Here is a 457,527-nt window from a genome sequence, read left to right on the forward strand (position 1 = left end):
CGCGCCATCTACTCTTGCAAAAGGACCCTTTGATATTCTCGTAAAATCTTAGCAAAAAATTAAAATCAAATATAACGTTAATCACTAAAAGTTCATTTGGTTCTATTTTTATGCACAATTGATCTTGTATGGGGGTGAATTTAGGCTGAAAAACTAGGGGCAAATCACTCTATGAAAAACTCGTACACCATTGGTTGAAATTATATTTTTATGTCTGTAAATCTATGGAATTCTTGTATGCCATGTGCAAGATTGAATTCCCCCTCGCTAAAAAGTGTGGGGGTTGGTGTTACTCATAGAAGCCTCTCTGTTTGATCAGGAGAAAAATTCTCAATTTTCTTCAGCAATCAAGAGCGTATGTTGGGAAAAAGTTTTTAAAGAATTAAACTATTATGTTGGTGTTACATATCTCTTGCAATATTTAATAACAGGTGTTACATATGTTTCTAAGCAATATTTAATTTGCTGCTAAACAGTTGAGGCTTTTTAGATCAAATCGTAAAAGTGTAATTTTTTCCTCTCATTTTGAGACCCCCACAGGCACAACCTTATTTTTGGAAGGTTTTAATTTTCATCATAATCTTACTCCTTCATGATGATCATATCTTAATATCTTTGTCTTAAACCAATTTTGAAACGCCTTCACAAGCAGCAGTGAAAAAACAAGAAATGAAAAAGGGGCGAAATCAGAATCAGCAAAGAGACTCAGCCTCTTTTTAATGATGATACTCATGATACTGAGATTGATTGGCCACACAGTGAATTGGAAAGGACTTAAGGAAAAAATATTTCGTTCTTCAATGAGAAAAGTAATTTAAAGACTATAGTTATGCAACATGTGCTTATATCAGTAAATTACTTTTATTTAACAGCAGGAAATCTCATCTCAATAAGCATTTCTTAGTTTTTTCTCAATTTTCCTTGCAAAACTTTTGAACAAACCAAGATTCCGGACAGTTCCGGATCAGCGGCCTTAAGCAAGCAAATTATTGAGAACAGACTTGATCCTTTAAAGAAAACAAAATAGATTTTATTCAGGCTAGCCTTTACCGAAGAACATGCTATTATGCCCAAGTACCTTTAAGGGACTTTTTAATACCACTGAGACCCAGATTATCGGGTCACAGACTTGGAAATCATGCGACAGTTCGTTTTCATTTGTACTTTTAAAAGTGGCTTTGCTGCGTGCAGTAAGATAAACTTATTTTCATTGCAAAGTTTTTTAATTCATTAATATGAAATTTATTAATATAAAAACATTGCAAAGTTAAATAAATTCTGCGCATTGAATATGTTCTTCTTTGGAAACTTTAAATCAGTGTTTGTAGTACGTAGCTGCCAAAATGCACTTTGAGAACTTCTTGTAAAAATTTCTCTAATTTTATGGGGGAGGGAGGATGTGTAAAAGATTTTTATACAATCGTCCTGCTATCGTGTTTCACCATTTCATTGACTGTTTCCGGCCTAGATTCTGAATCATTAAAACTGCTATTCTTGATGATCCTAACAGCTCTATTTTGATGCTTCTGAAGTTTCGAGAACATTAAATAAAAAACCTGACAAACCAGTGTCGTGTTCATGTTCGGCGCACGTTTGCCGTGAATTGCTTGCTTCCTCGAAGTTTTGAAGGGTCTGAAAAGTAACTCTGATAGCAAACACTGCAACTTTAAAATGAATACAACGATACATTGCAGGCAATGTTGATCTGGCGAGCAAGTACATTGTAAACCGCATACTGTCTTTGGCCTAGCCCGGCGGCTGTTCCTTCAAGCAATTTGGCTCAAACTGATGGAAAGTTTTTCGCCATTTCCAGTATCGGAAAGCAACTATTCAAACTCTGAAATCTTAGATCTCCTTCATATGAAGGCAAATGAAATGAACTAAACTGGACTGAACTGAACTGGACTGATATATAGTGCAAATCGCCAAAGTATGAGCTCGCTGCTTCACATTTTCCTTTCCTCGTAATTCAATTGTATTGTTTAAATGCAAACATTGTAGTTAATATAATGTACATACTGTTCAAAAGATTAAAAACAAACTTATGATCACCAGGCTTATTCCATTGGATTGAGTCATAAACTGGAGTTGCAGGATTTGGCAGAAGAGGAGAGGTCAACTACTGGTAGGGTGCTTTTATTGCAAATAAAGGTAACTTTGATCCTATCTGGTGGTTTCAGGAAGAAATGTGCATGCCTGTGTGGCCTTGTGACGTCAGGAGCAGTGGTTTACACAAAGCTGTGTAAATAACACGACTATATGGTCCAAAATTGCATTGCATTTGTTCATTTAGATCAAAAGCACAGTACTTGTTATTCTGTCATTGATAAGAATATCGTGCAAATAATGTTGAGTTTGAAATGATAAATAACAACCTTATTTGAAGCACCTTTTTTGATGGAATGGTCCTAAACTTTGTTTCTCGCGAAAAAACCTATTGGAAGTTTCTTGCCTCTGCGAGGGTCTTTAAAGATTTATAGAATTTACTCGGTTTGACAGACGGGAAAAGATTTTCTCCTTTCTTGACTTTTTGCAGATTGGATGACCGATAAATGACCGGCTGGAGATCCATCTTGTGTTTCTCGTCGAGAAATGTTTCAATGTCCTTTGCTCAAGCTCATATTGCAATGACAAACCTTGACACTGCAGTAATACAGTTTAACGATTGTTCATCACTTCATTCCTTGTTCGTCACTTCCTTTTTTTGTCATGAGTAATTGTTGGCTTTTTGTAGCCAAACATCTCAAAGTCATGTTTATATGTTTTCACTAGCTTTTCTTGTAAATCGCTGCTCAAACTGCGAAAGTAGAAATTGCTTAAAGCCTTTGTCGGTACTCGGTAGTTCGATTTGAGTCTTGGTAAAGACACCTTCGACTTTGCATCGATTAGTCGGAGAAGATAATCGGCGTCGTCGTCCATCGTCTCGAATTTTCCGATGTAATCGTAGTAAATCAGACAAGGCAGACACAGCCTGTCGTACCGCTCCCAGTGCGCGTTCACGTAATCTGGGTGCTCTGGAGGCGAATCGACAACGTATTGTACAAAGTCTCGAAAGGTTACCCCATCGCCCTTAGTAGCCTGGTCAGTTGGCGTATCAGGCCTGTACCGTTCCAAAATGTATTTACCGAATACCTCCCGGAAAAAGGCGACCCGACTCTCGACAAATTTGCTACGAAATGCTGAAGTAAGTCTTTCTATTGGATTGCGAACAAACATGAATTTGTAGTAAGTAGACAAACGGAATATTATCTCATCCGAAGAATAGTCAGATAACGGTCTAAGCAGTCCAAATGTATTGTTATGAACGTCAGTAGAATCCAATGCCTGTGGATCTTGAATGTAGCCTTCGAGAACCAGCAGAACTCTCCGCCAGTTTGAACAAGCCACTTTTGGGACCATGCAGTAGAGAAGCTGATTTTTGTCGCTCACTAGTATATTCCGGAATGCTGCTCGGTTTAATCCGGTGATTTGATTCTGTCCTGCAGGGTATATTTCTGTCCGGTTTCGCTTGTGGCAATGCTTGACAAGGTTCTGTTTTCTTGCTCTCTGCATCATTGCATTTTCGATGTCCGCAGCTTGAGAGAATGCTGGAAGCTCGTTCTAGGCATAGGCAAAAACATGATGTAGAAAAAACTTAAAGATTCAAAACACTGCTGACACAGATCATTCATGGCTACAATATCTTGCTTTTGCATTTCACGGTTACCGATTATATTCGACAGGCAGGTCGCAGTTGGTGCAAATAGCAGCTGAAACTTTGTTCGGCTCCTTTGCTTGTTTGGAAACTTTGAAATGATTTAATCTGCCGTTTTTAGACTTTATTTTACTAGCTATCTTTACTAGCTGTTACTAAAATTTCAGACATCACCTCATCATGCTTTAAAAAAACGGATATTTTAACGCATTATAGACAAAAGTTTGAAAATGTACCTCCTCCAGTTCCAAAGAAATCTTCATGAATTGCTTTTCAATATCTCCACCAGCGAATTGATCTTCTCATGTAAAAAAATGAAACATTATCGTTAAATATTTCTAGCTTAATTTGTAGGAAGAGACAGTGTTTCTTTCATTAACTTATTTTAAGTTGCTTCTGGCTCTAGACAAAACTAACAAAATGAGTATTTTGGTATCAGTTTATATCGAAGGAAATTTTTGCTTCAGAAAAAAGACGAATAGCTCAGTTGCCAAGCGTCACTTTTCATTGACTAGCAAATTACTAGCAAATGTGACTTAATTATCAGCATTACTATACATCCCATGAAAATTGATCTTTATTTATATAAGAAAGTTTCCATAAATCTTTAAGTGTGTTCCACGTCTGAAATACTTGCGATGACAAAGAGCAAATTTAAAATAAACAATGCTAATTAGTTTGTTTAGAAATTTTATTTCTCTTTGCTCTGTAACGATAATTTACTTGGAAATTTGACTTTCTTTGGCATCAAAATTTAGAAAGCTTTTTCAATTTTATATGCAATTTCCAATGCAGTGAAAACTTGATCATTCTTACAATATTAATCCTTTCATAAAATCTTTGTAGCAAGATTAATAATTCTTTCAGAAAATCCTTGTATAAATGCATATTGAAGCGGTCCCTAATCTACTCGAAATCCTGCACACAAGAATAACCTCTTCACGATTTTTTCACTATTTTTGCACTTCCCCAAGTCACAATTTTGTAACCATCAAAAGAAAAGAAATTATTGACAGAAATTGCCAAGTTTTTGCGCTTCCAAGTAGAAAGCTAATCAAATCTCCCCAGAGACTAAAGAAATAATACAATAGTTTTACAGAATATTAATGGATGCAACCCAAGTTGAGAGCTTACTTCACTTGTCACCCCCCATTTGCTTTCAGCAAAAACTCTTGCAATAAACAGCGTAAACACACATGAAACAACATAAGAAACAACAAACCTTTCAGTGTACTGAACATGTCTCCAGCCTTCCATACTTCCCATGAAATGAGACAGATCAGGCCTAGCAAGGAAACAACCCTGATTGCCAGAGCACGCATAGTTACTGTCTTTATTTGCATTTCATGACATTCCATTGCATATCAAGCCTTTATAACAAGGCCTAAAATACGTTGTATCCTGTTCCACACCATACCCTACATTATTAAGAGGTTTCTTGCGTCTTCTGCAGCAAACTCATATTAGCCTCGGCTTAATTGCTAAAGTGCACCTAATTGGACTGGGTCAGAGGTTTATCCGCTTAGCTGACTGCTCACTGGCTTGAAACAATTGATAGTCCATAATGTCACCTTTGATTGTTCTTTCTGCTTTTTCAGCCAATCGCAGGTCATTCTCTGTTTTCTTTTAATTCCAGATATGATTCAAGTTTAAGTTGATAGACTTGTTTGGATTTATTAATTCCCGTGATTCTGAAATTTTTTGTATCGACGGGGGTTCATCACATGTAGAATTATCCCAAGTAAGCTTGTAATTAAAAGTAGAAAAGCTTGTTATACTTTCAAAATGAAGTGATCTTTCTAACAATCCGAAAAATTTCACAGATATTTATTATAGATCAGTTGCTGCTCCAGCTCACAAATTTATTTCGTTTTAATTTGTGTTCAACTCTTTCAATGAAAATAATAACAAAGTAAGTTTTCTTGAAGTATAAATTTCGGGAAAATTTTTTGCAAAGATGTTGCGATTGAAAAACTGAATACGTGGGAATTCTCTTTTTGTTAGTCAGCTTGTTTGACGCTTTTGCAATCCGGCGTGGACTCTCATCAGCAATTAAACCTCCGTTCAGAAGGAGGCCGTGGATCAGTGGGTTTCAGTGCACATGACCTGCTTTTACATTTGCTTGTGATTCATGAATGATGTGAAAGTGAGGCTAATTACCTTGGAATACAATGAAGGCCAAGCTGCTTTTGCAACTGGCCTGACCCTTTAATTATTGGTAGACATAATCAATTGGCCTACCTGGCAGTGCTATACGATCATTTGTCTTATTTAGAGTAGATTTAATTTGTTGCAAATTTCCACTAACTTAATGCTAAAGTAACAATGTGACAAAATAGTTCGCGGGTTTCGTATTGAAGTTGATGTATCCACACACGAAAATCGAGAAAAAACTCAATAAAGTTTTAAAATATTTCAACATTCTTACCATATAGACCCGACTGGTACCACCTGGCAGGGTTCCCTAGCTCAGGGCTACGAGCGGTGGCCAACGGCTGACTCGGCGGGAGACAGGCAAGGAGGGTGGATGAGCTACGACTCCAGGGGTCAACGGCTTCGGGTGGAAGAACTCCTGGAAAGAGGGATAGTGTCTCTTTAAAAACACTGTAGAGGTGATTCTGGGGGCCCATCTCTACTTTTAGCCCCTTAGTTTTATCTATGACCATGACAACAAATCAAAACTCAGATTTTGGGATAGTTGGAGGGTCATGGTACCTGATAATAGAAGATGGTACCTGATGATGATAAAGTTTTAAAAATTTTTAACATTCTTTCCATCTAGATGATTTTTGGACGGTCTAAGTCTCAAAGAAATTAAAACTTAGGTCATCTATGCCACCATTTACTCAAAACATTGTCGTATGCAGCATAAAATAAGCAAAATTTTTAATGCGATCTGAATGAAATGCCCCCATGTAGTTTACAAAAAAAGAAAACCCAAGACTAATAAGGCTGTATCACAAGGGTGAGATCGAAATTTAGCCTTTTAAGTGGTGGATATAGCGTACTAATATTTTCCAAGTCACTTTTGAAAAGTTTTTTCCGTTTTATTACCAAGCCAAATGTGTACAGTTTTAACGAAAAGGTCCTATGACGTTTTCGGGGACCCAATAATTTCCTCAATTTTATAGTCGGAAGAATCAAAATGCAGATTAAGAATCGCATGATTTTTTTGTTGCAAAAACAGAAACCTATGATAAACGTTTTCAATTCATCATGGAAACAGGGAGGAACATTGATAGCGCTCCTCAAGGTACTGTACTTAGTCTTCTACTGTTTATCCTTAGAATTTCTAATTCAATATTCCTTCATGTTTGGAAATGAGTTAGAACCATGTGCATTTGTATCTAGCCTCGATAAAGACGAGTTACTCACATTATTTTCTCATATTAATGATTGGTCTAGCATCAGCAACATGTTATTCTTGCAATGGGAAAATTGTGCTATTCAATCGAGAAAGATTTAATATCAATTTAGCTACGGAGCCAGGAGACATCAATATTAAGGAAATGTAAGATACTTCGGATAGAATGGAGACCTTATCTCGCTAGATTTTCAAAATCCACATAGTTTGCAATACTTGACACGAGAGGCAGACTTGGCTTCCTTTCTTGCGTTTAGATTTTACTTGTGGTTAAAAGGTAGGACTTTATCTTATGCTTCCTTATTTTTTTAAAGTATGGAACAGCTACAGTTGCCATCCACAATCAGTTTGAAGAGTGACATATCAAAACTGGCAAGAAAGAATTTGGAAATAAATCCCATATAATGTTTTTTATGTTGCTATAAAGCATCCAAAGGTAGCTTTTTGGAGACTGAGAAGCTATCGATCAGTGTTCTGGTCCTTCCCTGCTCCCTAGGATAATTGAATCAAGATCTTAATATGCTTTAGCCCTAAGGAATTCACGGAAAGTTTAGCATCCCTAGACTATCCCATACATGAACTATACCATACATGACATGTAATTAAGTGTACTGAAATATTTACAGGAAACATCTTAAAAGATTCTAAGAAGCATTCACCAAAAAGAACGATTAGAATTGAGGGACAATACACAATATGTTCTCTGATGAACTCATTACTTTAATGAAAGAAAGAGATAGGACAAGTATTAATGCAGTTAGATTTAAAGAGGAAGAAGACTGAAAAATGTTAACAGTTACTCAAAAGTCAAGAAAACAATATCATAGAAGAAAAAAGAAGGATCATTTCAAATCCGACATTGAAAATCAAAGGATGACAAAGAGATGTGGAAGAAACTCAAGGAAATAGTTCTTACAATTACATGATCAAAAAAGACTAAAAAATTTTACATTCAGATAGGAACAGAAAATATCTTTGTTCTATAAATTGGAAATAAATATCGTAATTATGTTGACTTTGCGTAGCAGTCATCGTGTAGCAAGCCTACATAGTAAAACCTTTTCTGGAAATTTCTATGAAAGCTGTCAAAACCAGGGACATAAGAAACAATACAATACCGGAGATGCCAGCATGTCAAGAATGTTTTTAGACCCACAACATAGTTTGGTAGACAGTGCATGAGGTTACGAGAGCCCTGTTGTCTGGAATACTCTCAAAACTCAATCCAAAGCTCCAAATTACGATGCATTCAAAAGAACATTACTAAAAGCTCATTCTGAATAAGAACACTCTTTCAAAATTTATCAAAAAAGAGATTAATGTTCATATATTTTTGAAAATTTTTCTTTAAATGGACAGATTTTATAAACTGTTGCTATTGTGATATCAAGATGACATATACAGGCCTGTTTTATAAAAGATGGTATGTGTGTTTTGTTTGTGTGTGGGTATATGGGTGTGTATATAATCGTACAAATTTTCCTTTGATGTCTTTTAAACGGTTTTGCTATTAATATTTTATACACAAATTATTCTAAAAACATCTTAGTATTTCCTGAGCATCTTAGTATCTCAGTATTTCAGTATTTCATGAGAAATTACGAATATGAACTCAACTTATTCTTAAAATCTTTACTACTGCCCTTTCTTCATCATGAAAGCACTGTTGGAAACGAAACAAGCTTACACCGTACCAACTTGAAGAGGGCTCCTCTAACGCTTCTCTTATTCGCTTCTGGATAAATGGTCGAATTGTCAAGGGCTTCGAGCCAGGCTATTATTTTAAGCCAATTTTAAGATTTAATGAATTTTAGGCCTCGTGATTTTCTTTAAAATTCATTTCTACAAAAACGTATACAACTAGTTATTGTTTCCCAAGAAAATTTGGCAAGACAGGAATGTCTTTTATGACGTATCCAGGGCAACCTCGTTTTCATTCAGAATCCATACGCAAAAAGGCAAGCTCGACGTTCCGCCATTTTATTTTGAAGTTCCAGATTTTAGTCTGCACTCGTCTCAAAGCAAAATACTGTGGAAATGGATGAAGTTGGTATCGCTTCTTCCGGAGATTATGCGGCATTGACCCGTTCTTGTTGTATGTTTCAAGAGAAGCCCCTGGAATTGGAAACAGCTATATCTATTTTGGAGAATGTCGAACAGTACAGGTCGATTGCATATCCCCCTATGAAGCCTAAAGGGGGCGAGGTATACTTGTTTATGCCCCAGCTTATTGAAGAACAAGGTAAGCAAATTAATTTCTAAGGTCTTCAATAGAAAGACAAATCGAGAAAAGAAAGAGCAGAAGTTTTCCTTTATCTAAACCATTTGTTTTGCTTTGACCTTGACCGATAACTTTAGTATATGCATCAATACTTCTCCAGTTATTCATTCTCTAAGAAAAGGGGAAACATTTTCAACAAACGTCTGAGTTTTTTGTTCGAATCTGCCGACTTCTTAGAAATGTGTGACAGAGAAATTTGAATTTTGGAGAAACAAATGGCAGCGCCACAGGGGGAGGGGAGATTGTGGGAAACGGCACGCTTTCTTACATTAAGAGAAACCTGGCCTGATGTTTTATTCTGAGAGCCCCCCCCCCCCCCCCAGCGTAGTGGTTTAGCGCAGCTTTCTCATGATAAAGTGAATCAAAACAGGGCCTTTGGAAGTGGGGGAGGAGGGTGCTGGGGGGCTGGAGCCCCTTAATAACTGTCAAACTGTTTTATATCCTTTATAACAGCTGCAAGAGGCAATGCAGTGGGAACTCCCCCCCCCCAATGCAGTGGGCACTCCCCCCCATTTGAATTTCATTTCCACAGCACTGCAAATATAATATTTTATTAGTTGATTGGCAAATGGGATCATGTGCTATTAACTGACTTATAATGTCTGTCTAACAAACAATATATTATTCAAGCAAGCACCTTCAAAATATTTGGGCCTGCTTTATTTTCCATGGATGCAGTTTGGAAATATTTGGGCCTGTTTTGTGTTTTAACCTTGGTGTTTATTTGAGAAGGATGCAGTTTGGAGAAGTCTATTATAAAAGATACTAGAAGCAGGAGTGAAGCCAGAGTGGAAAGACTGAGGGCAAAGGCGAATTGAGCCACTGGGATATTTGGGGGTTCAAACTTTTGAATGCTAAAAAAATGTCCTTTTGTGAAGAGATCTTTTGCCATTGGGAAGGCATCTACCCCCTTTTGCATCCCCCTCCCGGTGTCACTGACTAGGAGCTTATTTGTACCATAGCAGTATGTATATAGTTCTTGGAATAATTTGGACTAGAAATGATTTTCCATCTTAACTTAAATTGCAATTCATTTTCAGTCTATTAAATATTTATGCAGTTTTCTCAGTCAAGAACATATTATAAGGAAAAGTTCAATTTCGTAGAAAAAAAGAAGAGGAAATTATTGGGTAGGGGTAGGGATGTAATTACATTAGTTTGCTCATATCTAGGTCCATAACTTGTTGTCTGTTTGCAAGTCTTATTTATTATTGTCTTATCAAATGATGCATGACCAGCTGTGATATAAAGTGATGTGTGACTATAAGCGAGGGTTGTAATGCTAGAGGGCTGGAGGGGGGCTTAGTCCTCCATGTTAATGCAAAAAATTAGCTAATTTCTGCTTTTGCTTGTTTTTAGAAATATTTTGAGCAAGATCCCCCCTCCCTTAGTATTTTGGTAGCCCTACTCCACTGCTATAAATGGAGCTTGATTGAACAATTTTGCATATATTTAGGTTAAAATTATATGTGCAAGTAAACAGTAGTGTGGCTTTAAGCAAAGTGACTATAATTGGCATCAACTATTCTTCTTACCATGTTCTAAGTTGCTTGCAACCATTGTCAGCTTTAGTTTACTCTAATTATGCCTCTAGTGTAGTTGGTTTTAAAGTTAATTAAAAAATATGCCATATTTTGGATTCTTGATAAAACCCAATCTTGATAAAGACAGTTTTGGGATCTGTCTACGAAACATGAAAAAACCACTTTTATATTGAAAGAAGAAGTTTGTTTTCACCTTTAAGACTCTATATAGGTAACATTCTCAATAGGCAAGCAGAACTGATTGGGCGACCTCAACAGTCATTTGCTCACATTTTTGATTGGCCCATTTCAATCCACAACTGGTTATATAAATTTTCTAGCGTAAAGTTTGTGATCTATGTTCTGACATTAAACTCTGAAGAGTGTCAGACAAAAATCTTTAGTATACTAAACTTTTTGCTTTTTTGCACCAGTCTGTTCCAATTGACTTCCAAAAATGATTTTTACTGGATTGAAGCATAATTTGTCCAAGGACACAGATATATTGGGGGTATTGCAATCCCCACACCCCCAACACCCACCGGTAAATCCGTCCCTGTTTTCCCTTTACATCAAATTACACTTGCCATAGGAATAGCCACTTAAAAGGAAGGAAAATGTATTTACAGAATGCTAATTACGTCTTTTGGCCAAGAAACGTCTGCATCCAACAGCACAGTTAAAGCATCTTTGCCTGTTGGGTTCTCCAGTTTTTTCTAGATTTCAAAATTTCATTCCAAGTAGCATCTTTTCCGCACACATTGATACATACGATGACGTTTTACATGAGATGCAATGCTTCTTTTTTGTTACGACGATTGGAAGTTCACCATCGTGTGGAATTGATGTTTCATTCAACATTTATTGTTTTCTCTGTTACATGTTCTTTTTCTTTCTTTGCAATAATTTTAGCACCTATTTCAAGGCCACTTTCAACCTGTGTAGACTTAAAGAAAGCTTGCTTTGATCTGGCAACCCCTGTTAATTAACCAAAACACTGCAGAGTAAATGATGATAATACGGTATATTTTAGAAGATCTGATGAGACGAGTAAGCTCGAGACCAAATCGCATCCCTTATACCATAAAGTAGAAAAATATGCGTAAAGACACTTTCAGTGCAGCAATTTACTTCAGCGTTGAAATTTCTCTTTAGAGCCAATCAAGAATATTTTTGGACCCCTTGCCCCTTGTTCCCCATTCCCGATTTGTGATTAAAATGATAAAAACATACAAGCAGTGGCGGACACTTGGGGGGGCGAGGGGGGGCAATCGATTGCCCCCCAATACTTTAGAGAACAATGGTCTTTTGTTTTAAAACAATGGGAAATGTGACGTCATATTATTAAAACAATAGGCTTGCCCCCCCCCCAATATTTGAACAAGTGTCCGCCCCTGCATACAAGTTTATAAGTGCTTGGTAAAATAGCATTTCCTTAGAGTTAACAGAAGACAGTGAATCATTGTTATTTCTATTAAGTCAATATTTGCAGATAAATCAATTTTATCTTTCAAAACTATCGTTTTAGATAACTGGAAATGCGATCACTACCGATGGTTAAACAATGGCCCAAAAGAGATACCTCGAAGAGGCCCACTGGTGCGAAAGCTCTATTTCTTGGCCCGAGTTCCAGAAGGGAAAACCTTTCAGTTTCAGAGGCATGCTTATATGCTCATTGCAGACACACGATCACCTAAGCCTGTTCTTGTACATTATATTGGAGACGAGTCAATCATGATAGATTTCCCTCATGGCAACTCCAAGAAAACGATCAAGCCTTTCTTTGCTGTTGCACCGTCTGTACGCAAAGAAATCGCACGCAAGTCATTGGCAAGCCCTAGTGACATTATTGAATCGATGAAAGTGAAATCTGAAGAAGGCAATAACCCAGCCATGACTCCGAGGAACAAAAACCAGATTCGGAATTTAAAGCGAAGGCAACGGATGATAGAGGCAGGCAATAAAATGAAGAAATCGTCACTATGTAACATGCTTGACATGGTTGAGAATATTGCAGGATTCGTTCATTTTCTTCAGACCGTTCCTGATACTGTCTGTGTCGTTGGATTGCCCGAATTGTCGTCTGCTTTGGAGGATTTGCTGAAGTTACCTTCCGTCGATCCTGTTGTCTTCTCTTACTGTGAACCATTCAAAATTGGCAGACTAAATATCGCTGTATTTTTATTCGAACATGTTGCTTTTGTCGGTATGTATTCATACCAAGTTTTCTTTTTAATATCACAAAAAACTGGGCATTGTAAGAAATTATGAATGAAATAACGAAAAGAGCCATTAATATCCAAGAGCTGTTAATTAGCTATGGTCTCCTTTAACAATATATTTCATATAAGTTTTTGTTAGCAATATGTCATTGCATTTTCCTCTAAAAGTGTATCTTATAGCTATTACTCCGCCCGTCATTAATTGAATTCAGTCAGTATATTTCCTATGCGAAGAATGATATTTTTGACGTGTTTTTGTTTTTTCCTCGAAGGCAAACCTGGTTTCCCGTGCTTTGCTGTAATTTACGACTCTGAATGTGCATTTGCTCACGAAAAGTTGCTCAGAACAGTGGCAAGCAGCGTTCCATCTCTCAATAAATATAAAGGGCCTATTGTTACTGGTCGCGAGTCTACTATCACAGAATGCATTAAGTCAGTCTTTCAGAACTTGTTTGCCGTCACGGACTGGGAGCATGTTGTTGTTGAGTCCCGCCTTTGGCTGCGTTCGACTGGTGCAACTGTCTCTCAAATTAACATGTTCACAGACCATCTTCGTCTTCTTCTGGAGTCACCAACTAAAGATATCTACGAAAAAAAACTTAGTCGATGCTCAGAGTCCTGGACCACGGAGTTTCGACAGCATTATGACAATAAGTTGAAAGATGCTATCGAGACGCGCCTAGGCCAATGGATTCTGCAGAGATACAGTCTGTTCAGCAAAGACCTTGGTGTAACTGACATTGTCAATCAAGATCTTCAAATACTTATGCGAGATTTACAAGATATCAAGGACCCAACTGTAGACACGATTGCGATTGCACTGTATCACATCAGTGTTCATTTGGCAAATGAGATAACAAAGGGCTATTGTAATCTGGGAACGTACCGCCTACGGTCAGAGCTGCTTTATTTACTGCGCCCCTCTGATGAAGTTTTCATTTACGAAAACACTTACAACCCAGCAGCAATAGTCTCTGGACTGAAAGCCAACCGCCTGCCGTTCCAACCTAGTGGAATTGGAGACAAGATTGATGAAAATGTGCGGGCAGAGCGCATTCATGCCGCAGGAAACGTTGTTCATGTGAGTCAGCTGCAGGCCTTTTTGGTGAAAGGTGTTAGTGATGACATACATGCTGTTAAATTATATCCCCGCGAATATTGCACATGTCAGGCAAAAGAAGTGTGCTGTCATGTTTTGGCAGTTAAGCTCAGTTTAGGCTTGGCACAAAGCACTGTGAAATCAAAAGGGACTCCTGCCCCATGCATTGTTGTAAATGTCGCTCAACCTGTGCCAACAGTACCACAAGTTTGTGAAGAAGGAACTGATGCTTCAGCTGTGACTGTACCGCAAGCAGTTCACGGGAATCAAGTCAATGCTGCTGCACAAACTATAGCGAATCTTATGGCATCTGGCGCCACAGCAGCTCAACCAGGTGCAGGGCAACAGGTCTTCACTCTCGATTCTTTTATCGAAGCATTAACAGTTGCCAGAGAATGCATAGTTACACCAGCGAATGACAATGCGGAGGCGATTAGCCAAACCAACTAGCAACTATGCATGTCATAAAAGAATCAACACTCTCATCCACGATCGCTAAATCTTGACTGTGGAGAATATAGTTCTAAACTCTTTATTTTTGTATTGAATCACTGCTCCTTTGATTTTTCAGACTCTCTTGACCATGTCGCTGGATTTTGAAGGAATTGTAATAAGTTAGATCTCTTCCTCTTGTGAATTTTCAGATCAATCTTCACTCATAGCTGTCATTATAACCCTAACGTTAGCTACACAAACCAGGGGCGTCGTGGCTCCTGGCAAAGGGCCGGGAGAATATAATCATAAGGGGGCCCGCTTTTGTATGACATTTCCAATCACAAGCCACAGGTCGCCAAAAATGGTACATACGTACCTTGAAACCACGCACATACGAGAAATTTAAAAGATGCTAGTTTTTGTCATTTTCAAAGCTTCATTTGCTATATTTGTTGGGGTGTATCCCCTTATCTCTAACCATAGTTCTCTAACTCAACTGCAAAAAATGTGGAACAAATCCAATGCTGTAGTGCCCACTTGATACAAACACAAACGCGACATAGCACTTACGTGCACTACGAGCGAAGCTAGCAGAAAATTTCAGAATGTTTTAGCAGTCGCTTTTGTCCTGGGTTTTATAAAACTCACTTGGAAGGGACCCACCGGGAAATTTAGGCCATAACGCCCCTGACACAAACAAGGAAATTTAAATTAAAGATCGGTTTGATGTTTGGCTTTGAATCCTGTTTGACGAATCCCATAGCATTTTTTAAGGAATTCAAACTAGTGGGAAAATTTTTTTTGTATCACAAATAAAGACAACTCAAAACTAACTACAAACTGTGTCTGTCGTAACCGCAAAGACATGATGTCATCGAGCTCCAACTATGACAGCACTTACATTAATATTGAAGTACATATACAGATAATCTAAATGACAAAAAAGATAAACAACAACTTAACCGGGTGTCTTAGAAGGACCACATCCCCCCATCCACATTATTGTTGTTAATAATTGATGGAGTACCATCACGTTGATATGGAAACAGATCAAGCTATTAGTGGAGCAAGGAAGTAGTTCATTACAAGACTCCCGGTACAAATATTACAGAAGAAAAGGAAAATGAAAAAAAAAATAAGAAACTGCTGCTGCTGCTTTGTGATTGAATTCAATCTGAAAATATTTTCGTATTTTTGATAAACAAAATTGTTGCTTCAAGAATTATTCGATTAATAATGACATTATCCTGAGAGTCTCCGAACAGAAGCAAGTCACACAAACATTTATCATCTAGATTGACATTTGAAACAGGAGTTTCAGAGAGCTGATCAAAGAGATCTAGCCGCATTGAGTCAAACAAGGGGCAGTGCAGAAGAAAATGCTCGTTGTCTTCCTTGTCACTACCGCAATTTCAAAATAGAGTAAGACTATCAAAGTTGTGTTCATTCAGTACACTAAACTTTAAACGCAACTTGGTGAGCAATCTGACTTAACTGAGAAAAGGATGCTGAATTTTTAATCTCTTCATCAGCAAATTCCACTCAAGCAAGGTGTCACTAAAGTATGTGTTAGAAAAACGATTGGTTCTAGCAACCTTTACTTCATAGTCACTAGGATATCTAAGACTGTAATTGAGTTGACGTTCAGGAGGGATTCCATGAAAAGCGTAATCTGGTGTTTGTGATTTAACTAAGTTTAAAAATTGCTTAGCCTTCAATACCACCTCCTGTGATACAGACTTTCCCGTCCTAGTTCTTCCTATAATATCTGCCTATTTGTAGTAGTTAAATCATGTAGTAGTTAAGGGTCCTTTTTGGTTCTTCGTAGTTAATGGTCCTAGGGGTCCTAGGATCATAGGGTCTGGTTTTTCCAGTATGCTTACCTAAAGGTAGACCTTGATACCTACTGGGGATTGATATACCAAACTTCGTACTCCGAAATTATTCAGGTTTATAATTGAAAAATCGAGTTTTTCGGCAACAATGCTTGTTTTTCATAACTATGCAATTTATGTAGGCTTCGAGTGGAACTGATGACAGTACAATGAGCTGAGAATAAAAAGTTGGTCCTGCTGAGAGTTGACCCCCCCTGAGAGTTGATTCTCCTTTTTTTAGTAAGTACCACAAGCATCAATGTTTGGTTCGCCTCACGTCAACTGGAAAAGACGGAAGACCTAAGCCTGAACCTTTTTTCCATTTCATTTAAAAAATCTTTACACACGAATTCCCTATCAGACCTAGGGATCGTGTTTTGTTTAGGGAATTTATTAACTTTGTAGGAATTCCTTCAAGTTTCTTTTAAACATGGAAATTATGGGGCTCATTCTGATGTTTCTTGGAATCTCATACCATGTTTTGGCCCCAGATGAAAGAAACTTCCCTTTAAGAATTCCAAATTTTGCCTTGGGATGTCAATATCAAGCTGATTCCTTGTCGAATAACTGGATATCTCTGATCTCAGGGCCCGCGCCACGCATTATAAAGTGGGGGGGGGGCAAGGCTAAAAATGTAGGGACCAAGGCTTCTTACCCCTTTTATTGAAGTTTTACAACTACTTGCATTGTAAGAAAGTGGGGGCCATGGCCACCCCCCCCCCCAGTGGCGCGGGCCCTTGATCTAGTGATAAATTTACCTCTTAACCCTATCCAGACTAGGGGGGGGCACAAAGTGCCCCCCTAGTTGGTTTTTCTTTCATAACTTCAGGAGTTTGAAAGCAATACCCCTCAGACCTCCTGACTTTTAGTTTTAACCTATCTGACACATGTTCATATAAAAAGATAATTTTTTTATTATTAATCAGGGGGTTGTGTAGGGGCGTTTTCAAAACTAGTCAAGTAAAAAATAGTTCAATCTGCCACGGATTCGCAACAAAAGTAGATATATTGATGAAAATTAGTATCTAGGCATTAATTTGTGCTCTTTTCATGATTCTGACCAGAAAATTCAAATTCAACATCCTTTTCTATGATTTTTCTGCTGCGCATGCGCACACATCTGTTGACAGATTTATAGGTATTACATTAATAAAACTGCAAGTTTAGAATAATTTGTCTGCTAAGGCATTAAAAATGAACTCAAACATGACATTTGGTTGTATCGATCATTTAGTTATATAGAAAAAACTATCGCCAAATACAAAATATGTTGAGTTCTTTTGTTAGGAACGTTAATAATTTTGAGAAGTAACATTAAAATTGTGTAAATCTTCTTGTTTCTATTAGAAAATGCATCAAATTTGCTTATTTTAATAACTTAGCCCGATGCTTAGGAATTAATGAATATTTTAAGATTTTCAAAAATTTTCTAAATTTTTGCTTCACCCGGCCACCATTATGATGACGTCATCGTGAAACCACGTGACTTAAAAATTGAACATAAATACTAAAATGTGGAGAAAAGATAAGAGTACCATCCAAACAAAGTTCATTGTCCTAGCTAGAGGAACAAAGAAATTATGGAGGGGGGGCACTTTGTGCCCCCCCCTAGTCTCCCGAAAGTTTCAAAAAGCCTAGTCTGGATAGGGTTAAGGCTGTCAGGGCAAAGACCATTCATCATTTTGTACGTCATTATGGCCCTGTCATATTTAATTAGGTTCGAAACTGAAAGCCATTTACAAATCCACCCGTCCTCAAATTCAGCACTTTCAATTAATTTTTGAGCCATGTCTTGAAGCCGCTGAAGATGTTCAAGCTTTGTAGCGGACAAAACCTTGGGGAAACAACATAATTTATACCTCATAGCATTTGAGCATAATCATTTTTGGACCTGTCTCTTGTTCCCCTTTATTCGCATTTTACTAACCCTCTCCCATACTGTTGGTTGTACGTTTTAGCCCCCTAGTAGTAATTTAACTTTGGGTTCTACTCTGGGGAGGGGGCACTCGACTTTCTTGGTGTTAGAGGACGTGCAAAGTGCCACATGGGCAAATGTTATCATCATCAAGAATAAAAAAATCAAGGATAATATACACATTCCAAGTTTTTCTTAGTTTGCGTTGCTTTTTGTCTTGAATCCCAGGCTAGAATTCAACCAGACCTTTACCCATTGCCAATAGTTCTGAGTCAAAAATCCAAACGGCAAGGTCCTAACGAAAAAGCTAAAGAACCGAAACAAGAAACAAAAGGTACAGAGCCCATATTTATTGAAAAGCGAGACTTATATGACTTTGAAAAGCGAGAAAAAGGTGGATGAGAAGATGTTAAAATATCCCCACAAATCAACAAGTGCGGTGTCGTTCACTATGCTTTTTTGTCTGCATACCGTTATTATTTCTCGAATAAGCCCCCGGAGGAAATATTTGCAAAAATGAATTTTTGGGTGGGAGCTTATTCGAAGGGGGCTTATTTGAGGGGGGAGGGGCTTATTTCAAAATGCAAGAGCCGTGACAAAGAGCAAGGAAATGGCGGAAAATTCTAGTTGACCAATTGAATGGAAAAAAATATAAACATGAGCATTTTGAGCTTCTAATTACAACAACTGATATCATCAAAGGAGTTACAAAGTGCTGTGTGAAGATCTAACAAATTTTATATTTTATGTGAGTTTTATCATGCTTTTTAACTGGCCAAGTTTTGATTGGCTGATGTTTTAAGCCACTTTAGTATTTGTCAATTCCCCAAGCATCATTTCCTTCTTGCGTTTTGTCACACTAGCGTTATCAGGCTGACACTCACAAAGAGAAACATCCTTAATGTATTCGTCTAGACCATTTGATTCTAAATCAAAAAGAAGCTTTATAATTGAAACTGCAACCGCGATTAAAAAAAATAAAATTATTTGGTAGCCGCGCAAAAATAGTAACTTTTTAACAACATCCGGACACACTTTCATTAACGATTGAAAACATAAATATGGCTATTTTCATTCATATGTTCTACGAAAGATGCAAATCTGGATTCATATAGGATTTGTTCGATTGACTGTCATCCCTCAACCAGTCCACCTTCTGTTTGTGCTGGCTAATCATTTCTTTAACACGTGCGTCTAAAATTTCTTCAGTTAGAGTGCCATCAGCAGCAGCGTATGTGCTGGCCTGAAAACAGAATACAGTATCAAAACGTTGTCACCAATAGTCACGGGGTTTCAATTTTTACAAGTAGAGGACGTGAAGTAAACGTTTTAACAATAACAGCTGCAATGACAGCGGTTTGATCATGATCATCACCATTCTCCGGGACCTTACAACAACATTTAGATACGTGAACAACTTTGAGTTTTAAAAACCTCAATTTTCAAGACTCTACTCAAAAACAACAAGGTTTTAGATGATGAATTAGAAGCCTCACACGAGTTAAGCCTTAGCCTTACACAAAAGTATTACGGAATTTTTTGAATTCTCGGGACGTCGCTGTAGTCACGCACTTTGGCACTTGGAGCTTTGGTATTTGTCAATTACCAGATGCATGATCCAATTGTTGATGAGATATACATGTTCATTGATGCATAAAAATTAATTCAATCAAATGCAAAACATTGTCAGTTCAATTACCTGCCACGCAATTCCTAATTTTGCAATTTCTCTGCCAGAAAGACCTTCAGTGTCCAAGGCTATTTCTTTACACTTTTCATTGAAGTCAAAATCTGCCACTTTTATTCTCCTGGGAAATCAAGCACTTTCCTTTTAAAATGTCAGCATCAAATCAAATTATAACTATCGATATAAATATATGAATCAACAACAACGTTTAATATTCAATACTAAGTCACCATCTTGCATGAAAATATATTAATTAAGGGTTGAGGATAGTGACAGAGAAACATATCACAGGTTGATGACAGTAATTGGCGGAAACACGGGATATAAGACAGCTTCTCCTATCAACCATTTGATTAAGGGCTTAAAGGTGCTGAAAATGGCTCATCTGACTAAAACAATAAAATAGGGAATGCGCTTTTGATTTGAATTTGTTGCCTCCAAGCCTCGTAGGTAGTTTTAAGCTGTGTCCCTCGAGCAGTGTTCAGGCCTCCCTTCCCATGCCTGGAATTACAGAAAGCTTGCGACTCCTCTGACTCTCAGTGAATGTTAGGTCTTCTCATTCAAACTCCTGACACTTGGATCTTTAGTCCGTCCTTACACAAATTGCGGTTGAATATGCAGTTGAAGGTGCAGCTGAAGGTGCAGTTGTGTGCTACTTACGTAGATCGCCATCCTCTGGTTGCAGCATTTAAAATATATTGTTCGAAGTATCTTCTAACGAGTCTCTCCCTTTCCTCTGCATCAGGCAGTTTGAACTCTACCATCTCGTCTAAGCGATCATTGATGGCCCAATCAAACTGGTCAGGCTGGTTACTTGCTAACACCAACATAAACCTTTCAGAAGTAATAGCATAAAGAAATAGCATTAGAATTAACCAAATAAAAGCAGTCTCACTCCCATTATAGTGAAAGTTTTAACATTTTTCTTAAATAGAACCGTAGCTATACTTTAAAAGCAACCAATATACAATCACATCAGTAAAAAAAAGGCAAATAAAGATTAACAAGGCTTTGAGACGTTGACAAACGTGAAATAAAATTCTTTGCTTTACAAGCCAGGGAAATACATACATAAAACATTTGACCATGACTTGTAGCAAACGCAGTTTATACAGTTGTTTCCAGAGCTTTTCACCTTTCTTAAATTAAATTTGTTTACTTTGCTGTTATTTTAAGATGACAGAATATTCCTTTTGAATAAACAGAATAAAAGTTGCAGTTGATAAGAAATAAGAAGATCACATTAATAACAAGAAATAACAAGATTAGATTAATACCAAGAAAAGATTAGATTATAAGCACAATGGGCAAACTTAAAGGAAACTACTTCAACAAAACAAAACAGTTTAAGATCCGCTAGAGCAAACTTTATTAGTTTTTCTGTTACAAAAAAGGAACAAAGGACAGTTATCTTTTAACATAACATTGGACACTCTTCTGATATTAAACTAAGTTCTGAATTTTTGCATAATGAAATTGATTAATAAAAGTCTGAAATCTATGATAAACCGTACACATGACAATTTTTTCTATGAGGCGTGAGACTGAAAAGCAAGGGATGGAGAGACACTTAACCTAACTTTCTAAGAGGGAACCTATAGAAAAAAGGTATTTTGCCAAAAGATTGGGACTCGTCCGCCAGCCACGACGCTCTGTTTACTGTAAAACCAATAGGGTCTCTAAAACAAGATTTACGTTATCATCCTTACCCAATCAACATCAAAGCAACATATCTAAAGCCCTTAAAAACCTCATTCTGAGCAAGACTTACTTTCGAGAAGCTTCGCCTGTTCTATAAAGAAATGCGTTCAAAGTGCTTCTTAGATCCTCACTGATATGCTCCTAAACAATAAAAGTTGAATCTCAGTTACGACGCAAATTGTTTGGACCCTTACTGGGGGTATTTCTATGCAGATCCGGAAATGACACCAATTTAGTACCATAACACGAGGATTGAAAGACACTATAATATTATTGTTTTCGAAATAGTTCGGGAGAGTAATATTAACATACAAACATATGAAAAAAACCCATCGTTTATTCACAGCCAGAATGTGTTCCAAATTTTGTTCCGGAATGCTATAAAAAGCTTAGAATTTTCCAAGATGGGGACATCATTGGATATGCTGACTTCCTATTAAGCTGTGTTCGTATAAAGCATTCCCTCGATATTTTTGCAATACTCTAACACAAAAACCCTTTTAACTATAACTATTTTGACACTATTTTCAGGCATGTTGAATTCCATTAATGTTCTAAACTTCCACTATAACGTAAGAATCAGAAATAGACAATCTCATTAATTGAATATATACAGGGAAAATGCCAGCAGTAATGAAAATGGGTTTTTGTAGCTTGATGTGGTAGTCAAAAAGGCTTCCACTTGGTACAAATGTGTAAAAACGTCCCGTAGTCACACAGTATATACCTTGTAGGATGTGAACCATCGCAATCATATTGAATCGTGGCTTAAGTAACTATAAAAAACCACTAAAACGACTGTCATTGAATCATGTCATTATGGATAATACAAGGTGATGTGAAAAACATACCGTGCTACGTCTTCGAAGAAAAGCATCCGCTTCATCAACAAACAACAGCAGCCTGTCAATCAAATGAATTATCAAAATTCAAGATGACGTAATTCATGTTTGAAGTTCTGAAAAGAAGATTTTCAGGGGCATTGTTCAACTCAAGGTGGCTTGCATTTCAAAAGTATTTTCAGGCAACGCACAACAGCAGGATCATTTATAGCTACAGCTAAAAACGTATCTTGCCAAATAAAATCTTAGGCGACCTACCCTTTTCTGCTCGTGGAGGCCCAGTCAAATACCTTGTGCATAGCAGTGACACCATCACGTCCCATGGGTGCAACATCTCCGCCTGTCATAATTGCATAATCTAAGCCAGAATGATAAGCCAGGCTCTACAATGGAAAAAGTCTCTACAGAGGGGCTGACATATGAATATCATTCAGCCTTTAAGGCCTAAAATGGTCTTTACAAAAGGAAACATACTGGCAAAATAGGGGAAGAAGACCAACCGCATAAGCACCAATGCAGCCTTAAAATGACATAAGGACTTCCTAGGCTGTTTTCAAGGAATAATAAATCTTTGCTAATGGGAACCAAGATGGCTCGCAGGGTAAGCTCTATCCTTGATCATCACAAGTAAACAAAAGAAAATCTATCATGTTAAAGAATTTTGACATGGCTCTTGCAGGAAACTGAAGGCCCGTGTGTATATGTAAATAGATATTATTGTAACAGGGATCTAAGGCTCGTTTTCGACACTGACCTTTGCGAACATCGTTTTTCCGGTGCCAGGAGGCCCATAAAACAATAGGTTTCTATAATGTCCTTTATTTGTCCTAGTGTTGGCAGTTGCCAGGGCAATTTCATGAAGCCGCTCTTCCAAGGTGGGCTGGAGAAGAAAATGTCTGGTTAAATTTCAACAGTATCTAACTAAAAAATTAACCTCGTTGCATAAAATTTCTAGTTTAGCGATGTCTGCTACTTTCATGAATATATTATATGCACAATTTGTGAAAGTTGTGATTTAGTTATGGCTTGAATGCTTAGTCTGTAGACAAAGGCCTTAACTCAAAATAGAGCAAAAATGTTGTTATCTCAGGCATCCTCAAGCCTGGTCAAGCTTGAAATTAAAGAAATTAATCACACTTGCTTGTTGAAATTTTTTATAATTGTGAATTGATCACCTTCTCTTGTTTAAGGAAACATCTTCCTGATTTTACTAATCAAGCCAAGGAAAAGTTATTTAAGTCATAAAATTTTTGGTCAAAGAGTCTTTTTCTGGCCTAACCTTGAGGATGATTCCCTTGAGAGCATCTTCTGGTTTCACAAACATTTTCTTAACTGCCTGAAATAAACACAGTAATCAAACATCAACCTTAGTCAAATAACTGACAAGAGATCATTCTTAAAAAGTCATGCAAAAATTGCTAAAACCATTTAAATACTGTTGAAGCCAAAAAAACCAGTTAAATGCTAAATAAGTTTTCTTAGCTCTTCATTTTTTCCGGTTTCTCTTAATAAACTACAAAAAATTCAAATATATCCACAAAAACTTTAGTAATAAACTGCTGGATGCAAAAGGACAAGATTGGCAGCAAGGGGGCTAAATTTTAAAATATTGGTAACTCTGCAGCTTTAGATTGTTTGAGATTGTAGCAACATCCAACCCTCTGCCTGTTCAAACTCCCATTATGCTGCTGTGCCCCTAGGAGCAAGAATACAATGAAAAAGGTTAATCATGTTTCTATACCTTGACTGGATGACGCATTGCCGTAAAGAGAGTCATTCTTGAAGTATCTCTAACCAAAGACGGCTTTCCTAAACGTGCCTCGATAAATCTGTAAAAAATTAAAATGAAGTAATATATGTAAGAAGGAAGAAATGCAGGTTAGGTTGTTCGGCGGATTCAGTGAATCTTGCAATCTAATAATAAGAAGACAGTCAGGAACAAAGAAAAACAATTATGAGAATCCAAAGTTGTGTAACAGAGTTTTAAATTAAATTCAAAATTCAAATATGCTCATGAAATAGCCGAATCCATCATTCGTTTGCTACATTTACTCTGATGAAGCCCTGTGTGCCGGGGTTAAATATTCGTATATAATAAGTTTAATCTATTTTAAAATGCGGTTACACAATACTGGATTCTGGTCGTTGTTTTTCCTTTGCTCCTGGCTAATAGCTACCTCATAAAGTAATGATAGCATCTTTGCATAAATGCAAGTCACAAGTAACTTGTGGATATGATTTCATTTACTCGCTGATTTTCCTTTTTCTAGGGAAGACATATTTCTAGATCTTTAAAAAAAGTTATTAAAACAAACTTCACCTTGATGCCACTCCAGTTCCACTTTTGGCCGTGTAAACACCAATGGCCAAAAGAGTAAGTCCAGCAACCTGCAAAAATACATTCCCAATTTTTATATTTTACAAAATATATAATTGAATCATTCCTTATTTGCAAGTTGGATTGTACTAAAATAAAGGGAGACAAACTTTTATAAGTGATGAATATACTTTGAACCAACCTATTTTTAGCAAATGATACATTAAGAGAAGGTGTTTATCTTTGGACAAAATGGAAATGCCTCCATCTCAGCTTTGCATGTGTGCCCGTGCATACTATACTGTTTTGGTACCATTTACATTTTCTACCAGTGTTTTATAAAAATGATGCACATATACTTTATATAGAGGGCCAGTCATTAATTCTTGTATGGAAAAGAGCAAAAGAAATCTGGAAGAAGGTTAAAAATTTCCTAACACAGAGATAGGAAAATGAAACAATTCTTTCAGTGACATCTTGTCATTTCCTAAACAAATCTGTTCCTTAAAAATCAAAGGTATAAAATATAAAAATAGCTGTAAGGTTGGGGAAATACTCTTGGAAAGTACAGCTGCTTGCTTTTCCTTGTCTTATCTTTCTCTCGTTCTATGTCCTCTCATTCTATACTTGTTATGTTTAAAAGGCTATAGGCTGGTTTTCTATTATCCTGCATCATTTTTAAAAAAATGATGTAATGTCTCCAAATTAATCCTACGGTCAACGCTATTCATTTTACATCCTACATGTCGCTTCAAATCTTCATAAAGTTCAGAATGACAGTTTGTACCTTTCTTGCTCATGATAAATTGTAACTGAAAGGGTAGGGAGCAGAAAAACTCTTTGTTAACATGTAGTTATTACAGTAATAAATTCAGATCAAAGAAGGGGGTCAAAATTTAATCATGCAGTTGAAAATGTCTTCCACCTTTTCCACTGCAAGAATTAATGACCGGTCACAAAAAGCGATGGTGAAGGATTCTGACTGCCCTTTGTCAACAATGCATGCTGGTATAAATTCTTTTTTGTCACAATAAAACTTTGATATTTGCCACATGTTTAAGTTTTTTGAATCCTCTGCTTCTCATTGTTTTTCTATTTTGCTGGAAACACTTGACAATAACTTTTTAGAGACATTAAATGAAATCAAAATGAATGTTTCGATTGAATAATTCAAATTTGAGGGAGATTATTGTTAAAAATGCCTGAGATTCGCTGTATTCTCAACAGCAATATATGGTGGTAGGTATTTTATTATTTGATAAAAAGCAAAACACTTTGAAAGAGTGACACTTTTGCTATCAAAGTGTAGAAAGAAGCAGTTCATACAGTTGTGGATATCTTGTCCCAGTCAGAGAGAAATGCTGATGCTCCTGCACCCAATATACTGCCAGCAGTTCTGCAAATGGGATTGATAGAAAAAGGATTAGCTGCAACACTTTCATGTGTTTTTGGTTGACCTTTTGGAACAGCCTCTTTTTAAAAGCTACTAGTTATTTTCATAACATGTCAAAAAAAGTTGTAAAATATTGGTTTAAAAGCATATTAGGATAACAGCTCAAATTTTACAGCGATTCCTGAACAGTGAAGCTTATAATAAAATTTAGTTGTTAAAAATCAATTATATACAGTATTCAACTTGTTTTAATGAGTACCCAAACACAGGCTTATAATTTGGTTTTTGAGCAATGCATTGAACAGAGAAAAGCCATCATAATTTCCTTGTTAAAATAGAAAAATATACTACATTGACAGCCTGAATCAGTTGGTCTTTATTTCTGTTCTACATTGCTTACATGAGAAACTAACATACCATTCCAAGATGGTATCTTTATTGTGCAATAGAAATAAAAAAATTGAAAGTACAATCACATTCCAAGATCTTAACTTAAAACATAGGCAGTTGCAAATAATGAGATCTATTGCAAAAATCACTTCTCTTTTCCAAATGACTAAAGCTTAGGCTACATACTTGATTGATTGCAAAACAGTTTCTCTTTGTTCTGTGGCTTTCAAACGAATCTGCTCCAATCGCACATCTTTGTTCTCACGTTCAATGGCAGCTCTGCAATGGAAACACTTAAAGTCAACTTAACTCCAACATACAAGAAAATGCAGTTCTAACACAGCTTTTAAATGTACCTTCAAAAAGCTCTTCATATCATACATCTACTGTTTTGTAAAAAGCTTAAAATCGTTATTATTAAAATTTCTAATGTCCATAAATTATATGAAAATTATAAGCAATTTCAATAGGCAAAAGTGTTCCCTATAAAAATCTTCAACACAAAATTTCATGGAAAACTTCATAGAATGGTCACTCCTAACTTCCAAGATATATGACTTCAAAAGACAGATTATTTGTCTTCTGTGGTGTACTCAAAAGCATAACAAAATTTTTACTAAATTTTTTGAATCATAAAAAATTGATGAGTTACATACTGTGCCCGCATTTTAGCTTCTAATTTCTTCATTTCATTTTTGTGGCGAAGCTCTGCTTCATATTCCACGGTAGCTGCATAAAAAATAACAAATCATGTGTGAATTTATAAATAAATTGTACAAACATAGTTAAGAACACAATTGTCTTAAAAGCAAACATGCGAAAAGACTAAAATTTCAGCATTATCTTTTCATTCATTTGTTAAAATGATTGCCAACAGCAAATTACTCTATATACTTGCCAAGAACTGGCTTATTCCGTACAATGAAAAACAAATTGATCATGTTGCTAGATTTTAAAATAAAAAACACAATGCTCAAAGATGCTTGTTGTCTTATTTTGATTGATTATTAGTTTGAGAAAATAAATTGGGTATTTGGAATTAAAATAAAGAGAAATAAACATAAAGAAAGATAAACCTTAGGTGAAACAGCAAGACACATTTCACTACTGAAATATCAAAGATAAGCATATTTTCAAATGCCCTGAAAGTGAGTGGCCAAACCCATTGAACATTTCATTAAAAATCTTACACAAGAACAGCCTGTATAAAATAAATTAATTAACTCTGCTTTACCACTGGTACAAAAAATTAATAGTAAACACAATAAGAAACAAACATATATTGGCAAGAGTAACAAGGTCATTGTCTGGTATGGTGGTCAAATGCATCAAACATTTCACCTAACTTAGAGAATGATGGAAAAGATCAATTCTGTTTTTTCAAGTAATTCAAACAACTTAAAAAAATCGAAAATTATCCAATGCATTTTAAAGAGTAAATCAAGGTAGCTGAATAGTTAAACTTTCTACAAAACCTGTAAGTGGAGCATTGTTCTGTGAAAGATTTCATGCATTTGACTGTGGGTTAAGAGGCCTATAAAAACTCTTTCATGAAGACTCTGCAGATTAACTTACATCGTCTCATTGCTTCTTGTTTCTTGACAGATTCTTCTTGCTTTGCAAGATTCTCTTCATTTACTCTTCTCTGTTAATAAGGGGGAAAATAGAAATGAGCAAGTGAGATAATTTTAGGGATTTCTAATGCTGTTTATAAACAAACGCTTTATGATGAGCAAAACATTACAAATGATGAAGTCCAGAACTTTAAAAAACTTAATGACTATTGTCTGAAACCTTGAATACACTGCATACTTTCTCCAGTTCTTAAAACTTAACAACTTCTTCCACCATTCATCCATTTAGACAAATTGCTATTTCTAACATAGTCCAACCAGAAATGAACATTGAATGGATGAACTAAAGGCCCACCTGTTGTTGAAGTTGATCTTCATACCTTTTCCTTGCCAACTGATCTTGGTATTGTGCTCTCTTGAAAGACAGAAAATTTACTAATAATTTTAAAGTATATAACAAATCAAAATGTGCAAACTTTCACTCTGCCAACATAAAAGGAAAATAAATATAGATCTGGACCTTTGAGGGAACAAATAAATAGACATTTACCTGGTTATGTTGCTGGGTTTCAGACTGCAAAGTCTTTCTCTTTTCTTCTTGCTCAACTCTAACTCGATCACTTTTAATCTGCTCAAATGCAGCTTCATTTTCCTGCAGTGAGACCCAACAGTCAATGCAGTCAGATTATTACATCAAAACTTTATTTTAAAAAAACAATGTTCAAGAAATGATTGCAAAATATATATTTATATCTATATATTTGTTGATATCAGGAGATGTTGATATCAACATCTCCTGAAGAGTGAGTTACTCACGAAACAGGCTTGTAGAGATAAACCATGTAGTCTTACTTTCTTCAACTCTATGATACATCACGCTCTATGTGCTAACCTATTTAGCACTGTGCTACGGAAGTATCAAAAGACAAATTTTCTATATCTATATATATTTATAGATGTAAATTTAAATAAAATTAATATTTGAAACCAACCTTTGTCTTTGCTTGAAATTCTGCTTGTTTGCTTAACTCTTGTAGTTTTGAAAGCTCAAGAGCTGAGTGTGCATTTGCTAAATAGAAAAAAACAGATTTGCTTATTTCATAAAAAACTACAAGCCTGAAAATGTTTCTAAGCTTTCTTATTAACATTCAAGGATAAAAATAGTCCTGCAACAAAACCTTTGAAATGATATTGCAGCAAGCTGTGATTTAATGATGATACTGTTGTCCTATACAGTATATTTCCCTGGTATTGCCCCATGTAGGACCAGATGTGTAACGATCTCTTTGATCAGCTTTCAGAAATCCCAGGTCTTGAGCTTGATAATTTTAACTCTGAAGCCCTATGTGAGCTACTCCTTTTTGGTAATCCACGGTCCAACAATATTGCGAAAAAGTTGATTTTGGAGGCAACAATATCATTCATTTTGTCAACTGGAAGGCTAGAGAAAACTGAATAAAACTTCCAGCAGCGCCCTAACCCGTCTTATTTACTGTATTTTGTTTATCTAATCATTAACTTTGAGTAAGTTTGTCACACGTTAGACATTCCTGGAACTTTCCTCCAACATTTTTGGGCTATCTGGACTGTCTAATGACAGTTCAGAACTAAGCTTTATAACCGATTTCTTCAGACATCTAATGTGAGACAAACTTATTATTGACTATTATAATTCTGTTGAATTGTAAGCACCATCTGTAGTCGGGACTAGATGACTATATGTCCTTCCCCATTGCATAGTGCAAATAAAGTAGGTTGTTTTTCTCTTTAGGTTTTGATTGATAAAAAAAAATTTCCCTGGTGGCTTAGGGGGGGCACCTCCCACAGGTCAGTTCAGGAAAATAAGCACCAGGTGCCTACAGAAATCATGTAAAGATAGCACTCATAATCCAAATTCCTTTGTTCATCATTCACATTATTAACAGAGCATACAAAAAGCAAAATGAATTTATCATTAATCACCGAATAATCAAGATTCAGTGTTTCCTTAACAACTAAAAATTTTGAATCCTAAAGACTTGAACATTGGCCAGGTGACACTGTTAGCTTTTTCCATAAGGTGCTGAAATGAACTGAAGGTACATTAAAAATGCTGAACCAATGATTATTTTTCATTATCTTTGCTTACCAAAAATTAAAATCCAAGTATCACAGTGTTATAAAAAGTATGTGAGAAATTATGGCAGTTGTTACAAAGCTTTAAACAATTTAGAAAAGCTTTTAGTCATTAACATAGTAAGGGGGCAAAGGACTTCAGACAAAATTAAGAGGCTTTAAAAGACTGCAACCAAGCGACTGTAAGAAATATTCTTTAGACATTCCCAATAAAATAGAAGCTAAAATGCTATAGCGCTTCAATCCTTAGAAAAACTGGATTCTGAGATGCTTGTGGGGGACTTTGCTCTTAGGAAAATGGACTTAGTTTGAAACTTTCAATATCTTTTATTATTTTAAGATATTTGCTTACATGTAGAGCTTCCTTGCCTTACACAATTCAGAAAACAAACCTGATAGGAATTGCAAAGGAAATAGACAGTTGCAAAATGGGGTCAGCCACAAAAAGCTACATATGACGGTTATTGTGTTTGATCAGCCAATCATTGTCATGTAAAAAAGCCATAGTTTTTCCAAGGGCATTTACAAAATGGGGCATTTTCCAAAATTCTCAAGGGTGTGGTCAGTAAAAATTTCCCTGGATCCACTGCTGTCAGGATTCTTTCTGCCCCCCACCCCCTTTTCTCAAACAACATTTTTTGTGCAATTATTTCATACAACTGTCCATATTCACGATGGATTCAGAAGACAGTTTTAATCATACCAAGCCTCTTTAGATCTGCATTTATTGCTTAACTTGCTCTAGCTTATCTTGATGTAGAGAGAAGCAAACATTTAAAATTAAAAAATATCCTCGAACTGATTGGAATTTTCAGCAAAAATATCGGTTTAATCTACTTTGCATTTGAGTGGGGGAGTTCAAAGAACTTGATGAGACCATAACTAAGTCAAGGTAAGATTTTTGCATAAAAACAAATTAAATTATAGAAGTGAAATAGCACAATATTTTGAATTTCTGGATGTAAATTAGAATAAAAACTTTTGTATCTTCGAATGTCTTACGTGATTTGTCAAGGTCCCTTGCAGCTCTAGCAGCTCGCTCGAGGCCAGTTGGGTCAAAGTTGGACCAAGCTTTTGGGGGATCTTTGGATTCATCCTTAGAGCCATCGTCACCAGGACCCTGGCCACCTCCACTGCCAGTTGGTGGAAATGGAGGGATGATTGGAGCATCCAAACCTCCTTTGTTAACTCCAAATAACCAGGACATTCCCAAAGATCAAGTCCAATTGCCGAAGTCGGGAAAGTAGGCTAAAAAATTATCTCTAAGACCGAGCCAGCTAGTCGCAAAGTGAATCCAATACTACAAAACGTAATGAAACGAATCCATACACACTTTATAACGGCTCTTATATCATGAAACACATGTTCCAAGAGTTCTAGTAGGGTTGCTGATGCAAGGAGGGTCGCACGTGGATTGAGTTGGATTAGCCATGTTCAAACGAGGTTGCCCGTTTCTGATAGCCTGCGTGCAGACTCTCTTGGCAAAATTGAAAAGTTCAGAGTTTCAGAGTACAGAAACTTCACGCAGGCTAGTTTCTGTGAGGCTCTACAAGAGGGGTTGACATTATTTCATATTTCATAACGAAATCTATGCCATTATCCTGAGTAGTTTTTACTCGGCTAATCAGAGCCCTGTGGACTGGATTGGTGCTGCGTAGTGTAACTTCAATCGCTATCAGAAATGAAGGTCACTCACTCCACTCAAAGAGCAATCCGGAATAGGGTAACTGGCACCAAAGGTTAACCTCCTCCCCGATGGAAACGTAGTTTTAATGTGGTTTACGTAGTTTCAAAAAATTGATTTGTATTTTCGGGCATTGATTTGGATTTCAGAAATTCCAATTTATTTTGAGTCCTTGATTTGTTTTTTCAGAACCTGTAACTTTTTTTAAGGTTGATTTGTGTCTTCAGAACGTGTAAGGTGTTTTATAATTTGACTATGCATTTTAAAACTTAATTTATGTCCCTAAAAATGAATGTGCCTTCATTAATTGCAATGTAATTGTAATGGTCTAGACCTAGAAGTGAGAATTGAAAGGGTGCTAAGTCAGTACCAGTGGCGTTACGAACTAAAGTTAACTTGAGTTCAAAAACTATTCCGAAATTTTATGGGCCTCAAGAAAAAAAATTGTCTTTGTTATTCAACTTTGAAGCTGGCCTTTTTGGGTGTAATAAACGAGTTCAAGGGTCCCCAAACCTGTGTGATAACAGGGATGCCGGAGAGCCGGAGAGGTGGTTGGCACCCACTTATGGACATCCATCCTCCATCTCACCCTGTCCCAAGATCCTCTCAATGGCTCAGTCAGGCCCAGACCAGTCCTCCGGCAGATGGCTGGTGTGTTACGACCACAGATCCAGCAATCAAGAGCTCAAGTGTTGTTTTGAGATTCTATCGACTTGTTCACTGCGAAACATGCAACTATCTTAACTCTACGTGACGCGTGCTAAATAGTTCTACCTCAGCGATCATTAGAACTTTCTAGAAGCTTCTAATTAGCTGACAATAGAGCAGCAAGCAATCTACTCTAACACGTGTCCTACACTAGCTACTAATTACGAAGGTCATTAGTTTACTTACAAACGCAGCAATTACGTAACTGTTGAGTGCACGTTCCCAACACTCCCACTCAATCAACAGTTTCTTTTCAGGTTTTATTGCATTCCGAGCTTGCAGCGTAGGTACTCAAATTGACCTCTGTTCAGTGATTTAGTAAGTAAGTCAGCCCGCATTTCTTTCGTGTTGCAATATTTTAGTAGCAGAGTCCCTTTTTCTACTTGTTCTCGAACAAAATGATACCTTATGTCGATGTGTTTCGTCCGTTTATGTCCGACTGGATTTTTTGTCATCGAAATTGCTCCTTGGTTGTCTTCCATGATGGTTATAGGTTGCACATTGTCTCCTATTTCTCTAAACAGTTGCTTCAGCCATACGACCTCTTGGGCAGCTTTACTCAAGGCAATGTACTCTGCCTCAGCGGTTGAAAGAGCCACTGTTGATTGTTTTTGACTAAGCCAGCTAATCGCACCTCCTGCCATCATGAAGACATTTCCAGTGGTTGAGTGGCGATTCTGCATATCGTCAGCCCAACTAGCATCACTAAATCCCGTAACTTCTTTGCTTTCTGATTTCTTGTAAACCAGCGAAAGATTGATGGTTCCTTTCAGATAACGAAATACCCTTTTTACTGCAGTAAGATGCGCTTCTGTTGGTGCTGAATTGAATTGAGAAAGAGCTCCCACTGCTTGAGCGATATCAGGCCTTGTTGCGATGGCAGCATAGAGTAAACTCCCTATCATAGACTGATATTGAACGTTATCAACAGGTTTACTGTTTCCATCATCTGCTACAAGTTTGACATTTGGATCAAGAGGTGTACACACTGGATTAGCATCTTGAAGTCCATAGCGCTTCAGTAATTGTTCAATGTACTGCTTCTGTGATAGACTGACTCCTTCTTCGCTTTGCTCAACGCTGACTCCAAGGCAGAAATGAAGGCTGCCCAAATCTTTCATCTTGAAATTCTTTCTCAGGTTTACTTTCATTTGTTTCATTTCATCTTGAGTAGTGGATATGATGATTAAATCATCTACGTAAACAGCAATAATTGTCAAATTGTTTCTTTCAAGAGATCCTTTCACGAAGATACACGGATCTGCTTGGCCTTGTCTGAAATTTAGTGATTCGAGCGCGTTTCTAAATTTTCGATTCCAGCAACGTGGTGATTGCTCGAGTCCATAGAGGGATTTTTTGAGCCTGCAAACCAGATTCTCTTTTCCACGTATCACGTAACCCTCTGGTTGCTCCATATAGATTTCTTCCGTTAAATCTCCGTTCAGAAATGCCGTAGTTACATCCATTTGATGAATCAGCATTCGGTTTTGAACTGCAAAAGCCAGTAAGGCTCGAATAGAACTGAACCGCACGACAGGAGAAAAAGTTTCAGCAAAATCGACGCCGTACTTCTGAGAATATCCTTTTGCTACTAAACGACTTTTGAAACGTTCCACTTGTCCATTTTCGTCATACTTTACTTTGAAGACCCACTTGCACCCGATAGCCTTTCGGTCTTTTGGTGGCTTCACTAACTCCCACGTTTGGTTCTCTATGAGTGACTGATACTCTGAATCCGTTGCTTCTTTCCACTGTGCGGAATATTCACTATTGAAGGCTTCTTGGATGGTAGCTGGTTCTTCGATGATTGCTGAGAATACAACATGTCTTGCTTCTGTGACGTCAGCATACTCATCCAAGCCAAATCGAGGTGGTGGTACCCCTTTTGTGGATCTTTGAGATCGTCGAGGATGGCTTTCTTCTGCATCCGTGTTCCCTTCCGTAGGCTCTGTTTGTCGTTTATCTTCCTTTGCTGGTTCTGGACCCATCTTCAAATACTGTTTTTGAGATCCAAAATCATTTTCATTGAAGTTAACGTCTCTTCTGATCACTATTCTCTTGCTCTGCATATCAAAGAGTCGGTATCCTTTCTGGTTTGCACTGTAGCCCAAGAATCGAAGTCTGTTGGCTTTCTTGTCCAACTTTCTTCGCTCTGCCTCTGGAATATGAGCATAAGCTATGCAGCCGAACACACGAAAGTGGGAGACATCAGGGGGTTTTCCATACCATTTTTCATACGGTGTTTGACCTGATGCGCTGGTTATAACACGATTCCTTATGTAGGCTGCAGTGTTGACTGCTTCTGCCCAGAAGGTCTTGCTGAGTCCGGCATGGTTCATCATCGCTTTTGCGGATTCAACGAGAGTCCGGTTCATGCGCTCAGCCACTCCATTCTGTTGTGGAGAGTGAGGAACAGAAGTTTCGTGTTTGATACCTTTCCTTTTCAGAAGATTTTCAAATTCATTTGATACATACTCTACGCCATTATCTGTACGCAAGGTTCCAATTTTACATGCAGCTTCATTGGTTGCAGAGGCTTCAAATTCTTTAAACCTCTTTAGTACCTCAGACTTCTTTCTAATGAAGTAGACTTTGACACATCTCGAGTAGTCATCAATGAATGTGACAAAATAACGCTTTCCCGAAAAGCTCTGTATTGACATTGGTCCACATACGTCGCTGTGAACTATCTGTAATTTTCTAGAAGTCTTGATCCCCTCTGTTGACTTGAAGGGTTTTCTGCTCATCTTACTTTCCGCACACACTGTGCAAAAGTTCAGTTCGTCATTTCCTTGGATGGCAACTCCTTTGATGAGCTTCTTCTTGACTGATTCCAATAGCTGTTTTCTATTTATATGTCCTAGCCGTTGATGCCAAATATCCATCGTGCTAGGGTTGCTATTTTCCATCCTTTCAGATTGGTGATAAACTGCTGTTATATCTGTTTCGCAGCTCAGAACGTACATTCGCTTAACGAGTCTTCCTTTGCCTACAGCCTTACCGTCCGAGTCCTTTATCCAGCAACAAGTATGTCCAAACTGAACAATGAGTCCCTTCTGTGTCACAGCTCGCACACTGAACAGGTTGCAAGCTAGTTTCGGAACATAGAGTACATTATCCATTTCAATTGTCAGCTGCTTGTTGTGGCTTGTTTCCATGGTTATTTGAGCTCGTCCTGATCCACGGGCTTCCACTGTATGTCCGTCACCCAGTTTGACTAATTCAGGCTGGTTGAACTCTATGTAGTTAATCAAAAGCAGTTTGTTTGAGGTCATATGCTGCGAGGCACCCGAATCCAGAATCCATTGTCTGTTTGTCTCGTTTTCTGTTTGTTCATTTTCAGCTAGAAAGAGTTGAGAGTCTGAGTCATCATCTTCCTCCTTTTCTGCAGTCTTTGCATTATGTGTTTCATTTTTAAATGAATTGCTGGGCCTCACTTGCTTCCTTTTGTGACATTCAAGGCTTTTATGACCCTCCTTGCCACAGTTGTAGCATTTGCCTTTGAAAGGCCTGCTGATGCCCTTTTCCAAATGTAATGCTGAGTCTCGATTTATTTTAGTCGTTGCGGTTGCTTTGAAGGCCTGTTTTTTTTTGCTCTTCATTGATAAGGGCTTGCTGGACGAAGGCCAGTGATAGTTCATCTCCTTTAGCTTCCAGAGCTGTAACGAGTGTTGTATAGCTTGGTGGAAGGCTTATGAGCAATGCCACGACTTGCTCTTCTTCAGCTACTGTAGACCCGAGTGCATGGAGTTTATCAGCAATTTCCTTCATACGTTTCAAATGATCTTGGACCGATTGCCCTTCAAGCATTTTTGAAGTAAAATATTGTCTCTTGAGAAACAGCTTGTTGGCTATCGTATCCCTCTCGAAATAGGCTTTGAGAGTATCCCACAGGTCCTTCGGTGTTTCGCATGATGTCACCAAGTAGATAAGATTCGACTGAATTCCCATTACCAACGTCGCCATTGCCTTTTGCTTGGCCTTTTCGTATGTAGCTCTAGATGCTGTATTATCGTCAGGTAACGAAATCGTTCCATCTACGTGATCCCAGACATCTTTCGCCATCAACAAATGTTTCATTTGAAACTTCCATGTAGGCCAGTTCGACCTATCTAATTTTTCGATTTCGAATTTATCTCCAATTCCAGCCATGTGCAGTGGTTTGGTTCTGGGCCCATAACCTGTTGTTTTGAGATTCTATCGACTTGTTCACTGCGAAACATGCAACTATCTTAACTCTACGTGACGCGTGCTAAATAGTTCTACCTCAGCGATCATTAGAACTTTCTAGAAGCTTCTAATTAGCTGACAATAGAGCAGCAAGCAATCTACTCTAACACGTGTCCTACACTAGCTACTAATTACGAAGGTCATTAGTTTACTTACAAACGCAGCAATTACGTAACTGTTGAGTGCACGTTCCCAACATCAAGTATTTTGAATCAAGAAATTTCCATTAAAGAGGCAACTTGTAAAATCAAAGAATTGTGTTGAAGCAATATCATTCACAGGTTATGAAATCGTAAAATTTGTAATGTGCAACAATTTCTTTACAGCCATATGATGTAGCTAGAAATGTCACATTATGTTTAAGAAATATACTTTGTATCAATCAATTGGCTCTTAAAAATTTTCCTTTATACTGTTTTATGTATTGTTATTCTTAATCTTGCAGTTTACGGCTAAAAGCCTAACATGTCAGACTGGTTATAAATATAAAATAAATGAAATGAAAAATGAAAGGGTTTGGCTAACAGGGCTCAACTAGATGCAGTTGGTGCCTCTTTTTTTTGATCTGAAATTTTGCTCTACCTTTTGGTATATCGTTGCTTCTTATCAGCGTATGCCTAGAGCAGTACCTATGGCAGGAGCGCTTGTGTCTGCCCACATGACACTTTCACTGTACAATCCACAACCTCCGTAGTGTATTTCAGTAAACAGAAAAAAGTCTGGTGACATGTTTTCTTGTGCATCTTGAAGTGCTGTCTCTCTCCAACGGATACCTAAATTTCCTCGCCTGATTAGCTGTGATGATTGCTTGAGTTTGGAAAAGAATGCAAAGTAATTGTTGGGATGTTGGTTACAATTCTGAAAGTACAACGGAATGCCATTAGAGATGAATCCTTGATTATCGTTATTTGTGGCAAAAGATGCTGGTAAGGTACCAACAAAAATGTAGGCACTCATTGCATCGTTATTTGGTTTGGTGTAGTTAACAGAATTGCTATACTGGACGGAGAGTCCCCCTGTATCTTTGTATTGCTGTATCACTGTATAAGGTTGTGAGCCATTCAACTTCAAAATGCGCAGAAGAACATCTTGGTTGTCAGTCAGTAGGAAGTCGATATCTGATTGGTTGATTCTTGACACACTGTCATTTGAAAGAAATGTGTATCCACCACCATTTGTATCCATGTCGCAGTACACCTGGTGGATTCCGCTTGGCAACTGGATGTCGTAGAGTCCACTTGTGCGGCCATTTTGTTTCAGCTTTTTGCAGGATGACATCTCAGTTTTGATTGGCTGCTTGATTTGCAAAAAAAATGTACTCAGATATAATAAAGCAAAATTGCGTGAAAATATTAAACATAAATTAAATAATATTAACTGTCTGGCTCTAACCTACAATACAATGTATACTTGAATGATGAACGTTGTCAAAAACTCTCCTGGAAAAGTCGTATTTTCAAAAAATGGTTGAGGGGACTATGGCCTTTGAAACAAAACCTTAAACCTTATACTTTCTCAGGCTGTAATGATTTTTAAACAGAAAGTGCTTAGTGAATGAAAAAACAGAATAAACGTTCTTAAGTTCCATCGTTCTTTGTTGCAGGGATTCACTGCAACCAGTAAGTGTCCTTGTTCCGAAATCTGAAGCGGAATTGCAATTTCTTAATTTCATTTGACCTTTCTAGCATACAAAAGGGGGTTTAAAAAATCCCTGTCGTTTCAAGTATTACGCAAAACTTCCTCAACAAAACTTCTGTTCTTTCACGAAACACTTTAACTAAACTTCCAACTCTCTTCCTATCTATCAACGTCTGTCCTTCTTACAACTTCGAACTCAAATCACTCTCCTTCCTAACCATACGACTGTCAATCAAATGTCACGCATCTGTCAATGACTGTCCATCATACGACTGTCAATCAAATGTCATGCATCTGTCAACGACTGTCAATCAAATGTCACGCATCTGTCAATGACTGTCAATCATACGACTGTCAATCAAATGTCGCACATCTGTCAATGACTGTCAATCATACGACTGTCAATCAAATGTCACGCATCTGTCGATGACTGTCAATCATACGACTGTCAATCAAATGTCATGCATCTGTCAATGACTGTCAATCATACGACTGTCAATCAAATGTCAACGCGCAACTACGGCAGCGTTATTTTTGTCATTTGCCATGTCTTTGATCTTTTATAACGAATAATTTACATGAATGATGAAAGAATCGTTTTTTTAGTTCTTAAATGTAGCTTATGTGCCTTCCTTAATAAATTGAAAGAGCAATAACTTATCATTGGATGTCTACAATAGAAATAGTAGCACCTTCTAAAAAAATGGTGCAAACCTTTTATTAATTAATCAAACTAGCACAACCTGAAAATGAAAAAGGATGTAAATCGAAGCGATTAACAAAGAAATAAGTGCCAAAGGAACGGTCAACAAATATATTTGAAAGTTTTAGATCTACTGCTATTTACTGACTCTAAAATTAACTTCTATCGTGCAGGGTCTTGCAAGAAAAGTGAATACATTTGTCATTTCAATGAATTCATCTCACAAGAATTTACTATTCTTTCAAGCGACAATTTCAGGGCCGCCGGAGCCAGGGGGGCACGGGGGCACAGGCCCCCTTGTTTGCAAAAAGTATAAACAAGTGCCCCTTTTCGATGAATAAATTGCGTGCATTTTTCAAATACCAGGTATTCTGCCTTAAGAAACCAAGAAGGAGACTGCCATTTTCGCAAGAAAATTCCCTTAGTATGTCTTCAGCAACAAACGCATAAGTGAAAGTTCCACATGAAGTCCCAGGCGGGCACAGTCAGTTGGTGCAATGTATATCGTGTGTGTTCTTGAAAGTAGAAACTAGACCCCTATCTCTGATTCTGAGTTAAGTAAAATGTACCCTATTCTGCGAAATCGCCAAAATTTTGAAACTCTTTTCACTGAGAATATTCAAGCTTGAAGCAGGAATTTTTATACCAATTCATGTTAGAACCATTCTTTTTCTTAAACTTATGTCGTGTTCTTCTTTGTGCTCCAAATCTTTCGACGTTGGATGACACGGTAGCTCTCCATTTGTCTCGGTCCATTGCAGTTCTTGTTGCCCTCTCATACCGCATCCCAGTTCACTCCTCGATGTTGTCATACCAACTCATCCTTGGGCGACCTCTGCCTCTCTTTCCATCTATATATCATTCTAACAGTGTTCTGTATATGTTATTTACCCGCATTTCAGAATTCTCTTTCTCGTCTCAAGATTGATGTGGTTATTTGTTAATGTTGATTTCATTTTATTAAATGTTTCTCGAGCTATAGATATACGACGTAGGATTTTTTTCGCACTTAGCATCCTCTGTCAATAGTTATCCTAAATATACAAATGAATCTACTTCTTTAATTATGTCGTTGTCAACAGTGATATGAAATTTGGCGCTTGGCATTACTTTTGTTACCAACATAATTCTAGTTTTTTCAGCATTTATCGTCATTCCATACATGTTCTCTTCCTTATTAAGTTTATTTACTATTTCTTGCAATTGCTCAGGTCAAGAACCGTATCATCAGCATATCTAAGGTTGTTGATGTTAAGTCCACCTATCTTTACATCATCCATTTCATCTATAGCTCTGAATATCATATCTGTGTAAAAGTTGAAGAGAGCAGGGGACAGTACACATCCCTGTCTTACTCCTCGTTTTTATCATCACTTCATCAGAGAGTCCATTTTCTAGTCTCACGAAGGCTTTTTGAGTCCAGTACAGATTTCTTATGAATTTGATATCCCTTCCTGGTATTGCAATTTTCATGAGGTTTTCAATCATCCTCTGGTGGTTTACTCTATCGAATGCTTTCTCGTAGTCTATGAAGCATGCATGTACATTTTTGTTCATTGCCAGGTATCTCTCACATATAGTTCTCATATTGAATATCCCTTCACGAGTTCCTTTTCCTTTCATAAAACCTCTGCGTATCTTCCTTTTCTATTCGGTGTTTATTTCTTCCCAGTATAACTCGTAGTATAAGCTTCAGAATGTGGCTCATAAGGCTAATTAATCTAAACTCTTTGCATGCGATGGCCCTTAACTTTTTTGGAATTCTTAGAAATATGGAGTCATTCATGTCTCCAGGTATTTTTGCAACTTTATATACTTGATTGCAGAACTTGGCGAGCTATTTGGTGTTAGCTTCATCTAAGGCTTTGAGCATCTCTGTGTTGATTTTTTCCACACCAGGGGATTTGCTTGTTTTCATGCATTGTATGGCTCTTGTTATTTCTGACTCTAACATGTCAGCTTCTTCTCCTCCGTTTGTTATGATAACATAGGTATCGTCTATGTCATCGTCAAATAATTCAGATACATATTCCTGCCATCTTTTCTTGATGTCGTTTTCATTGAATAGCATGTTTCCTTCTTTATCTTTAATGCATTCATTGCCTGTAGATTTCTTTTTGGTGCCCTTTATTTCTTTGATTTTCTCGTGCATTTCTTGATGTCTGTTCATTGCTTCCAGTCTATATCATCGCATTTATTGTTCCACTATTTCTCTTTAGTTTGCATTTTTTAGAGATATCACGATCAATTTCTGCATGAAGCACATCATTATTCTTCGCCTGCTTTCTTTCATCCATCATGTCTAGAAATTCGTTCGTCATCCAACTTTGTAATGCTTTTCTCTGTTTAACTGGCACTAAATTCTTCCCAGCTTCAGTTAGAGCGTTAGAGCAGTCTTCACATCTTTCCATTCTTCCTCTAGGTTTTGTAGCTCTTCACATTAAGACTTTGAAATCTGTTGTTAACTTCGATATTATATTTTTCTCTAATCTGTGCGTCTTCCAGCATGTTCCAGTCGTATTGCTCTTTGTACTTGGATTTTGGTTTACTTTTGAGTTTCACTCTGATTTTCATCACTACTGGGTTGTGATCTGATCCAGCATCAGCTCCAGGATATGTTTTAACATTTAATACAAAGTTTTTAATCATGTTGTTAATCATGATGTAATCTTTCTGGTTGCGCACTATGTCCCCGGGGCTCTTCCATGTGTATAGGTTTCTGCGGGATGTTGGTACATGGTGTTCATTATGATAAGTTCTTTGCCTTTACAGAATTCCACTAATCTATTCCCTCTTTCATTTCTAACACCAATGCCGTATTTTCCATTTATGGGATATTCTTTCATATTTCCAACCTTTGCATTGAAATCGCCCATCAACATTGTTATTTCACTGGACTTCGTATATTTGAGAATGGCTTCAATTTCATCATAAAATGCTTCTATCTAATTGTCACTGTGGTCCGACGTTGGGGCATAGACTTGAATCAAGTGGATATCGAAGGGTTTTGCTTGTATTTTAACCATCAAAACTCTTTCTGACATTTGCCAGAAGCCTATCATAGAGTTTGCCTCTTTCTTCGAGAGGAAGCATCCGACGCCATATTGATGTTTTTTACCTCCACAATATACAATAGTGAAGTCTCCTTCTTTTATCTTTCCACTTCTTGTCCATCTCGTTTCGCTTATTCCAAGGACATCAAGGTTCATATTCTTCATTTCTTTACTAATGTTATCAAGCTTTCCTGCTTTAAACATTATCCTCACATTCCATGTTGCAAATTTGAACACCATTCCCCTGGCTTTCAGGTGACTCGCAACAGCTGCTGGCCTCCCAGGTGGGTTTTGGCCAGCAGTTTCATAATGAGTATTCCTATTTGCAGGTTCTTGGGTTCCTTCCCTGTAATTGTTTTAGCGTCCCATCGCAGGGATGCCAATGGGGTGGCTCATATCATTGTCTCTTCTATTTTCACACATTCTACTATATCTGACTATGGGATAATTCTTGGTAGGGCCCCAATCCTTTCCAAGTTGGCTGATCACCACCTTTTGATGCATCCTGGTGTGCCCTTCCGCGCGCCACACACGTTGCTTGGATGCCTTTGAAGTCGTTGTCCTGTAAGAGATCTTCCGCCTTCTCTACCACTCAAGACTTTTCCTTGGTTGGATGTACCTTTTGGATTGGTAATTTTTCAGTGTTACCTTCACCCCTGGATTAGTCTAAATGACTTTTTTACAGCTCTTGTTTTATTGCTGCTGGGTATCCAGGAACCCCTCCTCATCAGCTTAACCCGGCGACGACCCGGCCATGATACAGGTAGCATGGTTTACATGGTAACCATGGCATCAATAATTGATGACCTGACAAAACTAAATTTGATTTTAACAACAATCCCTTATGGTTTTTAATGTATATTAACAAAATCAGACGTCTGTAAAACTATAGCTGCGACATATTGCTTGCTTCACAACATTGTGTTAGATGTTTTTATGCAGAAATGAAAAAGTTGTGTCCAAGCAATGAGTACATGCTAACAAAGACTTAAACTTCTTATCTAGGATTAGAACAATATACAAGACTAGACGTACTGCAAAATTTGTTGTACTTCAATATGCCATTGATTTATCTAAAAAGTTATCTGCAACATCATATCAGTAAATTCCTGCCCTTTTTGTGTTTCCTCTGACTGATTAAGAATGCAACCCAATTTTCAAGATTAGATTAGAATTCTAGCTTTTTCGAGTTTTTCGGAACTCACATGTAATACTTCAGAACATTGTGTTAGATGTTTTATGAAGACATAAAAAAGTTGTGTCCCTGCAATGAGTACATGCTAGCAGTAAAGGGTCTTTAAACAAAGACCTTAATTTCTTATCTAGGATTAGAACAACATAGAAGAGTAGATGCTAAATTTGTTGTACTTTAACATAATTCCTGCCCTTTTGTGTTTCCTCTGACTGATTAAAAAAGCAATCCTATTTTCAAGATTCTATGTCCCCGAGTTCTAGTTTACAGACCACCCTTTCTCAGAGTTTTTCGGAACTCACATGTAGACCAACTGACTGAGCCCGCCGGGATCAAATCAAAGGAGAGTTAAAAACTTGTTTCATTCATAAGACTGATGAGATAAACCTAATCAATGTCGCAAAATGAATTTTCTATGGCAGTGAAAAATGTGTCAGCACCTTCCGCCGATTGCGTAAAGATGACTTAAACACAAAATTTTGTAGCTTTTAAAAAATACTCCATGGAGGCGAACAAATTTATGTGTTTAAGTGGCAATGGGAAGGCGCGACTACCAAGGGGGACTAAATTGTATATAAAAGTAAGAAGATTAAAATCATTATTGGAAAGGGCTTTTGATAATCATAGAGACTGAAACTTTGCATTGAAAGGAAGAGGGACTGGAATTGACTTTGATATATGAATAAGAATTCAAAAATTCCATTTAGTTCATATTTTGGGTTGGATTCGTTGGTATTTATTGGTATAATGCGCCTGCCACGATGTGTGCCTGCTTCTTACCCTGGGCGAAATCCACCTACAATATGCAAATTATGAGAAAAATAAGTACAGTGTGTTGTAATAGAGGTATATCATCATAGATAGAAGTAAGATTTACAATCTCAAAAAAACTTGAAGGCCATGAGATGGGAAGCTATACAAATAATTATGATCAAAAGTGCGTGGTCCCTAAATGGAGTAAATAGCCATGTCTGCTTTCAGCGAAGATAGTTCTCATTATGTCCAGCGTGTGTCATTATTTTTTATAAATTTCTAAATTACCATTAAATCTGTAACTTTTTTTGCACTTACTAATGTTTCGGAAAAAGATATTCGTGCCCCTTTTGTTCGTTTTGCCCTTCCCCCTCCTTCAAACCTGCGTCTGGCGGCCCTGAATTTTACTTACTTTTTTAATTGCAACCTTCTCCCAAACCACCGCTTCTTCTTTCAAGTTTTCGATCTCCGTTTTATCCTTTGCCATCTTATATTCCTTTGTAGTTCTGTATCTTATCACATGAGTGCAAGTTTCATCCATGCTGCATATATGGAAAATTGTAGAACATCCAGCCTCAAGAAGAATGTCGCTTTCCTCTCCGATGATCAATGTGTAACTTGATGCAAACATTTCGATTGCAAGGCAGAAGTTTGCCAACGCCTGCAGTAAGCATAGGAATTTGCAAGTGCGCATCGTGTTTTTTACACTGGCAAGAAAATTATGCGACAGTTTTATATTGATGAAGATTTAATTCCAATTGTCAATTTCCTGTGTGTATTGCTTTGACACAAAAATGACTAATATCTCAGGAAGGATTGATAAATATTAATGCTGTTAGAAGCATACCAGTTTTGAATTACTTTCATGACATCTAAAGACGAACCACACCGCAAATTGTATTTTGAAGCTATGTCAGAAAGGATTTGATTCAATGTTGCTATAAAATCAAAACGCAATGTGCACCTGTCCAAGCGTCTTTTGAGCAATGATTTTGATTAAAAATTTACAATATCCAGAGATTTATTCAGAGATGTATTGGTCAGAACATAACATATACTTTTATTTTAGCTTATATTGTACTCTTTGTGATAATTTTGTTCCTAAGAAAGGCTTTCTATTGTTCCTTGGATAAGTTCGCAACTTCTTTCACATTAAAAGCAACCGCCTTCCTTTTTACTATTGAAATTCTAGATCACATATACATCTTGGACAGCTGTGTCATTAAACTCAGCAAACACTCTTTCTCAAGGAGATCTTTCAAAGCCAGGAGATGGTATCTTGAGCTTGAGAAGGCTAAGCTTATCAAACTGGTGTGCCTCTAGAAAGTATAAAGTTTCTCGTTTGCAATAAATTCTGCATAACCTTTTTGAAAAAGTTGTCTTTGCTTGAAGTGTATTCATAGTCTTCTAGCATGCGATTTTATTTCTTTCCTGTTGGCACGGTTGCTTGTTGTAATAATATTATTTTGGCAGTTAGTCTGAAAAATCTTCTAAAGGCTGTTTCTGCCAGTGTTGTTGTAATATCAACCGCATTCTTTGGACATTCTTGTTACAAAGTCAGAAATAAAAAATGACATGCTGATTAGATTTCCCATTGATAACAGCAAATTTTTTTCATACAGAACCTTTCTTTTGCTATATTCAAAAACGTAGGCAATTTTCTCGCTATGAATTTCCCTTCCATCTGTTTGCATGTACAGTATCTATCATTGGAAAGCGATTGCCTCTATTTCACAAAATAAGCAAACAAATTATAAGTAAATAAATGATCTTTTAGGTCTAAAGACACCGTTAAAACAAGCGATTCTGCCATCGGACACTTTTAGATAACCCAGATTGTGCCAAAGTCTATAATGAGGATATGCTTCAGATAATTGACAGAGCCCGATCGTCTTCTCATCTAGCACTAGCCGTTTTTGGAAACGATCTGCATACAAAGAAAGAAGCAGTAGCGTTGCGCCCGCCATCGCCCCCCCCCCCCCTCCAATGCTAAGAAAAATGACTTGATTCTTTGTTCCTATTGTTATCAAAAAATGGTAGCCACTATAGTTAGTGTATAAACTGATATATCGATCGAAGTTATTTTTTCTATCTTCTGATACAACTATATTTCTTTTAAAAGTTTAACAATTTTTTCTCTATATGACGAAACTAAATTCAGTAACATGACATAATTAAAATTTCTATGCAGCCCTCGAAGTAATTTTTTTATCATCTCATGGTTAACCGGTCAAGGATGACACCAATACCTATCGGAGTCTTTTATACCCTCAGAGCATGAGCAAAGGTTTTCCCTGAATGATTGCCCTTACTTTACAACCCCTCCTCCGATGTGTGGTAAGGAAGGGCAACGATAATATAGTTAGCAAATAAATTTAGTGCCAGAATGAGAATATAATAGTTTGATTGTTAAAAACACGTCACTTGATAACGAGTACATGCTCGAAACGTCGTGTTTTTAACAATCAAACTATTATATTTTCATTCTGGTACTAAATTTATTTTCTAACTATATTATCGTTATTCTGGATGAAGTACCACACGCAACGTACACATTTAATTGGATTTTTTAAGGAAGGGCACTACACAAAATCAGTACCGTAGGAAGAATAGAATTATTGGAAGGGTAATAGGGACAAAAGGGATTGTTTGTTGAAAACAAATGATTTAAATGATAATTTTTGGATAAAAATTTTCATTATTTTTACATGAAGAACAATATTCGCTATTAAATAGTCTATAGATTGTACCCGATTTCGATATTTCAAAAAACGAAATAAAGGTCGCAGCAGAACTATTGTGTCATAAAAATTTTAATATAATGCTGGAAGTTTTAACTTTTACCACATAGATGAGTACCCTGGGTACCAGACTCAATATAGTGAGTCTGGTACCCAGGGTAATAGATGAGGGAACACTATCAAAAACAACTGATAAATTAAAACCAGTTAAAAATTTAGATTTCAGATGAGTCGTGGTTAGCTGATTAAACAAATTTGGAGAATCTTTTTGTGGTTTCCTTTCAGACTATTTGGTCCAAATTCAAAGATTCTAAAGATACATACTTTATGACGTCATCATGTAAAAATTTTTTAAAATTTTCACGTGAATAGATTGTGAAGATTCACGTTAGAAGAACTTCAAAAATTTTACAGCATATATTTTACAAAATTTAAGGGTGGAACATTTTTTTTTTAAATTTGGGCGTTACAATGGGAATGCAGGCTGGGGACCCCCTTTGATGCGGCTACAACAAGACTCTCTTTGATGCAAAAAACCGCTGACCATAAGGTGTGTCTTCTCTAATTTGCATTGCAAGGAAAAGAGTTGTTGTCCTTGCGTATTGAAATTTCTGCCTAAAAGAGGAAACGCTAATAGTATTTGACATTTACATTGAAATATCGCTCAGATAAAATATTCAAAATGTAAGTATTGTGACTTTAACTGAAGTATGTAAGCACCCGTTCAGATGAATGCCTCACTACTATGTATTAGCTGTCGTGTTCCTTGAATGAATGTTTGAGGCCCGTCCCTCCTACATTCGAAGCTGCCCCCTCGATAGGCCTAGGCTATCTTAAATGCGACATACGAACTTATTGGCTTTTTAGCATTTATTTATCATTCAGAGACATGTAGTTTTGGTACATGGTGCAAATAATAGAGGCTTTTGTTCCTTATCTGGAAAGGTTACTTGATATACACCAACCAGTGTGAGGTTTACCAGTCGACTATAATGAAATCGAAATCAGACAGTCTTTTACAAATACAATGTAAACATTTTTACTCTGTCTATCATTTAAGCTTAGAATATAGATGTGTTGATTATTTGTTGAGTGATCACATTATAAGTTATCACAGTGCAGCCTACAGGATATTCTTTGATAAGCTAAATACACCCATTCATATACAGACAGACATACTTTATTTGATAAGCATGTCTTACTAAAATGGTTGCATGAAGCGTATGTGGGCCTGCTTCTTTAGCCCATTTAAAGCCAAGGGCTATCTTGTCCTTGGCCTTCATTAAAATGCCCGATTTCTGGTGCAGACAAATTTAACATGTTGCATTGGAAGCTCGGTGCAAACGATGCACTGATAGTTGCCCTCACTGTGTTATAAATGAAAAGTCACTTGCTCCTTTCTAGCCAATAGCCAACATAACTTAAAGCAGTAAAGGCACACTCGGTTATGGAGTTTTGTGACAGTGCTTTAGTTGTTGAAGATTTGAATTGAACAATCACACTCTTTAAATGGCAATCAGTGGCGGTTTTAAGGGGGTCCAGGGGTGCAATGGCCCCAGGCCCCGTGCTTATGGTAGCCAAAAGGGGCCCCACACCTAACAAAAAAGATGGAAATTGTAAAGAACAAAGGCGCTGCAAATGTTTTTGGCCCTTGGCCCTGCAGTCCCTAAAACTGCCACTGATGGCAATGGATACAACCAGTAAGAAATTTGCCAAAATAATACAAACACCACTTTAGTTGGGCCCTGTCTGTACAAGATAAGATCTTTTTTATATGCTTGTTAGCATTCCTTTCACCAAGAGATGACCAACACCATTTCTATCCTAGAAAAATTGGTACTGGAAAGCTTCAATTGCCATTGTTGCAGATCATGCAATGACCTTTTCTTGATAGCTTATGTCCATTGGATATGTTTCAGTCAGTAAAACATTGATTTTTTGTTTGATCAATGTTCTACTTTGTGTTTTTTTGACTAGCTATATTCCTATTGTAAGGTTTAGGGATAATTGAAATATTCATAACATCGATATATTTGAAAATTATGGTTTTTTCAAGGTCCAACCAGAAATTAGTAACAACCCAGAAGCAGGTGGATGAGGTAGGTTGAAAACAGAGTACCTACCTTTTATGCATAATTATAATCAGAACTACCTTTGCACTGTAATAAATACTCTTTTTTATAAAAAACACTCATTGCTAAAACTTGTGATAAGGTTTCCTGCACTTGTCTATGATTATAGACATCTTAGATTTATTTGAGTTTGTTTAAAGCTACTTAAAAAATTGTTTTCTTGGCTTCCAAATTGAAAAATGTGCCCTTTTGTGATTGAAACCTCTGACTTCTCTTGTGCAACTTTACTTGTCCTTTTTTGAAAATTGCTCCACAGTTACAAGAGCAGCATTTCAAGACGTTTGAAGAGTCTTTCATATTTTTAAAAAAATTTATTTATTTTTGAGTCATTAAGGTTTCCATTTGAAGTCCTTGCTGGACAAAGAGTTTGGAACCCATTTATTGATTCAATTCAGACCAAATATATTCTTTTGAAGTGAAGCATTTACATTTTGCAAAACATGTTAGCATTTTCTAGGATTAAACCTTTACTATAATTGCTTTAATATAATCTGGTTATCAAGAGTTTGTACTTTTGAGATTGAGAAAGGAACTACTAGGTGATCTAAAAATTTCTTTTATTTTCAGATAAATGCTGCAAATATTTGTTACATTGTTTAGCATTTCAACATTTTATTTCATTTCATTCCATCAATCATTCAAGAATTCCTCTGTAGTATTCCTTTGTAGTGTAGTATTGCAGCTTAGGAATGCTACTTGGATCAAGTCTGTGAAACATGTGGTGAACAAAAATGATGTTTCTATGGTTAAAACACCTTTCTGCTGCTAGATAATTGATTCAATCTATAAAAATGCAAAGCTGGCGGTATTTCTTTTTGGGGTTATTCATCTATTTTTTGGTAATTTTAAGTGGGCTCCCCATTTATTGTTATGGATTTTCCATCATTTGTAATAAGAGTGCATCAATTCTAGGTGGTGGGTATTATGAGACAAAACATGGACAAAGTTTTGGAAAGGGACAACAAACTTTCAGATCTAGATAACAGGGCAGGTGAGCCTCAAGTCATATATAACATTATAAGTGTTTGAATACATAGCCAGCCAACAGATGTAGTATTTTGTTAATGTTACATCTGACTTTTTGTGAAGAGTGAAGTATATTTTTGTCTGTGCAAGGACTTTTTAGTCTTTAGATATATAGCCCAATTCCCACTCTAAGAAATGAAGTTTCAAAGTCTTTGGATATACATTAGGGTATCAAAAGTATTGCACCACCTCAAAGGAGGAGAAATGGCGCATTAATGATCAAAAGCTATTGTTATGCAAATTAATTCTGCTTTTAATTGGCGAATGGCAATTGGTCGAAAGCAAAACAACCACCAATCAAAGCTTCAATTTATTAACAGCATTCGTTTGAAAAATGACAGTACCAAATGTCTTTTAACAGTTTCAAATTGCAATATTTTGCCGGGCAGCTGCAAACTTTTAAAACCACAATAAGCCTCCTTGAAATTGATGCATACATTTGGTCAATGTATCAAAAGCCATGTGGATCATGGTTTGTAACATTTTTCACTTGAAGTCAAACTTTTTTAGTGATGATAAAATCATGATTTGATTCTGCCTACGTCAAGGCTTTTATTCCTTTTGTTTGGAAACAAATCTTTTTGTAAAAATGGTTTCTGTTTTTTCAGGTAACTTTTTATTTTGTGTTTCTGCATTCTGGACAGATTTTGAGCTACAAAACCTTGCTCATCGTTGAGTTTCATTTCTTTTACTGCTTCTAGGTATAAATGCAGTGAAATACAACCGACAATTTCTCTCCCCTCTAACATCAATCTTTTTGGTTGCCCAGTTCTTGGTTTCTTTGCTACTGTAGCACTCTCCGGAAATCTTTTTTTGTTTTCTCGCAGCTGTTGTGTGGCTGTATCTAGCTTGGTCAACATTTTTTTAAAAATAAAAGACCACTTCCCTGTAAATATTTTGTAGAGACTGGTCTCTCATTTCTCTCTTCGGCATGGTCTACATTTTTACAACAAAAATGTTTTCACGTAATTCATGCATTTCTAACTAAATTTTCTATGACATCAGCAAAAGTTTCAAAACTTTTCCTGCTGAAATTTGCTATAAAATACGCCTATTTCAACTGATTCATGCACTCAAATGTTTTGTATTGTCAACAAAGATGAAAAAAGTGTTGCCATTTTGAGCAAGGTGGTGCAATCCATGTAAAGTCTTTGTAAGTTGCTTGATGTTCATCTGAAAATAAAGACAGGAAAAATAAATCCTTGTAGATGGCATTCAAAATGTGTTTAATTTCTTGGGACTTTTAGGCCTCGTTTGGATACAAGTGCTTGTATTAATAATATAGTTATATAAAATATAAAGCGACAGCCACAAAATGCAGCAAGCTTGTTGTAACATTGCATTTTTGCTGTGTCTAGAATCGTTGCAAGCTGGTGCTTCACAATTTGAATCCAATGCTGGTCGGTTGAAGAGAAAAATGTGGTGGCAGAATTGTAAGGTAAGAAAAATTCACTAAAGATATACCAATACCTGAATTACAAACATGCTCAAGTTCGTGTTTCACAGCACATAAATTGGCTCATAGTTTTCTGGCTTTTGCTAATTATTCAGGCAACTGGCCTGGCCATGCTCCCCTCCAGGCGCCCTTCAAATGATGGAGGGGAGCTACATATTGCTCTCTTAAAATGCTCTAAAAAGCAAATTTCTCTTCTTGAAATCAATTTATCATTTCTTTCTTTTTATATTTATCTACAAACAGCTGATCTGGAAATTACTGTGAGAGCTGTTTACTGCTCCACTGCTAAAAGTCTTATGGCCAGGCCTGAGTCAATTTGTGTTCCTTGAAGCTCAGATAATCTGAACTGTTAATAATTTCAAATATTGTCTTGTATTTTCTCTTTTGTAACATGGAAATGTATTCATTTTAGATGTGGGTGATCTTGATTGTTGTTATCCTTGTCATTATAGCTGTCATTGTCAGTGAGTATTGCTCATTTTGAATCTTCTTCAGAGTTGAAAGTGTTCCCTTCATCAAAGAAACATAAATTTTTGAAAACTGAATATGGTCTCTAAAAGCATCAAGGATTAGTAATTAATCCTTGGTTGCTTTTTAATCTGCATAGTCTGAATTACCAAACTCTGGCAACAGGGGTGGATAATTCCAAAAAAAGTTGATCGGCTGGTTGTTACCCTGTGTAGTGATAAGTGGTCTCCTGCAGATAAAAACCTGTCGTCCCAGGTGCAGGGGAGCCTGAATTTTCCATCCCTGCTAGTATTTTATTGGAAAACTTAGAATGCTGATTTGTCACTGCTAGTTTTGTTTGTGAATCCAGTCACTAATTTTTCATACAAGATAACCAAACTGGCTGTGCTTTCTTAGATACAGACAAAATATCTTCCCCATTACAGATATCATTAATATTTTTACAAACATTTACACTTTTTATTAACTTTTCAGTTTGGGCAGTTGCTGATAACAGTTCGAAAAAATCATAGATCTACAAAGAAGATTCAAAATTCCATGACAGTTGAATCAGCTCATGACAATGCAATATTTCTTGTTATAATTTAATTTCATAGTAAACCACCAAAAAGTTTTTTCAATATGCTTAATTTAAGTACAAGTTTTGATGGGTCTTGGTAAGTTGTACAGGGGTCTTTGTTCTTCATCTTTACTGAAGGATTCTAAATGCAGTAAAGGCTAACTAAATTCTACATACAGTTGTGATTTGCCTTTTTCTTTTTATTATTTTTGTGTCACTAAGCCCTCAACAGATGCATAAGAAAGGCACATTAAAATGCTCATTTGATTGCAGTAGTGTTATATATTTTGGAACACAGCACCTGAAAATTGTATTTTTATGTATGTCTGTGAAACAGTCTCTGCCCTACATTGATACAAAATTTTATTCTTTGGGCCAGTTTCTCTTTTGATGGCACTGTTATAGTAGATGTTTACTTAAAAGCTTTACATCATTGTTGTTCTAGGATAACATAAACATGCTTTGCTCAATTTGGCTGCACTGCATATTGATTTTCCTCTATATTTAGCTACATTTCAGGACTTGCTTTTGCATGTAGTGATTAGCTATTTTTTGCAACATTTCTTTGTTGTAATTATGTTAAGTAATGTAATTCTTGATTTATACATTTGATCAAATTAAACCACTCTCTTAGTTACCAGACATTGTCTGTATGCAATTTTTGACAGTATGCACTGCTTTACATCAAATCAAAAGTTAGTGTGCCATCAGCTAAGAAAGAAATTTAAAATTCACTTGGTTAATAGTAACAATGAGATAGAAGTGAAGATTAAAAGTAGAGTAAAATGGAAAACCATGTTTCATTGTTGTCATAAGGATTGATGGACAAAATGGATGATTTTAATGAAGCAATTTTAGCTATAAAATTTGTAGAGAGGGCATGTAGCCTATCAATTTATCATGCAAATGTTTGCTTTCTCAAGGGATTCATGTAGAAGGGGGTCCAGGCTGTCATAATCTGCCAGTTGACTATTCGAAACCCCTCAGATTGATGACATCTTTATACGGTAAAAAACCGACAAAATAGTCACAATCCTTTGTTCGTTATTCTATGCCGCTTATCACATCTTCTGTGCCATGTTCGTTCTTCTGTGCCACTTATCACATCTTCTGTGTCATGCTCGTTTCCTTGTGCTTGAAAAGAAGCCTCCGCTGTATATCTAACAGATCTTTTTGACTTCATCAGAGTTGTGAGAAATTCTTTTCCTGTGAACCATTCAGGCGTCAAAGGGTCAAGTTTATCTTCGTAATTCCAACTACAGGCTGTTGGGTCAGGTCTTATAGTACTTACATGTGAACAGCGAAGCTAAATAAAGGATGTTGAGTTTACACGCTTCAACTCTTTGACTTCAAGACAGAGTCCAGAAAAGTCCTCAACCTACCTCCGGTCAAATTTTTCCCCGTCAAAACTTTCCTCCAATTTTTCAAGCAATCGACTTGGACAGGGCGTGGCTGGGGAGTGGCTACGGAATAAGGGGTGACAGACACAATGAATCGAGACAAAGTTATGCCTTTGGGTCGATGGTAATTATCGCATACGATAAAACTTTGCTAGAATGCCAATCACATTACAGCTCAAGAATAAGTTTTCCTTTTAAAATGTCGAATAATGAAAATCGATGAAAACATGATATGATATACATTGAAAAATTTCACAACTATGAAACACGAACAGCATTTTCTTTTCAGATGCGTTGTCTGGCAGTAAAAGGGCGTGGCCTAGAAATTTTGCGTCTGTTCGTGCCACCACTATTCAACTGTGCAAACAGGGCTGCCAGGTCTCAAAATTGGCCAAAGCCAAATCTTGTGTGTCAAAAATTCAAATTAAGCCAAATATGAAAACGAGGTTTTAGAACAATAGAATCGAAGAAATGAAAACGAGGCATTTAAAGGTTTTGCAAGTTAATGTTAATTTGACAGTATCCGACAATTGCTCTCGAAAATAAGGTATAGTTAATAGAATTCATATTCTTTGCATCTCTTTCTGATTTCTCGTGCTTCGACAGATTAGATGCTTTTGGAGCAATTGCTTGGTGATATAACTTGCAAAAAGTGTTTCGTGTTCAATCAGAAGCTTGTTTAACCCATGAATATTTGTCTTCCTATGACTTAGCGTAACGCCGCCCATTCTCGTACAAAGATTTCCATTTAGACATGATTGCAAGAGAACAAGAAACAGCGACGATTACCCTATGCTAAAGGCTGGTTTTCATATCGTAATTCCTCGGCGATGGAAACCCGAAAGTCTCAAAGAAATGGACTAAAATGTGTTATCCTATTAAATTGAAACAGCTGTTAACCGAAATATCTGTTTAAAATTCAAAGGTTCAGAAAATTTTGAGAATTTTTCATATAAATCCAAAATAAGCCAAATTTTTGGCCAAATCCAAATCATATTTTGAAAGCCAAACAAGTTTTCATAAATCCAAATTTCTGGAATCCAAATCCAAATAAGAAAAATCCAAACTGGCAACCCTGTGTGCAAAATTAAAAAACAAGACCGCAACAAAGAAACAAGTGCAAAATAAGTTGTTTTATTTGTCTTTTGAAACTCTATTTTACGAAAACCTTCCTCCAAATATCTATTGTTTCTCAAACCTTCCTCCGGTCAATGACCGTGCAACCGTAATGACCGTGGGACCGACATCGTGTAAACGGGGTCTTAGGTTCCATTCACCATACGCCCTATACCCTATACCACTCTTGTCAACGCATGATCGAAATAGTTCTTCTTAAATTTGCTAAAACTGTAGTCGGTTTTCAAGATTTTTCCCTGTCGAAAATATCACCATTGCACCAAAATAAGGCAAAAAGGAGTTGTTCATGGGTTACGCTCAGGGGCGGATCCAGACAAAAATTTGACATTCTCAAAATCCATTATGACCGACGGACCACGCCCATTTCTCAGATTTGTCGGATTTCTGTCTTTTATGGATGCAATGATTAAATAAAATTATCGTAATTTTAAAAGGAGAATAGAAACAACCAATAACCAATAAAAAGTGGCAGACACCCAGAGGGGATGAAGGGAGGCAGTTGTGCCCAAACATTTTTGGAAGACAGTGGTTTTATATTCTAAAAAGAATGGACAAATGTGATGTCATCTTATCAAAATAATAGGCTTGCCCCCTCAAAATATTGCCCGAAAATAATGATGCAACATTAAAGAATTTCTCAATAAGCATAGCAACACTAGTAATTGAACATTGGATAATGCAGCAAAAAATAACACAAAGATCAAGACAAAATGTGTGTGGCAAATTGAAATTGGTTTTCTAATGGTTTAAGATGTATAATTTTATAGAAAGAAGTTTGTGGACATCCAAATTTTTGATAAAAACTTAAGGGCACAAGACTAATCATAGAAAAGAGTTATTAACGAAAGTTGACCAATGAAATTACTAAAAATACAGGCACTTTTCAGAGTAAACAAGCCATAGAAACTTGGACAAAGAATTGGGTAAAAACCTTTTCTAGTAACAAAAATAGACTGCTAAGGCTAGTCAACTTCTTTCTGGATTTAGCTCCATTACTGTTTAGAATGTAGGAAATTACCATTAAATTAGTACAGATTTTCTGACCATTATTCTTCTTGTATGTCATGCGCGGAGACGTTTATACTCTTCCAAAATTCCCTATCTTGCATCTTAAAATGTATTTATTCCCATCTGTTTCGATTTTTCAGTAGAAAATTCTTATTTTCTATGGTATATGTTCTAACAAGATAAAAAGATTTTTGTTTCATGGCACAGAAAGGGTGTTTCTTCTTAAAAGGTCAATAAATTTTCTCTAAGTATGCTTTGATTTTTTCAAGTGCTCAGCAATTAGGGCCATATACCGTAAATCCTCGAACTAGCCCCCTGGGGCTTATTTATTTTTTATATTTTTGGATTGGGGCTTATTCGAAGGGGGGGGGGGGCTTATACGAGGGGGACTTATAAAATTATTGTAGACATTAAGAAGACATTATTAAAAGATCTCGTTTATTTTAGCAGGAATTTCTTTATGAGCATTAATTAGTTTTCATGCAAAGTATAAGTTTTGAGGTAATTCAATAAAACGCAAAAGACAACCTCAGATGCCCAAAAGTCATCAGATTTAGGGGGGTCAATTCAAGGATTTACAGAAGCAGTAGGGCTTATTCGAGGATGGGGCTTAATAAAAATTTTTAATTCTAGGGTGGGGGATTATTCGAGGGGGGGGGGCAAATTCGAGGATTTACGGTACGGGGCTGGCGAAACGTATTTGAAAGTGGCGGGGCCAAAATGTGAGGACTGTAGATGGGTTTAGTGATGGCCAATGGCTGGTTGCCAGTAGCGGAAGCTCATTTTTCAAGTAAGGGGGGGGGGCAATGCCCACAAAGCAAGCAAATTTGCTGACAGATGACATAATGTTACCAACAAAACCGACAATTTCTCCATTGCAATTTCCGCCACTGCTGGTGGCAGAAAAATCTTGTTCTAGAAATAATTTATTTAATGATGCTCTTTCAGGTTATGGGATTGAAATTCAAAAATTCCAAAAATACTATTTTTGTGACGTCATATCTTTGGTACTCTATATAGCCTGTGTATGGGTCTGGACACACCGGCTATACTCTATATAGAATCTCAATTTCATGGTTTCATCCTACATTTACCACAAACAATTTCGTCAAATAAATTTTCGGCGGATAAATTTCGTCGAAAATGTTTTCGGACAGCTTTTCAAAATTTCGTCGTGACAAAATTTCGTCGTGGATTTTTAACACAATGATAGCAACTTTTTACCAAAATCTTCAGAGGCAAAACAATACAGGTTGCTTTGGTTCAACACACCAGGCTGCTTTTTTACACAGAACAGCATGTCAGAAAAATCAAATTAAAGCGGTCAAAAGAGACGCTTTCAGCATTCAAAGATTCTCTACTCCATATTTATACGGCATGAAAGTTTATAAACAGAGTATAATTAAAAGCATTAGTGTGAATATAAGTATAAGATTCGGAAAGCATAAGACCATCTCCAACAGGAAAAGTTGGTCTCGTAATTTTGTTTTCTGTAGAGTTCAAAATTTGGGTTGAAATATGCAAATACCTTGAACGAATGAAAGAAATAGTACAGTTGAGCATAAAAAGACAGTGGGCGACAAAAGACAGTTCTAGAACAGGTAGCCAGGGTGGTAAGATTTGAGGGGGAGGGGGGGGGCAAAAGCGAGTTGATCAAAGGAAAATTGGAGTCCACACGCTTTTGAACGCCAAAAACGCCTTTTTCAAAGATATTTTTTGCTATGGGGGGCACCCGCCCCTCTTGCCTCCCTCTCGCTACCCCACTAAGTTAGAACTATTTTTATTGAACAATAGTTATAATGAAGATAATTCAAGAACCGACAATGATGATGATGATCATAATAAGAATAATCATGAAGACGATGTAAATGAGGAAAAGACATTGAAGAGATAAAAAGGATACAATAATTTGATTCGTCACCTCATGTAAGAGTTTTTCTATGCGAATTCTCAAATATCTTAAATGCAAAAAATTTCGTCGTGACCAAATTTCGTCTCATTTTGAATTTCGTCGACGAAAATTTCGTCAAAATATTTGTCCGAAATTTTGTCACGACGAAATTTTTTGTAGTTAATTTTGTCAATCTTTTTGTTGTTGCTGTTGTTTTGGTGGGAAACGCGAACGCGATTTCAAAGATGAGTCTATTCATAAACATATGGCAGGAAGCTTCGAAGCGAATTGAGAGCAAACAAATTCAAATGAAGGATTCTATGCTTGAAAATACGGAAAATGAGAAGAGCAAAGCTCAGGTATGGTGATGGAAGTCTGGAGAAAAATACATCACCATACAAAGCTAGAGTTATGTCCAATCTGGGGAAGCTGGTTAGGCCGAAATGCGGCTTGACGATGACATTTATTTTGTGCATTTTCTCAACAGCAACGTTGTTCTTAATTGGGACCTATTACAGAGGCTCATTTTGGAAAGAAGAGGCTTTCAAAAATGTTGAATTTGATGTTAAAGAGGTTAAACAAACTGAGGAATTTCGAGATGTTTTGAGCGATTCAAACAGAATGCCTTCAATCAAAAGTGGTAGGTTTCAAGATAGGATACCCCAGAAGTTATCTCAAGAAAATGATAAAGCTAAATCTTTTGAAAAAACGTCCGAAGTGGAGAAGGATAAACAAAAGATCGTAGTTGCGAAAAGGAAAACAGAAAATGGAGAACAGAAAGTTAACACTGCAACTGAAAATGCAGAATATTTTGTTTTGCTTCAACTTGTCAATGCTCATAGTGGAAGTAAATTTGCGGATAATTTCTACAATTGTATTAAATCAATAATGAAAAGAACAAAGCTAGATTTGAAATTTTTGCTGACTGTTGACGATGTTAGCAAAGCTACAGCAGAGAAAGTGTTTCAAGAAGTTGCCCATGACCTGAACCTGAAGAAAGAGAAAATGCCAAACAGGACATACTTCCCAATTGAACAAGTGAATGAAAAAGTTTTCCCATACACAAAGGCATTGCAGGTAACAGGTTTTGAATTCAGCAGTATATCTGACAGGAGTAAAGGGTGTATGAAATCCAAATTGTTCTGACATTTTGCTTGCACCATCTGTTGTTGGTTGACAACAATCATTGGTCTGGATTTCATGCCAGTTTTCGACGAGATCTCGGGAGTGCACAAGCTATTACCTGGGAGTGCAAGAGGGCATTTGTGATAAGTGTACACATTTCAGTGTGCATCAAATTTCTCAGTGATTCTTGAGTGTGTGCATATTTTGTGCGGCACTTTTCCTGTTTACATCCATTTCACATCTCTGGGAAATCCTGATTTAAAATTGAACTATGCTTACCTATCACCACCATCAATGGCTGTTATTAAAATTCCTAAAGATTTGGCAAGTAAAGAGATAACTTAAAAAAATAATCATTATTTTTTAGAATAATCATAAAAAGGCATTATGTTTAAAAGGGCCAAAAACATGATCTCACAAGCAAAGCCACGGAGAGGGGGGGCAAGGGGGCAAATTGCCCAAGGTCCTTGATGTCTAGGGAACCTCATAAAAAAGGAATTCAATTTTAAGAATGGAATTCATTTGTTTATAGTTGAAAAATAGTAATCTGTTTATAGAATGGAAATAATAGTAAAATATGACAATGAAACAATTGAAACAAAGTAATATTGAAACAATTGCAAGAAAATGACTGCAAATGATATTCTGCAGTGTATTCTGCAGCCAATCTAAAGAAAGTCGCAAAAATTTTCTGCTCGCTTTGCTTGCAAAGGGGCCTTTCTTTTTCAGTTTTGCCTCAGCCCCACTGAAAAGTTTTTGCAGTTTTTCCAGCTCACTCAATTTAGAATGACACATTCTTGTCCAAGCTCAGTTGTGGAAAAATTTACAAAGTCATTTTGCCAAATTTGAAAAAACTTTCTAATTTGAACCACATCCAAAAACACGCCCAAATCACGCCCTTCTTTTGGGTGTGCAGGAGTGCACCCATTATTTTACAAAAATCTCTCGGGAGTGCAGCTGCCATGGAATCCATACTGGATCCTTGAGCGTTGATAAACGCCAACAGTCACACCAGAAAGTCACATGAGGTTTCTACGTAATGGTTTCATCTGTCACCAAGGCTAGAATGTGCTACTTATTATAAATTACAGTATATGTAATTATAAAATGAGTGCAACTTTATAGTAAATGTGTATGCAAGAAAGCATCTCTCTTTGTTGTGATTGGTTTGCTTTTTCATTGAAAATAAAACAATGGTTTTATTCTTGAGAAGGCTGCCAGTGTTCAAAGATGCCCCCTTTTCATCATGTCTCTTTCCCATACACCAATATTTTGATATATTCTGCTAAATCTGCTTTAAGTCATGTTGCTAGTGTATTAGTAAAGACCTGATCTTCTATGGGGGTGGAGGACCATCAATAGGAAAATTTACCAACAAAGCCATAGATCAAGAAAATTTTGGGTTTCATTTCAACTATATATATTGTAGACCTACTGAAGGGCAATGACATGTTGAACAAGGGGAAAATGGAGGTCCCACTCTTTGGAATGCCAGAAAGTTTTTCAAAGAGGTTTTTTGCCATTTCAGGGTTGTTTGCCATTTTAAGGTACCATATTCATTCTATTATAAACTGGCCTTGATTATAAGCCCTAGAAAATTAGGTTCATAAAAAAAGAATGTAAGCTGTTATGTAGGGGTTATTTATAGTTCAATGTAAAAGTATGATAGAAATCCCCTTATGCATTTCTGTTATGAAAATGTCATACAATTGTTCTCAAAAACTTTGCTAGCTGCTTCAAAAATTTCTAAAAACCTATCAATGAATCACCAGGATCGATTGATTTCCCCTGGGACATCTTTTAAAAAAATTTCAACTGACTTCTAAGGTGCACAAATGAATATTTACATGGGCTGTATTTAATGCACACAATCCACACCTGTCAAGAGACCCACCCAATGCACATGTTTTCTTTGTTTGACATTAAGTACTTAAGAGGGAGTGGCTTATTTTGAATTTGTGCTTGATAAGGGGATCTTAATAGAGAGGGGGCTTAGAAGAGAGGGGGCTTAATTGAGCTTTTATGGTACTTGTTTTTTGATGACAGATGAAAAGCTTCCTACATGTTCAAAAACTACCTTTGTGTAAAAATAGACATTGAAAGACATATTCAAGTAGCAGCAATATCATCCAGCAAAATTATCCAACAAAATAAAACACACATAGCAAAACTTGTCAAAAAATAATTATAAGTGGGGGTTTCTCAACTGCTAAATACAGTCTATTTGTTGTATCAGCTGATAGCTTTGAGTTTTTTACTTAAGCTGTTTTATTAAGTTTTCAAGTGAAAAAATTTCACTTTTGCCAGATTTTTCATTTTAGTTTCCAAGAGACATCCTATGCATATTTAAGAAAGTTAGATAGTTCCCAAGGATATCCATGAACCTTTTGGCAATGATGTAATAATAGCTGTATTGATAAAGGTCATATTTTCATTTTCACAGCAACTATTCAGCAGCGGAGAAGGAGCATATTATAGTCATGCTATATTCTTCATTGCACCAGTAATACACAAGATTTTGCCAAAAAATATTAAACGTGTTGTTATGCTTGATACAGACCTGCAGTTCCGGGCAGACATTAAGGACCTTTTTCGATTGTTTGACAGCATGTCTGAAAGGGCCATAATGGCTCTTGCAACCGATCAGCAACCTGTTTATAGGTTTGTTGGTTTTATATTTAATCAGTATTTCAATATTGTACATGCCAATTTGATGTATAGAGTTCCTTAACATGAATTTTGCTGATTTTAAATGCAAAATATTCCAGGCAATCCCTATTAGTTTGAATCTGGCAGGTAGTTGCTAATCAAAATAGTTTAGTTGTTTATAAATTTTTATGTTGATGTGAAGCTCGGTTTCTAGAGCCCACTAGTCAGAAATTAATGGATAGAGTAAAACAGCATGTTCTCGCCAGCAGCAGGCAAAAAACGGTTCAAAAAAGAGAACAGCCATGGTGTATTTGCAGAAGCTAAAATCCCCAAATAAAATGTAATTCTGCAATTGGTCAACACTTATTTACAAATCTAGAATGTGCCAAAACAGATAGTGACAACAATTTAAAAATCATTGGGCAAACAAAGTCATTGTTTCATTTAGGAGTTTTGAAATCTGTTTAATATATAAATTGATTTGAGATTTTGATTTAAGAGGATCCTGGTTTGTGTAAAAAGAGTTCATTCCATACAGGTGTGACAGAAAGTGTTTTGACATTCTTTTAAAAATAAATCTATCAATGGGTATCACTACATTAAAAAAATCCTTTAGGTCTAGAAAAAAAAGCTAATTGTTTTTTTTGCGCTGTGTTGAATTAATGCAACTTTTCTCTAAGATATTTTGATTTTTTAGACATGTCCTTTGGAGCTATCGGAACAAGAATCCTGGAACCAAAGTTGGTGGTCCTCCACCAGATGGTCTAACTGGTTTCAACAGTGGTGTGAAGCTGGTAAATGTAGAAGAAATGAGAAACAGCAAGCTTTACAATCAGTTGATTCAAGGACAAAATGCCTCTAGGCTGGCCAAAAAATATGATTTCAAAGGACACCTTGGTGACCAAGATTTTTACTCATTAATCAGCTTTGATTATCCACATTTGTTTTACAACCTTCCTTGCCAATGGAACAGACAGTTATGCACCTGGTGGAAAAACCATGGCTACCAACATGTATTTGACATGTACTTTAAATGTGATGCCCCATACTATGTCTTGCATGGCAACTGCAACACACCAATCCCAAGTGAATAGCAAAGCTTAAAAAAAGTTGCCAGGCAGATTATCCAGCACGATTCATCTGTTCAATATGACCAAAGTTAGAACATATTTCAATTATTTATTTATTCTAAATAAATCTTATTGATCACAATTAACAAGGAGAATTTCAATATCAATATTACAATTTCAAATATTTTTGTCTGTATTTAAGTGAGAAGTGTCTCTTTTCCTGCAACTATGGTGAAAAAATAACAGGAAACATACAATCATATCAGATTGTATACTCTTGGTTATCAATTTGGAATTTCAAAGCAGAACAATTTTTAAAGAAAGCCAAGATAAGCAAAAAGCTGTTTAATATGTTCCAGCCAATTCAATTTTTAAAGCTAAAAATTTTATAAGTTTAATTTCTGTAATTTGGCTTTAGAAAAAATGCCATTTTTGAGTCCTGTTTGCCTTGCTGAGAGAATCAACAGCTTTTCTGATAGCACTTTTTGTTTTTGATATATTAATATTAAAGTCTGGAGGCTTGACATAATTCCATTGAAACAGAAGCAATAGTTTTAAATGAAAGTTGCATTTTCTCAGATTATACAACATGACTGACAATTATCAAGCTTGGGAATTGATGCAAATACACAAAAAGTGACATCCATTTTCTTGCCATGTAGGTAAACTTTTCACAAGAGCTCTTACTGTGAATTTTTTGCATCCTATTTCAATTTGTTTCAAAGAAACAGCAAAAAAGGAAATACAGTTTTTATCGCTAGTAGATTAATGATAAACTATATCACAAGTCATTTGATCATTCAAGTCATTTAAAATATGCAAGATACTACTGGTGATCATTTTCAAGAAATTCCCCTTCTTTTATACAGAATAAGGCTTTTGTTACTTTAAAGAAATGTCTAATTCAAGGTGAAGTTACAGAGACACTCGAGGCTCTACACTAGCTTAAATATCCACAATTGTTGTTTTACTTAATTTTGGCTTCTCTGAGAAAGAAAAGAAAATCAAGATCAAACTGGGAAATAAATCTATTTTATTATCTCTGTTTACCAAGTTTCTCATCCTATTATTTTAGCATGTGCTTCAATTGTCCTTCAGCCAAATATGCAAGCAGTGCATCAGAAGATTTTCGATAGAAATTTCCTATTGAATCACTTTTTATTGGTTTGCCAATTGCAGCTCTATTTCATCCATTTCAATCTGTGTGCAAGTTAACATTCATCAGATAAGCGCAAGTTCAGCCATGCATAAAGACTGAAACAAAGTTTACATTCTGCATCAGCAAAGATGCCATACTAGTAGCACCATTTTAATAAAATATATAAACAACAACAAGTATTTTAGGCCTTTTCATGCGTAACTACGCCATACAAAAAGCATTATCAAAATGCAATACTATATGTACACAAAATTAAAGGACTGTTGTTTAGCAAGCCTATGAACACATGCATATTAAACAAGTTTAGCCTCAGGGCCCTCACCACAGGAGGAAGATTTCTCTGCTAAATGAAAGACTATTTATATAGGAATATTTACATAGATAAACCTGTAAATTAAAACAGATGTATTGAATCAAAATACACAAGAGATAGCGTCAGCAAAAACATTCCTATGATGGGGGTTAGGGGCAACATGACATTTTATTTACATTGCTGCTATCCCCGTTTGGTATTGTTGGGGCGTGCCCTGAGAAATAGGATAGCCGAATGGTGTCTGTGGATGCTAAAAGGTTTGTAACGAGAAAAAATAACGCCTAACATCAAAATTGAAGCACGAAAAAACAAAGCAGGCTGTTTTTCCTAAAACACCAAAACATGTCGAAATATGAACTAATATTAACACAACCTTAATTTTTTTTTCTAGCATGCGAGTCCTTGCAGGTGAACCGATGGTTGTTAACTCTAGCGATTTAGGTATCAACTTTCCTCTAAGGCATATCTAGGGTGGTGAGAATTTGATATTTTTAAAGAATTGTGGCCAATGAATTAGTTCTGTCATAGGCTTTTGCAGATTTGCTAAAACTGATTCAGTTCTATAGCAGTCCGTCAAATCTAAGATAACGAATTAAATGGCTTGGCAAAGGCAATTCGTCGATGGATTTGCCATTTGAAGGTCCAATTGTCCTTCGGACCATAACACGACAATGTGTCTGTAGAGACCTTGGTTTTCCTGTAAAAAATGTTTTATTCGAAATTATGGATCATTGCCGAAATTGACTGAAAACTAAAGCTGCTTAAAAACAAATTGCTGCAAATAATTACGGAGTTAGAATCTCAAAAGAGCACCAATCAAGAGGAAAAGCTTTCATATTGTATTATTAGCCCACATCGGTTCTCATTGGTTCTCAAAAAGTATAAACAGACTGGTTCACATTCTCGTGAGTCGTTGAAAAACATTCTTCTGAATAAAGGAACTATTTCTCCCTACAAGTAAATGTTCTCATTCTAGGTCTTCCATGATCAGCTCCAGAGATAGCAAGAACAAGTCTGTAGTAAACCAATAATTTTATGGGCCAGCCAAACTCTTGCCTAAAAGGCCAGTACGTCGAAAAATATTTTCTACCAGACATTCCATACAATGTTCTACGATTCAGCTCAATCCAATGACAATGTCAATTGAAATTGTTTTCAGAATAACAGAGTTGACGTTCGCTTATTCTCTTTGAGATCACTGTGAGTTAAACAGGAAGCTGCTTGGCTAAATTTCATATTGAAAGCTCTGGTGAACTTTGTAAAGTCTAATAAATAGAAATTTGAGAACAAAGAACCTAAAGTTATACAACACGTAGCACGCCTTCAATGGTAAAATTTTGGGTTACCTTCAGAAAATTTGAGATTGTTCTCTAAAGCATCTTTGGTACTCGATGAAACATTTCTATTCTTTGGGTTAGACAGCATTTCCAGAGCAGTTTCTTTGTTTTTGTCCATCAAGCAAGGGTTAGCACCATATTCCAGTAAAATTGGCACCATGGAATCGGCCTTCTCATTTCTGCATGCTAGTGGAGATGAAAGAAGGTACAATGAATATGTAGACAAACAAAATATCTTTATAATAAACATATCTCCTTGCCGATTCATAAGTATTTTCCTTCCAGTAGGAACAAAGCACAGAATGAATTAGGCTTTCCTTACGAAAAGCAGGATTGTGTATAGAATATGAAGAAAATGGTTTTGAAAGCTGACACCCTTCAGCAGAGTATAAAACTTCAGAATAAGGGCAATAAAGATCATGAAAGAAAATATCTGCCCAGTTGTTGATCGAAAAAGGCAAATCAGAAGAACGTGTGCACATGACCGGTATAGTTACCCAATCAGTGCCGCGTGCCTGTAGGAAATTACCATTGGATTCCAGGGATGAAAACGAACTTAATCTATCTTCTTTTTCGGTTTAATGTGGGTCGCTACCAAAACCGCTAGAAGAAGAAAATACCGGGCTCTGCCAATTATCTGAAACATGTCGTCGTCATTATAGACCTTGGCACAATCTGGGTTATCTAAAAGATGTTGCCCGAAAGAAGTTTAACAGTGTTTTTTGAGTTGACCTACAAGCTTTAGGAGGCTGTTCTCTTTAAGGGACATTTTTGTTTCTTATGCCAGAAGGAACATGTTGTTTTATCCTATCCCACTTCCATTGAGTTGTGAGTCCTACCGTCTAAATTTTTTGAACCATCTATGGGACTATTCAAATAGGCAAATAAGCCTTTGGTACCGCAAACTTTGAAAATAGCACGATCCACATGTTTCCACTTTTCCACTTTCAATATTTCTTTAATTTTTGACAGCCTCTTCGATAGAGTTCCACAGTGTGATGCTACGTAAACTATTTTAAGAATTGTTTAACTTTTGAATGCATAACTTTAAAAAGCATTGTGGGGAAACCTTGAAATATGAAAAATTCAGTTAAGTATGATGATAACTTGGTGACATACGGCCAATGAAAGATCTGAAGCTTGCTAACGCGGATAACTGTTCTAACAGATTCTCCTTTAAGTTATGCGGTCAAAATTCAAATATTCTAAAATTTGATTTTTGACACCATCTTTTTAAAGCACTATGGAATGAAAAAAAATCTACATACTGCAGTTAAGGCTTTGGTTTTGCAAGTTTTTTGCTATAAAATAGCTTCTATGTAGCAAAACGGAAAGGACTGGAGAGATGTAAGTCTTTGCTAAGAGCAGAAATTGAAAGCGTTGAGACTCACCATAGTGCAATGTAGTTTGTCCGGTGCTGTCTTGGATATTAGGGTCAGCCCCTGCATCAAGAAGTGCCAATGCACAATCAATATAATTGTTCTCTATGCAAATATGAAGTGGAGTCTTTCCATCGAGTTTTCCTCGCAGGCCTGTTGATGCATTCTTGGAAAGAAGCATTTTCACCATTTCGCTTGAAAAATACATAAAAAAGACACTTAAAAATCTAAACATCACTTAAAAGACTTGCATCAATATTCACAAAAACACAATTTCACAAATCTTCAATTTGGACAGGAATATTGTAGCCATCATTTCCTAATTATCTGGATTGTCTTTACTACACGAATTCATTTGTTGATTAAATAAAACGAAATTACTTTTCGACGCTTTGAAACATGCAGGCACCGTGCAGCCATTGGGCTAGCAGGGGCTATAGCCCCCCCCCCCACTTTTTTCCAATAGAAGGTTAGACAATTTGCGGAAAGCTTACTTTAATGCATTTTGGAAAGTTTACTCTAACAAATCCTGAGTAGTAGTAGTTCTTCTTGACTGGGAACCCTTTTTTGTTCCTGTTCTTGGTGTCTTGTTTTGCGAAATCTATTTTTATAGTAACTGGTATCTTCTCTTGATCGCACTGTTTTTAAATAACAAGTGGAAGGAAGGAAGTACTTTCTAAAAGGGGCATTTTTGGCGTTCTCAAAAATACTCAAAAATTTTCGATCACGCCCTTTTCAGCCCGCCCACTTCTAGACTGGTGCGCGATGCCTGTATAAATGTGCATGATATAACAAAAACTACCACACTCTAATTAGCAAGGCTTTTTTAGCAAGACTTTTTCAGCAAGGCTTTTTTAGCAAGGCTTTTTAGCAAGACTTTTTCAGCAAGACTTTTTTAGCAAGGCTTTTTAGCAAGGCTTTTTAGCAAGGCTTTTTAGCAAGGCTTTTTAGCAAGGCTTTTTAGCAAGGCTTTTTAGCAAGGCTTTTTAGCAAGGCTTTTTAGCAAGGCTTTTTAGCAAGGCTTTTTTAGCAAAGCTGACACAAAATAACTGTTATCGTTAGGTACATCATAGCAGTGAGACTTTTTTTTTATGTTCATAACTTTTAAGTTATAGTAGAAGTTTGGCTAAAATTGAGACATGTTTGCTGTTACTCTGAGTTTCATACTTGCACACTCATCAGGCAGTTTTTTTAAAATTTATCATTGGCACATATTACAAGGTAAGTGTACTCACTTACACCATCAAATGTTAATATACAAAATTTTTGAGAGAAAATTGAACAGAATAAAATAATAAAGAAGATAGTAGGTTACTGAACCTTTATCTGAACCATTGATATTAGACTATTTTGAAATCAAATTAAAGTCAATAAACATATTTAACCAACAAGCTTAATTGAAAGAAGAGTCTTCCCCCCTTTTTCATTTTGAGGGGGAGGTTGAGGCTCTTTTTGCTCCTTCTACTTATGGATTTCCATATGAATTTTTAACATGCCATCAGCCTCTTATTTAGCTCTAGAAACACTAATTTCAATAATGTTCACTCACAAGCATTTCATCATTTTAAAATGCTATCTATAATACCTTTTGACCAATCCATGGCCATTATATATACATTGCCTATAAAAGTAATAATAGCTGATCAGTCTTGTTATGCAGACATTGCTAATATTCATATTCAGATTCATATTTGCAAGAAAATTTGAAGAATTCTAACATTTTCAAAAATTTCAAATTATTTGTGCAAGCTTTGTGAGGAGAGGGAGGCATACGAGCTAAATCAAGCTCGTTCAAACAAGCATCTACTAAGCGTTTGCTGTCTAAAACTAAATTCAAAAGATTGAATTTGTAATTGATGGTATTTGATAATATATTATCAAATATATTTGATAATATCTCTGTTTTGGATAGGCCTACTTTTGTGCTCCTTACAAGGTCTGTAAGGATATCTTAAACTTTCTCTTCGTATAGATTCAAAATAAATTGCAAAATGTTTGTTCAACTGTTCCTTCATATACCGCCTTTGGATAAAGTGTATGAATAAAATAAAGAAGTATACTGCTTTATACTACTACTAAAATCAACCACAATACTTTATAACTGAATATAAAAATGTTTTAACATTTCATACCTGTTCCCTTTCTGTGATGCGATTGCTAGAGGTGTGAGACCCCAATTTTCTTGTGTATTTATGCCACCTCCATTTTCTAAAATAATTTCGGCACATTTATGCCTATTGAAAAATACAGCCTGGTGCAAAGCAGTACAACCAAATCTAGAAAAAAATAAAGAAACTTCCAGACATCGCACTTGAACCTTTGCTAATTTTAAACAACCTTTTTGAAGAAAATCTATAAACCATAAGTTGCTTTTGTAGAACAATAGATATATTTTAGATATTTTGCTTCTGTTTCATTGAATTGAGAACTTACCGATTAAAAGCATTTCATATAGAAAAACTTTACATAATTTGTAACCATTGCAATCTAGCATATATTATGGGATTTATAAGTAAGATTATACAAGTCTTGGATGATGTTTGCTTTCTGATCAATAATAGATATATTCAAACTCATTTGCAAAATAAAAGTAGAATTATCTTCTATTTTCTCAAACCTTGTAGTAGCATGCACATCAGCTTTGGCTTTTAACAGAATACGAACACATTCAACATGGCCTCCATATGTTGCAAAATGCAAAGGAGTCATCCCCTCTGTTGTTCTACAATTTACATGGGCACCTAAGGAAATGTATTCACTCCTGATTAAAAGATATATTGAAGAATTTTTCATCTGAGAACAAAACAGCAAGCATACAGAGTATGGCAAAACCACACAAGAGATCAGTTTATTACAATTTTTCAAAAACTTGAAATTTCAATTAAAACTAAATATTCAATATTAGAAAATATTCTGTTTCTAGGCAATCTGGCTAATGACGAGAGTTTACGGACAGCAAATATTATTGAAATGAATGAGTCTGTCGCACGACCCTTTCTCATCTAAATCAGGCCTTTTGGTAAGGAATTGCTCATAGAGTGGACCAGAGCTTGTGTGATCTCTCTTGTGTGAATAAATTTTATATGAATAAAAACTTGTCTAAACACGCTATCCTTTATAAATTTACACCATGAATGTCATCAATGTACATCATTCTGGGATTATATTGGCAGCTTTTAGAATTTTATTGAAATAAATAACAATGTTTGTTAGCTTAGATTTCCAATATCCATTGAACAATATTTTCTCAGAGTTCACTCGCTATTGTTGAAAACTCTGAGTTTATGATCAGTTTCATTGTAACTAATTTTATTTTTCTCTTCTTGTATATTCACATCTAGGTGCAGCCTTTTGGCTGCTGGTTCATTCACTTTAGTCTTTTGCTGCCTTCCGGGTAAATATCCTATGCTCTTTCAAGGATATCTACCTGCTCTTTTGAGACCAGTTGTTGTCGCTGACCGCAAACATCAAAGCTTCTTTCTGACAAAATGTTCGTCAGCAGGCTAAACCCTCTCTTGATGGCAGAATTGGTTCTGCTCATAGATATAATTATTTCAACAAGGGCACAGAAAATTGTAAATGCCTTTCCTTTGAATGCAATAATTTTTTGTTTTTTTTCTAAAAGACTGAACACCCCCAAGAACACCCTAAGAACAAGCCATAAAATCCCCATTAGGAGGCTGAACACCCTTTAAAGCATATCAAAATCAGCATATCATTCGAAAAATAATTTGGTCAATCAATTGAAATTAATTTTGGGGCAGGAAAGGGCCTGCTAAGTCTAATGCTGTTGGTGTTGTTACAACCAACTGATGTTTTGTGCGCCAAAGGTGTGAGTAGGGTTTATACATGCAGAGCAAATTTGAGTTTGACTTTCTGACGCTCCCTTTGTGCATTCAAGCGAATTGCCTTTGTTTTGAAACTCTTTCACATCCAGTGACAATAAATGATGTAAAAATACAGCATGTGACTTGACTTCCTACTGTCCTCCAGACAATTTTTTTTCCCATCCGCTAATTTGCCCATGTGGTCACAACATAGAAATAACTATTCTGTGGTCATGGTATGCTAATATAGCTAGTGCTAATATATCAATTTTTCACTCGTTAATGAAGATCGCTCCAGGCTTCAGTTGATGATATAACCCCCGTTCACACTTCTGAGGTATAAAACATCTCAGTTAGTTGCAACAACACCAACAGCATTAGACTTATCAGGGCCTTTCCTGCTCCAAAATCAATTTTAATTGATTGGCCAAATTATTTTTCAAATGATATGCCAATTTTGATATGTCTTAAAGGGTGTTCAGCCACTGAATGGCTTGTTCATAGGGTGTTCTTGGAGTGTTCAACCTGTTATAGGGGTGTTCAGTCTTTTAGAAACAACAAAGAATTTTTTCCCAAAGGCCCAAGCCTGATAATATTAGGTGTGCAAACACCTGTACGCTTCCAAACACTCAAGAAACTCCTCAGAAATGCTTTTTATCATATTTGCAGTGCCACGTTTTGATTGATCTTTCTTGTTTGTTTTTATCTAAATTTTTTATTTCTTTTCTGTGCATTATCTTGATGGCATTTTCTGGGAGCATAATCACTTATTAAGGCTCTGTTTCCATTACTCTGTTTTTGTATGTCTCTGTTTTCGGATCATTTTGTTTTTGAAATTTCTGCGATTCCAATTTCTCGGGGCCACTCTATTTTGGTCAAAATAAAAACGATAGTGTTCCCAATACTCTGTTTTCATCTGTTTTCATAACCTTTTCCTCTTCAACTACATTACATTTAAAAGGCAATCAAATTGTAAGGTCTTCTTTTTGTAGAAAAAAATTTCCTTCAGAGTTTTCTTCCAGCTTAAAGCAAGATGACTGTCCATTGATTTGTCATTTTCTCCTGCACCTTCACTTGCATTCATCAAGCTCCATCTGGGTCAAATCAATTGTGGGTGGTTGAGATGTTACGTGTGATATTATCTGTTGAGATGTTGCTAATTCATTTTAGTTATGTTTCCTGTGGTTTGATCTACCAGCTTTGTACTGTTTATGTAGCTTGCTTGGGCCACAACAGGAAATATGTTTGTTGATGAAATATTCGCACTACTCGACAAGAAAGTGAATGAGTTTTTCAAAAACACAGTGCAAAATTCCACATAAATTACCTTTTTGCATGAGCAATGAAAAGCTCACAGAGATAGATTTGTGCAAGTGTCTATCAAACAAAAAGGCCTGATCAAAACCTATAAATGCATCTAAAAATCTTCTGAAAGGGATGGAAGGGTATAAAGGCTAACCTGCTTTAATGAGAATATCAGCACATCTTGCATGGCCCCTTGCAGATGTAAAATGCAGCGCAGTCGACTGATCTTCTCCATCTCGAATGTTTGGTGATGCATTCTTTTGGTTTAGCACCCAGACCAAGTCACTTAGACGCCCTTCCTTGGCAGCAAAGAAAAAGGTGTACTTCTGCCCCATCATAAAGTTACCTGGATCAAAAATTCATCAATATACAACCTTGTGTGTGCAAAAGCAAACAAAATGTGTGACATAATGCTGACATAGTATGCAATATGTGCATGCTATTTGGTTTTGGCAGCAAGCTTCCAAGGGGCAAAATAAAGACTAAGAATGGCTCTCACAGTGTGTTACAGCACTTATTAAAGGCTCTGTGAGTACTTCACAAAATTTACTTAGGGTCAGTTATATTTTTTGGAACTTAAATCATGATTATTTTGAAACAATTCCCTGGCCATACTGTGGTAGCCTATAGGATGGGGACCTCTAAATTTTTTTGGGGGGAGTGCTTCCTTAACCCCCTTCCTCCTTTCTCCCATCTCACATACCCTAGATATTTTCCTAGCTCCACCTCTGAAAATAAGTTGCTCGCGTGTTACCTTCATTCCACCTAAAAGGGCTTTCTTAAACATTTTTGGGTACTAAAGCACATAAAATTTGGAAGGGGGTAGCTGCTAGCATCTATGAAAGCTAAACCGATATTTGTTTTTCAAATTTTTTAACCCTTCTCCATAACCTTACAAGACATGATTGGAGCATTACCGAAATTATTTTGACAGCAATTTTTTCAACTTCTGACAGTACGATGGTTCTCATGCTGTTTATTTAGGTGATCAACTCGCAACAAGTCATAATGTTTATTAAACGCTGAAAATCCTAATCAATTGGCATTTTTTCAAAAGACAAACTTGGTTTTTAGCAAGATTTATATATTGTAGTTACGCACGAGCTTCAATGTGTTAAAAGAACATGTTGTATGTAAACAAATTGGAATAACTATATTGAAATAAAGGGTAAATGTTACATCAACACAAAGAAAGATCACGACCAGTTTAAATACCGAACAGAATAAGTCAAAACGAAATATGGAGCATTTTCATTTGAATGATTTGACATATTGGCCTTTTCAAGCCAGACACTGCTCTCTAGACTTGACAAGAACGTTTCAATGATAATGTAGCAAATAAGAAACACCGCAATACGTCGAGAATAAACAACAATAAATACACGTAAATCAGTGAAGGCTAATTTCGCCCAAGCATACGGGGCTTCATCATTGCAATGATAGTCTGTAAAGAGAACCAGATGATACTTTAAGACAAAATAAACAAATACCTGTATCCACAACCATTTGGAAATATTATTCACACCAACCTCTATTGAAACGTGCATGAATCTATCTAGACGTGTATCAATGCTCGCATATCGCCACCATTATTATTTTTGTTTGAGAAAAACAACTTCTCGAAGCTCCTTCCTAGTGAAAACGCAGTCATATGATCCGCTCCGCAGAGGCAGTTCTAAATTTCCTCTTTTCGTTTTTCGTACTCTGGGTCCAAGGCGGTAAGTGTGTGATTGGGCAGCCCGTAACTTTTTTAACATGGACATTTTATACTTTTGCATACTTTTGTATATATAAGACCTCTTGTGACTGTAAGCTTTCTGAAGAAAATTTCCTGTGGAAAAAATATAATTTTATATCTAGAAACGTTTCGGAGTTCCTGGGGCAAAAGCGAAAGACGTGGCCCACTGCGAGCAGAAAACTTTTGCAACCAGTCCCTTAAAATTAGCTTAAAATGCATTTTTGAATAATTATTGCAGTCCTTTCTTACAATCTTTTCAAGTATTTTACTTTCTTAGAAACACGTTTACTACCATTGATATATTATTTATTCCTGGCACAATTTACTTATGTAGCAACTATGAAACACCACAATACGCCGAGAATAAACAACAATAAAACACGTAAGTCAGTAAAGGCTAATATTTCGCCCCGGCATACGGGACAATTTACTTACATTCATATTTATTTTTTACACTTTTGCTACGTTTGATTAGGTCCATTCCTTAAATGGAATTTATTACTCTATGAGGCTCCCTAGAAGTGAAGGCCCTAGATAAATGTTCCCCCTTCTCCCCCCTCTGGGTGGCACTTCTTATAAAGGACATTATTAACAAAACTGTTTCAAAAGGCAAGCAAATGGGAAATATTGTCATTCGTGTATAATTGATAATATTGTAATGATTCATAAACACGGGCACCGGAGGTACGGAGGCAACGGGGGCAGTTGCCCCCTGCCCTGACTCTACGGGAGCAGCGGGGGCAACATTGTGCCTTTATGAAAATTGTACTGTGTTTATGCGAATGGAATAAATATATAAATTCCCGAGTTCTTGGGAGAGATAAAGCATTAGTGCGGCTAGGAACAAAATGAAGGCAATTAAAACATTGGATTAATTTGCTATGAACTTATATGCAATAATGCTATTTCTTTTGGCGACAATCTAAAATGTAGGAAGTTACTGTAGAATAAGGTGAGTGGCGTAACGGAGGCATCTGGGGTCTTAAGGGAAAACTGAGATGGGGGACCTATTAACGGACTATAGCACAGCACGTGAAACACTAATGCAATACGTAACACTAATCCAAGTTGACTAGTAGAATATTCAATTGTTGTAATCTAAAAGTTTTTTGAAATGAGGGGAACTTTAGCAAAGTCATTAGAATGAGATAAGATAGGCATGCATATTATTTCGTGCCTGCCTGTTTTCACAAAGGTTTTGTAACTTGATGTTTCTTGCACCAGGCTGAGTCAGAAAATCGTTCTATGCTATTTTTAGGCCAGAAAGTTAATCGTTCGTTGCTCTCTTGTTGGGTAGGTTTGAAGCGCCTGGAGTCAGGTAGAGAGACTGCACAGCGTATTTTAAAGAAAGGCCAAAATCTTATGTATAACATTTATCCAAGTTGACTAGTAGAAGATTCAATTGGAATAATCCAAAAGCTTTTTAAAATGAGGGCAACTTTAGCAAAGTCATCAGAGTTTATTAAAAAGAAGTTGCCATACCAATAAAAAAGGTAACAAAGATGGAAACCCTTTGATCAATAATGACTTCAATTGAATGGCATAAAGAATGCTTGCCAGAGCTCACAAGTCATTGCAATGCAATTGTGCAATTCATTTGCACTTTTATCTGCAACTGCAGAACGCACTTTTAGCATAATGCATCGTGATAGGACACGACAGCCAACAGTCTGAGCCTGAAAATGGCACGTCCCCCTAACTTCAAACATGTTAAGGTACTCCCCCCCCCCTCAGCGAAAGATTAAACAACAGAATAGGAAATTTTCGACTGGCCTTTTAAATTAAACGTTTTATCGGTACCAAAGGATTATGTTATATCATTTTTTTGTTACAATGCTAATATAAGTCATTGAAAATGTGCCCTTTTTGAATAGCTGCCCCCGCCGTCTCAAAATACTTTCGGCACCCCTGTTCATAAATAAGCGAACATTAAAATGGCAATTCCTGCATCTTGATGAATGTAGGGATTTTATAAAAGACCTGCATTATAAAAATACCCCAGACATTCATATCAATCAGAAGTAATTTGTTACATTTTGAAAGGGAAGCTTGGGCTCCCCTAACACAACATCATTATGCTAAAAATAGTTTTGCAGTGAAAGGGGGTACTTTCCTACAAACCTTTTTTTTCCTTCAAAACTGTTTACCATTTTGCAAAGTGTATAAAACTGTTAAAATATCAATCCATGATTGAAAATTTTCAATGGGAAAAATTTCTTGACTTTGATTTTTTTGTGACCACACGGCGTCTCCCGCAACATTTATGCTCAATTTATGGAAACAATCTCCCCCTCACAGCCACCGATTTGAAACGAAGTGAAGTCAGCCAGCTGGTCAGATATTTTCTTCAGCTTATTTTGCGATCCAACAATCATTGCCTGGGTTTTAATAATGTTAAAGAAATGCCTATTGCCCTCTACCCAGTCCCTGAGGCAATATAAATCTCTATCAAAAGCTTGATTAAGATTGCATATATCCTTTGAAGCGTACCAGAGATTGGTATCATCTGCATACCTAGTCAACTGGCTATTCGGAAGGCAAAAGGACAGATCGTTTATCATAGTATGTCTACTATGTATATGTATATTATATGTTATATGTATATTAGGAACAAAAACCAGTCAAGAAAAGAGCCTTTTGGGTCACTATAAGTTTCATTTTCTAGTTTAGATGGTACACTATTTTAACTGCAGAAATATTTTCTGTTTGCCAATATGACATGAAACCAATACTTTTTTGGTCCATCAGCTCCACATACTCCTTTAGTAAGATCACGGAACAGAGTTCATATGTAATTTCTATTCTGTGGTTAAGGTATTATGGTCAACTGTATCAAAAGCTTTCTTGAGATACATTAAAACAAGTCCCACGTAGTTCCTGCTGTCCATAATCACATACCAGTCATTGCCAGGAAGACTGATGTGTCAAAAACCTACTGAAATGTGCAGCCTAAATTTTTTTGATGCGAGGAGCTACCGGAGCAAAAATCTTTACAGTCATTCCTTCCCGCTATATAATGATTCTCAGTTAATTGCAATCAACGCTGAGAGCGGTAAAAACAAGCTTTTTTATTGGACATTAGAAACCTGGAGATTAGTGACAAGACCTTTTGGACTGTATCTAGGAAAAACCATGTTTTTAAGGGAATTAGCCAAAGAGAAAGCAAATAGATGAGAAATGCAGTAGTTAGAGAGAGCCCAGTCTGCTGACCCAAGATGCAGCCATGGTAGCATCTAAAGCTGTAATGTGGGTGCACCCAAAAAATAGATGTATTGAATTTAAACCTGCTTAAGTTGATAGTGCTGGCATACCTGTCAATGTTAGATAATTTCAACGCACCTGCACATGAGGAACGCGGCTGTTGGAGCATAGCATCATATTTTGAATATCAATTTAATGAATCCCGGGTGCCACAAACAATAACAATACCCGAGGGTACTGTAGGATAGAAACACTTTCAGCATGTATTTCCAGGTTCCCTTTGCGCTTTGGAAGGTATAGCTGTTGAATAAAACTTGTGGGACAAGAAGCATTTAAGGAACCTGAGCTTGTGTTTATCAAAGTTAAAGTATTTATTCCGTCGTAGCACTAGTTATCGGGTAGTGTATTCTGAAATTTATTGCTACGGTCACAACGATCTTGCAAGAAAGCGACTGTAACCAGGCAGGTGTTTATGCAGATGCTGGGACAACGCAAGAATGCATTGTAGGTTAAGGGACAGATGAGGCTTATGAAATGACGTCTAGTGGAGACGTTTAGCTTCGTGTAAATCATCGTGATCGTGCAAATGGATGTCACCGCTCAATCAATCGAGCTCAGATACTTCGAAATCAATACTAACTATGCATTCATTGATCATCCCATCAAGTGACAGAGCCAGAAGCAAGATTTGATCTTTCAATTATGAAAGGGATAATGTAACAGGACTCCTGGTTACCAAAACACATACTTCTATCACGTGCAAAATCATTTTCTATCGTAAATTCTATCATGGGATCCCTCCTGAAAGGAACATTTGCAAAACCTTGGGGAGGGTACAGAAAGTCTCTTGAGCTAGTTGAAACTTAATGTTAAAACATAACGCCAAAAAATAATAAGTGCGATGTCTGTCGTAAACTCCTGTTGATAAGAATAATTAAGAACGATGTAGGTCCCCTTTTGAGTCGATTTTACATACTGGAAGGAGAAATGAAGTGACAATAAGAGATCATTTGAGAACAAATATTATTTAACTAACAAAACGTTTTCTCTTAAGAATGGTGAAACAATATTAGAAACAGTTTTCTTCACTGGCCTTCATAAAACCTCGGTATCTCGTTGCCAGTGAGAACTCTTCTCTCGACGCCATCTTTGTTAACAGCAGCCATCCTGATAACACCTCCAGATGAGCCATCTCGGAACATCGCTAAAGCAACAGCTGCAACAAAAAATTAAAATATTTGAAGCTTAGTTTCGTTGAAATGTTAACAAAATGGGGAAAGTTAGGGTGTTTGTTATAAAGGAATATTTCTTACAATGCAATGACTTTTGAGACAGCCAATTAAATCAACTTTAAGTTCAAAATATTACATTTAGTCAAGTTTAAATTCAAAATATTATATTTAGACAAGCTTAATTGTTTTGAAATTCTATTACACAACATTGGATTCTGGTTGTCGTTATCGCAAAAAGTGACATGAATACTTGAAAAGGTCCCTCAGCAGAAGCTGATCAGCGCCATTGTATCAGTGCCTTTGTAACTGCTGCAAGACAGGAAACAAACTTTGTTCGCCTTCACCAAGAATCAAACCTATCAAAGCGGCCATATTTTACAAAACGGGCGCCGTTTTCCTAGATTTGGCCCTTTTTCGAAATACTAACATCAACAATTGGCTTTGTATTTTCAATTTCTCTTCCTAAACATTACTACTCCTGCCCCTCCCCTCCACCCCCAGAACAACGTTTGTAGTTTAGGCGAAGTTCAAACAAGTCGCACGATAAACCTTCCAATGTCAATATTTTGGGTCTAAGTTTTCACATTGGAGCAATATTTGGGGAAATTAATCTGAAAGAAATTAAAACCTGGGTTATTCCATAATCATAGAGCTATTAATTATCGGGTAACCAAAACGTAGAACCAACATCTAGTCTTATTTACCTTGGCAAAGAAATAAAAAAGCCACCAAATAAAACTTCATGAAAATGTCGATAAATTGAAAAAAGTTGAAAACACATTGCAAATAGGCATAGCATGAAGATAGGAAAAACATGATAATGACCATTGGCAACAAATCTGTAGCATTCTTCTTTTGTCATGTTGTGCTTGTATGTTGCATCACAATGCCCATAAATGTAAGTACTCCCAGATCCTGAAAGATCGATTTAGTCTTACAGTATACATACATGTATATTACTCAAGCCATAGGTTCTGCATAAGTTGTGCTGGGAAGGTTTAGAGGGTTGAAAAAATTTGTCATTATACTTTAAGCTATTAAGCTATTAATATATCATATCATACTTTTATTTTTTTTCCTATCCCAATGCAATAAAGTCAGTGCTTTAGTTGCTCAACAGTTTTTCTGAGGGACCCATAATATTGCCTAAACTTGCCTGACCATCTAGAGGCACTATTACCTTACCTTACCTATTTTATTGTATTAATATATACCTTTAAGTTAAAATGAATAAACTAATGTGAAAGATTATTTTGAACCTAAAACAACTGGCCACAAACTTGAACTCAAAAACTATTTTGACATTCCAAAAGCCAGATCCACCAACAATGGCATCAGATCATTAAGTTTTCAATGGCCAAAAATCTGAAATTCATGCCTAGAATCAATAAAACAGCCTTAAATACTACACAATTCAAGAATTCGATGGAAATTGGGTTCCTTGAAAACAAGTGTGCGTGCTTGTTTTGCAGTAAGTGCAACATATGATGCAACATAGTAAGTGATCTGTCTTTTGAATCCTTGAAACTGCTTTATGTTAATCTTGATCTGTGTATGTTCACTATTCTAAAAACTAACATTCAATAAACTAATACAATAACAAAAAATGTATAGAAATAATATTGATACGCCAAAATCTCTAAGCAGTTTATTCATATTAAACAGGAAACCTCACTAATTAATCAAAACTACAAACTTGCTATGCTCAAAATGTATCTGCAAGCACATAAGCAAATCTTTCAGTCAAATACATGAAACCTTCAAGCAATGAATAATTACCAGATAAGGTATTAGATTAGACTGTTACATATCAACAAACTGTTAAAATGTTAAAATGACTGTGGCAAAAATATAGGATGTAGTGTAGATGTTTGAAACTGACTTAAAAACTGGATAGGTAGGTTGATAATTTCATAAGGCATTTCTTATTTCATTACAAGACATTGAAAGCTTGCTGTAGATTGTGGAATATCAAGCATGAAGCAACACATACCTCCAATTGAAAATGGTTGCCGAACACACATGCCACCAAGAGGCACAGTAAATACCTGCAAAGTATTGTACAAATGCCAAATGAATAACAAGGCTAGACATTTATATCACTGCTAATTGGTTGGATTGAATTTTCAATGAGAGGTAACTTGCCGAATCAGAAAAATAAACCAAAATTTACAGGCTGTCTTTTTGCAGAGCTATATGAAGCAAACATGTCATCTTTTGAGCTTTGAGTACGTACGTTTACAAATAGTTCTAACAGTACTGTATTGTAAAGAGTTCTAATGCCATTTCTATGAGAATATGATAAACAAGACACAAAGGTAAACAGATTGAAATGACCAACAACAAAATAAAGATAACATTAGCAATAATTTTGCCATCAGGATAAACTTTTCAATCATTCAGAATAAACATCAGAATGAACAAATAAACTTTTCAATAATTACTTGGCCACCAGACTTCTCATCCCAGCCTGCAACAATTATTCCAGCAACAGCACTGTCTCTTTTAGCATAACATATTTCTTTGAATAAATTAGCCGCAGTCTTTACTGTAGTCTGCTCACCCAACTCCATTCTACAGAAAAATACATTAAACCTTTAAAGTGGGACTGAATGGCAATGAGAATAAAGAAAGGTATTTTTATAGAATTTTATCTAGTCAAACATGTACACACAAGGATCAAGGACCCTTTAAAATGAAGCAAAGTTTCTAAGGAATTATGTATGATCAGTGTGGGGAAAAAATGCGCATGGCAATTTTGGGAGTAAAAATTGCACACCTATTTCTTCGCCATTGTGGAGGAGTAACAAGCAGTTTGAGATATGGTATGATAAACCAAACCTTTGATGATAGTTTCAATGAATACCAAATCCAAAGATAGTGAGCTTTTGTTTTTCATTGTGTACTTGAAAAGTGGAAGCTGCAATTCATGAAAATATCGAGTTTTCGATGACAACAGTAAAATTTTCAATTTCTCAGCTCATTGACTGAATTCCAAAGGTTTTGTCACAGCATAACATTACTTCAGTGTTGAGGTCGTTGCCTATAAACAAATATTGTTGCTCCTCCCAAGAGACATGCTTAGAGGGGTCTGCGCATTTTTTAACCACAGAATTTCATAAGTGAGGGGAAAAAATGCGCACCATAAAATTATGTTTTTCCTTAGAAAATAGACTGTGTCTGTTCTTGTAATAAGTGGCACATGTAAGACTGAATTAAAACTCCACAACCATGTGGATTTGGGAAGTATTTGGATAAATTTCTCTTTATAAAACCCGGTTTTTTCATGAAGAGGCAAGCTATAAAAGACACTGACTCTTTAGAGCCCCCTTAGAGCAATTTGCCTTTCTAAAAATTCCTTTAAAAATACAGATCAAAAGATGACTTTCATGGAATATACTAATGAGTCAACTTAATTAATGATTCAATTCAATTTAGTTACAGCAATTTACAGGAGGGGGGAAACCGGAGAAAGTAGCTATCAGAAAAAAAAGAAAACTAAGTAATCTCTTATGACGAAGATATTTCCGAGAGTTCAATGAATTCTAACAGCAATAAAAAATAAACAAATAATGGGGAGGGGAAGTTGAAGAAATTCAGCAAGCCAGGAAGCCAAGGTGATGACAAGAGATATCTTTTCTATAGCGTGTACTACGGGGACCAGTTTTATTGAGAAAAGGGACAGAAAGACATTGGCACAGATCTCAATGAAAATGGCAACACATTGGGGATGAACTACCTTTGTGGATTTTAGGATTTTTCTAAGATACTTGATATGGAAATCATTGATTTTAAGTACCTGTTCCTGGGAGCTTGTATTTGTAATTCAACAAAGCTCTGCACAATCATGATTCAGTACAATACAGAAACATGACCTCTGTGGATGTTGAATCTATTAGCTGTATTTATATCGTATTGACCGATCTATTCTTCTTGTAATAATGATGTATCTTAATTTCAGAAATCATTTCAAAGAAGTATTAACCAATTTATTGAATCAAATTAACACTCTTTGGTAATTGAGAGGTGCACAGTTTTTTGACCACATATGTGCATTTCCCCCTTTTTGTGGTTAAAAAATGTGAACTAGATTGTCATTCTGAAAAAATAATCGCTTTATGAATGGATGGCCATCTTTGGTTGTTAATGGAAGATATCTGGGCTACTCTGTAACTATACAAGATTTTTTCCAAAAAATGTGAATTGTGAGGGAGGAAAGGAAATTTTTGAAAAAAATCTGCATTTTTCCCCTCACTATTCAAATAAGCAAAGAGTGTGTTCAATATTCATTTCAAAAGTAAAAAAACATTTGTTTTTTGAAAAAAAAATTAGTCAAGAAAGGTGTAAGCATACCTGAGTAGATAAAGATTATATTTTACTTGGTCTGCTATGGCTTGAGTGTCTGCAGCTGATCCAGATCGACAGCAAAATATGTTTTCAGTAACTGGAGTCAACTTGTCTGTTACCCTATTCACTATATATGCCCTAGTTAAAAAAAGAAATACAACTTTGAACACATAATGAAAACATTTTTCCAATTGAAATTATAATCAGAGCAAAAGACATAAAACAAAAATTGATTCAATACCAAATAGTGTTATAAGTTCAAAACCAGTATTATGACAAAAGGATAAAATTTATATCCCCTGTATGTAGGCCTATACATTCAAACATAAGAGTTAAGGGCACAACATTTCATCATTCAAATATGTGGTTGTTTTATTTCATCATGCAGAGAGGCAGCAAGGCATTACTAGGGGAAAGGAATATATTCAACATGGGTTTAAGTTTTGATTCAAGAGTCATTGAAAGTTGCACGCTGCAAAAACTTTTCCAAAGAGGTTATCAAAGTCAGGAGGGAGCTTTCTCAAAAAATCTATCTATCTATCAAAAAATCTAGACATCTTTTTTCAAAATTCATATAAAATGCGAAATTGGGTACATTGCTTCTAAGGTTAAAAATTCATCGAATAATTGTTCACTTGAAACCAATGCTAAATTGAAATTAAATCAAATCATTTCTGGTGTTCAAATTTTAAACTGCAGTAAAAATTCTTAGAAAATTTTGCTCAGAACAAAGCATGCCCAAGTTACCTCAATTAGTATTGCTAATATTTATCAGATAGTCATTAGAGTAATGGATGCACACAATTACAGTATATCTGGTGAGCAATGGAGCTAAAGTGAGTGTGGACAGCAAAAAGCAAAGTTTATGATGAGAAATATTTTGACCAGACACTAGCAAGGCAGATCTTGGATACGAAGAGAGACTAAAGAGATTAAGTCTTCCAAGCTTAGTTTACCAAAGGTTCCGTGGGGACATGATTGCGACATACAAAAATATATACACGCCTGTTATGACATAAAGTCTGTGTTGAAAATGGACAACTGTGGGAAAACGAGGGGACATGAAGCGCATCTACAGTGTCAGGGTTGGGCATGAATGGAACCGTATTCCAAGAGATGTAGTAGATGCCAAATCATTGAACTTATTCAAACAGAAACTGGACAATTATTGTGGAGACAGAAAATTCTTATGTGATCCAGTATTTGTTAAGTCAGTGTTTTTAGATAGTACTTGGGCATATTTTAGGGTTTTCTGTTTCTGTTTTTAACTACATAAAGGTTTTTTGAGACCATCGTCTACAAAAACAAACAACAACAGGTATTCAGATTAACAATTTGTAAGGCTCTTAGCCTACATTGCAGTATTTTGTTATGCTTGTTATGTTATGTAAAGGTGAAAGAAAAGAAGTTGTTGGAATTATGATGATTATATTTACATTACTAGATTTTAGTTACCCCGCCACAGGAACAATGAACACCTATCTGTTTAGTTGATTGACATGTTGTTGTGATCAGTAACACCTCTTTTGTTTTATCTTTTAGCACATTGTTTAGCAGTAAAGTCTTGCTTAATTGTTGTTATAATATTTTTCTGTAGTGAAAAGGTTTCGTTCGTTTATTCCATTTCTTATTAGAGCCATAGGTCTGCAGAATTCTAACAATAATTCAGTTCCAACATTGGAGTTGAATCCAGATTGGTAAAAGGTATCTTTTGAAGAAAAATTTTTAAAGAAAACCAAACCAAGTATCACCAAAGCTAATATTGCACACTGTAGCTTATTACAATGAAAATATTTTAAAAAAAGACTGGAAGACATACCCTGTTGTTGTTCTAGAATCTGCACCAAAAACCACTCCTCCATCATATTCAACTGCCATGATGGTAGTCTAAAAATGTTTGAACGAACATAAAATTTGAATATAAAGGATTAAAACCTGATTTACTGATCATTTGCCAAAACATTACAAAATTTTAATAATCATTTGAAATGGCTTAGGTATGGAACTGGAAGAAGCATTTTTAGCAGAGAGGTAAGGTAATTAGTCCACAATTAAGGATTTGTATGACATTTATGCATTCCTACTTTCTATCCAGATTCTTTGCAACTATTTTTTGACATAGGTACTCACCCCAGTCTTGTGTTCAGCATTATACCAATCTGGATAGATATCTGAATCCGCACCTATTGAGTTCATTCTAACAGTTGCTTGCATCGTCATGGCCATCTTGAAAGTTTTCTGACTACACGAGCTAGAGGCTGCAAGTACAGGGGTACGAGGGTTTTAGGCCTTGAATGAAGGCCACAGTCAGCCAAAGTCATGACGACACCATAATCCTATTTTTCTGTCGCAAGCTTTTGTCTTGCATTCATTAAAACTAGATTTTACATCTTTTTGTTTTTTCCCATGTATGCCTCCCAACATTGATATTTGTGCCAAAATGCTAAAAATGTGATTATTTCTTTTGAAACTGTTTTTGAAAAAGAGGTCGATGAACTGAACCGAGGTCACACAAAAAACAATGGCGCCAGTAAGGAAAAGTGGAAAACGTGCACCTTGGAAGCAATATTTTAAGGGATTGACAGTACAAGATTTGTTGAATATCACCAAGGATGTATTATTTGAACCAAAGCTCGCATGGATTCTTGCATGCTGCCTTTTATTTGCCGAGATCTTCGTGAATATTATTGTAATAAGAAATGTAAAATGTAAGTTTTCCCAGCCCCAGACTGGAGAGTATGGCAAGTGCACACCCGAGATATTTTTTTCTAAAATGTTCCTGCACGCCTGCTAAAGGGTGTAGTATTTAGAGATCTGGGCGTTACATGGGTGTGTCCTCTTATTTTTATGTACTTCACCGGACATAGGTATGTCGACAATCCAAGTATATGCATAAAAGATAACATGGACCATTTTTCATTAAATTGAATGTCGCCAAAATCTAGATTTAAAGCATAGCTAAGTCTAAAGAGAGGAGCTGTAGGAGAGTAGCGAAATCGTCAAATCTGCTATTTTTTATTGCATAGTTTGCAAATCCGCTACTTTTGCTAAATTAGGGATCAAAAATGAAAATCTTGTTCACAACACTAAATGTTCCTTAAAGAATTCAAATACAAAAATGTCTCCTATAGTCTTCTGTGTTTGGATTTGTTCACTGAAATGTCATAAAGCCTTGAAAAGGGGTAAACTTTTGCACAAATCTCTTCTCCAATTTTTGCATCATAGAAAGTGCATGTTTGCCAATGTATGTTTTGTCACTGACAATTATAATTCCCCTGAGAAATAGTGATAAATATTCACAGGGAAAAAATAGACCAAAAAACGGTGAATCTTTTTAGAGAAGTTTGTCATATCGAGGAAAATTATGATAAAGGGACCTACAATTAGGTTCGTAATAACGAGAGTTAGTTAAATGCGGATTCAATGTATACTGAGGGAATTTATATGGAGTTAGGCAGAATCCAAGGGACCAGACATTTGTTTGCTGATCTCCTTGTAAACTGCCAAACTCTGCAGACCAGTTCTAGCCATAAATAAGGAATAAATTTACTTCTTCTACCAGGGGAAAAGTTTGGCTACTGACTTGCCAACCATACTGCATTCTCTGTGTTTTGCGTGGGGCAGATGTGATTAATGATACTTCTGTATGACAAGATTTTTTAAAAACCACTATTAGTTTAGAATCCTGAATTAGCAATAAAAATAACATAACAAAAACAAGAATAATCACTAAAAGACTAAGATTAACAGCAACTAACTGACAAGAATTAGCTAAAACAAGCATGAAACTATTTAAAAATTATTTTTTGCTATTTTTAAAATATCATCACATATAGATGTTTTCAGAACCACCTTAGGTTGCGCAGAGAATATGTTCTTAGTGCATTACAAAGAATGCAGTCTGGCTTGCCAGTTTGTGGATAAGATATATTTTGTTCAAATAAAACTCTCATGGGTTAGGTTTGTGCCAAACCAAAGAGACAAGAGGGCCTCTTGACACTGACTCATTCAGGAAGAAGTAAAACCACAATTGATACAGATATGTAACTATAATATGATGCAGAATATTCTATATTTTATACTGCAGTCAAATGAATAAATTGTGCTGCTTTTTATCACATGAGCAATGCACACAAAATAAAAATTTAATTGCAATCATTTGTTGATGTTGTTATGGTAATTTCAAATTTCCCCAAGACTGATATTGTGTCTGCATTTGATCTCAGACGAATTGAAAATAATGACACACTTCACTGTTTATTGGGGGTGTAAGAGGTTGTAATGCTCAGGAAAAGAGGGAACAGGGTCAGAAAGTTAGTGGCCAAGACTGGTTTAAAGATGTTTTGATGGCTCCTACACACAAGCCTAACAGTACAGATCCAACCAACAGGCCAAAATCTTCTTATTACCAAAAGGATCAAAATATTATGCTGGCATGCTATTTTCATGCTATTTTCAACTCGCATTACTTGCAGCTACACATAGCCAAGTCATTATACATGCTCTCAAATTTGAGTATGAAAAGGTTCTGTATGGTTGAAGATTACTCAGTATAACACTTTCATATCCACACAAAAAACTATCCTTATTTTCATTTAGAAGAAGATTTTAATGGAGAAGTGAGGGCTATCGCAGGCCTTGCCCGGAAAGGCGCTCGATCGAGTGCGCGCGCCTAGAGCGCACCCAAAAGAAGCCTTGGAGAGCGATTTATAGAGCCCCTCAAAACGTAAAAACAATATTACCATGGAGCAAAATAATTTATTGGCCTTTGTCTAATAAACTTGATCAAGCATAAACAATCTTCCCAATAGACCGAAATATTATGATTTGTGTATCATCCCTTGAGAAAAAAATTCAGCAAATTCAACGTTTGGTTTTTGATACCATTTTTAATCTAATAACCCTCTAATAACCACCAAGGACACAGGTCATCAAGCGTATTCTCCGGCAGATTTATTTGATTTTCAAGCAAGCGTTAATCTTCTGTTGAAGTATTATTTTCTGTTTTTTCTTAATAATTTAGAATCACCTTTGCAAATCAAAGATCACGTTTCCGTCCAAATTACCGCATTGCTTTTCATTTTTCATTTGCTTTCGTGAGTAGTAGATGTTCTAGTGAGTCTTACAGAAAGAATAGCATAAAAAGGGAAACAAAGCTAATGTTCGACTTAAAGCCATGCGTTTTCCTATATTTATATATTTGTATTAACATAGTGTTTGCTGCATGTTTTGTTATTTCATATTATGGTGCTTTTTGGTATCACCATTAAATTTCTTATTTAACACTCTTCCAAAGCTTTCGATATGAAGCTCTTGATCTTCCAAAGTTCTTGAAGGATGCTCTCAAGGATATTTTATTTAAAGGTGCGAAATAGAGCACCTAGAGTTTCTAAGGGGCTCTTTTTATGGAGCACCTTCATTTTGTTTAGAGTAAGGCCTGCTATCGCTTTTATCATTATGCCCATATAATTTATAACTATTATGTCCTATCTTCTCTTTAGATACAGAGATTGATTGGGAAGCCTACATGGAAGAGGTTGAAGGTTTTTTGAATGGAACATATGACTATTACCAATTAAAAGGAGCAACTGGTCCCTTAGTGTAAGTAGTAAATGTTGAATCACATGACTTTCTACCTCAAGATGAAACTTGTTTGCAAAGAAATAAGACACACTTTGAACTGCCATCTATGAACTACATCAGACACACTTTTTTGTTCATTTTACTGGTATGCATTTTGCAAGTTATTTTTGACTAATTTATCACATTTATTCAGACAAAGGCCTTTTTGCAATGTCTAATTATTGCTTAACTTGGCTTCGTTTTTAAATTTTGGTTTTAAATTATATATATATATATATATCTTTATTAGATTTTTCTGTCAATTGTCTATCATTAATATTATATATTTCAAGAGTAAAAAATCTGGCAGACTGCCAAACCAGCCTATATTCCTTCTGGCATATCTAACAAGAAATGACTTCACTTGCAGTTTGTGAGGTATTTTTTTTCTATATTAAGTTAAGGTTTTTTGATGCTGCAATTTGTTTAGGTATCCTGCTGGTTTTGTCTACATCTTCAGTGGATTCTATTTCCTAACTTCACATGGCTTGAATATAAGACTTGCTCAATACGTGTTTGCAGTGCTATACATATCATTTCTGGTTGCTGTTTTCTATTTGTATCACAGAAGCAAAACAGTAAGACATTGTTATTGCTGCATATGTATTGAATTTATCTGTTATTTGCTGCTTATTTATGTCCAGACATTTTTTCCATCTCTTTTTAAGGTAGCATGTATTTATTTTCCTTAAGTGTTTTCTGCACTGAATAGATTGCACATTTTGCAATCCTTTTCATCTCAAATGACCAGGAGGTGACATAAAACTTATCTTCAAATGCAAAGTTACATAGTTTGAGTGTTATTAGGGTGTGTTTGATTGGTTCCATTTTTACATTTCTACAAAATGTTAACCTATCACCTAGAAAGTTTAAGAAAAAGAGAACAAATGTTTGCAAATCAGGATTTATTTAGAAATGTTCAAATGAGGATCAATGTAGATTATTCTCAATACCTCTAAATGAGACAGCCTTTCTTGCCCAGTGATATTTAGATCATTCTTTGTAAGCTGTGTTGGGCATTTTGGGCTTTTTGATTACTCTTGGGGCCATATGAAGGACTTTTTATTTGTTGTTTTTTTCCTGCTATCCAAAATTATTCAGTACTGCTTTAAATGATATCATTTGTATTATAAACTGAACAGAAATCAAGAAAATTGAAGGAGAAACTGTTCTTATCATAGCAGCTGTTCATAAAAAAAATATCTTACCATTTGATCTGGCAGCTACTGTCCATGATAATACAGAAATTGTAGAGTATGTCACTAAATTGTGACGTTGCTGTTAAATTACTTTATGTAATTTGCTGCTTATTTATGTCCAGACAGTTTTCCATCTCTTTTTGAGGTAGCATGTTTATTCAATTACGCATTTTACAATTATTAATTAAATATTATAAGAATACTTTACATCTTGCAGAGCTGCCCTTAAATTGAATATGGCCTCCCACTGCTTTACAAATGATTTTTAAAATCTTAGGCTGTTGAATTTTCAATAATTTTTTGTCACAATTTTTTTGTTTTTTATGTGCAATATTTGCACATCTTGGGCAATTTGGGCCTACTGTATTTACTGGTAAAAGATTGTCAAATGATCTTTTTTAATGAACGGGCCATTTTTCAGGACCAAAATAAATTCAAAATGAAAGAACCCGTTCTAAAGAAAAACTGGAAAGATGCCTTCTTAATTTTCCATTTTAATGAAGGATCTGCTTCATTTTGTACAGTTTGAGCCCAACTTGATAAAAGGAATTCTGAATTTGTGTTTCAAAAAGATACATTTCTGATTTTTATGGACAGAATAAGTTGCAGAGTAAGTAGACGTTCTTGTCATATACTCTGTTTAAATTTCAGGTTCCACCTTATGCCTTCTTTTTCTTATGCTGTGCATCCTATCGTATCCATTCAATTTTCATCCTGAGACTCTTCAATGATCCAGTTGCAATGTTTCTGTTCTATGTTTCACTTTGCTGCATGTTTAAGGAACACTGGAATGTTGGCTGCATTTTGTACAGGTGACTAAATGATCTCTCATTTATTTTAGTAGGTTGGTCAGATTTTAGATAAATGCTTATGGTTGAGATAAAGTTACGGTTGCCTTTTCACCAACTAAATGAATTAAATTATTGTGTTTTATAATTCATATTCTCAGTTCATTCATCTATATGCACCTGCTTTTTAAACATTATTACTCTTTCCTTCTGTTCATATTAATTACATCTTTATTTACACACATATTTTTATGTTTATGTTCATGAATTTCTTGTTGAATTTAAAATGCGTTGGTCATTTACAGGCACATGTTTACACTTGCATGCATGTATTGGTACAAAGATTTCCCATCTCAACCCAAAATTATGTTCTAGCCTCTTCCGAACATGTTCTACCTTTCCATGTGCTGTTGTAGCCCTTTGAAGAATTGAAACACTTTCATAAGGGGGGACTTATCTTTTCTTACAACTCAAGCTCGCTTGCTCAATCTGTATGCTGTGTTACGACCAACTGGTGAATTATGTGCATTGAAATATTAAATGATAGATAGAAACAAAAATTTTATGAAAATATGAAGGAGTGAAATTTTAAATGTAAATTCAAAGCAGGTACATATATCAAATGAATGTAAAAAGTAAGAATTTGGATGATTATACACATGAGTGTATGTTATTTAATTTTACTACAAATAAGCAACTGTTTTTTGCTTATTAAAAGAATTTGAAAATATTGTACTGTTTGTTAAGGATTTTTTCTCAAACACTCTATCTACACATCCACTTTAGAGTAAGAGCCCAATGCCATTCCAAACTTTGTTTTCAAAGTTCATTTGACATTTATGGCATTCTATTTTTTAGGTATTATATGCTAGGGGTGACTCATTGTCAGTTTGAAAGTCTCTATTCTGCAGCAGGGTCTTGTAAACAACCCGTAAACAACAAGTTATCATTTTCTCCTTCACATTATTTTTATACAGCTTTTTTTACTACATAATTTCAAAATAGCATAAAGAAGCATTTTCGTTTTTGCAGTTTGGCTGTAAGTGTTAAAATGAACATTCTCCTGTTTGCTCCTGGCTTGCTTTTGGTGCTTCTCAACACATTTGGTCTGCCTCAGGCAGTCCTCAAAATTTCACTATGTGCCCTTGTGCAGGTAAGAAAACAATTTATTGCATTCGTCCTTGGGTGATTAAATTACAGTTTCCAAGTCTGCTGTTTACTGCCTGATGCTGTTCAAGGCATCTCCACGTGATTTGTTTATAACTTACTTCTATAAGCTCTTTGAGCGTGGCACACGGTTTCTGATCATGCCTTTTTTAAGGAGTCACAAATGAGTAACTAACAAGGTCTTGAAAAGAAGATTATGTTTTACAATTGGTTAACTACGCACGACGACAGGCACCGCGGAGCAAGGGGGGCATTGTGGAGCTTTAGCCACTTTTTGCAAAAAACGTTAATTCACGTACATGAAACAATAGCAAAAGGTTTATAACATCCCTTTCTCGTGCTTCCCTCGCTTTGTCGAGCTCGATCTTAAATGCCCTGCTTTTCTGCAATATGCGTATCTTGTTATCATTCTGCGTTCCAGATTCTTCTTGGTCTACCGTTTTTGCTTACAAATCCTGTTGCTTACGTTGCCCGCTCATTCGACCTTGGAAGACAGTTCTTCTTCACGTGGACAGTCAACTGGAGATTTTTACCTGAATGGCTTTTTCTGAACAGATACTTTCATTTTGCACTTCTCCTGCTGCACATCATAACTCTGATAACATTTTGGATTAAGAAGTGGCCGAGGTAGGCGGTGCAATTTGTTAGCTTTTATTCTTTCAGGAAGAGGGATATCAGGTCAGGTTTGCCTTGAAGAAAACAACTATTATATTTCAAGCTGAATTTCCTTGCCAATCAACAGACCTGTTTTGCAAACGTTGTTTATTACCATTCGGCAGGAGGCCTAGCCCTATACACTTATCTTCGAAAAGTATTGCATCACCCGCCGCAAAATTCCAGTAGAGCTGCCAATTTTTTTTAATAACCGAAAATTCAAAAAACTGTAGCAAGTTTTTTTATGGTTTTATAAATATTCTAAGATGACTGTTCCGGTGCAAAATAAGAGAAAATTTATCAAGTTAATAAAGATATAAATTGCAGAAAAACTGAAGTTTTTTCTATTTCTAAACAATATCAACGATTGCCGTTAACTTAGAGTTGTTCATTTTTATTTTCCACATATCTGCCTTGCTCTCGTCTTGGTACACCTTGATAGCACTCTCTTGTTAGTCGTTAATTTGGAAAAGACACTGTAATAGGCACGGTAGAATTTATAGCAACGAATTTTGAAATCAGTAATTCAATTTTGCCGATAATTTTGCTCGATCTTTGCTGAAATCTTGTTGTCTTTTGGCAGACCGGCTAGTGGTTGGTCTTCATTGTTGACAAAAGACTTTGTAGGAACAAAGCTGGACGCGACAAGTATCCTTATACAATATAATTTCTTCTCTTTTCTCTTGGATCTATGTCCTTTGATTATGTGACTCGATGCTCTCATTTTACACTAGATAACTTTAGTTTCGTAAAGACATATAACTGATTATAAGCTGGTGTTTCATGCCCTTCTGACTGCAGTTTTTTATATCTAATCTTCAGCATGTCAAATCCTGTATCTTACTAACGTATAATACAATCTATTCAGATTTACTTATTTCCCACTTCATTTTATGCAAAAATCAGGTATTTTTAGAATCCCAAGCTCTACATTAAATTGTTTCGCTCTCAAAATTACTAGAGATGGTTTATTTTCAAGTGACAATTTTCCTTAGCTGCAAAAAGGTATGTTAGAGATTCTATTTGCTTCCAACTTTATTGGGATGTGCTTTTCAAGGTCCCTTCATTACCAATTCTATGTGTGGTATTTCCATACTTTGCCATTTTTACTATGGAGGACAGATTTGATCACACCAGTCAAGTAAGTTATTTTTATTGCTTCTTGGTGTCCTATCTTCAGTTTTTTTTTACTTTTAGTTGGTTAAATAATGTATCTCTTGTTATTCATATATTTTTTTAAGATAAAACCCATTGGCGTTATTTAAGACTGTGTTTTTCTTGAACACCGCGACGGACCATTTTTTGTATTATCAAGATAAAGTCATTTTCCTGGTGTCTTTTTAATGTCAGCTATACCCCAGAATATTCATTGAAAACAATGATTAATGCGATTCTGAACAATTATTCTGTTTTCTGATTAACATTATGAACTTTCCTTTTCCAGAATACTTATCTTGGGTCTTCTTGAATTATGCTGGAACACCTATCCATCGACAAGCGCCAGTTCCTTGACGATCCATGCCTGCCATCTCATTATTATCATCGGTCTCTATGTGTCGAAGCAAAAGCAGAAGAAAACGTAATTCTGACAGCATTGGCCGTATATTCCCAATACATTCCGAAGATCAAAATTGTGACTTGCCAAGTCCTCTTTGTTTTAGAGGACCTAGCAATAATTTTGGAAAGCTTTTTATGCCGTTAAGATTAAATATACTTCTCAATAAAATTTTTCTCAATAAAAATTGTATAATCCTGGAAATTATTCTATTTACCGACTTCTGTCAGTATATCTAGCCCGAGAGTATAAGAATTTGTTATGATTTAAAATTATATTTAAATCTGTGCGCAAGTCATGCTTTTACACTCTCAGGTACCATTCTGCTTCGGAAATGCCAGGGCCCTAGCCTACTCCCCCTGCCCAATAATCTATGGGTTTTGAGTTCATTTACCTCCAGCTGCAGCCCTGAATATTTTACGTTCAACCATGTAACAGGCGGAACAGCCGTCTTAAAGCAACATATTCCTCAAATATCCCTCCCACTCCCTGTATCACCTGCATCTTTGCGCAGTTTCATAAAAAAGCGATCCGGTTCTCAGAGTTCTTTTAGTGAGCAGGGTAATGGGACTTTACACCCTGGCAGGAAAATGTATTAAGGAGGGCGCCCCAATTTTGGCAAAACAAACTAAAGAGCTATGCAATCTTTCCGTCTCTCTTTCACGTTTCCCAGATGATTGCAGGCAAGCTAAATTGAAGACGCCTTTTAAAAAAAGATAGCAAAGATGGCCACAAAATTTTTAGGCCAATCTCATTTTTACCGCAAATTTCTAAGATACTTAAGATGGCTGTCCATGAACAGGTACAAGAATACCTGGGTACAAACGAAATTCTTTATTGATACCAATCCGGCTTTCGTCCATACCACTCAACAGATACTTGCTTGTCATAGTTAAGTGACAAAATCATACAAGGATTTCAAAGCAATATGTTTACCGGCATGATAATGATCGATTTGCAAAATGCTTTCGACACAATTGATCACAAAATTTTCCTTAAAAAATGACTCACCTTCGCTTTGCCGATTCAGTAATATTTTGGTTTAGATTTTACCTAGCAAACCGAATCTTCTTTGTAAACATAAGAAAAATTTCTTTATTGTCTGGAGAATTAACATGTGGAGTCCCGCAAGGCTCCATTCTTGGCCCGTTCATTTTCTTTGTCAGTGATGTGCTTCAGCATAGGCAGTTGGCAGTGACCTGATTTTTTATGCAGATTACTCCTGTCTTGTGTTCAGAAATGGGTAATAGGTTTTATTTCCCATTGTGATTGGTTTGTTGACAACAAGCTAAGCATCCACTTTGAAAAAGATACAACAAAATCTATACCTTTTGGCATAAAATAGACAATAGTCGGCTGAAGAAAACTGGACATAAGAAGAGGTAGCAAACAACCAATTTCAGTGACGTATCAAGGCTGTAGTCTTAAGAGCTGTCTGGTGAATCAATGGCAGGCTAAGGTTTCTTTACAGAAAGTAAAATTTTCGGGACTTTTCGTAAGTAACCAGCAAACAGTGGCATTACTACGGGGCGGGCAAGGGGGGTCATGGCCCGCTCAGAAAAATTTTTGGCCCCTTGCTTGCCCCCTCCCAAGTGTTTATAAAAGCTAATATTAGAAATTTGATGTTTTCTTCCATAGCTGTTGTGGTGAAACTAGCCTATTGTCACCTTCCTTAGAAATATTTGCATGCATTGTGTTGACATTCAATAAAGAACACATCGCTATTGTGTTCAAACTTATTAGCGCATTGAAGCGTAGTTGTTGTTTTTATTACTAGTGGATATGTGTTGATTAGAGCCTAGTTTAGGTTTAAACTACGTCTTATTACTTTTTCTCTACCTCATGACAATCTAATCAACACATAAATTCAATATGAGCAAGGCGCTGCAGCCATCAAGACTGGATGTCGACCCGAACGCTCCTAATGCTGCAAAACAATGGAAACATTGGAAACGAACATTCGATAACTTTATCACTGAATGTGGAGAGGCAGCTCCTGACAGATTTCGCTCTATTATCAACTTCATTTCTGCAGATGTCTTTGATTATGTCGAGGAGTGCACAACCTATGATGCGGTTGTTACTACTCTTGAAAGATTATATGTGAAAACCCCAAACAATATTTTTGCTCGCCACGAACTTGCTACTCGTAAACAGAAGCCTGGTGAATCTCTTGATGAATTTTTAGAAGAGCTAAAGAAATTAAGTAAATATTGTGATTTCACTGCAGTCTCAGCTGAAACCTACCGATCTGAGATGATAAGGGATTCTTTCATCAATGGGCTTACATCTAACTATATTCGTCAAAGACTTCTGGAAAATTTTGAGTTATCATTGGACAGGGCTTATGAAATAGCTCGCACACTGCATACTGCCCAGAAGAACTCTGAACTATACATGCAGCAAAGCCATCAACTAATACCCACTAATGTTGCTGCTGTTTCGTCTGATGATCATGCTAGTCTACCTATTGATCCAAATCGAGAATCGTTGGCTGCAATCAAAAAGCAAACTCCTTCAAGAAAATCCTGCTATTTTTGCGGAGGTTTCCTTCATGCTAACCGAGCTTCATGTCCCGCCCGTGACGCTGTTTGTCATAACTGCTCAAAAAAAAGGACATTTTGCTAAAGTCTGTCAATCCTCAAAGAAGAGTGCTACTGTTAATGCCATATATAAGCCTTCACTCTGCACGATTACAGCCGCCTGCCCTTCAGGTCTTAGACATGCTTCAGTTCCAGTTAAAGTCAATGATATTTTTAACCTAACAGCTTTAATTGATTCATGCAGCTCTGAAAACTTTATCAGCGAAAAGGCATTCAAAAGGTTGCAAATACCCGCAACACCATCAGACAAGAAAGTAACGATGGCAATGACATCAATGGAGTCTTCTATAATCGGCCAGTGTAATGTTAAAATAGTGCTGAATGGAAATACATATAAAAATGTCAGGCTAGATATTCTACAGAGCCTTTGCAGTGATGTTATTCTAGGATATGATTTTCAGAAACAGCACAAGAACCTCACTTTTCAATTTGGAGGGAACAAAGAGGACCTGATTGTCTCAAGCAGCTTCCCAAAAACAGTCTCTGCCCTTGACACAAAGCAGCCTATTTCGCCACTGATTGCTAATGTAGCTGATGTTGACCCGCCTACCTTGTTTAAGACCGTAACAAATGACGTGAAACCTATTGCTACGAAGTCAAGGTTCTTTAATAAAGATGATCGTGCATTTATTCGAGATCAAATCTCATCCTTAATAGCAGCAGGCTTGATAAAGCGAAGTGATTCATCATGGCGAGCACAGGTCATGATTGCGCGTGATGAGTTACAACGTCACAAGAAAAGAATGTGCATTGACTATTCCCAGACTGTGAATTTATTTACAGAGTTAGATGCATATCCACTTCCACGTATTGATGATCTGATCAATAAGCTTTCACAGTACAAAGTATTTTCGACCTTTGATCTCAAGAGTGCATATCACCAGATACCTCTTCGAGAGTCTGAGACAAAGTTTACCGCTTTCGAAGCACTTGGTGAACTGTACGAATTCGTTGTCTTACCGTTCGGAGTGACAAATGGAGTCCCATCTTTTCAAAGAATCATAGACAATTTAGTTACACAAGAAGGTTTAATGGATACATTTCCCTACCTGGATAATGTTACTGTAGCTGGAGTCGATCAAGCCGACCACGACAGAAACGTAGCTGCCTTCCTTCAAATGATCAAACGAAGAAACATTACACTCAATGAATCGAAAACCGTTTCCTCGGTTCCTGTTATTGATATACTTGGTCATCGAATTAGTCATGATAGCGTTAAACCAGATCCTGAACGGTTACGACCTCTGCAGGAATATCCACCACCTTCAAATGTCTCATCTTTACGAAGAGCTCTAGGGATGTTCGCATACTACTCTAAGTGGATTCCACAGTTTTCAGACAAAATTCGTCCATTAGCAGACACGGTATCTTTCCCACTTGACAGAAACGCTCTTGCATCGTTCAATGCCTTGAAGGACGAACTTTCTCGTGTTGCTTTGTCTCCAATTGATGAGGATATACCATTTGTTGTTGAATGTGATGCATCTGATGTTGCAATTTCTGCTTCTTTGAACCAGAATGGGAGACCTGTCGCATTTATGTCCAAAACATTATCCAGTGCTGAACGTCGTTACCCTGCAGTAGAGAAGGAAGCTCTATCCATCATTGAAGCGGTTAGGAAATGGAGCCATTTCCTATCTCGTCAGCCATTCATCTTAATAACAGACCAACGATCTGTATCCTTCATGTTTGACAATAGGAAACGATCAAAGATTAAGAACAGCAAAATACAATCCTGGCGCATGGAACTTGCGGAATTCAGTTATACTATTCAATACCGGGAAGGAAAGAACAATGTCGTTCCAGATTCCTTTACTCGCGCTCACTGTGCTGCTGCTTCGATAAGCTTAGATGAAATCCATTCTCGGCTATGTCATCCGGGTATCACTCGTCTTCTTCATTTTGTGAAAGCCAAGAACCTGCCATTTTCAACGCAAGATGTGCGAGATGTATGTCTCAACTGTCGAATTTGTGCTGAGCTGAAACCCAATTTCTATCAGCGTCAGAACAATAAGCTTATAAAGGCAACACGTCCCATGGAACGATTTAGCATAGACTTTAAAGGACCTCTGCCATCTTCATCAGGGAATTAATACTTTCTCACAGTAATCGATGAATACTCTCGTTTCCCGTTCGTGATTCCTTGCTCTAATATGTCAGCTGAAACTGTTATAGCCTGCTTGGAAACGATATTTTCCCTATGTGGGATGCCCGAATTCATACATTCTGATCGTGGTTCTTCTTTCATGTCTGCAGAACTCACCAACTATCTCAGAAGCAGAGGAATTGCCAGCAGCCACAGCACTCTTTATCATCCCACTGGCAACTCACAAGTAGAGCGATACAATGGTATTGTGTGGAAAACTGTGAGGCTCGCTTTGGCCTCTGCTAAGCTACCAGATCGGCAATGGGAGAGTGTTTTGCCAGACGCACTTCATTCAATCCGATCCCTTCTTTCAACCGCCACAAATGCCACCCCACATGACAGATTTTTCACCTTCCCAAGGAAATCTAGTCAAGGAATATCTTTACCTTCATGGCTATTTCCAGGGCCATTTTTTCTGAGAAAGTTTGTACGTTCAAACAAGAACGATGATTTGGTGGAGGAAGTTGAGCTGACTCATCTGAATCCAACGTATGCTTGTATTCGCTTTAAAGATGGCCGTGAATCGTCAGTTTCTCTTACTGATCTTGCACCTTGCCCAAGGAGCACAGATAATGCAGAAGATGGAGCCAATTCAGACCAGCTTAACGGGGCTACTGCTATCGAACCTCGCCAATCAGATACCGTTGAAGTTCCAATAACAGAGAATGTTAGGTGTGAAATGGTGGAACCTGTTGAGCAACTTCGTCGGTCAACTCGTTTTAGAAAGAAACCTGACAGATATAGATTTTCAAGTCCATGAGTAACTTTCCTTACTGGGAGAGAATGTGGTGAAACTAGCCTATTGTCACCTTCCTTAGAAATATTTGCATGCATTGTGTTGACATTCAATAAAGAACACATCGCTATTGTGTTCAAACTTATTAGCGCATTGAAGCGTAGTTGTTGTTTTTATTACTAGTGGATATGTGTTGATTAGAGCCTAGTTTAGGTTTAAACTACGTCTTATTACTTTTTCTCTACCTCATGACAGCTGTTCAATCATTTTTTGGCTTTGTTAGGGTTGCCCTCCTCTATTTTGCCCAATGCGACTCTTAATTGCATTTAATTAACAAGCTGGGGGCCCTGACAGTGGGGTGCGCAGGATGAGTCCAAAGCAAGCTTCTCTGCATCCCATTGAAAACCCTTTTCGCTCTGGAACCCAGCGTAGGGAAATACCAATACCATCCCAATATACCTTGGCAATCTACGATTGAATATCGAAATTCTGAATTCTATGATTGCTTGATTTCATGAAGGTTGGATATAAGACATAACTACTATGGAAAATTTACCAATCAACTTTACAAAGCCTTTTATGTTCAAAAGTATAGTTCTTCAATGGATAACCTGATGTTCATGTTTTTTTGTTAAGCAGACAAAACTTATTGGAGTAACGGACCGAAGTTAAAGAAGAAAGGGTTCCCAACCTTTAGGGGCTCTCAGCGACATTTTTTTTCCTAGGGGGCGCACCTATCCACGTTACGCCACTAATAAAACTATCGGGCTTTATGATGAAAAAATCGAATATTTTTTTTGTATCTTCTATGGGCCTAAACCTAAGAATGTTGTAGATATTTAAATGCAGTTTCAGGTCATCCTCAGAATGTAATACACGCATTTTGTTTATAAGGAACCTACCTCAAGGCCTAGTTCCAAAAGTTCCTTATTCGTAGACCTCGAATCATCAAATTGTAATACCAAAAGTTCCTTAATAGTTCCTTAATTTGTTTTGACTGCAATAAGCCTTAACATTTAATAGAGAGAGGGGCGAGACAGCAGATGCAGAAACTACTCAATGAAGCACTTGACACACGAATAGCAAACAATCTATGCGAGTATTGGCTGCAAATGAATGGAACCGGCTTTTTAGTTCTTGCTGCTTGCAGTTGTAAAAATTTTTCAAATGGATAAGTTCCTTAGGGATTTCGTTTTTTGTAGTATAAATTTAAAGAAGCGTGTAATTCAAAACCTTTTCTTAGTGGTTACCTTTACCAATCCCTTGATCGATCTTTACATTGAAGTTTCATCAGTCTTGATAGAATTGGCAATTTTGAGCCACTACACCACAGCTTTACACTCTACTAGTTCACAAAGTAATAAATAGGGTTGGCCCCCGGCTAGCCCCCTCAGATTTTTGAGGCGAGATTCGCCTCTGCTGGCAGCTAATAGATTCACCAAGTGCGCTAATCAAGCTCCTTTTCAACTATACATGCAGTGCTTGGTTTCTATTGCTTAATAAAGGTTAACCGAATGTATCATGTTGAATCTAAAAAATAGAGTACACGGGCACACGTAGGAATCATAGAATTTAAAGGTATAATTTGGCCTCCAATTAAAGAGAGATTTGAACAATGCACTGCTAAAAAAGTTTCAATTTTTTCATAAGTCAGCCCAGTCCTATGTATCAGAGATGTTCATACCAGTTGGCCAGAACCGGATAAATCGAGGGCCTAAAAACAAATCGAATCAACCTTTTCGAGACAGAAACACAGGACAAATAGTCTCTCTCTCTCTTACCTAAGACCCGAAATCAAGAACGGCCTACACTCTCTGACCTGAAATCTGCTAAGAACGTAAACAGTTTCAAGCAAAAGATCAAGAATATATTCTTTAAAGACCTCTAAAATCAAGAAAACAGCCCCTTTGTATATTACTGAACTTTCAAAAGCTACAAAAATAACAAGCACGTTACTTTTTTACCTTTGCCACAGAATATATAAAACACTTATTTTTTTCATAAAAACTCTGACCTTTTCATGCTAAGTTCATTTAGCTATTATCATATATTGCACATATGTAATAAGCCCTCTTTTTATTTTTTCCAAAGTTTAAAGTACATTTAATTTTTTACATATGGCAAGATTTTACCATGATTTTACATACACATACATGCTATAAGCCTTGGGAAAATGGCGATTTGATTCAACCGCTCGCTGCTTGATTGGTCATAAATGACTAAGGGTGTGTTTCTATTCGATTGCATCATGTTGTAAAATAGAAGCTTATGAGTCATCAATCTCAAGTAGCTGGTTGGTTCTGTAGCTCGTTTTCGGTTAAATGAATATATCACCTCAACACCTACCCAACATCTATATAATTCCAAGCAAATAGTTTTCTAAGCAAGGTCTACCATTTGCACCAAGTACCTGTGAAATTTCTGGAAGATTTTTTGGTTTGATAACTGGTCGGGCAATCCTGTAGGGCCTACTAGCGCCTTTCAAAGTAATGACACCTAAGCCATTTGATCTCTATCAGAAAAATCTGGAAACTTTGGTGACAAGGCGCTGCTGTCAGAACTGCAGTGATTTATAAGGAAGATGGCAGGCAAGTCCAGTCTTAAGAATCCGGGCACAGTTCTTTTCCTCATTTTACCGGTAAGTAGTTTCTCGTGATTTGGATCTGTTATGATTTCCATGGCCAAAACGGGAAATCTCGCAAAGTAATATTTCAATCCCGTTATTAATGTAATGTGCAGCCCACCTCTATTCAGATCACTAGACATGTATACAAATTTTAATTTTGATTTGATTTCTTGACAGTTTTCTTTGATAGCACATGTGAATGATTGGGATATGGAAAAATTACACTAACATCAAAATATAGTTCTAATGTTAAACAAAATTACGTGGAACTCCTAACAATTCGCGTTGTGCTTTTTCATTTTTAATTTCTTTTCTCGAATACTACTACTTCCAATAACCCCCTGTCCTACCAGCACAAGGCTTATGTTATAGAAAAATATCATAAGACTACAAGCCGCAAGAAATTTGCTTTTGAAAACTGACGTTCATGTTTCACATTAGACTTCGCCTAGGTAAGAATTGTATGATCTAGGCCTATCTAATAAATTCTTTTCTTTAAGTGAATTTCTCAGTTCTATGCACCATAGTAGTTTTCAGAATGTAAGTTTTCAAGTTTTCAATTTATTAATTTGTAACTTTTGGGTGATGCGATGGCGTCTGCTTTCCCATGATCTTTTGCATTAATTTTTACATTTATCATTCTATTGTTCAAGGTAGCATATGCATGTCCTGAGGGACAATTTCTACCAAAAAATGGTACCTGCAGACCGTAAGTCTCATTTTACTCAAGTACAAATCTTATAAATTTTGGCTCATTTGAGCTAACTCAAATTGGATCCCTGATTGTGTCACAAAAACCTTTCAGATTTTTGAAATAGGCAGTAACAGCCTGAAACAACAAGGACCATTAAAAAAAAATTTCTGGAAAAATTAAAATTTAAAAGTAAAATTATGTTTATTTATAAATGATCTTTTATATTTGTACTATATTATCAAATAACTAGTATTAAATATACATTTCATTTGATGCCAAATTTATTTTGTTGAATAACAACATCATTATCAATTTCCAAAGGTGTTTTGTGCATATAGAGTTCCTAGAATGTTGTTGTTTCAAATATATTTTACAATTTATAGATGTGATACAAAGTGTATTGGTGGACAGGTTATTGTTGCAAATTGCTCCAAACATGAGAACCTGCGGTGTGAATGCCCGGGTAAAGAATATTTCATTGAGTTGAAACATCAATGTTTTCCCTGCAAGATTACTGGGGATGGAGAGTATTATCGAAGAAACTGCTCCAAATATGAAAATGCAGATGTTTCCAAGTGTCCACTGGTAATGTTCTACTCTCATTGTAGTTTATTATCTATTAGAAAAAAACTTTCTGTAAAATTTGGAAATTTGCACATCCTCCTCTTCTCATGGAACCCATTCTCTAGATTACATCTCATTCTGACAGCCCTGAAGGATTTTTTCAAGCTTGTAATAAATAAAATGTAATTCATAAAAAGAGTTTGTGAACTGTTTTATTCAGTGGCATTAATTCTTTTTTTCAACTTACCTTTGTTGTGAAGCAAAATCTGGTTTTGCAGGGCATGTTTACACTTGATCATTATCAGTGCCACAATTGCTCAAAATGCTCAGCTGGACATAAGGTTGTCTTCAAGTGTGATGGGTCTAGAAATACAGAGTGCAAGGAGATTTCAGGTTGGTATTTATAATGCCTTATTGTTGAAATGTAATGATAAAATTAGTGAAATGCAATATTTCTAAAGTTGAGTACAAAATTGAAAGTATACATACAGGTATATTCTTTTGTGTGTATAACATGATGGTTCTTAGTTGCAACTTTCCTTTCAAATACAAGCTCATTTACTTGACAGTCATCTGTAATCCTTTGAATCTCATCAGATTTGCTTCCAATTTCTAATTTTTTAACAACATCTTATAACCTGTTTTTCTTCAAAACAAAACTCATCAAACTTGATTTTACTTCTATTACCTCTTAATCTCTCCTTCCTCCTTGTTAGGGCTTAGTGTAAGAATGCATTAATTTTCCTAACTTGAGACAGATGTTACAATGCAAGTTATAGATCAAAGGTGTTCCCTCAGAAAAAACCTTCCATAGAAATCAGAAAGTCATTTTTGAGGGTACTTTCCCACCACAACAAGAGAGAATTAGGCTGTCGTTGCATAGGTGCAAGTTGCTCAACCTGCCATTAGCGTCTCATTGGAAAAGATTTCTAAGGGAGGTTACAAAAACCCCAAATATAAATGATATTGTGGAGGGAATGGACAAGAAAGTTACAGTTTCTCTCTATAGGCCAATGCACCAGTCCTTCCAAAAAGCATCAAAATGTCAATAGCATAGAATATTCTCAAAAGGTATGAGAATTTTTTATGATGCTGACAAAAAGAGATTAAAACTGTTAGGGTTATACCAAAGAAAGTAAATTCTCTTTTTATGAATCAAAATGATAATTAATCTTAATAAGGCTTTGCCAAGCAAAAAAGGTCCATTGTATGTCAAGCCAATAAATACCCCTAGGTCAACCAGTAAAATTGCTACCAAGGTGCACACCTACCCTAGTATTCTAAACCAATGAGCCCCAGGAGGACCCCGGAGGACTCCACAGCATTTCACATATTCTTGTGGAATGGGTACAAGTAAAACATCAAGAAGCATGTCACAAAAGACCATAATGAACAGCAATCGGATACCAACTTAGAGTGAAGCAAATAAAGGATAAACACCCTTGTGAAATTAACCTCTTTCATGAAATGCAGCTTATTTTTTTTCTGTTCACCAGAAAAACAGTTTTCTTTGAATTTTTGTTTACGTTAGAGCCTGGAAGCCTGTCAAAAGGAGAAATTGCAGGTGCAGTTTTGGGACCATTGCTGCTATTGGTGTCTATTGTTATTGCAATATTGCTCTGTAGAAGAAAACATGCTCACCGAAGTTCTGTAGAAGGAAATGCCAAAGTGAATGGTCTAAGTTCAGTAGCAATTGATAATAAAGGTATGCATTTGTTGTTTTGCATTGTGTCTTTGAGTTTATAACATAAGGCATCAAAGCAAAGTTGCTTTGTTAACCATTCCAAGACAGGTCATCTTGATCTTCCATGAATGTGTATTTTTAAAAAGAAAAGGATTTGGAAGCAAAAGACCATAAAGAATTTGCAACCAGTTGAGAAAATTTGAAATAAGTTATTTCCTGCCCAGCAACTCCTTAAGGGTTTTCCATAGAGATAGCAGGGTGTTTGGTTCATACTCTACTTTCCTGACATGTTTGTTTTGAGGGTGTACTGAATATTCAGTAGGCTTGATTATCTGGTTAGTATTGCCAATTTATGAATCTTCTCAAAATGTAATTTATGAAGTAACACAAACAATTTAAAGGGCCGTCAATCAGAATGATATTAAATGTTATTTGAAAAGATACAAAAATAGTTGCTCATTTGTTCATGTAAATAGTTGCTCATTCAAATGTATGCCCTTATTCTATGTTAGGTCCTCTCATAATTCCAGAATCACATTAATGGCAAAGTAATTATAAAATCATACTAAGTCCCTGCAAAGTATCAGACTTAAATTTTAAAACCTAGAATTAACACAATTATCCTAGTTGGAAATTCCAAGCTTTTACCTTTATTATACTAGGAATTTTTAAAAGAGGATCTTGGCTTCAAATTGTATATTATTTGCTTTCCTTCTTTTAATTTTAAAATTTAACAAATGCCTTGAAAATTAAAGGAAATGTGCATCCTGCTAGTTCATTGTGTATTACATCTTGGAGTAACATTTTTCACAAAGGTATGACATGTGGACCATCTATTTTATAAAGAATGTCTAAGATTGGGAACAGAAGGTATTTGTCAGGTTTCACTTTCAACTATCCAGGGAAATCAGGTCCTGGCTCCATTTTAGAACCATTGATCAAATAAAGCCGCCCGAGTTTTTATGGTCATGCATAAGCAGCAAGATTGACAAAGGCTGAAAATCTATTCAAAATTCTTCTTTTCTGAATGCCTATTTTCCTTTTGCTTCTCATTTGCCATCACCTTAAAACGTTGTTTCTCTTTTTGTAGATGTAGAGAAAGTGAGTGATGATGTTGTCTGTGATCTAAAAAAGCCAGGTAAGAAATAAATTAGAGTATGATAATTATAGTGCAGCAAATCACATCTAAAAGTATTAAAACAAATTAAACAGAGCCATAAGTATCGACCAAAATACAATATCTTGTTGCTGAAAAAATAATAAACTATTAGTTATAGTAACTAAGACTGTTTCCTTTGATTATCAGTCTAAATAACATCTATTTCATGACCTCAGACGTTTGAAGAGGGAAACAGAATAGTATGCACATCCAACTGATGCAGCCCCTCTCCCTTCCTAATCAGACAAATTTTATCACATTTCAGGCTAGCCCCCTCCCCTCCTAATCATTTTGTCGCATTTCAGGCTCCATTGGGGCAATTCTATTTCACAATAATATTTGAATGAAGCAATAATATTTGGGAAAATTCCATACAAAGTCCTCCTAAACAGTTAGCATCCGCTAGGCCCATGATGTTCTTATGATTTTGCTCCAATACTTCAGACATAGATTCTCTACATTTTACTTTATTTCTCCTACTTGAACTAACACAATTATTGCCAAACACAATGCTTGGCGACTTTAGCTTAAAGAAGCACAATGAGTATATCACTCTTTCCAAACAGCGTACAAGATTTCTTAGAACAACTGAGTTTTTAAGGATTTTTAAGGATTTTTCTCTTGAAAAATATGAACAGATAAATTAATAGAGAGAAATAGAGAAGATTAGAAAAGTAAAGAGAATAGGGAGATAAGGAGACAAGAAAGAGAGAGAACGAGACAAGCACTCAATTCGATATCAGCTATTGAGAATGATTTAATTAAGACATTGAAGTAACGATTTGGGCATGATTGTAAAATCATAAAGATAAATGATCAATTTAGAAGTGTATGCAGAAATTGGGAGAATGGACTTTTGTGCCTGTGAGCGCCACTCTTAAAAGATTAATGAGGTATGCCCAAGAGTTTCAAAAAGGTATATATTGTTAAATCAGGTACCCAAAAGTACTGGTTCACAAGGAAAATTCTTACCAATAATTATCGGATTGACCCTACCTCATCTATGTAAGAAGTTAAAGGGACCCCCTTGGAGAGGATGTGAAAATACGTTTCATGGAATTATCATAAGCTTTAATTGTGGATCTTTTAAAATTTCACATGGTGAAAACTGTAGTATATTGAAATACTGATTTGTCTAAAAATCTTTTAATATAAGTCAGATCAGTTTTTGTCTGTTAAGGCGCTTTTAGATTTTCTCTTTCAAGGTTGAAATTTCGTTTTTCTTCTTATGCAGAGGAATCAAATCACAGGCAAACGAAAGCGGATTACCACAGAGCTTGTTGTAAGTTTATTTCTGGGAGTGTTGTCTTCTACAAATTTTACTCTCATCCTACCATCATCTTCATCTTATTAATTGATTTATACTGTACATTATATCTGAAAATTTAACTGTTAGCTATCACAAATTTCAGCTTTGGTTCTTACGATTTCGTTTATGTTTTCACTTAAAACTGTTTCCTCTTTGTTAATTTCAACTTTTTTTATCCCAGCGCAAATATCACAAAATGGAGTAGTGAACCCTCTTACTGACCAAAGTGAGTACTTGATGTTTGCTGTATGCTTGTCAATGACAGCGATTCATCAGCTCCATTAAGGATTGCATAAGCCAATCATTTACATAATCATTTAGATCAATCCATATACATCATCCATTTTAAAACATAATTTGGCAAACTTTCGACAGGTTTTTATAAGATTTTTCCATATAAGTGTGACCACAACTCTTTGAATTTTACTCCAACTTGGTCACAACTCAAAATTGATTCGTCATTGAATTGTACTTTAGTTATACAAGGATTTGATTTTTGTACAAGAAGTTAACAAACATTCCTGAAAACGTCGATTCAGAATAAGTTGTTTAAGCAACAAAGAGAAAAATATAAATGTTTTCTAACATAGGTGTGGTCCTTGTTCTTATCGATGTTTTATCATTCTTCAATTTTTTTTTCAGTTGATGGACCCGCAACATTGCAAGGTATCTTTTAATGCTATATTAAATTCCCCTTTTGATGCTATTTATCTAAAAGTTATGAAATATTTGATTTAAGGAGTCATCAACTATCAATGTGAGTCAGCTTCAAATTCACACTTTTCCTATTCAACTGCGTTTTATCATTTAAAACGGTGGGTTGAAAAACGTATATAGACTAAGAGCAATCACCTTCTCATCGTTACTTATCATTTTCCTGTTCATTTGATTACCTCTGTTTTGGGATGATTTAAGTTTGGGATGGAACAATCCAATAGATTTGTGTTTTAAAGTCTCTTTTATATTTGTTACATGAACAAACACTATCAGAGTTTTAATTGCTTGAAAGAATGAACCTCACGCGCCAACATCGGATTAAAATAAAAAAAAACAGATAAAAAGTTTCCTTACTCAAAACTTCTGAATAGATATCTAGCAATATTTCTTTGTTACTTAGTTATTCTATTAGTTGTAACTATGTCAGTTTCCTTTAATCTTTCTTGCTTTGTTTTTTCGTTATTTTTCTTTTCCTTATTTATGATTAACATCAGTTCAATATATACGTTTTGATAAGTCTTGAGAAGCGAATGCATTTAAGCCATATGTTGAATTCGCTTCCCAGGCTTAAAAGTTCCTTATTCTTATTCATTAGAAGCTATTTCTGATACAGAGGACAGAATTTAAAATCTGTTCTTCTGAATTTGAAATCTGCTCTACTGGATTTGAAATCTGTTCTACTGGATTTGAAATCTGTTCTACTGAATTTGAAATCTGTTCTATTCTAGTTGAAAGTTTCAGTTGGAGTGCAACTACAATCGAGGAACTGGAATATGCAGATTTAGACCAATTGGCCATGATTCTAAACATCAAAGTCAATAATGACTGGCATAATGTTGCTTGTGGGCTTGGGTTCAGTGTGAACGACATTTTTTTTCTGGAGAGCCAAAGTTATCCTGCTTTTGCAATGCTCAAACAGTATCGTGGCTTCAAAAATGCCTCTGTTCCTGCATTGTACGAGGTCTTAAAAGAGAAAAAAAGATATGATGGGGCCAAAATTCTTGAGAAGTACATAATCCGAGCCTCTACCTGATTATTCATGATTCATGCGTATCGTAACCCAACGGTACCCTGTTGGGGAAGTGAAAGAACATAACATGGCACGAACTGAATACATACAATTGCTGCCAAAAGTGTTGAAACGCTATCGTTAGTTTTCAAGGGCAAATTCAGCCATCCCTTCCCCCTTTGAGCAAGGTTCGTTTACTACAAAACGATATGGAGTTTAGAAAGTTCGTTTTCCCTATGACTTGTATGATATTTGTCTAAACTAGAAAGTAAAAGGGGGTGCGGAAGTATTCGGAAAAGATTTTAAAAATATATAAACACATCATACACTGTCAATTGTTCCAAGTACTTTTGGCAGGCATTGTATCATAACGGGAAGAAATCAAGTTTAGTAAAATTTCACACACTGGAAATATTATGCAGCGTTTAGTACTACTTATTTATGGCAGTGGTTTTTTTGAGTTAAACGTAATAACAGTTTGATTTAAATTAGTCATTGAGACCAGAAGTTAATGGATGACATTTCGAAAAGCAGGGCTTTATTCTCCCCGTGACCCTATGGCCACTGCTCACTGGAAATCACATGAAAATAATTTTTCTCGCGGGAAATCTCCAGTCATGAATTAAGAGTTCACCATTGTTTCTGTTTCATTTTGCTCCAAAATTCTATGATAGTTTAGATATGATAGTTAAGCAGTTGCCAGGGGATACAAATAGTGGAGTGTTAACGGAGAACGGTGATAAATGTACAAAACAAAAGTCCCTAAGAAAGAAATCGATAGAACCCAAGTTGTCACAGTACGTGCAAAAACACGATGTTTAGGTGATCGTTATAGTTAGGTGAGGGTTAGGCTTTTTGCTGTGCATATTAGGCCACTTGACACATCTTCAGCTTGTTGACTAGACTGATGGATTTGAGTGTCATCTCCTTCTTTGACCTCATTCTTGTGTACGATCATGTTTGAATACACTTTTATAACTGGATCTCACATCAAATGACCAACTTTGAAATTTATCCCCACGTTTTTGATAATAATTGGTTTCACAGGCTCGGTTTATATGCTCTCAAGAGTAAAAGGTTGTTGCTTTCAACGTCATTTTTTTCGATGATTTTCTACAACTAATTTGATAGCATAGAATTGTTCAGGGGTAAAAACTGTTGTTATCGCTGGTCGAATTCTAAAAATCTTTAAAGTTTTTGTCGGACCTTGTTGATAATTTTGTAGCATTTAATATTCTTTGACTCTTCATATTTTTTAATGTAAGTAACAGTTTTGAACAACAAAATGTATCGAGGAACTGTAGTAAAGACAGCATCCACTGGCACTGCCGGCACACAGATCTGCCAGTAGTGTACAGCTCTGTACAACACTGCTTAGCCACATATATATACGGGGTTAAAGTCGTGCATAGGAGAGATCAAAGATGTGGGTGGAAAAGGATACTTCACTAACTACTCATATGTTGAAATCATGAGAAATATTGTGTGAACGATACAACATGTGAATTGTCTTCATTAATCCCACCCAACCCGCAACCCATCGCAGCCCCCTATTTTGATCTGTTTCAATGTTCTACCTTCTTTAGGCAAGGCTTCGAGCTAGTTGTGAATGGCCGGAGGGTTGCAATAAAATTCAATGCTACCTGGGGTATCGTTATTGTAAAGTGGTTGTATTCTATACCCCTGTTGTAATTTTAGTATTGCCGTAAATTTTCATGAGGACATAGAAAAGTATTTATCAAAGTTCATTTTTTCCTTTATGTCAAACCTTATTCGTAGTTTAATGCAGAAATTTTAAAATGAAAAAAATCGTTGTTTTATAATATAATATCATTGATTAATTTGAACATAGTTAAATATGCTTTTGCAGCATCTCATTTCTAACTAAAATTTATAAAGCCAATTAACATATATTGATATAATACATGTTTTATTTCTTACACGGAATATTTTTCTCTTCGCAGAGTTTATTTAAGATTCCATAGAAATTAAGGCCCTTCTGAAATTGCAATTTTCTTTGTTTTACGAGTTTTCTCTATTAGTTTGATTCAGATTGAGAACTTTGCCACTATTTTTGTTAGTTGGTAGTGCAGGGGAAAAGCTCAAGTGACTATAGCTAAGCCCTAACACGGGAAAGGAAGGAGGGAGTATAGTAGTGTATAGCAGGGAGCCGTCTGTGGTAGTTTAAACCTAAAGCTCCTGCACAGCGCCGCGCGGAGGTTGAGATTGCTCCGCAGCGGCTAAGCGAAAAATTAAAGATATAAAATTAATTGACTTTTTAAATTATTATTTTTTGTGTTCGTTTATTAATATATATATATTTACAGTTTTTGACAATTCTCTTTAAACTTTTTCCATTTCTCGAAAAATCTTTTGACTCCTTAGTTTTTTCTCATTTTCAAGAAACTTTGCTATTATTTTCGAAATGGGTAATTTTCTATTTGGAACAAAAGTGGTTAAACATGCTCTAAGTGATGAAGAAATTGACTACCAAAAAGAAACAGACATGGCGAAAGAAAAACTTTTAACAAGATTTACGCTACAGCAAGATTTGCCAGATATACTACAATTAAAGTTAAATAAGTTGTTACATGTAACAAAGATAAACGAATTAATAAGAGACAATCATGAAGTTCTAAATCAAGTTGATCAATACGGTAATACTATACTACATAGGATAATTTCAAATATTGATGAGGATGATATTTTTGCATGGTTAAATCATAAATGGTTACTAAATTGTATTATAAAAAAGGGAGCAAATGTAAATGCTGAAAATATAAGTTGTGAGACACCGGTAAAGGTGCTTCAAGATATGGGAAGTATAAAGCTGTTCAATTATTGATTGAAAATAAATGCGATTTGAATAGAAAAAATTATCAAAGTAATTCAGCGCTACATATTGCTGTAATATATGGAGATTATCACACAGTTTCTTTATTGCATGGCTGTGGGGATTCGATTTTAGATGAAAGTTTAAAAAACAATGGAGTGACTGTTTTAGAGTTGTTGACCAAAAATATAGTTGTTGACTAAAAAAGCTAAACTAATTGATGTATTAAAAACACCAGTAAAACTTTACAATGAACGAAGATATTCAAAAAATCCATAACGGAAAAACTTACGAAAAACTATACTAATTTATCAATCTAATAACGTGTAAAAGTTAGATGTCAAAAAGCGGATCGACATATACAATTCTAGAACGGATTTCTATCAAGTGTGGGACTAGGTGTAAAATTTCCTTTTGGTTTGCCTGTTTTGTTTGGCTTTGAGGGATTTGTAGGTTGCACCTCTCTCAATACTCCATACTGCATACTCCAGTGACGCCCTTATTGGTTTCATAGTTTGAGAATCGTTTTCATAATTTGCGAGTAAGTCACTCAGAACAAAAGAGGCGAAGTTAACTATATCGAAGATGAAGCTGTTAATGGTGTAAATGATTAACATTTTCTTATTATTATGAAGAACATTATGTTTTTGAATAGTAAATTCATTAATTAGAGCTGGAATAACAGAAGTTAATTTGTCTATAAAATCGTTAAAAGTGGTGTTATTAAACGCTTCCGCAAATTGGAAGTACGGTAGGTGTGGGTTTTGTGGGGGGTGATGGAGTCAGGCACCGCGCAGCCATTGGGCTAGCAGGGGCTATAGCCCCTCCACTTTTTTGCAATAATAGGTTAGAAAATATTTTGGACAATTTACTCCAACTATGCTCTAGCGCAAAATTGGATAGAATATCCCAAAGAAACAGCAGTTCTTCTTCACTGGAGAACCCATTTTGTTCAATTTCTGGGTGTTTTTCTTGTTATTTTATTATCCCCAAGCTAATTTTATCTATTTTCATAGCTATTGATATCTTCTCTGAACCAGACTGTTTACACTCTATTTTTATAAGAACCAGTAAATTTAAGTTCAGGCTGACTGTTCTTAATATTTTCGAAAATCTGAGGCTGGATTGTTCTTATTTTGTTCTTAAATCAAGAGGGTGTAAGCAGTGGTATTGCTAGCTTTTTCGCTCTAAGGAGGTGTTCAGGCCTCATTTGCCAACAAAGTGAGTGAGACAGCCTTAATTTGCTGACAATTTGAATATTCACCGAAAAAGCACCCAGACATCGCTAAAAATCCTCGATTTTGAGAAAAAACGTTGTTCACAATTGCATTTTGCAGAAGCTCAGCCTCAGCTTGTTCTTAATTTGTTCTTAACTTTTGACCAGTTTTGAGGCTCGTGTTCTTATAAAATTGTTCTTATAAAAAAAAGAGTGTATAAAACTTCAGTAGAAATAGGCAAGTATTATCTAAAAGAGGGGTTTCCGGCGTTTTAGAGGGCGCGGCCTCAAAAAATTTTCGGTCACGCCTTTTCAGCCCTCCCGCATTTGGACTGGTGCGCGGTCCCTGGATGGAGTTACTGATGGTTCTCGTTGTTCGTTGCTTTCTCGAGTTTCGGGTGCAGGTGCAGTTTGTAATGGTTGAGATTCCGGTACAGGTGCAGGTTGTGCAGATTGTTGTGTTTTAGGTGCGGGAGAGGTTGATCTTGCTTTGGTGTTTACTGTGCGGAATGTTGGTGGTTAAGGAAAATCAGGTTCTAGAATTGCTTATATTCTCATGAATTCTCGTTGTCTTTCCCATCACTGAGGGGTGGTTCCGCTGCCGACTTTTTACTAGGGAAAGCTTCAGTCTTATCACCAGTTTTCAGTTTCCTCGCCATCGTAGTATTGGCTCAAGGCTCGTTTAGTTGGTCGTCCAAAAAATGAAAAAAATGTCAAATAATTTACGAAAAAATTAAAAGAATTAATGATTAAAAAAATGAAATAAACAGTAGAAAATAGATAAAGAATATATTTAGTACTTACGGTCGTAGAAGTCTCTTAGAAGTTAGCTTAATCAATGGTTGATTGTCGTCTTCGTCAGTGAAAGCGTTATCAATCATTTGTCCACAACACTGACGGTGGTAGTGGTTTTTGTCAATGTGATTTTGTTAATCATTGCTTCAGCCATTATTTTGTAAAAAATGTATCTTTATGAGCGATAACTTTTCGATAGCTAATAGTTTGATGATTGACGAACTTTTGGAAATTGAGCTTATTTTTTGGGAAAAGTCTAGATAATAATAAAATATATGTTTTCATTCATTTGATTGGTTACCCGCTAATCGTATTGGTTAAAGGTTAGTCTCTGTTGACCAAAGGTTAGCGTCTATTGTTAAAGAATGTTTGATTAAAGACTAAGTGATGAAAATAACCGAATTCGATATTTTTGTTATTTTGAATTATTGCCATTTGAATGGAAACTACCAAAAGCTTCCATTTTTTACTTTGAATTAGACTTTGTAATTTTTTTTATCAAAACTACAAGTTAATTGAAGCAACTATTTTTTATTAGTAGCTTGTACATTTTTCTATTGGTAGCTACCATTTTACACTTCTACACGTTCATTTGCAATTCTAGACTTAGTCATTTTTCTCTTAACAGCTACTGATTTTTCTAAAAATAAAATGGAATTTGATCTTGGACTTTGATATTATAAATTTGAATACAATAAAGACATTTTTTCTGCAATAGTATAAAAGGCGACGATTAAGACCGTTTGCTGAAAATTTTTGGAGTTGGATTGTCGCTGACAAAGACGAAAGACGTGCGAAAGATAAAGACGAAAGACGTGCGAAAGATAAAGACGAAAGACGTGCGAAAGATAAAGACGAAAGACGTGCGAAAGATAAAGACGAAAGACTTGCAAAAGATAAAGACGAAAGACGTGCGAAAGATAAAGACGAAAGACGTGTGAAAGATAAAGACGAAAGACTTGCGAAAGATAGAGGCGAAAGACTTGCGAAAGATAAAGACGAAAGACGTGCGAAAGATAGAGGCGAAGGGCTTGCGAAAGATAAAGACGAAAGACGTGCGAAAGATAAAGACGAAAGACGTGCGAAAGATAAAGACAAAAGACTTGCGAAAGATAAAGACGAAAGACGTGCGAAAGATAGAGGCGAAGGGCTTGCGAAAGATAAAGACGAAAGACGTGCGAAAGATAAAGACAAAAGACTTGCGAAAGATAAAGACGAAAGACGTGCGAAAGATAGAGGCGAAAGACGTGCGAAAGATAAAGACTCATCTCAAAGGTACACGGATATGGTTTTTTGCACATTGTGTTCTTTAGAATTTTCTAATAAAGATGCATTTTCGGATCATGTAAAGGAAAATCACTTTCCTTGCGATGAATGTTCTAGTGTTCTTAAAACTCAAAATACGTTTAGAAAACACAAAAGGGTGTATCATAAAGAGGAAAGAAACTTTTAATGTAAATACTGTGATAAACCATATGTTACAGTTCATTCTCTAGCCTTGCATAGATCGGTATATCACAATAACAGCGAAGAACACATTTGCGATTCTTGTGGAAAAGTTTTTTATAAAATTTCTCACTTAAGGAAACATAAGACAAAGGTTCACAGGAATCCGCTTAAATGTGGTATGTGTGATAAAGAATATAAATCAAAATACAAACTTCGAAGCCACGTGGCTAAGGATCATTCTGAAAACGCTTCTAATCTTTGTGGCTATCGACTTTTAAACAAAAAAGACCTTTTTCTCCATCAGGAGAATCATTGCAGACAATCTTTTCGATGTAAACATTGCGATTCTGAATTTAATTCATTAGTATTGGGTAATAAATATCTGCTAAAAGAGCATGAACGTTTGGGATTTCAAATCGAAGCTATACCTACTCAATGCTCTGTTCGCATTGAAATATTTGTACGAACCGTAGATTCAAGATATTAATCTAATTTGTGAAGAACATTTCTTTATAAACGCTGTGAATAAAGAACTTCGATTGATTGATTTGTGTGATTGAAGATGATGATGATTTAATTGGTAGAGGAAAAAGAAAAAAAATCAACCATCGTGAAATCGACGAAGATGAACAACAGGAAATATAAACAAATGCTGTAAAAAAGTTATAGTCGAGTGGCAAAATCTCGTTAAGCAAGCTTATTTGGATAATGCATCAGAAATTATGTTGCATTCTATGAAAGGAGAGAAGGGTGATATTTTATAGTACATAGAAAAAGTCTCTCAATTACATTTATAACGCTGCTGTACATTAAATGCCGTATAAAATCGGCATTGCTTTTGGATTTTTGTTATTGGATACGGAAAAGACTACTGTAAAACATTGGTATGTTGATGAACATTTAGCAAGAACTCCACAAAATAAAGTATATTACATCAAGTACCGAATTTGTATACAAACAAAAACAAAAACGATGCAAATGATGTTATAGAGCAGTTATACAAACAAAATTATTCCGATCTTGTGCGAAGAACTTTTTCATCTTATCGTGTACACATATTAAGAATTACTAATATGAAAGTTACCATTTTTAAAATAAACGATGACAAAATGGATGATATTGGTGGTAAAAGTGATGAGGAAAGTTCTGATGACAGTGATGAGAAAAGTGATGGTGAATTTGAAGATAGTTTTAGTCCAGAAAGTGGGTTTATTTTATCTGAAGCAAAAGACGAACAGATGGATGAATCTGGAAGTAGTACAGAGGATGAAGATTTGGATGATGTTATCAAAAATGTTGATTTAAAAAATAAATCAATTTTTAAAGAAAAAGAGACTGAAAAAGAATTGACTAAGATACGTAATTTTTTAAAGGCTGCTTTACGGATGAATATAATTTTTAAAGGATTGAAAAAAGAATTTATCTGGTGAAGAGATTATAAATGAAAATAAATGTTTTTTTCGAATGATTGCTCTGTCTTCATTGCTACTTGATAAAAAATCACACTTAAAGATTTGGTTAGGAGAAAGTTAGGCTAAAGAACAAACATAAACTTTAATTGCGAATAAAACTGCAGAACTATTTACAATGTTTGCTGATATTTACAAATTCTTACTTTTCAGGGCGTTTCGGTAAAGATTATGCCATCAATGGAATTTTTATTTGAATGTAAAATTATGGTTTTTATCCCGAAAGTGACAAAAGAAGGAAAAGTTAAGTTGACTTTGTTAGCAAAATCATCAAGTCGGCTTGTTTTTGAAAAGAAAATGAACGTAAATCTGATGTTATTTAACAATCACTACTATCTGGTTTTGAAAAAAAGAGTTTTAATGGATAAATTGAGTTGTCTGGTATGTGGGCAAAATTTTACTCTTATGAGAAATCTATTGAAACATGAAAGTAGAAACATTAAAAAAATTACACGCGGTAATACAGATGTGACGTTAATCAGTGTAACGGGTGCTGTGGATGTTCATGAACTGATTATAGAAACAGTGAAAGATATATTTCAAATACTCGACGACATACTTAACAAACTCGAAACAAACGATGATGGCATGATGGATCATACAAAAAATCAAAATGATTTATATTTCAAAAAAAATATAGCATGTTACGATTTTGAAAGTTTGTTGAAAAAGACAACTTTGAGTGAATTAAAAGAAAAAAGATTGTAAAATATCAGGAATCGCTTTTTTTCTGAATCGGAAGAAAACGATAGAATGTGAACAGAAATGGAAGAAAATAATTTTTTGATAGAAAGAGAAGTAATGGAGGAGTTATACGATGAGGAATACACATTTGATTATGATGGATTAACAATACTTACATCGAAAGATTTAAAAGAAAAAACACTTGAATTAACTGTTGAAGGAGAAGAATATGTATTCGAAAATATTCCTATATCATATGCTATTTGTAGTAATTTGGCAGATGAAAATATAGATTATCTTGCGGGTGATGAAAACAGTTATTCAACTATATTTCTCGTTTCGAAGGATCCTTCTGACTTAATAAACGACTTTGTAAATGATTTGTCAGAATTGACTAGATTGAATAAAGAAGTGGAATTTTCAAGGTATAAAGAAATAATTCTATATATAAAACTATTTCGCGGAGAGAATTATACTGATTCAATTTACTGCTGAAGAGTTAAACTATTTACATGATGATGATTTTTTGAGTGCCATTGACGATAACAATGATGAAGAAGGAAGGACTTATTTGAAGGTTTTGTAAAAATAAGTTCAGACTTGGAAGATGTTGTTAATAACGATCGATTAATTACAATGAGTCAAGAACAAGAAATAATGGAAAAAATTGGAAAAGACGAGGATACTTCAATTGAATGTTATAGCCCACAAATCAGACTTTTCAAACGATTTTTGGAATATATTTGCACTTTGACAATTTTTGGATTTAATAGCAGTGGCCATGATAAAGAATCTGAATAAAGCTTTGATAAAGAAAGAATTGTTACATACTTTGCATGAAAAAGGATTGGATTTTACAAATATTGAGCAAAAAACAGTCAAAAATCTGAGGAGAAAGATATATTTGTGATAAAGAAACAAAGTAAATATATTGAATTGATGATTAAAGTTGAAGCGGAAAGAGTTAAATTATTGGTTGTTATGCAATTTCTAGCACCTGGATTTAGTTTGAGAAATTTTATTCAATCGTTTGCTTCAGATTGTGAAATGGGAACGTTTTTTTCCATAGGAATACATTTCAAGTTTTGAAGTCTTGCAGGAAACAGATATTCCTCCTTACGAAACATTTTATAGTACATTGAAGCAAATAAATGTGCTGGAAGAGGAATATTTGAGCTATTTTGATAAGAACTACAAAGTCAAAAGAATGTTTTTAAAAGAAAAGCAAGAAAAGGTTCGAGAAATTGTTAAAGATTTACCATTATCAGGTATGGAACAGTACGAAGTAGTGAAAGGAACGTGGACGGAATATGGTTTACAAACAATAAGAGATCTACAATTTTTTTACAAAAAAATGGATGTAGTACCATTTGTGAAAGCGATTGAGAATTATTCGAAAGAATTGAGAGACAATCATGTTGATATGTATGCAAATGCTATTTCATTACCTGGATTAGCTAAAAAGATTTTATCAAGATATATGCATAAAGGATCTATGTATTATTTGAATGATATGGAAATTATCAACATAGTGAAACAGTCTGAAGCAGTTGGTCAATCGATAGTTTTTTACGAGATAAAATAGTAAAGATCATCCATATATTATCGGTTATGATTCTAATTCGTTGTATCTTTGGTGTTTGGGAGAAGATCAGTATATTGGGAAACCGTCATTGTACGTTATTTTGGGAATACCAAATTTCCTAATTCGAAATAGTACAGATTTATCTTATAATTTTACCAGTCATATTTTACAAAGTGATGTATTAATGGTTGAAAGAAAGAAAAAAATAGTATCATCAAAAATTCAAAGTCAAGCTGAAGAGGATTACTTAGATTATATTCAAAAAGACGTTTACACAGAAAATACTATATTGAGGAATCATAGAATTGTTTTTACTAAATATGAAGACAAATAATGAAAGAGTTGTATGTATTAAACGGAATCGATTTGAAGCCTCCCAAAAGTATTTTTGTTGACGGATTTGTGAAAGGGAAAGAACATGTTATTGAATTTCAAGGTTGTTATATCACGCTTGCGAAAAATGTAACAAATTCGAAAATGTAAAATTCAACAGATGGGATAAAGAATTAAAGAAAACTATTGTTTTCAATGCTAAACAAATAAGAAAAATAGACGCAACACGAAAAATATTTTAACAAAAATCTAGAAACTTCAAAGTTACTTTGGTGAAAGAATGCAGAATAAGAAAACACTTGAGAAATAATACAAGCGGTTATAGAGAATTTGTTGAAAAGGAAAGAAGTTATGAAGATAAAATGAAATATTATTTCTGATGCGGGTACTGACTTCGGTCATCAAAGATATGGTTTCTGGTCAAATTCATGGAATAGTTTTGTGTGATATACTTTTTCCTGAACATTTGAAAAAACATTATGCAGATTTTGATCCAATTATTAAACATGCGAATATCAAGTATGATGACCCTGGTGATTACATGAAGGAGTTGGCGGATGATTTGAAAATTGTATTTTCTAAAGATAGAAGGAAATCCGTTATCGATTCTTATTTCGGAAAAAATATATCATTAATTGATGAATATTTTGTGTGGCTTGTAAAAAAGGAATTTATCGTTACAGAAATTTATGCATTTGTTCGTTTTGAAAAGGCGATATTTGCAAAATTTACCGAAAAAATAACTTTAAGAATAAATTTACCATATGCTTAAACTATTGGATTATGTTGACTTTTTTTACAGCATTAGATTATGTCGATTGTTTGCATTAATTATAATAAAATTATTGATGATTATTTGTTACGAAATTAACATTTATAATCGAAAAATTTTTGTTATGTATTATGTATTATGTAATCCATTGGAATTTTTAGCTTTTCTTTTTTAATAGACGCGAGACGTCTTTGTTTTTTCTCATATCAAGAATATAATAAAAAAAAGATACTATTTTTTCTTCTTCAAATCTGCATAGTACTCATACAGAATTTCAAATAACATCATTTTAACTAAATATCAATATGAGTTTTTACTTCATATTTAATAAACTTGACATGATTTTTATTTGAATATTCTTTCATTTGAACTGTGAAAATGAATATTCAAAACTTTCTCGAACAAAGTATCACCAACAGCTTCTCGAACCCAAGATATTTGAGGACGCTCACAACAATTTTCTTTTTGAAAAACTTGACATCATCTGAATAAACTGAAATTACTTTATTGCCAAGAAAAAACTGGACATTTGAAACTCTATGTGCAAAAATCGATCGTAAGCCAGCATTTTTCTCATAGCAGTAGCCAACTTATTTGCTTCTTCCGAATTAGAAACTTCAACATCAAATCTTTTTATAGATATTGCTTCATCAAAACAAAAAATGTAAAATAAAAACAAAAAACAGCAAAACTGTGTAAATATTGAAGAAATACATCAATGTTTTCGTTAGGAATGATAAAAAAATATACAGTGATTATTCCAAAATGGAACTAAAATAAAAGATAGGTATAACTATTTATACATTTTAGAAAACTTTGTCGTAAAATCATTTTTTAAAAACATTTAAGTAAGCTTATATGTTGAAATTTTGATGTTACTAATTCGAAAATTGTACAAATTTGTTCAAGAATATAATTAAATTTACATCCAGTTCAGGGCATGGTGGGTATCATACTATTCATTGGTGTCATACGCTTCATGTTCATTTAACTTGATGTTTTTTCTTAATTCACAAAAAAAGGCGACAAAAGGTAATTAACGAGCATTAAGAAAAATAATTTTAAATAATCAATTAATTTTATATCTTAAAATTTTTCGCTTAGCCGCTGCGGAGCAATCTCAACCTCCACGCGGCGCTGTGCAGGAGCTTTAGGTTTAACCTACCACAGGCGGCTCCCTGCTATACACTACTTCTGATCTTGTGAAGAGCAATGGCCGTGGTAAAATCTTCAGAAAATAGTGAGATCAGCAGCACAGTGCCGATGGGAGAGAGGCGCAAAAGACTTGGTTAGGTTGCAGTTATTAACTAGGTGAATCAGTGGCGTCGCTTGACCTTTCAGACTAGGGGGTTGGAGGGTCATCAATATAAAACTTTACTGACAAAGACATAGATGGAGAAGAATTTAGGTACTATTTCACCTACTGATAGATGATTTTACCGACAAACTAAGGAATTTATAGACAAACTGAAGATTTACCGACAAATTCATGAAGTATTGGGGGGGAGTTACACCCCCCGCTAGTTACGCCCCTGAGACGAGTGGCTTTGGATTGGATCTTGTCAAAGAGGCGCAAGGAAGATTTAGGAGCACAACCCAAAATATAAGAGCAGTACTCTAGGGAAGGGCGGATTTGGAACTTATAAATTCTTAAAAGTTGGTATCACGAGAAGAATCAACGTTCTCTAGAGAGAACCCCAAGTTTTTTAGAAGAATGTTTAGCAATAGAGGAAATGTGAGATTTCCAGTTTGATTTAGGAAGGTACAGAAAGACCAGGTTGTAAGAAACATGGAGCAATGTCTAAATCAGAATCATTCATGGAGACGGGAGGAAAGTTGGGGTTGTGTTTGCGTGAAATGACAACCTGCATGGTTTTAGTTTGATTAAACTTTACAAGATTGTCTTTGTCCCACTTCTCTATTTTTGCAAGTTGATCAGTGTGATGTGAGGCTGAATAATTCTTTGCAGGGGGTGTTGATAGCAGAATTATGTGTAGAATTAAAGGCAAATGAAGGGCAAATACGATTGTAACCAACTGGGAGCATATCAAAAAGGCTCATTGCCAGGTTGTGGTAGGTATCGAAAGGAACTAGGCATTGTACGTACCAAAGCCATGAGGTCCACAAGATAGGTTAAAGTGGCTCTTTCAGAGAAATCAACATCTTCGGGATCAGTAGAATCGCTGCAAGAAGAAAAGATAACTACCATGTATTGACTCTTTGCTGTTGTCCTTCAGAAACCAACTGGAAATGCTAGGCACAACGGTAAAGAATGCGAGGGAAATTTCAATGTCTCCTGAAAATCGATTGCTTTGTTACTCTTTGCCGAGAGGGCTAGGAGCTTTCCTAAAACATTCCTATTGGCTTCAATCATTTGCTGCTTGTTTTCAACTTTGAGCACAATTTTCTTTCTGGTATTTTTGAAAAGTGCCAACTTTTGCCGCTTGATTGCATCATGGATCTTTGTTTCTGTTGATTATATGCGTTCATTTACAAATTCCTCATATAACTTTTCCCCTCTCTTCCGTTTCGTGAGGATGGATTCTGTTATTTCTCTTTCAAGAGGCATTCCAGCCAGAGCTTAGGTTATAAAGCTGATTGGCATCAATGCCTGGGTCGAATGGGTTTAGATATTCTTGGGTTATAACGTTGTGAATCTTTACGAAGGATTCTCCAGACTTGATGATTTCAGATGGACGATCAGTTCTCTTGATTTCTGCTAAATCATAAAGAGCCTCTGTATTTCTTGCTTGCGCAGCACGATTTAAGGTCCATTTGAGTATGGAGTTTGAATCAGATGCAAAGTACTTGATACCACCGGTTACTTTTGCGTCTCGATTTATTGTCTGCTTCCCTCGTTGGTCAATTGCAGTTCTGCAAGGGTACTTACTCTGTCCTTGAACTGAAATTCCTTCGTGCTTGATCAGTTCGAGACAGCATTAGATGCATTAGATCAAGTTTCAACATAACAATCTTTTATTCTATCACCGTCGGTCTGTCCTGCTGCCGTGTATGCTAAATAGCCTTATATATTGAACATGCAATATTGAGTAACTAGTGTTTCACAATAAAATGGTAGATATTAAAAATCATGTCTTCCCCCGTCTTCACAATCTCAACCTCCCCCCGATTCCTATAACTTGCTGCTACCTGGTAGTATACACAAAGTTGGATCACATCAATGTTTAAAATGGCATAAAATTAAGTTTAACACCGAGACCGACCTTTAAAAGATATGTTTTTGCGAAATAATTGATTACCATACCCCCGGTTCGAAAAATGTCCATATACGGTAAACGAAGCGGGTACTGTAAGTTTACCAAAGATTTTCTTATTCAGCACATAATTCTACATCGGAAAAACATTACCTAATAAAAATCGGCTCCAGTTTACCCCTACCTCATTTTCCGTCTGGTCTATCACTTTTGTTGGGGAATCTGCTAAATGTTTTGATCGGAAATTTTTCGAGCCACAATGGGCCTAATCGCAGCACCCGCTTCGTGATATGTTGCAGCAAAATTCATCCATTAAATGTATCACAAATCCTAAAGTCCATATTTTCCAACCGATTGCGATTTTGTAAAGGGCGTAAAACAGCATTTCATCCTCTCATTAAATGAAAATACCAAAATTCCCGCGAAAAACAGGTTCACTCAAGTGCCTCAACAACTGTAAAAGAGTGGACATAATAAAATGGCTTAAAATATGCCACTTTCCACCAAATACAAGGCCATTTATGATCAACTTGGTACTTCAACACCTGAATTAATCTTTTTGATAAAGTTTTAGCAAGTCTCATAAAGGTTTTAAAGCTGGTAGACTGTCCAACATAAAAATCAATATTACTGTATTGGAATAAAGTATTTTCCACAAGTGTTTTTCAGTATATTGTCATTAACTTATTACTGCTAAAAAGGGATTTGAGGGTGAGCTTCATTCCAGAGTTATTGGATAACCTTTCAAGCTTCATCAGGCTTTCAAATATTTTCTACAATATCTCAAAAATATTTTTTGATACGTTATTTGGTGAGTCAGCGTGAGATATCGGGGAAAGTCACTGATCTACCTGCCTCGGTCTGCTGTCCGATGAAAAAGACCGGCCGGCAAAAAAACAAAATTCCGTATAAATTTGGTCTCGAGCCTCTTCCCGATTCTGAGGCTGGTCTGCAATGGCGGTAAACCTTAGTTTTTCCGAAAGGCTTGTAAAGACGAAATGATGTCGCGCTCAGTGTTTTCAAAAAGTATACTTTTTACGTGATTTGCAAAATTCGAAAAAAAACGATAATCGAAGATGGCAGAGATACAAGCTGTTCCACTAGGTGAATCATCATCAGTCATTTTAATTATAGTCTTATTATCTGGTGATAGAAAACGATATCATTGTGTTCGCGTCATTCTCAATCAGACTTGTATTTATTTTTGTAGTTGAGAATCAATTATAAGTCTTTTTTGCATCAAAATTTAATGATTCTGTCATACAGTGAACATGACGAGAAAGTTGCTTGTTTTATTTCATTATGTATGTCGTACTCATAATCAGCTAGGTAATTTTGAGTGGAAATGGTTATAGGTGTCTCAAAATTATCAAGCGGCAGTTCGTAAAGCCAAACCAACTTCTTCATGTTGCTAATTGTTTTGCCGTGTAGTCTGCTCTGATTTTAATCATTGTTTTACTACGTTGTCATTACTGCACTTATGTTAATCCTCTGGCTGAGCCCACAGAGTGTCAAGCTAATGTGATTACTGGCACTGCCAATTGCAGCCAAGTGGCCAACACACACTGCCCGTGATGCATGCACAGTGGCAGAAATTATGGAGGGCATGGGAGGTGGGCTCAAGCCCACAATTTTTGATGATATCTTTTGGCAAGTTAAATTTTTATCAATTATCTGATGGAGGCCCAAATTTTCTGACAAGAACTCTGATTGCACCCCCCCCCCCCTCCCCTGATACCCTCCACAATTTTTGCCACTGAGCAAGCTTCATGGGCATCATGGCCACTTGGCTGCAATTGGCAGTGCCGGTAATCACATTAACTTAACACTCTGTGGGTTCAGCCAGAGGCATTCCCAATAAAAGTATGAAAATATATTTATTATTATTTCTAGACCTTTGTGCCTAAACTGTCAAAAATTTGCTCCTCATTTAACAGACATTTAATAGCCATTTCTGCAGGGGCACAAAGCGGCCTTTAATATGAATGAAAACTTTGTTAAGAAATTTAAAAATTTTCATAATTTGCAAAAGAACATGTAGACACGGTCTATTTTAACATTGTACTTGAATAGGATACCCCCCTTAGTTCCTTAGACAATGTTGCTGTTTAATATTTAAGGGGTTAGAATGATCAGCTGGCTCCAGCTTGCCACTTACTGGTCTACATCATACTAACATTATCTTAAGATTTGTTAAACTTTAAATGATTCATTTCATATTAGCCATATCAGAAAAATATCAACTTCTTTGGTTTGAGTTTGAGTTTATTTCTCTTTTAGGTGCTGGCCAAGGTATATTCTCTCAATTTTTGAACCTTAACCATCTATTTTTCTCTTTGCAAGATGTTTTGGCATAGTTAATTTAACATTTAACATTATCACATAGTTAAGACTTCTTTCTTTTTTCATGGTTTTTTCAAAACTGTACAGGTATTACCTGTGTATTAACACATATTGCACATGTTTCTCCTTGAAAAAGACCCTATTAAGCCCCTACTTTTCAGCCAACTCTTACTAAATGAGATCAAAGAACAAACATAATCACTTGAACATACACTTACGTTCAAAAAGTATTGGGACGAATTCGATAAACGAATTATGGCGTTGCGTTGGATTCGGTTTTGCAACGGAAACTTTTTCAGATTTGGGCAGTCTTTCTACAAATAATCTAGGCCTACGTTTCCCCAAAATGGAATAAAAAGTTAAGGAAATGCTTCAACTTATGAAGCATAACCACGAAAACACAGGATTCTTGCGATTTTCCTGATTTTAACAACAAAATATGCAGAAGGGTTGTATGGCCTAACAATGGCAAAGTCGCATGACCTTCCAAAAATTTTAGAGCTGTCCAAACAAATACAACTTTTTAATTTCACGTTTGTATAACCAAAAAAACTCATAAAAGAAATTATAAAATCAAACTTTTTAGCTTCAAAAAAAGTTTACTTCATCGACGAAAATGCTACGATTTTATTAAATTATTGCATTTATTCAAGCTACTTTTAAAATTTCGTAACATTCAAGGAGAAGCCATTGTATTCGTCGGCGATGTTTAATTTTTGTTATGAGAGAGCATTTTCTTCCTATAAAGCTGGAAAATTGGTATTTTTTCATGATTTTTATGGCCATATTTTTGCTTATGTTCCAGTATTTAGCTTCTTTTTACACGACAACATAATTTCTAGTAAGGATTCAAACCTATCACTTCGCAGTTCCCTCAGTAAAGACCTTTCGTCCCACGGCGTCGTAAACTTCTTCGGCCTGCCACCCGTTGGTAAATTTTTTTCTGATCTTGTACGGAAAAACTTTTCACACATCAGAAAAACTGCACTCATTGAGCAGCCGACAATTGATGCAATTTAACGAAATCCATTTGCTTTATTTTAGTAGAAAGCAATTTGTAAGCGCTTCTCTTAACTCAGTTCCTGAATTTTCAGAGCTTCCATGTTTTCGTCTTGAGACCTATAGAAATTTTATGGTCGACGTTTTTTTAATTTTTTGCCATACATAAAAGGCTTCAAGATATCAACAACGTCGTGTGAAAATTTCATGGAAATAGCTGCCGCACTTTTTTAATGAGAAAGGTTTTAAAAAAGTCTTTCCGAATTTGTTGCATAAACTGTCTTCGAAGTTTCGAAGTGTGTCCCAATACTTTTTGAACGTAAGTGTACAAGCACATCAATGATTTTTCATTCATGCAGGAGGAGTAATTATCAATTAATTCAACCATGACTGCAAATGAAAATCTTAATTTGCAGCAATTTCACAATAATTTCCTCCTAAAAATATTACAATACTTTTGGTTCTGGTTACTTGTCTTCGCAATTTAATTTTTTTAACAACAAGTTAAATCAATAACAATCAAAATACATAACACTACTTCCAGAGGAAAATATTAGGTCAGTCAGGAATTTCACTCTACACCAAAATCTGCTTCAATTGGCAGAAGGCATTCTTACATTCCAGTTATTGACATATTATCTTTTGCATCCTACTTTGATAAATTCTTAAGCTGTTTTGCTTGTTATGATTTTGCAAAAGATGTTGGAAGGAGTTGCATACTTGTCACAATTGGAGGTAAAAACATTATGCTTGACTGTGGGATGCACATGGGATTCAATGATAGCGTGAGTAGCCCCATAAGTTCGTTTACTAGAAATTTACTGCTTACATGATATTCAGTAAGGAATTTTGCAATTCATATTTCCGCTACAAATTTGGCAGTATATGTATAAATTAGTTCTCTTTCACTTACCCTTTATCTCTGGGTCATTCTTTTGTATGAATAATAGTTGCACTACAGAGCATTTGCTCACTAGACTATCATATGTATTTTTCATTTTCTCAAAGTACTATCAAGTATCTTTTTCTTTCTGAACTCTAGAGAAAGTTTCCGGATTTCACATACATTGCAAAAACTGGGCCTTACACACAGTTTATTGATGCTGTTATTATCAGGTAGGCCAAATAGTGGATTTGACCTACTTTTTCTCATCACTTTTGTTGCTATAATCTTTGTTGTTTATTTAAAGTATATAGGAAATTTTCCTTTCTTGCATTATATAATAGATTAAGAAAATAAGATGGTACAAAACGTTTTCATGAACTGTATGTATAAAAACTTATTATGAGTATCACGCTGTGAAGATCAGTTACTAAAACCTGAACATTTTATCTACAGTTTAGGCTTTAACATTATGTTGGCTATTTTCTAGATAGTGCTTTTGTAAATAGAGTTGGTTTTCTATTTAAAGTGTAAAACAGTAATGGAAAGCAAAAGTAAATGATTGATTTCCTTTTAGGCAGTTTAGCTTTTAAAAAGTGCCGAAAACATTGATAAAAAAGGAGGTGAATCCTTTTAAAACTAAAAACCTGATCTGTTTCAGTCACTTTCATCTGGACCATTGTGGTGCACTTCCTTACTTCAGTGAAATGTGTAAATATGATGGACCAATCTACATGACACACCCAACCAAGGCCATTTGTCCCATTCTGTTGGTAAGTTGTTTTGCTCTCTGTGACTAGTGGCTTTTTTGATGGGTAAAACAAGTTGTTGTTCTTCATGTTCTTCAGGTAAGGGGGAACAAAATGAAGAATTTTTTCCAGGAACATCTTCTTTCTAACTTTCTCTTAAGAGCGCATAAGACAGGGTGAGAAACTCCAATGAGACACTTCTAGTTGTAGTAGAAGATTTAAAAAAAATTGCTTTATGATGCTGTTTAGAACTTGTTATTTACCCAGATGTTATTTAGATGATAACTCCACCTGCTCTGCAAGGGCTTCAACCTTTTCTTCATCAACTTTCTTCTTTTTCACATTTTTGTACAGAGAAATATGATAGTTCTTCTTGCTTCCTAGCAAGTCTTTAATTTTTTTATTAAACATTTATTATTAACAATTTACTTTTATGTGCTTATGTTTATGTGAAAAATGAATATTTCCTTGTAGGAAGATTTTAGAAAGATAAGTGTTGAACGAAAAGGAGAAACAAACTTTTTCACCTCACAGGTAAGTTTAACTAAAGTTTGTTGTGAGATGTGGTTTAGGAGTTATTCTTCCACAGTAAAATCATTGCAAAGGCCAAGTTCAAGTTTGAAATTTTATAAAAACCCTAAAATGATAAAATCTTCTGATCCCCAACTGAGCTGATCACCAACCTTTGTGCCTAGCAGAGTGATGAATAGTTTTATTTAAAACCTCATTTTGATCTGTAATAGAGTGCTTACAGATTTATGAACTTTTTGTTGACTATAAAGACTGAATTGGGTAACAAAACACCTCAGAAGGGAAAAACTTCTTCCTTCAATGAACTTTTTCTTAAAGTTCATTTTGATAGAGGTCATCAGTAGATGATTAAAAGGCCAATCAAACTGCAGCAGTATGTGATTGAAAGACCAAAGTTACAATATATATGGAACTGATATATTGATTACTTTTTAAAGATGATCAAAGATTGTATGAAGAAGGTCATTGCTGTCAATCTCCATCAGACTGTCCAGGTATATCCTGCATTATCTTCAATCTCTGTTTCATGGAGAGTTTTTTAATCACAAATTACCTTCTACTTTCTATTTGTTCAATTTTGTATCATTTAAGATAAGCTTTTTAAATATTTAGACATTTTTTAAACTTTATTCATAAAGATTTTGTCAGTGTGGCAATAGTGATAATTTGTATACCCATTTGTTAAGTTTATCCATATTATTTATGTCAAATTTGCTTGTATACAATAGATAAACTCATACCAAAGAAACAAAAGAAATTTCTCTAAAATCCTATTTCGTCTTTCTCAATTATTATACCTTTCTTATAGAGTTCCATATAAGTTTATCCTATGTGCTGTCTTGATTTCATGCCATGGTGAAAAAAGCTGTTATTTTGAAAATATTTGTTTCACTTGTAAAGTTTTACTCTTGCACCTACTTGCAATTGTCAGCTAGTGTTTCTCCAGATATTGTTGTACTCATCTGAATGGGACATATTTTAAGGCCAAGATTTTTTAGTAAAAGTGAAGGTAGACTTCATAAGATGAGCTTTTGTATTATATCTGATTTTCAATTGATTTGATATTGAATAAAAACAAGCTTAAAGCGCCTATTTAAATGCGAAGCCCTTTGTAAAAAAAATCTTATCACTTTTCCTAAAAGTTGAGAAGACCTGGCGAAAATTGTTTGATTGCAAAATGTTTTCGTCGATCTTTGAAAGCTGCTTTCAGCACAGAAAGATTTCTTGACAATATTTATTCGAGTTTCATATATATATATATTGTTATTGGTTTAGGTAGATGACGATTTGGAAATAAAGGCATACTACGCTGGCCATGTCTTGGGTGCATCGATGTTCCAAGTTAAAGTGGGACAACAGTCATTCGTTTATACGGTTTGTTGCTTGTCTTTTGTACATCTCATTGTTTTTTAGTTTGCCAAGCATAGTTATTTTCATACACTTAATTGAACCGAATGCAAACTGTTTTCTAATTTGCTAATGGCACACAAGATGCTCAGTAAATACTTTGCTTGCAATAATCAACTATTTTCTAGCGAATCATCAAACAATTATTCACGATTGATTGTTAATAACGTCTTTCTTGCTCATCATTTGCCATTGCCCTTAGATTGCCATTTTCCATATTGGCGTTGGATCTTATATGATACTTCATAAGAGCAGTGGTGAATCTAGCTTTGAAAATCTTGGGGGGGGGGGGCTATTCGGGGGCTAAACTTTCAGTTATAGGGGCCAACGCTAGCCATTACTTTGCGAACTAGTAGAATGTAACAGTGGCATGGTGGCTCAAAATTAGCTACAAGGCACCGATTTTTAGCACCCCCTAGATAAGCATGTCCTTGGTACAGCTCTAAGAAGGCAGTTATCATTATGCCAAATAGTTTTATTAGTGGTGTAAGGAGCAGCTGTGTTCCCTAGGAAAAATAACAAAGAAAAATTGTTGCTATTTGCGGGACCCTTTGCTATTAAACTGAAGGTGACTTTGGGCCGTTACTCCACTGAGTTTTATCTATTCAACAATAATGCATCATGAACCTTAGAATTTCAACAAAAGAAATGTACTTCTAAAAATATGGCTAATAGCTTTGTGAGGTTGATTGTTAAAATTTTCCCATAGTTGTTATGTTATATATCCGACCTCCATGAGATCATTCTGATAAACAAAATTTCAAATAATAAAATTTCGATAAGCAATAGTAGATTATCAAGGTATACTTGGATGGTATTGGTATTTCTCTGCGCTTGGTTCCAGAGCGAAAAGGGTTTTCGATGGGATGCGGAGAATCTTGGTTTGGGCTTGCCCTGAGCACGCCACCCCAAGAAGGTGTATCTTCGTGACAATATATAACCCATATAGAATTTTAACGATTTTCAAGAAAGATTTTTTCTTGGTACCTAAAGGAAGGAGCCAAAATTTCATTAATTTTCACCTCGGTTACAAACTAAAACACTAATCAGGGCCCCTAGCTTGTTAAATAAATGTAATAAAAGATCGCGTGAGCAAAATAAAGAAAACAACTCAAACAAAGTCAAAAACGATTGAACAGCTTTCGAGAAAAACATTGAATTTTCAATAAAGAATTTTGAAAAAAACTAGGGAGGGGCCAAACAAGGGGCAAAGAAAATCCCCCTCCCCCTTCGTAGAAACGCCACTGCATAAGAGAAAAAACTCTGCTTCTGCCCTCGTACTCTTAGAGTTTATTAAAATGCCTTTTCACTCAAAGGCTTCTAACATTCACAACTCTATCTTTTTTGCAGGGAGACTACAACATGACGCCTGACAGGCATCTGGGGTTAGTTTTACATCGGCTCAAAAGATCTCAAACTTTTTTTTACATTTTACTTGATACATTTATGTTTCATTTTTTCAGTGTTTTGCTTTTTTGTAGCGGGTAAAGTAAATAGAGAATGTTTTTAAACGGAACTGAACATGTAAATACTTCCCAATGGCTACGACTTTAAACACAGAGCGATTTATTCATCCTTTTATCATGTTTTGTCTGTATCTCTCTGTTGGTAAGCTCTTCCAACATAAATTTGTTACTTCCGAGCTTTTTAAAAAGTATACCAAATTTTTCGAAATTTCAAAGATTTGAAAAAGGTTCACGATTGCAAGTTAGGTAGTACAAAAGTCACCTTAGGTTCCATGTTTGAAACCATCGTTGTTACTTTCAACTATGCGTTAAATCACCTTTCTAATTAAAATTCTATTATTGTCCCAAGCGTTAAATAGGGAATACACCGTCCGGAGTATGAAAAAGGTTTATAGGGATATTATGAGGTAATGGACCAGATTTCTGTTAAAGGAGAGTTCTTAAAGTAGATTCATATGCCATAGTCATATGAACGTTTGGCCAATTGGATGAAATATAGAAATAACACAATGCTTTCTATTTAGGGCTGCCTGGATTGATAAGTGTAGACCGGATTTGCTGATAACTGAATCAACATACGCAACTACCATCAGAGATTCGAAAAGGTAGAGCTTTTGTTGTAGCTTAAGTGAATAAACGAAAATTATGAATAGCAGTCTTCGTATTGTTTTAGCTGTTAGTGTCAGCACGTCAGATTTCATTCTAATAATACTCTTTATTGATTTACATGTCCTAAACGGTTTTATTGATGATTCTTGTCAAATAAAATTCGATTTTGTTTATTCTTTAGAAAAGCCAGTTATATTGTATTACTTATGATTTTTTTGCTTCTATTCAATTGATTTACTTGCTTCTATTGATGTAAATAGTTTCCTTTTTCTCTGTATGCTTCGCTTGAAGCTCGATCTTGGATACTTAGCCAAGCAGAAGAAAATACGCGCTAGGGACCAATTCCTCTCCCTGCTATTTGCGCACTATGATCATGCACATTTTTTCACAGGTGTCGTGAAATGGATTTTTTGAAAAAAGTTCATGAAACTGTAGAAAAGGGAGGAAAGGTAGTTAATCTTAGAATTTCTTAAGAAAAAAACATCTCATCAATGCTTCTATTTTTAAGAAGTCATCCAGATGACGTTTTCAAGTTACAGTATACTCTCGTTAAGTGGGACACATGGACCGAGCAAAAGTGTACTTGCTTAGCGGGCGTCCTACTTATCCGAATCTCCTCTTAAGTAGGATTTTCTTCAAAAGGCTAAATTTGTTCCCGTTATCGAAATTTTTTTTAAAAACTTACAGGGTCTCATTAAATCATAAACAAGAAACGGTGATAATTGTGTTTAAAACTTTTCTATATTTCCTTTAACAACATACGACTTTAAATCTTTCATCGAGCAGAGAAAAAGTCAAGTCACTTTTGTTCGCTTACTGTTTGCAATTGCTTCAGTTTCCACAATTCTAGAAACCTTGATCGTAAGCGCTTTCAGTTCAGTAGTATCGATCATCATGGAGTAGTTGGTTCATCAAGGTATCAATGGCATCGAGTAATTGAGATGTAGTTGGTTTCTCTTAAGCATGAGCTGCATCTTGATCATCGTCTTCCTCTTCTCGAATTTCCTCGACATCCTTTCTAAGAATATCCTACAAGATTTGTTCATCAGACAACAAAGCTTGAGTTACAGAAAGTGTGTCATCGAAAGAGGCGACATCTTCAGCAGACAAATCTTTGACATTTTCATCCATTCTACTCAGTTGACGGAGACTATCTTTCATTGCATGGAATGGATCGTCGGATGCTTACGTGTTGTCATCAATCTCGGTAAAGCCTGCTTTCTTGAAACAGTTTTGAACGGTTTTCGCTGTAACCAAGATGACATCAGCATCTTCATTGCATCCAACAGAGAAATTTGAGGGAGCTCCTTTTTGTTATCGACTGCAGTTATTATTTGGATCACTTTCACTCTGTACTTTCCTTTTAAGGAACGGATCACTCCTTGGTCCATCGGCTGAAGGGTGGAGGTGTTGTTAAGAGGAAGGAAAAAGATCAAATGCTTTTAACCCCCGATTTCTGGATGAGCTGTACAGTTGTCAATGATGACGGCGATGTTCCGATTATCCTTCTCCTTTTTTTCGTCAAGCTCCCGACCCATTCTTCAATTAAAATGTTGCGTCCATCCAGCTCTTCTTTTGGCCACGATAACGACATGGCTTTACTAGCTATTGGTAAAGGTGGATTTCCTCTTCACGGTATGGACGGAAAACGGAAAACGGTATACGGTAGAAGTATGCGCAGAAGATATTTTGACCTTCAAGAACGGTACGCTTACCGTACCGTTTTCTTTTTTTAAAAGTTGAAATCAAGGCAACTTTTTACGGAATTCGTACCGTTTGACCTCTCAACCAATCATGGTCAAGGCATTGCGTCATAACTTCAGCAACAAGCTGTGCTTCGAACTGAGTCACAGTCATGCTGAAATACTTGAAATAGTATAACCTATCATCGGTGGAAGCAGGCAGAGTTGTAGAGCCCACCTTGCAAATGCTAATAATGAACCCTTTTCTACTTTCTGCTATCATTTTTGAGAAGTTTTTCGAGAAACCCCCTCTTGTATTTTTCATAGCACCACTTGTAATTTCAAAGTTCCCTGGGTGGGACTTCCCTTTTTCCCTTTTTTCTTGAAACGTGTTTCACCCATATGCCTTTCTCGTATTTCCTTCTCTTTTAACTTTTCAATCTTCTTTCAAAAGAAAAAGCATCATAAAGTTGTCAAGCATAAACATGTCTTCTTCCCCCTTCCTCGGGTATGTTTCATTTTACGAAATGGAAATGGAATGGAAGCCAAGTGGAAATTGATGGGCGGAAACCTTCCGAACCGTTTACCGTTGTCCGCTTTCCGTCCATACCGTGAAGTGGAAATCTACCTCAATAAGCTTCATCGAGGTGTTCGTACGTGGATGCTCTAAATCGATGCTCTAGATCGATGCTCTAGATCGATGCTCTAAATCGATGCTTCTTTTTTGTTGACAAATTCGAATCAACAGCTTCATAGATTTGTTACTTATTTTTTATCCAATTTGAAACGGCCTGTTTTGGTATTCCATGTTTACGAGCAACAGATGAAAGACTTTTGCCTTTGTCAATGTGTTTAAGCATGTTATACTTTTCCGTTATCGGGGTCGATGCACACTTCCTTTTTTGGCCCAGCTGAGACGCCTTGACCACACACGTGAAAAGACCTCGACGAATATTTGCAATGTCTTCCGTCTCGATGAAAAATATGAAGTCATTGCATAGAATGTCCCACTTAAAAGAGTTTTTGCTTCAAGGAACCAGGAAAAAGGGTACTACTTAGTGGGCGTCCTACTTTTCAGGGGTACCAATTAAGCAAAGTTTTTATGCTTGAGAAGAGTAAGCAAGTTCAAAGGACCGGAAAAATCTGTACTACATAGCGGGCGTCCTACTTATCCGAGGTCCCACTTAACGAGAGTATACTGTAGCTTCATTCCAACTTGGTCAGTGAGCATACATACTAACTAAAGCTCCCTATGTGTAGTGCATGAAAATCAAAAACCTTGCCAGGGATGTCTATTATCATGTTTGCCATCCTTAAGTTAAAGTTAGATGTCCAAAAAACTGCATCTTATATGAAGGTACTTAATGTTGCCAGAAACAATTGTTTTGAGCATGATTTGAAATGCATGCATTGGTAGCCACCATTTGATATTTTTAGCGGCTAGATAAGCACATTGTTGCTTCATAACATCATATATAAAGTAATTGTTCGCCAAAACGTATTGTAACGACAATTTGAATATCGTCGGGCAGGCAAGGTCGTCTTTTCATTTAGGTGTTTTTGAATCTGTTTACATCAAAACAATGTGTAGACAGCCGGTCTTTAACTAGGTAAGAGAATAGCGGCTGCTATTGTTAAAAAAGAGCCAATTCCAATGTGCTATTCTTCCTCCCACGTTACTTTCGATCCACACTTGAAATGCATTTTCTGCTTACCTTTGGACATTTTCCGAAGTTTATACTCTGATGAGTGTCGGAAAAAAAGTACTTTAGTATGACATGTTTCCACTCTTCTGTTCTGTATTCAAATAAAGTAATTATGCTGCTCAGATTTCTGCTTGCTTTTTTAAAATATGATTTAAGTAAATTCCCTAACGTCGTTTTGCACCTCTCGTTTTCTGTTGCATTAATAAGCTGGTTGAATGTACCACTGGTGAAGTGCTCTGTTCTCTGTTCAGCTTATTTATTTGTTATGAGTAGCTCGAATGTGTTAATGGGCTCATTTTACAGTCAGTAACAGTATCTGGTAAAACCAATCTGTTTAAAATGTCTTTTCTTTCCCCGTTCACAAGTGATAGCTACTTTTCCTTTTAAAAGGTGCTAATTCCAGTGTTTGCTCTTGGGAGAGCACAAGAGCTTTGCATCCTTCTTGAAACCTTTTGGTACGTTAAAATTTCTTATAGCCAAATCTTTTTGTATATGCAGAATGCTTGGTCTGCTTCTAATGGATAGTACCTAAACCATGTTGGAGCTATGTTGTCTGTTTTAGCACATCGTGAACATTTTGATAATCCTTGCCTTTGTTGTTACAATCAAAACCAATCACAATTGTCACAATTATATTATCACAATTGCCACAACATCTTTGATCTTCTAATGACAATTTTAAACGCCATCGTGTATATATATGAAATTAAAGCTTGTTGATCTCCTGAAACAACCAGGGACCGCATGAATCTGAAGGCTCCTATTTACTTCTCAACTGGACTTACAGAAAAGGTAATTTGTTCATTTATGCCATACTTGTGGTTATTCAAATTGTCGTGAACGAAATTCTCTCAACACATATACACACCAGGATATTTTTAGGGAATCCCCTCACGAGTTATACTCGCAAAACTGCATTTTCCTCAAGTGATCCTGACAAACATGCCTCGTTTTGTTTTCCCTCCTCTCTCAAAATCTAAAATGTATTTTGTTTCGGAATCGACCAGGCTAACCACTACTACAAGCTTTTCATTACGTGGACCAATCAAAAGATCAGAAGTACTTTTGTTCAAAGAAACATGTTTGAATTCAAGCACATCAAGGTATGCAGAGCAGTAATATTTTTTCAATCCCGTTTCAAGCCCTTATTTGTACTCACTGCTTCTTAGAAATTTGTAACTCTTTGTTTTATCACGACAGGAAAAATATCAGGAGCTTCATTTCTATCAATTCATTGTTTCATTTCGAACGGTTTATTTCTAGCTTTTTTATTTAATACCTTGATTTTTCTTTTTACGTTGAAAGCTGATTGTTTGATATTTCATTTTTATTTTACTTTTAAGGGAGATGAGAGCACAATTTTCTTCTACTGCTTCTATTAGTTTCTCATTTATCCTCTCCTTTTGATCACATATCACCATCATAGCGTTGTAATATTGTCCTTCTGATTCTATTTCTTTGATTTCTGTCCTTTGTTTCTTCTGCTTTTCTCATTCTTGATTTGTTCATTTTGCAGCCATTTGATCGGTCGTACATAGAAAACCCTGGGCCGATGGTTGTTTTTGCGACCCCTGGAATGTTACATGCTGGACTTTCGTTGCAAGTTTTTAAGAAATGGGCTCCCGATGAGAACAACACTGTAAGTGTGCATTAATCACCTCATTGTTCATCGCATTCTATCTCTGCAATGTTTAGTCTCCTATAATCTTAAGTTTTAAGTAGATAGAATAGACATCAAATATCTATCGCAGCAATTTTGAAGTCGCCAGTAGAAAGATTGCTCACGCAGGAGTCTTGTATTTCAGCCATAAAAGACCATTTTATGCTTTTTTTCTTTACAAAAGCAATAACATGATTTTATAACTTAACTTGTACATTTAAATTTAGTTTTGTTTCATGCCCATTTAAGGCATCTGTACCAATGTTTGCATCTGTGTAAGTTTTGGCTATATCTTTGCCTATTTAAGTATCTTCTTGCATCCTGTCTGGTTATACACAAAAATAGTTTACAATTTTAACCGAAAAAGCATGCAATGCAAAGAAAAAATTGTTCACCAATTACTCGTCATAATCATTGTTATCACGAGTTTCTGATAGTTTATTTCCTCATCAGGTGATCATGCCAGGTTATTGCGTTGCTGGTACTGTTGGTCATAAAATTCTCTCGGGACAGAGAAAGATCGAACTGGATAAAAAAACCACTGTAGGTTTCTCTACTTCATCTTGTATCTCTACAAAAGAGAGGAAAATCTAAATTATATCTTAGATGCATGCTATGTCTTGCCTAATCGATGGCTACTTTTTTATATGAATACTATAGAGTTTTTCCAGCCTTGATGTTCTTAGGAAATTTTCGTTTTGAGCCTCGATATATCCTTAAAGTATTCTGACTTCTTTCAAATCTGATATTTTTTCGGGAGAATGTCGTTCATCCTCGTATAAAAACCTCACTTTTATGTTTAACTTTTTAAGTGAAAATCGTCAGGAAATGGGTTCGATGGCTTCCTTTTAAAACTTTCCACGACGTGGCGATGTTTGAAGCAAAGTTTTATTTCACATAATGTATAACGTTTTCATATAAGATATCCTGGTACAAATCTTTTCTGTAGACCAAGTTGTTTTTTTATGAATCCGATTTTCAGATCGTTTTTCTAGCCAAGGGGCTTCAAATTAAAAATCTAAATGATATCCAGCGTTTACTATTACACATAATTTCCTCATGACGAACTCCTGTCCATTTTTTAAGTTATCTGAACGGTTGTGTGAAAGAATTTATTATTAAGCGTCCTACTATTTTAGCTTTCTGTTTCTATTTTCTTTAAACCACTTTCTCGCTAGCTAATTGGACCTGCAGAGAAAAGCCAGTTTTCTTTTCTACTTAAGGTCACCAATGTCTTCATTTGTGATAAACAAAAAATTGACCTTACTTTGGCTTATTATGAAATTCATAACAACTTCACATTGATTATGGTTTTAAGTATTATTTAAAACGTCATCTAGTTTTCATCATTTTCGATATCGATTCACCAGTTCCTGTTTTTATTACATCTTTTACTGCTACATTCGTTTTCTATCATTTTGCAGACCTCTCTTGTTTGTACACATTCGTTAATCCTTGTCTGGATGCATCTTTTTTATTTTGCTTTCTTGTCTGCATTTTATATTTTATCCCTACACCATGCATCGAGATATTGTCATACCATTGGTCATCTTTTCTTCTTTTTTAGATTGACGTTAAATTGTCTGTGCAGCATCTTTCCTTTAGGTGAGATGTTTACGTCATGTGGTTCATGCATGCTGTTGTTCAAATACCTATGAAATTATGTCATCATGCCTTGTTGTATAGATTATAAAAGGAAGGCACAAATTTCTGATTTTTCTTCGTTGATGGGGTGACTTGGTCTACTTGATATTTCATCCATCACTCTTTTGGGTTTTGCCCTAATTAACTAGGTCTTGCGAAGAGCTTTACGCAACATTACTTTTCATTTTTTCACGAGCAGGACATCCCTTTTGGTTTGAAACCAAGAAAATATTATTCGGATTGATTTTTTCTTACACACTTCTAGATCAGCGGTTATCAAAATCTTCATTATTTTTCACCATCTATTCTAGTTTTACCCTTCTAGTAAGCCTGTTTTTCTCGCCCCTGATGTTTCTTTTTGGAATATTTCGAATTTTGAGATTTGAACAATATTTCCCTTGAGGGGTGATACAAATATGTTCACGCAGGCATAAAAGGGGTATTTCAAGCTAAGAAACTGCTTAAGGTATTCTATTGTGATGACTTTTCACACTGCTGTACGAATTTGGGTGTTAGTTTGACGTCTATATTAGAACCGTAGAGATGTTCTTCGTATAAAGGTTGCTTCTGCCTACATATTTGTATTCAGATCTATATTGTTGTCTTTCCCTGCATCTTTTTCTGATTTCTACACAGGCCAATCTCTTTCTACTCTCTTTCTGCCATATTGCGATTCCCAATAATACATTATGTTGGTTGGTAGCTCTTGATAACTAGATTTTCATAAAGCCCACCATTGATCAGCTTCTCATCTTAGGCACGTTGGCCCTTCTCCCCCATTCCTGCATTAAGTACATCATGGATTCACACATTGTCTTTTTATCAGGGTTGTAACTAGGCAGGTATGCTAGCGTATACAGATTTGTGTTTATAATGTAGCCAGAACTTGAGATGGAGAGCTGTTTTAAACATTCATGTGTACCAACCGAAATACAATCTTCCCAATTTTTTTATTTGCCTTAGAGCCACAAGCAAAACTGATCCTACAATTTTTCATTTAATTTTAGCGCCCACGCAGACGCATCTGGCATAATGCAACTCATAAGACAGGTATGTTGCTCAATTGTGGTCAGAAATGCCAGAAGAGAGCCGTTGTTAGCCCCAATCCTCTGTCTGGTTTTTTGAATTGGTTTTTGTTGCGACAAGGGTGATGTGACATGGCTTTTCTGTTGCCACTCCTGTGGCTTTACATCATCCCATTTTGTATTTACTTTGAAAGAAGTAGTTTGCAATCAAAGTAAAGTGTAGCTGAACCGTGTTGATAAAAACTATTCTGGGCTATCACCTCAGATATTCATGAAAGCATTAACTAAATTTTCATGCTTTAGATTTCAGCAGAGTGTTTAAAAGAGGATTTGATAATTGCTTGTTCTGTTTGCCTTTCTTTTGCATCCATGCTACCAACTTGCTCGTTCGTCTTCAGAGACCGATATGTTATTAAGCGTTAAAATTATGAGAAAACATTATATTTAATATTTCATGGATTTAATGTGAAAAACACATCTGCGATTTTTCCAAATTTCGCTGCTAACTTTAATGTATCTTTCGTTAATTCAAAAGCAATTTTAAGCAGAACCTCTTCCTTTCCTGCAAATTATTGCAACTGCTTATCCTGCCTCAATATTTACTATGGTTTATTGCAGTGCGAGCCTGCTAATGTAATGTTAGTTCACGGTGAAGCAAGCAAGATGGAGTTCCTAAAACAAAAAATCCAACAAGAGTTCAGTAGGTTTCGTTTCTATTCAGCCTTTTAAAAGTAAATTACATCTCCTTTAGATAATGCTACTTTGGCAAATGGTAAAAAAATTCATTTATATTCTGAAAGATGTATAAAACATATTGGAAGAGTACGCACGCAGCATTCCAAATCTATTTCAACTGTTCTCTCTTCTTATGTTAACAATGCGCTGTCACGAATGAGTATCCTTCTTCCATCAAAAGAGAGATTTATAGTGGAGCGGAATACGCTTACAATGCCTAAATCATGATAAATTTAGAATTTAGAATGATGGAAAGCCATTAAATGCAAATTTGTTTTCATTGTTAATTATTTCAATATAATTGTTTGAAAATTAATGTGGGATAATGGTGTTTTACGTTTTTTTTCAAGGGCAATATCGTTTCTTTAAGCCTGGTTTTCATATATCGTAATTCGTCGGCGATGATCCCCGACGCAGCTTCCCGATGGTCTATGACAGTCTGCAATGGTTTATGACATATAAAAACCGGGTCATCGGGAACCATCGGCGATCATCCCCGATCATCGCAAAAGTCAAAATAATTTGACTTTCCCGACACTTCTCGATGAACAATAGCAAAGAGAACAATAGATCAGGAATGTTCTGTCAAAATGTCAAAAGTGAATTCATTTGAACTGAAGGGAGGGTAACTGTTTCGCGGAAAAACTGGAATGCTTTTGATAGTACAGGGAACATTAAGGGGGCTATAATTCCTAGTTTGATTCCTAGTCTTAAGTTTGAGTTTCATCATTTTTTTAAGGTGAATCAAGGTGAATCTTAAGCTATGTCATGATCATTACATAATCCACTAAACAGAAATTTTGCCAAGAAAATTTATACTGGAATTTGCCTTTCCTTTTTTATCTTCATTGTAACAATGACTTCTTCTGGAGCAATATTTTTCTGACGGGTGCGCGGGGAAAGTTTCTTACTTTGTTGTAATGAATTTTCATTTGCAAATATATCCCGAAATTATCAATGTGTTGCTCATAAACGTCAATGTGTTGATCATAGATCGATGATAGTATCAAAATTTGACTATTGGCCTTTATCAGCAGCCATATTCCTAAACTTGCATCAAAATTATAGTTTTGGCGCTTCAATATTGTTTATAGCATCGGGAATCGTCCCCGACCATCAGGGATGCTGTGCATCGGGGATCATCGCCGACAGGTTACGATATATGAAAACCAGGCTTTAACATCCAAGCAGCCCTTCTTATATTGGCTTTTGTCAATGGTCTGACCCAAGAAAGGGCTCGCTCCTACTGATTAATCGGCATTTCTATGTTCAAACCCTGCACTCAATGAATTCTCTTTCGGGAATTTAAAAAGGCATTACTCTTTCATTTTAGACATTGAATGCTACATGCCCGCAAACGGCGAAACAGCTTCCATTCCTGTGGAAACGAAGATAAACATCGAAGTTTCAAAATCATTGCTTGCAAAGAGAAAGATGGCGGATTCAGAAGGTTACCTTAAAATGTCGGACTTCTTTTGATGCCATTTACATCGGTGCTATTATTGTTCATTTTAATGTTGGGTTTGATTGCATTTAAGGAATGTAGATCTCTTCTTGTGTAATGTTATTCTTTAAAACGCAGAGTTTTTTTATTTTCCTCTGTTTAACGATAAAGAATCAAACAAGTTCAAAGGCAATCGATAGATACTTAAATGGCTGAAGTCATCTGCCAATCAATATCAGCCAGTGACAAGCGTGTGAGTGTTATCATGCTCACTGATTTGCCCATTGGTGTTGACAGAAGGTTTTGGCGGGCCTCTTTATTATCTTTCGATCGCCTTTAAACGATAGCGATTATTTTACTTGCAAGACTCACGGTCCCTATGCTCCACGGTCGTTTATCTCTCGGGAAGCCCCACGGTTGACACTCCCCACAACCACTATCTTGCCTTAATGGGTTGGCATTGCGCATTTTTTGTGTGCAAACCAATTTGCCCTATTGGTGTTTGGCATTTCTTAGCTAAGTCTGTTAAGGGGTTGTCGATGAAAATTCTAATTCACGAAGCATGATTTGACGATTTTTTCAGAGCACCAGTCGAAGAGGAAAAACTTGGTAAAGAGGAATACGGAAGCAGACCTTAGTGGCATTCTCGTTATGAGAGAAGGGGTAACATTTGAACATTTTTGTTTATTGAAGTAAAATCTTTGACGCGCCAAAGGCAGTCACCCAGTTGGACTTTTTGTAACTTTGTATGATTTTTGAAGTTAGAGTTCTGAGAATTGGATCAACTATTTCACTCTTTCATTTGGTGAGTGCATTAAGCTTTCAGTTCACTAAAATCAGCACTTAGAATATGTTTGCCTTGGCAAGTTTTTAAGCTACTGGTTTCTTCCCGACATAATTGATTCCTTTTCTCTGTTACAGAGCTTGCAATTGGTTGAGACAGAGAAAGTAATGAAAGAATTTGCTTTAAAAGAGCATCAGCTGAGGTTTACGTCAACAGTTTCGTTAGATTCTTGCGAAAATCCTGAAGCTTTTTTCAGCAAAATGAGAAAAGACTTGGAAGAGTAAGTTCAGCCCACTCAATATGTTATTGATTCTTACGTCCATGTTGCTTTTACATCCTTGCGGGTTTAAGGATTCTTTTAGAGTTACCAGGCTGTTATGCCATTCATGAACCATAGAGTAATTGTAGATATTTTAGCTGCCCATAAAATTTACTTTTACGCTTGTCTCTAAAGATGGGTTCTCTCGGCTTTAGGTATCAACATTACCCTATTTCCTTTCTAACCTGCTTTCTCACGAATTGATTGGTTTTTTAATTAGGAATTTCAATGAATGCAGTATTGACAAGCTAGGATCACATTCCCTGGCTTTAGACTCAGTTCTTATCAAGGTAAGTCTATTTTATATCGAATCTAGACTCCGTTTTATCGTGGATTCAAAGAGTTTTCTGACACTTTTGTCTGCCGATGCTTGCCGCTGTTAGCAGCTTTTTCGCGGCTCTTGTAACTAATTTCTTACAGCTAATAAATTTCAGCATTCATAAATGTTTTAAAATAGACGTACAAAACAGTGTTGAAGGTGCATTTACGTGTTTTGCGGATGGGTTAACTGCAAAATTAAATCTAAAAACCTCAAGAAAACCCAGTAAATCTGACGAGTATTGTCGCACATAGAATGAAGCTGCTTAGAAAAATGAATTTTTGGAATTTTTACAAATACATAGGAAAATTGGCTGTTTTTTGTGCTTGCTCGTTTTCTAATTTCATCTGACCAATAAAATTTTACCTAGTTCCTGTTATCGAAGAGCTCCAAAGACAGAAGCAGTATACTTGTATCATGGCAGTTTCAGGTAGCTTTTTCAATTTCTGTTCATATACAAAATTAAATTTGCATGACCGCTTTAACATAATCATAAGAAAATAACACTAAATGCACTGTTTAAACGGTCGGTACTTTATTAATTAAATCCGACAATTTCACGGAGTTTCTCCAACTTCAATTTGCTAATCTATCGCCACGATTTTGTTACTTTTGCTTGTACGAAAGAGTTCTTTAAATTCTTGAAACATCTCAACAATGGTGTTTTCATTAAAGCAACTGCGTGATTTTATAGCTGACAGTTGAAGTTAAACTTTTTACATTATCCCTAAAACCTACTTAGTTTTATTTGCAATGAAACTTAATTGTGGTATTTTCTTCAGGATGAAGATCTTGGGAGCAAAGTACTGAATTTTCTCAGATCTCAGGCTCAAGAATTTGGATGAACTGCAAAAAGATCTTGGGCATATGAACTTGCGGAAGAGGTTTGCTCCATCGGCAACCCGTAAAATTCGAGTTGATGCAATGAAATGCTTGCGCCTAAAAATATCTGCAGAATACAATCCATATGAGAGCTTTATTGCTGACTCCGTTTGAGAGTGGTGCAATGCTGACTCAATTGAAGATGTTTTAGACAGTTTTTTGACGCATTTTCACACATCAATCGACTGCCATTCTCTTACATCTTTGAAGTATATATCTTTTCAGAGAGCATATATTCGAGATGACAGATAGTAAGCATATTGTTACCGTAACACTTTCAATGGAAATCGATTGCTGCATCAATACTTTGGAGTTCTTGGTGTTTAAGAATACATTAGGCAATTGTAAGAATACCTATAATATACCTCTATTAGATGAAATATTAGAATTTTGATGATTATATCCATAGAGGGTATTGAATACAATCTCGAACAATTCCAAAAGTTATTTTTTCCCAAAGAGCTTTTGAAGAAAAAATTCCAAATAAACAGCCACTGAATTACCTTCTCACTTTAATTTATGAAAAGTTTTGGCATGAAGTTGGCCTCAATTTCAGCCATTTTATTTTGCAACTAGGTCTTCAAGAATATATTATAATCAGGTTACTCTATTTTCCAGATAATGTATATTACGACCAACAAAAGCGCAAGAAAGGAATGTAATTCACTAGTAAAAGCTCTTTGATAAAGTTTGTATCAAACGTACGAATCTTGTATCTTTGAGAGGTTCTGTCACAGCAAAAAATGATGATGGAGCTTGAAGCCTTTTGCTTGGCTTGTCAATAATAGGAGACAGTCCTTTCGACTGTAAGTTTGTTTTAGTGGCCATGTAGGATCCAGATGTGTTATTTACTCTACGAATGCTGCGTATTTTTGCTTGAGCTTGAATTTGACTTATTTGTGTTCGTCTCTGTAATGCATCTTTTTCGTGTTTCTTCATCATTTCCAAGGTGTTTGCAAAATTCTCTCCAATTGATGGCAAAACTGTGTATTGTTGGAATTGTCGTCCACGATGTTTGTCCATTGCAGTAGCCATAGGTTTGCGTATGATCAGGGCTTGAGTAACTGTGTTTGCAGAATTGCAGGGAATAGTATCTCCCTTTAAAGCAGCTACCACTCGCCCCGATGAGCCTTTCATATGAGGGGCATCAAGGCTGTTGTCAATATGAAGTTCACTAGTTGGATTTCTGTATTCATTTCGCAATATGCTAGAGCATTTATTGTCTTTTGATAAAAGCACATTCAATTGCTGTTCTTTGCCTTGTTCGACCGGCCTTTCATTGCACAAATTACGCTTTGTCGAATTATATTCTGCTCGCTGTTCGTTGCTTGCTTCCACTGAGCTTTCAATCGGACTTGCAGATAACAAGCGCCTCTTTTTATTCCTGACATATTTCGGATGCTCTAACTCTCTTGGCATATAGTTGATTGTTTTCAAATTCTCCAAGGATTGGTTTTTTCTTGACAGTTGAGGTCTCGATGTAACGGCAGCTGCATGTGAGTCAGATATCTTGACAGCACAGCCCCTATTTAACACTTCCCTTGATAAAGTTCTTTCAACTCGTTTCTTTTGTTCCGCCATGTCTTTACTTACGTGATTAAGTAAGGAGGGGGGTGGAGGTTTTAGATCCACTTTTCACTCAACCTTTTTTGACTTTTGATAAGTTGCTGTTAGTTCTCAATGAAGACTTATTTTTCATTATTTGTGTTCTCCAGAGAGCTGATCCTGTTTTCTAACGATTGGTGACAATATTTAAAAAATATATACTGATACCTGTACAGCAGCCTCCCTGTACGCCTGTCTCTCAAGCTCCTTGATGTATGGAGTTACAATTCTTTACTGGCGATGGAAAAAATTTTCAATGCGAATTTTCTAGAGCTTCTTGCGTTCGCGTTGCATTTGATCGCACAATAGGCATAAATCAACATGTCCAGTTAAAGATAAGATGGTATTATTTCTTACACTTGCCTCTCTGGAAACGCCAGTTATCACACAACGAGAAAGCTGCTTTTCACTATCTCAGCAATTATTTTAGTTCTCTTGTGGTATATTTCTATACAACCGCATACTCTACTATGTTTACAACTGTGAAGTGCTTTCTCAAATAATTTCGGTTGTTTAACGTGATGTGAAGACTCATAGCAACTGCGTGATTCTTTCTTAATCAGCAGAATCCTTTCTCCCATTCGAATGGCACAATGCTTTTCACAATTGACTCAAAATCGTCATTATTCGGTCTCTGTTTCTTCATCGAGCACACCATTCAATCATAAATCGCTTTCAATTTTCTTATTCTGTCTATTTTCAGTCATTCCTTGCGAGGGCAAACAATATCATTGGGTTTGGAAAGCTCGATATGAAAGCGCTAAGGATCTCGTATTGAAACGGTAGGGCCAATAGTTTCGAGTAGCCAACTCGCCCCTTGTGGCGTACTAAACCCGAATCTTCAAAACTTTTAATCCGCTTTACATAACGATACAGCAGTTATAGGCTTTTCTGCAATATAATGTGTTTTGTTCAAGCGATTCTTTATTAATATTTTTGCCACAAGCTTCGAGAAACTTACCAGTCTGGTTTCAATCTAACGGGGTCATTTCCAGAAATAATCATCTACTATATGTTTTCTAAAAATTGCATTTCGTCAAAAACAGTGCAGATCAGAAATTCTGTGTCTACATTTTCAGTCGCGTTTGTATTTTCTGTCGCGTTCGCGTTTTCGGTCTCGAGTTTTTGTTTTTAGTCATGTGTTTGCGATTTTTTAGTCTTTCCCGAAGTCTATTTTTTGTTAAATCCGTAAGACATTCGTACGACTGCGAGGGCATATCTAAACTGCGGTCCTCCGTAGTAACATATGCCCTCGCGAATCTTCTATCAGGATCTTCTATCAGTGAAAAATAACACTGTTATCGCTAGAGCCCTGTTATTAAAGTTAAATGAAAAGTAAAAACTTACAAAACAATAAAACCATTAAAATCATTAAAAGTTTAGAGATTTTCACACCCCTTGCAATTTCCTCTAAAAATCTTGATAACCTATTGCAAAAATAGAAAAAAGTTCATACCCCATCTAGAGAATCAAATGGTAATGAAACTCAAGACAACAAAGGCAAAATTGGTCAAAGTTTGTGAGAACTCTTCATGCAGTAAGGATGGGCATTGGACCAATGTTTGCAAGTTTGTGTGAAGCATAAATCACATTAAAATCCTCAGACATTGGTGCTGCCAATACGCTGAAAGAATTTTAAAGACAGCCACAGCAAAAAGCTTCAGTTTTTCTGAAAGTGGTAAAAAAATGAGAACAAAGCTATTTCAGGACAATAAAGTGCTGCCAGTGAAGGCAAAATAAGTCGATGATTTAATCCTGTCATGAATAAACTTGCTAGCCTTGCAGGTGAACTAATTTTAAAGCTAAAGAGTACTTCTTTCCCTTGTGATGGAAAAGAAAAGTTGAAGGAAGAGAACAAAACCATATGCTGCCAATTCAGAGCAAGAGAAGAAACAGAGGCTTCTAAAAAGTGCATGTGATTCTTTGCACATTATATGCCTTGCAGAAAATACCGGAATTTCTGACGACCGCCAAATCGTTCGCTTGATTCTTGATTAGTATAAAAACCATTCTAGTGTCCTAGCTATTATTCAAAGCCCAGAGCAAGTCCTGGCTACTTTCACTTTTCAAGAGATAGGCAGTCAAGAAATTGCAAAACTATTAAAACCCTTGGATGGCATGAAATCTACTGGTGAAGATCAAATTCCCCCGAATCTTGTATCCTTAACTGCGAATGAACTTACGAACACTTTAACTACGGCAATAAACTGTAGCATTCGAAATTTCCGTTTCCCAAACGATGCAAAAAAGCGGCAGTTTGCCCACTAGATAAAGGGGAATCAAATCGTACATTAGAAAGAAATTTCCGCCCATTTAGTGTTCTCAATACCTTTTCAAAGATATATAAAAAAATTTAAAAAAATCAATTGGCTCAACATTTAGATTTCCCGCTTTCAGTCTTCATTGCTGCGTATCGACAAACGTATGCAACCCAACATGTTTTGATACGTTTGATAGAAGACTGGAAGACTAGCAGGGGCGTAACTTGGCCAGTAGGTTTGGGGGGTGAAAAGGGTTTCTGCCTTGCAAAACTGAGTGATGCCCTGCAGACCTCGTAGCAAAGGTTTGTCTATACTCTATAGGTTACTAGTGAAAGCTTCTTCAGTGTACACTGGTCTTTACCAAGGACAAACTTCTAAGCAATAAAAACAAACTTGAAACTTCATTGCCTATGAAATATCTATTTCTCTACGTGAGCGTAAATTATATGTCAAATTTGATTTTCTTTGATAATAAAGCTTCTATCTCGTGGCATATGATTTTTTGGTGCAGTATATGAGCGAAGCAACGAAATTGAGCCCGGGGGGACTAAGAATCATGTTGTGTGATATAGGAGGACCCACCATGGCTGGGTCGGACGTGAAGAAAAATTTTGAAATTATACCTTGTAATAGGGCTAAAAAGCATCTTTCCGACTAAATTTTAGTAAAATACTATTGTGCTGAAAAACTGATTATTGTTCATTGGGAAAAATAGGGAGGGGCATGTCATGCTAAAACTCTAGTGATAGACGTTGGGGAAGAAAAGAAACGTCAACCTTTCGTTTCAGACTGTACATAGTTGTGAATGACAGAGGAAGATGTTGTTTTGATTGGGGTAATTTTATTTCCTGAACAGAAATGTGCAGTTTCTTGTCTTGAGAAGGCCATGTTTACACATCCATAATTAAAACATTGCAATGATACAGAAAATGATTTACTGAATTAATGCAAATAAAAGAAAAATAATAAAAATATACGTGAAAAAGTTAGTAATTAGATCAAACAAAATCGGCATCTTAATAGTTTATTCTCTTTTTATTTCATGCACTGTTAAAAAGTAATAGAAAAAATGATAGAAAATTCTTATCTTGAACAAAGTGGGGGCCCTCATCCCCTATTCCCCCCAGTGACGCCGTGCCTGTTATGAAAATAATTTACAACTTAAATTAACTTGTATGGACTCAACCTTGCCCTCATAAACATATGCATTAATCATTGCATCCATTGGCTGTGACTTTCGGTAAGACATGCTTTCGCTTTGCAAATAACGGAGCTTTTCCTCACATACCTGTTCCGTTCTCTAACATGTAATGTCAGGAAGGTAGGTTCATAACAAATATGATATTTACATTTCAAAATTCCTAAACAGCCCTTTACGAACTTCAGAGATGACATTTCTGCGTTGCAACAAAGCTCTTCTTGGCGCCCTGCGAAATCGACTATTTTTTAGATTAGGAGGGGTGTCACCCCCCCCCCACACTCCCCGCGGTATTTTTGCCCCTGAAGACTAGCCTTGACAATGGCTATTTCGTTGGTGCAGTCTTAATGGATCTTTCGAAAGCTTTCGATTGTATCCCATATGATTTGCTTATCGCCAAACTACATTCGTATGGGTTTAATGAAGATGCTCTAGTTCTAATTAATTCCTATCTCAAAAGACGAAATCAGTGTGTTCGGATAAACGATTCATACAGCTCTGATTTGCGTTTTCATGTAGAAGACATATAGGAAATAGTTTTTTTGGGGGGGGGGGCTTAATCTATGAAAATGCATTTGCAAAAATAATAAAGTGCTACGTGGCCAAGATAATTTTCAAGTGGGAAGGTGTATTGCACCCTACCCTGGGTACCAGACTCACTATATATAAAATAAAATAGAGAGTCTGGAGTCTGAATGAGTCTGGTACCCAGGGTAATTGCACGGTAATATATAGTGAGTCTGGTACCCAGGGTAATTGCACCCCAAATCGTGGCCCATCGGTAAGAATCATGTGATTTCATAACACATATTCACAAAGTCGCACAATGATCACACCGATTTAACAAATTCACTATTCGATCAGATTCGTGCTGATGCAGGAGAGCAATAGGTTATTTTCCCTTTATCCATTTGTCGGCACTGTTAATATCCTTGCACACCTTTCTTTTTATATGTACAAACTCAGATGAAATGAATAGAGCAGTGGCATCTCCATGCGCAGTGGCATCTCCATGCGCAGTGACATCTCCATGCGCGATAATCGAGGGGTGCGCAGACATCCATTGAGCCTCGTTTCTATGAAAAAGGCACATTCCAGAAAAGTCATCAACATACTTACGGTCAAAATTCCTCCGATTTTTCAAACAATCCCCTGTGACAGGGCGTGGCTAGGGAGTGGCGGTGATTAATGCAGATGATAAAACTTTGCTAAAATAACAATCACATTACAGCTCAAGAATAATATTTCTTTTTAATTGTAGACTGATAAATTCGATGGAAAAATGATATAGTATAAATTGAAAAATAAAACACCATGGAACACGAACAATATGCTTTTTTCATATATATTCACTTGCCGTAAAAGGGCGTGGACCTAAAATTTTGTGTCTATTCCTGCCACCAATCAACTCTGCGACAGATTCAACGTGTGTTTTAAAAGTGTAACGAAGAAAAAAGTGCAAAATAAGTTGTCTGAATTGTTTTTTAAAATTATATTTTAGCAAAACCTTCCTCCAAATTTCTATTGTTTCTCAAACCTTCCTCCGGTCAATGACCGTGCAACCGTAATGTTTTCTGGACTCTGGAAAAAAACAGTAAGCCTTGTGGAACACTTGTATAGACCAAGAAAGCTATCATTTCGTACCCTCCATTTCGAAGGTCATCTGTTAACCAAACTTGCTCTCTGCGCGCTCTTCTACAAATTGGGAGTTTGTTCATGATATTCAAAATGACTTATTATGGTGTCAAAGGCTGTAAGAAAATCGATACCAAGGGTTCCTGTCAAAATTTAACCGGTTCGCTGCCTTCTAATATAGTCAGTTTAGCTGCCTTTTTCCGTCAAATCTCAAAGTTATAATTGACTTTTAAGCTCACAGTCTTCCGTAAATTGGAGCACGTGAAATGACTTAAGCAATTCTATAACTTTAAGAGCATTCTATTTTCTTGATACAAAAGCCAACGGTCAGGAGTGTGTGTATGGCGTACTCTTTTTCATAAGAACACGCTTTATAAAACAACGAGACTATAAGTTATTTATGTAAATCTTATATCTAATCTTGAAGAAAACATTTGAAACCATGCACTAATGGACACAAAAATACACTATTTCAAATATATGCTAATAGCCACAATGTATTTTGAGAAAGATTCAAGACAATTCTAGCAGCTTTGTTCTGTAATTTTTGTTCGGGTTTCTGAAGTGACGTTACCCGACAGCATTCCGGAGCTGAGTGACAGTGATCGTGATGGGGTTCTGAAGTAGTTTGAGATAATTCTTTTTAATCACCTTAGAAATAATGTCTCGCATATTAATAGAGTCAAATTGCTCTAAAGATCTTCTACTGTGTACATTCAACATAGTTTTCCCATTCTAGATTATCATTAATCGTAAGGCAAAGATAATTACTTCGGAAAGTTGATATCATTTCCATTTATTTGAAAATGAGGGATAGGTGCGACTGGTGTGTCAATTTTTCTCAGCTTTTGCGACGATCATCTATCTAGTCATGACATGTGTCTTGACAATGCTGAAAAGCTTGTCATCCATAAGGCAGGCAAGTTCTGCATTGACAACAGCACCTTTTTCTTTGTCAGATAGTGAGAATAGGATTGCTCCATTATCAGAATATATTGTCGTTTTTGCCCTTTTAAATCCATTGATGTAAATAATAGAAAAAAGCGGCCCGAGATGTAGTCCTTGGAGTACCCCTATTTCGATCTCAGCTATATCGGAGGTGTCAGAGCTGCATGTAACTAATTAAGCGCCAACAGAACGAGGCTAAGAAAATGATATTCATTCCCTTTGATCCCGTAATTATGCTGACCGTGCAATGATGGCTGACTGTGTCAAGAGAGCACAGTTTTTAGATCAATGAAAGTAATGGCAATAAATGTCCCAATTTTGAGTACTTACGAACCAATATTGTTTGTACATTTCCTTGAAAAAGTACCTATTTGATTCAACATATTCGTAGAGAAGGTTACGAATAAGCTTGATTATAATTTCGAATAACCTCGAAACAAAAATAATGTGAATGTGCCTGGCAGAAAAATTTTTATGATCCTGCCCTGTGATAAAACTCTGAAAAATGTGTCTTGGAAAAAAATTCTGAAAAAAATCTGTCCTTAAAAAGATACAAGAAACCAACGGTTCGCCTAAAATTACCGTTATTTAGAATACAATATGTTAATTCATATGGAAAGTTAGCCCCTTCTTGGCGTAAAACTCAATTGAATGGACAACAATGGAGCCAACAGTTCACTTGACATCCACAGCAAAATGTATGCAGAGCAAAAATTCCATAAAAATCAGCTGAAATTGGAGATAAACTGTGTGTGGTTTATTAAAGAACTTTTTCTCGGGAATCAGAAAAGTTACTTCACTAAAATTTTGCAAGAGCTTGGTTGTCTAAATTTCTCTAAAAATTAGTTTTGTTTAGTCATCCAGAAATGCAACTTATTCAACGTTTGAATGAAACATATTTTCTTCCAGTACAAATACACGAAAGCAGTGGCGTAGCTTCACCTTCGAGATTATGGGCATGGAGGGTCATCAGTAGTGAAATTTACCAACGAAGAAATAGGTGACGAAAAATTGATGGGCTATTTTACCTATCCATAGATGGTTTTACCGACAATCTAAGGATTTCCTGATCCACCTGAAGATTTAATGACTAGCTCATAAAATATTGGGGTATTTCAACCCCTACACCCTCTCTAGCTACGCCCCTGCACACAAGACAGTGACTTCAGTTCAGGACCAAGGCTTGTCACCAACTCAAATGTATTTATATCTTTATGAGAAGCAGCTCATAACCAAAAGTAGGCACAGTGTATCATTAGTTAGGAAGCACTGCTACCTGAATATCGAAGGAGAGATAATTTTGAAATTTGCGGTTAGATTTTTCCAATCTTGCTCAACAGTTCTCACGTTGATCGCAGTTGTTTCCTGCCACTATACATTTGACATGCATCTTTCTCAGTAAAGCGCACACCCAGATTTTTCAATTCACGTTTTTTTTACTTCTCGCTATTAAGAATTAATGTTAAGAGAATGGTCAAAATATTCAAGAAACTTTCTACCAGCCCAATGCTTTAGTTTCTTGAATGTCTCGCCGTACCAGATAAGTATCTGTGCGTATATGATGAAAAATGCAATGTCTCTTGATAATATCTATCCTCAAATATTTTTTGGAAAGTAGGTAGAGTAGTGCAACAATCCGTCTACTCAAACTAACAATGTCAACACACACGAAACAACCACAGAATAGCCAAAGTCACTATTTGTAAAACGCGAATATTCTTTGACTCAGCCAAACAGCAAATGCCATTTCTGCTGCATTCTTGCCTTTGTTGTCAAAAGAGGGATTCTGTTTTGTTGCCTTCATTTTTACCTTACCCGGGCACACCCCTGGGCGGCAAATTAATGAAGTAGATCACCTGAGCTTAAAACTACGGGCAGGACAGTGAATCGATACTTCTTCGTTTCCCATTAATGATGAAGGCAACACGTGCTACCTTTTTAACACCATACGAATCAAGAAAAATTAACAGGATTCCGTTAGCAAACTTCAAATTCACTGCCCTTACCTCACCAAGTTTTTAAGATACTGTGCTGATTGCGCATATACAGAAGTATTATTAGATGGTGTTCTCCATGTGTTCAAAAGTCAAGAATTCTAAAAATAGATTAATTATGACGTCTCGCTTGGAAACTTTTATAGCCAGGGGCGGACTGGCTGGTCGGGCTATTCGGGCGATCGCCCGAAGGGCCGGTCGGTTTGAGGGCCGGCTGATAAAAGTGCAAAAAAATAAATTAGCTTAAAAAGTATACCCACGCGTTGATCTGTTTGCCTTGAATTTTCAGAGACACTTGAATTTGAATTGTGGGAAATAATAAATATACATGCAAGTACTCGAGAACCATTAAAATTATGAATTCATTATGAATTCATTCAGCCCAGACACACTTCTTCAGGAAACATGTTATTGTTATATTTTCTCTTGATGGTATTTTCTTATTGGCGACATACTATACTGTAACACCCCTGTTTCAAGGCGATACATAAGATTTTAACCTGCCTTGATGTCTTCTTACTTAGCTTTTGCTTGAAGCTGGTCATGTTTTTGCCTGAGCACAAGCTATTGCTAAATGTAATAAATTTAAAAGTTATTAGAGTTCACTAAGCGATTTGCTCTTTGATTTGGAGCAATAAAGAGGACATACGTAGAACGAGGAAGAGCAAGAAGACTTCAATCAAAGGTGGTGCATAGAAATTTCGCGAGGAATAGCTGCGAGACTTAAAAAAAGGATTCAGCTACGATACAAAGATTTTTTATCAAGCAAAAGCCACAAACATCACAAAAAACAGCAGGGTCTTGCTCTTGCTCCTTTCAATAAACTAAAACAAGTTATGGAAAGTTTATTAGGCCCAACTATCATAAGTCAAATGCACCCCCTGCCCAACAGTATGGTAAGGTGCTACACGATAAAATTTCAACAGGGGTGCCCATGTTTTCTTTTTGGGGTCAGAAATTGACAAATTGATATTTTTGGGTTGCTGAAAATCATTGTGGTTTTCCGGAGGATTAGAAAATTATTTGTCACAAGTGGAGTGTGATAGAAGCCTTTCCACTTTAAATAAATAAAGAACAGGTTACGTAGTAATTTTTCGCAGCCAAACCTGGAGTCCTTCATGTTAATGTTCTTAGAAAAGCACCTGTTAAATGACATCCAGAACGATAGCATTATCAACATATAAGTTCCTGTATTTAGAATCAGAGTCAAACCAAGAAGTTACAATTTTTTTTATTTACTGTTTAGTCAGCATATGACATATTTAACATGTTCCGTTAACCATATTCTGTTAACCAGCATTCATCCATAAACAAAATTACTGAATTTAAAAACTTGTTTTCATTACAGACTAACATTTACTTGTATTTTCCGAGGAGTTTTTTTTTTGCTATTATTGTGGGCCGGTTTGATCAAAATTTGCCCGGGCCAAAATAATTAGCCAGTCCGCCCCTGTTTATAGCCATTTCCTTACGGCCTCCAAGAATTTGTCTCCCACAAGCAGAACAGGGAATAATACGGTGGTGGGCCAGAATCTCAGGAAAAACTGACTTTTTTATTCCATGTTACCGACTGAATAAGTTTTAGATTACGCAATTAAGATTTGCAGGTGGGTAAGTTTATGAAAATCTGCGCTGCGATGGAGCACATCTATTATTAAATTTTTTGTAAGGAGTTCTTCGCAGTTTTGCACATCGGATCTTGGTCACCATGGACTGGTTCAACTGCCTTGTGATTTTGACAGTAAATGTAAGTAAATTTTATTTAGTGTGTAATTTACCGTTCCAGCTATTAGGGGAATCATAGACACCAAAGCAGCTGAAATCAAAGCCGTTGCCTGTCTGTGATTAAAACAGGCCTAATGTTAACAGGCCTAATGTCTTCTCAGCCATAGTCTCACATTGAAATTTAGCTTTGATTGATAAATTTCATGATCTTGTTCTATGCTAAGATTGTGCACTGTGAATGGATTATATTTCATTGAGTGATCTCTCTGTGCAGACAGGACCCAACACGTCCCGCACTTCAAAGATTAAGCTGCCATGTTTAAGGCAGACGTTAGAACAAGAAACACTCAGCTGTCTCACTGATAGATTTGAACAAAGGAAGCAGTTGCAAACTCAGTTGCCGATTGCATCCATAGAAAAGGCTATCTGTATTGTTTGACTGCAAAAAAATTTAAGTGCTTTGTTCGTACAGCGTTCGACAGCAGTCGCAAAAATTTAGTTTCCGCAATTTTTTCATAACTTATGGAATCCAGCGCATTGCAACACTGCCAAGGATCGGCTGCACCTGTTTATATGGGATCGTCAATAAGCCTTTTTGTCCCAGCTAGCGTACACTTTATATGACACCAACTAAAGCCTATGTATGCTTTAATACAAGTGGGATAATTTGTGTGGCGAAAATTTGCAACAAACGGCCAACTAGGTCTATGTGTCCAGGTTTCATCAGGACTGCCAGTTATAAATGCTACAAATCAATTTATTAAAATATGAAAAATGAGAATTACTAGTTTCACTTTTTGTCTGAAAGTCACAAATTTTAATGGTAGGTGCAAGGATGGCTCAGTGGCTAGTTGACTGCAGACCCAAGGATCCTGGGTTTGTGTCTCTGACATGACCAAACTTTCCCTCAGACTGAGGAGAGTTGCCAGCTCTCTGTAATTCCAGGCATAGGAATCAGGAGGTGTGGTTTTAGTGTTCATCAGAACATCAATTGATGATTGACTGAAATTTCCATTAAACAACTAATCTGCTGTTTCCAACCAGTGAATTTTTTGAACGTGCAATAGACACAGCGCCAGAGAGATACAAATTGTTTGTGCAGTGTATAACATGATTTCAGCTGACTGATTATAATATTTATGAAAGTGCATATTGTTATTTTAAAAAACTGGCAAACTTAATTGAGTGATATACAAAGAGAAAGATGTGCTTGGTGGCTAACAGTGATGTGATGAACTAGGTTAAAAATAAAGTGTAATTAGCATAGAGAATAATGCATATAGAATTGGGTAGGTATGTAGAAAAATCAATGATAGATTGTACAAAAGTAACTCAGTGGCCTAAGTTGAATCACTACATGGTCACATCGAGTGGAGGGATGTTTATGATGCCTTTTTTCAAGAAATATGGTATAATCTTATAATTTAGACTCAGTAATCTGGTATCTAATTAAAAATATGCTATTATTTTCCTTTGTGAGTTCCCTTTAAATTCAGCAAATGCTCACGCACATAAAGATTAATAAAAAATATTATCTAGTGACATTGGCCTTGACCATATTTGAATTTATTTGTGTGAAATATTGTAATCAGATTTCATGAACTTATAATCAGCATCCTTATAAGGGATCTTCACTCAAGTAACCGCAGGAGGGGTTCTTGGTTTAATTTGTTATGGGGGTCTTGAAAGAATGATTCCCTTGGCTAGACTCCTTTCCAAGCAATTTGAAATAGGAGATATCACAAACGTGTTGGTTTGAACTTGGAAATGTCCTATATCTTTTCTTTCATTTACTATTTTAATATCAACAAAAATGGGTTCTCAGGATAAAATTCCTACTTTCAAAGGCTGTTCCCAAGAACAGTAATTGTCAGATATGATCCCCTTGGCTAGGCCTTGGCTGGACCAAAATTACAAATTAAAGGTATCTTTTATACTAGTATTATAAAAAGTATACCCTTGCTCAAAGCACATCCCTAGGTACCTTTACTATCAAAGAACCATCCCTAGGCCTGGCAACTTGAGGAGAGCTATAGCTCTTGCTCCCCTCCAGGCTCCCTTCAAATGTTAAAGGGTAGATTGCTTTCCTTAACTATTAAAAAACAAGTAGCCCTCCTTTATTTCTATTTTCATATGTCTATGAATAGCTAACCTGGAACCATTCCCCAGATGTTAATAACACTGCATTAGATTGCATCAACCAAAATGTCATAGATTTAGGAATATGTTGTTAAAGGTTTTTTGAACTTTTGAGTAAATAAATTCGATAAAGATATTATTTCTTTCATTACAAATGATAACTAGAGCAGGATTTCCAGCAGACTACATCCAAATTAAGTAGACTATTGTAGACTAGACACTTTTTCTGTGTGTGCTGCCTTCGCTCAAAGTTACTGAAGAGAATTTGTCAGTCTTGGACGTTTGAGGCGATAGCTCGCGCTCACCTCCAGGCTCCTCTCGCCACCTAAGGTTGTTGATTGGGGGATAGAATAAAACAGCAGGTCCCTTCCAGCATAAGAAACAAAACTGTCTCTCAAAGAGAACAGCCTACTGGGTCTTGCAGATCCAAAATGACATGCAATGCCACTATCAAGCAGCACTTACTGAAGAACCCAGATTGCATGAAAAACTATAATGGCAGCATTTTTCAGATTATTGGTAGACCCTGATTATCATTCTATCTAGCAGTTTTGGAATCTATCTATTCTACATAAGCATGAAAATGCCGGTATTGTCTAGACAGAAGGAGTTTGTTTTTAGCTTGGCTGAGCACACGAGGGGAGCAATTCACAAACAGCCATGCCTGTTTTGTATTATTTATAATGCTTTGGTTTAATTTATCAAAATGCTTCTAAGCCTAAAACCAGTGGTCAGTATTAGCACTGCAGTAAAGAGATGTCCTCTTGAGAAATAACAAAGATAATTCACCACAAATTTGAATTAAAGGCTTATTTAATCTTATTTGCCATTCCTGCTATGAAAGAACCACCCCTAGCAGTATTTTAGTCATGCAGGTTTTTAGAAATAGACAGGGTAGGCATCTTACTGTGGAAAACTTATTTGGTTGCTTAAAAATCGATTGAATGAGATCAGTACTTTTTATTACATATTGGTAAAATCTGACTCGAATGTGTGAAAAATATTTTTTCACAGTAGGAAATCTATTTTTGCAAGTCTGTGTGGTTGCTTTTTCTTTGTATTAATTAAGATTGGTGTAGTGTAGAGAGAAGATTGAAAACCTATGAAGAACCTTCAGTTACCATCTTGTTGAATCTTTAACTAAACAAAGATTTACCTTTCTGCAACATATCTTAGGTAAATACTTGTTTTTGTTCAATAATAATCAATTAATGAAGAAAATACACAAAAAGAAACAAAGTTTCAAGTAGTGACAAAGCAAAGTTAATAGAAATGAGTAAAACAAAAAAAACAAATAATACTTTAGCTTACACACACCATAAAATGATGATGAACTACAATGAATGATGATACAATGAATGGCAGATAAAAAATAGGGTACTGCAAAGTGTGAGCAAAAATCAAAGTAACATTGCACTCTGATAACACCAGACAGAGTAGTTCACCAGACAGACAGAACCTGTTTAAAACAAGAGTTATATTACCAGCGAAAGTATGATTAGACACATTAATGAACAACTTTCCAAATGCTTAGCTATTTTATTGTCAATAAATGCAGACACTTCAGTAGCAAGTATCATTTGAATACTCCTTTTCATGTTCAAATTTGTTTTGTTTTCAGATTTTGATCTCTGGAATACAAACAGAAAATTGCCCAGAGAGCACAAAAAATATCACAATGTGTCATAATGGCACATACTTTAATCATAACAAACAGTTATGCCAGACATGCAGATTGTGTAGAGTCGGTGAAGGAGTGAGGTGCCCATGCAACGGTGATACAAACACAGTCTGTGAAAGATGCTCAAAGGTGAGTTAAAGAGGTTGCCACATGATGTTATTTCCTGTACACACATTTTTACAGAAACATAGCCAAGATGGCTTATTTAGGGGAAGGGCAACCTGAGCAGGCCTAGCTTAAGAGTGTCTGGTAACTTCTCTGCCAATAAACATCTGTGAGAATGCCATTTTGGACGGATCACCCCTCCATCCCCACATGATAATGGACTTTTATTCTTAAACACTTGAAAAATATGACTTCATCTTGTCAAAGCAATAGGCTTGCCCCCAATATTTGACCAAGTGTCAAAAGGCTCAAACTCTCCCAATTTTGGAGGGAATCTCTCTTTTTAGGAGTTCAGCTCCTGTTCTCCCAATTTCAAATCTAACCACTCATTTTCAGGAATTTTTTTATATATCAGTTCTAAAATTCAATTACGAAAAACATATTGTGCAAGTAAAGAATGACCATCTGTGAGGTTTGTCAGCTTATCTGGGATGCAAAAAATTAGCAGCCCTTTTTCAATGAGGAATGATACATTTTGTTTGTCAATCAGATGATTGTTTAAAATTTTGGCCTTTCAACCAATCAGAATTTATTTTTCATAAGTTTTGTTTGTTGCTCTAGCTATGGGGATTTTGATATATAATCAGAAATATCCTGATAACAGATATATAAAAAAATTCCTGAAAATGAGTGGTTAGATTTGAAATTGGGAGAACAGGAGATGAACTCCTAAAAAGAAAGATTCCCTCCAAAATTGGGAGAGTTTGAGCCTTTTGACACTTGGGCTTTTTGAACTTTTTTATATATCTGTTCTAAAATTCAATTACGAAAAACATATTGTGCAAGTAAAGAATGACCATCTGTGAGGTTTGTCAGCTTATCTGGGATGCAAAAAATTAGCAGCCCTTTTTCAATGAGGAATGATACATTTTGTTTGTCAATCAGATGATTGTTTAAAATTTTGGCCTTTCAACCAATCAGAATTTATTTTTCATAAGTTTTGTTTGTTTGCTCTAGCTATGGGGATTTTGATATATGATCAGAAATATCCTGATTTTCAATCTTCTTAGGTTGGAACTTCCGAGTGTCTGCCACTGCATAGACTATTATAAATTATACATATTCTTTAGTTTAAGTCCAAAATTCATTGAATTTGTTAAATAACCTTCAATATTTGGTGGTGTATCAATGTGTAACAAAACATATGATGCATTATGCATTGCCAAGGAGAAACGTAAATGGCTACTCTGCAAAGATAGCATATTGGTGTTTTAATTGGTGTTTTAGCTCTGTTGAATAAATGGTTTTCTCAATAAAATGAATTCTTCTTAAATTAAAATATTTAAATTCAAGTAATTGTTTCAAATTTCTGAATCAGTATGTTCTTTATGTCCGAGGAAGTTATACTGTAGCAAAAAGATAACATCAAAGATAACGTTGTCAAAGCTACAGTGCCTTCAAAATAACTCAAAACACCCATTATTTTGTGCTGTGTTTTCCTATTTTTCCTGAATAATTCTACTTTCAGCTCAAAACATTTGACAGTCACATGACTTCCAAGACTTTTGGAAGTGATTGTTCTTTTGATTTATTGATTCATTGTCTGTTTTATTGATTCTTTTCCCAGGGGACATTTTCAAGACTTGATAGTAATCGCCACTGCACTCCATGCACCAAATGCAGAGTAAATGAAATTCGGAAATCAGTGTGTAACAAAACACATGATGCAGTATGCCTTGCAAAGGAGAGAGGTAAATGGCTTTTTTGGAAATATAGAATAAGCCAACATAGGTTTCACATCAGCATAGGCTTAGAGATCAAAATTGTCAATTCTCCATACTATATTGACCAATCAGAGTTTAAAATATGACAACAAAGTGCCTTGCAGCTAGATTTATGAACAAAGTGTCGGTTTACTCAGTAAAATGAAACAAATCAAATTAAGTACTACATATTATGAAAAAGGCATCTTATTTGCTAGGGGTTGCCCTCTCCTCGTTTAGTTAAAACTATTTTTTGATATAATGCAGAAAACGATGCATGGAAACTTTATTTTTTGCTTCCTTCGGTGTTTGTGACGTCACAATTATGCGGATAAAATTGGGCAAACTTACATGTGCTCGGAAAATGTTCGGTGGCAAACTTTGACGCTCAATAATTGAAAACTGTGTCGACTATTAAAAAAATGATAACGTCTCAGATATTTATGTTCGTTAAGCTTTCATTTGAGGTTAAGTTAATTTTGCGTGTCAGTTCACCTTTAACTAATACCCTGTGTAAAATACTGGCTTGTTTTTCTACTCTATATTTGTTCTGTAATATTTTTTATTTTTAAACTTCCTTTTACATTCTTTATACTTTTTAAACGTGGATGTATGTATACAGTTGAATTTAAAAAAGCTGAACTGAAATGAACCATGTAAAATTTTTTCCTTGGCTTGAAATTTGCGGTTCCTAGCCCTTCTGTTAATTAGGGGTGGAGGAAGTACAGAAATCTAACAGTTTATAAACACTGAAAACTGTTAAATCCACATAATTAGCCAATATGCACGCAACTCTACAAATTTATGATAAGATCTTTACATGCGGTCGGCATGGCGGTTGTTATAAAGTTCCACTTTTGTGTGGCTTACCTATAGTTAATAAGCTGTTGAGTGACCACACGAAAACGAGAAGCAATAATGACCTCTTGATGATCCATTATTATTTGTCGTGTAGACATAAATGGGTTGCAGTCTCGTAGCCTTCAGATAAGCTTTTTCTGTGTATTTTAAAAGAAATTTGTTACAATTTTTGCAGTAAAAAAGGTGCGAAAGGACCATTCAACATATATATGGATTATAGTGGCACTTGGTATTTGTTTTGTTCTTGTGATGGTGTTATTGATTTGGGCGTTCTATCGGACGAGAGGAAGTCTATGCCAGCAAGCACCACCTCAACCGTACCGTGATTACGTTTCTCAACAGTACCATGATACAGATGCTTCTCAGGCATCAGACGCTGCTCTCTGTGATGGTAAAATTATCGATATTTTACTCTTCTTTTTTGTTATTTTCTCATATTCTTAGTACCCTATACAATAATTTCACTAGATTAGAGTTATATGTCGATTAAAAGAACTGAAATATTGCAATATTTTGCCCAGGGTCCTCGTTTTCAAGTCTCGATGGAGATACTCGATGGAGAAGAGATCGTTTTAAAATCGAAAGTGAGTACAGAAAGCTAATATATGAAAGCTAATACTGGCTGAATCTTGTTAAAGTGACTTTCACATTTAACCAGTGACCTTTGTCTTAAAATGCATGTGAAAATTTGGATGTGTTTCTGTTTCGATGTGTTTCAGTCAGTTTTCTCTTGAGAACTGTACTATTTATTAGCTATAAAATGAGATATCGTTATTTCAGAAGTATCTACATCTATTAAATTTTTGCATGCTAGGGTCATCTTATTCCAGTCTGGAAGAAAAATGGAAGAAATCAAAAGAAGATAGAGACTCTATACAAAGTGAGTTTTGGCATTGGTATTTGGTCATTTTAGGTATTTATTTATTTGCATTCCTGTATTACCTCTGTTAAGCAGTGGTTTTCCTGAAGTTCATTTCAACTATTTTTATACAATGATCAATGCTAAACACTGGGATTGCCCTCGCCTTGACTACCTATACCTCGTCCAATAACCCATCTTTGAATCACTGAAAATAATACATGCAGCTCTCCTTTCAGGTAGTCTACTGAGTTCAGACAATTACAGTGGATCTTCGTACAGAGTTCTGAAAAGTATGTTCTTTGTTTCATTTGTTCACGAGAGCTATTCTCTGCTTGATAACTCTACAGTGATTTATGAATCAAATAACTGATTGGCTTATACCGCCCGCTTGTAATATTGGTCAAATAACGAACATGATTTACTGGGGATTTCAATATATCATTTTCTGCTTTACAGACCCTGATGTTCTGGTCAATTCACTGCCAGCGTCTGTATACCAAGACCTGGGGAAACTTTTAAACCCTTCTCAGCAGTACAAGGATTGGCAAACCCTTGCTGGGAAAATGGGATACACTCAAACTGACATAGAGAACTGGAAGCTTAGATCCACCAACGACTTTACGGAGACAGTGCTAATGGATTGGTGCACGCGTAAACCAAACGCAACAGTAAGAGACCTTTATAAAATTATTGTTGAGATACCAAGAGAAGATGCGGCTAGTGTTCTATATAACATCGATAAGTCGACATCGATACGCAGTGAAGTCACTGTATAGAAGTGCACCAACAAATTCGCGTCCGATGGCCAACTCATTTTTCTATGGACAGAGATAACACATTAAAGCAAGATAACTCTTAAGAATTTGCCATGCGACGCTTGACTGGTTTTTCAAAGGTTCAGCGTGTCAAGCGTTTTTACATATAGAGTTAGATACCAATTTGTCGAGAGTATAGTCTATGATACTTGTACATAGTAAAAACTTATGGATTTTGGGAAATTTCTTTGAGCAGTAGAAATGCACCGTGGCATAAAGCCCTTTAAATCTATTTACACGTGCGTCACTGTTTCTGAATTTGCCAATAATGATTTATTAGTTTTAAGTATCAATCTAAATTATTTTTGTATATTTTTGTTTTTTGTTAGGTATATATTTTGTAGCTTTAGATGCATCAACGATTTCTCTTGAGCTCTTATTTTGCATACCGGTTCAAAATGAAGTGGAAAGCATGTAGTTTTCTAATAATGCGAGACTAGTACTAGTGACATTCAAAACATATTAAAAGAGTAAAGGGTTTGTTTACCATTACAGCCTTGCTTATTTCCACAGCTGAAATGGCTGCCATTCTAATTGATAATACAGAGATATATCGGTAATGATGCGATTATTGCTATCTCTTGAAAAATGTTTCACACCATTTGGGCTTTAGCATGAGCTCCCAATTTTTTTACGTAATCGTTTTGTGATTTGATTTCTGAAAACTGACAAGTCCTTTTTTCCCTGTTAGAGCCTCGTTCGTGTCTTCCAACACAATTTAAAAGCGTTAACCAATCACTACAAATTTGATGCATTAATTCAGTATTTCACATCTTAATTATGGTTTTTGTCAAAGAAAATTTTGTTTATTATGTAGAACATATATTATGTTTCCAAAATGTCGACCACGCGTTATTAAATATCAGTTTCCGTGATTAATATATTAAAAACTTTTTCAGTTTGTTTTATTATTGTACTACAAATGTATTTTGTCATCGACGACAAATTCTATTTTTCTCTTTTATTTGCTACAAGAAAAAATTCAGTTTGATTTGAGTTTATTGACTTGAGTTGTATTAGTACGCATTGATAATTTCCTGTGTATTGTAAGGATATTTGTAACGCACCGTCCCAATGTCCGAAAAACGGCTAACTAGAATAACTAACTGCCCGCCCCCGCTTTTACTTTTAAGGTAGATTTCAAATTTGTACACATTTGGAACCCAAGAGAAAGCCAAGTGGCGGTTAAAACCATGCGAAGTTACTCTTATTTCGATATAATACGGAGATTATAAGGAGTTTTTTTCTAGGATTAGCTTCCAAATAGCGGTGGTTGAGACGCATATCGATTGGGAAATGTCAGTCACTTTGACAATTATAGGAGATTTATGTAGTTTTATCTCACTTGTGGTGCCCATGTTAGCCATTGGCTGTACCCCCAATCTGGAGGAACCCATTTCCAAAATAAACATGATTTATAGGTACCTCTAGTTGCTTGAATTGAATCAGTAAGTAACGAAATGAAAATCTCCGTTGTTATTTATTAACTGGTTTTCATCTATGTTGTTGTAGTTGCTTGTGATTTATTCATGTCATTCATTCCAAGTTTTTTCTGGTCAAATCTAAGTGAGTGTGGTCCGCAATGTTCGAGGTCACAGCCACCTTCTCTTTGTCAAATCGGCATGAAACATCAAACCTATTTCTGGCTAATTCCTCGAAACAGGCTGTTGATCTATGGGCTTTCCTATCTGGAACCATCGCCATCGCCTTTTCATTGCCAAGCCTTGTATTTATTGCACGCTGTTCGGCATAAGCGACACGAGCAAGAAAACATCGGTGTGCTGGACTAATGTATTTTCAAAGGTCTTGCTATAATATTTAGTTTATTGTCCGCTTAGATGTTAATTTCACGGACTTATTCGTTCTAGAGAACATAAAATCATCACCCTACTGTAGCACCCCAGCCCAGTTCGCTTTTGTTGATCGGCTGCAGCACAAATATATTACATCTCGTCAGTTCAAGAATTTCAACCAGAGGCTTTCCTCTCAGATCTCTCTGAGGTTGATTGGGAAGCATTCATAGCAGATGCTCAAGACATTGATGATGCAGTACGCAAGTGGACCAAAATATTTTCGCTTATTCTAGAAAAGCATGCGCCTACATTAAGAAGACGCGTGTCTGATCGATATACGCCTTGGCTGAATGCTGATTATTTCAAATTGGCTAAAACGAGAGATAAGTTAAAAACTCGAACTGTAAAAAGCAACTCAAAATTGTTGATGGAGTCCGACAGGCAAATTCGTAACAGGTTAAATAACTTGAAAACAAAACTTAAACGTGAGTGTTTCTCTGAAAAAATCACGCAGTTTCAAGGTGACCTTAAGAAAACTTGGAAAACCATCAACCAAGTCATTAACAAAAAGTCGAACACTACAGTTGTGCCTAACCTTACTGTAGACGGGCAAACAATTAGGGGTAACAAAGCAATTGCATCTTCAATGAATGAGTACTTCTGCAGCATTGGGAATAAACTTAGTGAGGAAATTCCAAAGAAAGCCAATCCACTATTGTCTGGTGAATACCCGTTTGAAACTCCTCCATTAAGTTTTTCTTTTTCGGCCATCATGGCAGATAAATTATCATCAACCTTGAATAAAATGAAGACATCGCATGGTTCCGGTCACGATGGCATTGTGAGCTTTTATTTGAAGATTGCTTTGCCAGTTGTTGGTGGGTCCTTGTGTGATCTCTTCAATAAATCATTGTTTGCAGGAAAATTTCCGAAGGAATGGAAAACAGCGCGTATTGCACCCATCTTCAAGAGTGGCGCAAAGGATGACAGGTCGAGCTATAGACCAATATCAGTTCTTCCTTTCATATCTGGGCTATTTGAGAAATTAATTTTCAATCAGTTTTATGAATACCTGGATGCAAATAAATCACTATATGAGCATCAGTCTGGTTTTCGACTCTTACTCTCGGTAGCCACAGCCCTTCTGGCTAGCACCAATGATTGGTACCTGAATATAGATAAAGGAAAATACGCTGGTCTAATCTTTATTGACTTGAGGAAGGCTTTGGACACGATTGATCATAAAATTCTTACTGAAAAAAACTGAAAATGTACGGAGTGACCTGCCTGGAACATGACTGGTTCATATCATACTTGGATAACCGTAAACAATTCTGCAGGGTAGATGGCACCTCCTCTGATGTCAGGGGACTAGGTTGTGGAGTTCCTCAAGGCTCTTGTCTTGGTCCACTCTTGTTCCTGATGTACATCAATGATTTGCCTTTTTTCTTGCAGAAATCTCATGTCAGCATGTATGCTGATGACACGGCCATTTCCCTCTCTTCAAAGAGTATTGATGACCTGCAAAATGACCTAAACTTAGATCTTTTGAAGCTACAGGATTGGTTGCATGCAAACAATCTTTCCTTGAACGTTGTGAAAACGCAATCAATTGTTAGAGGCTCTGGTCCAAACATCCGTAAGATCGAAAGCCAGCCTGATGCTCCACCATCTTTTTCATTAGGTGATCAGGACATTGAAATGATTACCAACACAAGATACTTAGGTGTTCAGATAGACAGTAAACTCAAATGGGACAAGCATATCGATACTATCAAGACCAAGGATAATCGAGCCCTTGGACTTATTAAGTATTCTAAGAAATATCTTTCATCTGACATATTCAACAAAATGTATAGAGGAATTGTTGAGGCTTGAGAAAATTATTTGCAAAATGTTCGGATGATAGAGAACGGTTTCTGCGTTCATCAGAAACTGATCTTAAGATACCGCTGCTAAAAACGATAAAAGGCCAAAAGGTTTTTTCTTATCGCGGTCCAAAACTGTGGAACAGTCTAGAAAGAGCTACTAAATTGGCCCCCTCCCTGAAAACCTTCAAAGAACAGCTATAGTCGTGGACAACTTTTATTTCATCTTTACATTCTCTTTTTATAGCCTTAGTTTTATCTAATATTGTAAATTAGGTTAGGTTAGTAAATTTCTTTTGTTATTAGTAGTATTAGTGCTTATTTTAATCTTTAAACAGATCAGGTTGAAAAACATATATATATGTATGAACCTTTAACCTGTATAAATATTATAAAATGAAATGAAAAATGAAAAGGAAATTAGAAATACTTTTTTGAATGCTTGAGCAACTCGGCTTTGTAGTATCATTAGCTATATTTCTGGTATGCACTTTTGAGTGATATAGAAAAATGAAACGTTGGATCCTTTTTTTGATTTTACTTCTCTATTGGTTTTTTTACGGTTATCCTTGAACACTTTTACACCAAGAAAACTCCAAAGACATTTTGAAGACTTTATTACTCTAGTATTTTTTCGCAACGATACCAGGGTCAGCTTCTGTGTTCTTACCAGAGGGTGCAGAAAATGCTTCCTCGTCGCAGTGCAGTACAATCCTACCTAGAGTTCGGCGAGTAGTAAATACTCCATACCCACCCTTCAGGGCTTTAGATATCATGACATCACTTGGCGGAAAGTCTTTTTCGTAATAAAGCTCGATTTTTTATTGGACCTGGGCTGGTATGCTCAGAGGTGATACCGATATGGTCGCGATATCGACTAAGGAGCTGAAAGCTTGAACTGCTTCAAAGAAGAGGACAGTTAACGAAGAATTGGTTTCAATATTTGCTCGATATTGGTTCTATGTTAACAAATTGTGACTTAATATTGATAAGACAAGGGCGTTGTGGCTCCTAAAAGAGAGCTTGGGAAAAATATCCATAAAGGGGTCCATTCTTTCCAGAAAAAAACATTTTTGCTACTGGTGCAAGCGGGGCAGTTGGGTAAGAATAGCATAAATAGTAATGACACAACAACAGAGTTGGCGCCACCAAATTAAATCAGGGAGGGGGGTCTAAGAATCAAGTTTAGTGACACCATGGTTGGGTCCGACGCGAAAGAAATTGTTTTTAATTAAGCCTTCTAGAATGGCTAAAAAGGCATCTCCTAGACTAAAATTTAACAAATTACTATACCGCTCAGAATAGACAATTCGACGATTCTCAAAAAGCATTAGTTGATGATATTTAGGAAAAATTTGTTATGACAGACGTTGGGGAAAGAAAGATGTCTTTTGACTTTTGGTTCAGAGTGCATATCGATGTGAATAACAAGAAGCTGTTGTATTGATTGAGAAAATTTTACTTCTTGTACAGAAACGTGCATCTTCTTTGTCTCGAGTATTTTCAGTAGGCCATGTTTACACATCCAAAATGCAGATATAGAAAGTTGTCTACTGAATCAATGTAAATAATAGAGAAATGATAGAAATATACCTAAAAAAGTTAGTAAATAGATCAAATAATCAAACAGTATATAAACTGTTTGTTCTCTTTTTGTTTCATTTCCTACTGTTTTTTAAAGAAAGATACGCTCAAAAAAGATACGTGCCTGAACAAAAGCACTTCTTTTAGAGTTTTTGGTCAACTTTTGCTAAGCTGGAGATCTTTGAAAGGGCATTTCTATCATATGCAAGCAGCTCTTCGATTTTTTTGAAGCTTCGAGGCTAAAAATGCAGCTAGACCTCGCTTTATCTCTTTGCGTTCTGGAAATCCTCTACAGAAGACTTTTAAAGTCACACTTAATGTTACATGAAAAGTTGTGACTATAAGCAGAGCGTGACTCGAAACCGGGCTAAAATGAATAGCTTTTTATGTTTGGAATAAAGTGTTAATTGACGAGGAGTGACAATAAGAGGAGCCTACTTCAACCCCTTAAATAGCCACATCGATCAGCCACCAGGCTGAGTCCTCTTCTGCTTTTATAAGCGCCTTCTCGTGTAGGCTCCCAAAAAAGAAGCCTCAATTAAAAACTGTTTAATTAATAGGCCTCGAAGGGCTAATTTTTTCACCTCGAAATCAAAGGCCCTTCTCTCAGGTCGCCCAAGCCTCATTCGAGCGGGTCATTTTCTATTTGACCTTCATGTCTTTCAAATTTCACGCACCCCATTCACTGGCCCTTTTATTCTTAAGTTTATTTCCAAAGCTCTAGTCCATAACTTTGAGTTTTTACATAGATGAGGGATTTTTTTACCAAAAAATTTTCCCCTTCAAATATTTTCCTGGGTTTTGCAAAGTCACTTGTAAGGGGCCCACCGGGAAATCTCCCGGTGTGCCGCCTAGCCACAACGCCCCTGTGATAAGGTAAGACTTAATTTATATCTCTAACAAGTTTCCCCTGTATTCCTCTTTTCCAGCTATCAAAATCAAAACCTGGATGCCCTTCTATAAAAATATATTATGCAATGTTGAATTATTAAAATTTGCTAAGTGCTGGGACCAACTGGTTAGAATTTTTCACACTTCCACTTTGTCACCCCTTGTTGTTAACTCAAAGTATCAAAATTAATTGTTTGCACATCGAAAACGTAAAAATTTTAAAGTCTTACACCAGAAAGGCAAAAAGAGAACAGTTTTTGGCCGCAAGGATAAAAATCGGACCCAGGAGGAGCAATTTTGCAAAGAACGAGGCCAGTGTCAAAAAGAGACTAGGCACTTCAAATCAAACATGGCGGTGCATGTGAGAGCGAGCGATCTGTTCTACAAGATTGCCCAGAGCCTTAAAACATGCAGAAATTTCCGATTCATCTCATCGGCAAATTCAATTCCTGAGATGATAAAATCAAACTCTGAGATGTTTTCTGGTGAAATAGATACAAAATTTAGGGATTCAAAAGTTCAAAATTTGCTCACGCGACTAACAGAAAGGAGCCTCGAGCTTGACAAAGTTTTTAAACCACGACAGGAGACTCTCAAAGTTCCTACATATAAGTTGCTTTCAGATGAAGAGCTCTGTGAGGTTTGTTGTGTGTTTATGATTGTGATTTCGAACTTATTTCCTGAAAATCGTACATTGGTTTTGTGTGAAAATAAATGGAACAAAATTCTGCTTCATTTTCATTTGTATATGGTTGGCACTTGCTTGTACATTTGTATTAACTGTTTGTGTTATCACAAATAATCAGATGAAGAATAGATAAATCAAAATTCAAGCTTGGAAATTTTGTTTTTTCCTTAGCTAAATGCAGATCTGTAACGTGATGCAGATGGTATCTTAGCCATTTTTGCTTTTCTGTTAACATTATGAAAACACGTGCACAAAAAATGGTTTGCCCCTTGACTGAATACACAGGTTTCCCTCTTCCTCATCTATAATTAGAGATCCAAGTGTACAAAGTTTGATTTTGGTAACTGTTGTTTGTAGGAAGAGAAGAATATAAGAGAAAAAGCACTAAAACGATTGCAGATGCCTGATGTCAAATTTGAAAGGAAAGAAATAGATTTTGCTATCCAAAATGATCCTGAAATTGAAGGTCATGACGAGTCTAAGTTTATTTTCACAGATATCAGCACTAGCAAAAATGAGATGGTAAAAAAATATTTTTTCATCATTCAAATTTAATTTTCATCGTTCATTATTAGGTAATTTTGTTCAGATATTTTTCCTGTTCATTTTATTTTATTTAAGGTTTATTTTGAAATTACTGCAGGTTAAAATGCCATTATAAACTATTCGTAGGGGTAATTCAAAGAAACTCTTATCAAAATTTTCAAGAATAAGTGCCTAAATTATTGTTGTGGGTTGTCTGTTGAGAAATATCAGTTATCACAATCCAATTATTAGATTTTGGTGGATATATTAAAGTTAAATCAAAACCAGCAATCCTCTAACGTTTCATGCAGAATAGGCGTATTGTTGTCAGAGAACCAAATGGCATTCTCAGGGAAGCAACATGGGAGGAAAGAGAAAGAATGAATTATTTATATCTTCCTAAGAAAGGCCAAAGTTACCGGCTGCCACAAATGCTTACTGATCAGGATCTTCCAGTGAGTTTTTCTTTATTTCTTCAGTCCCATTCATGTTTTGAACCCAATTGTTTCACATTCTTGTTTTATATGTGTAACTTGGATTGCAAGTTCTGTTTGTGTACTTTTTAAGAGTGGCCTAACACAATGCGTGAATGTTTGTACTATAAGTTCTCAAAACTCTCAGTTGAAGTAAGAGTAAGAAATGTGCTGAGTACCTTATTGGGAGAAAGAAATCAGGGTAAATATATAAGTCAAAGAAAAAAATTAGTTGATGGGAAACTTTATCACTTTCAAAAATTGAGTCACTTTGCTCAAACCAAAATATTTGAAATAAATCACATACACTAAAATTTAAATTTTCAACAAGAAAACAATTTTGGTTAACAAGAAAATTTTCTTTTAAACTAACTATGACCTAAAAATGGTTAGTTTTTGAGGGCAGAAAAGGGTGTACAAATCAGAGAAAATACCAGTAAATGAAAATTGGGAAAATGTTAGTCACTTCTAAAAAATTTAATCATTTTTCCTTATCTTTTGTTTCCCAATATGGTTAATTTTTGGTTTTCCAGAGCTTGCAACAAAAGAGTTGAAAACTCTTAGAAGTTTCAGGTTGTATCTCCTTCCAGCCTGTTTGTGATAATGGGATTTTGTTTCAGGAGTTTTCATTGAACAGGCCTTATTATTCTATGACTTGCTCAACCTTGCTTGCTACAGTGTACATTTAAGAGTGCTAAATCTCTTTATGATTCATAGGGTTATTCTTTTGATTATCAGCATTTAACTCTTGTTCACTTGTGGCACTGAATAGTTGTTCAATCGTAATAGAGATTTGTTTTTCGAATAGAAGTTCCTTCAAAGGAGTCTTTACCATCCTTCTATTTGCTTTTTGATTTTTGGCCAGCACAATTTGAAACTGGTACTTATTGCATTTTGTCACCACAAGACTTGCAAAATGAACATTTATGAACTGATGGAAATAGCAGCAACGAATGATGAAAACATATAAATCAAGAAAGAAAGATCTATCCAAGTTTGCTCAATAATTCAATTCAAATTATCTTCTTGTTGCCACATATTGAATTGTATAGCAAATAATCTGCAATATTTCTTCCATTTGAAAAATTGAATGTAGAATGCCCAAAAGAGCTGTGTCACAAGGGACATCATGCATGGCAACATGCATGGCAATGTTTGCACACATGAAAGCAAATGCCATATCCCAAGTATATATTTTCTTGAATTGATTTCTGCTTTCTTTCTTGCTAAAGGTTGTTTTTGAGCAACTACGTCACGCTGATGTGCTTGATTTGGTCAGCATCCAGTGTCCTGATGACTCTCCTGATTATTTAAGGGTAAGAATCTGTTGTAGGGGTTAAGAGCCTGATTTCAAGCTGGATAATACAACAGCATGGCAATTGTCATTGTTTATGCAGAGACTGAATTCCAACAATTATGGCATGGTTAGGTACTCTTATGCAAAGTAGGGTGCATCCTTGATGGAAGTAGACCCTTTTTTACAATGGATTGTTTACTTTTGGACTTTGCCAATGTCCCCATTTAAAGCCCTCACCTCCTATTAGGAAATTCAAATTATATCGCTTGTTCCATGTATTTTTTAATCAACCAATGATCTGAATTGGATTACAGCATTTTTCCTGTTTTAGGTTCACAGAAGAACGTACCACGACTTAGAAGAAAGAGAAGCCTACAGTTTGCTGGAGTCAACAAGGCATTATGGTGGGATGGTTTATTACTTTGTAACCCAAAAGCGAGCAAAGGCGCTAATACTGCGGCTGGTGAGGGAAGATCGGTATGTCTATTCTCGGTATCATGGTGAAAAGGTGTTATCCACTCATGATTCATTGTTGGCTTTTACAACTGGACTTGGTCTATTTGAAATTTTGTTTTATCATTCATCATTATCGTTGTATCGTTTTTTCCTTTTTTTAAACTATTGTCATGGTTAACGGATCAATGATCCTGTTACTTTGATCGGTTATGTATTGAGATCCTATCATTACAGACTGGCCACAATATATTACAGGATATGTTGGATTCAAATTGACAAATAGAATGTATTTCCTAGTTGTAAGCACCTTAATGGACGGAAGAATAACGAATTTTCAAAAATGTCAAACTGTTCCAAATCTATGGAGCAATCCATAAGAGAAAACTATTGATGTTTACGTTGTACCATATTAAAGAATTTAAGGCAAGGATCACCATTGTATCTTATATGAGCTGTGTCTGTAACAAGATAGGCATGCTTGCAAAAATCGATGTAACAACCACTTTTAGCTTAACATTGTCACTTTCAAATCAAGGCTAAACTCTATAAATGGTATTTGGGTATCCCCGTATCACATTTACTCCAACAGTGACATTTTATAAATTGAAAAATATTTCCTCTGCCATTCCTGGGTATCATAATTTGTCTGTTATGATTTCCTGCTAACATATGCGATATTTTCTCCCATAGCCTCGATGACGCTGCTGATGTTGTGAGGTTGCATCACGTTTTGCATCCTGACACTGAACACGCGAAGGAGCACGGTAGTGATGATGTTGACTCTCATGACATAGTATTGGTAGGCCTATTTCTCATATTACCTTATATCGTCATGTCAAATAGAGCCTATGTACATATCGAATTGAAATTGCTTCTTTTAGATTAGAGTGAAATTTGTATCTATATCTTTTCTGAAATAACAGTTACGCTTTTAGTCCTTTGTTACTGAAAGGCAATCAATTTCATGTAGAAGTTCAAATAGTCATGGCCTTTGTATTATTGGCAATAATCTAGACGATTAAAAACTTTCATTTGAAGTGGGTGTGCACAAGAAATCTTTACTTTGATCAGATGAAGTAAACGAGACACAGTTTCTGGCTGTTCAGTTTTATCTGACTGCCAGCCTCCACTTGATTTCCTCTGACCTTCCACTGCAAATGCTCGACCATTTGCTGGCTAGGTTAACTCGGTTCAGTGACTGAGTGACTGGCTGCATTCTCCGATTCACTGATGCGTTCGTTTCCTTTTGCCGTATTTGTGCTAAAAGTGGAAACTTACATTTAATGGCAAATCATCAGGGGTTAGGTCCACAACAGAAGATCACTAAGAATCATGCTATAAAGTGATCAGTCAACAGAGATTGTTCTAATAATTCAAAGTATGAAGATAATCAGTCCATGAAAGTTAAACTAGAAGCTGCAGGTTTTTCTTTGTATCTTTCTCAGTCCTTCTCTTTTTCATTGCTTTCTTACGATTATCCTATAGTCTTTCGAAATCATTGTTTTTTCAACAGCTATTTTCATTCATTCATAAAGACTTTTGCATTGGTTTGCCCAGTCTTATTTATTTGTTTTGGTTCGTGTATTCAATATCATCTGGATCTCCTTCTAGGAATATGCACAAAAGGAAGGACTGAAAGAAATGATTGATTTATTAAAAAATGAAGGTTTGAGCAAGGAACGAATAGAGGTTTGATGTAAATAAATGTAAATGGTTATTATGAAATTTGGCAGAGGATAGAGAGCCATGTTGAATGAATTTTTCTTTGGTTTAGTCTAAATACATCAAACTTTTTTCCCTAATTATGTCTCGGCTATTTCTGGTACAGTTTCCATGATAATATCATAACAAAGTTTTCAAGCTACATTTATCATCAATGAGCTGGATCGTCTAGAAAGCCTAATTTTACATCACTATATATACTGGATAGTTGAAAATTTTAAATTTCATCTTACATAAAAGGATTTCTCCAAGATATTGCCTGCTTGTACGAATATTTAATAATGATATACGTTTGTGTCGTTACCCTTTTATTCCGTATTTGTCAATGTCAAACTCCCAAATTGATTGATGGCCGACGAATGAGCTCTGGAGAGTATATATTTGTATTGACAAAATTGCAACTGGATAAATTTTTAGTATTTCCAATTTTCTGATTGCCACATATTGAATTGTATAGCAAATAATCTGCAATATTTCTTCCATTTGAAAAATTGAATGTAGAATGCCCAAAAGAGCATTATTGCGATTTCTCATTGACGTTGTCTACGAAGAGCTTAACGCATTCTTGAGTTGACTTATAAAGTGTAAAAAAACGTAAGCGTTCAATTTCTTCTAAAGATCTCACTCAAATTTCATCGATGGTAATACTCACTGTGGATCTCAAGGAAGAGTTTCCGCAGAATGCCCTGTTTAAAAAAATATTTTCACCAATTCTGTAATGAGTTTTTACAGCCATGTATTTAACTACATTTTAAAAAGGTTTTTAGCAGTGAATTTAGAGGCAATCCAAATTTTGCTGATAATTTAACTAAAGGGATTCTGCACATTTGAAAGTTAATATTATATATAAATATGTTGACGCCTTTTTGGAGAATTCATTTTGCGTCATGGAATAATATTGTTTAGTTTCACCAACATCCTGAAAAAGTTAGAAAAAATAGGAATGTTTCAGTGTAAACTGAACGAGGGAAAAGGAAGCAGCAATCCAAAAAGGCGGCAAAGCATGTCTCTGCAGTGTATTTTTCTATTTAATTTCCTCTCCGATAGGATAAATTTTTTGGATATAGATATAGAAATATAAAATGGCCCCAACTTTAAAGAAAAGCTATCTTATTAGCAAAGCAGTGAACGCAGCTTACTAAAAGAACACACTGCCAGAAAGGACAGAAAAAATTCGACTTCAGTAGATACTGGATCCCCGCTCAAACAGCGTACGTTAAAGTGATGTCCACATCGAGCTTTTAAATGTTCTAAGAAGATCTGGAAGGCCAGTACTACAAAGAACCTTCCGACGGACGGTATTTTCAATTTTATTTTCAAATTTGTATGCCCGATTTTGCACCGGTTTTTCTGTGATCTCATTCGCCGGTATATCTTGCGTAAAGGGAATTTCCAAAGCTTTACAATTTGTAAGATGACACCCCGTCACTAAGGGAAGCCAGTGAAGTTTGGACTTATCCTCGCTGCTCGTTGTCTCTAGTTAACCTGAGAGGCACACACTCTATTCGTTTTGCAGATAATCAGCTTTGTGTTTACCAAGATTGAATTTTTAGATCAAAAACATTCATGGTGCATTATGTTATTCTGCTATTTTAGCCTGTAAAAATATCGAGGTTACATTGTTTTTAATGCAGAAAAATTGACTTTTTTCAGAAAATTTCGGACAATTTCTAATGGTTGTGGACAAAAAAACTCTTTAAATTATTACACTTTAAATAGCATGTTGCACCTTATAAAATTTATATAAGTTTATACATCAGTCGATTCTACATAAAAAGACACAAGTTTTCGAAGGGGTCCTCATTAGGAATCCCATTCTCTTAATGGGGATTATGCTCGTCACAACATTTTCCTTTTATAATCGCCGCCCTTAATATTTAGCTTTTTATGTAGCTTCCTTAGCTTAGCCTTTTGTAAAGAGCCAACGAGGTTTCTGACTGATCTTGAGTATTTCGGTTTATCTATGATTTCTCATCGTAAAATTGCTTCTTTAGCATGGTGTTAGCTAGGAAAATGACAGATACTTAAGTTTCTAACCATATATTTTGCAATTACTACCTCTTAATTACACAAGAGAAACTCAAAGGCATTCCGTATTTGCTCGATTATGACTAATAATTATTTTTGGCACGTTTTGCTGCGGTTTCTAATAAAGGGCGGCTTACAAACGAGGGCGGCTTATAAACGAGGACAGCTTATAAAATAGGTCAGCTTATAAACGAGGGCGGCTTATAAAATAGGGCAGCTTATAAACAAGGGCGGCTATAAAATAGGGCAGCTTTTAAACGAGGGCGGCTTATAAACAAGGGCGGCTATAAAATAGGGCAGCTGATAAACGAGGGCGGCTTATAAAATAGGGCAGCTTATAATCAAGGGCGGCTATAAAATAGGGCAGCTTTTAAACGAGGGCGGCTTATAAACGAGGGCGGCTTATAAACGAGGGCGGCTTATAAACGAGGGCGGCTTATAAACGAGAACGGCTTATAAACAAAGATAGCTTATAAACCAGGACGGCTTGTAAACGAGGGCAGCTTATAAACGAGGAAGGCTGACATTTTTCTACCCAAGTCCTGCCACGCTTTCCTGCTCCCTTAAAGCTGAGGATGATTATGTGGAAGATAAGGAAGAAATACTTCTGGGCGCTATTGATGATCCCATACTGGACGATATTGTCGGTTGAACTTATAATATCTATTTATTGGCTTAAGTACACAATCAAGTTTTTATCAGATTTCGCGTCCTTCATTTTAAACCAAGTATCTCTACATCGTTTTGTGGGCGCGGCTTATAATTAAGGGCGGCTTAGATTTTTTTATGAACCCAATTTTCTGCGGCTTATAATCGAGAACGGCTTATAAACAAAAGCGGTATATAATTGAATTTCTGCGGGGTACCTCAGGGAAGCTGTTTAGGGCCTGTACTGTTTGTTATTTAAATCAGTTCTTTATATGATGTCATTAGTCAACACCTTCCAAATATTCATGGCAATGTGGACGATCACCAGCTATACATATGGTTCAAACCAGAGCCTGCTTCCGAGAGAGAGTCTATTAAGGCCATGGAGATGTGTGTTTCTGGTGTTAGGAAATGGATGTTGGCTAACCGTCTCATGATCAACTGTTGTTGTTGTTCATGCATTCATCACTAGCAACTTGGATTACTGTAACTCTCTGTTTTATTGCATGCCAAAGCATCTTATTGAGCGACTGCAGCGTGTCCAAAATGCTGCTGCTCGTGTTGTGTTGCTACTACCTAAATTTGGCCATATAAGTACAGCCTTATTTGATCTGCACTGGCTTCCAGTCAAACAACGCATATGGTTTAAAATTATCCTGCTTACCTTCAAATGCTTGATAGGAAATGCACCTGTGTATTTACGGGACATGGTGGAGAGGTATGTGCCCCACATAATTCTCAGATCGAGTAATGCGCTGCTGTTAAAGTTCCTAGTTTAAAGAACAGAACATTAATTCACACTGGACGCGTCACGGCGCGGCGCGTCATGACGCTGACCAAATATGGTTAGCATTTTCGGCAGCTATGCGCACGCAGCGCGTTTTTTCAGCCACGCGTCACCGAGCGTCAAAGTTAAATTTATTTAACTTTGACGCTCGGTGACGCTTCAGAACAATAGAAAACCTAGAGAATAAACAAGGAGCCAGACGACATGACAGCCAGAAACGTAAACAAGGAGCTTCTGAAATAGGCCATTATAAAACTGTATTGCTTGTACGGTGAAGTATATTATGATGAGTCTCTCTGATTAAAGCATCGGGGGGCTAAATTCTGAAAGTGACAAAAATAAATCACATTTATTAGTTTATGATAAGTAACAGTGTTATTCGTGTTTAGAGTCTTTTCGATGATATAAAGTTGCCTCGTCGATGTTCAATTCAACAATGATATTGAGTCATTGTTTGTTCCGTTTTGGTAAAAAAATATTTCAATCACTCCCCGTTAAGCTTTCAATACCTTCCAAAGGTTTACTTCCGAGGGATTTAATACATGGAAATTTTGGGGAGTGTTGATAAAAATAAGCTGTTTAATTTTCCCTCGAATTTTGGCAGGAAGGGAAACCCCATGAATCCGTAAAGCCAAACGTTTTGCTAATTGTAGTAGACCTTCCAAATCTTTAATATCAATAAAAATTTCGGTTCTATAATGAATGCTTGAAGAGAATCGTCTTCCTGTCAAAACATTGGCCAACCTCTCGAACCGAAATGTCGACGAAACCGCACGAGACTTAGAATACCTCATTTTTTGGCCAAGATGCTGTTTTTGATATTTTAGCTTCAGATTACCGTTTCATTCGTTTCTGTAGGAAACTTAAATGTCCAGCTTGACTTTGCAATGCAAGGAATACAGTACAACTTGTCAATAATTTTGCAAGTTTGCTGTGAACAGCATTGGAAAACAGAAAACGCGCCGCTCGATGACGCATCGTGTGTGAATAGCATGAAGAAGTACATGACGCGACGCTCGATGACGCTCAGTGACGCGCCGCGCCGTGACGCGTCCAGTGTGAATTCAGCTTAACTGCTAGAACTTTTGCCTATGCTGCAGCTAGTCTTTGGAACCTTCTTCCGTTTGAAATTCGTTCTGTTGACAATTTTGATAATTTTAAATCGTCGTTAAAGACTCATTTATTAAAATTAGCTTATGATGTTATGTAATAGGTTTTAAGTTGTAAACTGTATAGAATATTGTATTATAATTATGCACTTTAATCATAATTATTGTTATTGTTATTATCGAATAAATGAGGTAAATCAATAAATGAAGCATTGATGTTGATGACATCATCATAAACTGAGTAATGTCAGTGATAAACATGGTCACATATGATATTAAGATGAAGTGTTGAACTCGAGGCTATCCAAACATCTGCCTTGAAGCCATTGAGAAATATGTAAGAGACTGGTAAACTGAAATCTTCATTAATATTATTGGTGATGCCCATAATGATAAAAATTGGGCAAGCCGTTAAAAGCGTCGTTCCAGAAAGAGTTCTTGCTTTTTTTTGATTTGGTTGATTTTGCTAAATAAAGTGAAAGTATGCAATGAAGGCTTTTGATAAAACGGCTTGAAAGACAATGGGACCTGAGGCACTGCAACGAGAAAGCATATTATTGGCCCTAATCTAGACATTTACCATCCAGGTAGATCCGGTAGAAGTCTATCGTACGCCTTGCAGTTGCCGATATTATTTTTGGATTTAAATCTCTGCTCTTTTCCCTGTTATTTTTAGGCATTATTTCTAAAAATCTACAAACCTTCTTCTGCTTACTTTTGCTTAAATATACAAACCCGATAAATTTTTGTTCGCCACTGACTTGGTTGAAAGTACCCTCTGGTGAAGATCTAAAGAAACAGAATTGAATCCAGGGATTTGCGTTTTTCTTTTGACTTGCTCCGACCTCATATCACAATCTTTATCATTGCAGCTCTTGAATGAGTCTGTTGCTATAGAAACCCGGTATGAAGTTTACCTCTAAAGTAAAATGATGCCACGGTAGATGCATAGATGTTAGTACAGTTGCGTATCCCACCTGCAATTCCTCGGGGAAGGAGCTATGCCTCTGCTTATCACATTCAAAAGGTCCCGTGGCCTTTATAACTTTGATCGTTGTTTTTGGTGACTCCATTGTCAGGGCTAGTCATCCCTATGATCTCAACCACCAAACAATAAATATCACGGGGTGATCTAATTATTTAATTATTGGTTCATCTTCAACTTTTTAATCAAGCGCTGCTCTAATAAAGCTGGACTGAGCCTTGCAAGCCGTCATCTTTAAAATGTTTTACATATTGCTAATTGAACATTTCTGTAGCAACATTCAATAAAACATTTCAAATTGTAGCGAAATGTAGATCAAAGTGACCTATATTGTAGTTAAAAGGTAGAAAAAGTATCCCTTTATTTTTAACTATTTTAAACCTAATTATTCAATGACTTTATATGGATCCACAATTTTATTATAACCGGGCATATAAGAGGTGATATTACAAAAACATTAGCAATAAACTGCAACCTGAGGCTTTTCCCATTTAACAAGATAAGAATGGATACTACTATATCGGTAGTGAAATCGCTACTGCTGTTGCAAATCAGCTAAAGGCATCGCTCCTTGAATGTAAACACAAATCAGCAAATTATTTCTTTGATTTTTTGTCCTGTACAAAGTATAAGTTAATGTTTGCAGAGGATCACTGCGACATCCGTGTAGTGATGGTCGCTTCGGAGACCTCTTTTTTGAAAGCCGCTGCGTAGGAACCTGTCGCGTTACAATCAATATCGTTCCCCCTGGTAGAAGGCAGTGGTGTCTGGAGATCTTTTGAACATTCATTGATCTTTTACAAGTGACCAGTGGGTACCTTTACTTGATCGATCAATCCTCTCTATTCATCTCGTTCTCAGCACTAATTCATTGTTCATCGAACTTCATTTTTTTCTCCACAATTAAAGCGTCTTCAATTAACCTGAATTGATATTTACATTTTTGAAGGGAGAAATTTATCTTCGTTTATGATGGTTATCTGTTCATTGGATTGAAAAGGTAAGTTTTTTCAAAGTAGCTTTTTTCGTGTTTGTAGCGTTTTGCTGTAATTCCTTATGCAAAAAGGGTCTGAGAATATAATGCATTCATTAGGCAACTGCTTTCTGCCAGACTTTTCCTGCCTTTCTTGGATAATTGTTTACTCTGCGTATGGCCTTGCAAAGGGTTTTTAGCACAGTACTCATAATTACTGCTTAGGGGAACAAGATTCATTTATCAGCTCGGCATACCCAGTCATAGTTTCGTTAGGTAGCTTTGTAGTGAAAGGAACCCGATGTACAATATATGTTTATATATTAGGATTCGATCAAACGTGTATGTAAACACATGTAGCGCTTGTTGTTATTATGAACGGCACTTGAAGAAGCTGCCTTCGCGTACATGATAATGCAATACCCGATAAAGACATTGTCAGTCATTGCCATTTCCATAAAAAAGTTAGGAATAAAGCACAGTAGATCTATGTGTCGAAAAACAGTAAGGTTTATGCCCATGGAGAAAGGCTGGAGCTTAATATTCGCCGTAATGATAGAAAGTTGCATTTTTGCTCATTTGAACTTTCTGCACTAGAAAAATTGCTGTATACCAAAGAGGTCTTGTTTCTCCTTTAACACCCATCCTTCCATATCTGATAGAATAGATTAAAGATTTTAAATATAAATAGTTCAAAATAAATTCGGCTTTGTTTTTTTAATAATTCAAATGAAAAATTGAATCCGCTGAAGGCGCTTTGAAAATTTTTCAACTATCGAAAGCAGCATTTTTCCACTTTTGCCACCAAATCTATTTGAGGAAGGGTTTTTTATTTTGTTTCTAAGACAGAGGAATAGTTGTGAAGAACCCAGGACTGCCCTTTCTGATTGCCAAGACTTAACAGGTTTTGTGGTAATACATTGGACCTATTTCAGTTTGAAAGCTAGTGAAACCAAGTGACGTTGTGAGAGAAAAGGTAGAGGGGGAGAAAAGGAAATTTTGCAAAAATTCCGACAAAACTGGGAAATTTCCGAATTTCTCGAAATTTAGTGCTCTCCCAACCACTGCGCTCCTGTGTATTCTATAAATTTTTTAATGTGAAGAGAGAAATTTTATGGCATGTACAGTAAATTACAGCTGATTACGTAACGCGTTCTTCTGTCTGACCTAGAACGTCAAAGTACCAGTGCAGGGAATGCATCACACCTGCGACCCACCTTTCTCATTGTGCTTGGTATTATATTAAAATTGGTATAAAGCATTTTCTTACCTGAAAGCCATAGCTTTCTCCACTTGACTTTTTGATTTGATTTCTTGCAGGGTGACGTCGACAAAAGCAAGTAGCAAAAACCAGCCATAAAGAAACATGGCACCCCTGTCATATGTTGCAACATTGTTCATTGCAACTTTGCTTTTAGGCTATGGGTTATGTAAGTATTTTTGTTCTAAATTTTCTCTTTAACAATTAGTTTTCTGTGACTAGATCTACGTCATATGCAATGACATCTGGACTCATTGCTGCACTTTCTATATTTTGCTTGTAAGCCTGCTAAGACCTTTCGCGTACTTGCCTGATTGAAGGCATAATTAATAAACGACGCTGAATTTTTCATTGTTTTTGCCTTTATGGGTTTGCTGCATATCATGACTCCCATGCATTTACTCCCACTGTTACTTCCGGTAAATTTTTCTCTGGGAGAACTTAGGGTAGAATTTTTTTATTATCAGCTAAGCCAAGAAAATTTGCAAAAAGAGATATACGAAAGTTGAATAAGCGCCAAGAAATTATGCCACAAAATGCGTTTTATAATCCTGGTTCAGCTGAAGTTTCAAGATTATCGTTTGAAGACCAAAATGCTGAGCAAGATAACAGGTTTTATCAGAGTGCGAACAGCGATGCTTCAACTGGGCTCTTCAATGGTTATCAAGGAAATGAAGAAGCCTCAAGAGGGGCGGACCAGTATGGAAATGGAAAGGAGGCAATGCAAGTACAGCAAGGATTTTTAGATCAAAGCGAGGTACAACGACCGAGTGCTGAATACGTAGATAACCGTCCTATTGCTGACAGTATGGTCGAGGAGGCGAAATCATACGAAACAACGGCGGGCCTGAACCAGGCAGGGAATTCGAAGCTAGGTGTCAATCCATTCGAAATGCCTGCTGGTTATCCGGATCAAGATGGATACAAGAAATCAACTGTTACCAAACAGAATTTGCCGCTGAACGAGCCCCATCCAGGTAAAACGAGTCTAATAAGATTTTGAAAGTGTGTTGGTAGAAGCTTCGAAATATTCTCTTTTTAGTTAAGTCACAAATGTAGATATTATATAAGGTATTTTTTTTAAGATATCGTTTTCTCTCTTGGACCTCCAACTAGGTGAGAGGCTATTTCTTCTTCCCACGTCAATTTTGGTCCGCATCTGGATACAAATTTTCATCTTACATTCAACCATTATCCGATGTTTATACTCTGAAAAGTGTCTGACAAAAAGTACCTCAGTATATTTCCACTGTTCCTTGCTATACCAGAACTATTAAGAAAATGCAACGTCTATGTTATTCCTTCATTCATTCGTTCATTTATTCATTTGGTTATTTATTCATTTATTTGTTCATTCGTTCATTCTTTCATTCATTCACCTTTTTCTATTTTTCAAAAAGTTTAAAAGGCAAGCACGCAAACTTTAAAATAACCTTTTCATTTTAGAGGGTGCGCATAAACACGTGACTGACAATGCCATTTTGACTCACGAAAATGACACGTGGTATGGAGTGAGTAGATACCCACCAACACGGAAGGCAGCCCAAGGTTCAGTTAACAATACCTCAAACACTCCACAGCCAGCTGGATCATCTGTCGTGGCTGGCCTCTCAATGCCGCCGAATGCGCAGCCTTCGCAGTATAAGGTTTCCGTAACGGGAAATCAGAACAAGGATGGGTACTTATCAACTTCCCAAGTGCAAGCCACATATCCGATAGGCCAGCTGCCATCGTATCCACAAGCCACTGCTTACTACCAGAACGCGGCCGTGCCTAGCACAAATAAGACAAACAACGATATCAAAACGGGAACTTCGAAAGTTCAGTACCTTTTCCCTCCTCCACAGAATATATATGACACAACCAACGCAGCGCAGCAAGATAAATTGCCTAAGCAGAAACCAGAGCTAGCACCTGTAACTGACACACTTGATTTAAAGCTGGAGAAGCGCCCTCTGACGGCACCCCTGACTCCCAAGCCAGCTCAAGCAGTTGTTGCACAGGCGCCAGCCCCGGCACCGGCGCCAGCTATTGCACCAGCGCCAGCCCCAGCACTGGCTTCAGCCCCAGCACCTGTTCCAGTTGCTGCACCAGCATATGTTCCAGTTGCTGCACCGGCATATGTTCCAGTTGCTGCACCAGCATCTGTTCCAGTTGTTGCACCATCGCCACCCCCCGCACCACAGAAGGTTCCATCAGCCAAAAACTACCCAATTGACTTGATTTTGTTGAATCAACCGAAACAGGCCAGCTCCAGTTCTTCAAAAGAAAATCACCAACTAGCTTCGGTGACCCTAACCAAGCCAATGGCACAGCAAAGTCAGCCTGGAACCTCTACCTTGCCGTCTGCAGCTCAAACAAGACCAAGCGAATCAAAGCCAGCCCCATCCGTAGCAAGACCAGTTGTGGCAGAATCGAAACCGGAGCAACCACAAGCCGGATCTGCTACGCAACAGCAAATCCAGAACAGCCAAGCAGGTGCGTTTTTTGCCAACATTTGATTATTGATTGATGCTTGAAGTATGATCCATCTTTGCATCATCTGTCTAAGTAACCAGAATTTAACATTCTTCTTAACTGGCAAAATATGCGTTGCTACAAGCATTGCCTTCAACTTGGATAGCATTTTTTATTCCGTATTGCCAAGTAAATTAGTTCAATCAATGTTAGAAAGTAGTAAGTCAGGAAACTTGAAGGTTTTTTGAGATTGTGATGTTTTTTAACGTGAAGGTGCATTTCTTACCAGGCGTAGCACAAGCCGATGATTCACGCTGTGTAGAGTATCCTTTGTCAAGGTGTGGCGAGGAATGGCTAAAGAAAAACTGTCAAATCAGATGCAAAGGTATTCATTGATTCGTATTCATCTTATGAATCAAATGCTGACATTCATGTAGTATGGCGTCAATCATATCGTTTAGTCATTCTTTTAAATGCTATGGTCTTCCTCAAAAAACGAAGGAGCCGTCAATTTATGAGCTTTGCATCAATTTACAATCATCCCACCGATTTAAAATTCCTAAGCATTCAGGGAAAGGTATTAGATTGAAGCTGAAAAGACAAATAATAAAATGTTGTGTATATGTTATTATAACTCGTGTGTCGACAAAAATCAGCTTGTTTCTGCTGACAATGTTTCTTGTTTAATTAATCACGGTCTTGCGTTAATAGTTAAATCCGTAGCAAGTTCCTGACATAGAAAAAAATAATGGCTGAATTCTTCTGAGTTCTCTTTATGTACAATGTTTAATACAGCTATCGATACCATGTGTTTGATCGACATTTTGTAATGTGTTCTTAAATCTGTTGCAATATTAAAAATGTACCAAATGTAAACACCGAAGCAATATTGATAGCAGCCTTTACTATTTCAGGACAAAACACTACGTGCACAGTGCCTTCTAATGGTGGCACTGGCAACAACGGTTGCTGCTCATTTCCTTTCATTTACAACGGGCAGCCGTACTACTCCTGCATTATGAACCCCGGACAAGTATACTGGTGTGGAACTACCCTCAATTTTGATAAAGATCGATTATGGGGATACTGCGCAGGTATGTCTGTGTCATCAGAGTCCTGTTTCTGACATCAAATTGTACTCCAATGGCTATTAATTCATTTTTTTCTTCATCGTTATTAAGAATGTGTGTCCTACTCATATTCTTCTTCTCAAGTTTCCTTATACGACCAAAGCACACGAAGACTTCCCATTAGGATAACTTCCAATGTATGTTCTCGATCTTTCGCTAATAAGTCTGTTTTTACAGGGTGCCCATATTACCCATGTCCAGCGCTCACAACAACAACAGCCCCATACACAACTGCAAGTACCGCATATACAACGCAGACTCCTTTAACTACAGCAAAAAGCACAACAGGAAGCCTGGTAACAACCAAACCTCCAGCGACAACAGCTCCATCCACAAGCACTGCGCCGCCTACAACAACAGCGCCACCTACAACAACAGCGCCACCTACCACAACAGCGCCACCCACAACAACAGCGCCACCTACAACAACAGCACCGCCTTCCACAACAGCGCCACCTACAACAACACAACCGTCAACAACAACCTACTCCACTAGACAACCGACCACCAAAGAAACAACCAAGTCACCAAAGACCACAGCACCTTCCCCAACCGTAACTCCTGCTACCATCGGTAATTTCCTTCATCCTCTGTAATCATGTGGACAACACTGCTTAATTCTTTGATCATACCTAAATCCGTTGAAGTTGCCTGCCCACGAGGTTGACTTATTCTTTGCAATTGCATTATTACGTAAATGAATGTACACTAGGGTATCAAAAGTACTGCACCACTTTGTTCAAAATGGCGACATTTTTGGTCAACTTTTTGACAATCAAAGACATTTGAATAAACGAATTGGGTGAATAGAGCGTATTTTATAGCAAATTTTGGCGGGAAAAATTTCAAAATTTTGTTGAAAATTTCTAACTAGAAAGTTTAATTAGAAATATTTAAATTACGCAAAAAATCTCAAGATGTAGACCATGCCCACGGGAGGGAATTTGTCAAATGAGAGGTAAGTCGCTATAAAATGAAAGACATGAAAATTGATGCCGAGCAAGATATTGGAATTCAAAAATGTTAAAAAACGTTATTTGGTGTTAATTTTTAAGCAAGTGCTCGAAATAGCTTGAAGTTTTAATTGATGGCCGTTTCACGTCCGACCCATTCCAATTCGTCACTTAAGAAAACAATTAATTTGCATAACAACATCTTTCGATCTTTTATACGCCATTTTTCCTCCTTCGAGGTCGTGCAATACTTTTGATAGGGTAGTGTATAAAGAGACTAGCAAAAGATTCAATCCTTCTATATTTTATGAACAGGTTGCGGAACTTGGTCAGAATGGACGAATTGTGACAAGACTTGCGGTGGGGGACAAAAGTACAGATATAGAAACTGCACAAAGGCCGTCCTTGTCAATGAAGTCGAGTATGAAACTCAGCCATGCAATACGAACGCCTGTTCTATGGGTGAGTGGCAGCTCCTATCAACAAAAAAATTTTGTAGAAACATATGCAAAAGATCTCTTAATTGTATATAGCTGAAAACTTGCGTTATCGCAGGTGAAGGTAGATTTTGCTACTATATAATTTTTATATCTAACTTATGTTTCCACGAGAAGAACACCACTTAAATCTGTGTATTTTTTTAGAATGTGGAAACTGGACCCAATGGAGTGAATGCTCTGCCACTTGCGGTTATGGATTCCAGCAGCGATTTAGAAATTGCAGTATGAATGGGGAAATTAAAGTTTTTATTGATCGGAAGCAATGTTACATGGCAGACTGCCCCGCTGGTAGGTGGCTTTTGTAATCATAAAGTGTACAGAACCTCTTTGCCGTGCGCCATTTACGTGAGATGTATAGCTGATCAACACAATTAGCCATTTGTAATCAGTCTTCTTTACAATTGTGGCTAGCGACCTACCTCTCCAGCCTAATAGACTAAGAAACTTTATAGTTCCTTTTTGCATCCTCAACTTGCAAAATTTCTTCTGTTTCCATCATTCATTGTGACGTCATTACTCCTCGCTCCCTTCATAATTTTCCGCTAAAGCCATGCGGATATTTACCGATAAAATGTTGGTTTTTCTTTCATTCTATTTTCTGTTTATATAGATTGCAAACCGTGGACTGCGTGGTCAGAATGCAGCAAAAGTTGCGGTAAAGGTAGTCAAGCTAGATACAGAAACTGCAGCTTGACTGACGGCATCAGATCGTTCTCAAGAGTATTCTACGAGCAAAGAATTTGCAATCCTGACCCTTGTCCGCCAGGTAAGAAATGGAAGCAAATCTCAAAATGCTCTAGCTGTTTTGCCCTTAACCTTGTTTAGATTTCATTGCATGTTGTAAAGTTAAGCTGGTTGAATAGTCTTGATATTGTTAAGAGATTAAGGCCCCTCTGCCGAAAGGCTGAAAGGTTTTTTCGTCGCGCAAGTATCGAGATGTTTGCCCAACGATTTACTCGGCATTTGTTTTCTCAAAGGATTTGATTATTTTCTAAGGCCAAACAATTGTTTGAATCGTCGGTCGTTAGACAAAATCAAGACTCTTTTAGAGAACTTTCTGCGAACACCTCCGAAACAAGTAGTAAAGTACCAAGTCTCGCCCCTAGGGATAAGTAATAAGGTATGTGCCAGTAAGGTATGTGCCAGTAAGGTATGTGTCAGTAAGGTATGTGCCAGTAAGGTATGTGCCAGTTGCAGTAGTGACATTGAAGCATGTAAATCCTTTTAGATTGTAATCAATGGTCAGCTTGGACGGCCTGCACAAAGTCATGTGGGGAAGGGACGCAATACAGATACACAAATTGCAAATTGGACAATGGAGACAATATGACGTATTATGACCACCGCGTGTGCAACACCCAAGACTGTCCGCCAGGTGGGAGCGTACTGTAATGCTTTTTATGACTTTCCGCAATATGAGATTATCAATATGACATTTAGTCAAAACAAGACAGGATATAGGACTTTTTTATCTTAACACGTGATGCGATAGGCATGTGAAAGAGGTCTACTGGTGCAAAGAGCAGCAATCAGTATATGATAAAATAAAATAAAAATAGCCATCCATAGGAATATGAATAATTATTAAAGAATGGGAAAACATTTGGTGCTCCAAATTCAGTTCGTTTGATTCTGCTTGTAGGCTGCTTTTGCTTTCTGGGAACAATTATTACTGTTCTTTGAATAGATTTTGAATAGAAATGAAATTCTATATGTTCGTCAATTTTATTTTAATAGTTTGCGGAATATGGGGAAAATGGTCTGAATGCACAAAAACTTGCGGAGGAGGATCACAGCATCGTGTAAGAAACTGCTCGATAGATAGCCATGGCAAAACGACAAAGTTTAGCGAAGGCGAAGTGCAAGAGTGCAACACGCAGCCTTGTCAACCAAGTACGTGATGCTTGTCACAGCTTGTTTATTCAATCTCTTTACTTGCTGACTTCCTATTGTTTTATACGGAATAGTCTATTTTCAATGTTCTATTAAAGCTGCCATCGTGTAACTGGGCTGGGTTCTCTTTTGAAAATTCTTTGCAAAGTCAATACATCACTTGGAAGCCTACAAAGGCCTTTTTAATTATTTAGCTTAAGTGAAACACGTTTTCATTTCTTTCGCCTCTCTCACTCGGTTTCTTTGTCTCATTTTTATTAACTGAAACAATTTTGCAGAAATAAAGTGCAATGAATGGGGAGCCTGGACTGAGTGTTCTGCGACCTGCAACGGTGGTGACAGAATGCGTGTAAAGGAATGTCACAGCGAGGATGGAATCAAGTTTTACCAGCCTGAAATCGAGACTTGTAATGCTAAGCAGTGCGATAGAGGTGCGTTCTACGCATGTTCTTTGCACTAGAACGAAATAGACCGGCTATGATTTTTCAGTATCCTGATTATGTCACGTCACACGATCATGGTTTTCCCCTACAGTGTCCAAGCGTCATTCGACAGATATTTTATCTAAGATGTACAATGCTTGTTAAATTCACTTGAAACACGGCTTGAGTCGTATTCTTATATTTTTCATTTTTCCTCTCGAATACTTTTACTTTTGCTTCTCTGTTCCTCATAATTTAGCAAACTAACATTTTCCAAAGAATTTGACATGGAATGTTGACGCAATTGTTTTGAAACAATTGACCGTGATTGTGTGTTATATTAAAGTGGATTCGATAATCATGTTGGTATTGTGGCCTGTATTAACAAACGAGGAAATGAAAATATTTCTTGCTTTTTCGCTCATATATGATTCAATGTAGAATGTTAATCTTTGTGACGCTTGTCATTTTTTAAGTTTTATTTCCCTCAATAAGATTATTTTAAAGAACCATCATTTCCGAGTTTTATCATGAAATAGCTACTATTGTCCTGGCTCTCTCATCTATAATGTTTTTAACGGCTGCTCACTTATTTTTTAGTATGTGGTGAATGGTCCGCCTTCACAGCATGTTCTAAGTCATGCGGGGGCGGTTTTTCAGAAAGATGGAGGACCTGTGATGGCAAGGTAGAGGAAGATAGTGTTTCTTGTAACACATTCCCGTGCATAACTACGACTTCGCCTCCAACGACACCCACACCCTCTCCAACAGGTTTGTTCAATTTTTATTGCATTTTTCTCGGCTGAACTATTTGATAACAGTTGTTGCATTTTATGAAGGGAAATTCTGTTTTTTAAGCAAAGTGCAATCCGCAAAGCGCAATAAGCAAAGCAAAGTATTCACGTTAACTATTTTATTAAAGTTGCAAAGTAGCTATTACCCCCCCCCCTGTCATTAGAAGGCCCTCCAGATTGAAAGGGTGCTTTGAACTTTTTTTGCTTAGAGATTTTTCATTTGAATCTCGCTTCTGAAACTTTTATAATTGCATAAAGAAACAAACATTCTTTATCAAGCTTAAAAAAGTTCTGGCGATAAAAGCAAATTTTAATAAATGGGTAGAATGCTCAGACAGATATGATAAAGCAAGTTCTGTTGCTCATTGTAGTAAGCGTTCTCTGTCATAATATTTATATATCTATTTTCGTCTTCTGCTTTTTTAGTTTGCTCAGTTTGGTCAAATTGGTCTGAATGCTCCGCTACATGCAATGGGCTGCAATCAAGAATAAGGCATTGCAAAAACAGCACCCATGAACACGACGAGCTGCAAGCAAGACCTTGTAACACATTGCCTTGTCCCGGTGAGTTATTTTTAAGCTTAGCGTGTAAAAGAGAAACTTAACACATTGAATATTGCTTTGGCTATCACTAAATCTTTCGCAAAACACTAAATACAAACGCAAAACACATTTAAGCCTACTACAAATGCCGAAGCACTGTTTGTAACCATTCAATCCGATTTATTTTCAATATTACAAAGCTAGCAAAGGCCCCGTGAGCTCTACTGCCTGCTTACTAACTTGAACTTACCTATTAGGAAATGCCACCACACCAACAACTGCTCCTTCGACGCCGCCATCAACTACGACTCCGCCACCAACTACGCCTTCTACACCAAAAATGACCACTACTGCTTCAACACCAAATATAACCACTGTACCTACGACGACCCCTCTTCCCGGTAAGTGAAGTCTCAGTAATTTACACTATTTTTATACAATAATTTCTTTTCGATTTGGTCACCTTTATAATGCGCAGTTGATTGTTCAAGCACCTCTTGGTTGGGAAGCCAACAAAGCAAGATAATTGATAACCGATTTCGAACGCGTCGGAAAAACCAAAAGTATGAGATGAACTAAACATTTTAGCAAAATTGACTTCAGATAACGTTTGAAAACCGTTTGAACGTTTGATATTTTGCGTCATTTAATGGGAGGGTTGATATGAACAGTAATACATCGTGGCAGCAAAAGCATTGTCTAGTTAGCAAAATACGCAAATTGTACTACAACGCTTCAAGAATTCACCCCACATGACTAGACCAATCATCTCAATACTATTTCTATCAACAATCTGATGAGATCGCAGAATCGGGCTCTCTTTCGAAAGTTTTAGTCATCCGCGTTATTTCTTGTTTCATAAACTTTCGAGTTGTTTTCAGATCATTTATCGTCAAAACATACTATTTATATTCTTTTCGCTAGCAGCCTCGAATCTGTGAAAGCTTCCTTGCTAATCTCTTGATATCCTCCATCACTGCAGAATGCACCGAGTGGTCAAAGTGGTCGAAATGCTCGCTTTCCTGCGGAGGAGGATATCAAGAGCGGTTCAGGACGTGCTCCCATTTTGAACAAGAGATTGAAAGCCGAATTTGTAATAAACAGCCTTGCCCCCCTTCTACAACCACACCACCAAGTACGATATAACACAACCCTAAGATTTTCTTGCTTTTTTTATCATAGGTGCACCTATCTGATGGTGCATATGTCATTATCACTCCGCTCCCAGTCCTAGCTTATGTTTGCACGATCACCGCCACGTTTTGCTCTAATAAGAATATTCAATGATGGCCAATAGTCTAATGTGCTCATCCACAACAAAAGTCTAATGTGCTCGCAATGTATTTCTTTCTAAACTTCCAGCCAGCTGTTCTGTTATTCAAATAATTAAAGTTCAATTCCAACTTGCACATAGTTTAAAAGTCATTAAAATATTCCCTTGTTTTTTAAATAGAATAATAGCGGATAGGATCTTTATAATTGCAGCATTTCAACCATACTCGAAATATGATACCAGTTAGGTAAAAGGCTTTTTCCTCAGTTTTCCATTGGCCAGCTTCCAACTCCTCAATAGTTTGTTCTGCTTAGTAACATTCTGGAATGAATTGCTACTCCTTCAAAGAATCAAAGAGTTCAAGGATCAGCTACTCCTTCTGTCAAAACATCTTCAATGACAGATGTTTATATTTTCTGTCTTATCTACTATTTTTACCATATTTAAAAACTCATAAAATTTACATTTTTCTTTTAGAAACAACGCCAAGACCGCAACCAGGGCCATGTAAGTTGTTTTTCTACTTAATTTTAGCAGTTTGGCTACCTACCACTTTGGGGATGCATTAACAAGTGGATTCAAAAACTCTCACCTTGAGAAAACAATATATTTAAATAAATTTGAATCATGCAATGACATTACTTTAGACCATATCACAATTTCTTGCAAAGGTTTGACTGAAATCATCTAATTGGCTTGTGATAAATGCATCGTTCTATTTTCAACCAATCAGACTGGAAGTGCCTTTGCCTTTTTATGATATCCAAGTTACAGAAATCTCAATTCATTCAATGTTTGTTTTTGTGAATTCAGACCCAGAATGCCTTGTTGCCTACCTGAGCTTCGACCGAATTGACGAGCTGAATAAAATTGTTTATGATGAAAGTCCCTATCACAACGATGCCCAACTCGATGGCAATCTCACCTTTGTCAATGGCAACTTCAGCTGTGGCTACGCCGTCAAGTTAGATGGCGGAGAAATAGTTTTCGATGGCTCAAAGTTCAACCCAAAGCCATCAGTAGCCATTACAGTTGCTGCTTGGATTTACATCGAGTCGAGTGTAGACAGACAAACCATATTTGCAACTAGAGCTGGTGGGAGTAGTGCAGGTCAGTTAGGTCATGTACCATGACTTTTATCTTAAGTTTGTATCGTTCCTTCCCGTTTCGACTTTTAGATTTCATCCCCTTGGCCTTCCCAATTGAAGACCTCTGCTTAAGGAAGTACCAAAACTTCGCCTTTAACTCATTTTTTTCAAGGAATATTTTCAAAGCTCAACGGTATTATTCTAATGAAAGATGAACTCTGCGAATTACCCACAGGGTTAAATAAATATATGTCAAATGGCCTACCTGAAGTAAAACATTTGACAGTTTTGATTTCTTTCGCCCAAGCTTCATTCTTTGACGTTCGTGGCATAGAAAGAAGAACACTGCTTACAGTCTCAAAGAAAGAACTCATTATCACTTACGAATAGCTAATACTGCTCAAAAACAGCATTTGACTTCATGTGGATACTTTTAATGCATCAGAATATTTTGTATTAGTTATTTAACTTTCATTTTTCTCAACTGGTCCAATTTCGCTGTTTGCTTTCTTGCATTTAGGAATTGCGTTAACACAAAGAGCCCTCCAGATGAATGACTTTTTAAGAATCTGATTTTGTTATAGACAACTTCTTCCTGGAGGTGGAGCAAGGAAAAATTCGTTGGTATCACATCGATCCAGTTGGGAAGAGAGTCTTCTTCATAGTTACCGAGTCATTGATACCTTCAAAGACTTGGATTCACATCGCTGGATCATACGATGTTACGAGTGGAAAAGTCCGATTCTTTGTCAACGCAGAAGAAAGCAAGGTTACAGTCGGCCAAGGTACATCTTGTATTGCTAGATCATCCAGCTGGTTTCATGCGAAGTTCCCACCGCTCTGCATCATTAGCGTTGTTAAAATTTGCGCCATAAGATCTTTGCGAAATCAATGATTTTTTTAGCCTTTGCTCACTTTTCTTATTGTTTAAAGGTCATGTTCGTTGGAAAGCTGGAGGTGTTCAATCATAACTCTAATGTTACGCATTGCACAGATTGATAACCTTTTAGATATCCTTATTGATTAATTTATAGCCTTTAACAAAATGTATTCTTTTCCATTCTATGATTCTCTTATTGCTCTAACGATTCTATGATTCTCTTCTCGGATGATTCTATGATTCTATGATTTTTTATGATTCTGATGATTCTAATGAATAATGAATTCTGATCATTCTATGATTTTCTTAATTCGCTTAGATCATCTCCTTACGACGACTAATCTCCAATCTGATTGACAAAGAAATTTTTGATTTTTATCTCAACTTTGTTTAGTGGATTTCACCTAGTGAAGTTCTTCTCAAGAATTCGATTTCTTCTGTAAATTTTCTTTCTAGCCCTTTCACCGTTTTCCTTTATGTGGAAGGTTTATATCTGCAATCGACATTGAATTCTAAACACTGATTTTAGGTCCTCTTACTCAAGACTGGGATGCTTATGCAAAGATAGCAGGCGGTGGCTCTGGCACTCAGTTCAAGGGTCTCATCGATGAATTTTACATCTTCAATTGCTCGTTGATCGACGAACAAGTTCGCGTTGTAGCAGACACTTGCAAGTTGAGAGAAGGTAGGAAAGTGCTGAGCTTCTTCGAGCTCAGAAGTATAACAATTGCTTGACATTGTCTTATCGCGAAGCAACTCTTGTGTCTTGTAGAAGATCGTAATGAAAATAAATATTTGTAAAAGGGAATGGCTAAAGTGAAGTAGGTTAAATTTGCAATCTGTGAAGTCATATAAATTTGTGCTTTTGCCATAGAATTGTTGACTGGCCTTGATTATTAAGAATAGCAGAATCTCATCGGTTTCGCGTGGTCATTTTGTACTATAAGAATAGTTCCATAGTGCCAAAAGTGCCATAAGAGCAGTTACTTTATATAGGCCTGATTTTGAACGATGTTTTAAAAACTTAAGCAAAGCTTTCTTACTAAAGTTTAACAATTTTACTAAATTTATTATTCAATTTACAGGTACTGAATGTCCATCCCCTCTTCTCGGCGTCTGCCCGCCCTGTGAGAACTGCACTTCACCACCAACACGACCACCAATCACGGACGAGCCAAGTATGTTTGCAGCTAAGTACAGTGTTGGGCGAAATAATCCCTTACCTCAGACCATTCAACAAACTATGTTGGGTCAGCCCCTTCAATTACCGGCAAACCTTAAAACGCATCAAGGGAGTTTTTCCAAGTCCGGCCCGAAAGCTCAGAATATCAGAAACAAGAGTTCAAAAAAGTCGTCCCAGTTCTCCAATTCTGATAAGGCGATGCTTGTAAGGTCAAATTTTATCTTTCCTTGGCTCAGAACCGTAGAGCTGTACCGCAAGAAGAGAGACATTAAATGAGATCTAAAACACTTCAAAACCTGATTATATTATATTGTTAGTAGATTGACCTAAAGCTTACACGAAGTTGTGTTGAATAGCCCGTAATTGCTGCAAGACCTTGTACTTAGTCATGGAATTTCACGATTAAAAACTTCGAAAAAATAAAGTGGCTTTCTCTGTGCTTCTTTCTGTCATGATTATCACACGTTAGTCAATGCAGAAGGAAATTCGACGGCTAAGTACAAGCTCTTAAAAGCCAACTTCGCCCTTTAGTTAAAGCAACCCATACTCCAAGCATCGAAAACTGATGTTCTGAGCTTAGTACGGGCTGAGAATCTCCTGCTGCGTTCGGCTTTTGCTAACCACATTCGCTCATAGATAAACTGCTAGAATTTTCAGCAACCTTAAGAGGCCTATTCTTTATAGCGGCGTTGATTCTAAATACGATGCTTTGTTTTGAGGGTGGAGCATATTCTTTCATTCATCGGCATTTGATGGGTTATATTATGGGCTATAAAAGCTGCAAGAATAACAGCTTTTATTGGACACATTTTCAGCAATAGCTGCCTGCACGAACTTTCTAAAAGAATGCAAATTTGAAATGCAGAACATTTTCAGAATTTTATTAAACAGAAAAAGTCGATGCAACTTTTTCGTTATTATTTAGGATTATCAAATATTCTCTTTGTGAATGTATTTCAGAGGCAAATAAAACTGCAACCATTTTCGTAGACAACTACTGCTATTGCTAACATCTAGGGTTCTTTTCAACACCTCATCATAAACAGTACCTGTTGCTGTAACTAAGGTTTCCCCGGACACAATACCGCTTGCCTTTATAAATATCGTATGACACAAAACATCTGGCTTTTTCACTGCTTCTTTGTTTTTGGATTGCACAAATCAATCTATAAATAGACAATATTTTTCTGGCCAATATTTGAATCCTTCCGAGCCATTCTAACGTTTCGTTTTTACGCTAAAAAAGAAGTTTTTACACGTGCTTTCATTGTGGTTACCAATGGTGGCATACTAGAAACCGAGATGATATACATTTAATAAAAAACATGTAAGATCTCAATCAAACTTATTTTTATTGAGATCTCGAACAAATCTTTCTCAATCAAATCTCAAATTCGATAGAGCGTGATTTTTGACAAAACCCGCATTTCAAAAAGGGGTTACAATGTTTTTATATTAAGGGGTGAGGGACAATCATAAACTTAGCTGCACTCCATATATCGGGCCCTTGGTATAACAGAATTGCGTTATAGTGAATCAAACCTTTGGTCTCCTTCCCATAAATAAGGTTGATAAAACGATCTTTTGAGAAAGAGGGTCGTGTCAGAAAGAGGGTCTCTTTCGATGCTATATGAAAAAGCCGTTGTCAAGAGAAAAGAAGTACATTTGGCTGGTTTCTTCAGAAATTCATGGATACTGACTGATCACTGCTATCAAAAATTATCTGTCATGCCTCGTTTTCAAAAAAGTTATCAGAAAAAATTCACAACGTTTACTTTCTATTGACAACAACTATTAGAGCAGCAAGGATTGCAAGTCTGTCAACAGCGAATAATGCAATGTGCCAATTAGGTCTAGATAATAGGAGGAGAGAGTCCATTAGGTAGACAGACGTAATTTATTGATAATCTTTCCACGAAATTTTACTTCTATAGAGCAAATTCCAGCTATTATGAACTTTTTCTCTGTCCCTACAAAGTTCGTAACAACAGGATTTCACTGTACTTAGGACCGGTGTAGCTACTAGAAACTCAAAATCTTATGCACTACAATAACTTTTTGAGGCTTTTGCAGCTCTTTATTAAAATTAATGACAGGCATTTGCGTGTGCAACAAAAGTAATGCGTATTCTGAAGTATAAACAAGTTATAGATATAATTTTGTTGAAAGATAGTTATTCCGTTTACAGTGTAACACTCATACTAAGGCTCTAGGCTCTGACTCTAAAACATTACAAAATAGCTATAAGTGTCCTTAGCTAAAATGTCAATGAAAATTATAAGCAAAGAGTTCAGATTCATCAAACTAAAAGGTTATAAACATTCAGTGCAATTTACGAATACCATCTTCCTTGTAGTTGACGGAGGCTTTGGATCCTGGTCAAACTGGACAAAATGTTCCGTATCATGCGGTGTTGGATACAGAACAAGGCATCGGGAGTGCGATACGCCTGAACCTCAGTATGGCGGCCTTAACTGCATCGAGGCTGGTCTTGGCCCTGAAGACGAGTCGACCAGTTGTGATATGGGACCATGCGCAAGTAGGTCTTTTGGAAACAATTAATGTGTCTCGTACGAGAGGGTTAAGATCGTATAAGCTCGTTTTTCCCCAGTTTGTAATTTAAATCGTGAAATTCAGTTTGTAATTGAAATCGTGTCTTGCAAGGACCAGTCCATTCAATTTGCGTCATTTTCTGCTAGTTTCTTAAACGTAGCATTTGTGCTTTTTTCAGTTGATGGCAACTGGGGCGCATGGGGGCAGTGGAGCGCCTGCAGCGTTACTTGTGGTATCGGGTACAGGACCCACTGGCGCGAGTGCAACAACCCTATGCCTACAAATGGAGGCAAGATATGCGAAGGAGCAGATATGGCACAAGATGAATGTCACCAAACCCCATGCCCAGGTATCCCTTCTTAAACTTCAGATTTTCGACTGGCTCTAAAAAAACTTACGACTGATAAAATTTCAAAAATTTATGTCAAAGTTGTCAACTGAGAAAGACCCCTTTTTCGCAGCTTCCTGTTGTGTATTTGTTATGGAAAAACAATGATCTATCTTTTAGTCCATGGTAATTACTCGTCGTGGACCAGCTGGACCGAATGCTCTGTCACTTGCGGTAATGGAACAAAATCCAGGCAGCGAGATTGTACTAATCCTTCCCCAAAATATGGAGGAAAAGACTGTAGCAGTCTTGGGCTTGGCGAAGAAGTTCTGGGATGTTTGAAAGATCCCTGTCCACGTAAGTTAGGCAAATACAATTATAAAAATATGCAAATTTGTGAACTTTCATGGTAACAATAAAATATTATTATTATTTTTATAAAATGGGCCATTTGGCTCAGTGGAATGATCGTTGCTTTTGAAGCCAAAAACAAGTGTTCGATTTACACCAAATGCAGTATTTGCAATTTTATGTAAACTGTAAAAACAAAATCATCATTTTGCATTACAGGTGACGGCTCGTGGTCGAACTGGTCTCCATGGAGCCAGTGCTCAAAGACATGTGGTGATGGAACGATGTCTAGGAAGAGAAGTTGTGATTCTCCGCCACCAGCAAACGGTGGCACTTCCTGTGCTGGAAATTCAACTTCAGTTATATTCTGCAAGCAGGCGGAATGCTGTGAGTTTCTTTGAATGTCTTTTGAATAACTTTTTTAAGCAAATTCAAGAATTACAAGTATAAATTTGCGTGTCGAATATTTGTCGTGTTTAAACTGGTAATTGTTTTCTTTTGAGAAAGGTTCTTTCTTACAAAGTATTCGCTGAACATCACGCCGCATATGAATCTTCCTCTCTGTTGATTTATATCCTATGTTCAAACATTCTTGTTTCGAAATGTTGTTTATTCTTCTACGCTTATTTTCAGGCGACATTCCTTATAAAGACATAGGTTGCTTCAAGGACACTGGCGCAATTCCACGCCCTCTTCCGCAACTGCTCTTTACTGATCGAGACCCGAAAGATGATGTTTATAGTGGTATTCCTGTTCATGGCCAGGACTTTGATTCGTACGTCACTGAGCTGATTTGCAGGTATGCTTGAACGATCATGATATTTACTCTCTCTGTGTTCAGTATTTTGATTATCAATTTCAAACAAGAAGAAAATTCTTGGAGTAGAAGAAACCAGAATTTGTCTTTTGAGCATGTCTTCATCTAAAGTAATATAACGCAAAACAAGCCAATTGCACAAAATTACCTGCACCATTTATTTCCTACATCCATAGTGATTAATTAAGAAGCCGCGAGGTTATGAATTTTATCCTAACTTCCTTCACCATTGAGCACCATTTGTAAATTACCAATGATGGTTAGCAAAAATAGTGTCGCATTTTATATTCAACATTTTAATTTTTTCAGTTTCTGAATGAATAGGCCAACCAAAACCTGTCGAAATAAAATTTTAATAAAGTTTAAAATAAAGTTTTTTCGAAATGTCTCTCTTTCCAGGTGTGCAAAAGTGTCTAAAGAGAAGAAATTCACGCATTTTTCAATCCAGGAATACGGAGAGTGCTACTCCGGTCCCGATGTTGCAAAGACTTATGCCTCACAAGGAAAAGAGACGCTGTTCAGATTTAGGCCGGATAACAAGCCATGGATCGGATGCATGGATACAAATTACAAACAGTGCCAACAGCCCTCGTCTACCTGCATCGGGCAAGAGATGACAAATTTTGTCTATGGCTTGGAGAATGGTGAGCAAGAAATGTCACTTCATACATCTTAACCCTTTTGTTAGAAGCTCTATGTGCAAACTTTGACTTTTAGCAGCCACTTTGCTATTGCAATAAGAACCACGATGTAGCAGCTTGAAATATTCCATTTCCTTCAAGTGTCCAGGACTGAGTTTCGTTAGGCCTTGTTCCTGGCTTGGTATTGTGGATATTTTTTCAATTTGTTGAAAAGTTTGTTACAATTAGTTAAAGTCTTTATAAAAAAAGCTGCGGACAAACTAGACAGACTACATAATATGTTCTGAATTGTTTGCCTTTACTTGCTTGTGAGATATAATAATATTTCTGACTTAAAAGCCCGACTCCAATGCCCGACTCCACTACAAACAACGTCTTACCATTTCACCTGTTCATTAACAGCATTGACAATCACAGGCAGCATACTTGTGCATAATATTACAGCTGTATCGTTGTGTATGAAACTGGAATATATAGAAATGTGTCAATTTTTTCTGTACTTCAGTAACTGCAGTGGATGGAAATTACACACAATGGAGCGACTGGAGTGAATGCTCTACAACTTGCGGCGAGGGCCAGCAGTCACGTGTCAGAGAATGCACCAATCCAAAACCTGCATTTGGAGGAAAAAACTGTTCTCATCTTGGTGAACCGGTTGAGACAAAACCATGCATGAAAATTAAATGTGAAGGTACAGAACAAACAAAATCTTCATTTTTTTGGTGCAATGAAAAGATTTACTTTTGGTTCGCATTTGTAAGGAAAGTTTCTTGAATCTGTAAATGTCCGACAGTTAATTCCATTACTAATGCGAACCAAACGTAAAACCACTACTATTTTACGGCTGTAGTTAAAAAGGAAAGCTGTTCACAATCCTTTTATGTTGAGATAAACATCTGCTACTAAGGCAAAAAAACCAAGAGCTTGAGAGAAAATTTTTAGAAGGGTTGGTTTGTATAAATTTATGTATTTGTTCTTTCATGCAGGACCAGCAAATTGGGGAAAATGGTCGAACTGGACTGCCTGCTCATTATCCTGCGGAGAAGGAATCCGGCAAAGGTTCCGGGAATGCGACAACCCTCCCCCAGCTTATGGAAAACCTGGCTGCCAAGGTCCGGCTGTGCAATCAGAAACCTGTGAAAATGTGCCATGTCCAGGTACGCTGATCATATGAATAGTTTTTGTGGCCGTGTTGTATCCGCCGTAGTTAGGGTCTGGTATTTACCCACCGTGCCAATTGGAGGAAACTTAACGCATAGTTGTTATATTTACTGACAATTTTTTGTACTTTTTTGCACTAGTGAACTGCTCTTGGTCAGAATGGAGTCAGTGGAGCAGATGTAGTGCTACATGTGATCAGGGCGTGCAGATCCGCCATAGAGAGGACGATGATCCACCAGCCATGTTCGGTGGAGCAGAATGTGTTGGTCCAGCCACAGATCTGCAGCAATGCTACACTGGCTTCAAATGTCGTAAGTGACCCTCACAAAAAATGAGACAAAATCAGCCCTTGAACCTCGTCCTAAATGTTATATTTTTAACGAAGAAATCGATGCATTATGACCCTTAGCCTAAATAGTGTTTTCTGATAAAGAATTAATAGCTTTGTTCTGAGAAATATGGTTTTTGCTATATGGAAATCAAAGTTATAAAAGCTGTTAAAGGATAGGAACCACATATTTTGATGATTGCCAAACTTAAGTGTCTTAGAAACAATCTGTGAGTAAAATTAGTGACTGAATCTGAAAGAGGGAATGTACACTGATGTGAAAAAAGTAAATTTTGTTTTTTCATGCTTCAGCAATCGACGGAAATTACACGGATTGGTCTGAATGGGGAACTTGTTCTCGCACGTGTGGTGGAGGTTACAAATTGAGAGGCAGGACTTGTACCAACCCAGCTCCTGCCAATGGCGGTAAAGATTGCTCTGAATTAGGACCGAGCTCAGAAACAAAGGAATGTGGTGTGGCACCATGTGCCCGTGAGTTTACATCGGATAACCTTAGTCTCTCTTTCACATTGGTTTTTAGTAGCTACTTACTGTTAGAATTGGTTCAGGGTAGTCAAAGTTAGTTTGGGGTCAATTAAGGGCTGTTTGGGGTCAATTCAGGGCTGTTTGGGGTCAGGTAGGGGTTGTAATGGGCAATTGCAGGCTATCAGAGGATAGTTAGGATTTCGCTGTTACGCAAAGGAATCTTCCAGCCGTTCGTTGCTGCATGTTAAGCTTTTAAGCAATTATTTTTTATCAAGCATTTCTATCTTGATTCAGCACTGCATCTTATTTGCATAAATCTATTACAAACTTTTTTTAAAAGGATATTTGATTTGAAATAGTGCGTAGCACAAATATCTACTGTACGCTACTTTAAAAAGACTGAGGTCTAAAATCGTGAACTTACCATGTTATATACCTTATACATGCCGTTAAATAAGATAATTTGTTTCTTTTCAGAAAACGGAAATTATTCAGAGTGGAGTGAATGGTCTCTTTGTGATCAATCCTGTGGCGCCGGCCTGCAATCAAGGTCACGAAAGTGCAACAACCCATCGCCTCTAAATGGAGGCAAAAACTGCTCTCTTATTGGGCCAGCAAAAGATCTGCGACAGTGTAACTTATCAAACTGTCCAAGTAAGGCTGAAACCTCTTTACATGCTACGTATCTTGTTTGTGAAATGTAAACACAGGTTGTATGATAAATCGAAACGCTATTAATGTATTGGACAGGATGCTTCTAAGTTGCTACTCAGAGTTTCACGCTTAATGCGATCCCTAGGCAACTGTTATATACAGCTCTACCTATGCGGCATCAAGCATTTTCTGACAGACCCGTAAACAGCAATTCGTAAACAGCAAACACATAAGTTCAAATATATATTTTCAAAGAAAATCCAAGATCAAAACACATTATCTTGAGTTAAAGATTCGAAATTTTTCTCACGAAAGCAATCTTCATCTCATTCGACAATATTCCAATGTCTTTTCTAGTTGATGGGAATTTCACGGAATGGACATCTTGGAGTGCTTGCTCGAAGACATGTGGCCTGGGGCAAGTGCACCGCTCTAGGTCCTGCAGCAACCCCCTGCCTCAATACGGTGGGAAGTTTTGTTCTGGTAATGATACGGAGAGTAAGCCATGCAATGAAGGACCTTGCTGTAAGTATTATTTATTTTGTAGGAGCATTCAAATAAGTGCCTTGTTAGACAGTTTAGCACCGTACAAGAATTTTGTCCTTGGAGGCTCCGACCGCGTGCATTGTTAATGTTTATTAGATGGGTTCTTTTTAGATAATGATGTAAGAGATTTTCGACAGGAAAAGTATTCGTTTCTGGACGCCGCTAACTCACAGACTAACGGTGTCATTAAACAGCTCATTTTTAAATGTTTAGGGAGTGCTTGTAAGTAAATAAATTTATAATATAAGTATCGGGAAACAGAAACTTTAAGCTGCTCTATGAAAAAAATCATTTTGTAACTATTCGGTAAAGCATTTCAGGCCGTGTTTTGCAATTTTACTGAAGGCAATTCTCTGTTGTATCAGGCCTTGTTCCATACAAAGACATCGGTTGTTTTGCGGACACTTCGCAGGCGCAGGTGCAGAAGCCATTGCCAGAACTGTTATTTGATGATAGCAGCAATCTTGACTATGAAAACTTTGATCAGTACATCGAAGAGGTGATCTGCTTATGCGCCAACGCAGCCTTTCAGAAGCAGTACACACATTTTTCGATCCAGTCTTTGTCAAAATGTTATTCGGGGCCTAATGTAGCGAAGACATACAATAAGGATGGCCCGTCTAGCTCATGCATCGCAAGAGGAGGAGCGCCAACTCTAGGGAAGTACGAATCATGCAAGTCACCAGACTTGGTCTGTGTTGGTAAAGAGAAAGCAAATTATGTGTATGGCTTAGCAAATGGTAAGTGTCCATTTTTTGTAAAGGAACGTTTTTAGCTACAGTCAAGTTTGTTGCGCTTGCCGTTCAATTTTGTACTGAAGAGAGCATTTCTGTACCAGTACCAATACACATTTTGTACCTGTTCAATGTTTTTTGTTAATGTCCAATTATTCTGGACAGGTAGTTTTTCTACAATCTTTAGCACAATCTAAAGAAATTCTTTAGCACACCAGAAACTTCAGGCATCTTTTTTTATTGTTTATTCAAAGTTTTGCTTGCTCATTTCCTTTAAACATTACATCTTTTGTTACTTGTTTGTCGTTCTTATTGGATCCGTTAATTGATTACTTTTTTGTGAGCAGCTTTTTCTCACAGTACACAAGTCCATCGAAATTCGTGTTTCATATAGCTTAATGATTCTTTTCTCTTAGTAACGGCTATTAATGGAAATTACACATCATGGTCAAGTTGGACAGACTGCAGTGCCTCGTGTGGACCAGGCACCCAGTCTCGGTATCGCTCATGTACCAACCCAGCGCCTGCATTTGGCGGCAAAGACTGCAGCTCCATTGGCGAGCCAGATCAAGAAAAGTCTTGCGAAATTCAGAAATGCCCAGGTACGAAGATTTATTTTTTTGCTCTCACGTTCACTTCTCGTATAACTTAATGCAATGATGTGTTAGTTATTTGTATTTATTTTATCTTTTCAGGCAAAGAACTAAATTGGCTAGTTACGTGAATCTCTTTTTCCTGAATTTGAAATTGGCTAGTTATGTGAATCTCTCTAATTCAGTTCAATAAGAGGCAGTCACATTGCTTTGGAACTTGATAAGTAATTAAGGACAATAGATCTCCATGAATTGATTCATTTTCAGTGGTATTTTTAAAGATTAAGAACCTTTTGCACTTGCAAACAAATCTTGGCAATGCTTAAATTTTTTCAGTTGATGGTGGAATGAGTCAATGGACAAATTGGACTGAATGTTCCCCAAGTTGCGGTAAAGGGAAGTCGTTCCGATTCAGACTGTGCAATTCACCGGAACCTGCCAACGGAGGAGCAAACTGTACTGGAGATTTCATCGAAGAACAGGAATGCGATTTACCCCCTTGTCCAGGTTAGGATTGAATAATCAGGGATTTAGGTTATACAACTAGAGTTTATGTGCTTGCGTTTTTCTGATTGGCCTATTTCGATCCACAACTGGGTATACATTTTCCATCGTGTTCTTTTAGACCCTTATTCTGGTGTTTTATACTCTGAGGAGTGTCAGACGAAAAAGCGTTTATAGTAGTGTGTTGTGAAATGTTTGCTTTTTTCAAAGCCATTTTTAGATTCTAATCTTATCAAATAGCTAAAGTGTTGATTATTTTTTCAGACATTGAAATTAAATTTTTTTAGCTTAGAAATTACAAATTGCAGGATAAAAAATGAATTTGGAAGTTACAACAGCTTGCATGTTGAAATTTCTGTTCAGTTTTTCACCCCTTTTCTATTCATGAAACAAAGACATTTCTATTCGTGCTTATCTGGCTCAATGTTCGTTTCAGTGGATGGTAATTACACGGAGTGGGGAGAATTCAGCTCATGTTTTCCAAACTGTGGCAACGGAACTCAAATACGGCAAAGGACTTGCACTAGCCCAAGGCCTGCCCATGGGGGTAGAAGCTGTCTTGAACAAGGATTGGGTGATGACACAGAGGAGCGTCGCTGTAGTAATGGTCCTTGCCCACGTACGTATTATCTAGAGCTTATGTTGTTCTGCTGTGAATGGGGCTTCTTGAAGAGATTTCTGTAGTATTTTTGCAGCTGTTAACGCTGATGGTCTGCCACCCTCAATTGCGTAAGGTGCTTGTGATGCTTTTCAATCGCAAATTATAGGCTCTGTTACAATTGAACTGAATTGAAGTTTCTCAATCTTTGTTACTGTCTCGATCACAATAAATTCGAATAGAGGCACATATCAAAAATCGTATCGACAATCATGGGCTATCACTGACCGGCTTAAATATGTATGGATATAGAAGAAGAGGTGTCGGTGACCATCTCCAACCAATCACATTGCAATCCTCTTCAATAGCATTAAGTTTTCATGCTTCCAATTACCAAATTTTCATCTGTTGCTAGTTGACGCCAATGTCTTGCTTTGTTTTGTTCATCTAGAGAATGGAAACTGGTGCGAGTGGGCGCCTTGGAGCCTATGCTCTGCAACTTGTGGTCAAGGTTCTAGAAACAGAACCAGAGAATGTGCTTGTCCAAGAGCTGCAAACGGTGGTCAGACATGCCCGGGAAGTGGGGAAGAAGCCAAGTCTTGCAATCTTGCCGAATGTCCAGGTATTGATGGCTAGCTGTTTAGTTTCTCTATTTTTATTATCAGGAATCATTTAAGATACTTGCTTTAAGATTTTATCTCTTTGCCAAGCATGTTGTCAAATTAGATTCCTTCGCTGCTTATTTCTGAAGCTTTTTTGCAGCGGTTGACATGTAAAGCAACTTGACTTTCTTCGTTTAGACACAACATGACTTACGAAAGTAATCTTATTCCCTTTCTCTAGTTAATGGTAACTACACTGCTTGGACATCTTGGACTGCCTGTGACAAATCATGTGGGAATGGCACCCGAACCAGATCGCGTAGTTGCAGTAACCCCTCGACTGCCTTTGGTGGCAAGACGTGCATCGAGCAAGGCCTAGGGGAGGACATAGAGGACGAAGAATGCTTCCTTCTTCACTGCCCAAGTAATTTGCATCTTATATTCATTCTTTTTAACAAACAAGAGTTTCTAATGCAAAGTGCTCGAGATGGAAACTTCTTCAGTAGAAGCAATTGCAATGTAGCTACTTGAACTGAAATAGTTAATCGATCAGAAAAATGTAAATGAAAATGATGAATCTCTGTTGTATGGTTCTTCGAATGTTTGCGACTGACTTCGATTTTAGGAAAGCTAACATTACCAATATGGATGCAACTTTAGATTTATCCGATTGAATGATCCAAGTATTGTCCCTTGATTATCATTTTTATTTCGACAACATTTCTATTTTATTGCAATGGATTCATTGCAGTTGGTTTGTTTCCACATTGCACATTATCAACATATCTGAACATCAGTGGTTGTACGATTTATCACCGATTCTTTCACACTTTGTTTTTTTGTTTATCGCCTTTTGATTTCTTTGCTAGTTGATGGAAATTTCACCGAATGGAGTCAGTGGTCGCAATGCTCAAAGACTTGTGGGGACGGGTTCCGAACGCGAGAACGAGCCTGCAGTAACCCTGCATCCAAGTATGGCGGGCTTGACTGTGCTGGTGACTCAAGTCAAAGGAAATACTGTAAACTGGGAGAGTGTTGTAAGTAAAACTAGATGTATGTGTATATAAGTGAATATGTAAGAACTCTTATCGTATCTTGGAATATATTAGCATATACATGAGCTTGTACACCCTCAGTTAAAGCCTTCTTTGCAAAATGTACAATTGATACAATATTGATTTTTCTAGGTGATATTCCTTATAAAGACATCGGTTGTTTCGCGGATAACGCAGGAAAAGCTCGCCCTCTCCCCGAAATGCTCTTCAGTGACGAAGCGAAACGAAGATCCGAAAGTTGGGAAGAATTCCTTCCGGACCTAATTTGCTCCTGTGCAAAGGCTGCCAAAGAGAAGAAATATGCCTTTTTCGGCATTCAAAATTTTGCTGAATGCTGGAGTGGTCCGAACGGGGAAGACACGTATAAGAAAGATGGTGCATCGGAGAAGTGCATTAGCACAACAAGGCTGCCGTTGGCTAATGCCACTGCAAATGCATCGAAAACAGGAGACCAATATGAGCTGTGCCTCAAAGACAACTTGGTTTGCGCAGGAAAGCTGGGGACTAATTACGTATATGGAGTTGAAAACGGTAAATGTAATAAAACACGTCAATTGTGTCGATTTGGTCTTCTTCTTGCAAGAAATTTTAATGCCTAGCTTATGAAAATGAGTGTTTTCTTAAGAACTATTTATGGGCTAGGTGCATTTTTCTATGCATGGTTATTTGAATGAGGATGATAAAACCAATAACAATCATATTCTTTCTGTCTTAAGTGACTGTTGTTGATGGTAACTACACGGAATGGTCCGCATGGGGCAACTGCACTGTGACCTGCGGAGGAGGTGTGAAGCAAAGAGAGAGGACTTGCACTAATCCACGACCGAGCTTTGGTGGTAAAGACTGCTCAGTTCTTGGACCGGATACTAGCACTGCCAGTTGCAATACAAACCCGTGTCCAGGTATAGCAGATTTTGAATGAATGATCATGTTACGATTTGATATGATTAGAACCGATTTGATTTGATATGATTTTTTGGTTCTATATGTTATTTCTTGTACCGAGTTGCTCATGATTAAGGAAGATTTTATACATGATTAATGTTTATATACATGATAATTAATCATTCGTTTATTTATTCTCACAGTCGATGGTAACTGGGGTGGATGGGCCCCATGGTCATTATGTAGTGTCTCCTGTGGCAACGGTACGGTGGTCCGGACAAGAGCATGCAACAACCCGCCTCCACAGCACGGTGGGGATCCATGCTTTAATGCTGCGAGCAACCAACAGGTTTCAGCATGCTTTGCAGGGCAATGTCCAGGTAAGGAATAAGATGTTATGAAGATGCTTTTATCGTGAATCTCACATCGATAACTTTATATTGCAGACAGGATTTAGTAAAGCTATTTTTTGAATCTGCCTGATATTCAGATTATTCCATATGGCTTTTGGAGGCTAATGTATCTAGAACCATGTATGTACTAAAGCAAGCATGGTTTTCTTATCTGTCCTTAGCAAGGCCATCATTTTTTGCCTGCCCGTAGTAAGGCTTTTTAAGGGATCAGCGATGATTCCAAAAAGAATAACTATGATTTTTTGTAACCATTTTACCACTTGATTTTCTGTTCTTACCAGTTATCAGATTAATGAAAAATATTTTCAATTCATATTGCTTGACATTCTACTTCACCGCTAACGAACAAAAAATTCACCCGCAGTTGATGGTCATTGCCTCAGCTGGGGATCATGGAGCGCCTGCTCAGTGACATGCGGGGTCGGTAACAAAACGAGAACACGGAATTGCACCAAGCCATTGTACGGTGGAAAAGTGTGCACGTGCAGCAAGAAAGACAGCGAGAGCTGCAAAGTCATGGACTGTCCTGGTAAATACCTTTTTAGTTATTTGAGTATTTTACGGATCTGAATAGACTCATAAGCATTCCGATTTGCTTGTCTAGAATGATCTTTCCATTTCTTCAATAGGTTTTTTATAATGATTATGATAATAATTGTATGCTGATTGATGATTACTCTATTCGAACAATGTCCCGAATTCGCAGCAACCAATGGCATTGCTTTCCATGCCAGATGGATTCAATTTAAGAGGAACAATTTTGGTTTCCGGGTAACAGTATACGAGTTTGGGTAACGGAATCCAATGAATAACATACATATCTATTTACTAGTTTATACAATCCTATAATTCATTGAAAATAGACAAGATTACAAATAATACTTCTACATTCTAGTGAATGGTAATTGGGGCAACTGGTCGCCTTGGAGTTCTTGCTCGGCTTCGTGCAACTCAGGACTGAAAAACCGGAACAGAACATGCAATAACCCGGAGCCTAAATTTGGAGGGCAGGGCTGCAATGGTTCAAAAACAGAATCCCTGAGCTGCAATGAGACACCTTGTCCAAGTTTGTAGATTTCTGTTTTGCAATATATTGTTTAAACTTATCTGCCTCCACCTACTGAATTTTTTAGTCTTGTAGTCATTTACCTATAAGTCATTTACATATAATAAACGATTTGGAAACTGACTGAGTAATAATAAACAATTTTTGCATTTTTTATTATTTCAAATTTTTCAGTTGATGGGAATTATACTAGCTGGACCGGCTGGGACGATTGTTCTGTGACGTGTGGAGGAGGAATTCGTCAAAGAAGCCGTTATTGTACGAACCCAACACCTCAATTCAACGGAAAGAGCTGTTCCGATCTCGGACCATCGTCAGAAACTGAAAATTGCAATCCGGAACCGTGTCCTCGTAAGTTATAATTAAGATTCTTGATACCAGGTGCAACCTGCTTCTAATGTGTACCAGAATATTTATCACCAACTTGGATATTAACAGCCATTCACTCCATGGGCATGCATACAATGTTTGTGAATTCCCAGGCAATACCATTCTTACCACATTTGCAAGTGAAAGGAGAAATCAAGATATGCATACTGTGTATATTAGTTAACCCAATCTGTAGGTATAAATTGATATACCTTATCAAATGAATAATATTCTTTTTTGAATGGCTAGAAAATGGTGGCTTTTCTGAATGGACTTCTTGGTCGAGCTGTTCCGCAGCTTGCGGCGATGGTTATCAGAACAGTTCAAGAGCCTGTACTAACCCTGAGCCTAAATATAATGGAACAGATTGCATGGGAGAGCGGACCCGGGCCAAGGCATGCAAAATCCAGGATTGCTGTAAGTTTCAATGAAAACAAGAAAATATTTGAAAAATAAAGTTAAATACCTTGACGATGATTTGAGAACCTTAACAACACCGATGTTTCGCTCGAAAAAAATTTTCACGTGATTTTTTCCAAACAATTTCAATATACCTAGGTTATAAGAGGTATGAAATACTTTTAAAAAAAGAAAGTCTTATGATCTTGTGTCATGTTTAAATGAAAATTTAAAACAAGCCTAGCTTTACTGTTTAGATTGCTTTGATTGTTCACATTTTTTCAATTCAGCTTTGCCCGAACTTTAAATCGCCTGAAGAAGGTTTCTTCTTGAGTTTTATTGGGTGTATTTCACTTTTAATTTTGCAGTTTTTTCCTAGCTTAATTCTGTATGAATTTTTTTATCGTTTTAGGCAAAACTCCTTACAAGAGATTGGGTTGCTATAGCGACAAAGGAGGTACAAAACCTCTTCCCGAACTCCTGTTCGACGTATCTGCAAATGCATCGAAGCTCAGCGGACAACAATGGAACGTTTACTTACTTGAAATGGTCTGTAAATGTGCAGAGCAAGCCAAACAGAGAAAGTACACCCATTTTGGTTTACAAGACTATGGAAAGTGTTACAGTGGCTCTAACGTGAAGACCACCTATGATAAGGCAAGTGCTTCTTTGCTAAAGTAGTTTAAAGTAGATATCTTGAAATTTGATATCATTAACATTACCAATTGATATCTTGAAATGGGGCATCATTAACTTAAGCAGTCAGCAGAAATAGCCATGTCGATAAGCCAAATTTTTTAAATTTATTCATGCTCTGAGTAGCTTAAGTATGGGGAAAGGTTTTTCTCTATTTTTTTCCAAAATTCCTTGGTGGGGGAGTTTGTTATTTGGCCATGCCCAAGTAATTTATGTTACCATGTTAAACCCAAGAGAAAGTGGAATGGAAGAATCTCAATATCTACAGAAATGTTGCGGGACAAGGAAACATTAATTTATTGGTTAACATATTGATGTTCACATAGTGACTTTGGAAAAAGAAAATTTTGAATCCTTTTTGCAGGATGGCCGCTCATCGGAATGTGTGTCTACCAGCTCAGGAGCTGGGGCCGCTGGTGATTCACACTTAAAGTGCAGCTCTACCGATCCACACTGTGCAGGAAAGGCTGGTGCAAATTTCGTGTATGGCCTCGATTATCGTACGTATCTTCATTTCTTTCTCGATCCTAATAAGATACTCTCGCTTACTCTGCATATTCAACCCACAAACTAAATACATATTTTACTGTGGCACTATTTGATGGTAATTCATTTTTGTTCATTCCTAAATGCAGCCGCAGTTAATGGAAACTACACTGAATGGTCTGAATGGGAGCCCTGTTCCAGAACGTGTGACGTAGGCACCACATCGAGAGTACGGAACTGCACCAACCCAGCCCCATCTTTCGGAGGCAATAATTGCTCTTCCCTAGGGGCCGATATCGAAGTAAAACCATGCCAAGTGGTACCTTGTCCAGGTAAAATATTCTGCAATTTCTTCACTAAGCTTATCAGATGACCTTCAATATTTTCTCCCCAATGAATTTTATAGAATCTTTTTAAAGTCATTTCGAATCATGAATTTCCAAAATTTTTGGATAAACTCTTTTTAGGCAAGCGACCTTCTAAAATCTTGTTTGTCAAAAAAAATATCAGATAAATTGTCATAGTATTCAATTTAAGTATTTCCTCGTCTATTGTTAAAATTTTAATCATTTTTAAATCTAGTTATACTACTAGCAAATGTTTTAAAATGAATTGAAATTACCGAGACACACTTGTACATAAAGTTACTGAGATACCTATTCAAGTGTCATTTTGTTTTTCACATAATTTTCTTCAATAATTTTCCAGTAATTTTAACAAAACTGCTATTTTATTACTAAGTGAATGGAAACTGGGGTGCCTGGAACACACCCTCACCCTGCTCAAAGACGTGTGGAAATGGAACGATGACGAGAACACGTGAGTGCAGCAACCCTGCCCCTGCGAACGGGGGACTTCCATGCCCTGGTAATTCAACCATGACAACTGTGTGCAGCCTACAGCCATGCAAAGGTTAGTATTTTTTGCCGCGTCAAAATAATTCAATATGTTGACGATATATGACTTGAAAGAAATTATTTTTTATTTCTTGCATTTCTCTGTGAAACATCCTATTTCCTTCCATAGTTGATGGAAACTGGTCTCCATGGACCGACTGGTCAAAGTGTTCCAAAACATGCGGAGAAGGCGAGCGCCAACGCACGAGACAGTGCAACAACCCTGCCGCAAATGAGTATGGCAAACAGTGCGAAGGCGATTCAATTGAAGTTGTTACCTGCAACCAGGAACCATGTTACGGTTAGCTATCTTAATTTGAATCAGTTGATTTTGTAATAAATGGTAGGAAACATGTGATTTTCTATTTAATGAACAATTGCTTGTTGTTTGCACCTTGTTGTGAAACTCTTGACGAGTTGGCCTTTTTTGCAGGCAAGCTTACGCCATGGGGAGAGTGGTCTCCATGTTCACACACTTGCGGAGACGGAACGCGTACACGTCGGAGAACCTGCGAAGGAGGTGAAATATGTTCAGGCGATTTAAGTGAAACAGAGGCTTGCAACATCCAGAACTGCCCTACAAGTGAGTTCATTTACTTTATTAAATGGTTTGTACAAAACTTTCAAAGAAATACCAAAGTATTTGCCAATTCGCTTACGTAAAGGGATTTAGACATTTGATTAAATGCAAAACTTTTCTGGAATATCGTAAAGAAATGTTTTATTTTTCATTTCTTAATAGGTTGTGACAAGAATTTCGATATTGGGTTTCTCCATGATGTATCTGGCAGCACTGTAAATCATTATGAACTAGCTAAAAAGTTCATTTTGTCGCTGGCTTCTACTTTTACTGTCAATCAAGAGAATACAAGAGTATCGTACCTGGCATTTTCAACAAAGCCTGATGAAGTTATTGCTGCTTTCAACAGACACAATTCTTACAGCGACTTCGAGAAAAACATTCAGACCTTCATACAAGGAGGTAAGAGAAACCCACAACTTAAGAGTTTGTTTTTAGGATACATTTAAACTGAATTCATTTATTAGTAGGTAACCCTTCATTATTTGTCAGTTTTGTCTTACAACTGCAATTGAGTCACTTATTGATATACACTTTAAACCATTTGGAGTCGGCTAAATTTGACTAAATAATATTTTTCATAGGCTATTCTTACATAAACGTTGCCCTTGGTGGTGCAAACAAGACGATGTTTTCAGTCGAGAATGGAGACCGCCCACAGGTACCCGACATCCTTCTAGTGTTAACAGATGGGGAGCAAACAATGGATGTATGGAAGAACCCCCCATCTCTTGATGAAGCAATAAATGCATTAAAAGCTCGAGGCATTACTGTTATGGTTGTGGCTATTGGGGAAGAAGGAAGGATAAACAATGAAACTCTTACGAAAATTGCATCTGATAGCAATTACATTTTCAGAACACTTTCGTATAATGATGTTTATCGATTGGTCTACAATGTCAGCACAGCCTTGTGTTCAGGTAAATATTTTTCAAGCATGTTTAAAAAACACATTTAGAGGTATTCTGCAGCTGACTGAAAAGAAAAGTAATGGAGATTTGGTTGCAAGCATTTTTTCCTAAATGCAGTCATTCTTAGACATTCTTAAGACTTCTCTATAATGATCATGCAAGTTCGTATAACGATCTGCTTGCGCAGTCAGACAAATGCACGATGCTCGTTGCTCGTCAAAAAAATTCTGTGCGTTGAAATATTCAAAACAGTAAAACAGTTGAACCTACCTTTTATTTTTAAATTACGTTCGTCAAATTATTCATTAAGGAATCCAAATAACTTAGCCCATGTTAGACCTAATCAAACAACATTTGGATCCAGAAGTCTTATGTCAATCGGGCCACAGATTTCGAATGGCCTACCCAACGATACGAAATCCGCAGAAAATTTGAAAAGTTTTAAGAATCTAATAAAACAGTGGAACGGGCCAATTTGCAAATGTAGGGTCTGTCAGCTTCTGCCAGTAAATGCAAATTAATCTTTAACTTAGTATCTATAATTACTTTAATGTAATAATTGGTAGCTATGTTCGATTTTGATTGGTTAACATTGTATATTTATGTATATATTGTTAGCTATTATTTTTATATCGAATTAAAATAAACTTTCAACAACAACAATCTTCTAAGGAATTTCCTAATGCAAACATATTGCCAGTTTAAAATTTATTTCTCGAAAAAATAATACTTGCTTTGATTTGAATTTTGCAATTGCAACTCATCACACATTCCGTCACAGGAATTGTGCAAGCCCTGTTCTTTTGTTATCCTTGCTCTAATTGTTATTTTGATTGCAATTTTTGATATCATTCGTAGTCGAAGGCGGAAAATGGAGCGAATGGACTGCTTGGACCAACTGTTCAGTGGCATGTGGCAATGGTACACGTGAAAGAACGAGGTATTGCCAAGGAGGCCTTGTTGGATCCGGTTCTTGTCAGGGAAATAAAAATGAAACGACTGTCTGTGTCAATAAACCGTGTGTTGGTATGTTCTTTTCATAACAATAGCCAAACCGTGCACCGCAAATTGCCTTCACTGCCATTCTTAATGTATGTTGCTCAGATGCGCCTTCGGGAAAGATTTTTTAGCATTTGAAGTAGTTTTAGTCAATCATTTGCCAAAGTTCCACTTTCGACCTTAGAATAATTACATGCCTCTACTGACTTCAGGAATTCACAAGCAACATCAACTGGGGTTTTTTTATTTCATTTCTTCCGCTAATTCTCCTCTATTAGAAAGCCGATTCCATCAATGCATGGGTTTATTTCTATAGAATATCAGGCAAACTATCATATTAGAGAAATTCAGGTAAAATATCTTGAATACATTGCAAAATACTGGTTTACGCCCCTATAAAAGAGCTATATTCACCATTTATATTTTAAAATCGAAATTAATATCCTGCAGTGTACAAAAATTCAGAGTTGCCTGAATTGTATTTATTGCAGTTTTGTTAATAGCTATTGACTTCCATGATATTAACTGCATCACAATATTTGTTAGCCCCAGGCCCTTTCAAGTGTAACTCGGTCATCGACGTAGCATTTGTGATTGATAGTTCGAGCAGCATCACAGACCACTGGAAAGACCTCAAAGAATTCATTAAGAATGTTATAGATGCCTTTTCAATTGGAAAAGATGGCGTGCTCGTGTCTGTTGTTACTTACTCGGATACCCCAAGAAAGGTTTTCGGCTTCGATTCGAGAATGACGAAGGAAATCCTCAAGTTTGATATTGAGCATCTCGATCAGATTGGGGGAGGTATGTTTTCTATGATTTATTCAATGATTTTCTTGAATGATTTACTTGATATTGTTCTTTGCACATCAGAAAACCTGATGACCGCTTTGATCAAATACGTACAATTTTCGAGTCGATACCGTACAGCTCATTGTCACAGCTCAATATTTAGAAAGCGTCTTTTGAATAATACATTTACCTTTGTTTTTAGGTACCCGCATTGACCTCGCCTTGCGATTCACCTCTGAAAACGTGTTCTCTGACAAAGGAGACCGGCCAGGCGTTCCAGACCTCGTTGTTGTACTGACCGATGGCAAGTCTGATCCGGGCTCGGAACCTCTAGAGGCTGCATCAGAGCCATTGCGAGAACAGGGAATTCATGTCATATCTGTTGGCCTTGGCAAGGATATTGATATCCAAGAATTGAAAACAATCTCCACGTTCAAGGACACCGGACCAGTTTTGATTGGCGATCTCCAGAAACTTGTAACATATGTTGACTCTCTTGCGAAGGAAATATGCCAGGGTATGCTTTAAATTATTTTCTACGTTTACTGTTTTCCATTTATTATATCTGCTTCGAAATTTTATCAAATCTTTGCCATGAGAACAACCCACTGAATATTTGAGCCACAAGACCGCCTGAAAAGTCAAAAATATTGTGGAAGATGCTAAGACAACTTGCATCATTTTCCCTCTCTCGTTACTTCGATTTCGCACCTGGATATAAATTTCTACCTACCTTTAGACGTTATCCGACGCTTATACTTTGAGGAGTGTTCGAAAAAAGTTCTTTAATATGCTTTACTTCCGTTTTTCGGTGCTATCTTCTAATTTTGCTGTACCAAAAAATTTATTTAATTATCTTCTAATTTTGCTGTACCAAAAGCTTATTTAATTATCTTCTAATTTTGCTGTACCAAAAATTTTATTTAATTATCTTCTAATTTTGCTGTACCAAAAGCTTATTTAATTATCTTCTAATTTTTCTGTACCAAAAGCTTATTTAATTATCTTCTAATTTTGCTGTACCAAAAATTTTATTTAATTATCTTCTAATTTTGCTGTACAAAAAGCTTATTTAATTATCTTCTAATTTTTCTGTACCAGAAGCTTATTTAATTATCTTCTAATTTTTCTGTACCAAAAGCTTATTTAATTATCTTCTAATTTTCCTGTACCAAAAACTGTTTCAAACGTTTCAAATGCCCATCTTTACTTTCATCCGAGTCGGTAGTTTCAAGGCTTAGTGGGCACTATCATTAAAAATTCTATCAATGAATGTTTCCAATCCTCATATTTTTCTATTCCAGTCGTTGATCGTCCAAGACCAAAGAGAGGTAAACATCTTTCTTTTTAACTTGATCTTGTAATAGCTTGTAATCTTCACTATGAAAAACTTTGTGATACAATTTTCTCAATTTGAGAATAAGAATGGAGATACTAAATGACGTTCTATTTATTTTATACTTGATTCAATTTTTTTTCGACAAACCAATGTTGTTTATATCAACAACAGGATATTGTGTATACAACAGGAAAGTTCTAATCTGCATCTCTGATCTTCACGCTTAGTACGAACATTCAGCTACATATATGGGTTTATCTTTTATGATATCTACAAATTCTGATTTTGATGATTAATGCCAGATACTAATGACATATCGGTCACTTTAACCAGCGTTTTACCATGAACAGCTTCCCTGTTTAGTATTGTGATGAGCTCAACTTGCTTTTTTTTAGTCTACACTGGCTACAGCTGCCAACCATCGCTTCTGTATACATTTGATAAGATTTGTGACAAAACTGTTTACGATGAATCCGGTATAGGCAACAATGGACAGATCGTTTCAACTCCGAAAATATCCCAAGGTAATCTGACGGGCTATTTTTCTTCGTTGATTGTTAATTGTAGTTGTAGAATTTTGTTTACTAATTTAAGGAGTAATCTTTCATTTTCATCAGCGGTTTTTTCGTTCCATAGATCAAAGAAAGTGCCAGAATAATATACAAATGTTGGAGCGTGGAGGAGTAAAACTTGATGGTCCTAATTTTAGAAGCAAACCATCGTCAGCAGTTACCATAGCTGCCTGGGTTAATTCTTACTCTTTGTCAGACGAGGGTGCTGTCCAACAGATATTTATCGCCAAAGACTCAAAGCAAAGAGGTACGTATTTATTTTGAATTATAAAATACTGACTAAAAACCAAAGTTAGGATTTGCCATCCTGCCGGCGTGTCGGGGTGAAGAGATTTAATGTTTTTTAGAAAGGCAGGACGGATTGTTATATAGGAAAGCTGTCTCAATGAATACAGTGATTGCAATATGTAAGTGTTTAGCCTTAACAAAACATCAGTTATAGGAAACAAGGGACTTACAGATTTTATCGACTGAAGCACTGACTCTGTGACTCTGTCTGTGAATATGCATGTTTTTAAGAATATTTGATTTTTCAGAATATATCGTTATAATCATGTTATTGCGTTACATTATATGCACTACATCATTGCGAAAATAAATATTATCGTCTTTATGAAATTTACGCATTCTGTTTCGTTTTCAGCTCAAATATCGTTCCAAATTATTAAAAAGCAGAGAGTACATGCCATGATCACCAATGGAAATCAAACTGTTTTCTCTTTTACAACTGTTGCAAACAAGATCACCTTCTTTACTTGGTTTCACGTTGCATTTACTGTCGATATTGCGACAAAGAAGGTAGAGTATCATGTCATTTAGTCAAAGAATATTCATTTTGAAATCTACTAAAAAAACTGCCAATCAATTTTGTAATGTATAAAATTTTCAGCCATATATAGCTCATTCAGTTATTATCATGCTTTTTTGGAAACTGAAAATACCTTCAAATGCCAAACAAGTAAGGCCTGAAATAAATAATTATCTAAACTTATTATTACCCTGATACTGACATTTTTCCTTTTTATTAACTTCAAATATCTACAACATATTCACTCACCCGTTCTCTTCTAGCATACTGTTTACATAAACGGGGTCGCATTGAAGGACAACGAGTTTGAAGAGGTGAAGACCGATGGGCCTAAGTTCTTCTCCATGGATTGGGCCGGTTTGGTTGCCATTGGCTTTGATGATGAGCTGAATCCCACTGCTCAGTTTTTGGGTCTGATCGATGAAGTCTACTTGTTCCCCTGTGTATTATCTGATATTGATATCGTTGCGATTCAAAAACGTTGTGGCGAATACGGTGAGATTTTTCTTAGTTTTTCTTTTTTAATCTTTGTCTTACAGTTCAAGAAAATTAGAGTTTCAGTCATTAGAAGCCTGGGGATATGAGAATAGTAGTTGAATGACACGGAGCATTATTGAAAAGTTCATGAATGATAAAGTGCTGAAAAGGAAAAGTACTTGATTGCATGGCATTACGTTCTTATTATAAAGCTGTCAAATATGACTAATATCATGTCAAAGATGAATAACTATTCCACTCACTTTTTGCCTTCTTCCTCTACAGCTCCATTCAGTGGTGCATTTACTGGTGCAAATTACAAAGTGTATGGCAATGTGAAGAGTACCGACTTAGCCTCTCTCCAGAACGAAGTGAAGCAGGTGTCTCCAGTGGCTGCTTTCACAATTAAACATGCCACTGCTCCACCTTTCAAAGAAATAAAGGAGAAATTTAATGCTAGTATCTATAACGGAGCTTTTGCTGCAGTGATTTCTGGGTACTTTGTGCCTCCTTTGACTGGGCTGTACAATTTCGTGATCGAAGGCCACTTCCAAGCCATGCTATCATTTTCGGTTGAAAAGAAGTCCATAGAAACAGGCATCGAAAGACAGACCTCCTTTAACGGAGATACAGCCACGTAGGTGTTTTAAATTTAATCATTAGTTTCCATCTTGGTTAAAACACTGTTTATACTACCCTAGTAAGTGCTCAATAAAGGTTGAACCAACCAAGATAAATTTCTCTGCAGTTAAAAACAACCCACCCACTTGCACCCGGGGTTAAAATAACTCGCCTATTTAGGGTTGTACCCAAGTAAGATTTTCAAGACATGGTTCAATTGCGATGCAGTGTTGAGTTTGTATTCGTTATCTATGATGCATGAGTACAAGCGTTGAATTCCTCCTTTGATTGACGGGCTATACGCATGCGCCTCTTTGAAAAGAAACCCAAATACAACCTACTTCTTTCTATTGCTCCGCTGGTTTGGCATTCTGTAGTGTTTCGTAAAAACTGCTGGTTTTACCTTGTGAGTAGATTGATCCCAATTTAGCTTTGGAAGCATTTTATACAATCCTTCTTGTACGAAGCTTTCTCAACTCGCTTCAGTTGTAGCTTGCTCCCAGTCGCAGTCTACGTTTTCGTTTCTTAAAGGACTTGGCGAACAGATCCTGAGGAAATTAAATGTTACTTTGTTGCATTTGCAATGCATCTGCTTCAAGAAATTTGTCTTAGGCTTCTATGTATGCAATAATTAATAGCGGAGCTAACGATTAAAAGAGAACACACAGAAGCATACAGTAAGAATTTACAAGCAACAAATAGGGCTGTTTCTAGCTGTAAAATTCACCATAAAAATTTACAGATTGAAGAAGTTAATCTTTGACAACAAAGTTAATTACTGACACAAAAGATATCTTTTTACGGCTGATTTAATGCTAATAAATGCTTGTTACATACCTTTAGTATCCGCAATGCCAATGTGTCGGTTAACATGCAAGCTGGAGCATTTTATTACTACGAAGTGCTTCAGTTATCAAGTGATGAGATGAACTCACTGAACTTCAATTTCACGATGAACTGCCCGGGTGGAGCAGAGTTGTGCACCTCTAAACCAATTCAAGACTCGTACTTGCAGTCCAGACTGCCCCGTAAGTTGCCCAATAGAGAAGCATTTTATTGTTGCGTTGCATTTTCTCTGCAAAGCCTATTTTTAAATGGGATTATTCAACATGAAATCAGCGTTTCTTGAGTTCAGTCATGCATATGTTATAGTTTTAAATCATATAATGTTTACTGTAAAATTAAAGAATTAGTAAGACGAATGCCTGGCTACCGAATGCCAGGATGTCCAGGATGTGAACAAACAAGGTATCAGTGTTCACTGTTTTATCTCTGACCAAAGCTGGTTTTCTTCCAGGAAACTGCTCTGAAATTGCTGATCAGTTCGATAACCTTCCTGATGACGACTATATGATTCGAATGAGCCCGTCCTGCGATGCTGTGAGCATTTACTGTCGCAACATGAAGTTAACTGATTCATTAACGAGAGCTTTAGAGTATGTCACCTTACCATCTGGAGCTAATGAGAACTTTGCAATGTATTATCGGCCAAGGCTGCAGAACTATGCTACCTGCAGTGGCCCAGAAATCGCCAAACCTATGGAAACAACTGCGTATTGGGGCCAAACCTGGTAAGGATACCTTCGTTCAGTTACAAAAGTTTGTATTGTTACATGTTTTTGTCGCCAATAAATACACGACTAGAGCGCGAAATCGTAGTGGGTTTCAAGATATGAATCACATATCTTAAAGAAAGTCATTTCGGGTTTAACTTACAAACAGGGCGCGTGTATCTTACAAGATGCAGCAAATCACCATACAATGTTATTCTGCATTGTAGAGCTGTGGTAAGTACATAAATAAATGCCTGGAAAAATCAATATTGTTGGAAATTCAAGGAGTTGTCCCCTTTTTATATACTGAGTCTGGCAATGCGTTTTTGAATAATGCTGGCCATCACAAAGTCAAATTCTGCCTCCCAAGTCCCCATACACCGAAAAGACAGTTATTCTACTTCGTAATTCACAATGTTAAAATAACAGTTTTCCTTTTATTAATTTACTATTTTTCTTGCTTAGGTTCAAGAAAGTTAGAGTTTTACGAAACTCTATGCAGATAGACACTAAGGATTTTACGTTCGCTACATCGGAAGGGAGGCAGATGGAGTATGGTCGTGCTGGCGATTGCTATTCAAAGAGTACGGAGGACTGTCGCAAGGGACAGTTCAAAATCAACTTAGATGGCACCAATCTTAAGCTAGATGGAGCACCAAAGTGGAAGGCTACAGGAATGCCTGAGGATGATTTCAGGATAACACAATTTACAATATCACCAGAAAATACTGTGGTGACGGCTCATTGTGGAGGATCATGTTCGGAGTGCATGCCTTCGGATCATCTTCGCTTGCAACCAGAAATCTGCTTCAACACCCTCCAACAGCAGCAACAGCAGACCCTTATACCGCCTCCAGTGTCTTCGCCAGACAAAAGGATGAAAAGATCCGCGAAAGAAAAACGGGTTAAAAGAGACCGCAAAGGGGGTGCTGGTAACAGATGGTGGAAGTGGTGGCCATTTTGAAATCGTCCTAGGGACAAAAGGAACTAGCAATTATGAACATTATATCAGTGTTTCCATGGCTTTAAGAGACAAAAATGCAGGTTAATGGAAACGAATGGTGGATGATGTTGAAATTTCATCTTTTTTTATCGCTAATTCATAATTTGATTCTTAGAGTGTAGTATTAAGTATCATTATTGTCGCAACCTTTCAGAGAAGAAGAGGATGGGGATGTTGTTGAGAGTCACCGTACCATGGTTTGTTTGTTAGTATGAAAGATTTTAACTAGCTTTTGTAATATACTAAATTTCAGATCAGCTCGTAGAATAGCTTTTAGCAAACAAATAAACTGTATCTAAATACTTACAACTCATTTTTAATATAAAGATAAATGAAACAAATTGTAAACGCACGATGCATGCTATCAATCCAATTCTACCAACGGTGAATCTAAAATCAGGTTGTAAACATCGTATCGATGTTAAGTGAGTAGAAACAAGCTCTTTTTATCATTTTATATTGCAGTGCTTACTAGCATTTGAAAAGAGGAACTAGTAAGAGCTTTAGCATTGTAGAGGTGATAAGATATTTTAGGGAAGTAGTGTTTAAAAAATTAGAAAGCCTTTTTAATCAGTAAAAACAGAAGCCGGATTGATGGACTAAGCAGCCAGCAATAGTAAGGAATTCCGTAGCTTAATGATTTCACTTCATGTTGTTTGTTTACCTGTTGATAAAAGCAACTGCTTCAAACTCAATCCAAACTTTTCCTAAAGACTTAAGCCTGCTCGAACACCGATCTGGTATCAAGCAAGACGCAGCATTCTTACTTGATAGACGTAGCAATTCTAGATAATGTAGGCCTGCACGTTTTAAGTAGAGATCGCATTAGATTTAATGAAGATAGATTTAGGGCTTGCTTATTATCAATATTTGTCCTAGTAAGCAATAGAAAAATATTAATTTCGTTGATATAAGGGTGTATTTTAACCGTAATTTTTATTCCCACAATGAACTCAAACTGTTTTTCTGTTTCTATCTCTTATTACTAAAACAGAATTTGAACGTAGATTTTTCTACATTTTTGATTGCAAAGTTCCCTGTAATCCAGTAGTCGAGTTTTAGAAGTAGTCCTTTCAGAAGAAGCAGTCGAATATTAGAAACAAATAATTTTTGTTGCCATTGTGACTGACAAGGGAAATACTTTTTGCAAACTTTACGATGTGCTTTTCAATCATTGCACGCTTTTCGAAGCTTTACCCATTTCATGCTTCTTCTGCTCTAGGCTCTTCCTTTTAGCTTGTTTGCTGCATCGAATAAACACGAAATATTTCTCCTCTATTTGGTACGTAGCGTTTCAACTGACTTTTTGATCCATATCGCAAGTTGCGGAGAGTTTACTTACACGTTACACATTACTTGAGGAGCTATTAGTTCACAAGTAATTTCTAGAGAGAGTTTTATATTTTTGATTTTGAGCTGACCACTTTCCACATTGCACCAAAGAAACTACAAGCCCAAATAAAGCATTGCTCTGTTAGATAGCCACCATTTTTATTATCTGAATTTCGAGCACACTCTAGATCTATATGGATGTGCCCTCCAGTGTTTGAAACAAAGATATGACATCATGCTTTAACGTCTCAGCGTTTCGTAAAGAATGCATTGCTACCATAGGCGCAGACTTAGGGGGCTGCAGGGCTTGAGCCCCTCCTGAAGAATATTTAGGAGACCCAGCCTTACCCTGGGAAATAAGAAAGTTGGCTATCGATTTGTTACATTAATTTTGATATTCTTGGTTTCACGCATGGAAATCATGTCAAGAGATTTAATCAAGACGATGATGACCTCTTTCTACCCTCCGCCGTTGGCAGTCTCCTTTGCCAATGGCAATTAATTTTTGAGCCCCCCCCCCCTCCCCCCTCGGAAGTCTGCGCTTATGATTGCTGCTTCCCATTTTAATTTGGAAAAATGTTTATTTCGGTTGAAAGCAAAACTAGAAAGCTTTTCAGGTTCTTGATAAAACTGAAGTATATTTCCTTTTTTGCTTTAAACAATGGTTCGCGGGTTTTACTATCCAAAAGTAGAGCAATACTGTTTTCATCATAGAATGTATTCCGTTTGCCAATTTGAGTGTTATGCAAACGAAGTATTTGTGCGAAAATTGCATTTTGCGAGCCTTTTCTCCCATAAAATAGTTGAGAATTTTCAGCTCTGGACCGAACCCTCTTTATATGGTACTAACTTTGTTCTCCTTTTTGTCGGCTCTGTTTGTTGAACCGTCATAGCAGTTTTTCATAAAGAAATACAAATAATAGAGCTCTTAGTTCTTCGAAACTCAAAAATTGACAATTTCTAATTAGACATTTCCATAAAAAGGGCCTAATTTGACTCAGCAGACATTGCAGCTCTTTTTGCAGTTCTTCAACATGTAACCTGGGTTGATACGACAGTGTCCTCCATCAGCCCATGCCTTGCAGTTGCTGTTGCTGTCGTAGCAATTTGAGCCACCGCCTGTGTCGTAAATATAAGATATCAGCAATTCTCGAATAAAGTTATGAAGGAGTTTTCAAGCAACATCAAGGTATTAGGAAGTCTTTTATGTAAACTATTTTATGTAAAGAGGGATCGAGTCGGGAAGAACAGTGACATTGCTGTTTCACTTCCAGCTTGAAAAACGCAAATGAGCAATGATGGCAAATAATCAGATAAGGTAAGCACCACTGATTCAAGCTGCTAATTTACTTGTTGCTTGGTATTTTCAATTTTAAGCAACAGTTTTTCCATTTTTCATGTGTGTCTGGTGCACGGTGAAGTCTCTCCAGGGCTCCTTTTCTTATCAGATTCGTCAGTATTTAGCATTTACATTCAGGTTTTTTCAACAGCAATAACAATAGAGTTAGTGAGTAACATACCTCCATTTTTGCAGGCAAGACAGCAGTATGGCAGCATGAATCGCTCATTTGTTTGGCATTGACCAGCTTTGGCCCATTCTGCACATCTATCATATCGATTAATGCAACCTTGGGAAAAAAAAGTTTTTTGAATCTTAAGTAATGCAAAAAGATTCATTGCCATCCTCTTTACAATCTTTTTATCTATGTCTAAATGATATTTGGGTCGTATGAATCACTGGAAATGTTGAAGTAGTATTACAGCTGCAGTTTTTCTTCAAAGAAAATAAATCAGTCAAAAAGTTTGTTTGTTTCAATCTATTAGTCTGTTGTGTAACAGTTGAAATTTCTAATTACACATTTAAATAAAATAATCATCAAAATGAGAACAAAGTTTGCTTGCCAAACTGATGGAAATGCAATCAATATTTTCAGCTTTGCTAGTAACTTGTGCCATAAGGCTGAATGCGGTTAGTTCAATTAAAATAGGCTTTTGCGGTCAACAAGAGGTTCAGTTTACCTTTAGGAGGAGGGACTTGAACGTTTTCGTAGCCAGTGCACTTGTACACCTTGTTTAACTGCCTAACGTCTGTTTGACTGAACCCGTCTCTCTGACCCAGCATTCTGCTGCGATCTTGAATTGCCTCGATTGTCATCTTGTTGTTGATACTGAAAGCCCAGTTCCCATAATGCATCACGCTATCAAAGTCGTATCCTTCACCATAGTAATCAGCTTGACCATGAGTGTACTTCTTGAAGTTGTAGTTGGCTGGTTGAAAATTGATTGGTGAAAAATGTCACAATACTGCCCATTTTTATGAAATGTTGTTAACTATTAATAATCAAAGATAAGATGTCCCGTTATATCGGTTTTTCATTGGGCAGTTAAGCAAAAAGTGTTTGTAAGCTTATTATATAAATGAAAAAACCTTAAGTAATTTGTAAGCATTTTAGAATTTTCGCAATTTTCATGTTAGTGATTTTTTATACAATTTCATAAAACGTTTTATTGAAAAATTACTAATTGTTCCTTTGAAAAACCCTTTTACTACACTACTTAAACGATACCATATGGATCAAGGGACTGTATCTACCCTGTAAGGACAAATTCAAAGACAGGTTAAAGAAAAATTTCCAATTGACTGCCTTGAAAATCTTCCTTATTCTGCATACAGAGTTTGATTCATTTATTCTTTTTAGGCAATTCAGTGAACTGAAAAAACACTGTGTCTGCCCTGTGCCCATAAAATGGAATTAGAAACTACAACAATGCATTTAACTGGTAAAAAGAAAACAAACATACGATAAAGAGACTTATATTTGTGACTGGTGGACACAAGGACCGAGATATTGGGGGGGCCGGAGGGGGCTTGGCCCCCCAAAAAAACCTAACTGGTATAAGTAAAATGCTTTTATTTTGTAAAATATGGCTGCTTTTATACTTATTTATCAGGGCTGGCCCCCCAAACAGAAAGTTGTATCTCGGTCTGTGGGTGGACATGAAGGTTTTATGGCTTTTAATGAAGTGCAAAATATTTTTTCACTTGAGTCGATCAACTTCTGAATAAAATTTGAAGTTAAAGGACCCTCTTGACGATTCTTGATAATTTTTGACTATGCAATATATTAATTCTATAGTAATTCTCAATTGTAATAGATACCTCTGCCGTTGGAGATGTTATCCCAGAAAATCCTAATATATTGGTCGCGATCCAGTCTGGACTGTTCATGCCAGAAACCCATTGCATGCATCATTTCGTGAATCACAATGCCTTTGATTTCACATCCCTGGCCTATTGACACCACTTGCTCACCACCAGACATACCGATGTACGAATAGCATCTGTGCACAGAAGGGAAGTAGAGCATATTTGATGGTCAATGAGAACATCTTAGGCTTGTTTGTTTTGTTTGTAACCTTTTTTTAATACGATATTGCTTCTAGCAATACACATACATATATGGATATATACATATATACAACTAATCTAAATTGAATCTACTGTATAACAAATGAAGAGGAAATAACTAAGGAAAAAAATACGTACATACATAAGCTAAATATTTGAAGCAACTTGGATATGAATGGACAAATATTACAGGATATCGATATCATTAAATTTGTAAACGTTGTATTTACAGCTAGAACCATCCCATCGTGTTATCATACATTTGAAACTGTTAAGATTGTCAGCTGATTTTAGTTCATTTGGCAGACAGTTCCAGATCTGAGGTCCTATGGCCTTAGGGCTATTGGAACCGAAAGAAACTTGGTTTGGTCGAAAATGATTTAAGTTGTTAGGATTGCGAGAACGATGTTTTAAAGTTCTTGAACTTAAAGTGCTATGCATGAACGGTGGATTCAAATGTCTAACTGTCTTGAATATTTCGATACATAGGGTTCTTTGACGAGCAACTTGCATTGTACACTTTTTTGACTTAATAAGAAGATCATCATAGAATCATTGTACAGATGATCATTGTACAAAAATCTTAGGGCGCGCTCCTGTATCCTTTCAATTTTCTGAATTGATTTTGACAAAAAAGGCTTGTAAAACCATGTGGTAACTGTAAAATGTGGCCCATGGTAAAAGATTTTGTCTATTCACGGACAACTTTCCTTTTTACTGAGCCCACAGAAACATGTCAGTTTTGGAATGAGATGGGATGGTTTCCTATACATCAACTCTGGATGTCCAACGAGTCATATAAAGCCAGTATAAAAAATGAAAGAGGGCAGAACAAGACTTTTTTGTTTAGGACGAAAACGATCCAAAAACAATATGTTCATTTTGACTACAAGAGCAGCTAAAATGTAGCATAAGTTAATAAACGGAAAGCAGAAAGGTTCTTACCCTCCGCCAACAATGAACTTGATGTAGTTTTTCTGGCTGGTTCTCGGCACCCATCGAATACACGTGTATCTATTGAAGTCAGCTACTGCCTGCCTGACAACATCCCTGCGACTGGTTTCTATAAAAAAGCATTTCGCATATTGTACCTATAGTTTATCGATAGCTACACTGAATAAATAGCTATACTGTATCAGGAGCAAATTAAAACCACACAGTCCTTTGATGGTTCATCCTAAAGTACATTATTTATATGAATATGTCTGTCCATACTGTAAGCATTCATTAAAATATGTAAAATTGGTTGCTTACATATCTAAAGCTAGAAGAGGAAGTTGAGGAAAGTAAGATCATGTCCTTTTTTTATAACGGCGATAGAGAACAGACTCTAGTCATCTATAGCGGATTATACATAAACGTAAACTACTCTGGAACAGTCCTTACTCAGCTCCTATCAACGTTACTGGTATTCTCAACTATTTCTTGTAATAATTACTTCCTATCAAATAAAACATACACTTTGTAATAGACTTAAAACGGTATTTTGACATAGCTCTTAAGTAATAATGAAAGTTCATAATGTGGGGAAGGCAACAAAAAGATGTAAATAAGGTCCTGGCAAACCTATAATATCAAACATTCAACAACTAGGCTTACCTTAATGCATCATTCTCTACTATAAATATGAAAATATTTAACGTTTCTTTTCCGCTAATATATACTTGGCAATTGATAAGCAAATGAGGGAACGAAAAAATACCAAGCGTTTTAGCAGATTAACAACAAGAAAACTTGAATCTGCATTTGTGAAAGGCAGGCAAATACTTTTTTTTAGAAACAGGGTATTTTCTAAAGAATTCGTTTAATCGTGGATTAACAAGATTTCAACTAAGCTAACAAAAATATCTGAACATACCGAAACTTGAGTCGAATATGTAAGGGACAACTCCATTGGTCCATTTTTGTGTTTCAGACTTGATTGCGTCATATGCGGAATTACCGTTGACAATGTCGCTTGTGTGTGGGTCTAAGATAATGTCTCCTTCGAAGGGTTCTAAAAGCAAAATAAAAGTTACATCATATAGCTATCTATTAGTTATCTATAACACCTAACTTTTGTCCGGACTGCAACAACCACCATAGAGCACAATTTTTGCATCAAGTGAAGGTTTTTTTTTTTTTGCATTTTTATCTCTCGCAGCTTGAATTGAGAATTCAAATTGACATTTCGCTTAGAAATTGTTTGAAAATTCCAGGTATAACTGATGAAGATGCAAGAGCCTGAATAGCTAAGCTTTTTTAGTTCTCCAGTTTTGAAGATCAATGACCAGATTAACCAAATTAAAGACAAAACTAAAAAAATAGAAAAGTCAAGATAGCATTAAGCTTAGGAAAGAATTGGCTAAAATTTAGAAACTCTCTGGTGCCTCTGATTGCTTTTTAATAGAGACAAGCTTTTCAGGAAAAGCAATTCTTTGATGCAAGTCAGGCACTTTCAACATCAGTTACTGTCGATAGAAAAGCTTTCTTCGATGCATCTATTTTCTATTTTAAAATCAGTTTGCATCCTTATCATTTAAAAAAGAGTTATTTTGTTTCTTAAAATATCCTCTAAGAAATCTAAAAGACAATGTTTATTGAAAGTTGAAACTTTTACCTGCACTGCATATGCACACCAACACTGAAAGAAAGATGAAAGTCCTCATTGTGAAATGTACCTGAAAGAGGAATGCAAACTTCAAACTGAGTTCAATTTTTATCTTAAAACAAAAATTCATTGTAAAGAAACTTAAAGCTCAAATCAACACATTTTCCTATAATTTGCAAAGAACCGCTACAATTCACAATAAGTTGAATTTTCAATAGTAAAAAGAATTACACCTAGAATATTGATTTTTTAACTACTAATTTCCTGTATACAGTCATGCCTTCACTTACCACTACACAACCAGCAAGCTACCCAGGTAATTAGTAAGTGCAGATCATTTAAAAGCGCTGCATTTATACGTTCTGAGGCACTTGAAAATGATTCAAAATTTGATAATAGATCGAAGATTTATAAGAGCTCTTGCAACCATACTTCTTTATTTGTCAACACACAAAGTCCTTTGCTTTAAAATAAGCAACACACTTAAATACTTTGCATGTTCGCGTATCAAGATTGCATCATTGCCACGCCAATGGAAGAGCAAATAGCTAAATACAGGCAGCCGTTTAAAGTACCCTTTCCAGAAGAGCCAATTCACTTTTCATAGGAAACATAATCTGTAGATACAACTATGTCAATTATTTGCTTTAAACCCTTAACATTGGAGCCAAAAAATTCTTATCAAGAAAGATCGATACCATGTTTTTTAAAGAATAAAAAGATTGCTTGGCTTTGATGACCGTTGTAAAGGCCAAGGGTTCTTTGCATTCCCAATGCTTACGTGCTAATGCCAAAATTCTATAGCGGAAGCATATTTCACAAGATGGTTGAAAGCCATCACCGTCATCAACATTAATGTATATTTTTATTTATTCTTATAATTGATTACAATACAAACCTTACATTCTACTTTACCTAACAAATTTCTATACTATACTATGCTACATGAACGAAACCATGTAATCCGGAGTAATATCGTTTACAATTTCATAAAAAAGACAAGACGCCTGCTCCAACATCGTAGGATTCCCAACCAAGTTCCTCGTAGAGTTCTTCGCCAGATGCTCCTTTTCATGCATCAGACGCTGCAAGTGCAGCAGAATTTTGAACGGATTCAGGCAATTCATACGATAATTCAGCGAGGTATCTTGACTGGATTCCCATTTTTGGGGGAATATGGCAAATGACATCGCCTAAGCTTAACTGGCCTAAGCTTAAGGTAACTGACCTAAGCCTTTTTTCTTGAAAAAGTCGCTTCAACTGCTTGTCTCGTTGGATCAGGGTTAAGTAACGAGCGCCAATAATATGTCGAAACCCCGATTGGTTCAAGTTTACCAACTCGTTAGCTGCTTTATGTTTGTAAAGAGTATCATATATCATTTTCTAAAGAATTTTCCCAAAGAAATCGGGCGATAATTCCGTTTCGGATTTTTACTATTTTTCTTTTTAAATTTTCAGATTTTCTGTTTATGTCTTTTTATTTAAATTAGGCTTAAAATTGGATACATCTAATTGACAGCTAAAAAGGCCAACGAAAAGTATAGTTTTGACCCTAGCCTTATCATCTTGAATGAAAATGACTGCCTTTTCTTTAAAGCGATCCAAATCACCAGGGACGGATTTAGCGGGGGGTGCGGGTGTAGGGAGTGCGACACCCCTCCCTCAATATGTCTGTGTCCTCCGGTAAATTTGGTTCCATTCGGTAAAGATAATTTTTTGATAGTCAGTAGTAACAAAGTAACGCCAAGATTTTAATTTATTTATCTTCTTATCAGGGTTGGTAGATTCGGCCAAATTTGGCCAATAACATTAGACAGATGGTCCAGGGCCCACGCCAACTGGGAGCGGCCACTCAGAAAGTCGATGTCTGAGAAAAGTGCGAATCTGCAACAGAATTAGTACCTTTAGGGGGAGGGGGGGTTACTTTAAATTTCAAATAAAATTAAAGCGTTTTAAAAGACTGCAAGCAAATGATTGTAAGAAACATTCTGAAATGTATTTTAAGCTCATCTCAAGGGCGTCGTCGCAAAAATTTTCATCCTTCACGCTCTTTAGACAATCCCGATAAAATAGGAGCTAAAGAGCTAAAGACTGGATTCTGAAATGCTTGTCGGGGAAAGAAGAATGGACTAAATTGCAACTTTTGAATACTGTTTATTATTTTTAAATATTTGATTAGAACTTTAGAAAAACAGTTTTTACACGTAGAGCTTCCGAGCCCTACACAATTCAGAATATAAACGTTAGAGGAATTGTGAAGGACATAGACAGTTGTAGAATATGGTCAGCCACAGAAAGCTAGATATGACGTTGTATAAAGCGAAATTGCCACGTAAAAAGCCATAGCTTTTCCAAACGCATTAACAAAATAGGGTGTTTTCCCAAATTCCTTAGAGTCTGATCAGCAAAGATTTACTTCTCTTTGCCCCTCCAATCTTCTAACCCTGGCTACGCCACTGCTTCTTATCGTCTTTACCTTAAAATTAAAAATCGAATTTAGAAAATGGGCGTTTCCATCATTTACCAGTGACCTGAAGGGTGTGGCACCAAAATTATTGTCTAGCACCCCCACATTCATTGTTGATTAAGTCCGCCCCTGAAAATTACACAATTTGAATTACAATGTCACTACTGATTCCAAGCAGTATCATTTACAAAATGATAGATACGTCAGGAATGACAAGAATACATTCCAGGAAAGTTTTTTATCAGCAGAAGCAAATACCTCTTCGTCAGAAATTACACGGACATACATGAAGGTTTCAAAACTAATTAACTGCACCAGAAAGGGGTTTCTACATGTTTTCACTGAAAGTTTCCTGTCGCGTTTCTACTCTTCCAGGCGATGCCCCCCTTCCATGCATTCATTCATCAGGGGGATTTCCATCTGACACAGGGAAACAAGTTAGCTCAAGAAATTGGTCAATCTTCTTCTTGGTTTGCTGCGAAGAGGGAGAAAATGGCATCCAAAAGGGCCTTAGTTGTTCTTGCTAAAGGAGCTGAAGAGATGGAGGCAGTTATATCTATTGATGTTCTCAGAAGAGCAAAGGTATGGTTTGTATTGCTGCCAGTGATGATGACCCTTACTAGCCTAACAAACAGTGCAATCTGGTTCGAGATAGAACATGCTTCGAACCGTTACTTACAACAAGAATAAAAAGATCCATTACTTACAACAGTTTGTTTGGATGATACAGTTAGAAAGTTTATAAGTTACATTTGATTTTTTGACAGGTAGATACAGTCGTGGCAGGTCTGCATGGTTCTGAGGTGGTGACATGCAGCAGAGGAGTTTTTGTCAAACCAGATATCAGTCTGGAAGATGTCAAAAAGGTTTGCAACGTGTCTTTTTATTCCACAACTACCAAATTACTTTTGTAAAACGAGAATGCTCTTACTTACTTATAACGAAACCCATTTTTGTTTTAACTATTCAATTGCAGTCTCATTTTGTCATTTTAGGAAATGTTTGATGCAGTTGTGCTTCCTGGTGGACTTGAAGGTGCTCAAAATCTTGCAGAAGTAAGAGTATTTGTTTTTGAGATCCCATATCTTGCCAAAATTAGATAATGATTTGGAAGATTGAAAAGTGTCCCCATGCTCCATCCTGTCCCAAGTACATGCACAATTTGATACAGTTTAAGCAAACAACCATTTAGATTTAGCAGTCAAAGCAAATATAGACTATCAACATGTTTGTTTGACATAAAGAGAACCTTTGAACTATTCTCTTGATGTGAAAAACATTAACTGCTCTTTTTGCCATCAAAATTTTAATGTTCAATCAACCTTCTTTGTAAAAATGAATAATGAAAACCATTGATAATTTTTAGGAAGCTGTTCATTATATGATGAAAAGTCTAATTACTTTGAACATTATTAAAACTTTTTCATTTCTAGTCATCAGTTGTGAAGGAGATCCTTCAGTCACATGAAAAAGATGGAAAAATTGTTGCTGCAATATGTGCAGGTAAGATTTTTAATTGACATGTTCTTCTCACATGCCCTAGTCTTTAAGTATATCTGTTATTATCTATATATCCTTAAAAGCTGTTATTCATACCTTACTTTTGTCCTTTCTGTCTTGAAAGGACAGCACCAGCCAGAAAAATTTAGGATGGGCAGGGGGAAGGGATATGGGGGCATGCTTAGTTTTTAGATGTCATCCCCTAAGTACTGGATACACCCTTTTAAAAATATTTTAGAAAGAAAACAGTGATGAAACAGTGTCCTTAGTTTTACTGTCAACATACCATATAATCAAGAATTGTTCTTTGTTATCTCAACAACCAACTTAAAGGTTTTCTAGGATAATCAGGAATTGAAGCTTGCTAGAAATTGTTGATTTGCCAGTGAAATTTCAAGATGACACAAATCACCCCCTGCCATTTTTGGTCGATTTTTAATGAAATAAGAAATCAATCCTTGAATAAAAAAAATTGCTGGACATATCCTCCCCAACCTTACCTGTGGCACTGCCTCTGCTGTTTTTGAATGTTCACTGAAATGAAATTTGCTTAAAAATGTTCCCTTGGATTTTTATCTCAAATATGGAACCTCACTTGATCCAAGAAAGATGAAGTAAATATGCATCTCTTGATGTCTAAAAAACAACAAATATTATTTTAAAAAAGATCTTTGTGAATGTTGTGTAGCTATTACATTTTAAGATCATGAATCATTTAATACATTTTTCATTAATCATCACTAACATAGCAGAATGAAATATCAGGCCATGCTGGGAATGGCGTGCGATCGCACGCCCACGCCTTGGCACACGCCTTCCGTTGCTCAGAAGTGCAGTTTATCGCACGCCTTAAATAATCTAAACACTTTATTCCAAAGTGACCAATATGGCCCAATGTAATTTTTTTATCATAATTCAACTATGAACGAAAGGTGATAATCACGCAATCGTTTCTATTTGATTTCTACTTGACGAAAAATTTGGCGAATATTCTAATTTGCTTAAAGTTATGGTAAACGTTTTCTGGATAAAAACATTCACTTCTCGATTTCTTCAGATTCTAGTAGCCGGACTTTCAAGGCACACAATGATACCATGTCTAAAACTAACAGAAGTTTTGAAAGTGGCGAAAAACTCCTGTAAACGAAGGTTTCCATAATTTTTTTTATCAAAGTTTTGAGTTGAGGTCTGAAAAACGCTCGACCTTTTAGGCCGATAATCCTTGCTTTGCAGTTGTGGTCGCTTGTCTCATTTGCAATAACTGCAGTGGAATCACGATATAACGAACCCCGGATATAACGAACTTCCCGGTATAACAAACTAAATGCCTGGTCCCTTGGATTCTGCGTAACAAACTCCTTACAAATTCTCTCGGTATAACAAACCCCGGATATAACGAACTCTCGTTATCACGAACCATTTTTAGGTCCCTTCATCATAATTACCCTTGATATAACGAACTTTCATAAATTTTTCATCTGTTATTTTTGTTTATTTATTTTCGGTGTTTATTTATCACTTTCTCTTGGGGAGAAATCATTTTTATAATCGGCAAAACATGCCGATGATACATTTCAAGTACTGGCTGATAGACTCAGACCACGAGATGAAAGTTTGATTGCGTCAGAAATTACTGCAAATGAGTACATTGACACTACTGAATACCTTTTTACATATGAGACATTGGCAATGAGAGACGACAAAACTTTATTGAGAGACCCAGATGGAGAAGCAGAAAAAGACAAATAAGAATGTGAAGTAATTGAACAAATCATTCAGGCACCAACTAGGAGCGAAGTGATACCAGCTTTGCCAATCTCTTGGTCCCAAGTTATAAAAGGAACATTAAGATTTTCATTTTCAATGACCAGCCAGTTGTATTATTTGAATTCAGATTGGTTTTTTTGAGTTAAATGGTACATGTATGGCTGTACATGTGCACAGAGGTTGGAGATAGCCTAAACAAGCCCACCACAGGTTTTTTAGGCGTGAACTGCGAAAGGACCCCCAAAAAACGTTATCTCTCGGTTTAACAAACTCCCGATATACGAAATATTTTCTGGTTCCCTTCAGAGTTCGTTATATTGGGATTCCACTGTTACAACCCCATGGCACATGTAAGGCTTTGTTTATTTAGACAGGCTTATTGATCTTTAAGCTTTAAATGATTTGACCCAGATTACACTGTGGTTTACGAGTGTATCTTGCAAGTGCGATCAGTAAAATCTCGTTTTCTCAGGACTCACAATTCCTCTATATACAGTTTACTTTATGTGCATTTTTCTAATCTATATGCAAATACAAAACATTTTAGAAACTTTTACTAATAAAATGTGGGCAAAAATGTTCCAAAATTAAGAGACTTTGAATTGTGAGGATTTAGCTACTGTAGCTTTCTTACAAATAATAAACGTGCAATTAACCATTTAATTCGTTCTAACATTAGTCAACAGATAAGTTTTCTTTATGGTGAAAACACAGTTAGAATTCTTAAATTTTGAGAACGAGATTGTCAGGAGAAGCAGACCAGAAGGATTTATAAACTGCAGGATTACATAATAATTAACCTACCTTATTGTTAATGTTTTTCTCTTTAATATGTTGGGTTTGACGTTAATAAAGCTTGTTTGATAAAATGTATTGATTGGACTAGCCTTGCTTATGTTTTCTTATGATAAAGTTATGTAGTCTAGTCCTTATACAGCTGACTGTATTATTAAGTACTTCGGTGCAATAGCACACCATTGCACGCCTTGGCACCACAAGGAGTGCGATTCATTGCACCCCTGCCATTTTATTCCCAGCATGGCCTGAAATATCATTAATTGTCGCTTAGGCCCTATTGCTTTTGCAACTCATGGAATTGGAAAAGGGAAAAAGATTACATCACACCCATCAGTTAAAGAAAAATTTGATGGTATGTGATTCATTCATTCAAATAAAAATTATTTCATTTTTCTTGATTATAGTGCTGTGTTGTTTACTTTATCAGCATTTTGTCCAAGTTACTCTGAGTACTTGAAGATGTTTTCATTCCATCTTCTAGCAAAGGTTCTCATTTTAATTTTAAGCTTATTTGTACATTGTTACAATCCACTTTCGAAAACCTGCTTCGAAAATGGCCCTCTGGATAAAAGAAAATTTATCTATATGTATATATATATATATATATATATATATATATATATATATACATATATATATATACATATATATATATATATATATATATATATATATATATATATATATATATATATATATATATATATATTTGATTACAATCTAGTGAAAAATAAAGAGGAGAGAAATAAAGACAAACAATTGCTCCAACTAGAAGCTCCCTCAAATTTTTATAGTACACAATTTGAAACAATGAATAGAGTCAATGTTCCAAATCTTTGACTCAGCGATAAGCGGAATGTTTTTGTCCACTGGATGTTCTCATTAGTGGTACTTGCAAGTCAGTGCCAAAGTTGCAAAGAACTCAAGTTAAAAGTCTTAGAGTTTAGAAAAAGAACAAGTTAAATTTTCCGGTTGCTAGACTGTTAAAAGATTTATATGTTTCAGCTCATTATAGTTTTTAAAGAAAAAGTATAGTGAAAAGTGAAATATTGGGCCAATTCTTTGATCAGTGGTGCTGCTCATTTTTCAATGGCATAATAGCTGATTTTTCCAATCATGGCACCAATTGGACAACGGTACCCTACCAGTCACATCCTTTCATTTTTCTGATTGGCCTATTTCGACCTGCAACTGGGTATATATTCTCCATCTTGTTCAGTTGGACCCTTATTCCAAAATATCATACTCTAGTCAGTGTCAGAAGAAAAAGCTTATAGTGTATACACTGGGGTCGCAAAAGTATGGAAAGGGTAGGTCAAAATGGCAGCTCAGAGTGACCACGGGCCTTAGCTGACCAATTTCAAAATCAGAATCAGAGGCGAAGGGGCTTGGAAACGATAGGTTATGGCAGGAAAATGCATTTACCATTCCTTAGACTTTCAGTTTAATGGAAATTTAATGATTGGTTTGCTGTTTCAAGGGGAAAAATTCAGCAGAACTTTTTGAAGCATTGCTTCAAAACAATTCTGTAAAAGATTCTCTGAGTATACATGAAAGATGACCACTAAGTGTCACTTTATTGGAAAAACGTGAACAAAAAAGGTTGAAATTCGAAGCAAACTGCTTGAAGCTTCTTTTTCATGAAATTTGAGAAAGTAATGTAATGATGTTAGCAGTGCACTTAAATTTTAAAGTTTCAATACTGACACAAGGTGAGTTGCTCTTCATTTGATGTTGATGAATTGTTCATCTTAAATTCTGATTTACTTATTATCTAAGCACATGACAATCAAAAAACTGAAGCAATACATTCAACCTTTATTCTGCTTTTAAAATTATTGAAAAGAATCATCTACACCCAAAGCATCAATTTTATTTAGCAATAAAACTATTTTGATCACTAAACACAAGCTTTAGAAATTGTTTACCTGATATCACTTTTGATAACCTCAAACCTGATATCTCAGCCAAAATGATCTTCTTGATAATATACTTAAAGTCGTAAGAAAGGTGCACAAATCCAAATATATTCCCAGTAAGTTCTGAAATGTTTATACTAACATTTAAAGTCCCAGACAAAATTTTTTTGTACTCATACTTTTCAGGATACAGTTACCAAGAACAAACAGTTGTCACTGACAACAATATGATCACAAGCCGAGGTCCTGGCACAGCATTTGATTTTGCTTTTGAGGTTGTGAATGCTCTCTGTGGGGAAGAAACTGTAAAAGAAATGAAGAAGCCCATGCTTATCAATTAAACATTCCCATGAATTGCTGCCAGTATTTCATTTCTACTTGCTGACCCAAGGTAGTGACCTAGAATTGATTGCAGATAAGTGCTGTTATCAAACATTCTCATTTCTCGAAGGAGAAAAAATTAAGAATACTTTGCAAAAGATAAGCTGTATGTGTAGAAATATGAGATTTATTGTCAAAAATTTTGATAAGATTTGATTACCAAAGCTGCGTGTTTTTTGAAATTGTTATGTTTGATCTAGGATACTCCACAGATAGAAATTGATAAAGTGAACAAAAGTTGAAATTATTTATTTGAAGAATGACAGATATGTACTCAAGCTTATTTTTGACATATTTTAAGCAGCTGAAATTTGAGAAAAAGATTACCTGCAATTTTACATTAACCACTCTTTTTTCATACGAGGCTGAACCAGCAAGTTTTTATTTTGACCATGGGTGCTTACAAAACAAAACAAAACAAAACAAAACAAAACAAAACAAAACAAAACAAAACAAAACAAAACAAAACAAAACAAAACAAAACAAAACAAAACGAAACTACTATAAACATGCAAATTTTGACTAACAGATTTCCAAAGACACAACTCCCCAATCAAAGTATGCAGAAAGAGTATAAGCCTTGCACCCACGCTGAAGTCAGCAACAACATGATTTTTCAAATAAGAATATCATGCTACACAGAGAAAAGCAACCCTTTATTGGATTTGATATACACTAGATAAAAAAATCAATTCTTACAAATTGTATTATTGTATTAACTGAACGCCAATGTTTAACTTACAAAATTATGTAACAAGGACTGTTCTCTGCTAGAATACTCAGCTTCGGATCCTAAATACTTTACATCTGATCACAAAGAGTATAATAATAAATTATAAAATGTTACAAAATAGTTTGCAATTATTTTTACCTTAATATTGAAAACCTGGTTATTTCACATTACATTCTGATATGTGCAAAAAAGTTGCAGATAAATAGGTTCCTTGTTAACATTTTCAAATTTTGATTTTTTTAAGGCAAGCAACTACAAACTTAATCTCTAAATGTAAACGACACAGTCTAATCAAAGAATAAAGCCATCCTCCCCAGGTAGGAAAACTTCACTTAAAAATTGATCCTTAATCAATGCAGCTCCTATTCTAGTCAATCCATAACGTATGCAGGCTAAACATTTCTGTGTAACAAAGGAAATCTAACCCAGTTCACTTAAACTGATGTTGACATTTCTTTTCATAAAAGCTTTACATATGACACAAGAGCTCTGAAAACATGAATAGTTCCAATAAAGTAATATGGCAACAGTTTCTAAGTGAACATCAAATGAACTTCATTAGAAATGAATTTAGCTTTTTCTAAGGTTGTTCTTCAGGTTTACCCCATATTCATACAATGCAATCACCAAACTATCCGGCCAGGAATCCCCACAAATAGACGATTAATGGATAATAGACATTTCTTTGTCTCTTTCTAGCGGCCTAAACAATACAACCTTTCCTGGGAATAAACCAAATGCTTACAAAGAAAACATCTTCGTTGAATTATAATTCTTACAAAGAATTGAGTCACACAGAGCTCTTACTTCAAGCACCAGCACAAAGACATAACGTCATTATTTATCAGGCTTGACTTGTTGTTTGGAAATTTGACAAAATTTAGGTAAAAATGGAAGATCAGTTTAAGGGAGAGTGTCCGTTTTTACTTGTGAAACAGATATTTTCATTGCTTTTGTGTCCTGTTATAACAAGGATTTGGAAAAAAAACCCTTCTTGGTATTTATGTAAAGGTTATAAAGGGTCGCAGTCAACGTTAGGTTTAATTTTCTCTGGCATTTTGAATGGTGCTCAAATGAATATCAAAAATTTGATATTACATAAATACAATAGTATGTGTTACTTAATAATGTAATAAAGGCAATTTTATTTTACCTGATATCACAAGTGGGCAGTTTGCAATTATATAAAAACTTATGCATGATGAGAAACACGAGAAAGTAGTAGAGATGTATCAACATAAGTGGTACCCAATGTTTTTCGGGGAAGCAGGAAACGTCATTTTTTGGAATCGGGAATTGGCAATTTTTTGAGAGCGGGATTCGAGAATCGATAACTTCGGGACTCGGGAATAGATGGTCAGGAATCGGGCATCAGGCTTCAAAAGAAGAATCAGAGGAGTTGGGTACTCTCGAAGGAGCAGTGCTTCAGTATTAATCAATTTTCACTGCTTTGATCCCGATGATATCTTCTTCGACTTTGAATCAAATGCCAATGTGACTGTGTTGATAAGACGGTACCTTTGCATCAGATTTCGGGCCTTGGTATGTTCGCTATGAATCTCTTCTGTAAAATTTGCAGGAAACCAACCTTGCTCGCCCTCTAGTAAATGCACTCCTTCATACCAGCCTTAAATATCAATTTTGCAATTGAAATAGATGGTTGATACCAAGAAGACAAACAATTAACAACATCAAGTAAAATAATAAACGACAAACTCGTCTGGTGAGGGGAAAAGAATTTCACAGACCTTATCACCTTGAACAAGGGGGCTGGCAAAAAGATCGATACAGAAAAGCAAGTTATTGAACTTTAACAGTTCTTGATTTACAGATGTATTTCACATTTCCTTTCACAGAAAATCGAAAGATTTCGGACGGCAAAATTTCGTATAAAGAATTGGGACAAAAATATTTTGGATCCATTTTGATAATTTCGGAAAAATATTTTGGATAATTTTCTGTAGCAACGAATTTTATTATGTTGATATTAGATATGTATCGGATGTCTAATATACCTGAGAAAATTGGCAACTCCTACAGTTGGGCACAACTAAATGCGACTTTTAAAGTTTCACCCTTTAATCCGTAAGAATATACCAAAACATTCGTAAGAATAATTCAACATAGCTAAGCATATTACATAAGCAAGGTACAAACTTGAGCTGGTAAAGTTGTAATGGTATTGAAAGAAAACTGTAATTAGGGGACTTACATAGACAGTCCTACATCGACTTAAAAACAAACATTTCGATACATAATTAACGAAGTGAGAAAAATCTGCTGATGCATTAGAGCTGGAACGAAATGTGCTAGATAAGAATAAGTGCAACGAGACATACCATCTGGCAATTTCCTCAACACTTTGATAACATCGCCTTCCCTTAAATTTAATTCGTCAGGCTGCTGTGCTTGATAAGCATGAATAGTACGGACTTGAGGACAGTCTACAAAAAATATCAGAATTATAGTAACAGAACTAGTATAGAATCCTTGTTCATATTTTTGTTGCATCTTTCAAAAGTTAAGTTATGTAGGCTGTTCAAAATTGCTGTGACAAAACTGAGGAAAATATACTAAAAAATTGCATCAAAATTTGTAACCAACAGTGGTAAAGTGAAATTACCCCATTCTTCGTATATTTTTTCACCATCCTGTTCTCCTGAAGTTTTTGGATTAATAGCCTCTATCCAACGAACTTTCTCCGTTCTAAAAGGAGGCACAAAATAACAATAAAACAGTATAATATAATGATGGTATAGCCAGTACCTCATGCTAAACGAACTTTTAAAATGAAATGCAACAATGCAAGGTTGTAGTAATGAAACATAAGCTAAGAGGAGAGACTGAAAAACAGATAAATTAATATTTATGCGTTATCAAAAATTATGACCATCGATATGGAAGGAAGCTTTTGAAGGATAAATCGATAATAATTTGATATAAACATAATATGAAAGAGAACTGTCATGACATGTAAAAAATGCATCAGGTGAAATAATGCATCAAGTATGGCTAAGTTGCACAGATAAATGTATTTTGTGGCACTCAGATATAAACAGGAATAAAAGAGAAATGGAAAAAAAACTGCTTTCAACACGATTTAAACGGGTTTCGGCACTGCAGCTCAACAGGTACAAAGTCATCCAGAAGATTACTGCAATAGTGCCTATGTATAAAAATTCAACACATTCGAATGAAGATATCGACAAGGAAGCCCAAAAGAAGCTCCACTGATAAAGAAAAATAAAACGACGAAGCCGGGGCATAGAATAGACTCGACCATGCGCCCAAGAGGTCGTAGGAAGATAAAGAATATTTACAAATATATCCTTTTGATCAATGCTTCCTTTGTGTACATCAAAAAGACCAACATGAGTTAAACAAAATCAACTCATCTCCAGTAAATGCCTTTTGCACAAAAAAGGTTTTACAACCCAAGAATCACTAGAATTTTTTAAAATTCTATGGGGAAATAATTCCGAGATAGAGTAAAACGAATTAATGTTATCAATGCGAGATAGTACATTAAAGGAATAACTGCACAATGAAGGAGCAAAAAACCAACAACCAAAATAGGAATTGAAGTGAAGTATTAAGCATACAGTTGAATTTGCTGCGTAAATGACAAGCAAGAAGGCACTATGTCAAAAATTAACTTAAAAGAGAAGACAATACAAGAGAATGAGTACTGTGCCAGTAGAATGAACCTTTTAACAAGATTTATGACACAGGAAACAAATCAAGAGGTCTGTTTTTATAGGTATTTATTCAGAAACCAAAGATTAGAAAGCTGCTGCGTGGGTCTCCAAACAAATCACCAGTCTGGTTATCATTGTAATTTGGTTGCGATTGAAGCCATCTCTCAAGCAATCAATTTGCAACGGGGAAAGCAAGTCTGCAAACGATTCAAAAAATGAGGAAGCTTATTGAAACGAACAAAGAAATGAAACAGGATATTATCCTACGCAGGATCAATTACATAACAGCATTCAAGAAAGTAAATCATTTATGGACTATCAACAAACACAAATTGAGAGCATGAATAGGAAAACGGAAGAAGATTGAAATGGATTTGAAAGGGGATAATTGGATTTTCGTCTGTAAGGAAAGTGAGACCAGAAACCTGCCAAGAGAGCAAAGAGAGAGAAACAATTAACTCAAAAGCAGACGATACATTAGTTTTCTGCAAATTGTCACAAGCAATCACAAGCATCTAGCCAGCATGAACACTGTTTGTCTGCTCGTAGGGTATTGATTAACCACCCCCTTCAAGCACTGTTTTGAATGATCTTTAGAGCTTCTGTTTTTTCTAATGATTTCAACTTCTACAGCACCGAACGTGGGGGGGGGGGGAGAGAGGTTCTTTTAATAAACTGTTAGTTTAGCGAAATATTATGTTTGCCTACATCGCATTCAAAGGACTGCGCACGAATTGTAGAAGCAAACAGTGAACGTACAGAAACAGTGAACAAAGTAATGGAAGAAAGTAGTCTGTACAATCTATTGCTAAACAGCAGAGTATCAAGTGTCCTTAAAAGCTAGAGGAAATCGCAGCAAGGCAAAAAGGTTTCGCAGCAAGACAGTTGAAGAGTGGAGTAGAATTCAGTCCGGAGATGACACATGAATACCTGGGTGGAATAGAACCATTGCTTATGTGGTAGGAAAGAAATCCCAGTAGTGACGAGATTAAAAGGCGAAGAGAATGAGCTACCAAAAGTAGCAAAGAGCAATGAATGAACTGGCAAAAAGAAAAGCTGTAACGTACCAAAAGGGAAAACTTACTCTGTTTCAGCAAGACAAACATAAGTTGCTGTCTTCCTTTGATGATTTTCCAAAAGAATAAGGGAAAACATATGTTTGTTTGTTGGTATTCCGACGGTGCCAGGTTTCAACGTATCACCCGTTGGCACAGACTCCTCGTCGATTCGGATAAGTGTTCTGGAGCAGTAATCAACTACTTTGAAACTCTCTTCGCTAAAAGAGATGGTTCAGATTAACATAATGTTTGAGAAGGATCAGTTAAATCTTACGATGATCATTTTACCTACGCGAGTTTACCAGGCAGAATAATTTTAGCATTGGGTATCACTTGTTAAGCATCATGATTTTTCTAATTCTGGTATACAAAGACATCTGGAAATCAGGATAGAGAAAACACAAATTTTCGGCAGGTAGAAGCTTTGACTAGCCGATATGAACTCTTCTTTTATCGTAAAAAACAGGAAAGCCTCACCCTTTCATTTTGGTAACAAGCAACAAGTCGTTGAAGAGAAACAGATATATCCTGTAGTATTTTCCTCCTCTTAGCAGGGCCTTGAAAGTACGTGCTTTCTTTTCGTTTTCTAAACAGACAAGCTCCCCACGTCGGAGAAGCCATCTCGATGACGATACGATGGGAATAGGCTAAAATAAAATTAGGTATTGTTAATAGCGTAAAAATAGCTAAATTATTGAAATAGTCGCGTATTCAGAGTGACTCCATTGAAGGAGGCGCGGGGGCAGCCGCTCCTCTTGCCCTTGCATAGGAGTGGCAAGGGGGTCAGAATGCATATAAAATATATAGAGGTCATATGAAATCCTGACTGTCGTGCCTTGCTCATGGCGAAATTTCTCGAAATTTGTAAAAAATTTCTTATGACAAAAGTTAGCAATTTTTAAATACCTACAGAGCATTGAATTTATTTCAAATGCAATTTTTCTGAGAGCGTCCCCCTTGTCCTTTGGTCGCTCTGGCGTCTCTGTGCTATTTAATATTTTTTCCATGTGATCACGTGCAGTGCAGCACTTCTGCTGAAAATCCCTTAACTAGAGTACCAACAGTTGTGGCCAAATTTATCCCCAAACGAGGACAAAGCTAAACTTCAACAATGGCAACTACAATATCAGTTATCATTTCATTTGCATGTTTGCAATTCAAGAGCAATCAACTAATAATTACTTTCATCTTGAAAGACAGCATTTGCTGGACATAATACATTTCCTCTATTCTCTCCATTTTCCGTGCACCTTCATTGCAAGCTTTCACAACCTGTAGAGTAGGACGAAGAAAACTCATTGCTTGAGGGAAATTAAGTAAACAAGTGAGCTCCATCCAATCCAATCGTTGATATGTGGTAATAAGGATGGAATGAGTGTGCCATAAAGAGCTATGAGTGAATGACAAGGAGGAAAATAACGAAAACGACAGAGAAAAAAACGAAAAGGTGTAAAATGGAATGGGAATTTTGCGAATTTACCTTATGTATTGCACTGAGAGCTTTGTCCGTATTGTTAAACTCTTCACTGCCTGGCTCACACTGGTGACAAATCGCCTAAAACAATCATATAAATCGCGATAATAAATCAGAAACTAAAAGTGAAAGTTGGATGGGCCAGAATTCATTGATATATTTACCACAAGATTCAGTTCCCTCTAAACAAAATTTGCAAGTCACTGTGCAAAAAAACAAAGGAAAACATATTGGATGAAAACTCACATCCATAAGAAGCGGCAAACGAGTGATTCGCTGCATCGGAACCACGAGGAACGACTGGAGTGACAACCCTTGTGACCTAGAAGACGACTCCAGTCTTCCAAGAAGATCAATGAACGCTTGACTCTCATTCCTACGAGAAAACAAAGCTCATGCTTGAACTCGATAGCTACCAACGCTTATCCCAGTTAAGTCAAATAGCGGTGCTTGGAAGATAAGCAATGATGTTTATCACATTGAGAGAAATTACCGTAAACGACTGGAAAATGTTCAAATGTTATAAAGATAATTGCCAGTTTACTGTTTTTTTAACAAATTAAACCATGAGATTTGAAAGGCATTTTTACCAAATGCTTTGAGATTGAATTGGAAAATTTTGCAGAAACCCTAAAAAAGTCAAAAACTCACCCAAGGGCAGACAATGTTCGTTCTTGGTAAACTTGGTTTGAGCAATACTTCACGTAACATTCGAAGTGTTTCGTGGCCTAACAAAAAATTGATTCATTTAAGAAACAGATGATGAAGATAAGAAGCGAAAATATTCAAAAGGCGCACTGATGTCATCTTTGAAATTACAAAGTGATTGACAAAAGGTAGAAGACTTAATTAGTAAATAGTCTAAATAGAAACTTACATAGTCAGTGACAATGTCACTGATCGAAGAAATAATAAAATTGTCTTGCTGCTTTCCGCGTAGGCTGTGCAAAAATCTGCAAAAAAAGATTGGGAATGTTGAAATCGAGATCAGTTACACCAATTTAAGCGAAAATTCATAGAAAAATACATCTAATAGATCATGACAATTCGAACATCCATGGGTCGCAATTATTATCAAAGAAAAAACCAACAACAAGACGAAGAAACACCCTGCGCCAGCTTACTTCTCGCTAGTATTTCTTATGGCTGCAAGTCCACCAAAGATGAAATGAAACTGCTGCTTGTCAATAAGACGCTCTTCGGATGGCTTCTCTAGCTGCTCCAAAAATTCATTCATGAAGTGGTTCACTAATATGCTTAGACTTTTCAAATAAGAAGCTTCCGACGTGATAACCTCAAACATAGCCTGCGGAATTAAATGGATATAATTATAAGGTACAACATTGGCAATATTATGATGATCAAAAATAAGCGTAAATCAGCAAACATTGATCAACAAAATGCTACATAGTCTCATCGACAGTGAGACTAGAACCTCACGTAAATTGCCAAGTCACACCATATATACGATGTTCTTTGCTTTTTGACATCGTCATTACTATATTCCATTTCTAAGCCTTTTACTTCCTGTTATTTCAAGGCTGCATCCGGCTTTGGAATTAATAACTACATGATATTTAAATTCTAACAATTACCATTTGCCACAATTTACCTATAAATCTAGCAGTATTTGTAAATTGTAAGGCTCTTTGTAACTTTATTTGTGACGAATATGACTTGGATCTTAAACGGCAAGAAACTAGAATTGCTTCTTAATACAAAATAAGAAATAAACTTGCACAAACAATTTATTATCAGCAGAAAATTACATGGCAATAAGGTATCCTAAGCATTTACCAAAACACGTTTACACCGTTTAATGGAAAAGATCAAGGGTTAGGTTATAGGTGATAGACGCAGGTGGGCTGCCAATAGTACAGCAAGAGTGTTACCTCTTGTCGCTTCCTTTCACGTGGCTCCAATTCATCGAGCACGCCACTGTCTCTGACTGACGGTAGCTGGCACCATAACAGTCGCTGACCAGCCTCGATGCTTCCAGTGCTGTATTCATTGAATACGTCATCTTCTTTGTATTCTTTTTTACTTTGCCGTCTCATTTCTGATAGCACGTCAGCGGCATACATCTGATACAGTGGTTCTACAAAAGATAAAATGTTGGCTTAATGAATACGCAAAAACTGCACGAACGTGTCAATATTAAATGCCAATATATTCCTTAAATTTTGCATTAGAGTTAACATGCATGACCAACATAACAGTCTATGCTAAGTTTAAGGAACATTTGTAACTTTTGATATACAATTTTAGCAGTTATATTAGCATTTGATTAACTATCTTTGTTTTTTCTTAAAATCAGCAAAAAATTTTAAGAAACGCAAACAATTAATTCACCGTCAGCAAGATCTTCATATTCATCTTCGTTATCTTTGGGTTTTGTTAAAAGAACTGGTCCTAAAAAATATTGAAAAGGGATGATGCCACGAAAACATGTAAATAATCTCAGAAACAAAATATACTGTGTTAATGCAAATCAATGCACATGCTGCAATGCGATGCAATACATCTTTGATTAAAGATTTACAAGTACGATGCTAAATTTACTATCACGTCAATTACAGCACTTAAATAGTACTGATGCACTGGAAAATTAGTGGAAGAAGAAACAAAGTTACGCAAAAAATTCTTCTTTTCACAACAAGCAGAGACTACACAACTCAGAAACAAAAATAACTCATAGATGTTTCTTTTTCATAAGCTAATATTTATCGCTACAAACCATTTATCAAATTGTCAATTTCAGTTGAATGAAGAAGGGAATTTGCTGTGGGCATTTAACGCTATGAAAAGGTAGATTTATAAGTAAACTGGGTCACAGTCAAAGGGGCAAAGTGGAACAAGAAACTTACCTTTCATAGATGCAAAAGCTTCTGCAGGCTGTAAAAATTAAAACGATTATTCAAAGAAGAAGTAGAAAATAACAAAACTGGCTAAGGCCAGACATATATCAATTTGCGGAAAAAATATTTTGAATACCAGAAACAAACTTTGGATGAATTACGACAGAAGATTAAAACAAAGGGCACTTTTTAGTGCACCCACTTATTATCATAGGACATGAAAGAAACGTACATTTTTTGTCAAAGATTGGCAGCCTTTCATTTTAAGCCTTGTATTTATAAATATATTGCATTGTTATAATCTAGAACGAAGCTAGGTTAAGCAGAAGCAAATAATACAATTCCCTTAAAAAGTAAGTCATAATATTTTCCTGCTTTGCTAAAATATTTTACTTTCTAAGGAGTAAGTGGTTTGTAAGTAGAAAAACTAACATCCTGATAAGTTGTACTGTCACCCATGTCATCCATTTCATCCAACGCAAGATAGGCCTCGGGATTGAAAACTGGCTGGCTGCCTCTTCGTAGAGACAGCAACCTGGCAGATGGCTTAATTTCTTCGCTTGGATCTTCATAGTCATGTCCAGAATCATCATCACTGCTTTCCGCGTCTGGTTGTTCTTCACCAAGCGGAGGGGGTGGCAAAACTTTTTGCGGAGCCTGTGGAATGATAATTCTCCCAGTTCTTTGTTGGGATGGGTCAACGCTGTTTGGTTCACAATAGTCATCGGAATCTGAGCCTGACACACCTGCCAATTAATTAATATATCTATATCTGGGTAAACTTGCCACTAATTGTATCATTTATTGCTTATGCTATTGCAAGACTCTCTGAGAGTAGTAGCTGTGGAAAACCATCGCATATGTTTTAGCCTAAGCAGTATTTTATTGATTAATAATATTTGCATTGCTGTCATATAGCATAAAATAGCCATGTAGCTGGTCTCAGGAGGGCTTCTTTAGAAAACCATCAAGCCGAAATCGATAAGAGACTCGAAAAGGTTCAAATCTTTAGGAAAAAACTTTTCAGATCTTCTCATTATTGGTGACGTAAAAAGTGCAAAGAATACTACAAGTTGACGTAAAAAGTGCAAAGAATACTACAATAGCAATCTACAAACCACATAAACACAAAAAGTTACCTATTTATTTTGCTTCCTTTTGAGGAACGATTAAATGTCGTTTGAAATGGGTTTAGATGCAGTTAATTCTACGACAAGTGAAGAGTTTAAAATATTGAAGGCAATGAAGCAGTAGTCAGTTCAATTGCAAATTCATGTATTTTGTTAAAAAGCTGGAATCATTTTGCTATATCCAAATACTAAGGAAAAAGAGGTCATTTACCAAAATTATCGCGAAAAAGAATACAGGTTTTCACCTACTGAGCGCAAGTATGGTTGCAATGTATTCATAACGGTTTCGAAACTGAGAATTCGAAACTGAAGATATTAAAGGTGAAAGCGACGCTTCGAGGAAAACAGCGGTATAATCCAGACATATAGCTAACAATCAACAAAAGGAAGAGTGAGGCATAGATGCATTAAATTCGAGCAACAGAACAGAAACAGCGATATCGGACAATTAGTCGTCAAATGGTCCTAATGATCGAGAAAAAGCTTCAAAGACGGCACAGAACGAGGAGTCTAACACAGTAAATGAATCCAACAACTTGTCACACACAATGGCACCAAACAAAGGAATAATATGAACACTTAAACGAATAAAGAGATTCAGAAATATCCCAGGCGGAGGAATAAAATCACCAGACAAGAACAGAGGAACGATTTTATATCAACAAACTTATAAATCATCCCGCGAAATTCAATAGCAGAAAAAGTAGTGGATACATTTCCAAAAAGAAAACAAAGAATACACAGGGACTTTTAACCCGAGGTCGACCACCATATGATCTGAGATAAGGCCAACAAACAGTGAATCAAATTTGGGTAACTTTAATGAAGGAATCGTGAAGCCAATTAATTAACATTGGTCTTAAATTCATACCCATACCAAAAAACTTTTAATGAAAGTTTCTGGCATGGGATCATACCAAAGAGAAACCTGAAAACTTACAAGCTATGTTGTAAAGTTTACACAATCACGTCAAGTTGTTATAGTTGAGAAAAAAACATAACGGACCTATTCCACAAACCTAGAGTTCGCATAACATTTTCAATTTTAATCCTTCCACATATTAAAATAAATATTCCAGTCAACCTCTTCAGTCATCAAGGAACACCATTCAAAATAAGAATACATAATTAACCAATAATCTACATTGCTGAAGCAATGCTGTCTTAGAAACCTCATTGAGCACAGTTATGAGCAAGCAAAGAATTCATAAAAAGGCATTCATATATATAGAATAACATTGAAGTCTAGAGGAAAAGATAAACAAAATACAGCTATTAGCCTTGGTTAATGTTCTCACTTCAATTTCCATAACTTCAAGATTATTAAACTTATCAAGGAGACAAGAAATCAAGGCTTGATCAAAGCCCCAAATAAAGCAAACAATGTCTAAAGTCAAGCTGATAAACAATAAATGATAGCCTGTCGACAAACAGATAAAGTTGGTCTGTTCATTAATATACCATTGAGAAGAGATGCAGAATTTGCACAGTAATCTTGGAATGTAGTGACTTTAAAGACACCGATATAATTTCTTCGATGAAATGTGTCTGCAGTAATACAGGGGGGGGGGTTGGGATAGCTTCAGCCTAAGAGCTAGAATGACAGTTAACAAACAGAAAATGAAAACAGAAAACTTTTTTGTTAACTTCAATGAAAAAAATATACAAAGAAAAAGAAGAAAGGAACAAAATTATATAAAAGAATAAAAATCAGAACTGAACCAAGAACTTTTGGTAGACAGTTGACAGTAAACTAGGGTAAAATAAATATGGCATCAAATAAAAAAATAAGAGCTTAGAAAAGTAAGGAAAGAGCTCAAATTTATGTCATTTGGTTGATGATGCTTCACTGAAAGGAGAAAATGTATTCCAGGAGAATTAAATATTTCATGTTTCATTGACTTTCTACAACTTTTTTCTAAATGATGGTACTTTTTGCAAATTAAACATTTTGCTACATTTATTATATTTATTCATGAATTTTAAAGCTACAAATATTTGAATAACAACAAAGCAGTAGCAGTTAAAGAAAAACAAAAAGATTACCTCCACTTTCATTTATCTTGAGAGCATTGGTAAAACCATCAACAACCTCTTTGTCCGGAGTTTCATATGTAGCATCATCCGTTGCATCAACTTCATTGACTTTGGAAAGAAAGTTCATCACAGAATTGCTATCAGGAGTTTCATAAGTGCCACTTTTCTGCTGTATACCCAGCATCAAGCCTCTGACACTACTGACATCTGGTGTTTCATATAAGCCAGGCTGGGACACTCTATTTGCAAACATTTCAGTTGTATCTGAAGCATATGAATACAGCGACTGGTCTGGAGAAATCAGAAATTGGTTAATACATAACTTTCATATTTCAAAACCACATTGCATAGTTCATTGAAATAGATAATTTTCATTTTGTTAGATAACATTATATCAGCAATTTCTGACACATTATATTATCAAAATTACAAAAGTTAGAGTGTACTTTGAAGATGTGGAGTATGAAAGTATAAAATAATAATCAACCCTACCTTCAGCTATACTAACTGAATTCCTTGATGGTAAAGGTGGTGGCTTAACAGACTTCCTAGTATTTTCCAAACTGTTTAACGGTAAAGGAGGTGGTCTTCTTTTTGCAGTGCTTTGGACAACACCATTTCTTCCTTTTTTGTCCCCTTCAAATATCTCTAAAATTGCAACAAACATACTATGTCAAAAGAAAAAACACACAGATTTATCAGAAAAAAAATTGTCTAAAAAGTTTTCTTATGATCTGACTGGAATGAAGATATGTAGGTGACATTGGGAAGAGCATCTACAATGGCACTTTTCAAAGCATTGACACTTTTCAAAAAAGAACTGTCCAAAAACATAATGACATTGGTTGGGACTGGGCAGGGCAGATCCATTGCATTTCAATGTCACTCAAAGTCTTCAATCATAATTATAACAAACAGATGTTTTGTTCCAATATATTCAAAGAGCATTGCTCCCTTCACCCATTGTATATAGGTTGCATTATCAGTGATTTTATAAATGATGACACTGCACTTTGATTTCCTTTCAGCAAAAATGTGAACCTCACAATGTAATGACTAACTATAAAAAAATCTGAAGTCTGGTTGGCCTCTCCAAAGCCCATGCTTACAAATTTTTCTGTTGACTCTAGTAAAACTGTGTAAAATTGCTTCCAGTGCCAGTTGCTTATCCTTTCAGACACTACACAGTTACGGAACAACAGTAAAGATTTTGTGTACATGAACACATTCGAATTTTCTTGATGCTTTGAATGTATATTTTTTGCCATTTTAAAAGTGATAAAGGAGCAAAAAAAATTTATTTCTCAACAAACCTGGCTCTTCATAATCCAAATCAGACTCATTACTTCCACGTTGGTTAGGATCCTCATAAACTCTCTCATCATCTTCACAAAATGATTCCACTTGATTTGAAATATTTTTTGACTCAAAAGCACTGGACATAATGTCTGTAGCTGTAAGTGAATTTGAATGGGGTTTTGGGCCAGGAGGCAAAGGACGGCTTGGAGGACCAGAAAGCCTTTTCAAATTATCATTCCCCAACACATTCTGTTTACTTGATTCAGATAGCTTTTCTGAAGATACTTTAGGTTTTAATTTAGGTTTTACATTCGACTGATTTGCTACTTTTCCTGGCTTTACATTACAGTTATCATTCAAGTCCTTTGAAGGATGAGCATTCAACTGTGAAGCTGCAGGTTTACTCGGCAATGGTGGCTTTATTAGCTTCTCGTGTAATTTATCGGCTGGAATACCAGGGATATCTTTTTCAATGGCCTTTTCACCTAATGAATGTCTTTTAACAGCAACTTTTGGGCTACCAACTTTCATCAACTGTGCCTTTGCTGTTGGAGAGGGACAAGGAGAGTAGCTACTGATCTCATTTGATGAAGTGCCACTCAAACTAGTTTCTCTCAGATGAACTGACTGGGCCCTTTCATTTTCATCTGGTAGTTTGATTGTTTTAGGCTGTTCTTTCTTACCATCTTCAGAAATTGCTCTCTTTGGCTTAGCTGGGGGATGCAGACTCTCATTTGAATTCTTTTTTATACATGCTTTTGTATCACTACTTTTGAAATTAGTTTGGTACATACGAATCCTGGCAGCAACAGAAAGGCCATTTGCCTCCTTGTCTGACTCAGTCATTGTCTTTTACTTGGCAAGTTTGCAAAGACTCCCTACATAACACAGTGTTGATTTCTGTCAAAAACAAAGTGTTATTTATAATTTAGACAATACCTAATTCATTATAGATTCTTATCAAACATATTCATACAACCAGTGCTATAACTCACTGGTAGTGCCAGGAAAAACAAACAGCATATTGCACTGGATTGAGATTTTAGAGGCAACCAAGTGTCCTTAGCAAAACTGAAAAATTCCTTCAAAATTAAAAAATATAAAAATGTGGCTTTCAATTATATACAGATTCAACATATAATTGTAAATATCAAAGACTATATTTTCTTATCATAACTAAAACACCAGTAGAATAGGCAGGGAAGATCACATCAAATCAAAGGAAATCTTCATTTATAATATGAACATCTCTTATTTTCATAAGATACCTTAAAACTACGAAAAAACAGACGCCACATCTAGGCAAAGGAAAAGAAGCAGCCATAGATACAAAACAGAACAACTTAAGGGGCAGAGAGAACGCGAGGTTTGCAAGTCGATTCTAAGATTGCTATAAATTATCGCGCTTTTTCATTACCCACCACAAAAACTTGGGATAACAAATTTAAAGAAAACCCGGCGGTAGGCCGGTATGAGTCCTTACATTGAAAGACGCAAATTACCACAAAATTGCAATTAACTCATTGACTAAAAGTGGAATAAAAAATAAAAAGCAAAAAGACATAAAAAACTGTTATCTGATTAGTTAAGAACTAAATATTTCTTTTCTCGTCTAAAATTTGCGAAGTTCTCTTGAAGTTTTAGAAGCGACATCTTTGTGTCAAAACAAACCACAACAGATGCGATAGCTATTCTTGGATAAATATAGGACAGAATTACAAGATCTATTTACGGATGACCTATATACTTACCAAAATGTCTGAAAAAAGCTATTCAACATAGCAAATATGCTTGATAGATGTAAGATTGACGAGATTTCAGTTCTGGCAAAATGCCTCGCAATGTTTTTTTTTCTTCAGAAGTAGCCAACCCACACACGGCCTAAATCAGATCGCCTCTTTGTCTTGTTGAGAAATCGGAAACGTATCAGGGGACTCACATCATAGACACGGCATTCTCTAAGCTTTTATCGCTTTCTGGTTTCATTTTTCTCGGTGAAATCTATCTTTTACGAACACGATGGCTGTGATTTGTTGCCTTTTCGCCTTCAATTTATTGTAGAGGAAGTAAATCAATAGAGAGGCCTGGGACAAGGTATCATCATACGCCAATGCAGAAAGACCCTGTCATAGAATTTGTGACCCTGCATCTCACAATTTTTCTCCCTTTCTCCTCGCTGTTGATAGGCGAGGAATAAAATCAAACTTTAACCCAAACACTTGGAGAGCATTGAGGACAAATTTATATTCTATCTTATTCAATTTATAGATAAAAAGAATGAGATGATTTGAAGAGAGGTACCTTCGCAATAGTGTCGATGTGGTCCAATCAAACATGTGGGATTTGCACCCCAGCCAACAGTACAAGTACCCTTTCAAGCAAATGCTTCGCAAAGAAACGACAAAGTTTTATTAGCTCGAACAAAGGAAAATTTTATTAAGTCCTACGCAAACAAGCAGCTTCTGAACACAAAAAGAATGATGAAAACAAAAATAGAAATCTTTAGAAAGGGGTCATAAACAGACACTTCAGAAAAAACTTCCTGAGAATGCAGCTTGTGTATAATAAAATTTGAAAAGTCCGTTAACCAAACTAACAAGCTATCTGTTAAACAGTAGGAATATTTTCGTATTCAAAAGAAAATAGGGAATTCTTTTATTATGTTTGTTGGCATAGAAAAGAATGAATCAGTTTCTTCCATGTTTTCCCCTTGTTGTGCGCTTGATGCGCATGTCTAGAAATTCATGTGACATGATGGCAAAACCGTCAGTTAAGTTCTTAATATTCAATGATACAGGTGAGAAAACTTACAGGTTATGACGCCGCCACAAAAGAGAGCGAAAATTCAAATGACTGTAAGAAAGGGTGCGTGTAAGAAAAACATGCTCGGTTTAGGCTAAATAGGTTCTCAATTAGGTTCTTCATTCTATGAAGTATATATTTTTGTTAATTATCAGAATAAACTTGGTCTATTCTTCATTCTGAATATCTTTTAGTGTACCAATGTTACCAAAAGTCCACCAACAACAATTGATCAATGATACAGTACTGTATATGAAAAAGTAGCAATAATAGTTTCATAATAACAGTTTGCATTTAACAAACATTGTGTATTTTCAATTTTTTTTCAAATTATATTTTCTGTCATCTTTTCTGTTTTTGGTAATAAAGTATATAAATTAAATGGTTAAACCCCACATATAAGACACGTTAAACCCCAGACAGATATTGTTTGGCTAAACAGGTTCTTATAATTATGGAATATTAAAAAGGCTTATTTCTGCCTGAAGGTTCTTAAATTCCTAGGTTCTTACACGCGGGTTTTTACTGTATGAACAGAAAGCAATCAAATCGATAATGGACCCATGTGATGGGACCTATGCACACATCCATAGTTAACTCTTGCTTCATTCCGTTAGACTGTGCATATAAAGAACAAAGATTGAGTAGTTGGACAAAACAATGGTAATATCAACAAAAAAGAAGAGAAAGGGCCAGTTGACACACACAACAATCAATACACAGTCCTAAGAAACACTGGGTTAACCTCAAAACATTACTAGATTTGAAGAAGAAACTTCCAATAAGATGATGTTTGTAAAGAGCAATAAAACCCATAGTAACCCTTATTGACACAAAATTATTTTAATGCTTTGATTGTGCAATAAATAAAGCCGATGAGTGCACCCTGAGTGAGTTGAAACAGAATTTGGAATACTTGGTGTGGTTTATTGTACTCAATCGACTCGGACCAATCAATTAGGTGACTTTGCAGAGTGAGATTTGTAAAGGTTTTTTTTACATAAGTTTCAAGCAAAGGTTCGTTGGCAAAACAACATTTATTTGGATACAGCGCTAACAACACAGTCGCTATAAGAGCGAATTATTTCTGCCATGATACATAGAAAGAAATAACGCTGGAAAAAGGAAAATCGTCGAAATCAATTCATTAATTCGACGAATGCATCAACTATTCCAAAATCTTACTTTTATTGTACAACATTTTAATAAATAATTATTAACAGCTTCTCCTGATAAGACAGTCGAGGTTAATTACCAATATCTCTTGCAAACATCGTTCAAAACCTTTAAATTCATCAGGAAACTGTTCTTATTTTAATTTTTTTCTATTACAACTAGAATGTTCCTCTTTGGTGTAAAAACCGTTACAGGATCTCGCTGCTTTAAGTTGAAAAAAAAATCGAAATCTGGAATTGTATTCAAAACTGAAAGTCAGTGAACAAAGGATTCGTTATTTCACAACAACTTCTGTCCCTAAATTGACTGAAAACTAATTTTGATATAAACCGAGAAAGTTATCTGAACATTCAATTTATATACAAAATATAGTTAGCTTATACTGCAAATTTTCTATTTGTATCATTCTTAGAAATTGTCTAATCGTTCGCAAAAACATTTGTTCATTCACCTGGGAAGAGCAAGAACTGTAAAAAACGCAAAACAATGGCGCTCGTGAAATATTCAAGTGTTAACTGCCATGTTAGTTTGAAGGATTTCATTCCTCATAGTCACTGCACGGTGAATTTGGTATGAGTCTACGACAAATGGCAAAAAGAACTTTGCTGTGCCATCCTTTGGAAGAAGGTTGACCAGTTCTGAAGGCGTGCAAAGTCTCGCCAGTTTCGTTAAAGTTCCTAAAATAAAAACGAAAAGGTTGAAAATCGTGGCATCAAAAGATCATTCAACAGATTCAATATGAGACAGAAAAAGTGCTTAGCCTTGTTCATAAAACGAGATAGCCTACATTTTAAAAATCATCCAACCAATGGAATCTTCATCACTACGCGATTTTATTTTTAAATATAAACATTGCGTGATAATATAGCTACCGATAAAAAACCAGGCAAACCAGGCAAACCAGGTTGAAAACTGATATAAAAATTTGCAATCACGAATCTAGGAAGATTATTACCCTTCAATGCGTCAAGGTATGTCTCCTTGTTCCACCTTTCATGAAGTTCATTCTTGAGTACTTTGAGTAGGTAAGATAGAAAAACTTTCCACTAGAATGACAAAATAATCAATATCAACTATTTTTCCATTTTGGTGGTTCCATTGCCGCTTTACAGCTCTAAAACTATCAATGTCATATTAACTTCACAAAACCTTGCAATGCAAGCCTCAGTGTAGTAGTACACGATTTCCAAGAATTGTTTCCCTTCTTAAACTTGCTGATAACTAAAGTACTTCAAGTGTCATGCAGCACTCTCTCTGATCTTTTTCAATCAATCATGAAAGAGCAAAGCATTACTAAACTCTTTCGATTAATCTTAAAATTATATGATCTATCGATACAAATATATTTCAGTAAACCCCAAATCACGGTAAAAACCGATTGGTTTATCAAATAGATATCAAAGGATATCATGGCTCGCTAGTAGAAAATTAAACGAACCAAAAAGTAACAAAGAAAACTAAATATTGCCTCTTAAAACCAGTGGAAAAACTTTCTTTGCATTATGAACCTAATTAGAATGACCCCTTCCTTAGAAAATGATGAGAATAACTATAGGCTGTTTTTAGGATTAAGGAGTATTATTTAATTATCTTTTAAATAACCTTCCATTCTTTCAAATCCACGATAAAGTATTCGTTACTACATAAAACACGGTGAAAATTAAAAATGTGCAACCAACCTGGTCTTTCCTCGATTGGAAGATGTCCTTTCCGTATTGTAGCATAATATCGGGGTAGGTCTGGACCACAAACTCGACTGCCTTTGAGATAATATACATATTTGAGGATGCTTGAAATTGTAAAGGACATCAAACCACATAAGAAAGTTTGTATAATGCGCAAAGAGGAAACAAGAAATGTTGTTCCAGAGGCGACTAGCATTGATAAAAGTTCGGGACGGCCTGCAAAATTGACGAGGAAACGACCCTAATTCAGTAATTATGGTCAATTTCAATGTAGCTCTATTTTCAGGGTAAAATTAACGGTGAATACTTACTTCTAAAGTTTTTCCAGTAAAAGGATAGCAGAGTAGCCTGAGTGAATCGTCGCCAAGGAAATTATCTTTCTCCACAAATTTCTGCAACAATTTGTAAGTTTTCGGCGTGCAATATGATGAGCATGAAAGTGACTATGGAGATAAACGCCTGCACCTTTATTGTGAAGACCAAATTTGCATTGTGTTTATGAGAAATTAGAGGTTTTGCTAAAACATACGAGCAAGAGAACTTGCATTACCTTTAATTCTGAATTAAAGAAACAAGAAAGTTTGCTGAACGGAAACAATAATGGGTCTTTTTAACAAATTATCGTAGACCATTTAAAGGATGCCCAGTCTATCACATCCTGGCAATTGCATCTTCAAGATAGATGATAATTCCTTATATTGATCGACAACGACTAAAAGATTTATTGCTTTTTGCCCACTTCAGACAAGCAAACTACGGCAACAACTTACTCAATAAAAAGATATAGGATAGATTGATTCACCTGAATTTTTAAAAGAACGCTATTACAACAGCAGCAAGTGCAAATTTGAAAAGACGTTTCTGTGGATTTTTTGCTGATTAAAGGAGATTCCTCGGGTGAAGATCGTGTAGACAGTTTTTGCTGTTGTTTACGTCGCAGGCAGTCTTGGGGAACGGGAAAGTCTCCTAATGAAAATACATGACAATTAGGTCTCAATATTGACGGCAGAAAGTTAGAAACGAAGCAAATTAATCATACTGCTCTTAATTCGTAAATTGTGTCGATTTAAATAGGAAAAGAGCTTATAAACCCGAAACGGTATAGAAAATGAGGTTTTGCAACAAAAGAGCAACGAATATTTTGGGTAAAACGGCGTCTATGGGAAATGTTCATTAGCGACATTAGATAATTATGCAAACACATTCTGGTAAAAAACAGCTAGAAATATCTACGTCATCACAAACCTGAGAAGGGTGGCAGCTTATCGAGCCAATCATACCTCGGAGCAAAATGACCACTGCCTTTAGGCTGCAAACGAAATTGTTAGGAAAAATTTAAAACTCATCGTGGCAATGGATTTAACAAACACCTACTTGCAAATAAAGCCATATTGTTAAGGAAAGGGGAGTCTCGTGGGAAATGATGGAGAGGCCATTTGTGCTGGGTCGATAGCGCGAGGGGAAAGGGTGGCAAGTCCATTTCCTTGCTGCCTTTAGCCTCGCCAGTTTTGTCAGCGGACACCTATTTGATGGTGGGTGGACAAGTTGTGAGCGTCCAATTTGTTGAGTTTGCATACGAACCGACATCCTTCAACGATGCAGTCAACCAACCTTACCATTTTCCTAGCAGACCGAAATCATTAGAATGAATTTTAATCGAAAAAGGATCAGCATCAAGAAAAGTAAACAGCATCAGCTGCTCTCAACCGTCCGCTTTAAATCTAATAGAAAAAGAATGCATCAAAATTATCCACTTACAACGTGATAATGCGGAATTTTTAGCAGTTCTGGTTGTGTGCTGGCTTCGAACCATAGAAAATACTGCTGTAGAAGATGATACTGAAAACAATACGAAAATAATAAAACGAGCCTTATTTCGAAATAACAAAATTACTTGCAAACAAATTTTTGTATGGTGGTACAAATTATATCTTTGAAACATCATAAAGCCTTTCATTATAGAACGTCAGTATAAGGATCAGAGTATAAAATGTCAGTATAAGGATCCGAAAGAACACGATGGAAAATAATACCCAGTTGTGGATTAAATAAGTAAATCATAAACGCGAACACATGACTGTTGAAGTTACCCAATCAGTACGGTTTGCCCATTGAAAATATTACCAAAGGAGTCCTAGGGTGAAAACGAACTCCTTCCGTCTACACAAAAGCGGATTATAGATTCTAAAATATATAGATTATGTTGATAGATTCTAAAAAAACTACTAGATGGAACGACGACCGAGCTCTACCAATAATCCATTACGAATTTCGGATTATTGGTAGATTCAAAAGCTAGAAAACTATTCCTGAAATATACTTTGGTTAAATGTCAGAAGCTTAATCAAATTTTCTCGATGACAGCTTTTAGATTTATGAAATAGTCTAGTTCATATTTTAAAATAAAAGGTCAAGATGTATATGAAAACGGATATTGATGACAAAAAAGTGGCATCTGAGTTTTCCAACGCAAACCAGAGATAAATACAGAATTCATTAACTGAACCGTTGAATTAGTCTGCCTAAATGTGGCGAAAAAGCTGAATTTTACCATGATTTCTGGAAAGTCGTCTTTTCTTTTCTCATCTAGACAAATAAAAATACCAAGATCATAATGTTACTTACAGCGTGTATCACACAAGTTTACAAAGATGCAGCATCTAGGAACATATTTAAGAGACATAATTGGGGTGGGTGTTAGGTGAGGCGATATTTGCGGAAAACACAAGTGTCAGACAACAAAACCATGAATATTAAAATAATTACTAATATAGTTCAAGGCATGCACGTGCCGTTAAGGCAAGTCTTATTTACGCAACGAAGCCTGGTTTGTCACAATAAGACACAATGTTTTATTGGACGTGAAACTATTTTATCAAACGTGCATTCTCAGATAGAAATTGATATCTTTTCAACAAATGAAAGATTACATATTGCATCATTGCAAAAACTTTAGAATATTGAACTACTTTTAATGTTAAATGTTGTTTAAATATTTGAAGGAGAAACATGGAATTTTTTCTCAAAGGCAGGCTGAAATATTTTGTTGAAAATAACCAGCAAAGATGTATCGTACCATTAAGAAGTGTTTCAAGCAGGTCCAGTCCCTTGAAATTTTGCCTAACAGCTCCCAAACTACCTTCACCCAGCTGTAGAAATAATACTTTCTATTATCCAACATAAAAGTGCACGGGCAGTAGGAAACGACCACGAACTTGTGATAAATTCAAAACGCGTGATTTAAAGATGCTTAACTTCGTAACTGGCAAAACAATCCAAAATAGAAAAGGATTGGTCAAGAACTAGATAATACGAGAGTAAAGGGTTTTTAGAAAAAGGTTAGCTTAAATACAATCATAGACGTACCTCATGTGCACTGAGGGCTTTGCTGAGCGTGATAATGCCACTGTCATACAAGAACACCAGCAAATCTGTAAAAGCTCTTGAGAAATGCTTTCGAAGCAGCTGTGAAGGCAAATTTAAACGATTCGCCATGAGTGAAGTCGACGCCTGAAGTTACAACAGCAAAGGACAGGGCAATAACAGAAAGAGCATAATGTGCAAAAAGTTGGACTGAAAACAGAACCTCACTTACTTGGCCAAGATGTGATAGCTTTTCTCCATTCCATAGTTTGTCTGGGTACTTTGAAACAGCTTGAATCAGTTGTTTCTAGGGAAAAGTTTCAGTAAAAGTCTGCACACAGATATGTGTTGGAAACAAAGACTATATAGCAGTAAATCAAGAAAGGACTGACGCAAAAAACACTTATTACAGGAAATTCTCTCCTCAGCGACACTAAGTCAACTGAAAATTAAACTGAAAAACTCCCTACTGTACTGTATCACGAGTTGGTTTTAATCGCAAAATATTCAACTGTGGCACCAACTTACATTGCTTAATTTCCGGAGAACATGCTCAGCCTGTGTAAGATCACCCACTTGCAAGCGCAGGATTGCTACCACAATGAAATCCAAATCTGAAAGTCTAAGAATACAATTTGAGTATAAAAGCAGAAACCATAGGAATCTTTCTTACATTATTAAGATAAAGGTGCAAGCTTAGAAAAAAACACAAGCGTGCAAATAGCTGCACGCAGAACTAGGCTGGGTTTCTATCATGAGTTTTTCAACAACATTCCAAATTCAAAGAGAAAACGAAAAAAAGGAGAGAGAGAACTAGTCACTAGTAACAACCCGAAGCCTAGATAGTTTAATTCCACAACAGTTGTTAGAAGCTGCACATTGGAAATAGCAAAGCTGGAGCTTTTAAAAAAGGTCTGAAAAAGTCCACGAAATGCCTGGAACCTTAAATAGAAATTCTGAAATTACAAAAAGCAGTCCATCGGATAGATAGACATGATTCTAGGCTACTCTATTACGACCACGTCTGATATTCGACAAAGAGAAATGATGCCTGAAATTCTTCCGCTAAAAAGAGTTCCGGTAGATTACTGTTTTTTAAGCAACACATCTTAATACCTAAACGCCTCACGAAGTCGATGCAAAAAGGAAATTCCAAGCAACTTGGTTCAACAAAAGGCACTTGATAATAAATAGCCAGAGACGGGATCTAATTCAATGAGCAACACAGATCAAAGTGTGTATCTGAATTTACTTGTATTTTGAACTGCGGTCTCCGGGAGAGATAAAACTTTCCAACAGCGATACAGCTTTGTCTGCAAAAAAAGATCTATGAAAGCAACGTTGGCGTGGCAACATTAACCTTTAGCCAAACAAGAAGCATAAAGTCAAGTCAGATTGACGTTTCTTAAGTGTATATGTTTCATAATCTAAATATAAAAAAATACACAAACCAGCCGGGACGTTTCTTAACTTGGGTCTGAGGATGATATCTGACAATAATTGAGGAGCAGCGGTTGCATAAATATTCAGAATGTGAAGGGCTGATTCCTGAAGAAAAGAGACCATGTATTAAAGGCGGAGGTTAGGGCAGCAAAGTAGCATATGCATTGCATTCAACTGCCCTACATAAAAATGTTTTCTTCATTAACAGGATAGGGTAAAAACTAGCTATCCAAATATGCTGAGACACTTGCAAAAAAAGAAGCTACTTACAAATCACCCGCCCCCTTCCCCTCAAATCAATGTTGGGATTGGATTGGTAACCAATGTAATAATCCCCACTTATTCCGTAACCATCTTAACCAATATTGACCCCGGGGGGAAGGGGATTTAGGTCACCAGCGCATATAATATGAAGATAAAGTACGCGAATTCCTTTTTTGTTCAAATGTCTCAGCTATTTTTGGCCAGGAGTGTAGCTTTCAAATAGCAATCAATGGGAACTATCTAGCGGGTTGATCTCGATCTTTATCTCCACTCATTCTTCATATTCAATAACACCAGTCAATAAATTCGAGATCAATTAAAAGTGTTCTGAAAGTTATCAAAAAGGGCCAACTTGCAAGAAAGTATCTCCAACAACAAAAGTGTTCAGAGAGCAAGTACAAGCTGCGCTGCATAAATAATTCAAAACACTTTTCTCGAAAAATTTGCTCAAAGAAGCAACCGAAATAGATCTATAACAAAGGCCTAAACCAAACTAGATCTTGACAAACCTCCAACAATTCAGATTCTCCCTCTTCTTCTTCTGAAAGAACCTTTTCATTCAAATATTGAATCATGCCAATACCATAGCGACTGCTCTGGAGGGCAAACTTTTTGCAATGAAATTCAAAAATCCAAAGCAAAAATGTTTACAGCAAAAAATACTAAGAACACAAACAACCTTAAAGGGATTTTCAGCTAACAGACAGCCCTAACAAGGCCGAAAGTGACAGATGACGAGCACTCAACAAACTAACAAGAAGTGGAAACATTAGCAACTGGATAAGACAAAGAATTTTAACCAGAGATGAAACTGGCAGCAAACAGCTAAATAGACAGAAATGAATTTGAAATACCAGGTCTTCTTCTTTGTCTCTTAGAGAGTGTCTCAGAAGCACTTGCTCCAGTTTAATAGCTGCCATATTGTAGTACTCTTTTGCCATTAAGTACTCAAAGCTGGAGCCACACCTATGAACCGACATAGGCGGTATTACATTAAGGATATAGAAAGCATAGTTGGTTGTGCATACAAGAGCATACAGAATTGATACAGAAAAGCTGCATTTTTAAAGCGTCCAAACATCAAGAGTGCAATAATCTCTTAATGATGCATTAGTAAAAGCAACAGTTTGCATTAGGCAAAGTTTAGGGGAAAGCTGTCAATCTTCAAAATTTAAGGGAAGGTCGCAAAAATTAATGCCGCAAAATTTTGGGAAATGGTATCACCCGCAAACATTCTTCAGCAAAGCATAACAAGGCCTTAAATCGCAAAAAGTTATTCCGCAAAAATTCCGTTAGGTAAGATATAATGATTAGAATAAGGAAAGAGAGGGAGGTAAAAATGCAAAAGGAAACAAAGAGCAATATTCAAGATAACATATCTTTCTCCTTGAATTGTAAATCACACTAGATTTAAATATATATTGTTTGGATTAGAACGAGCAGCTAAAATGTCTTTCAATACAAAAGGGTAAAGCGACAAGCTAATTGAAGGAGTCTTTTTGTAGCTACAATAAATTTGAGAAAGCAAGGAAATTGACCCAGGACGCTAAATGCAGAGGTATTTTCGTGTGACGCATCAAAAGAAGCTAATCCTATAATTCTAATGTCAACTTGGCCTCCATTTAGGGACAAGCTTGCTACGTTAACGGTTTATAAAAAGTTCAAAAGCAATGAAAACTTTCGATTAGATTTACAGGGAAATTACAGGACACAGTAAACTTAAATAAAGGAGAATATTTAGATACAGCCTTGATAATTTTACTTAGGCTTGGACGCGCGGTCTTTCACCCCAAATCCCGACCCAGTTCCCTTTGACGCGGTTAGTTGAAAAGGTGTATTAGGGATTACCTGGAGAAAAAGTCACCAAGTTTGACAGCAGATCTTTTGATAGCTAGACGTAATGCCTCCTTTTTATCCTCTGCAGTACTGAATGAGAGATCCGCTTTTAGAAATAGATGCGACTCAGAGATCAGCTGATGGAATACATTCGGGTTTGCAAATTCGGAGCCCTCGATCAACTTCATCTGAAAAAATTCCAAATACTGATACAAAATGATAATATAAGCACTTGGCTGAGAAAGTTTATCAGTATAGGAAAGTCCTCGGCATGATTTTGTTCTAATGCCTTAGCAAGTCCTGCATTCTGAATTTTGATTTTTTTTGTGGCATGTCACTCGGAGCCCCTTCTCATAACCAGTTTTTTACAACAAATTACTACCGAATTAAAATATATCTTCCAAACTGGTTTTTCTTGCTCTGGTGCCAAGCGATGCCATCAGTTAGTAAAGCAGAGACCTCTAGCTACTCAAAACCAAACAAAATTCAATGAACACCTTTTACATGAGCTACTAATGATACTTAAGTGATTGATAAATATTGCCACTTGAAATCCTTTCTAACATTGCGTGTATTCTCGGAACAAAAAGTACATACTGCCTATGAATGTAGGGACCACATATCAAGCGTGTGGTAATGGGAAACAAAACAAGACTTACGATTTCTATGGCAACGTCTAGTGCAGGGGTTATTTCACGTACATATACATTCCAAGGCATTGTTCGCTCTTTCATAAGGGAGCTAGGTTTATCCCTATAAAATAGGAGCACACAGCTTAATGCAAGAGAGGAAAATATTATATAAGAAGCAATGAATCCAGCATATTATATATAGCATAGAGGTGGAGAAAATAAAACTACATGTTTTATCTCTACAAGCCAGTTTCGTGAATGACTCACTCTTCAGGAGATCTCTAGCTACTCAAAATATCTCTATGTTACTGATGAAGCGAAAGCGAACCGTCTTACGAAAGAGTTTTTTTTGATTTCATATATATTTCTATACATATATATATATGATTACTGGTGAAGACTTTGGTCGAAACGTTTACATGAGAGTGTTTTTCTTGAAGATCTATATAATATAACATATATACAATTGTCAAGGCACTAAATCAAGCCACACAAGCAATCACGAAATTCAAAAACTCATTAGCTCAAACATTAAGACAATAAACGACCCATGCAAGAACGTAGTAAACCTCTCAAGCCTTACATTTTCAAAAGAGAAATTCAAGCTACTTAACAAAAACCTGAACTTCTGCCCTAGAACAAACAAATATAATTCAAATAACATGAATAAAGATCAGAACAACTTCTTTAGAAGAATCAATCTTAAAGCCCATTTTACTAAACAAGACACGGACAAAGAAGAAGATAAAGATGAGATAACAGAGGAAGAATATTTCAAGAAGAAAAGCAACTGGACTCCAACAAACACACACCACACAATATACACATTTATATTATCTGTAAGTAATGCTATTAATAAATCAAATACTAAACCACTACCCAGAGACAACCTTACCAAAAACGAACGAAAAACACTCAAAGATCTAAAAAATTGGACAGATATTATAATCACAAAAGCAGATAAAGGTGGGGCCGTAGTGATAATAATCGATATTAACGATTACATTAAGGAAGCAGAAACGCAGCTCAAAAATGATGAGTTTTACAAACTCCTACATCATGATCCAACTCTAGAAAATAACCAAGAAATAACCCAAACAATCACACACTTTATCAAAAACAACTTATTGAAAGAAAAGGTAGGAGAAGGACTCAGAATCGAAAATCCTAACCTTTATCCTCACAAGAAATAACTTCTCTTTCAATAGCAAAAACTTTCTACAGATCAAAGGATGTGCAAAGGGCACAGTATGCGCACCTTCCAATGCTAACATATTTATGGGTTAATTTGAAGAACTCTTTATATTTCCACAAATAAGTAGCTTCACAAAGCTATACTTAAGATACATCGACGACATCTTTATGATTTGGACCAGCACACAACCCCAGTTCGAACATTTCATTACCACTCTCAACCAAACCCATCCCTCCATCAAATACGATTACGAAATCTCTTCAAAATCGATCAATTTTCTCGATAAAACAGTATACATTGATAGCGATAACCTTTTACAAACCACTTTGTACAAAAAACCAACTGATCGACAGAACTACCTCCATAAATCCTCCGAGCATACTCAACACCTTAAGAATAACTTACGAATAGCCTACAGCCAAGCCCTAAAAATTAGAAGGATTTGCTCGAAAGATAATGATTTTAAATGCTATTGTGACAACCTATGTGAAAAATTTGTAACCAGAGGATACAATATTGAAAAAATAAAACAACAGATAACTAGAGCAAATAACATCCCACTCGAAAAAACTCTACAGCCAAGTCAACGTAACAAGCAACACCGTGTACCATTCATCACAACATTCAACAGAACCTTACCACCCATAGGCACAATTTTAAATAACCATTGGAACATTCTCAAGTTAAACCCCAATACGAAGGAAACTTTTAAAGACCCACCTGTGATTGCTTACAAGAGAAATTAAAGCCTTAAAGACATTTTAGGAAGCAACATGATCGAAAACAACCAAATGATTAAGACAAATAATAGTCAAAATTCGGGAATTTGCAAACCCTGCAACACTAAATCTGGAAACTTATGCTGTAAACAAATCTCACAAACGTCTTATTTTTGTAGCAATCAGACAAACCAGTCCTTCAAAATATTTCACAATGTTGATTGTAAAAGCCAACACGTTATCTACCTGATGGAATGCGTAAGATGCAAATTACAATACGTGGGTAAGTCCAAAACCCCACTAAATCTTAGAATGAATAACCACCGTAAGGACTCCAAAAAATCTAACGCTATACCAGCATGCAATCATTTCAATAATGATTTCTCACATGATTTCAAAGATGCAAAATTCATTATAATTGAGCAATTAAGAATAATTCCATTCGAAAAAGAAATTTTAAGAACACGCCTTGATAAAAGAGAGGATTTCTGGATACAAAAACTCAAAAACCCTAACCCCACTTGGCCTTAACCAAATAATCAATCATCCTTTTCCAAACTTTGAAAAATAAATACCCCCTTTATACCCTGTTTTATCATTCGTTCATTCTCAATTTGATTGTCTCGTTCCCAGGGTATGGGTATGAGTTTAGAATATCTATCATTGTATTAAATAAATGTCAGATATATCAAGTAATCAATAAATAACGTAAATCAAAATTCTGTAACATTTAGTTTGCCATGATTACGGCCTATGGTCGAAACTAGTGGGCAGTCATCTCGTATATTTTTTTACTAGCACCTACGTCTTACTTTTGTTCGATATATATAAATATATATGTATATATATATGTAAATAAAAATCGATGTTAAAACATAACTTACTTAAACTCGAAGGTCTTCTGCAACAAAACAATGTGCTTTTCGGTCGACCCAATGAATGTGAATCCTCTGAGTGGGTAAATTGCAATGAGGCAAATTTCAATGCTTGTAGGAGGGCATGGCTATAAGATAAAAATCTGAAAAGTAAACCAAGAGAGCTATACTATAAAAGATAATATGTCCCGTAAATCAACAGCTCAGAGATTATGATTAAGAAAACATCGATAATTAGTCTTTCGTTTCAGATTGGGTAAGTAACAATAGATCTATTGTAAAGTACAATCAATGGGAATATAGTACAACCAATGGCTAACGAATTGCACCTGGACATAGTCCATATAAAGTACGTTAAGCTTGCAAGTATGAATGCACTATATATTTTAATTTCAGACGCCTAGCTTTAGCTTGTTAAATCTGTATCACAACTCATAATCATAAAGGAATTAAATACAAAGTGAGACAAAATGAATCTACTTTTTCGTTGAACTAGTTTTAGCATAAAAAACAGGATATCTAAAATAGTTAAGTGAGAACAAACAACACAACTTGTCTGTAAACTCCCAAAGTATCGACCATAGACTTATGGCTCGTGCAAAAGTAATTGAAGGTTGTGAACAACAGTTAAAAATAGTTAAGCAAGAAAAATCTAGAGAAAAATTCTAAAAAAATAACTGCCAATGAAAGTAAAATGCTAGCTTCAAATAGGAATTTTTAAAAAAGGCAGGTGAATAACAGTGTAATCAATAAAAATATAGCAGGACTCTTTCTCTCAAACCTGTATCAAATCCAACCAGTTGTAAACAACTGGTTCTGCCGTGTTGTGCAAGAGACTCAAACTAAGAAGTCTCTCTCGTTTAGAACTTTCTTCGTCGCTAGCAGGGCTTCTGTTCTTGTATCTTTCTTGCACTTCCTTCTTTCGGCGCCTGAAAGGCATTCTAGATTTTGACTGACTTGACGATGCACGTCGCTCGAGAGGTTCTTTGGTGAAATGTCCCTCCTTAGGTGTGATTCCGTCTTGAGACTCGCCATGCTCTTCTTCACTAAAATATGCCAATACGTCACTAACGTGGCCCTTGCTGTCCAGTTCACTTCCAGAGGAGAAACTAACGGATGAGTATGCTCGCTCGCGACCTTGATGAATGAAATATTACCTTCAAATAGACTAATACAAACAACAGTTAATGAAAAAACAGGTTTCATTTCAACAAGAGGTTTCTGATCAATGTTCCTGGCAAGATGAACAGGTCTAGACAAAACAACATTAACTATATGAACAGGAGTGTTCATGTTCGAAGAATCTGGTTTCTCAAATGAGATATGATAAAGTAGAGTGATAAAATACGGTGTCATCAACAGCCTATAAACACCTTTCCTAACCCACAGAGCATGATAAAATAAACTGGCTTACCTTGGGCCTCATATGGCATAAAAGTGCTGTCAGGAAAAAAACTTTTTGCATTTTGCGCTGCAGATGAATAGAGTCGTGTCGTGTAGGTTTCCAAGCCATTTCTTGTGACAACATGCAGCATTTTGCGTGCAAGACATGCAGAAATGCATTCTTCAGTAAAATCGTACTCCGTAAGCAGTCTTGGAAAATTCAGCATGTCGTACAAGAACCCCTTCCGTCCGTTTGAGAAAAATAATCCCAACGAAAGAAGGGTGCCATGAGCTGTCGATTCCATTTGAGATTCCAAGATAATATCAGGGGTGTTGGAATTCGCGTTTAAATTTGCGGGAAAATCTAGAATAAATGTACAGAGTTCTACATGTTATTATTTGTTCATGTATCAAGCACAAGCTTTTAAACAAATAGGGTGCTGAAGAAATACTCCCTGAGGTAAACAGGGTTCGGAGGAGGGGTTCCCTAGGGCTAGCTAATCGAGAAGGGAATACCACCTTACAAAAACAGAAAATGACTGATTTAGATGATATTTGAAACTAGTGCTGAAAAACATATTTAAAGCATGCTTTAAACACAAGCTCCATCGAACCAGGTTGTTGTCCTTTTAATCAGAAGGCTCCCTTAGATATCTCCTTGAGCGTCATTCCATTGGACAAAATCTCAAGTCCTGACTAAAGAAATGGATATTCCAATCATTCAAATGACCAGCATTAACATGACCAGCAGATGGCTTTTATAAATAATTTGGCGAAATATCTATAAGCAACAAAATAATGTTTCAAAATAGCACGGAAAAGGGAAACATGTCATACTAAAGTATTTTTCGTCTGACACTCATCACAGTAAAAATGTCAGAAAAAGAAATAGACTAAATTGCGTGCATGTACTAGATATGTCTTGTATTGATAACGGTCTATGCTTGAAACGTTGTTAATTAAAAATCTTTTATCTATTCTAAGTACAATTTACCTATTTCAAAGCTATTTTCTATTTCCTTATAATTTATATCCAGATGTGGATAAAAAAAAATGAGAGCAAAAATAGTGCGTTTGATTTGTCTTTTGTTTTTGGCAGCCAAACTGTTACCTATTTGAAGGGTCCAAGAGAGAAAACGAACTCTTTCTGCTCACACAAGCCAGAATTGTCTGCTGACATGTTCCAAAATGCCAAAAATGAAAACTTGAATGTTTAGGGGCACCCTGGATTCTTAATAAAATGTTGACCAATAGATAAATCACATTTTATTTGGGCATTCTGTAGACTGCTGGTGTTTGAATATGATGGACAGAAGAAAACTCAACTTGTGTAGACAGAATCTCATGCTGACTCTTCAAATATATTAGTAGCTCTAATTGGTCAAAAACAAAGAACCAATCAATCAAAGGTGCTATTATTTGTCTTGTATTACTTTCCATCCACGTCTGGATATGAATTTCTGCTTACCTTTGAACATTATACACTGACAATTGTCAGCTGGAAAATATTTGGAAATCTCATAGACTTATTATGTTCAATTGAATTATGTTGTGACAGACAATTTTTTTGAACACAAAAGTTGAACTTAATGGTAGGATTTACAGCAATTTTCAATATTTACAAAATATAATTAGAAATATGCTTACCTGCATAAACTGGCAGCAGCTGCAAGCTGTGAATAAAAAAACTTTCTGTCTGATCAAATTGCTCGTTATAAAACCTTCTATATAACATTGTAACATGACGAATATCAGTGTAACAACTGTCACTGAAAACATTTATAACCAAAAGGGGATGGCCTTTTATATTTTCTTTTGGTCCAATGACTTCTTTGGCTGTATTTTCTGAATCAATGAAGGTAGCATCTTGACGGATGGTATTCATCTTCACGCAGCTCTGTTCAACAACATATGTTGGGGTATTCTGTGTTGTTGAAGGACTTTTCCCCCTCTGTATCACAAGAGTTTCGTGCTCCAGACTGTCAAGGCCTTGTGAAGAACCTTGATCAATATTCCATAGAATAAAATCTTCATCTGCTTTTGCCTTGCATATTAAGCAATTTGAAGCTTCATTTGATGATGCCTCCCCACTTGTTTGTTGCTCACTAAGGAAATAGAATTTGATTTATTATAGGAAACAATTCTTCAAAACAGAATGGTTTTTACAATAAATTGGTCCTAATAAAATGGGCACAGGCAGACAAATCCAACTTTCTGATTATGACAAGACCCAATAAAGATGCAACCATGATGTAATTGAGTGAAAAATAATTGGGTGTTTGAACATTAATGCTTATTTTGAGACAATTTGATTTAAAATCTTTGGTCTACCTAGTAGAAGTCTCACCAAAAAATTGTCACAACATATATATGTTGAGAATTTGGTGAGCAACATAAATAAAGAAGCCTTAAAAGTTGCAAAAAATTGACTGATTTACATACTGGATATTTTTTGTAACATCTTCAGCTTGGGATATTGTGTCATCTTTATCCATAATAACATTAATAACCCTAATTTCATGTGATGAGACAAGTGCTATATAATATCTGAACAGGGAAACTTGGTTGATTTGAAAACCAGAATCAATTTCAAGTGCACAATCAAAATCAACAATGGAATTGTTTTCAGATGTGTTTCCAAAATGAATGGCTTTACAGATGAACAGATAACATTTTGCTTCTGTTGAAACAGCTAGATTTCCAGTTTCTTCACAGCATGAAATGTCAGTCACTGAGTATTTAATAGGGATGTCAATGACCAAATATTTTCCAGCATAATTATGAATGCTTGAGGTTTCTTTAGAATACCTATAATATGAGAGAAGCATGAAAAGCATGAGAACCATGGTGAAAACAAAAAGGAAACATAAGTAGCAAAAAGGCATAAGATAACAATAAAACAAAATGATTATGCAGTTAGGGTTTATTCAATGCAGAAACAAATTTTCCTGAATGATTGACCCTTTTTCAAGTTGACTGTTGGCTGTAGCCCTTTAAATGGTAGTCAAACTAATAGGACATAATAATCAAAAGGGATTGAAAAGTATTGAACGGGAAATAATAATCATACTCTTTATCTCGCGTCCCAGCATCCCATGTAAATTTTTTTTGGAACACTGAGCCCTTTCATCCTCCAGACATAGTACCTGTATTTTTGTTTTTGACCAACCAAGAGTAAACATACATCCTTTGTTATTAATACTAATATTATCTAAACAATGTGCACTTACTAGAGCAAGGATATGACAAAAAGACAGTCATCTATAATTATATTTGACTTAACATGGCATCCATTTCATACTTCCTCTCCATTACTTTTTTAATAGTATGAATTCAATCAGGGCAATTTAAAGCTAAATCGAAATGCGCTTCTCACATTCTCACCATTGTTTCCTTCTGGTAAAAGTAGAGCATTAGATTGAAAAGCAACTTGGTGAGGGGGTTGGGGTGGTGGGGGGGGGGGGGGTTGGGGCAGGATGAAGCATTAATAGTTTGTTCAAGTGCAGATACCAAGCCTGGACATTTATTGTGATTGTCAACATGAACATTAGTGCCCTCTTTAATCGTTCAAGAAAGCAGATTAATTGTTTGTCTGTCAAAGATAATTTTTCATTTATTTGTTAGATCAACTGGTATTTAAATCTAAATAACATTTACCATCTTCATCTCCTATTCATTTGGTTTAACATAACTTATAAATAGCTTGTTATAGTTTCTAATGTGTTTTCTTTAATTTTAAAGCAATTGTAATCCTCTGCTTGCTTATCAAGTTTCTGCCAAAGATGTTTCCAAGGGGTGTTTTTTAAATATCATGCATTAACTGCTTGTGCAACTGAAATCAACAAATCAACAATATATACCCTGCACGATGATGAGTTAGATATGATGACTCTCCAGGCAGATTAGTCCAGTTAACATAAACTCTGGCATTGTGTGCCCTACTGTTTGTACCAGAGCGAGATTCTAGGGACTTGGTTTCCACAGAGACTATATATCCACGGAAGGAGCAGTAAACCAACTTTTTAGAGATCCCAGCAGTTGGAAAGCTGTGAACTATGCGGCAAGTTGATCTTCCTGATGCAGAATAGACATGGATGCTCCCAGAACCTGATCCGATAAGTATGAGTCCATTTGGAGTACAACAGCAGCAAGTCGGTTCATAGTTATCTGAGAACACTTTTGGATCACAAAGCGGCTGGCAGAGTAACGTCCGCACCATTTTCATGCAGAACTGTACAAATATTTCAAATAAGTTATATAAAAATCTTCGGCTATGCAAGAGACGGATTTGATGAGAGCAGTCTCGTGCTAACCAGCACCCTCCATGTTTGGTGCTCGTTACAACAACAACAACAACCTAGGGTGTTTTGGGAATGTAGTCATACTCAACAAAGAGGGAAAACATTGCTGAATAAAAATAGCAATGTGAAATAATCAAAGATCACTTCAAAAATCATATAACTGTTCAATCTCAAAAATCAGAGCCTTTTGACTCTGAGAGGGCGCATTCACATTCCTATTTGGTACATCAGATAGGGGGTAAAAAGATTTTCCCAATTAATACCCTGCAGCTCTTGCGGAAACATGGCTTCATTATACCTAGAAGGCTACGGGTTTCAGCAAGTTTCTGCTTTCTGGAGGAATTGAGCCTAGATGCCTCTACTTTCCTTATACCGCGAATCATGTAGTAACCATACCAGTCTCAAGAATATCAACGTTGAAGACTCATTGCTAACAATGAGCCATTGCGCTACGCAAGCATCTCACAATGCATTTTCAGACAGTCTGAAATAAATTTTGGTTAATCCGTAGACGTTTACTGCCATTGTTTGGACCGTTACCACGCTGGCAAAGGCCCATTGTTAGCAATGAGTGAATAGCAATTAGCAATTAGAGAATATAGTTTGTCATTAGGTAGAAAATAGGTCTGTATGCGTTTTACTCATGTGGTTTCAATGTTCTCACTGTGGGGCACATCAACTCTTTTAAAAGACCAAGATAAAATAAGAGAACTTTTATTTTTATCTTGATATGACTAGATCGTTAATGCTAACAAGATTATCAAGATAATGACTGTAACAAGCTGCTCAAGCATAACTATTTCGATTGCATTTGAAATCACTGTAAGTATCGCCTGGGCTTGTTACTGTCATTTTCGTTGGAGCAATGATTCTCTTAGTAAAATCTCATAAATTTGCATTAATTGCTAGCATATGTTCAGGTACCACCCTCATTAAGGTCCATCCCTGGCTAGATTAGAGAAATGGATATTGTCCTTTTTAATTATATCAAAGCCGTGAAGTGTCAGTTCTTCGTTCAGGATCCTTATGTAGTTAAATTATTTTGATATTCAAACCTTGGTCTGTACGCTTGAACACAGATGAAAATACGAAACTACCTGCCAATAAAGCGACGAGGGCCTCCTATCTAAAAAGCTAGCGGACGTGATTTTCTTAAATGTATCCAAACTAAACTGTTTGCACCGTATAACCAAAGACCGTATAGCCAAAGAAATGGACCAAAATAGTGGTATGACCATTGATAATCACAAGAAAATATTTTTTCACATCAACAAATTGCAAGGAAACATTTTTTCTCACAGGAAAGTTCCATTACGAATTAACCACTCCAAAAAACCTAATTTTTTAAAAGGCACTTTAGAAGGGTAAAACCATGTTTAGCTTACGATAGTGGTGTACTTATTCAACATTTTCATAAAATAAAACCTTAAATTACAATAAAAGCTAAATTTGTAGTATATGCGACCCAGGAAAAGCAATGCTTATCGAGCCTTGGCCTCTTAAATTCAAATATTAATACCAAAGAGACAAAAGTTAACAAAAGGGGGGGGGGGCAGAGAGAAGAGAGGAAGAAAGCAAGTTTTTCTTCGTGAAAGATCCAGAGAAGTGTGCTATTAACCCTCTTGGAAAATTTGGCGACAAATGATTGTTTTCGATAAAATTAAATAGTGTTTGGTTGTGTTGTTGGTATTAAAAATAGAATGGAACCTCTTGTGAAAAGTTATGTTTTTCGCGCGAAATTCATGATTAACAAGAAAGTTTATTCCTGTGAAACGTCTTATTTCGCTTCTTTCGCGAAAGTTAACTCCAAAAATTGCATACTTTCTCGATTCTTGATACTTTCTTTCACATAACTTTCTTAAAGTAGTTTTGGAGATGTGGTAGAGCAATTATGAACTAGCAGTTTCAAACTAAGAGAAACTCATTTACTTCATCTTAGACTTTTATTACTATAAGCGTGAAGCCTCCCGCCACAATCTAGATAACAGCACACTGGGCATGCGTAAGTTATAGTAATTATAAACACGCAAGCAGCGATTAAATCCTACTACAGAGGGGGAGGGGGACAATTTCTACTTATTGCTTATCACTTATTCCTTGCAATTGTTGAGAGACATTCCTTGCTTTATAATACGAGTTGAAAATTTGGCCGACAAAAATTTCCAATAGCATCTAAATCTAAAACATGATTTGTATTTACTTGTCTCCAGCTTGTCTTGAAAATAGCTTGTATTAGATTTTCATTACGCATTTGAGAGTTTTGGATTATAAAATCATTAATTCTGGGCTATTTTTACGGAATTTTTCTTTAGAAAATTTTAGGGGAAACTGCGGCTATATGAAGTCTATGAAATATTAGCGCCCTGGCAATTTGATAGTTGCACCAAATGTAGCACTTGGTGCAGAGGCTTTGCGATGGATTTGAGAACACTTGTATACTCGATTAGAGCTTAATCCTAGAAATCTACCCCTAGTTTAATTTTGTATGGCAGTAATGACCCTATTTTGCAGCACCTAAAAACTTGAAGATGGATTTACTATTTCAGATAGATATTAGATGATACTGGTAAGATGTATGGTTGAGCCATTTGTTTTGGCAAAGGGAAATGCGCAATACAAATTTTATAACCTCTACCTATAGTATTTTAGATCTTTTTGAAACAATACTAAAACAGGGTTTCATTTCAGGTTGTGTTTTATCTTTCAAACAATGTTCTTGTCCTTGATGCTTATTGTTCAAGCGAATTCATCTGGAGGAGGTCAAGTCTTGTTTTATATGGAGGGACAAGAACCTACTGCCATTAGTGAATAAACATCCTTCAACAGCGGGATGGAAGTACTATTGCCTACTAGTTGGTATGTCTTTGCCTACTAGTGGGTTTTTTGGAGTGGTTAATTCGTAATTGAAGTTTCCTGTGAGAAAGTTTCATCTTAATAGTTTTGAAAAATGTTTTATCCTAAAACCAGAAGTTTTCTGCCATCTAGAGGTGCTTTCAATCTTGTCGGCAAATAAAGGATGTCTTACTCTCTTTGAACACCTCCCTAGAGCCAAAAAGCTAGCAATCGCACTGCTTACACCATAATGGTCTAAGAACAAATTAAAAACAATCCAGCTTCAGATTTTCGACAAAATTGAGAACAGCCAGTCTGAACTTCAATTTACTTTGTCTTATAAAGAAAGAGTGTATCTAACACAATTTAAATGTCAATGAAGTTGCATTTTTTTGATACTTTAATTTAGCACACAGTAATGCTATAATTATTATATGTATCCAATAACGCGAGAATAAAAGGTTTAAAAATATTATTTTAGTGACCTTAGATAAAGAGTTGGCAAGAAAAAACATAAGATTACAGGAACAATCAAATAGCACGAGAAATGATCTTGATAATGAGTAAATCAATTTAAGTAGAAAATTAGGAAACCAATAGTTTTCGATAACTTTCGCTTTTAGTTAGAAAAAGCATGATTAAATGCAAACTACTAACAAATCACAATTGACGCAATATTAGGCTAGAAAGATAATGGCTAAGAGATAAAATTGTTTAAACTTAAAACACTGTGGACAATACCTCGATACTTCGTCAATCAATCAGCCGTCAAGAAGATTTGAAGGATGCATAGGCAGAATGAACTGGGTGGTATAAACGCTTTCAAAATAAGTTGAACAAAACCACGAATAATGACATGTTTTGTCGAGCCAGTGGACATTTTTTAAGTCTTTCGAACTTTGCTGAATATCCCTAAACATCGTTCAACTTTCACTGAACAGCACTGGACACAAATGTTCAGGGACGCTCAGTGGTGTTCAGTTAAGAGCCTTTGGACGTAATGGATGTTCAAGATGTTCAGGCGATGTCTAGCAGAATGTTCAACGATGTTCGGCGCTTAATGCAGCGGCGCCAAAATTCCTTAACCAACTATCACATTTAAAAGGTTACGAACGTTTGAAATAATAGAAATCAATACAGGCTAAATATAAATGTTTAATTTGTGATTAAAATTAAAAAAGATTCTTCTATTTTGATTTTTTCTTGCATTAATTAAGATTGTTTACATATCTTACTACCATGAGCAACAATTCTTTTTTATAATTAAGGTTAAAAATTCTTTATATATAATATGCATTAAGCGATAACCTAAGGCAGCTAATACAATTTGACTTGGTAATAATTACCACGCTTGGATTATCATAAGTACAGAATAAATACAGGCTACTTCATGTTACTTGAATTGCTGAATTGGCAATTTTTGAAAGGAAATGGATAATATGTAGAGATGGTGAAGATTTTGACGTTTCCATTTTATTACAAATGATGAGGGGTTTTGACGAAGCAGGCCAAAATTGAACTTAAATGAGTTGTAATGTGAAGGAGCAGACACATTTTCAAAACAAATATGGGCTGATAAAACCAGTTTACTTTTAGCCCCTCTCTTCGACGACAGACCGTGCAAGTAAATAGGTTTGGGAACAATGCTATAGCACACATTTTGCACACAACAAGCACACATACGAGCATTCAAGTAAACACGCTTAAAGAGTCACCGATTTATCGGGATGATTCCAACATAATTATCTGTCAAAAAGAATAGAAGCTTTATCGAGAATTCATAAATCATCGCGGGAATAGCAAGGATAAAGATGAAAAGACACATCTAGAAGGAAAGTTCAAAAACCATAATAGGAAAATCAGAACAGTTGTGTCTTTTTCCTTTTTGATCAAGCTCATTTGGAAATTAATGAGAATAAACGGATAAACCTATCAAATTTGAAGCAAATTACATCATAAAGGAGAGGGAATTACAATGAACTCTACTGGAAAAGCTGGCCACCAGTGGGTCCAGGGACACTGACTCCAGCGTAGGCATTAAGAAGATATAGGGTGAGGGCAACGAGGCCAACAACAAGACCAACAGCTAGGAATGCAACAAAGTGGGATTTCATCGAGCCTCTGAATCGTGTAGGTCCCATAATGCTAAGTAAGCTTACACAAATTGTCAATGTATAAACAATTGACATGGTGGTGTTGATAGCCAAGATCTCTCCAAATTTGGAAAACAAGCGGATCTTTGTCAAGCAGAGTGGAATGGCTGCGATCAGTGTTGTTACTGCAGAACTTAATATTGATACTCCTATATGATTCAAAGCCATTCGCGAGTGTTCACTTCGCACCTCCTGAAAAAGTAACAGTATCGTCAATAAAGCAATTTTACGTTCAAGGATTCTAAATATCCAAAAAATTATCAATCGCGTATTTCGAAGCCAACTGTAGGCTAAACCAACTGCAGATATAGTGCCTTTTAAGCCTGGACATGCAAACTATTCAGTTAACATCGGCTCAACAGTTACACTAGATTAACACTGACACTTTTCCAAGTAAAATTTTAATCCAAGATTCCTAAATATTTAACCAGAGACTACCAGAGTATCATCACCATCAATAACCGACTTGCTCGAAAGAAAACAAAACTATACAGCATTGTAAAAAGTTGTCAGTTTGTTATTACATTAAAGCTCCAATTGCCAATTATCAAAGTGCGATAGAAACGTGAATTTCTATCGCTTCTGTGCATCCACTATGCTTAATTCTTTCTTGCGTTGGAGAATGTTATATTAAGAATAAAGAGTCCGATTGTTGAAGCAGCACCAAGGACTTCGTATTATAAGTCTACATCTTTTGACGATCCACATAAAGAAGCTAACCTTAGCAAGCAATCTATAGTTAATGTATTGGATATAACGATTATTACCGCCGATGATTACTTCGTACACTGCTCAACTGCCGTTGCAGGTAAGTAATTTTAATTCACATAAGGCTGTTCCCAAGGTTTTTGCTTCACTCAATCCAACTAAATATATTGAAGTAAATGACAGGCTAAATGAGAAACTTGTTGAAACAGCATTCAATTGAAACACCCATAATAAAGCAAGGTAAATTCTGCCTTAGCATTTCCTGATGATAACATTGCCAAATAATCAATTCAAATAACAAATTCTGTCGGAATAGTTAAACCGAGCAATGTTTCCGTACGATTAATTCAGTTCAAGATAAACAAGAGGAAAAAACTGGTTATGATTCCAAGGTTCTTTTAATCAGTGACATTAGGAAACAGTGAATCTACAATCTAGATTCCAAATTAACGATTACTAAACGGTATCCATGATAGATTCTCGCAACATATCCAATTTCAAATCCGTACACGTGTAATCCGTAAACCCAACAATCTACATTCAAGCAATAATCCAACAATCCTCCCCCGGCCTCGATTAAATCCCTTTATATACATCACGGAAATAAACAAAACAAGGCTCATTATTTACAACGTATCCTCCGCAGAGTCTTAATGTTTTCTAACATTTCCATACCAGTAAAAGATTCAAAATATAACGTACCCTATTTGTCAAACCATCGAAATCTGCAATCTTAGTGGCCATGATGTAGCCTTCAGTCAAATGAACTGTGTAGTCAACTGAAGTGCCAACAAGAATGGACAACGAAATGGCTTCGATTGCACCCAGCGTCCATCCAACCGCCCAGAATGTTGCTATAACAAGGCACAAAGCTCCTAAACAAGAAAAAAACGTGAAAAACACTACTGAATGAGTTATCCAGAACTAGCAATAACCGAGAAAAATGCTGTGATGAGACCACTGTCAATGCTTGAGTAAATCCTCTAGGCACAGAATTCATCAAAATGGTTGTTTAAAATAATGGAAATAGCTGCCTCTCTTTTTAACACTGACAGGTAAACCTTCCCAACATTTAGTAGGGGGAATACCTTTTTTTATTTTACAGATAAAGCGAGCGTATCTAGCAATTTTCGAGTTAGGCCGTAAGAAAGTTAACATTCAATGCAGACTCACTTCCGTGTAAACGGTTTTCGTTTATTTTAGAAGTCTGGACTAATTACATCATTACTTACAGTTTCTCCACAAAAGATAACAAAATTTACATGCCTGCTTAAGTAGCATATATGCGTTATATGTACCAACCTGCAATCGTTATAAAGACTATAGCAGATAACTTGAAATTGCCAGTAAAGATAACAACAGCGGCTAGGCACATAATCAAAGAAAGCGTAATTCCGTAAATGGCGCCATTAACTGCGATCATCTCAGAGAACATATCCACCCATGTTTCACTGGTCTGAAACCCATCTTTCAGCATTTCAGGTATTTCTGGGTCGTCTAGGACTTTCCGTGTAAAATTCTCCCACTTGTGGAAATCTTCAAATACGCTGAATGCTGACTTTCCTTTGTATGTGGTCTTGAAAAAAAATAATATTTAGGCTTTACAAGAAGAATTCGATTGCCTATATGGGTAATGACTAAGAATGGAGTCAACTGTACAATTCTCTTTAAGTCATATACATTTCTTGACTCTGTACTAATTTGAGTTTGAAAATGAAATTTTACACCCTGGTTGCAATTATTGCATGGCAAACACTGCAGGAATGTCACTTATTGCAAGGCACGATGTTCAAAACTAAACGCTAAGTTGATGTCAGAATTTCAATAGATAAGCTAACTTCGTGCACTTTATGTCGAGTTTTTCATAACGTTGTCACATTGCATCGCCCTTCTGATATTGACCATTTTGAATTACATTTTGTTCGTGAAAATTTAGCAATAGCACCAAAATCAAGTAAGAATGTTTCAGCACAGGCTTTCTGAGACATAATGTTCGCATATTCAGCCCTTTGACAAACTAAAGCTACAACATCTACACCTAAAAAGTGCATCCTGAGAAAAATTGATGCTCGACATGGGAAAGTACTCTTCAAGATCAATAAACGGAGGGTCAAAACTTTTCTGATAAATAATGAGCGGGGTAAGGGGAAGGGGGAGGGGAGTTGGAGGTCATAATAAATGGGGGATGTGGCTGGTAAATTTTTGTTTATATGTCAATTGAGAAACAAGGTGCCTTGCAGTATCTTGTAGAAACGAACAATAAGGCTGTAACCAAATTTTCAGCGACAAGAAAAATTTTTTCAGACTAAAATCTCTTGAGCTTAAGCTGTTCAAGGCCAAGCTGTCTTGAGCCAAAGCTGCCTCAAGGTTAGTTAATCTGTCTTTACCTAAAGCTTTTTGGAGTTTAAGCTGTTCAGCGATAAAGCTGTCTCATGGTTAAGCTCTCTTGAGCTAACGATGTCTCAAGGTTAAGCTCTCTTGAGCTAAAGATTTTTGGAGTTTAAGCTGTTCAGCGATAAAGCTGTCTCATGGTTAAGCTCTCTTGAGCTAACGATGTCTCCAGATTAAGCTCTCTTGAGCTAAAGATTTTTGGAGTTTAAGCTGTTCAGCGATAAAGCTGTCTCATTGTTAAGCTCTCTTGAGCTAACGATGTCTCCAGGTTAAGCTCTCTTGAGCTAAAGATTTTTGGAGTTTAAGCTGTTCAGCGATAAAGCTGTCTCATGGTTAAGCTCTCTTGAGCTAACGATGTCTCCAGGTTAAGCTCTCTTGAGCTAAAGATTTTTGGAGTTTAAGCTGTTCAGCGATAAAGCTGTCTCATGGTCAAGCTCTCTTGAGATAACGATGTCTCCAGGTTAAGCTCTCTTGAGCTAAAGATTTTTGGAGTTTAAGCTGTTCAGCGATAAAGCTGTCTCATGGTTAAGCTCTCTTGAGCTAACGATGTCTCCAGGTTAAGCTCTCTTGAGCTAAAGCTTTTTAGAGTTTAAGCTGTTCAGCGATAAAGCTGTCTTAAGGTTAAGCTACCCTGAGCTTAAGCTGTTTTGCGCTTAAGCTGTCTCGAGGTTAAACTGCTTTGTGCTTAAGCTGTCTTAAAATTGTGCATTTTTGAGCTCAAGCTGTCTCAAGCTTGAGCTGTCTTTACCTAAAGCTCTCTTGAGTTTGAGCTGTATTAATCTAAGGATATCTTGATACTAACCGACTCAAAAGCCATTGCCATCCATTTGATTTTATTGTGAATTACGCCAACCATGCTTAAACTAGGCCGGCCGTTTGCATAACGGGGTTCTTCCAATTCCTGACATTCTTCGTACTTAAAAAGCTTCAACTGGCGATAGATCTGGCGAGGAAAGCAATCTGCACCACCAGGACTAACCAAAGCTGTGTTATTTTGAAAGGCAAGGCATATTCGACAGAATGCTTTGACGAGTGCCCCGGTAGCAACAACCTGCAGCTGGTCCCCAACCATGGTAAATTTTTCGTCGTAAATTGGGGTACCCTGAAAAAAGTAACTTATGTAAAGTAAAGAGAAAAGTAAAAATGAAATTATGGTATAACAATCAGAATATTTTCTAGCGGTATGGGAAAACTCTTCTTAAAATGAGCTTGCCAGAAATGCTTATCTCGTTATATTTTTCACATTTAAATTGAAAATGCGACATAAATTTGCACCTTACGATGGAAAAAATTGAATATCCTTAAATGGATAATACTACCAGTTAAAAAATAAAATAGTATCCATTAATATTAATCTTGCAATTTTTTCTATGGCCAAAGTGAAGTAAATAAGTTAAAACAGCATTAAATAAGCTAAAATCAAAAGGAGGTTTTGTAGAGTAAATGTTATGCAATGTACCCTGTTTGTTCCAAAGAAATGCTTTCCAGTAACAGAGCCCTGGTCAACTCCTTTAATCCCAAATACGAGAAAAACGATAGCTGTTTTATCCACAATGGGCCTTTTAACGGGTGTGCAAGGTTTAGGACACAGTGGTGGCGTCGTTACAACAGGTGTCGTCGTTCGGTGCTCAACTGTAGTCATCTCCTTTCTCCCCACTGTTGTAATATTTTTCCTTGCTTCAGAACTAAATGTTCTTTTTAGGGGATGTTCTTTTGTTACATGCTTGCTAACGGTTTGGAGCTTTTGAGTCGGTGTCTTGCTATAAATGGCAGGTTTTGCCGTAGTCATTCCCTTGCTTTGTATTGAGCTATCGGAATGCTGCTTCTTGCTCCAATTCTCACTAGTGGTTACTTGGCTTTCCTTTGGTTTAGCAGATGTGGTTGCATATTCTTCACGCACTGTGGCGACCATTCTAGTTGGTTTCCCGGATATATTCACCTTTTCAGTTGTCCCGGTAAGAGTATGATTTGGCCCCCAACGACCAGCAGTTTCGGTTGTTTTGACGTCGCGAAGATTCACAGGTGTGGGCAGTTCTTCATTCACACGAGAGAGTGTGTTAGTTGTCTTAAAGGTCATAGCTTTAACTGTGGTCATTAGCCTTGAATTATTTGTGTAAAATTGATCATTTATAAAGCCATTTGAATCGTTTTTCCATAACGATCCATTTATAAAAACACCTCCAGAATCAGCGTTTCTTCTGAATCTCGACTGTAACATATCAGGTTGTGCTATATTTGGAGAATCATGCACACGCTTCACTCCACCTGCGCATGAGGTACAGTCAACATAGCTGGAGCTGAAATTAAACTGAAGATTTAACAGCTTTTGCAGATTTGTATCAGCTGGGAAAAGCTCTGGTCTTCCCGAAGCCGTTTTAAGATGAGTGATAGCAACAACAGATAGCGAGGTTACTACCAAAAATAAAACAAGGACGGTGTGGCGAAAGCGAATAACTGGCTTTGCAACAAACTTGATCATAAACCTTGTTAAAAGATCAGTTATCGTGCAGCATTTGACAGCAGTATCATTCGAAGAAGATGCGTAATTAGGATCCAGGGTTTCTTCATTAGAAACAGAATTGAATCTACTGCGAATCTCTTGCATTTCGCGCGCAGCAGAGTTCAATTCCAGTTCGTCATTGTTGATAAGGTTGGCTGCGTCATTATCTATAAAGATAGAAAATCAAAAACTTTGGTTCGGATTATGATTACAACACAAATCTTTTCATTGTTTTCCATTAACTAAAGTCTGAAAACCGAATATTCAGCCTGTAATCAATTGGGATCATACAGCATTTAGGCTTGCTGATATAACACAACCATGAATCATCTAAACTAAGAATAAATATATCGCAACATTCGAATCGGCAGGATTCAATAAAATGTTGAAGTACACTGCTCTTATGTAGTTCACACTTCATTTTTACCTTAAAAAGATGTATATACTGGGAGAAAATAGGATTGAGTTACACGACCAGGGCGGAACTCGTACCAGCAATCTGTCATACCGATGTTGTTGCTCTACCAACTGAACCACCTGGTCATTGAGTTTCTCAAAAGCATAAAGAAATAAATAGGTACTTGGCATAGCCATAAATATAAAGAGGGTACGCTCATATTCACTCTCATATTCACCTTTCGTTTGCACCCTATTCTTACTCGCTCTTAGTTTGCCATCTTCTTACACCCCACTTCTTACGCCCTCGTGTCACATCTATTTTTTTGCTCTCTACCTATACCCTTTTCTTCACTCTCTTCGTCGCACTCATCTTCACTTTCTTCTTACGCCCTCTTCTTGTACCCTCAACTACACCTTCTTTTTATGCTCTTTTCTCACGCCCTCATCTAATATCCTTTCATCCCTCATTTTATTCTAACCTACACCTTCTTGCGTCCTCTTTTTATGCCGTCATCTTCAATTACCTCAAACGCCCTTTCCTTATGCCCTCATTCAACATTTTCTCATTTCTCATCTTCTTATTCGCTCTCCTTATCACATTTCTCTTCACCATCTTCTTAAGCCCTTTTCTTATGCACATTTCCTAAAGCACCTTTACCTTTTGTTCGCTCTCCTTTTCGCTCTTCTCCTTACCCTCATCTTTGCTCCCTTCTTTACCTTCATCTTCGCCTTTTTTACGCTCTCTAATGCCCTCCTATTCGCCTTCTTCTTATGACTTTTTTATATTCCCATATCTTATTAAACCCCCATTTCCCTTCAACCTACACCCTTTCTTCGCCCTCATCTTCACTCTCCTCTCCACCCTCTCTTCACCCACTTCTTACGCCCTCTTTTAATGCCATCATCTTCACTTTCCTCTTACGCCCTTTCCTTATGCCCTAATTCAACATCCTTTCATCCTTTCCTTTTTCATCTACCTGCACAATCTTCTAACATCTTCTGCTTACAGCCTCCTACAGTCTTCTTCACTTTCATCTTACGCCATTTACTTATGCGCTCTTCTTTGCACTCTTTCAACTTCCAGTTTACTATGTTACTGCAGATACACCAACATCAAAGGTTTTGAATATGTAAATAAATAATTAACTAATAAAAATTAACGCTAAAAGCTGTGAAAGCAGAATCACAAACCTTTCGAAAATCTGTGGAAATATTTATTCAGGCACAAACACATTTCACATTTGATTAACCACTTTTGCCAGAGAAAGAGAGCTGGCGGCATCAACAGCACAACCATGAGCCAACAAGACATAACAAGGATGCAAGTAAACAAGCCGAAGTCATGAACAGCTGGAACCTTTGTCAAGGCATTGGCACCGAATGCTGCAGCAGTCGTAAATGAAGTGAAGAAAGTAGCTTTGCCTGCTGTAGCAATCAAGTGCTTCATTCGTTCCCTGATGTCCTTCAAATGGGTAGCTTGCCTATAACATAAATGCATTCACAGTGGCTGCAAATTACATCCAAATTACACTAGTCTGTATTTTGAATCACATCGCTACAATAAACTACCTGACTAGATCTAGGTGCTAGCATATGTTTCAAGCCTAGATATTCTCTTGGTATATGATCAATGACAAATTTTTTAATTATCATGGGCTGTTGCAAGCACATTCCAGAGGCAAAACACATTGTCGTGAAAGAAAAAAAGCTTTGCATTTTGCATGGTTAATGAAACCATTTATGTAGAGACCCTCTAGCTGCTGATTACATTTACTTGGTAAAATGAAATGTCAAGGAGAACAAGAGGGTGCGGAGCATTTTCAAACTTACCTGAAAACATTTATGAAAACAAACACATCATCCACGCCAATTCCAATAATAACAAAAGCAGTGGTTCCCGTCAAAATTCCAACAGTATTTATTCCAAGCAGGACACGGTAAACAAAATATGATAATGGAAAACTGAACACGATGGTTAATACACCAAATATGGTCAGCCAAAGGGAAAATGATGTCAGGATAAACAGCAGAAGAATTATGAGTCCAAAACTGATTACAGCCAACATAACATCATGGTAAAATGTATGCTTGATTTCATAATCATATATCTCTGAGCTGCCATATAGAACTGTAACCTCGCTACAAAAGAAGGGAAAATTTCTAGATATTTGATAAAAACTCTTAAAAAGAAAAGCAGTGAAATAAAAAGAAATTCCACAAACATTGTTGAAAAAGGAAGCTTTGTCTCTGGCTACCTCCTCCTCCTGTCTTGGTTTGTAAGATTTAAATTTAAGTACCCTCTCTTCCACTGCAAGTTTGTATTCTCTGCTACACTCTGAAAATTTCCTTGATCCAAATTTTGAAAAAGTATAGGCAACTGAAACACATGGATAATCAAAGTTTACCCCTGTTACTGATGAACTCAATACTCCACCTTAGCTTCACATATTTTGCCTAGTGAATATGAACAATAAGAATGGTCCAAAAATGGGGAGAGTGGTAGTACTGCAAATCCCTGCAATTCTTTGATTGATCCATAAAAGCAATTATTTTAAAACTTAAGGAAAACACATTACATCTAAAAATGAATACTCTTTGAACAAATTCAAAATGCCTCAAATAAATCCCATCATCTGCCTATTTATTGTTGTTAAAGGCTAGTTTTAGCATCAAAATGACAAGAAATATTTTTCACACAGTATAAAAGTCATAAAAAGAAACCGAAGAGGGTGTTCAAAATATTTACACATCCATTGTCTGTTGTAAAAAAACCTGGAAAAACACCAGTTATAAGCCACCAATACCTGCTCTAATAAAATTTGCACATCCTAAAAAACCTATAGCATTGAAATGTTTACTTAAATTCTTAACTTAGCGGATCAATATTTTAACTTCCTTTAAGCTGGTAAAGGTACCTGTTACATGAGGCAGAATTGCACATATGATGGCATTTAAGCCCCTTTTGTATCTGTTGACTGCATTCATGGAATGGATCTTGATCATGGAGAGCAGCCATACCAACTTAAATTTGCTGGTAGAATTGAATTCATAGCATAAGTTTTTGAAGATTGGATTATCAGTTAAATGGTATAACAGCTTATAGCTCATACATTATGAAGTACATTACCTGCTTTTGCTGAATACGTTACACATGACAACCCTATGAAACAGAGCTATAAAAAAGCAGGAGCAAAACAGTTTTATGAAACTGACACCAGTTTCATAGATGTTCAAAAAGGTTTAAAAGCTTTGAAACAAAATGGGGAAAGGGGTAACAAAAATTCTTAAACTTGAATTTCTAGAAGTTCCAAGAAACTGATTTCGACCAAATGAAACAGAATGTTGTAGCTTTCAAAAAAAGTTATTTATCTTTGCTGCACAGCTTTAAAGTGCACTAGAACAAAGAAACAAATTGACAGCATAAAGAATCTGATGTGCATATTTTTCATTGGCACTCGTCGATAGACAATTCTAAAGGCATGTTGATATCAATCGTCAAATTATACGTACTCTGATGAGGATGATTCCAGTTGCTCTACAAACTTGACAAGGAACTTCCTGAAAATTTCATGTTGCTCTTCCAAGCTGTGATCATTGTCCTCGTATCCCTTGAGAGGGATTCCAAAATTTATCTGGGACCTGAGAAATTTGCTTTTACGATTATCTGCACCAAATCCTTCGTCAACATACCAGAAAGTGGTGAGCTTAGTAAGTAAATAATCAAGTGTTTCTTGTACATTAGATAGACTTTTCCCTTGCCCATCAAAAAAATCTGTACGAAAAAAGTAATCAATCAAGGAATTCGGAGGCATGCATCCTTTTAAATTTTGCAAAAGTGCTTTGTCCTTGAAAACATCTTTGCCTTTCCAGCAAAAGTCTTGAAACTTTGAGTGTTGCATAAGCTTCTTCTCTATTGTATGTATATATTTCAATTTTTCATCCGTAAAAATGTTGTCATCTTTTGCCAGATATACTAGATCCAGCCTCCATTTCTGTTTGTACTGACTATGAATAACAACCTCAGGATTGCTTTCCGATCTCTTGATTCTTCTGCTATGTTTGGCCCTGTCTTCCTTCGCTGCTCTAGTCAGATCTTCTCGTGCAGCAATCAGGCTGTCCAATCTCTTCGACGCTGGATGTCCAGTCACCTCAAAAGCTCTCAAAGAATAATCCACTTGTACTGGATGTGTCAACACAGCGACGAAAAACAAGGCAATGTTTACACCTATAACAGCCAGCAGCAGCAACAGTGCTGTCAGGGGTTTTGTGTTTGCTGCAATATAGAGATTCCATAATTTTTGAAATATTATTTTCAAATAAGCTAATCTATTAGAGTAACCTTTGAAACTATGCGTTCTCGGAGAGACAAGAGATATCCTGGGGCTTCCAAGGAAATGGATGTCATCCTCTGTGTCAATTGTCCCACTTTCATCCATCGAAAAATATCAGTTACCTTAAACAAAGGTAGGTGCTCAAATAGTCCGTGTTGTCTCCTTTTGCAGAACTAAAAGTTTTATGGAACAGATGTTTTGACACAAATCCCTCATCTCATGGAAAAATGTCCAATCATTGCCAATCAAAGTTCGGTTAACCTTCAAAAAACAGCGGCGAAGATGCATATAAAACAGATCCTGAAATCAGAAAAAACGGCAATGTCATAATTATAAAAGTGGTATTCTGCTGATCAAACAACGTCAAGTCGAAACAGTGCTAGAAAAATCAGTTGTTCGCTCTGCCTGGCCTTCGCCTTCCTCTAAACTCTTCGCCGTCAGTCTTGCAGTGTTGTGGTTTCAGCTTTCAGGGAGAGTTTGCGCCCACGCAGGGCATTTTTAGTTGAGGTTGTTGTTGGACAGGTTTGTTGATTTTAATTTTGAAAGAAAACAGGTTATACGAGTACCAGAAGCAAAGAATTTACTCTTTTTTACATGAGCAATTTTGTAAGAACATGAACCTAAAAAATGGTCAAAAGTTAAGAACAAGTAAAGAACAAGCTAAGGCTGAACTACTGTAAAATGCAATTTTGAACATTCTATCTAAAAAGGATAGGCAGGGCATTCCTCTCAACCATCGACCGCATTGACTAACCTTTGTTTTCTCGGCTGATTATAGAATTATATGGTATAACGAATAATTTAAGCCCTTACAACATTTTCAAAAATTCATCAAAGTCACGTTACCGATGATGTTTCCTTTACCCAAAATCATTGTAACTTCTTGAGTATACGTCTGTCTGACTTCGATATAAACGCTAGATTCGGGCTCGCTTAAAGGAAAGCTTTCCAATGATATATATACATCACTATTTTAACGATGTCAGCAGTTTTCAATGATGACGTCATCACTTTCTAAATGGCCGTCTAACAGTACATTTTAAGACAAAAGCTCTGATCTAATCAAACGCATTTCTGGATCGTTTTGTGGCAATGTTTTGTCAGGTAGTTATTCTGAATCACTTAATTTAACGTTTCAAGGTACATATATATTCGCCTCAAATCCATTTACCGCCAGAACCTGAAGAACTGATGCCATAAACTTCCCATTCGCTCTCCAGTTCATCAGAAAGTTCAGTGCTACTTAGGTCAGAGTCTGCCTGGTCTGTTGTTTCCTTGTATTCGTTACTAGCACTGATTTCGTCGACACTACGGGCCTATTTCGGTACCCCTGTACATCTTTTGCATTTCTTTGTAGCAGGGAGATTTTCACTGCCACTTTCGACATCTGCCCCAACGCTTTCTGAAAGTCTGTTCTTGTTTTTCCGTCTTGACTTCAAAGAAGGAGGCAGCAGGGGACACGTGAAGCAAAAAGATTTCAAGGAAGACTCTTCAGAAGAACATTTCCAGCCACATCTTTCGAAAGAAAGTATTGACGGATGGCTCTATGCAACGCAACCGGCAGTAGGTTTCCCTGCGCGCTCTCAGAATGGCTATCTTCTAGGAATGTGAATCAGGAAGTAGTTTAATGTTAGTTTCATTTTGTTGTACATTTTTAGTCTTGTTTCCACATAGCTTCTCTTGACCTTACCAGAATACATTACCATTTGAACAAACTTATGAAAATCTTCTATATCGCTGTCACTAACCACTTTTTCTTCTCCAAGGCTGTCAAGCAGTTCAAGGTATCGCGGGCTCTTGATGACTGTCTTCAGCAACCTTACCTTTCCTACGTTGCGGAAATAGGATTTAGAATTACACCCAGATAAAGCATTTAAAGCCTGTAGATTGAGGCAAAGATCTCTTCCGAAATGGGAACCATTTGCGTTTAACATCGAGAAAAGCAAAAGCCCAATGTGTCTTCCTTCAAAAATCATTCTTGCTTCTAATTTCGATACAGGAGCTCGTGGCATTTATATCCTTGCAACATGTTTTGGTAATACACTTCTAAATGACCTCTTGCCCAGGTTCACCAACTTATACCCAGCTTCAGGAGCAACAAATTTGATAAGGCTGTGCATCCGCACTCGGTACGTTGGCATTGGTTTGATGGAGCGAACTGCTACCACTCCGTCTACTATCCAAGCGGCAGACTTCGGAGGCATGTCTTTGATCCATTGCCAATCTTCGAGCAAGAGTCGTTGCAAAGTTACTTTGTTTGACTGACACAAAGTTAAACCAGCTGTAGCGATAGCAATTGAAAGAGGAATGGTTGTAATGGGATGAGTAAACACCTCTTGCAGACTTCCTGCCTCCTCCTTCCTTCCAAAATGAATAGTTAAAGGCCTGTTTTGTGTTCCTTGACCACGGTAATTGCTGCAGCTTTTCCAGATCTGTCTTCAGCTTTGTTTTCTTGATCGGCGTGAAGCATTAGATATTAATTACCATTAATTAGGCAATCATTTGTGAAGCGATGCATATTCTCTTCTCCTATGATCGACGCTGCAAGGAGGTCAGTAGAACTTTATTGATCTAATTCTTCACCAGTTGGAGTCGACTTTGCAGGAGCAACAGAAAACCGATTTGTGTCATAGCTTCGAAGAGTTCCACAAGGCTATCATTATGTTTCTGAAGGATCTTTGTCCCACCTGGAATGCTGTACTTGTTAATTAATGATGACTTTGCGAAAAAGTATTGCTTCAGAGCGTCTCTAAACTTGCTATGAGAGTGAGACGTAGCAATCCAAGTGTTAACCGCATTAAAATTTGCTGAAGTCCCTGTATGGACCTGCAGGCCCTTTAGCTTCTTGGTTAAATAGTATCCCTTTTGCTCTGTATGTAAATCGCAATGAATTGCAGAGAATTTGTTTTGAAATTCCCGCCAAATCCTTGTTTGTTCCAATCTTGGAATGTTGTAGTTTGTTCACCCTGCAATGATTGAAGTGCAATGGAGAAGCAGATGTTGGTATGTACAGTAGCGGGCATAGTTGATGTGATTCAATGTAAATGTAAGCAGAATCATATTTCGCACTGCTTGCAAAAGTAGCTTAGTGTTGCTTTTCTGCACAGCTGCTACCATGCTCAACAAAGCAGACACTTTTCAGTTTTTTGACGATTTTCAAGAGTCAACAGTTTTTTGCATCAATCTGACCTGACTATACAAGCAACCCATCAGCACCTTGACCTGACTATACAAGTCAACATTCGTTCACATAATTTTGTTTATCTTTGCCTCCCTCATTTCATCCGCATGAACAAAAACATGAAATATGTCAAGAACAAACCTAAGAAAGAATCAACAGGCATCTTATTAAATATCTTTGGCAAGTTATTTAGCCCTGTCAGGGATATTAAACAAAGGCTTTAAAGTAATAAACCATATAATAATTGTTTCCTCCTGCCTCCTGGCAATGCCAATAATATAAGCCTTTGGCCTATGTGCAAAGCTCGATTTTGTACCGACGGCTTCAGATCCGGTCTTCGGAAACAATTATTTTAGGTTTAATCAGTAAAATTAAAATAATAATAACGAAAAACTGTGGATGGCGAAAGAACAGCTTCTTCTCCGTTATAAGAAAGTGTCAAGCAAAATCATGCATGATGTCAAATTGCGATAATGCCAAATTGTGCCTAGCAAAATTAGAGTCAGCTCGCTAGTCGACGGCCATTTTGAAAATGATGACGTCATCATTGAAAATTACTAACATCGTTAAAAAAGTGATTTGTATATATCATTGGAAAGCTTTCTTTCAGGCGAGCCCGAATCTAGTGGTTATATTGAAGTCAGACGTATACTTAAGAAGTTACAATGATTTTCAGTCTAGGAAACAGAACATTTTTGACGTCATCGGTAACGTGACTTAGATGAATTTTTGAAAATGTTGTAAGGGCTTAAATTATTCGTTATACCATAGAGTTCCAAAATCAGCCGAGAAAACAAAGGTTAGGCAATGCGGTCGATGGTTGAGAGGAATGCCCTGCCTAGGAGGATTTTTAGCTATTTGTGGGTGCTTTTTCGGTAAATATTAAAAAACTTTGTTGGGAAACGAGGCCTGAACACCTGCCTAGAGTGAAAAAGCTAGCGATCGCACTGCTTACATCCTATTAATTTTCATGACTAATTTAAAAACAATTAAGCCTCAGATTTTCAAAAAATTAAGAACAGCGAGCCTGAACCTAAATCTTATGGTTCTTAAATAAAAAAAGTGTAAAGCGTTACAAAATTTAAAAGCTTTGGAAGGAAAGGCAAGTGATTGTAACCTCATGGCACCACAAGCTGAGACTAATACAAGAACGATCTACAGATGAAACCTCCGGTAGACTCTTTCATATTGTATATGGGTGGGAGACCAATTAAAACAGTATTATTAGCTAAATCCTCGCCTCAAAACAAACTACAAAAGCAATAGTGCATCATGTATGTTCTGGGCCGCGCGGAAAGTTTCGGAGGTCCTGGGGCAAAACCAAAGGCCCATTTGCGAACGGAAAGAGCAGAAAATTTTGATTACCACGCCCTAAAGATGAGATTAAACTGGATTTCAGAATATTAGTTGCTGTCATTTTCTTACAATCGTTTAAAACCTTATATTATTCTTTAGGCATACTTTCGTAACTTCGGATTAATTCCATTTTTAAAATGAAATTCGTTATTTTATAAGGCCCCTTCGACTTTATAAAGTAATCAATTCCTCATTTATTGTGCAGTGAACCGATCACTGCGAACTTTTACTGTTTATCACTGCACAAAATTGTTTTATCACTATACAAATTGATTATCACTACACCTTAAAAACAGGTATGATTTAAAAACAAGTATCCCAAAAATACTACGAAAAACATCAATTGATTTTGAAGCAGAATGAATAAGGAAAAATGGCCACAGTCTTGACACCTGATCTCATTGACACAGAATTTATACAAAATTTACGCGAGTAGGGAAGTTTAAAAACTTTTAATGCAAAACTGGCTTTCATTGCGGCAATAAGGTACATGAATTAGTATTTAAGGCGCGCAGTTGAAACTAACTGTAGAAATATTTCAAATTGTAGCTGTAGAAATACAACGCAAAATCTAACACAAAGATAGCTGTTTGCGAGTGAATTCTAGGACGAAACCTGATGACACAAAAAGCACTGCTTTAAAATGCAAGTCGATGCGTTACTTTGGCGCCCATAGGGCAACGCTCTAGCAAGTGAAGATCTTGCTTATAATGAACTGGCCACTAGGAAAACGCCATAGATGATCAATGGCCTGCTAATAATAACTGCTCTTCTCTCTAAAACGGCCATTCTAGAGCCACCGCGATTTGATAGTGGAAAACAATACCTCGTTTGGCTTAATAATATCTGATAACAGAAACGCCGAAAACTTAAATGCGAGCAATGCATTTTCAACAAAACATTCATTTACCCTAACGATAGTGCTTGCTTTATGTCTGCCACGAGTTTGATGTAACATCCTCACAAATTGCACTTTCTTATGTCACTTTCTTAAGTGTACAGGCGTTTAAATCTGAAGCAAACCCCATTTTCAATGCATTCGAGGCATGCATTTAACAACTATAATCAACTACAAAGATTAAAAGCAAACCTTAGCAGAAATACAATTTGACCTGCCAGCTACCATCTTAACAAAAACACACTCATAAAATCATAAAAAACAGATTTATCTTTCCAATGACCTGACTGGTTGAAGGCTTAGCCGATTTTTGTGTAAACGAAGTTGACCTCCGGAAATAGAAAAACCGCAATACCATCAAAATGCAACTACTGAGTTTGTTAACGAGAAGACAGGTGTCTTGGGCTCGTGGCTTTTTACTTTGTGCTCCATGCGTCCATAGCACTTTGTATTTCCCCTCTATTGACCATATCAGGATTGGCATTACAGCTGAAGCCAAGCAAGTTTGGGCTCACTTTCTGCATGCGTTTCTTGTGCTTCTTCCTTCTTCCGTTTGGGTCATCCCCTTCGGGGGATATCACATCATATCCACTTGACACGGCAGCTTCTGAGTTAGTGGTCGGAGTGGTGCTTTGCTGTGAAAAACAACTCGGAATTAATTGATTAAAATTGAAAATGTAAATAGGTATCATTTCCTCCATCCTTGGCAAAAACAAACACCGAAAATTAAAAATTCTGAGGAAAAGAGACTTACGGGTGATCGCTGCTTTCTATTTCTTCTGTTCCATTCCAGGAATTCCTTTGCAAACTTTTCAGCATTACCAAACTCTCCGAAATAGCTTCTAATGTATTCATTGACCTGATTAAATAATAACAACAATACTTTCAGTAAGAATGTCTTGTTAAAGCGGGAATCAACAGCATTCAACAGAAGGAAGATTTGCAGAGTTGACCTGTCTTCAATGCATAATCATCGTCTAATCAATCTCAAAATGAATCAGAGAGAAAATAGTACAATATCATTTAGAAGCTGACATATTGGCGTAAGTCTGCCGTATTCTTATTCGCCTGTCAGATTCATTACAATAAATGAAGCAAAAATTAAACATGTTTTGAAAAACAGAAAAGGCTCTAGAGTTCTCGATTGACAACGCAAAATTTTCAATGGGCGCGCACAAGTCAAAATAAACCAATGGTTGCCAAGGGAAAGCAAATCTTGTAAAAAACAATCTCAAGCAGGTCGGTGAATTTTCAAATCTCTTCGAATTTACGCAATAGAAATGAAAGGATATTAAAGGTCGCCATAGTGACATCATGCCAATTAGTGCATTTAAATGTCTCTTTGAGTATACTATTAGAGCAGCTGCTTGGCCACAACATGGCAGCCTAATTTAGGTCGGGGAAAACACTAAAATTTTTACATCAGGTACTCATTTTCATAGAGCATGGAAACAGATCCAAAATGTAGAGAGATGGTATATACAAATTCGCATCGAAAAAACATCAACTAAATGTTAACAAACTTAAGTTGAAGAAAGAGTGTCCTTCAAGTCAAAGTGAACACACAGAAAGTTATTAGAAATTCTAAATGTCTCTTTAAAAATGATATTTAATAATGCTTTTAGCAACAGGCCTAATATGACATATAAAAAGATATCACTCAAACCGTCCACTGTATAAAAAGCCTGCTTACAGGAAGTGGGCTAGTTTCCAAACGTGGGATCGTATTCGCAAATGTTTACACGAGGAAACGATTCATCCCCCTTAGGTGGGATGGCCTCTTCTTTGAAAACTGTAAATGAGCTTTTTTAGTTTTTGGCGTTACAAAAATGAACATTAGTTTTCCTCAATAATGGTGAATAAAAATTTGATTCCTTTTCCGACTGTTAAATTATACGGTATGGTCAGATTCAGATTACGGAATCTTGATTTGTGCTCGATCTATCAAATTATGCGATCAACAGGCCCTGAGATATTATCGTAAAATTAGAACACGTACCTCGTATGGCGACTCTATTTCTTGCAAGAAACTCACAAATGTTGGCACTAGGGGGAACATTTCAAAAATACAGTTTTTAAGAGTACTAACTACAAATTTGAAGTTATGACCAATTGAATTTGACATGGGGGTCTATTCTGACAAAGGGTGTCTTCTCAGCTACAACTCGTGGATATTGAAAAGTAAATCATCCTTTGTTGCATAGCATGGATTAACAGAAAAGGGAGAGTAGCAAAAGAGCGGTGCTAGTTATCTGCTGCAGAGGAAAGTGAAGATAACTCATACATGCGGATCAACACATGTCTCGTTGTGGATTGGTTAACGAGAACAATAGCTGGAACAATAAACACGATTCCAGCACTCCGCCATATTTTTTTAATGCGATAAATTAAAGGGGGACTAGTTGATCATCGTCGTGACAGATTGCCTTTAAGACGCGTCGAAATCATCATAATGATATACTACTGACAAGTCTACTGACAACTGTTATCATAATGAGATTGAAATATTAAGGTTTACGAAAAGGATTCAATAAAATAAATATGCGTTGTGTAACACTTTATGAATAGGCAAGTTTAAAAAAATAAATAAAATATCTTACCATCAACATATCTGGCGATTCCTGGCATGTTTTTATTCACCCAGTGAACAAAGTCATCGCAAGGATTTGTTTGTTGAAACAGCCGATGAACAACTTCCTAAATGTCCAAAAGGATTGTAAGTAGGTGCAAAATCAGCAAAAATATCGTTATGCACTTACTAAATTGATTTGCATTGCATGCGTTATTTTGCGTTGCATCTTAACACGACATCAAGTTCTTATTCTTTCGCGATCCATCCTGTATCTGGTTTACTGGAGCAAAATACCTTTCATGATATAAACAATAATATTTTGCACAAAAATCTGATGAAACATGAAATGTCTCAAAATATTGGCATCGACAGTGTTTCAACAACAGTCTAGTCTAATTACCCTTCAAATAATTACAAAGAAAGCTCACCTCATCTTTTGACTTTTTGTTTTGTTTTGATGTCACGTTCAGGGTAGGGAATGCAGAGTCACTTTAAAACAGAGCAAGAGCAAGGCATTAATTCCATGTCCTTAATTAAATTTGCAATTTACTTCAAAATTTGCAATTTACAACACAACCTTATATTTTTCCAGGGGCTGTATGGTCTCAATTTAGTCATATTTTTCATAGACGCACACATGTTTTAGCCAAAAGATAGGCGTATTTTTCACCAAAATAGAACTTATTTTTCATAACATGTCAATATACCTTGATGGAGAGACAGTAGAATTGCACGTAAAACTTGGAGCTTAAAATTGATTCAACATGACAATTTTGTTAATAGCTTTTTTATCGTTTCAGTGATTTTTAACAGACAAATTAACAGCAGAGCGCAACTCTTTTTTTTCACTTCTATGAGCCTCTGGTTAAAATGTGCAATCTTTCTTAAAATATGTGCTATAAAATTGTTTTTGAATTTAACATAAGCTTTTGTAGGTGGGTGTAAGTAATTAGAATTGAAATTTAAAGAGCCACGTATCATATTTCTCTTTTGAAAATACCTTAATAGGCCCTGGTGTGATTTACAATTCATATGTAGGCAAAGTTTAACATGGGGTGAGGCTCAAACAAGAACATGTCTACCTACCGCGGCAAGAGGCAACTGTATTGTCTATCCAATTCGCCATATACGCAGTCAGATGTTAAATAATATCGGGGATCTCGTCGGCCTAGATACTTTAACAAGCAAGTGACATTTTTATACATACCTGAACTGTGCTGAACCATGTACAGTTAAAAAAAAGATACATTGAAGGCTAAGAATTCTTACCTGACGACTCTAGGCTTGGAACTGCCCTTTGAAAATTGCGAAGATTCTTGCATGGATGATGACCTTGTCATGACGTCATCCCAAAACAGATTATCATACGCACCAAAGTTAGCGGGGCTCGACGCACTCTTCGTCCACACCGAAGCATTTGGTAGTCCATGGCTCATCTGCAAAGCATTGCCCGTAAAAAATTACAAAATGAACCCATTCACTGCTTTGAAGAATAGGGCTCAGCAGCAAAGAAACACTAGTTAGATTAGTTGAAGAAGAAAGGAAAGTCGTAGAATTTCAACAAGAGATGTAGAGTGAATCTACAAATCATTTTTACACACATGATTGACCCAAACAAAAGATACGAAAATTAACGCCACGAATATCTAGGTGCCAAAAACAGATGCCAAACACAAGGAGCTAGGCTAGGAGGGCCGCTGGTAAGTCTTCAGTATCAATGAAACAAACAGGTCTCTACTGACTAAAGAAGTAAATGACTGAATACAGAAGACCTTGTTAATACAAGGAATAACTAAAAATAAAACTTTGGCTAGTGTGGTAATTCGAATATATGTTTTATCAGCATAAGAGTCAAGGGAAGCTCATCATGATAAACTGGTCTAATGAATACACAAAACAACAGATTTTGACAAAATTTTATGGGAAAAGACCACAATACTATAAAAAGAATAATAGTACTTTTATGTAGCATTTAAAAAGTCACAATAGCATACCCTTGGTTGCTGTGTATTCAACGGTTGATGGTGTTGGTTTCTCGACATTGCCAACAACTTTCGGGACTCTTCTTCCTGGATTTGGCGCAGTGACATCACAGGGGGGCCACTAGTGAACATTTTACGAAATATATAATAACATACATAGAAATGTGCTTCTGCAAAATAGTCTGAAAATGGACGAACGAGCGAAATGGGTTGACGAGCCCAAAGAAAGAACTCGTAAGCAAATGTAAAAATTCATGACTGTTACTGCAATGTGAAATGCAATAAAAAAGTTATGACTGATATGGCTGTCTAAAATGCAATGAAAATGTCATGAATCTTAAATTGCATTTTACATTACTACAATGCAACTTGCCATGCAAATTGTGGTGAGTGATAGCACAAAGTGAAATGTAATTTCCATTGCCATGACTGACATTGGAATGTAATATGCATGTAAATTGTCATGACTATTACATTTCAATGCAATGACTATTACAGAGCAATGTCGCATGTCATATCAAGTCTTTTAAAGGTACAAAGGCCTAATATTGATTTATGCCAGAGACAATAGCCTACTCTGCTAAGGGAGCAATTATCAGGCGAATCATTGTACTAAATACAGCTTTTAAACCACTGGATACGTAATATTGCGCTGTAATTAGGCTGATGTCAAAAAATAGCTAACCCCTTTTCCGTCCAGCCAGCAGCAGCTCTTTGTTGTTGTTGTTGCAACTGTTGCTCGTGTGCCTGAATTTGCTTCATTTTCTCATGAATCAACATCTGCCTCTCCTCCTCTAATCTTTGTATTTCCGCCAATGAAGGGGCACTTGAAGTACTGGGAATATTCCAAGTATGAGCTTCATTCATCTATAAGATATTAAGCAAATGTTGAAAAATTCACATATACCAAAATGAAATTCATAGAGCAAAGTTCTAATCATAATTTGAGATACTGAAGGAAGCATTAAAACAAAAGTATCCTTAAAAATGTAGAAAGTGTTTTCGATGCCGCATTAGAAAACTGAGCCTTAGGCATACGTTTTGTCTCCTTTGCTCTTGCTGAATCCTTTCTTGACGATTCTGCTTTTGCTGCTGTTGCACCAGCAGTTGCCGCTGTTTCATTTGATGCAGCATATGCTGTTGCTGTTTCAACTGTCTCTGCTGCATTTCAAGATTCATTTGGTGTTCTCTTTCTTCGTCTTCTTTTTTTCTCTGTGCTGCCAGAAATTCCTGTTGTTGCTTTTCGAGAATCTCTTGCGTCCTTTGGGCTTCTTCATCTTGCCTTTGCTGCTTTTCTCTGTCCTCTTTCTTCTGCGGAGAGAGCACCTATCAACTTGCTACAGTGGTCCTACTGTTAAATTGTAACATATATGGAACATTGAAATAAAAAACAAGGTACATACTCGTGTTTACAATAAGATTTTCCCTCTTTCTGAAAACACTTTCAACGTTTTGTACTGAATTTTGATTTCAGATTCGAACCCAAAACCAGAATTTCATACTTCTAAGCTTTCACGTAAACTCTTTCTTGTGATGACAATATAAGGTTAAAATAGATAATTTTATAATAGCTATTATAATATTGCGATTTACGAGTGTTATTAAATAGAAAAAATATCATGAAAATCAATTTATATATAAAAACGTCTTTTAAGGTCATCAAAGCACTTAGATTTTGTGTGGTGACATAGTTTCAATTCATCGTTATAATTTCTGGATCCCAAATCTTGAACTTCAAGATTCAAAAATCATTAAGGCGAAGATCATGGAAGATACATTATACCTATATTTCTAAAATAAACAATATAACCAAATTGAAAGTGCTTTCGCAAAAATGAAAGCATGGAAAGAAGCACAACAATTACAAATCAAAAACTTTTTACTAAAAACAAAGTCATGAAGAAGTGACCTTTTTTTCTCCGTCTTGCTTCTTCTTCTTTTCCTTGACTTTCTTTGAGCCTTGCCCAACCTTTGTCCTATCCTCAACTGCAGCGTCATACTCTTCCCCTTGTTTTATGTCTGAATCTGCAGGAGAGGTTGAGCCCGCAGTCCCGTTCGTTTTCCAGGCTTTGATACCAGCATCCTCCCTAGCTTCACTTGTACTTTGCGCAACATCCTGTAGAACAGCAGGTTATATTTGTGTAGCATTTGACTGTATCATTTGAGTTTATCAAGATTTTATCTAAAGTTTGTCTTTGAGCTTAGCTCGTTTAGCAAATAGTCTCAGCTTGACTTACTTATTGATGTAAAAGCAATGTTGCTTGGGAATATGAAAAGAAGTGTTTCAGAGCATACAAGATGGTGCTCTGTGGATGCTACATAATAACAAGCCGTTTTTTGAAAAGCAAGGAGAAAAGGCATAATATTTATATCCGAAAATGCATTAATGGTTAAGAGTAACGAGGCCAATAACGATTCATGTTATGCAGCGAAATCATTTTATGTTGGTAAACGCCTAAATATGAAACTAAAACACAACGCAGATTTGAAATACAATCAATTAAATATTTTGTGTAACGTAATTACTATTAGTGTAAGGTAATAGTTTATCAAATAGGTATCTTCAGGTGTAGGTAGCAAATACTGTACGTGGTCGTAATCAAACTCCAGTTTACAGCCTAAAAAGCAACCATCATTCAAATACGCCAACATTCAGTGAATCGCGAGTCCATCCTTAGAGATCTTAACGGTAGCCAAGAAAGTTTTTTTTCATGTTTCTTCTTTGTGAGCCTTTGTCAGAGCCATAACCATATATATTATTATTTAGTAGACTAGGCTGACAAGAGGAAATAATTCCACAATGGTGCTACCCAGTGTGAATAATGCACTTGGTCGGAATCAAACTCTCGGTATAAAAGCAATGACTTAATGAAATGATCGGTGACTTTCAAAGCTGCCCATGGAATACTGATAAGCTACTGTAGCAACACCAAATCGAATTAAAAATACAATATGGTAATCATCATTCTATTATGTTGAAACAAAAACATTCTTACAGGTTCAGATTTGGCTCCAATCTTCTCTGAGCTTCTGTGGTGTTCCAATTTTGCATTCGGTAAGCTGCAGAGAGACGAAGCAATTCTAGATGCTTTAAATCTTAGATGTGATCAAACATATAGCATAGAAGTAAATAATCTTAAGTCCACTGGCATGAAATATCAAAATTTTGCAAAAGGCTTCTTCTTAGGAAGAAAACATTGATAAAGCTACATCTACAAATATTTTTCCAAAAAAGGGCCATAAGCTGGATCGATTTTCTGTTGATTTGTTTATTCTTTTCTTAAAAGACGCACTTTACATCTAAAGGTAAGCAGAAACTTCGAAAATCTTTTTTGACGCGGCCCAATTCGAGATGAAACATCACAACCTGACTTGAAATTTTCACCAACACTAGAGCCAAAGCAAGACAACTAAATGGACTCAAAACAACATAAAAACTACCTTTTTACTAGTGTTCACCAATTTACAGCGAAAAGCTACTAAAATCGAGCAACAAGCCCCGAAGAAACCCCTGCATGAAGACTTAAAACGTAGCTATGCTTTTCGGATTTTGAAGCCAAATCATTCACCCTAAAGATTCGTCTTTATCCAAATCACGGCAATGAACAAAACTTCCAGTTACTGGATATTTAACCATAGATAAAAATGGAGTTTGTTCAGATAATAAATAATTGTGGCAAGAAATTGTAAGGAAACAAGGGTAGAGAATTACTCTTAACATGGATAGAACACAAAAACATTACGTTGCAAAAACATTGCATTGCAAAAACATTGTATTAATTACTTTGCATTATTCCACATGACTGGATCGGGGTGTGACGATGTTGGCGTCCAAGGCGTGGATGCGAGATCTTAAATTGAAAAATTGAAAGATAAGATTATTTCAATAAATCACAGCCTGGAAACAAATTTTTAACTGCATGAAAGATTCAAGAATTTTTTTTACAAAAATGTATCGCCATTTAGTCAGAGTTAAAAAAGCCCAGTAGGATGTTTTCTTTCCTGGATAGCTTGCCTTAAAAGAATTACATGCAATTCGTTTATGACACCGTTTCAAATTTAGAAACTGCCAATGTGTGGCATTCCTCAAAGAATCACAACACGAAAGACACATAAAGGGGAATGAGCTGACTTGTATGTCTACTGCATAGTCAGGACTAAATTTGGTACTTTTGTGAATTTCAACAAAATAATACCAGACGGTGGTAAAGGTAAGAATTTCTTACTTGGAGATGGGGTAGGACTTTCTCCCCAGATTGAGACATCTTCTGGAAAGTTCAGATTATGAGGCCTTTGCTGCATTTCATTAAACTGCTGTTGTTCCTTAAAAGAAAATCCACATACATTATCTATCAGGTGATCATCGCTTACCAGGCGATCTATCATAAGACAAAACTTTGGAAAATCGTGGCACCCTCGTATATTTTGATACTGCGGTTTACTTAATAAATATAATACATTTTGATACATTAGGAGACGAGCAAGTTATTTTAGTCAAGAGATTTAAAGCAAGAGGCTACTTTAATTATGTTGTTTTAATGCATGCAATAACAATAAACCTCTCTTCATTTCTTGTAAAGAAGTCTTCGCCATAATTATACAAGAAACATGAAAACAAAATAGAAATTGTAGGTTCTACCTTCATTTGTTGCAGAATCCTCAGTTCGTGTTGCTCAATTTGCTGCCGCTGTTGTTGCACTTTCCTTTGCTGTGATGTGATTCGCTGATACTCTTCCTGCTGCCTTCTAGCAAGATGGTCTCCCTGCTGTCTTCTAGTAAGATGGTCTCCCTGCTGCCTTCTAGCAAGCTGAGCAGCATAAACTTGTGACTAATAAAATGAAAAAGGTCCTAGGAGCTATCATACTTTCCCTGCTTGCTGGATTAAAGCAACCATTACAGTATTTTGGTGGTAAACCCTCTTGACAAATAAGTCTAAAATCAATTTTTTTTGCCAAAAACAAGGCAATTTCTATCAGTAGAAGATTGGAGCAAATATAAGTTCAAAATCCAGCTGTTCAGTATAAAATTATGTCGATTTTGTTGTTTCATAAATTTTATTTTGAAATAAAAAACTGAGTAAAGCAACCAGCGATAATTAAGTTTAAACTGATGTGATAAAAAGTTTATAGAAGACGTACAGTGATAGAGGGCGGCTCGGGTCCAGGCTGGAACGGCACTCTGTTCCATAGTTTGATAATGTCGCCTGAAATGAGCGAAGAAATAGCAGAAGTAAATTTCTGACAGAAGAAGCAGACATACCAGCAATTTAAAAACTGCTAAATGTAAGGCCTATCTACACAACCAAACACCCTTACAAAAACATTACCATGAATTTGCATATACCATCAAGCTTCATCAAGCAAGATTATGCAAACATGATCATACATTTGTTGGGCGATGTTCATGAGCCATGATGTGTCGTCACACACCAAACAACGTTATACCAACTTAATTAGCTGTAAATAGCATCAGGTTTCGAGAAAGAAGTTGGTTAAGGTGCGATAGTAATAACATAAGATTGTATAGATGATAAAAACGTTTAGAAATATATCTTCAAAACTTATGCATCACAAAAATTGCTAGATCTGCAAAGTTGCATTGTTTCATTTGGCAAATGATCTTCCAATATCACCATTACATAATATTAAACCTCACTGAACTGCATGTATCAGCCAACAGCTTTAGAACAAAGTAAATCGATTGAACTAAGGGTCTAGTGATCTGTTTACCTAGCGGCAGAAAAATTTCGTCGCAAACACGTCTAACAAGAAGTTCCATGGTAAAGTACCCGGCTTTGAACCACTCCAGCATCTCTTCACATGAAAATGGACCTTGTAAAAGAAGAACATTGAAAAAAATCAAGCATTATATGTAAGGATAAAATGCGACTTGACAAAGGATAGTTGTGTAACGAGAACTAACTATTCTGCTTACCTTGGATTTCTCCTTGTGGATCTCGGTAAATCCAGGCTTGCATTCCTTTGATGAGTCCGCCCGGTTCAGCCTTCTTTGCAAAAATTATACTTGGATCCAACACATTGCAGTCATTTGTGTCTGGTTGTTGGGGCGCCATTTGATTCGTAGGGTTTATATTATCAATCTTAGGATAAAAGAAAGAAATTTGGAAATATTGGTGAGAAATGATGATTAGAATAACATTCAGGACTGATCTTTGGAAAAACTAAAGAATAAATAGTAGAATTTAACTGAAATACCTCGTCATCCAATTTGTCAATCAGATTTTTTATATCATCTTCAATGTTGGGGACATTTTCATCGTGGTCGTTAGCTCGTGGAAAGGCCTTTGAATGGCTTTCTGCCAAGATTTTTCTCATGTCGTGTTGCACTGACCTTACGTCATCAATGGTCAAATCGTCTACCTTTCGAGCGTTTTCGTTAATTCTTGAGTTGCTCTCTTTTGTATTTACAGATGAAAATTCTTTTTCTAATTCGGATACTGAAATATGACCAGGGGTGATGCTCTTAGTTGGCGATTTGACGGGATTTGAAGACAAGAGCTCCTTTAAACGCTTTTCTGTGCGTTGTTCTGTCTCCAGCGAAACGGAAGAGGATGTGTTGAGGTTGTAAGATGCTTGACTTTCAAGCTCAGATGACGATTCTCGGCTGGCCTTACTCGCGGTGGCACCCTCCTTTTCTGATTTAACACCACTATCCATGTAATTAATTGTGCCTCCAAAATCATTTTTCCTCTTCCCCGTTGCTTCTACCTTATTTGAACCAGCATCATAATCCTCAAATACCGGCTAAAACAAAATTCCTGTTATGGTGATGCACCACTTGAGAGAAGCAGTTCCTTATCATCAATAAACTTTAATATTTAATTACAACCAATTATGATTCTCTACACGATGTGGAAGACTTAGAAGAATCTTCACATTTGACAAAACGCTCACTGTATCGTCCCAAAATAATACATTGCATAACACGAAAAGCACTAGTTAAACAGTAGAGCAAAACAAGAATTACTGGTGCCAATCCTCTAAATTGAAAATTGGTCATCATGTTTGTAATGGATCCAGATTTGTAATCTAGCCTTGCTGATCAAATCTTTGAGATCATAGGATTGGCACCAGTATATACCCTAACTACAGAGATACATCACTGACATAACAGTACCAGCTTTGGAAAACAGCTGATGAGAGTTTGGAAGGAATTTTCGAGACGTGTCGTAACAAAGATAAGATTTTTGTTTTAGAGCAAGCTGTTGTACCTCTCACAGTTCATGTAGTTGTCTGATGGGAAACATCAGTGCAGCTCTGCAGTGGTTGGTGATGTAACAACTTAAAGGATAATTAATTCTCAAGCACATTGATACTTTGTTCTAATAAACTGAAAAACTTTTTCTCAAATATGCATTATCCTTATTAACATTTTGTTTTTACTTTCAAGGTTGTAGAGGAATCTCCAAATTTCAGAATAGCTCATACAAGTTAAGCGCATTACAATTATTAAGTATTCAAGTGTCCCTTTTATAAATGACATTGTTATGATTTGTTTGACGATTCATTGATAAAAAACAACAGAGGATTGCTACATACCTCTGTAGTATCATCCTTGCCTGTCTTTGAAGCAGGGTCATCGGCGCTCTGAATCGGTAGATAACACGCAGTCAGTTAACGCATTTAAGCTCATTATTGAAAGAAATGTCCATTGATTTTGTTTAGTTGTTTGCAGCATTGTTTAAGAATTCCATCACACGGGAACCCAATTACAAAAGGCTTTGGTACCATCTTCACAAAATAAGTTTGCATAAATGAGATTTTTTGCAAATGACTCCGAGGTTACCCTTACATCCTTTGCGGATTGGCTTCTATGTCTTGAAATGATTGCAAAAACTGTAGTGGCTACAGCCTAAACAAATCACCTTTTTTCTCTTATACCACAAGGCTTAAGATTCAAAAGGTGTATGAAAAATCTTGGGACTTGCTAAAATTAATAACTATATTTAGAGGCATAACGTTTTGTAGCGACAATAGCACATTTGGCAGAATGTTGTTTGTAGGCTAGCAGGATCAGAGGGGTACAGATCAAACGTAGAGTTTTTGTCAAAACAATGTAACAGCTTTTATACAATCAAGTTAAAAACAATCAGTTTGAAAAGACAGTTGATAGGAAATTTTCTCTACAGAATGCTCATGAAGTGTTTCTTCATATCTTTTGGATTTTAAGTTTTTTCATAAAAAGGAAAACCGCATGTCTGAAGCTTTTATTTCATTAGGCAGGCTGTGTCACTTGGCAGTGATAGACGTTGAAATAACAACGCTACGAATTCTCTAGGGCTAAAAAAACCCAAAAGACGTACTCGCAAGGATTTGAACTGTCCTGATGAGTCAAAGGTACCAACGTCTTGTTCAACATCATCGTCACACCACTCTGGCAGTCCACTCGTGCTACTGGCCCTGTTCCAGGAGCGTCTCTGCGAATTCTCATTGTCCTCATCCTTGCTTTTATCCGACCGCCAGTTTCGCGAAGCATCTAGCAATAATAAATTTTCTAGATAAATAATTTATCTGCAAACATGTATTATTTTAAAACGGCTTGCATTGAAAAGCCCGTATTAATGCAGGAGGATGAACTACACAAGACAAAACAATAAATATGGAAAGACGAATTCAAAAATTGTTTCACAAAAAATCGATTCAAAATGAGTTATTTTTATGTTTAAGAATAAAAATGATCGAGATCCTATGATTTCTGAAAACCTAAAAAAACAGCACTTCATGGGATGTTACGATTAAAGAAAATATTCTGCAACATTATACCAGCAAAAATATATCTTAAATATAAAATATATCTTAAATATAAAATATATCTTAAATATAAAATATATCTTAAATATAAAATATATCTTAAATATAAAATATATCTTAAATATAAAATATATCTTAAATATAAAATATATCTTAAATATAAAATATATCTTAAATATAAAATATATCTTTGGCCGATACTGTCATCCTTAAGATCGTTGAATGTTCAGAGCGGCATAAGGAGCAGTTAAAAATGAAAGGGGGAATTTCACAGGAAATAGTTCTCAGGTCAGGTCTGTACTCTACTTTAATGGTGACTTGACTATCTTTCATCTGTTGTACAGGTTGGGTAAGTGAAAGCAACTGAGTTTCCAGCAGAGAATGCTAGTGACCAAGATAATGTTAGTGACGAACAGGTGACCAACAGTAAAATCCAGATAAGAAATATTTCTGGGCTATCTTATCTATCTTCATGATATCAAAAAGGCATTAATCCTGACCCTGAGGTGTTGAGTAACGTTCCTTAGATGATGTCATTTACAGAGAATAACATCATTACATTGCAAAGCAAAAAAGCAAAAAAAGCATCGGCCTTTAACCATTCATTGAAATAGCGTTTATAATAGTATTCAATATTGTGGAATCTGATAGGATTGCCGAATATTTAGAACTCTCCCCTGACTTGAATATTTCCCCTGACTTGAAGTTAATCCGTTTTTAGCCAGGGTTCCGTGCCAGGGAGACAAACAGTTTTCACGTGGCGCAAAAATTACAGAAATCAGTAGTTCGAAGGGTGTGTTATAACAAAAATAGCGAATGCAGAAAAGTGGTCGAAACTGTGGCAAACAAGTATTTGGAACAAAACAAATATAATCAGGGACAGAAACCAAGAAAATTTGTAGAAGAACATTGGTACATACCTGCGGAGCCCTTTCGCCATGATCGTTGCCCTGAAATTCGCCAGCCACCACCATCGTCCTCTTCTTGACTGATACTTCGCCAAGGTTCTCTCTCAGTTGTTGCTCCTCCTCGGTCGCTCGGTAATCGGGGTCGAGGCTCAAGTCCACCGCGCACTACAAAGAAAACCATCATGAAAGTGAGCTATCGATTTTTTATAGCACAAGTCTACAGAAACAACACAACTTGTATACGTATACAAATATTGATATTTTTCAAGCGACCGGACGAAAATCGAGCATAAATTTCCTGCAACAATCGGAAAGATAAAAGAAGAAAGGGACTGGTTTCAAAAACCGTAATGATGTGTCACCAGTTTTATGTAAATAAAAGTATAAGCTACATTTATAAAGATTTAGGCAATTTTATTACCGCTTCAAAATCATTTTCAATATTGGTGAATGATAATATTCTTTATTCATGAAAACCTAAATTAATCTGGAATAGGAAGTTAGCTTTAATATTAACCTCCTAACAGGTGACAATATTTACAATCAGATATAAAAGTTTGCTATAACGTAAGTAAAAAAAGTAGAAATGCAGAATAAATAAATAAAATAAAAATCTTTACGCCTAGTTCTTGAAGTTGCTTATTTTTTTTATTTCTTGATGCCATGAAAACAAAACACTATACATTCTGTGTAGGTGTCGCTAGATTCTAAACGTTTGATTTTGATGTTTTAAAAAATGGAAATTCAATCAAGCAGGAAAATGAAACACTCGAAATTACGAAAGGAAGGCACCTACATAAGCCAAATTGCTTTTGTCTTCATGTTCTTCCTTTTGATGATCATGAAAGAAACAAAGGTGCTTCTTGCTAAAGGGCATATCTAAAAAGAATTCATGCGACTGCCCGATCGCAAGACAATTCATAATTGGAGGGACAGTGTGATAAATGGACTGCTAGATTAAAAGCACAAGACAAAACAATAGGAACGAATGCTTTTACCTCCAGGGGGTTCTCCTCTTCCTGAGATTCGCTCTGTGCTCCCACCCCTTGCGCTGAAACACCAAAAAAGAAAATCCATAAGGCAACCGAAAAACAGATAATTCGAAGACAGAGAGCAGACGAAGTTACAAAACATTTAGCAGAACAAGATTCAGAGCAATCGAAGTGGTTCAGGTGAAAAACTCTTGGATCGGTGCTAGCGTCATATGGGCTTAACTATTGCCATATCTGAAATCATTTGTTGGAATACTCATCTTCTTCTGATTTTCACTAAAACACTTGAAATTGATAGAAATTCTACTTTTCCTCAAGTCATTTCTTTTCTCTCGATGTAGTTTTTCACTTACATCTACACCTCCTTGTGGCATTAAAGAAACTGTCAAGTAAAATTGCAAAAATGTAACGATATGACTGGAATGGGGATTTTTGGTTAGACCGTTTTTGTCAATTAAAATCTACATCTATCAGCTTTTAAAGAGGGAACTAGGTATATCTACAGCACAAAAATGATTGAAAACAACGATCAGCTATGCACCATCAGCACATACCCTTCTGTCCAAGGCCTTCTTGTGTACTGGTCTCTTTGATTGCTGTACCCACTTTCGTCATTTGATAATGTCCTGTATGTTCCAGGCTGACCCTCACCTCGCCCTCTGCCTAGTATGGTGGAAGATAGAAATTATCAAGCATAAAGAAAGAGTTCTTAAGCTTTACAAAGAACTGCTTTCCTAATACGAACAAATAAAAAAAAGCAATATATTTTCTAATGAAGATAGGTACTAAAAGGTAAGGAACAGTTCCATACAAACTCATTCAGTAGTCAGAAACATTGTATGTTGCCCAAAATAAAATTAATGCCGGGCCTATGTTAGAGAAAACATGCCGATCGTCTTAACGCTCTCCACAACAGCGTGATTTTTCCTTAATTCTTGGCCAAAGGAATTGAAATATTTTGTTTCTTTGTAAATCAAAACAAAGGTCCTCGATTTTCAACTGTACAGTTTCTCTCTCTTTGAAGGAATGTCCAGGCAATAAATTTTGGTGTTTGAAGAATTAATGACAATAGAATTTCCGTTACGAATTGTATTTGAGCGCATATTATTTATCAATCTTCAAGTTGGTATCTTTGATTAGCATATATTTGTTTGATGTATTGGATAGATTGTAAATATATTGCTGAACAACATGAGTTTGTTACTTCACGTACCATGCACGAACTATTACAAAAACGAGATTCTATCACGAAAGATATGTCCCTTGACCAGTTCTAAAAAGAAGCTTATTTGACCACGGAAGGAAGGAAAAGAAAAAGTTGTGAAAGATAAATAAAATTCACAGTATAACTAAGCAAATTACCTCTGCTACCTCTTATTGCACCTCTGCCTCTTATTGGAGCGCCTCTACCAGTCATTCGTAGCACTACCTGACTGTTCACGCCAGCGACTTGACATCTCTGCAGTATGAAAATACCATTTAGCATAAATTCTAAGTAGTTAGTGGGAAGAAAGCACTAAGCATTATAAAATTGCTACCAGAACATCACTCTATATAACTTCCAATTCTAAAAAACTATTAAAAGATTTTTAAAACAAAATCAACAATATTGGAATTTAATTTTTTTGGCAAGCTATCAAAAACAGAGCTTGATAAACAAAAAGGTTTTCAAGAGATCTACCTCTTCTTCCTCGGTCATTGGAATAAATGAGAGAGGCTGACATTGTGTTTCTTGCACAATGACGTCACCGAAATCTTGCAATGATTTAGGCATTTTGACAGCTTCGGAAAATAAAGCAAGCATTTCCTCCCGCCCATACCGAAAATCAGCCAATTTGAATCGCTTCACAGCAACTGACTTGCTCTGCGTTTCAGTATTTGTGTCCCCACCAGCCAAAGCCCTGAGCCTATAAAAAAGAATAACCAGTTTCAAATTTGCACAAAAAACTGGGAACAACTCAAAAAGCCTATAAAACTAACAATGTTTAAATCTGAGCAATTTTTGGCGGTTCAAAATTTGAAAGAGGCTTTGAAAAAAGCAAACATATTACAGAAAGACAATCGAAGTATAAACGTCAGAATAAGGGTCCGAAAGAATAAGATGGAAAATTTTTACCCAGTTGTGAATCGAAATAGGCCAATGAAAAAAGTCGAGCACATGACCGGTATAGTTGTTTCAGACGAACAAGCTTTCAGTATGCTGTAAAATGTTTGCTTTTTTCCAAGCCAATTGTAAAACTTGCTGCAATATTTTACTTTTTGATTAGCAAAAATAACAGCCAAAATCCATAGAATCGACCTATGTAACTGTCGGCTTACGAAAGGTTTCAGCTGCAACAGGCGAACAGTCTTGTTTCAACTAATATTTCGCTTCTTAATGGTAGAATAATTCAACTGGGGAAGAAACTTCTATAAAATATACCTTGGTTATGACAGAATAAATTTCTTATGAGCGTGTGAGTATGAAAACTCCTTCAAGCCTACACCAATATTGCATGCAATGATACTAAATTGAACACTTTTGGTTATTAAGCAGCTATAAAAAAGTCATTTTACCACTCGGGACCAAAAGTCATCTTGAACTCCGACATGATCATTCTGCAAAAAAGAAGAAAAAATGAAAATAGCAGTGAGTAATTACAGAAATCTGGGATAGGCAAGTTAATCTAAAAACAGTACAATAGATATGCAAGATAAACTTACTAATTACAAAGGAAACTTGCTGCAAAATACAGTTGCTCCATTAAGATACTTTTACAAGATACTTCAAGCAAAAAAGAGAGAGACAAGTGGCGAATTCGCCCACATTCTTAAAATATGCAGGGACTCTGATACATTTTTGAAAGTGGGGGAGGGAGGGGGGGGAGGAGTACACGCACATTACAGGCTCTGCAAAAAAGCTCTATTATTTGCAAAAAGGGAGATCTGAAGCCCTGCTAAGCAAAATGTGCACAAGTTCTAAGTTGCTGGGTTGAGAAATTCAGACTTTTTAATTTAAATAGAATAAGCAGACCTTGTCACTTGTACTTTTGCAGGTCTGCTGTGGAGCCTTTGTCTCATTTGCTCAAACAGGCCATCACGAGAATAAACTTTGTATATGTACAAGAATAAATGTAGAAAAATTAAAAACCAATGCTGTATTATTAAAAGCAATTGTTGCTGAAGTCTCCTTTATCCTCTGATGTCGACAATTTTGTTACCAGCTCTTTTCAGGGTACAGAGCCAGGTAAAGAATTGAACTTTGAAAGGAGCAATTTTTCCTTCCAGTTTTAGTTTAAGAGAGTGATCCGCAGTTACCCTAAGCTTGTGAGGTGAGCATGGAGGGGAGCGTGAGCTGTAGCTGGCCTCAAACCGCCAGCCGCGAATAAGGGCAAACTTTTAATTGAGCAAAAGATGGTTGTCAATAAAAAACATATTTTGACAAAAGTTAAGTTGCAATGATGGCTGCTAAAGTTGTTAGAATTCAGTAATCTCCGAATGCATGAAGGTCGGCCTATGTAGAGATTATGTACTTTGTGGAACAAAATTTTTGTGTCAAACGAAACAAACAACGTTTCTTTTACTTCCACCTCCACTACAACGGTTCATTGGGCTTTCATACCTTTGCGAAAGAAAGGAAACAATGGCCGATTGAGCCAGCTGGGGCAAGAAGCCCCGACCGAACTGCCAAATCACGTCAAACCCTTTGTTTCCGCGCAGCAGACCAGAAATGAGATATCAAAAATGTTTATCCCCATTTTCAAAGTTTCGAAACTTTACTTCTACAGCGAGTACAGAAAAACGAAAGATATTTTCGAGTACTATGAGCCCCCATCTTTGTGAGCATAAATCATCGTTGAAATCTTCGCATGCAAAAATTTGTGTCAGTGCCTCTTTCCTCTTTAATATAAAAGTCTTCGAAACAAGGGTTTGTTCAAATTTCTTTGCTTTGTTTTGAAAAGTGCACTGGACTCTGCTTAAAGTCTGTATAAAGCTTGAAGTCTGCATAAAGCTTGAAGTCACACTGACACCTAAAGTAACTTAGACCTAAATTAGAAATATAATTCAGCATATAGAAATTTAGATGAAAATGTTGCTATATGAAAAATGGTTTAATGTACAGTTTGCAAATTGCTAATAATGAATTGATGCACAGTCCTGTTAATAGAGAGTCTTGAGTTGTAAAACAATTTAGTTGCTGTTCAGGGTTTCCCAATATGTTCTACAAAAAATTTCCTTGGGGCTGGGGTAAATCTGAAAACTTTCCAAACGGGGGCTGAAGCCTCCAAGCCCCTACCTTGCTGAAACCTTGTTGGAATAGAAAAGCTTCATTCACACAATATGAGCTATATAAATACTGCTGCAGAAGAAGATTCTAACTGTCTTATTTAGGAATAACATTTATGATTGTGTAGTTAGAATAAGTGTGCGAGAAAAAATGGTAAATTTTGAAGTAGTCTCCCTTAAAATAAGCCCCACCTAAAAGTAAAAATTGTTAAAAAGCCCTTTAGCTTGTTCAATCTCCCATCACAACATGCCAATGGTAACAATAAATTATTAGCCAGTGATAAGTAATAAAAATGAAAACTGAATGAATGGAGCAATGTGGCATCATTTTTGTTGAAAACAGCCATTTTGAAGGCTGCATTTCTTGAATTAAATGCAATAAGAGTGAAATGGCTGGGAAGCCAGGACTCACTAAAGTGTCTGAGCATGAGAGGAGCGCTTGCAGGCAAACCATGGTGACCACGTTTGCAAGCACAACTGAAAAAATGGTCTTTTTCAAAGTTTCCAATTGTTGAAAAATATAGAAAAGCAATCCAGCTACAAGTTTCACCATGATAATATTATTAAATGTTTTTCTTCCTTTGAATAAAATGATTGAGATAATTGAAAAAGATGAATAAGGCCATCACAACCAAGATCATGAAGCCCAGAAGCACATGCAGTTTTTGATAAAATTTGTGAAAAGGGCTAGAGATGATTTATCACAAAATTTCTACAATAAAGACATAAGGCCTTTAGTCTATTTACAGTCATGTGCACTCAAAGTAAAGGAAAGTAATGCATCCCATGTTGCACTCAAAGTAAAGGAAAGCAATGCTTCCCATTTTGCAGTTGCAGTCCTGAAAGGATAGTCATTTGTCATAATCTCCAAACAAATTGTGTTCATTATGTCAAATGTATTTGGCAATGAACTTGGTTCAAATTCAGAGATTTTTTAGAAGTCTGCAAAAGTAAGCTTTACCGCTTTGTGAAAGTGATTTATCTAGCAAAGCAAGAATGATAGATTTTCCTGACAACCAGTACAACATTCTGTTTTTGTTGCTGGGGCAAGTTATCAGTTGAATCGGTCATTGAATGAAAGCTAACATGTACAAAAATTCGAGACAAACTTCCAATCTTGGTCGAGTGTGCAAGAGATGGAAATCCTGATTGCTGTTTATGGTTCAAATATTAAAAAAGCTTAAAGTATCATTAATTATAGTAAAATATAAAAAAAATGACTGCCAGTTTGATCATTGCTCAAACAAAATTAAAGACTCAATCGCTTCAAATGTTTTGAAACAAATGAAAAAATAATATGGCAAGATTTCCCCTTTTGTCATAGCTAAAGTTTGCTCTAACTCTATAATGCTATTTTTGTTTATAACAATACCATCATTCTACAGTAATTTTCTGCTTAAGTAGTTCTTTGAAAATTGTCTGTTCTTTGAACGATAAAGGTGACTATTGGAAAAGAAATGAACCAAATCTCATATTGCTGTCATTGTTCCCAGAGCAAACAAACTACTAGTTATCCCAAATAGAATCCTAAACAGAAATCAGCTTCCCTACAGGACCTATTTTTTACATTTTGTGCATGATGCGCCATTAACCTTACTTTATGTCTCTTATTTCCAACAATTTTATATCCTACGCATATGAAAATCTTGCAGGCACCTTTTGCAAAACAGTTGGTGCTCCTGGGCAAGGTACAACAATTTTTAGGGAGGTCCAAGCTGATTTGATGACTAACTGTATTTAGAAAAGTAAAAAGGCTTGTATGAAATATGTGCTAGCAAACTTGGAAAACAGACATTTCTTGAGTAGACTTAATGTGGTTTGTAGCTAAAAGCATCTTACAGTTGCATCACCAACCCCCTCCAAAAAGGAGGAAAATGCAGCCCACATTGTTTTTCTCAATATTATAGAGAAGCTTGGTTGCCTTGGCTCCCTAGTTGTCCAAGGAATGCAAAACAATACAAGCACAAAACAATAAACTATGATATTTAAAGAAGAACAAGAACAGTTTCTTCATCACTTTCCTTGGTTTCTATTTACTCCATAGCATGGAAGGTTTCCTTGAAAGCAGCACACTAAAGTTCTTGATGAAAATCAATTTGTATTGCCTGTCCTCACAATGGCAAAGGATTAGACACATGCAGAACACTGTATGTGACCAACTTCCATATACTATAAAGACTAGAAGTTAGGTGAACCAGAAAAGTACTAAGAGCGCTCTATTGCTTTTTTCAAGAAGTTTTGAAGCATTGTTGCCAATGAAGTTGATGCAGTTGGTGAGCTTGTTTTATTGTACTAGTGCATTAAACTACATTTAGAGAACTTTCCATAAATGCAAAGTTACAAATCCTCCTTGCATTGTTTGGTTATTACAAAAGATGTCAAAACTTGCGTCGAATTTGTGTTTATAAAAACAGAAAGAATTATGCTTGCCAGTGCCAATTGTGACTACGAAGCCACTTTCTAGGTAGTAAAGTCCAGTTCCCTTTTGTTCAAAAGCAAAATTTGATTATGAACAAGATAAAACTGAACAAGATTTGATGGCACCATAGTGGAGTTTTTGCATTGAAGCATAGACAAAATGGGGTCTGACATATAAACCAGTACATTTTTGACTTGTACTGAAGAACTCTGAAACACAGAGTATTCCACTCGCATGTCCAAGCAAGATATTCCAGCTAGACATTTGGACTGTATTTTCACACATCCTATTTAGATGTAATTCTAGGTGCAGTACTAGAGGCATTACATCTATCATTGATAAACTATTGCTAACTAAACTTGAACTCATTATTTGGATACCTTGGCAAGCATTGGTTTTCTTTCCTTGTCAAGCATTGGTTTTCTTTCACTTAAAGGTTTTTAAAATGTCTTTATATAAAAAGATCTATACCAGTTTGCATTTCTTGATGTTGGTGTAGGGAAGGAAATTCACAGGAAATTCTGGTGCATTGAGGTGTGAGGACAGAGAAAATCTGGCTGGAAGCAGAGGGAGGGGACAGGGGCTACATTCCTTGGAAAAATAGTGTATGGGTGCAGGTGGAAGCTTATATATGATGATGCAGGAAAGATCTTTCCAACACACCACAAAGGATGCAGACTGGGATCTATTCTCTATTGCGGGTTGACATCATTGATTTTGTATCTCACAATCTATGGATCTTTCTCAAAAATGGACTTCAGAACTTAAATCTTAATCTTTAAATTAGATAATACTGAAAAAATCATGTTGTTTGGACTATTTGGTCGCGAGTTACTTTTCTTTGAATATCTAGATATTTCTTTAGATTTGACCAGAATTTGCTGCTGCAGTGAAAAAATTTCACTACAGCAGCAAATTCCATTAAAATGTATAGGAAAAGCTAAATCTTGAAAATGGGTTACTTCGCTGTCTGTCGGCCCAAAAAACTTGAAATTTTCAGCACAGACTAATTTCAACATGAAGATTCCAATTCTATGATCCATTTTTGCCAAATATGAAGAAAAAATTGCCCAGAACAGAGAATATTGATGGAAACCGGATGTTCAATAATAAATTGATACAAGACAAATATACTAGCCAGAGTATGAAGACAAAGCAAAGTTTGATGAAGAATCCATGCCTAATTTTGATGCCAATTTTCCACATATGTGCATGTCTTTAAAAACAGTCATTAGATCAATCCTATATTACCTTTGCTGGAAAAATATATCTGATTAGCGTTTTCTGAAAACAATTGGCATTTTGAGTTTATATATTACACAGGTTTGGGAATCTAATAGTCGCCTGATTTATAACGATGACACTATAGTGCATGCGATGACACTCAGTCAAGTTACAAAAAAATTCCAAAAAGTGAAACACAAAAAGTAAGCCACCTATTTGTGCTACATTCGGACTATGCTAAGATACATCAAAAGAAAACTTGAATCATTCATCGACAGACTCGTAAAAGAAAGATGATAAATTGAAAGTTTTATGCCTTGGCGCATTCCTAAACTTGTATTTATCGTTTCATCTGGCCTGTCATACATCTTCAAACTACCACGTCAAAAAAAGGGCAAAAAACCGTAGTAGACTTTAGTCATGTTCTTCTTACGAAAATTTGGTAAATTTATATGAAGTGTCAAGAATTTTTATCGTCTCTGTACCGTTTACATTGTACCCTTGCGGTTACAGATCAAAGACGTGGTAGTTACAGACTTATCTTGAAACGGGCCTAAACAGAACAGTGTGTGATTCCTAGATTCTTCTTCAGATATTCATCCAATGTGGATAAACTACATTATAGGCATAACCTCTTACCACTTATTATGGAAGTGTTTCTGTTCTTTGGTAAGAAAGTGGCTTGCCTTCCAGGCTATAATTACGTATAAAGCAGAACAATCTTCCTGCAGTCACCTTCCAGCTGAAATTGTGAGATGGCATCAAAGCTTTGTTTCAGGTCACGTGGACATACAGCAACAATAATAATAATAATAATAATAATTCGAGTTTTCAATTCAACTCAACTTCAGGGATTTCTTAACTGACCGAGTGGAGCTCGGTGGTTTTATATACTTTCGAGCATGAATATTCAGAATCCAAGATGGGATCAAAAATAGCTTGCCCCAGGAACACGTGATTGATGACGTCATCAATAAAGGCAAAAAATGCAATAAATCCCCTGTATATTAAAAATATATAGCACAACTTAGCAATTGTAGGTCTTATGTGAACGTGCATTTCAAGAGCTTTCGATTGATGTATCATAAAATTTAGTTTACTGACGTTTGCTTATTGTGTGACGTCATCAGTGGATTTTCCCAAGTTTTGCCACAACTCCACAACCGTTATGCTGATAAGTAAGTGAGTTGGAATTCACTGAAAATGCGCCAAAACTATGTTAATCTAAATATGTTTGATGCTAAAAATCAAACATTATTTTTTTTTGATGTTCACGATAAAATTGCGTTGCTTTAATTTCGAAAATCGCGACATTATTGTACTCGCCATAGCATCATATAATCACCTCTACAGGTGCTCATCAAGATAAGAAGAACTGCATGACTACATGATTGCATGACTGCATGACTACATGATGAAGGTTAATCACGATTTAAAGAAATTAAAGCAATTGAAGGGGAATTGCGCATGGTTTATTGTCATTTGCCTGAAATGTTACTAATGCACTTATCTGCGTTCTCTACTTACACATATTAATTAGCCTGAAGTATAAAAACACTAAAGACGATAAAGGAAATCTCTAAATTTTGATTAATGTAATACGAACATTTAAACTTGTCGTAAGAAGTAAAACAACATCCAAGCATAACAAGTATTATATAGATTTAGTGATAAAAAATAACATTGTTTCAAGTCCATTAGCAGCGATTCATATTTTTCTGCTTAGCCCTTTTTAAACTAATTTGCTGCAGATCAAGTTTATCCAAAATATCTCTTTATCAATATAAAATCATCAAGGAAATCATCAAGAGCCAAATGTCCTTTTTCTTTTCACAAATGAAGTGGATGATTCGAGAGCAAGTGCATGTGCCCGATTTGTAAGATGAAACACTCTTCCTTGATCAAATTCTTCTGCTGCAGCTTCTGTAATGTTTTCTGCCTTCACAGCAGCTTTATTCTAGCATTTTACTTATGATAGGGAGTTAAAAACGTTTACAAACAGCAGGGGTAGCCCAGCATACACTCATTTTTTATAAGAAGCGCTAAACATTTCTAGTACTGAAAGATTCTGAGTTTTTTCATTGAATGAACTGCTCGAAATTTCCTAAAAATATCTCTCTTCAATATCTCGTGATTAATACGGGGTATTATCTTTTAAAACTGCAGGCTCAATACTAATTGCAAAGTTTAAAGTTTCTTATCTGGAAACTCACCTTTCCTGTTCAAAATAATTTGATTCAACTTAAATCCCATCGAAAAGAAATAAACGGTGCAATGTCACAATTTAAGATCCAGTGGATACAGGGCTTTACAATAAAAAATGATCACTGTATGGGTCTGCTCCACCCTGACAATTTTAATAAGGTTCATTTTAATAAGGTGTATTTACATTTAAAATCCCAAAATTCCTAACATATAAAATTCACAAGTTTGGTCTTATAAAAAACATCCAAGCTATCTGTAAGGTTTTCCAACTGAGATTGGATTTTCCAACCAAGGAGGGGGGTTCACGTCCCTACACCCCCTATTATTCACGTGCTTGCATGAATGAAAATGCACACAGCAACACCATTATCTGAATTAAAACACGATGTAACGTAAAATTTTTGAAGCATATTATCACTTTCGACTGTATCATAACGCAATCCTAAACTTTTGAGTAGTCTAATTACAATGAATTTGGGTTTGAATCCAAAATTATATCTGAATATGAATTGATGAGTTTAGATTTGATTTTATGGCTTGATTTTGTGAATTCTTTACCTATACTGTTTCAGGATTTTCTTGAATAAAGTCCTTACCCACTTTTACGAACTTAACATAACTTTGTGTCACATTCAATCCTATGCCATACCAAAGTAGTTTGATTAAAGCATATCTTTCTGACAAATAAAAAACATGTTTGCCAATTCTAGATGAAACCATAAAAAGTACATTTGACTAGATTTGCCCCTTGAACCAATTTGCTCCAACTTCTAAAATACCTACTGACTAGCGCCATATTTTCCTGTTTGTAAAGTTACTTTGAATTCATGAATGAATTCATGCTTACACAATGTTAAACATTTTATGGAGAAATTAATAAACTTGTTTGTAAGTGATCAAATGCTATCCATAAATTCATAAGAGCAGCTCCGAACAATACGTCAAAGCCGACAAACACGAGCACATGAATGTTGAGTTTGTCCAATCAAGTGCCGCTTGCCTATTAAAAATTTTACCAATGGAGCCTTAAAGTGAAAACGAACTCTTTCTGACTACACAATAGTGGATTTTTGCTGTTCATGTAGATCCCAAATCTGCTAGATGGAACGACGATCGGGCTTTACCAATAGCTCGAAACATGTCGCCATTTTGTTGCATTTTTTGCAAAACATTTTTTGCACAGTCTGGGTTTTCCAGTAAATGCTGCCCTATAGCAGGATCGCATGTTTAAGTTGCCTTTTTTGTGATTGTAGATTTGATCTATGCTTTCTATGTAACTTCAGACACTTTTTTAGCCGCAACAGTTAATGGATTTTTTGCAAAAGAATAACAATTTAAACAAAAATGAAAGAGCGATCAATTTGATTAAGAGAGAAAAAAAGATGTCACTAAAACTAGTGACTGTGTAAAAAATGAAATAAAGTAGGATGAGGTTGTTGCACCTTCAAGACTTTTAAGTGCTAACAAAGGTATATGCATCGCTCAGACTACGATCTCAAAATACGATAATAAAGTCAGAAAATATCAGTCAGCAGCTATATTTCAACCTGAGCATTTTTGTCGACACACTGAATTCCTTTTCCTGTTTCTTCTTCTGTTAGGTCCTTTCCTGTTTCTTCATCTCTTCCTTCTCCTCTATCACAGAATCAGCTTTTCCGGTCTCTGTTCCTGCTTTTGATGAGGAATCGCCTTCCCTTTGCAGATTATCTGCATTCTCGTGTAATTTATCGCTTTCTATTGAAAAACAAATCAAGTGAATAGAACACATTGGTTAATCAATGTAAAGCTTAGCCCCAGGGGCGTTGCGACCAGGGGGTATGGGGTGGATGTCACCTAATAGGAAATTTAAGGTAAAATCCGCTCGGTGGAAGAAACGCTTTAGGTATTTCAGAGACCTTTCTGTCATAAAATCAATTAAGGATCAAGCAAAGGTAGTTGCTCCGTTAGTTAAAAATGATATTTCTTGATGTGAATGAAGGTGAACAAACTAATGATTTTGAAGTGCTGAAGATTTCTTGTTGGCACTAAATCTAAAAATCTAGGCCTTGTTTAGGTAAAATTGTGTTTTGTGCCCATTTACCTAAAGTTTCTCGATAGAAGCGTCAACCGCAATTCACTATGAGCTCCAGATTTTTTTGGGCATGCTAAGATTGAAAGAGGGATCCAAATTGACAGCCAGTGCTTCTTGTTACCTAACTTTAAAAGTAACTGACATTTAAACTGACTTTAAAAGTGATGTAAGTACATGGTATTTTTAAAGACTACGGCGAAATTCTACCAATTGTTTTTATCTGCTGTTCAATTTGTTAGAAAAGAAATAACTTTCATTAGAATGTGGAGGATTGCTTCAGTGAAATGTGCTTAGAGAAGTGCATTTGCTAGCGAACAAGAAGCAACAAAATTCGAAAATTTCCTCCTCCTTTGGTGGCAACAATGGTGCCGCCTCGGTTAGTAACTATATCCTTTGCCCGTCTCGATATAGAGATTTGACAAAACTATTAGTAAAGTCTGTATAAAAATGAAAAGCTGCGAATTATATACAGAGTTAGATTCAAAAAAGGTATTGCAGAGATTTGTGACAGCAACTAAAGAATTTCAGGCAAATTTTTTTAATCAGGTAAATTTATAGTCCACAAGCCTCCACCCCACCTCCCCCCTATCAAGGCTTGCCTCGCGACGGCCCTGCTCAGCCCTCACACAAAATAAACCCACGCAACTGCAAGCAGATTTCTAAATTTTAGAAATAATTGATTTCAGATTTTTGAGAGGCATCCTGGATTTTATGGTTGCTTTTAGGCGGCATCCTGGATCATATTCTCAAGAAAAATTTTCCAAGCTGCTAGAAATTGTTTTGATTGTTTTCCATTTTGACCTAAAAAATTTCTTCAGCGTTCAAGATATTTTTATATTTCAGGGGCAAAAATCACCGTGAATTTAAAACATTTAAGCACTAAGCAGTAAAGAAGGACGAAAATTGGATAAAAAGGTAACTGGTAATTAAGTGGAGCGCAAGAAAATTGGGAAGAGATTATACGCTATAAAAATGGTTGACTGCACGATATTTGTTTAGGTTCATGTCCTAATGATTGGCATTTGGCTTGAAGTTACGAAAAAATCAAAGTCATACAAATAGTAGTATGTTTAAAGAATGTCTACTAGGAAATCAGAAATTACTAATAAGAGCCTTTCGCTGTTCTGCTTCTAAAATTCCACTACCAGTAGTTGTTAATGGCTTTTGTGAATCCTCTTTGTCTTAGATAGCAATAATTCTCTGCGCGAAGATTTCAGCTATAAAGTTCCTCGTGGCTAAACCTTTCATCTAAATCGCACAAATCAAGTTTTCTACTTTTTTCTTTTGTGAATTATATTTGTAATCTTTTCCTTAAATGCAAGAAAATTAATAATGAATAGTCTTGTTTGCAAAATATGTTTTCAAATTTGAAGTAACAGTCTCACCATCATCTAAGACTTCTATGGCTCTCAATCTAAGCGTTTGAAGTAACGAATGCAGTTCATCATTGTTTCGAAAAACTTCGAGATATTGGAGGCGGTTGAAGATGTACGTTCCACCATTCCAATCATACGGCAACATGCACCACACACAGACTATCAGCTAAGTGAAAATTAACATATAGCTTCAAATAAATTCAAACAAAATCACGGAAAGTTACCAAAGAAGAGTTTATCAAATATTCACACTCTTAAACTTCCAATAGTCCTCACAAACAAACTTTCCGGACAATTAGAAACTGTCGCCTCAAAAAGACAAAGAGACCAGTTAATTTTTTGAAAGAACGACGAATTCTGTTCTGTTATATTGATAAATGCAGATGATTTCTCTTATTTCTACCGTAAGATGCCTAGCAAGTTTTCCTTTGTAAACTATGCTTTAGGAATATTACCCTGGGTACCAGACTCACTATATAAAATATTTCATATATAGTGAGTCTGGTACCCAGGGTATAGGAATATTAGCTAGATTATCACCTTTAGTGCACTGTATAGTGGTACATAGGAAATGCAACTCATTGTCATCATTTCACAGGCTCCAAATCCAGATAGAACAATCCAGTACATTAGCCACTGTGTGTATTCGTCTCTGCGGTTGCTGCCAATTGCTCTGAAACTTTGAACAAAATGTCTTAGATTGTCTTTTGATTTCCATGATGTTCATGAGAAAGAGCATTGCAGTTCATTGTCACAAAGTGGCATGTGACAAAAGTACTATTGAGGAATTGAAAAGATTTGCTTCATCGTGGTATGAAATAAATTGAATCAACGTTGTAAGTGTCGAATCAAAATATAAGTATATAGGTTTTGTTTTGAGCTACGGAGTATCTTCTAACTCATTTTGTTCATATAAAAAAGTGAAAAAAGTTATGTTCAGTACTTACGATGCAATCACGGGGTATATATAACCAATCATTATTAGAGGAATAGTTGCTAGACCAATTGCAAGCAGCACAGCAGAAATTGCCACAAAACCTACAACATTAAGAGAATAGTCTTAAAAAGTCTTTGGACCTAACCATTTTTCCTTACCAGGCAGGAAGATTGTGACCACCATCAAATTAAAGTTTATCTTACAAAAATTTTAAAAATATATAATGACATTGTTGTCAAAGGAGCTAAATGATGTCGTTTATAGCAAATTGGCAGTAATGCGGCCAGTAACAAACCTCAAGTTTGCTACCGGATTCCTGTTAAATCGTTTAGCTCATAAACCTGAAGCATCCAAAAAGCTCATTTTGAGAGGGTAAGAGTTTTTGGCCATACAGTTACCCTAAAAATGTTAATTTTGTGAAAATTTGGGGATGTGGATATCGTCATTGATAATGTTGCTATAATCTAGGAAGACACTGTTTCAAACTAACAAACAAAATTCTCTCATATGAAAAGAAGCAAGCAAACAGCAAACAATTTTGGCTTTACTTATAAGATACCATAAATATTGCAAAAGCAACGAAAGAGGGATGGCCTTATTGGATTGCTATTCTTTGCCTTATCAGGTTTTATCGTCAGTTTCATCAGGTAAAGCGCCTATCTGCAAATTGCAGTGGCACATGGACCCGGGAAAATATACGTCAATCTTGTTTTTTTTTCAAGTGGAGAACAAGGTGGTCCTAGCAATTGTACGACCAAGAAACAGTTAATTTGATTAAAGTTCTAGCTGTTTTAATGCAAAGTAAACAGAAATACAGAATTGGACTACAAAGCCTTTTCGAAAGAAAATAAGCTAGAGGAGGGAGGGGTGGGGGTTATTTGGTGCAAGCATTTTTTAATGAAGGAGGTGAGCAATAAATAGCATATTGTTTACAATAATAGGGGCATGCAGGGCAATTGCCCAAAAGTTACCAGTTAGTTTGTTAAAAAAGGCCTTTTGCACATGAAGGCATGTCGATTCGCTCGACCATTCGCACGCAAACCACTGGCTTTGAATAAAATTATCAGGAAGGATAGTTTAAAATCTAATCACAAAGACAGTCTCCTTACTTGCTTTCATATTTTTATGGAAAAGTTAGAGTTTCCAAGTGATGTAAAAAATTTCTCGACTCAAACGACACAGACGACAACAGACGACACAGACGACACATTAAAGATTCTGAAAAAAACCTTTTGGTTTGTCATTAAAATAATCATACTTTCCAAAATGTGATAAATTAAAAAACTTTTACAGATGAATCCTATCGCATTAAACTATTTATGTTCATGAAAATCTGAATATTCACCAGACAAGAGATAAATCCACTTGCAGCCAGCTTTCGTTTCTGCATAATCGAGCCCGCTCTGGAAGTACAGCTTCAGTTTGCATACTTGTTGAACATAGTCCTTTAGCTTCTGATAATTTTCCTTCAGTTTTTCTAGCATTTTTATTGATGCGGGGTCAATTGCACGCAGATCCAAGTCCTTCTGATTACTTCTGATTACTGATTACTATTTAAATCTTTGCATGCAAACTCCTCATCGAGCTAGCAAAGAGGAAAATTTCTTAGTCTGAAACTGAAGCTTGTTTACCAGAATTTCAGCTTTTGTTCTTGCCTATGTTTTTAGAAAAAGTAATTTGATATGGTTTTGTGTCAAAACCGTTGACCGTGGCCGATTCTGGACAAACATTTTTCCGCTTTCGAAAGTGTTTTACACAAACAACAACGACTCATCGGCACAAACCAGCTAGCAGCAGACATGAGTGCGTATACCTGGGCAAATGCCAAACAATCGATGCAGTGACAAACAAACCTAGATAGAATGCCACAAAATACTGAGGTAGGGAGTTATCTTTGATATCAGATAAACAAATTGATTTTGCACCTTTAAAATTTTCTTTACAAAATACGATTTACTGTTAGTTGGAAAAAGGCCTTTACATTTGCCATTGTTTACGGGAAAAATATCGAAGGCGAAACCTTCAAGAATTGAAAATTTCGCTATTCTATCCCCTGAGAGTAGGATGAGATTCTATCCCACCTCCCACCTTCCAGATACACATGGAAAAATACTCTTAGCTTCCAACCTGTGTGCTAACAAGTGGGACGAAATCTGATCGCATGTATATGAAAATTTCATAGACACGAAAGATATGGAAAGGTAAAGATATTGATATTGGGGAGCCATCCCAAAGAAATCAGTCGAAACGTTCATTTTGAATACGATAAAGAAAAAGCTATATAGTCCCCCTCTACATTTTCTGTCTCTACACTACAGAAAGTAAAAGTACCCTACTCTAAAAATAGAGAAAGGGAGCATTTTTAAGTTAGGGTCCATATCCAATCCTTTTTAGCGTATCAAACTGTCCTTTTTGCAAAGTTTCATGCCGTTGTACCAAAGTAAGACCGAGATGCGATTACATCGTTTAAAAAGGCCTTGAGAAGTGTACCCCAGACTAAAAATAGTGTACCCCAGACTAAAAATAGAACAAGGGGGAAATTTTTGGATGGGGTTTATATCCTACCGTTTTCTGTGTATCAGATTGCCATTTATTGCAAAGTTCCCTGCTATTGTACCTACTTTCAGCAGAGACATCGAAATAACGTCGTTTGTGGAGTCATGTGGTAAAGTACCCTAGTCTAAAAATAGCCGAAGGGGGAAATTTTCAGTCAGGATCCATTTCCTATCTTTTAAAGGGATAGTGTTGTCCGAATTGTGATACCAGCATAAAATTTCATGCTGGTATAGCAATTTTGACATTTGTTTTACTAACAACCCTGATTAGTTTGCCATATAAATGCAATACAAAAGACAAAACACTCTTTAGGTGGTTGGGATCTTACCTCTCAGCTCACAGGCCGGGAGGTGGGATGATTTTCTTCATACAAACAGACCTATAGACTACACTCAGGGAAAATTTAATAGAATAGAAGGTACAGCTTGAAATGAATTTGAATCTACAGTCGTGAAATGCAATTTGAAACGTTTTAGTGAACAAATTGCTTTACAACCCCTGTTTATCTAAAAATAGACCAAAGATCTCATGACGGCCAGGGGCGAAAATACCGGGGGGTGTGGGGGGTGTGACATCCCCCCAATCTAGAAAATAGTCGATTTCACAGAGCAATCGAAGATTTCGCAGGGCGCCAAGAAGAACTTTGTTGCCACGCAGAAATGTCACCTCTGAAGTTCGTAAAGGGACGTTTAGGAATTTTGAAATGGAAATATCATATTTGTTATGAACCTACCTTCCTCATATTGCATTTTAGAGAATGGAACAGGTATGTAAGGAAAAGCTCCGTTATTTGCAAAGCGAAAGCATGTCTTACCGAAAGTCATAGCCAATGGATGCAATGATTGATGCATATGTTTATGAGGGCAAGGTTGAGTCCATATAAATTAATTTAAGTTGTAAATTATTTTCATGACAGGCACGGCGTCACAGGGGGGAATAGGGGGATGAAGGCCCTCACTTTGGTCAAGATAAGAATTTTTTTATCATTTTTCTATTAATTTTTAACAGCGCATAAAATAAAAAGATAGTAAACTGTTAAGATACCGATTTTGTTTCATCTAATTACTAACTTTTTCACGTATATTTTTATTATTTTTCTTTTATTTGCGTTAATTCAGTAAATCACTTTCTGTATCATTGCAATGTTTTAATTTTGGATGGCCTTTTCGATACAAGAAACTGCAGATTTCTGTTCAGGAAATAAAATTCTCCCAATCAAAACAACATCTTCCTCTGTCATTCAACTATGTGCAGTCTGAAACGAAAGGTTACTGCTTCTTTCCTTTCCCAACGTCTATCACTAGAGTTTTAGCATGACATGCCCCTCCCTATTTTTCCCAATAAACAATAATCAGTTTTTAGCAGTATTTTTTTGCTAAATTTTAGTCTGAAAGATGCTTTTTAGCCCTATTACAAGGTATAATTTCAAAAATTTTCTTCACGTCGGACCCAACCATGGTGGGTCCTCCTATATCACTAACCTTGATTCTTCTTAGTCCCTCCGGGCTCAATTTCATTGCTCCGCCCATATAAGGCACCAAAAAATCATATGCCACGAGATAGAAGCTTTATTATCAAGGAAAACCAAATTTGACATATAATTTACGCTCACGTAGAGAAATAGATAGTTCATAGGCAATGAAGTTTCAAGTTTGTTCTTGGTAAAGACCAGTGTACACTGGTGAAGCTTTCACTAGTAACCTATAGAGTATAGACAAACCTTTGCTACGAGGTCTGCAGGGCACCACTCAGTTTTGCAGGGCAGAAACCCTTTTCACCCCCCCCCCCAAACCTACTGGCCAAGTTACGTCCCTGATGACGGCACCTCTGGGCGGGCACGAGAAACGCCTAATTTCTGTCTACTCCAATTCTGGGCAGGTAAGGGACAACCCTTGTGAGCTTGGTCGTTTGATTCTTCTTCATTTCATTTTAGAACACGAAGACTAGCTCATTTGCAAAAGTCAACGATGCCTTTCAGGTCTGTGAGGTATTTCTGTCTATCTAATTGAAATGATTTCCTACCTATGTGCGTTTGGTTGCTATCAAATATCATCGAGTTAATATAAAAACACGGCTAGCCCTCAGAAGAGGATTTTCAGGAATGAGGAATGCGAATATGATGATTGAGTAAAAGCAAAAGATCTGATGTCAGTTTGATCGAGTCGCTAACAAAAGAAAAAAGTGCAATGAATGATTTAAGAAAAAACATTTCAAAGCAATCCTCCTAGCAGCAATCGCTAATGATAGATAGTTTTCAATTTTTATTGTCCATCTTTAAAACCAATTTTTTTCAAGTTTCAAACAGAATTCTTCAACTTTAATATCAATGAAGTTTCAGATAAATATACCCAAGCTTAATGATATACAATCCTTTTTTTAGTAGTCATCAGACGCATGTAATGTCTGTGTTCGTCAATCCAGGATTCATTTAAATTCAAGATTCATGTTCAATTTTTTTGTTTATCTTTCTAGAAGTAAATTTTGTTTTTAACAATAATTTCTATGCAGATGGAAAGCTTGAGAAATAAGATTCGTCAAAGGTAAATTCTGCATATTTTTCTAATGTCGAACTGAATATAAACGCGATTTTGCAAACATCACCTCCACTGAATTCTTAGGACTTTGCAACCGTAAATATTCAAGTTTAGATCATTAAACATGTCCTGATGCATTGAAGTAATTTTGTGACTCATTCAAGTGACGAGTGAGGACAATATTTTCTATAAACCACGTATAAATACTTGATTTTTGGTTAATTGCAGAACTTCCATTTGTCAAGAATTCGAGGAATTTGATAAACAGGTAAAACTGATTAGTCACTTTCTGTGTTTGAAACTATGATAGAAACTTGTGTAAATTTTGATTAAAGATTGTTGGGACGAGCTAAAAGTTTTTAAAACATCACAAAAATTAACTTGAGATATGAATCAGTTTTCTTTTTAATTTTATCCACAACAAACAGAATCTTCTTGCATCTATTTTCTGTTATTTCTCACGGAGCATTAATTTCTTTATAGCAGTAATTTTTCATGTAGGTGTCTGAAAAAGTAAGGGAGATTTGGGGAACTGGTGTTCAGCCCAGTCTTTGGCTAACGTTATTTGGTAAAGGAGACAAAGGTCTAAGAATACAAGCATATGATGCAATAAAGGAAGCTGTCAGCAAGGTATGTGCACTTTTTTTTCATTTCCATTTTTTTTCATTACCATTTTTTTTCATTTCAAAAATCTTTATACACGAATTCCCTATCAGCTATAATACAAATATGAAAAAACTACTTCTATTACCGAGGGGTGATTCACTCTTGCAAATAGCGTACGACATTTTGCTTAAAACAAAAGGATTTCTGGGGATTTTTAGATAAAACAATAGGATTTTTACAAAAGGTGTACGAGATTTTCTTAGAGTGATTTGCCCTCGTCTATTTCAATTTCTTCTTTAATATATATATATAAAATAAAGATGTTGCTGTTCTACCTAGGGATCGTGTTTTGTTTTGGGAATTCATTAACTTTGTAGGAATCCCTTCAAGTAGATATATTCATGCTTTCACGTGTATTTTAGCAAACTTTATACTCCCGATAGATATATTCAGCCTTATTTCCACATAGCTAGTATTCTTTCGGCAATTGACTTGCCAATATCGTGCTATGACTTTGGTCTAGGTCAACAAAACGGAAAGTAGCGTCCCGAATCGATGTTGTAAGGATCTGTAAAACCGAAGTATAAAGTTTCTCACAAGGGTACAGTAATTGTTCAGGCAACAAATGCTAGTGTTACTGGGAGATATGGTTTTCAGTTCAGTTGGAATTGTATCAAATGGCTTCTTTGCCCAAACGAGTTTTACAGAGTGATTAAACTGCGGAATTTTCGAAATGATTCCGTTGACACTTCTGATTAATACTCGTCCTATTTTCACCTTCCGTCCAAGGTCTCCATCAACCTTTGTGATTTCTCGGAATACTTCTAGTGTGCTGTTTGTAGTAACCATGTTGCCTATATCGTGGTTGATATGAGCGTTTGTAGCAGAGTTTTTCCATGCACTCGAGGCAGAAGCAGCCCTTGGAAAGCTGATATACATCAATTTTTCTACTTCAATAGCGACAAAAACTAAGCAACAGCTCCGATAAAAAGTATTCTATTAGAGTATTTTCGTCTTCGATACCTGCGGATCGTAATGCGTAGTAACTCGACACGGTCTTTATAGCAACCAGTCAGAATTCTCCGACGTATTTCTAAGTTCTAATCTTTCTACGCTATCACTTATTTTGCGAATATCCGATTCACAATTTGGTTGGTTTACATACAAACGTCAAGTCACCCGAAATACACTGTACCATCAAGCTTGCGTCACCATATCACCAAACCGAAATTCCTACCTTTGTAATTCAGTTCAATTTGAAAAATGCAAGCACTTGCAACTAGCAAAAGCAATTGTAAAAATTATGGTTTCAAAGTTTTTAATTAGCCAAAGGCTACTCTACTGACTTAATACTCTACCGCCTGATTGATATGCTTTATCATACCTCTTCGTAGAGAGACACACAATTTGTTTTAATCCCTTAACAAAGGGATCCTGGTCCTTTCGACAACTAATAAATTTTATCGATGAGGAAAGAATGGAATATCAAGTGGATGTCAGCCTCTTCATAGCTGCAACTAAGCAAGTATGTCGTGGAATCTTTGATTATCTTTAAGGTTTGTTATTTATTGGTAAACATGAGTAAACAAAGCAGTTAATTTTGAAAGCACTCATGTTTACCAATAAATAACAAACCTTAAAGATAATCAAAGATTCCACGACATACATCATTAAATGATGATGACGTCATGAAAGAACGTTTAAAAGTAAGTATAATAGAATTCAATACATCTTTTAAAAGCACTGAATGCGTGCAATTCGAATATGGAACATATTTGACAATGATAGTTGCGAGAAAACAATTAAAAGGTTCAAAGTGAATTTTCTCCAAGTTGATGACGTCATCACAAAATTTGACTTCCAATCAAGATATTTTTCATTTCATCTCAGATTTGAAATCTGCATAGTTAATTTAGTGCAAAAATGCAAAAAAAGTTGAGTTCGAGTCCTTGGCCGACTTTTAAAGATTTTTTATCATTTTTTGATGACGTCATCAAAACAGTAACTTCCGGTGATAATTTTTTTTGGCCCATCTTGGATTTGGAATCTCCATGGTCGATTTAGTAAGAATGTGAAATAAAATTTGAGGTTAGGCAGTTTGCTAGTTTTTTCTACAAAATTCCCTGTCTAATAGTGCCTCTTACGCCTTAACCACTACATCACTACACCAAATTGTGTTTCCAACGTCTTAAACAACTGTATACGAGATTATGCAAAATCTTGAGAAACGAATACAAATTAATGATAGGTGGGCTGTTTCATTAATTCAACTGATACAAAGAGCCTATGAATTATGGCTGGCCCTTTAGAAAAGGTCTTGGAGATTTAGGATTGCTTGTTCGCAACAGTTTTAACGGTTATCAAAGTAAACAAAATGATGTCTCATTATTTATATGGTCTTTTGCGAAATGAAATTTTTAAGGGGCGTTTTATTTGAGAACAACAATGCAATAACGAAACAAATGAACTCCAACCAGGAACTAATTGTTCTTGCTAGTACCTCAATATTTTGACCATTTTTATCTAGAGATACCCACTTATCGTCCCGAAACGTTGAGGAACAATTTTTTTGCCCATGATTTTGTCAATGAATCATTTAAATTTTTCCATTAATATTGTTTCACAAACAACTTCTTCAGTAATAAATGGCTCTTAGATTTTCAATAAATTGTCTATATTATGCACTGATCTCTGACTTGGTTTGGTCTTTATCTCTGTGGATTAAAGCATCTATTTCAGCATCAATTAGCCCAAACACCTATAGTCATGATAAGAATTGCATTAACATTGAATGCGACATTCTCGGTGAATGTGGGGCAACAATGAGAAAATCGAATCAACGCATAAATATGCAAGTCAAGCGGTCAATTCTAGTCGGTAAAGAAAAGTTATCGTTTGAACGATCTTAACCCTATAGTGAAAAGGCAATTTTACCTTTTTTTTATTAAATAAGTTCGTTCAAATTATTAATTAAGCTTATTCTGATGAACACTGCATTCTGTGAATCAGCCAATGCCTGAAATTTGAATGCCTGGAATCCCACATCATTTTTCTTTTTTGCACAATAATTTCACAATGGCTTTGAAGAAACATACATTTTGAAACATGTTACTAAAGCTTTTCGTCTGGCACTCTGCAAAGTGTAAAACGTCAGAACTGGTGCATGGAAAGGTACATCTCGGGCGAAACTGTATCAAGAGCTTGGGTGGGAATCGCTTAACCACAGACGTCGGTGCAGGCGCTCTTTATATTTTTTCAAGTTTGCAAACAACCTAACACCGAATTATACAAGGCAGCCTCTTCCACCCTTCCATATCCAAATATCGTCTTCTTAGACCAGCTATAATCAGGAAAATACATACAAGAGCGATAAACTTTGGTGCAAGCTTCTATCCAAGCTGTCTTTTGGAATGGAATAAACTTGCCTCGGAGATAAGACAATCGCCAAACCTGGGCATGTTCAAAAGAAACTTTCTCACTTATTCGTCAACTAACAAACCCAGTCTACACCATTCACCACCCAAAAGGCTTGGCAATTCTAACACAACTTCGTATGGGTCTAAGTATTTGGAACCTTCACAGATTTAAACACAACTTTGGAAACACAGTTAATCCAATGTACTCGATAAACGATGGAGTTGAGGACACGGAACACTTTTTGCTGCTCTGCCATAGCCACAGTGTACAAAGACAGGATCTTCTCGATGCCTTTTTTTACAACCTCAAGGTCTATCAAACCTTTCTTTTGAAGTGCTTCTTAAAATCCTACTTGATGACGATGAAAGTTGCCACTTATGTCGAATACTATTTTCCTTGAGGCTACAATAAAGTATATAAACGCAACAGAATGTTTTGATTGAACCAATGCTACCTTTCTGTACTTTATTGTGTAGCTATTGCTCTTTCTTCTCCTCATATTAGTATTATTAGAATGCATATTAAGTAGTATGTATATCAAGTAATTAAGTAATTTTTGTAACTATGTAATATGATGTCGAGTGTAATAGTTGTAATAGTTCCGCAAAGGTCCGGGCCATGACCAGGCGGACCAGGATACTCGCTAGCTCTAAGTATCTCTAGGCATAGCAATGATAAGGTGTGGTCACATCAAGAAGAGGAGACGTTCCAACTGAAAAGTATTGAAAAATCGAGAGATTATTATGAATTCCTGTGAAGTAGTCCAATTTTGTCCATCCGCAAAATTTAGTACCTGACTAAGTTTGTAAAAAAATTCCACAAAAATAATAAGGTGATAAATTCGAAAAGTGAAGTAAAACTTTATCCCTTACATCTAAATTCAAGCTGAATTTCATTCATTTTTTTGCTATATTGAATAAAGTGTTTTATGGAAAGTCGTTTGATATGTAAAAATCATCTTATTGGCTAAGCAAAGTTTGTCTTTCCTCACGGAAAAAGGTTAAATAAGTTAAGCTTTCGAGCCATTGTTGAGCTAAGCCAAACGTAACAAATAGGATTTACACAATTTTGTGCCAATTCCCTTATAGATTACAAGCAAAAGCCACACACAATTCGTCCTTAATGCTAGCAGCTGTGAGCTACGGAGCCTTATCAGGGAGGTACGCGATGAAAGTCTGAGTTTTTGCCGGATAGATTGGTTAATGAAATGCATAATAGTGTCTTCAGAGGAGCAAGACAATCAGAAAAATGAGCCTGGCTCTAAAGAGGTTAGCGGTTTTATGCAACTGCTATTTTCTGCACTAAACAAGACATTCATTGAAATTCTAAAGCCAACCCTTGTTATCAACTTTTTTTGTCCTGTTGCAGAGTCAAAGAAATTTTAAATACTTACTGTCATAAATGCCATACTTACATGGCACTTTTAAGGACTTCAGCTGGGAAGTTGAGCTCTTATCTATATCAGAAGATGAAAATTCTCGCTGGAGCGGGGGAACATGCACCCTAATTAGTGTTAGAAAGGCAATTCATTATTATCACTGATAACAAACACGAAAGAAAAAAAATGTATCTTTTACTTATGAAAATTCTTTTATGTTCATGGGATGGCTAAACTACAAAAATAGATTATCATCTAGATGAATCGGTGCACCCACATTTCAGCAAAGCACTAAAATTGTGGAACCAGAGCTCAGCCTGTGCACGGGCATGAGATATTCTAGCTACCGTTACTGATTTTGTTTTCTCACTTTACTTGTTCATGCAAATGAATTGCCGCTAAAGGCATGATGCTAATGCATCACAATTTTGCTGAGTTTGCAATCATCAGTGAGTGCATCTCATCTTTCGCGCCAATTTTTTGTAAGAAACAGTAAATGCAAAAGTAGGTTGCACATCATTTTGCAAAATTTATAAAATATTTGAACAGCCTTACGCTGAGTGCTCAACTTTGTCTTTTGTTAGTTAGTTAGTTAGTTAGTTAGTTATGACATTTCTTCACGTTGAGGACTTGAATTTACAAATTGATGGAAAACAGTACAAAAGCTGCATTGATTTCATGGCAAATTCTGCTTTGCGGAAACAAGATGATAAAGCAAACAACATTTTCAAGGAAGGTAGGATTGCCTTTTTCTTTTTATTTGTTTGCAATCATCTATTTGCACAGCTCTTTTCCTCTTTCAAACTTTTTGTAGCTTCACTTCTGAAGCATGACAGCTTTTAATACTTCTTTTTAATTCTAACTTCTTTTTCTATGAATCCACTGGAATTGAACTAAACGAGTGTATTACGAAGAGAGTTCAAATCATGTTTGATTTTCCACTGTTCTGAGTTTGTCTTAACATGCACCAAGCAAACATCTTTGCGCAGGCTTTATGCGCTCTATTTGAAGCTTGAAAAATTAAGAGCAGTGCAGAGAGGTAACAGTCATATTGAAATCACACTTTGAAGGTGCAAGACAGGGTTGGCTTATTTTCTGATTTTGATTTTTGATAACAAGGATTGTGTAGTCTGATATTGATAAAATGATGGATAAATAGGTGAAATCTTACCAGAGTTAAATTAAAGAGAGGCGTCCATCATTTAATTGATTAGCCCTAAGGCTATAGAGTACCGAAGTGTGACGTCATCAAAATATTTTTTTAGAATTTCTCAATTTTGACCACATAATGTGAAAGAACGAGATAAAAGACCTTTCATAGTGCAAAATCAGCTAGATATGTTCAAAATTTGGCGAGATATGACCAATGAAAAATTGCTGTTATTCTGGCCTGGTTCATAAAGTTATGAACCAAGACCAAGGCCCTGTTCACACGATACCGGATTTTCATATCGGATAGGCCTTCTGTTCACACGATGATGCTTGAATCCGATACGCTCCGTAGCCATATCTAGCCAATTCGTAATGCTCACATGGCCATATCTTAGCCAATTCGTAACGCCTCTTATCGATTTTGCACAATTGGAGGTATTTTATGATGGGATCTCCGTTTATGGGATCAAAATTCAAAAATTCTAAAAATAGATCTTTATGACGCCATCACTTCGGTATTCTATATTTTTTGCAATTCGTTTGCTAGGCTGGACAAAGCGTGGGTCTCACTTTGCTTGGCAAAGTCTTATTACAAGAGTGCAGTTCGCTATTTTACAAATGTGTTTTCTTCGGTATAACCCTGCTCGTACCTTTGGGAATCTATTTTGCCATTGAAGTTTTGTTGCTTTTAGGTAGGACTGGTGAATCGGATATAGCGGGAAAAATGAACTTTTCTTGTTCCCTTCCTCCACAAAATCCTTTTCACTTTGGGTTTGGTGTAACCTCTCTTAGTGACCTCTCCCAACTTAGTTAGGAGTTTTAATGACAAGCAAAAATTGAATTAATCATTTGTTTAAAGATGGTGCATAAATCTAATAGCTACGTAGAAGCTAATTAATCTGGAATATTTAGAATATTTACAATGTAAAAAGTGTAAGTAAGCAAGTGAAGAATTAAAAAGGATATAAAAGACTTGAAGTTTAGATAAAGCCTACTCTGCTATCATGTTAACATGTAGAAATAAATATTTTACACAACCCGCTGTCATGTTAACATGTCTTTCTTCCTCTCACATTACTTGCAATCCACACCTGGACATAAATTATCTGCCCAATTTTTGTCTGTATCAGATGTCTATGCTCTGAAGGGTCAGTTCTTCAATGTGCTATGTTTTTGCTTTTTGGTCTAATCTAAATAGAAAGAAACAAGCTGCCATAGCCGCATTTATTGAATCATTTTCAAATTCTTGCAAACGTTTTGCGAAAACGTAGAATTTGTGATCACCTTTCATTCGTTTATTGGTAAATCATCATTTTTTAGATAAGAAGGACTAAGCCCTAATTATTAGGGTAGCCAATTTTATTATGCTAGCCATGAGCATCTAATTATAACGCTCCTGGCTGTTGTGTGATTGTTGTGCTAAAAATTGTTGACTTTAGATTTTTATCAGTGTATTAACGTATGGGTCATCCTCACAGGGGTCATCCTCACAGGGGTCATCCTCACAGGGGTCATCATCACAGGGGTCATCCTCACAGGGGTCAACCTCACTGTGTCTGTAGAAGTTGATGTATTATGTTATCTAGGATGTCAAAACTAGCTGTCATGAATCATTTTTTCATAAAGATTTTAAATATCATGTCTCTCATAAATTAGATATAAATTTTATTTTAAAAAGTTGCAGATTTTGAAAAATCTTTTTCTAAATGCAAAATTTATTTTCAGTCATCTTCCTCGACATTTTGTTATGTGATGATGTTAAAACTTCAAAAGAAATTTTTGAGACTTTCAGTAGAATTTCTAAAGACTTTCTGAAACCCACACTGATAATCAATACTGGATGCAAAGATCGTAACCAATTAGCAAGTCCATTGCATGCCGCCAAGTAAGTAGTGTTTAATTGCTACTTAATGGTGTTTAAGAAAGTAGTGGAATATTATCATCATAGAAAGTTATCTTAAAAGTTGATTTTTACTGGCAAGAAAGCCTTTTTGCAGATACATTGCAATTTGCTTGAAAGTGTTTACAGTATGGAATAAAAAGTGAGAAAAACGGAAAATGGTCATGGCACTGCATGTCACACGCTAGAAGCGGCTGTTTGTTAGGAATACCCCGGATTTCAATTTATATATCAAATAAAGGGTGTTATTTATGTTATCATATTCTTTTATTTCCAATCAAGATTGCTTTTACCGTAGTACTACTGTGTTTCTGCCAGTGGAGCCTGAATTATTAAACGCTTTTAAAGCAAACATGGATGAATGTCAAAATCCTGTAAGCATTATCACGTTATTTTTGTGATTTGGATGATTATTTAATCTTTCCTTTATCCATACATTAGTTGATTAATGGTTTTAACTCTTCTGCAACAATCTTTTTATTGACTTTTAAGAAACATTTCCACTTGATAATTTGACTCAAATTCAATCTTCTCCTTGCCACTTTCTCCAGTATATTCAGACTGCAAAAAAAATCAGTTCAAATAGTTTTCTTCTTAATCTTAACAGATATTTGCTGTCAACGTCAAAGATAGTACATCAGACCTCTATTTAGAAATGAAAGAAACAATTCTCAAAGGTATGATCATTTCTCAATTGTTTTTTATGCAAAATCAGTTTTTTATATAACAGTTGTGCATTTATATTTAATCAACTTAGTAATGTTTCCGTTGCGTGTCAATTTAGTAAAGTCTTATGTTCTGTTGAGTCTTGTTGTGTTGGTGAAAGCCTTTTTACGATAATGTGTTTGTCTCTCAACATGAAGTGAGAGTTATGTTCAAATAAATCTTATATTTTTGAGGATACCAGGGAAAGAATAGAAAATCAAACTGACAAAATTTGAATTTCAGCACTATCAAACTCTGTTTGTTATCTATAAAATGCTAGATACACAGGCCTTAAAACGCAGCAACTGTTTAAAACCTAGTTTTTAGACTTAAAGTAATGATTGCATACTTACGAGTGGTCTACCATTTTATAGCAAACTTAAATTAGTTATAAAATAGCCCTGCAAAGGTTAAGAATGAGGTCCTTTATTTCTCTTTTCAAGCCAAGTTTCACTAATTGAATTTTTATTATTTTCTCCACAATTAATCTTTCACCTAACAATCATTGAAGAGGTTGATATATGCAATTATTGTTAATGAAATTATTCAAATTACTTTTTAGGTAGCAAGAGCCTACAATTGTTTGAGACATATCAGTTGATTTTTTGGTTAATCGAGTGTGGATACAGACAACAAGTATTAGATATAATGATGAAGAAAGGATATGAAAATGCGGTGAAGCTTTGCATATTCTATTTTGTTAACGCGTTTACTTTGTTTTAAACGTAAGCAAGACAGGAAGCTAATATCCTGGGTACAAAAGCCACAAAAATTCGAGAGCGGAAATAGAAGATGGGATTGAAGAAGCGGTGGTACCTCCTTCGCTGATCTGCTTGGCATTCTGTTTACGGGCTCGAAATTTTGTGGCTCTGGTACCCAGGGGAGGAAACTATGGTAGTAATGTCAAATGTAAAAAGCAATTAAGCAAGCAAAGATTTCTTGAGAACAAGAATTTTCACTTATATTGATTATAGGATATGAATTGATAAGGTTTATAAAAATATGTTGACGTCACTGCGAATATCGCCTGCTGTTTTTTGCTAAATGCATGCAACAGTTTTCATCCATTTGAAAAATAAACCATTTTTAGAAAAATTAAGAACATTTTTTCTTAGTTTCTTTTACCACAAAATTGCATGTTTTAATGTTTTTCCTGTTTTCAAAAAGTTTGCATTTGTCATGGACAAGTACCTGACCACGCAAAATTCAACGAAGATTGGATCACTGCTCAAAAATTATCGGTTTAATCTCGATGCTTATGTGACAAAACGAGAGAAAGATATATTCGATGAAGGAAAGCATTTTAACTACGACCTACATCGGGTATGACCTACTTATATGAACCTTTCTTGCTACACACTCTTTTTAAAGAATATTTCTTATAAGAATATTCAGGCTCAGAGTCATCAAACATTTAAGAATGTTATAAGAATATGGCTCAGCCTTGACTCTCATATTTGCATTTCATTTCCCTTTAAACAATTGCAACTGGTGCTTGGGCATAGGCTCGATTCCGTAGATATTAGGATACTCACATAAACCAAGTAAATGTTCCCTGAGAAATTATTTCTCGTTCATTCTGATTTCCATTTGCTTTGCTAACAAAAAGACAACTCCCCTCTTGACCAGCTTCTGCTCAGGACATCGAGAAAAACAGTCACGAGTTTTCCAGAGAATAAGGGCAATTTGCTTGTTTGTAAATTTTTTGTTTCGTGCATCATGGGCTTTGTCACAAAGAAAATTCTGCCAGGTAGACATGAACAAAGTTGAGATATCAAAGGCTCATTAGTATTTCTATGCGAAAGAGAATGTTTTGAAGCTGGCACATTTTGCGTGAAAGTCTTGAAGGTGGCACATTTGATTTAACAAGGTATATTGTTTAATCAGGTACCTAAAAGTATCTGATGACAAAGAAAATTATTACCCATAATTATCTGTGAATAAAAATTTCTAGTGACCCTCCTGGGCTTGAAGACGACAAACTCAGGATGCAAAAAAGAGTTGCCTTTTACAAACGTTCGTTATTTTTTCTATCAATATGAGTAAATCAGAATTTTCCCCAAACATACAGCCTACCCAAAAACATTTTTTTTCATCGCAATCATGGGCCTATTTTTGGCTGTCTGGCGTATTGCGTTTCAGACTTTGGCTCTCATGTGTCTTTTGCTTGTCAACAACTTGCCAAATCGATATCGGGCCTTTTTGCTTCAGATTTTTAGAGTTTATGACTAAAAATAATTGCGTACAGAGAGTGGGGAAATTGGGTAGGTTTCTCACTTAACGACAATTTGCATCGATGTTTGCAATCGATTATTTCTTAGAAAAAAGAAGCAAAATAAAGATATCATGTAATGCTCATACTGACTAAGATCTTTGACTGTTCAAGATGATATCAATGGTCCAATCCGTATAAATAGATACAGCCTAAAGTGAGTTGTTGAATGATGGAGGGTCTATAGACGACTCTATGCAAACCAAATTCATTTGAAATGCTAAGCTTTCTTATACTGATTACATATTTAACGACTGTTTTTTGATGATCCAATTCATATTCCTCTGTAGAGTCCAAGTAAAGTATACACATCACTCATCAAAGTGAGTTGGTACATTATTAATCCTTATCTTTCTTTGTGAAGGGCATTGAATTCATCTTGCAAATCTAAAAATTCGGCCTCAAAAAGATTTGAATCAGTTTGGCACAGAATTGTTGATTGTACTTTGAGCAACATCTTTTCCATTTGTACTTTGAGCAGCATCAAGAAATGCTTCAGGACATCAGAATTTCTATTTTCGTTTTTGTGCAACCTCAAAACGAATTATTTCTTTTTCTCAAAGATTTAAAAAATAAAATCTAACATAAGTCACATTGTTTTGAGAACATCCTCTTTTTTGCAGAAAAATGGCGACGAAGAGATGTTAAAAAACGCCCTCTTGTTGCTGACTGATGAAAACCTCAACTTCAACCGGGAGGTGAGAAAAGATGACTATTGTTTCTTTTAAATTCTGAGAAGAATTTATATTTTAACATGTTTTACTTTTAGAAAGGCATTGATGATAAACATATGAAATTCTTAAAAAATCTTATGTTTGAAACAATGAATGCTTTCTTTGATGAAAATCGCCCCAGTGTATTTACGTCCATTTTATATTTTGGCAAAATAATAAAAAGAGAAATCCAGCAGTTTTCTCTTTCCAACAGCAAGCAAATCTAACAGCAATCACAATAATACTTTACAGCAACCACGATAATACTTTACAGCAATCATGGTCATACTTACTGCAATCACGATCATGCTTCACGACAATCATGATCATGTTTACAGCAATCACGATAATACTTTACAGCAATCACGGTCATACTTACTGCAATCACGATCATGCTTCACGACAATCATGATCATGTTTACAGCAATCACGATAATACTTTACAGCAATCACGATAATTCTTCACAGCAATCACGATAATACTTCACAGCAATCACGATAATACTTTACAGCAATCACGATCATACTTACAGCAATCACGATTATGCTTTGCGGCAATCAAATCATACTTACAGCAATCACGATCGTGCTTTACGGCAATCATGATCATGTTTACAGCAATCACGATAATGCTTACAACAATCACGATCATACTTTACAGCAAATCACGATCATGCCAACAGCAATTACGATTGTTAAACGTGCAGAGTTGTGCCAAAGGACAGCAACATTTTAATTTCTACAAGACCCTCTTTGTTTCTTTTTAATTTATGCACGCGCTGACCAACGTTTACCTCTAACCTTTTGTTGCTTTGTTTATTGCTTTGTTTATAAAATATTCTCGTACCCAGTCTCCATAACTATATATTCTGTGCACACGTTTTTTGGGCGTTGTATTTGGTTATATCGTTGAAGTAAAGTGATGAAGAGTTCAATGTAAAAGGACACGGAGTGCGTTTCTCAAAAGCGGAAGACTTGCAAAGTGGCGGCACGTGTAAATATAGTTGGTCATGCTTTGCAAATATAGTTACAGAGGCAAACAGATTGTCAGTAATTTATTGTTCTTAATTATATTAATTATACTATTGTTCTTAATTAAATTCGTTTTCATAGATATTCGCCTAACCTATTTCACATTGACTACCCGCTTTTTCCTTTATCAACTGCAAATTTGTATTTAATTTTGTTGTAGCAAACCATGTTTTGAGTTATCAGATTGCGTTGATTTTTTGTGATTCCTGGTGAGAATCAGGGTTGGGTTTGAGCTTTAGTCACGTTGGGTGCCATATTAGTTTCAATCTAGCCTTTCGGAAAAAGAATGGAAGAAGAAAACGCCAAAGGGGTGAAGTCTGCAGATTTGCTGTCTTTGGCTATGGTGGACCGGACATCAAAGAAGCTGAAGAACGTCAGTTGACGAATGCAATACGGAAGGTATCCGATGTATTGACGGTGGATGAAGATGTTGCTGGGGTGGAAAAATCTGTGGTGTGCATGGGAAATAAGTTTAATGATTTTAGCAAAACCCGCAGTAATTACCGCCAGCTGTTAGAAGATGAAGATGACATTGAAGAATGTGTGATTTTCATGCAGCAGAAACACGGTTTTTGAAAGACAGAATGGCATTTTGGAAGGAGTCAGCAAAGCGGAATGTAGACATCAAATTTGATGACAGCAATATCAGAGCAGAAGACTCGGTGAGCCAGACGAAGTCTCATTCTTCTCGCAGGAGCATGCACTCTAAATATTCAAGAAGTTCCCATGTTTGTAGTCTTGACAAGGCAATGGTGAGAATTTCGACAAAACGAGCCTCGGTGCTGTCATAACCTGCACTTTGAGGTTAACGCAAGAGAGAAACTATCACTTCACAAACATAACATAACATAACCTGTAAGCATCATACAGCGAATAGTAATCTTTCATAAGACAATAGGCTTGCTAAATAGAGTATTTGCTCCATAGGGAGTCCATAGTGTAAAACTATTTACAAGGACATGACAGGTGCTAGCTGAAGCATCGATGATGGAAAGACGTCAGAGCCTTGCAAATGAGGAAATACGGTTGAAATGCGAAAGAATGAGACTAAATCAAATGAAATGGAGGTTGGATATGGAGACAGAAATTGCGAAGGTCGAGGCTGAAGAAAAAGCCTGTACAGAGCTTGTCCATTCAATAGAGAAACACTTTGAAGAAAGGGGAAATGAAATGGTGCTGAGTACAATGGACCATGCTTTGCGAAGACTGACCGAAAATGAAACTATGTTGACAAAGACGAGAGAGCAGTTTTCATCTAAACCTTCAATGGTTTTGAAGCAACCAGACACAGCAATCATGCCTCAGTAAACTATGCATATGGCACACCCCAACCCGAGCCATAACCCCATGTTTGCGACACACCCTTGCCCCTTACCTTGCCTTTATTCTGTGAGCAGTCAAGCGCCAATTGAAGCTGATGGTGAGCTACCAAACCAGTGCCTAACATCTGGATTGAGTCCTGGTGCTATTCCATGGCAACAACGTTCTACAAGAGAAACATTGCATCACGAGGCAAAGGTAAAAATGTACTAGGATGTCAGCACAATGCCATTCCAATAAAAGTGAGCTAGATGAAGGTGGAGACGAGTATCTTGAGACGATGAATAGATTGGCAGTCGCTTCATTGTTACCTAAATCAGAGTTGGCAGTTTTTGATGGTAACCCCTTGAAACATGTTGTCTTCACTCGATGCTTTGAAAACAATGTTGAAAAGGATACAAACGATTTTCTAAAGAACTACAATTAATGATTCAGTATTGCACTGGAAAGGCCAAAGGGGTAATAGAAAGATGAATTTTACTGGGACAAGAAGAAGGCTATTGGAAAGCAAAAAACATGCTTGCAGAGAGATTTGGCAACGTTTTCAAGGTTTTCATACGCGTGGGTGGAACAGGTATCAAGTGGACCTTTGATAAGACCAAGATGCACTACAAGAATTAGCAGACGATCTCGAAAGCTGTGAAAAATCATTCAAAGCTACAGGAAGAATTGGAAAAGTTAACAACGAAGACAAGCTAGTCCGGATTTTGAAGAGATGCACTGTGTTTGTCAGATCAAGATGGCAGTCATGTGTCCAAGAAATTTGATCAAAAGGACAAAATCCAAATGTAGGGGTCGTTAGAAAACTGATCAAGGCTGTCGCTATGGAGAGAAACGACCCTGTCTTTGGTGCACTTTTGGATGGTGAAGGATTCTGTATCTTCGACGCGGATGGGTACACGACAAGGACATACAACTATGAGACCAGCACCTCAACGAAACATGAATTTCAGCATATAAACGAGTGGTGAAAATTTGAGAGCGTTGGTGAAAATGTGAAATGCTATTACTTTAAAAAGCATCATAAACTGGAGAGCTGTGACGAGTTTAGAAAGCTGCCTGGCGAAGATAAATTCAGGTTTATGCGTGAGAATAAACTTTGTGACAATTTTTTATCCTTATTTCATTTTTCTGCTAGTTGCAAGCAAAAATGTTATTGTACATTGTATGGATGTGGAATTAAACGCAAAAAATTTGTCGGCAATTCATGATGCCCTTGCTAAATTTGATGAAAGACTCAATAACAAGCTGAAAAAGACAGTTTGAGGAGATCAACAAGATGTGAAACGTGAGCAGAAGCAATTCGTGGGACTAGCAAACCAGACAGAGGCCGGCCGCGACGGCCAAGCATTGTCCATAGTTCAAGTAAAGGTGAAAGCTAGAGGAAAATGAAAAATCATTGAAACTTATGCTTTGCTTGACAGTGGCTTAACAGCAACGTTTTGTGATGTCGAATTGATGAAAAACCTGAACAAGGAGGGACGAAATTGTCAAATATCACTGGCAACAATCGATGGTTACAAAGAAGATTTGATGTCATCATTAGGGAGCTAAGAAGTGATGGATTTAGATAAAGAAATAAAGTTAATCTGTCCAATGTGTTTTCAGTCCAACGATTGAATGTGTCAAAAGATGCTATGGCAACACAAGGAGATGTAGAAAGATTGGCCTATCTGCAAGGTGTGGAGCTACCTAGAACGATTGATCATGGAAAAGTAAGCCTTTTGATTGGTGTCGATTTACCTAAAGCATTAGAACTAGTGGAAACACGCAGATCAATAAATGGAGGACAATATGCTATCAAAACAAAGTTTGATTGCACTCTGAATAGACCACTGGATTCCTCAAACAGAAGTGCTTATTGCATGTTTGTGAACACAATTTCTCCAAGTGATTAGTATCTATGCAGTCAGCTTAAGAGCCATTTCAATCAGATTTTCAGCGAATCAATAACCGACGATACGAAGAAGCTGTCAGTGCAAGATAAGCGTGCTTTGAAAACATTCGAAGAATCAGTTCAGTTGGTGAATGGTCATTACCAGATTGCAATTCCATGGAAATAGGGACAACCTTGTATGCCAAAAAATCGACAGGTTGCAGAAAAACGTTCGGGATATCTACAAGACTCAAGTTTGAAACAAAGGTATACTTCATTTATTGATGACTTACTTGACAAAGGGTATGCACACAGAGCTCCTGACCAGCAGCTGGAATGCAGAGATGGTAAAATTTGGTATTTGCCGCACCCAGTGACGAAGCTAGCCAAAAATTGTTGGTCTTGCTGTATGTACAGGGCCACGCCCTTATTCAATAGGACACGCCCATGAATAAAAATTCTTTTTTGCAGATGAATTTTTTCTTAAATTCAGTAAAAAGTAAATTTTAAATCGATGTCTATCTTTTGAAAAATAAACCCATACTTAAAGACGTGCTTTAGGGTGCTTACTTTTCAAGCAAATCTATGTTAAATTGTAGTAAGCCTCTACAGCGGAAGTAAAAGTTCAAATTGGTGATAACTAAATTTGACAATAAAAGGGGGTAGGGGTGGCATTTAAAGTTGCATATCATATATTTGTGGTAGTTGAAATAGTCTAATTAGACTATTCCAGATATTGGTCCAATCTAGATCAATCTAGACACACTATTAAAATACCTGACCAATCTAGATACTCTATTAAAATAATTTTAATAAACAACAGGGTTTAAAGTCTGTAGGGGCAAGTTCACAAATTCTGCAAAACAATTATTCTGCAGCTGACAAAGAGAGATACAATTGAATAATGTGTCGCTTTATCAATGAAAACAACTTCATTAGCCAAACCATTAGACGAGTAAACAATTCAGGTAGAAAAATACACTTTCATACTAGCAGTTCAGCATTCAGTTCATCGGTATTCAACATAGCAATCAGTCGCCCGTTAATCTCTTACAAATGCAAATTGCGCTGAAATTGGTTTATTCTCCAACTCCAAAATTTCAATCACACAACAGTAAATTCAATTATGCTTTCATCGTCCTTGTCCATGTCTAAGAAAATCTTATTGGTTTAGGTCACCATGATATACCGTGCCTCAAACGATCGTATGAAAGCCGAAATCAGTGTGCCAATCCTTGTTGTTTACCATTTCTTTCTCGCTAACTTTGGACTCTGTCTTGTTACAAATAAAATTTATGCAGTTCAACTGAGGCAAGCTTTGCTGTCAATAATAATATCATTGGTATTGCCAAATCAAGCAGGAAATCCACATTCACAGCGCTTCGCCATAATACTTGAACTGGCCTCCTTGCTAGTGTTTCATAGCAGAACGAGAATGCACAGGGCATTTCTTGCAGTCCTGCTCTCAAAAATAGCAGGACCAAAGGTTTTCAAAACAATACTTTTTGACCTATGTAGGTGAACCCCCAACCAATCAAATCACTACTGCTTACGAACTGTTATGATGGTCATTTCGACGAGGTCCTGCTCCCGAGATTGAGCAGGACTGCTCTTTGTTCTAGACTATTGTGAAGCAGGACTAAATTTACAAAAGCCCATTGTGAAGCAGGACCAAACATAGGGTATCACAGTTATGAGCAGGACCAAAATACAGGGTTAAACCGTATAAAAGAACAGGACCTTGAGACTAGCGTGGGATGCCTGTATCAGCTGGCGGAACTGGGGACTGTTTATCAAATAGAATTTAAAACTTCCTTTTTGCAAAGAAGAAATTGTTGATTGTTTACAGTAAAACTTATCTTTGGAAATTCTTGGTCCTGTTCAGCAGGACCAGCAGGACTTTTGGCTTCGCCACTGGCCGCACCACAATGTAATCCATTCAAAGAAACCAGATAAAGTGAGGTTAATTTTTAACTGTACTGCAAAGTACAATGGCGAGTCATTAAATGACAAGGTTCTTCAGGGCTTAGATTTGACGAATAGCCTGATTGGTGTATTGTGCAGATTCAAACAAGAAACTGTAGAGATGATGGCAGATATAGAGGCAATGTTCTACTAGGTGCGTGTACATCCTAAAGATCTGAATGCATTGAGATTTCTTTGGTATCACCATGGCAATTTGTCTGCTGAGCCACATGAATATCAGATGATGGCACATCGGTTTGGAGGTGTTTGGTCACCTAGCTGCGCACGTTTTGCTTTAAAGAAGACGGCATTGAACAACAATGAAAAGTTTGATTCTCATGTGCCAGGACAGTTATCCGAAGTTTCTATGTTGATGACTTACTGAAATCAGTAGAGAAGCCAGAAGAAGCAATAAGATTGAGTAAGCAGCTTTGTGAGATGCTCTCTTATGGTGGATTTCGTCTTACAAAATCAATCAGTAACAGCAGAGCAGTCCTGAATGCAATACCACAAACTGAATGGTCCAAAGAGTTGAAAGATATCAGCCTTGAGAATGAAGAGCTTCCAACAGAGCGAGCCTTAGGACTTCGATGGGATGCAGAGGCTGACAAGTTTACATTTAAGATCTGGTGCAAGAGCAAGCCATTGACTCGTAGAAGACTGCACAGTAAAATTTCTTCCGTTTATGATCCTGTTGGTTTTGTTTCTCTTTTTGCTTTAAATGCAAAGAAAATTCTCCAAAAATTGTGTCTCGAGAAGAAAGTATGGGATGACGAGATAGCTGATGCAGATCTCACAAGCAAGGCGGAATTCGTTTTCTTCCAATTAGATGCTTTTTTGCAATTTTCTTTTAGCCAATCAGAGCTCACCAATTTTGTCTAGCTTGTTTACAACTTACTCAAATGCACCTCTAGCCGTGGAGGAAAGCACTACTGGAGTTTTAGGCCACCATGAAAACATATTTAAGAAAAAACCAACCAAAATTAAAAAATTACAATGTTCATAAAATTTACTAAAAAATTACCGCTGCTTTTGAGTGAAATCGAAATGAAATTCCAGAAATCGCAAGCCAAACTTTTTATATCTCACGAGGGGCTTAGGCCCATTTTTTAGGCTGGCCAAAAAGCTCAACTTAAAGTGACAGGTCTAAAAATATTGGCTCTCTGGTCAATCTTACGGTAAATTTTTGTTTTGTTCAGTTTATTGTTCGTGTAATTCTTAATTTGCACTTAATTTGCACTTTATGCACTTTAATTTGTTCATGTAATTCTTAATAGGCCTAACTATTTTATCTGCTTTTCCATTGACTACCTGCTTTTTCTTTTATCAACTGCAAATTTGTATTTAATTTTGTTCTGTAGTAGACCTGTCACTTTAAGTTGAGCTTTTTGGCCATTTTATCCACCCACAGCATTGTACATGGGAGAAGTCTGGGAACGTCTGATAAGGTCAATTAGAAAGTCTACGGTGCAATGTTTAGAAAACAAACATTAAAAGATAAAGCACTGGTTACATTACTATGTGAAGTGGAGGCAATTTTGAATGGAAGCCCGCTTACTAAAGTATCAGATGGAAGAGATTTTAATGCATTTACACCCAACCATCTATTACTTTTGAAATCTAACGAAAGTTTTCCACCTGGAATCTGCAACAAGAATGATGATTACTGCAGAAGAATTTCAAAAGAAAGAGAAAATATCAATTTTTCCTTAAAAGTCTCGACTATTTTTGTATCAGATATAACCCTGTGTTCGTGGCCTCCTCCAAACTATTTGCAACACATTTACATTTGCATGTTTAGAGGTATTTCATGATGCTCTTTCATCTTATTGTATCGATGTTAAAAATTCTTAGAAAAGACCTTTTTGACGTCATAATTTGATGACTTTGTAAAAATGCAATTTAGAGCATGGGACTACTACGAATTGAACAACAAAATTGGTTGCATATTGTTTGTATTGTGTTGTATTTAATAGTAAAGTGGATAGAAATCTTTGCACATCAAAAGTGTAAATAAATTTTTTGTATCATATTTTGTGCTTCCCAAAAGTCTTAGCCCTCTTGCTTTGCCCCCTCAGATTTTTTCACCTTCAGGAGCTGTTTCTATTGATAAAAGAAAAAGGCTAGAAGGATTTTGGAACTTTAGACAAGATATTTTAGACCTCCTATCTTCCCCATCTAACTATTTCCACGATACACAAAATTTACCCTAAGAAACATTTCAGATATTTTAGTTTGCTTCTAACCAGGTTCGTGCCATAATTTATGCCCCTATGTTGTTGACAACAGGAACTAGCAGACAGCTTACTTTCGTGCATCTCAAAATCCTTGAGGTACTAAGCATGCGTTGATGATCATGATAATAATGGAACTAAAAAGCTCCAGCGCAGAAGCCTCAATATTATCATCATATCTTACAACTTCTTCGTATCTGCTTTATTTATTGGGCATTGTTAAAGTTATGAAGCTATTTGTTTTTAATACACCATCAGAACTTCTATTAAGATTTTGTAAAAAAGTCGTAGCTAATGGAAATTTTGAGAGATTCGAGTAGTTTTAGGTTCACAGGAAGATTTGCAGAGATTTGGAAAGGGGGTGTACGCGATTCTTGAAGTAAAATGGCCCCTGGTAACAGCCATGCAGTTTAAGCAACATTGTGTAAACGAAGCGTGCCTGTCTTGATTCATACCCACTTCACTGAGTACTGAAGTCACATTTCCAAAAAAATTGCTTTGTAGCAAATGAGCTCATTGGAGCAGATGATGATTAGCAGAGCACTGGCCATCCAACCAGATCAGGCCTTTGTTTTCTGGAAACACGAGGAACTGCACCCATTATCAAATGCATTAATGATGCGCAACCTGCTTAAAGGAATAATTGATTCCCAAATCTACGAAGAAGAGGGTATTCCCAAGAAACTAGCTGAGTCAGTAATGTGAGTATTTCTACCAACATTTTTATTTAACTTGCTGATAAATTGAAAACGTCTCCTATGGGTCTCTGTTTAGAAAAGTTTTTCTAAATCCTCATTGTAACTGCAAAACATAAAAAGTATTGAAAATGGCTATTTGAGAGTAAGTAGCTTTGGTATTCTTCAAGTTAGTTAGAGAATCGGTTTTTTATAGGTTAGGCTCTTTTAAGGAAGTTCAAATAACATGTAAAAAGGATTTTGGTACCCACTTACCAATGATGAAAACCTGGTATGGCAATGCTATTCAATAAATCACAAACTAATCACAAACTTAGCGAGCACTCAGCAGTGGATATTCCTAAAAAAGTCTTTAATTTCAAATAACAAACATCAAAGATGTCAAAGACATTTTAACAAAGCTAAAAAGAAAAAAGGGGGTTGATGGTGACGATGTATGGAGATCAATGGAGATCAATAGCTGGTGTTATCTCAAAGTTGATCAATCACTGTCTAGAAATTGCGATCTTCTGCTGAAAAGTGCCCCAAAATATCACTGGTTTACAAATCAGGTAAAAGAAAAATCAATGATAACTATAAATAAATCTCTGTGAGCCCTGTTACTGCCATATCTTTGCCAAAAACTAAATTATGATAGAAAATTGAGCTGTTAAAATAAAATTAAAATGCACAATGTATGTTAAATTTAAACAGTTATTAATTACTGTATCATTGATCAATTTGAAAATTGGTACATTATCAAATATTTAAAATGGAGAACAGAACAGATAAAATGCCATTTTCTGATAATCAACAACAATATCTACTCTATAGAAGTTAAGGACGTTCTTACACGCAGGTTTTTACTGTACTCATCCCACATTTTTCTCAAATATCATAAGAACCTTTAAAGTGTCCTTATGACTGGAGCCATTTTAATTGATCTGCTGAATGCAGGCAGATCTAGATAAAAATTTGAGGGTGTTTAGTTTTGGGTGAGGCTTGTGCCACGTCTTTCACAATTTATGGTGACTAGTATCTTTTTTTCGTTCAGAGAGCAAGGGTTGTCCATAACTGTTTTTTAAATAACTGATTTGCAATTAATATAACTGTTTTTTAAACTTCTGGCAGTGTGCTATTTGAAATGAAACCAATACATAAAATACACCAAAATGATAATAAGAAACAATTATAATTGCTTTTCTCTTAGTTGAAATAAAAACAATGAATATTTGATTTCTTCTACTATCATTCTGACTGCTTTATCAGCCTTTTTAAAGTACAACTACTTCCAATAGATGAAAAACACTAGGTGAGCAAAAGTATTGCACCACTTTATTCAAAATTGCTGCACCGCTGCGAACTTTCTATAGCAAACCAAATTAAAAAAAGCTAAACCAAAATAAAAAAAGTTTCAAGATGACAGTAAAGGAAAGAAATAAGGGAAAATTTATGAAGATATGATAATGAAAATGAAAAATGGAAATATATAATTTGTTTCTTCTTATTTCTAAGCCATATCGACTACTACGAAAACTTGAAAACTGAGCTATGAAGATAGGAGTACTAGTTCAGTCGCTTAACTCCAATTTTTGGTCAGATTGTGACAGACTGGAACAAAACACCAAACTTTATGATGATACCTTGGGGCATGGTGAGCATTTCCAGAAGGAGTGCCAGTTTCTATCGATTTTGGGGGTTAAGCTAGGGACAAAAATCATATAACGTCTTAGAAAGATCCCCAGAATGCTTTCTTTAAAATCATCTACGTATGATTGTATCAATGGAGAAAAATCAGATGACTGATATATTACTGTAAAAGATCAACATTTAAATACCGTTTTTTCTATTGCGGTACATTTAAATTTGCTCAAGATCGAGGGTCAGCACATAAACATAAAGAAATCACTGAAACTTTGCCTGGTTAAAGGTTGAGCCAGAACAGCCAGCAAACTAAGGAGCTCTGATTCAGTAATTAACTAAAAAAATTTCGGCGTTAGCTGTAGATACATGTAGGAAAGAACCTTTTTCTTTTACTGAAGCCATAGCATTAAGGAAATGCTAGCAGAACGGTTTTGAAGATTCTTCTCCCGAACAATCTAATTTCCTGTTTGCGCTTGACTATTGAATATGAAGCAGAGAAGGGTAAAGGTATTGCTGCAAATTCGATGAAAGCGCCTGCAAGTTGACGTAGAAATTCAGAGAGATGAGCTTAACTCCGTTGAGCATAATTATTCTCAACTGAAAAGAAGCAGTATTGCTAAATGCAAAACTGAAGGCAACTATACAGAAAATAAAGAGCGAAACAGCGTTACAGAGCAAGTCATGTTTCCCAGCAAGGACCGTTCAATGTGCGCTATTTTCGAGATTAAGACAGCATGAGCGGGCCTAAGTCACTCTTTGCTTGTCGTTAAGGTCTTATGCACATTCTCAGCCACTTAACTCAACTGCGAAAGTTTTTGTCAAATATGTTTGCCAAATCCAAAGTCAAATATGCTAAAGTATCGTTTAGGAAGCACTACGAGAGAAGAGAGGCTTTAACGTACACTGCTAAAGAGTTTCAAAAATATGTTGCAGAAATGTTTAAAAAATGAAAGCATTATAGATCGTCTGGTTCAAGCAGTCAAGGAATAGCAAAATTGCTTTGTAAAGAAAAACATGAAATCCGAATCAGACAGAATTTTGCTTATTCATGTTTACTTTGTTTACGCCTTAGTTTATCAGATCCCACGGGCCAAAGCCCCATTCAGATCTTTGTGGCAGGTTAAAAGTGCTGTGCCAGTCTACCGTTGCTTAAAGTTTTCAACATCAAAAACTGGAAAATGCGAAACGAAAACGAGCTGACCGTAATGAAGAAAGAAAGTCCAAATAAAAACTGGTTGGATTTCATCATTATCAAGAAGCATGCATCTTCTGTTCCCATTCTCCCGGTTCGATGTAGAAAGAACACTACAGATTGATGGATTGATGCTGTAATTCCTTGGCTGCAAAAAGAAATGCTCAGAAAAAGGAATAAAACCAGTTTTCCCGAAAACCAGAATAAAACCGGGTAAAGTCCAGTTTTCCCGACAACCAACCTGCAATATCTGCCCTCCTGTCCTCCCACACCCTTTTCCCTTCCAAAAATCCCGTTACCTACCGGGAACGCTAATTTTACCGACAGGGAACGCCCATGACTAATTTTCGGTTACACTGCTTTTTGGCGAATTCAAATTCACAGAATCAAATTCTCCGATATTTTTTCATCGAATTAGAAGAATAACAAAATCTATCCTGCCGAAAACCGGGGAGGGAGGGCGTGTCCTCCAAGTCGTCCCTGTGGCGCTGTCGTTGCTTGATATTTTCAGACGCCTAAACTAAAGCATTTTTCATTAGGTTGTAATGTTTTAAATTGAGGTAGCCTACATTCAGAGGTAGGCTCAACGGGGCTAATGCTTGAAATTAGCATGCAAAGTTATGCTTTGACCTCAGGTTTCGAGAAATATTTAATGTACCGAAATAAAAACAAAAAGCGGTTTTGCATATGGATCATGTACAGTAATAAATTGGTTACATAAATCTTCTCGATTGATTCAATTAACATAGATTATCTCCAAAATAAACATTCTGGTGACTTTTCCATGACATGATACGATTTTATCTCTAGCTTGCTCCCCAAAATCGATAGACTGGCACTCCTTCTGGAAATGTTCTCAATGCCCCAAGGTATCACCATAAAAGTTTGGTACTTTGTTCCAGTCTGTCACGATTTTCACCTTAAGCGACTGAACTATACCTGTAATTTATTTACAACAGGAAGGTTTTACTTTGCACAAACCTGTACGATTTCATTAAGGCCAACTTGGAAATACTTACTTTTTGCTTGGTTGCTAAAGACTGTTAATTTTCTTACTTTATTAAAGTATTTTTGAGAAGTTTTGGTCGCATGTTTAACCTACTAAAAAAGTTTTTGACTGAATTTAGCAAGTCTTACAAGGAATTCAAAGCTTCGAGATTGTCCAATGAAAGTCTACCTTTTTGATATTTTAAAAAGATATCTTTCCCAAAATTAAGATTTAAAGTATTGCCAATGGTTTGAAGTTTGTTTTAATGAATTTTAATCATGCTATGACGCCTAATTTTGCCTAATTAATAGGCACACAAAATATTGTAACCTTTTTCTACAAACTTGCACACATTCAAACATATTTTTTGCTCTCGTAAAAACAAGACCTGTCCAACAAAGCTGTCATGCTCTACAGACTGGGCTCTATTTACAAACGCAGAGGTTTGTTATTTGATCTCTTGCGTCAAGTTAAAAAAATCAAACACAGGCCTAACTTCATAACACACGCTTTCGTTCTGTTAACATTTCAAAAGAAATGTTTCAATTTATAAGAAGGTGATTGGTTGCTTCACAATCGCGGGTGCTCAAGCTCTGTCATTTTTTTATACATTTGCGGACACTTGGTCAAATATTGCAGAAAATTTCAGCACTGTTTATAAACCTATAGGCTGTCGGTTTTCAAAATGAAAAGAGCAAAGAAAGTACTAAAACATAATGTTATTAATTAGCGATGCTAGACAAATTGTTTCTAGTGTCAAGGTCACTCATTTCACCAATAGAAACAACATGTTGACGGGACCTAGAACCTCTAATGCAAATAACTGCAGTTCTGAGTAAGCAAAAACTCAGCTTTCTTTTGACACAGGAAAGGTTTCCTGAAATTTTGATGATGTTTGTCAGCAATTAATCCCGAAACACGTTTGAAAAATTTCCTTCTTTCAATGCTCATATCAACATTGCATGAGAAAATCAAAAGGGAAAATTTCTGTTTTCTTGATTCATAACAACCTGGTTGTATTTTCTCTGTTTCTCGATATATTCTGAAGGTTGCAGCTAAGATTTTGCAGCGATAGCTAGGAGCGATAGGGTAAAATACCCTCACATCAACAAATGCTCTTTGCATACGTTGCCAAAAGCCTCTTGCACTTACTTCAGCACGCAATTCTACCCCATTCTCGGATTGTTGCAAACAAGGTTCATTGCACACATCCTTGCATACAGTTGGCAGCAAATCAACAGTGAGATCACTCATTTCATTATGACGGAGGGTGACAAAGCCCCCAATCTGGCATGAAAGAGCATGATCGACGTGAAACTTTGCCTTACAAACCATTTTGAATGAAGATTTTTTAAGTTTTATGCATACCTCAAATAAACAACATCATCAAAAGCACGTTTTTTGAGGCTGAAATTTTTAGATTTTAAAGGCAACGAAGAAAGCCATATTGATGCACCCTCAGAGCAAGCAATGCCGTTTGCCTTACATTGAGCAGATGTCATATTTTCCCGAAGAAAGGCAGTTACACTTTGATAGGATCCTAACCATCCGATGTAATGTTGATCTAGGTGTCTTTGAAAATTTTCTTGCACGTTCTACTTTTGCTGGCTTCACGATTAGCCACAACTTAGAAGGTTTAGGATAATAACCAACATTTGGCGCCACTTTCAGCAAATCTTCCCACTATGTCAACAGAGGTTGTTATTCACCGGCTGAGATCAAATCGTCGGCATATGTAACTTGTTTCGTGTCGTTTGTTGACACCGACTCCAAGAGTAGAACTGTAGCAAGCGCATAAACTGGCATTACTGCTGCGTTGTACCTTCTTGTGATTCAATCTCTGCTCCACCGATTACGAACAGTCTCGCATTTTGATTACAACAGTTTATCACATACGTTGCAATAATAGGACTTACAATCCTGATATTATGCAGCATGACTTTCCTATCGATACGGTTGAATGCCTTGTCAGCATCAGCTAACAGAACAGCATCACATTCCTTTTCATCAAAAATATCTTTCATGGCATGTACTGCAGCTTCACAACCTGCTCTTTGACCAGCACATAACTGAAAATCTCATGCGCTGTCCATTATTTCTGTCCAAAATGTTCTCATGACTACTCTAGCAATAATTCGTATCAAAGCCTCACCAACACCAATTGGGCGAAAACCAGGATTTTTTATCCAATGGTATCAGCCTGCAGGCAAGGAAAGATTCCAAAGAATTGTTATCGTCACAGAAGCGCTTTGAACACATCTTTCTGGCGCTTTGAACACATCAATACAATCATATGCATACTCACCAATCGATAATTCTGGACCTTGTAACAGGAGATTTTTAAACTTCTCTTCACCATCTGGATGCTTGTTTTAAAGCAGCTGTAGAGTTGTGTCATCCAGAAGTAAAATACCATTCCTTTGTGCATAAGATAAAAGCTTCAGAGCGGCATTTATCTTGCCGTTGATTACAAAACCGTTCAATTTCTTGGCAACATGTCTCAATGTTGTCCGCTCGCCTATATTAACTAAAATTGGATTAACTAAAGCGAGCTTCTCTGACAAGTTCATCAAAGCTTCCACTTTGCCAAAAAAACTAAAACAAAAATTCGAAAAATTGCTCAAGCACCCATAGCACCCTGCAAAGTTCGCTTCTGGATTAAGGGTTGTGGGTATCTTAAGCACCCACCGATCTTGGTTCTCTTCCTGTTAATAATGACCCACTCTATTGAGGTTGGTGACCTGCTGACCAGATAGACAATGTAAGTTGAAACAGTAAAAAATAGTTTCATACGAAAACATTAAGCTGGCAGCGGAATGAGTGGAACGGTCTGCCGCTTTCTCCAACGCTCCCAACTTTTTTGAGTAAGCACTGTTTTATTTCATCCATGCACCAAGCGGCAAATATAGGCCAGTTAATCTTTGTTCACCGCTTCCAAATCCAAATACAAAATGGTTTCCAAATCCCTGAATGGTAAGTCGCCGTCCTACATGAGTGACATGTTCACTAGGGTTAGCAAATCAACCTATCGCGTACTACAGAATTCTAATATTAACTTAAGAACTCCATATTGAAGGACATCAGCTGGTCAGAGATATTTCTCATTCAGAGGGCCGAGTCTCTGGAACGGGTTAAACGATAAAGCAAAAATCAACCAACTCTAATGAGACTTAAGGAAGTCTAATAAAACCCAGCATGGCATGAGTCGCAATATTTTTTATATGCTAGTTTTCTAATCTTATTTTTCAAAATCTTATCGTATTGTTTCTATTACATTTATTTTAACTTAAATGGTGTCAAAAAACATGACCCCCTGTAAAGAGGTCTAACTAAGGGGCTACCATGCCTAAAAATTGAAAATGATTTGAAATTTAATTTCTTGCGTTTAAAAAGTTATCCATCTTCATGCAAAAATCAAACGGGATAAAACTGTGGAGCATGATTGTAATAAAATGTTTATCTGCTGTGCATATAGTCCTTGGTCCTCAATCGATGTTGTGAATATTCCAGCTGCATTTTCCAGGTTTCCTTTGAACTTATAGTTCCAAGACCTTTGCCTACAGCTGAAGTTAAGGCCTTCATCATACCTTGTTTAATAGTGACGTCCTTCTTAATTTTTGGTCCCCAAGGTTGGATCTTCCGGCAAGGAAAGAGCTTTCCAGTCCTTATCTGGTGCAGAGTATTCTTAGAGCAGCTCGAGCTACTATTAAGGAAAGGCAAATAGAAAGCCCCGTACTTCTACAAGTTTACAGAAACAAGTTTCTCACGACCGATAAAGTAATAGGGCGCTATGCCAAGAAAAATTCAAGATTAGTGTTTAGTCTAGTCAGCAAAGAAGGACAAAAACTTTGGTCAGTTTAGTGCTTCCAATGCTCATGAATTGAATGGAATTTTTCTACACTTTATTCTTTTGAGACATTTATAACATCCTGGAAATCATTACTTCTTGAATGTCTGCTTGATTTCTATTGAACACAGTGATTGAGTCTTTCTTGTAAAAACTTTGTACAAGTTTTATAAGTTTTTGCATGTCTCTTTTTTCCACCCGTTTCTCAACATTTGGGTGCCCCCTTTGGGTGTGATGCCCTAAGCACGTGCTTAGTTTGCTTAAGGGTTTATCCATTCCTGACTGTGTGAGACCCATATCTAAACATCCTATCAAGGAACTATGCTGGCTTGAGAGCTATCTGATCAATAGAAAGCAGATTGTGTCATACGAGCCTTGTCGGAAATTCAAATTTTAAGATGTAAGCCTTTAGTAAAAATCTTTTTCAAGTACATTGCTATTTTTGATATTTTATCTTCTTCATGTTCCATACAGTTCCTTTATTGATAACAGTCAGTTGTTGCTGAACAGAGTTAATCTGTATAAACATGGCATCATTGTTGTTATTTTTGCTAATACTTTCATTTTATTGCTTAGACTCTTTGAGACAGTCTGCTTAGATCTCCTTGACATCTACCATGACACCAGCAAAGAACACACAATGCAATCAATAGAGAATACATATCCTGTTTGGGGGAATCGATCACTTCTAGAAATTGCAGGCGACACCGATTTTAAAGGGTTTGTTGCACATCAAGCTACTCAAGTAGTTACTTCGAAAATGTGGAATGGAAAGGTAATTCCTACAGACGTTATGCATCTAACATATCTAAAATGTATGGTTTGGAGTAGATCGAAATAAAAATATTTTTGAAATGCTCCTGTCATAAAATTGTATTTTGCATCATTCTAATAAAATATTGCAAAAATCAAGTTCCTGTTACCAGATAAAAACGCACACAAATTCCCGCACACTCTCAAACCATTGTGTTGCTCTTTAGTGCACATGACCCTGGAGATCATCATTGAGTTTTACGATCTATAGGTACATACATAAATGATTCAACTTGGAAAAATGTTGTCTCTATTTCCCAACCTGTTTACAACAGGTTTTTCCATTCAATTAGGTAAGCTTAGCAAACTTTCAAAAGCCTGCAAAACAGCTGCTAGAATAATCACAGAAAGTCATTGAGCTACTACAGGAATAGATAGAAAGTGAGGTAGCTTCTATTACATACAAAGCATCGTCAGGTCTTTCGTCCGTTTATCTTTTAAGCATGTTCAAGAAAAACTGTACACGTGACGTGACATGAAATATAATTTGCATATATTGTATGTCAATGACTTTTCCAAAAGGATAAACACTTACACTGCGCAAAAGCAATTCATTTCTAAAATGCATAGTCTAAAGCTATATCTGATCAAACTGCCTTTGGGTTTCAAACTTCTGATTGTCTCACTTTCTTGTTGTTTCTAAAGGTAGACTGAAGAGCATTTGACCCAGAGCCGATGCCAATTGGGGCATGGGAGGGCGCGTCACACTCCCCCCTAAAGGCTATTTGTGGGTAAAGCTGAATGCTTATAACTGGCTTTAAAAAAAGCAATCATTTCACAACATATTAACTAAAAGCTTTTTCGTCTGACACTCCTCAGAGCATAAAACTTCAAAATCAGGGTCCGAAAGAACACGATGAAAAAATATATACCCAGTTGTAAATCGAAATAGGCCGATCAGAAAAATGCAAGCACAAGACCGGTATAGTTGACCAATCAGTGCCGCGTGCCTAAAGAAAAATTTGTCAAAGCCATTTTCAAGTTATGTACCGCCAAAAAATTGTTCACATTTTTCAAGCAGAGGTACACTAAACAGGAGATGAATGCTTATCTGAAAATGTAAGGACTCTCCAGAACTCACATCCCAACGACTGGCTGATGATAGTCTTCTTGGCTTTCCATATTTCATCAATAGCGATTTGGCTTTTGATCGATTAATTTTATGTTGAATTGAATGAAAATAGACAAAGTTAGTCCATAAAACGTCAGAATGAGGGTCGAAGAGAACACGCCATAACTTTGTCATAAGTCAAGTCTTCATAATTTCTAACAATTCTCAAGGATGGTATTATAACTTCTTAAATTATTATCTTTCTGAGAATTGGACTATTATTAACGAGGCTATGCGTGTAGGTATAAATAATAAAGTGTGAGAGTCTCCTTCTTAAAAATTTTCCGTTCTCTAGGCGGCTTTAAAGAGCTCACCGAGCCCACTTCCTTTAGGTGTGACAAGAACGAGTATTGATATCGCCAGTGCAAAAGCTATTGAGGTGGGACAAAAGTTTGGAGAGCAACGATGTGGCGCTGAGAGCAGTGAAGAAGAAGAGCACCATGACACAATTCCTGAGCCCTCAGCTGAAGAGAGGAATTTCCACAAAGATCTGAATTCTCCGCGCTCGAAAATACGGAAATTTCAGCAGAAACTGCAGATATTGATAAAACATCTCAATTTCAAGAAACGGCAGGTGGAGCTGGTTGCACAAAATATGTCGAAATGTTAAAAAAGCCAGTTACTAGCCAAGTGGAAGATTTCTTCAAATTTCATCCACAGCTTCCAACTGTTGGAAAAATGCCATTTGATATCAAAAAAGCATTCAAAAGAACAACATCAACAGGCACTGAAATTGAAAGTAATTGACTCACTTTTGATAATGACAAGAAAACATTGTATTGCTCCCAAATTTTGCCGAGGCCTATCAGCTTGTAAAACCTATCGTCGAGTCAGATGAGAAGCTTAACAGGAACATAGACAAGATTGTTGAAACAAGCACGAGAGCTCTAACAAAGCGTGCAAAAGATGGTAACCATAATGGGAACTATGGTCGAGGATCTCTAGTGACATTCTTAAGTCATGACATAACGAACAGGATCATCAATATCGTAAAAGGTTTTATCCGAGGAACGATTGTTAATGAAGCAAGGAGAGCTGGAATGTTTTCGGTCGAGATGGACACAACACAAGACATCACAACTCAAGATCAGTGCTCCATTGTTTTACGATACGTTCATGATGGTGATGTCCATGAAAGGTTACTTTAGCTTGTAAAAACAACATCAACCAGTGGAGAGTCATTGTTTGTGCTTTTAAAGGACACTCTTGAGAAATACAACATAGACATAAGAAACTGCGTGTGAGATTCTTTTGATGGTGCACCATATATGAGTGGTACTTACAACGGATTTGCAGCAAAGATTTAAAATGTTGCTAGCTTACACGTACACACCTGGTGCTACAGTCATCTCTTGAATTTGGTTCTCAGTGATGCAGCATCTACAAGTACGCTTGTAACAACCCACTTTGAAATTCTGCAAAAATCTCCTATATTTTTCAAGCAAGCTCACAAGAGAATGGATGTTGGGGAACAAGCGCTGGAAAAAGCAGGAAGACCTACCAGAAGGCTTCATCCTATTAGTGAAACCAGGTGGCTTTCAAAGTCACAAGCTCTGACGAAATATTTGACATTTTTTCAGAACCAGACAAAGGCCTATATGCAGAAAAGCTTTTGGCGCTTTATGCAATAGCTAATGACACATCATTCCAAGAATCAACTCGCAGCGATGCGAAGGTTTTAATGGATCACTTTCAGAAATTCGAAACGATCCTAACAGCGTTCATATTCTTGAGAATCTACAGCATAACAACTCCGTTTTGTATTTGCAGACAAAAGGTTTGGACATCCTTCAAGCATGGAGGATGGTTGAAGCAAAAAGCAAAAAAACATACATATCAACGACATATCAAGATATTTTGAAAGCAGTCACACAAAAGCCGAGGAATTTTGTGAAATAGTGAACGAAGCACTGGATGAATCAAATTTGAAAGTCGATAATGCCTTACCGAAGAAAAGAGTACGCCGGTAAAAGCGCTTGGATGGTGAGCAATGCCAAGATGAAACAGTTGTAGATGAGCTGCAGTCATTTATAGGGAATACCTTCAATTTGTTAATAGAAAGCTTAGTCACAAATGTGAAGAAAATATTTTTAGACCATGAGATGCTGTACAAAGATTTATCTTGTTTTGATTCAGAACGCTTCCAGGAGCTCCGAACGTCCGGAATTCCAGCAGCTGCCATATTCAACATTTGCAATCTCCTAGGGAGCAGGGTGAACAAAGATAATCTGCCTATGCAGCTTGAGAGTTTTGCCAATTCATTTCCGAGGCTTGCTATGTCATTGCCAGAAGAATTTGATACTATCAGATGGGATGAAGATGGAGCAGAAGTCGATGTCGCTACTTACAAGCAGTCCTTAGAGCGTTGTTTATTGTGTTTCACTTGTGCCTATAACGTTCTGCACGAGCATAATTTGAACTGTGTAACGTACTCCTATACAGTCTATAAAATTTTGCTGACACTTGCAGTTATGCAGGTGGAATGTGAAAGAAATTTCTCAAAATTGAAGCTGATCAAAACCAGGTAGAGGTCATCCCTAAGACAAGAAAATCTAGAGTCCTTCATGCTGATAAGCATCGAAAGTCAGATCCTCAGCAAGATTTCTAGTAACAAAGTTATTGACAAACTAGCCATAACATCAAAGGAAATGAAAAGATTGCTTATTATTTGACAATGAATATCATAATTTCATCAATCGTTTTTAGAACTGGAACATTTGTAAAAAGTAACTTTGTTCAGACGTTTCGTCTTAGGTTCAGAAAATTAGGATTTATTTTCAGTTACTTTCTTGTGTTTGCGGTTTTTTGTTGACCAATTGGTTGGACAGACATAATCATTGTCAGTGATTATAACGATAATTCCCACATGTAACATATTTCGCAATGGTATCTTAAAAGCCATTCTTCAAAACATTGCCCCAGGTAGCAGACACTCTAGAAATTTTGGTACCTAGGTCAGAGACATATATGATATTCAAAACATTAGCTCAGCTGCTGTAATGTTTTAATTCAAGTTAGTTCGAACCCAATCCTTGAAACGGCTCTGTGATGAGCTCGAGAGCCATTTTCTCAAGGATTACCTTTGCAAGGGAATTCATGAAAAACAGAAATTACCTTGAAACTCTCTTGCTCAATTATCGAAAATTTCTAGTTAAAATCAGCAAGTCGCCATCGCTTTCTGTTGCATTAAAGAATTCACATTTATAACTCATTACTGTTTCTCACGTAAATTTTAAAGTGAGATAGATAGTTTTGTCAAGTACCATGTGTCTTGCAATTAGTTACATCAATCGTTTCTGTGGAACCAGAAGTTGCTAGATCTAATTTTCGGACAAGTTCGTCACACAAAGCATGGATCCCTTTTCGACGAATTTTCCAGGGTCCTTCATTTTTGCCACGCCGCTACTGGGCATGCGGCACTGATTGGTTAACTATACTGATCTTGTGCTTGCGTTTTTCTAATTCGCCTATTTCAGTCCACAACTGGGTATATTTTTTCATCGTAATCTCTCAGACCCACTGATAAAGCAAGTGGCAAAAGCGATGAAAAAGATGTATATTCAGACTTTTGCTATGTGCTGAAGATGCTGAAGTAACCGACTAGTTCCTTAGTTTTCCAGACAAGCTCAATTTTTATTAGAATAAACCAAAATTTGCTATATAGAGATCACAGTCAAAAAGCCAATTTGCTTTGGTGAAAGCAACACCCTTGTTATTTAGGGATGTAGTGGTGGAGGGCTAGGCGGGGCGCAGCCACCCTGCTCGTTTGTTCTTGAACATATCCAAGAATCATGTAATGCAAAGAAAGCGGTGAAGAATGGTCACTTCACCACAGATCAGCTATTGATACCTAAACCAGAATTGGAAAAGAAAACAACTGAGAGATTTAAACACTTCATATGCATGAAATTATACACAAAGTTTGACATGTAAATGGATAGAAAGTTCTTCAATAATTGCTTACTGAACATGTTTAGTTGGATTTTTGTATAAACAGTTGGTTTGTTATTGTTGCATTTAGAAATGGAGGAAATTACCTGACTCAACAAATGGTTGCTATTATTTGACCCTGTCTTGCCTACTTCTTATTTTTGAACAATTTCAAGCTCTGGTGTTCTTAATATTGTTCAGTTGTTGTTATTTCAAATTTTATTTTTCTATATCTGCAAACTTGTTAATTCTTTCTAGGTCCACTGAATAACAGTTCTGCAGGACATTTTTAGGAGCACTGTTCATTAACTCTAATGAAATCTCACCTGTTTTGTTAACACGAGAGAAAATCTATCAATTCAAAATCAAACCAATGGGTCATCATTATTAAAAGGAAAGCTCTTCCTTATAGATGCTATAAATATTTTATATGCATTTTCTGGCCATTCTTAGAATGCTATATCTCGAAAATTTTCTCGCCGCCATCTCTGGTGGCCGCTTTCACTGAACCCCTGAGCAATTGGATATTTGCCCCCCTCACCTGCAATGGAGTTTCCCCTGGTCCTTCTTATGGTATCAATGTACTGATCTCACCTGCTGCTCAACACTGTCAATGTACTTGGAATTCAACCACTTGCTGGATAACCATCAACCCTCGTCATGTATAAATTTTAATGATTACATGACAAGATCAACCTAGAAATTTCACAGAGCCCCCCTTGGTAAAATTTTACGACTACACCCCTGCTGCTATTGTTCTCCGGTCTAAGTTTCCTGGCCATCTCAGACTCTTTGAAAACTTAATCCAAGCGAATTAAACCAATACGTGGTTAAGAAAGATCAGTTAACAAAGAATCGTCAGATAAAATTGAAATAAATAAAGCTATTAGCAATGATCTTAGAAAGTTGGACACCTAGCATAGAGGTTACAAAGTTCATATGCATATTCCGAATACTCATATAATGCTGGTTTCTAATAAACAGAAACCATACATCCTCAGAAGTCCGTATGCCAATCTGTATGTGAAATTTCCTACCATGAACTTCAAGTTATTCGAAAACAGAATACCACAATAAATAATTCATTGCTTCTTGGAATTGTAATGCAAAATCAAAGCCGTATTTGCAGTCTTTTCTCACAGAAGGAAATACTTGTTTTAATAGGACAATATCCCATTCTCTGTTTTAGGACCAGATGCATTCTTCTATGCTTTCACCAATAACGAAGTTCTATTTGCATACGGTGAGGTATCCCCATTAATCTATGTTAGCTGCATGATCATAATCAAGGAACTGTCATTTGTGCCATTGACTGGTTTATAAATCAGAATTTTTGCTGCGGAAATTTCTTGTTCAGTGGATTATCTTAGACCTCAATTTGATGAAAAAATTTCAATGATCTGTTATATTTTTTCTTTTGATTTGATCTTGATCATAGATTTTAGATTGAGAGGCGTTGAAACTTTAATTTTGACCAGCATTATTCTTTTCCTACAGGCCATGCATATTTTGTCATTCGTCATGATGCTGTTTGTAGTTGTAGACGAAAAGCATAATGCACATAATTACATAATTTGGCTGACATTCACCATTGTGACTTCACTACTGGTTGACGAAATAAGACAGGTAGCTACTTCTGTCTAAATTACATGGAACACTGAGCTGTTTTTATTATTCATGCCGTGTCCAAATATTACCACTTTCATCACCTCTTCTCCAGAACAATGTTGATAGCTTAGGCGATCAAACAATTTACACAAAAATTTACTTCCTAATCTCATACATCGTTCTTCTAGAGAGCCAGCATTGTTCCCAAGGGCAGATTGTTGAAATTTTTCTTGAAAACTGACGTTAGTGCTCCAAGACTTTGACTAGGAATGTAACTGGCCTAACTGTTTCTTCTTTACAAAAAAGCACAATTGAAAAATCCCTTTTCAAACTTTATCTAGAATTTTTATCTATGCAATCAAATCTAGAAAAATTTTTCATTTCAGCTTCTTGGAAGAAACAAAACGATGTGGGCTTGCACAAAAAAGTATTTTTCACAAGTTTGGAATATACTAGATATAGTAACAATTTTCCTGTTCTACCTTGGCTTTGGAATCCATTTCTTTCACATAGTGGCTGCTGATATCCATTTGTCTCTATTTGCTTTGCTGTGGTGTCTAAAAACTGGCCAATATTTGCGAGTGTCTCGGAGTTATGGACCATTTGTGATAATGGTTTTAAAAATGGTAAGATAACAGAAACGGAGAAAAAAGGTTGCTGAAATAGATTTTTCTCAATTTTCTGCTTAAACACACAAGTAGTAAGCTTAGTTGTTTGTCACAAGATATTAGTAAATATAATATAGAATGCAAAGATTAATAGCTTTAGGAATTTCTGGAGACCAATATCGGCAGCACTGCACAGCCTTAATAGCTCCTTTTCACCAATTAATAGGCCTGTAATCATGTACTTGAAAACTAACATTTCAAATAGCGTTTGCCATGACTGATGTAAGGAGAAAAGACCAGGGGGTTCGTAAACATGTTTGTCATTTTAAAGAAAGCCAGAGGCAAATGTATACGCTGTAGTAAGAAGCAGCAAAAACACTTGGCTGACGTTAAAATCACTTCAAAATCCTACTAATCATAAGCACTAAAATTCTCCTAAAGCCTTTGAAGTTAGCAAGACCAACCACAATTTCAAATCTTTGTATTTCCAACAGATTTCCATAAATTAAAAAAATAAAGAGGATCTTCAACAGTTGAAGCTTATTCAGTTAATTTGCGCATAACATGGTTGTGGCCAAACATGACTGCCTCAAACAAAGTGTTTTAGATAACCAAAGCAAATGCATTTTAACCTGCCTGAACACCGTAACCTTTAATAAGGCCGTTTCAACAGATTCTAACATGGCACCAAATAAATATACTCCAGTTTTTTTTGAGTCCTAAAAATATCAAAGGTTGTTTACAGGTTAGCGAAAACATCTAAAAAAGAATCCATTTATGAACTAAAAATTTTTCTACCAAGCAAAAATGTCTGACAAAGATAAATATTGGGAAAATTAACGCAATTCGTAATTTAAACCAGATCAAACACCAAAATAGATATAAGGACAATATTGATAATATTAGTAAACGAATGTATAGACTGTATAGTTTTCAACTGTTAAAAGCTGTTATAAATGTGTGTCCAGTAAAAAAAGCGGTTTTGAGGACCCAAAATGTATTTAATAGAAAGAAGCATTACTTGTGATTAATTTATAAAAGAATCTAAAAATTTAAGCTACGAGGTTTCAATGCAAGGGTATTATAGTTTTTTTGCCATAGTTAGTCACTTGGGGAATTTGGCCCAACCAAATTAAAGCGGTAAGTTTACTCACTTTATGCAAAGATGGGGTCAAAAGAGATGCTTTGTGCATTCAAGAGTCTCGACTCTTTGAGTGCTGGAATATCTATATGATATGAAAGTTTATAAACAAATTAAAGTTAAAAGTTGTAATACGATATAAAAAGAGGTACAGGACTGTGAAAAAATTATTTTAGGCGTCAAATGGAATCTGGAGATGTTTTTATTTGCGAGAACATCGATGTGAGAAAAATGGGCGGGGATAGTTGCAGCTCCCTTATCAGACAAAATTTGTCATATCTAGGGCTCCACTCTGACTCTAAACGTTTAACATTCGCTTGGCCCATATGCGAGAACCATTACCAGAGTTATATGTTTAGCTTAAAAGGTTGAGAAAGAGTCAATGCTATGTTTTTTTATTATCATTTATTATTATCTATAGGACCATATTTGAACTTGCCGTACCTCAAAGAATAAACTGTGAAATTTTCGTTTCAGTATCTTGCATAGTTTCAGAGAAAATTGCATTCATACACAGATAAATCAAGATTTTTGGTTTCATATACAAAATCAGAAATCGAAGGGTTTACTTTGTACGAGTTAGCGAGTAAGATCTTTGGAGTGGAAATTCGAGAATTACACCATGCTTGTAAATATACGTTGTAAATATTTTTATATATAGTAGAGGTTGATTCACAAGAATGCTCCTCAATCGTGTTAAACTGCAACCTACGATCACAACAAACGCAAATGGTTTTGGTCAATCAAAACTAATACAATTTGACTTGTGAAGATTTTTTGGCCGTATTCTTCAACTTTCATTATAAAATGCTACGTTGTCAATAGCTGATTTTAAAACTTGTTAATGCAGTCGAGAGGTAGCACGTCCAAAATTAGCCAGCGTCGCATCCTTCTTTCCATTTTTTTACTACTGCCCCAATGTTTTTGTCTTGGTACTATAAAACGAGGTTCTGTTTTCTCTTTCACTGATTATCTTTCTATGTTTCTACATTTTATACAATGTTATCATAAAGGTCATCAACTTTTTGTCTGATATAAGTATTTCATGTAAAGTGTATCAAAAACAATTCTGGCAGATATTGTAGCTTTTTGGTTTAGTCGCATGCAGCTACTTTTTCCTTTATATAACAGGGGTGCCAAAAAACAATTGTTTGTTTCAAATTTCTTTTTCACGAATGTAAAACAGTGAATTTGTAATGATGAATATAGGATGCATCATGAAGCATAAGTTATGTTCCTTATTCGAGAAAGTACTGTAAGTGTTTTGCAAGAGTAAGTGTTTTGCAGCCCAATGCTACCCCGTCTCTTATTCTCGCATATGACAAGTACATACCACTAGTTCAGCCAATCTCATTTAAGAATTACAATTTGTCGGACCTCCAAACATTTTATATGGAGTGACGGGTTTCAGATCACGTTCCGATTTAAATAACTAAACAATCACACAATATCTCAAACATTGCTATTTTAATTTACAGCTGGTGAGATGCAAGCATTTCATCGTCACGTCTTTCATTCTTGTTGTTGGTTATGGAGTTTTTGTGACCTCTCTGCTCTACCCGTTCTCTAATTTGGCCGATCCAAAGGTCTATCTAAGGATTATGTTCAGACCTGTGATGATATTTTTTGGTGAATTGGGAATCGCAAGCTATGATCGTAAGTCTTATATTTTCAGTACATACTTTTTGTTTCCTTAGAATACGGAAAATCTTTATTATTTCGTCATTATGTCAGATTTGTTTGCTTTCTCTAAAATTTTTATTTTACTGCTGTGCAAGTAGAGCCTTGTAAGACAACGCTCATTTTTGAACTTCCAAAAATTTACAGTTCTGGAACGCAACTATTGGCGCAATTTTTAAACCATTGAATTATTGAGACATTGCTCAAAATGCAGTAGCGATACATCGAATTAGCTTTATATTTGCTTCAGTTTTAGACAGCAAGACAGTATTTGATACAGCTAAAGTCCCCATTGCAGCAGAAGTTGTTTCAATTATTGGAATGATTGGCTTCCTGTTGCTGACAAATGTATTACTGATGAATATCCTAATAGCTGATTTCAAGTGAGCAGACCATCTTCTTCAATCAACATTTCTTTGAAAAGAAAGATATGAATGCTAGATTTTGCATTGCTTAGATGTATTTTTCTGCAGATTAAAGCAGCTCATATGAACACGAACAATGCAGTTCTTATCGCAGTAGAAAATTAGGTTATAAGATAGATTTCAGTTCTTGCATAAATTTTTTTTCCAATCTCGTTCGATTTTCGCAAACCATGCTAACAACAGCTTCGTGCTTTCCATTTCTTTCCTTAAAAACAACAAAAGTTCATAGAAATGATTTTGTGACTAGTTTCACTTGCAGATTGGGTAAAGCTTTCTCTATATCTCAATAACGCCATTGCTATTGCACATATCACAACTTTCAGCAACAAGCTTGAGAGGTTCTAAAGAAAGAAAATATTTCTTCAGGTATTCGCTTCGCTAAAATGTAGAAATATGGAAGCCGTAGACGAAAAACTTTATAAATACATCATTAAAACTAGCCAGGAAATTCGATTCATTGCCTCTTGAATAACAAAATTTTTATGGATTAAAACCTCTTCCTCCCTGTATGACACTATGACCCCGTTTACACTAGACCTGGACCAGATCAGATCCACAAGTGTCCGGATACTTTTGGATCCGATCCCTGAAATGGCAATGCGTTTACACGGGATCCGATCCAGAACCATTTGCGTTTACACGGGAACGGATCCAGATGAATCCAATTGAATACGCGCATGCGCTTTTCGAATATTGGCACGCATTTGACATTTTCAGAACTTCGTGCGTGAGCAAAACACAGTTCAGCTTGAACATGGAGGGAGGTAACACTAAAGAGGGTAAATTTTTGTGGACTGAAGAAAAAACTGCGCTACTTTTAAAAGTAGTATTGGACTACAAACTGCAAAGCTTGCAGGTGGACAGGATTGGGAAAATATGAGGACAAAGTACGACGACATATCGTCATAGTTTCGTAATAATTCTTCAACACAGTAGTCTATCAACTTGATGTTGGGTTTTCTGGCACCAAAAAGCCACCGATTACATATTCAAACTACCTTGAATTGAAAAATATTCTCTCTCACTCTCGACAGTACACCCGTTTACACGGGATCCGGTCCAAATCGGATCCATACGGGATCACCTCTGAAAGCGATACCAAAAGTGTTCGGATAGCGGATCCAAAGATATACGGATCCACCAGTTCCCGTGTAGACACAAGGCCTATCCGTATTTTTTTGGATCCGATCCCGGTCGGATACTCGTGTAAATGGGGTGTATATCTCTATTCTCGCATGTTGTTTCAATCCTATTCTTATCAGGCTCCTATTTCTCTAATGTTATCATAATTCTAAGTATTCAATCTTTACCTTATTCTCATCATCTAATCTCGATGCTAACACGATTTCGTTCCATTGTTTCTTCGTGTTATTGCTTCGATTCTATTATATAATAATATTCCTATTTCTTCAATGCTAACTAACATCAAGTTGCTCGAACCATGTATTTGTGCTTATCTACATTTGTATCGTCATTTGTTTATTGTCCATAAGCATCAGGGAAAAAAGGTTCCGAAAGATGAAAAGCCACGATGCTTTTGTAAAAAAAAGAATGCCCAAGTTAATCGTGATTCAGCAATCATGCAGCGAAACTGAAGTGATGATAGTTTTAAGATCAAGATCGTCATTTATTTAGCTGTCTTTAAATCTGTCTACATCAGAACAAACCCCGACTTGTGTAGACAGAAAATGTTAGCTTTCTCTCTCTCTCTCTCTCACTCTCCAACTTGTTTAGAGATAGCTGTTGCGATTGGTAAAAAAAGAACCAATCAAACGCGCTATTTCGCCTCTAACGTTGCTTTCGATCCATAAAAAAAGAACCAATCAAACGCGCTATTTTGCCTCTAACGTTGCCTTCGATCCATAAAAAAAGAACCAATCAAACGCGCTATTTTGCCTCTAACGTTGCTTTCGATCCATAAAAAAAGAACCAATCAAACGCGCTATTTTGCCTCTAACGTTGCTTTCGATCCATATCTAGATATAAATTTTCTGCATACATATGGACATTATCCGACGTTTATACTTTGACAAGTGTCGGACGAAAGGTACTTTAGTAGTTCCGCTGTTCCGTGCAATTTTCAAACATTAATTAGGAAGATGGAAACTTTCTATCAAAACGTCATTAAATATTACAGAGAAAATTTTTTTGAAAAGTATTTTTTTTATTCTTCATGACTTTCCATTTATGAACTAATGTTGAATATTCTGTTAATTTTCATTTATTGTATTGGAGGAAATGAATTGAAATGATGAATCAAGCTCAATCTTTTCTACTGATTTTCTATGAACAAATTAAAGCTAAAAGAACTTTCCATGTCTTTACAGCAATATTTACGTTGAAATAACCGAGAGAGCAAGAATGCACTGTGCATTTGAGGAATACGAACTGTTGGTAGAGTTTACACACAAGCCCAGTTTTCCTTTTCCGTTTTCATTGCCAGAAAGTGTTTACTTGATAGCCAGACGAATCCTTGGTTCATACAAAAGCATCGACCGTGCATCTTCATACCAAGGTAAGATGGGGCTTTCTTTCAAAGCATACAGTTTTTCCTAGAGCATCTTCACTCAAAGCAAAGTTTCTCACGTTATATAAAAACTTGTTACTGTTGTTGACCTCAGCCCTTTTTACTTTCCTTTTCGCTGTTTCTAGAATTTTCAAAACAAAGCGCGAAAAGTTTTATTATCCACTAATTGAGTAGAAGTAGTGCATAGGCTAAAACAGAAATGGCGTCACTTCAGCAAATTTTTCTAGCGAACTAAAATTCAAATGAATTACAATTTTTTTCGAAAACAATCTGATTAATCGAAATCAGTGAAAAATTTCACATTGATTTCATTTGAAAAAAATGTGATGAATTGTTGACCTTGTACGCACATAACAGATGATTTTAATTTTATGCAGTTCCTGAACAGTTGGTCAAGTTTGAGAAATACTGTATGAGAAAATATTTGAGTAAACAAGATAAAAAAGAAGACCAAGATGAAAATCTTAACAGGCGAGTAGCGTGATTAAGTTCTTTCAATTATTATAGCTTTCTTATCTTTATCTGACACGACGCTCAGTCTCACTGTTCTTCAGTCCAGTTGCTTACTGCTATAATCCAGATGAATATCGTGACAGACTGGAACAAAGCACAAAACTTTTTATGGTGATACCTTGGGGCATGGCGAATATTTCTAGAAGGTATGACAGTTTCTATCGATTTCGGGGGGTAAGCTAGAGATAACATTGTATGACGTCATAGAAAAATCACCAAATTGCTTTCTTGGAGATAATCTATGTATGTTTGAATCAATGGAGAAGATTTAGATTAAGGTGAAAATCGTGACAGACTGGAACAAAGCACAAAACTTTTTATGGTGATACCTTGGGGCATGGCGAATATTTCTAGAAGGTATGACAGTTTCTATCGATTTCGGGGGGAAAGCTAGAGATAAAATCGTATGACGTCATGGAAAAGTCACCAGAATGCTTTTTTTTTGAGATAATCTATGTATGATTGAATCAATGGAGAGGATTTAGATAACTAATTTATTGTTGTACATGATCCATATGCAAAACCGCTTTTTGTTCTTACTTCGGTACACTTAAAATTTCTCAAAACCTGGGGTCAGAGCATAACTTTGCATGCTAATTTCAAGCATTAGCCCCGTTGAGCCTACCTCTGAATGTAGGCTACCTCAATTTAAAACATTACAACCTAATGAAAAATGCTTTAGTTTAGGCGTCTGAAAATATCAAGCAACGACAGCGCCACAGGGTTGACTTGGAGGTCACGCCCTCCCTCCCCGGTTTTCGGCAGGATAGATTTTGTAATTCTTCTAATTCGATGAAAAAATATCGGAGAATTTGATTCTGTGAATTTGAATTTGAATTTGCCAAAAAGCAGTGTAACAGAAAATTAGTCATAGGCGTTCCCTATCGGTAAGATTAGCGTTGCTGGTAGATAACGGGGTTTTTTGGAAGGGAAAAGGGTGTGGCAGGACAGGAGGGCAGATATTGCAGGTTGGTTGTCGGATAGACTGGAAATGGATGCAAGATATTCTGACCAGTCGTTTTATTCCTTTTTCTTGAGTATTTCTTTTTGCAGCCAAGGAATTACAGCATAAATCCATCAATCTGTAGTGTTGTTTTTACATCGAACCGGGAGAATGGGAACAGAAGATGCATGCTTCTTGATAATGATGAAATCCAACCAGTTTTTATCTGGACTTTCTCTCTTCACTTCAGTCAGCTCGTTTTCGTTTCGCATTTTCCAGTTTTTGATGTTGCAATTTTTAAGCGACGGTAGACTGGCACAGCACTTTTAACCTGCCACAAAGATCTGAATGGGGCTTTGGCCCGTGTGATCTGATGAACTAAGGCGTGAAAAAAGTAAACATGAAATAGCAAACATTCTGTCTGATTCAGATTTTATGTTTTTCTTTACAAAGCAATTTTGCTATTCCTCGACTGCTTGAACCAGACGATCTATAATGCTTTCTTTTTTAAACTGTTCAGCAACACATTTTTGATACTCTTTAGCATTGTAACTTAAAGCCTATCTTCTCTAGTAGTGCTTCCTGAACGAAACTTTAACATATTTGACTTTGGGAAAAACTTTCGCAGTTGAGTTAAGTGACTTAGAATGTGCATAAGACCTTTTACGACAAGCAAAGTTTGACTTAGGCCAGCTCATGCTGTCTTAATTTTGATAGCGCATTGAACGGTCCTTGCTAGGAAACATGACTTGCTCTGTAACGCTGTTTCGCTCTTTATTTTCTGTATAGTTGCCTTCAGTTTTGCATTTAGCAATACTGCTTCTTTTCAGTTGAGAATAAATTGTGCTCAACGGAGTTAAGCTCATCTCTCTGAATTTCTACGTCAACTTGCAGACGCTTTCATCGAATTTTCGTAGCAATACCTTTACCCTTCTCTGCTTCATATTCAATAGTCAAGCGCAAACAGAAAATTAGATTGTTCGGGAGAAGAATCTTCAAAACCGTTCTGCTAGCATTTCCTTAATGCTATGGCTTCAGTAAAAGAAAAAGGTTTTTTCCTACATGTATCTACAGCTAATGCCGAATTTTTTTTATTTAATTACTGAATCAGAGCTCCTTACTTTGCTGGCTGTTCTGGTTCAACCTTTAACCAGGCAAAGTTTCAGTGATTTCTTTATGTTTATAGGCTGACCCTCGATCTTGAGCAAATTTAAATGTACCGCAATAGAAAAAACGGTATTTAAATGTTGATCTTTTACAGTAATATATCAGTCATCTGATTTTTCTCCATTGATACAATCATACGTAGATTATTTAAAAGAAAGGATTCTGTGGACCTTTCTAAGACGTTATATGATTTTTGTCCCTAGCTTTACCCCCCCCCCCCCGAAATCGCTAGAAACTGGCAACTCTTCTGGAAATGCTCTTCATGCCCCAAGGTATCATCATAAAGGTTTGGTGCTTTGTTCCAGTCTGTCACAATCTGACCAAAAATTGGAGTTAAGCTGGACTAGTATATGCAAATGATTTTCTGGGTATGCATTTCAGAAACCAAAAACCAACAATCAATCAATCAATTAATCAATCAATCAATCAATCAATCAATCAATCAATCAATCAATCAATCAATCAATCAATCAATCAATCAATCAATCAATCAATCAATCAATCAATCAATCAATCAATCAATCAATCAATCAATCAATCAATCAATCAATCCATCAATCAATCAATCAATCAATCAATCAATCAATCACTTCAGCCAGTCAATCAACCAATCAATTAGTCAATCAATCAACCAATCAATCAATCAATCAATCAATCAATCAGGCAATCAATCAATCATTTAATCAATCAATCAATCAATCAATCAATCACTTCAGCCAGTCAATCAACCAATCAATTAGTCAATTTAATAATGACTAAGAGTTGTTCCAGTCTGTCACAATCTGATGGAACTTCGGGAGATCTCGCAAAGAAATTTGCAAATCTGGTACTTGAAGGGAAAATCAACGCAGCGATGAGATTATTAGATGCAAATAATGCCAGCGGTTTATTGAGTCTATCTGACAAGGTTATTGACGAATTGAAGATGAAACATCCCCCTTCAGCACCAGCGGATCCTTCGACTCTCATGGCTGTAGAGATTCCTTTCATTGACCCTGTAATGTTTGAGAACATTGATGAAACAATTATTACTAAAGCTGCGTTACATACAAAAGGTGCAGCTGGTCCCTCTGGAATGAATGCTAATGGATGGCGGAGAATTCTAGTATCCAAAAGTTTTGGAAAGACGGGTGAAGAACTAAAAACAGCTTTAGCAAAATTCACACGCATACTGTGCACAAGAGATATCAACAAAGGCTCGATTGAAGCATTTGTTTCCTGTCGCTTGGTCCCTCTTGACAAGAATCCTGGAGCTCGACCAATCGGTATTGGAGAAGTATTGAGAAGGATCATTGGAAAATCAATTATCCGTGTCATTAAGCCTGATATACTCGAGAGTGGAGGATCGCTACAGTTATGCACTGGATTACCTTCAGGCTGCGAGGCTGCTGTACATGCAATGAAAGATATTTTTGAAGAGGAAGAAACTGATGGCCTGCTTCTAGTGGATGCATCAAATGCCTTTAATAGCTTAAATAGAGAGGCACTATTGCATAACATCAAATATATATGTCCTCCAATGGCTCAATATGTAAATCACTGCTATGGAAAACCATCTCGTCTCTTTATCACAGGAGGTAAAGAAATACCATCTGCCGAAGGAACGACCCAAGGCGATCCATTTGCTATGCCTGTTTATGCAATTGGAGTTATGCCACTTCTATCATTGATAAAATCAGCTGAAAGCAAGGTAAAGCAAGGTAAAGCATGCAGCTTATGCAGATGATCTTGGTGGTGCAGGGACGTTACTTCACTTAAGATCTTGGTGGGAAAATGTTCTGCACTATGGTCCTTTGATTGGTTATCATCCCAATGCATCAAAATCATGGTTGGTAGTGAAAGAAGAGAACTATGAGCAAGCTTGCAAGATCTTTGGCAACACTCAGATCAATATCACAACATCAGGACGAAAATACTTGGGTTCATATATAGGGACGGCCAATGATAAATCAGAATATGCAAACAAAGTAGTGAATGGCTGGATTGAAGAGTTAAAAGTACTATGTAGAATAGCACGCTCAGAGCCGCATGCAGCATAAACTTGTTTTGTTAGTGGATTTCGTCATAGAATAACTTATTTAACTAGAGTCATCCCTGATTTTTGCAAAGCAATTAAACTGCTCGATGCTTACATAAATGAACAGTTTTTACCGGTGCTAACTGAAGGCTATCACTGCTCCGAAATTGAGCGAAAACTAATCAGTCTTCCGGTACGTCTTGGAGGACTTGGTATACCAATAATTTCTGAGATAGCTCATCAAGAATATGCTTTTTCAAAGAGAGTGACCAGTCAGTTATCAATAAATATCAAGCAACAAGCAACTGAATTAAGGCTTAACAACAATGAAATGAAGAAAACGAAGATTGAAATTGCCCATGAAAGAACAAAATCGCATGAGGAGAAACTTGCACTGCTAAGAGAATCTATGGCACTCGATCAACGCAAAGCAAACGAGCTGTCTTGTATGAAAGGTGCGTCTTCATGGCTCACTTCTCTTCCTTTGAAGGCTGAAAATTTTGTTCTCAACAAGCGTGAATTCCACGACGCAATCCGATTAAGATATAGATGGCATCTAAAGTTCATGCCAACTATTTGTGTATGCGGAAAACACTTTTCCGTTGACCATGCGATGTCTTGTCAAAAAGGTGGATACATTCATCATCGACACAATGAAGTACGTGATCTACTCGGCAAGTTAGCAACAGAAATTTCAAATGATGTTAGAATGGAGCCACCTCTACAACATCTCAGTGGTGAAAATCTCCCAAGAAATTCCAACATATCAGAAGAGGCAAGACTTGACCTCAGCATACGTGGCTTCTGGCAGAAGGAACAAAGTGCATTTTTTGATGTAAGGGTATTCAACCCATTCGCACCGTCGTACAGAAACCAGAAACTAAACAACACTTTTGCAGGGAATGAAAGAGAGAAGAAACGCGCGTACAGTCAAAGAGTTTTACAAGTTGAGCATGGTTGTTTACGCCATTGATTTTCGCTCACAGTGGTGGTTCAAGTAGAGAAACTGAAAGGTTAATATCGGTTTTATCAACGAAGATATCAGAGAAACGTGATCTGTCAATTTCACTGGTTACCAATTGGATTCGTACCAAGCTGTCATTTGCACTACTTCGAAATGCCATACTGTGCATACGCGGTTCCAGAAATAGGCAAACAAAAGTTCAAGTGGACACAGCCAACATAGAAATTGTAGAAACAATATCCCGGATTGATTAGTTAAAATTGTTGGGGAAAAAAAATAAGATTCAAGTTTTTCAAGTTTTGTTCTAAACATGTGTGAACCGGCGGCCTTTCGGTATATAAACAGCGCCAAATGTTGAATCATTGATGAGAATTTATTTGTTCAAAAAAAAGTCAATTTAATAATCAATGTAACTAACACTAACAAAAATTTCTATAGATAAGAAGATCATTGGATTCCTCGGGCTCTCCTGGTCGTTTTTACGCGAGAGGCACTGATTTAGCTTCCTTGACTGTCATGATCTCTCGTTTCTGACAATTTTATCCAAAATTCATTGAAGATGGTCAGACAAAAAAAATAGACTGAGCACATCCAATAGAACCGGCGAAACCAGGGGTGCGGCGGACATGCCCCCTACTTTTCTGCAGAGCAAAATAAAACTGCTTGGGCAAAAGTGGAAAGAAATGTGGTCTACAATTCTCCATGAAGCTTTGCCTACTGTTTCCTTAAAATTGATCTTAGCTTTAGCTTGGTTACTATTTCTTTACCATGAAAGACATAGGGAAAATTAAAAGTAGGAATTTTATCGAATAAATCGGTCATTGTCCAAGGTAAACGTAAAATGAGTAACGACTTGGCTAAGGGAATAGATCGAGAAACCAGATCCAGAATAACTGAGTGCCAGTTAATCTATCTTTGCTTTGTTTTATCATACCTCTGAACTCGAATCTAGAATCTACGAATAAATAACTTTGAATATGCTCCATCCGAAAAGTGAGCCTGTACTATAAAGATAATTTGATGTACTTAATATTATTGTAAATATTGATTGATTTAGAATATATGTGTCTACAAATCTTATCACTTTTAAATGTTTATTGAGTAAGTCTTCAGACTTTGGTGCAGGGTTTTATACCCTGCTTTGAAGGAAAGTTTAAAAATCTACAACACTAGGTATAAGTTCAAACCACTAAAATCATCAAAATTTAGCATAGATTTTAAGCTGCTGCTTCGAGTCTCATTCTTAATGCTTACAAGCAACAATAATTCTCACAAAAGTTGATACTATCAAAATAACTATACTACAAACAGCTTTGTAGAGGCAATTAAGCTGTGTCTCTTTATCAATACCAACAATAATGTTTTCACAACTTCATAACCAAGAAAAATATTTTGCGATATGGCCTTTGGTCATGCGTTTCTGCGATGCTATAAAAGTGAACAGCCATTCTAATATATAAAATAAAGAAATTTTTACCATTCATAAAGCTTTCATAGAATCTTAAAACCATGCTTATTCCACCAGCATAATGAGAATTGATAATATTTTATTTATTGCTGAACTAGCAATTAAACAATACAAAAAAGGTTTCGAAACATTCTCACTAAAAAGAGGTGCTGTCTCCTAGATTCTATTTCTTTCTGAGATCGACTCGCCTTAAAGACATTGAGTCATGATAAATAGACTGGGTATACCCTAAGTGCCAAAATCCGCTGAGTCATGATTTCCATGACTGCGATGCTATTGGTTGACCTTGAACTGGTCACATGACCTCACCTCGTACTGATTAACATAACAGTTTCCATCAATAGCAAGTTGTCAACAACGGATGCCAATATCACATGAAACAGCAGCGATCACGCCGAAACCAAATGACCCCCTATAGAGAAAGCCTATTTACCATGACTCAATGCCTTTAAGAAACTCCCTTTCATGCAATTTTTGTATTGTACAATTTAGTTGTTTCCTGTTATACTTGGTCATTGGTTTCTGTTATTTTCTCAACGTAGTTCTAAACCAAAGTGCATGTATTTAAAGTTATGATACAGTATCTGAACTTAATTTCGATTCTTTCTTAATTCCTGGTTCTAAAGTTGACGCAATGCTTTAAAACCTTGGCGATCTCGCAATGTGAATCTGCTTTCTTTACCAGGGAGCAAAGTTCAAAGAATTCCTCCAAGGAAAGTCCAAAAATGAGTTATCAAGAGACGCAGACTTATGAAGCTGATTTTGCAACCCGTGTGTGAACGAGCATCCTTTCAACAGTAAACAGAACGCTTTTCATAGTTGCTTTTTTTGTATGTTGTTATCGCTACCAAAATATAGCGTTGGTACTGTAACTTTGGCTTAATTAAGCTGTTAAAATATAATGCTTTACTTCCAATTCTTTATCTTTGTCCATTTTTTACTTTTATCCACACGCCACAGCTTGTTGCAAGTATGTAAATGAATGATTGAATCAATTGAATAAACATTTGATTGATCGAATAAGATATCAATTAGTCAATTTGTGAGTATCTTGATTGATGAATTGATCAATTTTATAAGTTAATGAAGGGAAAAAACTGTTATTGTCACCTTTAATTTTCACTTATCGCCATGGTTAACCATCTTCTCCATCATATGGCTTAACGAGGGGGCTAGTCCAGCAGCCATCAGATGAACTTTGACACCGAGTACATCTGGAATTTTTTCATATTATCTGCAAATTGAGTAAAAAGTGACAAAACTGTTTTTTGCCAGCTCGGAACCCTTGGGCAAATTATTTTATGGAGCCATTTTGACTTTACCTATTATCTTGACTGATAACAGGGATCAGTTCTCAATAGATCACGAAGTGAAGTTACATAGTATATCATTTGATTATCTGTTTAAAGCTGATTCGAAGAGTGCACCGAGGTTGATAAAAGCTAGTTCTCCTCAAGCTAGTTCATGCCTATTTGATGCCCCATTTTGACCACGCCCTTTACCCCCCCCCCATCCTAAAAAATAGTTGATTTTTCAATACTCATTCCAAAAAGTCATCTAGCGCATCAACTTCCCTTATCATGAATATGAATATGAGTCATGAATATGATTTTATGGTAATGTCAAATGGACGTAGTTTTGATTTAAAATTATTGTTAATCGTTAATCGCCGAAACTCTAAATTGTAAGAATGTTGCTGAATGCTGATTTTGAATTTGAAGTTAGCAGAAAAATTTGCCACCAACGATCGCGTTACAAACCGTATCGACAAGAATGTTTCTATCAACATATTGGGGCCTCACATCGGGGCCCCCTAAACAGATGAGCCAACTACCCCTTCCTCCAAATTTTTAAACCCTTCTTTTCTTTGACACACCCAGCCCAATCCATCTTCACTAACCTAATGCAGGTACCCAAAACACATACGAGTTGCCCAACACCCGTTCCCCTTCTCGCAATCCATTGCTCCCTTCCTTAAAAAGCCACGCCCAGTCACATGTATTGCCACCCAGTCAATTTAAATGCTCCTATATACAGATTAGACAATTCACACGTCCCTCTTCTTCAAACCCTTTTACTCCATAGCAAAAACAAAGCCAAAGGACATAAAACATGACCATGTTTCTTTCTATTAATTTTCCGTCGGTAGCAGGTGGGGCAAATGAAGCCATAAAAATTTTTCCCAACAGTTATAGGTTGGCAAAAAACGGATATTTGGTCTATCATACCCCATAATCAAGGTAATCTATAAAATTAAAGGTATTGCCGCAGGACTAGGAGTCAAGAGAGAGCGGACGCCCCCAAATGGCAAAAGAAAATCTTTATAAATACGTAAATTTCAAACTTTCCTAGGCTCAAGTCGCCTCCCCTCCTCCCTCCCCCCGACCAAATCGAAAATCTTTGTTTTTCATCATCATCATCATCATCATCATCATCATTCTCGGTCAAACTGTCATGAAGTTGTAGATTTCTCGAAAAAAAACACAACCCACTCTCCTTATTCTGCATATTTTTTCTAAAACTCTTAAACAAGGAACAACTAGTTTGCCTCTCAACCATCTACTGTTATTAAAAACCCTTTCATTTTAAAGAAAATTTCGTTTTATTTTTCATTTTCATTTACCATTTTAAAATTACTTACTCAGGGTAAAAATTCAGTCTGAATACTGTTTTACAATTGGCCCTGGAAAAACTACTTACAAAATTAATAAGTTATATACTATAAATTTTTAATAAAAAGAGCGGAATATGGCTAATTCAAAGATGAATAAATTTACAGCAATGCAACTCAATATATAGAAAAATACTATTTTTTCTTGAGTTTGGACTTGAAGGCATCGATTGAGGGAGCCATTTTTGCGACTGGCCCCACGATGCACAATGGATTTCTGGCCATTGCAGTTCACACAATAAATTTCAGCCCACACAAAGAATTTGCAAAAATTAATGCTCTAATTATTTAAGTGTCTATCAGAAGAAAACCCACCATTCATGTGGAAATTCTTCGAAAAAAAACTAAAAATATGAATTACGAACAAAAATTTATTGCAAATACCGCATATAAAAACAAATAAATTTGGAGCTAATTCTCTTATATCTAGAGATGCTCTCCTTTGGAACATGCTACCCGATGCCATAAAAATTGCTAGCTCGACCTGCAATATTTAAAAGAAAGATCAGACAATGGAATTGGGACAAATGTAACTGTCAAATATGCAAATAACCAAAATGTGGGTATGACGAGATCCTAAAAAAGTTGATTAAAAAAATTTTTTTTACTATTTCTCTCTTCTGATTATATTTTAATTTTGTAATTTTGTAGAAATGCAAATAGTTGGTATGAATTAGCTTTTTAAGCTATGTATGGCACCAACTGTAAATAATTTTATAATAATAATGATAATAATAATAATAATACTAATTTTCAACATGGGTATTGTAAGGTCTGTTTTAAAGTTTCTTTACTCTCTTGGATGTACCCCGGATAATCTCACGAATAGGTCAGTGAGATATTTAGATGCAAGAGAGTTAAGAGATTTATAAACGATAGAACCTCTTTTTTTTAAGTATCAGCTTTTGTACAGATAACCAACCAAGTCTCTGGAGCAAAGGACCTGCAGATGCATCAAAAGGGCTATTTGTTACTTTTCCGGCGGCTTTATTCTGTAATTTTTGAAGCATTTCTAGCTTTGAAGCACCATAAGAGCCCCAGATGGAGCAACAGTAGCTGAAATGTGGCTCTATGACGCTTCTATATAAATTTATCAAAGTGCCAGTTAAAACAAAATTTCGCGCATTCTTCAATAGACAAATTGCTCTAGAGGTCTTCTTTTGTAGTGCACTAATGCGTCTTTCCCAGGTACGGTACTTATCAACCACGACTCCGAGGTATTTTTTTTCGTTTGTTAGGTTGATTTCCTCGCCCCCTACCCTAAAAGCTAAGATTATTCCTTAGCTTTTGATAAGGTTGTGCTACGATTATTCCTTAGCTTTTCAATTTTTGGCTTAGAACCAATTATCATTGCTTGGTTTTTGACAACATTAAGGGAAAGCTTATTGCCCCGTAGCCATTTTTCAATGTATGGAAGCTCCTCGTTGATTACTAGGTCCAGTTCATCACTTGTATCAGAAGAATACGAGATTGCTGTGTCGTCGGCATACATTGTAGCCTTAGCCTCCTTAAGAGCAAATAGCAAGTCATTTATGTATAGAAGAAAAAGGAGAGGGCCTAGGCACGATCCCTGTAGCACTCTAATAACAATATTTTCGATGCTAGAAGTTGTGCCATTGACTTACAGTACTGCTTCCCATTATCAAGATAAGAACTGAACCATTTGTGTGCATGTCCAGTAATTCCATAAAAATGCATTTTATCTAAGAGTATTTGATGATCAACCTTGTCAAATGCTTTCTTGAGATCTATGAAGATCATCGCAGTATACCTCCCGTTCAGTGGCGTAGCGTGAGCGCAGAACTTAGGCATGCGGTAACATAAAATATACGGCTATGTTGAATGAATGTAATCGTATTTTCAGCTTCTTAAAAATACAAACGGTAATTAATGATAATCGTGATAATAAATTTTGATTTTAAAGTAACAAATCATTTGTACTCTAATTCTAATCAATCAAGGTGTCTATTCTTTGCATCAGAGGCTCCGATAGAGGTTGGAAAGTGAAGGGGGGCCAAGGGAAAAATTATCAGCCATGCGAAAGTTTTTGAAAAAAGCTCAATTGTTTTAGCAAGAATTTTCAGAATTACTCCTAGTGCTAAAACTGCTTCGCAAAAGATTTTATTCTTATTCATATTCCTCAAGAAAAGGCATCACCTAATGCCCACCTAATGTAAGAATATTTTGATGAAGCTGGGGATTCCCGCAGGGAGGAGCTCTCCACATTGCGAAATTGTTAACACACTGCAGAGCCTAAGCGAACAGGAGCAACAGTTTCTGCTCATTTTTTACTCTCATAGTAAACGAAGATGAAAATAGTGAGCTGTGAGAGTTGTAAGAATTGAAGATGCTTCCATGTGTAAAGTTTCAGAAAGTTAGTCCCGGCAAATCATCATGTATTTAGCAAGGCTTGCGCTCAGGTGTACCGCATGCCCTGGTCCGTAAATTCTGACTATACTGGCAAGCCTTTTGACTTGAATTACGGAATGCGGATCATGACAAATAGACTCTGACCCCACTTTGACGAAACCTTTTCTCTTTTCAACAGTCACAAAGTAAAGAAAGGGAAATAATTGGATTTGAAATGATGTATCTCGCAAAGAATATTCGCAAAAAGCAGCTTATAGGTAGAAAATGTTGTGGATTATCAAATATTTGGGAAGGCTTGCGCTCAGGCCGACCGCAAGCTCCAGTCCGGAAAATTCTCACTTCTCTCAGAAGCTTTTCTCGAGTTGCACTGAAGCTGTACTGGAGCATCACATGTTTCTCTTATTTTAGACAGGCAAAAAGAGTGATGTGGAGGGGCTTCAGTTTTTCAGATTTTTCGAATTTCATAATTTTTAGCGATCTGTTTACTTGGAAAAATAGCCAATTGGGGCCAATTGGCCTGTTGGCGCTAGAGTTCACCGCATGCTGCTCATGACAAGAAAGAGAAGCCGTTTATTGCAGAAATTGTTATGCATTGAAAGTGTTGCAAGAATTTTAGAATTTGTCTATAAATTTTTACGCTTGCGCCGCAAGCGTAGCATACATAGACGCTAAGCCACTGCTCCCGTTGTCTATGTTGATGAATCAATCAATAGTTCTGTTTAGCAGACATGTCACAACTGAATGAAGAGAACGAAATCCTGACTGATTAGACACTAGATATTTGTGCTTATTTAGGTACTGGTATAACTGACCATATATAAGTTTTTCGAAGAGCCTTGACACGACTTGTAGAGCAAAAATAGGTCTGTAATTAGATCGGTCATCAGGCTTGTCTCCTTTGAAAAAATGGGGTCACGCGGGCTATTTTCCAACTATCTGGGAACAATAGATATATGGAAAAGTTGAAAATATCTCAGATGGAATTACAAATAACGGGAAATGTAATTTTAAGGAAATTACTCGCAATGCCACCAGATCCAAACCCGAGAGATTTTTTCATTTTATCCAGAGCTCTATTTATAGTATTTTCATCTACAGGATGAAAATTAAATTCAGTCGGTTGCTCAGTTGATTCTTTTATTTTGTACTTTCCAGACAAAGTGGGTTGGGCTGCTGTGGTATCTTAACACCAAGGTTTCTTCCCACACTACAGAAAAATTCGTTCATAGACCTAGCGATATCTAAATTCTCAGTAATGAACTCCCCATCAACAATAAGGGTCTTTTATTTAGCAAAAGATTGAGCATTTTCCAAGTTTCTGTTAGATTTCCCTTTTCAAGGGCAATCTTTTTGGAAAAGTATTTCCGTTTCAGATGTTTGTTGAGATTAATGACTCCGTTACGCACGTATCGATATGAGGCCATTAAAATTGACGAGTTTTTCTTGATGGCCATGATCTAAAGCTTATCCCTTATACGAGCAAGGGCTTTGAACTCTTTAGGCCCTAGACGCACTGATTTTTGACATAAAACTCATTAACTTTGTCGCAGTGGAAATCGAGAATCCTTTTAAAGTTTGACAAAGAAAATCCGATTTTCGCTTGGAATTTCGAGCGCGCTGCAGTTCGTGTGTGGAGTGGTTGTTTGCTGTTAGGCATAATGTAATGTGGTTTAAAACAAAGGACGGTTTTGTGTGGCACCAGAAATATGCGTTAATTGTTGATCATTTCCGTTTTCCAGAGCTCGTCCTGCTCTTGGGCAGGGAACCTTTGAGGGATTAGTGAATTTGGTTCAGTGGCAATTTGGTTAGCCCTCGGGGGTAAACTAAGCCTAATTTTTGACGGGGACGTGCCATTTTGGTCAAAAATTTGGACCCATAATTCCGCAAATGTTTGAAAAATGTGACCCATAATTCCGCAAACATGATGAAAACTATACCCATAATTCCGCAAAGCAAATAAAATTTCTAAAGCACATAAAAATAATTACACAAATTTTGCATGTTACACAAATTTCATAGTTTTTTTTCTAACTGGTCATTAATTTTGTTAATGCTAAATATCCCTCCTAATAATTTTGCCATATTTTCCCAAAATGGTACCCCTAATTCTGCATGTGGGTTTGATCTTCATCTGTAAGAGGATGTGCCATTATTTAGGGGTACTTTTATCTTCAGAAAAAAGTACCCCTAAATAATGGCGCATCTCCGTACCTTCAAACACTTTAAGATACCTCCCCCCGACCTTTCTGCAATACCATGTATATGATGGTCAAAGGTGTCACTTTGCTTTTACTTAGGTACTTTTTACCCTGGGTACCATACTAAGAGAGTGAGACTCACTCTTATTTTATATAAAGTGAGTCTGGTTCCTAGTGTAGATACTTTTTAGATTATATTAAAGAAAGATTATTTGCATTCGTCATTACCCCGTCTTCAACAACTTCTTAGAATCAAAAGCTAATAAACAACAGTAAATGCTGCTACTAGTGCATAATTGAATGAAGAACCAGGGGCAGATTCAGGGTGTCGCACAGGTCGCACGGAAGACCGTCAGATTTTCAGAATTTGGTTTTAGTCTTCAGTCATTGAAATGAGGCAATCATGTTTACCACAATCTTTTATTTTCCTCCTTAAAGATAATACATTTTGCTCTCTTTACACAATAAACACAGGACCGAACTTGGTCGATCTCCCAGACAAAGCTACGATTTAATTCAACATAGAAAAAATTCCAATACCATCCTAGACCGTAAGCAGTATGATTTTTAAGCATGTCGCCCGTGCCGCACAAATATGCAGGGCTCTTTGTTATGCAAATATTTTACTAAATCTCACCAATCAAAATTCAAGTTTTCACATATTTGTGTTGTAAGTTGTGAAAGGGAAGAATCCCAATTCTTTTTTTCCATGCGGAAGGGGTGCACAGGAAGTGTACCATTCTGAATCCAGGGGTGGCGCTAGAGACAAACCTTCAAGGTGCCGAAGTTTACATTCTCCGTAACTGCCGACGCTGAATGTGTCAAATTGCCGACAGGCAGGGCCGTCGCGAGGCAAGCCTCGTTTGGGGTGGGGTGTGTAATGCAAATTTACCTGATTAAAAAATTATTGCCTGAAACTTTTTAGCTGGTGTCACAAACCTCTGCAATACATTTTGTCAATCTAACTCTGTATGATAATAACCGACTTTCCTAATAGTCTTGTCAAATCTCTATATCGGGACGGGCAAAATCTATAGCTACTACCTGAGGCGGCACCATGGTTGCCGCCGAAGGGACAGGAAATTTTTCGATTTGTGATGCTTCTAGTTTCCTGGAAAATGCACTCTTTTAAGCAGATTTCACTAAAGCAATCCTCCTAACCCTATTGAAAATTATTGTCCTTTTGCAAAACTTTTTTACAGCAGTTAAAAACAACAACTTTGCCGTGGTCTTGAAAAATACCAGGTTGTCAGTTGCTTCTAAATTTAGATCCCTCTTTCCATCTTAGCATGCCTTTTGAATGTTAAGGAAAATATGGAGCTCATAGTGAATTGCAGCTGACGCTTCTACTGAGAAACTTTAGGAAAAATGGACACAAGGCACAATTTTACCTAAGACACTGAATATTTCTTCCTATCTATGGTGGAAGAAGTTAATCGATGGTTTTCTCTAAACCATTTGTTTGTCGCAAGCTATGCGGTGAACAATGCTATTGAAAAATAGTTGATGAAAAAGGACAAGAAATGCTTTTTGAAAAATTTATTACGCAAAATGTGCTCATGATCGAAATGTTTTCATTGGCAATAATAATGTCTTGAAACGAAAAGAGAATCCCTAAAATTCATTAAAGACTTTATTTGTGACAGCGTGATTTTGCTGTTGTTAGGGTAAATTTCCTTGAAACGGTCCAAAACATGATCTAAATCAAGCATCTCTGCACGATTCGCATGAATTCCAAGCAGCAACAGGGATTTCAACTGAGAGGGGCACCATGGTATTGTGGGTCATGCGAGGGAGCACCATGAAATTAAGTCACAGCTTTCACGGAAGCGACAGGATATAATGCCACTATGATAATAAAATTGCCGAAGAAAAGCCATTGAGAAAACCATAAACCGCCAGTGCAGTTTTCTCCTCGATTATTTATGTCATTCAAAAACATGTAAACCGGGTGACATCCATCAAGTGCCGACGGTATTGAGAAAGCAAAAATTGATTGGCTGCCGACGGGGGGGCTAACAAAAATCTAGGGGGGGCTAAAGCCCCCCCTTGCCCCCCCATGCCGCCACTCCTGTCTGAATCTCAAGATATTTTGTCTCAACTGCGTGTTTGGATTTGCAGGTAAATTTGGAAAACCTTTTAAAAAGGGAAAAATGTTTGACTGAACAATTTGAAGGTTTCAGGGCCCCAGTCCTAATTGCTCTGGTTCTGGGGGGGGGGGGCTCTGCCCTTGATCATGAGGGAGGCCCCCTAGACCGCCTGCTGGGCAGTGTTAATGTGCGACCGTCAACTTTTATTCTGTATCCGCCCCTGTGAACAACAAATAACAAAAGTGTATTTGAGAAAATGACATCAATCTCTATGACATTAACATTTTCCAATGCGAATACAAATGTGTTCACTGTTAGTACGCTTCAAAATCAGAGCCTCTTTTTAGCAAATGCTTGCAATTGTTCTGCTTTGTCTGGATTACATTTTTCATTTGCGTAAGCACTGCTTTGACTTTTAACGTCGTACACGATAGCAGCTTTGCGGCGTTCATCGGCCATTTTCACAGCAACCTTCAAATCATTCCCAGCAGGTCTAATGTCGTAGTCTTGGTAATCTTGCAGATTGTCTCTCACCGGATCTACCCTATCGAATTCAATACTTGGCAGATCCTTGAATGCCACGACGTAAAAATCAGCCATATTTTTCTCTGGAAGATAAAAAATTGTTACAAAATAGTTATATATCCTGAAATAGCATAAAGTCAAAATTAGATTACGTCAATCATATAAATTTCGATTGTTTGCATACTTTTTGCGATTAAAAAATTAATGATTATGTTTGTATTTCAATTGAAATAGCGTTATAAGCTGGAAACTATCATCTCGTTAGAAACTGGAAAGTCAAAAAGCTGACAATAGAAGTGAAAACAGAGAATATTTGCAACTGTTTGCATTGCAGATGCTCCAAAAAAATTACAGTAGAACTTTTTATCAGCAAATTTAAACATTGCAATGGTAGCACCTTGTTTGCCTTCAGAGCAATCTTTAAGAAATTTTCACTGCTTAGGAAAATTTGTTAAAAGGGCTCAAAGAGAAATAACCGAAGGAAGAACGAGGATCTACGCTGGGGCGAGGCTTTTATTTGGAACCATGGAAATAGACAAGCATAACTAGGGAAAAAATCAAGGCTTCGTTTACACGATGCCGGATAACTTTTGATCCTGATAAGGAGTTACCAAGAAGCACACAAAACATACGAAAACAAAGAGGATCTCTTATTAAAATGTTTAATGGACTTTAAAACATTCCAACGAAACATATGTCCTTTGAATTAAGAGCTTAATGTTCATAGATTTGAAAAAAGCAAACATTTAGTAAACTAAAGCTTTTCGTCTGACACTCTTCAGAGTTTAAAACGTCAGAACATAGATCGAAAATCATGATCATAAAGCTTAATGTTCATAGGTTTGGACAAATCCGACATTTTCTTATGCGTTGATTGCTTTTGTTGAAACACGTTTGAGATAGGCAGCCTCATATGAATAGCAAACATACCAAAACAATGCAGGTAAATTGTGTCTTAAGCCTATAATACATCACCCTTTTATAGCTAGATTACTTTAGGTGATAAATTTTTATAGCTTTATTGCCAGGAAGAGCAAAAATGCAAAAAACAGGGGACTTAGATACTGCTATCTATCATCATAAAATCCAATTTGATACAAATCTAAGGACGACGAATCATGAGGACTACGGAAAGGAGCACAGCCCCTAGTTCGTTCTCTCCATGATTGACTTTTTAATTCATCACTACCCGACAGGAAGACACTATAGGAAAAAATTACATTTCATCAAAATTTTTAGTGATGTGGTTCTAGGCTTTCAAAGCTTTTGTGTGTCACACATCTTGCTTTTGTTGCTGCAACAGGGCCAAAAATATAAAATACTCTCTATATTTGGTTGTTGCACTAATAATTATGATTTCATAGAAATGGAAAGCAGACTCATCTATTTATTGGATATTTTGGTTTAACTGTAATTCCTTTTAAATGTAATTCTGTGAATTTATAGTGTAATTAAGTGCAAACAATACATTGGATGGTTACGAGCTTCGGGAATAAAGTAAGTGTGAAGTCACCAAAAACCTATTTTTAGAATTTTCGAATTTTAGCCAGCTAAACTAAAAGATCACCATGAAATACTTGCAAATTTGCAAAAATATTCAAATATGTCTAAATTCAATTGAGATTATGCCAATAAAAGATTTGAAGCTTGCTAACAAATCACTTTTATTTTGACTCTGTTCATCAAGTTATGAACAGAGACACAAATACAGAGGTTTGATGGGGAAGAGCCTGTGCTTGACTGATTTTGCACATCTGGAGGAATTTCATGATGCTCTTTCATGTTATGGGGTCCAAATTCAAAATCTCTTTAGAACTCTATTCCCTACGATGTTTTGATTCATCGGTAAGTAATACAAAGCAATGAAATTATTTTTCGACACTTCAACAAATAAATTTGAAACTAGCTTTTAGAATTACTTGCTATTTTCCTAAACGCTGTCTTAGAAAAACAACGAAAATAAACCAAATGAATTTGTGGCGGCGCCTAAGGGGGTACAAAAGGCGTAATCACATCCCCCCACTTTTGTCAAAACATGGTCCACATGTTGCTTCTAGAAATTCATTAAAAAGCACTTAGTAGAGGTAGATTATATTCTTGCCTCAGGGAAATTTAGCCTGGCACAAAGCTTTGAAACGAGGCGAAAAGGGTGTTGTCTCAATGGCCATGCCCAATACCCTTCCACTCTGCAGAAGCTGGCGCTGCTACTGGCTGCATCACAAGTAATAACTATTAACCTTTTTAATAAAAAACAAACAGAGTTGGGGAATGAGCAAATTGCTCTGCAAAAAGATCTGGTCAGTCTACATGGTATTTAATCTTCTATTGCAGCCAGTGGCTGAGCACCCAGTTGGGCCTAGGCCCCCGGCCCAAAATCCAAGCGGCCTTTTCAGTCAAAGGCTGCGTGATTGATGGAGACTTGTTGCAATCATATCGTTAGAGGCATACAGACGCTCCAATCAGGGGTGTAGTGCTAGGGAGCTTAGGAGGCCTAGGGGGACTGGGGGCCTGGGGGCCTAGGGGGCCTAGGGGGCCTAGGGGGCTGAGCAACCATTATTAATGCCAAAATATGACCAATTTCTAGTTTTGTTATTGTTTTTAGCAACATTATGTGCAAAAGCCTCGTTTGTTCTTTTGTTAGCACTACACCACTGGTTCTAGCCTAAAATTATTAATGAAATCGACAGTTCTTTAAAAAACCATTGAAATATTCGAATTTGGTCCATCTACAAAAAACATGTACCCAAAAGATTTGCAAAAAGTTCCTAACAAAAAAGCTCTTGCAAAAATTATTTCCTTAAAACGTGAAAAGCGAAAAAATTCGAAAAATGAAGTAAAACTTTATCCTTTTATCTATAATATTTTGAAGATAAAATCATTTCTTTATCTTCCTATATTGAATAGAATATTTTATAAAAAGTCTTCTTTCAATATAAATCAACTTCTTATAAAAGTTAAAAAACATCAGCTTTAAAGAGAATTGAGATCAGGGGCGTCACTTCATAGTTGTCTGCATTTTAGCTCTGTGAACAAAATTTGGCCTGCTTAAAGTTGAATAAGTCATAAAGAAAAATAGAAACGATGGAGTGTTTGATGCTATATTATTGTCAAAGGATGATACATTGTGTTGTATTTATTTTAAGACGTCATATTTTTGCTTTAACCACTTTTTAATAATTTACTTTAGACCACTGTCAGGTTGTGGTCCTCCAAGGGAAAAACTCTCATCATACCTTGATAATTTTGCTAGGCATATAGTAGAGTGTGCTTCGAGAATAAAAGACACAAATCACTTTTTTAGAAAACTTTTATATGCACACTATCATCAGATTGAACTCATGGTTGGTTGCAGGGACATTGGAAAGGGGGGGGGGCAGGGGATCAACTGCACCTTTTGCCTTTTGATAGGAGGGAAAGGGAGCCCAAGTGCCCTCTTCATGGAAGTTCCCTTAACACCAGCCATTTATGATTAAAAAATTTATATGAAATTCTGACTGAACTGTCTTATTTAAGACGACATTTCGCAAAACTTTCAAAGAAATTTCTTATGCCACAAGTTAGCCAATTTTCACTCATGTTCCAGTTTTGCCTCATGTTCCAGTTATTCGGACACACTGCTTTAACAACAAACTGGATTCTAGATTTATCTCGGCACAAAGCAATGTTGCGATGCCCGGTTGCTATTGAACCAATTTTTTTTAGTTTTCTGAGAAGCTTCTTTTCTTTTTTGCATGGCTTTGAAAAAAGACACAAATAACGACCATACTTAAATCTGCAGTGAAAGGAAATTAGAATCAAATTAGAAATCTACTCTTTCCAGATCAATCTATCACTGGCAATCACTTTTTCGTGTCACTGGCATGGCAGTCTTTCTCGTGCTACTTTTAGAACAAACAATTTCCAAGCATAAAATACTTTTTCGCTACAGTTTTATAAAAAGAACATCAAGTAAAATCCATTTAGAGAAAAATTTTGCCCTGCCAAAGTCAGTTTTGCTCTTCGAGAAAGCCCAATCTTCGTGGTTGGGGGTAAACCACCCCCATACACCTTTCAAGTGACCCCCTGATGGAGATGACAAAAACAGTTTAATGCATCAGTTTAAACGTTGAAGTTGAACTCTAGTCTTCTCTGTTGTATCTCTTATAAGCAGATTTACAATTTTGCGAAGCAATTCATCTGAAAACTTTATTTTGTATTTGGGAGTAAAGCATCTTTTTGTTGCTTATACAGTGGTTGCATTTTCCTACTTTGGCCAGTTCATATCTAACGATCAAAAAAACATCTGACTTTGCTTGGCTAAGTGAGCCATTAATTTCTAGAAAATTGATCAAAAAAACTTACTTTTGGTTACTTAATGTTAAAATCATACTTTTGGACGCAGGGGCGGTTCCAAAGCAAGTTTGAAGCAGGGGCTGTTGATAGTGGGGGTGCTAAAAAATTTCAGAAATTGGTGACGAGAGTACGCTGAATACAACAATCTCAGACCCTAACAACTGACAGAAGGCTCTTTTTTTCACTTTCTGAAGGAAATTTTTACAATAATATTGATATTGTGGCAAAATATTGATTTATAGTATACGGAACACTGAATGTTTCTCATCAAAATGGGTTTGTGATATATACAACATCCAGGGACGTAAATTTGCAGATATTTTTGGAGGGGTGAAGGGCTCAAAATTTCCGACTGACAAAGGTCAATTCTAATTTTGTATGAGGGCCTAAACTTTAATAGTCTTTTACCAACAAAACCTTATACATTGTCTCATGAATAATTATTCAGCTGTATGATAAAGTTTCTAGATTTCGTAAATTTGGAAGATCGAACATAAAGACTGTTAGTTTAATAAATGCATCAAAACATACGTAGTCCAAAAATCAGGTGTTAATTTTTCTCCTTCTACGACTTGCCCATTGCTCCACTATCTTATCTAAATTTACGTTGTCCAAAATATCTTTCTCGCAAGAAAGAATCATGAGGTCGTTTAGTCTTTCACAGGGGCGGCGCCAAAAAATTCAAAGTGAGGGGGGGGGGGGGGGGGGAGCGCTCAATTTGATAGAATTATTTTTTTAAAACGCACTAAAAAGCTTCACGATATTTTATGCCTATCATTTTATGGGGCACTCATTATGCTAGCGGTACGTTTGAAGGGGCCGGCGGGAGGTTGGCGGAGGCCTTAGGGATATTCGAAAGAAGTCGCTTCCCTGCGAGCGAAGCCAGCAGAAAATGTTCACAACCACGCTTTTTAGATTAGCTTAAAACACACTTCAAAATACTTCTTGCAGGTATTTTTTTGCAATCGGTTAAAGCATTTTTTTATTTTTAAGGCATGCTCTTATTACGTTTGATGAATCACAGTCTTAAAATTGAATTCATTACTTTATGAGGCCCCATAGACCTCGGCGTATTCCTTGGAAATTAAGCAACTAAAGGATTTGTCGGATGATTCTTTTCTTAATATCTTTCCTTTACTCTTTTTATTTGCTTAAAAAAGCATTTTTGCGAAAAGAGGGGGGCTGAAGCCCCAAGCTCTCCACCATGAATATTCCGACCTATGTTTCATCGGTCGATCTCGAACGGAGAAAGTTCTTGACAAGTCATGGGGAATGTACTGCGCTTCTTTAAGCATTACTTATAAATATTATTTATAAAGTTCTATTTCGTATCCCATTTTTAGAAGCAATTTGATGGAATGATTATCACATCCCCATTACGACGAATGTAGTTGAGAAATCTTGCATATTCATACAAGATTCGTTTTTTCTGGATTGCGTCGCCTCTCATTCTTTTTAAGACTGCCTTTTACCACACAACTATTTTTTTTTGAACTTATACCTTTCTTATGCTTCTCTTAGAGCTACAGTTCACAAGGTCATATGAGTCAAAACTTCAATTTTCACAAATGATTCAAATTTTCTCAGATTAACCTAGCTTTCTACCAACAGCTTTAAACTTTTCGACTGTCTTCAAATTTTTTGACCGCATGAAAGATTGGGGGAGGGGTCACACCCCCCATACCCCCAGTATTTACGTGCCTGACAACATCGATTAAGAGCCAAGGATCCCAGGCAAAACAGACAAATTTTCTATCATTACTATGCTACGTTAGTTCAATCATTGCAGCTTTATAACTCGAAATCGAAATAACTCGAAAAAGTTGATATAGGGCGTGTTATTGTGCAAACATTGTTTGATAATCAAGTTATCTTAATTTGTAGTTGTCGCGTATCCCAAGACATCGGTGCATCTAAACTTGAATCTTCAAGTTTTTGCAGTATGCGTTCATGACATTAATGCTTTATTATAAAATGAAAATCTTTTTCTTGGCAGAAGTCGGTCCTAAAATATCTCGGACCCCCGGCTTTAGTATTGGTTAATCCACCAGTGATGGCAGCCATGTTATAGATCGATGCCCATTGTAAAAAATCTTGCTGTATTTGTCTTCAGAACGCAAACTTATGCACATTTATACAAAATGCCAAAAAGTTAAAAGAATAAAAGTTTGATTTACATCAGCAATTACTTACTTCAGTCGTCTACAATCAGAGCTTAAGTAAACAGAGGACAACATTTTCCTGTTTCGATATTTACGTCTATCTATCCAATTGCTGTACTGCAGAATCAGTCAATCAAAACAAAAGGTGAAGGAAAAAAGGCACGGTTTCTTAAAAGAAGCACAACTGTTGAGTTTTGGTGTGCTACATGATTTTTGTCGTTGTAGAAAGACTTTTGGTTTAAAAGGTATCTGTCTGAAGATAATCCTAAAATATCTTGGGCCCGCTGCCTTAGTATTGGTTAATCCGCCAGTGATGGCAGCCATGTTATAGAACGATGCACATCGTAAACATCTTGCTGTATTTGTCTTCAGAAAGCAAACTTCTGGACATTGATACAAAATTCAAAAAAGGTTAAAAAGAATAAAAGTTTGATTTACCTCAGCAATTTCTTGCTCCAGTCTACAATCAAATCCAAAGTAAACAGAGGGCCAGAGGACAAAATTTTCCTGTTTCGATGCTTATGTCTATTTGAAGTGGTAAACTGCGGACTCAGTCAATCAAAGCAAAAGACGAAGGAGAAAAGGGCACGGTTTCTTAAAAAATACACCACTATTGAGTTTTGGTGTGCTACATGATTTTTGTCGTTGTAGAAAGACTTTTGGTTTAAAAGGTATCTGTCTGAAGATAATCCTAAAATATCTTGGGCCCGCTGCCTTAGTATTGGTTAATCCGCCAGTGATGGCAGCCATGTTATAGAACGATGCACATCGTAAACATCTTGCTGTATTTGTCTTCAGAAAGCAAACTTCTGGACATTGATACAAAATTCAAAAAAGGTTAAAAAGAATAAAAGTTTGATTTACCTCAGCAATTTCTTGCTCCAGTCTACAATCAAATCCAAAGTAAACAGAGGGCCAGAGGACAAAATTTTCCTGTTTCGATGCTTATGTCTATTTGAAGTGGTAAACTGCGGACTCAGTCAATCAAAGCAAAAGACGAAGGAGAAAAGGGCACGGTTTCTTAAAAAATACACCACTATTGAGTTTTGGTGCGCTACATGCTTTTTGTCTTTGTAGAAAAAATTTTTGGTTGAAAAGGTATCTGTTAGACATTATTAAAAACAAGACAACACAGAACAGAACTAAATTTTATTCAAAAATTCATGAAAAGTTCAATTTTTCTCATCGAAGTTAGCCTTAAGAGTCATTTTCTCGTTGTATAATCTCAATATCATTGAAAATTGCTTGTTACAAATTTACTTATTGCATTTCTTTAATTGCATTTCTTTAATCTCTCGTTCAGTGCTTTCTTTCACTACCGAGAATTCGAAATAGCCTTTTGCTATGATAGCAAATGACCTATGTAATGTCACGAAGACACGCATTCTGTCTTCCGGCGAATAGTGTATGTAACAAAATCATTGTTTGCTATTTGAATCAAATTTACAAGCTTGACTTGACTCTTTAGACTAAGAGGAACGTGAAAGTAAGTTGTAGGGGATTTGTTTACGTAGGTCGAGGTTTGAAGAGCTGTCGTCTTGAGCTGAAAAGAAAGTTTGATCAAAACCACTATCAAAATCAAAATCAAAATCTGGTGAGTAGATTTAGACAATTTGGGTAATTTTTAAGCGTTTGTTATACGGTTTTCATTGATATTGATATAAGACGAAAACGGGCTGAAAGCGTGTTCTTACCACGGTTGGCAGCTGCAGTTAATTGCAAAGGGTGGTTGAGATTTCTTAAATAATGGGAATAACACTTTTTAGAACAGATTGCTTCAATAAAGAGAAGTAAGGTACAGAAATAGTATTTTCCATGGTGAAATTTTGATCAGTAGTTAATCTTCAACCATCAATCTTCAATCGTTTATTCTTAAAGACTTTGCAACTAATCTGGAGCATTAAGTCAAGACAATTAAAAAAAAAGAAAATAAACTAAGAGGTAGGATTAATACCGTTTCCACCCAGCGCTCCAGTTTGCTGATTTCTACAAAATGTTGCATTTGGTTTTGGTTCAACAAATCCAAGCAAAGTGTATAGGTAAGCAGGTTTGGCTATTGCTAGAGTGGAAGCGGTGTTAATCATAAACAAGGGATAACAAAAGGCTAACAAAAAAAGTAAAATTTTTTCTAATAAGTCTATACTATGGTCCAGGTGTTGGTGGAGGCCACCTTCACCCACTGACGTGGATGCAACCATTCTGTCACTGATACTTGAATTTGTCTTCTCTCACGCAATTCATAATTTTTTGAAGGTAGGCTATTCCAAATCCAAACTGTTCTTACGAAGAATTGATTTTTGAAGCTTCGGAGTGGATTCATTGAATTGTTTGATATTTGAGCGGATTTCTTGTTGAGGAAAGGACAATTTCTGGAAACGAGATGTTGAGCATGTTGTTTCGAATTTTAATGAAGATTTGAAGGTCATGGATGCAGTGTTGGTGTTGTAGTGGTAGCCAGTTTAATGATTTCATTTCCTGTGTCAACTGAGCGTCTGTACCATAAACGTGACAATTTACTGTGACCCTTGCAGGTCGTCTCTGGACAGCTTCAAAGTTTTTTTGTATGAGGACTCAAACATGCTGATGCATAGTTTAGATGGGGACGGACAATTGCATCGGATGCTGTAACTTTAACACCTGGAGGACACATGTACAAGTTTCGGCGACATAGGTTTAAGATTTTGTGCCTTTGTTTGAGATGTAATTTACGTGCTCATTAAAATTTAGTCTATTATCTATAATCATTCGAAGGTAACTTTCCGACATAGTCTCCTCCAAGCCGTACAAATTTAATTTAGATATATTTCCATCATCAAATGTAGATTTAGCTGACTCAACAACTTTGTCAGAAGAATCGTTTTCCTCTGAGGCTGATGACTGAAACATTTTGTACTCGAAGTTGATCTTTTTAGTTTTTTTGTGGCTTATACGGAGCATTTTGCACTTTTTTACGTTAAAAGCCATCTGCCTGGTGATGGCCCATTGTTGTAATTTGAAAAGGTCTTTTTGTAGGAGGTGCGCATCTTCTTTTGATTTGATTGACTCATATATAGTGCAATCATCAGCAAAAAGACGTATTGTGTTATGGAGGGCTTTCCCAATATCGTTGATATACATCGAGAACAACAGAGGGCCCAGTACAGAACCCTGAGGCACTCCAGAAGATACTTTGCCAAAGTTGTACCTTTTACAAAAACTTCCTGAGTTCGGCTGGTTAGGAATCCGCCTATCAATTTGGAAGTCAAATCTGAGATGCCATACATTTAAATTTGGTATAAAAGGCGGTGATGTGGGACAACATCAAATGCTTTGCTGAAATCAAGCAGGAGAACATCCACTTGGCCACTGCCCTGATATAATGTAGATGTCCAATCATTCATAGCCTCAAGTAGTTGTGTTTCCCATGATATCCCTGACCGATAACCATGCTGTTTATTTGTAATAATGTTATATTTATTAACATGAGACCAGATTTTGGGTACAATGCAGTGTTCGATGAGTTTACAAGGGATGGCTGTTAAGTATATCGGTCTGTAGTTGGCTGGAAGGCATTTTGATGCTTTTTTGTCTGTGTACAAACAACTGCATGCTTCCATGCAGAAGGAAGATTTCTCTTATTGTAGGATTGGGTAAATAGATGGTGATTTAATCTTCTTGTCTCAGTTGCTGTCTCTTTAAAGTATCTAGCAGGAAGTTTGTCTTGATTAAAAGCTTTTTCTGGATTGATGCACGAAAATAATTGTATTACTCCTTCAAGACCAAATATGATGTTTTCCATACTGGGGTATTATGGTGACTGTTGGGGTATATATGTTTTCATTGGTGAAAATAGACATAAACTGCTCGTTCAAGGCGTTTGCTTTTTGGAGATCTGTTGATGCTGGGGTCTTGAAAGTAGTTGATAGCGTTGGAATGCCTCTGTTTTCTTTTCTCAAGCTTTTTATGTATGACCGGAATCTTTTAGGGTTGTCTTTCAGGCTTGCACCAACTACATCTTTGATGTAAACGCTAAAGCAGCTAGCCTGGTTTTCAAATACTCTCAACAAGGAAGTTAGTAGTTTTTCCATTTTCAAATTAACTTTAAAGGCATTGAGTCATGGTAAATAGGAAGTGTATACCCAAATTGCAAAAATTACTGAGTCATTATGATAGCTTCGCTTATCTGATTGGCTGTCAAGCAAACTGCACACGTGATGTTGTAAGTGCTCTTTGTTCCGCCGTTTCTAAAGGTTCTTTCTTTTTCTCTCTTGCTCTCTACAAAAGATTTCGAAACTTCTTCCCCCATTTGTACCTTTCAAATGCCACAAAGGCTTTTCAAATGCCTTTCGCTTTCGACAAAGAATGTCTGATCACATGAAAACAAACTTATTACATGGAAACAGACAAACCCCCCGCGGAGAACCAGTATGCTTCTTTTCCGTTTTCTCGAAATTTGCTCGAGTTGGCCAAGGAAAGCACCTATAAATCAATAAATGATTTGATAGCACAGCAGAGCTTGTTTGGTTCCGCTGGGGTTACTCCCATTATGACCTAAGAGGGGGGTCCAGTCAGGGTCAAGGAGGGCCAAAGCTGAAATGTTAAAAAATTACCCTCAAATGGTAGTGTTTTTTTACAACTGGTACTTCTTTGACAAATTTCTTCGCCATTGATTGTTGTTGATTCGGGAAAAATTAAATATTGTTCTTTGTCTATAATAAATCGCAAGCTAAACTAAGCCGTTATGTTATTGTCGGGACTGGGCCATTTGGTAGCCATTAGGTAAGACATTCAAACTGACTGGACGCTCCTGTCAGGTCTTCATTGGAGTACCCCTCTTTGGGTGTTTAGTTGAGAAACGGACCAAAAAAGGAAAGGAAAGTCAAGGGTTTTCTGTTAGACAATCTTAGACTCCTAAATTAGACCCCTTTTCTATATTCCAGACAACATTGCGCCTTTTTGTGATAGTCTTCGTTGTTCACATAACACACTACAACGGGGAAAAATGTTTTTCGCCAATTGCCAATTTTTTGGGCTGATAGCTCTTTATACTGAAGCAAAAAGAAATGGAACCAAATTTGACCCCGTTTCCACTTAAAGGGCCACTCCGGTCTGACAATTTTTATTTCTGAACACGATGTAAGCAGACCTCCTGAAAAGAATCTGTTATTATTTTCTTATATATCTCTTACCGTCTTGAAGTCTTAAACGTCTATAAATTTTTAATTAAGTTGAATTGTTTTTCAACCGTGTTATTGGTGCGCTTCTGATTAACTTCTCAAACAATGTCGGCCTCGTATTTTTGCTGCAAATATCATCGGCTGTCCACGAAAACCTAGCAAAATGGCAAACAGGGCCTAGAAGCGGCATGCCTGTTAGAAGGCCAGACTTTTGTCTGGAATCGATATAAAGAGAGAAGTATCGCTCATCAGTCTTGATATTCTGATCGAATATGAAGTATCTTATCTCACAAATCTGTCTGACAGATCAGTAAAATTTTCAAAGTAGCATATGTTCCAACCCTCCCGATATGACCGGGAGACTCCCGATTTCAGAGCAGTGGCATAGCGTCCGGGTATTCAAGGTATTCAGTGAATACCCTGAGATTTCTCAGAAAAAATATTGATACGACGTATATTTGTAATAACTAAAAAATGTTTTGGGGCAATTGATTCTGGTTGAATTCATTACCTTCGATATTCTACATTTTGTACAAGTACAAAATATCACGAAATTCATGGAAACAACACTGCGACGCATAGAGAGGCTGGGAGATCTTTGAAGATTGAGCTACTTCATGTTGAATAGAGATCGGTCATGAATACGCAGTGAATACCCTAGACGGTACTTTAACCAATCAAAATGCTCCTTTCCATGAATAATATTTGCCGTTAATCAGCTAAAACAACGGTCCTGTACGCTGAGAAATATGCAGCGTACAGCCTCAAAGTTGGTTCAAAATAGTCTCGTTTTGAGATCGATATAAACAGATAATGGACGTCGGAGCGGTTGGAGTGATGGCGCTGCATCGAAAACAGTAAACATGACTTAATTAAAAAACCATTGCAATGTCCGCATTACTGCTTCATAATCATTCTCTCATTTGACCCCTAATCTTAATCTACCAACAGCAAAGTGGAAAGGTAAGGTAGGCTTCTACATAATACTACACTGACTCAGATCTGTGCCCTCTTGAAATGTCAATTTTGTTATTGCTTGTCAATCAGGGATGCTTCTAATTGTGTTATGAGACGGAATTAAAGTAAATGCAGATAGGCCTGGATAATATCCTTATAGTTGCCTGGTGTATTCAGTTATCTTGTTGGCCTATTTTGTTTGCATTATTCCAGCACATTTATTTGCATTATCGTGCAGTCTCATCTCATTACCTTCGATTCTTTCAAACATTAACTTGTATTGAAAATATCACGATTAGGCCATGAAGAAAAAGTCTAGACTGCATACCACAAGCTATTTATAACTCGTGTAATGCCCTATGTGAATAATTTTGAAACTTTCGAAAGCCCTTTTGTATTAAGGTATCAAGATTAGGTGTTTACAGTTACTTCCTCTTTACATCAGTGCAAATGTTAGAGAATTCAACAACAACTATTGGGATATATTTCGACCAGCAAAATTTTACTGATTTTCAATGATACGTTTTGATTTGAATTACTTTTGATGAAATGGAATTTTGATGCAATGAATGAGTTCGAAGAGTATATTTGCGTTGGGTCCTTTTAGCAAAGTATCGTTTTCATCATAGTAATGCCCTGACAGTGCAGTACTTGCCAACCGAACCAAAAAGAAAAGTGTTAAAGTAATAGATTAAATGTCAAAAGCTAGTCCTTTTAATCGTCCTATTATCCCTCTATTTTCATCAAGCCCCATTGAGCCACACCCTGCCCCACCCTTTTGTTTAATAGAGAATACCCAGTTGAAAAAGTCACGCTACGCCACTGTTTCAGAGGTCATCTCCCGAACTCCCGACAATTAAAAAATCCTCCCGATTTTTGAAAAAAACTTAATAAAAATAAAAAGCTGGTATAAAATAAAGAAGAATCAAGATCACTGTCAACAGTGCAACCTTTTCATAACGGACGAAACGATTCGATGTATTCACAACATTACAATAGTTACGACATCGGATAAAGCCAGACGCCAAACTGTGGAATTGATTGCAAGAAAACATTTCCTATAAAAATATAATTATGATTGTGCACAGTGGCGTTTTTATTCCCAGAACGTTTTCGGCCTCTTCATTTGCCCCCCCCCCCTCTCACTTTCTAAGAAAGTTCTTCGATATTACTGACCTATTGATTACGAAGAACTGTTTTTCTATTAACATATTACAGACAGAGAAATTAAAGAATCCTGAGCCATTTTGAGGCCTCAGAAATGACAAAATGTCAGGAGCTTCCAGGGGCTTCGCCCCCTCAACCCCTACCGTTGTGCTGCCCTGGGCCCGCTGGAGGGCACTCCCCAGACCCCCAGCTCCAATTTTCCGCTCGCGATGTCTCCCGCTTTTCCTTCTCTACAGGTTTGAAGGTATGAGTAGGGCACCGAGAACAGAGACATGATGTTATGTTGACAAACTGCAATGGAACTTTGCTTTTGATGCAGTCAGTATTGGCAGGCCAGCTTCCTGATTTTTTTTACAAATGGTATCGAGGCTGAGATGGCACATTAATAACAATTCAACAAATGCACAATACACCAATTTGACTTACGGCCTCATTTTGAAAATTTCCTTCAAACTTAATTGAACGACTTTTTTAATTTAAGCTCATCTTTGGTTTTATCGCCATAATTTTAGGCCGGATAAAATTTTTCATATTGTTTGTGATTGTATTTTAGATTTTACTGAGAAATTAAGTTAGAGCACTTGTAAGGGGTTTGACCGCAGAAATCATTCTAAGTGAGACTTAAACCCCTTAGTCACCAATCACGGTCAAATCCCTTATATATCCAAAAATGCATGAGGAGTTTAAACGCCTTGATTAATCGATCCCAAACAGTATACATAATTCCACAAAATCCAATTTATGGAATGTGCGAGACTGCGAATTTGGCCAACTGAAAGATTCTCTGATCAAGGATATGATTATATTGGGACAAATGACAAAATCCGACAAGAACGCCTGCTAAGAGAGCCTGACATAGACTTAGACCAGGCAATTAAACTAGGCCAAGCAGCTGAGGCTACACGCAAACATGCACAAATTATCCAAGCTTAAAGCGATTAAAAACCCACTTCTGCAGTCACCAAAACAGGTAAAGACAGAAAAGCTTCACATCATCAAAGGGCAAAGTGCGTCAAAAATTCAGCAATGCATGTTCTGCTACTCACACAACAGGGGCAACTACCTGCATTTAACAAACACTGCAACACTTGTAGTAGGAGAAGACACTTTTCAACCTGCTGTAGCCAAAAAAGAGTAATAGCCATCAAAAAAGATGACTCTGAGCCTGAAGACCTTAAAAATCATTTTGTTGGCGCCGATCATCAAGACTGTTCACCAGCTCCACCAACCCTCAATCTGGATCAAGGCGCTTACATTGTGAACACCCTCTGAAAATACGAATGGTTTGTTCCCATCGAAACAAATGGATCAATCATTCCATACAAGATAGATACAGGTGCCCAATTCAATATTCTTTCTAAGGCTGACTTCCGGCGCATTAAGCAAAAATCTCCACTCCACAAGTCAACTATAAAACTATCAGCATACAGTGAATCGCCATTTTCAGTTGTTGGAAATTTTGTTCTTAACTTGAATCACAAAGGCAAATACTATCACGTACTCTTCGGAATTGTTGACATAGAAGCAACTACCATCCTAGGCCTCACCACTTGTTCCCTTCTAAACCTTGTCAAGCGTGTCTTGCAGGTTCATGACAATATGTATGCCATCATCATCCAGCAATTTCTAGATTGTTTTGGTGAAATCGGAAAGTTTCCTTGCATACACCACATCACCGTAGATCCAGCTGTGCCTCCAGTTGTACATCCGCCTCGCAAATTGCCAATTACCTTGAGAGGCAAGCTAGACAAGACAAGGAGCTCAAAAGGATGGTAAAAATGGGTATGATCAAGCCAGTTCAAGACCCAACTGACTGGGTCAGCATTTTTGTCGTCGTAGAAAAACCCAATGGAAAGCTTTAATTATGCTTAGACCTAAAGGATTATAATAAGGCAATAAAACACCATCATTTCCATCTTCCTATAACTGATGAAATTCTTGAGCAATGCCCAGCTCTTTAACAAGTGTTTTTTTATCATCAATCAAAACTTAAAGAGAGAAACAACTTACTTTATTTGCACCATGCAGTGGGGAAGGACATATAGTCATCTGGTCCCGACTACAGATGGTGCTTGCAATTCAACAGAACTACAATAGTCAATAATAAGTTTATCTCACATTAGGTGTCGGAAGAAATCGGTTATAAATCTAAGTTCTGAACTGTCATTAGGCAGTCTAGAATGCCCAAAAATTTTGGAGGAAAGTTCAAGAAAAATCTATTGTGTGACAAAGTTACTCAAAGTTAATGATTAGATAAACAAAATACAGTAAATAAGACGGGTAGGGCGCTGCTGGAAGTTATTTCAGTTTTCTCTAGCCTTCCAGTTGACAAAATGAATGATATTATTGCCTCCAAAATCAACTTTTTCGTAATATTGTTGAGCCGTGGATTACCAAAAAGGAGTAGTTCACATAGGGCTTCAGAGTTAAAATTATCAAGCTCAAGACCTGGGATTTCTGAAAGCTGATCAAAGAGATCGTTACGCATCTGGTTCTACATGGGGTAATGCAGGAGAAAATTATCATTGTCCTCAATGCCTGTATTGCACGTGCAGATGGGACTCAAAGATTCAAAGTTGTCCCGAAACTTGTGCTCGCGTAGGGGATTGAATCTACCCCGGAGCATAGTTACATCTCACACCACGTGTGTCGCAAATTTTTTAATTACTTTGTTGCCCAGAGAAGTCTTCATTTTGGGCGTTCTGTGCATGATTTAGGCCATGTGACTGCAGTGGGTCCTTCTTTGTCACTAAACTTGATCCTTAGCCCAACCCCAGATTCAAATTTGTGCCCGCTGCCTCTGTCCGATTCAATAGTGCGATTCAATGCTTGAAACTTTCAAGTTGTTGAAAAAACTACTATTTAATAACAACTAAAGAATACCAAATTTGAACCATGTTTGTATATCATACATCATATATGCGATGACACTAGGCTGATAAAATCGCCCATAAGCAGTGGCGAAATGGATTAAGGTTACCTTTAATTTAAAAACTAAGGAGCCCGAAAATTTGCTCTAAGTTATTTTACTCTGAAGCTAGTGTTCTGGATATAATAAACGAGTAGCCTGTATGAATCATCAGTGTAATTGAATAAAATGTCTTTTGATTAGTATTATATGTTTTGTCTACCGTATTTCCTCGAAAATAGGCCGACTCTCGAAAATAAACCAATTCAAAATAGCTTGATATTTTACCGAACCACGATCGATAAGGTCAAATGTTAGGATTACATAACTTTTCCATTTATATTCGCATTCTTAGTCAAAACTTATATATGAAATTTTGGATTCAAGTTGCAAAAATCAATTTCCCTTCTAGAGACACATACTTTTATATAACCACGATATATAGATAGGGCGCAAAAATCGTCTTGGCCACCCCAGGGGAAACATAGCCACCCCACCACTGAATGTTGCACTTTTCTCCCTGGTGGAGAAAAGTGATCTTTTCTTGTCCATTCCCTGCCCAAAACCTAAAACTGCTTGCACCTTGAGCTAATCAAGCTATATCTAAGGTTTTGGGTTTTTATTTTGGTTAGGGGAAGCAACTTGTGCCGATGCACCAACGGCCCAATGTTGCTCCCTGTGGTGAGGGAATGTAGCCTCAAGACCTGATTTGATAAGGGACGTGGCAACGTCTTCTGAGAGAGCTATTTTTCATCAAAGAGAAAATATTCCTCTGTTGATATTTTCCTAAGTAGAAAATTAATGATAATTAATTAACACCAACTATTTACAGTATACAATATATAATAAAATGGAAAAGGTTAAAGAATTTCAAGTTACGTAAAAATGTAGCATGTGCAGTTGTTGTCATCCCAGCAACGTATTTCTTTTTAGAGTTTCATCAGAAATGTCGTCAGTTTTTGGTCACCGTTAAGAGCATTCCAAAACAGACAGGGAATTATAAACAGACAAAACAGACACCGCTAAATGACAGGGAATTTATTCCGTAGTGCTGAGAATTTACTGAAGGGATTTTACATAGTCCCTTTGTACGAAGGTTGTAGGGAACATCTTTCTTAACAAAAAAATTCCCACATGTACTCTGGATTGAGATATTTGAATGATTTGTAGATTTCAACCATGAGGATTTGTAGGTTCTTTTTGTGTGTCGTCTTTATTTTACCTCTATCTAAATGTTCCTCAAATGTGGATTTATAGTCTTCGTATAAAGTTTTGAGTTCACGCTTGTGAGTCCTATTAATTTCATTATTTGTAACTCTGCTATAAATAGCCAGATCCGAGGGCAATATGATAAATTCGACATGACTAGAGAGTTTGAAAGCAACTTTTGTTCTCTTAGATATGGTTTAATCTTCCAAACGCATATAGTTTAGGGTTGACCCACACGAGTTTCAAATTTGAGTGAGTTGTCGATGTTGGCACCTAGAAATTTTACTTCTTCGCTTGATAGAGTCAATTGGCCATTTATGTTAAGGCATAGTTTATTTTTGCTCCTGAGTCCCAAGAACATTAAATGAAATTTTGATGGATTGGCACTCATGCCGTTCAGTAAACCATTGCATTAATCCCTGTATGTCATCCTCTAGTTTAATCATGACTACATCTACAGACGTATTACACACGTAAATTGTGGTGTCATCAGCAAAGATATAAATCTCTGATTCAAGTTCCATATAGAATAGGTCGTTTATGAAGAAGTTTAACAATAGTGGTCCAAGAGCAGACCCCTGTGGTACACCAATAAGGATATGCTTTTGTGAGCTAAAAGAAGAGCCTATTTTTATCCTTTGTGTTCGGTTTGTCAGGTAACTATAGACTAGTTTTAGAGCATTTTTCTTGAACCCATAGGCCTCTAATTTTGCAATCAACAGTTTGTGGAGTATACAATCGTATGGTTTTGATAGATTCGTTAGGATTGCCCCTACTGTTCCTGACATATCAAGACACTTTTTCCAAGTCTCAATAACTTGAAACAAGGCATGTAAAACGAGTAAAGATTTCCGGAAAAAAAATTCGCCACAACTCTTAACTCTCGACTAACTACTTCTAACTTTATCAATTTATGAAAATCTCAGAAAAATATTGGACTGAAGTGGCCCTTTAAGTAAAAAGAACGGAACTTTCAGTGGAGACATGCACAGTAGCGGCAATGACATCTGACACTTTCAGAAAGCCTTGCCCCAACCCCAGGTTAGGCCCCTTTTTTGTAACCAAAAAGTTTCATTCCTGACCGTTTTTACGCTAGAAAAAACAAGCACGACTTGGGAATAGATAAAAAGATTTTCGCCTTTTAGCGAAACCAGAGAAGAACGGAACCGTCCCCAAACTAGCACGGAACCAAGATGCCTAGTGTAAACGCTTATCTTCGCTTTTTCACGCACGGAGCCAAAGAGTTTCGTTCTATTTTTATTGTAAAATAGGTCTTAAATCTTTATCTAACTTGGTATAATGATTATGAAGTTTTTTTATGATGGCGATTGATGTGTTGATTCCATTTTACCTCTAGATTCTGACATCAGTTTGTAATGGAGGATTCGACTGAGTTAAAAAACGGCATAGACCATTACCAAAGTCATCAGTACAAAAAGGCACAAATTGCCCTTGCCAAAGCAGTTGAAACTGCCATGCGCGATAACGACGAGGAAACACTTACTAAAGCATTGCTTTGGCTTGCTAGAGCTTTGGCAGGAGAAAATGACTTCTTGGATGCAGTAAAGTGCCTTGCAAGAAGTCTGGCGCACGTAGTGAGAGTTGGAGATTGTGATTTTAAGCTTGAGATTGCACTCGAGCTTGGCGTTACCTACACGTCGTGGAAAAAAACGGACGATGCGATTAGAACATTGTCCAATGTTCACAATTATTTGAATAAGCTTGAAAATTATCCAAATGACTGGATGAAACAGCTTGAAACCAAAACATGCTATTTTCTTATAATAGCATTTTACATTCATGTTCAATCTCAGTGCCCAATTGAAGATAAGGAAATGGATATCAGGTCACTTCTTTTGTCAGTCAAGGATAAAGACCTTCGAAAAAAAGCTGCTCTTTACGCTTCTCTTGTCTGCATTAAATTGGAGAAATTCAACTTGGCCATTCACTGCCTAAATGGCGTCTCCTTCGAAAGCATTAAAACACTGCAGCAAGCCACGTCAATTATTATGGCATATGCAAAGAGAAAGTGCAGTGTAAGTTAGTAAAGTTAAATCATAGATTGCTTTATTAGGAAATAAGGCAAACCGGGATTATGGTTGCTCATTGTACTTGTTGCACATTCAAATGTACTGCAAAGATAGTAAATAGTATACCAGTTTTATTGTATTACTACTGCCCTGCAATATTTGAGTTTTTTGGCCGACTCCGAATTGAAATAATTTTTCCAAATTTAGAACTGAACCACAAAGATTGGAAAAAGGTTATCATTGCTTGAAAAATAGCAACAAAATAAAGTTGAACAAACTAAAATTGATATTTGTTCTTCAAATTTTTTCCCAGACCTATTTCTTTAAGTCAAAAAACTGCGGAAAATGCATAATACTATCAAACAGAAATTCTATCGACGGTGATGTTCGTGCTGGAACAAGAAAAGACGAGGATACATTGTGTGAAACTTTCAAGAAGCTTGGATTCTCGACATCAATTTATCCTAACATGGATGCGAATATGCTTGTGAGCGAGTTGGAAGACACTGCGAATAACTCGCAACTGAATCACGATGCACTTGCGTGCTGCATACTGTGTCATGGGTCGTTGGGCGGGATCAAGAGTTGGGATAACAGATTTATTGCTGAGCAGGAGTTGAGAAGGGTATTCAACAGCAGACGTTGTCCTAAATTGCGGGGAAAGCCTAAATTATTCTTCATTCAAGCATGCAGAGAAGACAAACCGACGCAGACAAGAAGCTACATAAACGAAACGAATGAGTTCGATTCTGCGTATTTTGATGATACTGATTATAAAAGGGTAGAACCAGATGGCCCATATTCAAGGGAGGGTACGAATAATTTTATAATGCATTTTTATAGCTTTCCTGCTACTCATAAATGAAAAAGGTTTGCAACGTAAGGGAAAATGCTTCTTTTTTTAGTATTATTTGCTACTCTAATCTTATGTTTTTATATATTAAGACAGCTTTTGATCTGTATTCTTTTTCTTTCCAGAGTTTCCTGTCAGAATTTTAAGCACAGCAGACTTTGAGTTCTTGGAGCCATGTGTTAAAGGTAAATGACCGATTGTTAACTTAAAAGCGAAAGTTAAGAGTGTGCTCCAAGTACTTGTTTGAGTTTTTTAGATGTTCAAGTTTCATGTACAAATACTTCAAGATTTGTAAAGGTGCTAAACTGTCAAGTATTCATGGCAAAAATTTGTTCTTGCAAAGCTATTGCAGCATGAAAAAGACCATTTATTCTTGGTGTCTTGAATGTTTTCCTCCGCATTTCCAAAGAGCTTCAGGTCTTTGGCTTCCCAATGACTGTTTTTAAATCAAGGCATTTGCCTATCGTTTGCGCTGAAACTTTTTCAACATGTGATATGATAATATATTTATTCCTAACAGACAGGGATTCCACCCCTACCGTCAAACACCATTCTGCATTAAGTAATGTTAAAACATTGCAAAATGTAATGTAAAATGTAAAAAAATGTAAATGTCGTTCGAAGATTTTACTGATGTTTTCTGTCAGTATTACTAATAGTGGGCTGAATCAGTTTTAGTTATTTTAAATTTCTGATTTCATTAAGCAGTAGCAAGGACATCAAAGTTTAGAGTGACAAGATACAGATGTCCCTACTTTTGGAAAAGTACCCTATTTCAAGCAGTATCATTATAAGAACTTTTGTCTAAAACAAAGTGCTTTTTTCAACCAGTGCCCCTCCAAGTTTGAACGTCTTTTGACGTGCGTAAAGAACGGTGTTACTAAAGCAGCTCCAGTTAGTTGATGCTTTTGCCTTTGGCTGCTCTTCCCATGCCAAAGCTAATTGTTTGATGGTTGATGAGTTAGTTTGATAAACAGTCAAGAGAAGTAGCTGAAAGATTATGTAACCGTTTTTCCATGATTCAGTTTCCCACTAACTCAAAGCAAGTTTTTCTGTATTTTCTACTTTTCTTCTGTAGGGTTACAGAAACAGATCCAATTTTCGTATTACAGAAATTAATATAATAACTTTAAAATATTTGATGTAAAAAACTACTAGACATCTAGCATGAAGTTTGAATCCATATTAAACCCAAAAGTGTATATATTTTTTACTTTGACAGTATATTTCTACTAGCTTCATCAAGATTGTGCCGTGTGCGCTATGCATTAGAAAGTCTGAAAGAAACATGCTATACGACCTTTGTATTATCTTCGAGCGAGTTCAGAAGTACACAGTAAAGTATTGAATAGAAAGCATAAACCAATATCCAACAGTATTGCCAACAGGCTGGCTTGCACATTGCTATATTTCTTGTAGCTATTGTATATTTTAAAGAAGCCATTTCTGTTTTCTTGCAAGAAAGGTACTGACGTACTCTTTTCATGTTGTTATTTTAGCTTATCTCCCTCAACTTATCAATTCCCGCATATTTTCTTTGTTACAACTTTTCCCTTCATTATGCCTGGTTCATAATGCTGACAATAATTTTTTGGTTTCAGTTCAAGCAGAATATTTGAAGCTTTTCCTTCATTCACTAAGTTGCACTGTTGAATTGTAGAGCAAGTAGCAAAGGATATAATGGAGCTTCAAGAATATTTTTACAATGCCAGTGAAAGTCTCCCTGACGATAGTGACTATTTTATTGGTCATGCAACAACGCCAGGTAAGGCTTTGTATCTAGATAATGGCAAAAATCAAAATGTCCGAAACATTTTCATTGGCTACGTTAAAAATGCTTTTTTGGAGATTCTGCGTGACTGTTGAAGATGGTGATCAAAATACATTAGAATTAGATTAATTGAAGATTTTTTCCAGCCTGGAAACATTTTCCTACTGAAATCAGGCTTTAGGATAACGATCTGTGAAGAAGAAAAGTGATCAGTAATTTTTCATGATTTACTGTTTTACTTAAACGAGTTTCCTGGAGCATTTTTTTATGGTTTTGTGGAGGTATTCATTCAAAGGGATATAAAAAACAAGTGCTTTCTTACCATGCTATGCGTTTGAGAATAATTTGACTAGAAGTATTAACAGTGATATATGTAAAAGAACTTTTGAATAGCAATATATTCTAAATCGAAATTTTAATCGTAAGGATTTCTTTGTCCGTCAACTAGGATTGCTTAATCATTACAATCTCCAAGTTTGTTCTTCTTAAAGTTATTTCTTTTCAATTAAGGTGCATTTCTTGAAAGAACTCTTATACAGTTAGTTCAATTACCTGCAGAATGCTTTATCAACTTACCATTTTAGGAAAACTGGCTGTTCGTGATCCAAAGCGAGGCTCGTGGTTCATTCAAACTCTTTGTGAGCACATCGATAAATATGCAAACCTAAACACATTGCCGGAAATTTTCACAATGGTTCAATGTAAAATAGCAGAGGAAGAAGCGTACAAGGTAATACCTGAGATGAGTTCCACATTGCGAAAGAAGCTGAGTCTATCTGACACCACCAATTTGTGAAGCAACAAATTTTCCATATCGTTGAATAGACACATTAAGTAGAGATAAGCTTTGACAAATATAAGCATGTATAATCTCGTGTTTTATCATTTTTGTTTTCCACTGGTTCTTTTTATCGCTTTGCTAGATAGCTGAAAAAATGTCAACCATTCTGCACTAAACATCGTACCCGATGATAAGCTAATGAGTGAAATCGTGTTATCTTATTCTGTATTGCCGCTTCTTATGTTTGGCATTTGGCTAATAATCAGCTTTTCTGCCCTTCAAACGGCTTCTCTTATTGGTCAAATGGCCTGGTCCTTCAAGTTAGGGGTATTGACAGAGGCACCGGAAGTTTCATAATTCGGCGGGGCAGGACCGGTAGAAGGGCACCTTAGGGTGTCAAAGTTTGTTGATCGGGAATCTTCATTTACCCAATGACGAAGCCTGGTTGTAGGTGAAGGCCCTGTCAAGGGCGAAAGGGTCGGTGTTCTTGGGGCTTAGCCCGTACAAAGGAAAATTTTGCGTTGCTACGCCCTAAAGACTCTCGAAAATGAATGCAACACCCATAGAAAATGCATTTGAATCAAGACTAAAGTCAAACTTCATTCTCGTAATTCCTTTCACTCCAACATCAAGCATCAAGGAAGGCTGGATCCAATCCTACTTTACATTAAAACAAATTTTTGTTCTGATGACCATCTACATGGCTTGATATAACTTTTGAATATAACTTCTCTGAACTTACTGCTTTTTCTTTCTTTATCGAAGTTGGTACAATTTGCAGCTATATTGAAGCTAAATAAAGCAAACTAGTTTAAATTACCAACGCTAAATACAATTTAAAGCAACTATAACTTGTGTTGCATACATATTTCTTGTCACATACATGTTGCATACAAGATCACAAGTATTGAACGATGAAATTTCTGAGATTTTTTCTCTAATTTGTGTAAGGTTGGGGAGTACTCACACTCTTTTGTTTATAAGAACCAGTAAATTTAGGTTCAGGCTGACTGTTCTCAAGTTTTTCGAAAATCTTTGGCTGTGAAGTGAGTGAGACAACCTTCATTTGCCGACAAAATTGAGTATTCACCGAAAAAGTGTTAAACTATATTCATTTGCCATGATGGAAGCGATTTAGATTGATATCAGAACGCATGAAATGAACGCCATTTTAAAACAACGAGAATCATAAGTCAACATAATTAGCATAACAATGCAACACAAGGAAACAATGAGATCACAATCTAACACCCTCTCTTGATCTCATATAGGTTTATATATCAAAAGTAATTGTAAAAGCCTTCAGTCTATCCAAAAATATAATGTTTAAATTTCTTCAGTTTTTCTTTACTAGCAGCTTTAGTCAACAAATCAGCAATCATGTCTTGTGTCGGACAGTATTTAATTGTCACTTTACCTGTCTCTTGTGTTAATGGAATAAAATGATAACGAATATCTATGTGCTTTGCGCGTTGACGGTTTACAGGGTTCTTTAAGAGAGCAATTTCACCTTGATTATCTTCAAAAATAGTTGATGACTGACAAGATTCTTTCAAGTCATTAAGCAGCTGAATAAGATATCGACTCTCTTGTACAGCTGATGCAAGTGCAATATATTCTGCCTCACAAGATCACAAAGCTACTGTGGGCTGGTTCTTTTATTTCCAAGAAATAAGTGTGCCTGTATCACTCAAACTAAAGCAATATCCGCTGGTACTTCGCCTATCTGATGAGGATGCCCAGTCTGCGTCACTGTAACCAAGTAGGACTAAATTCTCTCTGCACTTCCTGTAGCATAACTCATACTCTAAAATACCTTTCAAATATCTCAGAGCATGTTTCACTGCTGTCCAATGACTCTGAAGTGGATTGGATAAATTCTGCGATAACTTGGTGACTACCCAACAAAGATCTGGTCTTGTGCATGTCATCGCATATATTAAACTACCAACAGCTTCTCTGTATAGCTCGGAATCACACTTTGACTGGTCAGAGAAGTCAAGCTTCTGCTCTGACGGTGTCATCCTTGGTTTACAATCAGACATTTGAAAATGGCTTTGAAAAAAGCAAACATTTTAAGACATACTAAAAGCTTTTTCGTCTGACACTCCTCAGAGCATAAAACGTCAGAATAGGTTCCGAAAAAAACACGATGGAAAAATATATACCCAGTTATGGATCGAAATAGGCCAATCAGAAAAACAGTTATCCATCGAGAGATTCTTTCAAAGCCATTTTCAAATTCTGTACCGCAAAAAAATTGTTCAAATCAGACATTTGAAATCTCTCAAGGATCCTTGACAAATATTTCTTTTGTGACATCTTTGCAAAACCACCTCCCTGCTCAAAACTCCACACCCAAAAAATATGAAAGTTTTCCCAGGTCTTTCATTCTAAATCTCTCTTGAAGCATCAACTTTATCTCATTAAAAATTCTATTTTCACTTGCAGCAATAATTATATCATCAACCCAAATCAGTAAATATACCATTTTCTTGCCAACTTCTTTCATATAAACACAGTTATCAACTGAGCTTTGAACAAAATTGTTCTCTAATAGATAGTTGTGCAGTAACATATTCCAGTTTCTACCTGACTGCTTTAATCCGGAGAGTGACTTGTTTAGTTTATGCACCAATCTTTCACTCTTATCAAGACTAGGAGTCTCAAAACCTTCTGCTTGATCCATGTAGATCTCACAATCAATGGGTGCATTTAAGTATGCTGGTCTTGACATCCATTTGATGTAAAATTAAGTTATGCTGTGCTGCTAGCTGGCATAACACTCTAACTGATACTATACTTGCAGTAGGAGCAAAAGTCTCTTGAAAATCAATTTCTTTTACCTGGCTATAATCTTTTGCTACAAATCTTGCTTTGTAGGTGATTTCTCCATCTGCTGCACCCTCTTTTATGGTGTAAACCAAGCGACCCTCTACTGGTGTTCTACCATCTGGCAATGTTGTTACTGTAAAAGTACCATTTTCAATAAGAGAATTCATTTCCTCCTTCATTGCACCTTTCCAGTTCTCAGAGTCTGGAGATTGCAAAGCTTTCTGGTATGTCTGATGAAAAGACGAAACTTTATAACAATAGTCAACTGAATTCATTACCTGATTATTTTCAATTTCCTGCTCAGTGATGTAATCACCAAGACGAATTGGTGGTCTCCTTTCCCTTTTAGGATACCTACTTTCAGATGGCATTTGATTATCAGTTGTCTTCACTTGTTGTTTTCTCTGTTTCATCATTTAATCTCTCTAGAAACAACATGGCCTCCTCATAATCAGATAATACACTATCTGTTTGTGTCTGCTGCTCAATCACTTTCTTGATTGGAAATTTCACAACTCTGTACTTCATAACTTTGTTAGTTTCAGGAATAAATACAAGATAAGAAGGACTGTCCTTATCATATCCTAGAAAAATTCCATTTGTATCTCTATCATCCAGCTTACTTCTTTTCTCCTTGTTTGCAAAGCATTCGGCTCTAAATATCCTCATATTAGAGATATTAGGCTTCCTCCCTGCCATGGCATGATATGGTGTCTTCTGCAGACGTTTGTTATAGCACCTGTTGCGTATATAAGCTGCTGCCATCACTGCATAAGGCCAAAATTCTTTACTGATATTCCCTTGTTTCAGCTGGTATCTCCCCATTTCAAAGAGGATTCGCCAGTGTCGTTCAGCAGTGCCATTCTGATGAGAAGAGTTAGGACATGAGGTGTCATGTCTAATTCCATTTTTCAAAAGATAGGAATCAAACTCTTTTGAAATGAATTCACCACCACCATCAGATCTCATGTATTTGACTGTGCCATAAGGAGCTTCATCTGCTAGAAACTTTTCCGTAGCTTTAAATGCACCACTCTTATTCTTGAGAAAATATACAGCTACTGCACCTGTAAAGTCATCAGTAAAAGCAATAATGTATTTGAAACCATCACGAGAAACGGGTACAACTGGTCCATAAAGATCTGTGTGTACTAATGCTAATGGGACTTTTGCTTTGGCATCTGGTTTTCTGCTTCGGGAATCTGCAAGCTTCCCCAATGTGCAAGTATTACAGTCTCCTGGCTTGACACTTTTTTTTACCAGTAACTGTCATTCCATCACCAACATCTTTTTGCTTAATAATGGCCTAGAATTGCATTCCATTTTTTTATATCTCGTGAGTAATTTACAGAATCAGACTCAATATTTATATCAAATGTTTTTAGATAATATAGTCTACCATTTTATCTCTATGTTAAATTCAGTTCCATCCTTGTACTTCAGCTCAGCATGGTCTGGCTGGAACATTATGCAAGCTCCTTTGTCAGTTGCAGCTTGTACAGAGAATATATCTTGAGGATACGAAGGGACATATAGTGCACTTGTCAGAGTAACCTTCTTAGGGTTTCCACCTTTATCTTGGATAACAACTTCTACATCTCCCCGCATAAGGGCAACATTGTTAGCCTTTGCTCCATTAGCTAACTGAATGTGATGCTTAAAAGGATCAAATGTACTATCAAACCTTGTAAATTTCGACTTGTCTGTAAAAATATGACTTGTGGCACCACAATCTACTAGAAGTGAGTTTTGTTTACCAACTTTGCTTTCATCTGTTCCAGTATTCATTGCAAAGACAAATGAATGTTCAACCTCTTATTCTGTTACTCTGTTCGCCTTGTCTGTCCTCCCCCACTTCTGTCTTCGACATGATCTATCATTGTGAGTTCCAGAGCGGCATGTACTACACCACATCTCACTTTTTCGCTTGTCATCCACTGAACAATTACGTGCTATGTGTCCCGACTGATTGCACTTACAACAAACAATGCCACCCTTCTTCTTTGACTGACGGCCTTTTTCTGAAGGAATGTATTTGAGTTTTATGATGGAATCACTTTCAGTAATCTTTGACTTTTCGGTATCTTCGAAGCTTTTGAGGGCAACTTTGAATTCGGTGAAGCTTTGTTTCTTGTCGCTTTGAGTAATGAAAACAACGAAAGGTTTGAAACTCTCAGGTAACTCCTTTAGGACCATGGCAATTAAAATATCATCGCTTACTGTTTCTTCAGCATTCTTCAGTGCCGTGAAAGCTTTTTCTGCTCGTATGACATAATCGGTGACAGATTCTTCGGGTGATTTTATCAGCGAAGTTAATTCTGTATAGAGGGAAATTATACGCGGTTTCCCAGTGCCAGCGTAGTGTGCTCTTAAAATCTTAAGGGCATTTCCTCCATCATCAACAGCATCACACATAATCAACGAGAGGCTCTTATCATCAAGGAACTGTATTAATTCTGCAAACGCCTCTTCATTCTTCGATGGATTTACATCTTCATCGGAAAGGATCGTTGTCTTTAAATTTCGAAGCTTCATATGGCCTAAAAACCTTATCTCCCACTGTTCGTAATTTCCTTCATTTCCAACGAAAATAAATCATGTAAAATTTTCCAAAGCCAATTTTCCAAAAAGATAACATCTTGTATCAAATATAATTTCAAGGAAATTTATCACTGTTTATTCTGATGGACATATGTGATTTTTAGGCGGAACCCTTAAGAAATCTTTGCTGACCACGCCCTTAAATTTATTACCTAGAGGAACAGTCCATTAATGATTTTTGATACCACAATTGATATCTCATCTAAGGCAATTGGTAAATACAAGAGGTTGACCGATTACAGATTTGACAAGCCATCTATGATAGCAACATGATTGTAGTTCATTTTCCGTCTTTTATCCTTTCTTTCTTTTTTCATTCTTCTGTCCAGTTTCATTGTTTTCTTTAGTGGGAAATATGTTTGAAATTAACTTTTGTTTGGATAACTGCGATGGAATTTGCGAGTAGCTTTTATGTTCTCATATATAGTTTGTTTGATTATTTGGTACTGGCTAATTTTGCATCAGGTATTTTCAAGGGCACAGAGAGGTTATAGAGGCCCCTGGGGTAAAACGGGAAAATACAGATTCCCTGCGGGCGAAGCAAGCGGAAAATTTCGGCAAACACGCTCTTCAGATTAACTTAAAGTACATTTCAGAATGATTTCTTGCAGCCATCGTCTTTCGTTTCAAACAGATAAGCATTTCTAGCCATACTTCTGTTACGTTTGATTAATTCAGTTCTTTAAATCGACATCTTTCTTTTATGAAGGTCCTTAGAACTTGAGACCCTAGAAAAATTTGATCACCCCCACTTTTCCCCTCTCTTTGTCACCCTGGGTAGGTTTATGCTTTCAAAGCTTGTGAAAAATGCAGAAAATTTGCTTGCTTTGACTATAAATTGTACTTCAAACAGTACACACTTTTACTGTTTATTACTACACAAAACCGTTTAATCGCTGCACAAATTGGTTATCACTGAACCTCAAAACTAGGTTTGTCTTGGGTGGGCTTTCGGCACGCTGAAAATTTCCCGAGAGAAGCCCGAATTTTCCGACAAGAACGCTGAACGGGGAGGCATTAGCCCCACATGCCCTCATACTTTTCGCCACTAACCAACTGAATGTATTTGTCGTAAAAAAAGTGGTTCAAGAGACTTTAGCATATATGTTAGCTGCTGACGGTTTAAACCTTTTACCTGCTTGGTACTGTACTTATGGTTTGAAAACATGGCCATTAAGATACACCTTCTTGATATGGAAGGTGCAGTTTTCCGCTCTAGCAAAAGTACACAAGACAAATAAAAGTGTATATTTGCCTGCGGAAATGAAAGCCATTTTTCCCTAAGTTAAAGAGCATTTGCTCTGAACAGTAGCATTCTTTTACTTAATTTGTTTCTTTTTGGGGAAGGAAAGCATATTTGAGTTGAAAAGGCTCCATGTTAGCAAATTGTGAGACTTTTATCTGCGCAAGAAAGACGTAGACCAAAAGTTGATCTTTAAAATTTGCTCGAATTTTGTTTTTCTGAAACATTATAAGAAATTCTGGGATGCATGCTCGGTGAACTTAGCTCCATTTGACTTGCATTGACTTGACCACTGCCAGTATCTTCCCAAAGTACGACTTCTTTCTTCGTTAGCAAGAGCTATTTCCTGATGAAGATTGCTTGCTTGAGACATCAGTTGAAGATGCAAAACAAAATGAAGTTGGAAAGCGTAGACTAGAAAAATCGAAATCAATTTCAATACTGATACAAGTGAATTATTTCTCGCCATATTTGTTTTGGTCTGAAAAATCAATCCTGCTGCAAAATCAATCTCTTAAAATAAGCAGCAAGCATATCTTCACAGAGATGACCACATTCAGTTGGCTAAGACCTTAAAATATCAAACTTGCATGCTTCTACTTGACTCGCACTTTCGTCGTTCTTTTCAGAAGTTTTAGAAGATGTATAAAATGGAGGCTCGTGACTTTGTCTTATAGACTAGGCGGAGAATAGGGGAATGGTCGCCTGAGAGCGAAATTTATGAGACCAAGTGCTTTGGTCAATTCGAGGGTGCTGATTTTGAAAACCGATGTTAAACAGGGTTTTTGGGAGGCCATCAGCCTGCGTTTTGTGTTTGAAATCTCGTTTCTGGGTATATGAAAGTAATCAATGAAAATTAACTTACACGGAAATAAATGGAAGTCTTAAAGTTTATTAAGCATACTTCTTGCGCATAAACGCTCAACATTTATTTAAAATCTGTTAAGGGGGGACAAAAGCCTCGTTTCCACGAGAAAAATGCGTAATCAATGTTAAAGAAGCGCCGAAGATCTCTAACTTGCTGTTTTCAGCTGTGACAAAATCACTCAAGCGGAAATACTGGCAACAGGAAGATCTCACATAAGGGCTCAGTACGAGAAATTGCAAGGCGGACTTTTTCTTTGCAGGACTTTTCCTTTTTCATGTTACCAGATAAAACTATGGAACTAAGTTATGACAGAATATTGCCTTGAATTTTCTCCCGTTGAAATCTATTGGAGGTGCTGTTTTTGACCATTCCTACATTAACATAACCTAGAATTTTCCTTGCCGCTAACCAGGTGGAGGCCTTTAGAAAATACATTCAAAAACATAAGATTTTGGCCTTTCTTTAGAATACGCTGTGCAGTCCCTCGACCTGACTTCAGCCGCGCTTCAAATCGATCCAACAAGAGACTAACAAAGATTTACACTCTAGTCTAAAAATAGCATAGAACGATCTTCTGACTCAGCCTGGTACAAGAAACATAAAATTACAAACCTTTGTGAAAACTATATTTTGGATTAATGCTAAGGTAGATAAGATAGGCAGGCGCGAAATAAAAGGACTGCTAAGATCTTATCACTAACTTAGCCTGGTAAAAATGAGATCCAAGTTTCATTTTGAGCAACCTTTTAACACAAGGTATGTAAAAGTTGAAAACCAAGTGGCCCCCGAAGAAAATCTATATGTTTTTCTGGCCCAGCATTTAAAATAATTAAAAACCCCTGATTTTGATGCATTTTAAGTTATATTTATTTACCAATTACCAAAACAATTTATAGCTTAAAACTTTCGAAATGGATATGGCAAGCTGATACAATATAGCTTACCTCTCAAATTTATGCATATTTTCGAAAATATTGGTTTCCTTCGTCCGCCTTGCAATTTCCCTAACTGAGCCCTTAGGCATGATCGTCTTTTTGCCAGTACTTCCGCTTGAGTGATTTTGCCTGAAGTTAGACATCCAGCGCCTTCGGCGCTGCTATATCATTGTGCGTAATCTTAACCTTTTTATCCTTAAATAGACATCTTAAATGCTTGATACTTCTGTAGTTGGGACAAATTTTTGAAGTGTTGTCCGAAGTAACTACGAAGCGCCATTTATTACTAACTGGTAAATAGCACTAATGGAAAAACAACCGGATCAGATAAACATAGTTTAATCATTTCAAAGTTCTTCAAGATCGTCTTCTGAGTCACTGCACACTAAGCGTAAAGCTCTTTTGTACTTCAGAGAAAGCTCCCAGATTTGTTCTTTTAATAAGCACCACTCTGACGATAGAATCCTCATTGATCCCAACCATGATCTATCTATTAGGAAGCCCAACTGAAGCATAAAACCTGCCAGCTTGTCTTAAAATCATAGTGATGTAGTTCGCACGTAGAATATTAAGCCTGTGTTTTGTTCACGTGGCGGTAAATGACTGAGATTTATGATCTCTTAATGTGTTCCAAACTTTTGCACAAGCAATATGTGTATAAAAAGATTTAATCAAGATGTTCTTTGATTTCTATAAAGCACGAAAAAGAGGCTGATGGGCCCCAGAATCCTCGTATAACATCGATTATCGAAATCAGCACCCTAGAGTTTCGCTCTCAGGCGATCATTCCCCTATTCTCCGCCTGGTATAAAGGTAGACATTTTCAAGCTGTTACATTGAGAAAATCAATTTAATTTTAGATATCAGTGATATCCTTGTGAATAAAATAAAAAATTGGAAGTAACTTTGCAAAATATAATATACTCGCCTAAATTTATGAGACCACTTTTATAAAGAGGCAGCTGCTAATCTTACATTGGCAGCATAGACGTATGTACAGAGGAATCTGATCGTGTGTTGGATAACAGTCGCTCCTGTGGTGTAATGGACAAACTTTTTTCTACAGGGGGGAGACACGTATGCACTGGCTCGAGCTATCACTGTAAAGAGAAAAGTAAATCGATATCACATTAGAGTCCAAGAATGCACTGGTGCCTTTATTAAAAAAAGATACAGCAAAATGGCCCGGATGAAGGAGACAAGCAGGCTAAACCAGCATGGCGCTATACTCCTTGATTTTATTTGATCTATTTACTAACGTATCTAGACGGGAGGCTTATACGAGGGGGGCTTATAAATCTAAAGTAGAAATAAGAATACACTATTAAAATACCTCGTATATTTTAGTAGGAATTTTTTTATTAACACCTAATTAACAATCAACAAAAGTATGAATTTTTGTGGTAATTCAATAAAACACTAAGGGCCTCCTTAAATGGCACTAGTCAACAAATCGAGGGGGCCAATTCGAGGATTTACGGTAGCAGTGGGAGCTTATGCGAGGGGGCTTGTTGACAATTTGGTGTTCTAGGGATTGGGCTTATTCGAGGAGGGTTTCTTTGAAGGAAGGGAGGGGAAGGGGCAATTCGAGGGTTTACGGTATTTGTCTATTATTTGCATAACTTCAATAGATAACGTTCCGTATCACAGCAATGCTTGCACTTTCGATGTGTAAACATGGCCTACTGAAAATATTCGAGACCAAAAAGATCTTATTTCTCAATCAATACAACAGACTCTTGTTATTCACATTGATGTGCGCTCTAAACGAAAGGTCATCCTTTCTTTTTCCCTATCTGTCTGTCATTAGAGTTCTAGCATGACTTTTCTCCTCCCAAACTTTTCCTAAAAATCCTGATCAAAAAACATTTTAATGTGAATAATAGTTCTTGAATATTCAATGGTCACAAAGCAATGTTGAATATTGACTGGTCAATCACGAAGTTACAAATAGGAACCTAGCAAGATAATCAGGGCTCTTGCAACAGGATGCTTTGTGTTACATTGAACATAATCGAAAACTTATGGAAAATCAAACTACAGACGATGAAAATGTGGTTTCCTCAATGATTGGCTAATATCAACAATTGGTTTTCCCACCTTAACAGTTTGCGTTGCTCACTTTGGCTGGACTAGCTGCGCTAGTGGACGATATTTGAAACTGAGAGCAAAAAGCTACGGGAAAATGCAAAAAGACTTAATGGAATTGAACGGTGATAAAAAAGCATTCCCTTTTTTCCTGTTGGCATATCTGTTGCGGGCGACAGCTTTACTACAACCGGAACACAGCAATTTGATTCTAGGGCTCTGGAATCAAAGTTGTCTCTGATTGGTTTAAATCGTGTAATTATTAAACAAGGTCAACTGTGCGCGAATTTCACTCTAGTGAAAATGAAAGTTGAGTACAATAGGGGCGACACTGCCTTTTAATCAAAATTGAGATTTTAAGATGTCAGCTCAAGACTGATAAAAGGATCTGTGGATGATTTATCTAGATAAGAAATCGATGAAAACGAGGACCTGTTGGTCTGCTTCCTAAATTTCTAACCAATGTAAAATCGAGGACTGTACGGCTGTAAAATCGAGGATGCGTTAAAGTGTTAACCATAAATGAAAACGAGAACCTGTTAATCTACTCGATTTGAAACACAAGTAAAAATGAAGATTTTGCGACAAAACCTGAAAGTGTTTACCCTAAATGGAAACTAGAACCTGTCGACGTACTCCCTAAAAATGACATCGAAATGATAACAAGGATTTGGCGACACACTCTAAAAGTGTTTACCATAAACGAAAATTAGGACCTGTCGACGTCCTCTCACGTGGAACCCAATGCGCAAATCTATTACCCTAATCATGATACGCTGGTTCCAAGGACAGCCTAGCAGTGAACAGCAAATGGCCTTGGTTGCAGGATCCGTGTTGCAGGAACAGCAACTTTTTTACGTCCCTGTCTTCAAATAAAATATATTGGGTTTGAATAACACTATGCCTGTGGACATCTTCTAACGGTTATAAAGGTTATTCTAATCATACAACTATTATAAAGGTTATTCTAAAACTCTTCAAGACCTTTCCTATAGACAATACGACGGGACATATTGATTAAGTAAAGCTTAGGTATATTTCTTGATACTTTGCTTCTGTCAAAATCCATTTTAGATCCAGTCTCTGGCCATCCCTAAGATATGATAATTCTAAAATCTTTTCTTGACGCTGACCATGGTGCTTGTATTTTCTAGGCCCTATCAAGGCTTTGATGTTGAGTGGAGGAAAAGAAGGTTGTCACCCTGCCATATATTGATTTTCCTTGCCAATCATTCCAGCAAAACAGGTCCCACAATAAATTTTGATTGCATAAATTTGGTCATTTCTCCTGTCCTTGCACAAAATAATTCATGCATTCGCCTCTATATCTGCTTCTTATCTTCTTATCTATCTGAAACTAGCCAGTTGCTTGATGATCGCATTAAACTTTATTCTCCAATCGTTTGCCACTCTCTCTTATGGCTCTTTAACTACTATTTTATTGTTGCATGAAAAAAATTACTTACAAATATACCTTATTTTGAGAGTAGCCTCTAAAATGTATAATGTAGTTAGTTATTTTTTTTGGCAGTGAAACTGGTGCAACTCAGTCTATTTTCTTGTATAATAATATAATCTATTTAAATTGGCAAAGTTGTAGTCGATCTTAGGTGTTGATGACATTGTCCATAAACTCTTGAAAATTTTAGACACATTCTAGAAATGAATAAAGTGTGAATAAACACAAGATGCTTGAAAATTCTAACAAATGGTGCCATAATGACGTCTAAATATATAAGGAAGTTTCGAAATACACTTTTGATTAAACCGTAAATTTGCCAACAATTGTAGCATTATGTTTATTTAATGGAAATAATTGAGCATCTTACTGAATGTGTTATAGGATCATTTGCGAAAAATATTTCTCCATCAATGGACCTAGATTATCTACACAGCACTGCCTAAACAGCATAATATACAAAGTAATTTCAATTTTATTTGATTTTAGCTAGTGTCACAGGAAATTAAGAGTGCTACAATCTATTGGAGGATATGTTACCTGAGGCAAAATAAAATAAATAATAAGCCATATATTAGCAAATGCTAGGGTGTTTTTCTTTAGTTTTGCCCTAACATGATCTCAAATAAGAACTTCTATTTTAAATGAACGTACAGATCTGCTCATAATAAAAGAATCAAGTTAGAAGCCACTCTGTGGTAGATTAAAAGGTCATCGCCGAAAACATACTGGATTAGGACAATTGGTGATCACATACCAGTTCTGATGTATAATAGCTCTACTTGGGGACTGATACAAAAAGATACGAAAGGTCTAGATGCTTTTCACAGACAGCAACTGAGACAGCTAATAGGAAAAAAGTATCCTAACAAGATCTCCAATCAGAACTTGTACAAAAGATGCGAAAAAGGACCAATTTCAATTGACATCCTCAAGGGTAGATGGCGGCTGTTTGGTCACATATTGCGTTTGTCCAACGATACACCGGCTGTGAAGGCAATGAGATTTTACTTTGAGGGATCGGAGAGGGGATTCAGAGGCAGACCTAGAGAAACTCTCGTGACAACCTTAAATAAAGATATCACCAGAGCAAGAGCAATGGAAAGGTCTTTTCCACTACCGAACATAAAGAACAATGGAGATTTTGAAAAGATACGATCCACAGCAAGGGACCGCAAAGAATGGAGAAGATTATCAGAAGTAGTGTGCAGAGCTGCAGAAGCAGAAACAACATGAAACCTTCATGTCGGGACTGCGTAACTGCAATTATATATATATATATATATATAAACTTGAAATGAAGCGTAGGGTAAAACCAAATCTTATAGACTTTATTCGGACGAGAGGACTTTATTGTCCAATTCGGCATGACCAACAATGCCAAATAATTGTTTCTAGTTGCAGAAGAAGCATTATTTCCGCAAAGAAATTAGATTGTTTTTCTGAAAACTCAACAACATCTTGATTAAGGAAAGACAAACACCTGCGCTAGTATACAGAATTCAGTCTTCTTGTCCTGCTCATATGAATGAGACCATAGCCATGATAAGATCTAGAACGAGGTTTGCAATGTTTATCGCTCATCAATGTTGGACGTCATCATTGCAATTATCATTAAACTTCATCAATAATGAATCATTCCCAGGGATTCGTATTCGTGGTTCGAAAGCCCAAAAAGGCTGGCTCTCAAATATCGCAGACTTGTTCGGATGACGAAACCTTCAGTTCTTTATTTCAAAACAATACCGTCTGAAACCAATCAGTGTTGCAGGGTCATAGCACATGCATAACAGCATTCGCACAGCTGTTCTGTCTGCGACCAATTCTTGAACTTCCTGCCAGAGCTTCAAGTGATAATACGAATGTGCAAAAATTAATGCTCTTTTATATCGCAAGCATCGCAAGGCCCTCATCGGCGATGATCGTCATCTCTTATCCTTTTTTGTTGATGATTGAATAGAAAAGAAAGTTTTGTTTCGAATTTGATCGACTACGGTCAATATCTTTCTCGGCAAACTGGAACTCGACCATTATAATAGGTGATAAATTCAACTTCAGATCGAGAATTTGAGACAATATAATACTCCTTTTGTGTGTGTAGGCCAACATACTCATTTTATACCATGTTTAAGTATTTCAGGTTGTAAGATACTTGAATGCAGGGACGGACTGGCTATTAAGGCTACTAGGAGGCTGCACACACAAGGGCTCCCTCACAAGCGGCCTTACAAAGACCCTTATCTTGCGAAAACTTTTCCATAAATCGTTAATTTACGTTAGTAGCAGCTGATATATCATTCTGAAACTGTAACAAACCACATTCAGGTGTCATTTTGGTTGTATTATTGCACTTTTTGTACTTGAAAAACATCTTTGTTACCTTTATCAAATATTCATGCATACATATGTTTTCACTTTTCTTTACAAATTGCTGAATAGTATATCAAAAATAAAGCAAAAAACAAAAACCGAATTTTCTTTAGAAAATAAACGATGTTCCCCTTTCTTTGCTTCCTGGGTACAATAATCTGACCAAAATGCAAGCAAAGTCATTATAAACTTTTAAAACGTTACCAATATGCAATGTCCTGCTTTTTAATTGCCAATTGAAGTCGCACGAGAGTGGTAGACTGCAAAGTGGAACCAAATCCATCTGACCAGAGCAAGTAAAACGCACGATGTAAACATTATCGCTTTCATAATGGATGTAAAACACTGTATTTGAATCCCCTCTCGGCGTTTGCCGTGTTTCTTCCTATCAGATATTGCTCAATATTTAATCGCAAAAGCCACAGAATTCTTTTGAACCCGATGAGCTACCACTGTTCACTGATTCACTTCGTCATTTATAGAAAATAAGGGAAAGCATTCGCTTTCAAAGTGAAACAGACTGTTAAAAGAATTCAATTTGCAGCATTATATTAACAGAAGCAATGGCATCATTGGAAACTAGCTTTTTTATATCTGACACTTAAAAAGGAAACTAGCATAATGTATATAATATGTCAATTCGTAAAGAGTACTTTCAGTTGATTTACATTTTTGTAAACGCTTTCTTTTTAAATATAAAAATCAACATTTTACTAACTTGGTCAATGGGGCAATCAGTCATTAACAAGATATTACCCATCGTGCAATCAATACACAAAATCTTCAAGAGAAAGGCTAATTTCTAAAAGATAGGGGCTTTTTGTAGCAACTTATTTCTGGCTGTTTGCATTCATGGGGCTTCATGTTGGCATTTCAGATAATAAGCCCGTTATTTCAAGTTAGTGAATTGACTTCAATTGGTGAATTGTCTTTGGTAACTGAAAGTGTAACTGCAACCTTTAAGAGCAGCTGTTGTTTGCTAAGAAATTGATTGCTAGATATTTCAAAAATTTTATTCACACAAGCTGTATAAAATTTGGAGATCATGTGGCACATGACACTTGCTAAACAATTCGCTTAGAAATATTAAATTTTCAGAACGTCACTAAATATTCTTACTGAAGAACGTCAAATAATTGGTGGTATAAAGGAAGCACAAATATTCTACATTAAGTGCGAGGTATCTTATGTATTACTTCAAACACTTTGTAAGCGCTGGTTTTGTATGTAAGCACAAGTTTGCTATAACTAATCATCATACATTTTTGCTATAACTAATCGTCAAAATGAATTTCTTGAAATCAACTGAGTTTCAAGTTCCAAAGGTCTTGATAAGCTTCTCGAACTCTGCAAAATAATAAAAAGATGAAAAAGTTAGTTTTGCAGTTGGCAAACCGTAACAAGCAGTAGCATAATGCAGATTAGGGTACCTTTGTTTGACAACTAAGGACCCCCAACAAAAAGGGGCTCCTAAATCATTTTTATCTTAATGTTTTAAGGTATCACGCAAGTTCATCTCATTTTCAAAAACTTTTACATTTCGTCGACTGAAGTTTCGATAACTCAAGCTCCCCCTAGTGAATGAGCAATTTTCTTTTGTGTTTGACATCCATCTCAGTGCTTTTCCTTATGCTAGGCGCACACGAGAAATTTTAGCTGCGCTAAATAGATAGCGTTGCTGAGATCATGAGCAAAATTTTTCGATTTTTTCTGGTTTATTTATTTATGACAAGTTGGATTTAGAAATTTTTTTTACTTATTGTGAATCATTTCTTATTGTAAGTTCTTAGGATGCACCCAGTAAATCAATCATTCTTATTGAAAGACTACTATGGTTGTAAAATAAAATAAAATCAAAATTTCAATCGAAAATGTAAGAGGCTGTATAAAGGTGCTTATAAATAAATTATATTCAATTGATTGCGCTTTGTTTACGAAATTTGACCGCATAGAAAGGTATGCCGTATGCAAGATAGAGTTTATTAAAAAAAGAGGGGCTGGATGAAAAGTCAACGTCAACTAAGAGCCTGTTCGAGAATAAGCTTAAAGGTAGTCGTCAGATACTAAAGTGGATTGAGCCATCTGTTAATTAATATTATCCAATCAATAGGCATGTGAAGGGTACCACTCTCATTGATTGGTCAGTGGTTGATTGACAGATGTCTGAAGCATCCTTATTCTGTTGTGAAAATCATGTTTAAGCCATACCGTAAACGTTGATGAATCCATCGCAATCCCAATCAAAAACCCTAATTAATTTGGCAATTTCCTCCTTTGTGATTTCTTCACCAAGCTGTTGAAATGCATGCAGAAGTTCGTCGGAGCCAATCAGTCCATTTCTGTCAGTATCGACAATTTGAAATGCCTTCTGCACTTTCTCCCATTGATTTGGTAGGTTGTTTGGTCTCACGATTGTTTCAAGTTCTTCGAAGCTTATGCTACCATCCCCTATTTGTAGTTAAGAATTTCATTGCATTTATCAATGAACTACGATCGAACAGATTTAACTATATCAAAATAAAGCCTTAAGTAAATAACATATAGATAGAAGGCTATATGCGAATCTGATTTGAGATATAAGTAAATGACTGTATTTAACTATTTCTACTTGGAACCACAGAAACAACCAGATTTCTAATTCTTACAAGCGTAACTTGATATAATTAAACTTGTTCAATTTGGCGGTCATGACAAATAAAAGAAAATAAAGAAACAATTGTAACTCGCTTTACTATCGAGAAATCCTTTGGGTCATAAAAAAGCTGATATTTTTTGTTGACAATTGTGAACTTTTCAATTTCGATATTATAGATCATGATATGTCAAACAGAATAATGTGAGTATAAAAAGCCTTTTGTGATGACTCCAGATTATACAATGGTCTTACCACCTCTATTTTCACTTGCATAATACAAGTTGAAGTGCAGTTTTAGTTAAGGATGGCCGACCGAGTCATAGCTAAGGGGAAGATTGAACTGAGGACAGGTGTTTGATAGGAATTGCTATTTCAATACTTGATACTTTCTGGATTTCAATGAAGAAAAGTAGAGTTTCAAGATCTAGCAGCGCTTTGATGTTCCATTTTTCATCTTCAGAAGAGCAGAAGATATTCAGTGGTTAGAATGAAATATTGCACTGTTATTACCGCTTGTGTCGATCATTTCCACAATGTCGTTCAGTTCTTTTTCAGATAACTGTATTCCAAGTTCCCGCATGACGTCTGTGAGCTCATCTCTTGAAATCTCTCCACTTCCATCGCGATCAAACAAATTAAATGCTTGACTAAGCTCTAGAAAGAATAAATGGGGCATTTAAATCTGAAGCAACGGTAACTTATACATTTTCTAGATGTAGTTGATGTATTGTCAACCCGTTTTTTCTCATGCGTTTACCTAGCAACAGTCTATACAAAAATCTCGTTTTATATATTATACAAATTTGAACCCATATTAAACTGACAGAGCTAGCATAAAGAGTTGAGTTTCATTACATTCAACTTTTCGATTTAGCCGAATATTCCCTTATCAGGATACAGTGCAAAAACATAAAAGACCAGAGGTAATTTGAACTTCGGTGTAATATTTTCAGTAGATCAATGGCTTAAGATTTAGCTGGAAGAACAGATGCATTTTTCATATTTTATTTTCAAAAAAGGAACAACATAGTTCATTACAAGCTTGTATGAATTCTACGTGTAAATGAAGTGCCATGGCCAAGAGAAATCACATAAACACAAAATTTACATCATTTTTTGTAGGTTACTTACTTGTTCTATTCATTCTGTCGTTAGGTTTGTCGTTCTTCTTACATTTTATTGAATGCTTTCGTTAGCCGTCACAAGTAAAATGTGATATCTGTCTTGGTTGACGCATGTCATTGTACTTGGCATTTCAAAAACTTGTCAAGACAAGGACAATGAGAGTCACCTGCTACCAGAGCGTAGGCAGCGCTATGTGTTTTCAAAACAATTCTGCTTTAGGAAGTTCAAATAGAAATCAGCCCTTTGATAACATTAATTTTGTAAAACCAATTTATGCCGACTTCATCAAGTATTAAAATCTAATTGTCTGTTTTTAGAAGATGTTGTAAAGAACAAGTGAATTTTAAAAAAAGACTCAAAAGGCTGAATTAGATTTATGTCTGTAATATTTTACGACGTAAAATTCGGCCTTTGCTATATTTGAGTCGTAGTCAAACGAAAATGAAAAAGATGTAAAAACGCGCACAAATTTAGCAGTTATATCAGCAATATTTTTTAAAACAAATGAAAAAGTTCAAGGCTTATTGAATTAATCCAGAATTTTCGTTGATGGTACGTGTAAATGCGACGAACCAAAAACAAGCTACCTAACAGCAAACAGCACATACAGATTCAACGTTAAAAAGCTTCTAATCTAAACCAGAATCTAAGGAGCATATTGTAAGAAATAAATAAATTAAGTCATCACCTTCGCTTGAAATTTCACCAAATACAGATTTACTTTTTTGCATTGCAGAATTTTCCGTCTAAGTAAGAGAAAATATCGTTTTAGATCAGAATAGATATTAAATTAATGATAGAGATAAAGATTTAGAACAATTATTCAACCGAATGGCATTGAGCCTTATTTGGAACTGAAAAAAGAGGTTGATAGATAAAATCAAAATCAGACTATGCTACCCTCGACTTTAACGTGTTGATCATTTTTTTTAAATGCTAGCATTATTTGTATTAGTACTCATTTTCAAACTCTTGCTGGGATTCGTTTTGTGAAATTTGACCAAGAAGCACTCCGAAAAAAGGCGAATTTCCTAAGATTTCACGATTGATTTCAAAATACACTCCACTCACGTTAAATACAATAGGTAAGTTATCTTAAGCCCTGTTTACACTACAACTTTTTACCCGGGTTAAAGCTAATCTGGGTTGAACCCAGGTTGAACCCACTTTCGTTTACACTACATTTACAACAAAGTATAGTGTAAACGCAAAGTTGGGTTGAACCCAGGTTATATTCGTCACGCATGCGCTTCGTTGTGAAGGACGCTTTATGGTGCATGAATCTAGCTGTTGATGGATGTCTTCGTTCGCCCATATTTCGATTAACGACATGACTTCATCGTCGCCCCATAGTTTACCTCTTTCAGCCCTTGTTTCATTCATTTTCCATATATGCTGCTTTAAATTGAAGTACCTTTTTGCACGAGCATTCCAAGACGAATTTTGCTTTGACTTTGTGTTTGGCGTCTTTCATGGCTCAAAAGGCGCATGCGCGAATTAAATCGTTAACCTGGGTTCAACCCAGGTTTGCGTTTACACTGCATTTCGAAGTTCTTAGGCTGGGGTCAACCTAGGTTCAATCCACCTCCAGAGTAGGGTTGGCTTAGCCCAGATTCAACCCAGGTTAGCTGCGTTTACACTACAAAATTTCTAACTCATGCTAACGTTAACCCAGGTTCAACCCAAGTTAAAAGCTGTAGTGTAAACAGGGCTTAACAGCGTGACTCAATAAAACCAAAGGCGTTGAAAGGCCTATTTAAAATATGTTATGGGTTAACAATTGGATTAAGAATCCGTTAAAAGATGACAAAAGCAGATAAATAGAAAACAGGAGACTTAAGCACAGTTTTTCAAAAATTTGCAAGTAAGTTGAATATTAAAGTTGATTATATTCAAAATAGGAAGAAAATTTAATAGAAAATTCACGTTAATTTGATTCAGTGTGACAGTGCAGTCTTATGAAGGGCACTGTAGTAGAGCCAAATGAACCTTGGGGTACAAAAAGGCTTTTTGGCATTTGAATGCTAGCATTGCAACGACTGTTGCCAGACGATGAGCACAGGTAAACACATGAACACGTAAAAACTAAGCAATATAACACGAAAAAATCGACGAAAAAACTTCCTTGAGTATGTCTTCCACTGAAATATAAGAACTTTAAGCTACCGGAGAGGCAAGTAAATTGTCTATGCATTTTCATTAAGGTAATAATTATTACTGCTGTGGAAAACATTGGGCTTTTATAACCTTTTGTCGATGAATTAATGAATGGAATGCTTACCATTTTGAATGCTTTTACGCATCACCTTTCAGAATTTCCTCATACCTTGATATTTCCTACTTTTCAAAACCTACAAACAAAAGAGGCAGTTGAAAAAGCACTTTTTGCTAACCTTTTTATGATAGGATTTAAATGTGCAATTATCTTTTTAGCAAAGCCTTGGAAACAGGGCTTCAAATCAAACCGTCATATCTGACTATATGACCATGTGACAAAGACAGTGTGGTGCTTTATTATATAAGAGGATCCTTCTTCAGCTTGAATAACAAGTCAATACTTTTACGATTGACGGATACAGCAAAACAATTAAAGTATTCTTATCGCCACATCATGTTTGCTAAGAACATGTTGTAGGGCTTAAGTTTGCTAACAGTTTCAAGGTAGCATTGCAAATTTCAATTAGCTTTGAGTAAATTTTCAGGATTGATTTGCTATTTGAGGAAATTTAATCTTTTATTCTTCGGCCTCAAAATGATTTTCAACAATGATCTATGTTTTCAACTGATCTAGCTATGTAACTACAACGATAAGCAGGGCATTTTTCAACATACTCAGCGGTGAAGGAATTGCCCCACCAGGCCCTCCGACTTCCCCCACCACTAACAACAAAAATGCTCTTTTCATCCCAAATTCCTAGGCCATAGCGTTGCCCATTCAAAAAAATGTGCTGGTAGTTATATCAAAAAGGCATTTTGATGAACTGGGCCCGGCGCACGAACACTTGAAACATGATAAAATAGTGGCAAATGGAATTCCTATTGTGTTTTTGAAAGGTGATAAACTACTATGTAACCCTTTTTGTGCGTTCTGCAAAGCTTATTATAGCTGGATTTTTCAACTTTGTCTAATCCCTGAAAGATTCCGTCGTTCTGCCTTATAGACGTAGGAACCAGGGGCACGTCCCCCTCCCCCAAGTTTAAAAAATTCAGGTAAAATGCCTCTCTGAAGCTTACCAACTTGTCCTTGCCAACTTGCCAACTGCATAACAAAAACTGTCCTTTAAAAACTTAGGTGCTATACGAAATGTGCAAAAAGAGTGGGAGTTGTAATACTGCTAATTTTAGGCCTTTCTCTCTAGTCCATTCGTTTGATTTTCCTTACCTAATCACTCTTGTTTATCTGTAACTTTCCTTGCTCGTTCCACATTTTTCTATCACGTGTATTAGGATAATCTTTGTATTATTATGAGTAACTTCATACCTACGTCAATTATCAGCATGTTAAATAGATCGCCATAGCAACTCAGTATTTAAGGATATCACGCTACCCAACCCCGCTCGTCACTAAGTAGATTACTTCCTTTCACCGTTTCATTTACGTATGTCTATTGTTTTTAGTTCAGTATATATAGGAGCCCTGTACCTCATCCTAGGCAGTAAGAATTATGGAAAAAAGCAACAAGGGAAAACAGTTTAGGCATGCACCGTTTTAGGGGCAAGATGCTTGTGAAAGATCTTGTCGCCTTCGTTTTGCTCTTAGTCGTTTTGAGATATATATAGGAGATGTATCAGTTTTGGGAGACCTCTGGATTAGTTCTTGAGAAAGATTATGCCCATGTCACGCGTTAAATATTATGCCGTTGTTAGCATGCAAGTTATGTAGCTGCCGGGACGATTTCATCGAAAGAAAAGAAGGAAAGATTTAACCGATTTATGCCGCACCATTTATTGGCCATCCTCTGCCTTTAAAAGGTCCTGAGAATCGTTAGCAACATTTCACAGAGTGACCTTTTGAAACGATGTTCTTAAATTTTTCTATGTGATCTGCTTTTGAAGCACCAGGGGACGGTAAAAAATTGCCCTAGTGCCTTGAGGATAGGAGACCCCTCGAGCTTTCCAGTTTGAGAAAGCAATAGGTAAGAAATTATGCCTAAAAATTGTACTAGGTTTTAAACAATTGCGAGAAAATGTCTCCAAAAATATTATGAAATTTATTTTTAGCTAATCAAAAGGGCAAGGTTGCCAAATTTTTTCTGCTTGCCTCGCTCGCAAAGGGCCCCCAAAAACCTCTCACAGGCACTGCGGAGCAATCACTTTTCGCAAAAAGCGCCAAATATCAAATAACAAACAACCAGTAAAGTTTCTTTTTGTAAGGTTTTAGCCTCCCCCCACTTTCTTTAAGCCCCCCATTTTCCTCTCAAATTAGACCAGACAATGGTATCTTTATCATTATAGAATGATAACTATACTGAATGATATAGAATGATATCTATAATGTAGACAGGCTTCTAGAAGCAGCCTTTTTAACCTTTCTAGAATTGTGGTTAGGGTGCTCCATAAACAGATTTCTTAAGCTTATAGAAAGGATGACTCTTATAATGCTTCTCCTATAAAACAGGTCTTTCTCCCTTCACTTTTATTATGCTTTCTACGTTCTTGTCTTGCCTTGAAGAAGGACGGACTCCGGCGGTTTGTCCGCAAGTGGAGAAAGCTTTTCTTGATAATCAGGTTTGACAAAATTAACCCGTTTAACTTTGATTTAAATGCGCCCGGCACCTATGGGCGAGCTGTCTTCAACACATGGCAACATCCATCAATCATGCCAGCCAATAATAGCTTTCGCGAAGCAACAATCGTGTCATAAAACAGGTTTAAGTCACATCCATCCTTACCTTCCAATTCATTCAATTGTGGCTTTCATAGTGCATCAGATTTCTCGGTCTCAAAGGAAAAAAGCGGTCATGATAAGCGTTTTGAAAGTAAAAGACAGGAACTAAAGATAGCAGCTGCTACCCCAGGCGAGCAAGCAATATTTGTTATGTTGTTTCATGCCAAATTAACTTCTAGGCCAACAACTTCATCTGAATCTGAGCAAGAACCAGTGGAGGGCAAAACTGAAATGGTAGACGTAGGCCTAAAACCACTTTCAAACATTCCAAATCAAGGACAAGTGTTTCAACCAGCTCATGGTGGTTCCAAAGATGACTCAGATATTTTGGAGATTGTCGACAATGAACTGGCAGTACAACCCAGCACGCCAGCACAACTACCAAAGAACTCATCATATGTAATGCGGGGAGAATCAGCCAGCACTAATGAGTCCCTGTCAAAATCATGATATAAAAAGAAGAAGCTGGACATCAACTGGCTTTATTAATCTGATCAATGCTTAGATCTGAGGAGAGAAGGAAAAGACAAGCGACAAATACCAGTTATGTCTTGCTTACTTTGCAGAAAATATGAAATTCAAGTACGAAAATTTGCAAGCAATGACCAGCTGCCAATAACAGCAGGATTACGTATTGATTGACGAGATAGACTAAAAAAGGTAATTGATCATCTTGAATCACCCATCCACGCAGAAGCAGTGAGATTAAAAGAGTATGAAGATTGTGGCATCGTGGAGCACAATGTCAGACAAACATCCATGGGCAAGAATGAGTAAAAAAGCAAAAAATGAAACACTACAATGTTTGGTACGCTTTGCAGTTGATGTGTACAATAAAGGAATGGTTGAAATATTGCGTGCAAGAAGTTGGCCATCAAGGTCTCCTTCATCAGATGTCAGAAAAGTCAGTCAAATTTTGAAGCAGTGCTTGTGCTTCTGCGTGCAGATTGATGCGTGCTGACAAACAACAAATTGACACCAAATTCATAACCGCAAGGTTTGTTCCAGCAGATGAAGTAAGTGTAAAGACAGTGTACCTTGGTATTGCAAGCAGTTAGCTTGGTGATGCAGATAGTTTTATTAGACACTTTGGTACAGTGTAAGGATGTCGACCTTCGTCGTGATACAGAAAAGTTGGTTGGCGCGACAACAGATGGAGAGGCTGCATTTACGGGTAAAAAGAAAGGACTGTGGAAACTTATAAAAAACAACATTGGCAGGGACATTTTGACTGTATGGTGTGTTTGCCACAATCTCACTTTGCATTAGAATCCGTACAGTCTCAAGTACCTGAGCTCGCCCTCTGGATGACAAATGTCCTTGATGTTACATCTTTTTTTCGCTCGTCTCCTCGAAGAACAAAGCTGCTTCTTAAAGAGAGTGATAAATGCCTCGAAATCCCCAAGTACTTTCAAGTCCGATTTGCATAATATGCCGTGAATGTCCTAAAAGCCGTTCTTCACAACCTAGCAGCAGCAAGAAGCGTCTGGACAAAGATGTGCGATGGAGCAATCCGAACAGGGTTTCGCTCAACTTGCAAGTGGAAATTCATGCATTATGAGTAGGAGTCTGTTGTGTAAGTTTCATGCTCGAAAACTGAAAACCCTTTTTATGACTATTCTTAACCGCTTTTAGGCTAATGATAAATAAAAATTCATACAACACAAAACCGTTCCTGTAACATCTACTCAAATGAAGATAAAATGAAGAAAAATAACGACGAGGAGTTATGTACGAGAAAGCCATGTAACATAATCAAGTAGTTGTATATCCATACCGTCATTGATTGTTCGTTCAGAGCATCGCTTTGATTGAAAAGGAAATTAAATCAAAATGTTAAGAGCCTTATTTCTTTTTCCATTTCCACTTCGCTGCAGTTTTTTGTTAGGAGTCCATTGGGTTGTTCGGTTATCCAGTTCTTTCCAATCCCCGCAATAAAATTCCTTGGCACGTGTCACACAACACAGCAGTAAATCATCTCTCTCTTTTATGAAAGTTTGCATAAGGCTCATGAATACAAATGCTTTCTACAGATTTTTCAGAATGATCTAAAATAAGTTTTAAAATTGAAGATAATGACATACATCTATCTCTTCAAGAATTTCCTTGTCATGAATGCCCTTACTTAACGTCCGTTCAAGTCTATTAAATACAGCCCGCGTCAAATACTTGCCTTTGTAGCACACCGCCTAGATCGATAAACATGACCTCAATCCCCAATTTAATTGAATTACTAGCTGAAGTTGCATTTTTAAATCTTAGGTAAATGGTACCAAAATTAGCCGACTTTCGATTGACAATCTTATTGCTTTCTTGAATTTGAATACAAAACTTTCATAAAGGATTGCTAAATATTTTTGTTGGAAAACAAGCTTTCATTAAATTACACAGCAAAACACAGACCCTCATATTTACAATCGCTTGAGGTCTACGAACTACAGTTTCAAAGGGCCTGTCAGGCCGAGAATTTACGTGCCATACATTTCTACTATATTTACTGCCTTGCAGGCATAAGCAGAGGAAAACAGCTATACTTAAGTTTTCATTAAGTTGAACAAAGATACAAGAATGCTGCAATTAATCAATATTGGTTACCGTAAATATTGTGATTTCGAAAGCGTGACTTTTTCAGAATGTTCACCTTAAATTCTCCGTCATTTGATTGATGTTTATTAAAACCAATCTTGCACCGACATCAGAAAGATTCTCAAACACTATCGTTAAAACTTCATAAGCGATGAAAGTATTTAATCTTTAATGAGACATCACTTGAATTCGAAAAAGACCACAAATTAGTGTTTCAGACAATTTATGAATCTGTGGAAGAATTTATTTGAGCAACCAAAGTCAGAAAAATAAAATATTCATTCTAAACCTAAACAAAGGTTGCTGCCATGGATATTATAGTCGGACAACTATAGGAGAGCCTAACCTGATATAGCCTTGCTTCTTTTCAGTGCATCAAAGCTGTTGTCGTTATTCATCTAAACTCTTATAGTCCTCCAAATTGTCAGAAATCTTCAATAAAATCACCAATGATGATAATGAAAGCATAGTGCTCAAATCGTGATTGGCTAAGAGCTTGCGCTCTAACACTTGGCCTCTCTCGTTGCTCAGCAAATCACAACCCAAATAATGTAAAAAAACTTAAGCCAATACCAAGAACCGGGCATTCTCACCACTTTCCTTTAAGATAACGTGTAAAATCTGCCAAAAAATATATTTCAAAAATTATTTTTCACACGTAAATTCCACATAAATCTGCTGTGATGAGGCGTTGCAAACCTTTGCTTTCAAGGAGATTGACCAAATTTTAGTAAAAAGCGGTAGGTACCCAATCAAACTAAAATTTGATATATTTGTTTGTTTTAGGTAGAAGTTTTAGGTGGTTTGTATCGTTACATAAAAACTTTGTCCTGCACCAGAATACTACAGTTAGAAAACCTTTTGACAAAAATGTTAGTATTCCGCTAAGAAAACTAGCATTTTATAATTGCTTTCACCTAAGCAATTTTTAAAACTAATGAATAATAGTAAGATCTCCTTACTGGAAATTTCTTCTTACTATTAGTTATCACCCAACAAAACTTTTTGTTTCTAGATCTCAATTTTCCAAATAGAGTCGATTGAAGCGGCAGTTTGACGTATCTTGATGTTACTAAGCTTTAGGCTAGAGTAACACTATACCAGACTGTTATTGGAGCGGAGCAGAGCGGAGTAACGTTTACTCCAGAGTGATATTTGAGGTAGCAGTTTCACCATGACGCTCCGCTTGTTCATAAGCCTGCATCCCTCTGCAGTGTGCTTTTGCAGTGTGCTTTTGTAAACTCATGCGAAAAATGCACCAGAATAAATAAGTTGATGATGAACTTTTCGAAGCTATGTGCTATTGTAAGTTCGTTTTCAACAACTACTACATAATAAGACGAAAACAACCCTGAAAATTGAGCGATAAGTGATGGGGGTTCGTTGGACGGATAGCGAGATTGCGTTGCTATTCGATGTGTCTAAGTATGAGTTTAGTCCATGGGCAACTTCAATGAAATTTGGGGAAAGATAAAATCCCAATTAGGAAAATGTTGGGAAAATTTCAATTGGGCACTATCCAACAGCAACAAAAGCTCAGAGATCGCCTTTGTTCACTAACGATAGAATTGTTTCAAGCAGAAAACAATAAGGAAATTCTTTGTTTCAAAGCGGAGTTTATCGGATTCGTGCAATTACACTACAACGCTCCGCTACGGAGTGACTCCGGAGTGATTTTCGTATTACCTCCAGTACGGATTTTCACCCCGCTAATCAGAGCATTGTGTATCGGATTCGTGCGGCGTAGTGTAACTCAAACCCCTATCCAATATGAGAGTTACACCGCTCCGATAGCAATCCGGCATAGTGTAACTGGTACCTTAGTTAGTTTGGAAATATTCTTTAAAGTAGAGCATAGTCCAAATACAGTATCGAATTAGGACATTTCTATTAAAGGAATGTAAGCATCTTGCTGCTTGATTCCAAGGTTGTCTTTAATATTAACAAACATTTTTGCAATAGTATGATTATCATTAACAATTTTGATTTCTTCTTTAAGATAAATAGCTCGGAATGTATTGACGTTATCTTGGAATGTTGGCTACAAAGTTTTTAAGAAATTGCAAATGTTAGTTACATCCTTACTTTCAAAGACCCATATAAGCGAGGATTTTTACATAACCTTCTTGCAACCTGCCTAATCAGAAATTAAAAGTGTGGGTCATAAAGATAATTTCGAGCTTTGAGGAAATTCTGGCAAATAACCGGAAGTCACGTCACCAGAAATTTGAATGTTCCCATTCAGCAAAGCCTTCAAATTTTTCAGACGTCATGATGCAAATGGAAAATGCAAGCAGAACTGATTTTATAATCATCAAACCTCAATTTGATAATATCTAAAAGCAAAAGGTTATGCCAATTGAAACAGTTGCGACACTTAAAAGAAAGAAATCAGATTTTTTCAGTTGGCAATCTATTTGAGTAAATCGAAGTGCAGCTTTGCTTGAAGCAATTTTGGGATTATAACACCATCTACAAGGGCTTTTTGATTAGAAAAACACCTTTAGAATGTTGATTTTTACACTTGAACTTAAAGGAAGATAAAATATCACTTATCATAACTTTTCTATCCACTGATTAGGTTAGACAATTAAAGCAAAATATTTAGTCGGTAGACAGTAGTTTATTTCAAAATATAGGGTACTTAACATCTCTTTTTCTCGTGATAAGAGGTATCAATTCGAGTTTTAAAAGGATTGCGTTTCGACCAACCAATAGAGGTCCGTTATCTGTTAGGTTACGTGCCGGTGTGATTCTGGCTATGTAGAATGCAGAACCTAGAGAGCATATTCATGGGAGCGTATTCTAACATATACTGTTAGCTGTTTTGATCGAATTTTTGCAAGCCTGCTTTTTACCTGACCACGTGCCTCGCCAAAGCAAAAAAATAAATCCTCTTCTTTGCAAGCTCCATTCTATTAGCCTCTTTCCTAGCTATTGCCGTGTGCCAGAAGACAAGAACACAGACCTTGTTATCTGGCTTGTTTGCATTCGCGATATCTGCCTGACAGTCAACTCAACTATTATAAGGCTAAAAATTCTAGAAACAATCGAAAACCTGCCAGGGAGAAATCCTTAGTCAAATACCAGAAACACACTCATTTTTACCAAGGATATCACAGGTGGTTTTGTTGCTATTTGCTTATAGCAAGACTTCTGAAACACAAGAACTGGATACAAGACTTAGCAACTATAGACCTCTGGGTCATGCAGGACAATTTCATCCCAGAATTTGTTGGATGTGCAGCTCTACCTACACGTTATCGAGCCTGTATGACAGGCCGGGAAAATAGTAACTTTCATGATACTTATAACAAATCAGCATTTTTCAATTTTTTAATGAAGAGTGTCTAAATACAAAAAAACATAATAAAAACGCCCCAGTCGGTTTAAAACTGACCAGTGCCTGAGCAATATCGATATATTGTTAATGTAAAAGGTGAATAATTTCGCAAAGCAGATAACAAACAAAACACAGAAAAATTCTAATAACGAAATTCATGTCTTACATATTAAAATAATGAAAAGCATCATATCCAGAACTGAAGAAAGCACCAACGGAAATGGAACGATTTTTTGGGTGCACAGCTCGCTTATATCAACTGTCTGCAGTAATCTTCGTCATAAATCGAACAGTCCCGTTACAGGTACAGCTGCAATGCAGTGACATTGTTGACCCTCCGACTTTAACAAACCTTGTGCCTTAAAGAAATTAAATTAAAAGCTTCAATATACTTGGCGAAAATGCCTCTATTTTGTAAACCAACCAGAAGATTTAAACGTTTTAGCAGACTGATTTGTAAGCCTTTCAAAAATCAGTATTATATTTCATTCATTTGCGATAATTGAATAAGTAAAAATATTCTTTAAACTTCGGTGCAAATAATTGAGAAGTGATTAGAATACAGAGACAATTTAGGTTGCACACATGCGTAATTATTTCACAAGCTTAACGCTTTAAAAACGACAGAGCTGGTTGCTGGTGAGTTATTTTATCATTAATATTTATCAGTACTTTAAGCAAGGAGAATTTATTTATAACTAGTCGAAATACTTGTTTTGATATGGACCTGTTTCGATATGGATATAAACCTTCATCTGTCACTGCCTTGACGATTTTCCTCGACTTTGGAGATTTGGTTTCAATACAGACATTAGCCTGGAAAAAAAATCATTTGAAGCATGGCATCACAATGTTTTCAAAAAAAGATTCTAAAATACATTTTCACCCGTAACTTAACAATGATACAAAAAATTGACAAGATTCACGCGAAAATAATAATGGGCCATAGAAGTTAAGGAAAGCCTATGATTCAGAGCAGACGAGGTTGAAACAAGCTTCATTATGGTGGCCCAATAGACTCGTTTCTGTTTTCACTTGCTTGTGCAAAAAACCAGCGATTTTATATCGTATCTAGACACATTTTGAATACTTCTGTCTGGCGAATATAATTGTCAGACGAAAATTTTAGATGGGCTTCACGCTTTGATTTCATAGAAATGTTTAGTTCTAAAGTTTTAGCTATAAAATTTGAAAAATCTTAGTTTCAAAAAGAAGAAAGTGAACGATAAAGAATGGAACTTCATAATGCAACGTGAATACACAGTAATAATAATCATCAGCAATTTAGAAAAATTCTTGTTGTAAAGTAACTTCGCAGATACAGGCTCGGCCAAGGTTTATTCTGCGCTCTCCCCAGGCTTCACGCGCGATAAAGTGTGATTTGCAGTTAGTATGTTAGTTAGGTTTTAGAGTTAAGCACGAGTGATGATGTTCCTGATAATTATGTAGTAGTTTCTCTTTGGTCAAATATTCTCAACCCACATGGTTTAGAGCTTACAAACATTCTTGTACATCAGTAAATTCAAAATTTCCACGCACAAGGCGTTTTAAACTACATTGAATAGCAAGAAAACTATTACAGAAACATCGGTTTATACTCAAACATTACAGAAAAAAATACCCTTCAAGCCAGTAAAATCATCGAGGTTTTTTTTTCAACATTTCTAAAACCTAACTATTTTGCAATAGAAACGGGACATACATCACCAGTAATTTAAAGCAGTCCCACACCGAAAAAGAGTATCTAAAATGACCTGAACCGCTGCTTACGAGTAAAAATTTTTTATATAAATGTTGAAAGAAGCATTCCTTACCTCAATATAGACGATGAGTAAAAATTGGAGAAAAAAGGTATAAAGCACCCTGCGAGGATCGAGAAGAAGGAGTAGAAAAATTCATAGAGATTATCGGAAATGAGTTATCGGAAAAAGTAGAAGAAAAAACCACATCATACATTTTATTATGCTTTTGTTGCAGCTTTTGTTGTTGAACATTTTGATATAATAAAGCGGACGAATCGTTGTCTTCTGCTGGCATTTCACTGCTTTGCGCTTTGATCGCTTTTTTAAGGTTGCCAGTCTAAAATAAACAGAACAGTAGCTACACAGTCAGGCGAAATAAAAAATTGCATTTTCTAAAGAGGCAGAGAGCAGACCTTTATTGCAAATAATAGACTATTTGTCCTTTTGATAAGTTCCTATTCATGGTGAGGACAAATTAAGATGGGTTTATTTTGTCAGTGCTCTTTAATAAAGACTTTACAACATCAAAAAGTATTGTTAGCGAGCAAAGCAATATCGTATGCCAGTAAAGCAAGCGGGGAATTCGATACGATGGCGATTTCACTTTTAAAATGACATGAAGACTTTATTGTGAAGGTCATGCTGACCTTGAAATGATAAGAAAAACCAGAGCTTATCTGGGTAATGGAGATAGGCAAAGCGCGATTCGTTTAGAACAATAAACAAACTTTAATTCTTATGTTGGCAGGGCGAACCTATGGCTTGCAACAGAATATTAATGTATGACCTTGCTCTAGCCCATTCAAACAAACCCTTTGCTAAATCATCTTCATTCTAAGAAGAAAGCAAGCTGATCGTATTGGAAAAGGTTTTGCTTCATCGAAGAAGTTCTGCAATTTCATGTTGGATTTGATGTGCTTGGTTTGGTATTTGATATATGACAATTGAAGAAATATAAAAGCCGGTATAAATATGGGGGTATTCGACGAATATGGTACAAATTTCTAGAATAAGTCAAGAAAGTCTGTGTTCTAAGCACCTCCTCTTCAATTTGCTTCTTTAGCCTCAGCCTATGCTCCTTCGTGCTATTTGATCGAGATATTTGCTTGTCAAGGCTTTCAAGAACTTCATCGCAGCTCTTGCACCTAAGTAATCAGAACAGATAGCTCAAAGATTGATATCGAATAAAAACAAAATGTATTTGATTTATTTTCCTGCTAGACAAAAAACTAACCTTGTCTGAAAATACTTTCCTTGGTTGCTGTAAGCTCGACAGTGAAAATACGTTTCTGGCTGCATTAAATCCAAAATATCTTAAGTATTACAAAGAAAAGATATCTTCAACAGCTGATAACTTTTCAAGAAATTGAAATTGAACTGTACCAGAAAAAGATATATTCAACTAGTGATAAATGTAATGCATTGCTCTAACGGCTATCACTATATATAATTGCTTCACCAATCTGCTTACACCATTCAGCTTACACCTATCTTCGCTGTAACTAGGTGGCTTTTCGATATTTACTCAGAATAATATGTTTCCTCAAAAGGTATTCTCTTTACAGCTACTAATTAATAAAACAGCTAATAGAAGCAGTTTCAAAAAAAATCATCGACAAATAAAAACACTTACCATTTTTCAAGAACATCTGCAATAGAATCGATTGTTTCTTCTTTGATATCACGACCAATGACGAACTCGATTTCAAGCTAAAAGGTATTCTGACGTTTTAAAGGAACAAATATATGTAAAATCAGGTCAAAATAAATAGCAGTAGTTCCATCATATCACTTTTGAAATAATTTTCTGTTCATTTTCTGTTCATTTTCTGTTCATTTTCTGTTCATTAACTTTTAACAGAAAACTCCCATTTGGAAAAAGCTAACACATATCGTAAATTTGACATGATTTCTGTCACGTCAAATCTAAAAGTATACACTTTGAAATGAAAAAACTTGGAAAAATGGAAAATGATAATTTACAGTGAAAATTTGGCAGTAAAAGGTAAATGCGCAACAAGCTCGGACAAGTGGTTGCATTTAATAGTAAAGAAACGGGTGATGCAAGGTCAGGTTCTTAGAAATGCCTCTTTGTTTTTGAGTGGTTTGACCCTGGTGTCATAGCTTTGTTGTGGTAGAGATCGAAACAGGCTATCTTCGCTATATAGAATTTTAAGTTCCGAAATACCTCACACCACACAAAAAAATATTGCATAAATCAAACCATTGACATATTGATGTGACTTTGTTTTACTTTAAGGCTGAATAGTAGCAGACAAATTGCTAGAACACACCAAAGTAACAATTCAAAAGATCTTCGCCAAAGTATCAGTTCAAAAGTAGTTTACCTGCTGTCTCTTCTGGTCTAGTTTGCCTCTAAGAATTCCAACATATATTGTTTCAATGACCAAATCCTACAAAAAAATTGAGAAGACATTTGTGCAAGACGTTTAATTAGTCCATAAAAGATTATACGATGCTATGAATAATAACAATTTCTATGGTTTAGACAAGACAAAACAGTTTCATTATTTTGAAAAAAATAAAACAGACATTTTGAAAGATTATATATTGTATCGCCGGAAATAGCTACCACCACTAAATAAAAGAGAGATAAATTTGTATTTCTCTAGGGATCTGTAACTTGAGTTCAATCTACTTGGTCACATCAGAATTTAATGCCCGGGCTTCAGGGTTCATTTGATGCACAATCAACAACTCTATCAAAACCTACATGCTCTTTAGCCAGCTTCCCATTCATTTTCCAATAACAATTACAAAGAATTTTGACTATTCCATGAAGTAAAGATTATTACCTAAGCTTTTGCGGACAATCCGGACTTTATTAGCAGGCAGGAGAATTTTCTACTTGTTTCTGAACCTAATTCTTATCTGAATACCCTTCCTCGGACAATTCAAAGCATAGACCAAAATTTGAGAAAAGTAACTTCCTATCGACGTTCAATGAGACTACTAGCAAAGTATCCACTTAACTAATAATGGCTTACTTTAAATGTGTGAACAGCCTACAGACTTTCGCACTGACGGCAAAGTAGAGAAGATTTAAAAGATGGCTCACCTCTAACTGGCGCACACTTTTCATGCCAAGTTCTTGTAAAAGTGTGGAGTAGGGAATGTGCTATGTGATAATGATAATATAAGTCATTGTGAAAACGAAAATAAAAAGATTCCAGAAAAATTTGCCTATATCACTTTGTTATAATAACAGGCCTTAAATAGCTTCATTTGTCTTTATAGCTTAAAATGTATGTCATTTAATTCTCATGTATAAAATTTTAATGGAAATTTATCTTAATGGAAATTCCTACCATGTTTGAAAACAAAAAACAGACTTGTCTGCAATATACCAGTATATACTTAAAAATGGAACACTTAAAACGAACCAATTTTCAAAGCACCTTGCACGTCAGAAAACAAAAGTTATCAATTCATAATTTTTGAAAGTACACTACTGTCGGACATCCTGCAAAAGCAAAAAAAATGTTTTTTCAAATGACATGCGAACTGTACCGACGTTTGATGAAAATTCTCTTCAGACACAGTATACTGTTACCTCATCTCTGCCTTTTTCTAGTCTAATGTTTCACGCAATAATATAGATTTTAATAAAGATTTCATTAGTTTAATAACAAGAAAATAGAATAAAAAAATGCAAGACCTGTACTAACGATTTGCCTGCATACCTTGTTTATTGATGCAAGCTCGATGATTGTGAGATGGCGCAGCTTCATCACCTGTGCCTCACTTAGTTCTGGAAAGTTCTGAACATTTGCTTTAAAAGTGAATGAGACACAAGCTTAACATCAAAATAACAGACACTACGATTTACACAAAATTTAAACTTATGACACCTATGCAAATATAAAAAAAAACTTGAGGGATGATGCAAGAAATCAAAAGTCTATACGTGAGACTTTCTTAGTTGTAATGGCATTTGGTTTAAATGTATTCTTGAACCTTTAAACTTTTGAATCTATGGCTGAACCACATTTCAATTATGATATCTGACAGCCAAGAGAAGAGATAGGAGGGCATGATATATATGCAGTGATACAGTGCCAGGTGAATTGATCCATTCATGTAAGATCAGCTAGTGGAAAGATACAAAAACTGTGTAAAAGCACTTTGTTGTATAAATGGTTTAAGGCCTATGGGACAATACAAAACAAAGAAAATAGTAGCCAAATGATAACAGGCTGCCAGCAGAAACCATATTTATTGACATATGACGGCCTTCCAGTATTTTAGTTTATCAAGTAAGTATATGAATATAATTTGAAACCTAATAGCCATCCTTTAAAGGCATCCAAATCATTTAATTTCATCAGCAACATAATGAGGAAAGGGTGCTTAACAATGGAACATAATACAAAAGTTCTCTGTATTAAACCTTTTGGAGGATGACAATGATTGAATTTAAAAAGTTTATCTTATCCATGATAGTTTTGTCCTGACACTCTGTCACCTACAGTTTCATTTATCATACATTCATTGTAAAAAAATTAATTACCAGTGTAGTTGCTGTACTTCCCATAAGCAAATAAATTTAACAAATTCCATTCTTTCTCGAGTTCGCAAGAAGCAATCTATAACAAAAATTTAATTGTTGAAAGATCACATCTGCCATCATTGACTCCACTGAACATTCAAAAATTCATTCTATTATCAATTGCATCTACCATCTAAAGCTTTCTCTAGTGTTACTTGCAGTGGCACAAACATGTCTTTTTGTTTCTTTTTCCTTCTCAAAAGTGTAATTTTGGAAAGAAAAGCTGATCAAATTAAAAGTTTCTTTGTCTCAAAAACAATTAATCGCAGGTCTTTTACATACAGCATTTTAGCAAATTTGTAGATGACATAAGATATTTCTAGATTATGATGCGCTAGGTTGAAAAGAAAATATTGTAATATAGAGATAAGAAGAAAAGACTATTTTTCAGGCTGTGACCTTGCAACAGGTGAAAATAGTACCTTTTAGGCAGTGCACTTTAATAAACAACCACAATACCTCATATTTGAACTTTACTTAAAGGTATGCATTTATCAAACAGCTTAGTTTTTTAGCTATTACTCTTTTCTACAAAAGTATGAGCTAAAGGGGGAATTAACAAACAAACATCTCCTGAACAAGCACCGCAAACAAGTATCTGTCTTATTGGTAAAAATTGTATGGAAATATATCTTACATATGTCTAATATTGATACAGATATGTCCAGAATAACTCTATTAGCTAACAATATTTAAGTATTTTTTATATTATCTTGATGCAAAAATGTGATCATGTTAGCTTATTTTATTAGTCACAATCATTTGGTCCACCTAACCCTCTCCCTCTCCTGGGAATTTTCTCCAAGCCTTCAAACTATAAGAAACTTTAACTCTTGGGTTTAAAAAATTCTTCATTAGACTATTGATTATAAGAGTTGCAATTAGCAAAGCAGAAATTGTTAGCGATGAAAAAAAGATTAGTTAACTTGAAAATGATTGAGCAAATTCAAACCACTAAAAAATAAGGTCTCAAAATAATTAGATAGATATCAAAATTCCCAATAAACTAACAAACAGGGAAGATAAAAACAGGGTTTGGTATGAAAAAACCAGAAAGCAAGATAGTCCAAATTGGCAAAGGTTGTATTGCTTTATTAAGAAATAGTTGTTGATGCCTAAATGCCTTAGGCAGATGACAGAAGAAGATAAAAAAGCAGAGGAAGGGGATGATTTTCATCCTAAAAAGAAACCTAGAGCAATCTAAGAGTACCTTAAACACTTTGAAGCAAATCATAACTTAAAATAAGGGAATGTTCTCTGAAGTTAGTAACTTCTTACCATAAGTCATTAAAAGTTAAAATTAGATAGCAACAATATATTTGAAAATATTTTCAAAATCTTTTTTGAACATCAATGTTAGCACCTTATGAAAATAAAAAATGAATATGCTTTACCTCCTTAATATTTGGCAATCTCATCAATTCCCCAAATACATAAACACCTGGTGCCTCTGTTACTTGCTTGATTAAATGACCAACAGCTGTACCTTTGATATTTTTTGCCAAGAGCAAAAACTGTTCTAGAGGATTTTTGCTTGCAATTTTAAAAGCTGTGTCTGCCATTCTTCTTACTGCAATTACAGCAATAAGAGTTTCACAGAGCAAATTAAATAAAGGTCTGGAAAGGATGAGCTAAAAATTTGATAGAAACATCAATACCATAAATCTTAAATCAAAATTTATTAAAACATTACTTGTATTTAATAAATCATATATATCAACACATCATGTTTCTTGTGTAAGGTGAGGTAAACCAAAGATTTAAAGCCTAACCACCCGATAAGCTGGCAGAACTTTCTCTGTCTTTAATTTACACTACATACATAAACTATTCTAATTTTGACCATAAAATGTGCGAAATTGCAAACTAGATCTCAAAATTTACAAAATCAGTTTTGTTTGTTTTATATTGTCTATGAAATGGCCCTTCAAAGACTCAAAGCTTTTGATATTTATGTATGAGGACACTGTTTAGTGGGTATGAGAGGACCAGGGTGTTTCCTCGTACTTAGGCCAGAAGATCTTTGGCGTACACCCAGGTTTTTTTTCGGCATTGAGAGTGCAAACCAATAAAAAGATTTTTGACATACTTGAAATTTTTGTTAGTTGGTATGCTAAACATAAAGCCAGGTACATAGTTAACGTAAAATAAAAACTCATACACCACAGTTTCTTTAATAATCAGTTTTTTTGTCTGGTGCAACAATGTTTAAATTGTTTTACTAACTGCTTTTATATTTTTGGTGTACCTAAACAAATGCTTGGTGGACCTTTGGTGTACAGTTGACATGTGGAATGCACCCTGGTGAGAGGAAGCATATCTGAGTCATGCAACTCACTAAATGATCAAAGGATTTCTGAAGGAAAGCCAATAAATTCACAATATGCATCTAAGAAGGGCAATTCTTTCTTAGAAGCTTTGAGTTAATATAGAACTGTATTATTTTAGAACTGTATTGTTTTATCTCTGACCATGACAACAAACCAAAACTCAGATTTTGGGATAGTTGGAGGGTCAAGGTACCAACCTTCTGATGGAAGATGGTACATGATGATGATGATTAACTCAAAGCCTGTGACAACCGGCTATAAGCCAGTCATTTTGGTTATCAGAAGATAAAAGCTGACAGAGAGAAAATTCTATAAATATGTACGCATATGTCTGGTGAAAAGCCAGTCATTTTGGTTATCAGAAGATAAAAGCTGACAGAGAGAAAATTCTATAAATATGTACGCATATGTCTGGTGAATGGCTATGGTCTTGGTCAATTGCATAGAGCTATATATCTCAAAGCAAGAAAAACTCCCACAAAAGGCAGCGCAAATCATTATCTTCTGTGTAATGTTAAAAAGTTGAATTAAAATTGCTTAACCACATATTGATGTGTACATCTGAATCAAGTCAAGCATGCATGAACAATCATATGGTTTTTATCTTGTGTTTCTGAATGCAAAATTTGCCCAGCACAGGACAGATATTGCCAGGGCGCCTCATAAGTGCCAACATGGTCTGTGTGACAAAATAGTATACTTCTTGTTTTGTTAACATTATCTATGTTTTTGCATTCTTACTTCAATATTGACAAGAAAAGTGGCATTTGAACTGAATTTTTACACAATTTTTTTTCTAGGCCAGGAGGTTTCCTGTAGTTTTAGTCAATGCAGTGCAAAATCTGATTCCTCAATTGGCTTGCCTGAGCAGATATCAAATCTTGAAGTCAAGAAGGTTCATCTGCCACATCAATCACGGACAAATATATAATTCGCTTTTCAGTTTTGGACACAAAATCTTTTCAGGACATGTCACACTTTCTAGACTTGACATGACAATTAAATGTAATTTTTTTGATCAATTACTGTTGCGAAATTGAGAATGCTGTGCCACACTATAACTTGGGAAAAACATAGGAAAAATGCTGTCAGCAATCTATGTATTTCTAATATCTTTATTTTTGTTCTATATATTCTTCTCTCATTTCTGTAAAATTGATGCGATGTGGTGGTGGTAGATATTACGCTTTTAATCTTGATGTTTATAAAATCTATAATAACAAAAATTGCGCAACATTGAAATTGAATGAGGCAAAAGTTTGAATTTAAAGGTACATTGTTGATCTACAATTGCATAGAGCTATATATGTCAGAGCAAAACTCACGCAAAAGGCAGCACAAATCTTTCGCATCTGTGTGATGTTAAAAGTTGAATCAAAATTTCTTAACCGCGTATTGGTGTGTGAATCTGAATCGAGGCAAGGAGGCATGAACAATCGTTGTCGGGAGGCAGGAACCGAAGAATTTATTCATTTTCATTTTTATCTTCTTTATACACAAATAAACCCTTCAGCTATAAAATACCTAAAAAAATTGCAAATTGAAATAAGCTAGTCATAAGAAACCTTTTGAAAAATTCAATTGGCTGTTCTTCCCAGGCACGGCGCAGCCATTAGGCTAGCATGGGCTATAGCCCCCCCCCCACTTTTTGGCAATAATAGGTTTTAAGGTCTTTCAAATATGGAATTTTTGATTCGTCTTTTTATAGCCAATATGTCAACAGTATTAACTTTAACATTACGTTAACATCATTTACACATGGTCCCTTTGTCAACGTTCACCTTCTTGACGTAAAGCAAATTGGGTGTTAATTATCTCTGTTAATTTTTTTGGGTTTCCGCCCCTAATTTCAGAAGAGGTGCGCCTCACCAAGTCAGTCAGCTGTTCGAAGTTTACGGAGAGAATGATGTGATCAATGGTAACATGGATAGTAAAAAAGAACATAAGAAAGAATCATCATCACCGAAGATAACAATTTTTTTTAAAAAGGACACCTCAGATAAATAAAGTAAGTTACGCTTATGTTATAATTACTTTTCTCTCACGTTCTTTTTTATTAGAACACATTTTATAAGAACAACGAGGCTTGCTATTCTAAAAATAAGAACATCATCAGAAGGTACCAACCTCATTAAAAATTAGCAGGAAAAAGCAAAGTGTTTTTAAATTTCTTTTTCTATTGTTAACAAAGAGGAGAAAACTTTTTGGGTAAACAACCTGTGCTGCGAATTTCATGTAAATTAGTTATCGGGTCTTAGAAGCTATTTGTAGTATGTATTTTTAGAGAAATCAATATTACCATAAAAACAATAATAAGAACATGAGTTCCTCAAATTATCAAAAAAATAGAACATTGAGCATCGACAAAAATTATAAAAAAGAATGTACACCATCAAATCAATCACTTGCTATTTTGAACTTTAAAACTTAACTTTAATCTCAAAGACCAAATTTTGTTTAATTCAGGGATTAGTACGGAAAGCAATAAAATGATAAATTTGATTCAAAAAACTCAAATGACTCACCCAGAGGAATGTACTTCATCTATAAAATTATCCTTTGTTACTCAACGGAGCACCCCAACATGCCAAAATCTAACCTCTACAACAACTACACATTCTCCTGCCGCATCAGTCACATTTCAAGAAAATGCTGCAATATCCATCACCACACCTTTCCAACCGATTCACTACGACTTTCCAAAAACAAAGTTCGGAAAACAGTTTCGCTCATGCAAAGGGTGTTTGGTTTAGACACTTTCCATGGCTTCATTTTGATGTTTCTCGAGACTGTCTGATGTGTTACGTTTGCTCGCGGCAGAATGCAAATCTTTTTCTGGAGAGCAGCAGAAATAAAGAGGATTCTTTTAATACATCAGGATTCTCGAACTGGAAACATGCTTTGGAATATTTAAAACAACATGAAAATTCAAAATAACACAAGACTGCTCTAACTTTTGAATATGTTGTTCCAGAAAGTGGTGATGTACTTGCCATGGTGCATGAAAATGCGAAAACAGCAATGGAACAAAATCGTCAAGTGTTAAAGACACCACATCGAACAGCAAGGTTTCATCAGATGCAATGAAAATTTCGAGAGAAATCGTCGATTTGGTTAAATGCTCTCCAAAAAGGGAGAAAATTCTCGGCGAAATAAAAGAAAACATTGAGATGGAATGTGATGTGGAAGACATGACTGCTGCTTCAATGACAAAACTGAGCACTACCAGGTGGACTGTGCGAGCAACAAGTTTCCAACGGATCCTTGAAAACTACGATCAAATTTTTCAGTTGTGGCGTTTTTGCTTAGAATCTGGCACTTTAGATTCAAATGCAAAAGCTCGGATAATTGGCTGTCAGAACAAAATGAAAAGTTTTGAGTTCTTTTTTGCATTAAATCTTGGTCAAAGGTTGTTTGTCCATACTGACAACATGTCAAAGACTTTACAGGAGAACAAACTATCAGCTATCTCTAGAAAGCGATTGGCACTTCTGACCAAAAGAACTCTTGAAAGTATTCGCAATACTGAAAGCTTCAATTCATTTTACGATACTGTTCTACTGAAAGCCAAGCAGCACAGTATGGTTACAAGAACCAAAGTTACCCCGAAAACGACATTTTCCTGCAAGATATGAGGAGGGAAGTCAATCTATCTTTCCTGAATCTCCATGGGATTTATTTAGACATATCTATTTTAAAGCAGTTGACTTGATGGCTTATTCTATTAACCTCAGGGTTTAGTCAGCCTTGCTTCGAAGCTTATGAAAAATTAGAGTCGTTGCTTTTGAAGGTTTTGAAATCTGAAGGTCACGCAGAGGAGTTAAGGTTCATGGAGCAAACTTACGGTGAAGATATCGATGCTCAGTTTCCTCTTTTTAAATTGCTGTTTGGAGAGAATGAACCTGTATGCTTGGACGACATCTTGAAGAGAGTTACAAATTTCAAGTCTGCTGAACTTTGTCTCATAGGCGAAGTGGTAACTATTTGCAAGCTTCTGCCCGTTAACCCAGCAACGAGTGCATCTGCAGAGAGATCCTTCTCAATGGCTAGACGGCTAAATGGCTTCGTTGTAATATGAAACAAGCAAGATTCAATAATCTTGCCACATTGACTGTTGTATTTTTTCAACAATTTGAGAAGACTTTGGGGGCCATACCCTGACTTCATGCACCACTTCCGGTCGTTAAGACTTTGGTTTTTGTTGTTAGTAGGTCGAGTTTTATCAACATTACCATTCAGACCTTTTGGCCTCCGACTGTTGAAATCTTGGACGTCAGAAGCCGGACCACAGCGGCATGATGCAGGATAGGATAACGGAGGAAAACTGCCTTGGCGAATCGATAGCGTACTGCAATCACCTGCCAAGATAGATTATGAATTTCAGTTTGTCATGTATGCGGCAGGTTGCATAGTTAATATTGCTGACTACCCGGATTCAGACAAATAACTCTGCTCTGCTGCAAGTTTATTTGCCATTCTCTGTTTCGATTACTGTCGATAATCATCCAATCAAATCAAAATGCTTGAAGCATCGTTCATGCAAGATTCGCTTTCATCAATAATCTCAACAGCTCGTAACGTCTTGCCTGAAATCCATTGAACTGAGTGTTCTTTGTAGAATCGGCCTTTTAGCTATTAGCATTTAAAAGTTCATGTCAACTATCAAGCCAAAAAGATATGTTACAAAGTTTAAGTTGTAGGTAGAAGAAATGACGCCCTAATCTTTAAGATAAAATGAGACTTGACAAGAATGTTCTGTTTCAAACCCAAACTTAAGCTTTATCTGACGGATCTACGATAAAAGTAATAACTTGCCATTTGAAAACAGTTGCTATTTCATTTTCGAAAAAATCACTGTTACGAAGTAGCTTCCAGCTGACACACTTACATCACAAGAAAGCCTTACAAGAATGCAAGATAATAAAACTGCTGTTTCTTTCAAGTGAATGGACACTAAGTTACTTTTGAAACGAAGTCTTTTGAACTCAAATGTTGTATCTTGAAAGATTAATCAAAGACCCCATTTCTGTATTTTTTGTTCTTAGGTAACATTGTTTCATATTTATTTAGAGGATGTTTTTATTATTTTAAAAACTTTACTGAGTGGATAATGGTTATGTTTTTCAAAACTCAAAATGTAAGCAACAGTGATTTGAGAGAATTACAAAAGAGAAATGCATTCGATGATGAATGACCTTCTTACTTTTTTTTGAGTAAGCTGTTTGATCTTCCGAATGCACTCCCGATCTTCTTAAAATTGCATCATTTTTTGACAAATTCAAAGATTTAAGGCGTTTGGTGTTAATAAAAAGCATTTTGGTTTCTTCTCAAAATTTATGGCATACAGAACTATGAACCAAAATAGGGAGAGGCCTTTTGGAGGGTTTATCAAGGTTTTTACCACAAGTTTTTCCCAATGCAGATGTTCAACGATCAAGGTTTTTGTTATGACGGTGAATAGCCCGTTGATAACCAGCTCGTTGGTAGAGCGATTGGCTAGGCCAAAGGGCCTAGGCCTTGAATTAGTAACGCACAAAAGATACTACTTCTTTGGTGTTATCTCTAATGCTTCAACAGAAACTTACTTATAACGTGATCAACACATGCTAATAACCTGATAACATGAACAAAAGCTAATTAACAAGACAATAAGAGCGTCACACTACAAGTTTAAAGACAAACACATTACCAAAAAAAGGCGTTAACTAACAAAACAGGATTTAACAGAACATGTAACCTAAACATGCAAAGGAAACATAACGAAATTGGTTAAATATAGAATCCAAACCGTTACACAGTCCGTCCAAACCGTTAAATTACAGAGTGTCTTTCTAAGTTTTTTACCACATAATCTTTCTAAGATGTGTATTTTCTTGAGATTTTAGAATTCTTCTGAAGTAATCATCTGGTTTTAAGCCCTGTGCTTCAACTACCTCTTAACTGC

General features: G+C 36.3%; 28 protein-coding genes, 1 long non-coding RNA gene and 2 pseudogenes across 44 annotated transcripts; 16 read left to right on the forward strand and 15 right to left on the reverse strand.

Annotated features, from left to right (window-relative positions):
• Positions 1 to 783: 783 nt before the first annotated feature.
• Positions 784 to 5,247, reverse strand: LOC135688017 (carbohydrate sulfotransferase 11). Its single transcript, XM_065204692.2, has 3 exons — positions 4,917 to 5,247; positions 3,931 to 3,992; positions 784 to 3,600 (listed from the first exon to the last, which is right to left on the reverse strand). Exons 1-3 carry the CDS (start codon positions 5,050 to 5,052, stop codon positions 2,692 to 2,694), a joined length of 1,107 nt encoding a protein of 368 aa, XP_065060764.1. The 5' UTR covers positions 5,053 to 5,247; the 3' UTR covers positions 784 to 2,691.
• A 3,739-nt stretch (positions 5,248 to 8,986) lies between these two features.
• LOC148958015 (uncharacterized) lies at positions 8,987 to 16,833 on the forward strand. Its single transcript, XM_089114084.1, has 3 exons — positions 8,987 to 9,300; positions 12,391 to 13,068; positions 13,357 to 16,833. Exons 1-3 carry the CDS (start codon positions 9,096 to 9,098, stop codon positions 14,631 to 14,633), a joined length of 2,160 nt encoding a protein of 719 aa, XP_088970210.1. The 5' UTR covers positions 8,987 to 9,095; the 3' UTR covers positions 14,634 to 16,833.
• A 2,472-nt stretch (positions 16,834 to 19,305) lies between these two features.
• LOC135688014 (ATPase family AAA domain-containing protein 3-A) lies at positions 19,306 to 31,815 on the reverse strand. Its single transcript, XM_065204688.2, has 18 exons — positions 31,429 to 31,815; positions 29,304 to 29,380; positions 28,862 to 28,963; positions 28,667 to 28,726; positions 28,313 to 28,382; positions 27,394 to 27,466; positions 26,924 to 27,016; positions 26,281 to 26,350; positions 24,958 to 25,025; positions 24,379 to 24,466; positions 23,917 to 23,973; positions 23,392 to 23,517; positions 22,896 to 23,020; positions 22,647 to 22,698; positions 21,866 to 21,936; positions 20,755 to 20,928; positions 20,107 to 20,215; positions 19,306 to 19,650 (listed from the first exon to the last, which is right to left on the reverse strand). Exons 1-18 carry the CDS (start codon positions 31,631 to 31,633, stop codon positions 19,492 to 19,494), a joined length of 1,779 nt encoding a protein of 592 aa, XP_065060760.1. The 5' UTR covers positions 31,634 to 31,815; the 3' UTR covers positions 19,306 to 19,491.
• Positions 31,816 to 37,583: 5,768 nt separating this feature from the next.
• Positions 37,584 to 45,317, reverse strand: LOC148958016 (uncharacterized). 2 transcript variants are annotated; one of them, XM_089114028.1, is made up of 2 exons: positions 44,800 to 45,317; positions 37,584 to 38,341 (listed from the first exon to the last, which is right to left on the reverse strand). In XM_089114028.1, exons 1-2 carry the CDS (start codon positions 45,079 to 45,081, stop codon positions 37,655 to 37,657), a joined length of 969 nt encoding a protein of 322 aa, XP_088970154.1. In that variant the 5' UTR covers positions 45,082 to 45,317; the 3' UTR covers positions 37,584 to 37,654. The 2 variants fall into 2 exon arrangements, with proteins under 2 accessions (XP_088970154.1, XP_088970153.1); XM_089114027.1 differs by having other exon boundaries at positions 37,584 to 38,344; positions 44,800 to 45,314.
• A 2,365-nt stretch (positions 45,318 to 47,682) lies between these two features.
• On the forward strand, positions 47,683 to 53,411 carry LOC135688227 (vesicle-associated membrane protein 3). Its single transcript, XM_065204975.2, has 6 exons — positions 47,683 to 47,812; positions 49,185 to 49,227; positions 50,173 to 50,251; positions 51,645 to 51,724; positions 52,155 to 52,206; positions 52,685 to 53,411. Coding segments are annotated over exons 1-6 (294 nt in total). The 5' UTR covers positions 47,683 to 47,810; the 3' UTR covers positions 52,723 to 53,411.
• Positions 53,412 to 58,408: 4,997 nt separating this feature from the next.
• On the forward strand, positions 58,409 to 64,638 carry LOC148958017 (xyloside xylosyltransferase 1-like). The gene is made up of 3 exons (XM_089113966.1): positions 58,409 to 59,282; positions 61,774 to 61,991; positions 62,677 to 64,638. The coding sequence occupies exons 1-3, from the start codon at positions 58,545 to 58,547 to the stop codon at positions 63,071 to 63,073; spliced, it is 1,353 nt and encodes a 450-aa protein (XP_088970092.1). The 5' UTR covers positions 58,409 to 58,544; the 3' UTR covers positions 63,074 to 64,638.
• Positions 64,386 to 74,032, reverse strand: LOC135687945 (uncharacterized). 2 transcript variants are annotated; one of them, XM_065204576.2, is made up of 8 exons: positions 73,860 to 74,032; positions 72,524 to 72,715; positions 69,855 to 69,978; positions 69,370 to 69,513; positions 68,823 to 68,858; positions 67,250 to 67,431; positions 65,868 to 66,044; positions 64,386 to 65,218 (listed from the first exon to the last, which is right to left on the reverse strand). In XM_065204576.2, exons 1-8 carry the CDS (start codon positions 73,873 to 73,875, stop codon positions 65,082 to 65,084), a joined length of 1,008 nt encoding a protein of 335 aa, XP_065060648.2. In that variant the 5' UTR covers positions 73,876 to 74,032; the 3' UTR covers positions 64,386 to 65,081. The 2 variants fall into 2 exon arrangements, with proteins under 2 accessions (XP_065060648.2, XP_065060649.2); XM_065204577.2 differs by lacking the exon at positions 68,823 to 68,858 and having other exon boundaries at positions 73,860 to 74,018.
• Positions 74,033 to 78,317: 4,285 nt separating this feature from the next.
• Positions 78,318 to 85,177, reverse strand: LOC135687946 (proteasome subunit beta type-6). The gene is made up of 7 exons (XM_065204579.1): positions 85,018 to 85,177; positions 84,707 to 84,774; positions 82,894 to 83,025; positions 80,985 to 81,114; positions 80,534 to 80,588; positions 79,366 to 79,455; positions 78,318 to 78,524 (listed from the first exon to the last, which is right to left on the reverse strand). Exons 1-7 carry the CDS (start codon positions 85,111 to 85,113, stop codon positions 78,394 to 78,396), a joined length of 702 nt encoding a protein of 233 aa, XP_065060651.1. The 5' UTR covers positions 85,114 to 85,177; the 3' UTR covers positions 78,318 to 78,393.
• Positions 85,178 to 85,378: 201 nt separating this feature from the next.
• LOC135687944 (dol-P-Man:Man(5)GlcNAc(2)-PP-Dol alpha-1,3-mannosyltransferase) lies at positions 85,379 to 94,799 on the forward strand. Its single transcript, XM_065204575.2, has 9 exons — positions 85,379 to 85,595; positions 88,389 to 88,488; positions 88,940 to 89,087; positions 90,360 to 90,520; positions 91,529 to 91,649; positions 92,085 to 92,290; positions 92,901 to 92,965; positions 93,323 to 93,458; positions 93,762 to 94,799. Exons 1-9 carry the CDS (start codon positions 85,409 to 85,411, stop codon positions 93,898 to 93,900), a joined length of 1,263 nt encoding a protein of 420 aa, XP_065060647.2. The 5' UTR covers positions 85,379 to 85,408; the 3' UTR covers positions 93,901 to 94,799.
• Positions 94,800 to 95,744: 945 nt separating this feature from the next.
• On the forward strand, positions 95,745 to 96,500 carry LOC148958018 (uncharacterized). Its single transcript, XM_089114207.1, has one exon. The coding sequence runs from the start codon at positions 95,745 to 95,747 to the stop codon at positions 96,498 to 96,500; it is 756 nt and encodes a 251-aa protein (XP_088970333.1).
• Positions 96,501 to 98,628: 2,128 nt separating this feature from the next.
• On the forward strand, positions 98,629 to 99,582 carry LOC148958019 (uncharacterized). The gene has a single exon (XM_089114090.1). It carries the CDS (start codon positions 98,629 to 98,631, stop codon positions 99,379 to 99,381), a length of 753 nt encoding a protein of 250 aa, XP_088970216.1. The 3' UTR covers positions 99,382 to 99,582.
• A 2,121-nt stretch (positions 99,583 to 101,703) lies between these two features.
• Positions 101,704 to 114,196, forward strand: LOC148958020 (uncharacterized). The gene is made up of 10 exons (XM_089113977.1): positions 101,704 to 101,995; positions 102,637 to 102,692; positions 103,061 to 103,262; positions 103,520 to 103,634; positions 104,773 to 104,946; positions 106,016 to 106,063; positions 107,319 to 107,366; positions 107,575 to 107,619; positions 108,036 to 108,059; positions 108,839 to 114,196. Exons 1-10 carry the CDS (start codon positions 101,939 to 101,941, stop codon positions 109,141 to 109,143), a joined length of 1,074 nt encoding a protein of 357 aa, XP_088970103.1. The 5' UTR covers positions 101,704 to 101,938; the 3' UTR covers positions 109,144 to 114,196.
• LOC135688370 (uncharacterized) lies at positions 113,531 to 120,491 on the forward strand. The gene is made up of 3 exons (XM_089114208.1): positions 113,531 to 113,599; positions 114,682 to 115,238; positions 118,635 to 120,491. Exons 1-3 carry the CDS (start codon positions 113,531 to 113,533, stop codon positions 118,705 to 118,707), a joined length of 699 nt encoding a protein of 232 aa, XP_088970334.1. The 3' UTR covers positions 118,708 to 120,491.
• Positions 120,492 to 124,407: 3,916 nt separating this feature from the next.
• LOC135688149 (integrator complex subunit 11) lies at positions 124,408 to 144,944 on the forward strand. Its single transcript, XM_065204875.2, has 25 exons — positions 124,408 to 124,574; positions 125,751 to 125,762; positions 127,512 to 127,597; positions 127,855 to 127,928; positions 128,357 to 128,468; positions 128,919 to 128,978; positions 129,413 to 129,469; positions 130,251 to 130,349; positions 131,733 to 131,767; positions 132,373 to 132,453; positions 132,849 to 132,906; positions 136,236 to 136,300; positions 136,583 to 136,637; positions 136,853 to 136,948; positions 137,362 to 137,484; positions 137,959 to 138,048; positions 139,073 to 139,110; positions 140,157 to 140,199; positions 140,793 to 140,874; positions 142,243 to 142,359; positions 142,937 to 143,016; positions 143,275 to 143,417; positions 143,677 to 143,746; positions 144,146 to 144,205; positions 144,558 to 144,944. Exons 1-25 carry the CDS (start codon positions 124,547 to 124,549, stop codon positions 144,618 to 144,620), a joined length of 1,827 nt encoding a protein of 608 aa, XP_065060947.1. The 5' UTR covers positions 124,408 to 124,546; the 3' UTR covers positions 144,621 to 144,944.
• Positions 144,945 to 155,920: 10,976 nt separating this feature from the next.
• LOC148958021 (uncharacterized) lies at positions 155,921 to 164,686 on the forward strand. Its single transcript, XM_089114079.1, has 8 exons — positions 155,921 to 156,045; positions 159,784 to 159,972; positions 161,576 to 161,699; positions 162,748 to 162,963; positions 163,094 to 163,156; positions 163,387 to 163,452; positions 163,671 to 163,724; positions 163,891 to 164,686. Exons 1-8 carry the CDS (start codon positions 156,007 to 156,009, stop codon positions 164,208 to 164,210), a joined length of 1,071 nt encoding a protein of 356 aa, XP_088970205.1. The 5' UTR covers positions 155,921 to 156,006; the 3' UTR covers positions 164,211 to 164,686.
• A 6,015-nt stretch (positions 164,687 to 170,701) lies between these two features.
• LOC148958022 (small ribosomal subunit protein mS22-like) lies at positions 170,702 to 175,578 on the forward strand. The gene is made up of 7 exons (XM_089113965.1): positions 170,702 to 171,025; positions 171,431 to 171,595; positions 171,910 to 172,053; positions 173,304 to 173,387; positions 173,700 to 173,845; positions 174,515 to 174,623; positions 175,436 to 175,578. Exons 1-7 carry the CDS (start codon positions 170,735 to 170,737, stop codon positions 175,517 to 175,519), a joined length of 1,023 nt encoding a protein of 340 aa, XP_088970091.1. The 5' UTR covers positions 170,702 to 170,734; the 3' UTR covers positions 175,520 to 175,578.
• A 5,522-nt stretch (positions 175,579 to 181,100) lies between these two features.
• LOC148958023 (uncharacterized) lies at positions 181,101 to 225,056 on the forward strand. Of its 3 annotated transcripts, XM_089113962.1 has the most exons (68): positions 181,101 to 182,103; positions 183,397 to 183,506; positions 183,805 to 184,314; positions 184,784 to 185,815; positions 186,084 to 186,179; positions 186,709 to 186,888; positions 187,102 to 187,497; positions 188,193 to 188,339; positions 188,522 to 188,665; positions 188,988 to 189,143; positions 189,606 to 189,752; positions 190,115 to 190,270; positions 190,549 to 190,701; positions 191,293 to 191,463; positions 191,913 to 192,050; positions 192,287 to 192,430; positions 193,012 to 193,164; positions 193,780 to 193,809; positions 194,116 to 194,412; positions 194,975 to 195,175; positions 195,800 to 195,955; positions 196,356 to 196,448; positions 198,810 to 198,992; positions 199,185 to 199,355; positions 199,515 to 199,691; positions 199,905 to 200,072; positions 200,319 to 200,484; positions 200,902 to 201,146; positions 201,649 to 201,834; positions 202,130 to 202,300; positions 202,445 to 202,615; positions 202,945 to 203,124; positions 203,596 to 203,772; positions 204,130 to 204,297; positions 204,684 to 205,058; positions 205,469 to 205,654; positions 205,982 to 206,152; positions 206,586 to 206,768; positions 207,199 to 207,369; positions 207,591 to 207,773; positions 208,219 to 208,386; positions 208,537 to 208,935; positions 209,121 to 209,306; positions 209,493 to 209,669; positions 210,067 to 210,231; positions 210,598 to 210,768; positions 210,943 to 211,119; positions 211,387 to 211,554; positions 211,949 to 212,193; positions 212,597 to 212,732; positions 212,868 to 213,050; positions 213,460 to 213,630; positions 213,745 to 213,915; positions 214,048 to 214,197; positions 214,357 to 214,596; positions 214,779 to 215,114; positions 215,964 to 216,131; positions 216,651 to 216,908; positions 217,099 to 217,413; positions 218,201 to 218,227; positions 218,631 to 218,759; positions 218,872 to 219,054; positions 219,451 to 219,605; positions 219,879 to 220,110; positions 220,378 to 220,729; positions 221,557 to 221,741; positions 222,011 to 222,284; positions 222,732 to 225,056. In XM_089113962.1, exons 2-68 carry the CDS (start codon positions 183,443 to 183,445, stop codon positions 223,228 to 223,230), a joined length of 14,016 nt encoding a protein of 4,671 aa, XP_088970088.1. In that variant the 5' UTR covers positions 181,101 to 182,103; positions 183,397 to 183,442; the 3' UTR covers positions 223,231 to 225,056. The 3 variants fall into 3 exon arrangements, with proteins under 3 accessions (XP_088970088.1, XP_088970090.1, XP_088970089.1); XM_089113964.1 differs by lacking the exon at positions 187,102 to 187,497; XM_089113963.1 differs by lacking the exon at positions 193,012 to 193,164 and having other exon boundaries at positions 222,732 to 225,055.
• Positions 225,057 to 225,521: 465 nt separating this feature from the next.
• Positions 225,522 to 230,974, reverse strand: LOC135688261 (hatching enzyme 1.2). Its single transcript, XM_065205038.2, has 8 exons — positions 230,891 to 230,974; positions 230,610 to 230,670; positions 229,869 to 230,006; positions 228,956 to 229,073; positions 227,762 to 227,943; positions 226,621 to 226,869; positions 226,122 to 226,229; positions 225,522 to 225,720 (listed from the first exon to the last, which is right to left on the reverse strand). The coding sequence occupies exons 2-8, from the start codon at positions 230,656 to 230,658 to the stop codon at positions 225,599 to 225,601; spliced, it is 966 nt and encodes a 321-aa protein (XP_065061110.2). The 5' UTR covers positions 230,659 to 230,670; positions 230,891 to 230,974; the 3' UTR covers positions 225,522 to 225,598.
• Positions 230,975 to 233,492: 2,518 nt separating this feature from the next.
• On the forward strand, positions 233,493 to 239,596 carry LOC135688262 (Parkinson disease protein 7 homolog). Its single transcript, XM_065205039.2, has 6 exons — positions 233,493 to 233,649; positions 233,835 to 233,933; positions 234,063 to 234,122; positions 234,501 to 234,570; positions 237,404 to 237,484; positions 239,238 to 239,596. The coding sequence occupies exons 1-6, from the start codon at positions 233,560 to 233,562 to the stop codon at positions 239,390 to 239,392; spliced, it is 555 nt and encodes a 184-aa protein (XP_065061111.2). The 5' UTR covers positions 233,493 to 233,559; the 3' UTR covers positions 239,393 to 239,596.
• A 491-nt stretch (positions 239,597 to 240,087) lies between these two features.
• LOC135688258 (uncharacterized) lies at positions 240,088 to 255,841 on the reverse strand. The gene is made up of 19 exons (XM_065205035.2): positions 255,471 to 255,841; positions 253,734 to 254,619; positions 252,913 to 253,068; positions 252,430 to 252,711; positions 249,686 to 249,999; positions 249,263 to 249,290; positions 248,748 to 248,807; positions 248,288 to 248,493; positions 247,520 to 247,701; positions 247,273 to 247,348; positions 247,047 to 247,123; positions 246,642 to 246,771; positions 246,402 to 246,476; positions 246,104 to 246,193; positions 245,399 to 245,568; positions 244,948 to 245,139; positions 242,789 to 242,871; positions 242,505 to 242,609; positions 240,088 to 241,792 (listed from the first exon to the last, which is right to left on the reverse strand). The coding sequence occupies exons 2-19, from the start codon at positions 254,563 to 254,565 to the stop codon at positions 241,608 to 241,610; spliced, it is 3,243 nt and encodes a 1,080-aa protein (XP_065061107.1). The 5' UTR covers positions 254,566 to 254,619; positions 255,471 to 255,841; the 3' UTR covers positions 240,088 to 241,607.
• A 1,816-nt stretch (positions 255,842 to 257,657) lies between these two features.
• Positions 257,658 to 275,447, reverse strand: LOC135688257 (BLOC-2 complex member HPS3). The gene is made up of 24 exons (XM_065205033.2): positions 274,953 to 275,447; positions 273,535 to 273,900; positions 272,740 to 273,197; positions 271,124 to 271,456; positions 270,491 to 270,846; positions 269,719 to 269,837; positions 266,948 to 267,041; positions 266,301 to 266,476; positions 265,307 to 265,418; positions 264,962 to 265,048; positions 264,197 to 264,293; positions 263,998 to 264,058; positions 263,274 to 263,367; positions 262,978 to 263,052; positions 262,749 to 262,847; positions 262,459 to 262,531; positions 261,934 to 261,968; positions 261,141 to 261,221; positions 260,628 to 260,691; positions 260,185 to 260,348; positions 259,694 to 259,825; positions 259,377 to 259,457; positions 258,653 to 258,743; positions 257,658 to 258,374 (listed from the first exon to the last, which is right to left on the reverse strand). The coding sequence occupies exons 1-24, from the start codon at positions 275,315 to 275,317 to the stop codon at positions 258,202 to 258,204; spliced, it is 3,786 nt and encodes a 1,261-aa protein (XP_065061105.1). The 5' UTR covers positions 275,318 to 275,447; the 3' UTR covers positions 257,658 to 258,201.
• Positions 275,448 to 277,710: 2,263 nt separating this feature from the next.
• On the reverse strand, positions 277,711 to 291,153 carry LOC135688256 (protein dispatched homolog 3). Its single transcript, XM_065205032.2, has 8 exons — positions 289,887 to 291,153; positions 288,207 to 288,515; positions 287,568 to 287,857; positions 284,937 to 286,144; positions 284,280 to 284,579; positions 282,389 to 282,662; positions 281,789 to 281,961; positions 277,711 to 280,570 (listed from the first exon to the last, which is right to left on the reverse strand). The coding sequence occupies exons 1-8, from the start codon at positions 290,810 to 290,812 to the stop codon at positions 280,208 to 280,210; spliced, it is 3,843 nt and encodes a 1,280-aa protein (XP_065061104.2). The 5' UTR covers positions 290,813 to 291,153; the 3' UTR covers positions 277,711 to 280,207.
• Positions 291,154 to 295,627: 4,474 nt separating this feature from the next.
• On the reverse strand, positions 295,628 to 320,072 carry LOC135688516 (GRB10-interacting GYF protein 2). Of its 3 annotated transcripts, none has more exons than XM_065205391.2 (27): positions 319,916 to 320,072; positions 313,924 to 313,965; positions 313,049 to 313,274; positions 312,739 to 312,826; positions 311,922 to 312,030; positions 311,374 to 311,426; positions 310,388 to 310,540; positions 309,020 to 309,192; positions 308,256 to 308,303; positions 306,912 to 307,460; positions 306,631 to 306,796; positions 306,426 to 306,527; positions 305,835 to 305,899; positions 305,336 to 305,524; positions 304,923 to 305,019; positions 304,481 to 304,547; positions 303,693 to 303,756; positions 302,606 to 302,812; positions 301,735 to 302,007; positions 301,382 to 301,563; positions 300,709 to 300,817; positions 299,984 to 300,150; positions 299,143 to 299,203; positions 298,743 to 298,839; positions 298,142 to 298,188; positions 296,897 to 297,001; positions 295,628 to 296,777 (listed from the first exon to the last, which is right to left on the reverse strand). In XM_065205391.2, the coding sequence occupies exons 2-27, from the start codon at positions 313,962 to 313,964 to the stop codon at positions 296,559 to 296,561; spliced, it is 3,657 nt and encodes a 1,218-aa protein (XP_065061463.2). In that variant the 5' UTR covers position 313,965; positions 319,916 to 320,072; the 3' UTR covers positions 295,628 to 296,558. The 3 variants fall into 3 exon arrangements, with proteins under 3 accessions (XP_065061463.2, XP_065061462.2, XP_065061461.2); XM_065205390.2 differs by having other exon boundaries at positions 301,735 to 302,004; positions 312,730 to 312,826; XM_065205389.2 differs by having other exon boundaries at positions 312,730 to 312,826.
• Positions 320,073 to 322,828: 2,756 nt separating this feature from the next.
• On the reverse strand, positions 322,829 to 327,493 carry LOC135688524 (receptor expression-enhancing protein 6). Its single transcript, XM_065205406.2, has 5 exons — positions 327,211 to 327,493; positions 325,876 to 325,966; positions 325,469 to 325,607; positions 324,938 to 325,094; positions 322,829 to 323,215 (listed from the first exon to the last, which is right to left on the reverse strand). Exons 1-5 carry the CDS (start codon positions 327,347 to 327,349, stop codon positions 323,079 to 323,081), a joined length of 663 nt encoding a protein of 220 aa, XP_065061478.1. The 5' UTR covers positions 327,350 to 327,493; the 3' UTR covers positions 322,829 to 323,078.
• A 111-nt stretch (positions 327,494 to 327,604) lies between these two features.
• LOC148958024 (transient receptor potential cation channel subfamily M member 3-like) lies at positions 327,605 to 381,708 on the forward strand. 5 transcript variants are annotated; one of them, XM_089113881.1, is made up of 23 exons: positions 327,605 to 327,745; positions 330,355 to 330,408; positions 330,930 to 330,961; positions 331,184 to 331,223; positions 331,457 to 331,585; positions 336,067 to 336,246; positions 336,984 to 337,092; positions 339,234 to 339,393; positions 339,707 to 339,782; positions 340,016 to 340,085; positions 340,676 to 340,788; positions 341,281 to 341,436; positions 342,676 to 342,708; positions 343,009 to 343,083; positions 352,030 to 352,226; positions 360,447 to 360,645; positions 366,914 to 366,967; positions 367,222 to 367,350; positions 367,719 to 367,958; positions 370,560 to 370,737; positions 371,012 to 371,144; positions 373,514 to 373,701; positions 374,091 to 381,708. In XM_089113881.1, the coding sequence occupies exons 1-23, from the start codon at positions 327,728 to 327,730 to the stop codon at positions 374,195 to 374,197; spliced, it is 2,670 nt and encodes an 889-aa protein (XP_088970007.1). In that variant the 5' UTR covers positions 327,605 to 327,727; the 3' UTR covers positions 374,198 to 381,708. The 5 variants fall into 5 exon arrangements, with proteins under 5 accessions (XP_088970007.1, XP_088970011.1, XP_088970008.1 ...); XM_089113885.1 differs by having other exon boundaries at positions 336,067 to 336,138; XM_089113882.1 differs by having other exon boundaries at positions 330,355 to 330,399.
• LOC148958025 (uncharacterized) lies at positions 357,375 to 358,936 on the reverse strand (annotated as a pseudogene).
• LOC148958026 (uncharacterized) lies at positions 362,850 to 366,907 on the forward strand (annotated as a pseudogene).
• Positions 381,709 to 390,361: 8,653 nt separating the features above from the next.
• On the reverse strand, positions 390,362 to 397,720 carry LOC135688531 (uncharacterized). The gene is made up of 2 exons (XR_010516381.2): positions 397,572 to 397,720; positions 390,362 to 390,722 (listed from the first exon to the last, which is right to left on the reverse strand). It is a non-coding gene; the product is annotated as an uncharacterized LOC135688531 (long non-coding RNA).
• Positions 397,721 to 398,571: 851 nt separating this feature from the next.
• Positions 398,572 to 414,173, forward strand: LOC135688520 (caspase-8). Of its 2 annotated transcripts, XM_065205398.2 has the most exons (7): positions 398,603 to 398,727; positions 399,665 to 399,804; positions 409,888 to 410,566; positions 410,874 to 411,372; positions 411,539 to 411,598; positions 413,074 to 413,178; positions 413,769 to 414,173. In XM_065205398.2, the coding sequence occupies exons 3-7, from the start codon at positions 409,907 to 409,909 to the stop codon at positions 413,978 to 413,980; spliced, it is 1,536 nt and encodes a 511-aa protein (XP_065061470.2). In that variant the 5' UTR covers positions 398,603 to 398,727; positions 399,665 to 399,804; positions 409,888 to 409,906; the 3' UTR covers positions 413,981 to 414,173. The 2 variants fall into 2 exon arrangements, with proteins under 2 accessions (XP_065061469.2, XP_065061470.2); XM_065205397.2 differs by lacking the exon at positions 399,665 to 399,804 and having other exon boundaries at positions 398,572 to 398,727.
• A 14,714-nt stretch (positions 414,174 to 428,887) lies between these two features.
• Positions 428,888 to 439,744, reverse strand: LOC135688527 (uncharacterized). 5 transcript variants are annotated; one of them, XM_065205416.2, is made up of 6 exons: positions 439,608 to 439,744; positions 434,406 to 434,475; positions 432,813 to 432,870; positions 431,510 to 431,653; positions 430,573 to 430,812; positions 428,888 to 429,711 (listed from the first exon to the last, which is right to left on the reverse strand). In XM_065205416.2, the coding sequence occupies exons 2-6, from the start codon at positions 434,406 to 434,408 to the stop codon at positions 429,677 to 429,679; spliced, it is 480 nt and encodes a 159-aa protein (XP_065061488.1). In that variant the 5' UTR covers positions 434,409 to 434,475; positions 439,608 to 439,744; the 3' UTR covers positions 428,888 to 429,676. The 5 variants fall into 5 exon arrangements, with proteins under 5 accessions (XP_065061488.1, XP_065061489.1, XP_065061490.1 ...); XM_065205417.2 differs by having other exon boundaries at positions 439,654 to 439,672; XM_065205418.2 differs by lacking the exon at positions 439,608 to 439,744 and adding an exon at positions 438,790 to 439,022.
• A 3,324-nt stretch (positions 439,745 to 443,068) lies between these two features.
• LOC148958027 (COP9 signalosome complex subunit 7b-like) lies at positions 443,069 to 452,993 on the reverse strand. Its single transcript, XM_065205401.1, has 11 exons — positions 452,909 to 452,993; positions 450,648 to 450,823; positions 449,215 to 449,290; positions 448,388 to 448,476; positions 447,763 to 447,822; positions 447,032 to 447,097; positions 446,317 to 446,393; positions 445,723 to 445,828; positions 444,896 to 445,020; positions 443,669 to 443,757; positions 443,069 to 443,300 (listed from the first exon to the last, which is right to left on the reverse strand). The coding sequence occupies exons 2-10, from the start codon at positions 450,813 to 450,815 to the stop codon at positions 443,700 to 443,702; spliced, it is 825 nt and encodes a 274-aa protein (XP_065061473.1). The 5' UTR covers positions 450,816 to 450,823; positions 452,909 to 452,993; the 3' UTR covers positions 443,069 to 443,300; positions 443,669 to 443,699.
• Positions 452,994 to 457,527: the final 4,534 nt, after the last annotated feature.

The sequence above is a fragment of the Rhopilema esculentum genome, chromosome 19 (genome assembly GCF_057945365.1).
Source record: "Rhopilema esculentum isolate cy_ngs chromosome 19, ASM5794536v1, whole genome shotgun sequence".
NCBI lineage: Eukaryota > Metazoa > Cnidaria > Scyphozoa > Rhizostomeae > Rhizostomatidae > Rhopilema > Rhopilema esculentum.

Coding starts and splice junctions, on each gene's coding strand:
- LOC135688262 (XM_065205039.2), top strand. CDS start 233,560: ATGGCATCCAAAAGGGCCTTAGTTGTTCTTGCTAAAGGAGCTGAAGAG. Junction 233,650..233,834: donor ATGTTCTCAGAAGAGCAAAG/GTATGGTTTGTA, acceptor ATTTTTTGACAG/GTAGATACAGTCGTGGCAGG. Junction 233,934..234,062: donor GTCTGGAAGATGTCAAAAAG/GTTTGCAACGTG, acceptor TTGTCATTTTAG/GAAATGTTTGATGCAGTTGT.
- LOC135688370 (XM_089114208.1), top strand. CDS start 113,531: ATGGTTCTCGTTGTTCGTTGCTTTCTCGAGTTTCGGGTGCAGGTGCAG. Junction 113,600..114,681: donor TTGTAATGGTTGAGATTCCG/GTACAGGTGCAG, acceptor TTTCTGCAATAG/TATAAAAGGCGACGATTAAG. Junction 115,239..118,634: donor GATAAAGACTCATCTCAAAG/GTACACGGATAT, acceptor TTTTTTCCATAG/GAATACATTTCAAGTTTTGA.
- LOC135688227 (XM_065204975.2), top strand. Junction 51,725..52,154: donor TGTGGTGGCAGAATTGTAAG/GTAAGAAAAATT, acceptor TATTCATTTTAG/ATGTGGGTGATCTTGATTGT. Junction 52,207..52,684: donor CATTATAGCTGTCATTGTCA/GTGAGTATTGCT, acceptor TTAACTTTTCAG/TTTGGGCAGTTGCTGATAAC.
- LOC135688520 (XM_065205397.2), top strand. CDS start 409,907: ATGGAGGATTCGACTGAGTTAAAAAACGGCATAGACCATTACCAAAGT. Junction 410,567..410,873: donor ATGCAAAGAGAAAGTGCAGT/GTAAGTTAGTAA, acceptor ATTTTTTCCCAG/ACCTATTTCTTTAAGTCAAA. Junction 411,599..413,073: donor CTTGGAGCCATGTGTTAAAG/GTAAATGACCGA, acceptor GTTGAATTGTAG/AGCAAGTAGCAAAGGATATA.
- LOC135688256 (XM_065205032.2), bottom strand. CDS start 290,812: ATGGATGAAAGTGGGACAATTGACACAGAGGATGACATCCATTTCCTT. Junction 287,858..288,206: donor GTTTTCATAAATGTTTTCAG/GTAAGTTTGAAA, acceptor TTTATGTTATAG/GCAAGCTACCCATTTGAAGG. Junction 280,571..281,788: donor TCGATGGTTTGACAAATAGG/GTACGTTATATT, acceptor TTACTTTTTCAG/GAGGTGCGAAGTGAACACTC.
- LOC135688524 (XM_065205406.2), bottom strand. CDS start 327,349: ATGCTAGAAAAACTGAAGGAAAATTATCAGAAGCTAAAGGACTATGTT. Junction 325,095..325,468: donor CACTATACAGTGCACTAAAG/GTGATAATCTAG, acceptor ATTTTCACTTAG/CTGATAGTCTGTGTGTGGTG. Junction 323,216..324,937: donor CATAGAAGTCTTAGATGATG/GTGAGACTGTTA, acceptor GTTTTTCAATAG/AAAGCGATAAATTACACGAG.
- LOC148958018 (XM_089114207.1), top strand. CDS start 95,745: ATGAGCAAGGCGCTGCAGCCATCAAGACTGGATGTCGACCCGAACGCT.
- LOC135687944 (XM_065204575.2), top strand. CDS start 85,409: ATGGCGCCAGTAAGGAAAAGTGGAAAACGTGCACCTTGGAAGCAATAT. Junction 91,650..92,084: donor CACTATGTGCCCTTGTGCAG/GTAAGAAAACAA, acceptor TCTGCGTTCCAG/ATTCTTCTTGGTCTACCGTT. Junction 93,459..93,761: donor GATTTGATCACACCAGTCAA/GTAAGTTATTTT, acceptor TTCCTTTTCCAG/AATACTTATCTTGGGTCTTC.
- LOC148958016 (XM_089114027.1), bottom strand. CDS start 45,081: ATGCGCACTTGCAAATTCCTATGCTTACTGCAGGCGTTGGCAAACTTC. Junction 38,345..44,799: donor AGAAGGTTGCAATTAAAAAA/GTAAGTAAAATT, acceptor TTGCAAATCAAG/CAGCCAATCAAAACTGAGAT.
- LOC148958023 (XM_089113962.1), top strand. CDS start 183,443: ATGGCACCCCTGTCATATGTTGCAACATTGTTCATTGCAACTTTGCTT. Junction 213,051..213,459: donor CCAAGTGGTACCTTGTCCAG/GTAAAATATTCT, acceptor TTTATTACTAAG/TGAATGGAAACTGGGGTGCC. Junction 214,597..214,778: donor TCAGACCTTCATACAAGGAG/GTAAGAGAAACC, acceptor TATTTTTCATAG/GCTATTCTTACATAAACGTT.
- LOC148958027 (XM_065205401.1), bottom strand. CDS start 450,815: ATGGCAGACACAGCTTTTAAAATTGCAAGCAAAAATCCTCTAGAACAG. Junction 447,823..448,387: donor AGCTTGCATCAATAAACAAG/GTATGCAGGCAA, acceptor ATTATCACATAG/CACATTCCCTACTCCACACT. Junction 445,021..445,722: donor AGAAGCAAATTGAAGAGGAG/GTGCTTAGAACA, acceptor TGTTTATTTTAG/ACTGGCAACCTTAAAAAAGC.
- LOC148958017 (XM_089113966.1), top strand. CDS start 58,545: ATGAGAAGAGCAAAGCTCAGGTATGGTGATGGAAGTCTGGAGAAAAAT. Junction 59,283..61,773: donor CATACACAAAGGCATTGCAG/GTAACAGGTTTT, acceptor TCATTTTCACAG/CAACTATTCAGCAGCGGAGA. Junction 61,992..62,676: donor GATCAGCAACCTGTTTATAG/GTTTGTTGGTTT, acceptor TTGATTTTTTAG/ACATGTCCTTTGGAGCTATC.
- LOC148958020 (XM_089113977.1), top strand. CDS start 101,939: ATGGCAGGCAAGTCCAGTCTTAAGAATCCGGGCACAGTTCTTTTCCTC. Junction 103,635..104,772: donor AGAGTGCAAGGAGATTTCAG/GTTGGTATTTAT, acceptor TGTTTACGTTAG/AGCCTGGAAGCCTGTCAAAA. Junction 106,064..107,318: donor CTGTGATCTAAAAAAGCCAG/GTAAGAAATAAA, acceptor CTTCTTATGCAG/AGGAATCAAATCACAGGCAA.
- LOC135687945 (XM_065204576.2), bottom strand. Junction 67,432..68,822: donor GGCCATGGATTGGTCAAAAG/GTATTATAGATA, acceptor GTATTTTTCAAG/CGAAATGGTGAAAATGCTTC. Junction 66,045..67,249: donor ACAAACTACATTGCACTATG/GTGAGTCTCAAC, acceptor CATCTCCACTAG/CATGCAGAAATGAGAAGGCC.
- LOC135687946 (XM_065204579.1), bottom strand. CDS start 85,113: ATGGCCATGACGATGCAAGCAACTGTTAGAATGAACTCAATAGGTGCG. Junction 80,589..80,984: donor ATGAGAAGTCTGGTGGCCAA/GTAATTATTGAA, acceptor AATACTTTGCAG/GTATTTACTGTGCCTCTTGG. Junction 79,456..80,533: donor GCAACCATTTTCAATTGGAG/GTATGTGTTGCT, acceptor TCGATCTTTCAG/GATCTGGGAGTACTTACATT.
- LOC135688258 (XM_065205035.2), bottom strand. CDS start 254,565: ATGACTGAGTCAGACAAGGAGGCAAATGGCCTTTCTGTTGCTGCCAGG. Junction 252,712..252,912: donor TTCAGTTAGTATAGCTGAAG/GTAGGGTTGATT, acceptor TGATTTCTCCAG/ACCAGTCGCTGTATTCATAT. Junction 245,569..246,103: donor TGCTGTCTTTCAAGATGAAA/GTAATTATTAGT, acceptor ATTTTATTTTAG/CCTATTCCCATCGTATCGTC.
- LOC148958024 (XM_089113881.1), top strand. Junction 371,145..373,513: donor ATCCTAATAGCTGATTTCAA/GTGAGCAGACCA, acceptor ATGTCTTTACAG/CAATATTTACGTTGAAATAA. Junction 373,702..374,090: donor CCGTGCATCTTCATACCAAG/GTAAGATGGGGC, acceptor AATTTTATGCAG/TTCCTGAACAGTTGGTCAAG.
- LOC135688516 (XM_065205389.2), bottom strand. CDS start 313,964: ATGATCATGTCGGAGTTCAAGATGACTTTTGGTCCCGAGTG. Junction 309,193..310,387: donor ATGGCGAAAGGGCTCCGCAG/GTATGTACCAAT, acceptor TATTATTGCTAG/ATGCTTCGCGAAACTGGCGG. Junction 302,813..303,692: donor TTGGAGCCAAATCTGAACCT/GTAAGAATGTTT, acceptor GCTGTTCTACAG/GATGTTGCGCAAAGTACAAG.
- LOC135688261 (XM_065205038.2), bottom strand. CDS start 230,658: ATGAGGACTTTCATCTTTCTTTCAGTGTTGGTGTGCATATGCAGTGCA. Junction 229,074..229,868: donor CATATTCGACTCAAGTTTCG/GTATGTTCAGAT, acceptor GCTTTTTTATAG/AAACCAGTCGCAGGGATGTT. Junction 226,870..227,761: donor TAACATCTCCAACGGCAGAG/GTATCTATTACA, acceptor ATTTTCAACCAG/CCAACTACAACTTCAAGAAG.
- LOC148958015 (XM_089114084.1), top strand. CDS start 9,096: ATGGATGAAGTTGGTATCGCTTCTTCCGGAGATTATGCGGCATTGACC. Junction 9,301..12,390: donor CCAGCTTATTGAAGAACAAG/GTAAGCAAATTA, acceptor CTATCGTTTTAG/ATAACTGGAAATGCGATCAC. Junction 13,069..13,356: donor CGAACATGTTGCTTTTGTCG/GTATGTATTCAT, acceptor TTTTCCTCGAAG/GCAAACCTGGTTTCCCGTGC.
- LOC148958021 (XM_089114079.1), top strand. CDS start 156,007: ATGGACTGGTTCAACTGCCTTGTGATTTTGACAGTAAAT. Junction 162,964..163,093: donor AGACGCTGCTCTCTGTGATG/GTAAAATTATCG, acceptor TATTTTGCCCAG/GGTCCTCGTTTTCAAGTCTC. Junction 163,453..163,670: donor AGATAGAGACTCTATACAAA/GTGAGTTTTGGC, acceptor CTCTCCTTTCAG/GTAGTCTACTGAGTTCAGAC.
- LOC135688257 (XM_065205033.2), bottom strand. CDS start 275,317: ATGAAAATGGTGCGGACGTTACTCTGCCAGCCGCTTTGTGATCCAAAA. Junction 265,049..265,306: donor GAGACAAAGAAGAAGACCTG/GTATTTCAAATT, acceptor TTTGCCCTCCAG/AGCAGTCGCTATGGTATTGG. Junction 258,375..258,652: donor ATACCTTGACGCATTGAAGG/GTAATAATCTTC, acceptor TTTTTATTTTAG/GAACTTTAACGAAACTGGCG.
- LOC135688527 (XM_065205416.2), bottom strand. Junction 431,654..432,812: donor TGGTGAAATTTCAAGCGAAG/GTGATGACTTAA, acceptor TATTCTTTCTAG/AGCTTAGTCAAGCATTTAAT. Junction 430,813..431,509: donor GGAAATGATCGACACAAGCG/GTAATAACAGTG, acceptor AACTACAAATAG/GGGATGGTAGCATAAGCTTC.
- LOC148958022 (XM_089113965.1), top strand. CDS start 170,735: ATGGCGGTGCATGTGAGAGCGAGCGATCTGTTCTACAAGATTGCCCAG. Junction 172,054..173,303: donor TTACTGATCAGGATCTTCCA/GTGAGTTTTTCT, acceptor TTCTTGCTAAAG/GTTGTTTTTGAGCAACTACG. Junction 173,846..174,514: donor CGGCTGGTGAGGGAAGATCG/GTATGTCTATTC, acceptor TTTCTCCCATAG/CCTCGATGACGCTGCTGATG.
- LOC135688014 (XM_065204688.2), bottom strand. CDS start 31,633: ATGTCCTGGTTATTTGGAGTTAACAAAGGAGGTTTGGATGCTCCAATC. Junction 24,467..24,957: donor GGAACTGGAGTGGCATCAAG/GTGAAGTTTGTT, acceptor AATTTTTTACAG/ATTTATCGAGGCACGTTTAG. Junction 22,699..22,895: donor GCCTCCACGAGCAGAAAAGG/GTAGGTCGCCTA, acceptor TTTGATTGACAG/GCTGCTGTTGTTTGTTGATG.
- LOC135688149 (XM_065204875.2), top strand. CDS start 124,547: ATGGCAGAGATACAAGCTGTTCCACTAG. Junction 129,470..130,250: donor ATCTCCATCAGACTGTCCAG/GTATATCCTGCA, acceptor TTATTGGTTTAG/GTAGATGACGATTTGGAAAT. Junction 136,301..136,582: donor ATCCTTCTTGAAACCTTTTG/GTACGTTAAAAT, acceptor TGAAACAACCAG/GGACCGCATGAATCTGAAGG.
- LOC148958019 (XM_089114090.1), top strand. CDS start 98,629: ATGTCAGCTGAAACTGTTATAGCCTGCTTGGAAACGATATTTTCCCTA.
- LOC135688017 (XM_065204692.2), bottom strand. CDS start 5,052: ATGGAATGTCATGAAATGCAAATAAAGACAGTAACTATGCGTGCTCTG. Junction 3,993..4,916: donor CATGTTCAGTACACTGAAAG/GTTTGTTGTTTC, acceptor TTACATGAGAAG/ATCAATTCGCTGGTGGAGAT. Junction 3,601..3,930: donor TTTCTTTGGAACTGGAGGAG/GTACATTTTCAA, acceptor GCCTATGCCTAG/AACGAGCTTCCAGCATTCTC.